The 576,716-nt window shown below is 41.9% G+C and overlaps 3 protein-coding genes across 8 annotated transcripts; 1 reads left to right on the forward strand and 2 right to left on the reverse strand.

Moving 5' to 3' along the window:
* Positions 1-9,250: 9,250 nt before the first annotated feature.
* Positions 9,251-42,089, forward strand: MGST2 (microsomal glutathione S-transferase 2). 6 transcript variants are annotated; one of them, XR_009052877.1, is made up of 6 exons: positions 9,251-9,399; positions 14,446-14,545; positions 34,001-34,071; positions 36,870-36,951; positions 37,409-37,591; positions 40,188-42,089. XR_009052877.1 is itself a non-coding variant. In XM_057729919.1 (5 exons), exons 1-5 carry the CDS (start codon positions 9,342-9,344, stop codon positions 37,536-37,538), a joined length of 441 nt encoding a protein of 146 aa, XP_057585902.1. In that variant the 5' UTR covers positions 9,251-9,341; the 3' UTR covers positions 37,539-38,790. The 6 variants fall into 6 exon arrangements, 5 of the variants coding, with proteins under 5 accessions (XP_057585902.1, XP_057585906.1, XP_057585903.1 ...); XM_057729919.1 differs by lacking the exon at positions 40,188-42,089 and having other exon boundaries at positions 37,409-38,790; XM_057729920.1 differs by lacking the exon at positions 40,188-42,089 and having other exon boundaries at positions 9,269-9,399; positions 14,463-14,545; positions 37,409-38,790.
* Positions 13,136-13,438, reverse strand: LOC130850401 (ribosomal biogenesis factor-like). Its single transcript, XM_057729924.1, has 2 exons — positions 13,316-13,438; positions 13,136-13,210 (listed from the first exon to the last, which is right to left on the reverse strand). The coding sequence occupies exons 1-2, from the start codon at positions 13,436-13,438 to the stop codon at positions 13,136-13,138; spliced, it is 198 nt and encodes a 65-aa protein (XP_057585907.1).
* Positions 42,090-42,173: 84 nt separating the features above from the next.
* MAML3 (mastermind like transcriptional coactivator 3) lies at positions 42,174-456,383 on the reverse strand. Its single transcript, XM_057727926.1, has 5 exons — positions 455,884-456,383; positions 213,788-215,332; positions 54,276-54,521; positions 50,166-50,250; positions 42,174-45,685 (listed from the first exon to the last, which is right to left on the reverse strand). The coding sequence occupies exons 1-5, from the start codon at positions 456,355-456,357 to the stop codon at positions 44,688-44,690; spliced, it is 3,348 nt and encodes a 1,115-aa protein (XP_057583909.1). The 5' UTR covers positions 456,358-456,383; the 3' UTR covers positions 42,174-44,687.
* Positions 456,384-576,716: the final 120,333 nt, after the last annotated feature.

Consider the following 576,716-nt stretch of genomic DNA (forward strand, 5'->3'; position numbering starts at 1 on the left):
AGCGTGGCTGTTTAGAATCTTCCGATTGCAAATCAGGGTTGAAAAGAGATGATCAGCTGGTGGGTCCTCTGAGAAGAGGGTGGGAAACGGGCTCATGGAGATAGGGGGCTCAGAGGGCAGATGAAGCTGTTTTGTCTGAAGTTCTGGTCCCAGAAACTGCCAGAGACTGAAATCTCAAGGATGCTTTGCTGACGAAGTCCCAGAAACAAAGGCGAGAACCAAACACAGTCTAAGGGAAAGCAGGAGGGATAAACAACAAGAGAGAAAGGAAAAGGAAAGAGAAAACCAGACCTCCAATCTTTGAAATTCCTTATCCTCTCGCTAAGGTAGCAGAATAAAACAGTCGTAGGCCTTCATGCCTAGGTTGGTGTCATGCTGGGGCTTTCCTGTTGGGGGGTGACTCCAAGGTGGCTGTCCACTAGCATGTGGGGCCCTGTGGCAGCTGACCACCATGAGCGATGTCTCTCTTTTCCATTATACTGGCGATATCCTGTTAACCTCAGAGTCTCTGTCCAGTTTAAAGGTAGCAGCTCCATGCTGTGGCTCATCTGATTGCACGGGGATGCCTGGTGAATACAGACAAAATGCAAGGCCTGGATTATCTACAAAACACAAGCATACCTCCAACCTACCACCCCTAAATAATGATAGACACAGGCTTTAGAGATATTAACTCAGGGATAGGCTTGTGAATTGGACGTGGCCAGTTACCCAGAAAGGTTTGGTTGGGGCTTGTGGCAACAGCAAAATAATCAGAGTATTCTTGGGCTTCTGGTCCCAGTTATGGTGGGGGCAGAGCAACGATACACTGTGATGGAACAACTGCTACGTGCTGTCTACAAGGCGTTGCAACAGATGGAGGCAAATTTGAGGTTTCCTCTCCCATCTCTTCACTTGGCTGCCTTGAGAATGAACCCTCATAGCTGCCAGCCTCTGTGTCTTAGCGTTTTGGTTTGCTGTGAGTCCGGCAAAATGAACCTGGGTCCGAAACAAACTGGGAGGGCCAACCAGGAGGGACCAGGTTCAGGAAAAAAGGGAACAACAGAGAATGAAACAACGGGCCACTCTGCTGGTGGCTGCCTTCTCACAGGGAGGAGCTGGGCCAAATCAAGGAGCCCCATGATGGACTCAGCAAAAGCTCATCTTTTTTTTTTTTTTTTTAATTGAAATCTAGTTGATTTACAATGTTGTGTTAGTTTCTGGTGTACAGCAAAGTGATTCAGTTATATATATATATATATATATATATATATAGTATATTATATATGTATGTATGTATGTATAGTATACATATATATATTCTTTTTCAGATTCTTTTCCATTATAGGTTATTACATGATATTGAGTAGAGTTCCCTGTGCTAGATAGTAGGTCCTTGTTGTTTTCCTATTTTATATATAGTAATGTGTATCTGTTAATCCCAAGTTCCTAATTTATGACGTTACCTTTCTTCTTCTGCAGGACATGACTGGGCCTACCATCTGATAGACGGGTGTTTTGTGAGTCATGTTGGCCCAGGCTGGGCTGTGGGGCAATTACTGTGGTTTGGCGTGTCAGCCCCATCACGGATTTAGCACCACATTTCAAAGCCCGAGGTGCTTTTAACTGTTCTTAATCTGCGACCTTTCGCGTCTTCTCATCAAGAGGGGGAATAGCTGCCCTTTCCTTTTGCCTTAACAAGTCCCGGAGAGACAGGAGGGGAAGCCACGGTCCCCCCTTTTTCTGAAGAAGCCCAATCATGCTGCATCCTCTGTGCGCTAGATTTCTGTCCTGCCTGCACAGGGTGCCTAACGAAGGAACCGGGCAACGCACGAGAGACAAACTAACATTTACGCCTTAAGGACGAGCTGAAGAGAAATGCCATGTTTTAGTTCAGAGGAGGTGACTTCTCCTCCTTTCTTGTGTAGAAATCTCAGTAAGTTCTCAGAGGCAGTAGCTGGCTATGCTGGTGTCACAAAATCTGAGATTTCTCAGTTAAGTTCGTGTCTATTTCAAAAGTGCCCTTGGTGATTCTAAAGTGAGAACTGCCAAGTCTTGCCAGATGTCAAAACCAGTTAGCTGGCAAGTACTGGTGGACCTGATGAGGAATTAGCTGAGAACAGGCTCTAGCTGGACTGCTCTCAGCTAGGACCTCAGAGCACCCCTTCTCCCCCATCTCAGCCTTGATTTCTCTCCTGTGTCTGTCTTTTCTTCCTTCCTCTACCCAGGCACCTCAGAAATGCCTTCCATGGAAATCTTCCTCCATTTCTCCAGGGCTGCACCATGAGGGGCCCAGGACGCAGTCGCTCCCACCCGCACCTCTTCCCTCCTGCTACAGCAGAACCTTCCACACCCATTCCTCTTCCTTCCTGGGCTCCAGGGACGACACTCACTTTTGCTTCCACCAGCTGGTTCATTCCCCCAACCCCACCCCAAGAGGGTGTGTGATCATTCCTCTTTGGGAGGCAGTGAGATGGAGCAACTAGACCAGCTCCCACAGCTCTCTGGGTCTCAGTGTCCTTATCTGTAAACTGAGAATAATTTACAACTTTATAGCGGTGTTGTGTGAGTTATGTGAGGCCGTGGATGCGTGACCAACATGAAAATGCTGCTTAGTAACGGATCCTGGATGAGGCCTAGATATCTGCGTGTTAATATCATCTCAGGTGATGGTAGGGGCTGGGGAACACCACACTGAGAAGGACTGGTTGAGAAGACGGTTCTCTACCTGGGCTGTGCACTAGAATCGTCTGGGAAGCTTTCGAAAAGTTCAGGTGCCGGGGTCAAACCTGAGACCAATTCAATCAGAATTGCTTTTGGTGGGGAAAGCTAAGCGCCAGTATTTTTAATGACACCCAGGTGCTTCCAAGGGTAGCCAAAGTGAAGCAGAAAGGCTTTGGGAGCAACAGGACTGGGGTGTGCTGACCTTGGGCAAGTCACTAACCCCTGAGACTCAGTTTCTCCACCTGAAAAATGGAAATACAACATGTGCTGCATTGTTGATTGGGCGGATTAATTGAGACATGTCTGCACAGGGCCTGGCACGGTGCTTGAAACTTCCCTTCTGTTGAGTGGAACTGGGAGCTGGGGTGGTGGACATCAGACCCCCAGCAGACCGAGGCGCAGCCTGGGTGCCTCAGCCGTCTGGGCCCAGGGGCCTCCTGCCTCCTGCTGCTCTGGTCCCAGCAAGCGTGTGAATCCAGCTCTGAGCATGGCCCACAGGGAGCCTGGCTCCTCCCCATGGGGCGGGGCAGGGAGAGGTTGCCAACAGCCTGCTTTTAAAGTACTTCACTTCAAATACTATTCAGTTTAAAAAAAATGAGTAATGATTAAACAAAAGAAGCAAATGAATAGTGTTAATTCCTTTTGTTGTTGTTTAATTGCCAACGTGCAGCATGTTACCTCAGGGGTTACAATTTTCTTTAATGTGCGGCTAGCTGAGAACATGGCCACCGTTTATAATGTTATTTTTGTGGGAATGTGTGTCCTGAGGTCCAAACATTCAGTTTACAAATCCTCTTTGGAGACATGAGGGTAGAGTGAGTGTGTGTGTGTGTGTGTGTGTGTGTGTGTGTGTGTGTGTGTGTGTGGGTAGGGCTGCATGTGCTGGGGCGTGTCAATGAGGATTTCTAATTTGCCTCCCCAGTCTCTAGATTCTGCTTTACTTTATCCTCTCCAAGCCTTATGTATACTTAAGACAACTCAGGTTCAGGTCTATTACTGTCAAAAGTTGTTTTGAAGCAATTCAAGTGCTCTGTTTCCATTCTTCTGGGAAATTATAATGACATTCTGTGATCATTGCTGCTTTGTACCAGGGCCTCCCCGACAAATAGATCTTGTCTCTTCTGCATCCACCAGGCCTGAGGGCATGGAGGGGGCGGCAGAGAGACCTCGTGGACACCTTGCCACTTGCCATGTTCTGTGCTGTTTGCTTCCCGCACGTTATCTCATTACGTCATCGGAGGGACCCTGTGTGGTTGGTCCTATTATCTCTCTTTGAGAAAACAGGTCAGGGGATGTTTAGTGACTTGCCAACACCCTACAGGGATGTGAACCTAGACCACTAACTTGAAGCTTGTGCTCTTCCACGACTCTACCTTGGGGAATGATCTTTAGTTTCCTCTCCTTTCTGCTCCCCTTTAGTCTCTGCCTTTGAGCCTGGATGGGACATCCCTGGAGGCGGATGACTGGCAGTTTCCGCCTGAGGCTTGGTGTAACTGACTGTAATCCTCTGCCCTGTACCCTGCCCAGCCCAGGGCAAAGGTCTCCCTGCTGGGGGAAATGCCTTTGCCCTCTGCATCTTGATTTCCACACCCAGGGCCACAGAGCAAAGGGCTGCAGCTTCTGAAGGGGGAGAAAATGTTCTGCAGGACTGCTGTAATTCCCTAAATTTTATGCAACGTGGGCATAATTTCTCAAGTTTGATTTATCTGAGCTCTGTTTAAGCAATTGCTGTGTTGTTAAGGTGTTTTCAATTTGTCGGGACTTCCAGCAAGAGATTGAAATAAATGCTAGGCATGTGGAAACCCTTAGCTGGGCTAGTTTTCAATCAGGAGTATTATGGTCTTGCTAATTGTGACCACCGATTGTTTCTGGGCACCCTCAGGCAGGCGGTGTGTTTTCTGTCTCTCTCTGCCATCACGCTTGTTGGCAGCAGAGATGGCCTGCTGTAGTGCCAGCAGAAACCAGGACAACAAGCTGTCATTTTTTGGAGGGACAGGGGTAGAACACAGAGGGTGAGGCCAGGGAATAATTGGAGGGGGTGCAATTGGTCTGAGAGAACATTGCTATAGTTTTATATATATATATTTTCATCTATTAGCAAAATTATTCAGAAATAGTTACATTTAGAGTTTACATTTCATGACAACAGCTCTTTTGCATGGTTCAGGGTTGTTTTTATATTACCAAACTTTTCTCTGTTTTGCCTTATCCAGAGTATGATTTTGGTAACAAACAATGATTAACTAATTAGCTAACCTCTCAGAAACTCCTGTAGATCTCTTTGAGTTTTTGTAGGTAATATACATATTTTAAAAACATTTTACTATAATTACCAACATGTTGTTTTTCCTTTTGTTTTTCTTTTCTTACAAAAACATAAGGACTGGGACTTCCTAGGTGGCGCAGTGGTTAAGAATCCGCCTGCCAATGCAGGGGACACAGCTCCCATCCCTGCTCCAGGAAGATCCCACATGCTGTGGAGCAACTAAGCCCATGTGCCACAACTATTGAGCCAGTGTGCCACCAGTACTGAAGCCCACGTGCCTGGAGCCCGTGCTCCGCAACAAGAGAAGCCACCGCAATAAGGAGCCCGTGCACCACAATGAAGAGTAGCCTCTGCTCATCACAACTAGAGAAAGCCTGTGTGCAGAAACGAAGACCCAATGCAGCCAGTAAATAAATACATAAATAAGTAAATTTAAAACAAAACAAAACAACATAAGGACTAGGACCCCTGTTGGAAGGATCTATATGTATTACCTTCAGGGAAAATGCTTTTCACCTTCTACCTATCCAGGGGGGATGTAGAGAGAAACTCAGATTTTTGTTGGTTTGTTAAATGCTATGGCAGTGTTCCAACTGTGGGGTCATCTGAAAGTTTTATCACCAAAGAAGGTGATGAACATTTTGTTATCCAAAGTTCCATTGTTTCATGTTTTCCTAGAGGCAGAAACTATACTGACTTTCAAGATCTATTAAAGCAGATTACACATGAATGCAGGGGATTTCAAAGCACTTGAGGCAGTTTTCGTTGTATCAACCATCTCTTAGGTTGGGACACCGACTGGGATTGCTGAGAGAAGTCAGTAGGAAAGCTCAGGATTTGTCCAGAGAATGGGAAGAAGGCAATTCAGTGGGAGCCAAAGGTCACTCCAGGGTTGTGTTCTTTTTAATTTAATTTTTTAATTTTTTGGCTGCGCTGCTTGGTATGCAGGATCTTAGTTCCCCAACCAGGGATCGAACCCTGGCCCCCTGCAGTGGAAGGTTGGAATCCTAACCACTGGACTGGCAGGGAATTCCCAGGGAGTTGTTTTTTTAAAACTAGTTTCCTAGTATGGATGTACCCGATCTTCTCAAAACAGCAGCTCTAAACACCCAACGGTTGTGGCCATCAGCCAGGAGCCCTATTCCCTTGCTGACCTCTTCCTTCCATTACTTCTCTTTCTTGGAGCAGTTTTCTTACTTGGAGAGCCTCTGCCTGCCCACAGGCCCAGCACAGACCTCTCCTTTGAGGCCCATCATTTGGGGAGGTTATTTTAGTAGGTGGTTGATGTGGTTCAGGACAGCTGGCTTGCAGTTTAGAATCTCTGCCATGTACTGAAGGCCAAAACTGTTTAATCAAATACACAAGAACGTTTTGGTGCATCCTGGGCTCCTAGGATCTGTCTTCTTAACAGAGTCTTAGTCTTCAGTCGTTTTAAGAACAAATGAAGAGGGAGGGTGGGAGGGAGTCGCGGGAGGGAGGGGATATGGGGATATATATATAAATACAGCTGATTCACTTTGGTGTACAGCAGAAACTGGAGGGAAAAAAAAAAACAAATGAGAGCAGAGGCAACATGAAGAGACCAACCGGGCACTGGGAGCTGACCTGGTTTGCAACTATTTGTAAATTAATCTCTGATTCCCTATTGTTAAAAACAAGGCAACAGGCCCCAAATGGAGTTGCTTATGCTAAGCCCCATGTCACCAAGACAGACTTAACTTACAGTTTCTGCTCTCCCAGAAGTGGAAGCTTAAACCAGTCAATCAGGAACTGTTTGATCAGCACTACTTAGGTAATCTTGCTGATAGACTCCTGCCATTCTCTAAAGGAAAGTAAATTTGCAATAACCAATTTACTTTTTGCCAAATATAACTTCCTTGTTCCTGTTCCCTTCTGCCTATAAATGTGTTTCGTTTTGTACAGGTCCTCAGATCTCCTTTCTATCAGCTAGTTTGGATGCTGCTTGATTCATGAACCACAGAATAAAGACAATAAGATCTTTAAAATGAACTCCATTGGATTTTGTTTTTTAACACCACATATGTGTGGTTCTTGGAATTCTCCCTTGAACTGGTAAAAATGTCATACCACTTCCCTCATTAATGAATTAAATAAAACCTTTGATGTTTTTTCATTTTACATTTGTATGAGATATGAGTTTTACCTTTTAAAAAATATCTTTTAACATTAGGTACCTAATATGCTAAGCAGTTTTCTAGATACTTTATGCGTTTATTTAACAAACACACAGAACACGGTTTTAGATACTGTGTGCTGTTTTAAGTGTTTTATAAATGTTAACTAAATCAATCCTCAAAGCAGCCCTATCTCATTTAAACTTCCCTTCAGCCCTCATTAGTCCATCTTATCAAATTAAGGTTCAACTTCTGCCCAAGGGTGTGTCATCCTTAAGTGTCTGGGCTGGGAGCCTGAGTGCGGGCTTGTGTGGGGCTGAGACATACCAGCTTTCCTATGGGCACTGGGGATCCCTCTAAGTGAGCTGGGGTGGGTGGGGGACAAGGAAGGGACCCCAACTTTGTTTTATGAGAAGGTGAATCTTTAAAAAACAAAACAATTGTGTTGACAGACTGGAAGGGCTGTGATGACTAGGTTCTGCAGAAGAGGTCACCAGCTGTGGAAGGACAGTTCTACCCGGGTGGTGTGGGGTGTTGCTCTGGCAATGGAGAGGCCCAGGACCTGTGTGAAGACTGTGTGCTGTGCTTACTATATAAAAATATCGGCCTACTTCTTTCCTCAAGTGCCCTCTTCCTTCTCAAAACATATAGCCTAGTGTATTTTTTAAAAATGTGTTGTACAAACTTCCAGTTATAAGATAAATAAGTCCTGGGGGATGTAATGAACAGAATGATGACTATAGGTGACAATTCTGTATTGTATATTTGAAAGCTGCTAAGAAAGATTATAAAAGTTCTCAGCACAAGAAAAATTTGTAATTATGTGAGGTTGAAACAGGAGGGAATGGTGCAGGGCAGAACCTTTAAAAGAATGACATAGTCATTGGATACAACATAAATTGGTGAGAACCAACTAGGCCCAAGATGGCGGAAGGTTTGACTTCCAGTAGACCTTGAGCCTCATTATATGCTCATTGTAATATATTAGCATATGCTAAATGTCACACCCACCAGTGCCAAGATAGTTCCAAGGCTGACCATAAAAGGCCAAAAAGTGGGCAGTGACCCAGTTCCTGGAAATCTCCACCCCTTATTCAAAACAGTTGGAATAATTCTCCCATTCATTAGCCTGTGAAATTACCCAGCCCATAAAAACTAACCACACTATATTTCCAGCCTCTCATCTTCTGAGATGGCCCACACTCTGTGGAGTGTGTTCCTCCCAAAGCCATTCTTGCCTTTTGAGACGGACCACATTCTGGAATGTGTATCTCTCTAAATAAACCCACTTCTAACTTTTCACTTTGTCTCTCACTGAATTCTTTCCGCCATGAGACATACAGATCCTGACCTTCATTAATCCTGAGATCAGGTGTGTGATCTCAATTAAAAGACACTGGCTTCAAGTTCCAATTTGGGTTTTGACTGGGTTCAAGTCGAGGCCCATGAGTTCAAGTCCCAATATGGGTTGTGTGGTTTCAAGGTGATGAATGTTAACCTAAACTTATTGTGGTGATCATTTTGCAATATACTACACATAAATCATTATGTCATACATCAGAAACTAATAATGCTATATGTCAATTATGTCTCAATTAAAAAAAAATTATGGTAATGATGATCATGGGAAAGTCAAGCTGACAGTGGGAGGCAGCCTGGTACAGGGCCTAGGGCACAGTTGGAATCTGCTGGACACGGGTCGAATTCTGGGTCTGCCATTTAATAGGGAGTAAAATAACAATCAGCTTAAATTAGCATATAAATCTCAGTGGGATTAAATAAAATTTTCCATCTCCTCTTTTTCCACAGGAGGTGTGAAAGTTCTCAGCAGGGCCTTGGAGCCAGGGAGGGGACTAAGGGGTCCAGAGGTTGGAAGAGATGGAGGGGAAATTGTTTTCTAATGGACTGAGAAGTTAGTTTAACTGAAGGTGCTGCCGCTGCAGGGCTAATTCCGCAGGTCGGAGCTCGAGGAGACTTTGAAGCACTATCAGAAAGCAGAGCCGGATCCAGGTGAAGATCCTTGATTGACAGCGTGGACCCGCCTGCCTTCCTGATTCCTGTTCCAGAGCAAAGGTCACGCAGCAGCTTGAACCTGCTTTTTTTTTTTTTTTCTTTTTCCTTTCTCAGCTCTGTCCGCCTTATAAGTAAGGTCGGCGTTGCCAAATCGGAAGTGCCTCTGTTATCTTCCCTTCCATTTCTGCAAATAGTTCCGTGAACCAGAACGTTCCAAGTGAAAGATGGCCGGGAATTCGATCTTGCTGGCTGCTCTCTCTGTCCTCTCTGCCTGTCAGCAAAGTAAGTATCCCAGTGTGTGTGTGTGTGTGTGTGTGTGTGTCTGTGTGTGTGTGTCAGAGGGAGGGAGGGAGCGTTTTTCGGTTTCACATGCTGGTGACCTTTTTCGGTTTCACATGCTGGTGGCCCGTGGGCTCTGCATCAGAGCCTCCTTCCCTGGGGACAGGCAGAGGTTTGGAATATTCCAGGGATTAATTCTCCCAGTGGGGACTCGGTGGGCCCTCCAAGCCCAGAGAGTCTGCATCATCTATGGTTACAACTCACAGCATGAGAAGTACGCTATTCTGGGGGAAGTGGGCTATGAATATTAATTGGGAGCTTTCCAAGGGTAACATTGTACCTGCTTGCAAATCATGGCTGTGATTTCTTGAACCCCAATCTCTTAATTATTGTGTGTTTCTTAAACAAGCTGCATGTGGCAGGGAGGATTATCAGGTTCAAAAAAAATCTCCTGCAAAAATATGAGCTTCAGATTAAGTAATTCATTCTAAATTTTAAAGCGCCTCCCCACTGGGATTGTTCAGTATCCCGGCTGCCTGGTTAAATAGAGATGTCTCCTCTGGGGTCACATTTGCTCGATTCATATTATCTTGGGCACATGCTTCCTTAGCATACAAAATGGGGAAAAGGGTCTGAGCGCTGGTGAGCAAGACTTCTTATCACGCACACGTATTTATTTTTACGAGTGTGCTCATCCCAGGAAATGGGGCAGAGCGATGGACTGCTCAGCCCTGAGCACCCGAGGCACCATGGTTTAGGATAGAGTCCAGCCTGCGTGGACACTCAATGGCAGACTTGCTAGCCAGTCTGTTTTGTGAATTTATGAAAACATTATACCTTAAAACACACATTTTGTGGTCTGATTCACCTTCTTTTCTGGAGTAAAGCAGGATGATTATTGCCAACTAAAGCAGCACTTAGGTCTGAAGCGCCCTGTGTTTGACTCTCTGGTTCACACAGACCTACACGTAGGGCACTGACCACCCCGTGTGTGTGCCTGTATTCCGGCCCTGCAGAGAGCACAGGGGCAGGTCTACGGATGTCCCCAGCCTCTGCCATTCCTGCAGAGAGGCTCTCTTTGCTGGTGGGTGCGAGGGACGGTGTAAGCTGTAAATTGTTGAAGTTTAGGCAGCTGGATTGGGAAAGGGAGACTGGGCCAGTGGCGGTTGGTGGTGGATAGGGAATGTTTATTGATGGTGGGGTGGTGGGGGGGAATAGAGAGAGAGAGAGGGAGGGAGGGAATGAGTTGGCATTAAGAACCAGAATTTGCTGCTTTAGCAAAAGTCTGGTGTTTATGGAGATGGGACACCCTGTGCTATAGCAAAAGCAACTCAAGTCTTGAAAACAGACAGACTCATATCTTCTGGTCCAGCCACTTATAAGCTGGGTGCCCTTGGCCAGGAAAGTCTGTCTTTCAGTGTCCTCATCAAAGAGGGTTAAACAGAACGCTGAGTAGGAAGTGTTCACCGTGGTGCCTGGCCCAGGGTTGGCGCTCAGCATGGTCACTTCCAGTGCTTGGCTGCTTCCCCACAGAGAGAAGCTTCTGCTGGATTGAGAGAAGCCCAGCTGTGGCTGGGGAGGCAGGATGAGGGGTCTTGATTCACTTTCCCCAGCACACTCATGGCCTCCGGGAGAGAGCGAGGGAAGAGGAAAGACGGGCAAAGCAAAAGGAGCTTATTCTCAAGTAGTTTTTAATCAACTCGTAGGAGGGGAAATAAAATTAGAAGCTCTCCATAAAAAGTGGTGAAATAGCCTTTCCACCCCTATCGTGTTGCCCCAGTGACAACCACGGTCTCTCTGAAGCCCCTGACCTGAGACCCCTTGGAACTGGAGCTGGTGCAACTGAGTCCTCATTCCTGGGTCTGGGATGGGCGGGGTCTTCCATTTACTGAAGCTCATTCCCCACATTTGCTGCTGCTCCAGACAGGCGCTGACCAGGTGCAGTGAACAACTGGAAAAAGACAGCCCTGCAAAGCTTTTACTTCTTCAGTTTCATTCTGAAGCTCTAGGTTCTGGCATCATTGATGATATGAAAATCTAGGAACACACATCTTTCAAAGTTTCCATTTTATACATGGAAACAAGAAGCCTTGCCTGGTGTTTTCTCTGAGGCCGTGGAGCACATTAGAAGCAATGGTAACAGCAGGGTCCAGAATGGCCAAGTCCCAGTTTTCCACTCCATAGATAGAGCTCCTCTTTGGCTCCAGCTGAGGCCATGAGCCATTGGCCTCTCCAGATTTATGCTGCATTGAAAAGACTTCGCCCAGGGTTGGAAACCATCAGTGCCCAATCCCACACTTATCTTCTCTCTACTCTCCCAGACATCAGTGATATGACTACTGTTTTCATGAGAAAAATGCCAGTCCTAAGTGCTTACACACTTTGATGTTCAGCTATAGCTTCTAAATCTGGACCAACCCTTTATTTGCAGCAGAGGGGAATGAGGGGGAAGGGAAGTAGCTAGCTATGAGAGCCTTACTCAACCAGGTTCAATATTTACTGACTTCTTGTTGGAGGGGAGATATATCATGTTTTGGGAGGAAACACATGGCCCCTAATACTGTCACACAGTGAGAGACTGAAGCTGCAAACTTGGTGTGGAAAGGGAAATTATTATTATTATTTTTTTTAAAGCTCTTTTTTGGAATATAATTGCTTTACACTCTTGTGCCAGCTTATGGGGTACACCAAAGTGAATCAGCTGTATTTATACACATATCCCCATATACCCTCCCTCCTGCGATTACCCCCGACCCTCCCCATCCCGGCCCTCTAAAGCATCACCCATCATCGAGTTGATCTCCCTTTGTTATACAGCAACTTCCCACTACCTATCTATTTTACAGTTGGCAGTATATATATGTCTGTGCTACTCTCTCGCTTTGTCCCAGCTTCCCCTTCGCCCCCCGACCCCCCCCCCCCCAACCCTGTGTCCTCCAGTCCATTCTCTGCATCTGCATCCTTTTTCTTGTCCTGTCACTGGGTTCATCAGTACCATTTTTTTTTCTAGATTCCGTATATGTCAGTTAGCATACAATATTTGTTTTTCTCTTTCTGGCTTACTTCTCTCTGTATGACAGACTCTAGGTCTATCCACCTCATTACATATAGCTCCACTTCAAGGAAATTATTTTTAAAACATTAGCAAGTAGCAAATAGATATCGAGGTAGTAAAATAAGGGAGACCAGAATAGTGTTGGAGAGAACTGGTGAGAAATTGAAACTGGAAGAAATAATCTGAAGGGAAATAATATACCCCAGAAGTTAATTATGGGGTGAAAAGAGGAAGATAAGGACAGGAGGTGAGAACTGTTGACAAAGGAGGAAGTGTGGGTCTGAAAGTGAGAGAGGGTCACAGGACTAATGAGCAGAGGCTGGTGAGCCCAGGCACTGGGGCTTGATGATCTAATGTATTTTTCATGCAGCAAACAAAGGAGAAGAAAGTCATAATCATTTCATAATAGGGAAGCTGAGTCCCGCAGGGAGCTATCAGCCCCACGTTTTCTTGTGTCACCTCACCGCCACCCTGGCCCCTGCCCTCCTCATCTCCAGGAAGCTACTGAGCTGCTTCATGGCACTGTAGATTCACTTGCATTTCTGAGAATTTTATACAATACTGAGAATAGTATACAATACTACTTTTTGGGAGGGAGGGTCTTGCCTCTTTCACTTAGCATTTTTTTGTATAAAACATTTAATTTGTTGGTCTTTGGGGGGAATTTGATGCATCACCAGGGTATTACAACTGGGCCATTAACCTTGTAGCTTCATCACCATTAACTGGTTCATTTTCATGGCACTGCTGAGGAATCCACTGTTTCTGCAGAGGTTCAAGAGAAAGGCCTTTTGAAAAGTGTGCAAGTTCCTTTTGTATATCTACAAAAGCTTTATTCACTCTGTTAACTTTTTCATCATTCACAGTGTTTATCTTCTTAAGATTAACGGTAGCTGGTTTTGCTTTATTTTTAACCTTAAAGCTTCTTTGGCTGGCTATGTGGAACACATTCCTGGACTTCTGCCCTCTTAGGTTGTCCTTGGCCATTGTCAGACCTCTGATACCCTCATGCAGCTGCTCAGGTTCCAGGTGACACCATCTGCACGCACCTCATTCTGCATAATTAGAATTCTGAGTCATCCTTGTTGTTTTGTTTATTAATAGTTCATTCCTTTTTACTGCTGAGTAGTATCCTGTTATATGGATAAAGCACAAATTATTTATCTGCTCACTTGTTGATAGACATTTGTGTTAGTCAGGGTTCTCCAGAGAAACAGAACCAATAGGATTCACACACACACACACTCACATATCTGTTTTAAGAAATTGGCTCACATAATAGTTGGGGCTGGTGAGTCTGAAATTTGCCGGGTGGGTTTCAAGACTGGAAATTCCAACAAGAATTGATGTTGCAGTCTTGGGTCCGAAGAGAAGAAAAATCTCTTCCTCTTTGGGGGACCTCAGACTTTTTTCTTAAGGCCTTCAACTGAATGGGTAAGGCCCATCCACAATATGGAGGGTAATCTGCTTTACTCAAAGTCTACTGATGTAAATGTTAATCACCACTAAAAAATACCTTCACAGCAACATCTAGACTGGTGTTTGACCAAACAGCTGGGCACCATGGCTAACCTAATTGACCTATAAAGTTAACCATCAGGGAGTAGTTCCTAATTTTTAACTATTACACATAAAGCTGTTGTAAACATTTATGTACAGGTGCTTTTACGGACATATGATTTCATTTTTTGGGGGAAATATCTAGTTGTAGAATGACTGAATCATATGGTCAATGTATGTCTAACTAAAAAATTCCTTCGAGATGGTTTTCCAAAGTGGTTACACCATTTTACATGTCCACCAGCAATGCATGAGAATACCAGTTGAATTTGTTTTTTTACCTGTTTGTCTTTTTTTAGTTGGTATGATCTGTCTTTTTAATTTTAGACATTTTAAAACAGGTGTGTAGTGAATCTAATTGTGGTTTAAATTTGCATTTTACTAATGAATAATGATGTGCCACATACTTAACGTTCATTCCTCTTTACTTGCAGGTTATTTTGCTTTGCAGGTAGGAAAGGCGAGATCAAAATACAAAGTTACACCCCCAGCGGTCTCTGGATCACCAGAGTTTGAGAGAATGTTTCGTGCACAGTGAGTAATGCTTTTCCCTTCAGGGGTATGGACCTGCCACACACACACAATTTCTAATTAGGGGAAAGATGTGCCCTCATAACAAACTCCTCTTCATGGCCAAGACCCTTCTCATGATCCTTGAGGCTTGAAGTAGGCAATGCATGGAGTTTCAACCCACCTATACTACAAATTCAGAGGATACATTTACTGAAAAGGCCGAGATCTTAGCGGGGACTGCTATATGTCTCTAAGCATGGCAATTTGGTCAAGGAGCCTGGAAGGGGCTCCCTGAGAGTTCTGTAGCCTCATGTTGGATTAGTTATGCTATCAGTTTTCTGTACGAAATCTTCTTTCTCTCCACTTCAAAACAGAGGTAGGTCAGTGTTATCTTCTGCCAATGAACAATTTCCTAAAATCAGAAACCTGTAACAATGAGAAAGCCTTCTATTTCATGTGTATTCATAGTGTTTGTTTTTTTTAAATCATCTTATGCTCCTTGCCTTTTCAGATCCACACAGAATGTTCCACCATAAACACCATGAATTTGCCTGATGCAAGATGCTAGGGCTCCCTTTACATTTAATCTCCCAAACGAAGTGCTTTTAAAGACATTGCACATATCACCATTTATACATTGCTTGGTTCTTTTGTTAATATTTTGGGATTTTTCATCTTGTGAGCTTGGAGTATAATTTTTCTTTTTTGTGTGGTCCTTGCTCATTTTGGTATCAAGATTATACTAGTCTCACAGAATGAATTAGAATTATTTTCTCAGAGAATTTTAATAAGATTGGAAGAGTGTGTTCCTTCAAAGTTGTTAGAATTTGCCTATAAAATGATCTAGACCTAATGTTTTTCTTGTGAAAAAAATTAAACTGTGAGATTTGATTTCTTTAATGATTATGGAGTTATTCAGGCTTTTTATTATGTCTTGAATCAGTTTGGGTTAGACATGGCCCTTGAGCTGACAACATTAGTCTCTTATCCATCTAATTGCTCCAAGGAGGATGGCAGACACTAGGCTTAAAAGGGCTTGAATACCACTGGTAGTACAAGAGATAATTTTAAGAGGTGCATAGACATGTTTAAACATTTTTTTAAAATGTGGTAAGAATAACATGTAGCATGAGATCTACCCTGTTAACAAAATGTTGAGTGTAAAATACATTACTGTTGACTAGAGGTACAATGTTGTACAACAAATCTCTAGAGCTTATTCATCTAACTTGGCTGAAACTTTATGCCCGAAGTATGATTTTAAATAACATTGAACCACATGATGAGAAAGTCATTTCCATTTCTTTGAGTCTTTATGTTATATCAAGTGAAAAGTATTGATTTGGTGCTGGGATGTCCCACACCCCCAAATATTTATTTTTATCAGGGTAATACATGTGTGTAGTCTGAAAATAAAGTGAGGTTACAAGCCTTATAACAACAAATAATTCTCCTTACCCCCAGTCCATCCCTAGAGACAGCCATTGGCACTCCTTTTGACTACTACTTTTGGTATTTATTTCCATATTTCTAAATACTACGTGTTCACTACTATTTATAGATTCATAAATTTTAGACATTATCAATTGACTTCCTTTTATGCAAGAAAAAATTTCATGCTCCTCTGTTTCCTCTTTTCCTCACCTCATTCCTTACCTATTGAATTAGATCAATAGCCAATGTTTATGTTATTGTGATTAAGTAAATAGTGTTCAAAGCTGAATCAGGTAGTATACTATGATTACATTTCCTTCTTGTGTAGTTTTCTGTTTTACATGGAGTTACTAATTGCCTCTTTGTTTATTTGTTTGCTTAATTTCATCTCCAAATCTTCAGCAGAACTGAAAATCTCCTTTTAGTACATTTAAATACATTAAGTAAGCTAGTAATACCACTCGTTTTTTTCTTGGAGTCATTTCTGCTTTAGTCTTCTATTTTTCTGCTCCAATCTGGAGGTTGCACTTTAGATCTGTTACATAGCTGTCATCCCACAACTTCCTGTCATAATCCGGGGAATTTCCCTTATGCTGTACTGATTTGAATCTCCTGTTTCCTGGATTTCATATATCCTATTTATTGGTTTTTCTCTCTCGTTTTGGTGGAGCACACCCTTCAGACACTTCCTGAGAGAAGGGGAATAGTAGGTCTTGACTTTTCTGAATATGCCTTTGTTCTGCCCCACAGTCAGTTGATAGCTTGGTTAGGCATATATGCCTATGTTAAAAATCCTTACCTTCAGAATTTTGAAAACATTGTTTTCATTATTACCTAATTTCCACTGCTATTGTTGAGGTGTTCTGTCTGTTCTGATCCTTTGTTTGGAAACCATAGAAGCTTTAGGGTCTTCCCCTGATCCCTGGCCTGAGATGTTAAGGTGTTGTGCTTGCTCAGAGGCATTTTTCTTCACTATGCTGAACCCTAGAGGAGGCTTTTTCACAGCCTGAAAACTCATGCCCTTCTGCTTTAGGATATTTTTTTAACATTGTCTACCCCTAAATTTTTTCTTCTTATTTTCTCTGTTCTTTCATTCTTTTTTTAAAAAAGTTTATTTATTTATTAGGCTGCGCTGGGTCTTAGCACAGGGGATCTTCATTGCAGCATGCAGGATCTTTAGTTGCAGCACGTGGGCTCTTAGTTGCAGCACGTGGGCTATTAGTTGCAGCATGTGGAATCTAGTTCGCTGACCAGGGATCAAACCTGGGCCCTCTGCATTGGGAATGCGGAGTCTTAACCACTGGACCACCAGGGAAGTCCCTCATTCTTAAAGTATATATTAGTTGTAAGTTGACCTCCTGGACTGATCTTTTAGTTTTCTTTTATCTTGAGTTTTTCATCTTGGACTTTTGTTCTTTCTGGGAATTTCTTGAACTTCCAACGTTTTACTGATTTAAAAAGAATTCAAAAATGAATTTAATTAAGAATTAATGTTTATCCTTTAATTGTTCTTTAGTTCTTGTTGTTGCTGCTGCTGTTATATCATTCCTTTCTTGCTTCAGAGATGCAGTTTATTCTTTTATATCTGAGGATTTTAATGATATTGTTTTTTTAAAAATATCTTCCTTTATCATTTCTGTTTCTTACAAGTTCCTTCTTAATTGTCTACTTTGGCCTTTGTCTTTAATTTTTATTTGTTATTCACCCATTAAATATTTTTTGAGCACCTCTATGTATTAGGCACTGTTTTAGTAGCTTGGGAGATAGTACTGAACAACTCAGATGAAGACCCTTGCCCTCTTGAAGTTTACCTTACAGCCAAGGAAGACAGAAAATAAACAGTAAGCAGATAATACCATAAGAAAATAAGATATAGTGTAAGAGGGTGGTGGTAAGCTATACAAGAAAAACAAGATCATTATATAGGGATGTGGGGGTAGATTGCTAGAGGGTGAGCTAGAGTGGGTTGCAATTTAAATAGAGTGGTCAGTGTGGGCCCCACTGAGAAGATGGCACTTGAGCAAAGACTTGAAGCAGGTGAAGGAGTTAGCATGTGGACCTATAGGGAAGATGCTCTTGAGACAGAGGAAATAGCCAATGCAAAGACTCTCAGTGGGAATGCACCTGGTGGGTTAGCAAGGAAGTTAGTGTAGCTGAGAGAGGAAGCTGGCAGAGAGTGGTAGGAGGGAAAGTCAGAAAGGTAATGGATGGCCAGATCAGGCAGGGCCTTGAAGGTGATTGTAAGGACTTTGGCTTTTTCTCTAAGTGAAATGGAAAAGTCATTATAGGGTTTTAAGCAAAAGAGTAACATGATCTTATATTTTAAAAGGATCATTTTGTCTGTTTTGCCGCGAATAGACGGTCTGGGGGTGTTGGTAGAAGCAGAAGATTTAGTTAGGAAGCTACTGCAAAAATTCAGGCAAGGGATGACAGTGACTTGAACCAGGGAGATAGCAGATGACAAATGATATATGGCAGATTCAGGATATATTTTGAGGATAGGACCAATAGGATTTCCTAAAATAATGAATATGGAGTGTAAGAAGGGTCAAGAACAGCTTTCAGATTTTTGACCTGAGCATCCTGGAGGATGCAATTGTGATTAACTGAGTCAGAGAGGGCTGCAGGAGGAGCAGTTTTGGAGGGAAGACCAGGAGATGTGACTTATGCTGCAGCTAAGGAGAGGCTTTAGACACTGTGCTCTACTAAGCTATCTGGATCATTTGTTATTGCATCATAAACTGGCTAATACATTGTTGCTTACACATCCAAGCAGAGATAGAGGTTAGACAGTTGGAACCTATACCAATCTGCATTTTTTGCAGAGAGATCTGAGCTGGAAATATAAATTCAGGAGCCATTGGCACATGAAATGATTTAAAGCCAGGACACTAGATGACATCTTTAAGGGAGTGGGTGTACGTCAAAAAGAGGAGAGGACCAAGGACTGGAGCCTTCCAGCCTGATGAGGCCAAGAAAACAAGGGTCCAGCGAAGAGATCTGAGCAAAAGAGATCCTAGAGGCTTTACTCAAATGTCAGGTCATTCTTGATGGTCTATCTGTGCAATTTAAGAAAGAGGCACTAAGGAATGAACTGGGGGCTCTGTGTACACAGATGACGCTTACTGAGTGGGCAGCTTCACTAAAGGGTGATGGATCAGGAGGCAGCTTTCTTCTGCGGGGACCCCAAATGTCGGTATCTGTAGGTCATCTTTATGGGACCATTTGCTTTCTCTGGGAAAATACCTTTAACTCCCCTGTGAGGGAGGAGGGAGTGAGGGGTGAGGGAGAAGAGTGGGTGTATTAGGCCTGCCTTCTCGTACTCTGACAGAACAGTGGGTGAAGGAAGGAAGCTTCTTCCACTGTGCAGTATGCGATCAGTACAGAATTTTGCCCCCACCCTCCATTGTTCCTGGAGCCCCCAAAGATTCTCTGGTTCAGTTTCTTCAGACAATAATGTTCTCATCTCCCCTAATGGAGGAGTAGGGGTAGGGTTCAGAGGTGGAGGGGAGCCAAGGCCCTCCTTATATAGTCTTTCCACCAATTCTTCTATTTCAGCCTTTGACCTCCAAGGGACCTGGGCCCCACTTCCTGAGCCTTTTGGGTTCTGGGATAAGGATTGTCTTAGTGTTTTTGTTGTTGTTTGTTTGTTTTCTGGCTGCATGGCTTGCAGGATCTTAATTCCTCAACCAGGGATTGAACTTGGGCCTCGGCAGTGAAAGTGCAGAGTCCTAACCACTGGACAACCAGGGAATTCCTTGTCTAAGTCTTCATTGATTCTTCCTCCTTCAGGCACTTAAGTTCAGCTTTCTGTACTCTGCCAACTCAGCTACTGTTCCCCTTATGGTGGCTTTGCTTCAGAAATTTACTACCATCTCTCTTACACTGCTGTGTCTGCTCCCAGTCTCTCTGTACTTGAAGACTTTATATCTATTTTTTATTCCCTTACTGGCATTTTAGTGAGGTTTCGGGAGGGAGAGGAAATAAACACGGGTTCAATCTGCCATGTTTAGTGGGAAGTCCTCATGATGTGTTCTTGACACCTCTGGACACCCATTTCCCCCCCATTCAGCAGAGGAAGGGTCTCATGCTTGGAGCCTCCAGTAACCAATAGCATCTAATAAGAATCTGACAACTTTTTGTTTTCATGGAATTTATTTTTATACTTATCTTTTATTTAGAAAGTGATACTCTTACATCACTACTGCAAGTGGGAACAATTTCATTTTTCCTAATTTGTTTGAGTAATAAAGAGGTTGATTCATAGAAAAATAATGAGATATATGGAGAGGCTAAATTTTTGAGTAATATATTAATGTTTGGAGTCTGGGAGATACCATGCTATTTATAAAAATGATTACAGGAGGAAATTCTGCATCTTCTCACTTTGTGTTTCATGACCTGAGAACTTGTTGGGGAGTGTTGGATTTCCAGCAGGTTAAATTTTGGGGCCACTTCTGGTTCTATGTTCATTCACATAGTTTTCACAAATTTGATTTTCTTTCTAGTTCTTGCTCTCTCCTTCTTTTTCTGTGTCTGGACTCCTCTTATCCTAGGAATAAAGCTGGACACCATTTCCAAATATTTCTCTTAAGTTGCTGTTGATAAGTATCCAAATCCAATTTCCTTGTTAGAAGTGTTTTGTTTGATTAATCACAGCAGAACAGAGAGGGGTTAAAGAATAGTAGCCAATATTAGGGGGGGGGGATTCGGAGCCATAAATTACCTTCAAGGTCACAGTATAATTGTCCTGGGTTCCCTCTGAAGGGTGAATGGGAATGGTCCTCCTCCCTTCTCTGAATTTCTTCTTGGATATTCCAGAGCATTAGCCAAGTTCTTGCCTTAGGTTCTAAGGTTTAGGATGAACTTGGCTAGATCAGAATAGATTCATGGCTAGGGAAGCCATTTCAACTTTATCTGAGATGTTTAGGGCAGGAGCCCCTGGGGTAATCAGTTCATTCCAAAGCCTACTTGGCTACCTGTTCTCTTTTTCAGGGAAGACTCCCTTTAGCTCTGCAAATCCCCAAGAGGGAATGTACTTTCTCTTCTGACTCTCCTGGACGAAAGCATTGAGTCCCATCAGCCTCCCTTGAAGATCTTATGGTCTCGTCAGTAACAGAAGTGCTGCCTTTTCCCCTACTCTTCCTCATGCTGCTTTGCCCTAGGCATAGCCAAGAAGCCCAGTATTATGACTCATTCTTTCTTTGAGCAGAACTTGACATCTCATAGCAACCATTTCAAGGTCCCTCTGACCACTCCGAAGTACCTGTTTCCTGCCTGAGGGTCGCCTCAGTTGGGTATTTGTCAAGCAGAGCTGATTATCATGGATCCGGCTCGCCCAGATGACTAGCCCAGGGCCCCCCTCTAGAGGCCCCATTCATCTCCTCTTCCCTTCCTCCTGGGAGGGCGTAAGAAGTGGCTCTCTCTAGAGTTTTGCAGTCTTTTGCCAGAATATACTCTTTGAAATTTTGAAAATAGCAACTATAATTTCACGGAGGGCCATTTCTTCATGTTATTGCTAAGCTTAGGATAGTCTATCTAGTCTAATTTGAGCACCTTGATCCCTTTAGATGAAAGGCTTTTATGAACCTAAAAAGTAGACCCAGGTAATAAATTGAGCTTGTTGTAATTTAAATATATTTCCTCTGATTCTATCTTCACTGGAAAAGAAGACTTCACTCTTTTTCATACACTTGAGGACCATTATTAAATGTCTTTCATCTTCTATATTTTGAGGCTAGGTAGCACAAATTCAGCTTTTTTTTTTTCAATCATTAAAAATTTTGGTTCTCTGTAGACTAAAATTTTTCATATTATTTCTACACCTGGAGCCTAGAAATGTATGTAACATCCCAACAATGGTTCCATCAGTTCTGGGTGAGGTAGAAGAATGCCTCTTTCTTCCTTCTTATATGACCCCTATTTGCTTAATGCTGAATTATTCAGTTCCTGTTCCAGAATTAACCTGCCACAAGGCACAAATAAACCCAATCATCATGAATCTGAGAACTCATTAGAAATATTAGCCTTTTTTTCACTTTACTATAGTTCTTTGTTTTCCTTTTTTTTTTTTTTGCCATTTTACTAATTTCTTACAGTCTCTTTGAATTCTAATCCTGAAATTTAGAAATTAAAACTGTTGATCATAATGCATGCCTAAAACCTTTAGAAAAAAGGAAAATTCACAAAGAGTAACTTTTCATATATTCTGCAACACCAAGATTATAGTAATATGTCACCTACTTTTGTCGTAAGTTCAAAAATGATAATAATAGAGAGACAACAAACACATCTCCATTCTTGTTACAAGTGTACCAATCTTAGACATTAGCTGAAAGCACAAGATGTACTTATCCGCTGAGTTATAAAGGGCTTGGGTTCTCCAGGTTGAGAGAATGACTAAATGATGAGTTCTTCAAATTCCATCCTCCTTTAAAATGCACCTGTGTTAGTCAGCAGCGGCCACCATAACAGAATGCTGTAGACTGGGTGGCTTCAATGACAGATACTTATTTTTCACGGTTTCAGAGGCTGCAAGTCTAAGATCAAGGTTCTGGCTGATTCTATTTCTGGTGAGAGCTTTCTTCTCTTGGCTTAATGTGTCCTCACATGGCCTTTCCTCTGTGGGGGGGGAGAGAGAGAGCGAGAGAGAGCGAGAGAGAGAGGTGCAGAGAGACTCAGAGTCAGTCAGTCTGGCGGGTGTCAAAGATCTCTCTGGTGTTTCTTCTTATAAGTACACCAATCCTATTGGATCAGAGTCCCACCCTTCTGACCTAATTGAAACTTAATTACTTCCTTACTTCAAATACAGCTAGACTGAGGGCTTAGGGCTTCAACATGTAAATTTTGGAGAGACAAACATTTAGTCCATGCCACCACCAAGTAGCTTCTGTCACACAAGCTGGGTGATTCTCAGGCAGTCAGGGGACGAGAGTCGGCGAGACTTTGGATGAACTGCAAGCCTCACTCCCTCATGTCCCCATCCTGCTCCTTAGCAGCAGCACCCCTGCAGTGCTGGTTAGATTCAGGCCCTCCTGCCATCAGCAGCGGCCTCCCTCTGATGTCCTCACAGCAAGGGTTACTTGACAGGGAACAGTTTAGATAGTTACAGATCTCTATAAAAAGACTAGCTCCAGCATCCTCTCATCCCAAGCCTTTTCTGAGCATATTAACCTGTTGCTCTGACCCCCCAGCCAATATAATAACCCAAAACACTTCTCAGGGTCAAAAGCCAGCAGGCCAAGGCTGGGTCATCTGTTAATAGTGCAGGTAGCTCATGGAGGTGTGCAGCCTACTGGCGGTGTTTCAGAACAAGTCACCAAAACAAAAGAAGAAGGAAAAAGGAGCAGCAAAAATCTTGAACGAGGGAAACCTACTTTAAGTTGCCTTGTCTGCTTTTTATTTTTAAAAGATGTCATACTAGAAGCATAGCATTAGAAGTGTTCTCTGGCTGTTCAGGTTTTCCTTTTTGGGAAATGGTTCAGATTTTCTACGAACAAGATTGTCATGAGCAAAGTTTCATGTTGAGTGTTTATGAGAAATCTATCAAATAGCAGAAATATTCATAAGTGTTGTTGGCCAGAGATTTCCCCAGTGATGTGTACACGCTGAGGACTCTGCTGTGGGAGTGAAGAAAATATTGGAGCTCCTATTTATATTTACTTTTAAAATACCATCTTTTAATTTCTATTTTGTGTTTGTTTTATAATGTATACAATACTCTTTTCCAGTCAAATGTATTGGCTGCATTGATAGATCAATTCCGTATTACCGGTGGTTTAATGTAATGGAAGTTTACGTCTTTCTTGCTCATGTCAAGTCCTACAAGGGTGTTCCTGGTTGGGTAGCCTTCCATGTGGTCATTTAGGGGCCAAGCCTCCTTCCATCTAAGGGTTCTGACCCCATCCATGTCCTGAGGGTTCTCTCCATTCAACTAGTGCTTGGGGGGAGGAGAACTTGGCACACCAGCTACTTAGCCATGTGGCTCGGAAGTGACATATTTCATTTCACTTACTTTCCATTGGCAAGAAGTAGCCCCACTAAAATCCCAGGAGTCTGGGAAGTGTGTTCCTGACTGGATAGCTACTGCACAGCACCAACTTCACAGCATCCTGTTGTCAGCCAGCTGCCTCTGCTATAGTAGGACATGTGGATATTTTTTATTGGGGTTATGCAATTAAAAAAAAAGTCAGAGACTAGTGTTTTAGGAACTGCCAGAATGCAATATGATTCTTTCTTTTCCAATATGGGGTGAGATTTATAGTACATACACTTAATGACGGAGACAGCGCCCAAGTAGTACTTAGTTCAGGACTACCTTCACTGCTTCCAGCCCTGGGGTCCCGACAGGGGTCTTCAGTGGCACATGTCCTGAGCCCCCAGGCCCAGGTTCCCTTGGAGTTGGGGATGGACCATGGGGGCTTCAGTGGTTTTAACTATTCAAGCTGCATGGGCTCCCTCAGTCCATCCTGTAGGGTGACCAGCTCTTTCCAGTTTGCCTGGGACTTTCCCAGTGTTAGCACTCTGATTTCTGTGTTCCAGGAAATCCCTCAGTTCTAGGCAAACCAGAACAATTTACCTGGGATTGTCCTGGTTTTAAAAATCAAAGTCCCACATTCTGAAGACATGTTCAGTCCGGGGTAGACCAGGATGGCTGGTCACCCCACTGTCTTTCCAGCAAAGACTCTTTCTGTTATTACCCCTGGGTGGAATTTGAGGTCCATGGTGACATCTACCTGCAACAAAAGAGGAGCTTCTCCCTCATCTTTTTATGGGAAGCTTAAATATCAAAGAGCACAGGAGGATAGTGCAGAGAGGGCTCTCACGGGGGAATGAGCAGACAGACTTGTATTCCCTCAGTGTGGACACGCAAGAAAGGGGACGATCCAGCAGCGCTCGGAACCAACATCACCTCTGTTCCCAGGCGAAGGGAAATGGACACGGCTGCTGCCAGCTGATTTCTGTCCCATTTCTGTCCCTTAGGAGATTTTTCCTGAGGATCTCCTGTAATATAATCTGTCTTCACGTCCAAAAAGGAGACCATCAATTATTTTCACTTTGGTTTTCCTGTCAATGTGACTGTAATTAGTCACTGATAGGATTGTGAAGAACACATTTTCAGTGTTTGGTCCCCTTGAGTTAAACAGTATCTGTGGACAGCTCACTGTGCATAAGCGGTTCTGGGGCACATCTGGGCATGGACCACGTAACTGTGCTGCGGAGTCTGCAAGGACCCTGAAGTGCTGGTGGCAGAAGGACATGGTCACGTGGTGGAGGAGGTGCAGGAGGTCAGATTGAGCAACCAGAGTAGGATTCCAGTTATTTTAAGGCCAAGCAATAGCCGGTGTCTTCAGCAGGCAGCACCAGGGAAGACCGTTAGCAATAGCAGGGCCCCAGGGAGGCTGTCCGAGAATTATTTTCTATCTCTGAAGGACGATAGCGGGAAATGGACAAAGCCTCAGGGCTTAAGGCACGTCAGTAAACGAAGGACCAGGAGAAAAGCACAACAAGCGCAGCTGGGACATGAGACCGGGTTGAGACCAACAGTGACTAACAGCTTGTAGGAGACAAAGAGCCTCATTTCTTAGGAGAGGAGGGTGCAGAGGTAAGGTACTAAACTGCCCACATACTCCAGGCTGTGCCCTCTGGGAGCACAAATGCAGTTACACTCACATTCCTGCCTGGGTCTGCATGGCTTCTAACCACCCCTGCTCCCCCGGGACCTCAGCACCCCTTTCTCCCATCTTCTCAGTTACTTCCTGGAGCCCCCGGGGATGTGGGCAGGGACAGCCCTGCTGGCTAGCAATTGAAGGTGGGGGGTGCCCGTGTCACTGCCCTGCTGTAGTTCTCCAGTCCTGTGAGTGTGTGACCCCCTCCCGGATTCTAGAGTCTTCCATGACTGCTCTGGGGCTGCTTTGTGGTCTGTGGCAGAGGGAGGTGAGGGCTGTGGCTCTCCGCAGCTGTTTGTGACCTGAGGCATAGCACTGCAGGCATCTAGGGTCTCACCAGTCCTTTCATGAAGACAGACCGTCTTTCAGCTTTCAGCCTGGTCTCCGCTCAGGTGTGAAACTGGTCCCCTGGCTTGGGCAGGTGGGGGGGTGGGGGGTGACCCCAGAACATCCCTTGAAGTTTCCTCATTTCCTCACTCTTTCTTGCCCAGAGACCTTCTTCCTCTTGCAGATAAGAGACACAAAAGCACACATGCATCTCCGTGTGTGTGGATGGACGCTCACAGGGGCCACAGACCCAAGGTTCTGCCTCTGCAGCGCAGTTTGGGCTTGCCTGGGATGCTCTTATATAATATCATCTGCCCCACATGCCTAGCCAAGGCCACTAGTACAGTGGGAAAAAACCCTAAATAGTTAGACTTTATGAAGAATAATATAGACTGGTTTTGAGGATGTTTTTTTAAAAAAATCTCATCATGGCTAATTTTGAGTTGTGTTGCAGAAAAACTTTAACCCTTAAATTTGGAATAATTTAAGGTGTTTTACAAGACTAGATAAAAGATGGGACAATTGTGTTTTGTTTCCAAAAAGAATAAAACTCAGAGAAGAAGACAAAGGGGAAAATATCCTTGACATTGAGTGTGAAAAGTAGAGCATCCTTTTGCTCTTATTCTCTTTTACTTCACATAAAACACGTCCATGAATTTAGCTGAGGAAAAGGAAATGTTTTTTAACATAGCTGTAATTATTCTGACCATTCACATTTGTACAGTATCTTTTCACATAACCTACTATAGCAACTTACAGATTTTAAAAGGTATTAGTAAAAAGGCAACCATCAGAAGCAAAATAAGGGAAATGGCAGAAAGACAAATCTCAATTATTTTTCTGAGAATGAGAAAGTTGTGGCTGTGGTTTGTGAGGGTATCAGTGTCAGGCTCTGGACAAGATGTTCCTTCAGTCATTCCAGTGGCCTTTTGGGCCTTAAAGGCAACAGTAAAACAAAAAATGAAGAGGAAAGCATTTGGCATTCGTATTCTGCATTTCTGATGTGCCAGTGTCGGATGATCACTCTCCTGGCTCTTAAGAGAGCTGAGTGGGTGACTTTACCGTCGTCATTGGCAGCTCAGTGTTAGAAAGGTCCACTCGCGCTTCTGACTTTGCATCAGCCGTGGTCTACATACGAGCCTCGAGTTCTGCAGTTAGCTGTGCAGCTCTCTTACCAGCTTCAAAAGATGGTTGAATGATTATCAGGGAGTTTTTCTAATGTCATTGAGTTTCTAATAAAGTTGAGTTGACCCATCCACAATTTCCTGTAGATTTATGGAGAATGAGGAGAGAATTACACTTTGTAATTATGCTTTCTTCTTCTCCTTCTCCTTTGAGTTAGAGATTTTTTTTTCAGATGTATTGAGGTGTAATTTACAAATAAATTTGTAAGATATTTAAAGTGTACAACATGACGATTTGATAAATGTATAATGTGTGAAAGGATTTCCCCCACTGAGTTAATTAATACATCCCTTACCTTACATATGTTCCCTTTACATAGTTACTCTTTTTATTTTTTTGTTTTGTTTTGTTTTTTGGTGAGAACACTTAAGTTCTACTCTCTTAGCAGATTTCAATTATATAAAAAAGTGTTATCAGCTATAGTCACTGTGTTATATATTAGATCCTCAGACCTTATTCCTTTAATAACTGAAAGTTTGTATGTTTTATTAAGCTCTCCCTATTTTGCTCCCCCTTAGGCCTTGGCACCTACCATTCTACTCTCTGTTTCTGGGCCTTGGCACCTACCATTCTACTCTCTGTTTCTGTGAGTGCGCTTTTTTTTTTTTTTTTTTTTTTTTTAAGATTTCACATGTAAGTGATACTATGCACTATTTGTCTTTCTCTGTCTAGCCTATTTCACTTAGCATAATGCCCTGCTGGTTCATCCAGGTTGTTGCAAATGGCAGGATTTCCTTCTTTTAAAAGGTTGAATAATACTCCATTATATACATGTAGTTCACATTTTCTTTATCCGTTCATCCACTGTTGGACACTTAGGTTGTTTCTATATATTGGCTACTGTGAATAACACTGTAATCAAGATGAAAGTATGGATATCTCTTCAAGATAGTGATTTTATTTCCTTCAGATATATGCCCAGGAATGGGACTGCTGGATCACTTGGTAGTTCTAGTTTTAACTTTTTGAGGAACCTCCATACTGTTTTCCATAGTGGTTGCATCAGTTTACATTCCCACCAATGGTCTATAAGGGTTTCCTTTTCTCCAAGTTCTTCCCAGCACTTGTTTCTTGTCTTTTTGATAATAACCGTGTTAACAAGTGTCAGGTGATATCTCACTGTAGTTTTGATTTGCATTTTGCTGATGATTAGTGATGTTGAGCACCTTTTCATGTACCTATTGATCATTTATGTCTTTAGAAAAATGTCTATGCAGGTTCTCTGTCCATTTTTTAATTGGGTTATTTGGTGTTCTCTGCTATTGAGTTATGTGTGTTCTTTGTGTATGTTGGGTAGTAACCCCTTATTGAAGAGGTTTGCAAATATTTTTTTCCCATTCCAAAGAGTGCCTTTTCATTTTGTTGGTGGTTTCCTTTGCTATGAAGAAGCTTTTAGTTTGATGTAGTTCCACTAGTTTATTTTTGTTGCCTTTGCTTTTAGTGGCGAATCTGAAAAATCATTGCCAAGGCCAATGTCAAGGATACTTTCCCCTATGTCTTCTTCTATGAGTTTTATAGTTTCAGGTCTATGTTCAAGTCTTTAATCCATTTTGAGTTGATTTTTGTGTATGGTATAAGACAGGGGTACAGTTTCATTCTTTTGAATGTGTCTGCCCAGTTTTCTCAACACTGTTTACTGAAGATACTATCCTTTCCCCATTGTATATTCTTGACTCCTTTGTTAAAAACGTATTGATCACATGTGCATGGGTTTATTTCTGGCTCTCTATTCTGTTCCATTAATTTATGTGTCTGTTTTTATGCCAGTACTATACTCTTTCAATTATTACAGCTTTGTAATATAGTTTGAAATCAGGAAGTGCAATGCCTCCAGCTTTGTTCTTTCTCAAGATTGCTTTACCCATTCAGGTTATTTTTTTGGTTCCATATGAAATTTAGGATTTTTTTCCATTTCTGTGAAAAATGCCATTGCAATTTTGAAAGGAATTGCATTGAATCTGTAGATTACTTTGAGTATTATGGACATTTTAGCAATCTTAATGCTTCCAATTCACGAGCATGGAATATCTTTTCATTTACTTGTGTCTTCTTCAGTTTCTTTCATCAGTGTTTTATAGTTTTCAGTGTACAGGTCTTTACCTCCCTGATTAAATTTATTCCCAGATATTTTATTTATTTTGATGCAATTGTAAATGGGATTGTTTTCTTAATTTATCTTTCTGATAGTTCATTGTTGGTATATACATACACAGCTGATTTTGTGTATTGATTTTGTATCCTGCAACTTTACTGAACTTGTTTATTAATTCTAACAGTTTTCTTGGTGGAATCTTGAGGGGTTTTTATACATACTATCATGTCATCTGCAAACAGAGACAATTTTACTTCTTCCTTTCTGATTTGGATGCCTTTTATTTCTTTTTCTTGCTTAATTGCTAAGATTCCCAATACTGTGTTGAATAGCAGTGACGAGAATAGCTACCCTTGTCTTGTTCTTGATTTTAGAGAAGTTTTCAGCTTTTCATTGTTGAGTATGATGTTAGCTGTGGGCTTGTCATATATAGACTTTATTATGTTGAAGTGTGTGCCTTTTATACCCAATGCGTTGAGAGTTTTTATCATAAAGAATGTTGAGTTTTGTTAAATGCATTCTCTGCATTGAGATGGTCATGTGATTTTTATGCTTCATTTTGTCAATGTGGTATATCACATTGATTGACTTGTGTATGTTGAATCACCCTTGCATCCCTGGGATGAATCCCAGTTAATCATGGTGTATGATGCTTTTAATATATTGTTGAATTCAGTTTGCTAATATTTTGTTGAGAATTTTTGCATCTATGTTCATCAGGGATATTGACCTATAATTTTCTTTTCTTGTAATGTTCCTGTCTGGCTTTAGTATCACAGTAATGCTGGCCTCACAAAATGAATTTTAAGTGTTCTCTCCTCTTCTGTTTTTTGGAAAGATTTGAGAAGGAATGGTATTAACTGTTGTTAAGTGTTTGGTAGACCTCACTAGTTGTGGTCCTGATCTTTTCTTTGTCAGGAAGTTTTTGATTACTGATTCTATCTCCTTACTAGTAATTGGTCAATTCAAATTTTCTATTTCTTCATGTTTCAGACTTTGTAGGTTGTATGTTGCTAGGAATTTATAAATTTCTTTATGGTTGTCTACTTTGTTGCTATATAATTGGTCATTATAGCTTCTTATGTTCCTTAGTATTTCTGTGTTATCAACTGCAATGTCTCCTCATTTCTGATTTTATTTATTTGAGTCTTCTTTTTTTTTTTTAGCCTAGCTAAAGTTTTGTAAATTTTGCTTACCTTTTCAAAAAAATCAGTTTTTAGTTTCATTGATCTTTTTCCCTTGTCTTTTTAGTCTCTATTTCATATTTTTTCCTCTAATCTTTGATTTTTCCTTTCTTCTACTAACTTTGGGCTTGGTTTGTTCTTCTTTTTCTAGTTCCTTGAAATGTAAATTTAGGCTGTTTATTTGAGATTTCTTTTTTTTAATGTAGGTGCTTGTCATTATAAACTTCCCTCCAGAACTGCTTTTGCTGTACTCCATAAGTTTTTGTATATTGTATCTCCATTTTCATTTGTCTCAAGATATTTTTTTATTTCCCTTTTGATTTTTTTTCTTTGACTCATTGTTCAGGAGCATGTTTTTAAATCTCCACATAGATGTGAATTTTCCAGTTTTCCTCTTGTAATTAATTTCTGGTTTCATACTATTGTAGTCAGAAAAGGCGCTTGATATGATTTCAACCTTCTTAAATTTATTTTTTGATCTATCCTATTCCATGTGCACTTGAGAAGAAATGTCTGTTCTGCTGTTGTTTAATAGAATGTTCTGAATATGCCTGTTAGGTCCACTGGTCTAATGGGTAGTTTAAGCCCAGTGTTTCCTTATTGATTTTCCATCTGGATGATCTATTGATTGTTGAAAGGGGGTATTGAAGTCTCCTATTCTTATCGTATTGTTGTCTGTTTCTCCCTTCAGATCTGTTAATATTTGCTTTATATATTTAGGTGCTCTAACGTTGGGTGCATAAATATTTACACTTGTTATATCTTCTTGATGAATTGATCCCTTTATCATTATATAATGACCATTCTATCTCTTGTTAAAGTGTTTGGCGGGAAGTCTATTTTGTTTGGTGTAAGTATGATTATCCCGTCTCTCTTTCGGTTTCCATTTGCATAGAATTACTTCTCTGAGACTGCTTCTTTTTTGTTATATTCACTAGTTTGTTGTAATTTTTTAGATTCCACATGTAAGTGATAGCATATAGTATTTGTTTTTCTCTGAAAACCTCCCTTTAACATTTCTTATAAGTCAGGTCTAGTGGCGATGAACTCATTCAGATTTTGTTTCTAAAATTCTTTTTCTCTTCTTCAATTTTGAAGGACAACTTTGCAGGATAGAGTATTCTTTGTTGGCAGTTTTTTCTTTTAGCACTTTGAATATATCTTCCCAGTCCCCTCTGGCCTGCAAAGTTTAAAACTGCTTCTTTGTTTGCCCTGGTTCTGTGGGATTTGTGGATGCAAGCCTCATTGGCTGTCAGAGCTAGGTGATTTGGGGGCCTGCCCCTCAGGGAGCAGCCTCAAAAGCTGGGGTGCTAGATGTGTGTACCAACTCCTCCCAGGCAGATGCTGGCAATCTTGTTTTATCAATGGAGTGAATTGAAGGAAGTAGGCAAAAGAAGTGCCCATCAGCTTCGTTGGGCTCTGGAGAGGATCTCAGCCAGCCCCTGTGTATGTGCTAAATTATAAGCTAGGTCCCCAGGCATCAGCCTGTAAAGGATGGAGTCAAACTCCTTGTAGAGAAAGACTGGAGACAGGATTTTTTGCCTGCTCCCTCTACACTGAGCCCTGGAGGGTTAGCTATACTGAGTGCTCATGTGCTCTGTTAAGAATTGCTTCTTTGTTTGCTATAGTCCTGTGGGTCTCATGGATGAAAGCCCTGTTGGCTTGCAGAACTAGGTGTTTTGGGGAACAAGCCCTCAGGTGGAAGTCTTAAAAGTTGGGGTGCTAGATGTGCAGTCTAAACCCTTTGCTCCTCAGAGAGAAGCTGGGGGTTGAGGATTTTCTTCTGAATGTATGGTACTATGCTAGGGGCAGTGTTTATGAGGAGAGTGTGTCTCAGCTTCTCCTACTTGTTTCGGTGTGGCTTTTTTTTTTTTTTTTTTTTTTTGGTCACACCACGTGGCTTGCAAGATCTCAGTTTCCTGACCAGGGATTGAACCTGGGCCATGTCAGTGAAAGCCTGGAATTCTAACCACTAGGCAACCAGGGAACTTCCAGTGTGGCTATTTTCTTATCCATCTGATGTGTAGGAGTCATTCAGCTGGTTTCTGGATTTCTTTCAGAGGGAATTTCTCTGTGTGTATCTGTACATTCAGTGCATCTGTGGGAGGAGGGAAGTTTAAGAGCCTCCCATGTCTTGGTCACAAAAGGAAACAAAACACTTATTTTTTTCATTAAGAAAAATAGAGGGAAAAAAAGAGCAAAAAAAAAAAAAAAAAAAAAAAAGGAGGCGGGAGTAAGAGAAGAAGAATCATTAATGGTCACCTGGGTTAGAAGAATCAGCCATCAAGAACCAATCAACTGTTTCTGGGTCAATTGCCTCATAACCTTACATACTCAAGCTTTAAGGCTCAAGGAAGGATGTAGGATCATTTCTAATCCTGTAGACTGTGACTCTTCCACCAGGATCAATTCAAGACCTCATTATGAATTACATTAAAATTTTTTTTCTGATTGTGATATTGTCAGCAAAGAGCTCAGCCAACCTAACCGAGATCACTTGGAGGCATAGCACAGGAAGGAAGAAGAATGTAATTCATCTTGTTTCCTTTTGCTAGGTGCAGATGAATTAATTATAGTTCTCAGAGAACCATTCCCCTTTGCTTAAAATAGTGTCAAATTTTCCATCCAAGTCTTCTATTAATAGAAGCAATTTGACTTGACATTAGGACAGAGCTTTGGAATCTGGAGATGACAGAGACTGCCTCAGTTTCTCTGCAAGGCATCCATCAGCTTGGGTTCTCAGTCTTTGGTTTTTTTCCTCCATAAAATGGGAATGAAATGCTCATTCATTTATTTCATGAGGTTTTAGGGGAATTATTTAAAAACCATTTTTCGTGTGCTGAGTAACTCAAATGGAAGGCAGTGGATGCAAGGGAATTCTGGGGAACAAATGCATTTAATATGAATTGAGTTATTTTCTGGGTTATTTAGATAAGATACAGAATGATCTTTAGGCTCAGAATCAGGACCATCTGCAGGGCTGTCTTTTGGAAAAGAGTTACAGTTCATTTCTACTGCTGGCAACTTACATGTTGGAGAGTGATTCTTGGCCCTGCTCTGAGGTTTAAAAAATGTTTGAATCCCACCTTGAAAGATTAATTTTACCTGTAAGGATGTTTATGTTCTTTAGGTTAATTCTTTTTCTTTCTTTTTTTTTTTTTAATTTATTTATTTATTGGCTGCATTGGGTCTTCACTGTTGCACACGGGGTTTCTCTAGTTGCAGTGAGCAGGGGCTACTCTTCATGTGGTGCACAGGCTCCTCACTGTGGCGGCTTCTCTTGTTGCAGAGCATGGGCTTTAGGTGTGCAGGCTTTAGTAGTTGTGGCACATGGGCTCAATAGTTGTGGCACACGGGCTTAGTTGCTCTGTGGCATTTGGGATCTTCCTGGAGCAGGGATCAAACCCATGTCCCCTGCATTGGCAGGCAGGTTCTTAACTACTGTGCCACCTAGGAAGTCTCTAGGTTAATTCTTATAATTATTTTTGTAAGAAGAGGCTTGGACATTTACCTCTAGATGAAAACTCACTGCTTTGGTTTATAGTTTTTTCATAAAATAACCCACATCTTTATTTTCTTCCTGCAGACAAAACTGTGTGGAGTTTTACCCAATATTTATGATTACATTGTGGATGGCTGGATGGTATTTCAACCAAGGTAAGTTGAAAATAGTCAACTCTGTTCTAATGATGACTATGGTCCTTACAACTCTTAAGCAGCAGATATGCAACCACACATCTACTGATCCTGGAAATTATTTTAAACAAAATAAGCACTGTCTTTTTGCATCAAAGAACACTGTGCTGCAGATAGGCTAACTTTGGCTTCATTGCCATTTAATTCAGTGATTTTTTTAAAAACTTAGAAGAAACCGTATGTGGGGGAATCCAGAATGAAAATGGCATGCGATTTTGTCTTTAAATCTAATACTCTAAATTCTAATTTGTCTGCAGGAACAGAACACAGAATTAACTATTTACTCTAATTATTATAGCTAACATTTACTAAGTACTTACTATGTGCCAGATACTGGTTTTAAGAATCATGCATATATTATCTCATATGTAGGATGTATAGGATTAAAAACTTTCCTATGTATCTATAATTAATTCCAGCTTTACAGGTGAGGAAACTGACATACAGAGAGGTTAAGTCATTTGTCCAACTTAACATTCACCAATGTAGCAGAAAATTAGCTTTCAAGTACAAAGCTGGGTTTATAGGTACTTGACCCAACAACCCATGTCCTTTTTGTTAAGAGTTTCCAAGGATGTAGTGCTACTACTACTGTATGTAGAAACTCTATAAACATCTGCTTTCCATTTGAATGGGGTACCCTTCGCGAGCTGAGAGCTTTACCCAAACTCTGCCAATCCCTTTCACAGGAGGTCAGGCTAGCACCAGCTACCTTATTTGGAGAAATTAAGCCCTTTTTCTTTCTGATAACTCTCATGGCCTCATTTGGGTTTGACACTTGATTACTATGATTTAAATAACCCAAAATGTAGCTGCTTTTCAAAGGCAACCCTATCACCTCCCCTCTTGTAATTTTTACTGTCAACTGTGAAATTTCAGATAAAATGTCCTTCATAGAATGACTTAACTCAGTTCCAACTCACATTTTTGTCCCTTAAGGGCAAGAATGAAGGCAGCACGTCCTTGTCAGGTGAGACCAAATTCACACCTATAAGAAAAGTGCCTTTTGATAATGAGACTTGGACTTGGCCTCTGCCATTTGACCCTTTGGATTTCATTGTGATGGGCCGAGTGAGCCTGACCACCTATCAGGAAAGGATTTCTTGGGAATCTTGTTGCCATTTTCACTCTTTCTCATCCAGAGTAGGTTGCCTATTAACTGCCTTGAACAGTTCTGGCTGGCTTTGTGGGAGTACTTGATTAGATAGGGAGTTTGCAAACCAAGGCATGCTCAGAATCTCTCCCCTTTCTCAGGGGCCAGGTGGCCCTGCCAACCCTTTTCCTCCAGCTCTTTGCTGGCCCCCCTCGTTCTCATCCTTCGAGGCCCAGCACTAATGTCATCCCCTCAAAGGGGTCTTCCCTGACCCCTTCCTAAAGGTGGCCTCCTCCAGTTCCCTGAGGCCCATCCCCCTTCATTTCCTTCACAGCACATTCACATCTATACTTTTCTTCTCATTTTCCCCTTTGTTGTCTGTCTTTGATGATAAATAAACCCCATAAGGGCAGGAAGTTTGTATCTTTTCCGCTGCTAACTCCAATCCTTAGAATAATACCTGGTATATAGTAGAAGCCCCCCAAAATATGTTAATGACCTAATAAAATCGTGAATTTAATTTTATCCAGCATATCAGAGTCCCACAGACAGACTTCTAGTGTTTATAAGAGGGCTCTGGCAATTTGCATCTGTGAAGTGCTGAGGAAGACAAGGTCCCTAGTTTAGGGAAGATATTGAGAGTTTTTGTTGGACAGGAGGGCAGACCATCACCCCACATTTTACATTTCTTTTAGGTAAAATTTGTATTTAGCAAAATGCACAAATATTTTGTACTATCTGATGAGTTTTGACAAGTGTATACCCCTGTGTCACTCAAATCCCTGTCAAGATGTGGAACATGACAACCACTCAGAAAGCTTCCTCAGGTCCTTCCAGTCCCTTTCAGAGGCAAACCATGCTCTGATTTTTTTTTCTAATCATAGTTTAGTTTTGTCCATTCTTGAACTTTCCATAATTGGAATCATATAGCATGTATTCTTGTATAATGCTTCATTCACTCAGTGGAATATTTTTGAGATTCACCATGTTGTTTGTTGCAAGTTGTCTGTTTCTTTTCATCGCTGGTGGGGTTCCATTGTATGGTTATCACAGTTTGGTTATTCATTCTCCTGTGGATAGATTTCCAGGCTGTTTCCATTGTTTGGTTATTATGGATAAGGCTGCAATGAACATTCTGTACGAGTCTTTTATGGACAAGTGCTTTCATTCCTCTTGGGTAAATACACAGGAAGGGAAGGAATTGCTGGGTCAAAAAGCAATGTTTAGTTTTATAAGAAACTACCAGACGTTTTCCCAAAGTGGCTATACTATTTTGCAATCCCACCAATAACGTGTGAGATTCCAACACCCCAACGTTTTATGTTTCAGTCTTTTTAAAATTTCACCATTTTGGTAGGTGTGCAGTGGTATTATCTCATTGTGGTTTTAAATTGCAGTTTTGCTGATATTGAATGATGCTGAATAATGTTGAAAAAATTTTCATGTGCTTATTGGTACATTTGTTTATCTTGCTATGTGAATTTTCTATTCAAATATTTTGCACATTAAAAAAATTAAGTTGTTTTTCTTTCATTATTGAATTGTCAGAGTTCTGCACACAAGTCCTTTGTCAGATACACATTTTGTGAGTGTTGTCTCAGTTTTCACGCAGTATTTTGAGAGGCTGCCATCATGTTCTGTGTCTTCTCTATATTTTTCTCTGTAGTTTTTGCTACTTGTCTGGGTCTGGTGTACATATATGCCCGTCACCAATATTTCTGGGGATACTCAGAAGCTGCTAAAAAAAGGTAAGGGACACCCAAGAATTGTGTGTTTAGATGGAAAGTAGCAGAATGGAGTCTATATTAGCTTCCTGTTCCTGAGAGTAGTACCACACCGATGGCGATAACAGCAAAGTGAGGCCCTGCACAGTTAGATGTGAGATAGGAAATTGCAAGGACAAAACTGTCCACTAAATGTGCACTCTTATACGTTAAATCCTTGTAAACATTTTGTGCTATCTCCCAAAAGTTACCAAGGAAATAATGCCACCCAGCCCCGATAATCCTTTGAATGTTCAAAGGAGCCGCTTGACCTCTGTGGCTAGGCATCCTCTTTACTTTATCTGATGAATCAGAATTTTCCAATGGCAAAAGCATGGACGTTCTGGGCAGTGTCCACAAGGAGAGGTCTGCCCCAGGCTCCCCAGCTTCATCCCTGTAGCCCAGTTTGTTTATAACGTCTCTCTCTCATATCTGCCCACAGGATCACTGGCTTCCGGTTGAGTCTTGGGGTTTTGGCCCTGTTGACCATCCTAGGCGCTGTGGGAATTGCAAATAGCTTTCTAGATGAATACCTGGACATCAATGTGGCCAAGAAACTGAGGCACTTCTAACATTCTCCCCTCCCTTTGCGCAAATGCTTGCAGAAGATGTTTCCACTCTAAAGGTTAGATCGTGCCACTTGTTCAATTAAAAGAAATGTCTCTCTCTTTTTTTTTTTTTGAAATGGCTTTGTAGGAACATACCCTTTAGATTTTCCTATTCGTTTAAGAACTAAAGTTTGCTCTGAGAGGAAGTATCCGTAGCAGCAGTGGAAGTTGCTGAGCCCTGGTTTTAGAAGCACATGCCGAAGTCATGACTGCTCGTGGAGGGAGAAAGCAGCCTCAGCCGTCTGTGTCCAGGGCTTTCCGTGGACCACTGCCATCCCTCTCCTCTAAGACGGCTTCTCTGTTGATGGAAAGTTCCAGACAGATGCCAATAAGGCCGCTGAGCCCACTTCATTATTTGCAGAAATGCAACAGATGGTGGGGGAAGTCGGGTAAACACATGAAGTAGCCAGAGAAGAGAGTCATCAACTCATAGCACAAAACACATCTGGCTGTGAAAATGGACTTTATAAAGAACAAAGGAAAAAGAAAAAGAGTATCGTTTTCAAGAAACCATCTATTGGGGAATATCTTGCCCCTGGGCAGGGGAAGGAGGGCCATGGTTATAGCTGGAGAGCCTAGGCTGGGTTCCTCTGCACCTCCCATATCATGCGGGGCTGGGGGCCTGCTGCTGTTGGGCCCTGATGTGCAGTCACTGTCTGGTACAAGGCTAGTGACCTTTCTTCACTGTCTTCATCTGTAAAATGGGGATGCGTCTTCAGGGACCTTAGGAAAATGGAATTATGAGCATATATAACACTTTTTAGCATCAGGAAAAGAGCTCTCTGTCTCTGCTTTTCTAAAGAAAGTATGACAGCCTTGAATTTGGTGTAGGCATCTTCAAGAAGCTTTTTATTGGGACTTTTTTGGTGTGTAGCTACAAAGGCAGTTACAGAGGCTATGAATAATAGAAAAAGAAAGCATGGCATTAAAACACTAGTGTCTCCAGAATAGTAGGGGAGAAGACACGGCAAGCTCTAGCATCCCAAATAGCAGTGCTAAATACCCCAGAGCACACTGAGAACGATCAGTCTGGGAGTGGGGATGTCTGAATACCAGCCCGGTTCCTCCACTCACTGGGTGTTTGACTTTGGATAAGGCAGCTCACAATAGAGGTTGTGCAGCAAAAGAAGTGAAGACTGCAGAGCCAGCCAACTCTAATCCTGTTCCATCACTCGCTGGCTGTGCTATCGCAGCCCCGTGCAGTTCTCTGCCTCAGTTTTTTCTCAGGTGAAATGGAGCTAATATCTTAAAATGCTATGATTCTATGGTCTTTTTACTTTTTAGTATTTTGATCAGTTATAGTGACATATGGTGACACTGTAGTTGTTTTATACATTCAAGACAATGAAGGAAGAGAGAGTGCAAATTTTTGACCTTAAAGCATAATTACTGTACACTCATTATCCTTTGAAAGTGGGAAAAAACCTCAACTTTCCAAATCTTACACTTGAGGATTTTTAAACAATTCTATTTTGCCTTTAAATTGGACCTATTTAAAGACGTAAACTATAAACACATACACAGACACGCACACAGAATTTGGTTAAACAACATATGGAAAAAAGAAGATGGGCCCATCGACATATCAAAGCTTTGTATCTTTAAAATATCTGAACTATAGAATTTATTTCCTTTTTTCTAATTCTGTTGTCACCAAGGCAACCTCTTGACGATTTTAATTCTTATAAATTTGGCTACAAACGTGCTGGCCAGAGAGATGTTAGTTTATGATCTATTTGACATATATATTTTTTGTATATTAGTAAGTTGACTGATTTTATTTTTAGAAATCAGATTCCTTGCCTCAAAAAGTCAGTGTTATAAACAAAGGGATGGAGAAGAACTTTGCTGCATTAAAAGAGCCTTAAGAGGCATAAAATCCAATTGGCAATGTGGGATCTTTGATCAAATCCTGGTTAGAAAAAAACAGCTATGGGAGATATTTGGGACAACTTGAATAAGGAGTGAGAATTGGGTACTAGGGAATTAATTGTGTTAGGTGTGGTAGTGATGTTGTGTCTAGGAAAGAAAATGCCCTAATTCTTTGGTGCCACATGCTGGGAGGTTGAGGGGTGAAGTGACTGGGTGTGTATAGCTTACTTTGCAATGGTTCCACACAATATATATGTGAAGCATATATGGTGAAGTATTAACAAGTATCAAGTTGGTAAGTGTATAGTGATTCACTGTACTACTCTTTTTATTTTTCTGATGGTTTGAAAATGTTTGTAATACAAGTTTAAATATCTGAAACAAAGTTAAAAGCTAAAATCAGGTTCTTAGTAGCTCTGAAGGTTTTTTGTGCTGCGTGCTGTATCCTTGACTTGGAACCTGAGGTAGGGATAGAGCCATAGCATTAGCCCTGGCCTAGCAGCTGTCCTGGATGTGGCAGGGACACTTGGGCCCCAAGTGTGTGAATGTTGTCCTAATCACCTCTGCCTATTACGAAATGAGACAGGTGTCTGTAGTACCTCGTCCAGGGAACTCCAGCATGGAAATCTAATGTCCTTAGAACTTAAAATGAATTAAGTTAGAAAGATAAAGGACTGGTTATGCAAATAAGTAGCCCTGCTCTCTTCCAAGGTATTTTTTCTCTCCCACTTTTCTTTGCAGGATTGGAAGTAGATGAGGTGTGGCCAAAAATGTCATTAATAAGGAAAAAATCAAGTCATTTGCTTTTTTTTTATCCTTTTTCTCTAGATACAATCTTTCTTGAAAAGAATGGTTAAAGGCAGAAAGAGCTCCTTTAATGCTTTTGAATGTTCCTTAACTTTCCACAATAAAATACCTGCTTCTCACATGGCAGATGCCTCGTGACTTCTTGGAAAGATGTTTATTCTCTCCCTCCTTCTTCCCCCAGTATACAGTTGCAGCACTGGGATTTTATAAAGGTCAACACGATTATAAATAAGAAATCACTTTAAAGGAGAAAGGTATTCCATCCATCCAGTTCAGTAAATAAAAAGATGTGGTTTTGACTAATCAGGACAAGGAAGAGTACTCAACACTTCTCAGACTTCATGTTTTTATTCTGTTGTCAGCCTTCCTATCCCCACCTGTGAATCAGTTCATTTTTGATCTCATGTCGCTCAGCTCATGTCACTGGGACAAAGCCCAGTGTCAAATTGTTTTCTAAAATGGTGTTATTTTTCAGCCGGTCTGGAAGCACAGCCCACCATGGGTAGGGTTGGCCTCTTCTTCCATAGTCAAGATCATTCTTTCTCTGGGTTTGTACACATTAAAACTCACCTTTCCTTTGGCTCTATTTTTGATAATGACTTTATTCTGTTCTTGTGGCCTCTTTTTCTGCTTCACCCAGACAGTTTTGAAACGTGTTGCTTTACCATGCTTTTTATTTATTTTATTTTTTTGGCACACGGGCTTAGTTGCTCTGCGGCATGTGGGATCTTCCTGGAGCTGGGATCGAACCCGTGACCTCTGCATTGGCAGGTGGATTCTTAACCACTGCGCCACCTAGGAAGCCCTACCATGCTTTTTGAAGTTTGATGGAAAGCCTTAGGTCAGGGGTGGATTCACGTGTGTGTGATTGGTTGATGAAGGGCTCCCAGGAGGGGAAACTGAGGAAGTCAGGGAAACAGGGCAGAAAATGGCAGGAAGCCACACGAGGACCTTCTGCTAAAGTCCCAGCCTCTGCCTCATCCTGCAGGGGACCTTGGAGCAGAACTGCTATCTCAGGGTTTGTCCAGGCGAGTTAACTGGGTTCTCACACCCCTGCACCGCAGGTCACTGCTAACGTCAGTCTAGAGGGATGTGAACTTCTAAGCATGTTCAACTCTGTGGGTGGTGCTGGATAAGCCAGGCCATCCTCCAAAGAGATGCAGCTGGGCTGGTAGAAGAAGGCACATGTGGTGTGTGTGCACACGTGTGTGTGTGTGTGTGTGTGTGTGTAGCGATAGTGTCCATTACAGGGGGTAAGGCCCATTGTTACTTCCCGCCCAATATATTCCTTGAGTTTTCTTCCTTTTTATTTATTATTTTTTAAGCTCTTTATTGGAATATAATTGCTTTACACTGTTGTGCCAGTTTCTGCTGTACAACAAAGTGAATCAGCTGTATTTATACATATACCCCCATATCCCCTCCCTCCTGTGACTCCCTCCCACCTTCCCTATCCCAGCCCTCTAAGTCATCACCCATCATCAAGTCGGTCTCCCTATGTTATGAAGCAACTTCCCACTAGCTATTTTACATTTTGTATTGTATCTTCCTTTTTAAATAAAAAGTTTACTATCAGTTTTCCAAGTTCTCTGAGTGAACCACGTGGAATTTGAATTGTTACGGTTCTGAGTCTACAAATGGATTCAGTATGTTCCTTTCATAGATGACTCTCTTCTTTTACCTTTGCCGCATCCCCCAGAGTACAAATTTAGAACGTTTTAATAGCGTGGTGGAATTTAAAAGGCTGGGAATGACTGATTGATCTCCACTGTTACTTAAATGTTTAGATAATGATATCAAAATTTTGAGACAAGAACTGCAGTTAATCAATTAAAACCCAGGCATAATACATCTGCTTAATTGAGGCTGGCGCTCCAGTGACAGTCCTAAAATAAACTAAACTTTGGATTGGTTCAGATAATGATCTTTATTTGTTTTTTTTCTTTAAAAGTGGTATGTCAACATCACTTCATTTCTACATTTCAGAGTTCTGTACATTTCTTAAAAGGAAATAAGCAATGTTCAGTGTACAAAGTAAAAACAGAAAACTAGAAAAATCTGAATAAAATGGAGGAAGTTGCCATAGGTCATACAGTACAAATTAGTAATTCGATGTCATCTGAAGTGCAATACCACTGCTGGGGTGATGAATTAAGGAATGAAATAAAAATACTCTATTTTAAACAAACAGTATATATATATATTTATATGTATATTTTTTACAGATAGTAGACCCAGTGATATCTGTAGTATTGTAAAAACTTATTTACAAATAACTTTTTTTTTTAGACATTACATATACATCAGCACCGTAGTAAAAACAAAAACAAAACAAAACCACCTTATTAAAATCTACCTCTCTATGTAGTTGGTCCCAGTACTGAGTATTTGGAGGAAGCTTTGAAAAGAGAATGGAGCCCCTCTCCGCCTCCATCAGCCACCTCCAGTTTCTCATCATTGCTTATATATTTATTTCCTGTACCTCTCAGAAAAAGGTAATTATATATTCCGTGTCTCCTCGTTTGTTTGCTTTCTTTGTTTTTGGTTTTCATCTGTTTCCACTCAAGAGCTTCCCTGGCAGTGTCCCTCCCCACCAGGCAGTTCACGGTCAGCCTGCCACCGCCTCTTCCCAGGGATGACCCACCTGGCCCCCTCTGGTCTCCATCCTGCCCCTGGCTGAGTGCAGCTATACCCTTGGTACTTGGCGAGCACGTCAAGGGCAGTGTTTGCCTGCCTGCTGCCTGTCTGCACTCTCTGCCTCAGTTCCTCAATCGAACCCCCTTCCTTTCCAGGACCTGCCCCCAGTGCAGCCCGTCCGGCTCCCGTGGCTGGGCCGGGGCTCTGGTGTGGTGGGTTACGTGTGAGTGTGCAGGAGGGAGCCTGCCTTTTGGACTCAGAGGGAGGGGGTGGCAGGAGAAAAGCTCACACCACTCCTATTTAGGACAATGGTCACGCCACGTGGCTTCCCAAACAGGACAGTGAGAGGGGAGACAACGACGGATGAGACCAGCCTTAAGACAGGAGAGGCTGTGGCTCCCTTCCGACAGACTTCAGTTAGGGCAGCTTTGAGTGAATTACAAGGAGAACGACTGTACAGCACTTCAGGAGTGGATCACTCTGCCCACAGAAAGGAACCATACCTTCCTCCTTTTCATCATCAAAACGTGTGACGTGGAGCAATTGATTTTTCAGTTCCTCAGCCTTCAGGGTTAGAGATTTGTCTTTCTTGTGAGTAGGGTTGAAGGGCCAGGCCAACCTTAGAGCATCACCCCTGGGATTTTCCCAAAGGGAGCCAGAGCTGGCGACACCCAGGCCAGTCCTCGCTGGTGTCCCAGAAGCATTAGATGTGGCTCCTGTAGACCCCCCACTGAGCAGCAGTGGCCTGCTCAGTTCCAGGCAGAGAAAGAAAACTCCAGTGTTGCCTTTGCGTTTCAGGCATTGTCTAAGTTCTCCTTGCAGTTTATTTTGCCTCTGACCAGGCTCCCTAAAGACAAAAGCTTCATTTCTTCTTGGTTACTCTGCAAGGAGCAGCAAGGGCAGGCCAGGGCGGAGGCGAGGGGGAACGAGGGCAGGGAGCGGGGAGGAAGGAGGCCGCGCGGGCAGACACACAACGTCCAGCCTGGGCCTCCCCATCCTTGGCCTCCGGGAGTAGATGGGAACTGCCAAGCTGTATGCGGTCGTACTGGGCCCCCAGGAGGCTCCAGCCCAACTCTCTGGAGTGATGGCCGCCACGGCCAGCAGCAGAGGGCTGCTCGCCCAGGACTGCCCAGGGCCCTTCTCCAAGTTTACCCTGTGAGGCTACAGCTCGAACATTCCTGAGGGTCATCACGGGCAGGAGACAGGCCTGTAGGGTCCTGTGTCTTCCTGTGACATCTCACTGTTCTTCACGCCTACCCTCCAAACCCAGTAGCATGTCTTGAAGCCTGACATCTCTTTGCAGTTGGAGTTCAGCGCGTTTCTGACGTGTCTGTGCAACCACCCAGCAGCCTCCGTGGGACTCTCAGTCCCAGGCTCTCTCTCCTTTGTGTCTCCAAAGCTGCAGACTCCGGGCCAGGGCCAGGAGGGGCTGACGGCTGCCTCACGTCGGGCAGCAGTCCGTCTTGGCCGGAGCGGCTCTTGCCGGGCCGGGTGATCCCAGGGAGGGCCAAGCAGAGGGCTACGGAGTCATCTTCCCCACCTGCCTCTGGTGTGTCTCCCTCTCTCGCAGCAGGATCCACAGGGCGTCTGTCTTGATTGCTGCGTGAAAATCAGGTGAAATGAGGCCCTGCGGGGCTGTGGCTTGGCACCTGGATCTTCCACTGTCAGCCGGCTGCAGTTTTGCTCAGATTACGTGGGTCAAAAAAACAAAAAAACAAGGATGAGGCAACATCCTGTTTCTTTTTTCACGGGTGACGCTTTAACCACTAGAGTCGTGGCTGCCGAGGCCCCTCCTGACTAGGGGTTTCCAAACAATTCGTCAAGCTCCTGCATCCACTCGTCCCCTGGCCCACCTTTGATGATGGAGTCCACGAGGTCAGCACTGTCCGAGAGGCCAGGGAAGGACGCCCCAGCCGCGTCGCCACTGTAATTGTATGACATGTCCTGAGGGGGGTTCCGCTCATAGCCCTGGCTCTGGCTGCTCGAGGCAAAGCTGCCACTGGACATCTGCGGCTGTGCTGGGGGCTGGCTGAATGCTGGCATGCCGGGAACACCCTGGCTCAGGCCGGACATGACCATGGGCCGGGCCTGGCTGGTGCCCTGCTGCCCCGGGAGAGGCGGCATCATCTGCCGCCCCACGGCAGCTGGGTTGAGGGCTCTCACCGCGCCAGGGTTCGCATCCACCACCTGGCTCAGTCCCTGTGGGAAGTGTTGCTTGGTCAGCCTGGGCTGGCCAGCTTGCAGTGGGTAGCTGGCGCCATTGTTGAAGGATGCTAATTCTCCACGAGTCCTCCCAGGCATCCCCTGTAAGCTCCTCTGCTGCCAGCCCTGTGTTCCCTGCTGGACGGTGCCCATGATGCTCTGCAGCCTCGGTGCGCCCTGGGGCCTGGGCAGGGCCTGGCCTCCCGGCCCCTTCATCTGCTGGTGCTGCTGGGTAATGGCCGAGTTCACCAGCATGCTCGGACCAAAACCACTCACCATCCCCACCCCCTGCCCGGAGGCGGGCTGCCTCGGGCCCTGGGCTTGGCTGTGTGTGATACTCATGCCACTTTGGTTTGGGTGCTGCAACATTTGGGTCATTCCTGTGCTCATATTGTACATTCCCGGTTGGCTGGTAGGGGTGGTGCTATAAGGGGCCAGTCCCATCTCCGACTGGGCTGCTGCTGCGGCCATTGTCCCTGCGTTCTGGGAAGGTCCCATGCCCATCATGCTTGCGTTCTGTGCCATTAACCGTGACGTTCGCATGCTCTGGAGGGCTGCCTGGCTTCTCACGGCTGCTATATCCTGGGGAGACCCTGCAGGGAAGGAAAAAGCACACACCTGTTCATGCATCTCCACGAGCAATGCACAGTAACAAGTGGTTGGACTTTTCTTTGGGACTGACAAAGTTCTTTCAGATGAAAGGATCTACTCTGAGAATAAATCCTTTAAAAAAAAGAGTATTTTAATATTTGACTATATTATTTTATATTATTTTATATTTGACTAAAATATATGCGGATTGTGAAAAATTTGGAAAATAGTGAAAAGCACAAAGATGACAATGAAAGTCACCCAAATTCCCACCATCCAGAGATGACCACTGCTAACTTACATTAATATACAGACACACGAAAGTTGGGATCATACAGTACACGTGCTTTTGTAGCTGACTTTTCTATTTGATGTACCCTGATGCTATTTTTGTTCACATTTCTGAAGCAAATTGTTTCTCGGTCTTCTTGATATGATGCCATCCTCAACCAATAAGAAATCATCTTTTTGGAGGTGAGAGGAAATTCACCTCCTGGGCTGAATCAGGAAGAAACGGCTGATCCCTTTGCATATCCTATTTGTGAAGTGGAATATGATTCAGTAGAGAGTACTATCAATAAAGACCATTAGACTAATTTCCCTTAAGACTTGAGTAGGATTTGAGAGGTTAAAGGCCACTGCTTCTGCTAAGAAGTTATTTCAACAGATGGGACATTTTTTGGATCCACTCTGTAGATTTCCACATGCTCCACATTCTCTGAATCATAACATGTCAGTGCGAACTGGACAGCTTCCTGAGTTAGAAAAAGAAATCATCCTCCTACTTGCTACTTGGCAATGAACTTTATGCATTTCTCCTACAAAGGCCACTGCTTCAAATCAGCAATGAACCACTAAGGCAGTTTTAATGATGCTGCTTAAAAGTTGACCAGAGTATCAATGCCAAAGTCACTCAACTCTAATTAGACGTTTGAGTTCTTCACATGTTTCCAGGAAATTTCTAAACCAGCCAAGAGAACAGAAATGTCACCCTTAGAACCCCAGTTAATGTTGTCAAGGGCTAGGAGGTACACAAAAATGGATTTTTCTGTGTCCCTGCTAATGATTAAGTCTATGAAAAAAAGAAAAACGGTCTTTTTCCTGGACATATAAAAAAGGTGCAGCATGGGAGCCAATTGATATCATAAGCAAATCTGATCCCACCTAGAACCTGGGTGAGAAACCAGATGAGAATAGTGTAACCTTGTTAAGCCTGGCACCTTGGCAGGTAAATGAAGTGTGTTTTTGTCTTCCTGATGGGATTATTGATTTCTGGGCAGCAAGTATGTTTCCATATTTTCTTTCTTTCTTTAAGAAAGAAAATGATGGGAATTTTGATTATGACTTAAGTTTTTGTGACTTGAGATCAATATCATGCTGCATTGGAAAATGAAATGGTTACTGTGGGGAAACCAGAACGATCTGGGGTGAGATCCCTAGAAACGTTTCAGTTTTTTGTTTTGAGCTTAATTATATTTAAGTGGATTTAAAAAAGAAAGTTCCTGATTAAACACTGGATGGTGGTATATATTGCAACTTGCAATCTTGTTATGAAATTTTGTGACCCTTAACAACCAAATTTTTATCGACTACATGGCCAGTCTGATCAACTGTAGCAAAATGGGTTATTGAGTTGCTTATAAAAAAGTTTAAGGGAAAAATATTGCTGACTCAGAGATTGATTGTATAGACCCAAATTACCTAAACAGGCTGCTGGAAATATATAAAAGGACTTTCATGTTTTGGACATTTTGTTGCAATTCAGAATAAATATGTTGAGGGATTAGATACTGTCTGGACTAATCTTGTGAATGAGACATAGTCTCCTTCCTTTAGAGGGCAGAAATGCTGCAGTGCCTTTTAAGAGGTATTGAACCATTAATCCAATCCAACCTTTACTTTTACTTAGTGTCAATGACTACACTATCAAGATATAATTCTTATTTAAAAAAAAGGACCTTTTAATATCAGCAATCAGCACCATATTTTCAACCCAAGAAAAACAAAAAGCCTCTAATTAATCTGGTTTTATGAACTTTGGTAATTTTAAATATACAAAGGAAAAAAAATTCAAATGCATTCAAACAATTAACTTGTCTTTATCTGATAACTACATATGTTAAACACAGACTACTTTTTCTTCTTTATTTTTGTCTAAAACAGATATTACTGTGAGACACTGAAGTCAAATTAATTTTCTTGTCTGACATCATAATGTCAAAGAAAATTTTCCATATTCAAATGGAGATGGTAATATACAATTTTTTTTCCTAAAAGGGTCTGTATTTAGTTTTCACTCACAAGAAGTCTATATTTATGAAAAATAAGTATTTCCCCTCAGGCATGTAACATTGCCCAGAGGCACAGAACTCAATAAGAGAAAGATAGTCTTTAAAACCTTTGAAAAGTGTACTGGTAAATGGACCTGTAGGTCTCAGACAAGTTATTCCTAATAGAACTTCTCTCCAAGGACAATATTTCTTATTTATCAATTTGCTATTTTCCTAGATACATAACATTATGGTATCTAGGATGTTAGTAAAATACATGAAAATACTGAAGAGAATAAAAAAATTTCTCATATCAACCAGCTCAGGAACCCTAAAATGTCACTGCTTGTTTAGCCTACGTGTAGCTAAAGTTTTAGGTTGATTACCTGTGATTTAGGGTTTTAGAAAAGTTCCAAGTGTAGAACTTTTAGATTGCACCCAAACCATTCAGAATAAATCATAATATAGAGGAGTTATTAAATTTTGGTGGGTCCCTTTATTCCAAAAAATAATACATGAGTTATAACCTAGAAAACTCAAGGGACACAATACCAGGTTTATCAGATTTAATGGGTTAAATTAGTTCATAGTATAAAGCAGCATTTCCCAAAGTGCAGCCCGGGCCAGCAGCAATAGTAAGTCCGGGGAACTTGATAGGGACGCAAATTCGCAGGCCCCACTGCTCCAGACTTACTGAGTCAGAGATTCTGGGGGTGAGGGTGGGCTGTCTGTGTTCTGAACCAGCCCAGCTGGTGATCTGATGCAGGCTCAAGTCTGAGAACTACAGGTATAAAGGAGGGTTCTGTGTCTGCAACAAAAACTATGCATGTAACAATGACTGTTTCCCACTCCTCCCCACCCATGACCAGGTGAGAAACAGAATTCTTCGAAGAATATTGGCACTAATTTAGTGCACAGAACTCCCATGCAGTGCCCAATTCCATTTGTCCTTCCCTGTGTTGACTCCGAAGGGATCTGAAGTGATATAAATTTCCCAGGGATGGGAGGGAGCAGTAGCTGCTCAAGCCCCAGGGGGTCCACAGGCAATCTTCAGGGAGATCTGGCCGTGAACATCAGCAGCTTTCAGACTATGTGGGTTTAGGATAGAAACAAAAGTTGCCCTAATTATGATACACTCATCATTTCTATTATTTCATTAAAAAAATGTTAGTTGTGTCCAATTAAGTTATCTTCACAACCTACTTGGGTGTTGCAACCCAAAGACTGAAAAATGCTATCCCAGATCACAAAATTTTCACCCACAGCCTATGGAAAAGGGTAACACTTGTGAAATGATCCACAAAGTTTGTATTTATTTGTATATACAGATATTTCTATGCAAGGCGCTTCATAGCTTCTGGCAGACTGTCAAAGCGGTAGGTAGTATTTGAGAAGTTAGGATGCATTGATCTAGGTCCTCAAAAAGAACAGAGGACAGGAAATAGGATTTCTGCTGCTTCGTGTCCCCTGTGGCCCCCTTAAAAATCCTGTGGATGAGACTGGGAAGGGTCCTCAGATTCATCCTCCACCCCATACAAGACCCGCAGGGGCTCTGTCTGTTAGAGATGGAAGGGATTGAAATTTGGGTGGACCTCCTACTTTACAGAGGAATGGCAACACTGGACAAACAGTGTACCCATCGCTCCCGGGGCCATGATTCAGGATTTATGCAAAGGGCGGCAGGATCAAGAGAGTCCAATCAACTCAAGTCTCTATTTGTCTACTATGTTCAGCAGAGATTCGTGGTTGCTGAAAGCCAGATTCTTCCTCTTCCGTTGCTGGAAACTAGGGCTTTGGTCAGTTGACCTGCTGGGATTAGCAAGAAAGATGTGGCACAGGATTCTGCCCGCTGTGGTCACTGAGATGACAATCCAGCCTTAAACAAGGCTGACATTGGGTCAGCAGGCACCTGTATGTCTTTAGCGGTTGTGAGACTACTGAAATACATCTGTACCTTCGGTAAAAAACAGCCGCTCCAGTCTCATCCCCACAGCCACCCCAACCCTGCCCTGGGCCCACCAAGACCTCTCTGGGGCCCAGCGACCAAAAGATTAATGCCTGGCATTCTGACTGGTTAGCGCCATTAGTTCTTAAATATTTTTAATACTACCTGGACACAAACACAGCACCCACGGTATTGTCACTGGCTCTACATTCACTTACACGTCCGCACTGGAAGGAATACAATGGCAGAGGTGTGCACCGGCCTCACCTTGAAACTGGGTGACTTGCTGCACTGGGTACGGATTCCGCTGCTGCTGGAGGTGCTGCCGGGGTAGGTGTGGCTGCTGCAGCTGCTAGAACGACAGAGGACAAGAGGGGCCAGGAGGTGAGACGGGAGACACTGTGCAATTAAACATCTTGGCTGTCCTGAGGAAAGTGGTTTTCAAAAACTAAACTCTGTGTTGAAGAATAACGTGTGTACAGGTAAGGCACAAGTGTGTGGCGCCCGTGCGCGGTGTGACGGATTTTCACCAATGGACACACTCCTGGGAACCAGCATCTGGATCAAGGCACAGAACGCTGCTAGGAGCCCTTCCGGCCCGTTGCAGTCATCACCCTTCATCTGACCCTTGGGGAGCACTATCCCAACCTAACAACAGATTACGTAGGTCTGCTCTTGTACTTTATAGAAGTGGGTTTAGACACTGTCTTTGAGTCTGGTTTTTGTGTCCGGCTTCTTGCATTCATCGTACTTGCGAGTGTCATCCACGCGGATGCCTGCGGTGTGGTCTGTTCCTTCTCACTGCTGAGTAGTGTTCCCCCATGACGACACACCGCGATGTCTTCACCCGTGCTGCCAGGGGTGGCTACTTAGGGGGCTTCTGGTTTTTGGCTGTCACAGCTACCTCCGTGTCGAATATCCTTGGTGAACATCCTTGGCATTTCTGCTGTGTGGACTTGCTGGCTTATGAGGGACACGTAGTCAGGGAGGCAGTTCTGACTCTGCTCTTCCAACATCAGCCTGCGTGCTTTCCTCAGCACTGTGGGGACTGAGCTCAAATGGACAAGCAACTAATTTTTAATGACCTAAAATAGATGCTTTGGGTATAGGAAGATGGGATTCTCAGGGGCTATAAAAAAAAAGGCTCATTTTAGTCCCAGGAAGCCACACTGCCTGCAAAATACAGCTCCACAAGTCAAATATACAGCATGTACTGCCTTGAGGAAACTGCGTGGGATTCCACCAGGAGCCAGGAGGCTTGCGTTTTAGTTCTTCTTCTTCCAGTAACGGGGCTTCTGTACTGCTGGCACTGTTACCAATATACAGGGAAGCCTATTATAATTATTATCCCGCTGTATGTGAAAAGGGAGAGAAAATAAGAGTGAGGTGGAAAGAGCAAAGAAAGGGGTTTTCGTTCTGGGTCTGCTGTCAAGTAGCTGCGTGACCTTCGGTGTGTCATTTAACCTCCTCTGCAGCTGTGGAATATTCATTAAGCACCTTTCATCTGCAAGGGCTAGAAAAACATACAACAAGGGCCCCACTCTTTAGAGTGTTCATTATAAAAATAACACACATTGACCACTTCTCAACACATGTGTTTATTTCTATTTTTTCTCTTGTTTTTGTTCCTGGGCAGCTCTATAATTTTCTTTTTCTTTCTCTTTTTTTTTTTCTTTTTCTCGTCAAGGCCAGCCAGCACTCTGGCAACCAAAGAAAAGAATGGCCTCTGTTCACCCCATCCTGTGGTGTTTTGCACAAAAATGCTGAAATGAATTAGTTCTATAGACGCAGTGCAGACAAGAAACCATGCTAATCTTTTAGGCAGCAATCTAAGAACATTATTGAGAGTAAGCTGAGCATTTAAAAGCTTCTCTGAAGCCAAACTTCTCATATTATGTAAGAATTTAACTGTCCCACATACAACTGGGCATATGCCCTGGGGTAGCCTGGGTTGTCGGTCAGGAGTCCTAGGGCCCGGGTTCCAGTCCTGGCTGTGCCTGTAAGCTCCCTGGCCTCAGTTTCCTCATGTGTAAAATAAAGGGACTTCATGATCCTCAGTGTTTCTTTCAGATCTAAAATTCCAGATGCTGTTGAACCTTTGTGAATGGATGGGAGCAGACACGCTCTACGCTCTCAGAATAATGCATTAAATGTTAATTCACACCTGCTTTCAACTTGCTCTGCTCTAAGTCCGCTAAGGACCATCTGAAAGTTCCCAAAGATATGCGAGACCCCCAATCTTTCTGTTTCCCCTCACATGTCCTTTCAGGAAACCCAAGTGTTCCCAATACGCTGTTTGCAAGATCGAAAGTGCTAGGATACGTTCACTGCCGCTGCAGGGACCAAGAAAATCAGCTTGGAGTTGACATGGCCACATTCATCCTGAAAACAGCGAGTGTAGACCCACAGGTTGCCTGCATCAATAAGCACTATCTCCAGGCACAGGTGAGGTGCTACATCCCTCTGCCTTACTTCTGGGCTAGTCCCACAGGATGGCTGGCACGTGTGGCTACAGCTCTTACACCACATTCTGGGATACCACGGTCACATGACAGATCCCCACCTTGTGCAGTTTCCAAAGGATCTCACACACAGTCCTCATGTGAGCATCAGGAGGAAGGCTGGGAAATTAGGAAAACCTTATTTGGCAGATGAGGAGAGAGGTTAGGTGGTTTTTCCAAAATCATACCACAAGCAAAAGTCGTGACCCAGAGTAAATTGTTCTTCCCTTGGTCCCTCTTCAGCTTTTGGAACACACAGTCGTTAACGAATTATACTCATTTTTGTTTTTTTTTTTTCAGTTTCCCATTTCCTCATCTTTTCCAAGAAGCCCTACATCTCTTCCTGTATCCTGGGTTCTAAGGGGGCCTGCACTCTCCCACCTCATGGTCTGTGAGCACCATCCTGTGGAAGCAATTCTCCCACTCTCCTGCCTCCCTCCTCTTTCCCGGGGTTGGCTGACCTTGCCGAGTGGGGACACCTCTGGGCTGGCACAGTGTGACTGGTTACGCCGACTCCCCTTTGTGTCTTGGTCACAGCACAGACATCAAAGACCATCACTCAAAGTATCAGGCACACCTGAAATTTCCTGGGCTTGGCTGAGGAGAGGATTTGCAAAGCCCAGCTTCCCCTCGGCAGCTCCATTTATCACTGTCTGAGAGATACGAGCGTGGTTCCTTGTCACACACCTTACGTGGGGTGAGAGGGATAGAGGTTTGTTTGTACAAGAGCTGCCAGGCGGCTGACTGACCTCAGTAAAAAGGGAGATAATTACGCAGCTGTTCAGGAACAAAATCGAAAAAGGGAACCTAAGTGAACTGTGCTCAATGGTACAATTTTTCTATTTGGGGAATGACTGGTGTTACTTTGAACCGCTGCTCTTGGTTACTAAGGACCTCAACATGCCTGTCCTACACAGCATCTCATATAGACACCGTGGAGGATGCTTAATACATTTCCAAAATTCTGATCCTATTAGGAACATTCTAGGAAGGTAACTGTGGGCCTTGAGCCTCAGATGACAACCTCACGTCTTCTATAATAGAAGGGTGAGGTGTGCTGGATAGACCCCACAGGAGGCATCTAGGGACCTCCTGTGGAAGGCCTCAGGCCTTTCCTGGGATAACACTGAATCAGGCATGGGCATCTCGAAAAACAAAACACCATGAAATTCTGAGAGGCAGCCCGCAGGGAAGGCTCTCTTTCAAAGCTGGAGGAGTTTTATGTCAAGGGTGGTCAAAGGTACCCAAGGTAAAGGTTTCTCTGTTAGGCCTTTAACTCAAAGATTTCCTGAACTGTTTTCAAAGCTGCTGGGAATTTTCTCAAGTTTCCTCCCTTCCTGTAACCCCGAGTTCAGGTTTCCAGGTAGTTCTGTGGGCCCTATTATTCTGCTATTGTTCCTGTTCCATTGTTCACAACCCATTCTGTAAGAATTCTCCTCCATCCCTCCTTCTGACACTTTCCTCCAAGAAACGAAGTTCTCTGAATTATTTTCTTTTCTCTTCACGCTGGAAACATCAGAATTTTACAAAGACTGTGAGCCCGCCCCCTGCAACCCCGCCCCCCCCCATGCTGATTCCACCGACCCCTGTAGCACAACCCAGAAGAAAAAGAGCCAGACCTGAGCTGAAGAAAGGTCTCTAGCAAATGGGTCTTCAAATGGATGGCTGGAGCCTGTCTTTTCAGAACAAACTAACTCAATCTAAGAAAAAGGCTACCTGACGGAAAGGTCTAAATCCTGCAGGTTCTCCTGTGATCTCAGGAAAGGCTGGCTTGTGAGTTTCCTGATGAAGGACATGAACGGAGCCTCCCTCACAGACACCAGGCGCTGCATACGTGTCTGTGGAACGGAGGAATCACACCATGGGCGTGAGTTACCTGCTCGGCCAGGATCTGCTGCTGCTGCTGCTGCTGCCTCTGCTCCCGCAGGAACTGCTGCTTCTGCTGCTCCATCAGCTGGGCCCGCGGATCCATGAGCATCTGCTTCATGAGGGCCGCCTGGGGCGGGCTGCCCAGGAAGCCGGGCCCCGCGGGACCAGCTCCGGAGACTACGCCGCCTGAGCCTGGGGGCACGGAGGGCTGCATGGGACCCGTGGTCCGCGGAAGCCCGACCGGGTGCTGCTCCTGGGAGGACAGGAAGAGAAGAGAACGCAGCGGCTCTACATTTGAAGGAAAGCATAGGGGACGCGGGGTGCGCTAGTGCGGACCTACGGGATCCGGAATGGCACACGTTACATTTCCATAAAAGGAACCCAGTGGTCCTCAAGCCTGGCCTTACCACAGTGGGACTGAAGAGGCGACAGGGGCACCGTAACAGAACATGGCTCTGGGAAATCTGAGAGCAGGCCCAGTCTGTTTCCGATGGGACTGGTGAAGGAACAAGGGCCGCATTTTCAGCTAACAGTCTGTGTTCCTCCCAAGGAAAGGGAATAGAGCCCCCCCCTCAGGTGGGGCTCATTTTAAGTCTGGAATGAGACATCCTGACCTTACCTCTTCATCATTACTGCCTGCCTGGCCAAAATGGGCTTCTTAGCTAGTAGGAGAGACATTTACAGAAGACTGTTGGAATTGATTAATCAGCAGATCTGCTATTTGATGAAATTCTAATTAATTGTGACATTTGAAAGCTTTGACATATGTAAAAAAAAAAATCCTGCTAGTGAGAATTGTTGATGGTGAGAATTAAGAATGCGTTACCCTGACCAAAGATACAAAATCTCCCAACATCGTTAAAAATAGAACTGAGAGTCTCAGGTGTCTGGGATAATTTAAACATGGGGGTTGAATTGGGTCTCTCGATTCTATAATTATGTGTCAGTCAGTCGAATGATGGTAACTTTTAAGTAATGGTCCGTAAGAAATAGGAGGTAAAATGGTAGAGAACTCCTCACACACAGCCCAAGTGACTACTTGGAGACTCTGCTCAGAGAGGAAGTAACAGCCCGACGGTGTAGACCGCTAGGGAAAAATAGCTGATGGGAAAAGTAGGCGTGTGACCATAAGAAGGAGTTTCTCGATGCTTCCTTTCCTGTTCATTCTATCAAGCGCACCTGGTAATGGCAAAGTACTGTCTGAACATTCCACAGAAAGGTTTCTTTCAATTCACTGACGTTTCAAGTAATTAATATACAAAGAGAAGCTACTGTCTGAGAGTTATAGGATTAAATGGGCGCACGTGTAAGGACATACAGACATATCATGAAGCACAGTTATGAGACTTAGATCATGAGACACGAATGTTAATAATCTACAGTATTTAATTTTTTTATCCAGTTAAACTGGATTTAAAAATTTTTTTCTTTATTGTAAAATCTAGATATTCATGCTTTTTTTTTTCCATGCTGGTTATTATTTCCAGTTATATGGGGTGAAGGAAATTAGAATTATTCAGATGTATACATGAAAGTGACTACCTTAAACGGATGTTTAGTGGTTATCAAATTTATATATTACTTTTATTTGCAATTTTATTGCAATTCCATCGTTATTAATGAATTTCTTCATTAATGCATTCAACTAGCCTTCTTTGTGAACAACATGTATTTTCCCGCCTCTTCTGAGCCATCCTAAATGAAAAACAGGGTGCAGTCAAATTGGATTTTAATGTTTGTCCTCTTTTTGCTTTGCTACCTCTTCAGTGTTGATACAGATAATCACGTGGCCAGTTTCCTCTCAAAATACAGAGCTGTGTTTGACCTCTGTCTCTCCTAGACACACAACCCTGCATTGAAGTCCTCGTAGCCTGGGCTTGCTGGACCCCCTCCCTCTACTGTGTGGGGCTCAGCCATCCCTGCTCTTCTTTCCAGCTGAGAGATACGCCTAAACCTCATCTTCAGGTGCTCTTCTTCCCTCCTTTCAGCACCCAAACAAAAGAAAACAAGCAAAACAAACAAACAAACAAAACAAACAAAACCCCATTACTCCTCTCTTCAAGCAAAGAATAGCTCAAGAAGTTCTGGTTAGTTAGTGTGGTGGCCCAGGTCACACAGTTAGTAAATGGAAGAACCAGAACTTGCAAAACTGGAACACTGATTTTGAGTTTAAATTCAGTATTCCTTCCACGAGCACAGGCCTTTCCCAGGCAATGGGTCCATGGTGCCAAGTGCGCACCTAAGAATTGCCTAAGAGTAAATATATAGTATGTCTCCCATGTATATACTGTGTTCTATTTTTCAAATGTAAGTGTGGTATTGCTGAAGTTAAAACTTTTGTCTTTGTGTATCTTCTCTGTACATAGACAATTATTACATAGAAAGCTATGAAATATTTATGTTAATAAAAAGACCTCATATTCAACAATGCCTGGAACTGTATGCTACCAAAAAGTTTACTTTATGACTGACCCTTGCAGAGCTCAAGATATTTCACTCTTTTCTTTTCCCCCCAAACTTGCTGCCTGTTTTCCAAACCCTGCCTTCCAAAGCCGTTTCCTGCCACCTTTGGAGACAAATGGCTGACTGACTTAACACTTTACCAAACGAATTCACACAGAAGTATAGATAGTTAATCAATCAGTGAAAATACCGATATACAGTTTTTTTAATGTGTATTTCAGAATACTGGATATTTTCCAGTCTGGATAAGGAGGAGAGAGTTGGAAAGAAAACGAGACTCAAGGGAAGATCTTTCTTGAGTTTCTTTCTTTCTTTTCTTGATTTTTTGAGAGGACTGGTCTGGGCTGTCCCCATTTATCTTTGTGCATTTTGAGATATTCTTGTCCTGTGAGATCAGCCCCCAAGTACTTAGCGAGCTTGCCCAGAAGTGGTAAGTAGTGATGTGTTGCTTTCCCAGCCTTCTCTCCACCCAGGAAGAAACAGAGAGGCAAATGAGGTGAGGATGTAGATGCATCTAAGTACATCTGGTCCCTGTCTTGCTAGACCAAAAAGAAATACAGGTATCCCCCACTTCTGAAAAGTTCACTTCATGCCACTCCACTTTTCAAAAGACCTATACTAGTATCTGTTTTTGCTAACTGGAAGAAATCTGAAGATTTTCGCTTTTACCAAAAAAGGTGAAAATCTAAAACAGCATTCAGTGTTTGTTTTGCAGAGAGTGATTATAGAGACAGCAGGCACCCCAAGGAGTGACAGTGGCTCCGCCAAGCTCCTTCCCCAGGAACTACACTCAGCATCTCCACATCAACCTGCCATAGCTTTGAACTGTGTGAGCATCTGTGCTTTATCTCTATTTATTTTGCACATTCTTAGCAAGATGTGTCCTAAGGTGCTTGCTTCTTCACTGTAGGCTATTTCGACTTAGGAAAGGTTTCTAGGAATGCTGTACTTTCAGATGGGGTGTGTGTGTGTGTGCACTGTACTTCAAGAGCACAGTGGGGAAGATCCTTCTCAAAGGGATAGTCTAGTTATTACCTCCCAGGATTATATATTTCCCCAAATGATTCCCTCTCAAAGGTTCTGCCTTCAGGATCCTCGCTGAAGACCTGAAGACCGAGAGCCAGGAGGGCTATGTGCATTTTTAAAGGACTGCCTTCCATATGAAACATCCGTGAGCCTAGGCTGATACACCTTTCCCAACCAGCTCTGCTGCATTCAACAGCGGGTGAGTGACACCTAGAGCCCCAGCCTCAGGTGTGTATGCCAAGTGACTCACCTTACAAATTGAGCTGGCTGAGGCCATTAGCTGTTTCATATGACATGGTGGCTTTTAACCTCCAGTCTAAGAGGGCTTAATGAGCGACAGTCTGTTGAATTTCAGGATTTCAAGCCACCGCTCTTGTTTCTAAGGAGGACACACACTGTGTGTGCAATTAGAGAAAACCAGGCTGAGCTTTCGTCACCAGAAATGTAATGCCTTGAAGCCAAATGATGCAGTATTTTTAGTTTTAATTACTAGCTTGTTCTCCACTCCACCCCCTGCCCAACGACCTCCCTTGCCTTCTATCTGGAATCTTAATTCAGTCTCTTCCCCTCAGAAATCCAACTGACTACATAGATCTTCATTACTCCCCAAAGCTCTCACTCTTCAGTATAATAAAGGGGGGCGGGGAATCAAAACCAATGAACCTATTTTACATATCTTCTCCTCTCGGGAAAATATTTTAGCAACTTTTTAAGGGCTGGAGAGAGGTAGGAGGTGTAAAAAACACCCTACCTCCCCCAAAGAGGCAGTTTTCTACTTCAAAAAACAGCTGTGGTAAAAATGTCTCTTAAGAGCAGCCAGCTGTTTGTTTATAAATCTGTGCGTAGGGAAGCTTTATTTTCTCTTATGTGTTTTCAAGAACACGCACAGTGTTTGGGTGAGAGGGGCCGGGGTTGCTGGCGGTGAACCAAAGACTGCTGGCCCCTTGGAGGGGGGAATCGGAAGAGGCAGCCAGCGGTGATTGAGACTGGGGTGGGGGGTGGGGAGGCTTGGTGAAGAACTGGCTGGAGGATGCTCAGGGCTTCCGCCTTTTTCAGGTGTTCTCGTCGGGGGAAACAAGGAGCAGCTGCTGTTCTCCGTGTGCCCCAGCAGATGGTGGTGTCAGCCCGGTCCTTGCTGCCAGCCCGCCCGCTCCGCCCGCGCGGCGTGTCCCCCCGCCCCCAGCCTGCAGATGGCTTAATCATGACTCGCCTTCCTCCCCCACCCGGTTCCCGCACCCCGCACCCCACACCCCCGCCCCGCGCGTCTGGGCTAACGCTGCGAGCGTGGAGCCAGGCAGTCAAGTGTTACTGCGTACAGCAGGTAGCCTGGCAACTGAGAGCATAATACCGAGCAGATGGTGTTCGCACGGCGTGATGGACATCACACACGACAGCCTGAGACAATCCAGGAATTCCCTGGTGACTCGAGGCCCTCTTTACACAAAATGAGTTCTCTCTCCATTGCCGTGTATCTCTGGGGTTATCTACCCCCCTCTCTCCGACTGACACTGAACCGGTTTCTTATTACCGACTTTGCTTCCAGCCCGAGGGGAGGGAGATTTCACGTGCGGGTGGGGGAGGCCGTGGAAGGAAACGGAAGGGCCGGGAGCTGGAGGAGGTGATGGGGGCGGTGGCGACCCGAGAGGCGAGGGACAGTGGTGTACCCCAGACCCAGGGGCGGACCGTCCGAGAGGGACAGGGTTCCCCGTAGCTGGGCTGCACGAAGCCGGCGCGGGGGAGGGCGGCGCCGGGGGCGAGCCTGGGCTGTGTCTTTGCCATCGCATGACTTAGGAACAGCCTAAATGAAATTTAGGATTTTACTTAAAAAGCCCCCTGGGGCGTAATTTAGCCTCTCGACTCGAGCCTGTATGCTTACAAGTCCTTAGGGGACTCTAAGAAGTCAGGAGTGGTGCCCGTGCGCCCCTGGCAGGGCCGAAGATGCCTCTCCGCGCAGGCGTCCTTAACAAAGAAACCGAGAAGGTGGTCTGGGCGCGGGCAGGGGCAGCGCGGGGAGGGGGGCTGGAGTGGCGGGCGAGCCGCCCAAGGGCCCCGAGGTCCTCCGCCTGCCCGCTGCTCCACAAGCCGTGAGGCCGCTGAGCGCTCCCGGGGCGCGTTTCACCACCCCTCCCCGCCGCGCCGCGTGGGCCAGTCACCGGAAGGAAGTGGGAGCAGGAGGGCATCGGGGGAGACAGGAGGTTTGTTCACGGTAGCAAAAAGTAAAATTAACACATAAACAAAAAGCCTGTCCCAGAAAACATATCTGTGCTTTTCACACACACCGAAGTGTGTAAAAAAAAAAAAAAAAAAAAATCCAGCCCAAACGGAATTGTGCCTAGATCCTATACATCAGGCCACTTCTATGTCCAACCTCTCGCCATGCGGGGAGGTGGGGGTGTTCCTCCTGCAAAGGTACTGTTAAAGTTTTAAGTTTCAGAAGGAGGATGTATTTTCAAAGGTGGAAGCTGACGTTTCACGCAGAACATCACACTTGCTGGGAAGGAGTTCAGTAGTTTCAGGTCAGAGAATCTGCCTCCCACTTCGGATCTGGCTGGAGGCATCCCGCTGTGACTCCCCGGGGCTCAGGGGGCCATCTGACCTCTCAGTATAAGTCTCCACCTCCTCGAATGGAAATCATATCCATAGGATTCCTCCCTCGACAATGGAAACTGGAGATGAATGAGCTATAGAGAGAAAATAGCTAAGAAGGTGCTAACACCTCCTCCACTTTCAGTGTGGGCTGCTGGAGAACCATGGTGGGCTAAATCAGGGGCTCTCAAAGTGTGGTTCCAGGACCCACACCTGGGAGCTTGTTAGAAATGCAAATTCTCAGGCTCTGCTCCAGGCCTCCTGAACCGGAGTCTCTGGGAGCAATTTAACATGCCCTCCGATAATTATGATGCCCCATATTTTGGGACTCACTGGGGCAAATAACCCTGGTTTATGGCACTGACTGCAACCTGGGGTATCAGCGCTCTTTGTGCCCTAATTACATTGCAAATCCTGCACTTTCAAAAGCAAGTCAGAATGCTGAGTTACTTAGGTTTCTATTGCAAATTCTTCTGCATTTGGAACAGAACTCTAATTTTCAGAGGGCTGCGCAGGCAATGGAAACTCAAGAATTCAGAAAGGGGACCATGCCATGATTCTTCCAGAAAGGTCAGTGCTCCTGCAGCTCCGCTGTGGAGGCTGAAGAGCAGCTAAGATGGAGGAAGGGGTGAAGCCAGTTAAACTCCCTTGCTCAGGGAGGAAGCATCAAACACCACTAGACTTCCTGTCTCCTGGTCTGTTATAAGGTAAGAAAGGTATAATCTGCGTAAAGTCCCCTCTTCAAACATGAAGAAGATCAGAAGCAGCAATGGAAGAAGACAACTAACACTTATGGGGTGCCTACTGTATGCTAAACACTCAGCTCAGTGTTTTCATCTGCGTAATTAAATTCATTTTTATTGATTAAAAAAATATCAGTCTCTGAGAGGTTAAGTAACGTGCCTGATGTCCCACAGCTGATGGTGGTCTTTGGGATTCTGACTTTTCAACTGACCAGAACATGCATCTGGTCTAAATTGAGCAGACCACCCAAGAGGACTCTGGAGTAAAGAAAAATGGGAAGGGTGGGGGGAGAGGAATGGGCATAGAATAAAAAGGTAGACACTCTATTGGGATCAAAGGATGAAGCTGAAAGAGCACAAAAATATACATCATTTTTTATATGTTGCCCGATACCCAAAATTAGGATGCCTTTGTGGTATCAACTTCGACATTTAAAGAAAGGGCATAAGATTAGACCATTCAACCAGAAATGGAAGGAAGAAGCAAAATAAAATAAAACCTTAGAATTCTCTTTGAAGTTGATCAAGTGTCAGGGTAGAAACTTGGTTTCAGGATAGTGCCTTCTTTTACAGACTTTCTTTGTCCTTGTCCAGAATAATTTTTCACTGTGGGTTTGGAGAGTTGCTCGTAATAAATTCATAGCAGAGCCCCAACAGGCCCACTCCATATAAACCCTTCTGTTTCAGCAGATTATTGAAGGAGTTTGGATTAAATAGTTTATTATATGTAGTGGCTGTGTCGCCAAGGTGATTGAGTTTTGAGGCAGTTTATCAATTTAAGAAGCTTATCACAGGAGTAACCTGGGGCCCAATGCTAAGCCTGCTAAATGGGTTCAGGAAAGTTCTTTGTTCGCCTTCTAAGAAGGAGCAGTTTCCACTGGGGGAACCCAACAGGCTTGGGTAGAAACTCAGCTCCGTTGAGGGTCCAGTGACTGGCACACCCTGACCACATAACACATAGCTTGTTATCACTGTTACTGCTTATGCCTCTTGATCATGCAGCTTTAGAAAGTCAGGGCGAAGGAAGTGCTGTCTCTGGTTCTGGCTTCATTCCTAGGATAATGAGGTCTAAGACTTTAAACTTGGTTTTCTTTCTAGGTTCTCAGTGAGCAGGATGGCATTCCTACCCAGACCTTTAACTCTTTAGCAAACGCACATTTTGCTGACTTTTCCCCTGATCGCTGGGAAAATTTTAAAATATTGCTTAAAAGTAGTTTTAAAAGGCAGCATTCATTTTTAACACTTGCAGGCAACCATGTTAATATTTTGATGTGTTTCTGTGTTTCTTCTCAGCTCCCCACCCAGTGCAATAATGTATTTTCCTTGCTCACAATCATGATAGATACATGATTGTACCACTATTTTTTACTAAGTAACACAGGAGAGGTAGAAAGTTTCAACTTGCCAAATGCTTATAAACCGCAATTTTCTGGTAGGGTATTATCTTATGGCAACATTCCTGCAAGGTCTTTAGGTTTCCTTATGAGTCTCCCAGCATCAGCACAGAGCTAGGTCCAGGTTGCAACAGAATAAATATTTGCTGAACTGAACTAATTGTCTATGATGAATTGTAACTTAGACCAAGATCATGTATGACCAGAGAGGAGGAAAAAAACCCCGTAATGGAGTGCTTCTCCAGGCTACCGGAGCTTCCACTAAAGATGAAAGAAAGGGTTAAAGCTGGCGGTCCAGAGCAAGATGGGAGAGTGCCATCAGCCACAGGAAGGTCAGGCTTTCAAGGACTTACTTGGAGGTAAAAACAACAAAAATACCATTTGTCCTTATCAGTGCTTTGAACATAGTTACCATAGGTTTCTCCAGTGGAAACACAACTTTGAGAGTTATGCTTTTCCTCTGCCTTTGATGTAAATTATAGAGTCCTTTTGATCCCTTTGTTGTGATTAATTCCACCACCAAAGCAACTCTAAATTGGTTAAAAGTTCATTAGTGTGCAACAATAGGAGCTTGATTACATAAATTATGGTACATCCATACCATGAATACTAGGCAGCCAATAAAAATTATGCTTTCTCAGACTATCTAATCACATAAAGGAAAAAGCTTACAATATACAGTGAAGAGGGGAAGAAGCAGCAGTTACTAGGACAGTAGCCACAGAACAATCATGTTAGGAGAGGATTATGTGATGTTTATTTTCAAACTCTTTCAAATTTTCTATTATGAACATATTACTTCAAATAAACAGTCTCATGCTCTAAAAAACTAAATTCTTTAACAAAAAAAGAAAGAAGAGAAAAAGGGCCTATTTGCTTTTCAAGGAGTCCACAATTCTGATGAGGAGCGAGGATCCCTTATTTCCTGAGCAGCGCATAGCATCTTTGACGAGGAGGTGGCACAGGCCACATCCCCGGGCCTTCCACCAGGAAGCACCTGACTGTGCCTGGGGAGGGGACTGAAGGCTTCCCAGAGTAAGTAATGTCTCAGAATGGCTCAGGTAGCCAAGAGAGGAATGGGTTCCAGAGCAGAGGGACAGAGTGATCAAAGACTTGAATATATCACACCCTGAAATTCCATTTCTAAGAACTTATCTCCTGGAAATACTCATAGCTTTGTGCAAAGGTTTATCTTAGATAGCATGAATAGTTTTGAGTAGAAAAAAAAAAAAAGAAACAACCTAGATGCCAACATTTAGAGGATTCATTAAACTATAATACATCCCCCTTGCCTCCCTGAAAAAAACCAAAGTCTCATTAAGATTATTTAGGCTAAACAGACCAGGAATGGAATGTAGTGAGTTTGAGAGGGGCTCCAGTTGTATTCAGGACTATTCTAGACTATTTCCTCCGGAGCCCATCTCACACTCTGGAGTGTGCAACACGCATCCTTAACGGGCAGTTCTCCTGCCAAGACCCGGACATGGCATAAACGTGAACAAACTGGGTTTGGCTACAGGTTCAGCAATTGGCCAGCTTTTCATTGCTTCAACAAACAGCCACCATGTCCCAGAGAAGGCTCCGAGGGGACTGACATCTTCCAAGAATTCCCCGATGCACCTAGACTAGCTTCCATTTGGGGCACCCACTGCTCTCTCGGGTTTTTCTCCATCCTAGGCTCGAAACCACAGAGGACTGCCAGAATCAGCCCAACTTTAGAGTTTAAGAACTTGCGAGATGAGTGAAAACCGTTACTGACCTCTACAGGCTGTCTCCCCGCGGGGCTCTAAGAAAACCCAGCCCAGGGACTTGAAAGCTGCCGCAGAGATGGACACCCCATCTGCCCGCATCCAAATGGCCACTGTCCCAACAACGACTGTAAGTGGTTTGTCAGTGGCTCCAGGAATTAGGGTTTTTACCCATATGTCTGCTGCCTTTGTTTCCTCGATTTAAAAATAGAGAAGGGGAAGAAGGAGCCTCAATTGTCTTCAACCGAACTGCTGGGAAAATTTTCCTCCTGAGCTACTGTTCCCCCAACATTGTACCTTCTTCTCTCATTGCCTCCCCGCCCCACCCACCCCCCCTTTCTGATGAAGTCATCACAGCCAAGATTGCATAACTGCTGCAGAGGCCTATCTTGTGTTATACTGGGAGTCAGGCCAATGTTTCCATTTATAGACAGGAGCACCACCACACTGCCAAATGGCGCTCTCTGCTGTAACCACTACATGACAGGGAGAAAGGAAGGAAGGCTTGGAGCTGGAGGGCTTGCTGTGCAGAGAAGGCTCGGGCATGTCCTCCATCCTCTCCATCCTCCCTCCCCACAGCCTTGGGAGGGTGGCTCAGGGATGCTACGTCCAAATGCCTGGGAAGAGCCACTTTTACAGAGTCGTCCCCTTGTCCCCCCTCCCCCCCCAGGAGACGCTGCCAGAGGTAGGGTCTGTGTCAAGCCTGCTCTGCTGGTTTTCTCACGATTGAACCTGTCTGTGGGCAAACCAGGTGTGATCACAGCGAGGCTCTGGGGGAGGACAACCCTTGTCACAGTCCTGAGAGCAGAGCTAAGACAGTCGCCATGGTGGGATTACAGGAGACCATGAGAAAGGAGCAAAGAGAGGAGGAACATTTAGAAATCTGGAGTTGGTACTTTACACACTTAGAGATTTGGGCTGAGAACCAGGTTCTTAGAGGAAGCAAGTCTAGAAGAGGGGCCTCACACAGGGCCCGGGAGGGCCAATAGGCAGGTGGTGATGGGGGGGCCACTGGCCCCTGGGCTTATATCCACAATGATCCTCGAGTTTAGATCCTTGGATATATTCTCCTTTTTTGGGGGGGGGGGGGCATACCCTGCGGCATGTGGGATCTTAGTTCCCTGACCAGGGATCGAACCCCCGCCCCCTGCAGTGGACGCGCAGAGTCTTAACCACTGGACCACCGGGGAAGTGCCCAAGATCCTTAGATATATTCTTCACACAAGGGTTCACAGGGGGTCACTGAGAAACCCTGATATGATTGAAAGATACCTCCTATTTTACAGCTTAAATTGTGTCCTGTAACTAGATCACACTGCTCTAAGTCCATTATGAATTAATATTCTTCATAAGTTCTGTGTTTATCTTGTGAAAAATATAATTACACCACACTGTATTTTTAAAAAATAAACATTACTTAAAAAAAAAAAACGTACTGGCATTTCTTCAGTATGTAAATATACCTGGTGACTCCAAAAAATAAAAGTGGTCCAGGTCTTTTGTTAACTTTGAGAAGAGTTGGGGACAAACTGGGATAAAAGTAGTCTTAGAAGAAGTATGAGCCTCCAAGGGGGTTTCCTCCATCGCAGTGAATATAGCTCCTGATTCCACACCAAACATACACACACCAAACACACACACACACACACAGTAACCTGGATAAAGGAATCTGGGAGCAAATAGCAACCATCCTTTCCACAGATCTTAAACTTTTCACTCATTTTACCAAAACTTCTCGCAGGTAGTGTCATTGCACAGTGCTTGGCATGTAGCAAGTGCTCATAAATGTCCACAATCATTACTGTCAATATGAATAATAATAAGGAATTAGAAATTTTAGGCGGGACCCCTATGTTCAGCTCATGCTTTGTTCTTTCTTCATGGTCAGATCAGTTCCTCAGCCTTACGGAGGAAAAAAAATCCCTGTTCACAAATGACCACCTTTTGCTTAGGATAAAAATTAAGTTGGTAACTAAATATGGAACTAGACCCTAGAATGAGGGTGATGTTTATGTGAAACTTTCATTTTTTTTTTGAGGAATAAATCCATTCGTGTTGGCAATAGCAGTAGAGGCCTTCTAAAATGGGGATTATGGGCCAAATATCTTCTGCCACGCATCCCCTCTAAAAACCTAAGGACTTTTGCTTAAACATCTGGAAGGTATCATCAGTTTCCTATTCCTTTCCATCAGGAGCTAAAGCCTGGTCTGATCCCCCTACCATAATGTCATCACAAATGCCCACCCCCTCCCCACTTTTCCCCAAAGTTTCTTGTGCTAATTCCTCCTCTAGTTTAGTGAGCTTAATACCCCCTCTGCTATGCTTCCCAGATCAGGGTCAGCTCCTTTACAACATACACGTGATTCATGTACACACTTCACCTAAATCCGCACGGCTCCTTTAAGAGCTTTCATGACTGCATCTTCTCTCCAAGTTGACTGCTCTGAGGAGGTTAAAATCAGAACAGGAGGGTCAGGCTGATTAATGCTGGACTAGGACAGGGAGATGTAACCTGCTGCTCAGGGTATTTATCAACTTGGAAAAGCTTCCCCAGCACTGAGGAGCCTATTTCTGGACTTAGCTTACCTTTTACCATTTCGCTAATATACATGCTTAGTTTTTTTTTTACGTTGGTCCAGGTAATTACTTTCCTTCCTCCTCTTTATCCTCCCCTTATCTCCATAGAGAATTTCTCAATCAGAAATGATGAAATCCTTCCAAGTCAACCAAACCTCTTCTGGACGCTTTGATGAAGTATAAACGGCTAGGAAACTCTATATATAGGGGTGGGTGTGGGGGGACGAACCTCTGAATTCTACTTTAAGTCTGTCTCATGTCCCCATTATGTGACACACAGGAAAAGCCAGCGAGAGTAAGATTTCCTTCTCTATTTGCCTTAGGTTCTCAGGGCTTAATTTTTACTCAAGTTTACTTTTTATGTAAGGCCCAGTGAATACTACCTCTTAATTCATATTTAGAAGCATGTAAAAAAGGCTGACAAGGCCAATCGTTCATTCCTTTTTGGATATAGTTGTAGAGGATTTCCAAGCAAAGAAGGAGCCACTAGGTCACCATCAGTCGTAAACATAAGCTCTCAGGAGTGGACTTATGGACTCAGAGTGGTACCAGGACCCCCTGCAGATACCCAAGTCTATGGATGCTCAAGTCCCTTATATAAAATGACATAGTATTTGCATATAATCTATATACATCCTCCTGTAGACGTTAAATCATCTCTATATGAGTTATAATACCTAGTACAATGTAAGTGTTATGTAAATAGTTGTAAATACAATGTAAGCACTATGTCAATAGTTGCCAGGCACAGCAAATCCAGGTTTTGCTTTTTGGAATTTTCTGGAATTTTTTTCTGAATATTTCTGATCTGTGGTTGGTTGAATCCGTGGATTTGGAACATGTGGATCTGGAGGGCTGACTATACAGGATGCTGAAAGATATCTCACAACACGGAGGGGCGCAGCCATGTTACTGTGGAAATACCTGGGGCTGTTGCCAGGTCCCCCTCACTCTCAGCATGTCGCAGAGGCTCACTGGGGACGGAGCCCCAATATATACTGTAGTCAGATGCACACACACCCTGGGTAGGAAGCTAGAGAGGCCTGGAATACTCTGATTCACCTTCCGCTAAGGGACTCAGATAAGGAAGGGTGACGAGGTCAGGGAGATACGGTGCCAAGGCTGCTAACCTAACGTAAGGTCAGGGATCTGGTCCCAGAATGTGGAGCCTTATGCCTGTCACTGAACGCGTTTTCAGTTCAATTTCCAGGCCTCAGAGTTGATGAGTCTTAGAGAATCCTCGGCCAAAGGTAAAACCAAGAAACCAACCAACAAAACAAAACAGCCAACAACTGACTTGCTTAATCAAATACCAAAAATCCATGGGTATGGGTTGTGTTTACAACTTCGCTTTGATTTTATGTGCAGTAAAGTGCTATAGGTCCATGGCCAAAATGGAAACCCAGAAAACAAGCATATACCACAAACCCTCCACCCGTAGTCGGAGCTCTAGAACATCATGTGCGGAATGTATAATTTGCCATTGAAGTTTTCTTTAAATTCAGATATAAGATCCCACCTTTTAAAAAGCTTTGATTGCTCCAGGATGCCTCCAGCACCCCAGCACAACGGCAGGTGTTGTGGGTGGAATCTAAGAGAAGGGCAGCCGTGGCCTCGGTCCTGGAGGGATACTAGTGGAGAGACAACGTTCCCCTTCAATGAAAAGCTCAAGGATGATCCGAGCCTGTCAAGGGTGAGACTGTGGCATGTGCCCTAGTTCCACAGGATTTCCATAAAGTCTGCCCGGTCAGACCTGGGATGGTTAGTTATACAGTAGAAAGGGGGTGGAACAGAGGACATAGGACACATGGGTTCTAGGGATTGTTTGACCTGAGGCAAGTCACCGAGCATCTCTGAGCTTCATATTCACCTTTATAAAAATGAGGACACCTGCCCAGGTGAGCTCTCAGGGTCTACCTGCCTTAAAATTCTCTGAGAAGAGCTTCATGGATGGGGGGGCGGGGCGGGGAGGGGAGGGCACTTGACTGGAAGCCTCGATGTGAGTGTAAATTTGGATTTGAGGAGAAGAAGAAGGCAGGAGCAGCCACGGGCAAGGAGGCAGGTGGCTGCACCCAGGCCCCAAGCTGCACTCAAGCTGGGGCAAGAGGGAGAAATGCCTGCGGGGCAGGGCAGGTCTGACCACGGAGAGGTCTGAGTGCAGCACAGACGCGTGACCTAACCAACAGCCAGGGAGCCACAGCAGGCTCTTAGAGGTACTAAAGTGAGAAAAGCATTACTTTAATAAGATTACGCTAGGGTCAGGTAAGGCAGAGATTAGAATGGGGCTGGATCAGAAGGAGAAAAGTGGGGAGGCAGGGTTGGGAGAAATCCAAACAGGACCTGAAGGGGAGGTGGCCGAGACTTCGTTGCTGACAGTTGGGAACTGAGTAAAGAGTCAAATTTAACTGCCAGGTACATCTCGGCAAGAATAAAAATTCACACGCTCTTTGCCATGTACTGTACAGCTGTCTGGGGTCACTCCCTGGACCACTGGCTCCCATCTCCTCCCATTCACTCCCAGACCTTTTTCTTACTCTGCCCTCACGTGGCTACCAGAAATCTGGCAGAGACAGTGATGCCTGCTTAAGAATTGAGGGTAAAATCATTCCAGTTTTCCTTGTCTTCCTTACTTTTTAAAAACTGACTTTACTTACATCGGAATTTGTATAAGGTATTTTACACACAGCACCTGGCTTTTAACAGGGAGTAGGATGGAAGGTGTATACCTTGAATATTTGCAAAGCTCTGACAATATATCCTGGGGGTGAAGATGCCAAACAATAATAGGAAATGTGCCCAAGACTGCTTTGGGAAGAAGAAACCTTTTCATTTTGGGGCTTCCTTACCTGGTTCCCCCGACTTCCTACTTCCTGCTAAGTGTTTCACTTAACTTTTTAAAGAAGGCCTGATGAAGAATAATAAAAATTAGAATAATAATGAAATAACAATAATGAAAGCTCAAAGGGTTTTAATGACAAGTGGAATTTCTAACAACTATGATTAAGTGTTTCCACTAAGGCTGTTAGTGGGTTTATGCTCTCCAGTGGATTGTTTATTTCTATTTATTTTTATTTTTTATTTTTTGGCAGTGCTGCGCAGCTTGCGGGATCTTAGTTCCCTAACCAGGGATTGAACCCAGGCCCTGGCAGTGAAAGCGCCGAGTCCTAACCACTGGACCACCAGGGAAGTCCCTCTAATGGATTTTTTTTAAAAGTCAGAAAATCACTCTCGGTCTTCATGTTAAACACTGTCTGCAACAGAAATGGTACGATGTATTTTCATAAGACAGTTAATGTTGCATTTATTCCACTGATCTTTTAAATCTCAACTAGAGATGGGAGTAAAAATAATTTCTAACAAAATAGTTCATCCATAAAAAACCAGTCAGGCCATTGCAAATTCATGACTGAAGAACACGTTGGTGGTTCCAGGTAAAAAACATGCTCTATTATCAGCAGCTTGGAAACTAGGTGTCTCCTCTGAACATATGAAAAATCTCCTCTTTGAAAATCTTCCTACTCTGTATTGAGACAGCGTTGAGGAGGGGCAGGCACTCTGGTCCCCAGCACTCTGAGATCTCCACGGGGCTCTGGAGAATGGATTGCTTCCACCTATTTGTTCTGTCTCCTAATCTGAGGGAGGGGCTGCAAATCTCCCCATCTGTCTCCCTCACTCGCTTGCTGGGCCCCCCGTTGCCATGGTCTTTCCCTGCAGTGTCTGGAGGAACAAGATTCCTCTGACGTCTGACACTGGACCTCTGCAAGCAGCCCATTTGTTTTCCTTTCGCCTGCCCCTCCCCCGCGCCTCTCCCTTTCTACTCTAGGAGATTCTTTCTGTGCACCCACCAAAAGTAATGTGTCAAACTACGATTATGTTTTCTTTTATTAAACAACTAGAAGAGAGACGGATGGCTTTCCTTCCTTTGACCAAGGAAAGGTAATAAAAGGCCCAGGGAAAGCAAAGGTGGGAGGGGTTGCTGGGGTCTGCCATCCTGGGCTAGGCCAGCTCTTGTTGGGGGTTGATCTGAAGGAATTCTGGGCCACCCGCCCCCGATTTTACTCAGTGGCCAAAGGCCAGCGGAAGCAGCCCCTCACGGTGTCTGCGTTCTGAACAGCTGAGTCTGTGCAGCCCGCGGCCCGTTTGGCCTGTGTTCTGGGAAGAAGCAAAAGGGGTGAAAATAGAGGGAGGCCCTGCCCTTCAGATGTGCAGAGAAATCAGTACTTAAATACGGTTTCTGTAGAATGGGCTGCTTTTAAAGGAAGTTAGAAGGTGGGGGGAAAAGTCCACCGAAACTCTTAAAACTTACTACCAAATCCACACTATCTGCACTGCTGAGAAAGGGAAAACAACTTTGTGGGTTGAGGACGGGGGTACAGAGTATGGGGAACCTTTTTAGACCTTTCCTCTTTTGAGACAGGGATGTTTCCTTCAAGTGTCTGTATCCTTTCAGAGTTAGAGCAGGAATTTGGGAGGGAAGAACTTTAAAAATCTGGTAGGACAGTTTTTCCCTACACCCATGATTTTATCATGATACCTGCTACGAGCAGCAGGAATGCAGGTGCAGAGCTTGGAGGGCCTGTGATGAGGGCTGGGAAGAGAGACTCACAGTAACACTGGCCAGTGGCGCATCAGCTTTCACCCACTCATGGGCTCTCGGTAAGAGTGCCTTCATCCCTTTAAATTGCTAGGGGCTCATAGACAAGGGAGTCCTTGGGAACTGAGGCTCAGGGCACTTGGGCCACTTCCTAGGTTGGGGTTTCTGGTGCTAGTCACCACAAGTCTCTTTGTCGATCACTTGATCACTTTTCTTTTAGGGGTTCTGGAGGAACAGGACCACCCCTCAAAACAGAGGGACTAAAGCTTTCAATACCAGGAGGAGGGGCTAGAACCCTAGAGGAATGGAAGTCAGATCGAAACCACTGGAGGAAAGAAAAGGATATCTGGGACTGAACTGCAAAAACAGACAGAGAGGGAGAGAGAAGAGGACAAAATGCATCAATGCAAATGATTGAAATTGAGGTAGCAGGATGCAACTAAAGAAGAATCAGGCTGAGAAAAGTCCAAGAACAGACCCTGGCTGACAGATACCTCCATCCTTGTCCCCAAAAACAGGATGAGGTTTGGCTTGGAGAAATTCTTATCCAAAGCTGTGCTTTCTGTTGCCTATATCTTTTGGGGGTAAAGATCGAAGGCACTATTGGGGTGACAGTTCTTATTTTTCTTTTACCCCCAGTGCCGGTAGCTTTGGAGAGTTGAGCAATTTCAAGCGAGTGCTTCTGAGGTTTTAGACGGTGGGAGGGCAGGGCAAAGAGCAGGAAGGGCTCAGCCTGACTAGATGTTTTGCTGACAGCCATTTTCAAGGCTTGCAAGCTCTCCCCAGCTCTGTGTTGCTGGCCTCAGAAGACAGCCTGTCTTGGGGGCCTCCCTTTGTGTGGGCACCATTCAGAAGACCCTGTGTCACTGGCCAGCAGAGGGTGGGCAAGATTTGTGACTGCTTAAGCCCTTGAAGCCCCGGAGGGCACCTCCTCTTCCCATCCAGGCCCTCCAAACTGTCATCCAAAAACAACCCAACTGTTCTAAAACAGAGTTCAAATATAACAAATAATTTCTTCTCCAGGAAAGATTAGGAATTTCTTCATACTGGGGAAAAACAAAGAATGGTTTATAAATGTACAGTTACTATATTTACAAAGACATGATACACCCTAATTATATAAAATAAAAGTAAAGTTCATATTTGACCTGACACTGTTGCTTTCCAGGTATTTTTGCCTTAATACCAATTTTTAAAATATGTAACATATATTCATGCTAAAATACTAAAAGAGTTTCCACTAAGAAAAATGACTTCTCAAGCACCATGGTGCCAGGGCATAGCTTTGGTGGCTTTAACATAGATATTTGCATGTATTCCTTTTCTAATCTGTTTTCTCACAGTGAAAATCATCAGTGAAAATCTGATTTTTTTTTTTTTTTTTTGAGGCAAAGCTCAGCCACAGGAGCAGCTTGTAAACCTCACCACAGACATCATACTCGTGGCAACAGGAGCTGTTTCCTTTGGCTTCTGAGCTCTGGTAACTGTCAAGGGGCGGGGGTCACCAGTCAGAGAAATCTGGAAAGACACGAGTCTGTCAGAACACGTGAAAGGCCTTGACACGGAGGCCACGTTTGTGTTGCACAATTTGCATGAACACTTCTGGACAAATTCTGTTTTCACATGCAATTCACAGACCTGCAGCGGCAGTGCTAATTGGTAAGGTTGCCACTCAAGTGTGGTACTGAACAGGGGCTCTTACTACACAGATGAATAATACAGAGTTTTGAGCAACGCGGTAATTATTCTACAGTTATTTTGCATCACCAGCATTCCATTATCTCTTTGTCCCACCGCCCCATCATAGTGGAGTTGAATAAGAAAATCCACCCCCCCCCCAAAAAAAAAAGTGAGATTCATGTTATGTGAAATCAACTTAAGAATAGGAAAAGACATTCATTAATATGGATGGATTATTCATGTCACTGGAGTGACAGTGAATCTGATTTTACCCTGAAGTGCCAATAGGATGCCAAACACAGCCGTTAAAAAAACACAAGAAACTCTGGATGGTAGCATGCTTTGGAATTCATCTGCAAGAATTCCAGTCCTCCAAGATAAGGTAGTTCATGGCCCATGTGATATTTCAATGCTAAGTGGGAAGGAAGAGAGGGTTAAGATTCCCTGCCCCTCCCCCGCCCCCAAGAAAGAGAAAGGAAGGTGACAATTCACCAGCTCCTTTCTGGGTGGCATTAGAAGCTTGAGAAACTTGGGCGCTCTCCTGGGGGTTACTCTCCATCTCCAATAAAATCAATGGATTCAGAGGGAAGGAGAGGGCATCCTGGTGGAGGGTCACTAGTTCTCCTTCTGCAGACCATCCAGCATTTGCTGCCTCTGCACTAAATGCAAACCAGGCTGCTTCTAGAAATGGCCTTTGGTGCAGTTTGGGGCTTTCTCCCCCTTTGTTCCTTGGCGATATTAAGCCTTAAATCCTCTTTGAGTTACCGATGGGGCTGTGTCTAACCATATCACATCATGTGGTGAAATCTGACACACTGGGTTCCCTCCTCCATTCTTCACTCTGTCTGACCTCAGTGCAGAGCCGACCCTGGTACAGCCGGGAAAAACAGACATTCAAAGAGGTAGTTAGGTTCTCTTTAGGCTCAGTTCACTCCCTTTTCTATTTCATCTAAAACTGGTCTATGAATACTGAAGTCTGAATTTTGAAAATCAGTGATACATTTTCATCCTAGCATTTCCCATCCGCAAATCTCATCACTACCACCACCCCCAACCCCACCCCACCCCCAGCCTTTTTTTTTTTTTTTAAATGGAGCTGAGAGGAGGTTTGGGAAGAAGGGTTTTTGTTTTGCTTTCACATTTCTGATTTCAGTCTTAGTTGATAATGATTATCCTTTTACAGGCAGTAGGAACGGAAGTGTCTTCTCCTGGTTGGGACAGCTAGCAAGTTGCCTCCTGTGATCCAATCACTTCTTTTGCCGTGTTAAAGACTTTCGGACCTGAACATCAGCCCGAGTCTCCAGGCTCTAAGTCTGGATCTGGCATGCAATGTAGGCGAAGGATGAGTCTTAAGTGGAGGTGGGGTGGGTAGGTATGATTTGCCAGATTAAAAAATGCCTCTTAAAAATCTCTCTCTCAGGTCTCAATCTCAATTTTCACCGATGTATTTAGGTTTTCTAGGAGATTGCTGTGATACTTCACATATGACTTGGAGTGGCCATCCATATACATATATAACCCACAAAGCCCCTAACCCTAGAGAGTTAGGTTCTAAGGGGTGATACACAGGACTGGTAGGTTTGATGGAACCCAGGGAGCTGGGGTGGGGGGGACCCTTGTGCCTGGCAGGAGAGAAGGAAAGGACACTGAAATAAACCCATCCCAGTTAACCTTTTCCCCCACAGCAAGGCACAGAGTTACAATGACATCTTTGACTTCTAATGCACAAAGGATCCATTCTCACTTCTTGTAGTGTCTACATGCAAGGTTATAGCTGCTATGTTAAAGAAAGGTACCCATTCAAGCACAGACCCCCATGGCGCCCCCATGCGAAGAAAGGAGGCCTGTACTGCATTTATAACTATTGTGCTCTGGGCCCAGAAGCAGAACTCTGAGGCCCACAATTACCAGCCTAACTCTAAAAAGTAGACTTGTCTTCTCCCTTGCCCATGACTCAGGGATTCAAATTCTGCCTTTCCTTGCAGGTAGGCATTGCAGCGCCTTCCACAAAATGGCGCCAATGGCTATCTTTAGGTTCTCCCGAATATGTCGTATTTCATCAACTCTAAGACTCATCAATTTTAAGGCACACATTATGTACTGCTAGAAAGAAAGAAAAAAGGCGCATGCGAAACTATGGCAGGTCATCAAGTGGAAGATGCATCCTGATTTCAGAGATGTAAAAATGTGTGTCTTGGGCTCAAGGAGAGACAGTATTTAGGCCCATTGGTTATGTGGGCCCAGGCTCGGGCCTAGGCTCCTAGACAATCAGTAGGACCAGGGCAGTGGTCACTCTTCCACCCACAAGTGGCATCCACTCTGGACCTAGCCATGCTCTCTCTGTGCTCACAGCCCCACCTCTGGAAAGGGGTGAATGATGACACCCACCCCTATCCTGTTCTATGGGAATGAGGAGGGGGCGCCTGGGGAAAGTGGCCATGGGTCATGAGAGCTTTGGAGGCCAGTGTTTCCCTCTCACAGCTTCATTCAGAGCAACACTTGGCACACACACCTTCTGTATTTTTCTAAATGATAGTTAAAAAAAAAAAATCTTTACCACATAGCACGGCACATATTTCTTCCAAGAGAGCATGTGTATAGATAAGAGGTAGCACGGCCACTCAAATAAACCCAGGGCTAGCACTGAAATAATTTTAGTTTGATTCTAGAAGAAAAAAGGCTAGGGGCAGGCAATAATTTTAAAGGAAAAAAAATGAACTCCTCCATTTATAACCATATTCTTCAGGCTGCTAATTCTTATGGTCATCAGTGGCTTCCTTGTGGTGACACCGGGAAGAGCTAAAAGAAAGAAAGAAAATGGGACAGCAAAGTTTTTGCAGGCTGGGGTGATTTTTTTTTTTTTGGACCTATCTGCTAGGTCAAGATAATAGGATACAATACAAACCTGAGGAATTTATTCTTCCTGTCTTCAAAAAGACTTACTGCAGTCTTGACTCTTGTTCAGGAAAAGGCTCAACTAATAAAAAACAGATTTATAGAAGGAGTGGGTGCAACACAACTCAATTTCTATTTTCCTTCCTTCCTTCCCTCTTTTCTTCCTTTCTTCCTCCCTTCTTTTATTAATTATGGTAATAATCCTACATTTATCATTTCAATCATTTAAAAATGTATGATGCAGTGGCTTTAAGTACAGTCACAACACTGTGTAACCATCACACTATTTCCAGAATTTTTTCACCATCCCAAGGAGAATCTCTGTACCCATTAAACAGCCTGCCTTTCTTTGTTCTTTTCTGTTTATTTCTGCTATGAGCATTTTAACTGCTATTATGGGTATTGATACAAATTTGGAAAGGAATGTGATGAAAGCAAAATGGGAAAAGTTCTGACCAAAAAGTTAGAGATGAGTTTTAGAAGCTGGTAAGAGAACTGTTATAAACAGGGCTTTAAAACCCAGGATCTAAAACTTACTGTGAAAATAAATTACAATTTTACAAAATGACTAAAGGGGAAAAAATCTGTATTAGGGCAATTGCAGGCTTTTTATGCTACTGACCTACACACTTGCCTGAGACTGAGGTCAGAATTAGTAGGGTTGCGTTGCTCCTCAAGCCAAACAGATATTAAATAATCAAATCCTAGCCCTATTCACTTCTGTGCATCTGTCGGTCTGTCTCTCCCTTGTTTCATGTGTCCAGCTTTAGTGAGCAGGTGTGATGTACGTGCCAGGCCCAGTGCTAGGCATTGTGGCTACAAAGATACACAGGCATTGGTCCACCCCCAAGTAACTCCTACATCAGAAGGGAGACAAATATGGAAACAAAGAATTATGTAAGGAGCAAAACACAGATGAAGGAATGATTAATTCTGTCCTGGACTGGGGTGGGGGCAGGAGGTGGGAATGAAAACCCTCTTCACCCAAGGCAGACTTAATATACCTTCTGTGTGATAGTACATTAATATTTTATAATGTTACAAAGTTATGAATATGGATTTACAGACTGTGTATAATATGGAACTATAATGTTAGTTGAAAAGCAGACTATAAAATAGCACATGCCCAATAACTGCTAGTGTGTTAAAACTTAAACAAGTATATAATGTGAAAAATATAAATATGTTGTGTTAGGTTGATGAATTTTGGGTGTTCTTTTTAAATTTAGAAATGTAAAGATGCTCTTATATTAATATAACATTAATTTCCTTAAAATTGTTTCTCTTTTTGATTATAAATTTATCCACCATTGAAAAAGTGGACAACACAGAAAAATATAAAACAAGAAAGCAAAAGCACTGGTAATCATTATCAAAAAATGGTAATCAATTGGTAATTTTCCTTCCAAAGTACTCAAATAAAATAAAGATCATATCATTCCATTGTATGGATGTGTTATCATTGATTTAACCAACTGCCCTATTGTTGGACATTTAAGTCAGTTTCAATTTTTCACCATTTTAATTCATGCTGAAATGAACACTCTTGTCTGTAAACGTTTGTGCATATCACTGATTATTTCCTTGGGATAACGTCCTAGAAGTACAAGTTCTATGTCAAAGTGCATGAATATTTTTAAGGCTCCCAAATCGCCTTCTGGAAAGGTTTAACCTATTTGCACCGCATTGGGAATACACAAGGGTCTCTTTATTACATGTTACATTCAATTTTTAAAAGTGACCAACTACCCCAGTGCAATTATGATTCTGCCTGTTTCCTTCCTAAGGAATACATCGGAAGATGCTGCACATAAGATTAATTTGTAGCATGTAGTCTTCTCAGCTTTTCCCTCAGTTTCTCTTCCTCTACTCAAAGCCTGGGGGGTAAGCCTGGTCAGGCTTTGCTTTCTTTAATCAGCATGCTGACAGCAGATGTCTCCTGCCCAACCTCTTCAGGGTGGTGAATGCCTGGGTGCCACAAACACTATTCCCGGGGGCTGTCACCTGAGATTCTTCAGCTGTCTGCTCAGAGGCAAGGCCCCCATGTATCAGAGTGAAACAGCACGTCTTTATTCCTGGAGTTGGCTTGGCCAGCTGGCCAGCACCAATTCTTATGAATGACAGCTGGTTTGCTGTTCCATATTTCAACAGCCCTAAGCCAGGATAACACCTGTAGTCTCTGGGAGTGAAAAGTGCCTGGAATGACACTAGAGAAAGGCTGCTTTTGTTATCTGCCTTGGACCTCACACTACTTTAGCATCTTGGATCAAAGATAACTAGGCCAGTAATGAGGGCAACCAATCAACTTAGTATCTACTGCTCTGTTACAATTGCAATTGATTTGATTCAGGGTTTAAACGACTTTTTTGGTTCCCCATAAGTGGTTTACTACAATAGTGAAAAAGAGAGAGAGAGAAAGAGTAAGCTTTTGGATATCAGTATTAGATAAACATTGATGCACAGAACAAAGAGACACTGGGTGCTTCTGCTGATGAAACTAGTAGCGGCTAGGAAGTTCTACAGAAATTTCTGGTTGTCTGAAGTTCAGACAGTGCATTAGGATATGACAATAATTAAAATAGAACCCCCCCCCCAAAAAAAAAAAAAACTGTAACTCTGTAATTTCCACTTCAATGTATTTAAAGGGCACCGTGGGGTCCAAAGCTGGCTGAGAACAGTTTTTGCAAGCTTGAAATTAAATTTCTAGTTCTTTAGAACTTATGTTGGGATACCCTCAGTGGTCTGAGGAGAATAGATCTAAGTGTGAGAATGGGAAATGGAAAGTTAACGTAAAAGTTATTTGATCATCTATATAATTCATTACAAAAGCTGCACATAATAGAAGAAAAAAATGCAGCTTTCTGCAGACTATTGAAGCATGTGGGTTGTCTGCAGAAGAATGTTCTTTGAACTTTCTAATCTCAATTTATTAGCTGTTTTAGTACGTTTTAAAAGTAACACTCCCCCATCATGAAAAAGTTGATGATCTTGAAAAATATCTGTGTTGAAAAAGGGTTATTCACTTTAAAGCCTATCATGGGGTGTTGAATGAAATGGATCTTTAATTTTGAGAAGATTTTTATTATGCCTCTCCATACAAACTAAAGCCGGAAGTATGTGGGTCTATGTAACAGAATCACATTTGGCTGAAGACAGAAAGATGGCCTTAAAAAGTCCTCTCTCAACATTCTCGTAGAATAGCCCACAAGCTATACCTGGGAGTAAAGTGCTCCAAGCCCAGACCTTCAGTGGACCCAGATGCACCAGCTAACTTTGACCTCAAAGGGAACCTGCCTCAGAGAAGGCGCGGTGCAAATTCAAGCTACTGGTAATGAAATAGTCCTGGAAATGACTTGGATGTGTCTTAGCAGTTAGGTTGTGCTAAGCTGGTTTAGGTACCACTATGGACCAGCTCTTTGCCTACCGTACACCCCTGCCCCACTTGCCCCCACCCCAACTGCAACGTTTCCTCTGGACTCCGTCAGCGTCTGATAGCTTGACAACCGTCAAACAGTTGTGACCAGGAACATCAGAGCACAATATTCTTGAGAACGAAAGTAATTCTGAGAACCAGGTAATTGAGAACCAATTAGTTCCCTAAGGAAACATCCAGGTTTTTGCAAAGCCCAAATCCCCTGCCCTTCTCCCTAAGGTTTTTGTTTTTTCTTTTTTCCCAGGGACAAGCTTTCTAGCTTTGCAGGACTTGATATGAATGCGTGACTAAGTCTCCTGCCAGTATGGCTCTACCATCAGCAGCTTGGAAGCAAATTCTCACAGCAAACAGATACTCACAGTGAGACAAGAATGACATCAGCTACGCTATGTCTCCCTGCTCCCTTCACTCCAGCCTTAGACTCATTCTTCTGAGCATGGTGCTGCCATCTTGGTAGCCTGATGTCTGGGCAGGGGGTCATCCTAGACTCTTCCTTTCCCCTCTCATTCTCCAAGTCTACTCCATTAAAGAATCTGGTAGCTTCTATCTCCTTTATATCATTCCACCTGGTGTTTCATGGGTCCAGGTCATCAGCACTTCGTTTAGGTCCCTCTGCTAGTCTCCTCCGTGGTTTTCCATTTTCCTCTCTTATTGCCCTCCAGCACACCCTCCAGCCACTCAGCCAGGAGGCGAATCTCTCTGATGATGCTTGTCCTACTCTTCACCCCGAACCCAGCCTTAACCTCGTGCGGGGTAAAAAGCATATTCCTCAGCAGGGCGTGCTTCTTGACCTAGCTCTCCAGCCCCATCCGTTGACTGTCCCCGCCCCAGCCCCCACGCTAACTCCGGCCCTACCGAACTACTTTTGTTTGGCTGAATATGTCTTGTGCTCCTCTCTCTGTTTCCTCCGCCTCCAACCCCCACTTTCATGCTTCACCTGCCTAACTCCTTCTAGTCATCCTTGAGCGCTGAACTCTAATATCACACGCAGGAAGCATTCCCTGTCATCAGCTCGGCTGGGTGCTTCCTCTCTGAGCATCCAAAGCACCCTCTGCTTTTCCTCCGCTGGCCTCCTCATTGCCTGATGACAGCCACGTGCTCACCTGTCCATCTCCCCTGTTAGGCTGTGAGTCCCTCGCCAGTCGTCATCTTTGTTCTCACCTGCCTCTTGTAGTGCCCGTCACGCAGTAGGGACTCAGTGAATGAGTGAATGACAGAAAATAGGTCTGTGATGAGCTGCTTCATATAACCTTCTAAATTCCCTCCTGACCTCTCCTCAGGTCCACTCAGGATCATAGCCCTTGTTTTCTCTTCTTGGGAGAGGGCCATCTGCTCCCATCTAAACTATAGTTCTCAGCATTTACAGAAGAGAAGGTGTTTTCCTACTTGGCAGATGTGGCCTGTGTACATCACTATATAAAAGAAAAGAACCGAGGAGGCACTGTAGGACCTGAATACATCTTCTAAGGTTTCTTTGACAGTATTTTAAGATGTGGCTACTACGGCTGATGGTTATCTATCTGTTTGTGCAGAAGTGCCCAGAAAGACTGATGTGTGCCCAACTGTTCATTTGCTACCAGACACATAATTTGATCTGTGTCTGAAACCTCTACTTGTATGACCTACTCTTGCCTTTTGGGGTGAAGTTCTTAACATAACGGTTATTGCAATTTTCCTTTATCCTCTCCTGCCACATACAATTGTAGAATTAGGCTGGGGTGTTATCAGACACTTCTTCTGGCCCTTTCTTGTTTTTCCCCTTTATTTTCCGTTAACAACTTTCCCAGGACAGGCTTTTCCACATTCTTACCTATGCCATCTGATGACTAGCTTGTCTCTTCCCCAAATTCCTCTATACGACTCATATTTCCTTGAGGCTTTCCCTAGACCATACTGAATTTTCATGAAGATCACATGCCACTGACATATGCCAAGTGATATCCCTGTTTCCAAAATATCAATCACACATTCAAAGAATCACTGAGCTGGAAGGGACCTCTGGGCAGCACTGCACCTGAACGTCTCTTGATGAGAGTCTACAAGACATTTTGTTAGATGTTTGTCCATCCATCCATCTGTGAAAAATCACGGTGATTGATTGAGAGACTGGTTCTAAACCGAACCTAACGTATCTGGAGACAGATGTCCAACACATCACAGTCACCCAGAGGGTGACTTCTCGCCCATATCATTCCTCTTCTAATCTCTGATGTTCGAACTGACATTTGAGGGGAAGAGAGAAATGTGTCCAGATAAAACTCTCAAGCTGGATAGTAGGGGGCACTGCCGTTATGACAGAAAGAGAAAAATCACAGCCAGAGAGCAGCCAAGTAACTCCTCTGGGAAATAACATCAAGAGGTTTGGGGACTACCATGTGTTGCCTTGAACATCAATAGAAACAGAACATACTTGGCTGAACAGGGAGTTGCCCTGGGGGTTCACACATCAGGGAAACCCCTGCCTCCCACCACCCCACCATACATCCCACTCTTCCTGGGGGCCCTGCCTTCCTCCCCACCTTGAACCAGCAGCATTTCTCCTTCACTAATTTTCTAGATGCTCTTAGGCTGTAGCTCCTGCTCTAGGTGTGGGAAATCAAGCCTAGGTCTTGCCGTAAATTACATTAGCACATAGGCAAATTGCCTTCCAGATTATAAAAAGAATTAGGAGATATCAGAGGCTATCTCTAGGATTATTGGACCATTTTATTTTATGTTTTCTTTACCTATGTTTGTACTTCCCATATTTTCATAAGAAGTATGCATTATTTTAATATTTGGAGAAAAGAAACATGATGAAAGATAAAGCTTTTTTTTTTTTTTTTTTTGCTTCTGTGGTGGTAGAAACTTCACTGATGTTGAAATGAATGAATGAGTAATGTGAGACTAGAATGAATAATGAAGCCTAGAGTCAAGGCAATAGCTCACTTTCACATGGGGGGTAAAGTGAACACGCTGTTGATTTCTGGCAAAATTTTAGAACAAAAGATTAAACATCAAATTTGCAAAAATAAATAAAACAAAGAATCCACCTTCTGCATTATTTCTTACTGTTAATCTGTGAGAGTGGAGGCATGCAACATACATAACGTATCTGAAACCAATGTGATATTTAACAGTCTCTCTCATGATGACTTTTGGACAAAATCGAAAAAGGGGCAGAGAATTCACAGGTAGGTTGCTTGAAAGCTGATGGAAATTCTGGGCCCTATTGGTGCCCAGATGGCATCAACCCAGAAGGAGTTTTCAAATGGGGAGTTGTAAGGCATTGCCATTGATCTGGAACACTGTGGTAGATATGATGCTACAAACCTGAGCAGATGAGCTCAAAACTCTACCTGTGGAGTGTCTGAGATGCTGGAAACTTGAGCTAAGTCTGGCATTTAGGTGAAAAAAATCAGCTACACAAGTTCAGGATGGGAGGTAGGGCAGTGGGTTGAATAGAATGTGTGCTTTGGACAGTCTGCTGAGCTCAGATCCCAGCACTTTGGGTAAATTACTTAACCTCATTCAGCCTCAGTGTAGATGAGAGAATTAAGGAAGGCAGTGATGGTGAAATGCTCCGCATGGTGCCTGGCTTATGGGCACAGGACATGTTCAATAACTGGTAGCTGCTCTTATAGTTATTAAACGTGGTCTGAGGGGTTTGTCGTATGCAGAACACGAAAGAGTTTCACTGCCCACAAGAGTAGTGGGAACTGACAAAGTGACGAGGCTGTAAAACAAGGGAATTCAAAATTGTTCCACTATAGCCTATACTGAACAAAAGTCCTCTGGAATATATTGTTCAGCTCAGGATGCCATGTCTTGAGAGACATCAAGAGGCTGGAGGGTGTCGAGTTGTGTGACGTGATAGTGAGAAATAGCTGAAGGCTCTAGAATTACTTCCTAAGGAAAAAACGAATCTGACATGGGTCATGATAACGCTCTTTTGATACTTGAAGTTTTTTTTTTTTTTTCCCTTAGCTCTCTATTGGGGTATAATTGCTTTACTCTGTTGTGCCAATTTTTGCTGTACAACAAAGTGAATCAGCTATATTTACACATATATCCCCATACCCCTCCCTCCTGCAACTCCTTCCCATCCTCCCTATCCTACCGATCATCAATCATCAAGTTGATCTCCCTGTGTTATGCAGCAGCCTCCCACTAGCTATCTGTTTTACATTTGGTAGTGTATATATGTCAATGCTACTCTCTCACTTCGTCCCAGGTTCCTCTTCAGCTCCCCCCTCCCTTGTCCTCAAGTCCATTCTCTACTTCTGCATCTTTATTCTTGCCCTGCCACTGGATTCAATGCAATCCCTATCAAATTACCAATGGCATTTTTCACAGAACTAGAATAAGAAATTTTACGATCTGTATGGAATTGCAAAAGACCCCGAATAGCCAAAGCAATCTTTAGAAGGAAAGACAGAGCTGGAGGAATCAGGCTCCCTGACTTCAAACTATACTACAAGGCTACCGTGATCAAGACAGTATGGTACTGGCACAGAAACAGAAATATAGATAAATGGAACACAACAGAGACCCCAGAGATAAACCCATGCACATATGGGCACCTTATCTTTGACAAAGGAGGCAAGGATATACAATGGAGAAAAGATAGCCTCTTCAATAAGTGGTGTTGGGAAAATTGGACAGCCACATGCAAAAGAATGAAATTAGAACACTTCCTAACACCATACACAAAAATAAACTCAAAATGGATTAAAGAGCTAAATGTAAGGCCAGATACTATAAAACTCTTAGAGGAAACTATAGGCAGAACACTCTATGACATAAATTAAAGCAAGATCATTTTTGACTACCTTCTAGAATAATGGAAATGAAATGTTCTTATACAGAAGAGAGAGTCGAGTTACTCTGTCATTCTAGAGGACAAAGCTCTAAAAGTCTTCATCAGAATTTGCTTAACAAAAGGGAGAACTTTTCAACAGATGTGACAGAGGAACAGATTGCTTGGTGAAGCAGCAAGTTCTCGGTCACTGCAACTGTTCAGAGAGAATCTGGGTGGGCATCCCTTAAGGGAGATGGAGAGGGCTTCACAACTGCTCCCCTTCCTTCCCAGCCCTACTCCAGCAGTAACTGCTTCTATTGCTCCCCCCACCAGGCTCCCTTTTGTCCCATTAATTACTACCAGGTAAATGGAGAGTCTCCCTATTCCCAGCCTTTTCCACCAGGGCAGAGAAGAGATGTTCTCATGTACAGATGCATATTCATCCCACAAGTGTTCATCGGTAGCTGTCTGCAGGTCAGGACCTGTGCTACTTGACAAGGGCAACAAAGACGGAGCCAGCTGCACCCAGAGAGCACCCAGGTTGCTGAGAAAACAGACCCCTAAACAGATCCCTGGGTAGGGGTCAGGCCAAATGCAGTGATATACATCAGCAAAAGGGGCCCCGGAGGCACAAAGGAAGTTCAACTAACCCAGCGGGACTGGGGCAAAAAGGGTCAAAGGAGGGTTTTCTGGGGAAGTAGCCTCTGGAAGCGGTGCAGAGACTGGTCAAAGAAAGTAACAGAGGCAGAGGGAACAAGAGGAGCTGAGGGATGGAGGTTAAGATACAACATCTCACGTATCGCTGGACTGGGAAGTGCAGAGCATGGGACAGGGGAAAACTGGCCCGGAGAGTTGAGCCCAGACAGTCCCCTGTGGGTTTCGAAGGGCTCACAGGCCACGTGCACAAACTGGCACCTCACAGGACTCTTCTGCAAGCTGCAGAGTCCCAACTGGTCCCTGCCCTCTAGGAATGACTGTGCAACGGTTTGTTTCATTACCGTATGTCTGCTCTGCTCCCTGAGGGCAGAAACCTTGTTTATCTCCTTCACTGTTACATTCCCAGTGCCTAGTCCAGTACCTGGCACATAGTAGGTGCCCATTAAATAATGTATGTTTTCTTTTTTTAAAAATATTTATTTATTTATTTCTCTGTGCCGGGTCTTTGTTGCAGCATGCAAGATCTTAGTTGCGGCAGGCAGGATCTAGTTCCTTGACCAGGGATCAAACTCGGGCCCCCTGCATTGGGAGTGCAGAGTCTTAACCACTGGAGCACCAGGCAAGTCCCAATACTGTATATTTTCACTGAAATATTGGGAAAAGAAAGGATGCAATCTCACAGGATTGTTGTGAGGTCTCTCTACATTACTATATGTAGCTTGCTTAGAGTAGCACCTGGCCCCAGTAGGCACTAACAAGGGAGCGTTATTATTATTATTCATTAGTGTTTCTTGTTCTCCTGTCTGGTTGGTTCTGCAAGCCCACTGCTTAGCACCTTTGCTTTTGTGGCCACCCTTGCTTAATAAATTTTGATGAGTAATGGTGTTTGCCAAACGATAACAGCCCCAAAAGAAATCCACAAAGTACAGAGGGTTACGGAAATAGTCAGCATCATAAACCACAAAATGACACGCGAAGGAGGCAGCTGAGAGATTCGTTCCCTCCCTGGGATCCTCAGGCCTATCTCTGCATCTCCTGGAGAGAAGGTACACGTGTCAGACAAGGCTCCATTGCCAGATGGATGGCTAAAATGTGTGCCCCCAAGTGACCTCTGGGTAAGAGGCAGGTGGAACGCTGTGGGAATAGACAGGCATCTGTAGACCCTACTGACTCTAACAATATTCTGAAGGGAGTTTGATCTGGTGGGGTGAAGGCAGGCACAATTCCAGAGCCCCCATAAGGAGGGCAGGATTGGCGGGGGTGGTGGTGCGTATTCGGGGGTCCAAGGCCCAAATCCATGCTTCCTCACATTCCTCTGCCTTCTCTGGATGTCGTGTCTTCCTGGCCCATGGATGGCCTGGGACTGGCTGATCTCAGTTACAGGGAAACTGAGCTGGGGTATTTAGTGTACACTACTGCTTCTGAAGATTCATGGGAAACATAACTTTCTCTGAGAATCCAAGGAACAACAATTTAACTTTTTAGGGTCTGGTAAAAAGGTCAGTGCATCCTTTGTGGACAAGAATTCGGGAGAGGAATTTTTTCCTACCACAGGCCTCCTATGAGACCCCGAAAGAATTTAACATTCTTCTGCTTTCTCAAGTCTCAAAAGGATACATTCCTTAAAGAAAATCCTGGCATCTCTCTCCTCCTCTCAATGACTAAGGCCCTAGGCAAGGTTGTAGAAGAGTCTGGATTCTCTGAGAACATGTACGGCGCTGCCCTGAGTCAGCTGCTGTGGGACCATCTGTTTAACGAAGTACAAGCACCGGGCTAAGAGGCACATGGAATTAAAATGTACCTGGTATAGGTCCCTGTACCTGGGCTTCTGGCCAGATCTTGAATCAGGAGAGAAAATGAAGCTTAGGTGTTCAAAGCTCAGAGGTAGGTGAAGTGACTTCAGTTGCCCAAATCAACAAAACTACTTAATTAATCTAACTGGAAAAACCTGTTCAGCGCTGGATTTAAAAAAATCATATTGATGCTGCCCCTGCTTATTTGGCTGAGTGCTGGACTGAGAGGGTATATTTAGCCTCAGTGTGCTTGCAGGATTGCATCTTGCAGCTCAACAGGAAATATCTGGAGTCACCGCTAAAGATATCGCTGCATGTTCAGAAATTTACGAGCAGCTGTAAAAGTGGAGTTATGGTGGTCAGAGGGCTGGGACAGGCTCCCTTTCAAATGAGAGAGGCCGCTGAATTAAACACTTGAATATACCAAGTTCATGGCAGGCAGAGTGCACCTGACAGGCTAAAAATAGCCAAAGTGGCAGCAGCTTCTGTTGCTAAAATAATACTGAACTGATATACTCCTTTTCTAAACCTACAAAGAAATGGGTGATGGGGGAGAGGACGGGCCCTGAGATCCGCAAAAGAGAATGAGAAACCAGGCCAAAGTGAAGGAAGTAATTTCCTTCCTTTGCCACTTTTCAAAACTAGCTTCCCTAAGGAAAATGAAGGGGCAGTAATCAATATGTTATTTTTTAATGACATGAGACAGAAATGGTGGCACCAAAACGATACTTCATACCCGGATCTCTAGTCTTGCTGACAAGCCCTCCTGCCGACAAGCAAACCTTTTTCATCTTGGTCAGAAACCATTTATTTTTAAACATCATTTTACTGGACTCTCTTATCAGCAAACCCACGCTAACACCCGGCTGGAAAGGTCCCTACTTGCTTGTGTCACATGCCCAGCAAAGCTGCTTCCTTGAGTACGGACAAGGGTGAGTGTGTGTGACTGCGTGTCGGCAGATAGAGCAGGCCACTACCCCTTCCAGAATGGCCAGTGGACCCAAGCACAAGTTCACTTTCATTCCGTCATGAGCTTCATTCCTAGGACGTGGCCTCATCTTCCCAAGTCTCAATGTCTTTTTTTTTTTAATTAATTTTTATTGGAGTATAGTTGTTTTACAGTGTTGTGTTAGTTTCTGCGGTACAGCAAGGTAAATCTGCTATATGTTTACATATATCCCCTCTTTTTTGGATTTCCTTCCCATTTAGGTCATCGCAGACCACTGAGTAGAGTTCCCTGTGCTATACAGTAGGTTCCCAAGCCTCAATTTCTCTTTCCTAGAATGTGGAGCTAAAAAAGAAAACTTGATGACCTTCTAAGGTTGTTGTGGAGATAGAACAAGCTAATGCAGGCGAGAGCACTTTGTGAATCTGGAAAGCCGGAGACTGACGGAGGATGTGTTTGCTGTTGTAACTGGGCATTCTACTGGAAAAGTGGGGAAGGAACAGCAACATCTCATGTGATTAGAAAGTGCTGTGCACACAGACTGTTAGTCTGTGTTCTCTTGTGGGACAACGCCATCTCAAGAAGGTAAAAGCAATGTTCACATCCCAGTTCAGGGCAGCAGAGGGTACAGGATATTTTCTGCTTGCTTTCAACCTCAACTTGGTTCCTTGTCATAATCACTGGCTCTACTCCTGTTTCAGTAGCTGCTCCTCTTCTGGGTGGCTTGCAAAGCCTAAGTCGTTGGCAAGTAGGGACTAAGGCAGAGGTGGGTCCAGCCTTGATGTGAATGTGGCTAGGTTATCCCCAGGGCCTCCCTTGGGACTGGTCTCCCAGGCTGGTTAGCTCCAGCTGAGAGGATGAGAGATGCCCATTTTCTCTAAGGCAGCCCTACTAATAGCTGCTGTTTGGCCATCACTTAACCGAGGTGATTATAAAATATGCATGTGTGTTGTCTAAATCCGGGAGGGAATATTAAAAAATGAAACTACATTTTGTGTTAGGATTGCGGGGTCATGAATGCTTCCCTTGCCTCTTTCCCACACTTTTTTTTTTTTTTCTGGCTGCACCACACAGCATGTGGGATCTTAGCTTCCCTGACCAGGGATCAAACGCCGTACCCTCTACAGTAGGAGCATGGAGTCTTAACCAGTGGACCACCAGGGAAGTCCCTTTCTCACAGTATCTTAATGTTGTTAAATAAGCTTTAAAATAAAGAAGGAAAGGAACTGTAATTGGAGTTGTAACATTTTATAAAATGGCATCCGGTTTTAACCTGATCTTGCCTTTATTGGGTTTGAAAGTGCAAAGTTAAAAAAAAAATGCCACATAGGACTTCCTAGGTGGTGCAGTGGGTAAGAATCCGCCTGCCAATGCAGGGGACACGAATTCAAGCCCTGCGCCAGGAAGATACCACATGCCGCGGAGCAGCTAAGCCCGTGCGCCACAACTATTGAGCCTGTGCTCTAGAGCCCGTGAACCACAACTATTGAGCCCATGTGCCGCAACTATTGAAGCCCACATGCCTAGAGCCCATGCTCTGCAACAAGAGAGGTCACTGCAATGAGAAGTCCACGCACCACAACGAAGAGTAGGCCCCACTCACCGCAACTAGAGAAAGCCTGTGTGCAGCAACAAAGACCCAACACAGCCAATAAAATAAATAAATAAATAAATAAATAAATAAATAAATAAATAAATAAATAAATAAATTTATTTATTTTTAAAAATGCCACATAGGCTAAAGTATTTCAATATAATAATTATATTTTCAGCCTCTAAAATATTTTAAGTAGGCCTCCTTCACGTCAAGGTATATTTTGGAGTATGCAGTAAATGGCAAAGAGAGTGAGTGATTTAAACATTTAATCATATCATAGCTTTTTAGTTTGGAAAACGCTTTGATATCTATAATCTTTTCAATTAATGAAGGACGAAGTATTTATTGAACACCTACTATGCGCTGAACATCAGGCAGTGGGTCGTGTATTGCCTCTTCATTCATCTTTTTTCTTATTCTCCTACCACAAAGAGATCATCACTGGTTGTTTTGTAGGGTACTCAGCAGTCACCCTGTTCCATGCATAATTTTTTTTTAAGCTGTAGCTGCCAAAATAATGGCAGTGAGGGGAACATTTAATAACTTGGGGTTCCTCCAGTCAACAACCACAAGCCATTAGAAAATAAGGCTTGGCACCTTGGGCAGACCTTCGCTGTTTTTTCAGGGGACAACAGAGGAGGGGCAACTGCTCAGACGCTCTGATTTTCCTCCAGACAACTTCACGCTCACCATCTCCTCTAGCTTGATTTCAGAAGTCGTTCCCTCTATTTGACAAGGAGGTACAAGGAGATAAGGTGAGGTGAAGGTTCTGGTTTCAGGGCACCCAGCAGCTAAGGAGCAGAATGGAGGAAAGAACCAAAGTTTGTTGTTACACTGTCTCCCTGAACCCTGACTCTACAACCAGTGGAGCTGGTGAGCTTCATAAGATTTTATGTGTGAAGCTGAGCTCGTTACTTACTTTCCGTACTTTGGTACAGTAAGTCCTCTACATACGAACCTTCAAGTTGTGAACTTTCAAAGCTGTGAACGTGCGTTCCATTAGCGTCAGGTGTGAGTGAAACTGCAGCGTGCCCTCCGTCTCCTATTGCTGACAATCCTTCATCTCTACCATCTCCCACCTCCTCTCCCTCCTCCAGTCAGGAACTCTTCTTGCCTGTTCACTCGATGCCAGCCCCTGTATGCCGGCTGTTGTACCATATTACTGTACTTTTCAAGGTACTGTACTGTAAGATTAAAAAGTCTTCATTTTTATGTTTGTTTGTTATGTATTATTTGTGTGAAAATTATTATAAAGCTATTAGAGTACAGTATTATATAGCCAGTTGTGTTCGTTGGGTACCTAGGCTAACTTTGTTGGACTTACGAACATGCTCTCAGAATGGAACTCGTTCGTATGTAGGGGACTTACTGTATATACACATGAAACACTGGAGGTAATGAGACACACTCCTCTCTACCTCACAAAAATGTCTTGTGTACACATAACGAGTGTACACATCAGCGTTATCACTCACTTCATCATCATACCAATTTGGTCACTTACATAAACCAATTTATGTCTCTTTGCCTCCCAAAGAAACAAACACACACACATGATAAGACATCAGCACCGCAACAACTTTTCAGTCGGTGCAGGTGATTAATTCTAACCTAAAAACTCCACTCTGGTTCAGGCTCCCCATCCGTCCATTCAGCTCAGCACTGAATCTCTTTTGGTGGCACCAAGGGACAAGTTGAGGGACATGTGAGGAAAGATGGCTGTCGATGTTGATGTGGACCTCAGATAGTTAGGACCACACATCAAACCACTAAATTTTCTCTAACGTCCCTCATCATAGGCCTATCATCCACGAAATTGGTTTAAGCCGTTTTAAAAGCTATTTTTAATTCTGGCCTTACCACATCTAAAGTTAATGAAACTCCATAAGCTTATGAAACCTGCCGTGTAAATCAGTGATGCTATTCTTTTTTTCTTTTTGAGTTTGCTTCTTTTAAACTTCAGGGTGGTCCTCTTGATTTTGTCTTACTACATCAGGATTTGGTAAAAATGTCCATGTTGGCACTCATCACATACTTGGTAATTAAAAAAAAATCTGATTATATACAGCTTCTCTCAGTCTTTATTATATTCAGACAGAAGAATCCAAACCTTAACATTTATTCTCACACAGTATTTTTTAAACCAAAGTTTCTTAACATGGGTCTGAGTACCACAAGTCAGCCATGGATGGGCTTGAAATGGAAAGCAAAGTTGTATTTGCACAGGCTTGCTGTTCTCTTTGAGATTCTCAAAGGCTTCTGTGACTCCAGAAAGATTATGAACCACTACTGTGATCACATGGCTCCTTCCTGAAGCTTCTTTAGTTGTGGTTAGTTATTTCTTGAGATACAGTGGCCAGAATGGCATATGATATTCTAGACAAGGGCTGTTAAAATTCTGAACAAGATTATTTTGTTATATATTTGTAATCCTTCACCAGATGATATCTGTTATTTTGGTGGGTTTTTTGGCAGTAGTAGCCGCCCCTGTATCCACGCCTTCAGAGAATGGTATAGAAGGACTCCCGTGTCCGTTTTCTGAATGGAATCCCATACCGTGCTATATTATCATCCGATTAATGCAAACTAATTTGGATTATTTTCCCTAGAAACACTGCTTTCTGTTTCTCCACACTGAGTTTCATCCGCTGCTTACCTAATTCTCAGCTGTAGTACCATCAGATCTTCTGAAATTTATGTAATGAGGATTTGATTTTTCGTCATAGTAAAGCGTCCTCTGCAAACTTGCATATTCTCCTGTGTACTAAATCATTTTAAAATAAGTAACCAAGTCCACGTGGCAGAAATCACTAACTGTCCCCCAAACACTGTGCTCATCTGTCCATAGTGCAGAGTCATGACTGGGAAGGGGGCAGCCTGGCAGAGACCACAGTTCCCAGAATCTCTTGCATTTAGCTAAGGCCAAATAACTGGTTCTGGTCAGTGGGATGTAAGCAGAAGTGAAAGGTGTCCCTTTGGCCAGAGTTGGTTAAGAAAGGGGGTGCCTTCTTCATCATCTCCCTCCCTCCACTTGCCAATGGGATACAGAGGACCCTGGCAACTTGCCGAGGGCAGCAGCCCAAGAGGGAACAAACTTGGGTTCCGGTGTCACCATGTGTAAAGAAGCTATCTGATGACCAAGAACCCCCACATCAGACTGTTAGGTGGGGAATGAACACCTGCCGCTCCACTGAAATGTAGGGGCTTTAGTTATGACAGCAGACAGTATTCAGATAGGCCACCACTCAGATTATTTCCACCCATAGGAAGTTCCACTTCTCTCTCTCCTGTATTCAGATGTGTCTATGCCATTTCCCCATCCACAAGAACAAGGTCCTCTTGTAAAAATCCTGGTGTCTAAAGCATTTAATAGGTTTTATAAAGGACCTTGTCAAAGGCATTTTTGATAGTCTTATGCCACAGGGTTACGTGACTTGCCAGGTTCTAGGAAAAGATAATATACCTGAAAAATATTTTTCATTCTTGAAAAACAAGTCGCTGTATAATTCCCACGTGTTAGTATTTATGATTGCTCAGATTAATCTGGTCTTAACCATATAACAGTGAGGACTCTGCCAGTCAAGTATAAACACCCGGCTGGGTTTACATGTGCAAGTATCTCCTTATGAATGATCAGTAACACCAGACCCTTAAACTATTCTGCCAATGTTTATGAAATAGAGTAATATCAGTGTGAATTCTGGTGCTGCTCTTAGTACCACTATGAGGAAGTACCTCTATGTGCTCTTAGTACCATTATGGTGGTCTTGGTGGCCTTGGTAGAAACTGGCTCTGCTGCAGTGTGACTTGGCCTAGCCGATGGATGGGTTTGGGCTGACTATGGGAGTGAAGGATGGGAGCCCAGAGTTGTAGCTGGGCCCAGTCCTGGCTGTGGTTGCTTTGGCAAGAGCATGGTTTTAGGAAGAGAAATTCCAGTCTTTTTCTGAAGCTCACCTCCTGGTGAAGTCACTAAAGGAATTCCAAGTCCCAGCAGAAGCAGAGGCCCTACCATTAGCAAAGGCTTGGAGAATCCCGAGGTTGGTAAAGAACCCTTGGGTCCTGAGGACTCAGCCAGGAGCTGGGGGCAGGCAGGGCTGCAGAGCTGCATGGGGGCAGCCCCTCCCCCACAGGAGGGCTGACGCCTTCCTCATACTCGGAGGGCCTCCGAGGCCCCTAAATCCTGATGTAGCAGCAGATGAAGTAAGTCAAAACACACTCTTCCGAAGACACATCTCAGGGACAAAAAAAATGCCGCTTTCGTTAAGTGTGCTCTCCTGTCCATACGATGCTATAATCCACGGGGGAAGGCCATCTGCACAAGAGTGACACACTCTAGCTGATCAAAACGAGACTTTTCTAGGAAACCCATTTTGAGTGGTGTATCTTACAAGAGGCTGCAAGACTTAATAGTATAATCACCAGGAAAATTTACATGTATATACGATGCTTACCAACCGCCAAGAAAAATTGAGTGATGCTTAAGACCTTCCATGTCAAGCCTTTTTTTCTCAGGATTCAGAGACATCCTGAGAAATATTTTCATTATCTCTGAATATGAATAGAGTAAATAATGGTACTGGGAAGAAAATCTTTGGACCCTCTGGCTTAAACGGGCTTAGGGTGGAAGTTCTCAGAGTCTAGCAGTTATTCCCAAGGGTTAGGAAAGAAAAGAGAGTCCCCACTTTAGTACTTGACTCCTTAAGGACTTTTGTGTTTGCGTCCCTGGTAACAAGCCCCTCTCTGGGCTCCTAAGGGAGCTGATAGACAGGATGGCGGAAGAGAGATTGGTCATGGTCGGCTTGAAACAGGACAGGATAGGATCCTGATGTCAGAGGGCCAGGCAGGCACTCAGTTGGAAAGTCGCTCTTCGTTCCTAAAAATAAAATGTCTAACCCTCCCTTTTTGGATTCTTCCCTGGGATGAAGCCAGCCAACTGCTGGCCTCTTTTTAGGATTAGCTCAATAACCCTCAGCCCAAAGGTGAACTCCAAAGACCCTTAAGATCTTCTGGCTCCTGGTAAAATGTTCCACAATAAAGTAAATGGCACATGAGTAAGGGTCTCTTGAAAGGATGTGGCCGCAGTGTATATTTGTAAAGCAAAATAGGCTCAGAAGAAAAGAAAGGCTCAGCAGAAAGGGTAAGTGGGGGCTTCCCTGGTGGTACAGTGGTTAAGAATCCACCTGCCAATGCAGGGGACACGGGTTCGATCCCTGGGCCGGGAAGATCCCACATGCCATGGAGCAACTAGGCCCGTGCGCCGCAACTAGTGAGCCTGTGCTCTAGAGCCTGCGAACCACACTGTTGAACTCGTGTGCCACAACTACTGAAGCCCATGAGCCTAGATCCCATGCTCTGCAACAAGAGAAGCCACCACAATGAGAAGCCCAGGCACCACAATGAAGAGTAGTCCCTGCTCACCGCAACTAGAGAAAGCCCGTGTGCAGCAACAAAGACCCAATGCAGCCAAGAAATAAATAAATAAATAATTTTTAAAAAAGGGTGAGTTGGCAGGACTAGGGACAGAAAACTGGGTTGGAAAGGCTGCCCAAAGGACAAATGACTGGATGTACAGTGTGCTTTAGAAAGTTCTTTACGAGGGCTGGTGGCAAGGATGCCTTATAGAAAGACCTCCCATGAAGGATCCCTGTCACACTTTCCTTCTAGAGAGTTCTCCATTCATGAAGTCTTCACCCAAAGTTATAGCTTTAGTTATTAAAATGACAGTGATGTATTATGCTGCATAGCTAACAAATAGAAGGGCTGTAATCCCTCTCCTTTGAAGAGGCTCTATTTGGGGAAGGTTTTGGGCAGCCTTTGTCTAGACCGAATACACCTGTGATAGGTCCAAGACTGGAAGCCGTTTCTCAGAGCTCTTCTGAGATTGAGCCTCATGTGATGGGCGGATAGTCCTGTGTATAAAGGACTTTCACAACCCAAAGGGGCCCTTTATGCAGTGTCCGTCCTACCTATCCCATTGTGCAGCCACTTTAAGACTAAATGCATAAATAGAATGTCAAATAGTGAAGAAGACCTTCCCTTCTCTGGAAGAGGAAAAGGATTCTGTGAGCATTGGCACTCCTACGCCAGTACATTTTGCCCATCAGCAAACACTGGGAAGAAGAGTCACTCAAACCGAAATCATTATTTCCTATGTAAGTGGTTGGGGCTATAGGGTGTAAAATAAGGAGCAAAATCACTAGTTAATCTACATACTATGCCTCCAGAGTTCAGCGGTTGGAAATACTTTGCTGGTTGAGAAAACAGAAGATATAAAAGATTTCTCAGTGACTCAGTTTATCAGAGTCTAAATTTCCCAGCTTAAGCCAGAGTTTCTTCATTAGGTGGTCCAGAGAGACTACTTGTACCAGAATCAGCTGTAGATGCTTCGGAGGTGCAGACTCCAGGGGCCCATCCCAGACTTGGATCTCAGAAACGGGGCCTGAGAATCTTCACTGTGAACAAGCTCACCTGGTGATTCTTTTGCACATTGAAATTTAGGAAGCATTGCTATGTCTTTAACCTCCCCCTACTCTTTAAAGCAAGCAAACAAAAAAGGACATTACAGTTCTTTAGGTACAATTGTTGTTCACCCAATTCATAGACATTTTAAAGAAGTTATCATAACATTATTGGCCCCCCATTAACTTTTACATGTATTATAGGAAGACTTAAAGAATAAGCTGTCCGAAAATGGAATGTTAGTGAATTTTCCATCACTGGAGGTGTTCAAACAAAGGTTGGAAAACCACTTAGCAAGGATACTGCAGAAAGGATTCAAGAGTCAGTAGAGGTCCCAATCCTGAACTAATGTATTACGTTTCCCCCAGCTCTATGATTCTATGATAATATTATAACAAAACCAGCTTTAATATATCAAGTACCACATCTTCAAAAGTCTAAACATACATGCAGAAATTCTATTGGTAGCTTGTAAAAGCAGCAAGAAAACCAGTCTATAAATCTGAAGTCCAGAAGCTGAGGACAGAACCAACAATGAACTTGGGGATTCTTAGCTTTAATTCCAGCTCTGTAACTTACTGGCTGGCAGCGTGTTCATGATGACAAACAGAAAAAGGGCAGAGAGTCCGTCACCTTCACAATGTCTCCACATCCCAAGCCTCCTGATATCTGATGGCACTGAAATGATTGCTGAGACTTTTCATCCTTCAACTTGCTGTTCATTAGATCATAGACCTTAAATCCCTCCCAATGATTTAAGTTCTTCAACCCTAAAGAAGGCTATCCGTAAAGAACGAGGGAATCAGAGCCCTCGAGAGGATAAATGCCTGCCTGTGCTGGTTGGTGCAGCTGTTTTCTACCACCCTAGACTTTATTCTTCCCTGGTCAAGAATGTGTGTGTGCATGGATCATTGCTACTACAGAAAAAGAATTCCGGCAGAGATCGGGGTGAGGGTGGGGTTGCAGTTAGCATATTGCCAAAAGGCTCAGTGCTAATGGGAACAGAAGATGGGCTTCTGCCAAACAAAATAAAAGGGGGATCCTGAAGTTCCCCAATTAATAATACCAACAATTCGGATTAAGCGCAGAGTGCATTTGTGGAGCCTGAACTATCTGCTAAAACCATTTTCAGATATCCTATTGATAAAATGATTGCCAAATTGCCCACCCTTCAATTCATGTTGTAGGGATTGCAAGCACCTCGACAGATTGGGACCTCAGACTTGAAAGGAGCACTCTGAGATGGTGGCTAAGAAGAGAAATGTTCAGTTCGATGAGAAATTATGATGACAGGACCACTGTGAAGTCACATATGTGGATTATTTCCAATTGTGCATTTTACTTCTGAAACACTTTTCAAGTTTTGGAATCTAAAACAAACGGAATCCAAAACCACACCTGGCTATCCCAGCACTGTGGTTGGTACAGAGCAGGAGTTCAATCCATAGTTTTCAAAAGGATGAAAGAACGAGTGAATGAATAAGTGAACGAATGAATGGAGAGACAACAGTAGATTTTAAAAGTAATTAGGGCTCAATCTTGTAGCCCACTTCTAAGAATAACAGCATTTTAGAAGGTCCCAGTACTTTATTTATTTATTTATTTATTTATACTGTATTCTGTTTTTTTTTTAAGCTCTTTATTGGAATATAATTGCTTTACACTCTTGTACCAGCTTTTGAGGTACACCACAGTGAATCAGCTGTATTTATACATATATCCCCATATCCCCTCCCTCCCACAACTCCCTCCCACCCTCCCTGTCCTGGCCCTCTACGGTATTTTAGATTCAGAGATTGCTAAGTATAATTTTGTGAGGTATGAACAGGATTTAAATTCTGCTTTGCTCCATGAATGATCAAGACAGAAAGACTGCTAAGAAGGGATAAAAGGCAAGGGAGGGGAGGATGGCAGGAGGAAAATCATGCTTAAGAGCTCACTGAAGATTTATACTAGTAATTTTTTAATCTTAGACAAGAGGTATCTAAACCATGATAACTGAATTCAGTGCAAATGGCAGTTGTAGGATGGCTTGAACTGTTACATGATATTTTATTGAATCTCCACACTGCCAAATTGGTGGAAATTAAGCTGTTTGTGACTTACTTTGGAGGAAAGAGAAATAAATGTGCGTGTAAACGTTAATCAGGTCAATGACCTGTCTTTTGGTGCAAATTGATAGCTCCACCTGGGATACGAGCCAAACTCTCTTTGGGGGAAGACTTACTTTCAGAATACCAGCAATCTCCAAATCCATAATGGTGAATTACATGGGTCTGAGAATAAGAGGAAAAGTCATCATGACCAGAATGAAAGGATAACACAGGGGGACTTGGGCTTCTCCAGGCTGCATGGTAGATGATTCTCTGGGTTTTATACTGCTCCTTCCTCAGCCCTGAGAACTCTTAATCCTATTTTCATTGCCCTAGGTAAACTGGGAAATATTTTCTCCTCCTAGACTGCAGTTACTCACACAATAAACAGGTAATAAACATTTTACTGCCCTAAGCAACCTTCTGCTAGGCAGGCAGTCAGAAGAGAAAAGCCTGTGCAGAGAGTAACCCCCTACAGGATAAACTGTGGGGGACAAAGGATGTGAGTAACCCTTTTAATGGCCTGCACCCTCTCTGGGCTCCGGGAGAGTGACTGGGAGCTGCCGGAGAGCATTAGCTGGCCCTCGTGGTCTGGATTCCTCTCTGCTTGATGCTAGCAGGGAAGATTTGATTTCACCAAAAGGTAATTTAGTTGCCATTTCAAAGCTCTGTCTAGCTAAATTAAGGATGAGGAATGAAACTGGAGTTTACAACCTCCCAGGTGAAACCATGGGCTGTGAGGCTGGAAAGCCAAAGAAGGGACAGTTAGCAGCCGACTGAAGTGGTTCTAGGAAGAGAATGATTCTGTTCAATTTGTTTGATTTCCAGGTTGCATGTTATTTTCCAACACATCCTGGTTTCATCGTGACTGTGTACATCCTCCCCCGATATCAAATCAAATAGTTGTTATCTGTTGACTCCATGAAAGGCACAGTGGACATCCTTTGACATCCTGTTTTTCCACTGTACTCAGGGTTCCCTCAAAAGCCCGTTACCTTCAACTTAGTTGAAAGCATTTTATGGTTCCAACTGCTTAGGAAATATTTCAGTTTCCTTTCACCCTGAAGGTACAACTTGCAGCTGTTAGAAGACTCGGCACCTTCCCCCATCTCAGGGAAATAAGGGCAGAGCCAAAGCGAGTATGAGAAGCTCTGTTTCCACCTCTGCCATTTAACTTATTTATGGGAGATGAAAATCTTACTTACATAAATATTTTCCTCCAAATAGCATGCCAAATATGAATGTATTAACCCAAGGCAAAATGATAAATGCATCTGCATAAACAATTTTCCAATTTATCTAGGTTGAAAAAATGATTATTTCGTAAATCAACAGTTCTTTGATATCAACTGCAGTTAATTTATGGTATTTTGCCCTAATTTTATTTTGGAATATTCTTTTTTGCTGTATTTTGTGGCAGAAGTGTTGCGATTTGTCTAGCAAGACCTAAAACATGCTGACATATCTAAAGAGATCTATTTGAGGTCTGATCGCATCCAAAGTGGCTGCTGTCTTGACTACAGAAACCTAGAAACCCCACATCCCCTTCTGCTTTTGTTTTTCTTCTGAACCTTTCTTGAGAGGGTCAAGGAAGTGACTCAGCAGATAACAGATTAGAAAGAACTTTGAAGATGCACATTGACAGATAAAAGAAAAATAACGAAGCTACTAGCTGCTATTGGAAAAAGTGCAGGGTGCATCCAGGCTACTGGCCATTCTGGCAGAGGTTCTCAAGCTGAGTCTTTCCCTGAACTGTGTTTGGATGACTCCTACAAGAGCAGGATGGAAATACGCCCAGAGCAGATATCTACAAAGTGGAGCCCTTAAACCGCCAAACAAAAGGCACAAATGCTGGATGGCAAAGCATAGGTATAAGACAGAAACAAGGGCGTAGAGATCACAGGTGGACCAAGGATCCAAGTCAAGGGGTTTGTGGGGAAAAGGGCTGGGGTGGCTAAAAAAGTGACTTACAAAGAGCAGGAAACAATCCTTCTGTTTGACGGGCATTAGACTGATATTCTGTGTTCTACGTTGCTTCTGGCATTTACCAAATGACATGGAGAAAACCGGTGAGGACCGAGAGACCAGCAACAGCCATGATTAAAAGGGTAGAAAAAGGGCTCGCAAAGTGAGATGAAAGGAATTAAGTTGTTTATCCTGGAGCCAAAAAGGTTAAGGGGCGACAGCGACTGTATTCAAATACAGCAAGGGTTTTGGAGGGGCACTGACCAGCATCTCCACGTGCAGGGAGACGGATGAGAAATAACAAGAGGCTTAAAGAAAGCTGGAGCACATTCTGCTGGCTAGAAAGAAGAACCTCAGGGAAAGGCAGGATAATGAAAACTATAGGCAGGCTAATATGGATCTTGGACTTAACATGTCCCAAATAGAATTTCTGGTTCTTTTTCCCCCAACACCTGACACTCATGAAGTCTTCCCTATTGCAATAAACAATACCAACATCAACACTGTTAGCCAAGGAAAAAAGTCCTAGGAATCATTCACATGTCCTTCTTTCCCTACCCACCCCAATCCAGTCGTTCAGCAGATCTTGTCAGCTCAACCTCTAGAACAGAGTCTGAATTGGACCACTTTTCAATCTCCACTACTACCTTCCCCATCCAAGCCATCAGCATCACTTACTTGGACCCAAGCCAGGAGAATCCTTGTATCCTCCTTCAATCCATTCTCCATAGGACTGCTTTTTAGAGCATTAAATCAGACCGTGTTGCTGCCCTGCTCAACACCATCCAAAGACTTCCCACCATGCTTAGAATACAACCCATGCTCTTTACTGTGGCCTTCAAGGCCCTGCATCACCTGGCTCCTGCCTAATGCCAGGGCTTCGTCACCTCCATCCCTGTCTCCCTGCTGCTCACTTTAGCCACACTGACTTCCTTGATGTTCCTGAACAAGTCAGCTTTGTTCCATCTTTGCACTCACTGCTTCCTTGGCCTGGAACACTTTTGTCTGCCCTCTTCACTTGGCTGGCTCCTTTCTGTCAATCTGGTCTCAGCTCAAGTGTCACCTCTGCAGGCCTTCTCCAGCCATGACACATGTACAGTCTGAGAGTGGGGACTTTTTCTTGTTCCCAATGGTGTCCTCAAGCCTCACACAGGTACCTGACACATTGTAGGTAACGCAATAAATATTGGTTGACTAAAGAATAGGTTCACTGTAACCTAAATGTCCATCAACAGATGGATGGATAAAGAAGATGTGGTACATATATACAATGCAATACTACTCACCTGTAAAAAGGAACAGAATTGGGACATTTGTAGAGTCATGGATGGACCTAGAGACTATCATACAGAGTGAAGTGAGTCAGAAAGAGAAAAACAAATATCGTATATTAATGCATATATGCGGAATATAGAAAAATGGTACAAATCAACTGGTTTGCAAGGCAGAAATAGAGACCCAGATGTAGAGAACAAACATATGGACACCAAGTGGGGAAAGCAGGGGGTGTTGGGGTGGGATGAATTGGGAGATTGGGATTGCCATACAGACATTACTAGTAAGAAAAAAATTATCAAGTTGTAAAAAAAAAAAAAAGAATAGGTTGACTGTAAAAGGAGGTTGTTATATCCCAAGAGAGCTGAAGATGAGAAAAAGAAACTGCTGTGAGTGGGCTAGATGATCTTTTGGTCAGAGATTCACAGGGCTGTGTATCTTTCAAGTGGGGAGGGGGCCTAGCCTACTCCATTGAGGTCCTAGAGAAGAGTAAACCCAGTGGGGCATCATCCTTACTAGGTTCAGGGAATTTTAAGAGAGTTTCCCTGAGCAAAGGATAAAGCTCTGAGGGCTGACCTTGGGCCTTGGAGGACAGTCACAGTGGAAGGAGAGAAGGATGGTGTTATAAGATCCACTACCCCACTCAAAAACCATTGAGCTGGATCACCTGTTAGGATGAACTGAGGTGTCTATTTTCTTTTTACTCCATAAAGAATCATGAGAGGCTGAGCTGCTCCCTTACTTTTCCTGAAAGCTAGTCCACAGCTCTGTTTCCATAACATTTATAAGGTCCTAGTGATTTTAAGTTCCTATAGGAAATGCTGTAAGTCATCCTAAATCTACATCACATCACGTACTTTTTAAAAAAAATTTTACTGGCGTATAGTTGATTTACAATGTTGTGTTAATTTCTGCTGTACAGCAAAGTGAATAAGTTACACACACACACACACACACACACACACACACACACACACACACATCTCTCTCCATTCTTTTTTAGATTCTTTTCCCATATAGGTCATTATAGAGTATTGAGTTGAGTTCCCTGTGCGATACCATAGGTCCTTATTAATCTATTTTATATATAGTACTGTGTATATTTCAGTCTCAATCTCCCAATTTATCCCTCCACATCTTCTACTTTGATTCGGAATTGGACTAAAGAAGGATGGGAAAGACCACTGAAAGACATGGTTGCAAGATTTCTGTAGGCCTCGCATGCAATGACTTTTTATCGCCTCAGCCAGTTAGCCAAGGCTTTAAGATCAGGATTAATAGCTTCTATTTTATTTTTGGCCTTAATTTTCCCAAAGAGCCGAGGGCAGCCTTTGACAGGGAGTGGGGTGGGGATGTGGGGTGCTGTATAAATGTTAATGACTGATTGACTCATAGACCTCAGAGAATGCAGACTCTAGCAGGTTTCTAGTAGGCTTTGTTGCCCTTCAGTTCAAAATCTCAGAGTGTTATCTGGTGGCTGATAATAATTGAAGATAATTGAAATAAATTTAGAAACTTAATTTAAAAAATACTTTATGACCTGTCTCACCCCATTCCCCCCCCCCAAAACCCTCCAAGTGGTCACAATTTTTTAAAATTAATTAATTAATTTATTGGCTGTGTTGGGTCTTCATTGCCACACACAGGCTTTCTCTAGTTGCAGCAAGCGGGTGCTACTCTTTGCTGCAGTGTGCAGGCTTCTCAGTGTGGTGGCTTCTCTTGCTGCGAAGCATGGGCTCTAGGTGCACAGGCTTCAGTAGCTGTGGCATGTGGGCTTGGGAGTTGTGGCTCGAGGGCACAGGCTCAGTAATTGTGGCGCATGGGCTTAGCTGCTCCGAGGCATGTGGGATCTTCCTGGACCAGGGCTCGAACCCGTGTCCCCTGCATTGGCGAGAGGATTCCCAACCACTGCACCACCAGGGAAGCCCCCAAGTGGTCACAATTTTAGCAGTGCATTTTAAGGCTTATAGTCCTGATTGTTTATATTTAACATTGTTTCTAAAATGTTTAAGAAAGGCCAGTGAAATCTCCTTACATTTAGAAATACAAATTAATATCTGTTGTCTATTTCGGGAAGTATTTTTTGGGCTATACCTGTATCCTGGGATTTGCTAGGGATACATATAAGCGTAGGATATGATGACAGACGGGAACATGGGCTGGATTCTTTATAAATCAATAACTGGAGGAGGGACGCGGGACTATCTGCTTTGGTGATTTCATTTTCAGGCACAGCTGGCCAGATTGCTTATTGGAAAATAAAAGTCATGGCAAATTGAGCTTGACAATAACCAGGCTTGACTACATAGGCCCCTTCTCCACTCCCTGCAATTAGAATGAGTGGAGGAGGGGAGGCCGACAGGGAAAGACTTTTCCCCTCCTCTGTCACAGATCAGTCTTAGTTTATTTTGGAGGGCAGAAGCCATATGTTGCCCGTGTAAAGTGCTGTTCTCTGTCACCTTGTGGACTCTGCTGTTCTTGTGCCTCCAGGCCAGCCGAGGGGCTGCTGTTTCTGACTTCAGCCTCCTTAAGAAGAGCATGAAAATCGGGAGCCAGGCTGTCCAACACGGTGCCACTATTTACATTGAAATTAAATTAAATAAAACATTCAGTTCCTCAGTCGCACTCGCCACTTTTCGAGGGTTCATAACCACATGGGGCTAGCGGCTAGCGACTAGTGACTACATGGGACCATGCAGATAAAGGACATCTTTTACATCCCAGAAAGTTGTATCAGATGACCATGATCCAGAAAACTCACTTGGTGCCAAGAGGCCCTTATTTCCACAGCTACTGAAATCTTCACAATCTTGTGGTGATGAAGAGAATTGAGTCTCTTAGAATCTGAGAATTTTCTTGGTGCTGTGCATCTATGTAAACTGCGGGTACCACAAATCTGTGACACAGCTCAAGGAACCTCAAATCAAGGACTCGGAAAGAATCTCAAATTTCTCAGTGGAAGCCTACCCTGTGCTTTTATTCTACCAAACTGCCAAAGGCACGTGGAATGCTTTACCCTGTATTTGCTACGTTTTCATTGTTCTTCACCTGGGATCCCTGACAGAGCTGCATTTCATCCTCTATGGGGCTCTGCATATGTCTCCCATTTCTGATGACAAAGCACTATAGAACTCCCCTTTGCTTCTAGGGCAGTCATTGAAATCATAATTTCAGTGCTCAGCAATCACTACAGCTGGTTCCACTAACTTCTTACCCACAATGCTTTAGTCTCTGGATGCTGCCTGCACTGCATATTATGAATTCTAAGTTCTTAATTTATTTGTTTGTTTGTTTTTTTTTTTTGGCACACGGGCTTAGTTGCTCCGTGGCATGTGGGATCTTCCTGGAGCAGGGATCGAACCCATGTCCTCTGCATTGGCAGGCAGATTCTTAACCACTGCGCCACCTAGGAAGCCCTAAGTTCTTAATTTATTTACCGCCCTCGAAATGTGCTGTACTGGTACATCATTATTGAAAAATTCAGTTGCAGAAGAAAACCTAGAAACACTCTAGAACATGAAGCAATATAACCGACTCTTTCCAATCTGGATCAGAATTTATGCTGTACAACTCAGTTGCTGAACTTTCGGGGTTTGAACAGTAAGTGGGAAAGCTCTTTATACCTACAAATTGATATAAAACTGGTGAGTTCTACAGTTTGAGAGTTTGAGGTGTAGTGATTACATTTCGTAAACTTCAGGGTCCTGAAGTTTGATAAACCTCAAAGTTCCAATTCTACTACTAGATCAGATTTATGGCAAGAGCTTGATTCTAATGATTTTGAAGCACTCATCCACGTAAGTTGCACTGCACACCCATTATAGCTCTTTTCTCTGCACTAGCCTCAGTTGTTTTCCTGCATTAGGCAGGATTAGCTATTACTATTCTAATGTCATAGGTGGGCAAAACGGAGGTAAAATACTCATGCCCCTCACAGGCAGTGAAGTGTGGTTTTACTTCCAGGACACTGAACACAAGCCAAGTGTATTTCACGTCTAGGCCACGTGGGCACTGGTTTCAACACCCGCTACTCCATGCATGGAGATGCTGCCTCTTCTCCAAAACTTGAGAAAATACCTGGCACCCTAAGGTCAAGGCAGTTGAGTAAAGTGAACAGCATAAAATGGTAACGACGACAATATCCCTTCACAACATTTCCCCCACGTGCAAGCACTGCATTTATGTCATTTGATTAGTTAACACATTCGATTATCCATTTGGTCCAACAGAAGCTGAATTTGACTGGATGCAGGGGGATGCTAGGTACCAGGGAGAACTGTACTACAGAACACGAGCATTGAGATAACGTGGTAGGATATGGAAGGGAGAGGAAAAATGATGGCATTCCAGCATTAAGGCTATGCGCCCAACTCGTAAATCATAATTAGTCTAATCAGCTTTAAAAAATCAGCCAAAATATTTTTTGAAGAATTTAAGTGATTTGTGGGCCAACCTGGCATAGTGAAACTTAGAGTTCACGTGGACACAGAGACAAGTGTTGGCTCACATACTTCTGTAGAAAACACTTGGACGGCTCTCCCCATGTTAACAGGCTCTCAGGAAGGGTGGTACACGCACTAAGTGGAGGCGAGTCTTCCTCACCCTCTTTCAGTCGGTCTGCATGGGATGGCACAGCCCAGCCCCGGAGCACCTGTGGGCTGCCCTCTTATTGTGAGGGAGGTAGCCGGGGTCCAGTGATGCTTGTGCCTGGAACCCACAGCATCTGGGGGTGAGGCTTCACTTTAAACAGGGGTCTCTGCTGTCAAATCCCCACCTGTCAACCCCTCGCATGTCCATGGCTCGATTTTGAATCATTCCTCACCTAAAAGCAGTTTCCCCCTCTATCTCTCAGATGGGGATTTGCAACATCCCAAGCAGGGCCTTACAGTTTTATCTTCTGCTCTTTCCTAGGCTCCAAATTTGGCTGTAGGCTGCCTATTTTCAGTGTCTGGGAACCTCAAGAAGGGAGCAATGCATGAAACCTCCAGCTAATATGAATCCTTTGCTAGGGCTTGGTACTTAGCTGCAGCTCCATCACGCATTTAGAATTGGAAAGAAAAAAAAAAAAAAGGCACACGCAGCCTCCTTCAGTCCAGGGGCCTTAAAGAAAACGTGGTCCTCATAAGCCCTTTTGTGCTCTGACTAGCTGTGGCACAGGACAATGGAAATGGACACATGTAGCCTGTTGTTTCTATGTAAATGCCACCTCGAGGATACAGTCTTCACCCGGCAGATGGCTAATTTCTCTGCTCCAACCTCATCTCTCCAGTGTTCCTGTGTTCGTGTGATGTCCTGCCCCTGGAGTCAGGTCCTAATGGCTGTTAAATGTTCAGAGGCAAAAGTGGCACCTACCCATCATTCCTGCGAAGACTACTCCTGGCTGGGAACTGCAGCGGTGGCGGCTGCCGTGGCTATAGCCCAAGCCGTGTGGTGGGCAGTACCTGCCAGCGCCGGGCTGCTCGGAGCCGGTTTTTCTGCTGCTAAGTGTCAGGTGGAACACTTTCCTTTGTTATCTCCTGCAGCCCCTGAATCCCACCATGCTGAAAGCCCCATGTCTTTCTGTTGGGATCATTAGCCACCTCCTCAACAGCTCCTTGCTAGCTCACCCTGCCTCTTGGCATCTGTCTGATCGTGCAAATTTGGGCAGGGCCAGGAGAGGGCTCACTGGTCTCGTCACAGATTTGGGGGGGGGGGGGCGTGAACTCGTGGCCCCTCGGAAGCCCCGCTGCCGCGAGCAGACAGGTACTCCTCCTAGCCGGGACCCTGCCCATCAGCAATTGGCCGTCTGATTGGATGCACATTCATCTTCAAATTATGTTGTGTGACAGCCCGGGCTGCCGAACACCATTTTAACATGCAGATTGACTCCTCGGAGGCTCTTCATTATGCATTTAGCGGTCTGCTTTCAGACTAACCAGCATGTCACAGAAGCCCGCCATCCTTTTTCCACCTGGGTGGAGGAAATAGCTCACTGACTTGGGGGAGCCACAGATATTAAAATGCATATGTTTACTTTCCCGAGCATCCGCACACAACTGCTTTCCCTGATGCAAAAGAAGCCGGAGAAGAAAAGACAAGACCCTTGGTTCTGCCATTCCAGGGAAATGGCCATGCAACACAAGGAGCTTTTGTTGCAGAGCAGAGCCAGCTAGGCCAGGCCAGCCTGATGCCCGCCCCGCCGCCCACTCGCCCGCCTGGGTGCATCCCCACAAGCCCTCCTCTTATCAACACACAGACCCCTCTTTCTCTCTCTCACACACAGCCTGTAGTATTTTAAGCAGCACACTTCCAATTTCCTGTTTCTAAAATCGTCTTGCATCTCCAAGGGCATTGCAAAGGATCTTGGCGCGTGACAGCACGAGCCGACTCAGAGTGCTGGGTCTGGTTAGGTGGCTCCGGGGTTACTTAGGAGGGTCTGGTTAGGGGGCTCTGGGGTTACTTAGGAGGCTCGGGCCCCCCCCACCCCTGCCACCCCTTCCCTTTACTCTTCCTGGTGCAATTTACTTCCACTTGCTAAGAATATTTCTCTATGGCCCTAGGCTGCTATTGCATGAACACTGATGTTTTCCTGTGTGTGTGTGTGTGTGTGTGTGTGTGTGCATGTGTGTGTCTGTATGTGTGTGATCTCTTTTCTCAAGGATCTCTTTCCCGTCCTTAAAAAGGAATTACATGTGCATTGCTTTTTAAAATCCCACCTGTTTCTATTTAGTCCCCAAGTGTGGTATTTTCTCCATTTTTCTAGGGCCTTTCACCTTCTCTTCGGGCTGTGACTTGGCCGAGGCTGCAGCTCCCTTCTTTCAGCTCCAATCAGTGGGGACTTCCAAAATGAGGGACCAAGGGGCTCTCCTGCTTCATTATTTTTGTTGCCACCAGGGAGACACTCTGGACAGGTTTAAAAGGCTAGATTGGACACAAAAGCTTACGGAGCCCAGGGCTGACACCTGCCTTCCTAAGCGACAGCCACCCTGCCACACGCCTTCCTGGGGGGCCCACTGTCTGAACACCAGCCTGCCCCTCAGCTTCTGGGTCCTCCCAGGCATTGCCAGATCCTGATAGCATAAGTATGGATGGAGTTTTGCTATTTACATATTTAAAATATTAACCAGCAGAGTTCATTTTAGTAGGGCTCTGGGCAGAAAATAAAACTGACAGCAGAGCTGTATTCCTAATTCCCCTGGAAAGGCTGTGAGCAGGAAGAAAATGGTTACCGATGCTTGCTCTGGGATCAGAGGGTTCCTGATGAATGCACTGGGCAGTGAATGCGGCTTTTTATTTTTGTATGGAATATGGTGATCCCCACTGACAAGAACAGGTTGCGTGTGGTTGCTGGGCTGTTGCTCGGCTGGTGTCACACTGCAGAGCATTGTTTGGAAAGATATCACCCAGCAAGAACAATATGGCTACCCAGTGCCTGAGGCGACGTGTGGAGAGATCTGTCCCCTTGTTCACATACTGCCTCGTTAATTTTTTTTTTTTCTGTGATAAAACAAATGGGTTTCCTGAATTTAAAATGCTACTGAGGGTTTTTGGTCCAGGAACTGCTCTGGGTTTTAAGAAAGCCCCTTGATGGACAAATGAGCAGGGGCCAACTTGTGCTTTGCAAGCTTCTTATACCTGTGAGAAGGAGGGCTGTGGATTGCAACACCCATAGTTACTTGCCACGTGGACCAGGGAAAGTCACTAAATCTTGAATTTTAAGTTGGTGGCGGTACAAGCGTAAAAAGTATTGTGTCCCCCACCAAATTCATATGTTGAAGTCCTAACCCTTAGGACCTCGGAATGTGACTGTATTTGACATAGGTTCTTTAAAGAGGTAATTAAGGTTAACTTACATGAGCCCATTAGGGTGGGCCCTAATCCAATATGACAGGTGTCCTTATAAAAAAAAATAGGAGTTAGGACACAGACACACACAGAGGGAAGACCTTGTGAAGACAGTGGAAGAAGATGGCCATCTACAAGTGAAGGAGAATGTCTCTCAGAAGAAATGAACCCTGCCAACACCTTGATCTTGGACTTTCAGCCTCCAGAACCATGAGAAAATAAATTCTGTTGTTTGGGCCACTCAGTCTGTGGTCCACTGTTACTGCATCCCAAGCAAACTAACACAGGGTGATGAGTATTAATGTACCTCAAGAATGTGAGAAACAACAGAGGGGGGAAAAGGGTGTTTCACAGTATTTTGGGGATTTCAAGCATCATTTTAGCTGCTCTATTTTAAGAAGCTCCATAAATCTCAGCCCAGATGCTAATTTCACAGAGATTAGGTGGCAATTGGATTGTTTTCTGTTGGTAAAATACCTGTAAACGAGTGGCTGCACTTTGGCTTCCCGTTCTTAAGGCAGAACTGACATCTTGAACTGAGAAAATGCTGTGAAGGACCTCGCTGGCCCTTCAAATAAATCTCTAGATTTTTGTTTGAACCAATCAATCGGTTCTCCAAGGTGTCAGCTGGTAACAGACATATCTGTCAATACGACAGTCTTGTGGTCCCTGGGCAGGTTGTGTTCCCAGCAGGAAGCACAGCTCAGCAGTTACTTATATTTGGAAAATGGATAACCCAGGATTATGTGTTTCAGGAGGTGAGGTTAAAGTGGGGTCAAGGGCCAGGTTAATGCTAGTACAGTTTCCACTGGAGAAAGAGAGCAGCATATATTGATTTCAGGGAAATGATATGTGTTCCCAGCCTGGCTTCCCAATCCTGCTTCTCCTCCATCCAGGGCCGTCCTTCGGCAGCACCCCTATGCCTTCCGGAAGCACCCCCGCCAATTGTTGCTGTAGGAAGTGCTGAATCATGAGAGCGCAGTCAGAGGAAAAATAAATATTCTATGTCTAAGAGAAACGTGGACATGACTTAACTGGGTTTGCTGAGTTTTCTCTCCCGGGCTGCAGGCAGCACTCAGCTGAGCCCTCCCCATTCTGCAGCCCCACTTGGGCTGGTATCCCACAGGGAGTTTCCTTACACTTCACTTACTCATTCTCAGCCGAACAGACACAAATGTTAATGTAATTCTGTGCCCCTTAATCAAATACAAGTCCCCTTCTGGAACAGGGAGATCTACAATTTAAAGGAACACTGGTTAAAGATCATCTGATATCTTTGTTTAATATTCTTTTTTGTTGAAATCACTGAGGGTTGCCTTTTCCTACCATAAGACACCAGAACTAAGGAGGAAGCATCCCTTTCTAAATTGTCTTCTTCTGCTCTGTATTACACCTCCTCTTCTTTCTTCCAAAATGCCATTTTCTAAGTCAGTAAGCTTATATAAATCCCAAGTCGCACTACTTTTCTAAACTATTTTCAAGTCCCTTATCTGGGATTTAATATCTCCTACGATAACCAAAAGTGGACATAGAATAGCACAAATGTTTTCTATGTTATTTTAAATTGTCTATATTCTGTTTTCTTTTAACCCCCCCAAGCATCCTATTGGCTTTTTAAATTGCTGCTGGATACTAGACAGATATTTTCCCCAAGATATCAGCCATGACTCTTAAATTATTTTACTATGAGTTCAGAGCCTATCAGAGATTATGAGAAGTTTAGATTATTTTTCCCAAAGTGCATTATCTTACACTTAACCAAATTAAATTTCATCTGCTTTCACACTACCCAATCCCCTAGTTTGCTTAGCTTTGCCTGAAGTGTCTCATAGCAATCCTTAATTTTTTATTAACCATGCCAATTCAAAGCTTCCTCCTTAACTCTCTGCTTTAGAGCTTTTGCCCTCCACTCCCTTCACATTTTTGGAAATCAGTGCCTTTTAAAAGGTGTGGAATGAAGCACTATTTGGGTAGATGCTATGCTAAGGGGTACATAAAAGATCTCAACAAATTAATAACAACATCCCTGGAGGTGAGGCTCCAGAGTCAAATTCAACCACAAGAAGCATCTTCATTCCTGCATGAGAATAAATGATCCTAAAATGTTTCCCCTTTCATTGGGATATTACATTAGAAACTCAGATAGGAATCCTAGTAGGCAGCTAATGGTCCTATAAAGCCACCTTCTACTCTGGCTTCCTTTGTGGTGGCAGCAGGGAGCCTGCTGAACACTTGTCTTCCTGACCCTCCTCTTCATAGTGGTTGTTTCTTTTAATTGAATGGAAACTAGGAGCAGTGAATTCACTAGATGCTCTTCCATTATTTCCTGGTTTCTTTTCTCAGATATTAAGAGAAAGATAAATATGTTGCATCTTGTCACCAATTCTTTGCTCCAAGTTGTCTCCAACCCTCTCCCCTACACAGCCGGAAGAGGGGCTGACAAAATGAAATCCTCCAACTTTAAGATAACCATTAGGAATACTGCTCTTATACTGGACTTCCCTGGCAGTCCAGTGGTCAGGACTTTGCCTTCCAATGCAGGGGGTGCATATTCAATCCCTGGACAGGGAGCTAAGGTCCCACATGCCTCGTGGCCAAAAAACCAAAACGTACAACAGAAACAATATTGTAACAAAATTCAACAAAGACTTTAAAAAATGGTCCACATCAAAGAAACCGTTTTTTGAAAAAAAGAATACTGCTCTTATGGAAACAACCTAGTGTCCATCAATGGACAAATGGATAAAGATGTGGTATATGGGATATTGTCCTGTCATGAGAAAGAAGGAAATCCTGCTATTTGCAACAACTCAGACAAGCCCAGAGGGCATTATGCTGAGTGAAATAAGTCAGACAGAGAAAGACAAATACCATACAGTCTCACTTACAGGTGGAACCTAAAAAAGCTGAACTCGGAGAAACAGAGGGTGGAATGGTGTGCAGTGAGGAAATGGGAGTTATTGGTCAAAAGGTACAAACTTCCAGTTATAAGATTAACAAGTTCTATGGATCTAATGGACAGCTTGGTGATTTTAGGTAATAATGCTGTATTATATACTTGAAAGTTGCTAAGAGAGAAGATCTTAAATGTCCTCACCATAAAAGAGAAATGGTAATTACCTGAGGTAATAGAGGGGTTAGCTAATGCTATGGTGGTAACCATTGTGCAATGTATAAATGGATCAAATCAACACATTGTACACCTTCAGCTTACACAATGTTATCTGCCAGTTGTATCTCAATAAAGCTGGAAAAAAGAGAATGTTGAGACTACTAGTTGCTTATCAAGTATATATTTCCCCCATTTTTAACTGGGCCCACTGCTATCCAGCTAAAAGGCTATAATCCCCAATTTCTCTTGCAGATAAAGGTGGCCAAGAAACTAAGTAATGTAAGTGATGCAAGTAAGTAAGATGTAAGTGAAAGGTTGGGTGGATCTTCTTGGAGATTTCCTTTAAAGAGGGCATGCTCTCTTCTGTTCCTGGAAGTTCTGCCTGGAACTCTCATGTGATGGCTGGAGCTCTAGAAGCCATCATAGACCAGGAAGGCCACAACTTAGGAATGAGTTGAGAGTAGAGAGTCAGAAGAATCCTGAGTTTTTGATAACTGTGGAGCTGCCATCTAGCCCTGGATTGCATATTCCTGTGCTTCCTGTATAAGAAAGAAAAATAAACGATGCTATTTTTTAAGCCACTATTTTGGGAGTGGGGAGGTGAGGGTGGGGGTAGGGAACCTCTGTTTTTGCAGCTGTATCTAATTTTAACCGATTCAGAAAGAGTTGGCTTAGATTTATTTCATATAACCAAGACCTTTCAATGCTAGAGAGTGTCTTTAGAGATCATCAAGTAAAATCCTTTTAAATACAGGCCAATTTATTTCATTTGTTGAGTCTACTATGTGAAAGTCAGTAGATTAAGTGCCATAGAGGAGGCAAAATGCTGTGAAATATGGTTTTTCTGTTAAAGGAGCTCTCATCACGCAATAGAAAATAATATAAGGTAGAATATGTCAACCATCGTCAGAGAGGAACGCACAGAGTACTGCAGAAACATTGGGAGAATTACAGTTGATGAGGGGGCAGGATGAGGGGTCCTGGACCAGGGAAGGCTTCACAAAAGGTGTTTGAACTTCGCTTGAAGAGGGGTAGCATTTCACAGCAAGGGTGGACAGAGGGTAATACAGTCTAGACAGAGGGAGCCTTCTCTAAGAAAGGTGAAGAGCAGGTGAATCCAGTGCAGGTGGGAACTGTTGGTGTTCCGGTGTCAGCAGATGCAAGGGGATGTAAAGATGCAAGGGGGTAAGGCCTGGATGGGAGCTTGGAATCTGAGTCTTCAATACTGTGTAAGAAGTTTTTATTTTAGCCTGTAAGTACTGGGAAGACATCAAAGTTTTCTGACCAGAGAAGTGATATATAATCAGTTTTTTAAGGGAGTCTTGGAAATAGGAAATATTGGAGATGAGAGAGGAGGTTACTCCAAAAATATCTGACAACATCAATGAGGGCAATGTTGTTCAGAAAGGAAGGGGGTGATGCAAAGATCATGGAAGGATCTGGACCTGGGGGTTGAGGCTGACTGAATGTGGGTGACTGAAAGGCTTTGAAGATATTAATTAGACTTTGAATAGGCTGAGCTTGAGGTACTGGAATGATGTTCTCAGGAGAAGTTCAGCCGACTATGGGAATGCAGGTTTGGTGCATGGACATTCAGACCTTGTTTGGAGGCTCAGGTGGAAAACTAATTCAGACTCTCTCAGCTAACATTCCCTGAGGATGCTAGAGGCAGGCAGGGAGCAGTGAGGGAGGAAATGGCCACCCACCTAGACTGAGCCATTCGTCGACTCTACTCTAGTGACCGAGAGAGAGAACATCCACACGTGGAACCGAGAGGGCTCGGGGTACAGAAGAACACCTAGAAGGCATGGGGCCCAAAGAGACGACTGAACACGCACTTCAGCAGGTGATGGAGCGAGTGAAGTGTGCGAAGAAAAGCAAACGGCGGGCAGGCCTCTGGCGAGCTCACCATTTCATTTATGGTTTATGGGGTAGGTAGAGCAGGAAGAGGTCAATGAGGAAAAGCAAGAACAAGTGGCTGGAGCTGCAGGAAGAGAATGAGGAACCCAGTGGAAGATGACTTCCTTATAGAAGCTGTGGGGGCTGTTAGAGAGCGTCTGGGCCACAGACTCAGGGGAGCTTGGTGTGGAACCCGGCTCCACCGTTTCATGCCTGGGTGACCTCAGGAAATTTAGGTGAACTCTGCAAATCTCAGTTTTATCATATGTAAAATTGGGGCACTAAAAATACTAACTTCTCAGTGTGTGGTATTATATAAGCTTAGTAGAATTTCAGTAACAACTCTGAGGAATACAAGTCAAGGAAAACAAACTAATCATAATTAAAAAAACCCTCAACAATATATTATTCTCCACCTCCTTTTAAAATCACCATGGTAATTGTTTTCTTCTTGATGTGTTGATAAAACCACTTTTTTAAACTGTGAAAAATACACATGACAAAATTCACCATTTGAACCATTTTAAATTATACAGTTCAGTGGTGTTAGAACATTGACAATGTCATGCAGCCATCACCACTATCCATGTCTAGAACCTTTTCATCATCCCAAACGGAAACTCTGTACCCATTAAACTACTGCTTATTCCCCCTAGTCACCGGGAACCACTCTTCTACTTTCTGGTTGATGAATTTGCTGATTCTGGGTACCTCATATGAATGGAATTGTACAATATTTGTTCTTTTGTGTCTGACATTTCATGTAGTATCATGTTTTCAAAGTTTTCATCCATGTGTTAGCATTTATAAGAATTTCATTCCTTTTTAAGGCTGAATAATAATTCCATCATATGCCTTTTGTATTATCCACTCACCTGTTGATAGACATTTTGGTGTTACCATCTTTCAGCTACTGTGAATAATGCTGCACCTGAGTAACCTTACATTAAAATCTTCTCAATCAGTCAGCTTTTGACTAGTTCCCAGAGCAACAGGACGAAACTTGAAAATTTTTATAGTGTCCCCTCTTTTTTGTTCTGGGAGTTTGGCAGAGGAGGTTATGTTGTTTTAAAGTTTTGTTTGTTTTTTTAAAAAATTAATTAATTTATTTATTGGCTGTGTTGGGTCTTTGTTGCTGCACACAGGCTTTCTCTAGTTGTGGTGAGCGGGGGCTACTCTTTGTTGTGGTGCACAGGGTCCTCATTGCCCTGGCTTCTCTTGTTGCAGAGCATGGGCACTAGGCACGTGGGCTTCAGTGGTTGTGGCATATGGGTTCAATAGTTGTGGCTCACAGGCTTAGTTGCTCCACGGCATGTGGATCTTCCTGGAGCAGGGATCGAACCTGTGTCCCCTGCAGATTCTTAACCACTGCGCTGCCTAGGAAGTCCCAGTTCTGTTGTTTTAAATGACCATATTGATGAACATTAAACAGAATTTTTAATAGAAAACTAAGCTGACATCATGACATTAAATTAAGCTTAAAGACGGTTCTGCTAGAAATTTTGCTTAAATTTCTTTTAACTCTTAATATATACTGAATTTCAAAAGTCTTAAAATAGAATGCTATTGTTACATAAATCTTTAAAGTTTATAAAGCATAGTCTTATCCATTGTCCTCGAAGATAAAGGTATTCTTTATCCCAAACAGACTCTGTCATCGACTTACAAAGTTATAGATAAATTTTCTCTAAAGTTTCATAATATAAGTAAGTATTCCCTTCAGTGCATTTATTTATCTTTTAACACTTAATTTCAAGATGAGAGTCAAGGCAGCTTGCTCATAGTACAGGGAAATGCACATCGAGAAGGTTAACTACTGAGCTCTTTGGCCACAAGGCACATTATTCCAAAACCAACACTATTCCCAGAACCCGGAGCATATTTTACAGCGTTTCTAGTGCATTGTGTTCTAGCCACATGTTCTGTATTGCCTCCTCACCAACTTCAGCTGCTGTTAACTGTCAGCTCCCTGGATTGTTATAGAAGGTGTTCCTTCCCACAGCGGCCACTGGAGACAGACGGCCACAACGATTATGGAGGCTCTGTCTGCTGGAGAGTGCTGGATACACCCTGGAAAGCTCTGAACTTAGTGCTTTCCAGTTTGGGGGCCAATGCATGTTATAGGCTAGAGAAGCATTAATACAGACAGTACTACATAAGCTCCTGCTGCTTTGAACAAATGAATTCAATTCAGTCATTTATTGAGCACCTGCTAAGTTACAGGCACTGTGGCAAAGGCCAAGCATGCAATTCTCATGGAGATAAGGAGAGAGTGGAACGAAAACTGTCACATACAAAAGGATGAGACTCAGGCTAATAGTATATTAAATCTGAAATCGACCTAAGAGGTCATCGACTCCAAGTCTTTCCTTAACAAGGAGCAAATGGTATCCTTTACAAAGGGCATATTTAAAACAGTGTAGATGATTTGGAACAGAGGTTTAAGCTGATGTCTGAACGCCAATTCAGGTTTAAAATATTTAAGAAAGAAATTTTGTTTGACACTGATTTATTTATGTCCTTTATAAACTGATATGCTCTGAATTACAAATTACAATAAATGTTATCTCACAATTATACAGAGTTTAAGTGAATCAACCCAGATCATATAAGCTTTTCTATTTCTGGTCTGTATTTTCAGATAGAAAGCATTAAAAATATCATGTACTTTGTACGTGTAAGCTACCCATATAGCAGTGAGATTAATGCCACATACTCTGTGCCAGACTATGCCAAAAACTCTTCTTTTTCTGTTTGTTACAAGATTTTTAGAAGCTACGCACACTATTAACATTTCTTTGGATGGTGGAATTGTTGCTCTGGTAGAACTGTTTCCTTTAAGAATGCTAATAAGGGGACTTCCCTCATGGCTCAGTGGTTAAGAATCCACCTGCCAATGCAGGGAACACGGGTTCAATCCTTGGTCCAGGAAGATCCCACATACTGTCGAGCAGCTAAGCCTGTGTGCCGCAACGACTGAGCCTGTGCTCTGGAGCCCTTGAGCCGCAACTACTGAAGCCCAAGTGCCTAGAGCCTGTGCTCCGAAATAAGGGAAGCCACCGCAATGAGAAGCCCGAGGATCACAACGAAGAGTAAGCCCCGCTTGTCATAACTAGAGAAAGGCCTTCGCGCAGCAATGAAGACCCAACGCAGCCAATAAAATAAATAAATAAAATTTTAAAAAGAGAATGCTAATAAGGAATGAATGGCATTACCTCACTGGCAGAATCCATTCTTATTTATCCACAGAAAGGATATGCGTTGATTCACAGAAGAGCTACCTCTTATACTGTATGCTCTTGGGTCATCCCTTCCACCAGCCCATGTGACCTAAACTTAAGAGTTATAGATTCATGGAAAAAGTGCTAACCCCACCTGCTCGTATCAGAGGTGGGGACATGAAGACTCAGAGTGGCTGCAGGACCTCTCAGTAGAGGACATTTACTGATGTTAGTGTCCCTATTCTCCCTTTTGGTATCAGTACCCCAGCTTCTTCTTGGGGAGCCATCTCCACTGATGCTTGTGGTACCGTCAGGCAAGATGCCCATCTCTCCTCTTACCAAGGTGTCTGCATATGATCTGATGGCCAAACAGGTACTCTCTCCCAGGTCTTTGAGACTCAAGCAGATGGATACAAGGATGGAAAACACTTGGAGTTGACTCATTCTGGCAGTGGTGTCCCAAAAGCCAAAATACCACTTCCTGTTAAAAGAGCCCCAGAGTCGCCCCTGCTCCCATGCTTTTCCACGGTTCTGCAGCATTCTGGAATCTGTGAGCCCCTTAGCGGCTTTCCAATCCCTTTTTTGGCTTTGGTTCCCATGAGTGGATTCCTACTGCTTTCTATACCAACTTAAATACTGAGTCCAGAAATGCAGATTCTCAGCTCCAGAGGATATTATGCACTTTCTTCTACAATGTATTCACTGTTATCAGCAAGCATCTACTGGTGGATGTTGCATGTTCCACCTATAGTGTCTCCTGGTGGAGTACAACCCTAGAAGACTATGACTATAGTTGTGCAGTGAGAATACATTACTTTGCTGATTAGAAGGAAAAAGAAAAAACAAATAGCACTGCACACCTTGGCTACTTATCCTTTAACATTAGCCAGAACTTCTTGTCAGAAAGCACTCATGTCCCTAAGGCACAGTCCTACCTGGGTAATCAATGTTTGTACCTATGAGCCTTGGGCTCTGTTATGGTTCCTAAATAACATGTAAATCATTACCAAATAGCGATTACATCGTAGTTACTTCATTTTAATGTAATGTATTTTTTTGGAAAATTAACAACATTCATGATCCATATTCAAGTTACTCCAATAAGATTAACCAGAACACCATGTTTCCTTAAAATGCCGGATAACAGACAAAGTCATCACATATCTTTGGCCAAAGAATGATGCTCTACCTGGGAAGGCTGTCCTTCTCTCTGACTTGGTGTGTAGTACCACACCGAGGGTCACATGTAGAATGGTGAGGAGGCTAGTGAGCTGGCTGGATCAGCAAAATCAACTCAGACAACAAATGGGGTGGCTGGTGACCTCACACCCAAGTTGACTGTGCATTGAATGCCTGGGTGCCTTACACATCTCGCTCTATTCCTGGCCCCGACTATTTGTCTACCCACAGGGTTTTGCATAAGCATCCTGTGATTTCTAGCCACTTCCATCTCCATCTTAGCAATTCCTTGGCTCTGTAATGTGAATCCCCGTGACTTACTGAGATGGCCTCCAAATTTGGGCTTCTACTTGGTCTGAAAATCTCTCTTCCAGTTTCCCAAAAAACTTCCTATTGGAAAAATGCTAACCTCTCTGCTCCCAGTTTTGTGGCAAAAATGTAGCTTGAGGGGGCACTTTTGGATTCTACGCTGGAGGAGCAGACCTGCATTCAACTCGCTGTTGGCATTGCCAACAGCCTTTGCTCCTCCGTGGAGCTGGCCAAGATTATTCTTGTCTTCACACTGCTTAATAGACTAGGGTCAGGTGCCAGGAGGTTGCCTGCCCCGAAGGCTTCATTTTCAAAAGAAGGTAAGAACTGGTGGCAACAGATGATCTTATTTTCAAAGCAGAAATAGAGACAGAGATGTAGAGAACAAATGTATGGATACCAAGGGGAAAAAGGTGGGTGAGAGGAATTGGGAGATTGCGACTGACAAATATGCACTATCGATACAATGTATAAAATAGATAACTAAGCAGAACACACTGTATAGCACAGGGAACTCTACTCAATGCACTGCGGTGACCTAAATGGGAAGGAAATGCAAAAAAGAGGGGATATGTATAATTGATTCATTTTGCCGTACAGTAGAAACTAACACAATATTGTGAAGCAACTATATTCCAATAAAAAATAATTTAAAAAAAAGAAAAGAAATAAACAGCATAAGCTAAAAAAAAAAAAAAAAAAAAAAAAAAGAATTGGTGGCAATGACACCTAGAAACTCCCAAATAGCTGAAGTTTTCGAGGGAAATAATCACTCTGCCTCACCAATATAGCTCTCTCTCTAGATAGTGACTGAGACAGAAGTTATATTGTTTCTTCCCCGGGGCTCAGAAAGGGCAGCTCCACAAAGGTAGGTGAGAAAGCACAGGGGAAGCGATGGAAGATCTGCATCATATACCTGTCAGGTATGTCAATAATCCATCATGAAATTCAGGAAAGCCTGAAAGACTGTCTAACTTGAAATTTCATTAAGAGTAGTAATAATAGTAAAAAAAAAAAAGACTAACCCCAAAACAACCTGAACACAATGCTGAATCTCATAGACATTTTACTGAAGAGGAAAACAAGCAAGTAAATTTGGATGCCCCTTAAAATGTAGACTTCTGGCTGTCATTTTTTAAAAACAAAAACTATAAGGATATCAAGCAAATTGGAATTCAGTTGAATGGGTCATGCTCTGTGTGTCATGTATCTTATACATGAAATGTCTTTGAATGCATTTTAGCGAGTGTTAAGGGTGAAATTAGAATGGTTTAAAAATCAGAGGCAATTTCCTATTAAATCGTCAAAGCTATTTTGTTCTTGGAGCTTCTGGGGGAATGTTTAAAGCACTACAGTTCTTGTGTTCTCTTTTACAAGAAAGCAAAAAAGTGGAAGAAAGATTCAAAGTCACAGTTTCCAGGAAGGAATGGACTCTGTTTTTTCTCCATACTACAGACTTCTAGGCATCCAGTTGAAAAATCTCCCTACCACAGAGATGCAGTGTCTTGAAAGCTGCAGGCCAGGAAGGAGTTTCTGTCTTTTTAGCACACCCTCTTGAATGAGGCTGCAAGCTGATCCCACTTATGACACGTGGTAGTGTTGCTGCTGGGGATGTAAAACACTTCTGGAAGATCCTAAGTTACTCTAGGAGAGAATGGCCCACCATGTTCTCACGCTTTTAAGTGTGAATAAAGGCACCCACAAATACATTCTCTCCTTCTATTTTTCATAGGCAGATATGCCCACTCCATGCACCTACTGATCTGTCCCCATTGAAAGTATGACTGTACCTTCTTCAGCGCAGGGGTACACATTGCTGGCACTTGGTAGGGTAAGATTTAGATACCACATGGAAATCTCTTCTTTGAGGTTGGAAACTAGTTTCTCTTGGGCAGGCAGTTTGAGGTGAGTGTTCATTAGATGTGGCAATGTAGGGGCTTTAATTTTTTGTTCTAGAATGCCTTTTCTATGATTTTTTTTTAATAAACAAAGGATAAGATCTGTCTCTGACATTCAATTGAATTCGTTACGCATTATAATCCTTGGCTTACAGACATGATGAACTATTATGAGGCTTTAGGAAGTGCTGATATCTGCTAGGGCTCTAGAGAGAGGAAAAACTTTGAAAAAAGAAGATATTTTACGCTTCACGTGTCTGACAAGGGTGTGTGGGGCCAATTTACAGCAGGGGCTTAATATATTTTTGATGAAAATTGCTGCAATGTGGCACACAGATTAAAGAGAAAACAGCTATTTTGTAATGACAGCAGTAGATTCTGAAATGAAGCCCAGCTGGTACAAAGATCCTACATGGATTTTAAGAGACACTACTGTCTTCCCAGGCTTTTCAGAGGCAGTTAAAACTCCTTCAGGCTAGAGGACCCTATCAGAGTTTTCTGTGGGTGTGAACTCCAAGGTTCCAGCCTCTAGAGGAATTAGTCCATTGTGATGGAAAATCTAGTTATATGAATGTGTTAAAAAACAAACAAACCATCATGGATTTACAGGCCATGGTTTAGCTCACCCTTCCAGAAACTATTGCAAACACTTAATATTAGAATAATGAGACTTAAGGCAGAGGCTAGTTCTATAATTCTGTATAGCAATTATAAAAATGTTACAATATATATGCTTTAAAATGATCACAAATCAAAAGAGGGGGATAAATTAGGAGTATGGGATTAACAGATACACACTACTACATATAAAATAGATAAGCAACAAGGATTTACTATTTAACCCAGGAAACAATATTTAGTATCTTGTAATAACATATAATGGAAAATAACCTGAAAAAAAATATAACTGAATCACTTAGCTGTACACCTGAAACTAACACACTATTGTAAATCAACCATACTTCAATAAAAAAGGATTAAAATATTAAAAACAAAACAAAACAAATCAAAAGAGGAAGAATTTTCACCAAAGCTAAGCATAATGCCTAGGATATAGCAAGAATGAATGACTGAATGAATAAATCTGAATGAATGAATGGTGATTAGCACAAAGACTCAGTAGTTAGGTTTGCCAGATATTATTTTACACCTGAGCACTGGACTTAGACCCAGGAAAGCTTAGGTAGATTATTTAATTTCCCTTACACTCAATTCCTCATCTGTAAAATGAGGCTGATAATTTACAGGATTGCTGTGATCCCAAAAAGTGTAATGTCCAAGGGCCTGGCCCAGTGCAGGTGCTCCAGACAAGATTGCTTTTGAAACTGCAGCTTTCAATTTGCTTTCGTAATTGAAGAAAATAATATATATGTCAAGTGAAACTTCATAGTTTTATACTTTACTTCAACTAAGTTAGCATTACTTTAAGGTCATAAAAACCACAATAGATATACACACAGGACTTCCCTGGTGGCTCAGTGGTTGAAAATCCACCTGCCAATGCAGGGGACATGGGTTTGATCCCTGGTCTGAGAAGATCTAACATGGCAAGGAGCAACTAAGCCTGTGTGCCACAACTACTGAGCCAGCGCTCTAGAGTCCTCGAGCCACAACTACTGAGCCAGTGTGCTGCAACTACTGAAGTCCACGTGGCTAGAGCCTGTGCTCCACAAGAGAAGCCACCGCACTGAGAAGCCCATGCACTGCCACGAAGAGCAGCCCCCACTCGCCACAATTAGAGAAAGCTTGTGCACAGCAACAAAGACCCAACGCAGCCAAAGAAAGATATACACACATACACATGCTGATGTTTAATTATAGTCTAGCAAAGAGGTGGTCCTGGGCCTCTGAGTTATGAATATGTTAGCAGGATCATGGTGTGAGAAGCATTGTGAGGCACCAGTCTCAGGGTCAGGAGAGCGGGGTGAGAGGCAATGGTTAGGTTCACTTAAAACTAACAACTCTTGGATGAAGAAGATGTCGTACATATATACAATGGAATATTACTCAGCCATGAAAAAGGATGAACTAATGCCATTTGCAGCAACATGGATGGACCTAGAGATTGTCATACTAAGTGAAGTAAGTCAGACATAGAAAGACAAATATCGTATGTTATCACTTGTATGTGGAACCTAAAGAAAAGGGTACAAACGAACTTATTTACAAAATAGAAGTAGAGTCACGAATGTAGAAAACAAACTTATGGTCATGATAAGCTGGGAGAGGGATAAATTGGGAGATTGGGATTGACATATACACACTACTATATATAAAATAGATAACTAATAAGAACCTGCAGTATAGCACAGGGAGCTCTACTTAATACTCTGTAATGGCCTATATGAGAAAAGAATCTAAAGAAAGAAAAAAGAATGGATATGTGTATATGTATAATTGATTCACTTTGCTGAAACTAATGCAACACCCAAAACTAACACAACATTATAAATCAACTACACTCCAAGAAAATTAAAACACACACACACACACACAGCCCAAAACTAACAGCTTTCTGTGAAGTTGAAGCGATAAATCTAGAATGTGACACTGGACAATTGACCCAGTTTCTTCGATAAGTTGAAAGGGTATAATAAAAGGGTGAGGGGATGCACTGCTTCAGATTTTTAAAATCTTAATCCAAATACCCCATCCTTGGTGGAAAGGGGCATCCTCCTGTTCTTGGTAGCGAGGGCACTGCTGGCTGGCCAGTGACCACACAGAGAGGTAGAGAGCAAATTCAGGTGTATTTGGAATTTGCTTTAAAAACACTTCAGCAAGAGGGAAAAAAGGAAAAAAAAGAATAAATGAAAAAAATGTGCTCCCCTCACCCCCTAAAAAGAGACTTAAAGATGTAACACCCAAATCCAACAGGTGGACTTTGGATCTTGACCAACCATAAAACCAACCATAAAAGACATTTTTGAGACCATGTTCATACAGACCAAGCAATTACTAACAATTTTAAGTGTGATAATGACATTGTGATCACCTAAGAAAATGTTCACATTTTAGAATTGAATATGTACATATACAATATAGGGGCAAAGTGATCTGAGGTCTAGAACTTACTTTAAAATACTTCAGCACAGTATGCAGGGATTAGTGAAGGAAGTGTGGCAATATCTTGATAATTGAATTGGGGTGGCATGTATATGGGAGTTCATTGTGGTAGTTCCTCAACACTTCCTTCGTTTAAAACTTTTCATAATGAAATACGAAAAAAATTATTTGCTCTTTTTGGGACTTAGTGCCAAATATTTAAAATGAGTGGTACGCATTAGGCTGAGTCATATGAAATTGCCATCTTTTGTAGAACAAAAACAGTTGCATGTCGGCAACTTTTATATGGTTCAACTCAACCCAATTCAAAGACTCCCAAAGCGCGTTTCATCTCTGACAGTCTATCCCTAATCCTAGACAGAGTGAAACTCTGCACAGAGCTCAATATCCAAAGTTGTTGGACATTACAGGCATGGGCCCAAAAAGTGAGGCAGTTAACCACCTTTAATAACTGCTTCTATTACAACTTTATTTCATTTATTAGTATTAAAAGGCCTGGGCCCAACTAGACCTGGGGCAAAGCTTTAGAATTTTCCTTAGTTCCATTACATGGAAAGTACTTATCTTCTCCAGAAGCCTGCAGGACTTTTTTTTTTCTCCCTCTTTCTTTCTTTCTTTCTTTTTTTTTTTACCTTTTGGCCGTGCCATGTGGAATATGGGATCTTATTTCCCCGACCAGGGATCGAACCCATGCCCCCTGCATTGGCAGCATGGAGTCTTAACCACTAGACCGCTAGGGAAGCCCCCACATCTGTCTTTGAAATGGGGATAACAACGCCACTTTTCTCACAAATTAGTTCAAACCACAATGAAAGTTTTAAAGGGGTCAGTTAAAATGTTCTCTTTAAATCTCTCAGAAATATTAAACGCAGGGTATGAAATATAAGTAAAATACCAAAAATTTCCTTGCCTTTTGTAGCCCACATCTTACTTATCATAAAGTATAAGGGAAAGAGAAAGTCAACACAAAGTCCATAGCTGTTACCTGCCTTTGCTTTTTATGGTCGAGCCTGCTAACCACCGGTCATGATGTGCTTCCCTGATGTTATTTCCAGGTACCTCCCTAGTACAAGTATCACATGGCTTATAGTCTATGAGGTAAGACAGTGAGGGCCAGTCCTACCAAAATATTGCTTCCTCCAAGTGTAGAAAGTAGAAGCCCTCAGAGACTGACATTCTGCCAATTTCTAAATTTAGTCCAAGCCTCACCTCTAAAATTGCAGAAAATCACAAAACTACTTTTGGTAATGTACTTTAAAATAGGGAAAGTTACCCAGTTTAACTAGGATGTATAAGTATTTCATTTTAAATCCTGATCTTCTACCAGGCCCATTTGTGACTTTCACTCATTAAATTTTGTAATTTTTAATACCAAATAAGTTTATCTCTTTATCTGAACTGGGCAGATTAAAAGCAACTGAATCTCTTGGCTTACAAGTAGTTAGCTAGGCAGTTAAAGCAGCCTGAGCTGTGGGTAAGGTTTTGAGTTTCTTTTCTGGGCTTTCTTCTCTGTATCATCAATAATAAGAGCATTCCAACCCCAGCCAGCCTTACTGTAACCCCTGCTCTCCTAGGTTTAAAGATTCGGTGAGAACATTCAAAAGCATGACCTTTATTGTTTGTAGGTGAGTAGGGCCATTTTTGTGTGCGAAGTAATAATTAAATGACCAATTTCTTCTAAAGTGAATCACTTCCATGAGTTATAACCATTTCTATTTGTGTGGGATCAACAATTCTTCAAGTGAGTCTTGCAAGGAACCCCCCGCCCTGGATGCTATACATCAACCTAATGCTGCAGATTGTCTAACGATAAAGGTGGCTATTCTACTTTCAAGGTTAAAGCAACTGAACTCAGAAAATAACTGGACAAATGTTCACAGATAAAGAGTGTGTGTGTGTGTGTGTGTGTGTGTGTGTGTGTGTGTGTGTGCATGTGCATGTATTAAGGAAATAGATGGTTAATTTAAACCCTGGGCAGTGGGACGGAAACTCAAAAATTCAAAGAAGGCACTTAACTAGACTCTTTTTATCCTCATATGACAGTACATGATCAGGTTCATGTAAGGAAACTGAAAACGAAGCTTATACACTAAAAGTAGGGTGAGACTGGGGTGGGGGAAGGGAAGGAACACAGGAAGGAGTTTGAGTCTCATCTTTTCTCCAGGTTGAAGGGATCCATGTCTTCTGTTCTCTAGAAACTAAAGACTGGACTTCCAAATCAGGCAGTCCCCCGCTACAGCAACTGAGGACCATGCACAGCTACAGCTGATTTCAATTGTGGTACTTTACAATTATTTTTCCAGAGGGAGGGCTCCTGTAAGCCCTGTGACTCATATTTAAACAGAAGCAAATGCATTTAATATTTACCCTCTCAAGTTTCAGGAGGAGTAAGGGAAATAGGAGAAAAGGGGGAATATAAGACCAAATATTTATACTATCAAGGAAAAAGTGTAAATCTTTGTATAAAACATAACTGCACTGTAAAAGATTGCATTACTTCTTCCACCATATTAAAGCACATACTATAGTACTAAATCTATGCCAAACATTATTTTCATTTTGGAAAAGAGTAGCCAGGCTAGTTCTTTCAGACTTTAACAGCTAGTACATTTTTTCTTTTTTTTTAATGTTACATGCACCACTTACAGTAAATATCCTTAAATGTTTCCTGGTGCAGGTTGATGGGTGCAATGTTTTAGGAGTGGTTACAAATGGAAGAAGGCCACTTTTATGTCTGGATTTGCTTAATGATCACCTGTGCCATCTTCCTTGAAAAGGCAGAGTTCCAGAGTTCCCGGAGAGAGTCGCACAGAAGCCTACATGTGTGTAGTCCCAGTAAAGGCAAATTTACAAAGATGTGGCCTTTCCAGGATCTCAATTCTAGCATATGAGAACACCTACGTGCTTAGTATTTGGTTTGATGCTGAGAATAAAGATGAAAAGGAGAGAAAAATACATAACTCATCAAAAATTATAAAGCTTCTGTTCTCAAGGTTTTATGTATCAGAGAGATATTTAAAAAAGAGAAGAGAAGAAAGTGCTGCACCTCTTCAGTTGGACCTTAGTAACAAAGGATGCCTCCTTCACTGAAGACTCTGCATACATAAGACCAAACAGCAAGAATCCCAAAGGCCTCTGATTTGTTTTCATTTGACAACTCAAAGTCAGCTTTAATTTTTGAAAGGAATGGAAGATAATGACTGAAAATATGGCAGACTAGTTTTACAAACAGCCATTTGCCCAAAATGAATAATAATTTTGGATGATGAGTTGTAAACAGCACTGATTTCATTTATTTTGCAACCAGTAATCCTGTTGAGGAGAGACAGGGCTGGCAAATTGTTTGAATTATGTGCAATGTTTTTGGCCCTTATTTGGAAAGTTGGAGGAAATCCTGGCTGAGAGAGAAATAAAATGACATTTGGATGCTTGTAAAGAGCTGTATCCAGGTGGGAGGATTTTTTTTCAGGGATCTGGTTTGGTACTTATTGGGCTTCAGATGTGCCTGGACCTGACTGACAGATCAAGTGGAATCTGCTTAGTTCTTACAAATAAACAGCCTTCTAAGGGACCTAGGAGCCCGCCATGGGATAGTCCAGTTTCCATGGCAAAGATCACCTTTAGCACAGGGCTCTGACCATCACCAGACCTCTCTCTGGGAGGGAGCTGAGCGTTCTCCCAAGGAGAGTTGCCAGATAAAATATAGGACACTCAGTTAAATTTGAATTTCAGACAAACAACTTATACTAACACACACATACTGAAAAAAATTTATTATTTATCTGAAATTCAAATTTAACCAGGCTTCTTGTTTTTGTTTGCTTTCTAAATCTGGCAACCCTACTCCCAAATAAGGTAATTTGCTACAGGGCAGGGTTCAGCAGCGTTGCTGCTGGGAGTGATGAAGCCTGGAGGCAGGAGTTGAGGGTAGGGGAGGGACAGAGGGGTGCAGAAACGCAGGCTGAGGAACAGTGAACTTTTTTTCCACAAAAAGGAAGGCCACGATCTGTCAGAGTGAAGATGGTAAAAGTAAGGATGGGTTTTTGACTTGGGTCAGCATCCAAGGGAGGCCCAAGTGTAAGGGAGCAGGGACAGGGGAAGTGTGTATACATGTGGGCACATATGTCTGTTCATGTCCACATCTTTGGAAATTCCAGGCAGCGACGATGCTTAGTACTAGGAGAAGAGCAAATAACTAAAGTGGGAAAGTTGTTCAGTGAGAAGGAAAGATGTGAAATAGGAAGGAGTACAGTCTTGTAAAGAGTTAATTCCCAAGTATAGGCGGGTTGCAGCTGTTCTAGGCTCCCCAGATGGCCAAGTGACCTGGGCAGAACGGGGCCAGATGAAGAGACAGACTGCCCTCTTCAGGATGAATTTGGGTATGTGGTTTCAGGGTGTTGTGGCCTGGCTATTTCTAAACACCAAGGTCCTCTTTTGCTAAACAACAAGTTTCAATCTTAGGGCTCAGATCAGCATCCACTACTTTCAAATCCCAGCTACTAGTGAGGGGGAGAGCTCTAACTCTCTAGCTCACTGGGATCCAGCTGGTCCTGGATGGGGTAGGTAGAGTGCAGGACAGATAAGCCTCAAGATATCCTGTAACTGGGAACATCTGGAATGAGCTGGTTGGTTCTTAAGCTGACTAGAACCTCCTATTGGAAGATCACCCAGTTGGCCCTCTTTATCTGAGGGATGAGCATCTACGGATTCAACCAACTCTGAGTCTCTGTGGTTGGTTGAATCTGTGGATGCGGAACCTGGGGATATGGAGGGCCAACAGTACCATGTCATTTTATATAAGGGATTTGAGTATCCGAGGACTTTGGCATCCGTTGGGGGCCTTGGTACCAGTCACCTGTGGATACTGAGGGACGACTGTATACATATTCTGTTGTGCATCTTTCCCCAGAGTGCCTGGCTACAGCTCGGTATGTGTCTGTCATTGTGTTCCTTTCTCTCTCTTTGGTTCCCTCTCTCTCCTATCCAGAATTTACTGTTGAGTTTGTTCACTATTTTCCCATGAACAACTCATTCTTTTTGCCTTCTGCTATGCTTGTCTTCCTCTCATTACCTTAGCTTTGGCTTACTGTTTTGCTTTTTGTTCATTCATCCTATGAACAGTTTTCTATATTTCCCTTGACTCAAAATATTGGGATAATACAAATTGCAAAAAAAACAAAACCCCAAATCACATTGTTTTAAAAAATCAAATTTAGTATAATTGTTTGTTATAGGACCAGAGTCTTCCGGGTGAAGTTGTCTTGTAACCTCCAAGAGATGGATGGATGTCAGAAGAGTGGGGTCAAGTCCCAGCTCTGCTGATGGTTAAACGTGGGTCACCAGTCAGTCAACCTTCATTCCTTCATTTTATTTTTGTTTGTTTGTTTGTTTGTTTTTGTTTTTTTGGCACACGGGCTTAGTTGCTCCATGGCATGTGGGATCTTCCTGGAGCAGGGAATGAACCTGTGTCCACTGCATTGGCAGGCGGATTCTTAACCACTGCGCCACCTAGGAAGCCCCATTCCTTCATTTTAAAAATAAGGATAATCATTCCTTCTTAACAGGACTGTTAGAGTATTAAATAAAATGTATATTTACATGTTAAACATAAATTAAAATTTTACATTAAATATAAGCACTTGTAAAAGTGATTTGGAAACTGAATAGCACTTTTCAAATGTAAGATGTTATTACCTAAATGACAAAAATGTCTTATGCCTCATTGTACTCTATAGCAGGTAGTGTTAAATGAATATATATTACAGTGCTTAGAAATTGTACAACTACTCCTCTTCATAAATAGTCCCCTCTCAAATACCCAGATTTGTGACTTTTCCAAGATGCTTGATAATATGAACTGGTGAATGCACCATGAAGTTTTGGGACTAATTTAAAATGCAGTGCCGCTAGATAGGTTAAAAAAAAAAAGTTTCAAAAAAACTTTAAAAAACCCCCCAAACTGTGGTTTACCACAATCTCTCAAATGTTATACAGCTTACCTTTTTTTTCTTTGTCTTTTTTTTTTGGAAAAAATAGAGATTTTATAAGGCAAAACAAAATAAAGACAGAACCCCTGTTATGAAGTTCTAAGAGTTATATGTTCTTTTTCCTAGGCATATCATCACAAAGAGAATTTTGTCAGCAGGTGTTTGGAGATGTGTAAGTTAATGACTGTGTTTTGCTATCAAAGCAGTAGAGAGGGCTAATTATTGCTGGGAGGCTGGCTCTGGTGGAGGCTGAGATGTTTGGTGTACACGAGGTGGCAGCTGAATGTTACCAAAGCTGCCACATGCCTCCACTGTGCCTCCCTTACTGCAGTTCCCCCAGAGCCCGGATGAAAACAGTAACTTACACTCTCAAGCACTTTACAGGTTATACAGTACCTAGGTATGTATGTGCACACACACATCATCCCATTATACCCTCTCTAAACTCTGTGAGTCTTATTCCCCACAATTTCATAGAGGAGGAAATGGATGCTAGCACTGAATACCTTCCCCAGGGTCACACTACTGGTGAGTCCAGGGCCAAATCTCAATTTGGGGCCTGGGCTCCAAATTCGACTCTGGTACCACCGCACCCAGGCCATACACAGGGAGTGCAGAATCTCCATATGTAATGTGCAGAAAGGTGTCACAGACAAAGCTGGGATCAGGAGACCTCACTTCCTGACTCGGCCCTGGCCCAGGGGAGCTGTGTGCCCAAGGGTATGTCTCCTCAACAACTTGGGCCTTTGGTTTCTCTTCTGACGAATGAGAGGCTTAAAGCAGCCCGGTCATTCTCAACTCTTTGTAGGGTTTTGGAGAGTTGGCAAGCACATGAAATTCGGCTATAGACTCACCGCTCAGAAAAATGCGCGCACACACACAATCTCACTAACAACTTCAGGGTATTTATGGATTCCGGGAAGACTAGATGGCTTTTGGCTAGTTGATTTTCAAGGTCTGTTTGGGCTCAAGAATTCTGTAACATATGCTTTTTCTACAAACATAGTGATTTATGTATGCATATAATCTCATCTCTGTGTGTAAGTTTAAATAGTGCTACACTAACATGTTTACTTTTGTCCTGGAAAAATGAATGCTTTTGGAAATCAAAAGTTTTACTGAGGTAAGGCCTGAGATTTGACTTAGGAAGAAGTGTGACTTTAGAAGCAGGGAATAATAGGTCTAGAACACTGTCGTTTAGTAATGACAAATAGCAATGTGTTTAAAAAAGATTTTATTATAGGCATGAAATTCATTTATTTCTCACTGACTCACTGACTAACAGTGTTGTGTTATTAGGGATAGTCACTGATGATAACATAGGAATAGCAGTCCGACATTTCTTGTCTGAGAAATAATACCTTAAAATGGGTTAATTTAATCCAATTAGTTTTCAGATGGAAATTATTTAATTACTAATGACTTCTAGCTTGTCAGGTTCTGTTGGGTGTCCTCATAGTCTAACCCCAATTTAGCTAATCAGGACCCTCCTTTTAAAAATGCCACTTTGCAGTGATTTCAGAAACAGAAATAATTAAACACTTGAGTTACCCAGGAATAACCTTAATAAGAAATGAATAGGAACTATATGAAGAAAATGAGAGAATTATAAAAGAAGACTTGAATGAATGGAGATAAATTTCATATTCCTGAATGGAAATACTGTATATTGTGAAGAAGTCAATTCTTCCCAAATTATTCTATAGACTGAATGTAATTCAAATCAACATTCCAGAGGAATCAACTTATGAATCTAATGAAATGTTTTGTATAGTTATTCTGGAAAAATAAACTGGGAGTGAGAGCTAAAGCAGCTAAAGATGAGCAATGTGAGATATTAAAACCTACTATAAAGCCAGAGTAATTGAAAATTGTGCTATTGAGGTAGGAATTGATGGGTCAATGGAAGAGAAATGGTAGTTTAAAAGGAGACCTTAGGAACTTATATGTTAAAAATATGGGGGAAAGAAAGATTATTAAATAAATAGACGAGTGGGGAGAAAAATCTGAAGGTAGATCTGGACCTCACAGGTACATTTTCTGGAAAGCATATAATTAACTGTAAAAAATGAACTCCAAAAAATGTTTAAAAAGTCAATATTTAATGATTTTGGCATTAAGTCTAGGTATAAAAATAACCAGAAGTTACAAAAGAAGAGGTTAATAGTTTTCCTTACATAAAAACTTTAAAACTGCACATAAAAAAAAAACCTTAAAAATTAAAAGGCAGATTAAAAGCTGGGATAAAATATTTGCAAAAATGCAAATTTTAATATGTAAGTTTTGAAAAAGAAGAAATATTCTAAAAATGAGGACAGGCATGAATAGAAGACAGTTTATGAATGAAAAATACAATTTAGCCAGTAGTTCTTAACAAAGATGTCTAATCTCACTAATAAGTCATACAAATGCAAATTAAATACAAAAATATATTTTTTACTATTATATTGCCAAAAATATTTTTAAAATTCATAATTCTTAAAGCTGGAAAGAGTATGGAGAGCTCACTCAGATTGCTGGTAGAAACGGATAAAATCTTTCTGAAAACCAATTATGCAACACATGTCAAGAGCCTAAAATGTTGTTAAAAACTTCCAACCCAGCAATTCTTCTGCTAGGAATCTATACTATAAAAATAATCAGAAATTCCACTGAAGATTTATTTACAAGGATGTTCGTAAACAAAAAAAGGTAAACAAATAAAATGTTCAACAATTGGAGATGGATTAAATTTTAAATAATTTATGGTATAGTCATACCAGGGGAAATTATGCAGGCATTAAAAATCATGTTTTATAAATAATGTTTAATGACAAAGAAAAAATTCTCAATAAAACAAGTGAAAAAAGTAAGATACAAAACTAAATGCTACTTGATTTAATGCTGAATATATCAAAGCCTTATATTAGTCTTACGTGTGTAGAAATGACTAGAATGAATTGCTTCAAATGATGTTGGAGAGACCATCTTGGATGGTACAATTGTGCATGACTGTTAAAACACATCATGTGTATGTTTTAAAAAATTTCTAAAATAAACATCTTTTTTAGCATTAAAATATGATGTAAAAAGTGACTGGGTAAAATTCGCCACAATAATTTAGAAAGACAATATATGCCCTATGACAAATGAAACTAGATGTCTCATCAGCTGCTTCTATAGCTGTTTCTGCCACTGACTTGCTCTATGACCCTAAATAAGTCACTTATCTCTCTCTAAGCTTTGATTTCTTCAGCTTAAAAATAGCTACCAACAAGACCTGCCATATAGAAAACTGCCTTGCAAACTGTAAACCATCACACACATAGGAGTTATTATTATTAAGTGTGTGTGTGGGGGGGGGGGGGGGGGCTGAATTTAGAACTCCAACCTAAACGGACCTTGCAGATTAAAGCAAAAATGTACTAACCTATAACTGAGAAGCCTCGGTGATGAAAATCTAAAACTGAAACGTACATACTTGTTTCCTCATACACAGGGGCCATCTTTGGTCCCATGTACAAGCACATGCTGACCTGTAACTACTGGCCTGGTAGCCAGGAGAGGAATGATTGATCACTTGAAGGGTTATGGGTGGAGAAGGTAAGAGGAAGATCCAACCCAGGAAGGGCCGAGCTCAGACTCCATAGGAAACATCACCCTAAAACACCCCGCGCCTTCACAGCAGAAGTGATTTGGGGTGGAACACACCTAGTGTTTGGCCTGGGGTGCAGCACGTGGAACCCAGTTTTGGGCCCACACTTTGCTCTCCTTTTGAAGTGAGGAAGTTGGTGTGAAATAAATTGGGAAATAAACACAGAAGGTTGATTTTATTATTAGCTTGACGAAGGTGAAGTGGGCTCTGGGCATGAAGGATGCATTCCAAGTTTGATATTTTTTCTTAATAAACAAAACACGTGACCGTGAATTTTAGCTTAGTGGATGCCATGTTCGTGGTGAGGGTAGACGGCTCTGATTCACAGCTCGGGCTGGCGAGGGGACAGTCAGGATCAAAGGGCGACAGGGTGTGGGGCAATGTACGCTTCACCACTCATGTCCAGCAATTCCTTGCCCCTCACTTTCTCCTCTGTCCACGGGCCCAAGGCTGAGGATAGTTATAACGTGCAGCATGTGGAGAGGGACAGGGCATCCATCTGTCACAGAGGCTCTGCCGTTTTCCTCGCTTTTCAAGCTGTATTCATAACACAACGATGAACTCTACTCATCCATCATTCATTCATCCATCTATCCATTCATGTGTTTATTCATCCATCCATTCATTCTTCAAACAGCTGTGAGTGCCTGCAGCCCCCCCCCCCGCCCCCCCGCCAATCTCTGGTGGCCTCAATATTTTCAATGAACATACATCAGGGTACAAGGGAAGGGTGTATATCACCGGCCTGTGGCCAACCGCTGCAGGCACCACACCACTTCTAAGCCCTGTTATTTGATTATCACCATCTTTATTGGCCACAGAGGGGAAGGGATATTATAGTTTTGTGGCTTTTGAGAGTTCGGTCCTTAGTGAACTGCCAAGCCTCAGCAGCAGCTCCCAGATCACAGTGTGGGGGATTTTTATGACCACATCTCAGTTCTCACCAGAAAAGGCAAAAAGGAGGAAGCAGGTGACACATCACAGAATACACAGCAACGGAGAAGCCCCACAAAGCCAAATCCTAACCATCCCCCTCTTGTTCTCTCCCTCCCACTCTCCCTGTCAACCCTCCCGATATCCCCTCCCAAACGGTACTCCAGAAGAATTTAAATTGGCTCAAGCTCAAAGAGAAAGGAAACATAAAACTGACTATTCATTATATTCTGTGCCATGCTTTTTTTTTTTTAAATATGGATTGCTGAGCCCACCCCACTGTGACCAACTCCTGAGCAGAGGGGGCGTGCATGTGGGTGCAAGTGCATGTGCGTGGGATGAACCAGAGGCAAAGGCACAGTGCGTGTGTGCGCGTGCGTGCGTGCGTGTGTGCGTGAGAGAGAGAGAGGCAGAGAGAGAGAAAGAGAATGTCGGTGTGTGACTCCCCCCCCTTTCTGACTGCGGAGCCTGAGAGGCACTCCTCTCTCAGAGCAATTACTACAAATGATTTATGTGGCCAGTCAAGAGGGCCTGCCAGGGTTCTTATTTCATCTCCAGAAAAAGGAACTCTGCTGGAATGTTATCAGGGAGCTTGGGATTAAACTGACAGCTGCCTTTTGTTTTCCCTGTGAAAGAGCTTCTCCTTTGGACTGTGGCATTTGGTTTCTACACAGCCAGCCAGAACTCAATGGAGGCAAAGGCCAGCTAGAAAAGGGCCTCGAGGGAAGGGCAACATTTTTAAACAGTAGAGGCTTCTTTCTCTCCCTTCTGTATTTATCTTGAGAGGCTGTTTGTAGCTGCTGATTTTAGGAGGCAGTCTGGCTCATGTGGACTGGAATATTGTTTCTGTTTTCACTGTACAGAAATATCCACAGCACTAAACCTCTCTCTTCTGTTTCCAGTGCTTATTTAGGTGTACAGAGGAAAACAAAGGTCCCTTCTAATTTAGGTTATTAAATGTCACCCAGGTCCCTGTCCTCTGCTGGAGTGGAGCATGGTGACAGGGCCTGGGGGGTGACAGGTGATGGGGTATGAGATGTAAAAGAAGGCAGGACACAAAGCACTCAAAATATGTACAGGCAGGAAAATTCTATGGACATAAAAAGACAGAAGCCATATGTGTTCTCACCCTCTGGCTCCCAAACTAACAGACCACCGCAGTTTTCATAAATCCTCAGTTGTGGCTTGGCTGGCCACAGCCCTCCCCTCACATTAGCTTCCCCACCTCCTCGACCCAACCTGGCTTATAAGGTCTTCACCCTGCTTTGCTGGGTGAAGGGAGCAAAGGGGCAGTCAGTCATTGGAGCTGATTAAAGAAACACACACACACACACACACACACACACACACACACACGAGTGTGGCCCAATGACTGCATAATAACGCTTTGTAGATAAATAATAGTAAATACAAATTAAGAAACCTCTCAAGAGATCAAGGGAAGAGTGGTAAAAAGAGGTTGATGTGGGGGGTGACAGCTATAAAGGGAAGGGATATAAAGGAAGATTAAGGATTATAATAAAAGACATGGACTGTAAAATTATCTTTATAGTTTTATATTCTCTGTGTCTTATATGCAGATCTTCTATGCTAAAAATGCAACTTTTCGACTTTTGACCCCCAAATCTCACCTTTACTAAATGCTCTGCCAACAGGTAGTGTGTGATGTGCAAAACAAACAATTTTTATCAAATAATATATGTCTGTATAGGTCTTCACAGCATATGCGAACAGTGTGGCATGTTCAGAGAGCAGACTGATTTTAGGGATCACAGAGAAGGGAACTAACATTTATGGAGGGCACATTATGTGCCTGGTATGGTGCTATGTGTCTTCTAAATACTTTCTCCTTCATTTTTTCACTGCAAGTCTATGAAGTAGGTAGTTTTACTCACTCTACAAACAAGGTTATAGATGCCAAGGAAGGATAAATAACTTGCTCAAGGATATACACCTAGTGTGGCAGACACTGTTCGCTGCCCAGCTAATATTCCTTTTCCCTTCTTCGTTAGAATCCCCATAGTATTTGAGGAGGGACTTCCCAGCTTCCCTTGCGGCTGGGGGTGGTTATGTAATACAGTTCTGGCCAATGAGATACATGGAAAGTATGCTGGGAGTTTATGATGGGCCCCGCCCCCTCTCCTTGTCCCTGTCTTCTTTTTTCTCAGTCCCTGGAGTGCAGGTGTCAGGCTGGCGGTGGAGATATCATCTTGTGACTTCACATAACAAGTATGAGGATAAAAGCCACAGACTTGGGGTTGAAAGAGAGAAGGAGGTGCCAAATATCTGACATCACAGATCAGTTGCATTTCCTCTCATCTGGCTTCTTATTACATGAGGAAAATGAAACATCTTTTTTTATTAACCTAGTGCTTCTTGCACATAGACAAATGTGATCTGAGAGGCAGAGCTAGAATTAGAACCTAAATGAAATCTCCCTAAGGACATAGGTCATACTATGATACTATGATATACTATCATACTATGGTATGCTGTGTTTCCAGAATGCCCACAGTCTAGAAAAGCCTTGGACAAGGAGATGGTGGGATTTCTTCAGTTCATAACGAGATGCATAGCTCAGGTTCTTCTAGTTCCTTAGGCTGTTCTGCAGTTTGTGCCTGGATCTCTGTAATCATCTGTAAACCAGAAATCTGATTTATGTTACCTGGGATAGCTCTAGATCTCATTTCATTTCTTAAGAGTATTCTGATGCACACCCACATCACTATGGCAGTCCCAAGTGGAAATATTCCAGGATGTGGGACTTGCCAAGTAACCCAGACAGTTTTATTTTGATGCATTAAAGAAACAGTGTATTCCTTAGAAACAAAGGGTCGCTCATGAATTGCACTTAAGCATGGCAGATTGAATACATATTTCTTTCCACTCCTTTTCTACCTTACCTCTTTACACTCCACAAAAATGACAAAAAAGAGATTTTTTTTAAAGAGCAAAATTCTACATAAAGCGGATAGGAAAGGGGCCAAAAGCAGATATGCGATGTCAACATAATTTTGGAAAGTGGAAAGCAGATGAATGAGTGGTAACTAATTTAGCAGAGCAGAAAAAGCTGAAATCTAAACTTTCAATGGGGTAAAGCTAAGGAGAAGGAAGGCAATGTATGTTAAGAACCTTAAAAACTCAGGAATTGGAGGTGCCAGATATTTCTGATGATGAGGTAAAAATGGGGCTAAAAGCAGGAGGGTTGATTCAAAATCTGTATAAGAAGCATGATACTCTGAGACCCTTTCCTACAGCACATGACCATGCACTATTTCTTCTCCAGCCTGAAAAGGTTGGTGGTTTCCTTTTTGAAGAAGTAGAAGCTGAAGGATGTGGCACACAGACACAGTACACAGTTGAAAGTAGGGTTGCTGTACTGGAAACAAGGTAATTACGTGGAAATTTCCAAGTCACTGGTGAGATAACCTTCCCCAACTTCAAACTGTTCCTCTACTTGCCTTCAAGAACCCTGGCAGCATCATTAAGAAGTCTACAAATAACAAATGCTGGAGAGGGTGTGGAGAAAAGGGAATCCTCCTACACTGTTGGTGGGAATGTAAGCTGGTACAGCCACTATGGAAAACAGTATGGAGGTTCCTCAGAAAACTCAAAATAGAATTACCATATGATCCAGCAATCCCACTTCTGGGACTATACCCAGACAAAACTATAATTCAAAAAGATATATGCACCCTTATGTTCACAGCAGCACTATTCACAATAGCAAAGACATGGAAACAACCTAAATGTCCATCAACAGATGAATGGATAAAGATATATATATAAAATGGAATATTACTCAGCCATAAAAAAGAATGAAATAATGCCATTTGCAGCAACATGGATGAAACTAGAGATTATCACACTAAGTGAAGTAAGTCAGAAAGAGAAAGACAAATATCATACGGTATCACTTATATGTATGAGGGTGAGTCAAAAGTTATCTGCACTCTGGCTGTAGAATTTATTTTAATGAACTTTTAGAAAAGACAAATACATCATTTTTCAACAGAATCTCCTTGCTTTTCAATACACTTTGTCCATCTGTCAACAAGCTTTCGTATTCCCTCATTAAAAAATGTTTTAGGCTGAGCTGTGAGCCACGAATGCACCGCTGTCTTCACGTCTTCACTAGAAGTGAATCTTCATCCTCATAGGACTGCTTTCAGGGGACCAAACAGGGGAAAGTCCGATGAAGCAAGATCAGGGCTATTGGGAGGATGCTTTAACACCTCAAAATGAAGTTTTGCAGAGTGTCAACAGTGTGGGCAGAAGTGTGCGGACGTGCTTTGTCATGCAAGATCACAACGCCCTTGGATAGCAGTCCTCTGTATTAAATTCGAAGTTTAGGCTTCAGCTCTTCAATAAGCATCTCACTGTAACAAGCACTGTTGATTGTTGAACAGTTTTCCTGATAATGTTCTAATACTGGCCCTTGAGAATCCCAGAAAACTGTAAGCATCAATTTTCCAGCTGATGGTTGACTTTTGAACTTTTTCTTGGTTGGCAATTGAGGATGTTTCCATTCCATACTCTGCCATTTACTCTCAGGCTCATGGTGGTGAATCCATGTCTCGTCACCAGTAATGATTCTTTTTAAGAAACTTTCACCTTCCTTAGAGTATCAGTCCAAATTTTGTTTGCAGATATCCAAACACTTCTGTTTATGCTCTTCTGTGAGTTGTTTTGGTACCCATCTTGCATAAACTTTTTGAAACCTAAGTCTGTCATGGATTACTTCGTTTTGAGGTGTTAAAGCATCCTCCCTATAGTCCTGATCTTGCTCCATCGGACTTTCTCCTGTTTAGTCCCCTGAAAGCAGCCCTATGAGGATGAAGATTCACCTCTGATGAAGAAGTGAACACAGTGGTGCATTCGTGGCTCGCAGTTCAGCCTAAAACATTTTTTTAATGAGGGAATACGAAAGCTTGTTGACCGAGGGACAAAGTGTATTGAAAAGCAAGGAGATTCTGTTGAAAAATGATGTATTTGTCTTTTCTAAAAGTTCATTAAAATAAATTCTATAGCCAGAGTGCAGATAATTTTTGACTTACCCTTGCAGAATCTAAAATGTGGCATAAATGAACCTATCTACAAAACAGAAACAGTCTCATAGACATAGAGAACAGACTTGTGGTTGCCAAGGGGGCGTGGGGGTGGGGGAGGGATGGACTGGGAATTTGGGATTGGTAGATGCAAACTGTTACATTTAGAATGGATTAACAAAGTCCTAACATGTAGCACAGGAAACTATATTCAATATCTTGTGATAAACCATAATGGAAAAGAATATTAAAAAAGAATGTATATATGTGTGTAACTGAGTCCCTTTGTGGTACAGCATAGATTGGCACAACATTGTAAATCAACTCACTTCAATAAAAAAAAAAAAAAGAACCCTGGCAGCCAGTCTTACATCTCCTAGACAGAAGGTCAGCAGACTTCTCTCTAGGGAGATTAACCAGCCCAGAAGAAATGACTAATAGATCTTGGATGCCCCATGGCCGGGTTCCAGGCCAATCATCACCACTTGAAAGTCTTCACATATAAACATAGGACTCCCAGTTAGACTGTTAATACTTTGCTCTTAACAATGAATATACAGGCAAGAATAACTACACATTTGAGGAAAGCCTCTAACACAAAATCCAGACTCCAAATAAACAAATGAAAAAGAAAAAACAAAGGCAAAAAAGAGAACACTTTAAAAATTACTAATATATTCTCAGAAAAAATGCATTGAACTTCTGAATTAAGAATAAGATGTATGAGAATAAACATTTAGAAAATTAAAACAGAACCTTTATAAATTAAAAATTTGGTAGCAGAAATAATATCAAAGTAAAGGGTGGAGAGGTAAGGTTAAGAAGTCTTTTACAAAGTAAAACATAAATCAAAGAGATGGAAAATAGAAGAAAAAAGATAAGAAAATAGGGGATCCATCCAGAAGGTACATCCAAATAGTAAGTCCAGAAAGAAAGAGGAGAAAACAGAGTGGAGGAAATTATCAATGAAAGCATACAAGAAAATTTCCCAGAACTTAAGGACATGAGCTTCCATATTCAAAGGGCCTAGAAAATTCCCTGAACAATGAATACAAAGAGAGCCACAGTAGGGTACATCACTGTGAAATTTCAGAAAGCCAAGAATTTTAAAAAATGCTACAAGTGTCCAAAGAGTGGGAATTAGAATGGCAATGGACATTTTGACCATGATCTTGGAAGCCAGAAGAAAATGCATTAAGTGCTTCAAAATTCTTCCTGAGAGTTATTTATAGCCTAGAATCCTATATCCAGTTAGATATGAGAGAAGAATAAAGATATTTTCATACATACAAGTCCTCAAAATTTTACCTCTCATGTAAATTCATGAGTTCTTAGGCAGTGATTAGAGGATACATTCAACTACAATGAGGACAAAGCCAAGCTAGAGAAGACTTGGGATCCATGATCCCAGAATCCAACATAGGAACAAGGTGAAACAAAGGCGGGAGATGCCAGCTCTGTAGCACCAACCCAGGTGGGGCAGGAGGATGCAGACCCCCAGGAAGAATGACGTCATGGAGAAGTGGATTGCTTCCCTGATGTTTGCAAGTGTATCAAGACAAGATCTACACTGCTGTTGAAGATTCTGTGAATGACTTAAGGACAGGAACATAAAAAAAACTAAGCAAATAATGCAACAGAGCCAATAACTGCAGGAAAAGCAAGAGATGTTCGAGATAAAAATGTGATCAAAGTCCACCATTTGACTCAGCTGTGAATGACATTTATTGAGCCATAATACACACACACTCACACACACACACACACACACACACACACACACACACACACTACTGATTTCACCAAAAGTTGTGATATAAGGATAGTTGGGAAGAGCGAGGAAGACGAAGCATGTTTGAGAGGCTGAAGCAGTAAGTGAGCTAAAGCCATATTTTCTATGGTAAAGTGTCAACAGGTAATATCTAGAACATGATAATCAAGAGATAACTGTAGAAACATGTTATTTAAAAATACAGAGGTCTGGACTTCCCTGGTGGCGCAGTGGTTAAGAATCCGCCTGCCAGGGACTTCCCTGGTGGGGCAGTGGTTGAGAATCCGCCTGCCAATGCAGGGGACGTGGGTTCAATCCCTGGTCTGGGAGGGTCCCATATGCTGCAGAGCACCTAAGCCCGTGTGCAACAACTACTGAGGCTGTGCTCTAGAGCCCGTGAGCCACAACTACTGAGCCCATGTGCCACAACTACTGAAGCCCACACACCTGGAGCCCGTGCTGTGCAACAAGAGAAGCCACCACAATGAGAAGCCCGAACACCACCACGAGAGTGGCCCCCACTCGCTGCAACTAGAGAAAGCCTGTGCTCAGCAACTAAGACCCAATGCAGCCAATAAATAAATAAATAAAGTTATAAAAAAAAAATACGGAGGTTCATACCAGTTGAAAGAGCTAGAATATGTTAAAGCTTTGGGGAAGAGCCACCAGGAAGGGAAGAGGGGTAGGGCAGGGCTGCTGCCTGCCATCACAGCTGCACAGAACTATGTGACCTCTCAAATTATGGATCCTTGTTACTGCGATAAAGATACTATTGAAAAACAAAAGAGCTGACTAGTATCACTGAACACTTAAACACAATGAAGGTGACTGAGTGTGTTTAATTCCCTCAGGCTTTGCAAGCCAAACTGAGGCTTTTTCTTGTCCCAGGGGAACATTTCAATGCTAGTAGCACTGCTTCCCACAAACTTTAGCTACTCTGAGTCCTGACTTGTGGCGGTTGTGTAGATATGACCACACTGAATGAACCGTGGTTCAGATAATTTTTGGTATAGCTCTGAAAACTGAAAGGTGGGTGGTACAGCCTCCCTAGATTTGGCAAGCCAGAGTGATAATGTAGTGCGTGGGGTCTCTCGGAGTCGCTGAGAGTTTCCTGAGAACCTTCTGCATCCCAACTGATTTGAGTTCCATGACCCTCCATTGGACTGTTGTCAAATGAGGCCAGCAGCTGGCCTTCCCGTCCCCTCCAGTCGAGGGGGCAGGGCCGGAAGTGAGGGAGGGATCTCGGTACTGGAAGACAAAGGGAGAACTTCTACAGAGAGTTTTCGATGCGATTTCCATGGCTCTGTTATTGAAATGAAAGAGTATCATTAGGGTTTAGAGTCTAATGGGGCAGCATTAGATAAGCCAAGGAAAAGTCACTGCGTGTAAAATATGATTACTTAGAGAAGAAGTGCGTGCCCTTGGATTTAGACCACATGAGAGCCAAAACCTAATTTTGATGAAATGAGACTAAAATTCTGGCTATATGCAAAGCAGATTGGAAAGCTGGAAAGCTTTACTTTTCAATGAAAGACAAAGAGGTCTGTTCCAAAACTTTGTGTCCACTTAAGTTTCCATAAAATGGGTGGCTTGTAAATTCAGAAGTAAGGGAAGGTCAAATCCGGAGGTATATTGTGCTTGCTGAAAGAAAACTCTTTTAAGGACTCAATCATTTCTCTTAAAAGAGGTAAATACGGCCTTTTGAATAATAATAGCCAACATTTATTGGGAGCTTATAATGTGCTAGACTCTGTTTTAAACACTTTATAAATATTTGCTTATTTTATTCTTAAGACAGTTCTATGAGATGTGTATGTATGAGAGGTAGAAAGTCTCCATTTTATAGAAGGGAAAATGAAGACACAAAGAAATTAAGTAACTAGCCCAAGATCACAGGTAGTAAGTGGCAGAGTGGAATTCAAATCCAGACTCTCAATTTATATCATCTCTAGAAATGATAACATTGAATGATAATGATAAAATGAATGATAAAATAATTATCAGAGGCCTAGGTAGGAAAAGATTTTGCATTAATAGTGTCTTCTTTACAGGTGATATTTTTTACAGGTCATATTCTCTTTATATGGATTCCAGCTCAGGCTTCCAGAATTCAACTGGGATAAAGTTAAAAGTCTCAGTTCAAAACTGAACTTTTCTCTGAAGATGAGTTTCAGAAATCAGATCTGGGCTCCCTCCCTTGCCTACAATTCATCTCAGACCTGGAGAGATAAACAGTAGCTTGAGCAGCAAGACAGCACCAATGAGGATGACATAATAAATAATACTTGTAATGTTTGAACCCTTGTGTCACTAGGAAAAAAAAGAAAACACTGGTCTTATCGAATGGTAGAAATATCACATCTGTGCATATATTCACCTCAGCCCCAATATAATTCTTTTAAGGCTGCCAAGCTCTGAGACCTAGAAATGGTGAGTCAGTCCGGAGGAGAGAAAGGGTGGGGGGAGCAAAGATAAAAATAGAGATGTTGATTGCATTGTTCCTAATTCCTTTTAGCTGGAACAGCCCCAGCCTGGTGAGTCAACGGCAGTGACAAGACGACACAAGAAAGAAAGAGGCATAATGCTCTGTGGGGCTGAGCAGAGGATGTGCAGGCGGATGCAAACGGCCACATCAGTAACTTCACGCCAAGACGAGACCCACAGCATTGAGGCTGTGGTGTGAGTTCAAAAACAAACAAGTGGAAGGGGCCGAGGGATAAAATGGGCTCAAATCGATGAGCGGCAGTGCCACTGACCCTCTGGTAAAAGGCTGCCTTTTGTAAGAAGCCCCTGATTGTGGGGGATGGGGCCTGCAGACCCGGACGGGAGCCTCAGAGGCCAACTTACAGCGTGTTCAAACAGAGTATTGTTTTCTCTGGGGCATAAGGCTTACTGCGATTCCAGACATGTCGCCATGGCAGCAGTGGGGGAGGGAGGGAGGGAGGAAGGAACAGATGGGGGTCACCAAGGTCCTAATTCTCATGCAAGGGCCCCATGCTCTCCCCTTTCCCCTTGAGGGGTCCAGTGTGGAGCTGCACCTTCTCTCACTACTCCACGAACGTCAGTACAATTACATTTAAGAGGTATTTTTGAGTGCCTACTATGTGTAGGTCTTTCACTTCTAATTAATATTAGCTTCCATGAAATCACCCTACCTCTGCTTGGTTATGGAAAACTGAAATGGGAAAAAGACCTAGTTTCCACACTCTTGAAGTTTATCTTTTCCTATTCCCAAACTTATAAGGAGAGAGGGGTTGAAGATACATAGTCCTATACACAGAATAGAATGAATGAACGTCTATGAATTTGATTGTGGTCCCCAAATGCTAACCTTATATTTTAATCAGAAAGGGTGAGGTAGTTCTTTAGCATCCTTAGAGTTACTATGATGGTTTTCCTCTCGTTTCTTGACTGCATGTGACAATGCTAGGTCCATCTTCCCCAAACATACCTACCTACATGATGCAATCCTGCCTACCTTCAATGGTGATCTGAAATTACTAGCTTGGAATTCAAGATTTGCCATAGCTGGTCCCCATCCTACCTACTAATATTCCTCTGTCTCAAATGTTTCCATGTTCTTGGAAGGGCGTAATAGGTAGAATGATTAAATAAGTGAATGAATATATAAAAAACAATACAGTCGGCAAACAGACCTCAAAAAACTCATTTCCATCTTGATCCTTTGGCTCATGCAGTTGCCAGAACTCCGCCACAACAATATTTTTTCCTGGCTTTCACACATCCGATTTCCACCAAGGTCTAGTTCATATCTCAAAGGTTCCTCAAACTTAACATGATCCAAATAAAACATGTGATCTACATCCTCTGTATCTCAGTGACTGGAACCTCCACCATCAATCTAGCTTCACAAGCCAGACACCTCCGCTCCATCCTGAAGTGGCTTTCTCTCTCAGTCCCTATTTCAAACTACTGCCAAATCCTTCCACTGTCACCTTCTGAATATATCTCAACCCCATTCACTACCCTTTGTCTCAATATTCTACCACTCCATCACTTCTATCAGTCTTCAAACCAGAGGACTTAAGTCTACTTGCTCTATCCATTCTCCCCACTATGGTCAGAGGGATGTTTTCAAAATGCAGGTGTGATTATATCACATTATGTCACTGCTTAAAACGCCTCAGTGGCTTTCATGGCTCTTAGGACAGTGGATAGAATCCTTACAAGGGGCCCTGAAGCAACTGACCCCGGCATATCTTGTGTCACCTCACTATCCTCTCAGTGGGGCCTCCTGGCACCTCCACGTCTTGCCATCTTCCTCCCAGCTTGGAGCCTCACTGCGCTATTTCTCCTAACTGGCATGCTCTGTCCTCTATCCCACCCCACCTCACCTCATTTGCTGATGCAGTGGTTCTCAAACTTCAGGGCCCACCACAATCACCTGAAGGGCTGGTTAAAACCCAGAATGCTGGGCCCCACTCCCAGAATTTTTGACTCAGTGGGTCTGGGGTGGGACCTGATCATTTGCAATTCTAACAAGCCTCCAGGTAATGCTGTTGCTGCCGGTCCTGGAACTGCACGTTGAGCATGACTGCCCTCGTTACCTTTTACTGGTTTTCTAGATCTCTGAGAAGTCTTCCCTGTCTATCTTGCCTGTCTCCAGGTTATATATGTTTATGCCCATCTATACGTTTCCTTCCCAGCGCTTGCCTTCATCCTGGGCTGTAATCATGTATCTGTATGATTGTCTCACTAATGTCTATCTCTGTGTTAGACTCCTGTGCCTGAGGTTAGGGACCATCTCTGTCTTGTTCAGCATCCTGTCCCCACTGGCCACTGAGTACCTGGCACATAGTATGTGCTCAATAAATATTTGCTAAATGTAGACTAATCTCTTCTATGACATTTCCTTTAGTTAACAGAGATCATACAGCCATTCCTTCTTGTGATGGTTAATTTTATGTGTTGACTTGACTGGCCTAAGGGACTCTTGGATAGCTGATAAAACATTATTTCTGGGTGTGTCTGTGACGGTGTTTCTGGAAGAGATCAGCATTTGAAACAGACTGAGTAAAGATCATTCTTACTCTGGGTGGGCACCATTCAGTCCACTGGTGGTCAGAATAGAACAAAAAGGTAGAGGAGGGGTCAATTCACTCTCTTTGCCTTAGCTGGGACATCCCTCTCTCTTGCCCTTGGACTTTGACCCTCCTGGTTCTCGGGTCTTGGATGCCTAGTGGGACTTAGACCTCAGTCCCCCTGACTCTCAGGCCTTTAGATGGGGACTAAATTACACCACCAGCTTTCCTGGTTCTCCAGTCTGCAGAGAGCAAATTGTGGGGCTTCGCCTCCATGATCATGTGAGCCAATTCCTATAATAAATCTCCTCTTATATGTGTATCAATATCTATATCCTCTTCATTCTTTTCTCTGGAGAACCCTGACTAATATACTTCCCATGCATGACTATTTTACTTACAAGAAGCTCACCTCACTTCAGAGTTTATATACTCCAGAGCTTCCCTGGAGTAGGAAAATCATCAAATACTGATGAATATCAATGATACCTGATACCAACGTCAGAACCAGAGAAGCTGTTTACAAAACATACTAGTGCCTATTGTGAGGCCCACTTTGTGATTGAATTAGGCAGATACCCAGATATACTGCATGAATGACAGTGATCGACTCCCACTAGGGCCTCCTCCAAGGCTAGAGAGACGGACCCTGCAGAGAAAGATGCAGACCCAGTGTCTCTGCAGTGCCCTTTGGTTTCCTGGCTAAGAGCCTCCTCCACTCTTGGCTTCTTATCAGCAAAATGGGAATAGTAATAGTACTTTAGCCTCATAAGATTGTTGGAATGATGAAATGGGATGTTATATGGAAAGAACTTAGTGTAGTGCTTAAAATGTAGCAGATACTGAAAACTGTTAGCTGTTATCATGGGTTGGTATTACAGCAGCCTTGGCAATCTGGGTCCTTTAGGACCAGTCTAATTTCAAGCATTCTGTCCCAAGGTCACATTCTTGACATTTTTGATCTGGAAAACATGGTTGCACATATCTTAATATTCATATACTATCTTGTATTTGGCTGAATTCAGCGAACATGTATTAAGCGACTACTGTATGAGGTCATCTGGCTTGGCATCCATCAGAGGCATCTATAGATGAGTAATAATCTGATGGGGGAGAGAAACATACATCACCGGCTAAAATGTACGGCAGGATGAAATAAACACAAGACAAAGGCACCTATGAAAGTGTACAGGTATGGAAAGAAAAGTCAGCTCATTTCGGACTGAGATGGTGTCTGACTGGACCTGAAAAGTAGAGAGTGACCCTGATGAGCAGAGAAGCAGAGTGTTTCAGGCCATTCTGGGCCAAGGGAGCATCACTGCCTGAGGCTCTGACTCCCTGAAGTGCGTGGTTTACTCAGGGGAAAGAGAAAAGAACAGTGTGCCTGGAGAGTGAGAGAGAGAGAAAGCTGGAAAGGTATTTGGGGTCAGATTATATATAATTTTTTTAAAAAAATTTTATTGAAGTGTAGTTGATTTACAGTGTGTTAATTTCTGCTATACAGCAAAGTGATTCAGTTATACATACATACATATATGTGTGTGTATATATATTATTTTTCATAGTCTTTTCCATTATGGTTTATCACAGGATATTGAATATAGTCCCCTGTTAGCTCATATATAATCTTGAATATAATGCTAAGAAGCAAATGTTTTGTTCTGTGGGTAACATGGTTCCGACTGCCTCCTCTATATTACGCTGTCTTCAAGTGTTACATTTTTTCTCAGGTTTGGCTTAGGGTAGACTGGTGTGATGTCTACAATTCTTTGGCTAGATTTGCAAGGCTAACCCTCCACTTGCCTTTTGTAGTATTTGGGGAATTTTCTTTCAGTTGGGCTCTATTGCTAACTGGTAAGTGGTCATAGGTAGTAATTATGACTTTATTTACTAAATACCCTAGGGTTCTCAGAGAAATGATTAATTGTGAAACCAACGGAGCCCAAATATCTAGATATAATTAGGGAGTTTTCTTACAAATTCTTGACTCAGATTTTTCTCCACTCTAACCCTACCGAGATGTGAAGACTTTCAACTGGTTTTGAGTGATTACATTTTACACTTGGTCAAAATTGGGAGACCCACAGAGTCCTCCTCTATAGCTGTCTTCTCATGTGTTGAAGAATCTGTTCATTTTCTTTTGCTCTGACATGTCTGGTAAGATAGGATTTTGATGACGTAGGCTTTCTCACTTGGTCAGTGGTGCTGTGCTCAGCACTCTGATACTCTAGCTTTCTGCCTCTCTTTCACCCCCAGGATAACAGAGAAATTGCCTTCTTTCCTTCTGTATGACTGCCACACGAGAGGAAGGCGGGTATGGAGAGTGCCTCAGTGTCAGCAATGCAAATCTCCCACCTGAGATTTTTCTGATCAGGAAAAAGTTTGTCAGCCACGTCACCAACTTTGAAGAACTTGGCAATGAAGCAACTGGTACACGAATGGCACAGAGATCTCTGCTTTTCTTTTAAAGAGACTGCTTTTGACGGAACACAGAATTGCAAAAATATCAGCTTTGATCAAATGTAACTTCAGGTTAAATGTGTTTTAAAGAAAAGAAAAAGATTAATGAGAAACAAAGTAGTTTTAATTCTGATGTTGAGCTATCCTATCACTCATTTCACTGGGAACTTAATGAGAGAAAGTATTTCTTTCAGAGTCACAATTATCTCTAGGTTATTTTGTCAAACCTTTACTCTAGATTTAGTTTTTGGAAAAACATCCTAATACTTAGCCTGCACTTCACTAAACCAAAAATCCAATCTCAAATTGATCACATTCTCACTCTTCTTAAAATATTGGGATCATAGGTGGTTTTATATTCTACCTTTTTTTCATTTATTATATTATGGCCACTTCCCCATGTTATTAACACTCTGAAACAACAGCTTTGAAATATTCTTTCAGTTGAATGTACCATAATTTAACTAATCCTCTACTTTTGGTCATACGGTGCTTTTCCTCCCATTTTCACCACTATAAATAATGCTACAGGGGATAATGCTTATGTATATAGAAGTAGAATCGCTGGGTCAGAGGATAGGAGTACTTTTGTGGACTTCTCTATATCCCGCTAAACTGTTCTAGGCCCATGTCCCATGTGTAAAATGATCGGTGACGCTGCTTGAAGGTTCCTATGAGAATATCCATTGTCAAATTAACTGGAAGCAGCAACTTCTGTTATCAAAGTAAATCTACTGTTATCATTATAGGAATGCATTATTTTGTATGCTTGCCTGGAGCTGATCACTGAGTCTCAGTTTCATTAATTAGATGAACTATCTGTTGCAAAGGTTGTCAAACACATGTATTAGGCAATAAGATAATCTAAGTAAGCAGGGCCGGGCTGCAGGGCATGTCTTTCTTCCATATACCAATCATGAGAACAGAAGACTCAGGGAACTTGGCCTGGCTGTTAGAACCCACCCTTTCTGAGTTCAAAGCCTGACTCTGTACCCTGGTAGCTGGATAACTGAGCCAGGCTCATTTTCCTCTTCCATGTAAGGTGGATAATAGTGCCTAAATTCGAAAGATGCATGAGGATTAAGGGGGATACAACGCTTATCACAGTACCAGCTGAATTGTAAGCATCCAGGAAGCACTTCTTTTTCAAAATTATTAACTCCATGCTCATAATTACCTATGGAACTTCAATATTTGGAGAGTAGAGGAAACCAGAAATAAACTATTTGGGATCCAAAGTTTTCTAAAGTTCACACAGCTTTCTTAGTCCTTTGTGTTGGTAAGGCAACTGCAAGTCAGATCATCATCTCACCATCATCACCATCAACATCGTGGTGGCAAACAAGGGAGTAGGGGCCCTAGAGACAGACAGAAAGGGCTGTGGCTGAACTGTGCCTCCCACTCTGTGCTTCTTGCTGAGTTTCTAGCGTGAGTCCTGGGTCTCAGGCCTCCTGCCAGCCCCACTCAGCCTCTAAGGGCAACAGGCTTGCTGGAGGAAGAATCAGGCCTGATGCTTTTGAGTCTCAGGAGTCCCCTTATGGGCCCTAGACATATGGGCAGGGCATTTCTGCCAGGGTAAATGTTCTCCACACTTAAGCACAGCATCTGCTCCATCAGAAGCAGGGCTTCCTTTGAATCCATTCTTTCCTTTTGCTGACCACAAACAAAAAGGAAGCAGCTATGGAAGTACACACAGCCACCAGAATTTCGGCAGGATGGGTGCGTGTACTGGGAAGTGTGGACCCACTTCAGTGGTCTGCTCCACCTTCCAAGCCCTAATCAGGCAGGAAGCCAGGAGAAAAAAATAAATCAGAACTCTATCTGCTTTGCTTTTCAGCGAAATCGATGCCATCACGTCTTCACAGCGATGCAGGAAGCACAGCACTGACTGTGAAGAACAGAAGAAATGATCGTCTATTACCTATCCCTGAAGTACTCTGAAATCAGGCAGGGTGATGGGTGTAGGCATATTTGCCTTGATCCTTCCTATTCAGCTGCAGGTGTAGAACACATACAGGGCGGGGGAAGAGAAGTCGTTTTTAAATGAATAAAATGGACCAAACATAGGGGGGCACTTGAACATTTTGTAGTTTTGTCTTTGGGTATTAAGGAATTCATGATGCTGGCTTAGTCCCTCTTAGAACATCAATAAATAATTCCTCATCATCCAGGTCAGCCACATTTTAATAACTGTACCTTGTGATTCTATGAACATGACCGTTGTCAGGAAAAGATAAGTTTCATGCTGCAGGTTACATGATGAACCACTGACAAAAGCAGAAAAGGAACCTAGAGCTCTAGCTGAGAATCCTGAGCTGAACTGGGACTAAGGCCAGCCCTCCAACCCAAAGGGAGGGCCTTAACCATTTCGCCCACCTTCTAACCCTGAACTCTTTCACAGACACACACAGACACACACAGACACACACACACACACACACACACACACACACACACAGCACCGCTGGCCATGGCAGCCCCAGCTGGTACAATTAAGATACCCAACCACGGTTGCTGCCGCCTACGTCACACCTCTTATGGGTCTGCAGCTTCATGTGTCTGCCTGTGAGTGTTGGCCTCCCCTGTCCCTGGTGTTTGATGTGGGCCTGCTCTGGTGGAAGGTAGTTGTACAGGGGGGGTTTAAGGCATCAGCCGTTCATAAACCCGTTGCTCAGGCAGGACCTTCACTCTACCTGTGTTCGATTAATTAAGCAAGGAGATTGAGGTGTTCTGATACCTTAGCAGCCTATGTAAGCAAACTGAAATCTAAGCCTGTGACGCCTCAAGGTTACGAAATCAAAACCTAAACACAACCAATCATAGCCAACCAGGCTTTCCCAAATGAGACAAACGTGGCAGCTATAGCCAATTCAGTAATTGCCTCGTTTTGCCTCCACCTTTTCTTTATAAAAGTCTTCTCCCAGCTCCCGTCGGTGCAGCTCACCTCACCACTTCTGGTTTGGTGCTTCCCAATTTGAATCCATTTTTGCTCAAATAAACTCTTAGACATTTTAACATGTCTCAGTTTTAACACCTTTTAACACCTCCTTCACCCTGCTCTACTACTTATTCTTCCACAGCATTTACAACTAATATACTATATAATCTACACATATTTATTATGTTTAATGTCTGCTGGAATATAAACTGCATAAGGGCAGGAATCTTTATCTTTTTCATACACGGATATGTTTTAAGCACCTTGAAGAGTGGCTGGCACACAACAGGGACTGAATAAACATTTGTTTAATGAATGCATGTGTATTTGCCATTAGAATCTAATTAGAATTTAGATTCTAGTTAAGCAATTGGTAAGTTCACAGGCCAAGACCTGTTCGTCTATTTGAAATATTTACCCCCAGCCTCCACCCCTCAGGCTCAAAGCTGCTCCTGGCGTCCAGAAAGCAGGGAGCTCTGACATCGCCAAACAGTCACTGTCACTTGGTAAAATTGAGGAGGAAGTAAAATATTTACTGAAGCAGAAACTCTGGGGGGCAGTAGTCTGGGTTGTTTTCACTTAACTGATGGTGCCTGTTGATGTCCCACCCTCATCTTGGTATTTATTTCAGAAGCTAAACAAGCCAGCGTAGGATTTTGATCTGTGATTCAAGAATATTCTGGATATTTGTTAAATCTGCAAATTGCTTATATTGCTACTAACTCAACTGGGAAAAGGTCCTTGCTTAAATAGCTTTCCATCCTCGGAAGGTCTCACTCCTTTGTTTTCCGTAAATGTTTGAGAATGATCTTGAGAGTGTGAAAGAGAACAGACAAAAAATAAAATTATACTGAAGCTGGGTATCTTTCAGGTTCTCCCAGTTACTGAGAGGTATAATTAGGGTAAATATATAATTTTTTCCCCCAAACCAGGATAAGTGGCATCAACAGGACTTCTTGGGCAGATTCTACGTATGGTTATCTTAGGTATAATCAGCTTCTTCACATCAGGTGATGGGAAAGGGCCAGCAAAGATTAGTGCATCTGAAATGTCAAAAGCGCTGTGGTTTGCATCCCACTCCATCTGAACTCAAGGGTCACAGATGTGGACCAAAATATTCATATTGCCAATTTACACTAATTTCACTAGTTTGTAAGCATCAGGCAAGACTGTTCAATAAATGACCTAGCAAATTAATCTACTTCCCCCATTAGTTTCTGACTCTTTAGCATGACAATATCAGATACCCTGTTAAAGCAAAGGCCCTTAAAGCTGTGTAACTGACGCGTTCTGATTCCTCCTCCGAGGCACATCCCTCTCGTTATCACCCCTCCCTGCCTGAGAATCCCCCTCCTCCGCTCCAACCAGGCCCCTATTTTTCAGTTCTTTCAGTACCATCAGAATAAGCGAAAAAGGACCCTGATTTTCCAGAGGGACCAGGCAGTCTGAAAAGGTACCTCTTCAACATCATTAGCAGTTCATCTTCTAAAACCTCAGGGCAGCCCCCAGGCAGCCCCTCCTGCAATCCCCCTCCCCCCACCACTCCTCTCTTTTGGTGTCGGCTTATCAAATTAATGAAGCCTATCTAGACGGAGGAAGTTGGGGTAGAAGACAGTGGCTTAAGAGCAATTCAACGCAAGCCCCTCCCTCCCTTAAAAAAAATAATGGGGAAACAAATCAGAATGCCTTTCTCTCAGAATGGGAAGAGGAAAGAGGAATGGTATTGGGGGTGGGGCAGGGGGTTGCCACGATTGTCTCTGAGTTCCCTGAAGGAGGAGATGTCTATTTACTTTTCTCCGACTGAATATTTGCATGTTAAAAAGGCACCGTTCCTTTGTGGGCAGGATTTATCTGGGCCGCATTTCCAGCTAGACAGAGAAGAGGGTAGAGCGAGGATGCCAGGTAAAGGATAAAGCAACTTCCCTCGACCTTCCCTCTCACCTTTTTATAAGACAGTCCCCTCTCTCACACAGAGGATCAGGGAGGCCAGGGTGAGATTTCTGCAACCCTAGGCAGCGGCTTGGCAAGCAGAGGGCAGGTCCCACCCTGCGGCCGCAGGCAGCTTGGGCTGTGGGCTCGGGGCGCAGGCTGTCGCATCAGTGCCTCACCTGTCCTCAGATCCGGGGAGGAGGCATTTTTCAGCACGAGGTACAAAACACATCAACATCCCTCATCACGACACTGACCTAAATATAGACAATGACTTCAAGGGGGAAAAAAAAGTTGCACATTCTTTTATACCTGCAAACGCTGCAGAGCTCTTCAAACAAGCACTGGCAATGAGGAACAATAGATAACCAGTCAGATGTGAAGGGAGGAGAGATGGGTGTTCTAGAATGATTGCTGTGATAAGGCCATTAAAGTTGTTCAGCTTAACATCAATCGTCATTTGTAACCCCGGGTCCCAATAGCGCTCTGGGCGTGGTTTTGTGTCGCTGGCTGCTTTTTCACCGGCAGCCCTGCCGGAGGAAGGGGGCATGTGCCATGGGTCTGCCCGGCTTAGTGAAGCTGGTCTTTTCACCGTGTCGGGCAGGTCTCTGATTCAAAGAAAAAGGCCACTTGATTGAGAATCGTTTCCTTCCCATCCAGAAGAGCATGTGGTGTCAGTTTCTTTGTTGCTCTTCAGCAGCCTTCCCCAGTAACCACTTTTAGCCATCCCTAATCCCAGCCCTCCACTTTAGCATCCCAAGTCAATGCTCTCTTCCACATCATTTTTTCATTTTTTTTTTTAAGTTTATTTATTTTTGGCTGCGCTGCAGGGGCATGTGGAACTTCCCCTACCAGGGATCGAACCCATGCCTTCTGCATTGGAAGCGCAGAGTCTCAACTACTGGGAAGTCCTCCCACATCATTTTAGGCAAAACCTTACTAAGGACTCGGGAAAGCTGGCGTGGGCTAGCTCACTTGTTTGCACCACGAGGGGTGTCAGGAAAGATTACTTTTCCCTCAGTAGGAACTTGCATTATGTTGAGTCTTTTAATGCCACGTTCATGAGAATGCTTACCTTTTTATTAACTTGGGGATTATTCACTTGCTGGATGAACAGAAGGACCATATTAGAAGCTTTTATGAACACGAATCCCATAACTAGGGACCTTGGGAAAGATACCTAAGCAAAACATTAAGTATGGGTAGAACGGTGTCGTCAGTAATTAGGACACAATTGTGGGCAATCAATCGCTAAGGAGAAGTCACGTGTCTCTCACATATTTCTACTGCTCTTCCTATTCCCTCAGACTACTATCTGCCTGCGTGGAGGCTCCCCAAGTGTAACATAATTGCCTGCTGTTAGGGAACCATCAGGCCACTTCAGGCTTAAGCCGCCCACAACTCCCGTATTTCGGCTGAAACTCAAACTCCTGCTCTTTTGTGTTAGGAAAGCGTCCACACGTGCAGCCATCGGTTTATTTCTTCAAAGAACACATCCATGTCTTGGTAGGAATGTATAATTACACCATCACAAAGAGAGCCGTATCCCTTGGAAAATTAATAATGGTAAATAATAAAACACATCTCCTACAAGATAATATAAGGATGCTAAAGACACCACTACAAATGAAATAAAAACAGTGGAAGAACCCCAACAAGAGTTGAGGACAAAAACACAGTAAATAGCACGCATGCGCGTAGGGAGGCTGGGCTGGGGGTCCATGGGCACTCCAGCTTAAAACAGCAACGATGAAGAAAAGGTTTTGGCAACAGCAGACCTGTATTTGCCCAAGGTTGGTACAGTCTCTGTGCATGAGAGTCTGGGTATCAACATCTCCGTGGTTTCCCTGGCACAGTGAACCCTAAGGTGCTCACTGCTCTTCTAAATACTGAGGCTGAATGAGAGCAAGGAAAACAGAGAGCTACATGTTCTCGGATTGAAAGACACCCAGAGGGTGATGGAAAAAATGGCTCTGAATTTCAAATACCAGTTTTAGGTCACCATAACCAGAACAGGAATCCAGCTGCTCTATGGTTTGTAAAAGATTCCCAGCAATGCCCTTCAGGAACAAATAATGACTGCTGATGTTTTCTAAAAAAGGAGCTGGGGACAGTGCTAGGAGATCCTGACACAGTAACACGGAAGTCTTCAGAAAATTTGCCTCTACTGGGTTTTGGCTTTCCTACATAGACCCTTGGAAATACACTGTCTTGGATAGGAGCACACAATTAAAAATTACCAAGGACTAGAAGGAAAAAAATAGACAATAATTTGGTCAAGAAGAAATATGCCCAGAGTCATTTTTCCAATCCAATATCTTTGTTAATTAAGCATTTTCCAACCTCTGCTGAGAATACTAATAGTAACCTAATACTATACTACTCATTACTAATAAAACATATTTATGAAATGGAAATATAATGTGCCTATTTCCAAAATGTGGTTATAAATGACTTACTCTAAGCCACAATTTAAAATGGTTTGAGAAATGAGTCTCTAATAAAGAATTGATGAGGATGATGACTGCTGATAATAATTCTATTTGGTGAGATTACGTGGTTTGCTATGGCAATTTGAGCTGAGGTGATTGCCTCAAAAATTACTGCAAGTAACTGATATAGGGAAATGTAATTGATGATAAATATAGTGGTGGTATGTCAACTCTTGAAAAAGTGAGCATGTAATTGAAGAACCTAGCATCGTCTTTGCTGATTACACTGCCATTACTGTGCTGTCAGAATGTTATTTGTCTGACATATCTGCACATAGTAGGGATATAAAAGGTGAGTGAATAAGCACCTATAATTATTCCTCAATGTGGGATCCTATATGCAATTATAGTTAATCATAAACCCATTAACATTTAGGAAAAAACAATTATAGTATGGCTCAGGATAGAGCCATAATGGTGTTTGTAATCATCAGTTAAGTAGATGTTCAGCATGGTTAGAAAGCCTTGACACTAGGGCACGGGGATCTAGCCTGAGCTTTTTAAAAGGAGGGAAGAAAACACTGAAACAAACCACTGAAGCTCACTTCTTCATTTATGATATTCTCCACTAATAGGTCAGGGTGTCTTGACTTGAACAAGGCATTGGCGGTAACTTCTTTCACTATCCTTTTGAACAAAGGGAGTTAAGTACACAAGCAGACCTGTAGCATACCATATTCACATATAATCTACTAAACACCAGGCACTGTCAGAGGCAGTGGAAAGCCACAGAAAAAAACAAAACCCTGTCCATCAAGGAGCTGAAAGTCTAGAGGGCCAAAAAGTGAACAAGCAGTTAAATGCAGCATAATCACTGATAAATGTTGCAGTGATTGTGTGGAGCAGGTGCTTCAAGGAGATGAAGGTTGAAGGTGGGCCAGAGAAGGCTTTGCAGAAGAGGCAATTCTCCTTTTTTTAAAAGTTTATTTTAATTGCTGATGAATTATGGTCTTTATTTATAATGTCAAAATAAAACAAAACAGAAACAGACACAGGATGCTGGCTTCAAGGGTTAGTTGTGGGGTGGAAACCTCTGATGTCCCCCCGACCCCCATGATTCTCACAGAGCTTAACAGGTGATTCTTTTTTCTTTTCACCAGAAATACTTTTATTTTTGTTTTTACTCTTCTTAACTCTGTTCATTTGTGCATGCTTTTTTCTTTTCTTTTTTCCTTCCAGCTTTATTGAGATATAATTGGTATACAGCACTGTATGAGATTATTATATACCATAATGATTTGAATCACATATACTGTGGAAATGGTTACCATAAAAAGTTTAGTTGACAGCTATCATCTCATATGGATACAAAAAAAAAGAAAAAAAGTCTTTTTTCCTTGTGATGAGAACTCTTGGGATCTACTCTTTTAACTTTCAAATTAACCATACAGCAGTGTGAAGTATAGTCATTATAATAATGCCATTTGCAGCAACATGGATGGACCTAGAGATTGTCATACTGAGTGAAGTGAGTCAGAGAAAGACAAATATCACGATATTGCTTATATGTGGAATCTAAAAAAATGGTACAAATGACCTATTTACAAAACAGAAATAGAGTCACAGATGTAGAAAACAAACTTATGGTTACCAAAGGGAAAAGGGGGTGGAGGGATAAATTGAGAGATTGTGATTGACATATACACATACTATATATAAAATATTGAATAGATAACTAACAAGAACCTACTGTATAGCACAGGGAAGTCTACTCAGTACTCTGTAATGACCTATATAGGAACAGAATCTAAAGTAGAGTAGATATATGTATATGTATAACTGATTTACTTTGCTGTACAGCAGAAACACAACACTGTGAATTAACTATACTCCAATAAAACTTAATTTAAAAAATAAATCTTTGGCATATATATACAATGGAATATTACTCAGCTATAAAAAGGGATGAGATGGAGCTGTATGTAATGAGGTGGATAGACCTAGAATCTGTCATACAGAGTGAAGTAAGTCAGAAAGAGAAAGACAAATATTGTATGCTAACTCACATATACGGAATCTAAAAATGGTACTGATGAACCCAGTGACAAGACAAGAACAAGGACGCAGATGCAGAGAATGGACTGGAGAACTCGAGGTTTGGGCGGGGCGGGGGGTGAAGGGGAAGCTGAGATGAAGCGAGAGAGTAGCACAGACATATATATACTACCAACTGTAAAATAGATAGCCAGTGGGAAGTTGTTGTATAACAAAGGGAGTTCAACTCGAGGATGGAAGATGCCTTAGAGGACTGGAACGGGGAGGGTGGGGGGGGGAGTCGAGGGAGGGAGGGAATACGGGGATATGTGTATAAAAACAGATGACTGAACTTGGTGTACCCCCCCAAAAATAATAAATAAATAAATAAAATTATAAATAAATAAATAAATAAATAAATCTTTGTTAAAAAAAAAGTATAGTCATCATGTTGTACATTATATCCCTAGTACTAGTACTTATGTATCTTATAACTGGAAGTTTGTACCTTTTGACCACCTTCATCCAATCCTCCCCCACCCCTAATACCTCATATCTACCTCTAGTTACCACAAGTCTGATCTAAGAGGGATTCTTGAGTTAAGCCTTAAAGCTTAACTTTAAGCAGAAGTTTGTGAGTTGGACAAACATGGCCAAAGGCTCCCAGGCAGAGAACGAGCCTGTGTGAAGACAGGAAGAACATGTGTTTGAGGAACTGCAGCAGTGGGTCCCAGAGGATGTACGGGGGGTGGGGAGGAGACGAGGCTGCCAAGGTTGACAGGGGGCAGATGATACAGTTGATGATGCGCCATGGGGGTCTGGGTTCTCCTGTGTGGTGAGGGATAACCCCTGAAGGAATTTTGTTCTCTGTTTACATTCGTGAGTTGTATACTGGCATAGTAAGCAGGAAGAATGACAACTACAAGGAAAAAGAATTAATTTTACAGGCCACAAAGGTAAGTATTAATACTTGGATACACAGATTCACAAATACTAATTTGTCTTGTACTGCATTAGGAAAATCTTGTCTAAATGTGGTTTATACGAAAAGACTTGAAAATTTTAATTGATGCACACACGTTTAGGCTGCAGACAAGGTGTGATAATTTTTACTGAACTCTGTATTGGTCAAATGACATCTGGGGTTTTGTGTACCATCTGAGAATATCATTTTTAAAAAGACAGCATGTCAGAAAGAGGACAGTCTTGGTGACAAAGGGTCATATCACCATGCTACTATAAGGAAGAGTGGAAGAAACTGGGAATCCAAGTTGGGAAAGAGAAGCTAGAGAAAAATGAAAGCTTTTTGTTAGTCCTCTAAAGGTTGCTTATGAAAAGAAGTGTGGTTTTACCCTGTGTCAACATAAAAACAAGGTGGCGGTTATATGGAGATAGATTTCAGCTGAACGCAAGGAAGGATGTTCGCATCATTCCATAGCCAAGAAATGAAAATGGATGACAAGCCAGGACTCAACAGCTATCAGCTCTTTAACAAAGAAAAGTTTTAGACGAGATTCCTGCTCTTGGCCAGAGGCTGAGATGGATGACCTTGACCGTACTTTCTATCCATAGACTCTGTAAAACAGCAATACATCCTGGCTCTATCAGATATCTGTAATTTCAAAATAATGATCCCATGCACTTTACATCTCTGGAAATCTAGTTCATGTTAAAATACTTATCAACTTTTTTTGCACATTGTGCCAGTTTTTGAGGAGGGTAGAAAAAAATAAGACATGATCCTTAAGGAGGCAAGCAAGATGATTCTATGCAGTCACTGACCTGTTATGAAACTGGGGCTTGATCTCAACTTGCCATTAATTTGGCAGCAGAAATCATTCAGAAATAGTTTTATTAGCAATGGAGTTTATAATGCACCTTGAGGATATGAAGGGTTCCCTTGAGTTATAAAGCCAAAACAATAAAAGTGATATTGAAAGAGTGTTTAGAGTGTCCACATTCTGGCAGCTACACTATAAGGAGATTACCAAAAAATTGAGAAGTTTTCCAAATCTGTGCCAATGACACAATCATGATCCCCAAATCCCTCAGAGAATAGGGGAGGTTTCAACTTTCATAAGCAAGGAACCATCGATGAGGTCATGGTGACGAGGTTTCCAATTACTTGCTGCTAAACCAGTAGAAGTATCAATTTCATACACCAGAGACCCACTTCCACCTATTATTTATTATAAACTCCTCAGGGTAAAAGTTAACTTTAGAATACTGTTTTAAATGTTTTAATGATTTTTAAAAGCCCAAATGAAGGTCTTTGATTCCACTGGGGGGAAAATAATCAACATTTAAAATCTTAAAATGGAAAATCTGAATTAACCAACATTTTAAGATTTATAAACACCAAGTTCCAAACCCAAACCCAAGCTCCTGATTAGAGCTTTTAGAATTAATTATTCACTTCTGTCTCACTGTGGTCAGTTTACCCAAATGATAAATATACTGATCCCTGCTTATTAATAAAGGCATGTTATGTAGCAACTTCTTCTATCACTGGCCAAGAGGCTGTGGCCTTCCTGATTCCAGTGACCAAAGAGACAACCAGAAGAGTACTTCTCACCTGACAAAGGTACCAAGTATATGTACACACTGCCATGTAACCTTAGACCCGAGCCCGGGATGGCCTTCTGTGTGTGGCCAAAGCTGAGATTCTGAGCATGTGGCCAGGAGACAAAAATCAATCAAACTGAACATGATATCCTGAGGAACAAAGGCCAGCACCATCCCAGAGAGTTGATTTCGCCACATATTTTAATCAGAATTGTTTTCCTCCAAATGTGCAGGAGGCTTGAGGGAGGAGTTGGATGTAGTTACTGTCTGTACCTCTCATCCCCCTGGAGAGAGAAGAGAGGAAATACAGCAGGAATTTTGCCTGGTACATTTTTATGAAAACTGCAGCCTCAAAAGAAAAGATGTGAAAAAGTTAAATTACTTAAAAGTATTTTTTTTTTTTTTTAAAAAGAGAAGACCTTCAGATTAAAGTGAAACACATAGAAAAGCAGAGGTCCAATGATCACATAGCCTGGGTAAACGAATGATCTTAAAGGTTATGTGGCAGTAAGTTTAAGTATCTGATATTTGGATGTATCATCTTTCTGTGACCAGCATGGATTCTTCCTCTTAAATTTTAAATAATAACCTTGGAAGAAATGAGACACATCTCCTTTATTTCTAGTTAAGAAAAACAAAAACAGGCCAGCGAGTATAACAGTAATTTATGATTCTCCTGGTATATTATCATCCAGTAATAAGTGCAACTTGAAACTGCCAATTATCTCATAAGAGGGGTATCACCTCTTCTGTTCTGAATGACTCCATCAATAAACGTAGGTTCAGCGCACTCACTCTTCTTCATGTCACCAGCAGCTTTTTAGCCGCAGAAATGCACCAGGGCAGCACAGAGAGGAAAAAAAACAAAAACCGTCAAGACACAAACACTCAGGTTAGCCCAGAGAGGAGAAGCCAGAGAGGGGCCGGAGGAAGGCAGAGAAGGCCAGGGGGAGGGGAGCCGCGTGGAATCGCCTGGAGCAGTCGGTAGGTCACACACACACGGTGCTCCGCAGCAAACTCAGTTTACAAAGAGACATCTGTTCCATTACTCCAATGCATTGTGGCTAATTACATCCTGGCCCGTCTGTGAAATGACAGCCACTTATTCTCCAGTGAACCGTAAAATCTGTACATGTTCGATTTGGGGAGTGGAGAGCAGGGTGTAGAGGCTAGAGGAGGAGGCAAGGGGAGCAGCCGGGGCGGGGGGAAAGAGAAAAGACAGGAGAAAACCCAAGAAATAAGGTTTTCCGGCAAGATGATCACGGTGGAAAGATGAGGAGAAATAGAGTGTTTCGACACCCCAAGTTTGAGAGAAGAATTTGCTTTCACAGCTGCTGCTTTTCCTTCCTATTCAAGGACGGTAGTGCCCATGGCTGTCCGGGACAGTCCTCCACCACCATCACCCTGGGTTGCAGCTCGAGGACAAACCGACTTGCCCATTGGCTGGGTCCCCAGGGGCTTGTAAAGAGACGCAGCTGGTTGGAAGCAGGGTGAGGCTGCTGATGGGGTGGGGGTGGGGGTCCTCCTAGAAGCTCTTTAGAAAAGTAAATGGCTCTATCCATTCTCACTCAGGGACTCCCCCCGCCCACCGCCCCGCCCCAAGGCCCCCTGAGAGTGAAGCATCTTTGATACACTGTGGGTGGGGGTGGGTTTCCTAAAGAGTGGGAAGAAATCCACAGTGAGGATTTTTAGGAGGGAAAGTCAGTGAAAGAAGCTGAGGGAAAAAAGATGCTCCCTCATGCTTTTAGTTGACATGAAAAACTTTATCCTAACAAAGATCCAAAATCACTCGGGTAACTTAGTGACAGGTACAAGGGAAACAGAAATGGAAAATACAGCACATTGCCATTTTGGAATTAGACTTCAATCCACTGTGGGTTTTAATAGGAAGTTTACCTTCATTCTACACGAAAGCTTTCTGCCAGAGGATTTACACACTTCTTTGGGAATCTATACGCAACAACTGATGACAGTAGGGGTTTCTAGTGTGGTTAAACATCGATCTTTCTTCCCTTTGGAATAATACTATCTTCTGTGGATCACAACTGCCAGCTTAAAAGATCTGGCAGTTCTTGGAGGGGAGAGTTACCCTCTAGCCTCTGCTTGATGCCACCACTAGACTTAGCCTGGTCCTACTCTTGAAAATCCAAATTTCCACCCCTCTGCAAGTCCTGGGAATTCCCGTGTACCATCTGTAAAACAGCGCTTTTCAAGCTTGCAGGTGCACAGCAGTCAGTGGGACTGTGAGAAAATGCAGATTTAATTCAGTAGGTCCTGAGTGGGGCCTAAGCTTCTGCATTTCTAAAGTGAAACTTATGCTGCTAGCTTTCTGGAGAGCAGCAAAGCTCTAAAATTAAACCTCCCCCCCACCCCCAACTTCTGTCCAATACTAGTCAGGCTAGCGTCTGGGAACAGTGAAATAAAGGAGAATTTCTTGAACATGAAGCACTGCAGAGAACTGCAGAACTGCCCTGGGAATTCTACTAATTTTGAGTCAAAGTAATTTCAACAACTCTGGATTGACTACAGAGATCATGAAAGGGTGACCACCACTGCTACCCAGGACAGAGGGGCAGGGGAGTTAAGACTAGTTAGAGAGAGGGTGTGAAACATGAAATAGTCCCTGATTTTATGCTTACCCCTAGAAGTGAATATTGTTCAGTTCTCAAGGGAAAATTCATCTTAAAGGAGTCCTGAGCTTTTACTCACTTTCCACCAATATATTTCCTGTTGGACAAGGAAGCAAACAGCTCTGGCAAAAATCCCAGTTACAGGGACAGGGGAATAAGACAAGGGGATCTCCCTTCTTCTTCTGATATGTGTTCTCGCATAGTGATTTGGATGTAATGAAAGTTAACTAAAGGAAATGTTTTCATTAAGATCAGAGGCTGAGGGAGAGCAGTGACCCCTTCATCCCAGCTCAGAGATGGCCTGTGTGTCTGCAGCCTGTACAGGTACCCTTGGCTAATGTGCACGTGTGTATTTCTGTCCTCTGTTGGTAGTGAATGAGTTTCAGCTCGTGCCTCAGGGTGCCTGACATTATGCTGCAACTACCAAGTGTTCTGTGAACGTTGCTGACCAACTAAGACCGTGAGTTCAGCTTTCGTTTATTATCTGAGGTGTCCTAACAGTGACTTCATTTTGGTTCTTGCCATATTCCTTCCAAACTCTGAGCCTACAGGTTTCCATGAACCAGAAAGCCAGTGGTTGGGTTTACAAGTCCATCCAGCAGTGGGTAGTAACATAGAGATACCAAGGATAATATTACACGTTCCTCAACTGGAAAAATAGTTTTAAGGTTGAAAGGAGGCTAGAAATGATCTAATCCGATTTCCCCATTTTACCAGAGGGGACTGTGCCCCTTTTCACTCGATGACCTGTAGTCACTGGGGGAAAATGAGCAACTGGGTTGTGTCAGCTCCTGGACTTGAACCCAACCTTCTTAATTCTCATTGGGAGTTTTTTCTATCGCATCCTGATGCCTCTCGCCCAAAGTTTAAGATAACTTTTCCAAAGAGGTCTTTCATTTCCTTCGTGCAATAACAGAGGAATCCAATATTATTTCCATGAAGAAGGAATTTACCGTGGCTCAGAAGAAGCAAATCTAAATGCAAAGATTATAAGTGAAATTCCACTTATGTAATAAAAGAGAATAACTTTATAATTCAGGGAACTGATATTCAGAAACATGTTCTTATGCTTATTCTTAAAGGTAAAGGAGCCCCGGGTGAGGGGGTCTGGGGGCTGTACCAGAGGGCGCAAGATGACACAGAACCTTATCACGGAGGCCAGTGAAGGTGGTGGCTCACGTGGCCCTCGGCTCCCTAGGCCTGAAATGCCAGTAAGAAAATGTCTAAAAAAAAATAAAAAATAAAAAATAAATAAAAAATAAAAAACAAAACAAAAAAAAATTTTTTTAATAAAAAAAAATAAAAAAAGATGTCGACTCATCATTCTGTCTCTGTACTTCCATAGCAGTTTCTATACAGAAACCACATTATACAATGTACCCAAATACTACATACACAAACAGATAAATACTAATAAGAGCAAGAAAGTGCTATAGAGACCAGACAAACATCTGTATTTCAGCCAATCAATTCGTCTTCTTTACACGCCTACCGTCTGCCAACTTGTCAGTAAAAGAAAAGAATCTAGAAAGGGCAGTTGAGAGAAATCCATCAATACAATAAAAAAAAGCACAGACCTGTACAGTATAAGACTCCACGAGCAGGAGTTGGGTTGGTGATAGGAAATACCTTCAGAGGGTTGTTATGAGGACTATTTCCAATGCAAAACAACAAGGATGATCAACTTTTTCAATTATCAGCTTCTGCCACCTTAATGCCATGTTTAGGGGTGGTCAGATTACCAATTAAAAATGGAATACCACAGTTCCAGCAAGCAAGCCCCAAGGACTTAGAAAAGTGCTAGAGCCCTCCTTTGATAGGGTGCTGAGGCCCTTCTCAGGGGTCTGTACCCATGCATTTCTCCAAAGGCCAAGGGATGCTGAAAAGCATGGACAACTATATTCTTGATGGAATACATCATTACTCTCACTTACAAAACAATACTGTTTTTATTATGATTTGACTATTTTCCCAAGAAGGTATGGCATGTTTACAGACTACCTTTAATTTGCTGGAGAGTTACTAACCCCAATACCATCTCTTTCTCAATCACTTTTCTCACAAGAGTACATTTCAGTTCTTTCAGATAGGGTAGGTACAGAGAGAAGATACTTTTCCCACCATTTTTTATAATACATTATTTTATATAATAGTTACATATATTATATTAATTACATATATACTCCGACAATTATTTTATAATACGATTAGTTGTAAGGGTAATAAAAACTATTTTGGCTGAGTAAATAAAAACCACTCTGTACCGCCTACATTAGATGAAAAGGATGGAAAATAAGCTGGTTGAGAGATCTCTCCATGCTAGATTATACTCCCAATAAGTGAACAGTCTGGATCAGCAGAGACTAGGTTTGGGATGCATTTTCCTAGGTCATCATTACTGGGATAATACAAGGTGTTAGAGGCTGGTCTGTACATGCCTCTCTACCAAATCTCCCTCAGTTAGTAAAGGATGTCTTCTTTTGGTTCCAAAGCTATTCTTAATAGTGATATTAGTATGTGTGTGAATCTACTATTAATTTTCGACCAGGCACCAGATTTTTAACTTTGGGTGGTTACTTCTGAAAAAAATACTACATGTCAGCAGTATTTCCTTCCCTTACAGATATTTACCTACTCTCCTGTCTAGTATCATTTCATGTCCAATTTTGGGGAGGACAGTATCCTTTAGATATTGTTCAATCCATCTTGTTCTTTACCCCTGAGAACTCCTGCTTTGTCCATTGAACTACTTTGGGGAAACCAAGATGTCTTTCTTAGAAACAGGAATCCTAAGGTTAGAAAATGCATTTCTGAGAAAAGAAAATTCTGGCAGTGTTGCTGTTGAGCTCTCTGAATCAAAAATTTTTATTCTTGGTTCTTCTACTCATTTGCTTTTTACATTCTTTCTCTTGTAAAATGGGTGAATTGTGTTATGTTATGTTTAGGACAAGAAACAGTTTTGCACATTCTAGCCCCTTTCACCCGAGAGCAGAAAAACAGTTATTGTTATTATTATTATTATTCACTAACTGCCACTTTCAAAGTATCATTATAGAATCAAGATATGGTATGCGCCTCCCTTCCCTGGCTTGGAATGGTGAGGTTAATGATGGTGCGGTGACCTGTCTGGCACTTGACACAGTGTCAGTGACATCGCTCTAAACAGATTTCTGAGGTCTTTGCTTCTGGTCCATGGCTAAAGTCACTTGAAAACATTCACCCTAAAACATTCAGGTGGGCTAAGTGCAAGCCTTAGCCATATCCTCAATAAAGCAGAAAAATCTTTTCAAGGGAGCAGATTTCTGGAAGTCTGGTGGCTTGCACATCTGCAAGTCTGGCTTGAGGACACCACTTGCCATCAAGAAGCTGCTGGCATTTTTTCTCATCAGAGCAGCTTACAACCCCCCACACGTGCCCCTCCCCACTCTGTGAGGGGACCGAGGCCTCTGATGCTCAGTTGCCACTGAAGTTCATCGCTGTCCACCGTCACACAAATCAGATCCTACCAGAGCAAGGGGTCAAGGGCTTAAGCATTCCTGGGACACCTGCTTTACCAGGATGGGGGGCTAACCATCATTGCTTTTGGTACATTACCCCCATTTTTCAAATACAAACCATGATGACCTAGCTCATCTTCTGCTACCTGGTACGCCATCCTAGCCAACGCCTCTATTCTTTTTTAAAACGGAGGGTACTTCTGTTGACATGGCTTTTACACCTCCCTCAAGAGGAACAGCGTTTGGGAGCAGAGATGCAGCGCGTGTGTACACCCAGCATGTGTTTTCTCGTTCCCACCCTACATTGTTTGTTGAAATAAATATGGAAATAAGGCTGAGCAAGACAGCCAAGCCAGCCAAACTGAAATAAATTCATCACTCATGGGCTCTCAAGGGAAGGAAGCTGTGCATTTTTTTCTAAATGATTATTTCTGAAGCACTGAAGGAATGGCTATATCACTAATGAGGCCTGTACGCCATGACTGCTGATTATAAATGACCCGCAAAGAGACAAGGAGATGGGGGAGATGAAGGGGAGGTGGTGGGGGTGGGGTGGGGGAGGAGCTGCGGGTGGCGGCTGCTGCCCCTGGGGGCAGGTGGTCGACATGGTACCTGGCATCAACTTCCCCTGCTTTTCTGACCCAGCACTAACGCCCCCAGCAGAGCACGTGACTTACTCTGAGTCAATACAGGTGAATGCAAAGGTATCAAAAGCCCCCCCAAAGATGGAAAAGCATCTTGTGTAGAAGTACTTATGCCACTGTGAATACCTCTCTCCTCCTGTGCATGGAAGTTCTTGGCAGCATCCCAGGACCTGAGAAGCAGACAGCAGTGACATGAAAACCATGCTAAGCCACTAAATGGTGCCAAGGCCCCTGCAATCTCGCCTTGGTGGCTGGGTACTGGGTATACAGGAAAAGAAGGTGTAGATACAGATACAGTTCATGGGATGGGATGGGAACTCTCCCCAGAGCAGCTGGTGAATTCCAAGCCAGGCTGAGAACAATGGACTTGCAGACTGGGTGCCACAATGCTTGGACAGAGAAAGCATTGACAGATCCTGATAACACTTCTCAGAGCTTTGTGGTTCAGTGGCACTATGACGTCACATGATGCATGTTAGGAAAATGCCCAAATATCTCCTGGCATGTCCAAATAAGAATCATTCAGACAGAAGGACCCACTGCACAGTGTTAGCAGCAGCAGCTAGAAGAAAAGGCCTGGCAAGGGATATTCTTGACACATGCAGTGATCCAGTCTCCAAGGGCAAGGGCAGAATGATACAGCAATTGCTTTTTAAAATGGGTGTATTATGTAACCCAAGGAAATGCGTTAATTATTCTTACATCCTTATGGAAAGGTAGAGGTGGAAAGGAGCTTCTGCTGCCTGTCAAACAAAGAAGCTGTGACAGGACATGAGATATATTTGCAATGTGTAGTAATGCCAGAGGTCCTGAACTCACAGAGGATGGTTGCTCTGCCTGCCCTCTGCAGCCAGCGTGCTCTCACGCAACACTCCGATGGTGCAGCCAGGCAGCTTCTCATGGGTCAACGTGCAACCTTCTGCACGTGGATTCCTGGATTGAGAGTCATGTGTGAGAGTGAAGGCCTGCTCTTCAGCTCTTAATGCAACGAGCTCTCTAGCTGTACTAGGTTATCAGCAACTTGTCTGCTCACAGGGTTTGCAAAATGAACTGAGGATTCTGGAATACACCTTCCATTTCCTGTATGTCCAAAAGGATAACAAGACTAGAAGCAAAAGAGAAGTGGCTTCACGCATTGTAAAGGCAGTCTGGTCCCCAAATTTGTCCAAGGGATACTCATACAACTGAGATGAAAAAGGAGGGAACAAAGTTCCGCTCCATTTACTTCTGCTTTTCAGCCTTGTTTGTTGTGGCAAGAAAGACACGTGCATTTTACTCCCTCTCTGCAATTCTCCTGGGCAACAAAAAGCCACACATTAGCAAAGAGAAAAGCAACATACAGAGGGTCCCAGCATTCCTTTGCTTCATCACGGGGGTGAAGCTATTCCCAGACCTTTCTTTCTCTCTCATCTTCTCCATGGATGGTTAGAGAATAAACAGGGGTTCTCAAACAATCATAACAAAGAAAAGAATTAAAAGCCACCCATTCCAAGATGTAGTCTCCCTGCTTTGCCGCTTCCTACAGAAAAGCAGAGAGAATCCTCCTGGATGCTGCCTCCCTATGGGCGCTGATGTTCTCTAATGAATCTGACCCCCGGCTGCAGCTCTAAAAGGGTGCAGCAGTGTGTCAATGTAAACAGCTAAACCTAGTGTCATGTCAAGTGGTAACAAGGCCACTGCTGGTTTTTTTACAAGCGCTGTGCACTTAGCAGATAAAAATGAGCATGCTATCACCGGCCTCCACAAGTCACACTTATCAACAGTGAGAAGAAACAATGCTTTGTTTGATAGGTGTTGCTTGGTGCCAGTGATAGGAAGTCAAATTTCTTACAGGCCACCCATTAGCATGATGAAAGGGCAAGTAACAGCTGCATTAACAAAATCTTTTTGCGTGTGTCCACGCTAAGCAGTACGGAGCTCCTGATGTTCCCTCCAATAAAGAGAACTAATTACCCTTCGCAGTGCCACCTGGGCTTGAGAAAACCAATGTCAGGAAAGGGCTTTGACAAACACATTTATTTGTCCAGGACCAAGTCCAGGCCAGCAACCTCCATTCTTCCTGGTATCACAGTGGAGCCAGATGCACACAAGATCAATAAAAGGTCCCGGGTTCACTGCAGGCTGGAGGCAGTACCTGCAGACAAGGGGTCCCCTGGGAGGCCGTGGGCGTCCAGCCACGGCAGCGGCGATGCACGCACACCCAGGGCAGAGAGCAGCCCTGCACATGCACCGTGACCGGGCTCAGGGTGAAGTTCTCCTCTGAAGAAAGGCAAGAGGTTTGAAAGATGTCAAACAAGGAAGGGGAGTTGAAAAGAAGAGAGGATTGTTTTACCGATGCTCAGGTAGTTAATTTTTAACAGGAGAATTTTAAGCAGATACATACATGTTGACATTATTATCCCTCCTTGTATGTACAAGGAAACTAAAGTACAGAAGAGGTCAGGGACTGCATCACACAACCGAAAAAAGGAAGAGAGCTTGTATTTACTGAGTACCTACTGTGTATCGGTCATTTTCAGATACATTTTTAGTTAAATTACTTCCACCATCCTAGGAGGTAGGACATGTAGACACACTCACACGGAGACACGCAGAGACACAGACACAGACACACACACACACCTGAGGAAACTGAGGCTGAAGGAGATGAATCACCTTGCTCCAAATTACTCTTCTAGGGCTGATTCACACTTTACCCATCTGACTTTAAAGTCCTTTGCATCCCACTCCAAGCGGCTCAAGGTCATTTTGGGCACTAAGCCCGTGTGCAACAAGCCACGTGATCTCATTTTGGGAGTTATTTGAGTTCTTTTGAAAGCCACAGGGGCCTTTAGGAAGCTTTCCATCTGTCTGCGGTCCTGTTCCATCAACGAAGCTTTAAGATGGTATCAAGGTAAACAAGCATGGCTCCTTTTGTGAGTTGCAGATGCATTCTTCAGCTTCTTCTCCCTCTAAAGAAAAGGCAGGACTAAGACTACAACTCACGACATGTGTTCTTCCATGAAGCTCTATGTGTATCCATTTGATAATGGGGCTCTGGGAATTACCTGGTTCCCCCAACCCAACTCCTCAGTCTACTGTAAAACTTAGTATTCAACAGAAAAAATATGGCTATCTTTTGCCCAAAGGTGAGTCTGTTACTAAGACACGTCACCTTTCTGGATCATGTGGGCCACATCTAAAAACATGCCAGACAATAACTTGATATATCACTATTTTAGATTTACTACCCAGTCCCAAGTACACGGAATTAGAGTGTTTCAAACACTATAAACTAAAATAGCAACTTACTGGCAGGTCTTAATTACCCATGCTTAAAGACAATGCAAAAATAAAAACAAAAACCCGTTAGTTAACATTCATGATAATTTAATCTAGCCCATATTTTTTTTTACCTTCTCTGCTCATCAAGTCTTTTGTTGGAAAGAAATTTATGCACTCCCTATTCATACATATAGGTAATTATATACAGTTTGGGTTTTTCTCGAAGCTACTCCTCAACTAAAGTACCTTAATTCATTTGTGCCTTCTAATGAAATGACTGCTATTCCCAGTTTGAGAGCCAGAACTGTCCTGCTTGGTCTTGTCCTATCTTAGTCCTGATCCTGACTGTTCATGGGAGGAATGTCCCCTCATTTCTGGAGACCTCACTCAAAGGCCTGATGAGGTGACCTCCAGTGGGTGGCATTACGGCCGTGGCCAATACCCCACCCACCCAAGGAACACGGTCTACCCACGGGGCCCCTGGGAGGTGCCGTTTTCATCTTTTATTGCACTGCACTGACATTTTCAAATTATAATGACTCCATATCCCAAATGAGTCCTAAGAACATTCTGAATCAGCTAATTAATAAATCAATTGCTCTTCAGGATGGCATTTATCAAATTCACAACTAATATGTGAGGTGGAGTAAGAACAGGGATCTGCAGCTGCTACACCACCGGCTCTAGCAGAAACCACTTATGTAGGACCCTGCTTGTACCAAAACCTTTGCCACTCTCTGGCTATAAGCTAACAAGCACCTTTAAGCATCTGTGCATACTATTTGAGTCCACTGGGGCACAATTTCATCGACAGAGACAACAACTTACAGAATAATGAGTGGTCTCTTGAAAGAAAGAAAGAACAGGGGCATCCCTACTAATCAGACACTTGGTGTCCCATATGGTGATAGTAATTGAAACATCCTTCTGGTCACACTGTTGAACTAAGATTAAAATCAATTAGATGCCACCGTTTAGATGTTGGTGGCATTCTGGTGTCTTTATCTTGTTCATTAGGCACAGATATCATATGGGGGTGACAGTACCAAGCTGGTATACCCCTTGGCAAAGAGTAGACCATTGGTAAACTCTTCAAAAGACTGGATACTTTTTATAGCAGGCTTCAGAATCACTGACAACACATTTGAAATTGGTCGTGACAATTAGGCTGTCAGAGCAGCCTGTACTGCTCTTAATCGTCCACTTGGTGCCTTGTGAAATCTCCGTTTCTCCATCATAGGCTGTATGCTCCCCATCATTTGATCACTGCTTTGTTTCGCATGCTCTTGAGGGGCTGGCATTGGCAGTGTGGGTGAGAGAAAGGAAATATGGGAAAACAGCCCAAGTGTGCAGGCCATCAAGAGTGGAATGATAGAGTCAGACTAGAAGACAAGGCAGCAGACAGATTGGGGACCTGGTGAGCAGGTCCTATCACTGGTTTAGTCTGAATCTGGCCCATACTATTCAGCCTCCTTTCCTTCGTTATAGAGTCAATGTGGTTTTTGCAAGGTTTTTCTCCTGGAGGGGACATTTTTTTTTTTAAAGAAGAGATAATGGGTGTTGACTTTTCAGTCAAATAGTCACTAAAGGCTAATGGCTCCCAGAATTGAATACTGAGGGCAGATACCAAAGAGAGAGCATGTGTGTGTGTGTGGAGGTGGGGGGGATCAGAAATGGAAAAATGTTCAACAGAGGGGACACACCAAAGAAGTAAGAAGATGGAAGTAAAATCATTTTTGATCCACTTCCTAGAATAATGAAAATAAAAAGAAAAATAAACAAATGGGACCTAATTAAACTTAAAAGCTTCTGCATAGCAAAAGAAACCATCAACAAAATGAAAAGACAATCCACGGAATGGGAGAAAATATTTTCAAATGAAGCAATAGACAAGGGATTAATCTCCAAAGTATACAAACAGCTCAATGTAGCTCTGTGTCAAAAAAAACCAAACAGATAACCCAATCAAAAAAATGGGCAGAAGACATAAATAGACATTTCTCCAAAGAAGACATACAGATGGCCAAAAAACACATGAAAAGACACTCAACATCACTAATTATCAGAGAAATGCAAATCAAAACTACAATGAGGTATTGCTTCACACCAGTCAGAATGGCTGTCATCACCCTCTCAAACAATAAATGCTGGAGAGGGTATGGAGAAAAGGGAACCCTCCTACACTGTTGGTGGGAATGTAAATTGGTACAACTGCTATGGAGAACAGTATGGAGGTTCCTCAAAAAATTAAAATAGAACTACCATATGATCCAGCAATCCCACTCCTGGGCATATATCTGGAGAAAACCATAATCCAAAAAGATACATGTACCCCAATGTTCACTGCAGCACTATTTATGACAGACAAGACATGGAAGCAACCTAAATGTCCATCAACAGGGGAACGGATACAGAAGATGTGGTACATATAGACAATGGAATATTATTCAGCCATAAAAAAGAATGAAATAATGCCATTTGTAGCAATACGCATGGATCTAGAGATCATCACACTAAGTGAAGTCAGTCAGACAAAGAAAGACAAATATCATATCATGCATATGCGGAATCTAATTTTTTTAAAAAAAAGATACAAGTGAACTTATTTACAAAACAGAAACAGACTTACAGATATCAAAAACAAACCAAAGGGGAAATGTGGCGGGGAGGGGAGGCAGGGATAAATCAGGAGCTTGTGATGAACATACACACACTACTATACGACAGATAACCAATGAGGACCTGCCGTATAGCACAGAGAACTCTACTGAATATTCTGTGACAACCTATATGAGAAAAGAATCTAAAAAAGAATGAATATATGTATATATATAACTAAATCACTTTGCTGTACACCTGAAACTAACACAACATTGTAAATCAACTATATTGTAATAAAATTAAAATATAAGAAAAAAGAAGTAAGAAGATGGGAGGGGAGAAGTGGGGAGGGTGACAGAAAGGGAGAAGGAATTGGACATATGGCTGTGTGAGACAGAGTACATAGAGGGGTGTGCCAACACAGAAATGGGAAAAGACATAAATGAAGAATGTCTTTTTTTTTTTTGAAGTACAGTTGATTTACAATGTTGTGTTAATTTCAGGTGTACAGCAAAGTGAATCAGTTATATATATACATATATTCTTTTTCGGATTATTTTCCCTTAGAGGTTATTACAAAATATTGAGTATAGTTCCCTGTGCTATACAGTAGGTCCTTGTTGTTTATCTATTTTACATATAGTAGTGTGTATATGTTAACCTCAAATTCCTAATTTATCCCTCCCCCCAAGAATGAGTGTCTTTATCCAAGGTCGAGGTGTCTGAATCAGGTCAAATTGGCAGAAATACCAAGGTAGGAACTGAAGTTAGGAAAACTAAATAGGAGCAAAGAAATCACATTTTGCTGCATGGCAAGTTCACTTCTGAACACAGAGATGTCAAAAAGTTTCAATTTATGTCCAGATCCTCTTCATAAGTGTACCAAGATTTCACACAGTAAGCGATATCAGGAATTAGACTGGCTTGAGACCAAAACAAAGCAGGAAACCACTTTGAATACAATTTTACTTAAGGTCTTGGGATTTGAAATAAATGCTTATCTGAACGAAAGCATTTGTGATGTGATTTCTTATTTTCACATATGCTATGATTTCTTATTTTCTCTTTTGTAGGCCCATTTATAAATCTATGGTAAGTGGTATATAATAGTTTCATTGGCACCACCATCTCCTATGCCCAACATTATAATTCTAAAATACAAACTGAATAAATACATAGGTAGGTCATTTTGAAAATGATTTTTATTTGCTCAACAGATTGAATCTGGGCAGTAGTAAAATTACAGTTGGTTAAGTAAATCTTGAGTCAGAGTAAGGTTTATCAGGGTAAAGTTGATCTTTAACCCTTAAGTCGAGAATATATTTTTAGGAGTGGGAGGAAATCGTAACATCCATATAAACAGAACATTCCCAGTCTGAAATGCCCCAAGCAGACTTTCTTACAGATATTTGGGACAGCTTGACAGTGACAAAAAAATCAGGGAGCTGGAATGCTTTCTCTCCAACTTTGTGGCTGAATTTTTATGCAATCGTCCCTGGATTATTTTGTGCCTTAATTCCCCTTCCTGCAGATTGCTGGAAGCCTTGCCTACCAAGCTATAGAATACAACAAGCTAGCACTGCACCTTATTTTTATTTTACTAGCCAGATTCTCTCACCAAACTAAGCATTTCTGTCTATGAGGGGGAAGAGTTTAAGAAATAAATGATCTACGAATAATAGTTTAAATATCATTTTATATTCAAACGTATTTTGAGTCATTAGTTGATGACTTCTGGTGGCAGACAGTGCTTTTCTCTAGAGCCACAGTCCTTAAAACTGCTCCATTTTCAACATTTTTGCTTCTTCCCTATGCTTAAAAATACCTTTTGCACGCCTTTCTCAGGATATCCTGTAATTTAGCAAATCAAGGTGATTCATTTTGATATTTTGGAGGAAAATTGTGTGGTTTCCCTGCGAAGCTACTGAGCCATGTCAAAGCTCTTTGGTAGCAAAAAAGCAGTGGGGAGGGGGCCCCCAAAACAGTATCATGAGACTGATTGGATCTGCTTTTTCTCACGTTATTCAATAAGATTTTCACAGTTCATACTTAGGATTTTCTGAATCTAGGCAGGCCAGTCAGAGGGTAATGGAACGTCCCTCTCTCTTCTCTTTCTCAGTCTCCTCTCTCCATTATTCAGGTTGTGTAAAATTAGAACATTAAAAAAACACACACCCTGCCCTTTTCTTCTGGGTTAGCACAGATCACGGTTAAGTCTGGGTGACCGTGGTAAGCTGGGAAGCTGAGGGCTGCGTGGAAAGAACACGAACACTCATTGATTCAATCTATGGAGCAAATCATGAAAACATGTTTAAAGTGGTTCCTGCAAGAGTCATAAGGAATTAGAGAATGCTTGTTTTAAATGTGTTTCCAATGATCCTGTCATTCTTCTCTCAAGGACAGCTCAGGTTATAAGGAAGTGTTACGTAAGCTGGAACACCTTTTCTGGGCCTCTCTACCAAGTCTTCTAAATCTGATTTACAGAGTTGGGAATGATTAAGAAACAAAAAAGTGCTGTGGCTAGTGCTAGCAAATGGATAGTACTGGTGAACTGTTTGAATTAAGCACAGAAAATAGACTCTTCAAAAATACTTTTCAACCATGTCTAGTCGCTGATCACCAAGCTCGCAGTAATGAAAGAAAACAGGCTTCACCTGATTATTGTGACCACAGAATACACTGCTGCTTCTATTGTTGTGAAAGGCTTGCTTGAAAAGGAAAGTTAATCTGGAGGAATGAATGAGCAAAGTGCCAAACCTAGGTCACCAAGCCCAGGGGCCCTCGTAAGCAGAAACCCCTGTCTGCGGGGGACTCGGGAAGAAACAGAATTGGGAATATTTGTTTGTTTGTTTGGTAGTATGTTTGATTTGGACAGGAGACTATTTTAGGGATCTCCAATCTCATCCGTTTGATCTATTTTTCTCTTAAGCATGTGTGCTTAGTGAATTATATATTGTTAGTGACCCTGGGGTGTGCAATCCCATCTCTTTTAATACACTTTTCCATTCTGACAAGGAGCTTCAGTGGCTTGGAATAATCCCCTTCAATTGACAAAAGCAGCCCCCAATTTCTAAGTTTTTAAACCATTAGTGGCTGATCAGTTGCAACAAATATGCTGCCGCCACTGCTGCTGCATCTAATGATTGAATTTTAAATATTCATGATGGATGGATGTCTGTGTGTGTGCACAGAAATGACACATCGACGGCTGCTTCCCACCAGGGCACCGTTAAAGCTGAGCAGAAACTGCATATGTCAGATATTTTCTGGTTAAATATTCCAGTCATTAAAAAAATTATTCTATAGATCCAGCAGCATTAATGTGTGAGATACACACGTCTGCAAACATACAATGTTGAAGTGGGTAGAATCCTTCTCTCAAAAATAGACCTTTAATCATAAAAAACCAAAACAAACAAACAAACAAAAAACAAAAAAAAACCCCCACTGAACACACCAGCAATTTTGATAGTGGTTATTTTGGGTCGTTGTGATTTTTCAGTGATTTTAATTTTCTTATTTTTGCTTGTCTGTATTTTACAGAAACATTTTCTACAATAATCACAAATTATTTTTGTAATAAGACAAAAGATAACAAAAATCCCATGCTAAGAAAAATAACATTATAATAAAATTTTGACTAATGAAAAAAATTCTTCATGGAGAAATACGCACCTATAGGTTATAAAAGTAAACACAAAAGAAGAGAAGAGAACAAGTTTTGCCTAAGTTTTAGCTATGAAATAAGTGGGAAATAAGACCTCATTTTCCTCTAAGAATACAGAAAATGAAAGTCAATTTTTAGAGGAAATTTAATAGAGAGGATACAGTGATCTGAAAAAGGACACATTTTTTGAGATGAAAGTACACCAAATGTATTCTTTGGCCATTATTTGTGGCTGAGACTATAGACAAGAGAATAATTAGCTGAACTGAAAAATGCCTGTGGTTTCAATCTGCTAGGATAAACCCCCATTTCTTTCTCATGTCTCTCTTCTTCCTGTTCAGCAATATCTCTGCTCCCTTTTTACTGTTCTCCTTTTCTGGAAATCTTCCTCACACACATATTTAAATACCATTAAATCTCATTGTTTCTTGCACTGTACATTCATACCATCTTTTTCCAAATGGACACCTATTTAATAGCATATATGACTATCCCAATCACAAGAAAAGCGAAAAATAATGAAAAAACACTGGAATCAGAGAGAACAAAACCAGATACACTTGACCTGCTCTGTGTGCGTGAGCAAATACTCAGGCTTGTCACTCTGTAATAGGATTCCATTAGTTCTCCAGACCAGTGCCTAAGTGGTTAAAAGGAAAACTGTATCAACCGCTTGGCTCTGATTGGCCCCTGGAAACTTCCTGTAGAAAAGAATTAGAGCAAATATATTGAAAGGAGGGCCCAGATTCTGCGTCTACAAGAAACACGGTGTAAAAAAATAAGACAAGGTCTGACCTCGCGGTTGATAGGTGGGTTAAACTGTACATTTGTGTCTGGCTCCCCCCAGTTATGAGGTTAAACCAGGAGTTTAATCAGAAGAAGAAGGAGAACCAGCTAGGGATGGGAAATGGTGAAGGCAAAACCAGCCTCATTGGAAAGAATAGTTTAAAATTGTGAGTCTGAAAATCATCTACATCCTAAAAACACTGAGCTTGGTGACAACAAAATCATTAAGTACAGACTAGTTACCAACCCAAATGAGATCCACAGTCACTTAACCGCTCAGCTTTTAATGTGTCATTTGCTCCATCCTATCAAAATATCCCTATACAGTTCATTTGTGGTTCAGATCGTTTCTTTGAAATTTTACATAAAATTCTGAAAAGTTATTTTTCTATAATTGCTAACATTTTATTTTATGTTATTTTTTTAATGTTAAGACTTCAGCGGAATACTTTTTTTTTAAGCCCTTTATTGGAATATAATTGCTTTACACTCGTACCAGTTTTTGAGGTACACCAAAGTGAATCAGCTGTATTTATACATATATCCCCATATCCCCTCCCTCCCGCGACTCCCTCCCACCCTCTCTGTCCTGGCTCTCTAAGGCAACACCCATCATCGAGTTGATCTCCCTTTGTTATATAGCAACTTCCCACTACCTATTTTACAGTTGGTAGTGTATATATGTCTATGCTACTCTCTCACTTTGTCCCAGCTTCCCCTTCGCCCCCCACCCCCCCAACCCCATGTCCTCCAGTTCATTCTCTGCATCTGCATCCTTATTCTTGCCCTGTCACTGGGTTCATCAGTACCATTTTTTTTTTTTTTTAAGATTCTGTATATATGAGTTAGCATACAGTATTTGTTTTTCTCTTTCTGGCTTACTTCACTCTGTATGACAGACTCTAAATCTATCCACCTCATTACATATGGCTCCATTTCATTCCTTTTTATGGCTAAGTAATATTCCACTGTATATTGTATATATATATGCTACATCTTCTTTATCCATTCATCTGTTAACATTTTAGATAGTATTTTTTATTTAGAGAAGTTAAAGAGAAAACCATCTTATAGGAAAACATGGTTCAGGATGCTTACTAAAGACAAAATTACATACAGACATTTCCACTGTATAAAAACCCTCGTGTTCCATGACTTCTATGAGGTTTACAGATGAACAGAACTCCTGGTTTTGTAGACCATATCTTTTCACTTTGCTTAAAATTCTCACTTGACTAAAATCCATTTTATTTAGAATCACTGTTTTTTGTTTTTGTTTTCCTTCTAGACCCTGTGTATTTGTAGCCAGTTGACCTGTCGCTTGTATCAGAACATAAGAAACAAGAGTGAGCAGTACTTTATGAAATCTAAGCTTCTATATGATTCTATGTAAAAGAAAGGTAAACATTTAAACACTGGCAAGACAAAATCCTAAAAGATAGTTTCAAGCCATTTTTACTGGCTTAGCCCTTTCTGTTCATCCAATTAACCTCACTATGCAAAATTACGATGATGATATTTCCTGATTTGCTCCGGACCTCTCTGGCTTACAGCACTGTCCTAGTGACCCGTTTGGTGAATGTCCCTTTTCACTCTCAGAAGTGTCCTGTTTGGATGATAATTAGATGGAATTACCCAAGGTTTTCCACGAGCCCAAAAGATAAGCTAGGTTGTGTTGTCAACATCTAGCACTGGTGCAAGCTTCAACCACACACATTTTCTTTGCTTCCAAAAGGACAGTTGAGAATAAAACTTTTGCTGTACGTATATACCCATGTTAAGATGGACAGGACTATTTGCAAAATGAAAGGAAGTAGAGAGCATCCTACCAAAATGTAGAATATGGTCGACCCTAGAAGATTACTCATCTTTTGAGAGCCTCTTGCCAGAAAAGTGGGAAACAATGGGTTTTAGATGAAATTTCTTTGGATTTTTAACACTCACTCTTAAGTGACTTAAGTTCCAGAACTTGCTCTAATGACATTCTCCTTTCAGATACCAACCTATTAGGTGCCTTCTTTCTGAAGGTACCAATGGCTCTATAATCTTGCAGACTCCCCAGTGGGGCTCTGATAGCTAACCAGAACCAGAAACTGAAGGCCAACCTCTTCTCAGATACAGAGCATCACAGTTACGGCAATCCAACTTTCTGGGGTGCTGTGTATCCATGGTCGAGGTCTGCTATTGGCTGGCATGTTTGGTATCATAGACTTAATATGCTACCTGGACTCCTTCCTTCTCCAGGGCTTTCTCAGACTCCTCAAAAGAAAGAATTTCCTTTCACTCTGAAAATCCGATTGATATTGCCAGTGCCAAGGCTGTAAACGCTGGAGCTTGGGGAGAAATATGGATGAAAAAGAGCAAGAAAGGGCAACCAAATTGTTTTAGAATATAGAATATCTTCAGGCTTTTTCTCTTCTCAGATGCTGACAGCCGACATATAAACAGTTCATTATTCCCTTTTTCCACACAGAGGGCCCATGTTCATTCTGGGCAGTATGGGGCTGATAGAAAGAATAAGTGAACTAAGTTGGGTGGGCAGACCTGCCCAGGCCCTCATGCAGAAAGTGGATTTTGAATACGTGGTTTCAGGACTTCTCTTAAGATTGCAAAGAAAATGGGAAAGCATGGTCATGTTTGCAGACCCCTATCATGCAGCTCGTAGACAGATGTTCTCACATTAAAACAATGGCTACTTGTGAACAGCTGGTCATGCAAGGAGGGTGAAGGGCCATTCCTGTGTGAAACTAACCTTACAACTTCCTGAGTGAATAGCTGATGGGTCACTAATAGGAAGCAAAGAAGTGAAAGCCACCCTTCTAAGTCGTACCTGGTCTCTCTCTAACAAATTTCTTTGTTAGAGGGGTTCTTAAGAGCCTGATGACCTCAGGACTTGAATTTTAAGTTGGGCTGGCAACACAGCAACCTTCACCCTGGTTCTACCAGCTACGTCACAGGCGATACTAACTATACTGAGGTAGAGATTCATAGAGTCACCACCTATGGGAATCAGGCTCAAAGGAGGTACAAATTTTGAAATCATTGAAAACACATTTTGGGACACTTGTTCTATGTCACTAAAGATCATTAAATCAGGTGTAACATCCCTGTGTCATTGAACAAAGCTTGATGAAAACTTTGCAAGGCATAATAGCTTTAGGGGGAAATTTTAAGGTGTTTTTTTTTTTTTTTAACTTCTCTGTGAATCAACTTGTGCCCATGTTGTAGTCACAGAGTAAACCATAAAAGATACAGAAATCATCCCGGGTCTACAGATGTGTGAAATCTATCATCAATAGTTTAATTTTATTCTCAGTGTTCACGAAGATTCAGGGATTGTATGTCATTAGCTGTATGTTCTGGACTGGTAGAGCTTCATTCCCGGAAATTCACCTTTGCCAAAGTGCATGAGAAGCATTCTGGTTAATTATCTCTGCCTTCCTTACAGACTCAGCTATTATGAAGTAGAAAGACATGAAGTTTGTCTCCTGGCTCTGCCCTTTATGAGTTGGGTGATCCTGGCCAAGTCTTGAACCCTCTATGGGCCTCAGTTTCCTTATTTATAAAATACTTGTCCTTGCAGGTGAGGATTAAGGGAATTAAGACGTGAAAATAATCTGTAAATGGGAATGCACAGTACACACATTATCACTGTCCTTTTGTGCTACAGATGAAGAACTGACGACACTGAAACCAAAAGACTAGGACAACTAACTGACCAGAAGCACGAGCGATTCCATTACAGCCCTGCACTCAACCAGCACCTACACATCCAGGGCACTGTGCAGCCTCTCATTTCTGCTTCCACCTAGACACACAGATGAAGGACAGGCTTCTAATCCACTTAAAGGTTCATCAATTTCAAATGGTATCTTCAAAAAAGTTGCTTCTTTCTTTATAACTACAGTACGTTCTCCCTTTGAAAATGGTAAAGTACAAACCAACTAACCTTGCTGAGGATTCCATATATTCCAGATCCAGAATACATAGTCTTTATATTCTCAAATAAACAGAGTGAAAGTGGAGCAGGTGGGGGCCTGCAGGTGTATTTGCTGAGCGTGATGAGGGAGCAAAGCTGGAAGGATGCTTTGAGGATTATGGGGAAGGCCTGGAGGTCCCCAGGGGGCAGAGTTTCAAAGGCTGGGTGATAAGAACACAAAAGGCTCTTCAGGAGGCAAATGATCTCTGATGTGTGCGGAGGAGAGCAGCAAATCTGGTAATAACCCTTCCTTGTTAATTCCCTTGCTAAAGTCTTTAGATACCCTAGTCGGAAAATCAGAGGATGTTAATGGGGGAGGAAACTTCAGAATCCCCCAAGGTTTAGGGAGCTGGACATAGTTCAAATACCATCTCTGCCTGTTACCAGCTATGAGACCTTGGGTAAGATTCTTATCCCTTCCGTGTCTTCACCTGAAAACGGAGAAAAATAACCTCATAGGTTGTTTGAGAATTAAGTTTGATGTCTATAAAGTGTTCATCTCAATGCCTGGCATTTGGCAAGTGTTCTAGAAATGTCAGCTGTTTTTGCTACGAATTCAGCTTCTTCAGTTCCCAGCGAGAAAACTGAGTGCTATAGAGGTATAGTGGCTTGTTCAAATCCAAAAGGTTCAGATTAATGATAAAATATGGACTATACACCAAATCCTTTTGCCGATGTTCCAGTACATTTTCCTCCACATCCTATGTTGATTCTGATGCCCATTGTGCCCCCGGGACGGTCATCTGTTGATGGACTCTGAGGGCCCTTCTAGGTCTACAGAATCCATGATGTTAATGGCGGAGTAGCACACACAACCATTTCTCAATGTCCTGTGTCAACGGTGAGGTATATTTTCATGGATGACCCCAAGCTACAGATGATCCACGCAATGCTGATTCAGGCTTGGTGGCAACAGCAGAGAACAAAGCCATGGTCTCCAGTGCAGGGGATCTCTTGATCCAGGCTCAAGATCATCTCTCAGAGCTGAGTGCTGTTTAGGGACTGAGGCTGGCCCTTTGCTGGCCCCCATGCAGGACATGATGTCGGGTACTCTGGTCATCTAGGGCTCTCTCCAGCAGCACGGTAGCTGTCAGACCAATTTCACTGGAGGGATGACCTCCTCTGTTGATGGCCCCAGCCTCGTTGTGGAGTCTGAACCTTATTTAGATTTCCCTCTTAAGGCTCACTCCAGTCCTTCTCAATCCCCTCTCCCAGCTTCCCTCTATTTTCTAAATCATCTATGTGCTCTCACTCTGGAGAAATGGACAAGCTTGTTTAATCACCAACCTGTCTACTTTCAACTCCCAGTCAACAGACTCTGTCCCGGGGGGGTCGCTGTGTGTCTTGAGCTCTGTCTCTTATCCCTAGCGTTGGATCTGTTTAGACATCTGAGGTTTCTAGAAGACTTGCCAGAGGATGAATGAGGTGTCGCTGGAGCAGGTGTCATATGGTAAGCAATCCTGTTCTCACCCTATTTGAATGTGAACTTCATCCTGTGCTACATGCTGGTGGATCATAAATCTCAGGGTCTGACACTTTTGGAGGTCTGCGGGAAAGAAGCCGCCGCAAGATAAAAAGTGTTTCATGCAAAGAGATGAACCAATGTCAGAATAAAAAGTTTATCAACGTATATGTTAGAGAAAAAAATTGTCCAAATAAAATGGCTTCAGGGACGTGTACAGTTAAAGCAATTGTAAAAAGCACCAACCCTTCTATCTTTCTCCCTGTTTTTCAACACATGTACTAGATTTATCACCCTAGTGGCATATCTACATGCATTGCATAGTGTTCCTTGCTTCCTATTTCCAAAGGATTTCAGTTCTTCAGGTTTAAAATCTCCAGGGAATTTATAAGGAGTGAAAAATATTCCCAAAAGGTTGTTTGATAATCCTAAATGGGAAACCTTACACTGTATAGCTCCCTTTACTTTATGAAATGCTTTTCTATACATTATCTTGTCCTTATTATGGGCATCAGAGGTTTGATACCGCTCAGAGAGCATGAGACTAGTTCAGGTCTGTGGAGTCTGTATTACAAACCCCTTCTTTCTAAGTTTTTAATTTTCACAGGGCAGCAAAACATTTCATGAGTCTACAGGAAAACAAACTCAATATGAGGAAACCATTACAGGTGTCCTCATAAAAATTCCTTAGAAAAATTGTTCTGTTCCAAATGTTGGCTCTGGAAAACTCCCACTCCCCTTGAAAACTGTGAAGGTCTCACTGCTTTCAGGGCACCCGCCTCACACACTGACTCCCCCTTTGTCTGGATGTGCATCCTTCCTTCGACTCCACATGTACCTGCCTTTGCCAGTATCCCAGCTCATCCACACTGCACTGCAGCCATCTACCACCCCTCCATGGACCACAAGCTCCTTGAGGGCAATGCCAAAGTCTTGTTTTTTGTTGTTGTTGTTTTTTTGGTTTTTTTTTTTTTTTTTAAATCTCTCCTGCTCTTACAGGGCGAGGTACTTGGGAGGGATTCAGTATATATGGAATGAATGGAGAGAAAAGTCTATCGGCAGCAGGTACCTTATGGAAAGTGTGAGCGTGAACTGGGTACCTGCTGGTGTAGTCAAAGAACATTCTGAAGCAATAAGATGAATATAGCTTTTATGACTTATGAAGTCAAATTCAAACGGGGCAGAGGAGAGGAGTCAGGAGAAAGAGACTCCTGTTGGAAAAAGGACAATTACCAGGACTTGCAATGTAGGGAAACTGGAGGGACACAAGCAGTGACTGACCTTAACTCTCTTCCCCGTATCTTTAGAAAGATATGGGGGAAGCAGAACGAGCAGGCAGTGCTCAGAGTCAAATGCCAGGTATTAGAAAGCAAGTGAATGGCTTCAGCCTGATATCTTATACCCAGGGAGTCAAGGCTGTAGTAAAGCCTCTTGTCTAAGTTCCGTGAAGTGCTGGAGTCTGAACTAAGGCTACACGTAAGCCAGGAGAAGCTTGTACCTTTAAGAAAAGCGGCCATCTTTCATCTCTAAACTTCGTGATTCTGGGAAGAGTACCAGGGAGCTCTGGTGGCCCATCCCCCTCATCAAAGGAAAGTAAATCAACTATTATAATCTTTGCTATTATTGAAGAGCATTATTTATAACTCTCAGGAGACCCCAACTAATAAACTGTATCTATGTGCTGCTTTGTAACATTAGCAGATTTTTCAAGACAATAATATATACACACCAAGGGGAGGCAAAACTGTATATGAGTATCCATGTGGTTCCAAATTTTAAATTCTAGTAGTGGAAAAATGAAGGAAAATCCAAATAAGAAAAAGTCGTGAAAAGACAACATAAAAGAAGATAATTAATTAGCATAGGCGTAATGAAGTTTTGTAATTTTAAACAACAAAGAGAGCCCAAGGCAAACAGGAAACACAAATATCAGTGACATTAAACACCAAAAAGAAAGAGGAGTGGGACTCGGCTTAACCTCTGTGACGGGTTTACTGCTGGCTGAGGCAGGAAGAGGTTTAAGGAGATTAAGAAAGAGAAACAATAAACAGTCTGTCTAGCTACTCTGTATTTGGCTGCGTGCATCCAGCCAAGGGGAAGGTCTGTTTTTGAGCTACTGGGCTCCCATACCCCCAACGGGAGGACAGGCGAGGAGGGAGTGCTCACTTTAGAACACAATGGAAGTTCCAGGCTCCACTGCCCCCACCCCACCCCCACCCGGTGAACATGAAAGGAATCTTTCTTGGATCGTCTGTGGTGCATAAAACATCAATATATGGAAAATAATTTTTCTGCCCTATTGTCGACTAAAATAGCCCCGTTTACTCTCAAAATCACAGAATACCAGAGACTGGACATTCAAGGTCACCCAGTCCACCCGTCAAGTGGCCATCTGGCATATCATTACTTCTAGGACCTCATTTCTTCCTGAAGCAGTTGTTACCATCCTTGGAGTAGCTCTGATTATTAGTGAATTCTTGTTTAGATTGAGCTAAAATTTGTCTTTTTGAAATATCCACCTTTGGCCCCTGTGGAGAGAATAAATCTAAACCATCTACCATATGAGAACCTTTCAAATATTAGAAAATGTTGTTATATACTACTCAAGTCTTCTCTACTACGGGCTAAATATACTTTGTTCTTTTAACCTTTCGTCAGATGATTTTAAGCTTTCTCACCATTGTGGCTACTTTTCTCTGAACTCAATCCAGTTTTTCTATCTCTTTCTTATAAAGAAATCACATAATGTGGTCACAAATGTCACATCATGTGGCGTGACAAGCACCAGTCACAGTGAACCATCCCCACCTTTTTGGGGGTTACCATACACTTCCATCAGGCAGCTGCAGACCAAAAGGAACACTTGCTACATGTACCGAGCATCTATGATGGGACAGGCACAGTAAGCACTTTACATGCTTGAGTTAAATTCTCAGAACGAGCCTGTGTGTAGGGACTGCCATACTTCCTGTTTTATATCTAAGGGCCCAAAGACATAGAGAGGTTGAGTAACTTGTTTAAAGTCACACAGTAACTGGCAAGCCTTCCATTGATTCCTGATATACTTTATTTTGATAGATTCCGTCCAACATTCCAAATTGTGAAGGTCTTTTTAGACCTCCATTCCTTCCTTCAATGTACTGTATTCATCATTTCTCCCAGCCCCACGCCAGGTCCAACTTGATAAACGTGCCCTTTATAACTTTATCCAAGTCATTCATAAAATTTTGACCAGGACAGAACAATGGCTGGGTTGCCTAATGACTCTTGGCTCCTTTTTTTTTTTTTTTGTAATGCCAATGGACATTATTCCATTTGGTCAAATTATGAGACTTCATTTAAAAAATGAATTCATTGTAAGTTCCTTGAATGCCTGTCACATATTTCTTTGCATCCCCCACAGTTAGTTAATACTCAGTAAAATCGTTGAAAGAAGTACTGTGTTCTGAAATCCGAAGCCCGAGGGAAGGTTCAAGGGGGTAGCACATGCACTGCCTGCAGTTCTGGGGTAACAGGCAAACAGTTTCTCCACTACTGACTGCTCTGTCATCATTCCAGCCTCACTCTGTTGGCTATTCTGTGCTTTTCACAAGCCAGTAACAGTGGTGAACAAATCCAGGATATAATGCTGAGAATTTTAGCAGATGAACCACATTTACGATTGAATTTATCACGACTGGATCAGAAGTCAGGTCATCTGTAATAAAGTCGTAATGAGAAGTTATCTGTCCACCATGACAAGACTGGAATCTAGAAGCTAGAGTAAAAATAAAGAGAAGTTTGAGGCACACCCCTCACCTCTGAGGATGCCATCATGTATTATTCCTATCCCAGCTCTCAAAACATAATAACACCACAATATCAGAGGGCAGCCCAAGACCTTACAACCACCATCCATCTCAGCGCGTCATGGATGTGCGAATATGCTGGGTCAAATCACGTCTCCAGATCTGCACTCACAGGAAGAACAGCTCTGATTTTGTCTTGAAAAGTCTTGTCTTCTGACACCAACATTATCGGTTTCTACGCTATATTATATAAAATACCTTGAAGTACACTGGAATAAAGAGCCCTGAAAATAGTGTTAACTTCAAAAATAATAACAAACAATGGGTACTTAATAAGTGTCAGGAACAATGTTAACTAATTGACATGCACTGTCTCATATAGTGGACATGATAACTTTATGAAAAATGTACTAAAATGATTCCCAATTTACAAGTAAGTAAACTGAGACAGAGAGAGGTTAATTACCTTGCTTGCAATCAGCAGAGCCCTAAAGCTTGACTCCAGCATTGTTGAACACTCATCCTCTTAAATATAGTGTGTGTTAGTCCAGGTCTTCCAAGAAGTAGATACCAAGATGGTATGAAAGGTGCCAAGAATTTTTTTTTTTAATGGAAAGCACTTGCATGAGAGAAAATGGGGAGAGAGGCAGTCAGATCATGATGCAAGGCACCCCCCAGTGAAGGCGAGTAGGGGAGGGTCAGTGGGAGGGGCTTAGCCCCACTGTCTGGGGAGCCCCCAAGTTCAAGTCAGCCAGCAGAGGAGCCCTAGGGCGGGCTTAGTCTGTGGTTGGCCGGGAGCTGCCGTGGCAGCGCGGCCTTAGCAGACAAGCAACAGTGGAGCCCGCAGAGCAGGGCCAGGAGTTCAAGGTCAGCCAGCCACAGGCCCCTTTGCTGGCCTCCAGGAGGCCTCTGGAGAGAGGCCCTCAGTCTGTTCTTAAGGTGTAAATGGAAGTCACATCAGAAGGGTTTTCATTTGTTAATGAAGATGTTTCAACACCCAGGGCCTGAGTTGCTGGAATCACTAATTCTCAGGCCACAGAAGCTGAGGGTTGCGGCCCCTGGGAGCCTGAGGGGGACCCTGGCGCCTGGGAAAGGACGATCGAATCGTTTCCTATCAGCATCTGGAACAGACTCACTTCAGGTTAATCCCTCTGCTTCCAAAGAATGTTCTTCTGCAGATGGTTTCACGGATTCTCTGAAAAGCATCTGGGAGAGGGGTTTCTCATGGCCCTATTCCAGAAAGTTCCCAAAGAGGATTTCCTATGTGTGGATCTCATGGAAACAAGCAGGGAATTTCCAGGGATGACTCCTGGCTGGGGAGATGCTGCTAGCACACGGTCCTTTAATCTTCCCTTCCTTGTACTTTTCTCCGGTCCTAATCAAGCCAACCATTGCTCTCCCACGAAATAAAGTGTGACAGATCTACTGCCTTTATTTTGTTGAAACCGGAGGAGAGCCGGGCTCCTTTGCTCACCCTGGCCTCTGTCCTGCACCGACTCCATCAGGACTGGGTCAGGTACCACTTCATCCATCTTCTGAACTCTGGCTCCAGCTCAGGCTGCGAGCACAGATCACACACACAGGGCATCCAATTATGCCTTGTGAGTGTGCCTACACATATATACCTACCTATACATATAGAAACACATGTAATATACATATATGTGTATAAAACTGCCGGAACTAAAGATGAAACCCCACTATCCCTGGCAGACTTGGGACAACCATGCATTTCATCTGTCATTTTCCAGCCCTTGATCTCCTGGCTTCTCTGTGGTGTTGCCTGGCGGCCACCCTCACACCCCAGGGCGTCCCTCCCGCCTGGCTGTCCTCATACCTGCCAGACTCCCAGCTACTTCTTTCTCTTTTCCTCCTTTTGTTTCCTCCTTACTTGCCTAATCCTTAAATACTGGTGTTCCCAAAGGCTTATCCTTGGCTGCTTCTCCTCTCCCTGCGTACTTTCTCAGCATAGGATTTTCTCCACTCTCCCCGCTGGAAACCTTAGGCAGCCTTGGCTCCTCCTTACCGTTTTTCCTCCTGCCCCTTTGACTTGTCCTACCATCAAAATTCCAACCAATCTATCACAAAATAGCCTCCCCATCACTATTCCACTGGGTTAAGGGTACTAATATGTATGAATGTCCGTCCAACGCCACACAGTCTGTCAGGTGTTTTATATATGTTATTTCACAAGCCTTACAACAATCAAGCAAAAAAGATCCTATAAATTCCTATTACAGATAGGGAAACTGAACTCATGGGGGTTTAGTTCATAGCCTAAAATTTAAATTTGGCCAAGAAGGGTATTCATTTTGAATCGAGGTCTTAAACTCCAAAGGGCAGGCTCCCCCTGCAGCTCACCATCAGGTCCCTGCACACTTGCTCCTCCTGCCCAGTGGTGGCCTCCAGACACTCCCTGCTTGGGGCACCCTGGGTGTGGACAGGATCACTTTTTCCAGAAATGAGTATGATCATGTCTCTTCTTTTCTAGAATCCCCTGTTGATTACGCTCCAGGGGTACGTCATTACTAGTTGGTTTGGCCAGTGGTTAGTTACCGTTACTAGTTGGTTTGGCCAGTGGTTAGTTACCAGGCTCACCTGAACATTAGAATCACCAGGGGAGCTTTGAAAAATACTGACGCCCAAGACCCACCCCCAGAGACTCTGAGTTCACTGGTCTGGAATGTGGCCTGGTTTTGATGTTTCATAAAATCCCAGGTCATTCTAATGGACAAGCAAGTTTTGAAACCACTGAGTTAGGCACCAATGTCCCTCCCATATTTTGACTCTTTCCTATCTCTTCAGCAACTGTGTCTCTCCCCAGCTCCAAACCCTGCTGTGGATTTAACTGTCGAGTTCCCTGTCCTGGAGTCCTTTCTCTGTTTGACCAATCTCTACATCATTTGGTATTCGGCTCAAATGTGCCTTTGAGTTTCTCTGCCTTGACCACCCAGGCTGCCCTCTGCTCTAATCACCGACCACTCACGCTCCCCTGCAATCTAGCCGTTTACCCAGTGGTTTCCCTAGACGTGTACGGGGTAAGAGTGGATACTCCTCTTCACCATCGCTGTCTCCTCCCGGGACAGAATGCCTGGCAAAGAGGAGGTACTCTGGGCATGAACGGATGAGTGAAGAAATGAATGAATGTCAGTAAATACCTATATAAGAAGTGGAAGGGGGCTTCCCTGGTGGTGCAGTGGTTAAGAATCTGCCTGCCAGGGACATGGGTTCGATCCCTGGTTGGTGAAGATCCCACATGCTGGGGAGCAATTAAGCCTTCAAGCCACAACTACTGAGCCCACATGCCACAACTACTGAAGCCTGCACATCTGGAGCCCGTGCTCTGCAACAAGAGAAGCCACCGCAATGAGAAGCCAGCGCACCACAACGAAGAGTAGCTCCTGGCTCACCACAACTAGAGAAAGCCTGCGCACAGCAACAAAGACCTAACGCAATGCAGCCAAAAAAAATAAAAACGAAGTGGAAAGGACCCCAGACTAGGATACTCTGGAGACCAAAATTCAGGTTGCAACGCAGAGTGGAAAAGCTTGGGATATGGAGCAGTATAGACCCGAATTTGAACACTGGCTCTAGTTACTACGTGATCCTTCTTAGGCTATTGAAATAGTGTGAGTTTCAGTTTCTTCTTCTGCAAAATGGAAATAATAATAGTAATACCTTCATTACAGGCTTGCTGGGAAGGTAGGAACTGATATTTGTGACGTGCTTAGCATAATGTCTCATACTCAAGTACTAAAAAAATATATTAACCTTATTATGACATCACCAGTGTTGGTTTGTTCATTTGTGTGTTGTGGGATTTTTGGAATGTTACAGGCTTTTTCTGTGTTTTTTTCTCATCTATGAAATGTGCACAGTAATGCTGTTTCTTCCTCTCACAAAGGGGAGCTGAAATCCTCACTGAAAGAATATAAACGGCTCTACGAGTGCAACACACGACCATTGGTGCAGCAGGTTCGTGTTTACTTCCTAATCTCTGTGCTTTCTTCTACCTTCTGTGATAATATCAGAGCAAGCATTTTTCTTGTACCACAAACTCTTGACATCTAAGGGGAATATATCCAGAAACATCCTTACATCCAAATTTGTAAATACTACCAGAGCAGATACATTTCCCCAGAAAATACAACCAATTATAACTGAACATTTCATAAGGGTCACACTTTCAGATCCATAATGTTTTGACCAATATGGGATCAAAGGACCTTTTCCAGCTTTTAAAACAACATCTGCCACCAAAATAATTTCCCACTGTAGGTGTCAGTGACATCACTATTACAGTAACATCAGACATGAACTCAACCAGATTTGTAAAATCTAAACAGTAGTGAAGGATAATAACTAATTGTCATGTCACAAGCACTACTTGGAGGTAGATGACAAGCAGGAAGACAGAGGTGGGAAGAAGATTCAGACCCTGGGCCATTCTGGGCTCATTCACAGACTCTTGATTTTCTTACTCCTTGTACTGGCTTCAAATTCATACTCCAGCATAATTATTAATTACTTTGGTTCTTTGGCTTTACTTGCGATGAATGAAAGTGAATGATAAATTTCTGAATACTGGAAGTCAACTATGTTCACTTACTTTTGCCCTACGATTGCCATGGAGATGTTTTGGGGCCAAGGGCCAACGCCAGGTGAGGTTAAAGGACTGAAGAACTCTCAAATTCCCTGCCTAGTAGCCTCTTTAGGAATAAAACTGAGTATGGATAAAAATACTTTCAGGACAACAGTAATACAAAGTTGCATCTTGATTTTTTTATTTTGCTATAAAGCTTAACTTTTTACTCATTTTCTTTCCTCCTAAATCACTCAAATATTTTATTCATAAAACAAAGAATTTGTGAAGTGGAGATAAATAACAAATACCATTAGAATTTTCTCCAATTCTACAAAGTATATTTCTGCAAACTATAAAATATCTTTTCCTCTTTAATTCTGCAAATAGTGCAGTTTCAAATACAGCAATTATCCTCTCTTTGTCTAGCTAAATCTTCAATATTTATACTCAATAATCTACATAAGTTGTTTCTCAATGTTCAATATTCTAAAAAGTAATTTTTTTCTCCTTGGGGAATCAAAATTAACCTTCAATTTTGTTCTCTTCTGGGGAGTACAATACGGTGGAATGCTTCATTCTGAGAGGTTTCAGGGGCAGGCAGATGCCACAAGGTGCAGAAGCAAGATGGGGCCAAGTGACCTTGAGGAGAAATCATTCCCAGCCCCTGCTTTTAGCTTCAAAACCATCACTCTTTTGCCTTTCATATCTCTTGTCACTGAATTATAGAGCCCTTTGGCTTCTGAAAGAGCAGTTTTTTTCATTCTCTAACTAAACACGATAATAAATTGAGTCCCTATCTTTGTTAGAGGTGGTCCAGGTCTGGCCTTCTCCCTTCTCTTCATCAACCTCTCTTCCATCTGTTTGGCTCCTCCCAGCTTACCCCCCACCCTGCCCCCAAATAATGTCTGTGACTTAAACTCACTCCTCCCTAAGTCTCCTCCTTCTCTTAAGCTATGCCCTTAGATACAGGCATTGAGGGGCCCCTGCCCTGACTCCCACTTTTACAGGGTCTGATTGGGTCTTCCTCCGGCCACCCCTCCCTACCAGGGCAGGTAGTCGGCAGGGCCAAGGTGAGAAGAGCCCGTGTCTTCCCTTCTAGACTGTGCTCTGGATACCTGGAACCCCCACGTTCCCTGCCCGGAGAGCATCAAGTCTGCTTTCCCAGGTCCTTCCTCTGGAAGGTGGACACACAGCTGTGTGCGTGCACCTCTAGACCTAAAGAGTGGACAAGGGGGGTGTGCACGGAGGCGTGGGCTGGAATGTCCCATAAGTGTGGGAGGCCCCTATGGTATAGCACAGAGCCAAAGACGCGAAGAGAACTGGGTGGTCCAGGGAACCCACGCTGCAGAATCAAGTCTGCATTCAAACCTGGCCTTCCCAGTTGCTGTGAAGTTGCAGCTGTCAAGATCAGATGATAGAACATATTTTACTTAACAGCTAGCTAGAACAAATAAATATGAAGCATATGGTACGTAGGTCTACCTCTGTACTTCTGTCCTTGGCCCATAAATGTTAGGGGCAGGCCTCTTTCTCCTCACCCAACAACTCTCCTGCAGATCTCCCGTTCCAAAGTGCCACGCCATCTCAGCTGTGACAACCAAACAAAGTCTGGAACGTCAACGTGTTTGAATTCCCCTTCCTGCCGGCCAGGCCTTCTTCTTTGCACTTCTTCCTCTCCCTCTTCAGATTCAGTCCCTGACAGAAGGCCCTGACATTAGTCTGTAAACAGGGAAGAGAAGCAGTCCTGTGTCCCGCTGGGAGGGGTCACGTGACCCCTGGGTGCTCCTGGGTCAGCCCCTTTCCAGCTTGGAACCGCGTGTAGGGGTAACCACAGGCAGACCAGGCGACCCCTTTTTTCTTTACGGATTTTCCTCCCTTCCTCACTGTGTTATTTCATCCCCTCATTTCTAAAATGAGTTTCAGAGACAGAGGGAGCGGCTGTGATGGAAGTCGGCCAAGCAAAGATGCAGGGTGGGGGAGCAGTGGGCAACTCCAGTGTGACGCTAATGATTTGTGTACAATTCAAGGTCAGAGAATGATATGCGAGGCTTGTGCGCCCACCCACACAAGCACACACAATTTAGTGCTTGATTATATCAGCATATAACTCTAATACATCTCGTGCTGCCTTGTTCACTTGCCTCTCCAATTAGAAGGAAACGCTGAGGGCAGGGACCACATGTTAAGCTGCCTTTGTTCCCCGTAACACCCACCACCTTATTAGGCACATAATAGGCATTTGATAAATATGTTTTGTTAAAAGAGGCTTGTTTCCGTTAATGAAATAAATGTGTTCTCGAAATGTTCTGAATCAAGTGAGTTTTTTGGTGAACAGAATTCCATTTTAACGATACTGGGGAAGTCGCAACGGGAATACTATGACAAGTCCTTTCACAAAGCGGATCATCGCTCCATTTGGAATGTCATATGTTTTTAAACTCTTGGACCTAAACCAGGGAATCTTATTCTGGTGGGGGGAGAGGTGGGGGGGGGGGGGGTCGGGGGCTGGGAGCTGAGTGCCTATGAATCCCCTGTAATTGTATCCACCCTTGTTTTGGGAATGTGTATTTTTCTGGTGATATTGCTGTAGCTTTCATTGTATTCTCAAAGGGACGTGCTACTTAACAGAGAAAAAAAAGTTAAAATCCATGAGCCTGGAAGGTACTAAGGAAGTTGGTCTAAGCTTCCAGGAAAATAATTCAGCAGCTTTGGTATGCAGAAAATACTAATCAGAGCTAACATCTGTTGAGCCTCTGCTCCACACCAAACATTTGACATTCACCATAGTTAATCTTCCCTGCAAGGTAGGCACGATCATCTCATTTTGCAGATGAAGAAACGGAAGAGGCCTGCCCTAGGCACACAGCTATGAGACTTCCAATGTGATATCTGAACCAGGATCCACTGGATTCCAAATTAGGAAGCTTTTCATGAAAATGGTTTCTGTCTCTCACTGATGCCCTACCTAAAATAATAATACTGATAATGATAATAAACACATTAGCTTTGGGTAGATTATTATCATCCCCACTTCACAGATGGGAAAACTGAAGTTAAGAAATATATGTGAAATTCAAATACAGATAATAACTTGCAGAAGACCCACAGCTGGTAAGTGAAAGGGCCAATGTTCAAACGAAGGATCCTCTACTTCCTGGGCCCACTGCTCCTCACTGCCTTTCATGGCCCCTGGGGGGATGGCCTGGCCTCCCCATGACTCTCATACAAAAGTCATGGATAAGAGTCTCCAGGACTCTTATACAAAAAAATGGTTCCTGGTTTCAACATACCATAATACTTTTTAACTGGAATTCTGGATACCGTTTCTGATACGATTGTACTTAGGGCTGTTTAGGAAAATGGTGACCGGGCCCTCAGTGGAGCAACTGTAATCGTCCCTCTTCAAATCTCAAGGATACAACCTCCACGTTTAGTAGGAATGCAGAGACAATACTGTTGATACTTGGATATATATGGAAGGTTGGCCACAGGATCATTTGAGAGTCATCTGATATTATGAATTCATTCCACTTAAGCTACTCAGCTTGATACAGTAAGAGTTGATTAACATGTGAAAGTGCTCTTTGAAAGAAAACAATATTGAAATTCAGATTTAATAGATAACCTGGAAAACAGTCTTGCACAGTCGTTAAGCAAAGCCTGGGCTCCGAATTCAAAGAGATTTGTTAAAATCTCCACTCTCTCCCTGACTAGCTATGTGCGCTTAAGAAAAAAATCACTCGACCTTCCTAAGCCTCAGTCTTCTCACATATATACGGAGATAATAATACGGTTATGGGGCTTCCCTGGTAGCGCAGTGGTTAAGAATCCACCTGCCAATGCAGGGGACATGGGTTCGAGCCCTGATCCAGGAAGATTCCACATGCCGTAGAGCAACTAAGCCTGTGCGCCATAGCTACTGAGGCTATGCTCTACAACCTGCAAGCCACAACTACTGAGACCACGTGCTGCAACTACTGAACCCCACGTGCCTAGAGCCCATGCTCCGCAACAAGAAAAGTCATCATCATGAGAAGCCGGCGCACTACCACAGCTAGAGAAAGCCCACACAGAACAAGGAAGACCCAACACAGCCAAAAAATAAATAAATTAAAAAAAAATAACATGGTTATGACAAGCATTGTGAAGATTAAATGAAGACACGTAGGTAGGCTGCGTAGAACAATGCTTGAAGCAGTGTATTAATTTAAAAAAAAAGGTAGTATTTTGGTTTTTTGACTTGATGTCTAAAGAAATAGGATAAGGAAATTTGTAAAATTTCTCCCTCAAAATCAAAACAGGATAAAGGATGCAAATAAATTCTTCTCCTTGAGGGATAGCACTGGTATTAAAAAGAAACTCAATCCGGACCAAAAAAAAAAGTTCACAGGAAAAGATTCTAAAAGAAGTCTTTTCCTGTGTATAGGTTTATCCAAATTTCCTTCCTAATTATATTTATTATTGTTGACATTTTATTACTTAAAATAATCTTGTGTGATCCAGAGAGAGCCACAGAAATGGGTGGGGTACGCGGAAATGTGCTATGGTCTTTCTGTACATGTCAATGTTAGAACTAATTACAGTGTATCTGTGGGTGGGTTCCACATCTGCGGATTCAACCAACTGTGGATCAAAAATATTTGAAAAAAAATTTCAGAAAGTTCCCCAAAGCAAAAGAATTTGCCACATGGTAACTATTTATATAGCATTTACATTGTAGTAGGTATTATAAGTAACCTAGAGTTGACTTAAAGTATAAGGGAGGATGTGCATAGGTTACATACAAATACTATGCCATTTTATATAAGGAACTTGAGCATCCTTGGATTTTGGCATCCTTGGGGGATACTAGAAACATTCCCTTTGGATACCAAGGGAACGACTGTATTTCCATCCCATGTTGGTGTGGGAAACATGGCAAAGGGAAGACAGATTGAAGAGCCTGATTGGTACTTTCCAATTCTTGTTTCTATAGTAATTTAGGATATGTAGGACAAAAGTCTTTAAAAATACAAATTTTCAATCAGAAAAAGGTGGTGAGTGCTGGCAGCGGAGTGGGGATATATGAGCGCACACAACAGTGGGCACTCCACTCTCCCCTCCCAGCTGACGAGCAAGCCAGTCAGATCCACCGAGTTGTTGATCTATGTTTTCAAGGACCCATGGAAGGCAGCTTTCTAACAGCAATGCAACTTTTGTTTTTAATATGCAGTGTCCTTCAGTGAAAGTGGCAAGGAGGTTGAGGTAACTTTAGACAAGACAAGAGTTTTTTTACCCGGAGATAAAGATGAAGAGCCCAGGAAGCTGGGTGAGGATAACATAAAAATGTCTGCCTGCATTGTTGCCAGTGTGCTTAAATGATGTTATAAAGTAGGAAATCCTGGACATTTTCAGATTGTTGCTCTAGATTGGTCTGCAGACCCAAAATATAGCAGGTTCCATAACCAACCAAACCAAAATCACAACCAACCCAAACCACCTCCCAACCCTAGCTCCAACGAAACGCACACAATACTCATACAAAAGAAACATCTATCTGGAAGATGGGGGTTGGGGAAGGGGGGAGGGGGAAGAGACATAGAAAAGTATTTAAATCCGTTTTACCAGTTACTACATTCTAGGGGAATAAAAGGCAAAGGTAGGGAAAAAAATGAGACCAGAGTATCAGATGTGATCTTCAGATGGCTTTCTTGTCCCCATTTTACTCTGTGAGTGTTAACCTGGAGGCAAAATTGCATATTGTTTAAGAGCTCAGGTTTGGGTTCAAACAGACTTTGTTTTAGTTCCTAGTTCCAATGCCAACTGTGTGACCTTGGTTAGGCTACTTAACTTTATATGTCTGAGTTTCAGGTCATCTGAAGATGTCCTGAAATGATTCATGTCAAGTGTTTAGCACAGCACAGATCTTGGCACAAGAAGCATTCCATGGATGGTAGCTATTAATATGCACTACCCTTTAGATAGGAGTTTCTCAACTGTAGCATTACTGACATTCTGAACTGGAGAATTCTTTGTTGTGGGAGCCTGTCCTGTGCATCGTAGGACATTTAGCAGCACCCCTGGTCTGTACCTACTAGACTCCAGCAGCAGCCCTCCCCTCCCCTAGTTGTGACAACCAAAACCATCTCCAGATGTTGCCAACTGTTCACTGGGGGACGTGAAAACAAAATTATTCCTAGCTGAGAACCACTGCTTTGGATCAATCCAGGTTCTAGTAGATGAGGATAACTCAGTTCTTCTCCTTGACGTGTATACACTTTAAGCCCCAGCTTTAAAAAAATTCATACTCTTATTTTGAAAGCCTAGTGATAAATCACATAACTATTGGGAGTCTTAGTTTCCTCATCTTGAAACCATTATTTCAAGGTTCCCTTTTATTCTGACCTCAAAAATTCTATTCCTATCTCTTTCATTTCACCAAAGGCTTAAAAAATCATTTCTCCTCATGAGAAAACTTATACAAGTGCTACATCTTCAACTGGAAAAATCAGGAAATACAGATAAGCAAAAAAGAAACAAGGGAAACGAGAAGAAATACCATTTATATATAATTCCTGCAGTTAGAACTAACTAGGGTTAACATTAGGGTGAATGGATTTTCAGATTTTTTTCAAGTAAATATATGTGTGTATATACACAAATACACATGTACATATACACTCATACAACGCACACGCATACACAGAATATTTCTTGTATGCTTGTCGTTTTCCCCCGTCATTAATTCTGGCTATCTCCAGATCTAGGGCTAGACGTTATATATTTTTTCTCTTGTGCAACTTCCCTCAAAAAGTGGTTTGTCAACTCATGGTTTCAACTACCACCTGGGTGTAAACAAGCCTAAAATCCACAGCTTTAGTCCTTTATTCCTCCACTGAAAATGGAACGTCCAGCTGACAATCACAGTAAATAGGGTTCAAACTATTCCCTTTGGACACCTCTCCCCTTTATGGGTAACTGATGGCTCTCCTCAGATTTTTAAGTCAGAGGCTTGGAAGTGAAATTTGACTCATTTTCCTTATTTGTCCCAACTCATGCCCACGGTCACTTCCACATCTCTTGCTTTTTCTTTGGATCTATTTCCCGGGTCCTATCAGTCAGGTCCTAATTATTTTGTTCCAGGTGCAGTTTCCCAGCATCTCTCCTGTCAATCACTTTGATCAAGATAGTACTCTCCTCTTTTCAGAAACCTACAATGACTACCCATTGCTTCTTGTATCACAGGTGAGATCTTAATAACGAGCTGCAAGGGGCTTCCACACCGCCTCACTCCCCTCCCAAGGTCTCATCTTTTGCTGCTCCTCAGCTTACACTTGTTATTCCTTATCAACTCTTCACAGCCCACAATTCCCTGACTCCCCTTCCTGAACAACAGTCCATTAAAAGTAAAGTACATCAATGCACAGGGCTGATGTCTTTCAAAACAGAAGAAAAACTAGAACATTAATAAGTTATCCTTCTGCTTTTATTTCAGTTACCGGTTGTAGCTAATTATATATTACATTAACAGGGTGTATCTTTTTTTTATTTTTGAAAGATTATTCATAAATGCTTTCTTTATTTTGGTTTCAAAAACACATTTTTCACCAGATTGGGTGGAATGTATTTGTAATACTAGGAAGTCAACCCCATTAAACGATTTTCTTGTAGCAATATTTCTCATTAAGGCACATGCATTTACTTAATCCCATAGACAGCTAGTTTTCTCTATTAAAAGGTATACAAAAGAATAACCTTTGAATTTCATCTTTGTAACGTGGACAACATGTCACTCTATTGAATATAAATAGGAATCTGTATGCTGTTATTACTTAAATTTTCTTTTTTAAATCCAGCTTTTACTAGAGGATAAACTTCTTAAGGGCAGGGACCATGCCTTTTATATCCTTTGCGATGCTCACAGTGACGGGAATATAGCTTCGTTCTTGTGCAATTGGTCCTCAGTAAATGTTGCTAGGTGATTCACATTTGAAGGGGAAATGGAAAGAAAAGCCGGAAGGACTTACAGGATTTGCGTGCGTGCATCTTGCTGTGAATGCAAATGTGGAGAGAGATGGCAAAGTGGACAGCACAGGGCACTGAGGGCTTTGGCCCCTGAGATATGCAATAACAGGAAGTTACAATGTGACTAACAGCAGCACCCAGGCCGTGAGATGGAAGACGGAGGAACCAGAGGATGTGCTGAAGGAACTCTGAGGTGCTGTGGAAGTGAACTATAGCATCAGCATGGAATGCCTTTCAGGGAGAAATACTTCAGTAGGAAACATAGCACAGAGGACAAGGGCAAGGATAGAAGCCATAGGATAGAAAGCCATAGGACAGAAACAATAAATGCCTTCAAGTGAAAAGGTGAGGGAAAGAATTCTTAAAGCAGAAGTGAAAAATCACACAACTAACAAGGCTGGGTTTAGTGTCAACGAGATAATAGTTCAGATGCTAGGTCTTCTAAAATTGTATTTCCTACTTTAAATAAAAGCAAAGTCTTCTTCACATTGGACCACAGAATTCTACATTTATGCTCTGCCATGAGGCATATTTGATACTAGGACTGAGGCTGCAAAGTAAAAAGAAACACATTTCTGGTGTGCTGGAGTCTTCGATTTCCTGCCTCCTCCCTCCCCTCCCCTCCCAACTCTGGCACACCAGGCCGACCCACATATCCACCAGATAAGTCTGCTCGTCTTCGCCAGCTCAGTCTTCCCCACCCTAAGCGTCTCTGTGCCAATACCACTTAGGCACTTTATGAAATGTCAAAAGCCTTTCATGGTAATTATGGTGTCCACAAATATGTCCACAAATTTGTGACCCTCCATTCAGAGGGTAGAACTCATTCCCCTCCCCTAGAGTGTGACTGGACTTAATGATTTGCCTCAAAGAAATAGAATAATGAAGAGGCATAGATGCATGACTTCAGTACTGTGTCATAAAAGGTATTGTGGCTTCCTCCTTGCTTTTTCCTGAATCACTCACCCTGGGGAAGGCAGTTGCCATGTTATGAGAACACTCAAGCAGCCCCGTGGAGAGATCCGTGTAGTGAGGAACTGAGTCCTGCAGCAGCTGCCACGTGAGCGAGCCCCCAGGGAGCACATTCTCCAGCCTTGGTCCCGCCTTCAGACGACTGCAGTCCAGCCGACAACGGCACTGCAGCCTTGGAAGAGGCCCTGAGCCAGAACCACCCAGCTGAGCTGCTCCTGGATTTCCTCAGAAATGCATGCTGTTTTAAGCTGCTAAATTTCAGGTGTAATTTGTGACATATTGATAAGATAACTAATATAGTAAGATTTCCAATAGACCTTTTATTAATTTTGGAGTTAAGTTTTAAAAGTCTTGCTAAAATGCCTGTTTTAATCTAAATAATGAGAGAGAGAGAGAGAGAGAATAGTTTTAAAGTAATCATAGTTTTCATTATTTGGGGAATAGTTGTTTACCTACTACTAATACACAAGAAGCTTAGATGTTCTAAGTGTTCATTTGAATTAAATCCCATCTCCTTTTAAATTTCTGATTTTGACAAAGACAAATAACTTTTCCTATATACTAAGATTCTAGAAGCAATCATGCCTCAAACAGTCTAAGAGACCTCTAAGGTAAAGGGTGGGGAAGTAGCTAGATTTTCTGTTGAAGTGAACAAAACATATACATATTCATATTGTATGTTAAAATATGACAAGTAATTTTAATTTGAAACAGAGGTAACTGCAGGAGGAACAATCTTGTCATGATCAGGATGAAAGAAAACTCTTTTTATCAGCACTGAAAACTTGCTAATAGTGGGTTTTTAAAAGAGCCTATTAATACACTTTGCCATTTTACTTGAAGTCCCTGTCCACATAATTTCCATGTATATGATAATATGTGTCTCCCAGAATCTCTCCATCTTTGTATGCCCAATACCTAGATATTTCAGGTATATAATCAATGTCTGTTGAATGAGTGAATGAATGAATGAATGAAGTTAGCTTAGAGGAAAACTGAAACACAGTTATACTCTCCTAGAGGATTAAAAAGATGTGAACAGCTTATGATATGATTAATGTTTTAAATTTTAAAAAATGCATATAGTACATTCTATGGGTCTGATACTATTCTAAATACTTTACATAAATTAAGACACAGAATTATCATAATAATCCTATTATCACAGTCCCCATTTTCTAGATGGAAAAACTAAAGCTCAGAGAGAGCTTGTGTAACGCCCAAGATCCTGCAGGTCATGAAGTGGTGAAGGCAGGATATGAGTATCTGTCCTAGCTCCAGAACCCACTCTTGACCTGCCAGGGCAGCTCCCTAACTGGTCTCACATTAGCTCACACCAGCCGGTTCTCAGGTCCAAAGAAGGTGGAGATGGCGGGCGAGAGAACTGTGCCTGCTTTGTGGTGTTTGGGGGAATCGTGTTTATTCACGAGTTTCTCTCACTAGACCGCCAATTTAACACTCTGCCAACTGTCCAATTATTCATGTTCACGTGGAGCTAAGTGGGTTCTTCTCCAGCTGCACACCTTTTTTTCTCAACATAATTAATGAAGCTCATCAAAACCCTAGAAAACAAGCCCAGAGCACCAGCCACTCTCATTGACATGTTAATAGGAGGTCAGGCGCTCCTGACCCACCACACAGTGTTTATATGGCCCCAAGGCTGCAGCTCACAAATGTTATATGTTGACGATAGGGTTTGGATGAATCAGGGAAGCCGTCGTGTTGCACACAAACGGCTGTGGAAGTATCTGAAGGCCATGGGCCACACAGAGCAGGTGAATTCTAGTGGCAAGGACACAGAGCCAGCTGTGTGTGTCCTCCTGGATGGCGGGAGGGCAATGAGAGGCACTGGTCTGCTCCATCCAGTTTAGGGTCTAGAGCTGTTAAGAGGTGACATGAAGAGCCAGCGGCTCTGAAACAGCCCAAACACTTTCGTGCTGCTTCACCTCTGGTCCTGCTGATTGCCTTTCTGATCACAGAGCAGATTTCTGTTGTTGTCGCTTTAGACGTGCCTCATCCAACACCGTGGCCACGAGCCACATGTGGCTCTTGAACGCCTGAAACAGGGCCTGTGCAAATTGAGTTGTGCTGTAAGTGTAAAAGACACACCCAATTTCAAAGACTTGGTACGAAAAAAACAATGTCAAATATCTCATTAACAATTTTCATATTGATTACATGTTGACATCCTATTTTCATATACTGGGCTAAATAAAAATATATTAAGGGATTTCCCTGGCAGTCCAGTGGTTAGAGCTCCCCACTTCCACTCCAGGGGGCATGGGTTCGATCCCTGGTTGGGGAACTAAGCTCCCGCATGCTATGCAGCACAGCCAAAAAATAAAAATAAAAGCCTGGCTTAAATATTCAATTTATTTGATGCGTATGTGTGTGTGTGCATGTGTGTACACACTTATAAATTAATTTTATCTGTTTCTTTGCGCCTTTTGTAACTTGGCCAATAGAAATTTTAAAATTTCATGGTTTGTATTTGTGGTTTGGATGATATTTCTATTGGCGGTGCTGCTCTAGAGTTTGGTACATCCAAACCTGTCACAGCTCTGAGGGGCCAAATGATCTTCTCTGGGCTTTTCTGCCCCAGCAATGAAAATCTTAGTAAGAGGTGATACTGAAACTAGCACCATCTGCCATGAAGGCCGCTCTGTGATCAGCTGTGGGCCACCCTGCGTTCCAGGGCCTTCGGTCACCCTTCAGCCTGATGGTTTCACAGTCCAGGCCACACCAGGACAGCACAGCATGACACCGCGTGGCACACAGAACTTGGATTCTTACTGCACTGACCTGAGAAGCTGACTCTCTGCTCTGCGCTTAGTGGCTTTTCGGGAATGAGTGGCGCACCAGAACCTCTACCTGTGGTCGTCCAGTTCATGAAGAGTACAACAGTGTTCAGTGGAGGGTGCAGGGGGGCTGCCATCACCCCTGGGGTGCCTGTGGGGCTGCAGCTTCAGTCCATCTGCTCAGAGTGGGTGCCTATTTCCTGATTCTCACCCAGGCGCTAGAAACACCAGCAGTGGCCGGAGGGGCACCACTCTCTCCACCCAAAGATGACCTTTCTCCCTGCACCACTGCCTGACTTCAGCTTGGCACTGCAAGCATTTGTGGCCTAGCAGGCCCATTAATGTCCTTTGTATGAACTGGCTGGAGGCCAGTGTAGAAAAGAAGCCCAAATAAACTTGCAAATGTGTCGGATGCAAAAGCAATTAGTGAATGCAGGTATGTTGACAAAACCTCTTCTAGGACATCGTAATATTAATAAATGAGAGTTATTAGTTTGGATACTACATGGGGTCAATATTTACTGTCTAAGAAATAAAAATGTATAAAAGCTGCATAATCTCATGAATCGTATTAACTAATCATGACAATGTATTAGTAATGTAACTCACGAAAGGCATTTTGATTCTTTACGCACTGAGTCAGATGCAAACCATTTGGTGTCATAAAAAAGATCAATTCCATACAAGCTTGCTCAGGAACCAAGATATGATAGAATATCTTTGTATGGGAAAACAGCATTTTTTTTCAAAGAAAAGTTCATAGTTGCTATAACTAGTTGACGAATGATGACATGCTATGTTTGAAAGCTTGGAACCCTGCTCCTCTCATATTCTTGTATAATGACTATCTTTATAGAGTACTTTCTTCAAGTAATAGATAAGATATGACCAAGTAAATCCTTACGATAGAAATATTAAGCAAAAGGAAACAGTGTATTACTACTCTAAATAATGAAAACAACTATTTTCATAATAATATGAATTTATTGAAAATTAAACGCTTGTAAAAACAAGAAACCCAACCACAAAACACAGGAGAAGCTATTTGTGGCTCAATTTAGCACAAATTTTCTTAAAAAGTGCTATAAGTTTGCTTCACACCTTTTGCCGACCATAGAACATGTAAGTTAGCAAATGAGAAATACGAATCAGCAGAATAAGATAAATAATAACTGTTTGAGTTGCTTTTAAATATAAATAAGTTTTGATATTTAGATGTATGTATCACATGCCCATCATCTTTCAGAAACTATTATACCACCCTAATATTTCACCTTATGGTCATAAACATTTGATTAATTTTCCTTTCATCTTATTACATATTCAATCACCAAGTTCTGTTATTCCTTTCCTCTAAATGCTGCTGTGTCTGTTTTTCCTTAAAATGTAAATGCCACATCAGATCGAGATTCTTACTCGTACTTCAAATAACAGAAATTCCCCTAGCTGTTCTCCATGCATTTCGCCTCACTATTCTACAACAGGAACCTTCCCTCCTGTATCATCTCTTAAGGAACAATTCCTTGCTTGCACCAGAATGTCTTTCCAACTCACCCTCCACCCATCTGACTCCTACTCAAGGCTTATCTCCCTCTTGGAGCCTGCTCCTTTCTACTCGGCCAGTCCTGACCCGAGCCGTCTCTCTGCCCGTAAGCCCTCTTAACATAGGATTTAGTAATATGGCACTTAACCACTTGTTGCCTTGTATTGACTTATATCATAAGCCTCCGCATCTCCCCAACTAGACTGCATACTGCCAGACACTATAGATGATATTATTTTGGTATCTCTTCTTAGTCTATACTTAGAATTCTAAGAATTTTAGGAGTGAATACACTCAGGGAGGGTATGCCTGCTCAGGTTTCACAATTTTATATACTTGTGACAGACCCTTAGGCTAGTAGGCTCCTGTCAAGGTAAAAATAAAGCCAGATCTACTCTCTTACGTGTGAATGCACTGGCTATCCAGTGGGGAGCCCTGGGTCAAAGCTTAGTGAATGACCTTGCAAGGGAATCTAAGTCTCAGGAAGCAGAATGAAATTGAGCATCTGGCAGAGGCAACACCTCCTCAAAGCCCAGGAACATCTGGGAAAGGTGCCTGGATGCCATTCTTGATGTAATAGTGTCAGAACATGGAACCCCAAGTTGTCGTCCTACTGACGTGCCTGCCAGCAGTCTTGCCCTGAGAAGGATGTCCCTAAAGAGGTCCTAAGTAAGCTTTGTGCTTCCATTACTGTGTGCACTTTCCATGCCATGGCAGTCTCTCTTCCAACAGATCTCAAAGAAAGCAGCTCGGCACACACAAGGCCAGGCCCTCAGTAGGTCCTAAAACAGAGGACTGAGTAACCAACCCTCTCTTTGGGAGACAAAGGGAAATTCCATCCTTCACCATGGTGGGGGGCGGGGCATGGAGGATGAACTGGTTTGTCCTATGAAGGGAATCCATAAGAGTAATTCCATGATTTACAAAACATAGCTAGGATCCATAAGATTTGATCTCTTTAAAAAAAAGTCACTCTATCCTAAAAAAGAAAAAGAAATCCAGTAAGCACAGAGTACCCTAATTTTTCCTTCTTATTTCAAATGATTCAAGTCGGAAACCTTGCAGAATTTTTAGTTCCACAGACAATTACTTAAGCATATGCAAATATTGAGCAATGAAAGAAACATAGGTTGCCTTAATTGCAGTTCCAGAGTTATCTTACGTACTATTTCTCCATTAGAAAATGGGGTGGACTGCTTATTAAAATGCACTTTCCCAAGTCTCATCCCAGACCTACTGATTGTGCATCTTTGGCAGTGGAATCTGATTCCCTGTAGGTTGAACGATTTCCCAAGGTCATCCTTAGGCCCACAAAAGTTTCAGAACCACTGTTTGATGGGTTGTAAGCTCTCTCAGTAAATAAGAAAATTCTCATCCCATAAAACCTTTAAAGAGTATTCTCCTAGGGGGCTAATTAAAACCTCTTTATTCCACAATACTATTATAAAACGCATTCCCTTTCCTAAAACTTTTCTTTTTCTGCTGTTTACTCTTAGCCTCATATTTCTAAGACTCTGACAGAATATCAATCAGGATTTTCAAAATATGCCAGTACGTGGATGGAAATGACCTATTATACCCATCAACTGGAACATCTCGTTTATTATCTGGAATTTGGTAGTGCTTCTGCCCATGGGTTTCCCTTCAGCTGGGAGGCCCTGGATTCAGTCAGTGATGAGGGTTCTGTCAATATTTTACCTTGCATCTGAGTTGCCAGATTCTATTGGCTTAGTCAGGGTCATGGAATTTAGATTGCTTTTGCAGTCCTTGAAGTAAGTCAACATTTTCAAGATTTAGAAAAACTACTCAATGGTTATAATCACCAGATCTTATTCTAAAAGAGCATGATGCTCATGTTGACACTGCTGTCCTTATGAACACACATATTTGACATGTAAATTTTATGTTAAGAGAGCACTTTAGCATTCACAAAACCATCTCTATTACAGCCCAACATATTAGGAGCAATAATGTGAAATATGCCGTAACATATAAATTTCAATATTGGACTATTTCCGTATTCGAATAGAAAGATGTTGAAAGTCACCGAGGAAGACTCTGATATGTCGAACGCCCATATTTATCTTAGATTTTTCCAACTCCCCTGTACAATGACAATAAAGGAATAAAAATGTTATAAGCATCCCATCCTCCAAGAACAAAGACGACGGGAGATGGAAACAGCCATCAAGGGTGTCAAGAAAACTTTGGAAGACAAAAATCAGATGGCTGAGTGGTGAATGACTGAGTTGTTTAGAGAAAGCTAAATCTAATCCTGCCATAAGGAAAACCAAAAATAAAGCAAGATGGGTCAAGTTAAATGATGCTGTAAAGCCTTGGGAGTCAGAAGCACCCTTGAATGCCAGGGTGGGACGTGCGGGGTGCACACAAAAGGAAAATTGGCTAAAGTTCCGTTTAATGACGAGGTGGACCAGATATACAACACCAGTATGGAAGAAGAAGTCTGGAGAGGTGAAGCCACAAGACTCTGGACTCCTGCATCCCAGCCCTAGCTGAGGGTGGGCTGAGGAGCCATACAAAACAGGGAGATTAAGTGCAAGTCTACAAAGTATTTAGTGAGATACCCCTCACCATCACCATCACCACCAGCACCACCACCACCTGCCGGTTCCCTTCCTCTGCTCAGCTCTGGAAAGCCAGCCTCTAGATGTATACCTCTCTGTAATGAGGTTGAGGGAGGCTTTTCTGACTGGCACTGCAGGAAAAAATCTGCAGACACTGGCCTAGTGAAGTGGCTGGTTCTAGCTCAATCCCCCTACAGTGAAGCTCCACATTTGACAAGCCCTGTCTAAGTGCACAGAGCAACTAATTAGCTTTATGGTGCCTCACTCTTTAAATAAACAAACATGTGAGAAAAGCTTCCAATCTGAAAGAAAGAAAAATAAAACGAGCATACGGAAGAAGGGTGCTTAGGAGAAACAGAGACAAAGCAGGGAGTAAAAGAAAAATTAACTTTAAAATGAAAATTAATATCCTCAGGTCAAAAGGGGTAAATCAGAGACAAGGAAGAGCTAATGAAAATTAAAAATGTGATAAATAAAAAGAAACATTTAATTTTAGAGTTGGAACATAAAGTGAAAATCTCATAGAACCCAGAACAAAAGGACAAAGACATGGAAAACTGAAAAGATATGAAAATTAGAGAACAATCAGGAGGTCTGATACATGATGAATAAAAGTTCTAGGAAATCAAAAAAAAGAAAGAAAAAGAAAAGAAAAGAAAAAGAAAAGAAACTATTGAAGAAATAATACAAGAATGTATCTTAAAGACACAGTTCCAAATTTAATAAAAGAAAAAAAAAAGGGTCACAGTACCAGACATAGTGAATGAAAAAGGGTTACAATAAGGCATATCACTGAGAAATTTCAGGGATAAAAGGAGATTTGAAAGGCTCTCAGAGTGAAAAAACAGGTTACATACGTAGAGTGGGGGATCCAAATGTCGCTGGACTTCTCAACAGTATGAAAACCAGAGGATGGTGAAGAAATGCCTTTACAATTCTGATGGAATGTGTTTTCTTGACTATAATTCTACATCTGGCAAACTATCAATCAAATGTGAGGATAAAGACATTCTCAAAAATCATCTTCATGTAAACAATCTTCCATGCACCTTTTCTTAAGAAGCTCTGAAGATGTGCTCCACCAATTTGAGGGACTATGCCAGGAAAGAGGAGGAGGGATCAAGAAGATGGATAATGCAACACAGGGGGTGGCTGAGAAACATTCCAAGAATGATGGTGAAGGGCAGTTGTATGACTTCCGTTAAGCAGCAGACCAGGAAAAGTGTAGGACAGAAGAAGATTGGAACAAGAGCATGTAAGACTTCAGGAGAGACACCAAAGGAAAGAAAGAGAGTCAGGAGAAAGAGAAGGAGAAAGAGACTGAGAAAGAAACTGAGAAAGAGAGGGAGGTAGGAGGTGGGAGAGGAGGGAGGGAAGGAGAGAAAGAGGGAGAGAGAGAGAGAAAAGGAAAGAAAATAATAAGAAAAATTAGATTATTTGATGTGCTTGATCATATTGAAAGTGTTACAGGGTCAGAAAGGTTTAAGATGGATTGAAAGCAGGTGCAGAGATAACACTAATTTAAAAAAAAAAAAAAAGAGGCAGTTATAAATTCCAGGGAAAACAAAAAGTTATATAAGAAAGGAAATATAATCATAGTATACTACATAGCTAAAGTGTAAGGCCCTATGCAAAAGTCAGCCATGTAAATATGCAACCAAAATCATAATTTGTGATATATCTAGTTCTACTGAGCGTATGGGAAGAGAAAAAGGGAGATAGTGTGCAGAGGGGGGTTGGTTGTTTGTGAGGAGGTACTATGAGTTAAATCCTCGTCTTCTATAGAATCAAATAATTGAAATACTGAGGAACAGCAGTTTATGGAGATAAATAAGAGAAAACAACTTCATGAATTGAAGGGACTGCTTTTGGGAAGCAAAAATTAGAATGGAGGGGATGAAGCAGAGGGCTGCTGTTTCTCTTCATATGTCTTATAGTACTATTTGACGTTCTGAACTAGGTCATGTGTTATTTGGATAAAATAAACAATATTTATTTTTCAGAAACTAAACAAAGGGGCTCCAAATTTTAAAGTTAAGAAAAATGTATCTTCAAAGAGATTTCCATGATGCCTGTGAATACCGGAGGTCTGTTCCGTCTGTGGAGATTTTATGGTTACAAAGCTTATAATAATATACCTTACAGGTGACCCAACAGATTTTGGTAAAATAAAACTGAAAGGGGAAAACATTCTGTAAAATATAAGCATATATGGACTTATTATGATAAACACAGAAAACACACATATGAAGAATAAAGTAGCAAAGTATCTATGATTTATCTGAATCCTATGATTTATCCAGTCCTATGATTACAACTAGTAAAAATTAACATCCCATTTTGGAAATTATTCACTTTCCACTCTTCCCTGTACGAGTTATTCTTGGCCTCTGGGTATCCCCATACCCTTCCTTGACCAGCAAGTAGTCATTTGCTTTTGCTTTACCTCTTTCATAGTTGCGCCATTGTTTTTTTTTTTTTTTAATAAATTTATTTATTTATTTATTGGCTGTGTTGGGTCTCTTTTGCTGTGCACAGGCTTTCTTTAGTTGCGGTGAGTGGGGGGCTAGTCTTCGTTGTGGTGCACAGGCTCCTCATTGCCATGGCTTCTCTTGTTGCGGAGCATGCGCTCTAGGTGTGCGGCCTTCCGTAGTTGCAGCACATGGGCAATAGCTGTGGCTCACGGGCTCTAAAGCACAGGCTCAATAGTTGTGGCGCACGGGCTTAGTTGCTCCACGGCATGTGGGATCTTCCTGGAGCAGGGATCGAACCTGTGTCCCCTGCATTGGCAGGAGGATTCTTAACCACTGCACCACCTAGGAAGCCCCCCGCGCCATTGGTTTTTTGCTTGCCAGACAAAAAAAAAGTTTGCCATCCCAGTAATCTTACTGTTGTTCCACTGATTCAAGATAACCACCTCCTATCAAAGGATTCTTTTTAGACTTGTCTTTCCAGTTCTATTTGATCTCAATAGCAGCTCTGTGTTATTTGTGCTAATACTCTCCCTGTTGGAGCTGATAATCAACTGTAAACATATTTTTGGCTCAAACTTTGATCATTGCCATCAAATGACTTATGAAACATGCTTACAATAAAGACACAGCATTAGGTACTACGCAAAAAGTAGCAGAAACAGAGAGAAAGAGAGATTCTGTCCTTGAGAAACAAGATTAGGAAAAGACAATAGATAGACATGACCAAAGTAAGTTCTGGTTATTTCATCACAGAAACACATATTTTAAAAATTAGAGAGCAATCCAGAAGGTCCAACACATGATGACGAGAAGTTCCAGAAAGTAGAAAAGGTGAAAACGGAAGGGAGAAATGATCAAAGAAATAATACAAAAGCGTAACTCAGAGAAGAGTTGAAAGCTTATACTGGTGGAAATTTTATTAATACTTTCATTGTCACTATTTTAGCTGATTTTCATAGGAATTTAGAGAAGATTGTAAGGAGCAAAAGGAGATGTGGAGAAAGAAAGGAAAAGAAGGTGAAGTGTGGGGAGCAGGGTTTTGAACTACTTCCTAAAGCAGAGACTCACAACTCATATACATAAATGAATACAAACTAATGGTATCACCTCAACCCTACTGGCAAATTGGACAATAAAGGATTTTTTTAAAAAAAGAATTAGTAAAATGTAAACTTTTAAAAAAAGAGGATTTTCCTTTCTTAAAAAAGCTTTTTTCCTAATGGTAGAATTAAACATACATGTATGATGGGACATTTAAAAAATTGAGTAATGAATAAAGAAGAAAACAATAATTGGTCATAATTTTACCAACCAGAAATACCATTCTTAATATTTTAGTTATTCCATATTTTTCTATACCTATTAAAAAATACAATTTGGATTGTGACACACAAGCTGTCGTCTGATCTGCTTATTTCACTCATACGATAAGCATTCCCATGTGACTAATCATTCATTAATAGCATGATTTTCAGGTAGCTTACTTATTTTTCCAAATTGCTTATTTTGGTCTTAATTTTCAGTCATAAGTAACACCAAGAGCATAACCTTTGTACATAAATTGTTGTTCAATTCTCTAATTACAAGGAGTAACACGTAAATTCTGGGAAGTGGAACTACTAGATAAAACATATTCCAAATTTGAATATGTTTGCAATAATTTTTTTTGTTTTTCTCTATTTTTGGTTCCCTCTTTCTCAAAACCTCCAGGAACAAAGTGAATTTCTATTTGTTCCTGAGAGAAATGACATTTGTTGCAAATGTCCCAAATAAGTAAACATCTGTGTAAGAAAATTATCTTGAAATAAATGTTTTAGTGTTACTGGCTTCAGTGCTCAAGTTATTCATTAAAACTAATTTCATAATGGTCTTTGTGGCCAACAAAAAATAAAGTGAATTTTCACTAGCAACAGCAGAAAACAAATTTGAACTACACCTATGTATAATTATACTTCATATTTCGCCTGTAATTCATGCTTGTATTTGTGCAAGGTACTCCCATAGAGTGTAATTAACTATTCTGCGAGCTGTGTCAATACTTCTCTACAATCAGATAAAAGCATGAAATAAATGGTATGTTTGCAGAAAGATATTCACATGTTTATATATGTATGTTGAAGCTTGTTTCAAACAGTGGTGATTTAATATTTCATTAAAAAGCATGTTTTTGCTTGATGCTTCTTTATGTGGTTAAGAAATGATTATTCTAATGAGAAAAATTCTGTCCATCCTGAAAGCACCTTGTGAGATGGATGGAGGAGAGGAGGAGCCCACAGATTTAATCCAGAAAACTATCACTTTTGTTTCTTCATCACTCGACTAAGCCCTTTCTCAACATGACCTCTGCAGCTCAAGGCTTTGGTTACTCGTAGCCAGGCAAGCATGAGGACCTGAAATAAGCACCTTTAAAATTCATGTTCCAGCAAAGACAGGAGTTTCATCCCAAGTTAGCAAATTTCAAAAGACATTTAAGTGAGGGTGGGGAGTGAGGATGGTTCACATTGCACCCACACGTCTACAGAGTTGGAATTAATCACCACTGGTCTGGCTTGGAGGAAGGACTTTACCGTAGGTGGTGTGAAAAACAGTAGATGGAGAAGTACAATTTGTATTAAGATTAACAGCAGACCATTCTGACCGCCTGCCATCTCATAAACCTCTGAGCTACAGCAAACATCCCTGTGTATTGCCTATATTTTTGCCTGCTTCAGAACTTCATACTGAAATGTATAAAATGCTGCATTTTCCAACAGTATATACAGTTTTTAATGAAACCAAGATAAAACATAAAAGTTCCCATTTCGCTGATGTTTTTCTACCAGTTACTGATTGCAGTTGATGTCAACCAAGCTATATTTTTATTTCTCCAGACAGAATTTCTTTAGAGCCGGTCGGCATGTGCAGACAAGAAACCACTGAGGTTTTGGGGTTGGAAGTGCTGTGAAGGACAAGCATCAAGCCACAGAGCTCAGGCCTGTCTCTGCAGGCCAGCACCACCTCCAGCCCTGCAGCCTCCACCAGGCTTGGGGAGGGGCGGCGGGGGAGGGGCGGGACACACCAGGAGATACAGATGCAAACTGCCCCTGGTGATGCAAGATCTGCCTGCTTTTCTTCCCAGAGCTCCCAGTGCATCCACTGTGGATGCGTAGCCAAGCGCTAGTTGGGACCTGTTTGCACATGGGGGCCCCTAAAGCAAAGACTTTTCTGCAAAATCTCCAACTGCAATGCAAATGTGGGCATCCAGAGAGGACTGAGGTGCAGAACTGTGCCTACACAATTGACAGCAATTGGCCACAAAGTGATGGCTCATGAATTCACCCACATCGGGGGTAAGGTCAGTAGAACGGTGCATTTTCCCACCCACCCTCCTTCCAGGCAGATGGAGTGTTAAATTAAAGGAGAGTTAACTGCTTGCCATATTGGTCAGGGTGAGGAAAGCAGACGCTTGTAATGAGTCTTCACTCCCCAGTGGCTGCCACTCATTTTTACCATGGACCCCTGAGGGCCCTACGCCCCGATACCATAGAATGTCATGAAGAAGGACAGTGGGAAAGAGGAGACTTTGATACAGCACTAAGAGATAGTCATCACCAAATTCTCCTGAATCACAGCTGAACGAAATGGAGAGGTTTTACCACACTCCCAAGTCACGAGGTTGAAACAGCTTCTAAGGGCGCTAGTACATCAACAAATGTTAACATGTTACACGGTCCTACAAAACTCTATCCTCCACTTCACTTTGAAAACAAAGAAAACTCTCCCACCTTTGAACATCAAGAATCCAAATTTCCACGATTCATAATTCAGTGAGGCAGGCCAAGGTTGTTCAGGACCTTATAAGATGGTTTTAGAGGTCCCTAAATGCTCTGGCCTTCCTGCCACCCCCACTTCTGCACCGTGTGACCCAGGAGAGAAGCTACAGGCAGAGAATCACATTCTGTCCTGTGACCGTGACAGCCTGCTTCCTTCCTAGTGAGCATTTTATGTCATTTTTGGTTTCTTATCTGCTGTCCAAAATAAAAGAAGTTTGATTCCCAGGCATTCAAGTACAGGAAAGGATACTGTGCCACCTTTGCCCACTTCTTAGAAAAAAGGGGAAAAAAAATCTCAAACAAACCTGGTAAGTACAAGAGGATGTACAGGAAGGAGTTCTACAGGTAATTAACCCCCTACCACTCAAGCATGGAAAGCATCGCACGCCGACGGTCTGAAATGCACCACGAGAGCACCTCCAAGTGCGTCCCACTTTCACACTTACCTGACCGTGGGATGGAAGTGCCGGGTAAGCCATGGGCTGATTCATCACTCCCTTCTGCTTGATGAGAAGCATGCGTTTCTGGTCCTCACTCAGGTGTGCCCTGGGAGCCTGGAGCTGCGGTGGGGGCTGCTGCTGGGGCTGGGGCTGCGGTGGCTGCTGCTGGATGTAGGGCATCAGGGGGTTTTTGCTGGGATTGGCCATCGGGGGCGTCATCCTCTGACTCAAGTCTGCATTAAAATGGGTCAGAGGCTTCGTGTTGCCATAAGTAAGAATACTGTGCTGTTTGTTTAAGGAGTTTGTACCCAAGTTATTTGGCTGCTGATTGATCATATTCATGTGATTCTGAGGGAGGTAGTTATTCAGGGTCGTCTTCTGCAGGTTGTTGGCCATTGGAGGCACCACAGGATTTTGGTTGTTAAAGGCTTGGGGGTACATCATTGGGCTATTTGGTTTTTCCGCGGTGAAAGCTGCTCCGTAGGGACTGGAGGGAGGCCCTAAAGGGGACCAACTTGAAGTCTGATTTGAGTGTTGCTGCTGCTGCTGCTGTTGCTGCTGCTTCTGCTGCATGAGTTTGGCCCTTTGCTGTTGCTGTGCCGCCATCTGCTTGAGCTGCTCCGCCGGCGACAGGTCGGTGCTGGGCACGGCCCCGGGGCCCGACCCTGAACCGGCCACCGCGGCGGCCGCTGCCGGATTAAGAAGATAACCGTTTCCAGGTCGAGGTGGAGCCTGGCCTGGAGTGTGGGCTTGGTTTGGGGTTTGAGGGGACTGGACGGCACAGTTCGCTGGGGAGCTGGCGGGGTTGGGGGCCGCGGGAGTGCTGGCCACAGATGGTAAGCTGGTGGCCGTGGAGACAGTAGAAAAGGGAGGGCCAGAAGAAGAAGGCCTGGCCTGGGGAGAGCCCATGGAGACGTGTGCAAAAGGAGAGTGAGACGGATCGCTCTTCACGCTGGCGCTCTCCTGGGAGAGGGGGGTCTCCGTGGCCGGCTGCGAGAATTCTGGCTCCTTCTTCTCTTCAAAGTCTTCGTTGAACAGGTCCTGTATGTCATCTTCAGGAACCGTGTTGGCCAGTTCATCTATTAATTCTTGCCACTCCTGATCATTCAGGTTAATGTCTGAGAACAGCTTGTTCTGATTCGAAAGAGATGTTTCTGATGTGTCTATGCAAGTAGGGTCATCTAGTGGTTCTTGTTTGAGGTCCTTGCTCTGCAAGATGGTAAAGCTCTCCTCCAGGTCACTGCAACCATTCACGGGAAGTTTAAGCTCTGGGAGTCTCCCATTCTTACTCAGATCTTCCAGAAGCCCGGGAGCATGAGTGCCACTATTCTGCAAGGGCAAAGAAGGCTTCAGGTCAAGTTGGTGAAGAGGAGAAGCTGAAGGCAGCGGCATATTGTTGGGTAAACTGTTGATGGCTTCCATCCCTGTGGGAATGTCCTTTCGTATTCGCTTGCTAGTTGGAGAAAAACTCCCATCGCAAGCACCATTCTGCTGGTCTCCATTAAGTGGTGATCGGGCTCCCTCCAACTTCCTTTTCACAGTCTCTTGGAGCTGGGAAAGAAACAGTAAAGAGGATTACTAAATCTCCAAGTCATAGTTTACTCTTTAAGCATGAGGGTATGCATTGCTATGAACAAATTTTTAAATGCTTTAGAGCACATCAGAAAGATGTTATACTTCTATTGATAATGTCAAAATTGGCCAGGCTTCCATTCAAATTTTATGGGAAAAGGTTTTACCCAAAAGCAGAGCTCAAGCAGCTAAGAGATAGAGAGCAAACTAAAGACTGGAGAGTGGAACAAAAGAAAAGAAATAGTTAAAGCAACACTTGTCTTATCGGGAAGAATCATCTATGATTATTTTTCAAATGAATGCTACATGTGAGACTTGGACCAAAACGTGTCATACTTGAGAAAGGTGTTAATACCTATCTTAAATTCTTGTCACATCTTAATTGAGAGCAAGGAATTAAATCAACAATACTTTAAAGAACACTGAAAATCCTCTAAGAATATGGAATTTAACACATTTACTGAATAGCACAGAAATGAAGATTAACAGTTAACATAAACAGAAACTTCTTTTTGGTTCTTATTTTACTTGACCTCCCAGCACCTTGTGACATAGTAGCCTGCTCTGTTCTAAAAGCACGACGCTTTCATGGGTTTCCATGGTACCACACTTTCCTAGATTTCCTTCTTTCTTTCCATCTGCTCTTTCTCAGTCTCTTATGTATTCTTCTTTCTTTCTCCTAAATGATGGGATTCTTCATTGTTTGGTCTTAAGCTTCCTTCTGCCTCCAGGGCACAGTACATGTTGTTTTCTTTTCTTGGAACATACTCCTCCCCCTCCCCCTCCCCATCTCCTGGTAATAGCTACTCATCTTCCAGGTTGTAGCTCAGATTTCACTTCCGCTAGGAAATCTTCTCTCACATCCCTTCCCCACCCCAACTACAAAAGTAGCTCCTTTGAGCCACCTGCACTGGGTTGGAAATCCTGGAATAAGTTTTTCCAAGCAACCTCTAACTCCCCATCATAGCTTCTGCCATACTTTGGGGCAATTGCTTAAGTGTCTGTTTAGCAAGCTCCAAGAAGGTAGGGGCCACGGCTGACTTGCCTACTGTGTATCTGTGGGGCTGCAGGTAGTGTTCAGTTCAGGTTCATAGCAGTGGTTGATAGACAACGGCAAAAAATGAATGATTCTATTATCTAAGTCACAGGGGCCGAAGGAGTGAGTTTGGATCAAAATCAAAGCAGGAGGTAACGCCATTGACATTAAGGAATGCTTAACTTTGAGCTCCTACATTCCTGGGTAAAGGGATCTCTGACCCTGGAGAGTGTTGTGTCTATTTAACTGGACTCATTTGAAAAGTCCTGGGGAAACGCTTGGTGGATGAATGACAAAAGAAAGATTAAGCTGGGTTAGAAGGAGGTTTCAGTCACTTTACAGAGTTGAAGGCACAAGGCAGAGTGACCTGGGGAAGGAGGGTGAAGGAATACCAGCCCCCTGACTTGGGCACTCTCCTATTCTTGGCAGAGGGGCTGCCTATCACAGGAGAAGGGGAAGAGAGGAGCAGGCTTCCCTCTGACCCCACACTCACACATGGAACTGCAAAGGCTCCAGAGGAGCCCCAGGTATAATGAAACCACTTCAGAGATGATGTGGGGGATTCTAAGAAGTGCTACTTTATTGCTATTCTCTAAGCAGAGAATTCCATTTTAAAAGTAAACAAAAGAGGTGCTTAAGTAAAACTCCAGTCTAACCCTTGCTCCTAAACTTTCTATTTTTAATCACAACATCTGTAGTCGCTTTAATCACGACATCTGCAGTCGCTTGGTAGATATTCCTGAATTGCTGAAAACAAGGCCCTAAGTGGGACGCACTTGAATTTGACTTCAAAGAAGATACTGGCTCAATCCGTCATATTAGGTAGAAACTGCTAGAAAATTACGTTATTTATTGAGCAAACCAGGACACCGTGGTTCTGATTGCAGGTACGGCAGCTACTTGAATGTAGCTCCAACACGGAGCGGCAAGTCCAGATATGACAGCTTCAGAGTCTAAAGGAAGGAAAGCTTGGGGCGCTCAGCACCTCTTGAAGGGATGTTAACCTTGAAAAAATAAGCACCTGTCTTAAAAATGAACCTGATTTTATTTTAAAAAGTACAGGTCCACGATTCTGTTCTGGGCTATGAAATGGATGGGGCAGGATGGAGAAATAAAGACAAATGCTCTATTTGTTCCTCTGGAAAATAGTGGTGACCGAAACCAAGGAGGCAGACAGGTCTGGCTGAGGACCGCAAGTCTCACCTCTTATCAGCAAAGCAGGTCTAGGTGGGTGAGGCAGAATAGGGCAGTAATACAGAGACAGCCCTTCTGGCCCTGGAGTTAGACTACCCAAGAACCCCCACCTAAGAGTTAATACATATAAATATTGTCTGGTACTTAATAAATGTTAGCTATGATACCCTCCATTAGGAAGTGAGTTACATGAAGGTAGGGATTTTTCTGCTTTTCTCCACTACCGGGCCCCTGGTGGCTCTCTAAATACAAAAAGGTAAAATGATAATATTTCCGTTTCCTATCCTACAAAAGCCTAATGTTTTCCAAGCATCTTACGTAGCTTTTTAGATATGAACAACAAAAAATCAAATCTGCAGTTCAAGCCTGAGTCCAAGTGCTAACGCATTCGTGTCCTAGATGGTAGAACAGCACTGGATGGTTGGGACTCAAAGCAAATACATGTCCAGGATGCGACCTGAACGGAGCTATTGAGCATTTCCTTTTCCTTGAGTGCCTAGAGTTCTCCACCGCTGGCCCCTTTAACCCAAATCTTGACATATATTTCCTGTACCAGCACTGGGAATATAAGAAAGACATCACGGAAGCCATACTGAAACCATGTTGTAGTTTTCAGTTGTGTCAAAAATAGCAGCGCCATCTTAGCATCTTCCTGTGTCTCATCATCCTTCGCTAGATGGCAAGGTGGTCTGAGAGTCTAACTCTCTCCTTACGTCCCTCTTGGGAGATGGCAGGAGAGTGGGCAGGAGGAGACAGGACCTGCAGGCTGAGGAACTCGCAAGCACTCCGCTCAGTGAGCATGGGAACAGCGGCCTACGTGGGGAAATGTCCTGGGGACTCCCCATCCCCGCAAGGACTCAGGTCAGGGTCTCATTCCTAATAACCTTATCTCAGGAAGTTCCTGGCCCTTCTGCCTCCCAAAGCTGGAAGCCTCCTTAGTATGATTTGTGCCCTCGTGGAAGAATCACAGGAACTCTTGACCAAGCTTCAGCTTCCTTGTTCCGGTATCACTCTTGTCACATATACATGTTTTCTTCCATTACGGGACCGTGTGGTGCCAGGAGCTGAAGTCTGCTGTTCACCCACTGCCTATGACAATGGGGGCTGCTCTCACGTGTCAGTTACTCTGAAGGACACAACTCCTCCTCCACAGTGACTCCAACACGGGTCTCTCGCCTACAGTGTGGCTTGATGGCTTGTGTTTCTGTGAGAGAGTGTGTGTATGTGTGTGTGTGTGTGTGTGTGTGTGTGTGAGTGACAGAGAGAGAGAGACACAGAGAGAGACAGAGAGACAGAGACAGAGACAAAGAGAAACTTCGAGGCAGGGAGAGGCAGAATAATATGGGAGGCGTGATATGACACCCAGACCAGTAGTAATAAGAACAGCTGTGCCTTTGGGGTTATAACGCGCTTTTACACAGGATCATATTTTATCCTCACAGCAAACCTCGGGGGCAGATCATGTGCCGGTCAGATGGTTCTATAGAGAAAAGGGCAGCGTTTTGGAAGAGGTGGAATGAGGAGGGGTGAATGACACCCAGAACAAGGAGAAATATGGCTAAGATGACTAGGCCTCTGCTGACATAGAGGGGCCCCATTCCCAGCAGATTCTAAGGGGTCCCCTGGGCCAGCATGTCCATGATGGAGATGTTCTTTCTTCCTTTAGACTTTCAGCGGTGCGAGGAAGTTAAACAACAGCAAGAAACCCTCTTACTGCCTTATCCCGGACTTTACACGAAATTGGGCAGGATCAGGGAGCTTGGGAATAAAGACAATGATCCTACTATAACAATAACGAAGATTTTAGGATGGAAGATATTGGGGTACCCATCGGAGTCCTGTCTTCCTCCTAATGATTCTAAAAGGTGGGTGAGGATTTATTAGAACCACGTACAGAGGAGGAACTTCAGGCACAGTAAGATTAAGCACTGTGTCCCAGATTACAGGGTTGCGGGGTGGGGGGAAGGCGGGACGCTCAACCCAGATTCAAATTCGGACTCAGGTGTGACTGCATAGACATTTCCCCTCAGGCAGGCGGAGAAACACAGTCACGCCTTCATCAATGGCCCTGGGCTCCAACGCTAATCGTGATAAAGTTCTTTCAGATGTTTTCAGGACTCATCCTTGATTCCACCCTCTCCCCACCACCCATACCCAATTACACCTCGAGGACTATTTGTTTTTAGCCTTAACGATTTTCATTCTCACCCTCAATGCCGCTACCTTGCTTCAGATCATCAATACTGCTCTCATGATTCCTGCAGCAGCTCCCGATCAGCCTCCCTGCTCCAGTCTTGCCTCTTCTCCAACACATTCTCTGTGTTGCGGCTGTGATTTTCTTTACAAAATGTGGACCCATGCCTCACCTGCAGCTCCCCTGGGGCTGTCCACTGTCAGCAGCATCCCTTGAGTCCCACACATGGGGTCTCCACAACTTGAGCCTCACCCCTGCTTACCTCTCCAGGTAAGCAGCTATCACCTGGAAACGTCTTCCCCTCCAGTGGCCCTCCAACACCAAGCAACACCAAGATTGCATGAATGAATGAAAACTAAAAAGATTTCTTGAACAACCACACTCAGTTTGTGTAACAGATCCCTAAAGCAGGCACTTGAAAATGTTGGCCTGTATGGTGTTTTAATGAAGTTAAGTAAATGTAAAATTTATTTGGTTATTTTAAAATGCTGGAAATGGCTCAGAGACGGTCCCTTCCTTAAGATTTTTTGAGGACTCTAAGGGTCCAGGAAACCTACGTCGAAAACATCTCAAGAGCATATGAAGAGCATCATGAAAAGGAACAGTGAACCTGAAACCCAGAGACTTTATATAACATTACCAAGGTCAAGTGTTTTGACATGGATGTGAACTCAGAATTCTGGATATTTTCATAGTTGAATTTTAAATTTCAAGTGGTTTTCACCAGCCAAAGCGCCCCCTCCAACCAAAAGTGTGATATCTCACCAAATATTAGAGACACAAGTATTTCCCAAGAATTAAAGATGAATTCGAATCTCAGCCTGCAGATGCTGTAACTAATTTAAGAGGGTCCAAGAGAACATTTTGGTCATTCTGATCTGCTCTGGTCAAACCAAAAGATGATTCACAGAATCAATTTTCACATGGTTATTTTCTTCTCATTCTACCAGCAGATAAGAAGCATATGAACACATGGATAAATTTGACTTGCTTATTTAATGTATTCAATGAGTGACCCAGATTATTCACGCTAGATATTTTAATTAGTAGAATATGAATAGTGTGCAAAACATTTCCAGAACTGTCTTCTAGATTTAAGCATCCTTAGAAAGGATCTTTTGAGGTTTATTTAGAGGTTCAGTTTTCTAGACCAGTGATTATCTGACTTTAAAATGACTCGGGAAGCTGATAAAAATGCAGGTTTCTTGGTCCCACTTCCTCAGTTTGATTTAGTCAACCAAGGTGGGACCCAGGTTGGTGGCACAGGTATCTAAAGAAATATAATAAAAACCTCTGATCTCTCTGAGGTAGTTGGTCGAGCATCCTCAGTTTTTAGAAACTCTGATCTAGACTATTCTGTTGGAATCCTGAAATTCTGAAGTTGTTGGTTTGATTAAAAAAATATACATGCACACAAACCCAATGTCAGTATCAAATGTTCCTGAGTTGACCAGTGATACTCTGGGACAGCTCATAAACAGGACTAAGAAACAAAGCTCTAGATGGGGACATTTCAAAGCATAGAGGATCTTGAAGTCCGCAGGCGCTTGCCGCATTTCTACAAGACTTTACACGAAAATGTTTATTTTTTATATTTTAGGTTTCTCTGAGTAGGGTAATGTCCTAGACCATTTTTATCTCTCCACATTATATACATACGTTCGTTTTCATTCCGCATGAACTGAGGGCATGCTGTATGCCTGTGTGCTGGGTGAAAAGGGGTGGGCTCATTCCCAAGAACAAAGACCACACCAGAAAGTGAACGCGTCAGACATAACAAAAGTTGAGTATGTTTGTTTTAAGGGGATCTACACAAAAGGTAGAGCAACACTTAAAAAAGAGAAATGTTATCACAACTCCTGAAATCTGCCTTGTCAGCCTTATAGACGTCCAACATTATTTTAGAGAGAGAACAACCTTATTACATAATAAAAGTCATATGGATTTAAATACACACACACACACACACACACACACAATTTACCTGAGAGCCAAGAGTTTTAAACCTCTACTTGTGACCATCCTAGAATACAGCTTCTCTGGACCTAGTCAGTAGGAAATGCTGGGTCTCTGGAGGGGATGTCAGTTAAAAACCCCCGTTCTTGAGAATTCCCTTGTGGTCCAGTGGTTAGGACTCGACGCTTTCACTGCCGTGGCCCCGGGTTCAATCCTTGGTGGGGGAACAAAGATCCCGCAAGCCTCGAGGTGCAGTGCTACCCGCCCCCCACCACCAAATCTCTGTTCTGAAATGCTCCAGGAAGAAAAGGATCATCAAAAAAGGGGCCTTGCCCTCTGGAAAGCATCTGAAACCTCAGGCTCAAGGGAATTGTGGGGCACTGTTGAGCCCTCAGCCCAAGGGAACAGGACCATTCAGAACATTCTGGGAGACTCTGAGTTTATTTTTAGAAATGACCGTGATTTTTTTTTTTCCTTTTTTTGCTATAAGCCAGATTTAAAACTCTATTCCCAAGCAGTCTTAGATATGTACACACAAAAGTGGATGTACCTCTTTTCAGTGTTTGGAAAGTAGATGCCCACCCAATTCCAGCTGCAAGCTGCTAAGTTAAGAGACTTTTTAAAAGCATTTTAAAGTTTTTGTATATGGCTGAATTTTTAGGGATGCTTTTATCCTTCACTTATGCCTAAATTGTGCCAACTAAATCCACAACAACACATTGAGAATGGATCATAAAACAACAGGAGCAGTGGCAGTCAAGGCCCTTGGCATTGAGAAAGGCTAAGTCCCAAGATCTCCTCAAATCTCCATATTTCCAAATACATGAATGTTCGTAGAGGCTCTTGGCTTTCTCTCAACTGAATGAATAAAGTATATTTTCATCACAAGTCACATGAATTCAGTGTACTCTTTATATGTGAAGTAATGAAGTTTTTCACAAGCTCCATACATGTAGTTCAAATTGGTGTTTCAATGAATTTAACTACTCATTAAAACCAAGACTGTTATCTCTGCAAATGCCAAGGTTATATGACTTTCAAATCTCCTCACGCAGATTTCAGTAGCAAGCTCTAAACTTCTAAGTTTTTATTAGAGAATTTGGTTCATTGCTTACTAAATACTTCAAGATATTATTGGCATTTAATATTGTAATTGGCTAAGAGCTTACAATGTACCAGGCATCACGTTAAATGCTTTATCTATATTACCTTGGTTAATCCTCACAATACCCCTATGACAGATGAGGAATGGGCTCAGAGAGGGTAGTCATTTGTCCCAGAGCACACAGCAGAGCCCTACTTAGTTCCATCTGTCTCTCAAATCTGTGCTTTCACCTACTGTACTATTCTACATCTGATGACTCCTGCCCTGATCAAATATGAGCAAACCTTCCTTAGAAATTCTGGGTAAGTGTTTTAGACACCCATGCTGTGATGGGCTGAGGAGGATGTGTTCATGTTTTTGAGTCAGAGCTGCCTGATCCACAGAAAAGACTTGTGCTCCTCTACAAGGAAAGATGTTACTCTGCAAATTTAGCATGTGTTTGAGAAGTGATGATCGCCGCAAACTTCAGGAGGGAGCAGATGTGTGCATCGCATTGGTAGCTTCCTTTACTCAGTAGTTCTCTGTAGGAAAAGCTCCGCTGAGATCTGCAGTTGCCATCAGAATTCTACAATCTGAGCACTGACCTGCTCTATCTTTTCAGATACATAAACACATGTATTACACTACATTTATTTTTAAGGACAAGAAACAATTTCCTTAGGAATATCTCCGACTTAGAAGTCATGCATACATTATCTACTCAAACACGCCTGTATGTGTGACCTTGTATTACAATCTGAAATTCCTAATGGAATTTTATTTAGATCTGTAAAGAAACAATGGCGCAGGAGGTCGGGGAAGAAGAAGGGAAAACCATAGGGAGGAAGAGGGCAAATGAAGAGATCAGATCTTATCTGCATCCTTCACAGCTGGAGTCTTACACTGACAACACAGACCAAAGAACAGGCATGTTGGAATGAAGCATGAGGTTTCAATATGTTTATTTTCTGGGAGGAGGGAGGCGGGAGGAGAAATACTTCAGGGAGGCCGAGTACTTTTCTTTCCCTTGGGTAGGAATCAAGAATATTTTTACTTCACTGTTTACTCAACATGTCCCTTCTTTTTAATGAGAAATTCTCCTTTTTGTTTTTAGCCTTTTCCAGGAGTGCCTCCACGGCACTGAAATCCCGCATCAGCTTAGGGGATGTAAATAGCCCACGGCGCCTGGTCCTGACACAGCTTTTGAATAAAATCCCAGCACATGCTTATCTCCCTTTGGAAAACGAAAGTATTGAAATAAGATCTCCTGGTCTATAAAAAGCATCTTGTTTCCCTCAAAGAGGTCAGACATTGCTCTTCCTTGTAAGTTGGAGTTTACAGAAAGCAAAGCTAAGAGCTACCTCCTGGAAGAGAATTCTCCATCTCACTCTCTCCTTCACACAGGTGCAAACACACACACACACACCCCATCTCAGTGAGCAAACAGGACATTATTCTTATTTCTGGATGGCATCTGACTCCCACACCTCCATTTCTTAGCAGGTTTTTACCCCAAAGCTGAAAGCTAAGGGATTTTGCCAGCAAAGGGACTGCCATTATTTACGTCTTTAGAGTAACTTTGTTCACATATAGGAGACAAGGCAGAAAGAAGGAGAGGATTTCTCTCTCCAGGATGAATCCCCTGTGGGTGATGAGGTCCACATGTAGACAAGCACTTTCTCACATTCAGGCAAACATGGGTATGATTTAAACGGGCTCGGAGGATGTTCTAGAGGGCAGACGCAGGCAGGGCACCGTGCACTCAGCCCATAAACAGCAGAGCTCCCGAGGCTGTCGGCTGAGCTTTCATCTGTGAGGAGAAGCTGCTTGGCTTCATCCCACCAGCTGAAATTCATTTTTCAAAAGAAATTAGACCGAGGTACTGTTGTTATAGCAACAGTCAGAGTCACTTACACAGCCTCTTCCCCACAACCTCACTCTGACTTCGTGGGCAGTGATTTCAGTTATGCACAGGGAGTGACCAAGGCTGTGCCGGGGTGGACGCTTTCTTTGCCCTTTAAGGAGTGGAAGCCTAAATTCTCTACGTCCAAGCTGAAGCTAAAAGACCAGGTTTTCGTGCCCCACAGAGTTCTCCCTGTCCTGAAAGTTTACAAGCAGTGAAGCTCAGAGAAAAACCTTTGCATCTGATGTTTTCATCTGTTGGGCAGGAATTGGACACATGACCACTGAATTTCCTGGGGTGAACCAAGTACTAGCTGTTTCAGAATGGGAACCTCCAGGGACTTTGGTAACGTCGGCCATCACCACCACATTTGGAACTGCTTTGTTACTTCTGTCCTCTGGGATTTTATTCTTGGGAGTGTGAAACTCCCAAAATAATAGCTTACTCCAAGCCTTGGAAACAACAATCAACTCTGAAATGCCCCTTTTGTGACGAAAATGTACACTTATTACCAAACCTTTATAGCAAATATTCTTCCCAAGCAGACAGCAACATAACAGTCTACATTCACCCCAGAGGTAACCCAGGGTGGTAAAAACCTATGAAGCCAGTGCTCATGATGAATGTGAACTGTGTCCTCCTCAGACTGGTATGTTAAAGCTCTAACCCCCAACAGCTCAGAATGTGAGGCTATCTGGAGATAACATCTTTAACGAGGTCTTACAGGGGGGGCCCTCATCCAATCTGGCTGGTATCCTTATAAGAAGAGGAAATTCAGACACAGATGCACACAGAAGGAAGACCATGTGAAGACACAGGAAGAAGACAGCCACAGACAAGCCAAAGAGAGAGGCCTTAGAAGAAACCAATCCCTGCTGACACTTTGATCTTAGACTTCTGGTCTTCAGACCTGTAAGGAAATGCATTCCTGAAGTTTAAGCCACCCAGTCTCCCAGTCTGTGTGCTACTTTGTTATGGCAGTTCGAGCAGACTAAGGCAACTAAGAATCTGATTTAGACATATCTCTGTCTTCTCAGTATCTTACACAGGTTAAGCACTCCATAACTATTTTTTTCTATTTTTAAAAATTTTTTTTTAATTTTTCTTTTATATTGGCATATAGTTGATTAACAGTGTTGTATAACTATTTTAAAGGAAAATCTTGCATGAATGTGTTCACACTTTGATTCAATTAACAGAACACCTACTGCGTGCCAAGTTCTAGATCAGGCACAAGGGTTTCAATAGTGAACAAGATCCAGTCTCTGACCTCAGAAGCCTTCAGAGTGGAGGGGAAAGAAGCAGATGAACAAGGACAACATAATTTGGCACAGACGCCTGTGCTGTGGAAGCACAAAAGAGGGGCGTGTTACTCAGTCCAGATGAGGTAAGGCTTCCTTGGGGGGATTGCTATGCAAGCTGAGACTTGAAGGATTCACAGTGAGGAGAAGACGCCAGAGGAGAAGAAAGCATGGCTTCTAAGTGAAACTCCAGTGGTGGCGTCTGGCTTGAGCCAGAGTGCAAGGAGGAGGCTGGAGAAGAGAGAGCTATACAGATCATGGAGGGCTTGTTTGCCATGTTAAGAAGTTTGGACTTTATCCAAAGCCTTTATTGAGAGGCACTCTAGGAAACGGAGTCACTTGCAATGCTAACTTCTGATTTCATAGTGAGAGACACTGGTTGCCAAAGGTAAGATATTTGAAGTGATCTGAATTAGTTTGCTAGGGGTGCCATAATGAAATACCCCAGACTGGGAGGCTGAAGCAACAGAAATGTATTTTCTCACAGTTCTGGAGACTAGAGGTCCAAGATCAAGGTGTTGGCAGGCTGGGTTTCTCCCAAGGCCTCTCTCCTTGGCTTGTAGATGGCCACCTTCTCACTGTGTCCTCACATGGTCTTTCTCCTGTGTGTGTGCATCTCTGATGTCTTTTTTGTATGTCCAATTTTCTCTTCTCAGAAGGACACCAGTCAGATTTGGATGAAGGCCTACCCTAACAGCCTCATGTTAACTTCATCACCTCTTAAAAGGCCCTATCTCCAAATACAGTCCCATTCTGAGGGCTTCAGCATATGGATTTTGGGAGAAGACACAATTTCAGCCCATAACATGAATCAATATCATTCCCTGCATGGCTGATTAAGCCAAAGGCTAAAGTCATCCTTAACTTATCAAAACAGCACAGACTTGGTCTTGAAGCAAGTAGCTCAACAATTGCTATTTGGTACAGAGCTTAACAGCACATATTATTTTAAAGTGTTTGTTTCCCAATTTTAATCCCAAATTCAAAAGACACTTCATATTTGCCCTTGAACTATTAGCAAAGAATTGCAGTCAGAGATGACTCCATGCAAAGCCTCAGAAGTAGCCCGTCATGATTTAGAAGGCTCGGAATAATGACCAGTTGTTCCCTGAAGCTTAGTAAATGTTACTTTACACTGGTAATTCATCCGACCTCAGAGAGACACACGGAGGGAAAACTGAGGCACTGAGAGACTAGCGCCACAACCTAAATCAGAGAAAGAACAAGGAACGATAGTCAGAATTTCCTGCTCCAGCCCAATGCTTCACTCAGTAAATCACTTCACCTGTAACAAGATTCAGAGTTTGTCAACTTTCTGTTCACATTGTGGTGCATTGTAAATGCACTGTAACAGTGTAGAGTCAAAAGTCTGTATTTCAATGGTTTTATCTTTCTCACCCAGCCATCCAGATATTATTAATGCGGTTTCCATTATAATGCTACAGTTAAGTTTCCGTAATATTTTCTGTAACCACCTACTTTTGCATGGTTATAGCTCTCTAAAACTCCCCTGGGGCAGAATTCTTTTCACCTTGGTCTCAGTTCCGAAGTAAATTTTTTTGGTAACACCAAATGATGACTTTGGGGATATTTTGAAGTTATGTGAACGTAAAAGAAAGGAGGATTTTTTACTGCAATGAATATTTTGTTACCTTTTGTCCAATCAAACACCACAGATCAAAGAAGAGCTGAACATAATAAAGGCATCAAGCAAGGCAGCGTAATAGATTTCACTGAAGACTGCCCACACTGCCAGATTTAACTAAATGAGGTTTGCAATCACATGCTTATTAGTATTTAAAAATACCCTGAGTGCACACAACAGAAAATCTCAGGAAGCTGAAAAGCAAAACTATGCATGTGGCGTTTTCCAGATCTCACTAAAGCACAGCACCGAAACAAACTTAATTATGTGATCGGGCAGCAGTGACTTAACCTCTCTGGACCTCTGTTTCCTCAATTATCAAAGGAGAGGGCTGGACTACCGGATCACCAAGACTTGTTCAGCTCTATTTGGACTCTGGATTCAAATCAGTGACTCACTTTCAAAATCACCCTGGAAGGCACTGTTAACTCAGAAGCTGTAGCTGAATTTGGCAGGTAGTTACTGAGTAACTAAGAGCCTCATTTTTAAGTCAGAGAGCAAGAATTCATTACACCCTTCTGCAAAGGTTTCCTGGCTTTAGTAAACTGGAAAGAAAAATTATACTAAATCCTAATCACAAAGATCTTTTAAAAAGCCAGAAACCCAAGTGTGTAAATCACACAGTTCACTTAAAAGAATTTCTCACTTTACGACGGTCTGCTTGGTGTCAGGTGCTGAGCTGGGTGCAGGAACTGGAAAGATGTACAGGATCCTTGCTTTTAAAGAAATTCAGAGCCTGTTGCACATATTCCTTTTGTTCTTAAGTATCTATTGCATACTCTGGGGAAATGTTCCTGTTATGCTTAGCATTTGTCAGACTAGACAACAGTGATGATTCCATTCTGGTGACCATAACTTGGCTAACTTTGCTAATTTACAGAACGGTGCATAGCTGCTTCTTCACCTCCACCATGAGCAATTTTGAATAAATAACCTTAAATTACATGAAGAGTCTAAATGTGCCAGTTGGGTCACTGGATACTGCACCAGGTTACAGGTGGGAGCTGTCCACCTTTTCTGGGTGTGGATCATGGTGTATTTCACCTAGAAAATGCAGATGGGTGTGGGTCTAATTACAGGCTTACAGTCACGGCCCCCAGGTCCTAGAATCACTTCTCTCGTGACTGAGCTGTATGTTCTGTGGAAGTCAGATGACTATTTCCTACCTTCATTTTCTCTTGGACAAAATAATCACTAAAATCCCTTACAGATCTAACAGCTTGGAATTTTAATCTCTGTAGGTCAATTTGGATATAGCTGGAAGATGAACCAATTGACATTTTAGGTTTCCTCTTAACCTTGTGGTTCTTTTCTAAAATATGTAACTAATTCATAAATTTGAAAAAAATGAAAAAGTTTGCAACTACCACTGTTTCTACATCGTATGGTAAAACGTGATTAATTCAATTCCTGCTAATTTTGCCTTTAGCTGTAACTCAGTTGAGGGCCAACCTGATATTTATCCTTATGTAAAAAAAAAAGAGCTCACTATATAAAAGAATAGGTATAATAAAGATTGTAAGGGGAATGCTTAACCTACCTAAGACAGAAATGGGTTTCATGGACTCAAGGACTCAAGAGACTCAAATTTAAATATGATTGATACAGGTACTATGATTCCTTCTCATATACTAATTAAAGTAGTTCCCGAGGATGCTTACTTACTTACAGTTTGATAGTCTAGCTTGAATTACAGTTACTTTTAAATATATCACAGGTAGTATATATTTACTACCGTACTTCAATTCAGATTTTTCTCAATTCGGGCAGCAATTTGCCCAAATTAGTTTAAATTAGGGAGAGTCTATTGTATTCATCAACTCCTCATCTAAATGGCAGAAATGATGACTATAAAATTCGTCTTGGATTTGTTGGACCTCTGCAGCTTACCATTTAGTCTGAGACTCATAAAGAATGAACATGGATTGATTAATGGCCATTACTGATTTCTTACAGCTGTAACTTATCAGAATATGTATACTCTAATACAGTACCCATGGTAATTATCTCATTACTATGAAGTGTCACAGAAATGCATTATGCGAAGTACACGTTGAATCACATTTACCAATTTCTTTTTGTGTTTAAAACCCCGAAGCTTAGTGTTCTCTAATAGCTGGAGCTTTGTATGGAAGTTGGGGGCTTTGCAAGAGAGTTGGGGGTTTTGCAGGGAATTGGGGGCTTAGCATGGGAGTCATGCACATGGGCTGCAGTTCCTGGGCAGAAGCATCACCAGCTTTGTGCTTCTGGTCTCTCTTCGAAACTTTTGCACCTTAATTTCTCATTTGAAAATGGGCATATTCGTGCGTGACCACTCCTATACCTCATGGAAAGGATTAAGCAGATTAAGTCTATAACACAGTTGGTCACCAGGAGGAAAGGCATTAAGGAAATTACTCAGCACACTGCAGTGGTGACTTCTCCAACTGTATGAATATTTAATGAGCAGGTATACGTAATACTTGACATTTCTATGGAGCTTTTCATGCAGGCATCTTAACATCACTTAAAGAAATGCATGGCAACAATTATCAGAGATCTGGGAAGTGTCAGCTCATTGGCCAGAGAAGGTAGAGACATAGAAGCTTTGTTTCTAACATCAGAATGTTCAAGAGGAGTAGGACATCCAGATCCAGTCACCCCATAAGCCTGAAGATAGGGCCTTAGAAATAAGGCGATGTTTATTTGAGAGTCACCCATCCATACATCTGAGGTGGCCTAAACAATGTGAGAGCAAAAATTCCCAAAGAACGTGAACACGTGGTTGGAGACGGGCCCTCTTAATTAGATGAAAGAAATCAGCAAAGAGACAAACAGTATCAGTGAGAGGTTAAAATAAAACATCATCAAGAAAGTAGGACAAAGCAAAGAAGAACAATTTGTGGTCAGATTTGTCATGTCAGTTGCAGCTTTGAAATGAGAACTAAGAGACCATTAAATTACTATCAGAGTAATTCAGTGGGAATCTAAGAGAGGGTTCCTCTAGCACACCCAGCAGCATCAATATCACCAGGGAACTTGATGGAGACGCAAATTCTCGGCCAGTTCCCCAGACTTCTGAATCAGAAACTCAGAAGATGGGGCCCAGAGTCTGTGTGACAACCAGCCCTCCAAGTGATTCTCCTGATTTGAGAATCCTTGTTCAAGAACAGTGCAGCCTGTCCAACAGCACTTACTGAGATGGAGATGTTCTTTATCTACAATATCCAATACGTTAGCCTCGAGCTGCATGTGACTGTTGTGTACTTGAAATGTGGCTAGTGCTACTGAGGAACCAATTTTTAAATTTTATTCGTTTTAATTAAATTTAAAATAGCTGCATGCAACGAGCAGCTATTCTATTGGATAGAAAAGTTCTAGAATTCTGCTGTGAATGAATGCCAGGTTTTTGGTCAGTAAGAGAAGCAAATGGTGAAGAATGGAGATGCTGGCTGTGACTCTTCTATAGAAGAAATCTTATTTGGAAAAGCTGGAGGGGAAAAGGCATCATGGCTCATATAGCAGGAGGTACAGTCAAGGTTTCTCAGGAAAAGGAAGTCCTGAGTGGGTTCAAAGGTGAAGGAAATCAGAGACAGGAGAGGTGAACGTTAAGAAAGGAGGAACACATGAAAAATTGTGCTGGAAATGTCTAATTGTGGTAAAATACCCATAATATAAAATTTACCATCTTAACCATTTTTAAGTGTACATTTGAGTGGCATTAAGTACATTTACATTGTTGTACAACTATCTCCACCATCCATCTCCAGAACTCTTTGATCTTGCAAAACTGAAACTCTATACCCATGAAAGAATAACTCCTTATCTCCCTTCCTCAGGCCCTGGCAACCAGCATTCTACTTTCTGTCTCTATGAATGTAACTATTCTAGATACCTCATATAAGTAGAATCATAGAGTATTTGTCTTTTTGTGACTGGACTACTTCCTTTAGTATAACATCCTCAGGGTTCATCCATGTTGTGGCATGTGTCAGAATTTCCTTCCTTTTTTAGGCTGAATAATATTCCATTTTATGTATGTGTCACTCATCTGTCCATGGATGTTTGGGGTGCTTCCACCTTTAGCTATTGTGAATAATGCCACTATGAAGATGGGTTCACAAATATCTCAAGACCTTGCTTTCAATTCCCTTGGGTAAATACCCAGAAATGGAATCACTGGATCATATGGTAGTTCTGTTTTTAATTTATTGAGGAACCACCATACTGTTTCCCAAAGACCTGTACTATTCTACAGTCCCATCAAGATACTTGCTTTTAGTCAAAGCCACAATGAGGTATCACCTCACACCAATCAGAATGGCCAACATCACAAAGTCTGGAAACAACAAATGTTGGAGAGGGTGTGGAGAAAAGGGAACTCTCCTGCACTGTTGGTGGGACTGTAAGTTGGTACAGCCACTATGGAAAACAATTTGGAGGTTCCTTAAAAAACTACAAATAGAACTACCATATGATCCAGTCATCCCACTCCTGGGCATATACCCAAAGAAAACCATAATCCCAAAAGAAACTTGTACCATAATGTTTATTGCAGCACTATTTACAATAGCCAGGACATGGAAGCAACCGAAATGCCCATCAACAAATGAATGGATACAGAAGATGTGGCATATATATACAATGGAATATTACTCAGCTATAAAAAGGAATGAGATGGAGCTATATGTAATGAGGTGGATAGAACTACAATCTGTCATACATAGTGAAGTAAGTCAGAAAGAGAAGGACAAATATTGTATGCTAACTCACATATACGGAATCTAAAAATGGTACTGATGAACTCAGTGACAAGAACAAGGAAGCAGATACAGAGAATGGACTGGAGAACTCGAGGTATGGGAGGGGGCGGGGGGTGAAGGGGAAACTGAGAAGAAGCGAGAGAGTAGCACAGACATATATATACTACCAACTGTAAAATAGTCAGTGGGAAGTTGTTGTATAACAAAGGGAGTCCAACTCGAGGATGGAAGATGCCTTAGAGGACTGGGGCAGGGAGGGTGGGGGGGACTCGAGGGGGGGCGTCAAGGAAGGGAGGGAATATGGGGATATGTGTATAAAAACAGTTGATTGAACCTGGTGTACCCTCCAAAAAAAAAATAATTAAAAAAAAAAAAAAGATACTTGCTTTTGAACCAATGAAAAATGGAATATCAGAGCCATCAAAAGACAAATCTAAAAACAAATGTGGGGAGGAGGTAAGTTGAGATGGAAGTGTGTGTGTATGGGGGGATGGGCCAGGCTGCTTGGCTCTAATGGTTTCAGTTTTCTCACTGACATTGATGCAATCTCACCTCCAAGGAAGAACACTGCTAAGAAAGTAAAACCAAGGGCTTTAGGAAAGAAGTGAATGAAGGTTTTGTAAAGCTAGTCCTTTATAAGAGAATGGGATGAATGGATAAAGAAGATGTAGTACATATATACCATGGAATATTACTCAGCCATAAAGGAGAATGAAATAATGCCACTTGCAGCAACATGGATGGACCTAGAGATGATCATACTAAGTGAAGTAAATCAGATGGGAGAGACAAATATCATATGATATCACTTACATGTGGAATCTGAAAAAATGATACAAATGAACTTATTTACAAAACAGAAACAGACTCGCAGACACAGAAAACAAATTAATGGTTACCAAACGGGTGGGGGAGTAAGGATAAATTAGGAATTTGGGATTAACAGACACACACTACTATACATAAAACAGATAAACAACAAGGACCTACTGTATAGCACAGGGAATTATATTCAATATCTTATAATAACCTATACTGGAAAAGAATCTGAAAAAGTACACACACACACACACACACACACACACACACACACACACACGGAATCACTTAGCTGTACACCTGAAACATTGTAAATCAACTATACTTCAATTTAAAAAATAAAAAAGAAGAGAACAGGGAAACTTTCCCAGGGCTCTGAAGCAGAGGTCTAGCCAGAACTGTTACAGGATTGAATTGTGCTTCCAACCAAAAGATATGTTGAAGTGCTATCCAGAGGACCTCAGAATGTGACTTTATTTGGAAATGGAGTCACAGCAGACGTAATTCGTTAAGATGAAGTCATGCTGGAGTAGACTGGGCTCCTAATCTAATGTAAGTGGTATCATTCTTATAAGAAGATGAAAATGTGAAGGCATGGAGACACACAGGGAGAAGGCCATGTGATGAAAGACACAGAGATTGCAGTTACGCAGCTGCAAGCCAAGGAATGCTAGCAAACCATGAGAAGCTAGGACGAGGCAAGGAAAGATTCTGTGCAGAGTCTCAGAGGGAGCATGGCTCTGCTGACACCTTGATTCTGGACTTCCAGCCTCCAGGGCTGTGAGACAATAAAACTCTGGGTTTTAAGCCACCTAGTCTGTAGTACTTCATTATGGCAGCCCTAGCAACTAATACAGCTGCAGAGTATGAATCTGCAATAGGTCAAGGTCATCTCAAGCCAAGGTCAAAATGAGTATTTCCAAATTCCCACCTACCAGCAATATGCTTCCTGATATATTTTGATAATACAGGTAATCAGTCAATGTAACATGTATTTTGAATCATAGTCCTTGCTAAGGGATTTTTCCTTCTGCCTGTCTTTCACGGGAACAAATGGTGCATGTATATAAACTGCATGCTTCTAAGAATCAAGGGAGGAAAGACATCTCAGAATCTCAGGGCAGAAGCAAGTGCAATAGATGTGTACAAGCAATACCTTGGGGCTGTCATTACCTGGAAGTTCTTCTGGATTTAGGTCACCTACATTTGGCCCCCGATTTTTTTTTCTGGGTTATAAGTCTAAGTATGACTCTTGCTTCATCTGTAAAAATCAAAGACTTTTATAATTTTTTAAATTCTTAAGTTTGTCTGTTTTTGCTGACTTTGGTCTTTAAGTGTCAATAATTTTGAGAAAACAGTAATGCAATTATTTTCCTTTTACAGTTGAGTTTTATGGAAAAAGTCAGTGTTAAGGTGATGAGTGCCTAGAGATTAAACCATTTAAGAAAAGGCTGCCTGATATATCCAGACAAAACTATAATTCAAATAGATACATGCACACCTATGCTCACAGCAGCACTATTCACATTAGCTAAGACATGGAAACAGCCTAAATGTCCACTGACAGATGGATGCATAAAGAAGATGTGGTATAGATACACAATGGAATACTACTCAGCCATAAAAAAGAATGAAATAATGCCATTTGCAGCAACATGAATACAACTAGAGATTATCCTACTAAGTGAAGTAAGTCAGAAAGAGAGAAACAAATATCATATGATATCCTTGTATGTGGAATCTAAAATATGACACGAAGCTATCTATGAAACAGAAACAGACTCACGGACATTAGGGAAGAGATTTGTATTTGCCAAAGGGGAGGGATGGAGTGGGAGGTTGTAGTTAGCAGATGTAAACTATTATATACAGAATAAACAACAAGATCCTAATGTATAGCATAGGGGACTATATTCAATATTCTCTGAGAAACCATAATGGAAAAAAATATTAAAAAAAGAATATGTATATGTATATCTGAATCACTTTGCTGTACAGCAGAAATGAACACAACACTGTAAATCAACTATACTTCAATTTATAAAAAGAAGCAGAATCTGCCTGGTCATGAATCCTGGGTGAGTCTCTGCCAGAGGTGGACCAGTAGTGGCTGTGAGAGCCGAGAGGTGTGGGGTCAGCCCTGCCACTGACTGCAGCACAAGACGAAGGTCGAAATCCTTCAAATGTCCCAACAGAAGAGTCCGGCTGGCGCACCTTGGAAGCAGCTCAGCCATGGCTGACATGCAAGCGATCTAGATTATTTGGTTGAGCAGGATAACCTTGAGCATTTGCCAAGTCAAAACACAAGTCATAAAAACAAAGTCTTTCCCTTGCTGCCCACTTGTCCTTCCCCCTTGAAAACATATCTCTTGCTTTCGTTACAATTCACCTACAACCTAGAGGGAAAAAAAGCTGTAAACTGTAGTTAGAAAAAAAAAAACAAACCAGAGATAACTCAATTTTTAAATTTCTTGACAAGAAACGTATCCAGTTAACAAACTCTTTCCCTCCTGTCTCCCTCCCTTCCAGGGGCCCCTCACATTAAAAAAAAAAAAAAAAAAAAAAAAAGCAATTAGACTTTGGCTTCTCATGAAAGGCACACAGTAAAAGTATCACTGTTCCAAAATTCCAAAGCAATTTCACAATCCTAATGGAATGAGGGAGGAAGTGGTCTTTTTTGTTGAAGTCTTGAAAACAATCACCCATGTTGCTATGTGGAGTATATTTATAAATTGTAAGGGGATTTGCAAAAATTAGTTTGTTCCTTCAACACACACTCACTGAGCATCATTTATACACCAGGCCCCACACGAGAAGCTGGGGATACAAAGATGAATAGGACAGGACTGGTCAGGAAGAGCTCACAACAGAGGGAGACAGTCATTATTATTATTCATTATAATGTGGCCAGGCTTCCCATGCCCTGTTCCTACCTCCAGCTCCAGGAACCTTGATTTTAATTCACAGAGAACCATATTGTGGAGAGAGGAAAAAAAAGAAAGAAAGAAAATGACCACAGTAAATCCTGTAAAGGTGGCAGATCTCACTAGAAATATAGCTACTCTGTGAGCTTAGACCTCCTTTAAACGAAGGGCAGAGAAAGGAAAGAACACAGGAAAATGCCTAAGCAACTGTACCAGACCCAACCACAACAAACACCTGCAGCTAAACAAGAGGAATTCAAAAGAAAACTAATTGGGAAAGAAAATCATATACAGTGTAAAAATCAGTTAAAAAGGAAAACAAAACAACCTGGAATAGAGTCAAAAGCATCTTTCTCTCCTTGTCCTTTGCAGAATTGCCCCAGAATAACATCTGAAGAAAGACATTACCTCCAGCTCCACTGGAAACGTGAGGTTTCACAGAAAAAGTAATCCAAGTCTGAATTGATAACCCAATTTCTACACATTTTGTTTTTAAACTCAGATGAGCCAACTCGAATATCCAAACTCAGGTTTTTCTGATGTGATTTTTATGCCTGCTTAGAATCGGAGGCTACAGAGAAAAGTATACACACAATAAATCTAAAATCATTCAATTACCTTAAGTCAATTGGGAGGCTTATATTTACTGAGAATAGGCATTTGACTCCCATATTACAAAGACAAGCAAATGACTCCCATGTTGCAAAATCATTCTGGGTAGTTTATTACTCTGTGCTCAGTTGTTCAAGGAGCGAGGAGAAAGGTTTGGGAGCTTGATCAGGAAAATACTACATTTGTCAGTTGGCAGCAACAGCATGCCAACACAGCCTCTTGAATTGACTACCGTATGAGCATCAGCTTACAGGAAGGAAAGAATTCAGCCCCTCTTTGGAAACAGATTCATGCTGCAGAATGATTCAAGTTAATTTCCTTCAGTTAATTAAGCTGGCTTCCTTATTAGCAAAGGGAGATGACCAAGTCTAGTCTACATCTAATGACTCACAGAATGATGAGGTTAGCTAGCCCCATCTCTATATTTAAACTGGACTTTTAGATAGTCTCATAGAACTTGTATAAGCAGCACTAGCCCTACCCAGTATTCAGTTCTGCTTTTACTACTGTGGAACCAAGGATTCTCTCAGAAACATCCATGTGAACTACCACTAAGGTCTGCTAACTGTGAAATTCACATACTGCTCCATCTCAGAGATGTGTGTGTGTGTGTATGTGTGTGTGTGCGCGCGCGAACGTGAGCTCGCTTGCGCTCATGGGTACGCCCAAGGTACCACGACATCTGGTACCCTTGTGAGGCTGGGAACTAAGTAGTATCAGGGAGTCCCCCTGTGCCATGGCACCACACTTGGAGGACAGGTTTATGGTGAATACACTCTGACTTCCTCTGTATCTTAAGCAAAATTTTGATGGTGATGAGGGGTGGGGTGGGGACAGGGACAGGAATTCCTCTGGAATGGCTCAGGGATCCAGGTCCAAACCAGGGTAAGCCTGATGGTAATGTTGAACTGAATCTACTGTTACCCAGATCGGCCCCAACAGCTGAAGCTCTCCTCAAAGTTACCAGCAAATAGCAAACATTCATCGTGTATGCATTCTATGCCAGACGAGTCCAAAATCTTTTCTCTCAATTTCCACATCCAGCTTACAAGGTAAGAAACATCATTTATACAAATGAGGAAACTAGGGCTCAGGGAGATTAAATAGATTGCCCAAGGTCACACAGCTCATGTGAGGGAGTTGAGGCTTGAATTCCAAAGCCTATGCTTTTCCGTTACATGCCTCTTCACTTGTGAATGGAATGTGTTTCTCATTTCCAAACTATTCTGAAATGAGTATGGCTCTGAAATGAGATACGAAAAGAGGGGAAGCATCTTCAGAAGTGCTCTTTCTCTGCAGTGGGTGGCTGGCACGTAAGGAAGTACCATCTGAAAGAGGATTTCCTGCAAGGGCTGTAGCTCTTTCAGGTGTTCTCAGAACAGTTCTGCAGCTGTCTGAGTTGCTCACAGATACATACTGGTCACGAACCCAACCCCAGTCTGATCCTAAAGAGAATGGTGTCGGCAATGGCATGCCGCCCATGTGGGCCACGGGAATGACCAATCATTGATGAGCACTCTCCAGGGACATCACTACAAAGGCACCCACACGAGAACACATTCCTCAGGAAACCAAACCTGCTCATCAACCATGGTTCTTCGCTGGAGCTGTAAAAACTCACACTATACTGGCACTGCCTTCACCTGGATCTTTCTAATTCTCTATTTTTCTTTATTAGTATCCTTCACTTCAATTTCACTTTCCTCTAAGAATATTCTCTAGTTCAAAAGATGACTGTATACACTAAATGAGGTAACATGAGCAATGTATCCAACAATGCCCCTTGAAGACTTCCTGTAACTTTCCTCTTCCATGAATGATTTCATAGTGACCTGTAGGGATTTTCAAGTGGGTGTTTCTTATCCCTCTGTTCAATATTGTTCTCAGGTATAAAGATAATGCAAATATATAGTTTCAGATGACAGAACCAAGGTTCCACAACATGAATACTGCCGATTTTTTAACTTGAGGTCCATATAAAAATGGATTTTAGGACCTCTGAGAACCCCCAAAAGTTGTATGCAGAATTTTGTGGTTATATGTCCTTTTCATCGGATTCTCAGTGTGGTCCATGACCCTCCAGAAGTGTAAGAACCACTTTCCCACAGGTTAGCAGTAACAAAGAAAGTTGGATGGAGCCCGTCTTATAAGCAGCTTTGATTTCCTCGAAGTTCAAAGCCATGTGCTTTGCAATTCCAGGTTACATTAATGAGTGTACCTTCTCCAGATCCAAGGAGACTGTGCATGTTCTACACTCATGACAGCTGGAAGGCTGGGTTTAGTTCTGGCGTCTTCATTCTCATCAGGCTGCAAGAGGCTATAACCGGGGCAGAGAAGGCCCCAGAAACCATATCATGTGAGCAACAGATGAAGCAGCCGAGTATATTTTGCTGGAGAAAGAGAAGAACTGGGGAGTAGGAATGCCAGTTTTAATGGCTGTTTAATGGCTGACCATTGCTCCTGTTTAAATGGCTGACCATTGCTATGTAGGAAATGGATTCGATTTCATCTATGCGGCTCCAGAATATGCAACTAAGATCTAGGGTTGGAAATTACGGGGAGAAAGAATCCAGCCCTTCTATAAGGAGGAACTTTTAAAAATGATTAGAGAGATTGCAAATAGAAAGGGCCTCCCTGTGAGGCTAGTGAGCTTCCTGTCCCCTGAGTGTTCATACCAAGCCGCAGGTTCGTCTGCCAGGGATTTGTAAAAGGGATTCTTTAGTGGGTAGACGGTAGGGGGAAATGACCTCTACGATTCCTTCTAATTCCATGATCTGTCTATTAAGATTTTATATCTCTTATTAAAATTTATAGTCAAAGACACACACGTTCCCTTACTTCATGTAATAGATCCTTGTGGTGAATCACTTTATAAAGGGGATAATTATTCTTTTTTAAAACTTTCAATTTCTATGTATTTTGCTGCCTTAAAATGGGGTAAACCCATGCCTGGAATACTATGTCTGTGTTTTCAGCACACTCTCTGCCCATCTACCTCCTTGTCTGAATCTCCTGCACTCTCACTAGCCTTCACTCCACCCTTGTTTCTCCGTGGGACTCTTGTGCTCTCTGACTAACTGTTAACCTTGTTTCCCATCCTAAGGTCTCTTCAGTCTATTTTCCACAAGCAACCAGAGGAATCACTTAAAACCATTCATCAGAGCATGTCTTGCTGCCTAAAGCCCTTCTATAGATTCCTGTTCCCTTAACGTCACTCTCGTGGCCATGGCCTGGAAGGCACTGGATGACCTGGTGTCTCCAAGCTCATGTCAGGTCAGCCTCCCCCTCCAACTGCGCTCTGGCCACGCAGGCCTCTCCTCCTGCCCTTCTCCTCCCCTGCATCTGCACCTGCTTGCTCTCAGCCTTGAACCTGCTCCCCCCAGCTTCTGGTCATCCTTCAGGTTTCAGTGCAAGTATCAACTCCCTGGCCACGCTGTCTCAGTTAGCCACACCCCCACCTATACTCGAGCACAGCACTGTTTTATTTCCTTCATACCCCTTATCACAATTTGTAACCATCCTGCTTCTTTCTTTTGACTTGGTATTCCTCCCCCATCTGGGTGTAGCTCACTGGTGATAAGGACCTGACTGATCTGTCTGTGCCGTGTCTAGCACAGGGACTGGCCCATGCTTGAGGTCAGTTAAGTATTTCCAGAATGAAAGAATGAAGGAATAAGTAATTGTATGAACGAATCTGTCAAGTAAAGATGGTCAGCTCTGGGGCTGTGCGTGACCTGGTTCTTCTCTTTGACTGAAAAGAATATGCTCCCTTGCTGCTAATCCTCTTATCTAGGACAGGGCTGTGCACCCAGCAGGCCCTCAAGAGAATTTTCCATGGGCCCCCAAGAAGCTCACAAATATAAAGCCAAAGATTAGAAAAAATAATAATCTTTTTTACTGAAGAAAGACATTATCCATGCCTTGGAGTGTCCACTGAGGGGTAAAATCCTAGAGAGGACTAGTCCAAGTCCCTAAACCTAGGATAGCATGTCTCTTCCTCCTAGGGTTCTCAGAAAAAACTATTCTGGCTGAGAGGAACTAGAGATGCTGGAATGGGTTACTGAGGAGGTGATAGAATCTCCTTTTCTGGAGATTTTTAAAAATAGAACAGCCATCTGGGATGATTTAGACACGGTCTCCATTGAAGAAGGGAGATGGAAAGGGAAGGAAAGATCTCTCTAAGTCCCATCTCATCCTTGATTTTCTGATATTTCACTTTAAGGTTTTATTCATGGCAAAAGCCTGCAAGGAGCTAGGAATTCACTTTTTCTTTTTAATGGAAAGTGAAATCCCATTTTACTTTGAACTGTAATTCTGCTGTATCACTCTCCACTCTTCAAATGGGCAATTTGGAGGTCATAATTTTTTGGTTAGGTAGAAAGTTTAGATGAAACTTAACTTCCATTCTCTTTCCTAGAAAGGAAAGCAAAGGAATCTGCGATGGGAGAGTTTAGATGCTGGGAAATGACAGCGTGAAGAGCACAAATCCGTGCGGGTCTTGCTCAGGCCACTGAAAAGGATCGAGGGACAGGAGGAGCCCAGGAAAAACAGGCAAGATCTTGTGGAATGCCATACATCCCACAACAGGCACCTGCCGTGCTTACAAATGGAAGTTAGGCTCTCGAAGTCTACCCTACTGTTTCGTAACAATTGTTCATTTTTTTGTCCTGTTTTATTTTGTAATGGAATCAAGCTTGGGAAAGTCAACATGTAAACAGCGTAAGGCATATTTTTTCTTATATTTGGCTATGAAATTATAGCAATTGAACTGTTTCCTAGCTCTGTTCTTACCACTCTTACTTGATTTGTCAAAGCTGCATAGTCAAAAGAAGAATAGATTTTAATACACAGAGCCTGAATTTGACTGTTTTTATTATAGAGGCCACACCGTAAAAAGCCTTGTTTAATGTTCCTCAGCAGCATTTGTAGCCATAACTGTATTTCTAACCTAAATAAACCTGGTTGTGATGATCAAATACATTTATTTTTAAATGTTCATTACAGGCACTGTTGTACATAACAAACTACTGGCCAATAGGACTCTAGTTTTGTTTTTTCTTTTTTCCAAAAGGAACACAAATGGCTTTCAATGATGAAATTAACTCTTTTGCCTTTTTGTAAGTTAATGGATATTCCAATTTTAATGGAATATTGTGTTAAGTCAGAATGAAGTATGACCATAAAGGTCTTCACAAACCATACTTGAAAGACGGCCCTGTCCCTTCATAGCACGTCCATCAAGGCCACGTGCTCCTTCATCTGCTCACTGCTTCCAGAACATGGGCTGAAGGTCCATGTGGGCAATGTCCCTGTGGACCTCTGGGTGTGTCTGTGCCCGCTTAGGCTAGAAACAGAACCCGAATGCTGGCTGTTCACAGAAAGAAAACTCTAAGGTAGTATTAAGAACAAAACAAAACAAAACAGCTGAAATGGGATATTCTCAAAGGACTGGAACACAAATTACTTTAAAGGGCCTTCATGGTATAAAATCCACACACAGTTGTGTTTTGGTCCATTCTGTTGTGTAACTCTTCGCTAGAGTGGCTATCACCCACCTTTCACTTCTGGATTGAGGACACATATGGCTTCAGGGCAGAGAGAAAAACACCTGATCCTTTAACAGAGCAAGATTAAGTGTCTGCAGGAAAGTTGCAGTTTCTGTAGAACATGGCTCCAACTTTTCCACCCGTGAGGCTACTGTCTCCGTTCTGGAGCCCCTGAGATTACTGCTAGGGGTGAGTGAGGTGCAGGGTCCAGCTGTGACCTACAGGGATTTAATCCCTGGGGTGCAGCCTCGATGGCTTTGGGACCAGCCAGGTCAGATCTGAAGAAAGCAAGCCCCGCCCTCCATCCCCAGGACCTTCTTTCTATCTGCTTTATAACCTTCCTTTGCTCCACCCACACCAACACGGGGCAGGTGGCAGCAGCTGAGAATACAGTCCTCCCAAATCCCATGCGCTGAATCCCTCTGCCCTCTTCTCTTTACTCCTCATTTGTCTCCTCTCTGCCTTATGCTACCCTGGTTGATCCCAGGGAGCCCTGTGCAAACTCAGGGGACAAGTGCCACACTCTCCGGGAGGCCTGGGTCTGAATCTGGAGCATGTCTATCTACTACTTCTCACACCCAGGCTCCTGGATGGCTCAGACTTGAGCCCCACAGCCTCCCTTTCCTGGCTTCGGGTCAACGCTCCTCCCTCTCCATCCCTTGCCGGCACCTTGGAAGGTTGGTCACTTTGTTATTTACAAACTATACAGTTTTCCGTCTCACTTCACTCTGCTGCATTGCTCTAAATCACTCCTTTGGGGTTTGCTCGCAGCCTTCCCTCACAAATTCAACACCACCACTCCCTCGGTGCAAAACAAGTGTGTGGAGCTTGCTGGGGCTTGCAAAAAAAGGGGGAGTGGGGCTGCTTTCCCAAAGCTCTTCCTCTGGCACTGCAAATGTTAACGCCTATCTGCGGGAAGATTGCAATTCTAACATAATGAGATATTAATGAGCTTTGCACATGTCCCCAGCCACAACACTTCCCTCCCCCTCCTCCCGTCCGCAGAGAATCTGCTCCTTCTCTGACACGGCAATTCCTCCGCCTCCGTTTCGCCGACCCCCTCCCACTCCAGCGCCCCGGCCGCCCTGCGCACCTCAGGCTGCCAGCACTACAGAGCACCAAATGGGCTGGCACCGCCTTGTTTCCTGGCCTAATGGATGCTTGTTTAAACACTGGGGCTGTTTGCATTGCTGCGGCCCACTGCATGTTAAACACAGTCCTCTGAAACCCTATGCCAATCCAATAAAGGTATCAGCAGTTCAGTGTGGGGAGGCAATTACTAGATGGTCCCAAGTGTGCCTTCGAAGCCCTAGGAAGGAAAATTTGATCGAACAACTAAAAGGAAAATCTGATTCGGCCCAGCATCACGTGGAGGACACAAGGTTTAACTGCAGCCAGGTCTGTGGAGGGCAGAGGGAAATCAATGAGGGGCTGGAGGCAGCACGTGCGCAACGATAAAGGGCCGTGAGCCAGCCCGCTAGGAACCCCGGCTCGACTCCTGCCTCTGCCGAGAGACACCTGCCTGTCCTCCCGCTTCGGCTCCCTTTATCCTCCTTCCTTCCTTTTTTTATTCCAAGGGGTATACTTATTTATTTTTTAATGACAAACTGCCATCCTTCTTAACACCCTCCACCTCTCACTCACCTTTAATTCCTTAAGCACTCACATGAAAAAAAAAAAATGGCCTTTCTTGCGCAAGATCATTACCATATCAAAGGCGATAGAGAGAGGGCGCGCGCGCAAAAATGATAGAAGGATAACATAGCAGCCAAGAGAAGGCAGGCCTGCTTCAGAGAGGACGGCGGGTCCCTAACCTCAGGCTCATGATACCAGTCGATAAGGCAATGGATTGGTTTTCTGCCTCAGCTGAGTCGGAAAAATCAGGGGAATCAGACACAAGATTTAAATTTATTTCTCATTCAAGAAGCAAGAGTTTTGGAAGACCTCCTATTTTTAAGTTCTGGGCTTCGGTTTCTTTTACTTTTCTCTGTTTTTCATTTAAAAATCTGCCCCGCAATGGCCCTTGTTTCTCGAGAAAGCGGGAGAAGGCAGCAGTGGATGTATCTGGCAACGCTAAGAAATGCTGCGCACAGTGCTCACTGGGGCGCCGTCCATTTGCCAGGAGTTTTGACAAATCCCTGTCCATTCCCCAAGGTTCCTGGCACAAGGGATACAGCCAATGTGGAGCGGAGCTGCTGTCAGCCTTAGGCAGCAGCAGCCGCGATCCAATCGGTGTAAGGATAAAGAGCTCCCTTCAAGGCGGATGGAGATAGAGTGCGAAAGCAGTCTGCTATGCTTGTGAACTCTGCCCACGAAACGGTTCCGGAAGGGTAATCAACACGCTGAAAGGTAGTCAACCTGCAAGCATGTTTATGGAGCCTCCAGACCAGCACACCCTGAGTCCCTGGCACAGCAGGGAGGCACGCACTCCTGGACCTCCGTCTGTCATTGGCTGTGAACAGTCATGGCAGCTCACGAGGTCAGTAGCCTTCCATGTGCATAACTGTTGACGTCAGGTCAAGTACTGCCGATTTTACATAAACCAGGAATGGTGTGTTTGGTTCTTTGTGTTCTCCTTGGTTTCCTGACTTAACATTCATGGAATTGCCTCCTTATCTCAGGCCTGGAAATATGGGTGGGTGCACCATGGTAAAACACTTCTGAAAATTATAGTAAATGCTTTGCTTATCCTGCACTTCGGGGAATGAAGTGTTCCACTTAAGACACAGACACACACACACACACACACACACACACACACACACGCTACATCTCTTACATGCCAAAATAATTTTTAAAGATTTGAAACCTTTATGATGCAAAGCTTTCTAAAAATATTGAGATGCTTCCCTAGTTTATTAAAATGTAGGTAACTGGTTATAGGTCAGCCCTGCTACTGGTTACAGATCAGATGCTTAGTTTCTTTGGCTAGGAAAAAAACATTGGTTGGTTGATTACCACCTCCCTTTATTAGGAAGAAAGAGAATCTTGTGAAAGATGATAGACCAATACATTTAGGAGACTCACTTGTGACCCTGTCTTGAGATACCACCTTGCTCTATTTCCAGAGTCTAAGGTCTATAGGAATGCTAGATCTGTTTCTCAACAAGACATGAACTCTCTCCCGTTGCCACTCAGCAGAAACATTACATTTTAATTACTCTTTTCTTCTTAGTGTTTGAATATCACCATGGAATAAAAAAAGTGATACTGACCCCAAATGACTTCAAACTACTCTTCTTCTCTCCCGAGACACAGAAATTCACAAAATCCGTGGGCTCCCATAATGTCACTCTAATCCAGAGATAGCAGCTGAATTGTACTAAAATCACAGAAAGAAATTCTACTGCAAAGACGGAGAAGTGTGGTAATAAAAGAGAATATTACTGTTAATAGCAAGTCTGAGATGATCCAAGTAGAGGTGAGGCAACACTCACAGGTGGACATAAGGATACTCCTCTTCTCCTGATTGCTTCTTTGTGTGTACATTGAGGCTATTTTAACTTAAAATATATAAAGAACCATCTCTGAAAAATCTCTACCTTTCCTATTATTTACATAAAAATGTTTTCTCTTTTTCTAATTTGTAACACATGAAATTTTCTCTTCATGTAAACATCTTGGATTCTGTTATCCTAAACCAAGAAATGGCATTCCTTCTCACCACCATGAAATAAAAATCATACCCTACTGTAAAACTGTTAGCTGATTATGAAAATCATTGAAGTCAGTTATTGCAAAGTATACTTTCATCATCTGGCAGGTTTCACTCTCAAATAAAACTTCTCTCAAAGAGGTATGTCTTTCGTGCTTTGATATCCTACTTGGATACAGATGTAAAAATCTCTCTTACCCTCAAGAAATAAGCATCTTATTCATCTCATTTCAGTATCCATTTAGATCATCAGTTTCTGATGACCAAAAATTGCTGGAATGCTTTGTTAGGAATAAAACCCGAGATTCCTAAACCTGAGTTACTGATGATGGAAAAAAACAGATTAACAACTGGAAGAATCCTGGTTTGGTGACCTTTCATTACCCCTTTTCCTTAAGTGTTTAGTAACACAATCAGCAAAACACGATTTCAGCTTCTGTTAGGAGAGTTAGACCTTTAGAGCAAACAATGTCTTTAAGATTAGAGTAAAAGTATAAATTAAATTTGGGCCCCTAAGCAAACGTTTAAAGAGTTCCTTCTTTCATTAGCCACCCCAGAAATGACCTCAATCAGCACTGTGCAAGAGAGTGGGAGAGAGGATTTTTGTGGAACCCTGTACTGGAGCAGTTGCTCCTACTGATAAGATAAAGTGGCCAAGAAACAAAGCACTGTCCCAAAACCAAGAATATAAAAATAAGTATGAATGAAGTATAAGAACTGGGGCCTGCGCTGTCACCTTCACCCTCACCATGCAGAACAGAGACCACTGATGACCCTTGGAAATGGTACCTGTCTGGTGAAGAACAAGTTGACAAAGGGTTTATTATATTCTCTCTATTTTTCTGTATGTTTGAACATTTCCAAAATAAAACGTTTTGAAAAAAAGTATGTCAATTGGCTCATTGGAAGAGAAGAATGCACAGAGGGCAAAGGAAGTGAATGTTGTACCAGTGCAGTCATCTTAGGACTGTCGTGATCTTGAGCACTCCGCCAAGTCACAATGCAAGAAGAAACAGGAATACGGAGAAAGCACAGGAACAAAGAGGGCAGCCTCTGATCTTGCACAAAAAACTTCCCAGGGTGATGGGAAGATCCAGGCAAAGGAGAAAATGCTGCTCTTTGCATCATGTTGTCAGAAGAGATTTCAGACAGAGCCCCGGTCAGCTCAAAAAACCCAAACATCCACGTACAGAAATGGCATATGTTCTGTAGTTTCTGACCAGAAGGAAAGAGCTTTTTGCACAGACTGTTAGACTCATATATCTAGAAACAAGTGGAAACAAGAGATGTAAGACATGGGAAAGAATGATGACTAGAAAGAATACAATAGATGTTGGACTGCTTAACTTTCTTTAAAGGTAGTTTAGATCCTCTTCAGTTAAAGAAATGTTTACAATATTAATTACTAATAGCCTCCTTTTAAAAAGTCTTTTTTTTAGTTTTGAACTATTTTTTGACCTACGGAAAAGTTACAAAAATAGCGCGAAGCCCTTCTTATCCTTTATGTTGCTTTCCTTGATGTTAATGTCTTACATAACCATAGTATAATTATCAGGAACAGGAAATTAACATCCATACCATATTATTAATTAAACTACAGACCTTATTAAAATTTCACCGTTTTTTACACTAATATCTTTTTTCTGTCACAGGATCCTATCCAAGATGATCCCACGGAGAATTTAGTTGTTCTCTCTCCTTAGTCTTTTCCAGTTTGTAACAATTCCTCCTTCTTCCCATATCTTCCTTGGCCTTGACACTTTTGAAGAGTACTGACCAGTTATTCTGTAGAAGGTCCCTCAGTGTGGGTTTCCCTAATGTGCTTGAACTTATGCCTTTTTAGCAAAAATACTCAAAAACGACGCTGTGCTCTTCTCGGTGAATCGCCTCAAGGGGTTCATGATGTCAATATGGCTTATGACTGGTGCTGTTTCCCTTGATCAATTAGTTAGAAAGGTGTCTTTTTTTTTTCCCCACTGGTTTTTCCAGTGTAAAGTTTCACTCTCTTTCCCTTTGTAGTAAAAAAGTATCTTGAGGGAGATATGCTACACTATATAAGTCCTGTTTCTCCTCAAATGTTACCCACGAACTTTAGCATCCACCTATGGCTCCTACCTGAAACAATTATTACTGTGGTGTTGGCCTAATGGTGATTCTGTTTCCCAATTTCCTTCCACATTTATTACCTGGAATTCTACTTAAGGAAGAGCTGTCACTTCTCCCATGGTTTTTTTTTTTTTTTTTTTTTTAAACCAGTATGGATGCCTCGATATTTATTTTATTCTATGGGTTAAAATTCAGTACTGTCTGTCTTTATTTTTCTGCCCAAGTTGTACAGGATTTGGTCACTAGGAACACATTTACATTGACTCCTACGTTCTTTTGACAAGCCCTTGTGTTTGGGGGGAGTGTCTCCTTATCTACTGGCACTATAAGATGTTCCAGGTTCATTTTGTGTTTTTCCTGCCTGAGCCCTGAAAAGCAACTGCTTCTCCAAGGAGGCTTGGTTCTTTTTATTGGAGAATGGTGTTTAGAAACAAGATATGAGTGCTAAGTGAGCTGTTTGCTTCTAGGCCTTCTCAGCAGATGGAGCTAGGTAATATATGTATGCATAGTAACCCATTTATATACAGATACGTACATTTCTGTATCTCTCTGTGTATATAGATAGTAGTTTGTACTACTGCTCTGATCCTAATCCAGCAGGGTTCATTTTAGCCTTCCTCTCTCCTTATTGATACCTTTTTTTTTTCTCCATCAGTACAATGCCCATAATAGCTGTCTTTTCACTTAAAGCATAGTTACATTTAATAATCAACTCCAAAGCCATTCATTGATTAGATTGGAAATGGAGTTATTAATTTAGCAAATATTAGTTGGCAAGTACTGTATTTGTTTAAGGCCCCATACAGAGCACTCTGGATGGAACAGGGATGAATCTTAGACCCTGCTTTCACATAGTTTATAGGCTACCAGGAAATATATAAAAATAATACAGAAAGTAAGGAGTGTTAGGAGAAACAAATAAATGGCGATGGGTGTGCAGAGGAAGGAGAAATGCATTCCTATTGGAGGAATAAGGTAAGGCTTCCTGAAGAAGCTATGGATCTTTAAGGATGGGCAGGATGGGATCTGTAAAAGATTAGGGGAAAGTACTCCAGAAAAAGGAAACAACGTGAACAAAAGCATAGAAAAGAGGCAATGGAGGCAAGGCATGGAAAGGGTGTAGCTGTGTCTGCGTGGAGACCAGTCCAACAAAGGGAGCATGGTGGCTGGAGCTGGGTCACAGAGCACCATCAACAGCTGGCTATGTTGGAATGTGGGCTCTGTCCCCGGGCCATGGGGAGCTCCTGAGAGTTTGCAAGCAAGAAATGATCAGACAGGAGTGACACAGTGGGACTCAGAATGGAGGGGAGATCTGTGGACCAGGGAAGATCTATGCAGGAGAGAAAGCAGTTTGGAAGGACCAGAGATGGCCTGAACTGCAGCAAGAACTACAGGTGTGGAAGGAGGCGACGTATATGAGGACCAATGGTGAGCACAGTCAACACTTGACAACAGATTAGATGAGGAGAGTAAGGAAAGAGTCGAAGGTAACTTCCGGATTTCAAGGAGCTATATTAACAACTATTAGAGTTAGAGACTGCGGTATAAGCAAGATGGTGGGAAAAGGTCCAACGGCCCCCAAAACGCAGGGTTGAGGCAGATCACGTCCCATGTGACCATTCTGGTGCTTTGTTACATCACGCAGTGTTGTTTCTTTCTAGCAGCAATGCTAAATGTCCAATATACTAGAAAACTGCATTAAAAAGCAAAATGACCTTTCTAGGTGATAATGAAATTTCATTTGCCCATGATGCTGGTTAGCCATTGGCACTGATAATCACCACAAAGGGGCATTTTCTTTGAAGCTGGATAGTTAGCACTCTCTAAACTAGAAATTGCCCACATTTTATCCATTATGACTTGGAGGCTAGTAAAACAGAGCCATATAACTCCAGTCACCGGGGAGTTTTAGAACACTGAAATTAGAATGAAACCATCACAGCTCCTCTATTAATGGTGTATCACTATTCAGAGGTGATGGTTTATCTCAGTGAACAGCTGAAACTCAAATATACTAGCATCCATACCATCATGATAGCACTTATTAGTACATAATGTACAGGCATAGGCTGTGTTTGCTGGAGAATATTTGGCTTTCAGGCTTGAGAAGCAACTATGAGTCAACTGTTGTTATGCCACAGTCTCGGTTGACTGTGTTCCTTTTAAGGAAGAAAGGAAAGAGCTAAATTTGTTCATTTGTTTTGCAAGATGCTAGACAGCTGATCATGCTATAGGGCAACAGAGAAGACAGAAGTGGAGGAAAAGAGAGCACATACTTTTTCTTCTATTAGATTGTGACGAAGTTTGGAACTGCAGACCCATTGGCTGTAAGGAGGTCTGGCGTGGATGCTCAGCCTGGCCCCAGCCAGGTGACCACATGGGGATGGGCCAGCATCCACGATCCACTCTCACTTGCTTATCCTCCTCCTGGTTGTAGAGGTGAAAGTCATTCAAGCCTTGTTTTAGACAAGGTGTTGCTCCTACCCTCATGGCTCTCACAGAATGAAGCTGCTTGAATGGTTTCTACAGCAGACATTCGTCTGGTAGAAATTGAGATCCTTATATAATCAGATGGAAGATAGAGACTGACTATTCTTCTTCAGTGGAATCAAAGGACTCACACTGAAGGAGAGAAGTCCACGTTATCACCTCCCAAGAAAAGCTCTGTGACCAAGAGAGATGTCCACCACCAGAACACATTGCCAGGAAGAGTCTGTAGACCCAAATTCATACCCTGAATTGACAGAGGGGTCAAGGAAGACCTTACACTGGACCTTCACTGGTGCAAAGATGGGCCAAGGGTGCAAGGGTGGAAAGGAGCAGCTTTGAAGATACTAAACAGCCATTCCCACAGGGATTAAACTCCCTCCTTACAAAATTATCATATTAAAAGACATCTTTATCATTTAAGGTAAGCAGGGTTGGCAGGACTGGAGGGTCAATTACAAGCACTCAAACACAGCAGCAAGGAAGAGTTAAAGGCAAAATCTGCAAAGCAGTGAAGACACGTCATTGTGCGGCTGTTCCCATCCACCCCCATAACCCCCTCCCCTTCATGTCACTTTCCCTTTTCTCTGTCCTTCTAAGTCCCTTTTTCTATGTTTGAGTGGGGAGTAATGGGACACTAGACTTTTACACTATTCACCAATTAACCATACTTTAGTATGTTGGTTGCTTAGGTTATCATGTACTAATTGATTCCACATTTTTTTGTTTTGTTTTGTTTTCTGATTATGAAATTGAAGGCTTTGTCACTGCTACAGGAATTTCAAGGCTTGGCCAGTGGGAGGCTGTGTGCATTAAGCAATCAGAAAGGCAAATATGGTCCCATTTTTAGTTTTCTAAAGAAGTGAGGTGGCAGAGTTGGAAGAAAGATGGAGTCCATGTTTCCTTTGTTATTCCAGAATCACTTAGGTTATGGTTCTTGTGTCCCAAGATGCTGTGAAGGAACCTCAAATCCCAGCAAGACTGACTATACAACTTGTAGGACCCAGTGTGAAATGAAAATGCAGAATCCCTTGATCAAAAATGAAGAATCTCAAGATGGTGACAGCAGAGCATCGACCCATGCCTCAAGTTCCAGGAGCCATGAAGCCCTGCTGTTCTGCCTTCAAGTTCTTCCCTGAGCAAGCCTGTCGTTCTTGGCACTAAAATTCACCAACAGGCTAAGACACTACTTGATCATGACGGGGTTTTGTCTGCCATTTTTTTCTTTGGACCTTGTACCACCTAGAACTGCAGAGACATATTAAAATGTTTTCCACTTTATGTTTTGCTATTTTATAAAATATTTATTTATATCTTCACTTTTGAATATGATGTTCTGGAGCGTGTCCCCATGTCTGCTCTAATTTTTTTCTACCAAACTGAAGTTCTGGATGTTCGTGTAGGTCAATGGAAGGCATTCTCTTCATCAGGGGCCTTTATCTTCCTCCCACCTAAACATTTTTACAGTGTCAACAACTTTCCTGTGTAGTTTCCTTCAGTAATCCCTGTTTCTGGAATCACTTTCTGAACAGTGAGAAGAACTTTAAAAAAGTACTTTAGAAATAATTTTCTGATCTGCTCAATTCTTTGAATAGCGCTTTTTTTTTTTAAAGCTCTTTATTGGAGTAGAATTGCTTTACACTGTTGTGCCAGTTTCTGCTGTACAACAGAGTGAATCAGATGTATCTATACATATGTCCCCATATCCCCTCCCTCCCGCAACTCCTTCCCACCCTCCCTATCCCACCCCTCTAAGTCATCACCAATCACCGAGTTATCTCCCTGTGTTATGCAGCAGCTTCCCACTAGCTATCTATTTTACATTTGGTAGTGTATATATGTCAATGCTACTCTCTCACTTCGTCCCAGCTTCCCCTTTGCCCCACCCCCCATATCCTCAAGTCTGTTCTCTGCATCTGCATCCTTATTCTTGCCCTGCCATGAATAGCGCTCTTTTGACCCCCCCCTTGACCAAACTTTAAAAAAAAATCATGTAAATAAAAGCTATTCTGTTCTTATTTCTCAGATTAGGACACTAATTTTCTCCTATGCTTGATTTTTTCTTTTTCTTTTTTTTTTTTTTTTGATTTTTTATTAAAAAATTCTTTAAAAAATTTTTAGAGCAGTTTAATTAAAGGTTCAGAGCAAAATTCAGGGGGAAGGTACAGAGATTTCCCATATACTCTCTGTCCCTATGGTCAAATTTTCATTGCTTAAATTATATAATCATCGCTCAATATTCACAGGGGATTGGTCCAGAGCCCTGTGGATACCAAACTCCACGGATGCTCAAGTCCCTTAAATAAAATGGCATAGTATTTGCATATAACCTACGCACATCCTCCATTACGCTTTAAGTCTCCTCTAGATTACTTATAATACCTAATAGGTAAGTGCTATGCAAATACAGTAGACCCTGGAATAAAGAGTTTGAACTACTGAACTGCAGGGGTCCACTTATATGTGGATTTTTTTCAGTAAGTACTACAGGACTACACGATCCATTGTTGATTGAATCCGCGAATACTGAACCACTGATACAGAGGGCCAAGTAGAAAGTTGCATGTGGATTTTCGAGGGGAGGTGGGAGCAATGCCCCCCTAATCTCCTGAGTTGTCCAATGGTCAACTGTAACTGTAAACTCCATGTAAATGTTATCCAAATAGTTGCTGGCATGTGCTGCAAATTCCAGTTTTCTTTTTTGGAACTTTCTGGAATTTTTTTTTCTAATATTTTTGATCTGCAGTTGGTTAAATGCTCAGATATAGAAATTGTGAATATGGAGGGCTAACTGTACATAAGTTCCTTACTGGTTTCAGATGTTTTTTGTTATCTTGATATTTTTGGATATTTCCTCCTAATTCAGACTGACTGAAAATGGAGAGATGTCATTGCGTGGGAAGAATAAAGTATAAAGTACTTTAAAAGAGTTTCACTGATCTCAGGATTATGCAACACCTCAAGCTAACTAAGGTGAACAAAGTGTTGCTTAGTTAACGGTGACTTGGAGTCAGTTAAGGGCTCTAGTAAGTAGATAAGGCTTATTTTTAATTAGCATATTGATTGTTTATACATAAAAGGGTGCTTCTAAAGTGCTTGAGGGGAGCTATAGAACAGATTGTGAAGAGTTTCAAATTCTCCCCTACACCAAATCATTTATTTCAATACTAATATAGACACTATTTTCCAAACAAGTCTCTGCTGGGCCAAGGAAATAGCAACCAAAAAAAGCTAAAATCGCCACAAATTCCAAATAAGTATCGTCAACTAATAATCTTTATTTCTAGAAAAATGTTACCCAAAGTCCCTTTAAAAGTAAGTTTGCATGAGTGGCAAACCACTGGAAACCATACTATGATACTGATAGAACCAATCTAGTTTCAAACACTTTCACCAGCAGTGTTGATCTCCCATATCTTCATTTTAAGTGAAACGACCAAATTCTACAAGATTTGTACACCATCTCCCTTTGTTCATAGCTAACGCAGCCAGGAAGGAGGCCCTGATCCAAGGTCTCTGTATGACATAGGCTGGCTTGAAAGATGAACTTGCTCCGTCAGCTTCTGACTCTGGGAAATGTATCAGGGAACATAAAGAGATGCAGTTAGCAGTAGCAGCAGAACCAAAAGGACAGTGACACAGAGAGAGGCCAGGAGGTGAGGTGAGCCACGTGGGAAAGTCGCGTTGCAAAGAAATTACTTTGAGGAAACAGAGATGTTGAAAGAGGAAGGGAGGGAGGGAGGGAGGGAGGTTCTTAGAAGGGAGGAAAAAAATGAGAGAAAGAGATACATACACAGACACACAGACAAGGCAGATGATAGATGGACCACACCACCTTTAAGAGGGCGTGGCTTGCCCCCAGAGATTTCCTTGTTGGCTTTTTCTGCTCAGGCCCAGCCTGTAAGCCTCCTTAGAGTGAACCTCTTTATCTTCTGCTGTTCCTTATTCTGTATCTTGCCATCAGAGACTAACTAGAACTCCTGAAACATCTTTCTAAAAGGAGAAAAGTAAGGGGCCCTGGGGTGTGTGTTTGTGGCTGGGGGGCAGAATGGAGAGACATCCAACACAGAATACATTTTATGCTGAAGAGCCTTCTTTCTTATAAATGTGAATTTTAAAGAATTTTTTATTTTATATTGGAGCATATTTGATTAACAATGTTATATTAGTTTCAGGTGTACAGCAAAGTGATTCAATTAAAGATATACATGTATCTATTCTTTTTCAAATGTTTTGCCCATTTAGGTTATTACATAATACATATGTATCTTCACTGGTACAGAAGCTTTACAAAAGGGTCTTTTTCTGGGATGGTTAAGGAATGGGTTCTGCCTGTAAAAGCCAGCACTGGGCTCTGTACTGTCGGGCCTGATGCCAGGGCCAGTGGTGGAGTCTGTCACATTCCTTTGATGTTCCCAGGCAGGGCAGCTTCTGCCTGCTAAATATTTATTTAATCCAATGTGGCCACTCAAACTTCAGGTCTTATAAATGATTACAGTAACAGGCAGCTCTTAACCCAGAGTCCCTTCTACTTCCTGAGGTCAGCCTAGGGCTTTGTTTGAAAACCAGGAGCTAGCAAAGCAGGAAGGGGGACACTCAGGGAGAGAAAGTGTGAGAGAGAGAGTGTTGTGAACATGTTTGTGAGTGTGTGTGTGGGGGTGTGTGTGTGTGTGTGTGTGTGTTGAGGTGGGGAGGGAGAAGGAAAAGAAGAAATGGAGAAAAAACAAAAAAGGAATTGGGAGGCTGTGTGAAAAGGCATGTGGAAATCCTCTTCTCTCAACTGGAAATACAGATTAACATGTCAAAAAGCCAACTGTGGACTGAGTGTTCAGCCTTCCAAACAGCAGTGACGTCACTCACCCTTAATCAGAAGGCAGACGGCCCTCGCCTTCATCCTCGCCCATCATTCTCTCTGAAAGTGGGGGAGGAAGTCAGCGGGGGCTCTTCAGCTCCTATTTCTGCCAAAGACGAATAGGAACCATGTGGCTCTCCCCACCCCTCACTTAAGAGCATGTGGAGAGAAGGGACCTTACCTTCCAAAAGTGTACGCCTTTCTTGAGGGCTTGGGGAAAACACCTGACTCAGCTTCTAATGTGTTCTTTCCTCTGTGTCAAGGAAACCTGGTGGGCTGCCGCTCTTGTTTTTCTAAACCTCTTTGCCCTAACACCACTTTGGAACACATGTGAAGTGCAAGATTCTTTATCTGCAGAGAGAAAATAAACCCTGAGGCCTACAGCAATTTTCTGCTTGTTCAATCTTGTGCCTGGTTTGTTTCAACAAAGCCCAGTTTCCTTAGCATCACCTGGCTCAGTCTATAGAATGGCCACTTCCAAGCGGGTATAACCATGTTTAGCAAAAGCTCTCTGCTTTGCCAGACACTTGATGTCCTGGGCAATGTACTGCTGCCAATATCCACTCAATTAGAAGGTATTCATCATGTATTTTACTGTTCTCCCTACTGCCCATCACCCCCCTTCCTCAGCAAGACATGGGGTCCGACAGTCTTCTCCTGTCATCCAGCCTTCCCGGCAGATGCAGTTACATGGCAACCATAAAGACACTTTTTTCAGACCGATATTCTATGAATCCTTACAAGTTTATTAGTTCTGACTCATAACAATCCATCAGCCATAAGTGCAATAAATGATGCTTGTAAATTAATACCCACATTTCAGCAGAGGAGGTTTTACATATTAAATTATCTTTAAAGTTATAAATAAGTAACCTTACATGAAATAGATTTGAGCAATAAACATATTTCCACCAACAATACTCAGGAAGCTTCGTATTCACCAAGCAAAAGCGATTTCGGCAATATCTTGTTAATAGACAGCCCCCCCCTTCCCTGCCCTTCCTCTCTTCTCTGGTAAAATCATAAATCCATCACATCCAATATTGGGGTCGTTCCTTTCTTAGGAAAAATGGTGTTTCCTTTATCTAACACTCATTGTCAATGCTTCAGCTGGCTTATTGTTTTAAAAGAATAATTTAGAGATTTGCTCCCACTGCCTCTTTTTTATCTGTCTGCCTATTCCCTGCAATGATGCCACTTGAATACCCTTTTTTAAAAAAAAATATTTTTCTTCATTTTTATATAACAGTTTTATTACATGTATATAGATATATATAAAAAACACAGTGTTCAGTTTTTTCTATCCTTCATAATCAATGAGTTGCAGGTGAGTAATAGTACACCAAATTTTATCTTTACTAAGTAATGAAGTTATAGCATTTGTTGTAATGAAGTACTGAGTCATAGAACACAGTTTCATTAATAAATTGTTTTGTATAAACATTTAGGTTCTTAAAGTTGAAGCTTAGGTTTTGGACATGACCTGATAAGACTATCCCAGAGGATCCTTAGGGCCTAATTCCCTACTGAAATATCTCCTTCAAGTAACTGTTTCAGCATTTTGATTGGGCTTTACCACTGACCTATAGGCTTCTTCTACCTTAAGAACAGACATACCCTGAATTTGAAAGCACCTTGTCTATTTATCTATGAAGTTTTGCTTATTTTTGCAATTTACCAAAAAAGTATCAACTTTAAGTAGTCTTTACAGACTTGATTTTTTTTCCACTCAATACTATAGTCCTAAGAGTCAATAGCTTTTAAAAAGTGACCTCCCGAAAGGAAGTTCTGTTGAAATCATGGTTTCAGTCAAGTTTTTCAAGAACCCAAAATATTAGACACTCATCTTGTTTGTGAGAGCCAAGATGCTGATTCAGGAGCCAGCAGTCTATTCTATTATTTTTATTTTTTCTTTTAATATTTATTTATTTATTTGGCTGCATCAGGTCTTAGTTGTGACATGCGAAATCTTTTAGTTGCGGCATGCGGGCTCTTAGTTGCGCCATGCGGGCTCTTAGTTGCAGCATGTGGGATCTAGTTCTGTGACCAGGGATTGAACCCAGGCCCTCTGCACTGGGGGTGGAGTCTTAACCACTGGACCACCAGGGAAGTTCCCTATTCTGTTATTTGATGAAAGTGAGGCAAGGTCAAGTTTCTACCAGGTGTCGAACAACTGTATCCCATTAGCATCCAAAAATGTCAGAAAAAACTTATTTTTATTTTTTTTAAACAAGGGAAACAAGAAGGAAAGAGAGGCTTAAATGCTATTTGCCAACTTTTAGTTCTAGCTAGCTAAATTTTCTAAAAGATACACTCAGTAAAAAGTTTTGTAGCGATACCTTTCTTCCAGTACCAAATTAAAATCTGCATAATTTCATCAAATATTGCCCTTCCTGGAAGTGTAATGACTACTGCACTCTTCTTTCCTAGAACTAAATATTTCATTCTTAACTTCAGTCATAGATTTAACCCATCACCACACAATCCCACAGCGTTCAGGTCAGTGACAATTTAGAGTGAATTAAAGGTTAATGGCAAAAGTCTTGTCTAGACAATGCTATGTCAAGGGACATTTTTATTACTTAACTTCAAAGGCAACAACAGCAGAACTCAACTTTATGTCAGCCACTCCTGTAGCTTCGTTGGCCCCTTTCTAAGGTCTCTTTTTTCCTTTGCTATTCTGCACACAGATGTGCTTTCTGCTGATGAATTTAGGAGAACTGCCTCCGTAAATTACATTACACCTTTCCTGCCTTCATGCAATATCCCCAGACTTCAAAATTTCACCAACCAGACAGATCAAGATGTACAGACTTCAACTCGATATCCCTGCTGGATTCTGAGGCTAGAGAGACAAACACTGATTTAGTGGTTGTCTGCTAGGTAAAAGCGCCTCTTTGATACCACACACACAGCGCTCCCTGTTTTTCCTGTATCCTGTCCCAGTGTGGACACACTTACATCCCTACAGAGTCTGGTCGTCAAGGTCTATGCGTGGTCTCGAAGGACAAGAGAGTTTAACATACAGGCAACGACATATTCTGAAACGATAACAGTGAACGTTTTGAACTGCTTGTAGTCATTGGGTAGGTACTTAATACTAGAGATGGGGAAAGACAACGCAGGCGTACTTAGTCCTGGACATCAAGGGCACAGAGTATCCGCCAGGTGGGGGAGACCCTAGGGACCACAGTCCAGCTCCACCCATTCACAGCAAAGGAAACGAAGACCTGGAGTCATGAAGTGATTTGCTTAAGGTCACAGAGCCAGTTTGAGGCAAGCTAAGTTCAGAACCTGCAACTACTATCAGTTAGTAAGGCTTCTTACACTTCAAGCCATCTCTAGATTGGAAAATCAGAAAATATAATGATGCTCTAATGCATACGCCATGCTACATTAGCACACTGCATATTATAACCGTGCCTGGGTGATGAGATGTGAGGTGGTTGTAGGAGTGGAGTGGTGGTGGTGGTGGTTATGAAAGGGGATGAAATATTTTAATAGCCTGCTGCTTTCTGAAACAATGGCACAATTTCCTTTTGCCTCAAGGCCTACACAAGGGATCAAGGTAAAACTCTAATGCAAACTATTTATATATAGGATAGATAAACAACACAGTCCTGCTGTATAGCACAGGGAGCTATATTCACTATCCTGTGATAAACCATAATGGAAAAGAATATGAAAAAGAATATATATGTGTATAACTGAATCATTTTGCTATATAGCACAAAATTAACAGAACACTGTAAATTAATGATACTTTAATAAATTTTTTACATGATAATTTTTTAAATGATAAAACTCTAAATTAAAACAAAAATAGTTCATTCAAGTCAATGGAGGCTATCTTTTCCTTGATAAAGGTGTTTTAAAGATATATATGATGCCATATGATCCAGTAATCCCACTCCTGGGCATATACCCAGAGAAAACCATAATCCAAAAAGAAACATGTACCATAATGTTCATTGCCACACTATTTACAATAGCCAGGACATGGAAGCAACCTAAATGCCCATCAATAGATGAATGGATAAAGAAGATGTGGCACATACATACAATGGAATATTACTCAGCCATAAAAAGGAATGAAATGGAGCTATATGTAATGAGGTGGATAGACCTAGAGTCTGTCATACAGAGTGAAGTAAGCCAGAAAGAGAAAAACAAATACTGTATGCTGACTCATATATACGGAATCTAAAGAAAAAAATGGTACTGATGAACCCAGTGACAGGGCAAGAATAAAGATGCAGATGCAGAGAATGGACTGGAGGACACAGGGTTGTGGGGGCGGGGGGCGAAGGGGAAGCTGGGACGAAGTGAGAGAGTAGCATAGACATATTTACACTACCAGCTGTAAAATAGATAGGTGGTGGGAAGTTGCTGTATAACAAAGAGAGATCAACTCGATGATGGGTGTTGCCTTAGAGAGCCAGGACAGGGAGGGTGGGAGGGAGTCGCGGGAGGGAGGGGATATGGGGATATATGTATAAATACAGCTGATTCACTTTGGTGTACCTCAAAAGCTGGTACAAGAGTGTAAAGCAATTATATTCCAATAAAGAGCTTAAAAAAAAGATACATGTGATGTATTTTTATATATCAAAGATATACTTGACATATTTATATTAAGTAATACATGTGTGTATATATGAATACATTTTAAAGATATATATGCTGTATAACATGTATTGTAATTAAAATAATGAGACTAATTTTAATGTATGGCCAATGGTACTCAGAGTGCTATCCAGTGCACAAACACTTTTGGATATACACAAACCCAATTACTATACCGTGTGGTACAGCTATTGTCTTTCCCAGACACAATTTTCCTAGTCATCTTTTATAACCTTGATGTATATACAACTAAAGAAGACTCTGTGACCAACAGTGCCTCCCACACTGCATACTGGGAAGGCTGGCTTCTAATTTAAGTCTGTATTCCATAAATATCTTTACTTCCTCTCCCTTCTGAAACACCTGACACCTTTACTCAAAAGGACCCATGGCCACACCACTGAATTTTTGCTACTCTTCATTCTTCACATTCTGATGCTACCTCTTCAATGACTGTCCCTTGTATGTGTTTCTTCCTCTTTCACTGCCACAGGCTTGGTTGAGGTTCCCTTACCTTTTACATAAACTATCACTGCAAAAGTTTTGATTCTATCCTTGTTTCTCTTCATGCTTGACAGAGGCATCAGAATGATTGTCCTAAAGCACATCCAGACATCATCAAGTTGCTCAGAAATCTTCCAAGGCTCCCTACGGCTGAGTAAAGTCCAAACTTCTTGGCATGACCTCCCAGATTCTCCACAAGACTGCTAAGTCTGGCTTACGGCCCTGACTCAATCTTCTAGGCATCTCTTGGTATTCCTAAGTTCCTACCAACCTCAGTGTTTGGAATGCCCTTTTCCCACACTCTCATCCCCATCTCAGCCTCTGTCACCATCAGCCAAAGTGCTCTCTAGCCTTCAAGGCCCATACTCAACAAATCCTTCCCCAAATCTCTCAGTTACAATTTAGTCTCTTCTCTCCTGTGCTTCCGTGACACTCTGTTAATATCTCTAATGATAGCTCTTAATACATTGTTAAGTGTCTTTTTTCTCCATTCAACTATAAATTTCCTAAGGGCTTTGATACCTCCTATATGGCTGAACAAGGCACCAGTACAGAGCCTTCTGCATAGTACTTGAATTTGAATGTACTTTTCCATGCCAAACCGTTTGTTAGTGCTCTGATTTTCCAACCTGCTATATACCTCTTTCACATTGTTTGAAATTGTTTTTTAGGTACATCCTTACACTTTTCCTTCTTTGCCCTATCACTGCCCCAACCACTAATACTTCATTTAATCTGCCAGAAACCACCTTCGCTTGTATTTAGCAGACTTATTTTCTCCACATTTATTCCACTCAATCTATGTCATATCGGCACAATATCTGCCTTAGTGCATTTGGGCTGCTATGACAAAAATATCGGAGACTGGCTGGCTTATAAACAACAGAAATGTATCTGTCACTGGCCTGGAGGCTGAAAGTCTGATATCAGGATGCCAGTATGGTCAGGTGAGAACCCTCCTCCAGGTCACAGGCTTCTCATTGTATCCTCACATGGTAGAAGGGGCAAGGGAGTTTTCAAGGGCACTAATCCCATTCGTGAGGGCTCTGCCCTCATGACCTAATCATCTCCCAAGGCCCCACCTCCTAATGCCATCACCTTGCGGGTTAGGTTTTAACACATGAATTTGGAGGGAGGGGCACAAACATTCAGCCTACAGCAATATCTTAAGAGTCACAAGGGCACCTAGACTAAAGGATGATTGGAATCTGCACCCTCTTCGTTCCTGGCTATGTAACTTCAAGCGAGGTACTTAACCTCTCTGAGCCCTGGTTTCCTCACCCGTAGAAAGAGATGGCAATTCCTCAATTCCGTGAGGACTACCGCAGCAGTAATATAGGTAAATTATCTGGCACAGAAGAGGCATGCAATAAAAGGTCCATGGTATATTTTAGATCTGGCCAAAGACAGTCGGCTGAAAAAGGAAGCAAATTGTTCCCTGAAGTCTGAGTTAGCTGCCTCGTGAATGAACCCAAAACCCAGCTCCCTCCTTGGGGACCCACTTGGCTTCTCCCCAGCACACTGGCTTTCTTAATTCCCTCACCTGGATGCCATTACTTATCTCTCGTCACATGTACAACACAGCAGCAGTGCCCTGCCCATGTTACCCTTCCCTTTAAGAGCACAGTAGAGCTCAGTCTCCATTTCTGCCCTGTCCCAGTACACAGAGATATAACACCAGGGAACTGCTGTTCATTAAGGTTTAGTTACATAACTTAGGAGTTGGCTCAGTTCTCAGACTTTGTTATTAATGATATTGTCCTGTAATCTATGTTAAATATAGATCGTGAGCGATGCTGATGAAAGAGTGGGATGTCACATTTTGTGTTAGTTCAATTACAACCATAAATTAAAATGCTCTCCACCCCTACTATGTAGATTTGGTCTAGCGTTTCATTATGATGACATAATATTCCTTTCATTCTCATAAAGACATGCTGGCTTTTTTATTTTGTTTTCTATTTCTAGATTCAGCTGTACATTATTGGCAGCATATGCTGCTCACATTACAGAATTTGGTAATAACTTATACTATCTTTGAAAATTCTTTTCAGGGTGTACGGTTTTCTAGTATAAGTTATTGTATGTGTTTAATCTTTGGTTTTCCTACCGTGTTGTAGATTCTGCAAAATAATCCATGGACTTATGAATTTATCACTGAGTTTCTGAAACAAAGCCATGAACAGACAGAGGTAAGTCCATGAATTAGGTGTAAAACTTTCAACTTTTATTACGTTTGTTAAGAAGTTTTCTCCCCAAGTGTCATGCTATATAGCCTTCTTCTGGTGCATGAAACTAGGGTAATACTAATTTGCCACCGTTGCTGGTGATGGTATTGGACTCTTTCTTTTTTTTTTAGGGATGGGGGAGAATTCTGGAGGCAGAAAGAATGATAACAATGACCAGACATCAACAAGGCCCGTGCATATGTGTGTGAGACGTGCATGCATGTGTATCAGCATGTGTTGTACGCATGTGTGTATGTACAGGGAGTCGAGATACATGCGAAACCTCCCTAGCGGCAAGACACAGAGAGACGATCAGCCTCTGGGCCCTTCGATCTAATGTGCCCTCATATTGCAGTATAAAATATACAGCTGAGTGAGTTACTCAATCCTCTCTTACCTCCCATGAGAAAACTTTAACCAAACAAAGGCATAATATCAAGGAGGACACAACCCAGAGGATTTCATTACCTTCTTTAACAGCCAAGCTAAGAGATTCAGGAGTCCATGCCCACTTGGCTGTGGGCAGGTCCTCTTTCCCATCCCCTCCCTGCTACAAACAGCTTGTGGCCCAGAACCACCGTGTGCTCACTGAAGTCAGTTCTCTGTGATCAATCTGGACACGACACTGACCAGAAGAAACGAACCAGACATCTCATCTGAGAGCCACCACTTCATGATGATGACACGAGGCTCCTGAACCTCCTTTGTCTTAGATTGGATCGTAGGTAAATCACTCATCAGAAAGATTATTGAAATCAAACTTAAAGAAGGTACAGTTTCATGACTCTTTTTTTTTTTTTCCTTACCAAGGTATATGCCCCCTATTGTACATATTCCTACCACTGATGAGAAAAAACTCAGGTTTCTGGTTCTCCCATGTAAAAAAGATACATATTATATGTGTAAACTACATAGAAACACATGCTGGAGCAGTTACATTGGAAAACTGAATCGTGCTTTGGTTATTTTATTCCTTAAAGCTAAATAAAGCAGATTATCTGTGAAGTTACGGTGAGGCAAAGCATTTTCAGTTTGACAGCTTAATTTGGGCAACATTTTTTTGCTCTGCCATATTAGAATAACAACCATCTAACTCAAAACAACTGATATTCTTTGCCAAGGTAAAATGTTTATATACCTGTTTGTATTTTGATCTTTTTCCTCAATAAAACACATATAATTTTGTAACAAAAAATACAAAATCAAAATTTATTTTACTGATACCTATGAAATGGGGTGCTGACAAAAATAAAAAAGAATGTTTCACTTAAATAAAAAGGTTCTTCCAAAGTGAAACACTTAAAATATAGGGTTGTTTTGAATAGCACCTTGCCCCGACAATCATATAACATCAAAGAATAGAAAGCTGCTTCTATTCGAGGGAAAAAGGTTTATAATCTTTATAGCACATGGAGGTAAAGAAGATATTGGAGAAGCCAGGCATAACTGACAGGAAAAGAATAAAGAGGACCCACAACTGATGGGGCCTGGAGAGAGCTCTAGAGAGGTCAGAAATTGCCAGGGGCTGGAAAAGTTAAATGTTCCTGCTTTGAAAATAGAGAAAAGAAGTAAAGAAGAAATAAACTGAACATTAGAGAAGAAGAAGGGGAAGCCAATGCAATTTGATTCCTGGGGTGGGAGGTGGGTTATAAGGGAGGGGCACCAGAGGATGCTTAGGGTTTATTTCAGGAGATAAGCCCACTGCAGCAATCCTGGAATTCTAGGGAATGACCAGCTCTGGGTGCAAGTGGTCATGCAGAGTATGATTTAGGCTAAAATGCAAATAGGAAGAAGCAGGACCAAGTGTGGATGTGTATCAAGTTGGATTTAATACCCACACTGAATGTATGTGATTTACTTGTTTAGAATATGTTCAATGGAGATCTTCTTGCAGTAGCAGATTTGATATGCTAAATAGCTCCCTTCTGTTGATTATCCACAATCTGTTGAATATTCACTACAAAACATCCAAAACACAACATGGTACTAAAGGTTAGGTGGCGGCCCAAAGGCAAAAGTTTAAAAAAAAAAGGAGGATTCCCTCACTCCACGCCCTAGGAAAGGAGAAAGGCAACTTCCAGGAAGTTTTGATTTGAGGTCAGCTCTGGGCAGTTTCATTCACTCTCCCAGGCCTCCCTTTTCCCTTCTTATTTACTTGGGCAATTAAGGAGAGCTGAGCTTCTCCGCTTTTTAAAGTTTACTTTCTCAATTAAAACTGAATTATTACAAGGCAAGTGACTTTTCGTATACGGCACAGCATGGCAACTAAAGTTAATAATATTCTATTGCACATCTGAAAGTTGTTTGGAGAGTAAATCTTAAAAATTCTCATAACAAAAAAATTCTGTCATGTGTGGTGATGGATGTTAATTAGACTTACTGTGGAGATCATTTCACAATATATATAGATATTGAATCATTATGTTGTACATCTGAAATTAATATAACGTTGTAAGTCAATTGTGCCTCAGCAAAACATCTTAAATAAATATTTGCATATAAAATCCTGAATTCATCAAAAGAAGTTTTTAAAAGTTAAGTAAAAAAGCATTTAATGTTAAATTTGAATTTAAAATATCAGTCTAAATCCATGACAGCTTTTCTTAAAACACACACACACACACACACACACACTTCCTAGCTCTGTCAACTGAAAGGCCTAAGAGTAATGACAATCCTTAGCAATGATCACCGCTACAGCCCAGTTTGTGGCCTCCAAAAACTATTTTCCACTTCCAAGAAGAAGGGCTCCTTGGAAGAATGGCTGATTCCAGATTTTTTTTTAAAAGGCTGAATTATTCCAAAGCAAAGAACTCTTTCTATTTCTGCAGATTATTTGAATTAGCATTTTACTTGATTCTGATGAATTCAGATGCTTAAATGACTTCCAGCAATACACTGATGTGACTTTGTCTAAAACCTTGTAAAGAAACACTTTTAAAAGATGTATTCTTGGGCTTCCTAGGTGGTGCAGTGGTTGGGAATCCGCCTGCCAATGCAGGGGACACGGGTTTGATCCCTGCTCCAGGAAGATCCCACATGCTGCAGAGCAACTAAGCCCTTGCACCACAACTATTGAGCCTGTGCTCTAGAGCCCGTGAGCCACAACTATTGAGCCCATGTGCTGCAACTACTGAAGCCCATGTGCCTAGAGCCCATGCTCCACAACAAGGGAAGCCACGGCAATGAGGAGCCTGTGCACCACAACAAAGAGTAACCCCCACTCACCGCAACTAAAGGAAAGCCCGCGCACAGCAAAAAAAAAAAAAAAAAAAAAAGACCCAACACAGCGAATAAAATAAATAAATTAATTAATTAATTTAAAAAAATATATTCTTAAGCCCACAAGTTCCATGCTTGGTATTATGGATCGATGAATGCTGGATGCCAATTCCTCTTTTTTAACAGTCAAACATTTATCCTTAATACTAAAACTAAACCACAGACAAGACAGCATTTTCTACAACACTCAGATACAATTTAAAGTCAAAGTTTTAACTGCCTGGAGATATTTAAAATCATCATGTTAACTTTAGCTTCACCAACTTTGTTTCACTGAGTTTAGACAGCCTGATACTAGACAGATTTAATAAATGTTTGTCTTAGGCAGATTTTTCCCTACTTTTAATAAAAATAAATCAAAATTTTATTTCAATTGTTAAAATGTTTCAATTCCTCTAGATTATGGTTTTACCAGCACAGGTTCATCTACTTACCCAGGTACATCATACCAAAGCATTTAATCAGGCACTGGTGTTTCATAAGCCACTGTATGAAACAAACAAAAAAAATGGGGAAGGTGTTGCCTGGGAACTAACAGCCGTAATAAGGAGCCAGTGGACTGCTCCCTAATAAGTGTATGCACCGCACATCTCCTCAGTCCTGATTAACTACATTCTATTTTAGCATCAAACATCTTCTAATGAGAACATGTTAAGTTTCCCCAAACGGTATGATGGTAGAATCAGAATGGAAAATGCCAATAAAACCTTGTGAACCCTATACCCCCCAAATGTGGGCTGGTTTCATTTTTCTTAGTTCCATCTTGACGTGTTTTGAATTAATCATTCAATATACACAATAGTGAAAACTTACTATGTGCAAAGTGAGGCAAAATCTTACGTTCAGAAGCTAATTAAAGATAATATATGCATCAGGTTCATACTAAAGTCTTTAAAGGCAAGGTGGAATTCATTATTTTTCTAGATAAACCATCCAGGCTGATTCTTTCAGGCTCAGGGAATGTGGGTTTAAGCAAATTTTCATGGTTGATATGAGGGACTTGTGGCCAGAATCAAGTACTTTTCAGTCTGTGTAATGAGCCTAACAATGTGAATAATCTCAATGTAATAATGTTTTTGACGCTAAACACACAGGTACGTACAAACACATAAAGGCATTTCCTGAAGAGTCGAAAAATAACGAGACCAAACAAACACAAGAGTGCTAATTCTGGGGATAATATAATGAATAATTACAGATTTTTTTAAAATGTAAGTTTCCATGCTGGAAAAAAATTATTTCCAGTAGAATAATTAGTGCATTACTTAACTAAAAATAAAAATGAAAGCCTTCCAAATAGCCTAAGTAGATATCCCTGGCTTTGTTCAAGTAAATAAATATCATTAAGTAGTATGGTGAGAGCTAAAACAGAGGGATAAAACATGCTTCCTGCCCTCAGGGAGCTTATCAATTCACTGAGGGTCAAGAAGTAGCATATTTCTTAAACTACCATACATCGACTCCTACTGATGCTTCAAAAGGAAAACAAAAATAGCACCTGAACTTCTCCAGACACACATGCACGCACACACACCCTTTACAAAGGCAAAGTTTGCAACGTGCTATAATTAAGCTCACATCCTGACAGTAAAAAACACAAAATTTTATTCTAACTATAGAGGAAGACTCTCCACATCACACAACCTCTCTGATTACTGTAAAATTTTCATCGTTGATATGTCAGCGTCTCTACTGCATAAAAGGATCACTTCTGAAAATACACATACAGTAGGTGTGAAAATTGTACCATGTTCATTTTTCGTTGGCACTGGAGATTTTCTTAACATCTCTGGTAAATTTTATTCCTTCCTTGTCCTTCCTCTAGCTCTAAACTGCTATTTAAATGACATTTTCCTTCTTGCTCTCAAGGTAGTGAAGAGTTGTTTGCTTAAGAGACATGAGAACTAGCCAGAGCCCAAGGCCTAGGTCTCAGTCCCTAAATCTCCTCCAGGGATGAAACTGGTCCACAGCAGAGAGCCTACACACATAGGTCGGCTGTCAGGCACCCGACCAGGGAAAGCCCTGCTCAATGAAACACAAACAATACTGGCATGAAAATGACAGCTTCCTAACACTCTAGACTGGACTCAGTATTACCTAATAAAAACATTACAGACCCAAGGGCAGTTCAACGCACACCTTGCAAAATACCTCCAAGCTCTTAGCAGAAAGTAGGCTGAAACTTGAAGAACATTAGCGGATCGTGGTTAAGTGCTTGAGCTTTTACATTCCTGCCACCTGGAATCTAGCTACCGGTGGTGAACTTGGAGCAAGGTCACCCCTCTAAGCCTCAGTTTCTTCAAATGGAATGGGAAATAGTGATAATAATGGTACCTTCTTTGTTGGATTATTGTGAAGATTACATGTAATGATATATAGAAAGCCTTCGCTATGGTGCTTGACACATAGAAGATCTTAATAAAAGGTAACCAGTATTATTTTTACTGAAATTTGTAGGACAATAGAAGCCACTACTCTACACCAAAAAGTCAAAAATAGAAGTATACAAAACAAAAACCTATGTAGAAAACTCAACAATTTACAGAGATAAATTAGATGTTTAGGAAGGAAACACACTCCCAAGTACTCCTACTCTGTGCTACACTTAGAGGCTAAGAACAATTGACAGGCCTTTCAGGGAGAATATTTCAGCTTTCAAATAACTGCTTAGAAAAGGAATAAAAACTATATTTAACTACCTCTTGGGCAATTAGACCATGGCCATTGCCACATCTGCTATTCACTCATCAGGAAACCGCTTCCAAGACATTTAACATTCATAGGTGTGTTAGCTCATTCTTAACACCCTGGAAGTTCTCCATGACACTAACTACAGCGCAGAACTGGATATCAGGAGGCTCCATCTCGGTTTCAACCCATCTAAGGGGCTTAGGAATGGAGTTCTCTAAAGGACAACACCAGAAAGTAGTCTCAAACATTGACTGAATTAGAGCAAAGTTCTAATGCATAATCTACCTCGAGAAACTTTTCTTCAACCACCTCCATCCTCTACTCAGACTTTCTCTCTGCATATTCCCAGAAAGTAATCATTATGAGAGCAAACATTTATGTGGCACTAACTGTGTGTCTGTAAAGTGCAGACAGTTACATATGTTAATACATTTAATCGTCGCAAGAGCCCTACGAGGCAGAACCTATTAGTCTCATCCCCGTTCTACACAGGAGGAAACTGAAGCACAGGTGGGTTAAACAACACACTGGTAGCGCCAGAGCTGGGATCTGAACCTGGGCAGTTTCATCCCGGAGTTCGCACTCTCCCCTCTGGCGATACAGCCTCTGTGCCTTATCGACACGCTTCTCAAAGTACAGAAGTGGTGGTAGAAATTAATTACTCGCAGGCTCTTATCATAAGACAGAGGCAGAATCAGGAACTGAACTGCTCTTTCAGTGCCCTGTACCAGCCCATGTGCTATTCCCCTGACATCAAGGTAAAAAGAACTATTTCCAATGAATGCCCATTAGATCAGAGATTACACCAAGTACAATCTGTCACAAGGAAACCAGCAAGCATGTCACTGAGGCAGCCTGGCTTTATAGCATGTTTTACTCTAAAGAAATTTCTATCATTTGACGTACGGGCATCTGAATATAACGTTCCACTTCTAACGTACAAATTCCCCATGTGATGGCTAATTTTATGTGTCAACTTGACTAGGCTACGGTGCCCAGTTCTTTGGTTAAACACCAGCCTAGCTGTGGCTGTGAAGGTTATTTCTTCAGACGTGATTAATATTTAAATCAGTAGACTTTGAGTAAAGCCTATTACCTTTCTTAATGTGAGTGGGCTGCATCCAAGCATCGGAAGGCCTTAAGAGCAAAGACTGGGGTTTCCTCCAGAAGCAATTCTGCCTTAAGACTGCAACAAAGAAACCCGCCTGAGTTTCCAGTCTGCATACTGGGGACTCAAAACTGCGACATCAACTCTTACCTGAATCTCCAGGTGGCCAGCCTGCTCTACAGATTTTGGACTTGCCAGTCCCCACAATCATGTGAGTCAATTCCTTAAAATAAATCTCCTTCTCCATCTCTTTCTCTCTCTATATATATATATGTATGTATGTGTGTGTGTATATATATATACTATATACCTTCATATATATCCTATATGTCTACAATGTGTGTGTGTATATATACATACACATATATAAGGATGTGTATTTTCATATATATATGTATATGTTTATATACACACACACATTGTAGACGTATAGGATATATATGGAGGTATATAGGATATATATAATACATATGATATATGTGTATGTATATATATCTCTCATATGTAAGATATATATATTCTATTGGCATATATATATGTATACACACACACACCTATTGGCATATATATCCTACTGTTATATAGATATATGTATCTATATATCCTCATATATATATATCATAGACATATACATGTCCTCTCGGTTCTTTTTCTCTGGAGAACTGACTCACCCACCTCAGAACCCAGGCTTTATCACTTTTACATAGAAGGCTCGCAATATAGTCACAAATTGTTCTAGGTAGAGCCTCCTTCCATTACAGTTCTTGTAATAAAAGATAAAGCTGGCTATTTTAAGTACAAGCACAGAGCCTAACAAACTTTCTGGAGCTGGGTAACACACTCTTCCTGGTTTGACCGCGGAAGATTCTAATCCACATGCTCTCTGTGAATGGTTGTGGTTTGACAGGCTACAGAGACACACACCCTGGTCTGTGGAAGTGCCCAAATGGGGCCCCAGAGACCCGCTGCCACCCAGCTCAGAATCCCGCCAAGTCCCGCCCCCAGTGGGAAGTGCATCCACCCACCAGCGCGGCTTTGGGTGCCACCCTGCGCCAGCCCAAGAGACTTAAAGAGGCGATTTGGTTTAGGATGGTATTTTGGTAAACATTTCCTTCCAAGATCCTGGCGAACTCCCTCATGACTCTAATGGCTTCCAACTTCTATCTGCAGTTGGGTTTGGTTGTTACCCTCTCATTTTGCCGGCTGGCAACCCTCCCATTCCAGCTGTCCGAATTTCTCTCCTGTCCCAGCTCCCAGAGAAAGGACCCCATAGAAAACCAATATTTATTTCCTTAAGAAAAGATCTCAAAAGGCTGATCTCCTTCTTTCCCCACTCCTTCGGTCTTTCTCCCCATCCCACCCAAACCACAGAGCCTTGGACTCAGTAAAGGACCAGTGCTGGGAGCTCGGAATATGTCACACCAAGAACATCCACAGTTGCCCAGAGCTGTTTTCCTTGTGGCTTCTTCAGTAGCAGGCACGCCGCCTTCAGTGTTTACAGTCAGCAATTTTGAATGTGCCGACATGGAGAACAGTGACCACAGAGTCCACGCAAACCAGCAAGGAAGAGAAAACCCAGGCGGAAATGCCCAGGGGGACGCGAGGCCTCTCTCCTCCCCTGCCTGCCTGAGGTCCACCAGTGAGGCTACCAGCTCCTGGCTCATAAAGGCTGGGATGGATGGTAAGGAAAGGATGTGGCTCACCTCCTTCTGCTTTCTCTTTCCATCACAGCTTCATCCCAGAGATTCTATTCTGGGGGCTTACGCAGGCAGAGCCTTGGAGGGGGGAGCCTCTACCACTGATGGGGTGGGGGTGGGGAGCGGTGGTGGTCAGGCTGGGATGTTCCCAGCAGCTTCAGAACATCTCCCTCTCCAACGTTTAACTTACACAACTTCTTTATATTGCTGATTTGTTTTTGCTCTTTTTTCCCCCTCTAGTAGCAAAGACAGTTTTGTAAGCAAAAAGGGTGCCAGAAAATTGCTGTGTAGCAAGCCTAGCATGAGAGGAGGGGGCAGGGAGGGACCATTAAATTAAAGCTTGAAAAGGACAATTAGAATATTGCCAGAATGTTTTATAGGCAGATTGGGATTTGGGGATTCTGGAATCCCTCTATTCTTGGCTCTATCTGGGTTAGATAATAGGGAAATCATTTGGTTTGAGGATGTCAAATAGAGTGTCCAAGTAGGCAATGGATTTCCCTGTTCACAGACAGATGCAATGGGGCAGTTCTGGGACCTGGGCTCACATACTGCACAGGCAAAAGCTGAAACTGATCTTTGGCCTCCTGAATAAAGTAGTGGTTCTCTAACTCTCACAGGTTACATCTGCGGTATAAAACTCGCTTACCAACCTCCTTACTGTACTCCCACGAGCCAAGAGTCAAAAACCCCCTCCCTGTAGTTACGAGAAAACCAGGTATACTGGGGGATGAGAACTATGGCAGAATGGCTAGCTGCCCACCAAAGATGTGCACCCCCCTTCCCCTGTGTGGATCCAATACTGGTGATTGGTTGCCCAGGAAAGAACTACATTTCCCAGCTCTCCTTGCAGCTGGGTGGGGATATTTGATTTAGTTCTTGCCAAAAGATTGCGGGCAGAAATGATGTGTGCCATTTCCAAGGGTGCCCCATAAAACCCCCAGCAAGACTCCCCATGATCTTCTAGGCTCTCTCTTTTCCCCATCAGCTGGAAGCAAAAGGTTCCAAAGCCCATGCACCAACTTCAAGATAGAAGGAGCTGGCTGCTTGTCCACTGAATTCCCACACTGGACTTTTGCAAAAGAGAGAAATGAACTTTTATTGGTGAACTACTGGGGATTTTAGCATTCTCTATCACAAAAGCTATGGCACGAAATCAATGTGGTCTCCGAGGAAAAGTATCAATTTAATTAGACACAACGACACAGACGTTAAACATGGATATCATTTGGGTTTAAAAGAAAGCATTCGCTCACACATATAATGTTATATATGCTTGGGATATTACTGGAAGGCAACATAAGAAAATGGTAACAGTGGTTGCTTTTGGGAAAGAGAACTGGGATACAGGGGAAAAAAAGGCGGGGGGTGGAAAAGAGATTTATCTTCCACCATATACTGTTTTTAACCTTTTGAATTTTGTACTTTGTGCATTTATCACCCACTCAAAATTTACATTTAAAAAACACAAATTCTGAAAGCATCCCGTTTTCCGACCACCTGGAGAATGCTTACAGACACAGCTATTAGTCCCCAGGGCCTTTTTTGAAAACCAGTGGTATGAAGGGTTGACATTTAAAAATACATAAATCTGTACTTTTCTTGAAAACTCCAGGGATGGGCAGAAGTAGCTGCTATTCCCACAGTGCATCTGAATTCTTGGGGTTAACTTTCTCATCCTCTTAGAGACTTTCCTCTCCTTCCAGTGGTGACAGGAGACTGAAATGAGAGAGGAGTTGTCCCTTCTGCTGGATTGGGTTACTGCTAACTGTGTGGGCTCAAGTCATTCATAGTGCTTGGTAAAAAGAAGGATTCGTGGGCCTCTTCCCTGAACATTCTGATTCAGTAGTTCTGAGGTGCAGCTGGGAACCGCATTGTTAACAAGTGTGGGTGGATTCCCATGCCCGGGCACACTTGGGAGACCCCATTCTCATCGCTCCACGTGTCCTACCTGCCACCTTGGATAAGATGCTTCACTTTCACATTTTATCTTCCTGGAATACAGAGAATGAAATTTCTGACCTATGAAACTCAAAAGTGTCTGCTGAGACTAAGGTGATGCCTGTGAAAATGGCTGAACTCCCCACATCATGAGATTTATATACAAGTACCAGCAATAATGATAATTACTGTTAGCATGTGCATTTTGGATTCCTATTTTATGTTTTAAAATTCACTTTATCAAAAAATACTTCATTTTAAAAGAGAAGGGTGGGGGTGAAAAGCATGTCTATGTTTCTGCAGAAAGCTTTTCTAAGAGTTTCTGCTGTGCTGATAGGTGTTTAGCAGGGAGCTCACACTGGCCCCATCCTCCTCCACCCATGACAAGTACGGCGGCTTCCAGAATGCACAGAGCAGGGCAGGAGCCACAGGGAAGCTCCGAAGGTGAGTCCACTGGCTGCAGGCGAGGGCAGTTCAAACACAAGGCTATCCAGGCAGCAACTGGTTCTGTGGCGGATTACCATATGGTATGGGGATGGATGCAAGAGATTCACTTTGCATGAGAACTGTTTTACGCAGTCCAGCTGGTCCTGGACCATTTTATTTTCTGTTCAGCTCACAGGTCCCATACTGATCTCTGAATATTCCAAAATCTTTCACACCAAAAGGCCATCCACAGCCAAGCCCTCTATGCATAATTCAGAGTCAAACTGGTTCATGTCCCTGATTGCAATTTTCCTGTATATCAATTATCCTAACACAGAGAGAGCAAACCATGGAGATGCTTATTTCCTGGGAAATAACCTGAGTGGTTAATAAAACTTGTTTGAAATGACATGAGTTTTCTAAAATATTTTAGGTGCAAACCGTGACATTTTCTAAGGAATAACTTGAAGCATTTTTTTAATCTAAAAGTTTCTCTACAAAATAGTGGGGAGAGGAGGGAGAGAATGAGTATATTTAGATCACAAGTTTTCTGTTTACCTTTTGGGGAACGTGCTAATTTTTAAATATCAGATCCAAAAAGGGAAGAATATTCACCAAAAAAAAAAGATAAAGATGTGAAGTGATGGATGTTAATTAACTAGATGGTGGGGGTGGGGGGTGAGGATCCTTTCCAAATGTACACATATATCAAATCACCATGATGTACATTTTTAAATACCTTATAATTCTATTTGTCAATTATACCCCAATAAAGCTAAAATTTAAAACAAACAAACACAAAGGGAAATGTTAGTGTGACCTATTGTGATTATAAATTATTTCTTTTTCCTTTTTGTCAACTACCTCATACATCAGGTGCTGTTTAAATTTGTTTTATCTCTTTCCATCCTTCTCAAACAAATGACATGCACAGGTCACAATATTTATTATAAAGCGTCCTTAATTCCAAATGGGCCCCCTGTACTGCCTAAAGACATGAGGTGTCTTTAATGGACCACCTAAAAGCCTGCAACAGAGATTTCTGGGCCTCATCAGAGCTGGCTCTCCTCCCTTTCTGAGTGTATGGAAGGATTTCCTAGGCTCTCATGTAGTTAATTTGGGGCCATGCAGCTAGTTTGGCCAACGGGCTATGAGCAGGGAAAGAGCCACTGTGAATTCTCCACCTTCTCTTCTCCTTTTGTAGCAAACCTTGAGGTCACATATGAAGACGGCAGTGTCAAAAGATGGTGGAGCCTCTGTCAGCCTGGATCCCTGAGTGACCAGGTGGAGCAGAGCCTTCACACCCTTCTCCCATGAACTTCAAGTTGGAAATGTGGCAGAAGCAATAATTGTTGTGTGAAGCCAGTGAGGCCAAGTTGGGAGGGGGGGTGGGTTGTAGGTACAACTGGCTACTGTAAGATAATCTTGCCTTTTCTGATTCATCAAAGCTACTGGTTTAAAATCTCTGTGTTCCAGTCAGGACACTGGAATTCCTATCAATGTACTTAGTAGACACTCACCTAATCTTTCTGTGCTTTGGGTTTTTTGTTTGATTGTTTGCTTTGTTTTGTTTTTTAACTCTAAAATGGGAATAATATATTCTGGCATGTTTACCAGTTAGGGATACGTGAGGATCAAATGAGTTTTTCTGAAAGCATTTTGAAATCTGTAAATCACAACCCTAGATGTAAAATGCTAGCCTTGCTGTTGTGGGTATATCTGCAGAACTTATGGGGCTAAATTTGACTGCTTATTTGGGGGTCAGTTATTAGAATTCACATCTTCATCATTCTTAAAAAGCCAAGCAACACATTCCACTGATAGATCAAGATCATGAAAAGTCAAATTCTGATACCACTTAGAGAATAATTCGTTATCTTAAAAATGTCAGGGCTAGCTGAATGGTTTCAGAAGCCTCACTTCCAGCAAGCAAACTCAACTATTTTGCCTCTGGCATAAAAAGAAAGGAAAAATAGAGGCCCCAAGTGAAAGGCTTGGCACAAAGCCCTTTATTCCTCCCACAGCCTGTCAGAGGGGAGGAGGGAGGGAGCACACAGGGGAGGAATAGAGAGCTGGGGCATTCCAGACTCCACCCCTGCACAAAGAGACAGGGAAAGCCATGTGCATTCAGGAGGGGGTAGTACAAATCTATTCTTGTGTTACTCTCACAAAGAAGACAGCCTTCTCCGCAGAGGAGAGGGGAAACGGAGGAGATGGCCTCCACACAGAGAAGATCTAGAAGCAGGGCCGGCATCTGTGTGCCCTGCTGTCCCTGACAAAGGGCTGAGGCCCTCTGCTTCTAACACAGGAGAAGGGCTTCCTGACCCTGACAGCAGAGGACACCGATCCGCAGACGGATTTGCAGAAGGCTGTTTTCACCCAGCTGCTTGGATTGCCAGATAATAACAGCTGCCTTTTTTTGAGCACTTACTAAATGCCAAGCACTGACATTTTAAATACCCAGAAACTGAGGCACAGCAAGGCTAAGTAACTTGTCCGAGGTCACAGACCTGGGATATGAGAGAACCAGGACATGTACACACTGCTGTATTTAAAATGGATAACCAGCAAGGACCTATGGTACAGCACAGGGAATTCTGCTCAATATTCTGTAACAATCTAATTGGGAAAAGAATTTGAAAAAGAATAGATACATGTATATGTATAACTGAATCACTCTGTTGTACACCTGAAACTAACACAACATTGTTAATCAACTGTATTATAATATATAATAAAAAGTCAAAAAATAAATAAAATAAAACAAAAAGAGAACAACAACAAAACCCCCACAAAAAGCAACAAGTCAGACAGTCTAGCTCCAGATGCTGTGGTCTTACCCACTACATTTATCAGGGAGGGATAGAAAAAGGGAAGGAAACCAGGGGCAGTCCTATTGCCTGCTTACATGCTTTGCAATAGGCTTCAGACACTTTAACTCACTTCATTTTCATATCTTTTCTAACAACTGGTATCCTTACCTCATTTACAGGTGAAGAAACAGAGGCTCAGAGAGGTCAATTAAGTTGCCTAAAGTTACAGAGCCAAAAAGTGAACAGTTAGGAATCAAGTCCAACCTGACTCTGCCAGATTAAAGTGGGAAGGTTTGTGGCTGAAAAATATTCCAGAGTTTGGGGAAGAAACCAAATACAATCATAAGGCAGAGAAAAGAAAGACTATGGAAGGTAGGTAGAAGCTGGCACTTCCGGGTTCTGTGACATAGAACAGATCTAAATATAGGATAACACCTATTGATAGAGTTCCCTTTATCACAGAGCCTTTTTGTCCTTAGAGTAAAAAAGATGGTGAATTGACTGGACCAAAGAAAGATAGTCCTGTACATGAAGCAAACCTTTTTTTTAACTCACCAAATGGAGAGTTACTGTGAAAGTTGCTGATTTCCTTTTTTTTTTTTTTTTTTGGCTGTCTTTACATCCACTCACACTAAATTGTTATGATCATACACTTCCATATTCCCTAAACTTATGAATCACTGAATAATTGTTAGTTGTTTTGTTGTTGTTATTTTGTATCATTTGCTAACCCACAGCTAAAATGTTCTCGCAACCTCAAGCTAGAGAGGCGCAATGCAATTATGACACAGGAGCAAAAGAAGCTCATTAACATACCCATGACTGACATGGAAGATCATTAATTAGGCATTCTGAGCATAAGTATATATGTATAAATTAGCATCTATTCACCATTTAAACTGTAAGAGATTTTTCATATCTGAATATTAACTATGTTGGAAAATTACTAAGTTTTCCTGAGTGAATTCCACAAACAATACCCAACCCTGATCACAAAAACAAAATGAAGAGAAAAGCTTCTGTGAGCAGAACCAGACACAGTGGAAGGAGTCAAATGATCTTATGACTCTTCATCTGTCAGTGTCTTCATTGTCTATTTCCTCTCGTTTGTATTTGTGACTACTTCACAATTTCCTGGGAGCTGTGTGTGGACCCTTTTCTGTCAACAAAGCTTAGATATGGCTCTAGCACTGATATTCTAGAGGTGCTCTGCCTATGTCTGTATTCTGTCATTGTTCATCCATTTATTCTTTCACTACATATTTTTTGGGTGTGATCTCTGTACCAAAGACAACATGGAGAATGTGTACATGCATATGCCAGCATTTCTACTCTCAGGGACTTTACAGTCTAGCAGGAAAGATGAGACATAAAGTGTACACATAAAGCTGAAATGCTAAGGTAGGGAATTACACTGACAAAGAGTACCAACCGGACTCAAAGGAAGAGCAGACTTCGTCAGGCAGAGGGAGGACTGAAGAGTGCTTCGTGGAGGAGGTAGCATGTAAGCAGGACAAGCAGGAGGAGTAGAAGAAGTGAGTCTGACAAAGTTTGGGCCATGTCAAGAGAGTCACCTAATGGCAGAACTAGAGGTGAATCAATGTCTATCATCACACTCAGGTCTTGAATTGTGCTAGTTTTGTAGCCAATAGGGTTCCTCCTCCATTTTTCCAATGCGGCTAAAGTACCTATCCCTTTGGGGCTCTGGAAAACTGCTAGTATCAGGAGCACAGTGATAATAACAGTTTGCTGTCCTTCACGTATATGACAATGATACTAATTACTTCGTAGAGCTGTGCTTGCATTGTTTTTCTTGCTGCAGTGTTGGATTCATGCCAGCACATCCATCGTCCTCTGTTGATTTCTCTTGGGACCAATGGCACACTTCTGTAAGATGGCTATCCTGCATGAGAGCTGAAATTCACAGTTCTTAGATCATTTTTTTCCCCTAGGTGGAGCTAACAAGTCTCTGTGGGGACTGAACGAAAGAGCTTGGTCTTTGGGACACCAGACTATAACCATGTGAGTGCACCAACCATGTGTTTCACTGGTATGTCTTTTCCAGCAGAATGAAAGCATTTTAACAAAACTGCCTATATGAAGAAAGGCAGCCAACTGGGTAGCTTGTAAATAGGGTAAAATCTCAGAGCCTCCACAGTTTGTGACATCTACCTGTACAAACCAGGTAGACCATAGATCAATGCCCAGAGCATAGGCCTTTCCTAGCCGTCTTGAGAATGCATCCACAGGGATTCAGGTTGTGGGACTGGTTTCAGGCTGAAATCCTTATTCTGAGGCCTCCATAGCAGGAATAAGACTCAAGACACATCTCCTTCATATTGGGTACCACTCTCTGGCAGAAAGGAAGGTGGCCATCAAAGTCAGAGTTCAAATGTGCTCATGGAATTGAAAAACTCAGTGGCCAGCAGTTATTTTCATGATTGTCTGAGCCTTTTTGGCCTCAGCTATTGGCAGGTATTGAAGTTTCTGAGGCTATCTGGGTCCTGAAAGAAATGAACAAGTTACTTGTAATAGACTAATCTGGAAAAACATTGACTGTTATTGAAGAAAAAGCTAGGATGATGACTGCTGATTTCTTCCATGCTCCTAGGTAAATAGAAATCTATCTTCTCTTTGTAGGGCAGATTTATGTAGAGCAAGTATAAATATTCTATTTTTCTAATGGAATAAATTTTTAAGGCCATTAATACCCATGATTAAAATGCTAAGAAAATTCTTAGGCCATTATAGTGGGTAATAATTACTTAATTGAAGCATCATTCACTAAGATTGTGTTATATATCTCACCCCATGCCTAGCAGGTAATGGACACACCCAAAACGGAAAGCAGAGAGTATCATTTAGTTGGATAGAACCACAGAGATCCAAGTTATGCTTGTCCTAGAAATTCAGAGGAAAGGAAAGCTCACAGTGATCTGAGGTCATTTCAAGAGCCCTACACGGGGGAAGGAAGATAAGGAGTTGGGTCCCACAGAAAATGAGAGTTACATAACCTTCTTGGTCAAAGTCACAGCTTGAATCTTCGAAGTGCACACACAAAGAATCTGAGTTAGATAATCTCAGTAAAAATTTTCTCAAATTTACCTATGTCAAAGAAGGAACAGAAACATGTTGTCCTGTGGGCATCTGTTGAAATGCATCTGTTTTAAGAGACGACCGGCTGTAGCCAATGGGTATATTTACCCCTCCTCACCCACTACCTCCTAGAACTGGACAAAGCTCTTCTCAAGGTGATCATCTGACAAAGACTGAATCCTGGATTTTTATGCTGAAATTCCTCTGCTGTATCAAGGGTAGCTTGTTAAAGATTCACAGAAAGAGATGCTCTGAGCCCAACCTATGGAGACGTTCCAATTTAGGCTGTGGAATGAAAATTACAGGGCAGTCACAGAGGCAAGTTTAAAATTAGGACAAACTTCACTCTGGGCCTCTTCAGCCTCAAAGAGTTAGTAGATGAGGCAAAGCAAAATGAAATAATAATAATAATAACACTAGAAACTTGAAAAGCCAAATCCTCAGACTTCTGCCTCTTCCTATGCTCCTCCTGACACACTAAGCTTTTTGCGCATGTGAACATCAGTCCCAAGAAGCTTTCTTAGTCCCTCAGCAGCTTCACAGGAGCCACAGCCTCTCAGGGCCTCTGAGGAAATTCTGGAGGCAAACAGATTAGGAAATCCTGGTTGGGAAATAAGGAAGAGGAAAAAAGAATGGGGGAGATTCCTCCCCAGCCCAAATCCTTTTACTCTAGTCCCCATGGCTCAGTCCACCAGTTACCCAGGAGTCACCCAGGAGACAGGTCTGCTGCAAGCATGGAGCCTTCTTGGAGAGCAGCTAAGTCACTAAGCCCAGTCCAGCAACAGAGCTGGGGCTGCAGGGTAACAGACAGAAACTCTCACCTCCCCATTGCCCTGCCCCCAGACAATGACCACTGTCCTGAAAGAGGCCGTCTCTGGGAAAGTGACTGGGAGCCACCGATCCGGGTTTACTTCTTGCCTCTGCAATATCATGTCTCTGTTTCTGAACGTTAAGAAAACACTATCTACCGTTACCTTCTCTTGAGACTTCTGGCTGGTCCTGTGTTGGTAAAGAGTTTGAATTCCTCTGAGGAATTAAATGATTACGAAGTAGGAGAGGAATTATTCTTACTATTCCACAAAAAGGGTTCTCTTCACTTACACATCTGTTTTTGAAAGCTCAAGGGTATACATACTTAATAACCGGCAGACAACCCTCCACTGGATTGTCCTGAAGCAGGCACTGAGTATCTGAACAGGGTAGGGAGGAACCAGTCAGATGTGATTGTCTTTGCAAGGTCTCCAAATGGGCCCGTCCTGGGACCCCCTTTCTCAAAATCATTTGTTAGATTCACTTCCTTGGTCTGGCTTCCTGGAAGTAGACCATCTTTTCTTTTCTCTCTCTCTCTCTTTTTTTTGGGGGGGGGGCACACTGCATGGCTTGTGGGATCTTAGCTCCCCAACCAGGGATCGAACCCAGGCCCCTAGGAGTGGAAGTGTGGAGTCCTAAACACTGGACTGCCAGGGAATTCCCTAGACTGTCTTATACATGCCTTAATTTCTGGTTCTACATTCATAAGAACCAGAAAGTAGAATAAGTCACTAAAACGTGGAAGAATGGTCACTTTCACGTATGACTTACTGACGGTCTGCAGTGTGCTAACCAAGTCTGTTAAAGGAAATGCTCACTATCGTTATATCTCTTTGGGGAAAAGTTCTCAATAAATGGGAAGTAGAATGAGTCTCCAAATAAAGTGTAAATACACTCCTGACCGAATTCATCATACAAACCAGGAAATCAGACTTGGTAGAGGGTTATGGCTCATCGAAGGCAGCCATGTTAAGCCTGCAACTTTCCTAGTGCAGAGTGTTAACAACTGCACTCAGCAGAGCAGAGGGCCTCTGCCGGCAGCTGTTGCCTTTTAGGCTACAAAGCTCACTTCGTCAGAGCGATTTTAGCTCCAGTTAGAGCACAACTAGTTACACAACTTGATCTCATTGAAATAGTTGGTGCCTGCTGATATGTTCAAACAAATGCACCAGATCTCGATTATGTTCTGGCAATTAAAGCTATTAAGTCAGTAGACAGACAGCAGGTTATTTCATTGCTGGTTGAAAAAGCCAGCTTTCTTTTCTCCCCTTCTTATGTGACAGCCCTGTAATTAGCCTTAATCAAATACTATTTGTGTTAGGTGCTGTAACTTTGCTTCCTTCGCCAGGAAACTCTGCCAATCAGGGAGAGGTAGAAATCCAACCCTGGTCAAAAATCGAGAGAGATGGATGGGCATGAGGTAAATGGGAACTTTCTGTACTATCTTCGCAACTTTTCTGTAAATCTGACACTTCTAAAATAAAGACTTTAATTTAAAACATGAAGAAAGAAGGAAGAAGAAGGAATGAGAAGGAGAACTGCTATTAAATGTGAGGCTTCAACTTTAGCAGATTACCAAGTAAAATCAAGCTTTAGAAGTAGTCAAATAGTCCAAAAAATATGGTTCCCTTTGGAAATTACAGGTTATTCTCTCTCTATACTGGGGATGCTGCCATGCTTTTTTTTTTTTAACTTCTGCAAATAAGTCTGTAATGGTAGACTAGATGCAGGTGAAGGGAAAGACAATACCATGAATAAAACAGATTCTTCCGCCATTTCTCCAAACTTCCAGTTTTGTCTCTGTGTGTCTTAAACCCACCACGTCTTTCAAAGAGTGTTCAAAGAGCTCTTTAGTGAACAGGTGAGGCAGTGTTTCCTAAACTTTAATGTTCATACAAATTGCCTGGGGAGCTTGTGAATCACGTTTTGCTTCAGTAGGTCTAGAATGACCCCCAAGATTCTGTATCTGTAGCAAGCTCCTGTTTGCTGCTGGTCCACGGACCATACTTTGAGTAGCAAGTATATAAGGAATAGTAAACGGGTGAGTGATTTCGCCTGGTCAGAAGCGGAACCACAATATCTTGTCTACGTGACTGACAACGAGAAGTCTGCATGAAGCAGTTGCCAACAAAACAGGATGTATTCCATTTTCTATCTTCCTTGGCCAATAATCCCTTGTGTCAAAAATTTGAAATACATTAGTAGGATGGCATTATACCAGGGGTCACATTGTCCATTAACTCAGGGCATCCCAATAATAGAAGTAACTCTTCATTCTAGTTCAAAGTGCCCCAGCATCAGGGAAAATGGGTGAGTGGCGGGGGGATGGTGTGCAGTGATCTGATTTTTATTATTTTGACTCTACGTCTCCTCACACTTCAAATTCTACAATATATTTATAAAATATTAGCTATTAAAACTAGTAATATTTTGAGGTTAAGGAAAGAATGTCATGTAACTGTTAGAGCCTCCCCAGAGGCACCATATTATTTTCAGAGCTGGATCTTAGCTCTCTTCCACAAGGGAGACTGTTGCAGGCTCAAGGACCCCCTGCCCTGTGGCTGATATTCACTTGATGAAGATATGATTTATGTTACTCCAACCAAAATGGTAAGACCAGACCACCAGCTACTTTGAGTAACAGAAAAACATATTTCTTACAACTTGTGGAAAGTATTGTGGCAACTGCCACAAATGCCACATTTCTGGTTCTCCTCCACTAGGTTTTTTATCCCTTTAATATATTTTTTGAATTCCAAATGATGGTTCTACTTATTTTGGATTTCTCCCATGTCTTGGTTAATGAAACTCAATTAGGCTTTATAGCTAGTGATATGCTGGTAGATATTTAATAACCAGCTCTGAAGGAAAAAAAAAGCCCTGGTATGTAGCTTTTGCCAATGTTTATGGTGTAAATACAACCACTATGGCTGATTTCAAGTACCCACCTAACTTTACTGAACAAAAAACCTGGAAAGAAATGTGGCTAATCGCAAGCCTGTATAAGTCAGCTCTGGTACCCAATAACAAGTGACCCTGAAGACATGAAACAGTGTTGTTTTCATAATTAAATTGTAATAATCTAAAAAGGACTAAAAGTATTCTATCATTCCAAAATAGCTTATTTCTTAAAATGTTTTTACTTTGAGTATAAGAGAGGTCCATAAGCTGTGTGTCTTTGTAAACCAAAAATAACTCCCTGCTAGTTTTTTCTTTTTACATGACAATCTCGCGATCTGTATAATCACCACAAAATCTTACAAAGTAAGCCATTTGGATTTTAATGACACAAACATGCTGAAAATTCAGAATTCTTCTATATGACCTTGAGAGTTGAACTCTTCCCTTTTTGTTTTTGGCTCACGCCAACCTCTTCCTTTCATGAACTATAAGGCACACAGCTCAGTCAGCCTCTGTGGCCTACAGATCTGCAGAAAAGGCTGCAATCACCAGCACCGTGGTTTTTATTGTTCCCTACAACTACTTCTGAGACTAACGGCAGCTTAATGTCTATTTCCTTCCCTATATCTGAAATGATTTGCTTCAAATTAAAAAACTATTCTATATTAAAAAGGACACTGGAATGAGAAAGCTGCATTTTTAACAAAAAGTTATAACAGGTGATGTTTTTTATGTATTTAATGTATATGACTCTTTCTACCATCTCATTTCTTCATTCTGCTTTTAATCCATCTGAGATTCTCTATTTAACTGTTTCATATTTTGACCCACCTACACCTGCTTATGGCCAGTGAGCTTCTGATAAGAACACAAAAGCGAAGAAGGCTTCAGCTCACAGGATGGGGGAAGGGAGGAGGACTGGCAAAAAATATCTGGCCAAGTAATGTAATTACTTGAAGAAAAACATTTGCATCAGGACTACACTCATGTCTTTTTCCATCAGCAAAAGCCAAAACCAAGCAAACAAAAAGCCACCGCCACTCACCCACCACCCTGAGTGCAAATGATTTTGGCAGAGCAGCCGACATGAAAAAATACTGCTTGAAATAAATCAGGGGAAAAACACTGCTTCAAATCAAATCTTCCTGCTCACTCCCATCCTGCTCACTTTGTATCTTTTGAACTGTGTACCCTGTGCACCTATTAACTCTTCAAAAATATATGTTGTCGTCTTCCTATTTTTTGAACTTTTAAAATTCTCTTTTTACTGCGTACCCCGTTTAGGATGAATGCATTAGTTATAACACATGCAGAACACAGCACAGTATACCCCCTGCCATTCGCCAGATGTTAGCAACTAGAAACATGCAAGGATTTTTCATGTTAGAAAAATGGTGGAAGTCAGCTCATCAAAGGTAAAACAGGCAGAATCTGTCCCTGCCTTTCCTTTTCCTAAGATGCATTTAAATTCACTAGGTTCCTGTCTAGTCTGACAGGATTATTAATGGGATGGGCTTACCACTTCTGTGGATGAATCTGTTAGCCATAGGAAAGCCTTTTACTATCCTGGATGTTTCTTACCAGTGCCTGATGACTGCCAGCTAATCGTCACATTAACTAGAGATTTCTGGCTGGTAATCAGTTTCTAACAGAGTCAGACGGGTAACCTTATTATCACTAAATTGGAGCCCGTTTTTTTTTTTTTAACAGAAATTTTTACATTAACCAGAAGACTGGCTAACAGGCTTTAACAGTGACAAAAATATTCATCATGAAAAAGAAAGTATTCACTTTCTCTTGAATAGAGAGAAGTAGCCAGTGTTCTTGAATGATTGTGACAGAGACCTCTTGACTCGCCACTCATCAAGTGCACTAGCCCTGCTGTATGAAGACATTAAAAAAGAGACGTGAAGAATACCAGTTCTATTTGAGGGCTATATATAGAATGAATATGGACATGGAAATAGATGTAGACATAGATATATCTGGTAAACAAATGACTATTCATGCCATTTTTAAACAACTGGGAATAATTCAATTATATTTAATTTAAGAGCAAAGCCAAAAAAATCCTTATATTCTCTGTCAGAAAAGAAACCAAATAGACAAAAATACACAGAACAATGGAAAAGGACTCTATTAGGGAACCTTCACAGATATTTGGGGATTCTTCACTGCTGAGTAAGAGGTGAAGAAGAGAAGGAAATGGAAAGGAGACACTTAGAGGTGCTCAAGTGAAAGCAGTCACCTCTGTTAAAACGTACGATTCTTTCCCTGAGGTCACCTTTCTGCCTCTGCATCTGTGTCCTTCCTGTTGGGGGCATTTGGGAAACACAAGAAAAAAAGGGGGACTGAGAAGTAAGCTGGCATTAAATGTTCTTGGATTGGAAGAATCAATATTGTCAAAATGACTATACTATCCAAGGCAATCTACAGATTCAATGCAATCCCTACCAAACTACCGATGGCATTTTTCACAGAACTAGAACAAAACATTTTAAAATTTGTATGGAGACACAAAAGACCCAAAGCAATCTTGAGAAAGAAAAATGGAGCAGAGGAATCAAGCTCCCTGACTTCAGACTATACTACAAAGTTATAGTCATCAAAATGGTACTGGCACAAAAAAAGAAATATAGATCAATGGAACAGGATAGAAAGCCGAGAAATAAACCCACGCACCTATACTCGATTAATCTACAACAAAGGAAGCAAGAACATACAGTGGAGAAATGACAGTGTCTTCAATAAATGTAGCTGGGAAAACTGGACAACTACATGTAAAAAAGTGAAATTAGAACGTTCTTTAGCACCACACACAAAAATAAACTCAAAATGGATTAAAGACCTAAATGTAAGACCAGACACTATAAAACCCTTAAAACACTCTTTGACATAAATCACAGCAATGTCTTTTTTAATCCATCTCCTAGAGTAATGGAAATAAAAACAAAAATAAACAATTGGGACATAATTAAACTCAAAAGCTTTTGCCCAGCAAAGGAAACCATAAACAAAATGAAAAGACAACCCACAGAATGGCATTAAAATAGTACAACCTTACTCTATCTTCCTGCAGAGCCTAGAGTACATGCCTCTTTAAACATAACGTGAAAAAATATCAAGTTGGTTTCCTTTATAAAACACACACACACACACACACACACACACACACACACACACACACGGGCTATTCTTCATTCCCAGCAATTTCCCAAATGAAATCTGCTGTCCTGAGGCTGCTTGCAGAAGGCAATGAGAGAGAGGCTCTCCCTGCCATGTCTGAAGAGTTCTGGAGGGCACCTAAAACTGAAAGCTTTTAGCGAAACACAGATGCAAGCAAATTGCAAAATCACAGTGTCTGCAGGACTGGATTCTGGTTGGCACAGGTTTGGAGGTGATTTTTTCAAACACCCGGGCACAGGGGAATGGAGCATCCCCGCCTCTCGGCCGGCCCTGTAACTACATTCAGGGTTCACGGCTCTTTCTTGCTATACTTTCATCTAAATTCAAATTCTCTTTCCCATTGGACATCCCAACAGACACACAACCCCAGCTCCATTTGATTTTGGAGTCACATTAGGGTGTCTGTGTTTCCTTAAGAATATGCAGAGGGTGGGCAGAGGCCTTGCTGAGTTTTAAGTCAAGCAATGCTATGGACTCAATCGGACCTCCATTAGCTGACTGCTTTTTCTCAGTGCCTCAGTTTCTCCTCCAGTCAAGAAGGCTGCTAATCCCTCTTGACAAGTTCATTTCAACTACCATAAACTGAATTCTTGAGCAGCAGGCAAAACCATTCTTACAGAAACAACAGCTTGATATTTATATAAAGTTTATTATGGGCTAGACATTCTCCTAAGTGCTATGTCTATTAACTTGCTTACTCCTCACAAATTCCCTATGAATTGGGTTTTATTTACCCCCATTTTATAGACGAGGACACTTAAGCACATAGAGTTCAAGGCCCTGCCCCCTTGAGAGGTAGAGGGGCTTGAAATCCTACCATGCCACTGTAGAGGCTGGCGCTTAACTACTATCTCTCAGTGGGAACTTTTTCCAACAAAGATGACGGTTTAAATGCCTTCGTTTTCAAATACTTTAGTGGTTGCAGGGAATCCAGAAAGCAAATCCCTCCTGTTGAAGAGTGGAGAACAAGGAGGCTGCTGATGCTTTCGTTTAGCAGCACTTTCCTGTTCTGGGGAAGCAAGCTGACCAGCATGTGGCCCTAGACCTGCCCGGAAGCATTCAGACAAGTGACTATAAACCAGACCAGATGGCAAGAGAAACAGGTAAAGGATGCTGGGTGGCCCGGGCCAGGGTGAGGAGGGAGGTGGAGGGAGCAGGGCCAGACAGCTAGTAAATAGAAGATCTCAGGTGAAAGCTCTGTGAACCCACCACACGGATCATGATAACATGATAACAACTCAGATCCTTCCCTGACCTGCAGAGAAAGGAGCTTGCAGAGTGTAAGGGAGGGACGATCTGCAGCCCCCTTCCTCTCTCCAGACTGCGATGATAATGCTGGGTTCACCAGAGGCTTATATGTGATTCCCACAACACGGTTGAGGTAGACAGATGAGAGGTGATAGATGATAGATAGAGAGATGAGAGAGAGAGATTGGTTTAAAACACCAAAGACTGAGGCAGTCACTCCTCACTTCACCTCTGCTCCCGTATGCTGTCCCACATTTTTGCATTAGAAAATTATACTTGGAAAAATGAACACACACACACACACACACACACACACACACACACTGTATCTCCTTTCTGCACATTCTTTTGTCAAGGACCTTTATAAGGATGAAGAATTTCCACATTTCATAATTTATAACAAACTTTTCATTTGGGTATTAAAATGCAGACATCTGAAAAGCTCCCTGACACCACTTCTTCCTACAATGGTAACATATTTATGTGAAAGAATTCGCAATACAGATTTTATGTTACTATTGCTTAATCTTTACTTCTGGCATTTCAACTTAACTGCCCTCATAGGAAACAGCTTCCAGACTCCCCTTCAAATATTCATAGGGTGCACAGTAGATGGGGAAATTATGCTCCACAGAAACACATCCATCCCAACTACCCCCTCAACCTGGCTGCCCCTGGAAATGTCGGGAGGCATGACAACACTGGCGATTCTGCACCACGGACTCACAAAGAAGTTTCTGTGAGGTGAAGCAACTGATGGAGTGGATACATGCTAGGTAACGACTTGGAGTTCCTAAAATCTTGATACAGATCAGAAGAGCCAGGTCTTTAGACTTGGATCTTCCACTAACATCTGACCTTGGGCAATACTGAACAGCACTGGATGAGGGTTTATTTATTAACTCTGGGCTCTGAGGTCAGTGGGTTAATGAGGGATGCAGTCCCTGCCAAAGTCTTCCAGGGATTTAGAATTTAGTGAAAGAGCTAGAACTATAAACGCTAAGCATAATCAAAGCAGAATGCGACCATCGTCATGGAAGTTGTCTGTAAATGGGCACTGTGGAGGTGCAAGGAATCAATAACTAAATTGAACTAGGAGAATCAGAGCAGGCTTCTTGGACCAGGTAGTATGTGAGCGGAGCTTTGAATGCAGTCATTGATTTTGATAGGTGGAAGGAGGCTGAGCAAGAAAGAAGAACACAAGCAAAAGCTGGAAGGCAGGAAATGCTGGCTGCAGGCTAAGGCAGGAGAGTAGGCAGGGTACCGAAGCACAGTTCATGGAGGAGTGTGGTGGGAGGAAAGGAAATGGTGGCTCTGAAATCACAGCAGGGACTCTGGACTTACTCTGCAGGCAATAAAGATCCCCTCAGAGTTTTAAGAGGAAAAGGGAGGAATGGTTTTACGCATGGACCAGAGAATCAAGAGATTAGTAAGCGGAAAGGAGATGACGATGGCAAAGTAACTGAGATGACAGATGACAAGGAAAGTCACTTAATTGCTCAGGGCCTTAGGATCATTTTTTTCTCCAAGAAAGGGGAAGACGTCAGTCCTGGGACAGATGAGTCTAAGATCCTGAGGCAGACGTACGGGCTTGTTCTCCCGGGGTTCTAATCATGCCGGGTACCTATCTTCACGACGGCAACTTCCATGGAATTCTCATGGCTCGCCTTCCTGTCTGCCTTCTCACTATCAGAAGAGCCCTGTGCGCAGAGCCTATGCCTTTTCATTGCATTTCCAGGGGCCTAGAAGGGTACCTCAACATAGCAGGCAGTCAAATATCTGTTACTCTGTTATTTCCAGTTCTCAGATAAAGACATGGAATTTCCCATGATCACTGAGAAAATGAGAATCTACACCTCGGGTTTATACTATTCACTAGAAACTGTCATACTCATGCTAAGGCAGACATAGACTCCATATCTATGTTTTAAGGACCTTGGGGGTAGTTTGCAATCTCTTCATAGCTCAGTTTTCCTCTCTAGTTCTCAAAAGGACAGCCACCAGCCTCCACCCCCTTTGAATGATCTCCCCCAGTTATGAACACTCCCCACTGCACCCTTTGAGCGATTTAAATGGCGCTGTAGCTGCGACTGGCCACCAGCTTACCACGCCTCTGTTGATCAACTACCAAACCAGTGATTGTACGCTAATCTACTGAAAGTACCCAAAGGGCTCTCTTCATCCCTAGTGCAACAGATTCTATTTCAAATGTCAACGTCCCCCATATTCTTGGACACACAGGATATAACTATATTAAATGATGCTGGCATCTAAAGTAACACAACGGAGCCTACAGAAGAAACCCTCAAACTTCATGAATTCCCAAATTCAGAGATACAATAGCATATAATTTGCCTTGTGTTCCACAGTATCAATAATATACGTATAATATAATAATATACGTAAATATGACCGAAAACAATCCCTATTGACTTGTTTCTCTCTTAAGGAGTTATTTTTTGCATTAGCCCAATTGTTTTCTGAAATTACTAATTTTTTTTTTACGTCCATATAGTGAATTCACTAATAGTCATCAACACTTCCATTTTACTGGTTAAGAAAAATTACTTTCTAGCCCTCTTCATTTCCATCTCCAATACAACATTTAACTTTCTTTGGGGAGCCGTTTCTCACAAAGACACCATGTTTCTATCACTCTATGAAAATTACCTCATTCAAACTTGGAAGAGATCTTTACAATGGTCAGTTTTTTGCAACTGGAATGATGTGCAGTGGGCTTGGCTCACTCACTAGTGAATGCACGTACTCTTGTACCCATCCAACTCATCAAGTCAGGACTCAAACTTGTGCCTTGGCAGAATTACAAATTTCTTCCTCTCTCAAATCTTTTGAGTTCTTAAAAATACACAAAATGTTCAGTCTGTAAATACCAGGGGTCTATTAAGGAATCAAGTAAGTGTTGTTCTTTACAGTAGCAGCCACACTGGGAGACGATACCAGGGTTTATTACAAAATATGTCCGATCCATGGCTCAAAATGTTTTTGGAGCTCAACTTTGAAATGACTGTCAGAACCAGTTTACAAGTGTCATCAGAAAACAGATGCCAGGACTTCCCTGGTGGCGCGGTGGTTGAGAATCCGCCTGCCAATGCAGGGGACATGGGTTCAAGCCCTGGTCCAGGAGGATCCCACCTGCCGCGGAGCAACTAAGTCCGTGTGCCACAACTAGAGCCCGTGCCCTGCAACAAGAGTATTCGCTGCAGTGAGAAGCCCGCACACCGCAATGAATAGCAGCCCCTGCTCACCACAACTAGAGACAGCCGGCGTAGAGCAACAAAGACCCAATGCAGCCAATAAATAAATATTTTTAAAAAAAAGAAAATAGATGCCACGATTTTATAGTCACATCTTGTTTTTGACCCAAAGTCATAGCTCTCCAGGAGATCTCCAACCACTGAGCCACTGGACTTAGCTCCTCATGCTTTTCAGTTCCTACAAAAGTCAAATCCACTAAAGCAGTCGCCATCAAATAAAAATAATAGTCAAAAACGTGCTAAAATGAGAGAACTTTGGAGAAAGATGAAAATGTTCTATATCATCCTTGTTGTGTCAAGTTACACAAATATATACATTATCTAAACTCAGAAATGTACACTAAAAAGTAATGAATTTTATTTATGTAAATGAGATCTCGATTTCAAAAACAGAAACAAGTATGAACTCTGAAGAAAAATTCCAGAGAGGAATCGCCCATATCCTAAGTATGAAGATAAATGTATGAAGTGTTTCACAACTTGAAAGGAACAACATTCAAGTAGAGTATTTAGAGAACTACAGATGAATAAACATACAAGGAACTACCACAGAGGATATTTTCCCTAGAATATGCACAAAAATACCAGGTTTTCATTTTATCCTTCATACAAATAAATATCTGGATTCTCTTCCAATAAGATGGTATTTCTGATGAGTTCATCGAACTATCAACATTTCACCTTGGTTTTGTGACCACTGATATTCATCTGTTAGATGACTCCTTAGAGTAAGAGTCCAGTTGGCAGCCATAAGTCAAGCTACTTGGCTCAATCAGGAATTTCCTCCTTCGTCTTAGCATGACTGTCATCGTGATATGGTCAGCTAAGTTAACTGACCTAGTCAAAAAGTCGGACCATGGGTCACTGATACCGGACTTTTTTAAAAGAGTTCTCCAAAGCAGGAAGGATTTCTCCCCAAGTTATTTCAAACCTTAGGAGCTTTGCTTTGGCTGCCATGCATGAAGAGCAATAGCAAACTGAATTCACTTTCCATACTTTTGTCAGTTGTTTTGATCACATGTAGGCCAAACTGAAAATAGTGCTGAATTTATTGGCAAAGACTGAAACACTGGAAAATCATTATTGATTTGTTTGGGTGGGTCTGCATTTTAAAGGTTAAGTGTAACAAGTCTATGTTCTGGACCGCAGACTCTAGGAAACCACTTTGTTTTGTTGTGTACTTATTCCTGGAACAAGGTCTTAGCATTGCCCCTACGTGGAGCTGTATTTTCAAGAAAACCCTATGCTTCATAAGGACGCGTTTGAGTCACAGGATGAATTAGATCTCCTGAAATAGTCCTGATAGGCTGTCAACATCTGTACACATCGAAAGGTCATGTCTGGCATCAGAACCAATAATTCTCCAAAGAAACAGCTCAGAGGATGGGCTGTTGAATAGTTTTTCCCTTTTGGACAAAGAATGATTAAAAACATTTCATTTTCAATCCAAATTGCTTTCGTAAATTTTATTGAAATATTGAAAATAGCTATATGATGTAGGGATGATAGACACCTTTTACCATTTCATCAGAAAAAATACCTACAAGAAGGCAACATTTTTCATTCTCTCATCTAACTGTTTTCACAGGCAAGTCCCTAAAATCCAAACTGAAATCACACACAAGTATTTTACGTGGCTTTCTGCATCAGAATATCTGCGAATTCAAGATGTGATTGATGAATTAAGGGGCTATAGTGTTCCTTTAAAAACAAACAAACAAACAAACCAAAAAATCAATTTACTTTTACATTTAACTGAACTTAATAAGTATCTGTCTCATAAATACTACATTAACTACTATTATAGGGGACTTTGGAGAAGTATAAGGCATGGTATTATTCATTAATGAGCTTATAATGTCATTACAAAAGGCTATTTACTACACATTAATCACTAGCGAAGTAAATTTGAGCAATGTCTGAAACTCTGCTGAGCCTCAGTGTCCTCATTTGTAAGATGAAGGAGTCAGAACAGGTGATTCCGAGATCCTTCCAAGTCTCAAATTCTATAAGGCTTTCGGGATGATACCTATGAGTCCTGCTTTGAAAACAGGCAAGACAGTACATGATCAAGTCCAAATGCACAGTAAAAATAATCAATAAATACAATAGGAAGTCAGAGCAGAGAGAAATCAACATTGGGTGCAAAGGTTTTCTGGAAAAGCAGAAACTTCACCTTGAACTTGAAGGGTGGGTAGAATCTGAAGGGGATGGGGATCATTCTTTTTACTGAGAGTGTAGAGGGCTTTTGCAGGATGAGTGGGAAAATTCTTGAGTAGGGGCCAAGAGGATGAGGTGTTTCTGGATAATGGGATTATATGCTGTCAGATGGTGGGTTTAAGTAGGAGAAGTAATGACTTGAGGATATGATCCTATTAACCTGTAAGTCAGATCACATTGTACTTGTAAGTCAGATCACATTGTACTTCTCAGAACATCCAACAGCATAGCATCCCATCTCTCCAAGTCAAGGCCGAAGTCCTTGCATGGTCCACAGGGCCCTGCATCATCTGTTCCTCCCACCCCATTAACTCTCTCACTTCACCTCCTACTTCTCTCCTACACCATCTTCTCAGACCTCTCTTCAAACACCTGACATGCTTCAAGCATTTGCACCCGCTTTTCCTCTGCCTGGACTGCTCTTACCCTAGATATCTACATGTTCGGCTCCCTCTTCATATGTTTGCCTAAAAGTCACTTTCTTGGTGAAGGCTTCTCTATCACCATATTTTAAATCAAGCCCCCTCTTTCCATACACACACACTCACACACACTCACTTTCACACATACCTCCCTATTTCCCTTCCCTGCTTTGTTTTTCCATAGCATCTACCATTTTCTACCCTACTCTATCATTTATTCATTTTGTAAAATGTCTGTTGTCATAGGCAACCCTCCCCACCTTGCCCTGAGTAGAATGTAAACTCCATGAGGGCAGGGGTTTTTATCTGATTTACTCATGGATGTATTTCCAGAGCCTAGAACCATGTCTGGCCCCAGATGCGGCCTGTGTGAATAAATGCACGGATATAATGAAAAAGGTGTGAGGCCAATGAATTTCACAGGTTGAACTGCAAGGGGGAGAGCCTCGAAGTTATCACCATCATGGGAGCGTGAGGTTATGAAGGCAGGAACGAAAGAAGGGCCATGGGAAGAGGGACAGGGCTGACTTTGAGTGATCGCATCAAGAAGTAACAACCAAAAGGGACTGTTCATGAATCCAACATCCAGGCATGGATTAAAGGGAAAATATTCACCATGGGAGTTAGGAGACTGTTTAAGGGCAAGAGAGGGACTGGAAAAGCACTGAAAATAAAATGGTGCATAGTTTTATAAACAAATATCAGTCAGATTTAACTTCAGTTTTTTTCTCAACATAATTGATTGCAATTTTCTTCCTGCTTACATTTCTGAGAATGACTGAAAGGAAACTAAAAGAAAAGGAAGGGAGAAATAGACAGCATGCCATGTTTTCCTTTTAAGGCAACTTCAGTCTGAAGGACAGGGCAAACCTCACCCCCATTTCACAATTTCTTCTCTATCAGCTCTCAGGAACACAAAATAGAATACAGGAAAGACCGATCCTGTTCTTCTAAGGTTTGGGTTTTTTTCTTTCTTCTTCTCTTCATTGTGTTTTCTCCGCCCATAAAATAGTAATCAATGCAGAAGATAATAAATCTTTTGAACATCAGCTTTGGTATAATTAAACATATTTGAACTGGAAAAAGCAGGAGGGTTTGTGACACAGTCTTTGCTAGTCTGTGCAGGTTGGGAGATTTGACTAGAGTCACAGCAAGAAAATACTATATATTTGAGGTTGATGTCTTATTCATGCATTTCTTAAGAAATTATTAAAACACAGTACATTAACATTTAGTCATCCAATATTATTTGGAATCATATGTGATATCTTCAGAAGAAAAAAAGGTGGATTGTCCTCTTTCTCTTAATATCTCAAGTGCAGTTGAGAAGATACATACAGACGGTACATACGAGGGTGAGTCAAAAATTATCTGCACTCCAGTTATGTTAAAACTTCTATAAATTTTACAGCCATAGTGCGGATAATTTTTGACTCACCCTCATATATAGGAAAGGAGTTTTAAAAGAGAGTCTTACACTTCTGCTAACTCAGATTTTACTGTTACCGCTTTAGAAATTCAGTATTTTTTCCCAGAGGCATTTGCATAATTAAGTTTGCTTCTATATTTATTTTTCTGCCTTACATACTACAAATCAGTCCTGAATCACTGGTTCTCAACTGGGGGTGATTTCCACCCTCAGGTCACATTTGGCAGTGTTTAAAGACATGTTAGTTGTCAAAACTGTGGGTGGGTGAGTAAGGGCTGCTACTCACATCTAGTAGATAGAGTCTCAGGATGCTACTAAACACCCTACAAATACACAGGACAGCCCTCATAACAAAAAATTATCTGACCCAAAATGTCAATAGTGCTGAGAGTGAGAAACCCTGTCCTGAATCATCTCTGATTCGAGATCACCAAACTATGAAAGAGTAATAACCTTTTTAGTTTAAGTGTCTTTCACATAAGACTAAGTAGAAAAGTCGAAACCTGCAACTTGCATTGTTTAAAAATGCAGTCCGGCTCTGCTTTGGAACATTCTGTCCCTGTTGGTAATGCTAATTAGGAACATTTAGACTAAATCTCCAGATAAGCATTAAAAGGATATTCTCTGCTCTCTTCTGTTCTTACACAGAAATTCAGGGAAATATAACGTCACAGAATCGGGAAACACGGAAGCTGCAAGGGTCCTTAGAGGTTATCAGGTGAACCCTCTCTTCTTACCCATGGGGGTGGGAGGGGGGGCGGGACGTGGTGCCAAGCGAGCTTAGGATACATGCCTCCTGGCCCACGGCTGGCTAGGTTTACAGTCGGGACTGGAACTCACCTCATCCCCCAGGTCTGTGCTCCTCCTACTTGCATAAGAAGCAGATGTGAAAAACAGAACCCAAGGAGGTCACAAAGAAATCCTTGGACCAAAGCCTACCTCTCGACGCTAGCCTCAAAGGCAAGAAGCTACTAGGGAGCCACAAGGCATGCCAGGCTCTCTATCCCTGGGAGGGGCGAGCTGCCCGAGCAGAGGAGGATTCAGCACCAACTCTGGCTGCGGACCTCTCCCCAGGCCCAGCTAGCACTAGCCAGGACCTTTCGAGGGGGCTTGTTACCATGAGGACAGAACAAGCCCAACAGGTGGCAAGGGCGACATCTCAAGTACCACTTCTCTCTGAAGGGAAAGTCCTACCAAAACATGAGGATCTGGAAACACTTTAAAAACGAGTGGCCGAGGATGGCCTCCCTGCTCTTTCTCTTCCTGGATCAGGGGAAATTGCACCCTCACCACGCCCTCCAGATGTTTCCCATGACTCCCCAGCACAGCCGCATCCTAAGACACGAGAGAACACACAAGCGCACCGGGCACCTGCGACACCCTGTCTCTCCCAGGTCTCCAACCCAGGCCCTGGGGGCAGGGTTGTCAAAGAACCCGGGGGCCTCTCTCCACTCCCCATCTGCTCTCAGCGGCTCCTCCACCCTCCCACGGATGACATCTCTCCCAGAGACCTGGCAGGTCAGCCTGCCCCTTTCCAGCTGCCACCACCTGGCCCTTCCCCACAGAACTGGCTGTAGAACAGGAAGCAGATTTGTCACTTCTCCATCTCCAGATGGCACTGAAGCAAAGACACATTCCCCTTTCACTTTCAAAGGGCTTTATGACTAGTTACTTTTAGAGAAACTGACAGGAACAAAAGCCACGGCCCTTCCTGTGCGGTGTCAGTAAATCACAGGGTCAGCCACCGTTTATGGGGCATCTTGTATGTGTCTGGCCCTGTGTTAGCAGTTATTCCTATGTTGTCTTCAAGCCTTTTAACAACCCTGTAACACAGGTATTTTTACTTTCATTTTAAAGGTGAAGGAACTAAGGCTTAGAATGATGTAAGATCACAGAGCCAATATATAAAATTTTAAAACATTTTAGTTTAAGTTGCCTTTTGCTTCAACATGATGTAAACGAGCCTAGACTTGTCTGGCTCATAGCTCTCTCCTTAAATCTTTTTCATTGTGTTCACTTAAACCTACCTTCTGACATCTTGTGCCTAGAGGCCAACCTCATCCATCCTCCCCTCTGTGGAGACCAGCATCTCCACCCTCACTGTCTGCCCCGTCTGCCAGGTCCCTTCCACATTGTCTGCAACGGTGTTCTCCATCTGCCATCTCAGCTCTGTCCAGGTCCACCTGCTAACAGCTGGACTATCCGCCATTAGCACACGGGGTCTGGACCAACCACCATTAGCACATGGGACCTGGGACTATCCTACTGTCACACACAGGGTCTAGGTGGGTATGGACGGGGTCTCAGGGCCTGACTGAGCACTGAGCTGTGGTTTCCCTGGACCGCCTTGCTACTTGCTTGGCTGGCCTGCCACAGAGCTTCCAGCATATGGTTCCCCACCAATTCAGCTTCCTGCAGAGACTAAGCCCAGCCCTGGACCCAGCTAGTTATCTACAGCCCTCGTTCCTACCAGTCTATGCTAGCACTGGAGCCTCATCTTGAGGGACCTCTTTGGCTTTCAACATGTCTACACACAGATGACAAAGACTGTGTCTGCCCTTAGCATCAGATGCCACCCTCCATCCTGCTCCCTTTGAGACTTCCTCTCCATTGCCCACACCTCCCTTGGCTGTTACCACTGCCTTACTTTGACTTGATCCTGTCCCAGTCTCTGAGGCTGGATGAGGGCCTCTGGCCAAGTCAGCATCCGCGGCCCTCCATTCCTGATTCAGACTCAGGCTGCTTCTCAGACAGGAGAACATATCAAAAATCAAACACCTTGGGCTACATGGTAGAGTCTGCCCACCCTCTAGATCCCAGTGACTTAGAAAGATGTATAGAGGTGCTTTTAGTCTAATAATAGAGGTGAATAAGTGGTCCACATCAAGAGTTCCCCTACTCCAGGGGGATTCAACAAATGCTTATGGAATACCTACTATGTAGCCAGCACTGGTCCTGGTGTTCGGTGCTGGGGATTCGGTTGTGAAAGAGACAGCAGACGTTCCTCCTCTCGAGGAACTCATATTCTACTGCAGGAAGACTGGTGATAAATGAATAAACAAATGAGAAAGATAACCGTTGGTGGTAAGCTCCTTGCAGGGAAGTAAAATAGGGTAATGCGATGGTGTGGTCAGAGAAGACTTCTCTGTGGGTGATCTTGAGCTGAGATCTGAATGAAGAAGAAAATCCAGGCAAAGGTCCTGCACAGAAAGAATGCCAGTGTTTTTTTAAAATAACCTTTTAATTTAGAAAAGTTTACTAGTTTGCTAGGGCTGCTCTAACAAAATACCACAGCCTGAGTGGCTTAAACAGCAGAAATATATTTTCTCCTGGTTCTAGAGGCTGGAGGTCCAAGATCAAGGTGCCAGCAGTTGGGTTCTTCTGAAGCCTCTCTCTTTTGGTTTGCAGATGGCCACTCTTACGGTCTTTTCATACAGTCATCCCTTTGTGCATGTGTACCCCTGGTAGCTCTTCCTTTTCTTAGAAGGACACCAGTCATACTGGATTAGGGCCCCACCCTAATGGCCTCATTTTAACTCAATCCCTTCTTTAAAGCCCTTGTCTCCAAATACAGTTATATTCTGAGGTACTGGGGGTTGGGATTTTGACACATGAGTTTAGGGCTGGGGAGACACAATTCAGCCATAAGAAAGTTTTAAATTTATAGGAAAGTTGCAAAGATAGTATAGAGAATTCCCATACGCTCTGTCATCTATTATTAACATATTAACATGACACATTTGTCAAAATTAATGAACCCACACTGACCCATTATCATTAACTAAAGTTCATACTTTATTCAGATTTCCTTAGTTTTTACCTAATGTCACTTTTCTGTTGCAGGATCCCATACAGGATACTACAGTATTTCTAGTCATTATGTCTTCTCAAGCTCCTTTTGGCTTGGCTTGGTGATCATTTCTCAGACTTTCCTTGTTTTTGACAACCAGTCTTTTGGAGAGGACTGATCAGCTATTTGGGATCTGTTGGATGCTTTTCTCGTGGCTACACTGGTGTTACAAGTTTTTGGAAGGGGGTCCACGGAGATGAGGTGCCACTTTCATCACATTTCATCAAGGGTGCGTGATATCAACATGACTTACCACTGTTGATGTGAGCCTTCGTCATCTGGCTGAGGTGGTGTCTGCCAGATTTCCTCACTGGAAAGTCACTCTTTTTACCCTCTTTCTTCTTCAGGGGGAGGTCACTGTGCGACTCTGTGACCACAGCTAGGGAGCGGGAAATTGTGTTCCACCTCCTCGTCAGTGGAGTGCTTCCATAAATGATTAGGAATTCCTCGGTGCAGGAGATTTGCCTTTCTCCTCATTTATTTATTTATTCAATCATTTATTTATATCAGTACGGACTCATGAATGTTTATTTTATACTTTGGGTTATAATCCAATGCTATTTTATTTATTTGGTTGCTCTGATTGTTCCAGCATTAGCCACTGGGAGCTCTTTCAGTTGGCTCCTGTGTCCCTTCGGCATACCCCTATTACTGTGGGTTTTTTTTTTAACACTTCCTTACTTCTTGACATTACAAGAGTTTCCAGGCTCAACTTCCCGGTCCAGCCCTACAATCAACTATTTCTTTAGGAAGCTCTGGTTCCTTTTACTGGAGAACATTATTAAAAAACAAGGTCTGGGCACTAGATGTGTTCGTTGTTACTAGGGTGTCATTTTTAGGCCCTCTCAAGTGATAGAGCAAAGAATATATGTGTGTATAGTAACGTGTATATCCACACATCTATAAATGTTTCTATTTGTATGCAAATATATCTATATGAAGTCAAACATGAATTCATACTAATGTCTCCAACTCTATTACCATATGGATCATTCTAGCCTTCTTTTATAACCCTCTACCTCAACAGTGAGAACCTGCCTCCCACAATCCACCATTCATTTACTTAACTGTTCAATTTCAATATATATTATAGTTGTTTCAGAACTATTAATCTATACTTTCTATAGGGAAAAACTATCAATTAGAGTACAGTGCTTATGTATAGCTCCTTTTGCCTTTAGTTTTGCAGTCTTCACTCATTCCTAAAGCTACTTAGGACAGCACTTTTATCCCCCACTTCCTTCAGTGAAATTATATCATATATTTGAAATAGTTAGATTCTTTTATTGCAATCTACATTCTATCATGGGATCCTCTGATCCCCTAAATATATATACATATATACACATATATATGTATGTTCAATTTGTATACATTAAGCTTCACTTTTTGTGCTGAAAAGTTCAATAGGTCTTCACAAATTCAGTGTCATGTATTCATCATTACAGTATCAGAGAAAGAATAGTTCGGCACCCTAAAAAAAATCCCCTATGCCTCACCTAATCAATCCTCTCTTCCCCTCAAATACTTGGCAACCCCTCTTCTATTCATCTCTTTTGTTTTGCTTTTACAGACTGTCATAAAAATAGAATCATACAGTATGTAACCTTTTCAAACCAGTTTGAACACCAATGTTTTTATAGAGAGGTGATGGTTAAGAGTGTCAACTGTTGCCGAGTGGTAAATAAGTACCAAAGAGTGATAAGAATTAGCATAGCACAGGCTTGATCTAGAAGTTTGCAGCAGCAGAGCTGAAATTACTGATTGCTATTTTAGTTCTCAATGTCAGTAACTCAAGAGTGAGAGGGGGACTGTATCACCACACTCCAGAGAAGGAAAACCTTGCCATGGAACAGAGCTGTGAAGAAGGAAAGATCAAATCTCAAAGATCCTCAAGTCATCAAGTATCAATACACCACATGTTGGACAATAAGCAGAAGGATGAGCCAATACTTTGCAGTAATTTAAGTCTCACAGCACACAATAAAATATTAGTGTTTTTAGATGTGTTTCATCTATTTATCTGAGCTAAAATGAATTGTGATCAACAGTGAAACATGCCCGTCTAACTTGGGAATCACTTAAACCAGCTGTCCATGTCATTTAGCTAAAAGGCTCCATGTGAGGAATGACTTCGTACAAGGATTATGATTCTCTGCTCTCTAGAAATGACCATGTGTAGGTAGGTGTCCTAAAAAGCCTCATTTAAGAGCACAGCACACATGCACATAGTTGCCCTAGCTTCTGCGGAATAGCTAGAATTCCAAGGAGTGTTGAAACAAACAAACAAAAACACCAAAAGAGGCAACAAAGATCTCCACTGAGATCCTTACAACCATTTCTTTCTGTAAATTTTAGAATACAAGCTCTTGAAGGGTCACTATGGAAACAGACTGGATCTCTTTGCTGTCTCTAAGGTGACACCTCCTTATGCTCTTCCCAATCTCATTCCTGATGGCTTCCCAAGTTCACTGGTGGACCTAGTAGCACCAATCATGTTGTTTTTTCCAGCTCAACTGAAAGCAGTGTCAGGATGAGCACAGGTGCAGACCAACATGTGCTTTCCACCTTTTTTTTTTCCTATAGAGGGCTGAAAATAAACTGTGCTTTTTCTGATTTTGGTCATAGACAGTATTATCACTTGTCATCAGAGTACTATCACACGTAATAGTCATTTCTTTATTCTTCTCCTCCCAGCTGACCTCCTCCCCCTCCTATTGTGTTTCCTTGGGTTTAGTACTTAAGTTTCTTAGTATATATCAGGGACAGGCATATTTGCCAAGATCCAAGGATAAAGCATCTCGGAAGGAAGCCCAGAAAATGGTGTAGCCACTGAATTTCTACTTCTTTTTATAACTACTTTTAGTCATTATCACTGGATTAAACACACGTGCGCGCACGCACGCACAAAACTGATTAGTTCTGGTTGTTATTCATTATTCTCCCACTGCTTGTTTCTAAAAAATCTGCATTACAAACAACCCTCCAGGATCTTATTCCAATCAACCTATCTCCAGTCTTACAATTAATATTCCTAATACAACCACAATGCTGTTCGACTTTTTTTTTAAAGCAACAAAACCAACGCCAATGAATCACAAATCTCCATGAAAAGGAGGTCAAGGAGGTTAACCAGAGAGTGAACTTGACACTGCAAAGCAAGAACCCCTCTCTGTGTTTCCCTGTTCACTAAAGCTAGTGGTTTCGGTTAACACAGGAAACACAGTAAATACACAGTAAATTGTACACACAAAGCAGCCATCAGCAATTTGCCTGGTGGGGTCGGATAGCATGTGGCTGATAGGTCTCAGGAGATGAGGAACAAACAGCCATGATGGATTAAGTGATTGCTATTGGCTGTGTGCTTGCCCTGCATATTTCACCATGGACAGCAATCAATTACTAGGGACCAGTAATGATACCAATCAAACGCACTTAGCACTTCTGCACTATCAACCTGAGGGCTGCCGACCTGCCAGTCTGAAAAGGCTTAAGGCTACGTGAGGAGTGATATGTGAGGGAGCCACTGCGAAGCCTTTAGAGCGGTGGAAAGCAGGCTTCTTTCCCTTCATGTTAAAAAGATAAATGGATGAATTAGCCACTCACCTGCCCTACATTAAGGTTTCTTTGAAAACAAGCACTATTCTCACCGCCCCCCTCCCCCAAGGCGATGACCGTTTATAAACACGTGGGCATAATCTGATGTATCTTGGTCAGCAGTTTCACATGAGCCCACAGCTTCGAAGAAAATGAGCAGGAGCTACGGTCAAGCAGGAAAAACAGCCATCCTATTGCTTCTGGAGCCTGCCAGTCACCACAGAGCTCCGTGGCTATGATGTCACTCCCTGTCTGTTCTGTGAGGGGAATGCTACGCATCCTCACGGTATGCCCAGCAGGCTCCTTCTGTTCTTTACGCTGTCCATGAGAAGCTGAAACAGAAACCAGCCTCTCCATGTTCCTAGCATGTCAAAGTATGTCCGTTCCATCTCTTCTTGGGCTTGGGCATCTTCTCCCTTCACAGTCATCTTCATTTACAATACGGGAGTTCTCAGGAAGAAACACAGGGTTGTAAGTTACAATGTCTTTTCCAACCCTCACTGGGCTTCTGGTGCCCCCTCTTCTGTTGTCTGTTCAGTGCCAGTCTTCTATGAAATAGTGGGCTGTTCCACAATTACTACTTTGATGGACCTTTAGGCTTGATAATAATGGTAACTAATCAAAAGGACGAGGTGGCGTATGGGGGGCAGGGAGCCTCAGAAGAGTTGTCTCACATTTAATTCTTAAGGTTTATTTTTGCTGTGTTTTAACAGTTTTTCCAGACAAGCATAAATTCCCTTTTCTTGAGCGGGAGAGAACAGCAAAGTCTAAGTTCATTAAGGCTTCCATTAAACTGCCGTTTACAAATCACTTCAGTTCTTTAGCTGTCCTGTGTTAAACTTACACAAAACAAAGACAGGAAGAGGAGAGAGAGAGCAGTATAGAATGGTGGAAATAGTCTGTACCTTGGATAGGGTAATGGTTGCACGACTGTATACATCTGTCAGAGCTCAAACTGTTACACTTAAAATTGGTACATTGGTTGTAGGTAAATTTTATCTCAATAAAATTGAGTTTAAAAACTCTTGGCTGACAAGCAACTCCCAACTAAGGATCCAGATCCTCGGATGGGGAAGGGAGATAAACATGTCCTTGTCTTACCCCCTACTAAACAGGGAGATCATTTTCAAATACCACACATTCCTCGGAGAATCACCCAGCTCGTCTCTGCTCTTAGAGCTGCAGTGCAGAATCCAAGGCAGTGCTCGCTGTTTGAACCTACTCCTTCTCTGGCTGCCTTTTGGAGGCAGCTGCTGGGTACAGATTTACTAAGCTGTAAGTCGCCTTCACTGGCAGGACTGCCTCTTCCCGGGGATTTACGAACTCTTTCCATCCAAGAGCACAGCCCAGTGGAGGGCTCTGGAGGGGAGAGAAACAAGAATCCTGGCCAAAGACACAAATCTCCCAGGACCACCAAAGGCAATGCCCTCCAACAAAAGAACGTTGGGAATGGATTCATTAATGTCCCATTACCAAGACTGCTCCTAATAGTAACCACCACCTTACCTATGCCACAAGGACATTGTGAGAATTAATGAAATAATGAGGCCTCTGGAGCACTTTCCCAGAGAGAAAGCCAGGCAAATCAGAACCATCAGCCTTCCCTGGGCTGGCATTTAGGGACAAAATACTTCCATGATTTTAACTGCCTTCTCCCTGTTCTTTGTCCTATTATGGTAATTCTTTTTTTTGTTTAATTAATTTTTATTTTTGGCTGTGTTGGGTCTTCATTGCTGCACACGGGCTTTCTCTAGTTGCAGCGATCAGAGGCTACTGTTCATTGCAGTGCACGGGCTTCTCATTGCAGTGGCTTCTCTTGTTGTGAAGCACTGGCTCTAGGCACTCAGGCTTCAGTAGTGGTGGCTCACGGGCTCTAGAGCACAGGCTCAGTAGTTGCAGCACATGGGCTTAGTTGCTCCGTGGCATGTGGAATCTTCCCAGACCAGGGATCAAAGCCATGTGCCCCTGCATTGGCAGGTGGATTCTTAACCACTGCGCCACCTGGGAAGTCTTATTATGGTAATTCTATTATGCAAAACTTGTCATTCAATGTGTATAACTTTTCAGCTGAACTTTCTCCAGTTTGGGATGTTATTACATGTTCATGAGTCATAGAGCCCACAGGACTATGAAACCCAGAGATTCTACCTACTTCCTATCTCACCAGCCTCACCAAGTGATTTGTGCTAAGCTTGCTCCTGCTACAAAGGATACATAATCTGATTGTCTTCCCACCCAAGTGTCTTGGCCATGCTACTCTTTTTCTCTAAAAACTAATGGCCCAAGGCCTTTAGAGGACTGGATCACATCAGGGAGCATGTGAACATGTTAATGCTATAACTGTGAGCCTGGTATTTTAATAATTTTGTTTATCTCATTTCTGCATTTAGTATAATTGCTTCCTCTTTGTGCACATGTGCACGTGCACACACACAAAGTATTTACTTCAAGAATAATTTAACTACCCAAAGCAATCTACAAATTCAAAACAATCTCTATCAAAATTCCAACAGCTTCTTTTAGCAATACAGAGTCCTAAAATTCCTATGGAAGCACAACAGACCCTGAATAGCTATATCAATCTTAAGAAAGAAGAACAAAACTGGAGGCACCATGCTTCCTCATTTCAAAATATCTTACAAAGCTACAGTAATCAAAACAGTATGGCACCAGCATAAAGACAGATATACAGACCAATGGAATAGAGAGCCTAGATATAAATTCATGCATATATGGTCAACAACTGGTATTCAAGAAGAGTGCCAAGAATACACAATGGGAAAGGGATAGTCTCTTCGAATAAACAGTGTTGAGAAAACTGGATATCCATGTGCAAAAGAATGAAATTGGAACTTTCTCTTATACTATACATGAAAATCAACTCCAAATGGATTAAATACTTAAAGACCTGGGATTTCCCTGGTGGCACAGTGGTTAAGAATCTGCCTGCCAATGCAGGGGACACTGATTCAACCCCTGGTCCAGGAAGATCCCACATGCTGCGGAGCAACTAAGCCCGTGTGCCACAACTACTGATCCTATGCTCTAGAGCCCACGAGTCACAACTACTGAAGCCCAAGTGCCTAGAACCTGTGCTCTGCAATAAGAGAAGCCACCTCAATGAAAAGCCTGTACACCACAATGAAGAGTAGCTTCCACTCGCTGCAACTAGAGAAAGCCCACATGCAGCAACAGAGATCCAATGCAGCCAATAAATTAAAATATATATATATTTAAAGACCTGAACATAGGGGAAAATCTTCATGATATTGGTCTTGGTAATGATTTCATGGATCCGACACCAAAAGAACAGGCAACAAAAGCAAACACAGACAAGAGGGACTACATGAAACTAAAAAACTTCTGCATAGCAAAAGAAACAATCAACAGAGTGAAAAGGCAACCTACAGAGAATGAGAAAATATCTGCAAGCGATATATCTGATAAGGGGTTAATTTCCAAAATATATAAGTAACTCCCACAATTCAATAGCAAAAATATCAATAACCTCATTTAAAAATGGGCTAAACACCTAAAGAGACATTTCTCTATAGAAAACATACAAATAGCCAACAGACACATAAAAAGATGCTCAATGTCACTAATTAATCTGGACAACACAAACTCAAACCACAGTGAGAGTCACCTGACACCTGTCAGAATGCCTCTTATCAAAAAACAAAAGACAACAAGTGTTGGCAAGGATATGGAGAAATTGGAAACTTTGCACACTGTTGGTGGGATTAAAAATGGTGCAGCTGCTATGGAAAACAGAGTGGAAGTTCCTGAAAAAATAAAAAATAGGACTGTCATATGACCAGCAATCCCACTTCTGGATATTCTTCCCCAAAAAAACTGAAATTAGGATCTTGGAGAGATATTAGCACTTTTATAGTTCATTGCAGTACTATTCACAACAGCCAAGATGTGGAAACAATCTAAAGGTCCATCAGTGGATAAATGTATACAGGAAATGTAGTATATACATATAATGGAATATTATTCAGCCTTTAAAAAGGAGGAAATTCTGCAATATGTGACAGTATGGATAAACCTTGAGGATCTTATGCTAAGTGAAATAAGCCAGTCATAGAAGGACAAACACTTCATAATTTCACTTACACTAGATAACTAAAATAGCCAAATTTACAGACTAAAGAGTGGAATGGTGGTTGTTAGGAACTGGGTGTGGGGAGGGATATGGGGAGTTACTAATCAAAGGGGGTAAAGCTTCAGTTAAATAAGACAATTACATTCTATAGATCTGCTGTACAACATACAGCTAACAATATTGCATGGTACACTTAAAATTTTGTTAAGAGGGTAGATCTCATATTGTGTTCTTATCACAATAAAATAAAAATTTTCTTAAAGTCATGATGGTGATTACTTTTTTGGAGGATGTGAGTACTGGCATAAGTAGACCTTTTGGGTTTCTGGTAATACTCTGTTTCTTGATCTTGGTGCTCTTAGTGATGTGTTCATTTTGTGAAAATTCATCGTTATAACTTAAGACTTGTGCACTCTTCTGTATGTATGCTTCAATGAAATGTTAAAAAAGCATAATTTAAATATTTAAAATACTAACTTTTTAAAGTAAATTGGCAGGTAAAAGAAAAGAAAATCAGGACTGTAAAAAAAATGGGACAGAATTACAAGATATTAATTATTTTGCTCTAACATGAAGTAATTCAAAATTTTTTTCACTTCTTTTCACACTTTTCAGAGTCTAAAGTACCACTGATTACAACTTCCATAGTTATATGAGTAACTAATCCCAACATCCAGAAATCTTAATATTTACTTACTAGGACAGACCTAAAAATCACACATTATAAAATAAAATCTGGTCATGACACTATTTCTAATGATTATGAATCACATGTGCTAAAAAGATATGTGTATAGTAAGAAATATTTACTAGTTTTAAATGGTAATATTAATATCAACTAACATATTTACAACATAAATCTTGTCCTTGAAAATAGTATTACTGGAGGTTTAAAGTGTAAGGGTTTATTTCCGGATTCTCAGTTCTGTTCCGTATACCTATCCTTGCACCAATAACGCATCTTCTTGAATATTCTGACTTTATGGTACATTTTCAAATACTATATGGAGCAGAGTAAGTCCTCCAGCTTTGTTCATCTTTTTCAAAACAGCTTTAGCTATTACAGATCCATTACACTTCCCTATAAATTTGAAGCCAGCTTGTCCATTTCTACAAAAAAAAAAAAAAAATCTAGCTGGGATTTTCATTTAGGGACTACACTCAACTTATGGAGCAATTTGGCAGAACTGCCATCTTGACAATATTTAGTCTCCCAATGCATGAACTGGAATGTCTCTCCATTTACAAAGGTCTTAATTTCTTTCAACCATATTTTATAGTTTTCAGTGTACAAGTTTTATACTTCTATTAGGTTTATTTCTAAGACTTTCATTTTTTAATACTATTGGGAATAGTATCAATTAATTTAATTTTAAAAGTGTTGCTTATAAGAGAAATTGAATGTTTTTTTATATATTAATCTTGTATTGTACAACCTTGTTGAACTCATTTATAAATTCTAATCATTTTTGAGGGGGGGATTTCCTTGGATTTTCGTAAATTTTCTACATATGGGATCAAGTTATCTGCAGATCAACTTTCCATTCTTGATGCTTTTATTTTTGCCTTGTTGCACCGTCTAGAACTTCTAGTATAATACTGAACAGAAGTGGCAAAAACAAACATCCTTGCCTTGTCCCGTATCTTAGTGGGAAAGCATCTCATCTTTCACTATTCTGTATGATGTTATTAGCTGTAGGGTTTTTGTAGGTGCCGTTCATCAGGTGAGGAAGTTCTCTTTCATTCCCAGTTTGTCGAGAGTTCTTATCATGGCTGCGTTCTGGGTTTTGTCAAATGCTTCTTCTGCATCTACTGAAATGAAAATGTTTTTATCTTTTATTCTATTATTATGGTATATTACATTAATTAATTTTCAACTTTACATTAATAGGACACAGTTTCTATGAGCTGCTCTTATTCCTGAGTATAGATCATACTTTCTTCTTTCTTTGCATATCCCACAATATTTTGTTGAAAATGGACGTTAAAGGGGCTACACTGTAGCAATTCTGGATTGTGATATATCCCCCCTGAACGTTTTTGTTGTTTCTGTTTCTGTTTATTTCTTGAGTTATTTAGTAATTTGCCTGGATTAATTCTTTGAAATCTACCACCTCTGTAGTGTGAGGTCACTGATGTCTCCTCTCTGTTTTGTTCTCTTTTTTAACTCTTGTTTTTATTTTTAATCCTGATTTCCTAGTTGGCATTCCTGTGTCTGCATAGCTTAATGGTTGGCCAACGATTTGACAGACATTGTGATCAAACACCTCAAGCCAGTAAGACTTCCATTCCCTGCTGATGGATCTGCTGTGGATAGAGGAGCACTCTCAAAGTTTAGGCCATTTTCGAGCAGATCTCCGCTCTGGCTCTCCACCTGGCCCTTCCTCATTTCCTCTGTGCACGTGCTCAGTCTCAGCATTGGCCAGGACTGCATGGATAGCTTGGCCCTCTGTTGTCTGCTGCATATATGGGCAGCCTCATCCATAAATATGCTTACCCCAACCACATCTGTAACCTCAAGATAACAGAGCCACTGGCCCTCCCCAAGCCCCAGCCACCAAGTTCAAGTTCATTATGTCCACCACTGCTCATAAGTGTTGCCCACCATTCCGAATCAAGTGAGTTCTCTTTGACAGCAGCAGCAACCTGCCAGTCCTTACGGACTATGGTCTCCCCACTCCCAGAACCTCCATGACAACTGGGGCAAGGGATGGGTACAGCCTCAGGCAAGAATTCCACAAACTCCCACTATTCTTAACAGAAGTTCAGCAGTTTTCTAGTATAAACATTTCTCAGATTGTTTTATGCCTTTATTCAATTTCCAGAGCACTGAAGTGATTGTTTTTGTTCATTTTGTCCAATTTTATATTTGTGTTTTTAAAGAGAGGATTTGTTGACCTCCTTACATAGCCAGAAGTACCACCCTAGGATTTATTTTTAAATGCTGTGGATACTACACAGAAACTTGGCACTCCAAATTATTTATATCCCATCCAATACGATTTTTATAGTGTCAAATGTTATATAGTTCTTTGTAGGTCTGATAAAACATTTATCTTTTCAAGTGAATAAGGTCCAACTTGAAACCGTGGGATAAAAACACCATTGATAAATTAAAGATTTGAGTCAAACCATTTGGGGTCCCAGTTCTGGGTATATAGTGGAAACTCAGCAAATGACCCTTGCCTCATACATGTGAATTACCACGTTTATTTTGAGTAGAAACATGCTTATTTTGCCCTGTTTTTACAATATTTCTGCCCACTATGTTTCATCAAGCATTTACAACAAATGTCATATGAAGGATATAATTAAGGATTACTTTAAAAAATACTTTCCTTAAAAACATCCAATCATAGCTACATTTTACTTTTTAACATGATCTTCCTCTTGAAAGTCACAGTGGGTTTTCCATCTAATCTCAAGGAAGCATCTGATTGAGATGTTGTTAAAGAGTAATACCATTTGATTAATATATTAAAACTGTTATGATCATCTCCATTTACCTCAGTAAAGACTATTCATTACTTTCAGTGGCACTTTATTTCTACAAGTCTGAAATTATGAGATAGAAAGAGCCAGCAAAGCAGTAGGAGATCCAGAACCTCTAGTCCCTATCTCTGAAGTAAAAAAACAACACAGCACTTCCTATGGCATGATTCAATCTGGGAATAAAAAGCACTTTGCCAACATCAACTAAAACTCACCACAGCTGGTGAAGTTAAAATCAATACCAGCCCTTTAAAGGAAATAAACATACTTGCCTGAGATCATGTAACAAATTGGTACAACAACCAGAAAAGTAAACCAGAATGCCTGTCCTTTAACCACCATATCCCACTCTCCCTCTACTTACATCAAAACCAAACTATAGGGCCAATTACCCAAATCTTTATCCCAGCACCAACTTCTGCTTGAGAGTTTTCCTAAAAATGAAGAATGGTGGTGTGGAAGACAGAGACTGATTCAAGATCCAGTGTGCTCATGGCGCCCTCATGGAGAAAAAACCAAGAATTAAGAAAAGATGTGGTCCTCTTTCCCTTAAAATGGATTGCACGAATGATCACAAAACCAAATCTCAAATAAACTAACAAAACACAGATTGATTTTGCTGTTTCAGCCCAGAATGGAATAGATGTCTGTAAATCTGCAACATCCTTTTCCAATTTTCCCCCATGAGCAATTGCAGTTTTAGCCACCATCAGTTCTTACCATGTTAAAACAGATTTTCAGAACTTCTTCTCTATAATGAAACCACTTTGAAGGTTCCAATTGCTTTCTCACAGCGGTGGGGGGGGGGGGTTAATCCCATGTATCCTGATAACTGTTATAATACTCATTTAAGGAAGATAGGGAGCAGGTATTATAATTCCAGTGAAAGGAAAGCCAAGAGCTTAAAAGATGTCCCCAAGAGGTCTCAGAGTTCATAAGTAACAAAGTGGCAAGACAAAGTTGCTGAAGTTGGCTGTGTCTAAAAAACTGAGCTGACCCCATCCTTAGTCCTTATAAGAAATGGGTCCAAATTACAGGTGAATACAAAAGCCAGATGGATACTCTCACCTGTTTGCACATCCACACACACACACACACACACACACACACACTTTGATTTATCAAAGGTATTATTTTGTGTATTCATTAACCCAACAATGTTTCCCAATTTATCCAGATGATTCTACAAAAACCACAATGAGTCTTTCCCCATATACTAAAACCTATTTGGATAATGAAATCTATATCTGCCTCACAAAAGTTTATCACTATTTAATCACATTCTTGGCTTAACAGATACTGTCCATCTGTTCCTTTTCTTTTTCAAAAAAACCCCAACAAAACCAGATTCACACTCGGACTACCATGCCTTTTTCACAGCAACATGGAAAGATGAAAATAATTCAAATGAAGACTACTGATTTTTCTCTACCTGAAATCTGTTCTGTTGAACTTCTGATTACATTTAGGATAAGTTTAAAAATCTGAAGAGTTACTCCAGTTGAGGCCTTAAATGGGAAAACTTATATAGAAGTAGAAGCAGAAAACACAAATCATGATTTTTAATAAGTCACAGTGGGAAAAAATAAGATTAGTCAACTTCCTATCAAATTTATTTTCATGATATTCGTAAATATTCAGAAGGCAATAATGACTTCAAATTCCACCAAACTAGAGGTTCTAAATACTAGACTTAAAATCAGAAGACCCGGGACTTACTGGTATTATCATTCATTACTCATTAATTAGCAACACAGCCCTAACACTGTGTCATTGCATGGCTGTCCATAAGGAGCTTACACTCTGGGGTAGAGTCAGAATATCCACACAACATAGAAAACAGAAATTACATGAACACAGTTACCCCATCCCTTGATTTGTTTACTAGATATACCCAAGTCATTTTGGCCGAAGAAAAACTTGTGTGTTTTAGAATTCTTTTCCAATTACACTGCATCCCTTGCGGTCCTCCTTTACCAGCAGCACTGGTCCCTTGAGCAAGCGCTGGCAGAGCCAGGTGGAGATGCTCCATGGAGGCAGCAGGAGAGAATTGAAAGGACAAGTCACTCAGCTCCAACTTGAGACCAAAGATCTGGGCGTCCAGGAGCCTGAACTTTTAATAACACAAGTTGACTGGGTTGGTGCTTCAGTTGACCAATTCTTTCTCAAAATTCCTCTATGTAAATGTATATGAGGATTTAGAATTCTACTGCTGGAGGGAACTTTGCACGGGAGTCCACGCTTTCCTGGACTGGTGCTAGCCAGGACTTTATCTCCTGCCCTTGTGCCTGTCCTGTGTTGATGCAGCCACGCCGGTTTGGGGCACATCTGGAAATGATGCTAGCATTGCTTCTTTGGGAATGTGGGTTAGGCCTGGGTTACCTAAAAGAAAATTTTTGGAGGAGCTCTTGGACAGACATCCAGATATACTAGGAGGGAAATGCCTAGTGAAAGAAAAATACACTTCACACCTTGGGTATAAGGAGAAAAGGTGCTCCGTGGTGTTGAGGGGTAGGGGATAGGTCAGGGGGCAGTGCAGGAAAGAGAGGCAGAAACAAGAGCTGGGGCTAAGGGCCTGATGCCTGCGAGGCCAACACGATTAATCTCAGATAGCTCAGGAAGGCTGTAAGAAATCCAGGGTCCTATCTCACTGGCTTTGCCACAGAGGGTTAACACCAGGCAATGCTCTCATTCTGTGCTTAGGGATAATAACATTTTACTGAAATATTAGCATGTGCCCCTGAAAGAGTCTTGAAAGAGCACCAGGTTCAAGCACTAGGGTGGCCACGTATGGGCTCTGTGTCCTAGGAACCATCCTGAAGCATGTTCTAAGCCCAGTTTCCATATCTCTAACAATAAGGCTCCTTGAATCAAGTCTGTCCCAGCTATATGATTTCTATATGTGGAGTGCTTGAAGTTCCCCCAAGGAAAGTTTTTGTGTCAATTACAAATGGCTTTCAGACCGTTGTCAACACCACTTTTCTCCCCTTGCTGTTCTCTTCCTCAGCACAAGCAAGAGAATCACTTAAAAAGCATTGTAAGCTACAGGAAAGGGGCAGAAGAGAGAGACTGTAAATGAGCTCTTTAGAGTGAAGCCCCGCCAAGCCATTATTAATGCCTTACACCAGCCAGAATGTGGTTTATTTCAGAAGCTGTTCCGAACATGTACCTGGCCATTTAAATTCACAAGGCATATGCTGTCACATTTTGTTTCTTATGAACAATGCAACAGAAGCCAGGGCACACTGACAGTTTTCTCCATACCCCCAGAATATCGGGGGAGGGGGTGTTACCCAGCAGCATCCCCCTTTCCTTATTATTGATGTGCTACTTAAGGACAAGCCCCCCACCCACTCACCCGCCCCCCCCCCCCCCCAGTATTTTTCACTATAAACTGTTACATCAAGAACATGTAACTCCCAAATCCACACAGGCACACTGTCCATTTTAAAGGCATCATATCTTGTGTCTTCGCTTCTTTGAAGCTCATTAGAAGCTGGACCTTTTGAGCATTTACTTCACTAAAATCCTCTCCAATCACTTGAATCATAGAACCAGTAAAGGGGTAGGGGGAGTGGGGAATCGTGGGAAGAGAAAGAAAGAAAATGGGATGAACAGAGGCTGAGGGAGACTGGCTACAGAGTGCAGTGTGTGACACGAGCTACCCACCGCAGACAAAGAACACCAGGCGACGACGGAAGGGAGACAATGAAGGCTCAGAGCAAACGCAGAGCACACAGGGCTGGCAGGGAAGCCCCCCAGCAGCCCCCTCCCTAAATCCGCACTCGCTTGGTGCCAGCTGACGGGCTCACAGCAGCTGCTCCACTGCAGAGAGACTCACACAGTCATTTCCTGGCTAAAAGGATTTCTACCGTTTTAATTAGGTTTGCTTTTTTTTTTCCTTTAAGATAAGAAATAACACCTCTCCATCCCCACGTTCCCCAGACACAGCTGTATTTTCAACCATCCAAAGAACAAACAATGATTTCAGTTTCTTGAAGAGTTGAGAATTGCTTGTGAAATAAATAATTAAGAGGAAAAAAGAAGTTCAGCAAAGTGGTTCAAATCTATGCTGGTTTGAAAAACACAGGTAGAAAAATTGGGGTCCCAAGTGGAATGGGGGTTGGGAGACAGGGGCTGTTAATGTCAGTAAATTAACCTTGACCTGATGCTATCAGCACCCTTTGTCCTGTTCAGCTGTAGCGATGACAATGCAGAGGAGTCAAACTTTTAATATTTCATCTCTCCTCTTGCCCCAGAAAGATCTAGAACAGGTTAATTCACTTGTGAGTCCTCATCATCCTTGACAGAAAAAGAGTTGGGGATTTCATGAGTAATATGTGTAAAATCTTCCTTAACCTAGAAAACATTAGGAAAAAAAATCAACTCAGAACTGAGATCTAAAACTAAAACATGGGAAAAAAGGAAAACTAACAGTTGCGGCTGCTCAACAGCCACGCTAGGATGCTGAAAACATGATCACCGCAGGACTAGATCTTTTAAAAACCACTGTCTGTTTACAAACAAAGCACTTTCTAAATAATACCCCAGGTAATAGATGATGGCAGGAATAGGGTTTGCTCTTTTAAATAACAACAGATTGGAAAAAAATATTTCAGTACCATCAGACAACAAATTAAAATGAACATCTCTTCTAACTGGAAGAATGCAGATCTAGCTGGGAAAATTGATTTCTCCCCACCCTGCATTCTCCCGAAGGGAGATTAGAAAGAGAAAACAGAAAAACAAACGTCCTGGAGATGAATTTTGGTAATGAGCGCTATAAACTTTCATAGGGAGATAGGTTCCTATTTCACAGGTCTTTGAAAAAAAAGATTTTAATATGCAAGTGAGTCAAACACTGCAGTAAAGCACATTTAATGTTTGTTTTTATACACTGCAAGAGGGAGTTAGTCTTGTCACTCACCTGATGAAATCTGATCCCTCTCAAATCATCTCACCCTCAGGTGTTAAAGATGTTACTGCTGTGACATAATTCAACCTCAAGACATCCTGTGGGAAACACAGGTCAGTTTTAAAGCACCAGGTGAGTAAATAGTCATTATTTAGTATCCTGACCTTGAATTTTAGGGGCTGTGTACGCTTCTGTTGCTTAGAGGCTGCCATTTGAGATTATGTGCCTTGCAAGGGTTTTCCAGATTTAAGTGGGCTTGATAAAATAAGCTGACTCTTTTTTTTATCAGAACAAATGCATCAAAAAAAAACCCCAAAAACTCTTTTGTCATGTCTTTAATTCTAAGATGCCAATAGAGAGAAGGAGAATGGAAGGAGAAGGGATCTGCAGCCCTCCCTTCCCCAACTCATATTAGTGTGAACAAGACTTTAAGTCACGGAACATTTGAAAACCCCTGAGCAAAATGGGTGGTTAGCATGTTTTCTCATCCAACGGAAGTAGTTCTGTTGACCTCTAACAGGCAAACAACAGGCCAACTCTGTACCCAACCATAGTTGGCAATGAATTGAAATTGACATTCTATATTCTTCTATCAAATTAAAACAATAAAATAGGTAGTAATAATAGTAAATACATATATCTTACCCTGTGCCAGACACTGTTCTAAGTGCTTTGCATGTATTAACTCATTTAAGCCTCCCAACAACCCCTTGAGGTAGGTACTGTATACATGTGAATATAAACTTGGTTATACATTAGAAATAAAAAGCTTCATAATGTTGGTGGTATAATGGGATAGAGGTGGATAATAATTTTGAAAGAAATGTCTGAAGCCTACACATCCTAAAACATAGGATATTGCCCTATATATTGCTGGGGCAAATGTTACAAGAAGAAAACATATAGAGATCTCTTATCTGTTTTATTTTGTTTAAATAGCTTTGCTCATAAATTTCCACTAAAGAGAAAACTATCTCTGTAGAGAAAAAAGTAAGATTTTTAAAAGATTAGAAAAAGAGGATATGTAATAAAGGGTGAAAAGACTCCACAGTAGCTAAAAACCTACCACCAACTTGAAGAAAACTGTCTACACTCATTTAAAGAGCAAAAAAAAAAAAATCTCAAAAGAAAACCAGGCTGGTCATTCTTAGAAATCATAAACAGCTTTCATTTCCTGGGATTCTTCCTAATGCCAATTTCCAGCAGCTAAAATAATAACAAGGATATGGAAAATGAAGCAAAGGGAGAACAGGAAATGTTTCCGTATTCTCTTACATTTGGGGACAGGGCAGAGAAGCCTCAGAGATCTACAAAGAAAGAGGAAAAATAACTGAAAAAAGGTTCTTGTATCAGTTACTTTTGCCTTCTCACCCATTTTAAATTCAGCTCTTTGGAACAAAAGAAAGGGAAGGATGATCAGGTTATATTGCAAAGCCACTGGCCCAGGACAGCCTTGGAAGACCAAGTTGATTACACTCTTCCATCAACAGGTAACTGAGAGAGGTGGGGGAAAATATCAATACTATTCTTACCAGACTCCAATTCTTGACCCTCTCTCTTCCCCACACCACCCTGGAGAAGCCACTGGCTTCCATCCACCCACACTGCTTCCCTGCTCTTTGACTAAAATATCTGAGAAAGCCTTTCAGGGACATGGCCCATTAGGCCACATTAATCCAACAACTCAGTCATTCATTTGGCCCTACTGTCAAAGAGAATTTTTCATCAGGAAGAAATGGCATTGTTGGGTGTCGTTAAGTCAATCTGGACTGCTGAGAAAAGAGATTCCAATGTCTAGGATTGTTTGTGCTATTTACTCGAGAGTTAGAATATTTTTTAAATGTTTTCACATGGTGTTTATAGCTTGCTGACCTTTTAGAATCATATCGCATGGTGAGGACCAAACATTTTCTGACCAAATATTTTCTCAAATAGAGTAGGTTTATTAGAAATACAGTTTACCACCTATCATTCCCTTATGGCAATGCTCCCTGAAGGAACTCCGAAGAGAAACTATGGGCAGATAAGAGATGAAAAGGCAAATGACAAATCTTACTCTTTTTTTTCCTCACCAAGTTAAAAGCCTGCCTTTATATTGATTTTCAGATACTGAATATACATAGTTCATCTTCCAGATAATCTCAATGTGTCTTACTCTAATAAACAAATAAAATTTATGAGAATGAAAAAAAGAGATGGATCTATATCTGTAAACAACCTTTATTACACACACACACATACACACACACATACACACACATTAACCTGATACGCAATTGACTCTCTGCCATAGAACAGACTTTCCTGTCAGCCCCCAACCTGTCCGCCTTCACAGGGATGCAGACCCATCTGTATGTTTCCCCATGGCCAAAGTCTTTACCAATGGATTTGACAGAAAGGGAGGGGACAGTGAAACTGTTCATAAACTATAATTTGTATATTTGGCTTAATCTTGAGTTCTTTGAATATCTAAAACGGTCATCTTTCCTGAAAATTCTAATACCTTCCAAACTGTGATTTGATTTGATTGGTTATTCCTGTGAGTTTAAGTTCTTTCTATAGTACCATGATCAATACCCAAAACATAGTCTGTGCAACACCGCTGTACACGTACAGGCATCTATCTGCTCAAATCTGACAACAGCTAACTCTCGAAAGAACGTCAGCCCGAGCCTGTTGTTAACATGTGATGTGCATTTCAGTCACTAGAATTTTGGTTTACTAACTGGGAATTGCCAGGAAGACCCAGAGAAGAGTCAAAGTCAGGAACCAACAAGCTCACAGTTCCCAGGTCTCATTCTGCAGTTTGAGCTATCTCACTTTTCTTAGAATAAGCGTTCCCTCAGCTTCCCATCACGTGTTGCCAATCCTGACCCACTTCCCTAGTCCGTGTCACAATTCAGTGTAGACAGAATGCATTCTCCCAGCCTCTTCCTTGGTCTCTTATTTTGATTGGTTAGCAAGACATCTTTTCCTATAAAGTTTTTTATCCTCAATCGACCATGCTGATCCATGTTTCAAGAATCTTTTTTTTTTTTTCTCTTTCTTTTTTTTTTTTTTTTAAAGGGATCTTCCTGGAGTTGGGATCGAACCTGTGACCTCTGCATTGGCAGGCAGGTTCTTAACCACTGCACCACCTAGGAAGTCCAATGTTTTAAGAATCTTTACGAGTGAATTCTTTTACTCAGCTGTAACAGATTATAATAATATCTTAAACATCACTTCACTAAGAAGTTCTCCTTAAATCAAGGAAAGTATTCGCAGTAATCCAGGCACATGTGTTGGTCATTTATTTCACTCAAATGTACTGAGTAACTGGAAAGGTCTAAAATTACAGGAATTTTATCAGTTTAAGCTAAACTCATTTGAGACAGAATGTATCTTAGCATAATACTGTTATTTGAACATCCTAAGTTTGGGCTTACCATTTGTTGAACAAATGGCTGCATACTATATAAAAAATGAATGAACTTTTGGTGATTCAGAGAAATCGTTTTCAACTAAGATGGTGTGGAAATAGACACTGCTTTCATTGGCTTCTTCCACATTCTAAAAATTTTGTTTCCCAGTGCAAAAGGTAACTTTACCCTCCTATACATGATAGCGGCATTGAGTATACTAACCAAAGCGAAGGAGCATCGAAGAAACTTCATCCTTTATTCTCCACCATGCTTCACTTTAAAAAATCATTCCTGTTAACTACAAATACCACAGCCCTGTTTAGAAGTTAGTTCTAGACCTCTCTAAAAAACAGCTCATTTCACTTGATTCCAAACTGCATATGTGGCATTCAGCAGGAGAAACAAATTTAAATCAGATGTTTTGACGGGGGTGATTGGAAATTGTACCACTGATAAGTACACCTATACACACACACACACATCTGTGTTTGTGCCATATGGCAGAAGTGTTTTCTAAATGTTAGCATTCATTCAAGCTGAATATGTAAATATATACTTATTTGCTAGTATAGTTGTATATGCTCTTTAATTCATTCTCTTTGTAGGGGGAAGATCAGTCTGAAACATTTAAAAATTGGAACTAAGAATTTTTTATTTAAAGAAATGCTTTGTTTTCAAGCACATGACTAACTAGAACTAAATCAATAAAACATAAGTGTTGCCAGGCCTAAGTCCTTAAGGTATCTACTTGAATGCATTTTGTTGAGTATACTCACATATTCACAGCAGTTTCATTAGATCTGCTCATGTTAGGAAAAATCCTTTAGGATCAGTTGAAACAAAATAAGTGTCAAAATATTCTGAATGGGGAACACACTTGATAAAAAAACATGAAGCTATTTCTAATTTGAAATAAGGGAAACAAATGAAATAATGATCCCATTAAATAATGTATAAGAGACATACAGGCCCTAAACACTTTACTTTGAGGACTTTCCAAAGCAGAGAAAGGATATTCATTAGTTATACTCCAAGGAGGGTTTTTTTTTTCCCTTTTTGGGCCACGTGCACTAAGGGCCCTAATGATTGTTCTCACTGCTTAACATTTGACTATATACGTCTAACCTCTCTGTCCATCTGTAGCTTGGCAAGTTTCTGTACGTGTGGAGAAGAGATGCTTTCATTAGCATATTAATCACTTTTCCAAAGAGCAATAAACAATTTATTCTCTTACTCAACCCATCTTAAACATTCTACCTCTGGGGGGAAAGAAAAGGAAAAGGGAGGAAAACCTGTTTCATAGAGAATTAAAATGAAAATTTCTTCTTGCCTAAATTATCAGAACTTCTGAATTAGTAAGTCTAAATTGATTTTTACATATATTAGAGAAGTAACAGAAACCTCAAAAAAAAAAAGATCTTATAGAGGTATTAAGTACTCACCTATTATTTAATACCTCTTCAATCAGACAAATTTTCTGCTAAGAAAGAGGTCTTAAAATAGAGAGTTTCGAAAAACAGAATTCCTGCAAGTTTGGCAACCAAAAAATTTTCTTTACTTTGGAGCTAATTCATTGAGGAAAAGGAGATAAAAGGAGTGCTGTTTAGATTCAAAAATGAGTTTTGCTCCTGAAATCTAAGCTTCAGTCCCCTGACATATGACTATCTATTATACTGTATTTGCCGGAAGACATAAATTGTGAGTGTTATAGGCTGTGGTGACAGACATACCTGGAAGGTCAATGTGACTTAAGATCTCCGTTGTTCTGGCTCACTCCCCCTTCCCAGCCTTCTCTATATCATCAGCCATCCAGCCCATCAGCTCTTTCTTCATGCTGCCTGCAGCTCTCAGTTTCCTTCCAGCTTCTGTCTTCCCATTCAAAAGCAGCATTTATGACCCATACCTGTATTTCTGAAGTTACCACCGAGGGAGCTTTCCGCCTTCATTCACTCATGCCCTTCACCACCAAAAATATGTTCCCAATTTCTGTCTGGGCACTTGTTCAACAGCCTTCCAAGAGACCTCTTTGATTAACAAATAAAATCCATACCTTTTTAACCAGTGAGTCAAGCCTCCCCAGGATCTGGCTCTAACCTACCTTTCCAGCTCTGGGTTCTATTCCTGTCCTTCATCCTCATTGTCCAATTGTGTGGACACCCAATGAGACAGCTGCCCTGGCACCATCCCATAGGGGGCACTGAAACACCAGTAATAAATCAGAAATACATGCCAGTTTACTCAGGTTTCTACCCTCAAACTCCTTACTCACTAGTGAAAGGTAAACCAGATTCACTCCCATGAAAGCAAATAATGCCTCGAGCAAAGAGACCATGTGACTGTATCCACATAGATTACCTCTATCCATGGTGGGTACAACTAACTGTATCCAATTTTGAGTGATTAAAGAAAACTGTAAAATGAAAGATAAGCCCAAATAAGTTAAAACATCATGTTGCATTCAGAGCATGTGACAGACATCTTATTTTGAACATAAACAGGAAGAAAGGTATACTGTTCTTATTAATAGAAAATCATGTTCCCCTTACTCTCCCACTAGGAAATGTTCAACAGATATTCAAGGGGCCAGATGCTTAGCTTGCCCATGACACCCACATAGCTCTGTCTACCTTCACCCTTGCCATCTGGTCTACCTCCAACCCCACGACACACCTTGCCATTCTTCCTCTTTCCTGGACTCATGTCTTCCCTTCCTTGGAATACATCCTTTATACTTTTTCTCAGCCACCTTACAACTCCAAATGTCCTTTAAGACTCTTCTTTTTTTCTATGGCATCTTCCTTAATCTCACTAGCCATAAGCAATCCCTCTGTCCTCTGAAATTCTATATTATCTCTGACACAATGCCATACCATCTTCTGTGCCATTTTTCTTTTTTTAAGAAAAATTTACACCTACCTCATGCCAAGCCCTGTTCTAAGAACCTTATATGATTTTTTTTCTATTTATTTTTCAAAATAACCTTAAAAAGTATCTTTATTCCATTTTACACATGAATAAACTGAGGTTTTTTGAAGTTAGCTTTCTCAAAGCCATATATCCAGGAAGGGGCATGGTTTAAACCCAGATGTATCTAATTCTGGAGACTGAGCTCTTACCACAGGACTTCAGTCTTACCTCCCCAGCCCTGGTTTAAATTACTTGAGGGTGAGCATCATATTTTTGGTATCTATGTGCCTCTCCACATTTCCCAAAAGAGACTCTTTCTTGACCATCAGGGATAGTCAATAAATTAAGTTAACAATAGTGCTGGGACTCCTTGCCTCTTCTGATAGAAACGCTGTGTATATTCTACTATACCTTCAACTGTTCTGAAAACACTTCAGCATGTGAGGAGGCTTCCTTTGGATGTATGGGCAAAGCCAGTCTCTGCAGGAGCAACACTGCAGAAGCTACAGTTTGGAAGCACCTTTCCATGATCTTCTGCTAAATTAATCTTACACGTTTTAGTCACAGGTTTAAATCTTTCCTGGTCAAACTCCTTCTCAATTCTTCTAAAGAGCTCACCATCTAGCACTGTTCTGACTTTCTAACGCTGTAGTAGAACAGTGAAGTAATGCCACATGCTCATTTGTTAAGCAGCTTGACTTAAGTATCCAACCAAACAACCAGGGAGTAGAGTCATTAAAATGACAAGACACTATAAAGGATGTCCAAAAGTATAATGAAGATGTAACTTAATTTGAAATTAGATGATTCATCAAAGCAGGAGGAAGTACAAAGGTTTAGTTACATGTCTATCATTGCAAAAATTGGGAATAGCCTACATGTACAACATAAAGGGACTGCTTAAATAAACAATGGTATATCCAAACAATGGAATACTACACAGCCACCAGAAATTATTCAGTCATTCAACAAATACAAATGAATGCCTCATTTGAATGAGATAAGTAAGAAAGAAATGACACCTGCCTTCATGGTGCTTAGAGTCTAGATGATGATATTGAAGAATATGTAAGGAAAAACATTTTTATGTTGTTGAGTGACACAGTGGGTTACAACAGGATTTAATTTATATGAATTAACTTTCTGTTGTCACTTTTTTTTATAACTTAAAGATATATTTGTTCTGTGTTCATAGCCTGTCCTGAAGAAACAGACATCTTCATGAGTAGGTCTGGCAATATTTAATTTTATAGGATAAAGTAAAGCTGCGCATTCTAAAACAAAATTTTGAGTGAAAAGGAGGCAAGTATAAATCAAATAAAGATTAATTTGAATCTCAACTGAAACTAATTTTAGGATAGCTTTTTGAAATATTTTTATATACTCATTATAAATATATGATTTTAAAATGTGAATTAAAAGGCTTCCATTAGCCAATTATGATGCAAAGATACTGTCTATTGATGTGTTAAAAAAAAACAGAAAGAGAAAGGAATCAAAGTCAAATACAAAAAGCAAAAAGAAATTTTAAATATCTTATGAAATGGCAATAAAAAAGACATCTACCTCTCTGTTTTGCGTAAATCCTGATGATATTTCCAACTAGCAAGAAGATAAACTCTATAGGAATATCTTAAGCTAAACAATAATAACCTATAAGATGTATAACATTCAAATCACTTTACTCTTTCAAATTCTTAATTTTTAGGAATAGAGGGAACTTCTTCAAGTGATAAAAAGCATCTGTAAAATATCATATACTTAATGTTGAAAGGCTGAATACTTTCTCCCTAAAATCAGGAACAAGGCAAGAAGGTCTGCTCTCACCACTGTTATTCAACAAAGTATTAGAAGTGCTGGCCAGATCGATAAGGCAGGAAAAGGAAATAGAAGGTATACAAATGAGAAAGGATCTGTTCCTGTTTGCAGATGACATGATTGTCTATGTAGAAAACAGTAAGGAAGGTACAAAAAAAGTTCCTAGAGTTTGTAAGTGAGACCAGCAAGGTAGCAAGATATAAGATAAACATTCAAAAATACAGTTATATTTTTATATACCAACAAAAAATGTGGGCACCAAAATTAAAACTATAATGCCATTTAGAATCACTAAAAGTAAAAAAGATGTAACTCTAAGAAAACATGTAAGGCCTTATATGCTGAAAACTAAAAATACTGCTAAAAAATTTTAAAAAAATAAAAACACTGATAAATGAAATCAATGTTCTAAATAAGTGGAGAGGCTTGCTGAATTCATGCACTGGAACATTCAACATAGTAAAAATGTCAATTTTCTCAAATTGATATAAAGTTTAACAGAATTTCTAGCAAAATCTCAGCAAGATTTTTTGTGGAGACAAGAATATCTTAAATTTTATATAAATATACAAAGAAACTGAAATAGCTAAATTTTTAAAAAGAAGAATAAAGTGGAAGGAATCAGTCCACCTAATTCCAAGACTTAACAATTATCAAGACTGCAGTACCAGTAGAGAGAGAGACAATAGATCAATGGAACAGAATAGAGGACCCCAAAATACATCCACACAACATAAATATGTACAAATGATCTTTTACAGAGGTTCAAAAGCAATTTCATGGAGGAAGGATAACTTTTTCAACAAATGGGCTGGAGCAACTAAACATTCAGAGCTCGGGGGGAAAAAAGAACTTTGAACCAAACCTCACATCTTATACAAAAATTAACTCAAAATGAGTCACAGACTTAAATGTAAAATGTTAAACTAAATCTCAGAAAAGGCATAGGGAATGAAAAAATCTTTGGGATCCAGAACTAGGCAAAAAGTTCTTAAACTTTATACCAAAAGTAGAATGAGTAAAAGAAAAATTGATAAATTGAACTTCACCAAACTAAAAGCTTTTGTTCTGTGAAAGACTCTTAAAACAGAGGATGAAAGGACAAATTACAGACTGGGAGAAAATAATTGCAAATAAAAGACTTGTATCTAGAATATATAAAGAATTCTCAAAACATAGCAGTAAGAATTCTCAAAACACAGCTAGTCAAGACACAGGAAAACTGGATCATTCACACATTGCTGGTGGGAAGGTGAAGTAATACAGCTGCCACGGAAAACAGCTTGGCAGTTTCTTTTAAAAAACTAAACATGCAACTACCATATAATCAAGTGCTTGTAATATATCCCAGGCATTTATCCCAGAGAAGTGAAAATTATGACTGCAGAAAAACCTGTCCATGATTGTTCACAGTACCTTTATTCACAATCTGGAAATAACTCAAATGTCCTTCAACATATAAGTGGTTTAAAAATCTGTGGTATATCCATATCATGGAATGCTACTCAGCAATAAAAAGGAATGAACTATTGATACACATAACAACTTGGACAAATCTCCAGAGATTTACGCTGAATAAAAAAAGCCAATCCTGAAAGGCTACGGAGTGCAGAAGTCCCATTTATATTACACTCTTGAAATGACAATATTATAGAAATGGAGAACAGACCAGTGGTTAAAAGTGGGGTTAGAAAAGGTATAGCTATAAGAAGACAATGTGAGGGATTCTGGTGGTGATGGAAATGTTCCCTGTCTTGACCGTACCAAGGTCAATATCTGGGTTGTGATATTATACTACAGGGCTAAGGATACATGGGATCTCTCTGTATCATGTCTTACAACTACATATGAATCTACAGTCATCTCAAAATTAAGAGTTTAATTTGAAAAATCAAAACAGAAATGAAGATCAGTGCTAGTTAGAGTCAGCTAACTTTCTACCAAATCGAAGAGGCTGTCTACAGACAAGTGCTGGCATAGATATCTCAAGTTCAAATAACCTAAAATTTTAATTTAAGAACTAATCCAGATTCTAATTTAAAATCTCTAGGTGTCCCCTTCCACCATGTAGCCACTTCTGCTGATATATGTACTGAATAAAAACCAAACAAATGCATAAGACACCATAAAAAAACTAAAACTCTTCACACAACAGTATGAAAGTAGAAAATAATTTCACATATCTACTTGTGGCATATGATAAATAAGTCAAACAAAAATATACTCCAATGTTGTTGTAGCAGTGATAGAGTAAGTGTTCTAAATAAAGAAAACAATCTTGTTTCTCTTAATATATTAATTTCACTAAATGAAAAGGAATAGAAAAAACCATAGGACAATTATTTGGTCCTGAATTACTAATTTCAAATATTTCATTTATCAAAATAGTTTTGTATAATTTCATGCAATTCCTTTTCTGCAGTTAATTTTTTTTGTGAAAGGGAATATCCAACAGTCTCTTTCATTCGTTAATGTGTCCACAAGCATTTTTGAGAGTCTGTTATCAGGAACTGCTTGGTACTGAGGGAGGCACGAAAATGAATTAGAAATGGTCTCCGCCACTCATGTTTTAATAACTTCTAAAAAATGGGTTGAAAAATGAATGATTCCTCAAAGCTTTTTTATAATTTTTTCCTTATTGTAAATACTGGTTTTTAGTTTGCTACCAATTTATGTAACTAATCCCCTAATATTGGGCATCTATATGTTTTCTCAGCTTTTTATGGTTGTAATTAACAAAGAGCAGTAATAACTGACAATAAACTAAAAATTTTAAAAGATAAAAAAACTAAAAGGTGAAAAATTACTTAAAGATGAAATCTTAACCTCTCAGCTTAAAATGCTAATATGAAAAATTAGTAATTGGAGGATGATTTTTTTTCTCTTCCAAATTGTTGTTTAAACCTCACCTTCCTGATCAACTTGGGTTCCAATTGGTTTCTGTTGACTCATCTTTAAGTTACCCTTGAACTCTACCCTCCAGCCACGCTGAACTTCTTTCAGTTCCCCTAACCAGCTATGTTCTTTTCTAGGGATTTGGTTTTCTCAGTTTTAAAAACTTCCCTACCCAACATTTTGATTAGCTATCTTCTACTAAATCTTTGGGTTTCAAAGACACTTTTTTTTGTGAAATCTTCCCAGATGGCTCAGAAGGCTGAGTGAGGCATACCTCATGTGTCCTGTAGTTGTTTCACCATATTGTAATTACCCCTTTACTTCTTTGAGGCAGGGGTGATATTTTGTTCACTATTTTATCGCCAGCATTGAGAAAATGGCCTGATCCATAACAGATGCTCAGTGGATATCTGAGAGTGATGAAAGAATGAGAATGAATGAACAAATAGATTCTTAAACCTCTGGCGTAGGAAGATGGGCAACTCCTTTGTCAACCCGATGACTGATTCCCAGTTATGAAAGTGGTCAACAGGATAAGCAAGCTCCCTGGAGATGCCCCAAACCTATCTTAGAGCTTCATCTTTCTACTGCTATGCAATCTAGAAGCTTAAGCATCTTTGCAGAAAACACCACCTATTCTTACAGGTGTCTCCCGTGAGCTATTCTTGGAAGCACCAAAGTCCTTCACAGCAAATACTTCAAGGTCCTCGAAAAGATGTATCACGTAGCTTCAGCGTGCAATGGGCAGCTAGGAGTGTCCCCAGGGAAGCTGGCATAAAAGGCTGCCTGCAATATAATATTTAGGTAGGTTAATCTGACTGCTTCATTTTCCTGGAGAAATATTAAAGATCCGGGTACTTTAAAGTGAGAATTTCCTGGTACTAAGAGTCTGACACTAAGTTTCCTTCTTTCTCAGTATTGAGACTGCAAATCCTTAAACAGCAGTTCTGAGCGAGCTCGCAGTACTGCCAGGGACAAAGGCCTTAAGACACAGGATGTATGCCAGCCCCTTGTTTTCTCACGTCTCATTTCAGAAGGTTCTTCCCATTGCAAACAGCAGCGCTATTTTTTTTTCCTCCTGACCTTTGTCAACTGTGTGGCTGTACTGCATTTGGAAGTATTAACAATGGTCATTACCTGCCCTGTTTATTCAGTGTTAAGTATTAACAAGGCCTGTGCTATCTCAGCTGCTGCCATATTTCTCCAGGAAAGACATGCCTATGTAAATGCCCTAATGCAAACAGGAGCCTCATCTTTTGCTAGGTGGGGGTGGGGAGGAGACCTGGAGACAGTTGAAAGGATAGAACAAAACAGTAGCTATATGTTAAAACCATCGTTTTCAGATACACATAAAATAATTGCACCATGAAATCCTGTTCATGGCTCATTTTTGTCTGTGCATTTGGCCACTTCAGGTTTTTGCTAATATAGGGGCTATAAAGCACCTATTTGGGGGTTTGTTTATAATGGCTTCAAACAGTTTGCTATTGAGTAAACAGTGTATAAATATTTCACGGAATAAAGAGAAAAGAAATAAGCCTTGGCATTGGACTCTCTTCACTCAGGGTTTGCGTATTTGGTTTCTTGTGTGAAAACAGCTATGTCGGTGTGGGTGGGAGCCTGTTTCTGAGTGGATGGAAGAAAACTGACCATATTTACTTGAGCACAGAAAAGGGTGAAGGGTTTGATTAAAACTCCTATCAGATACTGCTTGTTGGACAGAGAAATCGCAAAACTTCCAAAGAGGAGGGCCAAACACCATACAGAAGAGATCAAATACAAATAAAAAACTGACTTGGGGGGAGAAAACCTTTCACTAGAGTCAGCTTTTCTGTAAAAATTGGCTCACTCATGAATTTACCTAAGTTTAAGCTTGGGTCAGGTGACAAGGCAAAATTCCATCCTTGGAAAATTGCAGGGATCATACTGCCAGTGAAACAACCTGAAGCCAGATACGTGTTTCCTGGACGAGATTTGATGCACAGAAAGCAAAGGCGTGGGTCACCTTTTCATTTTTAAAGTACCCAAGTAGATACCTAGAGATAAAAACAGACAAGGTGTGGAGAATAGAAGATTGTTTCTTTTCTGTGAATAGAGCCTTAAGAAATGAAACAGTGATATTATTTCCATTGGGATTAACAAATTTGTGTGTTGTTTAGACAAGGGTTTTGGAGTTGCACTTGCAAGCTTCAAATCCCAATTTAACCATTTTATAGCTGTGTGATCTTGGACAAACTACTTAAGTGTTTTTAATTTTCTATTGTTCAAAAGTGAGCATGGATTACTAATATAAAAGAGATGAACTAGGGATGAAAAAAAAGAGTGATCTGTTGGAAGTACTTTAGCAACATAACCTGTACATAAGAATAATTGCCACCATTTGCTGAGGATCTCCTATGTACCAGTCATTTCAGATACATCATTCTAAACTTTATACAGTCCTACAAGGTTAATACTATTATTTCCAGTTTATAAAATAAGAAAACTCAAGTTCAAAGTAGCTAAGGAATTAGACTTGGTCTCAAAGCTGAAAAATGGCAAAACTATCTACCTACATCATTTTTTTTCTCATTTTTAAAAAATGACCCAACAATTCCCCTTCCCTCTCTGAGTCCTTTTTTCCTGATGCTATTCCAGGTCACAACTACATTGAGAGTCTTTCTTCCTTCTTTCCCTTCTTCGGCCCAGGTTAACTTTCCTAAAATCACACACCTACTTCCTGGTACCACTGACCCTAGTACTTCTACCTAATTTGGTTTGGCTTGAACCCCATCTTCAACCCCACTGCTCCTATTAGATTCATCTCCACCATCCGTACCATCATCATAATAATAGCAGACACTTATTAAGCACTCTTCTATGTACTGGATACCTTATGAGATAGTTACCATCATTATCCCTATTTTAGAGATGTGGAAACTGGGTCACTGAAAAGGTGAGTAGTTCTTCATCTAAGCCTCACTACACTGCTTCCGTAGCCCTGGAGAAACCCAAGTTAGTTTGAGCAGGAGAGACAGATACCTGTTTAAAACGTGGGTAGATATTTTTATGATGATTGAAATAAAATTTCTTCCTTTTTGTTGCAAATGTGCATTTTTAAAAATCACTATGGATAAAATTATTTTATAGTGGGCTAGCCTAGGAACATTGTTTTTATGGGAACATAAGTTCTGAGTTTAAAAAAAAAAACTATTGGAACAGCCTGTTCATAAATTGGAGGCTTCATTTATTTTCATTTGGGATAAAGTTAAAGTCAGGGAAACAGGAAAAGAGAGGAAAGAAGACACTTCAAATTCCTTGTAGATACAATTCAGAATGTGATCTGGTAATACATCCCAGCTTTCTAAGCGCGCTAAAAATAAACATAAATGGTTCGTTAGAGCTAATCTGGCAGCTAAACGTGAATATTAATAACATAGAAGATCAATAAGATGCCTAGCAAAGAACAATGGATTAACTTGATTCTAGAAATAGCAAAATTCGCATAGGCCAAGGAGGAAGGCTTGAGACAAGAGGCGTAGTCAGAAGAGAAATTCATCTCTTCCTTGTACAATTCAAGGAATTGAGAATAGACAATAAAATATGCCCATTTCTTTTGGGCTGTACCCACTAAATAAGCAGTTCAATCAATTTTTACCTTTCCCTCCCTGTCTTCATCTGCCACCACTAGCTCAATAGGAGGATGTATAACCCTAGTTCAAATACAGGTCAGGATGACTATTATAAATATTATGAGGCTATGCTATTATGTTCTCTCTGTTCTTGTGTCGTGTACTCCGTTTAAGTAAAGGACTGCACAAGGGAGTTTTTTAGCCAAAGCATATTCAATAAAAAAGGGGTTCCATGTTAAAATAAATCTGAGAAATGCTGCACGATTACCCCCCTTTTAGGATATTGAGAACTTGGAGTCTTTCAGGAAAGATACTTGCTTAACACAGGTAACCCAGTGTTTCCCAAGCCTTTTGGCCATTATCATCCTTTTCTTCTTAACTCCTATTAACATCTCTGTGCAGAATGAAGGTGAGAGCTCTGGACCAGGAGGAGGGCAAACTGAGTTCCCATCTTTCCTTCCTATGAGATCTGAGTCACTTCACTTCCCAGGACTGCAGTCTGTTTAGCCACAAGGTACTAAAAGTATCTTCAATTCATCTGTTTAAGTGGCCTTGGTCAGCAGCATGGCAGACAGGCACTGGGGAGGCACTGTGGACCAGCTAGCTCCTCCGGCTGGGCCCACACCTCTGAGGCCCTCACATCACCCAGGAGCAACCTAGACAATGGGTTCTTTTACACCCTTCACATTCAGCCCTTTATGCTCAGGCTAATATTGCAAAGGCTGCTTTGGGGGGGGGGGGTAAGTGGGGGGAGGGAATTTGTGAAAAATTGTTAAAACAAGCTTACATTTGTTCTTTGAAACATTTGCTGGCATTCAGACGTGGCTGTTAAAATAGTTTCTTGTGCTTTTTCATTTAAATATGCAAGTTTAATAAACATTATTCATCCAAAACAGAGAAATGAGGCGAACTCTTACAACTGAATCTCTAGGCCTACATTCTTAGGCTCTATTCTCAGCTGATTTCACTTGAAATGCTGTTAACCCTGACATTTCAACTTTACTGGAGAAAAAATGATCACGATCCAGAGAATGGTTCCTAATATTGAAAACAGAACTTTTATACAGTTTCATACATTATTCACCTTTTCCCTTTATTTACAAGTTTTTCTTCTTCAAAACGGTCTAAAGAAAACTAAGGGTTATCTGTCTGCAAGTTGAGGTTGATGTTCTTTTTATAACAAGGACATATTAATGCTATAACAGCAATATCTAACACATTTAAATGCCTAGTATGTGACAGACTCTATTCTAAGCAATGTTTGTATATGTGCAATAATCTGAACAACAACCCCATAAGATGGGGTACTACTGTTAACCCTATTTTACACATGTGCAAACTGAGGTGTCAAGAGGGTAAGTGACTTTTCAAAGTCACATACCTCTAGGAAGTGGCAGAGTTGAGATTTGAATCCAGCAATCTGTGTTCTTAATCGCCAGGCTATACGACCTCTTGCTTAAATTTGTGAAACAATAGAACCATAGCCATAAAAATATATATAAATCATTGAGGGACACAAAATGGGGTTACATGAACTCCATGATATAACTAAAGACCTCTTGGTTCTACTGAAGTCAGATCAAGGGGGAAAGGCCTGACCTAGATAAGGAAGGATACTGGTTAGATATAAGAAAACACGTTCTGTCTTTTCAATGATATGAGACGGGCTTACCTAAGGAGGTTGGGAAATCTCCTTCTTCAATGCTTAACAGTAAAAGTGAGAGAACCATCTGAAATATTCTGGCAAAATTCTCACAGAAATTGAAATGGGCTAAATAAACTGTCCTCAACTTCTGATTCCAAGTCCTTTCTGAGAGTACTCAGTGACTATTTTTCTGAGTCATTAAAAGAATGTTCTTTAACAAGTTAATGGGGGTGGGAGGGTGGTGAAGGAGGAGAGGAAGCAGGGACTGAGACTTAAAATATATAAGAGCCAGAACAACCCGTGTAATGTGTGGACTCTGTCTCCATCCTGATTGACACAAACCAACTAGGACAAGGCTCTTCTGAGATAGTCAAGAAAATCTCATTATGGACTGGGTATCAAATGATATCAGGGAGTTACTGTTCATTTTGTTAGATCTGATAATAGTATTGTCATTATCTGAGAAATTGCCATAATTTGTAGAGGTGCATCCTGAAGTAAATAAGGGTGAAACAACACAATGTCTGAGATCTTTGACCAAAAAAAGAAGGGGCCGGATGAAGCAAGTGTGGCAAATCTTGATGAATGCTGAATCTGAGTGATGGTACACAAAGAGTCATTGTACTGTTCCTCTGCTTCTGCGTGTTTGACAATTTTCAGGATTAAAGTGTGTTGATACAGAAGTATGGAAGGACTTGTCCCTCCTGAGGAAAAACACTTTGAAAACAAATATGTTGAAAACAAAGTACTCTGGCACGGGCCAGATGCGCACCTAGGTATATAGTTCAGTTCTCCTAAGACTAAGGCTGGGAAAGGGAGGTGAGAAGAAAGGGAAGAGCAGGGGGTGACTATGGAATAGAGGGAGACCGGAAGTAAAAAGAGCATTTCGTTGTTTCAGGGAGATTTCAGAGGACTAGGCTGCCAGCTCTAGTTTTGCTTAGACTTCCTTTAGAAATATGCTTCTCGCCAAGTACTTTCAACTACTTTAAAAAATACCAAATAAAATGATTGTATGGTTGGTGTTTATAATCTCACGCACTGACTGGCTCTCAGTCCTTAGGAGCAATTGGCTTAATCACGGGGGGGGGGGGGGGGGGGGGGGGGGGTGTCTGTGTGAGGAGCCTCTCCTGTATCATGCTGGTTATAATGTACATCCTTGTCTTTCACCCACTGGATTACATCTTCATTATAAGACCAAAAGTCATGCTCCATTTGGTATTCCAGGTGTGCTTACTAGATATCCATCTTCAGGAGAGCTAATACCCCTCAATAATTAGGAAATAAGGTTTCTTTTCCCAAAGAAAAACCACACAGCTAAATCACTATACTTTCCTTAAGTACCTTTACTAAAGGCCCATCAAAACATATTAACATACAAATAAAAACCTTTAGAGACAGGATTAAACCCTCTGAGCAAATTAGTTGGTCAGATTCAACAAATACTACATTTTCTAGTATCCTCTTCCCCGCCTGACACAGACAACTACTGATACATTTTGTTTCTAAGCATCCACGAGCTTGTTGCTTTTAATTACGCTCTATGGCAAATTTTGCATCCTAGTTTTCTCACCTAACATTAAAAGATGAACATTTTCCTGTTCTAATTCTTCATAATACCCATGAGTGGCTGGAAACTATCCCATCAAGTGAAGACAGGAAACTTAAATTTTTCCCAACTACTGGACATCAGGTTGTTGCCACTGGTTTAATATTATAAATAATACCCTAATGAACATCTTTATGTGCAATACTCTCTTACATAATTATATGTGTTTCCATAGAATTGATCCTCAGAGCATAATAAAAAAAATGAAGTTAAGAATAGTATCTAATAATTTACCTTAACAAGAAAGGAAAGAATAATTTTAAAAAGGTCCCATTGAGAAGTGAGTTAGCGCCAGAAGAGCACTAATGTCCTGACTTCATAATCTGTGACTCATACTATGTGCTTGAAGAAAAATGTCACTCTGTCTTGGTGCTTCTTGGTCACACATGGTGTTAACCTTGAGCTAGCCTTAGTCACTTCCCTTAAATGCTTTTTGCTCCCTTGTTTTTCTTACAGTGTAACAACATGAATTGGCAGTCCTGGCTGCTCTGTTTAGAGTTTCATCATCCTTCTGTCCTCACACAGCAGTTTGCTGTACCTCCAATGTTACACTTCCTTCATTCTCCCTCACTTTATAGTCAGTTGTTTGCATTATCTGTCTGCTGAGTCTCTTGAACTCATCCCTAAATTCCCAATAGTGCCTGGGACTGTGCTCTGCAAAGTAAACACTGCCAGGACACTAGTTGATTTCAGTCCAATTATTAGCATCATTCTGTTCCTGAGCAGGCTGGCTGCCTTTTGATTTTCCTCAGCCCCACCCAGTGCTTAAAATTTCTTCTCTATTTAACTTCTACACGGTTAATGAATGTACTGTTTACATCCTTTCTTGGATAATTAATGAAGATGATCAGTAAGATCTTGCTGAACATAGATTCCCACCCTCCCCTAGACTCGATGCACTGCCATTTATCATCACACTTTCAGTCCTTCAGGCAATTTTCAATCAATTTGACACATTCGAGTCAATTTGAATTCATTTTCCGAACTAGATTTTATGAGACCTAGTATCAATTCTTCCATTCACATTTGGATGTATTTAGGAATAATAATATATCCAGTGCATTCTTTTTGTCCACTTGTTTTCAGATTTTCCAAGAAAAAAAAATCAATTAAGTTGGTCTAACATAAAAAGTTTGATAAATCTATGCTGGTTGTGGCTCCTGGCTCTAATATCCCCTAGATGTTCATATACTTACCCATTCAAATACTCTATTTGTTAGCAATGTACTTTTCCTAATTCGCTTATTTATTCTACAACTGCCTATGGAATACAGTGGACCCTTGAGCAACAAGGGTTTGAACTGCACAGGTCCACTTACAGATGGCGTTTTTTCTATAAATATGACAGTACTACAGGATGTGCGGTTGTGGAACTGCAGATGCCGAGGGCCAGCTATGGGACTTGAGCGTCTGCGGATTTTGGTATCCCTGGCTGGTCCTGGAACCAATGCTCCATGGATACTGAGAGATGACCATACTTACCATGGGCAGGTACTCTGCTTGAAACAAGTTGAAAGCTAATTCTATTTAGAAATGAATTATTCAGGGCCTCTTGTTCTGTGAAATATCTAGGACAATGCTCTCATAAACTGTTATTTTTACTATACATTAGCAACACTGGATCATAGACGGGGCAGGAAGAAGTGAGAAAACTGAGTTTGGAGTCTTGTTGGAAGGTATGATAAACAGGTTCCTGGGGTAACAATTCTTAAAAAAAAGAAAGAAAGAAAAAAAAAAAGAGGCTAAAATAAGATATTAGAATGGATCTGTGCTTTATCTGTGCTCCCTCTGCCAACAACTGAATATTCATTCTTGGACACTGGATAATCATGCAGTGTCAGCCTCTCTCTCTCTCTCCCCCTCCCTCCCTCCCTCTCTCTCTCCCCCTCCCTCCCTCCCTCTCTCTCTCCCCCTCCCTCCCTCTCTCTCTCTCTCTCTCTCCCTCTCTCTCTCTCTCATTATTCTTCATGATTTCCAAATGAGAGCATCCATATTTTGATGAATTCATTACTACTTCCATTAACACTGGTTAACACATCATTCAAGACCTTGCCTATGTATTTGTTTTCTTCTTCTTCTTCTTTTTTAATGAAACAGGTCTTCATTACTGTTTAATTATCCTTATTTATCTTCTTAAAGGCCAGTTTTAAAAAGCAGTTCAGAAGCACGGCCATTTTGCCATCAATAGCTCAGTCATTGGAGCATAATCACTACGCTTAGCTCCCTATTCATTTAACGCGAGGCCTCCTTTATCTCTTGCTGCCTTCCTTTCTCTTCTGTATTATGTTTGTATTATTACCCTTTGCACCACTGATCGCCATAAATAGTCCTTGGTTGTAACTCTGGAACCTCTCCCATGATTCATGCTCTCCTGTGAGAGTCCTACAGACAGACTTCATTTACTCCCAGGTGTCTCCATTTTTTCCCCCTATTTTTGCACAGTTGCTGTTGTCACTTGGATATTGCTTCTGGTATTCCCAGTGACCTCTGGCCTTTGTGGTGAAACCACTGACCCCAGTTGAAGCCCCTGCCCCACTTTTACGAGGTGAGAAGTGCTGCAGAACCACAGGACCCAGCTCACAGGTCAGAGACCGCTTAGATACACATGCCTTCTGCCCCCATGGGACAGATTCCATCTTCTCAAGTAAAACCAAACTGCTCTGCAAAGAGGAGCTGATTCAACTGGGGAAAAGAGAGATGATCCCTATTTGTGAATTTCCCACCTCAAAAGAGCAGACTGGGCCACTTCCAGCCATGGACCCTCTCTTCAAAACTGATATTGCCATTAGGACAACTAATTATCTCCCTCATTTGTCAATACTGCCTCAAAGACCACAAACTAAGAGAAATACTACATTATCTTTCTTTTCTGGGAAATATCCACGTTTATATTTGACTTTAGATATCCACTCTCTTTTATTCCTTTCTTATTTGTGTGCTATCTGAATTTGTGACTGTTCACTGCTAGGCTAGATTAATCACCAACTGGTTTTCACCCTGTACAACACCAAAAGATATGTCTTTTTAAAAACAGGGAAATTTTAAGAAAAAGATTCATTTTAAAGAGTCGAACCAGGAAGAAGTCACAAACTAAAGAAAAAGAAGGCTTATAACTATGTTAGTAAGTATAATCCTATTTGCAAATATTACATCTATCACTTCAATTATATGCTTCTTTTTAAAAGACTGAAATAAGACACCCATAATTACTACATAAATGCCATTTTTTATATCAGCTTAGCAAATGTGTGCATTTTTTGTTTCAAAACTGAAGAAAGTAAAGGTGTCAATTTATTATGTTCTTTAAAATTCACGCCAAGTTAATCAATCTAAATTTTTTCATCTCAAACCTGCAGTTTTAACTAAAATTATTGTGGATAGTTTAAAGATGGTCCTTTGCTTGGTTTGGCAAAATAAGATGATGGAGAAAAAAGAAGCTGATTTTTTTCCTCCTCTGTCTGAGCAAGAGCTACTCACACATTCACACTTTTTTCATTTGGGAGTGGATGTAGCATTTCTATGAGTAAGAAGAAATGAATAAAGTGAAGTACAGATCTTTTTTTCCCACCACGTCTTTCTCTTTGCCCAGCCTGTTTCCTCCATGTCCATATGGCCCCTGACTCATTTCACCCACAATGCTTTTCAGTTTGGGCACTGATCCTGTCCACAGTTCACGCCACCCCTCCCCTCCCATTTTTAGAATAACTGCACTCTTCATCTTTAAATGCCACACCAACCACACATCAGTTAGTTTGTGGCAGCTTCTCTGGAGATTGTGGATTAAATTATTTTAAAATTACAACCATTTATTGATAAACTACCACATGTAAGACACTGGACAACAAACAGCAGCTTTGGCAAGGAGTCTGCCTGAAAGTGTCCACACACATGCAAGGGGAAAGACTGTTCTGCTGGGGCTGAAGATATGACACAGGAAGATAAAATCAGCTTTTGCTAACTGGTAACAAAAACAAGGGTCGGGCTTGGAACAGCATATTCCAAGGCATGTCATCCTCATCCCATCCACCTCCTCCCATCATTTCCTTCTCTCCTAATGTTTCTTTTTTATTTTCTTTCCCATCCATTTTTGCTCCTGCATTTCCTTAAAGCCATGGGTTCCTTTACATCATCGCAGTTTCTTTCCCTTCCACTCTCAGGCATTTAGCCCCACCCCCATCCCTTTCTGGCTCTCCATCCTAATCTCCCAGCTTGCTGAGATACAGATGCCGGCTTCCAACCCTGCCAGCTAAGTGCTTCAGGAGGAGGGAGCTCTGAGGTTACCCCCTGCCACTGGGCCAGCCTCATAACGGAGAAGACAGTTTAAACCCCAGGGATGGTAAAAACCATCATCATTATTACCTCTCCAGGCACTGAAGCGCTAGACAGATATTAAGGCTGCCACCTCTGATAATGAGAAACTCAGAAATTACATAGGTTGGTAACACAGCATCAGCATATAATACCATCTGAAAAACTCAAGCTCTAGTTATCTCACGATAGGTGACGACAGCAGAGATGAAAATCCAAACAGAAAACAGTTGCAGAATCTAGCAATACTGAACTTCTGCACTAAATTACCCTTTCCTTCAATACTTCCTTCAGTAGAGTTGGGATTATTCTTGCTGGTGCGTTATATTAGAAAACTTTAAAATTGGGCATTTAAAGCAAATTGGAGCACAAATAGATTAACAAAAGAGAAAACTTGTCCATTATTCTTCCACTGCTTACTCATTCTATGATTTAAATATTTATTCCTCAAATATACCCAGTGAGTGTCCCTGTGAAATCATCAGAACACTGGACCTTCAGCTCTCCTCTGAGGGTCAATGCTGAGATCGTGTGTATATAACATCAGTATAGAAAGAATAAATATTTAACAGTGAACTAAGTAATTTTTTTCTTATAGACTACCGCAGAGAACAAAAAGTTTCACACTGGTTCAAACTCTGAGGAAGTTTGTGACTCTGCGAGAGGACTATAAAGTTATTAGAGGATAGACAACACACCTGCGGAGCCTGTCACAGTGCTTTCACTGAAATTTTGTTATATTAAATTTTGATTCAAATAAGTAATCTATTGGCAAAGGCTTCACAATATTGGTTATACAAAGATTTTCAATGAATGACAATGTTGAAGTGGAATTTAACTTAAATTTTATAATAATCCCATAGTAGTGGTATGGAAACTTTTCTCCATAAATTTTAATCTTTCATAGGGTTAGTCATCATGATATTTTGGAAATGACAAGATTTGTTGAAACTGTCTTCTACCATCTTTACTTGCCAGGATGCATATGAAAAAGTTCTTCTTTCACAAAGATTTTACTTCTCTCCCAATTAGGTGATCTCTCCACCCTCTGAACTATGCCCAAATTCTTTTACGGGACTATTTCCAGCCTTGCTATATATCCCCAAGCCTTACTGGAAGCAATTGTATCAGCAACTGGAACTAACTGTGCAGCCCCTGCCCTGGATGACTGGCCAGGTGTCTTCTGTAGCGAGTACTAAATCAATAAAAATTGTCCAGTGAAAATGTGGAACTTTGGATCCTCACTCTTGCTCAGTCTCAGATTTGCCTCAGCTTTTAACTAGACTGGTTTCATTTTCCCACCCACAAAACAGTACTCCCATAACTCCAGGAGTTTCCATATCCATTTAGATCTCTGGTTCTAAAAGAATCATCAATGGAGATGGTTCTAGATACAATTAGTTCAACCCACTCATTTTCAAAGATAAGTCAAGGGAAGCTCAAAGAGGTTAAGTGCCCCTTTTATCAGAGTTGGTGGTAAAATTCAGACAGTATTGAAAGGGGCTACTCTGCAACAGATGACCTGATCTTGGAATTGGTTAGACCTCTAGCATTGAATGCAGAGTGGGTTTAATCTGAATGAAAATTTCAGACGTGAAATTATTCTGTTCTCAAGGACACTGAAACTGTTAATTAGTTACAGTTAAACCAGAGATTTAAAATCATCTCACTTCTCCATTCAGTTCCTCACCAAGCCTCAGCAGGCTCAAAGTCCTTTGACTATAAAAATTGTTAATTGTTTGAGAATAATATCTATTGCACATTACATAAAAATAACAGTACTAGACTCACACACACATTGCTGATACACGTAGGTAAATGGGTACAATCTTACTGAAGGGCATTTAGCCATATGTAAAAATGGGCAAAAAGCCTTATGTTTAACACGTGAATCCTCTTCAATGTGTCAATGTCACCTCTAAAAATTTATTTTAAGGAAAACTCACGAGAGATCTAGGAAGATGATCAATTTTTATTCTTCTTTCTTTGCACTTTTGGAGACATTCCAAGGTTTCTTACAATGAATTTATGTCATTTCTGCCATTGAGGAAAAAAACCCTCTCACTGTGAAGAATGAGAGGATGGAACTGGTTGCTGACCCTCCAAGGTCCCTTTTAGCTCTCATGCTCTGCTTGATGTTTTTTTGTCTGGTCAAAAGGTTACAGAAAGGGAAAAACTGTGTTTTCTGGAAGAGGTCATCAACTTGTAACTGTGAACAGGTGTTCAGAACATTAGCTGGTATCTGAATTTTTGAGAAGCTATAGAAGAACAAGGATCTAGCTGAACTTCTTCCCATATGGATTTCACATAATCAATAGACCTAAAAATACTCATTGAACACAGCCTATGACCGGCATGGCACTGAGAGCTCTGCAGAAACACACCTCAGCAGCATTGCCTTGCCCTTCATGACTATTTCTGCCCTGTAGCAATGACATCAGCCCATGAAAAGATGACCGTGAATGAGAGGCACAATTAATTTCCAAATACAAAATGTAGGAATTTAGAAAAGGGAGAAGCTCAGGCTTCATGGTGCAGGAAGGCTTTGCAGAGCAGAAAGGATTCAAGCCTCAAAATGAAATGAAGGCAGAGTCTGGGAAAGGGCCAGCCTGCGAAGTGCAGTGGTAAATAAAGGTATACAGGAAACAAACATATGGGTACCAAAGGGGAGAGGGAGGGAAGGAGGGACAAATTAGGAATATGAGATTAACAGATATAACCTACTATATATAAAATAGATATGCAACAAGGATTTACTATATAGCACAGAGAAGTATATTCAGTATCTTATAACAACCTGTAATGGAATATAATCTGAAAAAAATATATATTTTTATATATTATTTTATATATTTTTCAATTCAGTTATGTATACATAACTGAATCACTCTGCCGTACACCTGAAACTAATATGATATTGTAAATCAACTATACTTCAATTTTTAAAAAAAGGTTGATAGGGCCTCACGTTCATGAGACATTTCACGTGTTTCACCTACAGAATGAAGTTAAAACCCGTGGCACGCGGAGCCCTTCCCATTCTCACCCAATCCTCTAGCTTCAGTCCTCCCTGCTGTTCTGAATTTCCTTCCATCTTCTGGTTCCTTGCCTTAGCATATGCTGCTCCCTCTGTTCTTCCTTACTTCTCCACCTGAAAACTCCTACATATTTTAAAGTCCAGCCCAAATGTCACCTGCCCCATGAAGCCTTCCCCTAGTTGTCCACCCAGTTTGTGAGACCCTCATGCTTTTATTATTGCTTTTGTCTATCAAAAACCATAATCACTCTGTTTATGACTATGCACCCCACTTTTTGACCATGAACTCCACAGGCTCTGGGGCCATGTGGTACTTTATTTCCCAGACTTTGTATTAGTCTTGAGGAGCATGTCAAGAGAATTGTTGCCAAAAGAATAAGTGAATGAATGAATGAATATAAGTAAAAGTGGAAACTGGAAGACAGGGTGCGTAAAGGTCTTACTGGTTTTGAGTGGGAGAACACTGAGAAGCAGGAGTCAGAAGGAAAGGCTGGCTGAGCCCAGCCTGAAGGGCACCTTGAGTCTCTAATGGCATTTGACCGTCAGTCACCAAACACTCACTGGGGGTCTATCTTGTGCCAGATGCTACATGAGGCACACAGTGCAGTGGTGAAGCGCACAGAGACTCTGGATTCAAAGCAGCTCTGATGTTTACCAGCTCTGTGATCCTGCACAAGTCACCTAATCTCTCTAGGTCTCGGTTCCCAGGTGTGTAAAATCGGCATACGACAGCACCCATCTCACAGGGCTGTTGGGAAGATTCAATCATTTGTGGGTGAGAACGGTGTAGATGGTGGCACGTTGCAAGGCACTGATCATAAAATGGAATGATGTCTGCCTGCGTTAAGCAGTGGTATGAGACTTTAAAAACTTTCTTCAATTCTTATTTTAAAATCTTCATAAGATACGTTAAATGATTTACCTGCTTTTGAAAATACAGCTGCCTGAACATAAATTGTTTTCTGATGACGAATCATCTTGCAATGGGTCTCAGAGCCATCATTATACACAGCTCTTCTCACAGGGCAGACTAATAACAATACTGACAACAACAGCTTTGTATAGCACCCAAGTGTTTACCAAAGGCTTTTATACTTTTCACAAGAATCCTGTGAGGTAAGCCAGCCAAGTGTCACGACGGAGGCCAGGCTAGGAACCAGGGTTTCCATGTACTTGGTGGGGCTCCTACTGCTTACCAAGTGACCTCATGGAAGAGAGGGGGCTGAATACAACCTGATCCCTAGTCCTGACCTGGAAGTTAATTCCTTATAAATGAACATCTGATGTGTCATAATTTGGTTGTGGTTTGACTTTGACAGAAATTTTTGACCAAAAAATGTAAACCCTTAATAATTTGTTGAAGTTTTACTGTCCAATATTCATATATCTATAAATTCAACTATTCAGGAACTGAACAAAGTTTTATTTTGCTTTGGACTTGAAGGCGGATAATAAAGAAGGCATTTTGGGCTTCCTAGGTGGTGCAGTGGTTGAGAATCCGCCTGCCAATGCAGGGGACATGGGTTCGAGCCCTGCTCCAGGAAGATCCCACATGCTGCGGAGCAACTAAGCCCGTGCACCACAACTATTGAGCCTGTGCTTTAGAGCCCGTGAGCCACAACTATTGAGCCCATGTGCTGCAACTACTGAAGTCCACGCGCCTAGAGCCTGTGCTTTGCAACCAGAGAAGCCACGGCAATGAGGAACCCGCGCACCACAACGAAGGGTAGCCCCCACTCACCGCAACTAAAGAAAGCCCGCACACAGCAAAAAAGACCCAACACAGCCAATAAAATAAATAAATAAATTTATGAAAAATAAAAATAAAATAAAAAAAATAAAGAAGGCATTTCTATTATTTGGTTGTATGCGACTCCCTGTCTAATTCCAGTAAATTCCAATTACTGATATATAACCAAATCAAATCATGCATTGGTGGGGGTTCTTTATGGGTAAAAGCAGGCAGAGTAATGTTCAGAAACCCCACTGAAAGGCAGTTTATCAGATGCAGGTCAAAATGTGTTTAGTTGTCCAATAATATGAGTCCAGGAAGATCTAAGGTTAAACCCTCAAACATAGAATGTCCATGTTCCAAATGACTGAGATCAATACAGTCCTTTTCTGAGCTGATGTTCAAACTCAGGACCAGGTTTTCCTCCTTGTTTTTATCCAATAGCACAACCAATGGAAGCATGACTTAATAAAATACAAGTTTTAAGAGACAAACCATGTCTTTACCTCACTGAAATACATGGAAGTCTTTCCCTTAAAATGTTCATAAAACAATAAAGTTTGACACCACATTGCTCCATCTAAGGTTGAGGGGTAAAGCTTTAGTTTATTTCCTTTCAGAACTTGCTGTTATCTTTCCCCCATTCTCCCCACTTTTATTTTTTTATTTTTAATGTTTAAAATTGAATTATAGTTGATTTACAATGTTGTGTTACTGTCAGGTGTACAGCAAAGTGACTCAGTTTTATATGTATATATATTCTTTTTCAGATTCTTTTCCATTATAGATGATTACAAGATACTGAATATAGTTTCCTATGCTATACAATAGGTCCTTGTTGTTTGTCTATTTTACATATGAGTGCATATCTTTTAATCCCAAACTCCTAATTTATCCCTTCAGCCCTTTCCCCTTTGGTAACCATAACTTTGTTTTCTATGTCTAAGTTGTTTACTTTTTTGTTAGAGTTTTTCCCGCTCTATTTCTTATCGAGGAGCTCACAGAAGACGAAAGAGCAGAGCTGGGAATGGATTAAGATGAACTCAAACCAGAAACAAAGCATATCTCCAAGAGGGAATGGCTTGTACAGGAAAGTGAGGATTGGAACATATTTCTCTTCCAAATGGCCTGTCATTGTATCATAGCTTTATGCTGTTCATAGTATTTCTGCTTACATACCCTGCTGGTCAAGGTTTTCACTAAATACCAAGCGTGTGTGTTTTTCTAGTGCATTTGAGGCCCATTCTGACAAAGTATGTGCTAATGTGAGACGAGAGGAGAAGGTATCAATTGCCCAGGTCACAGCCTGCGCCACTGCCTTCCTCGACTCTTAGGTAGCCAGTGGATACAGCAGTTGGTAAGCGGGATGCAGAGACCTCAGTCACCCAACACGCAGGAACATGTATACTTACCAACTGCATCTACAGTGTCAGGGAGCACTACACAGAGGATGAAAGAGCTACAGTCATTTCAAACCTGCCCCTCTTGAAACAGCCACGCCACTGCTGTGCTGCACAATGACCCTTTCAAGTGGGCCCCTTGGCCTCGACCCCTTTCACCGCTTGGCGCAGACTGCACAGTGCGCCTGCAACTCTCAGCACAGCTACAGTAGCTGGATCTCCTTGGGCAGAAGGAACACAGATGCTGAGAAGGAACGGGTCCCCGTTTCCTGCCTCAAACACACTTTCAGCCTTCCTGTTCCCACTCCAAGGGAAATGTCCTTTCTTCCTCTTTCTATTTAATAGTCACACAAGGATAATTTACTTAAAAGTTGTTAGGTTACAAAAATAATCACGCTCTCTTTCATTTCTTTTCCCAGCAGTTGGTCCCCTAGAGCTGATCTCGAGCATCAAACTCTTGGTGTGTATTTTAGAACATCTCGAAATGGGGAGAGGGACATGGGGAGGGGCTGGTCAAAAGCTACAGACTTTCATTATGCAAGATGAGTAAGATCTACTGTACAACATGGAGCCTACAATGAACAATACTGAATTGTATACTCATGTAAATTTACAAGAGAGTAGATCTTATGTTTTCTTATCACAGAAGGAAAAATAATTAATCTTCTAAAAAATAAAATAAAGGGGGTAGAAGGAAAGTTTTGCAGGTGATGACTGTTTAAGGTCTTGATTGTGGTGATGGTCTCACCAGTGTGTTGTCATCTCCAAACTCAGCAAGCTGCATTACACTAAATATGGACAGCTTTTAGTATGTCAATCAGACCTCAATAAAGTAGTTTTAAAGAAAAAAAGCAAAGAAGAGCCCTGGAAGGTGACAAGGCTCAGAAGCACAACAGGCTACACGCTGCGATCACAGCCCTTCTCCTGGGCTCCTCAGTCTCCCTTTCCAACAGGACTGAAACTGGCTTCGACCACAAGAATTTATGTCGTACTGATATCGGCACAAGTTCCAAGGATCCCAAGCATAAGCTGATTACTGTGGCCCTGCTTGGGGGTGACGCAAGTAGAAGAGATCATATCATTTCACTGGCATCTCTTACTCTGCTGCTGACTGTGTTACATCATTCAGTAGATTACTGCGAAATTGAGGCACCAAGAACTCTGATTTTTCTTTCCCGGAATATCTCAAAAATCAAGGCTGTTGACAGGGAAGCACTTATAAATGACTTCTGACCCTCTGCTTTACATTTAAAAAAAAAAAAAAGACTAAGACGTGAACGAGAAGTTCCCTGACTTAGGTCTTCATGTGAATCCTTACCACGTGAGGATCTTTCTGCTCTAAAACTAGAGTTTGCACTTTAAACAGAGATTTCAATAAATTAATGCATTCACTAAAAAGAAATGGCCCCAATTGAGATGACTAAGCAAGTGACCTGAATATTATTTCCTCTCAACAGCCTCAGCAACGTAAAAAGAAAACGAATCTAAAAAGGAATCTGAGTAATGCCCTATGTCTGCAAGACTGCATCTGAGGAAGAGCGTGTCTCCATATGACGTGACTCGTGGGAGGCCTGCAGCTTCAGTTCTGAACAAACCAGCATCTCCGTTTCACTCCGCACAAAGCTAACTAGTGTTAGCTTTGCAGCTAACTAGGTAGCCCAGCTATCAAGGTTTGAAACATAACCAGAAATGCACCCTCCTTCAATAAGACAAGGCCCAGTGAGCTTAGGGGTGACCCAAGGCACATGTATTTCAAGGCATGTCAAACCGTACTTTTCAGAAAACCATTTCATTTAACAAACTCTCGGCAGGCACCCCGACTAGACATCATCTACAAAGGCCTTTTGTCTCAGGCAGTGCTGCTCTGCTGTATGGGGCTCTCTTTGCGGGGATAATTGGTTTGGCTGTCCATTCCACCCATCAGGTGATAGAAAACTATCAATCAGGCTAAATGCAATGTGAGAGAAGTCTCTTTAGCCAATTAGTCAGTAATGAGAACATTAGCCACGATATCTTCTGCAGAGGGCACCTTAGCCATTCCACTCGAGTCTGAGAAGATGACAGTCTCTGTGTGATTAATAAAGATCACAGGCTGCTTCAGAAATTCTACATGGGAAAGAAGAAAATCAGAGAGCGATGCACTCGGAAGCACTAGATGTTTTTAGTGCCAGGAGTGCTCTATGCAAAAACACGAAAAACACAGAACCAGAAGACTTCAGAGCTGGAAGCGACCTTGAAGATAATTTGACCCAGCTCCCTCATTTTACAGATAAGGCAGGGAACAAAATGACTCATCCAAGGTCACACAGCTGGCTGGCAGAGATGCACTTCTTCTTACTCTAAATAAAAAACTTAAGGCTGTTGAAGACAAAGAAAGCAAAGGCAACATATCCTACACAAGGCTTCTGATTTTTTTATATTTTAGCCGAACCTCCCCCAGGTCGTACAGAGGTACACCTGTGTCCTCCTTGCTGTCCTCCCCATTCCATCCAGGTGACCCAGGTAGATCACACCTACAGTAGAGACACACTTGGCCCACCATCAACAAACATTCTTCCCTGCGATGCAGGATGTCCTACCCCTGACAACCCTGATATTTTTACATATGTATTTTGTCTCTAGTGGGGGCAAGGATCTTGCATCTTACTTCCCAGACTTCCTAGGGGAAGCACAATGACCGCATATGGTATCTTGAGGAAGTATCATATGTATTTAGAGCAATGACTTCTAAGCTGTACTGAGTCCGTAACGCAAGTTCTGCCACTGACTAGATATGTGGCCTTGGGCAAACACTGCACTCCTTGTACCTCAGTTTCTCCATCTATAAAATGCGGATAATAATAATACCTATCCCTCAGGGTTGTTACCCGGATTAAAGGCATTAGTCTACACAAAACGCCAAGGATAGGAGTTCACACGTGCAAGCTCAGCTGTTATTCAGGAAGGTGCTCTTGGGATGACAACTGCGGTGACCTCTGTGTGTACAGCAATAACACTGTGGTAAATTAGGGCAAAGTAAACAAATTCCATAACCTTTTAGGATGAGGTCTGAGGGAATGATGAAAAAAAGAGTTAAGTTCCAAAGGGAGAGCCAAGGTGGGGCTGGCGTGGTTGAGACAATTACCTGTGAAAGCATCACTGAAGCTCTGGATGCTGATGCCATAGCATGCTACCTGCCTGCTGGAATGCTCCCCAGTAGGGTCATCTGGACACAGGAGGGGGAAATCTGTGTGCTCACTCACTCCTGCAGCCCAAGGTGCGTGTTTCAGGTGACACTGCATGGTCAGCTTTACTCTCAAGCACTCAAGTGGTCTGAGAGTCCAACACTCCTTGGTCAGAAACATCCCCGTTCTTGGAGTCTCCAGGTCCTGACCTTGGAGGTGATGTCACCCCTTCCGTGAGGCTTCCCTCATCTGCTCCTCTGATAGGCCCCTTGCCCTGCACTCACCAGGCTGCTGGTTTACTTGTATGACTCCCCCACTCATTCCATTTCTGAATTTCCTGCTCCCCAGGAGGGCTTCCTGAACTCAAGGTCAGGCAAGAACTTGATAAAAGGGCCCCTTCAGTGGACTGTCCCTGTGTCACATGCACCAAACAACAAGAGCTACTCTGATATGGAGTGCTAACACACTGGCAGAAAATGCCTCTGAGACTTTTCTCTTTTATCTCTTACAAGCAAATATACTCTACTATCACCTCTACCAACACCAACCCCCCCCCCCAAAAAAAGAAAAAGAAGACACACATGAGAGCAAAGGCAAACTGCTCTACCACTGATGGGGCAGGGGGAGAACAACAAACACACACAAACACTCAAGAAGGTGGGGAAGGAGCACAGGGAGACACCGGTGGACACACGCGAGACCACAATATGCTGAACTGAGCATTTAGTGTAGAAACCACACAAGGGAGAGATGCTGCCTGACTTCTGGCTCTTTCCTTTTATGCAGTATGAATATCGAGTCTCATGTGAGAAAAACAGAGGGAGAGGGACAGAAAGGGAGATGGGAGGGAGAGAGGGAAAGAGGAGGAGAGAAGGATGCCTTCTCATTCTCATTTCTGTTCCAACAGAGTGTTGAGAGCGTTTCCAATCATCTGAGTAAGCGAACTGATGATATCTGGATAGGACACAAAGTAATATATCTTGAACTTAGGAGATACATCCCCAAACTTCCCAAAACTCCAAAGAGCAAGGTACTCCTCATGTGGTTCTCAGCCACTACTTTGAATTCACAAATGGAATTCACTTCTAGGCAGAAGACGAGGGTCCCTCCCACCTGAATGTGCACAATTAATGTGACCCCCTCTGTCCTATACAAGGTTAATATGGTTGACATCCACTAATATGTCCATCCCTCCTTCCTCTAACCCTTGGGTACCACATTCCGTCTAACATGATGTTAAACAGAAATTAGAAACTCCAACACACACCAGCTCAAAAAAACATCAACAATACACAGGGTAAAGTGCTTAACAAAAGGACATCCTAATTTTGTGAAAAATGCAAATGCTAAATTACACACAGAGTAACTGCCATATTTATGTCTTTCATGCTGACCTCATCTTGCCAGAGTATGGGAATCAGTGTCAGGAATGAACCTTTCACTGACTTAAATAGGATTCAAATATATATATTATGCATAATAATAGTCTTCTTCCACTATTACATAAACATAAAATATTACCCTCTTTCCATTCTGGAGACATTATGACAATCTGAGCTAATACATTTAATTCAACTCAAGTCCTCGAGAGAAGAGAACTACAATTACTATTTAGCAAGTGTTGGATCTGTTCTGCTTGTCTCTGAAATGCATTCTATGGGACTTTCATGGAATCATTATGTTGTATGACACACTGAATATTTTTTAAAGCTTTACATTCCTGACATTTAAAATAAGACTTTATTTTCCTTAGATAGGAGTTATTCAATGTCTAATAATATGCAGGCATTTCTATACAGATGTATATGGAGCTTTCTTCATTTTAGAGAGGCAAATTGCGCTGTTTTGGGAGAAAGTCTTGAAGCACCAACTGTGAATCAGCATGGTTATACATCTAGCACTGGGATGACAAGCCTTCGTTAGCCCAGGCTCCGTGGAGTAGGATAGAGGTAGCACAATGATAAAGAGAGGCAGGAAGAAAGAGCATAGAAGAAATAGAACAGAAGAAGAGGGAGCAAAGCAGGAGCATAACTATTTAAAATTGGGGAAACAATTACCTCCATCCCCTCCCGCAAACAATCAAAGGCGTGATCTCACCTCTAGCAGTGTTTAAGATGGGAGAACATTTTTTTAAATGATGCAGACATTGAAAAATGCAAAGAAAAAACAAACTAGGATTTAAAGGGAAGGCTAGGGCTTCCTAGGTGGCGCAGTGGTTAAGAATCCGCCTGCCAATGCAGAGGACAGGGGTTCGATCCCTGTTCCAGGAAGATCCCACATGCTGCGGAGCAACTAAGCCTGTGTGCCAATAAATAAATAAATAAAATAAAATAAAGGGAAGGCTGCAATTCCACCATCCAGAGAGGGTGAGTATTTCACAGGAGACCTCTAACTAGAGAAGACCTCACTGAGACTAGGTTCGTCTCTTGTTCATGAGATAAATGGATAAAACAGCTAACCTTTACGAAGGTCTTACTAAGTGTAAGGTGTCGTTCAGAGTACATGTTAACTCACTGAATGCTCACAAAGCTCTGGGGAAGTGGGAACTATTATTATCCACATTTTACTAGTAAAAAGTAAGGAGTGCGCCCAAATCACACTGCCGGGAAACGGGAGAGCTGGGATTCAAATCCAGCTGTCTGACTACAGACCCAGCAGTATTAACCTATTAGAGTAAGTAAGGGAGTAAATGAATGAAGGCAAAAGCGGTGCTGTTTCTAACTTGTGGCTTTAAAAGTTGCTGGCAGCGCCTGTCCCTACCACAAAGAATTGCCTTATAAACATGGGTCACCAAAACCATGCCTCACACACACCCCTACCCCCACCACCTCCCCACCCCAACCTGGTCCTCCCTTCTAAAGAAGACAAAGTCGAAAATAAGGCTGATGTCTTATTTGTCTGACCCTGTCACATCGGGACCATGCGACAAGGCAGTGCTGCATGCAAGAGTGACTGTGGGGCTTCCTGTGGGCCCCATGGGGCTTCCTGCTGGAAGGCAGAGATGGGTCCTGGTGCCTTGGCAACGTTCCAAGTGGGCACACACTTTACATGAAGTTTGAAGTTTCAGTTAGTGGCAGGGTCTCCACTTCCTGTTCCAAGCTGTTGAGCAACAGTCATGTACCTCACAGCCCTGAGGTGTCTCCACTTGGGTGGTAAAGACCTTGAAGAGGCTCATAAAACAGGTCTCCCCTATGGGGCGAAAGAGATAAAGTCTTCAAATCCAGGATTGTCCCAAGATGCACCAGAGCACTAAGCGTATGAGAATTTGAACAGGACGTGCCTGTTTTACGAACATATTTTTCCCTTCGCCTCTCTTCTCACTCCTCTTCCCTTCATTTCTCGAGTCTTCATTTATGGAGGCAGAATAGAAGCCATTTCTAGACTTGTTTACCTCAAGCTCTGTTCAACTCTCAGATCCCAAACAGCATTCTTTTCCTCACCCAGCTTCGATTTTGTTTCCCTACCTTTGAGAAATGCGCTGTTTCAAAAGCCCTGATTCTTGGCTTATGAGAATGCTGAGGAAGAGGCCCCCAGAAGGCAGTACTGTAACATTTCCCAAGCAGTCATCTGGGGGATTCATGACCTTAAAAAATTTCTGGTGGTTTCTGACATCCAACTTCCGCTCTTCCCTGAACCCTCTCCATCTCCCCACATTCTGTCACATGTGTTGGGGCAAGTATTTCGATGAGTGAAGAATTAAAAACTGAGAAAAGTGAAAACGTCCAACAGTCACAATAATTGTTTTTTCTTTTAAAATTGCAGCACTGTAGCTGGAACAGCTTCGCAAGTATGCACCATATATTTTCATCCGATCAACTGTGCCCCACCTAGATGAGCCCTTGGGAAAATTCTAACAAAGACAACACTCTCAATCAGTTTAAAATAGTCTATTGTGACAGGAAAGTACCTTGAAAATTGGTGAAGACTCACACATAGAACCAATTTCCCCTCTAGGGAAAATCAGTGAATATAAATTCCTTAGGGTAGTTCATCCCACCACGTAAGCAGTTCCTGACATCGCTGTTAATACTTGGAAAAATAAGCAGCCTTTTCAAATGAACAGATTGTAGACCCTAAAGTAAAGATGGCTGAGTTCTAGTTATGCTCCCTTATAAAAAGGGAATTATAATACATGTTCTTTTTCCATGAGGATATCTTAAGAATAAATAAGACAAATAGGTAAAAATATTGGGTTCACCAAAAAGTTTGTTCTGATTTTTCTGTAATATCGTACAGAAAACCCGAACGAACGTTTTGGCCAACCCACTACTTTTAGTTCTTCTCGGTAAGGCACTACCTAACCTCAAGATAGTTCTATAAGGAAAAAAAAAAATAAAAAAGACTGCTGTGTTCTCTGAAGTTTCAGTAAGGGCTATGGGCCCAAAATGTTTTAAAAGCAGAAAGCCGTTAACACTGGAGATACTGTCAAAATACATTTCCTTCTGGTTAAGAAAAGGAGAGAAGGAGGGCTCAAAGGGTGGAGTGGAAAGGAATTGTCATCAAAGCATTGTTAATATGAACTGAATTATATTACAATGGAGATACTTCAACATGGGGAATGAGAATTGTTCTGTATTATTGTGGATTGACAATATGACAATCGTTCATTGAGAGTGGATGACAGCTGTAGCATTAGAGCTCAGTGAACAACACAAGATGAATGAGCGTTACAAGTTCTTCCAGAATGGGCCCCTATTTCACAGGAGTTCGTATCAACCCAAAATAAATACATGCCAGTTTTTCACTGTCTCAGCAAATTTAGCATCTCTTGACAAACCCATGTGCTACCAGTGGCCTCAAAGTGCCAGTGGCATGTCCCTGTTTAGTGGATTTGCAGCAGCTGTGAAATGTCAAGTCAAAATGCCATGAGAGATCTATACAGCGCCTCGGCAGAAGAAAGGGCAAGAAACGGTAACATGCCTATGCCCGGACAAGTGTGAACTGACGTCAAGCTGTCTCCTGATCCACAGGAACACTGCTTCTGAACCTCTGTCTTGGCACCAGCCTCGTTCCACTATACACGGAGAGTCATCTGTGTGCCTCTTGTTCACCTCAAAGAACTAACACCATGTATGTTACTTGAAATTAACACAAGTCAGAGGCCAGACATATTTACATTGTCTCCTTATATGCTATAAAAGTCACTGCTGCTTACTTAAAAAAAGAAAAGCAAGGGAAAAAGCACAAAAACCACTCACAATATTACCACAAAAAGATAAGCCCTGGTCACATTCACATATTCATATTTTTCTTTCCAGTTATAATGTATTTTTAAAAAGCAGAATCTGCTCTTTGTTCTGTTCTAGTGCCTGCTTTTTAAAAACTTAACAATCAATATATTGTGAACATTTTCCCAATATCAGGAAATATTCCTCTAAAATATAACTTGGAGGGCGACACATGCTCCATTTTCTACATACGCCATAAGTTAACATAGCTAAGCCGCTATTGTTGGACATTTAGGTTGTTTCCAACTTTTTACTATGAAACATAATGCAGCTATTATGTAGTATGTGTATACGCTCTAATTTCTTGGAATAAACTTATAAAAACTTGTACTGATTTTCTATGATCCTGACTGTGACAACACTCAAAGTGAACTTGGGGGTAGTCCTTGGATAGGTGTCTAGAGCATAATTTACCCGTCATAAGAGCCTCTGAAGTATTGGTGAGAGTAGTTGAAGAGGTATAAACAGTGGGCAAGTTCTTCACTTTATACGTCGAGACAGCAGAACCACGTACGCCTTAATTGCTGTGGCCAAGCCTTCTAGAGTCAAGCAAAGCAATCTGTCTTGGTGGATGAGAGAAGAGAGACTGTATGTAAAGGGAGAGGAATTGTGTGAATATTCTCCATGCCTCCAAGCTCAATATCAAATAGAAACTTCCTCTAAAAGCCTTTGAGTGACTAATATGGTATAAAAGTGGGAGTTATTTTATGCTATTTTCCAAATATTTCTAATTTGCTATCTTCCAGGCACACAGCAGAACGGCACTTCCTGGCCCTCCTGGGGTCAGATGGGATCACGTGATCAGTTCTGACGAATAAACTGTGAACAGAGTGCCAGGTACCATTTCTGGGCTGGAACATTAAATTGCTGATGTTAGACCCTCCCAAGAGCTCTCTTTCCTTTGGCACAACCACTGGTGTGCGATAGTGGCTAGTTTCATCACGCATGAGTCCCCGAGTGACGGTGATAAGCAGAGTTTCCCTTCCCCCCACCAACCCATAATACACATGAGCAAGAAGGAGAGTTTAGTTGCTTCCAACCACTAAGATTTGGGGACTGTTTGTTACTATATCATCAGCTACTCTCTCTTGACGGATAAATACACTAATATTTCACGGACCTTTGTTGTCTCATGATCTGATTTAAAATATTCACATAAAACTCCATTCTCCTCCACACATATAATTTGAAAACCTGGAGAGTTACAGACCTAATCTTTAAGGTTTCCTGGGCGTTATGATGTGATCATTCAATGGGTATTTCCAGTGCCTTCTGGGTGCCTTTGGGAAATATGAAGAGACAGCTGCGGCCCTGAGAAGCTTAAAATAAAGTGGAGAGGATACAGTTTCAGAATTTCTATACAGGAGGAACTTAGGGTTAGCAATTGGGATGCAAAGGGTACTTGGGAGAGTATCTTGAAGCTGTGTTTGCATAGCAAACACAGTCGGTATGTAATTATATATTTATTTGAAGTGGCTTTGCAAGGGAGGCTGATGGGGACTATTGTAGAGTGTCGAACGCCCTCCTCCGAGCTGCCTTTGGCACCACCAAGGATACAGCAAATACAACTCAAAGCAGATTGTGGAGAGCTTCTAAAGAAAGAGGCTGTGGTGTTCAGAGGACTTTAAGATAGAGTCTAAGTGGGAGAGACTGAGAGAAAATGTTCACTGAGGAACCCGTATCTGAGATGGGCTTTGGGGGCCCAGATTTTCACAGGGAGAGATGAGAGGAAGAGAAGCCATCTGGAAGGAAGGCCCAGCTTAAGCAAAGGCACAGAGAAGACAAAACAGAAGACATATCTAGAAAGGTATCCAGGGCAGAGAAGTCATAACTAACGTCTAGAAAGTTTGTTAGACAAGTGCAAATTTGGGGAGAGGGCGCTGAGGGGCTTAGAGGGATTTGTCCTTAAGTGGCTGAGTCAGGGAATTCAGGACAGCGAAGGTGGGTGGGACCCAGGGATCTGAAGGAAGAGAAATGATCAACTCATTCCCTTCCTTCAGCAGGAAGAGCTGGTCCTGGCAGGTTGCCGTGGCTGAAGCTTGGAGCCTATGTCTGAACAATGAAGGTAGTAAAACTGAGAGGGGTGCAACCCAGAAAAGGAGGCACCGAGGTGGATCTGGCTTGCACTGTTTCCAGCTCAAAACTCTCAGCGCAGGACTGAACATAAGGCGAGTGGTAAATGAATAACAGCTAACAGTACTAACCCACTGACCAACTGAGGGGCGAGGCAATTCTACAGGACAGGCTGGCCAGTCCCCCAGCCCCTTTTAACTTCTTTGCCTACTTCTGGAGCTTTATTTTGTCGCTGTGTCTCCCTTCCAAAAATGGACACAGCAGAAGATGAAGGTATCACTCAGATTTGAGCACTGGGCTACCTGTAAATAGCTCTGACTTAGCCTGAAAGAGACTGAAAGTGAGTGAAATGATGTCTGTAGACTATCTAGGAATTGTAGCTCTAAATGGTATATGTGAAAACTGTATTGACTGGTTTTTATCTCATGATAATGAGAGTAAGGTAAACTCTTAAAAAGAGAAACATTCCAGGTACTCAGCATTTGTGAAGGTTTTTCACTGGTAATTCCCTTTTGGTTAATCTGATCCCCCATGCTTCCCTTGATGAAACCATTTATGCTTTGGTCCAAAAAAAAAAAAAGAGAGAGAAGAAAAACAAAGACAAAAATTAGTATAAAGGCTGGAAAAAGCAGGTGGAATGGGAGAAAAATGGTCACTTTTCTGTGTGATACTTTGTAACTGGACTGATTTCTGGCCCAGCAGTACGATAGTATTTCAAATATGAAAGGAACATTTCTTCAGGGAAATGGGCAGTTTAACCAAGAGTAGTGTCCCTCTGATACCCCACCAAAAACACAAGCAAATCCAAGAATGGGTTACAGGAAACCACAACACTCTTGACTGAGAAATAAACACAGGTTATTTTTTCCAAAGGCACACGAGCGCCCAGAAAATAAACCACCTCCATAAGGTCGGGAGAAATTTATTGGTAATCTATTAGACACAGAACCAAAGAAAGCCCCCCTGTAACTGGACTTCACTTGGTTGCAAAAGCAGTGGATGCCTTTGCTACTTTAATCACCAAAGACGGCAAACATTTTCTGTGGAGAACTTAACTGGAATCTGTTTTGTTCTAAGGTCAGATCTACAAAGCCATAATTACCCAGGTAACTTGGGTCTGATGCTGCCCAAAATATCCAAGTAATTATAGGAGAAAGGTCATTTCCTCTGTATAATGGCAACTATACCACTGGCTGTCTACACTGGCAGTTATCCAGTTAAGAACAGCCTTTCATTTCACTTTGTGCTTGCACAGACTTTGCCAAAGACGATGACAGTCTTAACGAGGGATTTTTTTTTTTAATTGCCTTCACAAATATTCCTCCTCTCTTGCTCCTTCCCTAGGATAATCTGATGACTTCCTCCACAGGACAAGATACAAAATATCCTCCGCTAATTTATATTTTCAAGGAAAGGCATTCTGGACCCGGAGAATACAGTGAGACAGAAAGGAAATGGAGAGAGGAACAGGAAGAATGAACAGAGGGTGCCAAGATCTGCAAAACTGTGGGGATTAAAAGATTCATATGGAGAGAGAGGGAGAGAGAGAGAGAGGAGGAGGAGGAGGAGGAGGAAGCAAAGCAGATATGCAGGTCGACAGACGTCTTATTCAGAGTTTGAGCTTTGACAACACAGGCAGTTTGGGGGCAGAAAGCAGCACATCTGCCCGTCTGTGACTGCTCAAGAGAAGCGCCCATTCCTTTTCTTCACAAAGAAAAAATGGCATTTATCTCAAGTACAGCGAGGCATATGAGGTTTCACCTCCCCCACCCTCTTTCTTCCCTCTTCCTCCTGCCGGCTCCCTCACCGCCTCCCCTTCCTGTCGGAAAAGAAAAGGTGGGAGGGGAGAGGGAGGGGGAGGAGGACCCACCGGCCACAGACAACGCGGTGGGAGTCTCTTTTCTTCGGCTTTTACCAGCCTGTGGGGGTCAGGATGCTATTGGTTCAGCTTTATGTGTGATCTGGTGCCTCTCACTTAGCAACAGCGAGCAGGGGAGGCAGGAAGCGACGCCACCTGGCTCTGGCGAGTGTGCGGATGGTTTAAAAGGAGCCACTGGCTCAGAGGGAGACAGAAGGGGGGAGAGAGAGAGAGAGAAAGAGAGCAGTCTGAGCTTAACATATTGTACCATTAAGAGCAAGGCTGAATCAGGGTGTTAACTACAACCAACCAGTGGGCTGCGGGGGGGGGGGGGGGGGGTAGCGGAGACTGGACAGGAGTTATTTTTAATCAGTATCTGGGCATAAATCATACACAGAAAGCCTTCATGTAATTTTTTTTTTTAAGGATAAACGACACTGTGCTGCCTGGATGGTGGGTGGGGAGAGAGATGGGTTCTCTAGGCAAAAAAGAGGAATCTAAAACTGTCCAGTGGGTTTACTCGGTTATATTTTGTTTTCACACCAGGGTGCTACTAGAAAAGGAAAAGTAAAATTGGGTTTACTTGAAAAAGCAATTGGCAATGTAATCCCAGGAATTTTTTTTTTAATTAGTCAACACAGTAGCTGTTTCTAAATCCTAAATTCCATTTTAGCATTTGAGAATTAACTTTCTGGAGTGTAAAGTGGCAAAAGAGAAGTACATCTCGGCTAGAGAGACTTTTTTTTTTTTTTTTTTTTGCTTTGCTTTGCTTCCTTTGTGGTAAAAGGGAAATTTCTGAGACGGATGCCGATAGAAGTTCTGAAAGCTCACACCGCCTGAATACAACAGGGCCCAGGGCCAATAACAACAAGGAAATGTATTCCACTATTCCATCTTCTTTCATTCCTCTTAATAGAATTTTCCCTTCCCCTCCATCCCAGGTCCCCCACGAGACTTTAGAAGGATTATCTCACCTATTTACCCACCTCAACTCAACCCACCCTATCACATCAAACAGCCTAGTCTCAGACTCTAAACTACAGATGGGAGAGTATCTTTCTTCCCTTCTAAGAGAAAAATGGTGCCTTTCAGCATGGACTGGAGCCTTTCATTGGTATCAACTGGGGCCCTAGAGACAAAGACAAGCAGCCCGGAGGGCACAGATGGACCTCTATCTGCCCAAATAAACCAGACCCAATTAACCCCTTCAGCTCTGAGCAGTAAAAGCCACTGACTACAGTGACACCTACTGCTCGGGGCGCAGCTGTACAATCTGGTATCACCTACCAGGTTCTCAAAATTTGCTCCACTGGTGTGGGCTCCATTGAACACGTTTCTCTCTACTAACAGCTGAATGAGGACACTTTTAGCCTCTGACTCTTGGTCTGGCCTCAGCACCTGTAACTCAGGACCTCCTCAGGGGCCAGGGGTCCTCTCCCCTGAGGGTACAAAAACTCCCATGTATTGACTATAAACTGACTCCTTCTGGCAGTGATTCTACACAAGAGGGAGAGGCTCTTAGTTTCATAACAGCCCACACCCTGTTCAGAATCACTACTAAGGTGAGATCACTTTTATTAACAGTCCTCTTTGACACCTGATTAAATTATTCTGGGGAAAATGAAACTTTTATCCAGTATCCTTGGAATTCTACTCTACAGGGAAAAATATGACATTGAAGGACTAGTATAATGGAGGTATTTAGAAACTCCACTTCCATAGTTTATATAATAGCATGTTAATCAATCCTCATTTCTTTTACTCCGTGTGTTTAGTCAGATCCCAGAAATTCTCTCCCAGTGAAAAAATAAATCCACATAATTATGAAAAGTAAAGTTATACTTTTCTGAAAGCATAGCAAAAATGCTATGTTAATGACAAAAATATCCACAAGTCCTACGATTCTTTTTTACAATAAGGACAAGAAACAATGTCACTAACAGAATCCATGATTTTTCCCAGAATAGGCACTAAGTTTAAAACCATATTAAAAGTGCCAGGATGATTACAAAAGTAATGGGTCAGGAGGTTCAGCTTGATTCACTTTTGGCAAAACATATCTAATGAGTCTTCACCAAGAAAGAGACACATTGAACAGAACACTAGTAATACTGAAAATTCAAAAGTCACTCATCTTTAAGGATGCTCAAAAGTGCTTTGCAAATATTCTGCTTTTTATTCCCAACTTCCCACTTGGAATGTTAAGTTGTGATAGTCTCATTTCCTAACTGGAAAACAGAGGAGTCTTGCAGCTTACTCAAGGTCACACAGGAAGCCAGTGGAGGTGCTGAAATCAGAATGAGGCTTCCTGATTTCAAGCCCAGGGCTTAGCCATTGGGCCACTAGAACCAGGCCATTCTCGGAATCACAGTGAGGTCTCCCTCATACACTTATGGATACCTCATCCCAGTGTGTTAATTTCTGCTACTGTCTCAGAGTTGAGATGTCATTCTTCTTACATTCTCCTTAACGTTTCTTATTTTGTGATCTCATTTATCAGGTGCTTTTACCAAACGGATGAAGGAAAAAAATTACTACGCGGGAGGCTTGAGTAAAACCTACAAATCACCCAGAAATGGTTCAAACATTATGTCAAATGAAAGGCTAAATGTACCCACTTCTAACTACCTAACTGTCTAGCACTTTAACATTAAAATGAGTATTAAGTGAGGATAGAAAGGTAGTTGTGGGGACTCACCACTAAGACACACTCCACAAGGTGGAGCTGCTATGGGGATCCGGCTATGTGGTCTAATTATAGCACGACAGGGAAAATTTCACTCTTTTTCACAGACGTTCAAACTGGCAGAACACACCTGAACACAAACCCATACTGTGCGTGCGCAGTAAAGCTCTACCTACGACTATGCCACAAATCACACAAGCCTATGTGCAGAAAGCTGGTCAGTGGGGTGAGGGTGGCAGAAATGGCATCCACAAATGTCCCTAAAAATCTCACATACTTTTTATAACGAGAGGCTCCTTTCCTCAAAATATTCTTAAACCTACAACTATTTCCCCATCATAGGGAAGTAAACAGTGATCAATGTATGCCCATGATTCTTTTCCAGATGCTGTTGTACCATGCACCCAAATATCCAGCATTAACCTAATGGACATCACGAGTTGTATATGAATAGCTATAAACAGGCACCTAGAACTCCCCTCGTTCAAAATGTAAAAGCTGTGTCTTAGATCAGTCGTGCGAGATGCAAACGCACAGGGAAGGGTTACACATGCTTCAGATGGTAACGTGAACTGTTGGCACCAACGCCCGTGCTCCTGGTGAGAGCTGGATGGACCGCTTCAACGTTATTAAGTCTGATGCTTTGCCTCTCCAAAAAAGCCCCCTTCAAGATTCTTCACGTCTGCCACAGCACCAACCTGGAGGTGGGGGGAGGGGCAGCTTTGCCTGCTCCCCACCTGGTTTCCTACAGTGACTTGTCCCGTGGACTACTCTTTTGGAACATCTCACATCTGGCTCCCATTCCCGTCTGAATTCGGGTTGGGAGCACAGACTACATTCCCGGATGCTGGATCCTTAGGTTTCTCCTCTGGGCCATGTAGCTTTGAGACACTGTCTGGCCTTTGCCCTCCCAACCAACAGTGGTTCTTATTTATTTAATTGTTTCAGATCTAAAGAGATTTGCTGTAAATGGCTCCTGCATTTCCACTTTTATAAACAAAAGAGAACACCATAAACATGCATGTGTGTGTATATCTGTAAGAAAATTTTTTGAAAGCATAGACCAGGGCCAGCAAAGGACCATTTAGTAAACAGGTTAGGTTTTGGGGAACCAAAAGGCTTTTGCCCTTACATAGACACATAATGAGAGAGAAAAATTCCCACAAACTTCTTACTGACAAAATTCGATACCTTATTGGTGGACATGAACATTTGAATTTCATACAATTTTCACATCTCATAAAATCTGCTTCTTTTGAATGCTTTTCAACCATTTAAATATGTAAAAATCATTCTTGGCCCATGGGCCACGCAAAAAGAGGTGGTGGGGCCATTTCGGCTCATGGGTCATAGTTTTGCAAGTCCTAGAATATACACCAAGTGGTGAGAACCGGTTAGGTTGAGGGAATGGGCAGGAGAGCAAAAAGACAAGTCCCTTTTTTCACTTTTTAATTAAGACATTTCTGTATTATTTACCTTCTCATTACAGGCATGTATTATTGTACTTTTATGATTTGAAAAACCGTCATGGAAGGTGTGATGTGACTGATTAATTAAAGACTTCTTCAGAACTTTCAAGTTCCTCCATATCCTTCTTATTTAACTTTATTTCCATCACTATCCTCTGTGTCTCTTCGTTATTTGCCCCTCTCCTGTTTTCACACCTTTGTTGCCTGGGAACATCATACTTCAAGGCTTACTTCCTAGTCTTAACTTCCTTCTTCAAGACTCCCATACCCCAGACAGTAAAGGGAAAGCTTCAGTTCTCCGATCATCACTTGTCAGTTAATTTAGTGTGTGTTTGTCTTGAGTTCCCTGCAGGCAGGGACCACCTTGGAACCTTCAGCAGCACCAACCAGTAAGAAATCTCCACTTAGGTGCCTGACAAACACTTGACAGTTTTTTGTCATCCTATGCTAAAATACAACTGTAGAATAACTACTAAATATCCTAGGATCAGTGGATGGAAGTTAGGAGGATAGAAATGTTGGCTTGATGTATGAAAATCTTATTTTCTAACTTTTAAAAGTGTCCAACAGTGAAATACGCTGCCTCTTGAAATAACACATTTCCTGACACTAAAGAGTATTCAAAACACAAGTGGATGACCATCTGTCAGGGATTCTGTGGAAGGAATTCCTCTATTATTTAGGTCAGACCACATGGGCTCTAAAGTCCCTTCTCACTCAAGAATTTGTTATTCTTATCGACACTGCCCCTACCCCAAATCTCTCATTTATTTGTTAAAAGTAAGTGATTTAAAGAAACAGGGGTGCCAAGCTCACAACTCAGATCACCAAAAACTCTACTTTGCCATGTGTTGCAATGCTGTGGGTATATTAGGATGGTATTAATTGGCTTGTTGTAGGCAGGCTTAGTATATTTTTGATAAACCACCAACACTAATGTGAACAATCCCAAAGCCATGAGAATTTCTGCCTCTTATTTAGACAGCTGCCTGGGGATGATTTGCTTATTGTTTTTAACCATTTGTTTGTTTATTCTTTTTTTTTTTTTTACAGGTTGTCGGGTTGCTATCAGTAATCGGCTGTCTGAATGACAACATGTAAATCATAGCTACACCTATAGTTTGCTTATCTTGTATCCAGCTTTCTAGATCCTTTAGAGTTCTGGGAAAACCTCAGGTTCCAAAGGAACTTAGACACACATCCCCCACCGACTCTTTGGAGGTAAAGAATGTAACCTCTGAGCACTCCGAGACACGTAAACAAAGTTCCAAAATTACCTGTCATGGGTTCTTTCATCAAGTTGCTACTGAATACCCACCCTGAGCCAGGCAGTGCGCTAAGTACTGGGGACAGACTCTTAACTCGAGGACTTACACTGTCATCTAGAAGGGCCAGTCAGTTGTAAAAAAGGAAAGAAATACATGGACTGGCTTTCGGTGTCTATCAAAGACCAACCTTTTTATTGAAAAGCCGAGAAATGGAGAGCTGGTGACAGGAGAGAGAACAGAGGAGAAAGAAAGGCATAAAGGAGGAAGAAAGAGAGGAGAATGAGCATCAGTTGCAGCAACAGGGCCACATGGCATTAGAAGTAAGGAGACACTAACAGAGAGGAAAGAGGGCCCGAAATGCTATGCGGGGCTTAATACCGAACCTTCCGGAAGTCATCAGGACACCTGCTCCAGGTGTACACAGCCTCCAATGCCACATGCTTGCTGCCACGTCACATGCTGCCTTCACTGTAGCAAACTGACTGGTGTTCACAATCAGGAAGCACTTCTCTATATCTGCATCTCCCAAGGACTCTCTACAGGTGTCCTGACCTTAGTTCCTTTTTTGTTTGTTTTCATATTTTGTTTATTTTCATATTTTGTTTATTTATTTATTTATTTCTGCTGTGCCGGTTCTTAGTAGCGGCATGGTTGTAGCATGTGGGATCTTTAGTTGTGACATGCACGCTCTTAGTTATAGCATGCGGGCTTCTTGTTGCGGCATGCATGTGGGATCTAGGGATCCCCAACCAGGGATCGAACCCCAGACCCCCTGCATTGGGAGCTCGGAGTCCTGCCCACTGGACCACCAGGGAAGTCCCTGACCTAAGTTCTAAAAAGCCTGGCATACACAGTATACCTTCAGCTAATGTTCATTTTGTTTTCAAAGTCTCCTTGGGTCACTAAAAAAAGTTTCAATCATGTTCTGGCTATAAAAACAAATCAGGGAGTAATATTAAGAGCTTCTAATCATTGAGTGCTGTGTACAGGCACTAAGCCAAGCGCTTTAAGTGGATTATATCCCAGCAGCCCTATTACATGAGACCCATTTTTTGGATGGAGAAACTGAGGACTAGAGAAGTTAGAAACTTACTCAGCATCATAACGCTAGTAAGTAACAGAGCCAGGATGTAAACCCAAGTGATCTAACTCCAAGTCCAGGGCTCTTAAGCACAGAGTTAGAATGTGATAAAATGCCTAAAATACCACACTGATTTGCCTTTTCAACTTCAGAGGCCTCCTTACCTTCAGGTCATGCAGGAGCTATTTAATGTTTGGACATCAGAGAATGAGATGGTAAAACTTTACTTGTTAATAAAAGTTTAATTTAAAAGTTCTTCTCTTTAAAAAAGAAACCACAACAAATAAGAACCATGTCCTAGGAATCCAAAACAAAATTTGCCCCAAAAGACTGATACAGACTCCAGAGACTATTTGCCAGAAGAAATTTTTTTCTGAAATTATAGTAAGAGGAAAAATCAGTCAATTTATTGGCACTAAAACAAGAAATCTAGGGACTTCCCTGGCCGTCCAGTGGTTAGGACTCTGCGCTTGCACTGCTGAGGGCCCCAGGTTCAATCCCTGGTCAGGGAACTAAGATCCCGCGAGCTGTGCAGCGCAGCCAAAACAAAACAAAACAAAAACAAAAACAAACCAAGAAGACTAAGGAACAGCCTCTCGGTAAGCAAAAGAATGTTCTAAGGTGATAGCTAAGATAACACTTTATCTGGCTTTATGAAAAATATGGTATAGTTGAATTATCCAGAGAGTGAAGTTTAGTCACTGAAGTCAAAGCTATTTTGATGGAAATCTTTCTATATATTCATATATTCTTAACAGAAAATACCTTTTTCTTGATGATTTATTACCGGTTCATCATCATGAATGTTAGTAGTAATAACAGGCTGCTAGTGAATTACCTTTGGGGGGGTGTTAAGCCCAGTAGAGCTCTTTGCCCCTGCATTAGATGACCTTGCATTAGATGACCCCAGACTGCCATGCCTTCCAGGTCTCCAGGTCTGCCTTTTATATTTCTTTTTTCCCTCCTCTCTGCAGTTCTTGCTTTCATGCTGCTTCTAGTCTGCTTTCTTATTTTCCACGTGGTTGGTTTACTTAGGAACTCAGGGTGGCTCTCCAGGGTTAATTGTAAAGGGATTCCCCCTACTACCTCTCTCTGAGTTTTTTATTTGTAATGTTTATTTTGTTTTGTTTTGTTTTGTTTTGTTTTAACTCACTTCCCAGTTCCAGATGGTTGAGATTGATGAAAGCCTAACCTCCAATTAAAGGTAGAGTTACTCTAATTTTTTTCTTTAAAAAAAAAAGTCTATCTTCAAAACCAGAGTGTTGCTTTCTAGAGAAGCTTTCTTTTATTCATCTGAGAAGTCAGGACCAAACCCCCTTTAAAATTAAATATCAACATACAATGGAACAGGAAGGGGGAAAAAGTGTGATTCTTTTAAAAAGTAAAATGAAATTTTTTTTCCTTTAAACACTTTGTTTTGGGTGATAGTCCTTCCAGTTTAGAGTATTTTTTTTTAATTACAGATTTGAGTTACATTGTTAAGAAAAAGAACCTAGCATTTGATGTAATTCTTTTATTATTCCTGCTTGATTTTGGTCAATGAATGGATAGATAGATATTAGACATGAAATGGAAGGTTATATATAATTATATAACTTTATATATATTATAAATATACACATTTACACACATATATATGGCAGTATTGATAATATATATGTTCACAGTATTTGTATTCTGTCTGTCTCTGTCCTTTTATGTTTCCATGTTTCAACAAAATAGCCAATTACTATGTTATAGCTTTCTGGAATTCCTATTATTTTAGCTTCACTATTCCCCTATCATTGAGCATTTCATTTGTTTTACAATTTTGCTGTTTTAAAAAGCACAACTATGAATGTTTTCACAGAAATTACTTGTTCTCCTGAATTAATCCTTTGGGTTTAAACATGGATCTTTGTGTTATTGACCCAATTTAAAAAAAAAATCCAAGCACAGTTAGAAAAGAGAAAAAGAAGAAAAAGAAAACGAGAACAGGTAGGAGAGAAATGAAAGAAGAGTCTGGGGATGTGTCTTCTCCCAAGAAGACTGCATCTTTATGTAAAACGCTGGTTATGTCATCTGTTCTACTGCAAATGCTGAACGACACTGTGATTCAGGTGAAGATTGTTTTTCTCGCTGTGATTTCACTTATTGCCTAGAAATTCTAAATGGAAAGCAGAATCAGGGTTCAGTGCTTTCTAGAACAACTGCTATTATTTCTACTTGAGGTTTATTTTCATTTTTTACATTTGTCTAAAAGGAGTTGGATACTACAAAGAAATAATTATCATTATTTTGTCAAAAGCTTTTAGGGTGGCTTTAAGCTTGGAAGTAAAGAAAAACACCTTTCTTGTTCACTGTAGTATCCCTAGCACATTCAGAGAACATAGTAGGTAGCTGATAAGCACAGTCACGGGGAATAAAGTTAGGAATGCAGTAAACACCTCCCGAAGGAATGATGGGTGGGAGAAAATTGTTCCTTTCCCTGAAGGAAATCACTTTCCCCTACTCTATAGCATACTTATGGATGGGAAAGTCTTTAAAATCTGATAAGGCATAGTTCCGAAGGAATATGCTTTAGGAGCATTTGCTGTGCAGGATGTAGGTCAAAGGAGAAAAGAAATGTTCTGACATTCTCATGATCTGATTATAAAAGAAATAAAATAAATCCTTATTATAAAATAAATGCACAAAGAAATGGATGAATAATCAATACAGGGAATACCATGTCTGAACCAGAAGACAGTCTGATACAGGTCAAATTTACATAGTTGTATTAGTATATTCCTTGCTGAAGAGAGTCAACCCTTATAAAGAAGGCTGGGGTAAAAACGGACCTTGTGATTTTAAATATGTCTATAAGAGGTAAAGATCAGGCTAAGAGGAAAAAAAATAAAAGGATTTGTCAGTTTTGCAGAAACTGTCAGGGCTTTTATGGCATTGCAATGGCAAAATCAAATATACATCTTTTTCAAACAGAAAGGTAGGAGGCATTTAAAACATAGGTAAAAATGTTTTTCTCTGACAAAATAGTTACTATATTTAGAAAATAAAAGATCCTTAATTTTTGATATATGATGTGATCTATGAAGCAATATCAATTTTTATTTATATTAATGAAATCTGGAAGAGCCTAGCTGGGATTTTGCAAGAACCTCAAAGAAAAGAGACAGTGAAGCTATTAGAAGTCACAGATGTGATTAGCAGAAGCTTGAAATCAAAGTAAAAACTGTGAACATAGATGCGCTAACTTAACCCTCAGATGCTGCCCCGATACAGCTTAGTAACACAGATCCTAGAAAATATTATAAAGATTTCTTTAGACAGGGAATTAGATCAGTGCTAACATGTCCAGTCACAGTAAATGCACAGAAAGCCATTTCAAAGCCAGATACTAAATTAAAAGGAAAATTAAAGTCTTGCTTATTTTATGGATTTCCCCTGCAGAGAATGTCAGATCCTGCATTAACGTTATAAAACAGTTTTGAATAGCCATTGCCTCCACTGCCTAACTATCACTGTTATAAATGATATTCTGACATTCTTAAATATCTAGAATCCATTTAAACACAGGTACTGAATATTTTGTACTGTTCATAACAGAAGTAAAGGGTTTGACCTATTCCTAATTACAGTATTAATGCAACAATCTGCATGATCACATATAAATAGAAATCTAAGCACACATGCCACTGGATTTCAGCCAGAGAGTCCAGGTTCTAGCTGAAATTCAATGACATCAGCAGAGAATAATCTGCTCAGCTAAACAAGCAGGGAGAATAAGCAACTGTGGTCCCAGAAATTTTTGTTTTTATTCCAAGTTATCATCAAGGGATATGATGGCTCAGATTTTGTATTGTCAGGAGTGACAATAAGGCATGCACATCTGATGTGGATTTCTACGTGGCACTCACACTCAGAGATGGATTTTTCAAAGCTCTACTCATCTCCCCCTTTTTTCCCTACTCCCTCAGCCATCAGCACCGAACTCTGGAGCCATATTTCATTTCTTAGTGAACACCCTGGGAACAGTCATCACTTTTTCCCAGAACTGGACTCAAAAGAAAACACCATCCCTAAATAAGTTAAACAGTTCAATGCACCAAGGAGATTTATCATAGAGAGAGATCTGCCTAATGAAAGTAATCCCCTAACCATGACACGGAAGACTGCTTTCTCTCTCTAGTTAAAAAACACACTGCCTTTGACACAGAAGGAAAACAGCAGTCAGGCACCTCTAAGATTAGCAAGAAACAAAATGCTACTCTTAGAAGGTCTGGTATGAGAGAATTCCAAACGATGTCTGCAATCGAAACAATGATCAACATACACAAGGATGCAAGCGTTCCAATACGTCAATTCAAGGAAAGTAACAAGACTAAGTTTATACCCAGTTTCTGAAATGTAACCATGGCCAGTAATAACTTTTGCCAATATATAGATCTCTCTTCCTGCTATTTAATGGAAAATTTAAAAATCTGATGTTCAGCATGGAAATAAGCCTCAGGAGGAAAGCCGTTGCCTCTTTCACAAACGGTCACCTTAGTCCACGACTTGTTACTTAGACCTTATTTAGTGTTGGCAGAAATTGCCACTAACTGGCAAAAGGAACTGAGAAGAGAATGACAATATGGTGCCTGTATATTGCAATTGCCACAGAGCCCAGTGTTTTGACATTGTTACTGAAACAAACTCAACTATTTATGAGAGCTAAGTTGAATCAGACAGTTGGTGTGGCAGAAAAACATCTGTGAAGTCTTTTTGTCTAGAAAGTCACTAAGAAAAGGAGGAGGAAGCACAGCAATCACACAAACACAAACACCTCTAAAAAAATCATAAACAGCACTGTGAAGGGGGAACAGATACCTCCCTCCCCCGTGGTAACAACACCCTGCAGGCGTGGCTACCCACGATTCTTGGGCAATGCATCACTGCAGACGGTCAGCTCTTCTGGAGAGATGAAAGTCCCCTCTTTATCCACAAAAAGACCTTTTTACAATTAATCATTTTGAATATAATATCTTTCTGACTTAGACACTCTTGGGGTGGGGCCAAGCGATCGGTGTTTTAACAAGGTGAGTTTGACACAGGCTAGGGTTTAAGGACCAGTGTCATCCACTAAATGGCTCTGAATTTCTGTGCTCTTAAGAGTTTTCTCTCTGCTTTCAATGGGTTTTCCTTTCATTTGTTATTGAGTTATTTCTGCCCACCACAGATCTGCCTCTATTGGTCCCTCTCCCTTCCAATTTGCTCCTTTCCAATTTGTATCTAATCTCCTAGAGGCTTAGAAATCAGTTTTCACAGTTGTTAAGAATCATGTGTAAAATACAAACACATAGCATCAAATGAGTCAAGAACTGCCTTAAAAACCAGGAAAGCATCCCTATGAGGGGAATACATAGTTCTAGGACACAGATTTTTGAGTGTCTATTTTGGCTATTTAGAGGCTTTTCTGCTTACTTCCTTAATTGTACAATATTTACTTGCTTTTATTCCTGATCAGTAGAGGAGGCTGCTGAATAACTGAGTTCCAGAAAATGAAATGTTTCTGTGGTTTACGAGTTAGTCATCGCAACATTCATCTTAATATTTTTAACATAACTGTAATAACTACATTCATTAAATATTTGCTATGTGCCAGACACTGTGCTATATGCATTTTATATACATGATTTAATTAGATCCTCACAACAAGAAGTAGGTATTATTATCCCCATTCTAGATAAGGAAGCAAGAGGCACAGAGCTATTCAGGAACCTGCTTAAGATCACAGGGCTACTAAGAAGCATACTCAGAATTCAGGTTCAAGCCGCCTATTTTCTTTTTTGCTTTTTCTTTTTTTCTTCTACTTATTTTCTTCTCCTTTATCTTTAAAAAAAAAAATCACTGGGCTATGTAGCAAAGAGGTAGCCAGGTGTGAACTCAAAGCTAGAAAAGGGGGTGGAGTGGGGGTGGGAATGAATCTCAAGAGTAGAAAGGACTGTGATAAATGGTCAATATTTGGAAAAGGAAGAGATGCGTCCTTCCTAGGTAGGAATCAAGGAAGACAAAAGAGTCAAGTCATGCCATCCTATCTGGAAAGTGTGCCGGTGTCCACAGTAAGAGAGGCTCCTGATCTATTTTCCACAGGGGTCCATATTTCCTTTCACATTCTACTTCAGGGTCCTTACAGTTATTATATAAGCTTATTTAAAGCATACATGATCTTTATATTTGTAAACATCATGAGGTCAGAATCTTCTGGCACATGGCTGAGATACTATAACTGATAATAACTGACCATCCAGAATACTACACATTGAAACGTCTTCTTTACTTCTTACTTTGTTTGCTTACTCACTTTTCTTGAAAAGTAAAAGGAAAGGGACTCAAATTTTCTTTCTCTTAACCTACAATTTTGCTAAATATACAGTAGTACTATATGCTCTTCAGTACTCTCTAAAATATTTAACGTACAAACAGATACTGTGGGTGGATACTGGTGGAGTAAGACACATTGGGCATGTTGAAAATTGAGCTCACTTAAGAATGTGTGTCTTGACCAGTGAGAATGGCCATTATTTAAAAATTCATAAACAATAAATGCTGGAGAGGGTGTAGAGAAAGGGGAACCCGCCTACATTGTTGATGAGAATGTAAATTGGTACAGCCACTACGGAGAACAGTATGGAGGGTCCTTTAAAAACTAAAAATAGAGTTACCATATGATCCAGCAATCCTACTCTTGGGCAGATATCCCTACAAAACTATAATTCAAAAAGATACATGCATCCTTATGTTCGTAGCAGCACTAGTCACAATAGCCAAGACATGGAAGCAACCTAAATGTCCACTGACAGATGAATAGATAAAGAATATGTGGTACATATACAATGGAATGCTACCCAGCCATAAAAAGAATGAAATAATGCCATTTTCATCAACATGGATGGACCGAGAGATTATCATACTAAGTGAAGTCAGACAGAGAAAGACAAATATTAAATGATATCACTTATATGTGGAATCTAAAATATGACACAATGAACTTATTTACAAAACAGAAACAGACTGACAGACATAGGAAACAAACTTATGGTTACCAAAGGGGAAAGGTGGGGGGAGATAAATTAGGAGTTTGGGATTAGCAGATATAAACTGCTATCTATAAAATAGATAAACAACAAGGTCCTCCTGTATACCACAAGGAACTATATTCAATATCTTGTAATAACCTATAAAGAAAAAGAATATGAAAAAGAATGTATATGTACATGTAACTGAATGACTTTGCTGTACACCAGAAACTAATACAACGTTGTAAATCAATATATACGTCAATCAAAAAAATTTTTTTAAGAAGAAAAGAATGTGTCACAAGGCATCAGGCAGACCTTGTGCTCCCCTCTCCTCCCTCCTTAGAAGTGCTTGGAAAACTCCATTTCTTATTAAAGAAATCAGAAACAAACTTATTTCACCAACTGGATTATAATCTGTATTTAATCACATAAATGGGTCTCTGCTTTCTAAATTACAAACAATCCCCTTCAATTTGATTCGTTGAAGGATCTGATTTTTAAGGAGGTATTTGGGGAAAAAATGCATTCTATAAAATACTTATAGGGGTGACTAAATTCGGGGGGGAATATCTAATTGTTTCATAAGTGAGATATCTTAGGATTCTGATTTAACACTCATGCCAGAGGAAATGGAAGAAATATATTATATATTATTATTGTGTTTTGATGAGGGAGAGATTACTTAAGATAAAATGTAAGGGGAATACAGTCTTATCCAAAGTTCACCATATTGGTGGCATCTAAGTGCTCTACCATAGGATTTTACTAGACTACATGTTTCTGTTGTTTATGGTTGGGCTAGAGGTGGCTTTTTCCCATTTCACACTTCAAGCACTAGTTTGTAAGGGTGACTTCTCAAGGAGTGGTGGAGGACAGCCATTGAGCTTGGGCCTTCTGGTTCCTGGCAGATCAATAAATAACAAACTTGAGCCCTTCCGACTCTGCCGTGGCCTGGTCTTTTTTGGAAGCCAATACAGTAAATTCCCTACATACCAATGAGTTCCGTTCCTAGAGCGTGTTTGTAAGTCCAATTTGTTTGTAAGTCCCACAAAGCCTAGGTACCCAACTGACACAATCAGCTATATAGTACTGTACTGTAATAGGTTTATAATACTTTTCACACAAATAATACATAAACAAATACAAAAAAATGAAGAGAGCATTGTTAATCTTACAGTACCTTGAAAAGTACAGTAGTACAGTACAACAGCTGGCACACAGGGGCGTGTTCACATCTTTGAAAGTTCTCAACTTGAAGGTTCATATGTAGGGGACTTACTGTATTTCACAGTATCTTGTACTGATCAGCTCAGACTATCCAATGACACCTACACACGTTTCTTCCCTGTCTCCCTATTACGAAAACAATCACTTGCTTTCTCTCATGAACTTCATCCCTCCTCACCTCACCCAAAACAACAGAACAGCAGCTATGCCCTAATATTAAAGTGGGACTCTTTGATCTTATTCCTTAAAGTTCTCTTCTAACTAACAGAAGGTTTTCTCAAAGCCCTTTTCAAATTGCAGGTTCCAATCACTCCAAAATTCCCATCTCCTTAAACTGAAACTTTTTTCACCATTCCGTCTGGACTGAGGTTGTCTTTATGTTTCATTGACATGTAAAGATCTTACAGGGCAGAACTCCTATCTACGAAGCATCTCCACCACTAAATGCCAAGACTTCATAAGGAAGCAAAAGTAAAGACTTGCTTTTCCATAGAGGGTTTGCCAGCAAAATCCAAAAGGCACTTTGTGATGGGTACATCTCTGGAAATAAAAATATGAATTGACATTAAATTCTCAGTTGTGTCTGGAATTATATTTGCTTTGACTTTCCTTTGTAAAATTCCATTAATGTAGAATCCTATCCCTTTTTTAAAGTTTTTTTTCCTCTGATACACATTGCTAGTATATATTTTATTGAAGCAAAGGAAAATAAATATAACTGCTCATATCAGTTGGTTCTACTGATGGTGCTATTTCTCATATAAAATGCAGCTGATTCCTTCTGCCTTTGGAAATAAGAAGCAACCTTTCACCCACAGAGCTGTAACTTTTCAAAATCAGTGTCTCTCGGTTTTACCATCTTCGAGACCTTCTGGATTAAACTCAGTCCAGACAGTCCAGACAGTCTCTGCTGACCTTCACAAATCATCAGCCTTGCAAAGCTAACACAGTTTGCTGTGAGAATGTGCGCCCTGATTCATCCATATTAAGAGTTTTGAAACCTCTGGCAGAGCCCTGACTTAAAAGTCTCTCTTAGCCTACATAGGCATGGTCAATTTCCCTCCCTCTTTGAAAAGTAACCTAGCAGGTGAAAACCCAAAGCTGTAGATCAACTGGATCCCTGTGAGATTACTCTCATCATAAAAAGGGCTCTCTGCTGCCCAGTCCCTTCACCACCACATTCTTGGCACCTCCACCAGACAGAAGCTCCACGTGGAAGCATGCCAAAGCTCAGCTCCTGGCATGAAGAAGCTGCTCAATCAGTGAATGGCATCCTAACTTCACAGAAGGATTTACTCAAGTTCTTCCTCGACGTAAGAGCTTAAAAGTCAGGCCTCTTAGTGCACGCTGTTAGCAATGATTGATTTACCCACAGTTTTCCAGGACACACCCATGTGTCTCATGCACCAGGCAGTCCAAAAAGGATGGGTGAAGATACGTAAATCAGATGTCCGAAGCATCCCCAAATAGACCTTTGCTCTTCAAGACTGGTGTGTTAGAATCAGAATCCAGAAAGGGCACGGGAAAGGGCACGGATTTGAGCAGCAAACAGACCTGAGTTTGAATCACATCTTTGTTATTGGGCAGGACTGTAACTATTCTGAGCCTTGATTTTCTAACAAGGGAAGTGGGGTCACTACCTTTGAAGTTGCTGTGAGTAGCTGACATAGAAGACATGCAAGGAAGGCCAGCTCCTAATATGTGCTGGTTCCCCGAATAATGTCTGCATCTCTCTGTTTGCTGTTCAAAAGAGAGGTTTTAGGAAGTATCACCCTGACACTTACACACAGTTCTCTCTCAAATACTATACACCTCTCAGACCACAAAGATCAGTGACTTGCCCAATTTGACATGTACGTGGATAGATATGCCCTGGGAGTTAGTCTAAGAGGAAGGAGTCCACTTTAGTTCAGGATACAAGTATATTCATAAAAATAGGAGCAGGGGGACAAAATCATATTGCTGAAAATGACTAATGTGAAATTTGGGGATTCAAAGCTGAATAATTCCAAAATAATAAATGGTGTTAAGTGAATGCCAGCTGTATTTCCACTAAGGTCACCAGAGGCAGGGACTACATAGGACACTGGAGGCTGGTATAGGAGCTGCTGTACAAAGCTACAGCCTGCCTTGGTCTGGAATGGCCTAGCACTTGGCCCGCAGGGCCAGAACTGCCCTGGATCCCCCCACCCTCCTAGCTGGCACTTCCTTTCTGGGCGATCCCATCCAGTTTTTGATTAGTATCACTTTGAACCTAATGTATTTAGGTCAGTGTTGAGAGATGAACCACAAATCTTTTTGTGCCAATTATTCAGACACAGAAGGAAGGGGATTTTATACGACACAGGCTATTTTTAATCTCAGATATTTCCCATCTTGTACGTAAATAGGTTAGGACCAGCATCCCTTCCACAAGCTACTGCAACAACCATATTCACCTGTGAATCCCTAATGGATACATTTGGCATGCTTCCTCTCCAATCTCAAGACTTTCTGGAATATTTTCACTAGTTTGGAAGCAGAGAGAGGGACTCAGGATAGTAATGGAGGAAATCGTGAAATATTACATCCCCAGTGGATCACGGGAAGTGTGTGTGCATGGGAGAAACTGAGAGAGAACAGAATAAGAAAAAGCAGAGGGATAAAAAGGAAGAAAAGGAACAGAGGAAAAGAGACCCAAGGTTCTCAGAAAGGGTTCAATTCCCTCTACTGCTCAGGGACATGACTTGAGCCCAGTTATCAAGATGGCCAAGAGTTTGCAAATCTGTCACACAGATCCTCAGAGAAGTGCTGGGGACAGCCACAAAGACAGGGAAGGGAGACAGCATGAGTGGTATCTACAATAAAATTTGCTAAGCATTTCTCTATGTTATTAAATTATAATGCCCCAGAATATAAAAGTCACTGGATTGGGAGGGGTGCGGTTGAAAGTATTAAATTCCTAAAACCGGGACATCCCTGGTGGCGCAGTAGTTGGGAATCCGCCTGCCAATACAGGGGACACAGGTTCAATCCCTGGTCTGGGAGAATCCCACATGCCTCGGAGCAACCAAGCCCATGCGCCACAACTACTGAGCCTGTGCTCTAGAGCCTGTGAGCCACAACTACTGAGCCTGTGCGCCACGACTACTGAAACCCGTGCTCCTAGAGCCTGTGCTCCACAACGAGAAGCCATCATAATGAGGAGCCCGTGCACCCCAATAAAGAGTAACCCCAGCCTGCCACAACTAGAGAAAGCCCGCACGCAGCCACAAAGACCCAACACAGCCAATTGATTAATTAATTAATAAACAATAAATAAATAAATAAATTCCTAAAACGGCACAGTTTTCTGTGTTGTCACCACTGCTCTACAAAAAGCATAGTCAGCTGCCAAGACCAGGCAGCTATTCTATTTGTGATAGTAAATATAACACAATACTGAATATTTCCCTGTATTTAAAATGTATACCTCCGGTAATACGTAAATGTCAATCTTATGATTTTATCTGCTTTTGGTGAATAGAAAAGGAAGGATAAGTTGAGGAATAAAGATCATACAGTAACTACAGTAAATACTGGTAATTTTTAAATGACTACAGAAATCACTATGCAGAAACTACCATTTGGAATTTACGCCATCTCTAAATTAAGTGACCACTGTTAACACTGCAATATATCCGGATCATAAGCTATGATCCTTTCCAATAAAATTAGTTAAAAAAATCATTACACCACATAATATTTGATATCAAAACTTGAAGATTTTAAAATTCTGTATGTGGAGTTGATTCCTGTAGTTATAATAGCCATTCCTAAAACTCAGTGGCTTAGAACAACCATTCTGTTTTAGTGAGTTGGGGATTTGGGAAGGGCTCATTGCACCATGAGAAGGCTCTCCCAGGCTGGCTACCCAACGTGGTTCATCCGCATGGCAGGCAACTGGCAGCAGCTGTTGGCTGGGAGTTCTACTGAAGCTGTCAAGTAGAGCATCTACCAGTTCTCCAGCATGACAGTGTCAGGGTAGTTGGACTTCTTAGGTTGCACTGGCCTCCTCCAGAGCAAGGGTCTCAGGAAGACTGGGTGAAAGTTACTGTGGCCTTTTCTGGCCTAGATCTGGACACCTTGAAAGTCACAAAGCATCACTTCCAAGTATTGTATTGGTCCAAGTAGTCACCAGCCCGCCAAGATGCAGAAAGATACAGACCTCACCTCTCAATGGGAAGAGTGTCAGAAAGTTTGGGTGCCATGTTTTACAACTGTCAAAACAGTGCTGTCAGTCTTTGCATTCGCTATTCTTTGCAGATAGTTTAATCTAGGCGCATAAGCCTGAGCACACACAGGCTTTGTATAAACCTGTGTTCAAGAGGTTTGAAAAGCATATCAAGAGTACTTTTCTTAGAGAGAAAAGTAGAGCATGAACTTGAAGTCAACTCACAAAGGAGTGTTCAGAAATCTGCATGCTTAACCAAGGGTCTCTGCCTAGGCACTTTTCAGACTAATTGGGCCAGTTCTTAAATTTGTAAGAGAATGGAAACAAGCATGTTCGGTAAAGAGAACTCAACTAAGAGCTCACTTTATCAGCTTTCAAGTGAGAAAAATATGGAGCTGAATCCTGTCCCTATCACATACAAACTGGACCTTAAAACACATGACTTCACCCTTCTAAAACCTTTATCTCATTTTTAAAACAGTAACACATAATAATACCACCTATCTCCTAGTGCTGATGTGAGGATTAAACGTGTAAATATCTATACATGGCTAAGACTATGGCCAGACACATAGCTGGCACTAAATAAATGTGTGGTTTTTGTATCATTATAACTATACAAAAATTCTTAGACCACTCCATAGTATATAGTAAGCACTCCATAAATGTGAACTTTCAATATAATTATAACTCCTCTAACCCTCATCTTTTCCAGTTTCTATACTCCTCTCTACCTCCTCCCACACCCAAATATTGAAGGCGTTGCTGACAAAATTCACAATTTGACAGATCAGAGTTTCAGAACTTCTTATCCCCCTTCTTTATGTTCTGAAAAATGTGAAAAAGAACAATGGAAATGCCCAAAGATGGGTAACTTTAAGAAAGATTAGGCTCTGTAAGTTCTTTGAATAATCAGATAATCAATACATGATTTTATCAGCTTGGACTTGACGTAAGAAAAAAATTTTCATCTTGAATATTGCAACTTCAAAATTTTGTTATCCTGTAAAAGGCAAAGTGTGGAGCCTTTCTCTTTTGACAAGGTTGCAATATAGTGTGGCTACTGAAGAGAGAGGACCAAGCAGCAAAATTCACCTGGTATGTCTACAGGCATGATGCTAGCAAAAGAGGAGGGATGGCTTTTGCAACAGAGGGCCTACAGATTAAACTGTATAGTTAAATCATTCTATGGAGAAAGATCACACTAGAGTTGGGGTGTTTTTTTTTTTGTTTTGTAAATAAGTTCATTTATATCATTTTTTATAGATTCCACATATAAGTGATATCATATGATAGTTGTCTTTTTCTGTCTGAATTACTTCACTTCTTGTGATAATCTCTAGGTCCATCCATGTTGCTGCAGATGGCATTATTTCGTTCTTATTTATGGCTGAGTAGTATTCCACTGTGTATATATACCACATTTCCTTTATTCATTCATCTGTCAATGGACATTTAGGTTGCTTCCATGTCTTGGCTATTGTAAATAGTGCTGCTAGTTTTGTTTGTTTGTTTTCAATACTAAAGACAAGCCAGACTCTTCAGTTCTATAATGCCTATCTGGTTCACCATTGCATTTCTCAAACTCACTTCTGCATTTGGCACTAAGCAAAGGCTTCCTAAGTATTTGGGCAATGAGTTGAATACACTCGTGTTAAATGCCTAGGAAAGGAATCTTCTAAATGTTTTAACATAAGTAAGTACTTTGAGGCTTATAGAGTATCTTATTTTTTAATCTGCTATAACTTTGTTTTTCCATTATGGAAACGTTTCTCCCTTTTGAACGGGGGCTTACTTTTTCAGCTCACTGACGAAGATAACAGGAACAAAGCAGAACGCACTCTGGAGGCGGGGCGGGCAAGGCAAGCATCAAAAGTGAAGGCAGCACCCCCAAAACAAGTGCAAACTGCACAGCAGCCCTCAATGGACACCCAAGAACCAAAATGAGACTGGCTTTTGCTTAGCAAAGCCTAAATTAGCATCTTGAAAAATACATCCCTGAAATAAAAATGGCACCTCTGAGATGATGAACAATTTTTAAAGCCTCAACATAGAGGGGGCAAATGCCTTTCAATGAGCCCCTAGACAGCAGAGGGCACCTACCAAAGGCAGCTTCAGGCTTTGGCTCACTGTTATCTGTATTTGAACTTGATTGAGCCTTGTTGGTGGCACAAATGATCTCCCCCCCCCACATTTGGTCAAGGTAGTCTTCATTTAAAAATCACCGGGAAGTAGAAATGCGCCTTCCCTCTCCTTGGGGAATCCTCCTTCACGCAATAACCCCACCGCAGCGTCTGGCAGCCCAGCCTGCTTGCCAGCCCAGGGTGCTCGTGAGAACCGCCACACGTCCCACAACAGACAACACTGTGCCCCGGAAATAGGAGGGCAGCATCTTTCTGCTCCAACTCCAGCTTCCGGGATCATCTGCCTAAGTCCCAATTTCTGTAGCCTCCTTTGTCTCTCAGTTCCTGGGCATTCGCACCGTGCCTTGTCATTGCTGGAGAGGCCAAATGCCACCAGCAGTTTCTCAACAGCTGCCTGCAAGAGCTGCCGCAGAGGACACACGTGTGCGCGGACACACACACACACGCTCCCTCCCTCCCTCAGAAACCCCATCCACGCAGGCTGCAGGCTGCCCTGAACTTGCTCCATCCAGCTGACTCTGCCAGCCTTTTCCTGCACCTACATTCCTGCGCCTCCAGGAAACCAGGTGGGAACCAACACTTGCCCGGCTTTCTCATTTTACAGCTTTTACGCAGAGGTGAGACCCCCCCCCCCCACATTCTCATCGCCCCTGTGAGCTTTAAACATTAACAACAGAGGGGTGAGGAGGCCCACTTTTTGAACACTGAAAAATCTAAAGTGGCAGAGAATAAATATCAACACGTACACACTAGTCCAGGACTTTTTTAAAAATCACTTTATTTCTTAGACCCACAGCCCCACAGTAATCATAATTAAAAAAAAAAACAAAAAACCCTAAAACAGATCAGCAGACATCCTCTTTCAGATTCAATGACAGAAATTTTTACATTTATAATTTTACAAGGACCGGGATTTAAAAAAAAAAAAAGCATCTGCCTTATGTTCTCAGTGACCATCTGGACAGATGGTCAAGAATATCGTGAGTTAAGAAAGCTCTCATTCATTATCTGCAAGTCCCTTGGGCAGGCGTGTGTGGGGGGCAAGAATGTCCCAGAATGTGATATTTGAAGAATGTGTGTGTGTGTGTGTGTGTGTGTGTGTGTGAGAGAGAGAGAGAGAGATGAGGCCACGCGGTGGACGTGGGGGAGGAAGGGGAGGAACACACAGCTCGCTGTGACCCAAACAGCCACCACGCACACCTCAGCAGCGGTTTGTCACCCAGACACTTGCAGCTCCCATTCCACCTGCTCCCTCGACAGTATTAACGGTGAAGAAAACCATTCAGAGGTCGACACGGCTGCCAACAATCCCTCCTTCTCTAGGCATAAGCACCTCTCCATTGGAAAAACATAAACTGGCACGGAAGAGGCTGATGTGCCGGCTGAAACTGTCACTTCTCTGGCACCTCTTTTGGGTTCACATAGAAGATGGCAAAAGAAACAGGGGGTCTGATGTGTTCATCTTGAGCACAGGGATTCCAGGGTAAAATGGAATTTTAAGTCTCCACTCGGGTAGCAGAAAGTGTGGGGGGTGGGGGGCCGGTGTTTAGGTGTGTGTGTCATTGGGTGTGTTTAGGTGTATGGGGGTGGGGCAAAGGATGACAACAAGCCCCAGTGAACGTGATGGGAGGACCAGAAATCAACAGATCTGCGACTGTCTGGTTTTCTGTACCTATTTATATCTACCTTTTCCCCTTAATCTCTTACGCATTTCCATCAGAGGGACTCCGGTACTGAGAGGATAGATGAGTTCCTTGACCCTTTGGATCTGTCTTCCCAGCAGGCACGGAACACCTATTGGGTATGAGGTGCTCTGCTGGGAACGCACAGGAATACAAGAGAAGCAAAGGTATGGAGATCCCGGGCCTGCCATTTTGGGGGAGAGGGTGCGTATGAGTGGACATCAATCAACATTCATAGCTTCTGAAGCTGGAAAAACTAATCTTCAAAATCACTCATATATTGCTTTTTGCCAATCGCTTACGTTGGAACTTTGATTGGAGAGATCTAAGAAGTTGGTGAGATCGTAACGGTTAGGCAGGAACCAGGGTCACCAAGGTCAAACGGGAGGTCTGGTTCAAAGAAGGGAGCAAAGAAATCAGAAAAAGGATGCTCACGAGGAAGCAGAGGGTCACTATTCGTCACCAGCTGGCCCCAGCTTCTCTCTGTTTTCCTTCTATCTGCCAGGTCTCCCTGGTTCTTGGAAAACACCTCAGGCAGAATCCTCAGCTGCCACCACAATGACCTCTAGGGGGAGAAAACGACTGAACAGTAGCCACGACAATGACAATAACTGTTTCCCATGTTGAGTGCTTCCTATAGGATCGGCATCTGTTCAGTGCTCGAGATCTATCACCTCACCTAATGCTCGTAGCATCTCTCTGAGGTTGGTATTATTGCCAGTGTACAGATGAGAAAACCGAGACTTGGAGAGGTCAAGTGATTTGCCCAAGGTCACATGGCTAGCAGGTGCCAGTGGCAGGAACCAGATCCAGGTACGTCCCCTTCCAGTGCCAGGGCTCCTAACCACTTCACTGTCAGGAGTCTTTCCTATATTCTGGCCAAGACATGGCTGAGGTTTCCAAAAGTAACTTTACTGAAGAATTAAGAAAAAAACAACATAAATTCATGGGGAAAAAAAGTTAAAAGGCAAGTTAAAATCAAAATCTAAATGTTTGTCAGTGAATAAGTTTACCAGCCAGTTTTCCTCCCAGGGTGTTAGGAAGAACATATAATACACACTTTACATATTTTAAACACAACATAAAAGCTATTTATTATTTATTCTTTCAAGGAATACTCCTTCTCTTATCTCCCAACCCAAGGTCTGTGAGGATCAAATAAGATAATATCATAACTGAGGATTCTGCTTTAGATATTTTTGCACAATTTAAAAAAAAAAAGGACATTTAACATTTAAACTCTGTATCTTCAAAATGAAAATACAAGCCTATTGCGTTTATAAAACAAACAACAGAAATAAAGCAAACTAATCTCCTTGACTGCTGGAGAACTTAGGATGAAGGGTACACATGAAAACGGGACAAATGAGATTTCTGTGCTCGGATTTAGAAAAGTCTCCAGTCACTTTGTCCTGACTTTGCAGTTTTCTTCTCTGCCCTCTTCAAGGTCTCGGGCTCCGGGCCCCAGGCAGTCCTGCCTTCACCTCTGCCCCACTTCTCTCAGTGCCCTTTGGTTCCTCCAACTTTGTTGAGGCTGTTTCTACACTGCTCAAAAGCTCTTTTTCTTTGCCATTTATTCTAAGCTAGCATTTGGCCTCACCCATGGCCTCTGCACAGGGGTCATCTTGCCCTATAACCTGCCTGCATCTTTTCTGTCCCTTCCAACCCTCCACTGTAGAGTTTGTTCTTCCTGAAGATGGGCTGTCACGGCTCCTGCTCGCTCACGTGCAGACACAGAGACCGCATCTCATCCTTCTGCAAATTCTTTCATTTGAAGCACCCCGAAAGAGACTTCTGTTCATCTCTCCACGTCTAGAGCAGAAATCTCATCAATGTAGTTTTATAACACCAATGTTCCTAATTTATAGGAACCTGCACAGTCGGCACTTCCCCAAAAGGCATTAGAACAGCATTAGAGGCTGCTGCCTTCACACCCAACAAGATCTGGTGGCCCCAGGTCAAAGGCAGCCCTGAAGCATCCCCTCACTGGGGAGGCCAATGCTTTTATCCATCGTATCGCCCCTTCTCAATACGCTCCTGGGTTTTGGAGTCAAACGGATTTGAATTCAAATTCCAAATCTCACAAAGCCTTGTGACATCAGGCAGGTCATTAAAATGCTTCAAGCTTCGGTTTACTCATCCTCAAAGTGGGGCGGGTGATAATAGCTATCTTATGGTTGCCGTGGTATTTAAGAGGGATGACGCATATCAAATCTTTGCACAGAGGACTAGTAGTATTTATCAAAGTAGCCACTATCTCCTTCTAAGAAAAGCAGAGTTAAAAACAATTCAGCTCCTTCTGTCCCCAAATACTTCTGGAAATGAAACAGCTGCAATGAACAGTCTTTCCTAGAAGTGAAGGCTGCCCCTCCCTCCCTCTCACTCTTTCCAAGAGGCCTGAAAACAACAGGGATAAAGAATGTAGGCAAAGGACAAGAAGGCACCACAGTAGTCCACTCCAGCGCTAAGGAACAGAAATAAGATGCTGGGGTTTTAAAAAAAACATCACCCACTCCCACACCAATCATATGCAGCCCGATCAAACTGCTATGCAGGCATGAGCCTCGAGACCCGCAGTTGAGGGACCCTAGTTTAGTTTAGAAATGGCAGAAGAACCCTAGAGAAAACAAGGACTCTTTTAATTGTTACCACTTTTATTACACTTCTATGCCTCCCACACAGTGCTCTGAGGAAAACTACAGGCGCTCAGGGCTGTTCATGGAACACCAGCTCTGCGGTGGGGAGGAGGGCGGCCACTTGGACCTTTACTTTTAGAAGAAATTTTTAAAGATGGAAAATGAAAGATTCAAGGAAACGAGGGAGTACAGCAAGAACAGATTAGAAGGGCAGAAAAAGGAAAAGGCAGCTATAGAGTCAAACACATTCAGCTTTGACTCCAGCATCTACTGCCCCATGACAGGAGCTGCTTCATGCTGGGCTCTAGGGCAGGGTAGCTCCCCACGCAGCACAAGTTCACCAGAGCCCATTCTCAGGACTGGAAAGGAAAAGAAACAGAAGGGGGCTCCCAGCCCCCAGGTCCTGGAGACCATTGTCACTAGAAGAAAGGCAAGAGAGAGAGAGAGAGAGAGGAGTCTGGATGGGCGCCATTACCAAACTGTGCCCACAAGGGCATATGAAAAGCCCCAGGGGCTCTGCTCATCCAGATATGGGAGCTCTGTCGTTTAAATCCCATTCCGGGGTCACTAAGAAGACCAAGCAAAATCGGGACCAGGAGCTCAGTGCCCTCTCTTTTCTAGGGCTCACCACTGGCAAGGAAACCCCTGCCTCATTTTCCAAAAAGGAAGGCAGCCTCTTCATCAAAATAGGGCTTTTATTTATTTATTTATTTATTTATTTTTGGCCATGCCGTAAGGCTCGTGGGACATTAGTTCCCCCAACCAGGGACTGAATCTGGGCCCTCGGCAGTGAACGTGTGGAGTCCTAACCACTGGACCACCAGGAATTCCCAGGATAGGCTTTTAAAATGGAAAAAACTGGGGGAAATTGAATTCATGAGTGAATGCAGTTCACGCAGGAAGCAAATGGTAGTTCTACGTGTCTGTATTTTCACTCCTTTCATTGGGAAACTAAAGAGTAAACAACTCCCATCTCCAAAAGAAGGTTTCCTCTGAATCCTAAAAAAATGTTTAGTCAAGGTTATGCCATATGTAAGAGTAGCTGATATTTCCCAGATGTCCCCCAACTGAATACTGACTCTGCATTACTAATCCCAAGACCTTCTTATTTACAGCCCTGTTTATAGGCATTCAAAGCCAAAGACAGGAAGTTAGCAGAATATTCATTTTTTGATTGTTATGTAAAAGTCTCAGACTGACCTGTAAAATGTTTGGAATCACAGAAGGTGTAATTCACTCCAAAACACGTGTTTACAAAAATGCAAGACAGTTGTTTGGATTTATTTCAAAAGTATTTAAGAAAAAAAAAAATGCAACCCCCTTGCACAAAAAATACCAGAGTGTGTGGTAGTTAATTTGGAGAAAAAGAAGTGCATGTAATCACGTACATTTTTGAAGTAAAGGTTAATCTGCAGGAAGCAGGAAGTTAAGACATGTGTAATTAACCCCAAGGTACACAATATAAAGAATGGAAGGTAAAGACTAACGAAAGAGCTAGAATGAGCTAGCACAGAAGTACGTGCAGAAATGACACACGGCTGAAATATCTCTTCTTTAGCTCTTTTCCTCCTCTAACCACCACAGACAGACGCTCTGGTCGTGGGTCAGAACGTGCCAGAAGACAGCATTATTCAAAGTATTCTCTGGACCCAGTGCTCGTCCCCAGACTGATAACATTCCACACTCCCAGGATGAGTTCCAGCTTTGCAGTTAGTAGCCGTTAGAGCAATCTGTAAGCGAAGGAACATCCAAGCAGGTGATCATTTTTCTGGCAATTCACTTTTACTGTGTTTTCTCAATGTATCGGTCCACCATGGGTTGGCAATGGAAGAAGAAACCGGTCTTTCACCAGAGGCAGTTTGCAGAGCACTGCTAAAAACCTAAAACCTAAAATTGCAGACGGTAAGCACTCAGTTCCATTGTTTAGTTTTTACCTTTGATTTATCAGAAGGCTGCCTGGCTGGTGCAGAAAATGATGAGAGAAAAGCAAGACGTGATGGCTACTTTAGCTGAAGACACCAATTCCCTTCAACCCCATCCCTGGTTTTAAACTGTTGATCTATTCCACATAAGGCAAAACACCACATAAACTTTCTGTTTGTTTGTATGTGAAAAGGACTTCTGAACTGAACGGTTTACTCCAGAGGAAAAGGAATTAAGAGTTTTAACAGTGAAGCACAGCCAAATATTTATACACCATTAAACACAAAATACATGAACAGCTAGGTGGGCTCATTTCTCCCCCACGCCCTACTGTAAAGGAATGTGTTACAATACCTGGACTGCTTTACATTCTCAACCTCGTCTTTATTTTTGGTTTTACTCTCTGTGGTTACAGCAGTATCATTTTTATCTTCTAAAAATATTTGAGGCTTCCTCTGCCTAGATATTTTTTTCCCTAGAATTCTGTTCATGAGGAGGTGTGCGCATAAAAGATGTCCCTGTCATAACATTAAACACATCAAGAAAACCAAAATATACATACACGTTTGTACATGAGCACAAGTGTAAACACAGATCTACAACCCACTCCTGAAGTCCCAGCAGCAGAATCCTTCCTGACTCACTCACTGTCTCATCACTAAGAAAAACGGTATTCCCTGGGGACCACACAAGACAACAGTCTCATTATTTACCAACACTGAGTGCTTACTGAAATAAAACTTCTTAGCTATTGCTTTGGTGATATTTCATAAGTCAGGTTCAAGTTCAGTATGTCAATGCAAATTACACTGAATACGCAGGCACTGGTTGGCTGAAGAAGAGAGGGGCCCTGATACTGTGTGACTCAAGGGAGAAATAGATGGGGAGGTGAAAACAAGTCAACAGGGACTTGATTTGAGAAATCGTGTTAGTAAACACTGAAGTCTCACTGGCATGATCTTATTAATAGCTTTAATATTCAGCTGCCCCTACAGATGCTGGGGTCATCTACTGAGAAGGTAAGAAACAGACTTCATGCCCTACACCACTGAGGATGTGAACGGTGTAGACCTGCCCCTAGATCTTCATAAACAGGCCCCTTTTCCCATCAAAGGCCTTGGTGGAATGGAGCTGGAGTTGTTTACCCTGCTTTCTTTTCCTATAAGGTTTACTTTCCTGATGTTAAACCCTGTCAACTTTACTGCCCAGAAACCTGTCTCCAGAATAAGACTTTCCGCTTTGAAGACTCCTTTCAAGAAATGTCAGGGGGCAGTAAACGTAAAATAGGATCCATAGCCCCACCAATGACAACAAAAACAGGGCCCAAGCTAATCAGCCTCGTCCATAAAACACAGGCTCTCTCTCTCTCTTTCTCTTTCTCTCTCTCGCACACAGTAGCAGCCCAATGAGATCTGTTGAGCAACTGTAAGCAACAGAGTAGGAAGCAGCTGAAGAGGAAGAATTCCTGCTGTGTTCTCCCCTTGTACCTCCTTCCCAGTCAAAAGGGTTGAAGAAAAGAATGTTTTATAGCACACTGCTATTCCCCTCTAGCAGCGCAAGTTTATTCTACCCGGGGGGCCCAAGTGGGACGAGTTTGGTCATCTCCATATGTTCTCAAAGTGAAATTCTTCCCTTGCATGGTGCACGCCTGGTCTAATTTAAAACAAGCCACACAGAGACACACCACACCACATGGGAAAGCAGTGATGCTCACTCTGAGAGGCAAGGCAGGCCTGCCAGACGGAACCGCCCCACAGAATGGGCGCGATGGTTTCGTCCCACTGGTATTTCATATCCTCCCCCCCTACCTGCAGCCTCTTGGGCCTAACATGGGGCTCTGCCCACAGTTGGTGGCGTTACCATGGCCATGAGCCTGCATCAGTGGAAGGCCTTCAAGTCCCCTGCATGTGGCATCCAACCTCACAGGCCAAGTCCATCTCAGTGACGGGCGTCTGGAGGTGAAGGTTCAAATAAGGCAGTCTCTGAAGCACCCACCGGGCTTTCCCCATATCAGAACTAAACCACCTAAGGGATTTCTTCCAAAGAAACTGAACTGGGACTTGTCAAAACTGCTACAAATACACCCTAAAGCTGGAGACCACAGTGAGACTCTTGGGCCCTGCTGGGACTCAGCTCGGACCAATAGCCCTAAAATCAAACAGAACCAGGAAAGGTTCTGTTCACAACTCAGGTGTGCTCCTGAAGCTCCATCCAGCAGGCAACCTCTGAAAACAGGTGAGGCTAGCCAACAACGCTAGTAAAGAGGGTATGTTGTTATTATTATTTTTTTTATAACAATCATCTGATGTGTGTATAGTGCTTAACAGTTTGCTCTGCGTTCTTTCTATGATCAGTTTCATTTTGTATTCACGATAAACCTAGGACAAAGAAGGGTAGAAATGATTAGCCCCATCTTATGGAAGAAGAAACTAAGGCCCAGGATGGCGAAGTGATTTTCCTAAACAATCTGGCTAGTGAGTAGAGAACTGAATAAAACATCTCAGGTCTCAGCTCTTTCCACTACATCACAGCTCACCTTCAGAAAAGAGACTTGCCTTTTTTAGAAGAAGTAAAGCATTTCTATTATTTTCTTCCCCATGTTGCCCGTTTTCCTTAGGTATGGGAAGAAAATACCTCCTGCTTTTATCCATGCAACTGATACTCAGCAAATCATGTCTGAATCAACAAACACTCCCACTCCATGCCATTTCAATACACCTTCCTCCTTCCTGCCCTGGGCCAGATTTAGGGACACCCACGTGTAGCATACAGAATCCTAACAGTCAGATGAACATGCTCCGTGCTTGCACCTAAATGTCATCCGGGCTTCTCAGACCTGACACAAGATAATCCTGAATCATGTTCTTTTTCTTATATGCAGATCCGTCTGGAAAAGTTATACCACCAGGTCGCCAGCCACCTCTCTGGAAACTCCAGTTATTCTTTATTTTCACCTCTCAGTTTTACCAGAAGGTTCCCCTAAGTGTTCCTTGTTTTAACTAAGTCGAATGATGTTTTGTTAATGGCAGGGTTTGGGGGGGGGGGGGGGGGGGTTGGTTTTGTCTTAAAATCAACTTGCTATTCCCTGCCTGTCCCAGGCTGTTAGCAGGCATTTGGTCCCCTCCACGCCTCTTCCAGGCCCAAGTTCTCTCCCATACATGGGCTCCTGCAGGCTTCAAAGAAGTTCAGTGGCAAAAGAAACACCCTAGGTTTTTTAAAAAACCAACCTGCTGACAGTGGAACTCAGGTGCAACTGTTAATTTTGCTGCCAGCAGAGAATGGCCAAACCCATCTCCCCAATTCTGGTGATATGTTGCCATCACTCAGCACTCAGTAAGAATGAATGAATGAATGAATGACTACCATTATCCTACAATATGCACTTAAGAGAAACTTTGCTAAACTCTTACAGAAAACATAAATTACTAGACAAGCTAAGGAGCAATGGCATACACAACTTTAAAGCTCTGTTTATTTGTCCTGTTATAATCATTTAAATGTTTTACGTATTTACAGAACTTTTCTCAACTATTTTTTTTTTAATTTTTAAATTTTTTATTTATTTACTTTTTATTTTTTTAATTTTTTGACTGCACCACGCAGCATGTGGGATCTTAGTTTCCTGACCTAGGATAGAACCCGTGCCCCCTGCATTGGAAGTACGGAGTCTTAACCACTGGACTGCCAGGGAAGTCCTTTTTCTCAACTATTTTGGATGATTTGCTGCCATATGAGCAACATGATATGAGTGTATACACCAGTAAAGTGTGTAAAGCTAGCACTCTCTCCTTCTAAAGTTCAGATTCCTCAAGGACAACTAAAACTTTGTTGATTTCATTACACATTTTTACTAGTAGATCAGCCATTTTGAAGTTTACTTCTTCCTAAGTCCTCCAGCTTCCTGTGTCTGAGTGCTTATGTCTCAGATTTCCCCAATCACCTCCTTCCTCATCACTTCATTCCTAATATCCTGCTTTTCACTTCAAGTTACTATGAAGCATGACCTCAAACCAGCATTTATTTCCTGACCTCCAAAATGAAAAAGACTCATAAACAAGAAAAAAGAGGAAGTTTTTAGCAACTATTTTTGGATCCCATAAACAAGCCTTATTTTTCCAGAGAGAGAGAATCCTTTAACCTATTTTGAGAACTAAAACACACCTTGAACACATTAGATTCAAGGTTTTATCATAAAATGGGAAAAATACAAAGGTGTAATATTTAAAATGCTATGATTTTTTTCCCTACAATTAACCACTTAGTCCAATAGTAACCTTAGAAAATATTATTTTCGAAAAGACAGTTCACACACAGTTTGGTGTTGCGTGATAGCTACTGTTTCCAGGGCTGCAGCTGCTGAATGATAATTTGGAAATGCTCCCCTTTTAAGTCTCCTCTAAAGCTTTCTGCATCTGAGGCTCTGCTCCCAGGACCACAATGAAGCTGTTAGCAGACTGTGAACAAGATCACAAAATCAGGGATTTGTTTACATTCCAGCCACAGTATAGAGAAACTGAAAGATCTAACTCGCTGTTGTCTAACCTGTTCTTGTCTCTGCTTATTTCTTCCCAAGCTCTTAACAAACTGGTAATGGGTAGTTAAACATTTGGGACCAGTTACTCATCTTGCTTTGCAGTCACAGGGCTGGCCCCAGCAGACCAGCCAGTAACTTCAAAGGACACCCCTAGTTTGAGGATCAGTTTCACAAGAGACAGAGCCCAGGCCCAAGGGCTCCCTCATAAAACTCAGGACCATTTCTTCATTCCCTGGCCCTGGTTACCTGAGCCACATGTACTCCCCAGTCATAAGCCAAAAGGGTTCCTTACCCTACCCTATCTGACTCTCTCTGGAGAAGGAAAACAAAAGGTGGGTCCCTGCCTGGTCCCGCCCACTTCTTACTGACTCCCTCTCTGTTCCCAGACACAAGCTACTTAGGAAAGTCATGTTTTTAGAGCTGCTTGGGCAAAGCAGGCGACACACTGTATAAAACTGGGAATTCAGAAGATGCTTTCAATTTCTTTTCTTATCGCTCACCCAAGGGCATGCTTAGCCAACCTGTACCTCGCAATTTTAATTTACAATACAGTTTTGAAATAAAAAATGAGGCACCCAGGTTGTTCAGAAACATGCAAAATCCTACTGTTCAGTAGAGCTACTGCCTTCAGTCACATTTTCCCAGAAACTCTAGTTCCAGGTGTACTGAAAACCATCATTTAAAATTAGTTTACATCTGTGGCCATTTGTCCTACAGACAACTTCTTAGGCCTCTAACATTTTTGTCAGAATTTATGCTTTCTCCTTTAACTACAACTGGTCTAAATTTACTTTACTAGAGGAAATTCTGGCCCTAACTAAACTCATATAAACTTTCCATTTCACCAGGACGTTTTCCCTCTTGAGATTCAGCACATCTTTCTGAATCTAAGTAATGGCTCTTAAAGGCCCTCCACGTATGTTTGTTTTCCAATATAAGAGCATCTTTCTGCACGTACATAAAACATTAAAAGCTTCATAGAGGTGTCCAAAGTCACTCTAAGCTGGGACTAGCTGATCTTCACAGAGGGTTCTAATGTCCCCACGTGGGCTCTGCCTCACAAGTGTGGCCCTAAGACCCTGTCCCCTCAGTGTCCACTGCAACTTTTCTTTCCTTAATTCCACTTTGGTAAACACACATCTTTGGATTCAAACTCTGGTATCCATTTCTTTTATCTTCTTTCGTCTCACTACAGAGTTAAACAATACACTACCTCATTGTCAAAATGCTTCACGTGCTTTTACATGTTTTATTTCAACGGTCTTCTATATCACTGTGAGACAGAGAAGACCAGGAAATTTAAAAGATCAAAAATTAGGTGACTGGCTCCAGGTCGTACAGGTGTGACAGAATCAGAAAAAGTACCAGCTTTCAGACTCATGTCATGCCACTGTATCTTGTGACTATATAGTAAATATAAATGGGACTTGAACCACTGAAACAGCGGGGGTGGGGGAGAGACAGAGAGAGAGAGAGAGAGAAAGGGGGAGGGGATGAAGTAATGAACAGTAAACTACTGCACTAGAAATTTTCTTCCTGTTTCTGACTATGTCCCCCCTTTCATTCAGGAAAAATGAAAACACAAAACGGACTCTTCTACCAATCCCTTCCCTGTATTACAAACTTCCATTTTTTGGGTGACTCTAGATTCTTTTAGCAATCATGTCCTCTGCTTGTCAGCAGAGGGTCCATCTATCTTGAACATCTCACCACTGAATATTATTTTAGGTACTCATCCCTGTCATAGCATCCCATTCTAAGCCAAATGAAATATCCTATTAAGCAATTTGCTTTGACATTCTGTTATTTGGAGATTTGTACTGTTCTTAGTTTTTCATGGTTATAAATAATGCTGCCACAAGAAACTCCATTCATTACAAGTATTTAGGGTTTTCTATTAGGCTATGAAAAGTCAGGTTTGAGCTCTTTTTACTTAGTGCAAGATTCTTCTCTGCATATATTGTATCCATTTACAAAAACGTCAACAAAGTGTAACTGAAGATGGTTTCTCATATTTTGATCAACACTGGGTTTAAAACTTCTTACTCTTTTAGTCTTCCAGGCATGCATCTTCACCTTAAAGTTGTCTTAGTGTGTTCCTTTAACTCCTAACTAAGGTGTGCCCTTTTCAGAGTGATCGTTTATGGTCTGTGTTCCCCTCTGTGTAACTGTCTTCTTCACTACTCACACTGCCTCTTTTTAAGCACTGAATCATGCCACAGGTGGGAAAAGGGGTCAAAAATCATTGTTGAATCGTAACTAACTATGCCATCAACTCTTGAGGACAAAAACCACAATTCTTAAGGAATTATGTTGAGGCAAATGGGAAACATATAGCCTTCGAGAAATAAGTAGCAATCATAAATATTTATTAACAGGCTCCCACATATGCAAAATCATTCCCACAAAATTTTGTCCCCACAAAATTAACCCGGTCAAAGGGAGAAAGCCCTTCCCCTCCCCCCTCACTCTTCTCCACCACCCACTTACCCCCCACTGCCTTCTCCCAGACCCACCCCAATGTCTCCATCAAGTCAGGACGGCCCCTCCAGTCACCCAGGGCACGACCTCATAATCTTCTTTGAATGCCCCCTCTTTCGACCAGTTCTTCTACCTCCAAAGCACCGTTTGCTTTCCATTCCCACTGCCCCATGGCTGGGCTCCCCTCACTACTGCAGAGTGATGCTCTTCCCAGCAGACCTGCTTTCTAGCTTCCAGTCTCTGCTCCTCCACCCAGCCCCTGTGCTGCTACCAGATAAACCTCCCATAGCACAAACCTGACCTGTCCATCCCTAGCACAAAACTCTAGGGGGCTTTATGTATCGCTGAAATCCATCCCAACTGCTTCCCAACCAAGAAACCACATTTCCAACAGCACTCTATTTGTACCTCTCTTTGGTATTTGTAAACATCTTGAGGAAAGGGGGTTTGCATTGTCATCTTTATCACTTCATAGTGCTTAGCAAGATTTTAAGTGTAATCAAAAGAACTAATTTGAATTAGAATTTCTCACATACCCAGTTCTTAGTACCAACTCAAACGTAAACGTCTTAAAAACAGTGTCTTCATTATATCTCCTGTAGTTCAGTGCTTCTACATAGTAGAATTTCCACAAATAATTGTTTAACAAATGAATTAAGGAATCCATAGCTCTTAATTCCAAGCTGGCTCTAGTAGCTATGTGCTCTAGAAAAAGCCACCTAGAAACATATCGGTATTTAAAAGGTCACCTAAAAGGAAGATAGTAATATTAGGCTACTCCTATAAATTAGATACCAAAAAGAACATATTGTAAACATAAAAAAGTAATAGGCCTTCAGGCTAAGCTCTATTATCAAATCATAATTAACATACAGATATGCCACACAAAGAAATGTGTTACCAAGAGACTAATCCATATACTTTCTAAAGAAATTACACCCCTTAGAAATCTACTCCTTCCAAAATTATCATAAATAAGGCTCAGTTTGCTTGATCAGTTCTTGACCAAAAATAAGAATGGAGCTCCCTCTTGACATCAGCTACCCACTTTTCTTATCCCAGCATGGTTAAACAGATGTTGCTTCGACTAATAGTAGGAAATTCCAAACACATGCTCTTTCTTTAACTAGCTTCATGACCTTGGGCAAGTCATTTCACCCTAGGGGTCTCTTGCGTCTTCACCTGGGAAATAAGAGTGTTTGGCTCTGATCTTTAAGACTGCATCCAGCTCTAGAATTCAAAGATTCGTGAGTTAAATATAAGCTTTTCACAGATACACAAAACAGCATGAATGAATCTCAAATGCATTATGCTAAGTGAGAAAAGATTCAAAAGGCTATATACGCGATGATTACCTTCACATGACATTCTGGAAAAGGCAAAACTAGGAGTAGAGAGCAGATGAGTGATTCCTCGAGATTAAAGGTAAAGGGAGGGGTTTGACTACAAAAGGGTTGCATGAAGAAATTTTCTTTGGAGGTACAGTAATGGAACTGATCTGTGTCTAAACTGTGATGATTATGTGACCCTATGCATTTGCCAAAATTCACAGAACAGTACACCAAAAAGAGTGAATTTTGCTGTATGTGAATCACATGATTTAAGGCATTAAAAAACACATTTCTGCAAATCCAATGCAATTTTCGACAACATAATGAATGGACAGTTTCCCCCAAGAAGTTAATATTGACCTTCTTGTATTTGCTAACACCGTTTCATTCCAAGACTGATGAACCAAGTTTGTACCCAAATAATTTGCTGCTTGTTTTTGTGGTGGTGTTGTTTTTAATCTTCAGACAAACAGTCTACAGAATCCTTTCTGTGAAGCTCATTTTCTAGCGTGGTACATCTAACAATGAAAAAGTAAAATGAACCCAAGTGGGAATGACTCTTGAGCTACTCAGGCCCGCTGCGTGTTCATGGAATGTTAGAATGCTGTTATTACTCTTGTGATTCACACTAAAGATATGAGGGGCAGAACATGAGTAATAATAACAACACAGCAGTAACAGCAGCAGCTAACATTTAATTAGCACTTACTGTGTTCCAGGTACTGTTTGCAGTGCTCACATACAGCCTCACTAAGCGCTGTGTAACTCATCTACCTCTCAGAACAGTCCTGAAACGGGTTATGCTATCCTCATTTGACAGTCGAGAAACTGAGAGAGTAAACAATTTCTCAAGGTGAAATGGCTAGCAGGTGGCTGAGTCAGAAGTCAAACTAGACAGTCTAACTCTTACCACAACACTAAGATCCTGTGTAGAAAAGTTTTATTTAAAGGAGCAATGTATTCATCTTCTTGGACGGCCTATAACTACTACTAATGTGATTCCACAAGTTCGTATCCAGGCTTTCTTCAGAAACTGAACAGAAAGCCTTTCCTAATTACATAAGCCAGTATGTCCACCTCTGCCTGGTGAGTTCACAAAGAAGTGGGCAGAGCAAAAAAAACCAGCTGCATCTTCCTAGTCTACTCTCAGGGCCTGCAAGAAACCTGGCCTCAGCTGAAAGGCAAGCTTTTCTTGAGGTCTTCCAAGACTAGGAAGAGAAGGGCTCGTGCCGGGTTTAGGTCGCGCATCACTCAGCTCGCTCCCCAGCCACAGGGACCAGCCTGGAAGGCCCCGGACTTGCTGCGTCTTGAAGCAGTAGAGAGACGTGGAGTGCATCCCTCTCCACAGATGCATTGGGAATGCACGGAAGGACACAGTCATTCCCACAGAGAACCAGCTGAACACCAGCAGACGGCCTCGGACACCGGAAAGGGCTGCGGAGAACCTGACATAGCCGACTGAATATTCGTCTACTCCAATACTTGGACATTAGTCTGAGGCTTGGACAGTCTTCTATAAACACCTCTATCACCAGGACAAGCAACCCCAAAAGCTTGGACAACCATGAGGAAACAAAGAAACACCATGCAGGCAAAGGAGCAGGAAAAAAACCCACAAGACCAAATAAATGAGGAGGAAATAGGAAAAATGCCTGAAAAAGAATTTAGAGTAATGATAGTAAAAATGATACAAAATCTCGATAACAAATTAGAGAAAGTACAAGAAACAGTTCATAAGAACTCAGAAAAACAAACAGCAATGGATAACAAAATAACTGAAATTAAAAATACTCTAGATGCTCTAACCAGCAGAATGACTGAGGCAGAAGAACGAATAAGTGAGTTGGAAGATAGAATGGAAGAAATAAACGCCACAGAGCAGGAAAAAGATAAAAAAATAAAAAGACTAGAAGACAGCCTCAGAGACCTCAGTGATAACCTTAAACGTACCAACATTCGAATTATAGGCATCCCAGAAGAAGAAGAAAACAAGAAAGGGTCTGTGAAAATATTTGAAGAGGTTCTAGTGGAAAACTTCCCCAACATGGGAAAGGAAATAATGAACCAAGTCCAAGAAGCACAGAGAGGCCCATACAGAATAAACCCAAGGAGAAATACACCAAGACACATATTAATCAAACTAACGACAATTCAACACAAAGAAAAAATATTAAAAGCAGCAAGAGAAAAGCAACAAACAACATATAAGGGAAAACCCATCAGGATAACAGCTGACCTTTCTACAGAAACTCTGCAGGCCAGAAGGGAATGGCAGGATATACTGAAAGTCCTGAAAGAGAGAAACCTACAGCCAAGAATACTTTACCCAGCAAGAATCTCATTCAGATTTGAGGGAGAAATCAAAAGCTTTCCAGACAAGCAAAAGTTAAGAGAATTCAGCACCACCAAACCAGCCTTACAACAAGTGCTAAAGGAACTTCTCTAAGTAGGAAACACAAGAAAAGGAAAACACCTACAAATACAAACCCAAAACAATTCAGAAAATGGTAATTGGAACACACATGTCAATAATCACTTTAAATGTCAATGGATTAAATGCTCCAACCAAAAGACACAGACTGGCTGAATGGATACAAAAACAAGACCCTTCTATATGCTGCCTACAAGAAACCCACTTCAGACCAAGGGATACATATAGACTGAAAGTGAAGGGATGGAAAAAGATATTCCATGCAAATGGAAGTCAGAAGAAAGCTGGAGTAGCAATACTCATATCAGACAAATTAGACTTGAAAGTAAAGACTATTAAAAGAGACAAGGAAGGGCACTACATAATGATCAAGGGATCCATCCAAGAAGAACATATCACAGTGGTAAATATCTATGCCCCCAATATAGGAGCACCTCAATACATAAGGCAAATGCTAACAGCTATAAAAGGGGACATCGACAGTAACACAATTATAGTGGGAGACTTGAACACCCCACTTACATCAATGGACAGATCATCCAAACAGAAAATAAATAAAGACACACAAGCTTTAAATGACACATTAGACCATCTCGACTTAATTGATATTTATAGGACATTCCATCCAAAAACGACAGACTACACTTTCTTCTCAAGTGCACACGGAACATTTTCCAGGATAGATCACATCTTGGGTCACAAATCAAACCTCAGCAAATTCAAGAAAATTGAAATCATATCAAGCATCTTCTCAGACCACAACGCCATGAGACTAGATATCAATTACAGGAAAAAAACTGCAAAAAATACAAACACATGGAGGCTAAACAATTCACTATTAAACAACCAAGGAATCACTACAGAAATCAAAGAGGAAATCAAAAAGTATCTAGAAACAAATGACAACGAAAACACAACAACCCAAAACCTATGGGACGCAGCAAAAGCAGTTCTAAGAGGGAAGTTTATAGCAATACAGTCCTACCTTAAGAAACAAGAAAATGATCGAATAAACAACCTAACCTTACACCTCAAACAACTAGAGAAAGAAGAACAAAGAAACCCCAAAGTGAGCAGAAGGAAAGAAATCGTAAAGATCAGAGCAGAAATAAATGAAAAAGAAAGGAAAGAAACCATAAGAAAAATAAATAAAACTAAAAGCTGGTTCTTTGAGAAGATTAACAAAATTGATAAACCATTAGCCAGACTCATCAAGAAAAAAAGGGAGAAGATGCAAATCAACAGAATTAGAAATGAAAAAGGAGAAGTCACAACGGACACCTCAGAAATACAAAACATCATGAGAGACTACTACAAGCAACTATATGCCAATCAATTGGATAACCTGGAAGAAATGGATACATTCTTAGAAAAATACAATCTTCCAAGACTGAACCAGGAAGAAATAGAAACCATGAACAGACCAATCACAAGTACAGAAATTGAGGCAGTGATTAAAAATCTCCCAACACACAAAAGCCCAGGACCAGATGGATTCACAGGCGAATTCTATCAAACATTTCGAGAAGAGTTAACACCTATCCTTCTCAAACTCTTCCAAAATATTGCAGAAGGTGGAGCACTCCCAAACTCATTCTATGAGGCTACCATCACCCTGATACCAAAACCAGGCAAAGATGTCACAAAAAAAGAAAACTACAGACCAATATCACTGATGAATATAGATGCAAAAATCCTCAACAAAATACTAGCTAACAGACTGCAACAGCACATTAAAAAAATCATACACCACGATCAAGTGGGGTTTATCCCTGGGATGCAAGGATTCTTCAATATACGCAAATCAATCAACGTGATCCATCATATCAACAAATTGAAGGATAAAAACCATATGATCATTTCAATAGATGCAGAAAAAGCTTTTGACAAAGTTCAACATCCATTTATGATAAAAGCTCTCCAGAAAATGGGCATAGAAGGAAATTACCTCAACATCATAAAAGCCATATATGACAAACCAAAAGCCAACATTGTTCTCAATGGAGAAAAACTGGAAGAATTCCCTCTAAGAACAGGAACAAGACAAGGGTGTCCACTCTCACCACTGTTATTCAACATAGTTTTGGAAGTGTTAGCCACAGCAATCAGAGAAGAAAAAGAAATTAAAGGAATCCAAATTGGAAAAGAAGAAGTAAAATTATCACTCTTTGCAGATGACATGATACTATATATAGAAAACCCTAAAGACTCTACCAGAAAACTGCTAGCACTCATTGATGAGTTTAGTAAAGTAGCAGGATACAAAATTAATGCACAGAAATCTCTTGCATTCCTATACACTAACAACGGAAGAGCAGAAAGAGAAATTAAGGAAACTCTCCCATTCACCATTGCAACCAAAAGAATCAAATACCTAGGAATAAACCTGCCTAAGGAGGCAAAAGATCTGTATGCAGAAAACTTTAAGACATTGATGAAAGAAATCAAAGATGACATAAACAGATGGAGGGATATACCATGTTCCTGGATTGGAAGAATCAACATCGTGAAAATGACTGTACTACCCAAAGCAATTTACAGATTTAATGCAATCCCGATCAGATTGCCAATGGCATTTTTCACAGAACTAGAGCAAGAAATCTTACGATTTGTATGGAAACGCAAAAGACCCCGAATAGCCAAAGCAATCTTGAGAAGGAAAAATGGAGCTGGTGGAATCAGGCTTCCTGACTTCAAACTATACTACAAGGCCATAGTGATCAAGACAGTATGGTACTGGCACAAAAATAGAAAGGAAGATCAATGGAACAGAATAGAGAACTCAGAAGTAAGCCCAAACACATATGGGCACCTTATCTTTGACAAAGGAGGCACGAGTATACAATGGAAAAAAGACAGCCTCTTCAATAAGTGGTGCTGGGAAAATTGGACAGCAACATGTAAAAGAATGAAATTAGAACACTTCCTAACACCATACACAAAAATAAACTCCAAATGGATTAAAGACCTACATATAAGGCCAGACACTATCAAACTCCTAGAGGAAAACATAGGCAGAACACTCTTTGACATACATCAAAGCAACATCCTTTTTGACCCACCTCCTAGAATCATGGAAATAAAATCAAGAATAAATGAATGGGACCTCATGAAACTTAAAAGCTTTTGCACAGCAAAAGAAACCATAAACAAGACTAAAAGGCAACCCTCAGAATGGGAAAAAATAATTGCCTATGAAACAACGGACAAAGGATTAACCTCCAAAATATACAAGCAGCTCATGCAGCTTCATACCAAAAAAGCAAATAACCCAATCCACAAATGGGCAGAAGACCTAAATAGACATTTCTCCAAAGAAGACATACAGATGGCCAACAAACACATGAAAAGATGCTCAACATCACTCATCATCAGAGAAATGCAAGTCAAAGCCACAATGAGGTATCACCTCACACCAATCAGAATGGCCATCATCACAAAGTCTGGAAACAACAAATGTTGGAGAGGGTGTGGAGAAAAGGGAACTCTCCTGCACTGTTGGTGGGACTGTAAGTTGGTACAGCCACTATGGAAAACAATTTGGAGGTTCCTTAAAAAACTACAAATAGAACTACCATATGATCCAGTCATCCCACTCCTGGGCATATACCCAAAGACAACCATAATCCCAAAAGAAACTTGTACCATAATGTTTATTGCAGCACTCTTTACAATAGCCAGGACATGGAAGCAACCTAAATGCCCATCAACAAATGAATGGATACAGAAGATGTGGCATATATATACAATGGAATATTACTCAGCTATAAAAAGGGATGAGATGGAGCTATATGTAATGAGGTGGATAGAACTACAATCTGTCATACAGAGTGAAGTAAGTCAGAAAGAGAAAGACAAATATTGTATGCTAACTCACATATACGGAATCTAAAAATGGTACTGATGAACTCAGTGACAAGAACAGGGAAGCAGATACAGGGAATGGACTGGAGAACTCGAGGTATGGGAGGGGGCGGGGGGTGAAGGGGAAACTGAGAAGAAGCGGGAGAGTAGTATAGACATGTATATACTACCAACTGTAAAATAGTCAGTGGGAAGTTGTTGTATAACAAAGGGAGTCCAACTCGAGGATGGAAGATGCCTTAGAGGACTGGGGCAGGGAGGGTGGGGGGGAATCGAGGGGGGGGTGTCAAGGAAGGGAGGGAATATGGGGATATGTGTATAAAAACAGTTGATTGAACCTGGTGTACCCCCCCAAAAAATAAAATAAAATAATAATAAAAAAAAAAAAAAAAAAAAAGAGAAGGGCTGTGCTTCTACCTGCCACTAGAAAGGGCCCACTTTTTCCTTTAATCATTTTGCTGATTTCTGTAGGTTTGGGCCTCCATGTAGAAACATGTCCTAAAGCAGACAAGTGTCTGTTTCTGAAATAACCAGTTCTCTGCACAAGGCAAAAGAAGCTTTCTACCAGAGGGGATGGTTGGTAAAACCTAGACTGAAGGAAACCAACCAACCAAAGATGAGTCCATTATACAGTACTTGTAAGGTATTTAGATCCTGAGAATGTAATAGAAAGGCAGATTACACCAAGAAAGGGCTCTCAACTAGTTCCTGGGTTTGTTTAGTCTGCTTACCTCAAGTCCAAGCTAATCACCTTAATGGCTGTTTATGACCAGAACAGGGTTCAAATGGCCTTTCAAAGAAAGCAGGGCAGGCCTGGCCCAGCCTACACTAGATCAAAATTTCCCCTCTCCCTACTGCCCCACCTTCTGCAGGACCCGAGTTATTACGCATCTCTACTGGGAGCCAGTAAAACAGCAGACCATAGTTTTATTTATAGCTCATCCTTCTCTTCAAACCAGACTATAAGCTCCCAAAAGGGCTGGCATCCTCTTTGTTGTTCATTGATATATCTGGCTAATTGATCACTTCTGCAATAAAACTTAAAAAAAAAGAAAATTCAGAGGGTTAAGGGACCTCTTGGAAGGAAAGAATGGCAACTTGGACTGATTTTAAGGTCCTGCTTTTCCCTGATGTAGACACCAGACTCTTGCGACTGACAGTTAACCTGTCCCTCCCATAAGGGACCTTTTAACAAAATCTTCAAACTAAAGGCCATAAATTTCCAAAATTCTAATCTGACTGGAGGTGGGGAGGGGGGAGGGGTGGGGAGAGGCAGCCAACACAGCCATCCTCCTCCAGGCCACCTACTCCCCCTCCTCAAAGCAGAACCAGAGGAGAAACCGGGTGAGGCAATATTAACCGGGACAACCTCCTCCAATTAATGTGTTATTGCTCCTTTAAAACCGAGAACGAACGGCCGGCAGCCCGTGATCCCGGAGGCTGCAGTGCGGTAATTGTCACTTAGCCACTTAACTCCCCGCCGCACGGCTCACTCACTCGTCCTGGTTTATCTCTCAGCCAATTACTGCTGTCATTTGCGTTTCAATGTGTGCCGTCCGGGGCCCGGCCCAGGCGGCGGCGGCACAGGAAACCCGGGACGGGACGGGGCGCTGGCTTCCAGGGGCCGCTCCGTGGGAGCCGCAGGGGTATTCAGAAGAGAGGCCCACAGAACCGTTCCCGGCGACCCCAGGCTCCCCCAACACACTCCGGTTTTGTTCTGAGCCTGGTCTACACCGAGGCGACCGGAAAGAAGGATGTCTGACCCTTAAGAGCCCCAAGTCAATAATAATAATGGTGATATTAACCATCACTAGAATGTTAGCTGCTGAGGGTGACAGCAGGCAAGAGACAAGCAGGGGAAGTAGCAAGGATTATTGAAACATATGATGGTGACATCAAGGCAGGCACAGTCGCCAAATGTGAAGACAGCAAGATCTTAATTCAGTTCTCACTGCTCTTTTTTGCACTCAGATTTCCACACAAGGAGGTTATCCATCTATAATTTGGCCTTAAAGTGTAGGGAACATGTGAATTTTCTCAGGCAACCCTGGCTTGAAATATCTAAAGATTCTATTTGTAGCCTACTGTCATATTATAGGTTTGTGGTAGATGTGTACATTGTCACAAAACTTGATTTTAAAAAAAATCCTTAAAGGCATAACCAGATGTGAATTTTTATAATTAAAAAAGAAAAAAAAAAAAAAGGCTTTGCCAGATGGTATGTCCAGAGTTTCAATTTCTGAAAAGATGTCCTTTCTGGTTGCCCAGTGAGTCCTAATGACAAAAGTGAAGCCTTGTCTTTTCAAATATTTTATTTACTCTGCCTTCCTGGAGCAAATCTACACCACTGCTCGCTGCATTAAGGCTTTTATCCCAGAAGGTTTAAACCTCCTGCTTGCAGAGGAAGCATCTTAGTTGAAATGTATTAACCTAAGCTTGAGACAGCCTTTGGAATGCACTTAATCTACTTGGGATATAAAAGCACGTGTTTTAAATCCTGACTACGGGAAGCAAAGGGGAAAGGATGAGAGGTTGAACACCCCAAGTCTTTTATAACCGGCTCCTGCCCGATGCACAACGGTTGGCAGCAACTAGGAGGGCAGCGTGTGCCAATGTGGAGGGCAGAAGAGAGAATAGCTTGGGTGGTAAGCGATCTCTGGGTCGTCAGCATCTTCCTTTTCCCAGCTGAATAGTAGTAAGGTTGTCCCGCTCACCCTGCAGTTAGCAGCAGGCTCCCTCTGACAGTCTATCCTCTGAAGCCCCAGCAACCGCGGGAGGACGGCCGGCAGCTGAGGCTGGAAGAGACCTGTTTTAGCTGGATCCACGGGGCCCAGTCTCTGGGTCTAAATTAAGACTCTCAACTTCTCTGCCAATGAGCTTTGCCGGGCCTGATGACGTAACAGGCGCCGGCAGTTCTACTTGCAGGCAAGGTCCGTGTACACTAGGATTCCACCCAGGTAAGGAGGAATTTGGGAGGAGGAAGGGGGCAGGGCGCGGGAGGATGAACCTGTCTTCCTGCTGGGCGTATAGAGAGGGGCTGAAAGGGCTGGTGAGCTGCCAAAGTAATTGTATACCTCATCTTGGGCTGTGCAAAGAAGAGCTGGCCTAGCTCTAGCTAATTGCCATCCTCAGGCTACATGCTCCCAACTGAACACCAGAGAAGAGAATCTGCTCAGTGCATAACAAAGAAAAATCACAAGTCAGATAAAGCTAACCAGGGCCCCCCCCAGTGCTGACCGTGGCCAGCCACACCGAAGGAGACTCGGAGGGCCCTGGCTCATCTCCTCTCGGCTCTTCTAATTAGGAAAACTTTAAACTTGGAACCAGTTTGCTCCTTTCTCGCTCCTTTTCAGTCATCACCCGGACCCATCTCTGATGAGAGAGAAAGCACTTCAAAAGATGGAGAGTGTGGTTCCTAAGAGAGCTGCTGGCCAGAGTGTGAATTTCCTAATTAAGGATCCACACAGAAGTAGCTGTTCTCTTCCTTTCTGCTGTGTTTCTAGCTGAACAAACCAGTGAGGTATCTTCCCCCTCCCTTCCTCTTTCCTCTGTCTGTCTGTGTGTCTCTGTCTCCCTCTGTCTCTGTCTCTCTCTGTTTCTCAGCTGATCCATAGCTTCTCTTTGGGTTATGAAGTGTGCAATAAACTGTTCTTTCTCTTTTGTCTCAAAGCCAGAAGTCACTTCATAGAAAAACAAGCCCCTCTTCTCTGGCCCTACCCCCGGTGAGTGGCAGTCCAGTGGAGGTATGGAAGCCTGCCACTGATCGCCCAGAATAAAACCCAGGCCAATCAGTAGGGCGGATCTGAGCCCGCATCTGCAGAGGAGCTGTCTTGCCACAGCCTGGGCTGCTGCCACCCACTGTCCCCCAGAGCTGCTCCTGGGCTTGGGGGTGGGGCTCAACCAGGAGTCCCGTCTTTCTCAAAGTGTCACAGAGTCCCCTGCAGTTGGGGTGCAACACATATTTCCCTCTTGTGTCAGATTTAACTTCGACTGAATGAGAAGAACTTTTGCTCCCACCTTATCTATTCCCAGCAACGTCAACTGCTCTCTCCAACTTTCACAAGAGCAAATTCGTGGGACCCGCAACCCCAGATCCTCTGAGATCATACTGAGAGCTCAGCCTGGACCAGCAGTGCTTCCCTGACCATCTTCACAAAGCTGATCCAGTGTCTTCCTCTCCAACGTGACCCTTCCATTTGTGACACCGCCTGCACTCGGGACTAGGGCTCGTGCTCTACTGCACTCTCTCCTCACCACCTACATCCATCCGCAAGCTTTTTGAATTTTACTTCACACACATTTCTCAAATCCAGCTCCCAAAATCTAGAGATAAGGCCACGATCCTAGTTCAAGCCCAAACCCATCCTGCTTGCAACTCCCCCCCCCACCCCCAGGAGGGACCTAAGCCATAACCCCAACATCCAGTGCCCCTTTGTTCTGCCTGCTCACCAAGCCCCTTAGCATGACATTCAGAACGCGTGCTCCTCTCCACTGTCACCGTAGTCACTCCCTGCAGCACAGCCTGCACTCAGCACTGCCTCCTCCAGGGTGCTTTCTGCCCCTCCTTCTTTCTCAGGTGCCGCCTCTACCCCCCTTTACCCAGCTAATAAACGACTCTGCCCACGCTTCATCTTTCTTTGACGTCTCCACCTCCTGGGTAGGTTACATGCTGCTCCTCTGGGTCCCCATCATGTTCACACACGTTTCTGTCACTGCATCCAGTTCCTTAGGGGAAGCTTGGGGGGGTGTTTGTGTGTAACATTTCTGCTTGTGGTCTCAGCACCCAGTTCACACAATGGACACCTGCTACACACAGCAGGTTCTCAGCAATTGGGATCCCACACTTGTGCTTTCAGATGGCTCGTTAATGCCATCTATTACTGCAGGGCAATCAATACCTTAGTCCAAATTAGATCCATTTTCCTGTTATCTATTTAAAGAAGACAGACTCCGAGACACCAAGGATTATGTCTACGTAACATGTTTTGTCTGGCAACTTATCTCCTTCGGGTGCTTAATAACGTGATGGACTTGAAGGCGATGACGACGACAGTGACGTCAACCGTAGCAGGAAACTGGAGACGATTAGACATCCTTTTATTCTCCGAGGCTGGGTCGTTGCTTAAAACAGTACACGATGAGTCACAGGATGACAGCTCACTTGTCTTGAAACCTTAACTAACCAGAACACAGGCTAAAACCTCAGTCAGACACTCCGGAGAAGCCAAATATCAGAAAGTGCACACAGTAGAGCTTAAAGAGATAACTTTCTAGGGGGCGTCTGGTCTGTATTCACAGCCTATTCGTTCTTGCTTTAACTCCACCCTCCAATAATCTGTGCTATCTCATTCCCTGGGCACAAGACAAGTTAGATGTAAAATATGAGGTGAGGTGAGGTGCGGTGAAGAGGAGCTCCCAGGGGCCAATGCAGTGGTACCAGTACAAGGGTTAACCGCACGCAAAAGAGGAGACAAATGTTAAAAGAACAAACAGTACACAGCAGTCTGGGGATATTGCACTTTTAGAGATGGTGAGTCCCACACATACAAACAGACCCTAATGACACCATCACACAACAGAGGTACAACATTTACCCTCATGAGGAGCACCGAGACAGCAAGGAGAGTCCTGAGTTCTGTCCAATATTCTCTACTTGCAGAGAAAAGGCAATGTAAAATATTTTAAGAACGTTTTCTATCAGTGTGTGGTTGGTTTGCTTTATTTGCTTGCTTGTTTTAAGTTTTAGCACTTACTGGGATAGATTGTGTTTATCAGGAAATTTCAGACTTAGATACCCAACAAATGAACCATTACTTACCCTCCCCTGACTGGAACTAAGTAACCACGTCACAGGCTTTGCCCACAAAGAGCCCACCACCTAAAACAACTTAACACCCTAGAGAATTTATCTGCATAGGCAGCTTTATTTTAAAACACAATGAAACAGGAAACCCTATCTGCCAAAAACTACCAAATATAGCACGTCCCACACCTCCCCTTCCATGCAAAACAGTCATGGACTACGATTTAAATTCAGGTCAAGAGCACAAAGATGGACCTATTTCAATCTTTCTCTGTTGTTTTGGTCCCATTCCGAAACAGTTTTCTTTAGGTCTCTCCTCTGTCCCTCTCCTATCCTCTCATAATCATGGTATCTCCCCTGCAGGTGAATATCTCTCCCCTCCTCTCCTCTCTGCCATGGCCTTTCTCTACCTTTTTTCAGACCCTCAAATGTACAGGAGCAGCTCAGATGAGGGAAAAGGCAAAGACTAGGTTTTGTTCTCTTCAAGCCAGTCACGTGGTCATCATTTCTTCAGTGGTTCAGCCAATACAAGCCAGGTAAATCTCAAGACGGAGAGGGCTGGAGATTTTTCCACAAAAGATAGGAGTTTGAAATGGGATTAAAAGAAAAGGCTGTCGGATTAGAAAATATTAAAGGAGAAACTCTTTTAGAAACAAGATATTGCAAGAAGGAATGTACCAAGGGGAAAGAGAAGGTGGAGAGTGACCAGAAAGAAGACATGGTTGATCCCAACATCACTTTCAAAGAGTTAAGTAAAGAGAATGATGGGAGAGAAGGTGAAGTCTGGCCACTCATCTGCCCATTCCTGAAAAACCAGAAATTTCACAACCACATCTCCCAGCTCACTGCTTCTTCCCTTCCTGGTGACAAGATGGGAGAAATTACTACAAGAGTCCCAATACTGTGTTTCTACCAAATGTTTTCAAACTGTCATAGGATAGGAGACATTGACCAGCTATCTCTGATTGGTTTGGCATTTTCTCAAAACCCCTGTGTTAAGAAACTCATCTTAAAAATAACATTTTGAAAGCTAAAAACCTTCAAGTCTTCCATATTTTTCTCCACAACAGTTAACGACAAAGTAGTAGACGAGAGAAAAGAAACACTAGTGATTCGTTTAGTCAACATTCATTGAGCACATACTATGTGCTGGATCCAGCGAGTTAAGAGTTCTCACACTTTCAAACTGGGCTAACTTCTATTTTGCATGTGTGAAGTGTGTTGATTGATACCTAAACACGATTCTGATAAAGACTATAACAAAGTGCACTCAAAGGGGCAAAGGTTGAAGGGCTATGCAAATCCAGGCTCGAATTCCAGCTCTGTTACATGCAAGGTGCTTGTCCTTGGGCAGGTTAACAACTTCTCTAGGCATCACTCTCTTCATATGTTTTAAGGAGGACCAGGTTTCATTGTTTTGTGAAGATTAAATGAAACACAGGATGTCAAGCATGTAGCAGAACCTGGCACCTGGCATTTAAGCAGTCGTTCACTCAGTGAATATTCACTGAGCGCCTATGACATGCATGCTCTGGTCCAGCCACGGGGTCTCAGCAACAAAAAAAGAGAAGCAAGATCCCTCTTCTCCCCTCACCCTTTACATACCACCACCGGGACTTACCAGGGCTCTGAAAACCTGTCAACATGAAACCAAGTGGATGCCGTGCTGATATTCCAGATGTCATGATTTTCAATATCTCATTCTGATCTGCATCAAGAATTGCATTTTTAGGTGAGATTCTGCTTGCAGCCCTGAGTCCTGAGCACTTGGGCACAAAGACTCTGTGGTTACTGGTCCATGTCAAGCCCTTCACCTGGGAACCCAAACACAGAGGGATGGGGCAATACCCCCCCCCCCACCCCAGCCTTCAGGGTTTAGGCAGAAATAAAACTTTAGAGACATAGATTGTTGTCCCTTTTGCTCTTAAAATGAGCAAGGTGACTTCTTTGGGGGGGGGGGGGCAGGTCTATACAGAGTAAGTTCCCAAATGAACTGCTACATTGTTTCCCCCACTCTCTGACTCATTTTTACTTTTCCTTCCCTGCTCCCTCTGTGGCACAATACATTCTTTGTGTGCAAGAGTCTAATAGGCAATAAAAACAGTTATTAGGCCCAGAATCATTTGCCCACAAAAAAGAGAGACATTATCAGGTAAACTGACATGAACTGTATCCTTTACTTTCTTATCACTAACATTTAAGTTGATACAATCGATAAAGAAAATAGCTGAAAACTTTGAACACTGAAAACTACATTCAAGTATATATGTGCTTGATACAGACATGTGCCCATACATATCTACAGCTCGGGGCAGACATTGTTATAAGGCCTGTAATGGAATCCGTGTGCTCTATTTTTGTTACCAGCACAACCATCCACCTAGTAAGAAATTTTCAGTTATTTTCAATGGCGAGGCAATGAGGTTCCGTGGAAAATCAGATGTTTGGCTTTGAAGCTCAACCCTCCTCATTTCTAGCTATCGAGTGTCAAGGATGGTTCTGAAGTGTTTCTAAGTTTCAGTGACCTCATCTGAAAAATGGATTTTTGAGAGAAAGAAATTAGATAAAGGGTATATAAGCAGAGTGTCTGGACACAGTGAGGCATTGAGAAAAAAAGATGTTCCATCACCCCAACCCCACCAGACACCACTCTCAAACCTTTCTCTTTCATTCTAATGCCCAGTGACTGCTCCTGGATGACTGCCCTCTGACTGCTCTCTTGGCCTCCTGTCTGCAGTTCCTCTAGTCCATCCAAATCTGCTGTCAGAAATAGCATTGAGAATCAGAAATCGGATCATGGCTCACCTCTGCCACAAATCCCTGTGTGGCCATGACATCCAGAGCAACTCTGTGTTCAGAGCCAAGCCCGCACGTTCCCCACCCATCTGCTCAGCCTCACCCCCATGCCCACCCCACCTCTGTCCCCTGAATGATGGCAGCCCCCACGTTCCAGGCTCCCAGCCTCTGCTTGTGGGTCACACCATCTGCTCTATGCGCTGACTCTCTCTGCCCCCTCACTTCTCCCCCTCCCATCTGTAGAGACCACCGTCCTTCTCAAGGCTCAGCTCAAATGCCACCTCCTCTTTGAAACCCCCCTGATTTCCTGGATGACTCAGCACTCCACTCACCCTTCGATGATACCTTTCCTAACTATTAAGTTCTATGTTCTAAATTTACCCACATCCATGATGGTCCTTCTCCACTGGATTGTTATTTCTTCCATGCTAGAGACCACATTTTATACACTTTTAAAAAAGAATCTCGGGCTTCCCTGGTAACACAGTGGTTAAGAATTTGCCTGCCAATGCAGGAGACACAGGTTTGAGCCCTGGTCTGGGAAGATCCCACATGCCACGGAGCAACTAAGCCAGTGCACCACAACTACTGAGCCTGTGCTCTAGAGCCCTCGAGCCACAACTACTGAGCCTTTGTACCACAACTACTGAAGCCTGTGCACCTACAGCCCGTGCTCTGCTATAAGAGAAGCCACTGCAATGACAAGCCTGCAAACACAACAAAGAGTAGCCCCCTCTTGGCACAACTAGAGAAAGCCTGCGTGCTGCAACCAAGACCCAGCACAGCCAACAAATAAAAATAAATGAATAAATTTAAAAAAAAAGAATCCTCAAGTTTTATCATTCCTTACATGAAGAAGATAAAACCAGAAGGTAAAAATGGAGCAAGACATTCCCAAGGTGCTTCAAATTCTGGCAAAAGAAAACAGAAATGTACTAAAAACGAAATCTTGGGCGTACTCAAGAGAAAAGAAAAAGATTTTTAAAAACTCCAGCAAACCACAGAGGTGTATGCCATCTGTGGTGAATTAAAGATGGACACAAATTCTCTGATCCTTCCTCCACTGACAGGTGAGTCTATTTCCCTCCCATTGAATATGAACTGCTTGTAACAAGTTTGGCCAATAGAGTGACATTATGCCACTTACAAGTGTAGCATTTCATATGACGACCAGCTTTGGCTTTAGTCTCCTGGAACCCTGAACCTCGCTGTGAGAAATCTGGTTATCCTAGTAGAGAAACCTCATGGGTAGGCCCGGAGTCTACATGGAGAGACAGAGGGACCCAGGCAGGTAAGTGAAGCCGTATTGGACCCTCCAAACCAAACCAAGCATTGACTGAATACCGCTGTGACCTGTGATACACTGCAGGGCACAGCAGGGTCACCTGGCTAAGCCCTGCTCGAATTCATGATCAACGAAATCACAGATATAATTAAATGGTGGTTGTTTTAAGCCACTACGTGTTGATGTGGGGAACTGAATTTATCTTCAAGAAATGTACATTACACATAACACGAATTTGGGGGGACATAACTGAGTCCATAACATCTCCCCAAATGACAAAGCAAGTCAGTGGTGGAGCCACATCCTGGCTCTCTTCTTATGATGCACTCAGTTGCTGTCTTTGCTGCTTTGCCGTCCCACCAACGCCTCATCCTGTGTCCAGAGAAAATGGCCCATTACGTGGTTAAGGGAATGAAGGCCAGAGTATGGCCATAAAGAGAGAAAGGAAGCTGACATGCAGAAAATCCAGAAAAACTAACTGGTCACAAAACAGGAAATGCAGCTCACACCCAAACTTATTCTTCCATGGTCAAGAGTCCCCTCCCGCCCCCATGATGCTGGCTTTAACAGCAGGAAATTCCCTCATCCTCTCAGATGGTAGGGAAGGTCTTGGGGACCAGTGCTTGCTCTCCTACTAAAAGCCATTGGACAGATACGACCCACTAGCGTGCTTTTTCCAAAATTATAAGATGATATACAGTTTAATTTTTCTTCATCACATTTTTTTGTAACCAAAAAAAAATTTCAATGACCTTCTTCCAGTGCAATAGAGCTCACAAATGTAATTAATAAAGATTTTCTGATTAGCTAAAACATGTTAAATCCGTAAAAGCTAGACATGCTTTTCTCCTTCTCTCAGATAATGCAAGGAAGCATCTTATATTTATAAAAAGCACATGCTTTCAACTATATTGGATTTTCCTTTAAAAAGAACAATAATTTAAAGTGGCTGCTAGCAGAGAATTAGGTGCACTTAAATGGGTATTTGTGTTCTGAAAATCTTAATTGAAACTTTTATTGTTGTTGTTTATGTATGTGTTTGTTTTGGTTCTGAGGGAGAGCTGAGGTTCTTTTGTGCATTAGGAAGCTTTTCATCTGAAATTCCAGTTTTATACAAAATTAAACCAGCCTATTCGAGATACGGCTTTATATGAAGCATTAAGACATGCTGAAAATATTGTTTTTAAAAGATATGAAAAATCAAAATGGTTTTTCTGTGTGATTCATTCTATAACAAATATGAGACACAGCAGGACTGATGTAACTTGGAATGAGATGACATCTGTGTTGCCCATTACCTGTCCTCATGACAGTTTTCCTGGGCTCTGCAAGATGGTCCAGCCTTACCAGCTAACTCCAAAAATGGCTAATAAGGTAAAAATTCCACCTCATCTTCAGTTTTGTTGGCTACTAGCACATTAACATCAAAACCACATTGTTACCACGGCAGAGACCAAATTTTGGTTTATAGAGCAACCCATCCCATTGGTCAGGAAATGACTCAAACAAGAATATTTCTCCACTGTTTTTCTCCCAGTAAAGATACAGTTTATGTACACATCATATCAGTAACCTCTCTTCTTGAATAGAGGTGCTTACTTGGTACTAAAAACCAATAATGCCATATCTTAAACATTAATAAAAGAATTAAGGCATTATTATAAAGGGGGCATAGGGGATTGAGAGTTTGAGATTAGCAGATGCAAACTGCTATATATAGAATGGATAAACAACAAGGTCCTACTGTAGAGCACAGGGAACTATATCCAATATCCTGTAAAAAACCATAATGGAAAATAATATGAAAAAGAATATATATGTGTATAAATGAATCACTTTTCTGTACACCAGAAACGTTGTAACATAACGTTGTAAATCAACTGTACTTCAACAAAATAATTTAAAAAAAAAAGAATTAAGGCATCATTATAAAACTTTTTTTTTACCAGCCAAAGGGATTTTAAATTACATGTACGCATTTAATGTATATATTTTAATAGTCTAATAGTGGCACTGTCCTTCATCTGAGATATTAATTCAATGCCTTCTCAGCTTTTCTCTCTAAACTTTCTGAATGGGTGTAGAGGGTCCAGAGTGCTTATGTAAGGAGTAAAAAATAATCTTATTATTTCTACTGGGATCCTCTGCTTAGCAGGAATATATCCCAGGATCCTCGTCCTGAAGCTTCCAGACTCAGCTGACCACAGAAAGCCTTCCACTCTCTTCAGAGCCACCACCACCAGCACAGAACTTCCTTATGTTGTGTGAGAATTCCCTGGATGTCCAGTGGTTAGGGCTCGTGCTTTCACTGCCGGGGTCCTGGGTTCAAACCCTGGTTGGGGAAATAAGTCCCTCGAGCCTCACAGCTATTTAAAAAAAAAAAAAAAAGCCCTTTCCTGGTACTTGACATTTTCGGATAAAGCATTTTATTCATAACTAGGGAAAAAGCGCTTTAAAACGGTAATCAAAATAATCATCACACTAGATTCAGCCGGAGGTTTCATGTGAAACTAGATTATCATGTTATTAGCCCGACACTCCATTTCAAATTCTCATCAAGTCTTCATCTCCTGTTCTACTTTTTCATAGCTACCCTAAGTGCAGGTAAGTGTCAAGGATCCCTACAGAACCTCTTAGTACTCTGTGGAATGAATAACAGGAATGAAACACGAAAAGACCCAAGAGGTCAGCCCAGCCTCTGTCTCAAAAAACAGGATTATTCCCTACAGGGCATGTTCAAGTTAGATCACATCCATTTTTCTTGTTTACAAAGCCTAATGTTGATAAAGTATAACAAACAGTTGCCTACTTAAACAGCTTAATTGACAAATTAATAAGTGAGCATGTAACTCTAAGAAGTTGTTTCTGAGGAACATGCAGGGGAAAAAATGACACCCTCCTCCACCGTCTGGTCAATGTATCTATGACTCAGTCTAATGATGGAGATACTGACCCATTGATGATGAAATCCTGAGATCCTGGTGTGCAAACACCCAAAGGAATAACTAGGGAAACATTTCTGCCCTTGAAGAAATTATAAACTGAATATGATTCCAAATTCAATAAAGGTTTTAAATGAGCTAGCACGGTTTTTTCCACCTCAGTGCTCCCAATCCCATTTTTAAGACTCCTTACTAATCCCATCACTCTGCATTATGCTATACCACTAGGGACAGTCATTCTAAGATGAATGAATCATTTGTCATCAATAGTTCAGGATATTTCTTTGTAAAAGCTGACTTTTCTTAGGAAAAAAAAATAGAACCACTCTAGAGACATGTAAAAAGATTGGGGAAGAGGAGGCTTCAGTTAATGTTCCATTTCCTGTTGTTTCCAAAAATCTCCCTCTTTGATTAGACATTCCTTGATTAGAGGCAAGGGTGGACTGACTGATCCTTCTATTCAGCCCTGGGTATCACAGAAATATTATTTTCCTTCCAATTGCTCCCGACTATCATAAATCTCAGCTATAGTCAATGGACTTATAGCTCTTGGAGTAAATATCCTTATATAATATCGATACATTGTTAAGTTGCTATATGCAGGAGTTTTACACATACCAATTCAACAGAAGTATACATTTGTGTGTGCACTCACAGATGAGTGAGCTGTAAAAGTCAAAAAGAATCTTCCTCATACCACTGGGACCTTAGACTCTGGTTTCTTTGAACAAAACAAAACAAAAATGGTATTTCGAAATACCTCTAAAGTACCAGGATTTGCAGTCTTCTATTAACAAAACAAGTTTAGTGTGGCATGGAGACTGATGTACGCCAACACTCACATCACTTTTTATGGCTTTTTCTTACTCATCGGTATCATAATTGCCTGGACTATCTATAAACACTGAGAATCACAACTTGAGAAAAATTCATTTTTTTTTCTTTTTTGATCTGAAATAGACAAGGCTTAACAAAAGCCTGAGATTAATTTCAGAATAATGTCTACTAATCAAGGAGTTAGGTTTTAAAAGGAGCAGTGCCTTTATGAAAACAAAAAGCAGAGAATTCATGAACATTATTGAATGGAGGACTAAAATCTCCATTATGTATATAAACTACATGGTGAAAATATATTGGTCAGCAGTTAGCACAGAGACTAAATCTGAGTTTAGTTTTCAATCAGATACTTGGGGCTTGAAGCCGAAGAACCATCACCATTGAGTCCTTTGAATGTATAAACCTTACTCGTCTTAATTATTTAAATTATTTGTCTGGACTGAGGGGTGACCAGACTGTTTACCTCTTCTGTGTACTAGCTCCTTGTATTTAGGTTTCTTTGGAGAAAGAAGAGAGCCCTCAACCAGAATGATAGAAAAAAAAGACAATGGTGGGGTAAGCAAAAAATATTCCGAAGAAAGAGAAGACACAGAGAGGAAAAACAGAAATTAAACAAAACACAACAAAGCCTAGAGGGAATTATCATGCAAGTCACCCACCTCTAGGTTGTAAAGACTTACAACAGCAACCACAATCTTTGAACCCCAAGACAGACAGACAGACAGACAGACACACACACACTATGCTAACTCTAGGGAATCACTTTATACACCTTACCTCCACAGCCATCCCTCAACTAACTCTACACACATGAGTACACACACACACACACACACACACACACACACACACACACCCCCTTACCATTCCAGAATATGCCATGGTCTCATTCTTTTGTGTCTTTACTCATGATGTCCCCTTAGCCTGGAATTCCCTTTTCCCTTCATCTACCTTCAAATGAGTTATTCTTCCTTTAATAACTAGCTCCAGCATGAGCTCCTCTTGGGAGTTAGATGCCCCCTGCTTTGTACTCCTTGGTGCATATGTCTATTATAACACTTAACAATCTATATTGTAATTACTAAACGTTTCCTCACATCTCCAGTGAAACTGTGAGCTCCTTGAAGGCAAAGCTGGTCTTGCACATCTCTTGAAACCACATGATAAAAAAATATATATACGGAGTCTGAAGTCAGACATTTCAATCTTGATTTTGCCATGGCTCTTATCAGCAAAATGCTAGTAATATATCAACTTTTCAAGAATACCGTGACAATTAAATAATTTAATTACTTTGCACATAGTAATTAAATGTTACTCCACAAATGTTAAAACTACTTCCTTCTGAGCTCAATACAAGCAAAAGACCTACTATTAAGTACATGTCCAATATATGTGTGTGGATTAAACCGAATCCCTAGTACTCTGACTGGCCAGTTATATGCCATGGCATATAAAGGTCATTTTACCTACTCTTGTTAACTTAGATTTCAATACTGAAGAATATACCAGAGAGGATATTTCAAATAAAATGTCGAAGCTGGGGCCACACTGTCTAACTCAGGGGCCCACCAGGAATGATCGACTGCTGCGTCTGTTATGCCTGACTCACCAATGAACAGACTGACCCGCCCAGGAATACTTCTTTTTATCTTCACAGTACCTCTTTTTCCTCAACTATAACATGGAAATGGAAACATACGTGATTTTCTTCTTCCTATTTACCAACAGAGTGTGATTAAACAAGAACTGTAAAGCTAGTTTCAACTCGAGACAAGGCACTACACACTTACACACACACCACACACGTTATATTCATTGTTGCTTAGCATCTGAGGGTTTCCGCTCAAGGCATTTATAAATTTTTAAGGGAAGACAGAAAACACTGAGAAATTTTTAAGGAAAGACAGAAAACAAAGAGACAAGGAGAGAAGTAGAGGGAAAAAAGGAGGAAAAAATAGGTGTGATAATAGAGCTTGACAAAGAGGAACCTCTCCACATTTGAATGTACGTTCAAACAGATTGAGTCCAATATGCATAACTGAGTTTAACTCTACACTCTACAGAATACTTAAAGCGCTGTATTAGAATTCCACAATAACGACTTCTTACCACTTCTTACTAACACAAATTCAGTGAAGCTTTCCGGAAAAAGGACTCAAACCTCTTGCAGTGTGCACAACTGGTTCCTTAGCTCCACAGCAAAGCTTTTAGACCACACGGTATCTCCGTGCCTCTTCTGAAGCCTCTACATTGTCACATTAGCTCAAGGGGGAAGCAGAAAGGCATTGTGTTAATTATGTGCACGCGGACAGCCTCGCAACATCCAGAAAGCAATTTTTTTTCTTTTAATAATCCACTTTCCTCTTATTAATAAAAAGTAAAAACTCCGATTTCTTCAGAACCACCGAGAGCTTTTAACGGAAATCTTTTCTTCAACTAGCCTCACTTTTCTCCAGCTGATCCTATAAACACTGCTGGCAATTTTTTCCCCAATGCCTCTAACATATTTTCACTTAGCACCAGTTTGATGTATAAGATCTGACAGCCCGGCAGTTATAGGCCACCTGCATCACTGTCGCCATGACAACAGTGAAAGACAATCCATGATCCCATGCCCTGGTCACACGTTTCAATACAGCTTATCTGTCCAAAGCCACTGAGTCTAATGGAAGAGAGTAATTACCATCTTCCACTCATTGTCAAAATTCCCACCATATAATGCTCTTCAAAATTATTTTATTCCTCTCACATGGCTGCTTTGCAAAAACTAAAAGAAACCTTAAGTGGGAAGGGCGGGGCGGGGGGGAGAAAGGGAAGGCTGTGACTGGTATAAACGTAGCTGACTGTGTGTGAACTGTCCCTCTGCCACAGAAGAATGCACCAGCCAAGGAGAGGGATACAGAAACAGGTCGAGTTCATTGGATACCATCTTAAGATCTTTAAAAATCCGAGTAAGGAAACTGGTAAAAAAAAAATTCCCAATTTTGGCTATGCTAAAGGCATTTCATTACTATCACTGCAACCCTTATACAGATATCACGATCCCTCTACAGTACGTGGCAGTCCCAGCGACACTGAACAGCTCACAAGATGGAAATGAGGAAGAAGCAGAGGCCTTCAGTCTGGATGCTTCTCCTACAGTCATTTTTTTCCGGTACTCTTCAACCCCTCTCCTTCACACACCAATAATAAAAATGAATGCATGACTGTCCGATTTTTGGATTCAGTACGGCACGTTCTGAGTGATGGGTACAGCACTGCCTTTGAGGAAAGTCTCATTCTTACAGTATTAAAAAGTGAACTTTGACCAGCAAACACTTTTGTAGAAAAACCTTGTGGAGAAAAGCACTTACAGGAAAAAGTCGTTAAATTGAAAGACAAAGTCAAAAGTCACATGGACTTGAAAAGCAAACTACAAAGAGCAGAAAATGGACAGAAGGACACAGAGAAAGCTAACCCTTCAGATGCAGGTGCTCAACTCTTGGTAAGACTGCTCCACCCTCCTTTAACTTCAGTCATTTTCACAGAAATAAAATCATGCCCATCAACTACTCATTAACTCCAAAAAAAGTTATATGAAGTGGTATCTAGCTTCAAGGTTAACAAAAAAATACTCCCATTAAGAGAAAATAAGCAATTGCAAATGATGGGACAAATACCAATCCACAAAGGGACGAAAGTAATGTATAAAAAGGTATTTCTTAGATTAGTATTTGTACACCTGTCAGAATGAGCCTGAGATGTTTTCTTTAGGCTAAATCCTAAAGACCACAGCCATAAAACATTTAACCAGCTGTCAAAACATTATAGTTATGAACAAACATTACCTATACTATGTATTAAATATGGCATTATGTACATTATACAACAAACATGGAAAATCTGACTAGCCAAAGACTTCTGTAACACAGCCACTGTAATTATTTGCTGGCTGGCAGACAGGCCTTCTTAGCTTCCCTTGAGCATCCTTTGGCCACATCGCTGTTCGTTATTAGTCCTCACTGGAGGCCAGAAGAAAGATGGTCTGAGAGGAAACTGAGGCTGAACCTCCTGATGGAAAAATTCAATAATTTGTGTAATCTTCCATAGGACACCACAGATATAGATACTGGCAAACACTGGCGTGTTGAGTAAACCTCTAGTCAAAACAGCCAACCCATGACCAGGACATTCCAATCAAATCAGCCAACTTAAAACACTTGGATGAAACTTAATTTTGGAGTTGGGGGCATCAAGCCATTTTATTGAGGGACTTTGGGGAAGGGTCTAAGGGCTGGGAGGACAATGAGATCCAACATCCTTCTCACGGATAGCACCTCCCCAGCTTCACAGTCCCTGAAAGGATGAAACATTTTTATACAATCTTTGTGGATTTCACTTAGTCATCCTAGCTTTGTCCCCTCCTCCTTCTGGTGGAATCTGAAAAATATCATTTAGATAACAAGAGCCAGATAGATATAAAGGTCTTGACAGAGTAGAGCCTGTAAACTCAAGTTGCCATCGGCAAAGAATTTCCTATCTGTTACCCACCACTGCGGCAGGAGACCCAGCTTGTAAGTCTTCTCTGACGTCTTCTGTAATCTTCATTTAAAAGATCTTCTCTCCTACACCACCTCATCTGAAGAGCGAACTCTGAAAACTGGTTGGGAAGCCTGCGCTTGAGGAAGCTAGAAGCTCCCACCACCAATCCAAAGAGTTGGAAGTATTTGTTCCCCGCTTGCCAACCTGTCCATTCTTTGGTCTCTGCCCTCGCCTTGCCCTTTTCAGCAGTTCTTTGTCTTCTTAATCTTGACAGTTTTGAAGATTACAGGCTCATTCCTTTACAGAATGGAATGGGTAAGTCTGATGTTTCTTCATGATTAGATCCAGGTAATTCTTTTTCAGAATAACACAGTGTGTCCTCAGTGCATCATACCAAGAAGCACGTGATGTTGGTTTGTCTCTATATTGGCACTCTTAATTTGGGTTATTTGGTTAAAGTGATTTCCCCTAGGTTTCTCTACTATAAAGTTACTATAGTTGCCTTTGTAATTAATAAGCAATTTGTGGGGAGATACTGAGACTGTGTAAATATCCTGTTCCTCATCAAACGTTCACCTCCCAGTCTGACCATACATGGGCGATTTTGCAGCTCCATCCTTCCTTTTGTATTTAGTGGTTGGCCTTCTAAGTAAGGGTTTTGCTCTCCTTCCCCCCAACTCATTTATTTATTTACTCAATTCCTATATCAGTATGGACTTATGGATTCTTATTTTACTCAGTTAGTTATAAACCAATGCAATATTTATTTTGACGTTCAGCTTCTCCCAATTTGCTCAGTGGGAGCCCGTCAAGCAGGCTCTTCGACTCTTTTGATTCTGTGACCATTCCCTCCTTCTTTCTGGCTCAACAAGATGTTCCAGGTCCATGCTGTACTTTCCCTACCCCAGCCTTTTCTCCAAGTCATGCTCCGTATTTTTAAAGGTACTATGTTGACTTGATGGTATCTAAGACTTTGATACAAGTAACATTAAAAGCAGCACTGTAAAAATGAAGGTTAGTCTGTTCAATACAGAACAGAAACATCTCTGGTCATGGCAACATCTCGGGTCCATCTAGAGAAAGTAGCCTTGTGCACCTTTTTCATGCCCTCATTGCCAGTGATATCAGAACTGGCTTTGCATCTGGCTACACACAGCTGGGCTCTGAAAGCCATGGGGCAGCTGTAGGTCAGAGAGGAGAAAAGTGAGAAGGCAGAGATCAGAGTTCCAAAGCAACAGTGCAGGACAGTGGAGACAAGGCACAGCACGCCAGCCAGTCTGCCCTGGGCTGGGCCAAACTCAGCAAAGATTCTTTGCTGGACCTACCAGCACCTACCCAGCAAACCTACAAGGAGGAGACCCTTCCCTTCTCCTGTCAGTACCAAATACCTTATCACATTTTACTCGCTCAGAAAATAACTTCTGGTTCCGTTTTACATACAATTGCTTAGTAATCTCTGACTGATTTGTGAGGGGGGAGATACTGTGATCTGTTCTTTTCAGAAAGGAAAAATAAAACAGAGAAGCTTCTACAAGATGCTCAGGAGAAAGAGCAATGTCAGGTTTTGTGGGGCCTGAAGCCTGTAGTATTTAAGTCTTTGAAAGTGAAATTACTAATATAAAATAAAGCATGCCTATATGAAAATTTCTCCAGCTGCTCCCAGGACTCTGTGAAGGGCTGGGCAAGGGAGGGGACCTAAAACGTAAGTTTCATTTGCTTCATGGTAAAAACCCACCACTGTTTAGATGCAATTTCAGCTTCACGCTGCGGACCCTAAGGTCTAGCAGTACAAGAATAATTCTTCAACGAGGCGGGTCAGACATCCCTCCAATGGTCTGAAAGAGTCAGAGCCTCCAGGTTCTACTCCAGTAAATAGTACCAAGGACACATCGACAAGATGGGCTTCAAATCCCACCAGTATCTTTCAGTGTAAAGTAGAAAAGCAACCGGAACTCCCACAAATGCATGAGAGCAACCTGTTTGGCAGAGAGTAGGAGTGGAGAGTCTTGACTGTTTGTTAGCCAACTTCGTCTATACACAGATGCCAGTCTGTCTCCCCAAGTGAAGGGACACTGCAGCTAGGCACCTAGAACCCCTCGATCAAACTCAGATGATAAATCCTATCCAAAGTCATAGACGTAGCTTGAAACTAGACCTGGGCGTTCAGGCTAACAGGTCTAAGAGATGCTGCTCTTCAGGCTGTGGGGAGAACTCACATTTTGGATCTGACTTTCATGTTCTTGTATCTGCTGCCTCCTCCACTGCACTCACACCATTTTACCTGGTACTTCATGTTCACTGAGCCTATTACCATTGGCTGAGTTCATTCTCACAGCTCCGTGCTATTGATTGTGCTGCTTTCTATGCTTGCAAAAGCTTTCCCATCTTCTCTGCCTGGAAAAACCCTACTCATCCCCCATAAGGCCCAGATCAGAGGCCAGCTCCCTGCAGAGTCTTCCCTAATATGCTCCTTACCTGCTCTCCTTGACCTACAAAAGTAGAATTAAATCATTCCAACCTTTGTGTTCCTATAATAGTTTTTTTTGTGTGTCTATTAGAGCCCTTATCACATTATACTGGGGAATGACATGTAAAAATCTTACCAGCTACAGTAGTACAAGGCCCATATCTGTGTTCTTCTTTGAATTTCCAGCAATCTCTATAGTACCTGGTACAGTGGGGCTTTAAAAAAATGTTTGCTGAATTAAAGACTGTTGCTAAAACTGCAAATGTTCTTTTCTTTTTCAAGCCTTCTCTTAATTAAAATAAAACTACAATATTATTGGGTTTTAAAATCATGTAGCTGTATGTAGTTGTATATAATTGCAACGTAATCAAACCGCTGATATTTTTAGGCACTCTTTCCCTTGAAACCCTCCTTAGATACCTTTGACAAAGTAACAGTGTGTTTCTACTGTATCAGTTCTGCATAGGTGTGTGCCTTTTCCCCTTTTTTAAACTTTTTATTATCAAAAGTTTCAAATATACAAACGCAGTCAGAATAATGTAATGAATCCCCAGTGCCCAGCTTCCACCCTTGGCCTCTCCTGTTTCATCTATGCCTTATACCCAATGCTCTTTGTGTCCCCCCTCAAGATTCATATTCTGAAATCCTAACCCCCAGCAGTGACGGTATTAGTAGGTGGGAGCTTTGGGAGATGCTTATGTCATGTGGGTGAAGCTCTCATGAATGGGATCAGTGCCTTATCAAAGAGGATCCAGAGAGATTCTCTAGCCCTTTCTGCCACGTGAGGGTACAAGAAGAAGTCTGCAGCCAAGAAGAGGACCCTCACTAGACCATGCTGGGGCCCCGATTTCAAACATCCAGGCTCCCAAACTTTGAACAGTAAGTTTCTGCTGTTTATAAGCCACCTAGTCTGTGGTGATCTGTTACAGCAGCTCAGGCTATGACACCTCATTTCCCTTCCGTATTATATTAAAGCAAATCCCAGTCATCATATCATATCTGTAAATATTTCAGAATGTACCTTTAAATGTTATTGCCTCTTTTTTCAAAAGCATAGCCATAACACCCTTATCACGTCTAAAAAGTACTTAATAATAATTCCTTAATATCATCAAATCAATTAGTGTTAAAATTTTCAATTGTCTCAATCTTTTACACTACATTTTGAACATGGAAAATATACTGTTACTTCATACAACTCATAAACAAATGGTCCTGGTTAAATAAAAAGCCCCAACTTGCATCCTATAGAGCCATAACATTCCACAGGACAAGACTCATGAAGCCTCATTTCATTGCAGTGTACTAATTATGCTGCTGAAATTTTGGTAAACATTTGTCCTATATAGATATGTAAAATAATTTGTTTTCAGTTCATTTCCTTTCTACCCAACGATTTTATTCCACAAAGATTTCCACATGAGTTAGCACTACTTTTGAGTTATTCATAGCCCATAACAATACATTTTATTTTTAAGTCTTAAAGCACAAGTTTTTCCTCTTCCTGAAATTCAGGGGTTCACTCTTAATTAACACAAGTGCTTTCACTCTAAATTTTCACTTTTAAAATGAAGCTATGGCTAGAAAAAAAAAAAAGCCCTCAAGAACAATTCAAAGGTAAAGTATGCTAACCTATAAACAATATCATAATTTTTACCTGGGCATGCACATTAATACAAAAATGTCTACATTCATAATAACACAAGTCAATGAGCACAAAAGACCAACACCAGGATAAATCTGGGAAGCGATCGGTCTCTTCAGGCAGGACCTAGAACTAACAGGGATATTCAGAAGCAAGAGGGAGATTTAAGAACAGTTTCCTAAATTCATTTCTTGATGAACCTGGACACACAGTATATATTCCTTGGTTTGGAACTGGAAACTGATGCACAAAGAGCACAAAGTACACTTAATTTATGCAACTGAAATGAAAAACTGAACACAAATAACCAAACATTTATATGCAAAAATCTTGCCGTTAAATGAATACTAAGGTGGAGACAAATTAAGATTCTTTTCTATAATGTAGAAATTATCCTTTTTTAAATTTAGGTTTTAACATAGACGGCTTCCCACCAAAACCAAGAAGTCACTAGAAATGCAGATGTCAATTTAAATATAGAAAATATTTATTAATTTGTACTAACCGATGACAAGGTGATATGGACTAATAAAAAGTTAGGAATGACATCAAAATAGACACAATTTTATAGACTACAAAAATTTGCTAAATACATGTCCTTTAAGATCCTCACTTTCGTGATTTTTTTGTAATTATTTTATTGTTTCCCCTGTTTAAAAAAAAGACGATTCTAAATAAAAATAGTTTGTTTTATTTAATGGGTTAAATATCCTCCCCATTTTTGTTTTATTTACTCAATTTGTTTACTGATACTTTTATATATGGTAAAAAGCCAAATTACAATTACTACAAATTCTGAACATCTGGGTTCAAATTAATCAAGTCATACTGTATTCCTATATTCTGAATTTTTACGTTTTCTCATGTGTTCCAAACAACTCCATCCTATATCCAGGGTCCCCAGAGAATGGGCCCTTTTGTACCTTGAGATTCAGGGAGCTCCTTAACCATCGCTGGCCCATAAGTGTTGCTCATATGTCTCCTGGGGAAGACACTTATACACAGAACATTGTGCTGGCATCTTCAAGGCTACTGCCGGCCCTCAGAAATCAAAAGGGTGTCTATTCTACTTCAGTACAAGGACGGGGAGGCTGACAAAGAAACTCAAAAGAAAACACAAGCCACGTGGAACCAACTGCCTTTTGGATGCCTTGAAGGATTCAATTCCTGCAGAAAGTCACTTAGAAACTGCCACTCTCACCCCAGGCGCCAAACCCCTGCTTCTAAAGTTGCCATTCCTTCCATCCTCCAGGGCTTGGGCCACTTCCAGACCCAACCAGGAGAGCTGGTTAATACCCTACGGGGCAGGAAGGGAATCACGCTTTACTCAACGGAAAATGCAGCAGGTTTTCAGGAAGCTCAACACAGCCAATCAAATTGAATCAGTAACACTTATCTTGTAAAGCAGTGTCTTGGGATTGTTATTGATGACAAAGGATTAGCACTCTGGATTTACATCTCCCCTGGCAGATGAGACTTTTAAAAAGCATGGGGCACTTCACCCACAGACACAGAGCCCATCTCCGGAGGCCACCTATGCAGTATCAGAGCTCAGACTGCTCTCACTAACAATGCAGGCACCTCAACTCCTGCTGGACTCTGCTTGTAAAACAGGCCTATTGCCTGCTGGGGCTGTCTTTCCTCTTCCTCAGCAGAAAAAAAAAGTTCTCCTTTTTGTTCTCAAAATACAGGTTGCTTCTCTCCTCTTTTTTTTTTCTTTTTTTTCAGTTGCAGTTGATTTACAATGCTGGTGTATAGCAAAGTGACTCGGTTACACACATATACACTCTTTTTCAGATTCTTTTCCATTACGGTTTATTACAGGATATTGAATATAGTTCCCTGTGCTATATAGTAGGACCTTGTTGTCTCCTCTTTTACCTTTAGTGTGATCTGTGGTAATTTTTAGGGTCTTAATATAAATAAAATCCTAATTATAGGGAAGCCATTATCTTGTATTATTTTTACTATAATCCCAAAGTAAATGTTTGAGGCACCTAATTATATTGATCCCAATATATTCCTCATATTTTCTTAAATGTTTATTATTCTCTCTCAAATAAGACTTTTAAAAGATGTTTCTAATAAAGAGAATTTCTATATTTACACTTTTAACTTAAGGCTGCTGACCATATAAAAACCACATCTCCAAAAGTAAAGTTAAATTTCTTTATGTTTTTAATCATATCCTAAATGTAAAACTTAAAAAATATGACTCACAGAACACTTATTCCTTAAGAAATTTTCAAATGATCCATCAGTGACAAAGCAAGGTACTACAGATCAGAAATCCTCTGTAAGGTATGAAATTTTACTTTATGAAACATTAAAATAATAAGCAGAGAATAGAGAAATTGATATAACCAAATGCCACCTTCCCAGGTTGCATTAAAATACAAATTAAAAGTTTCTAAATAACAGCTATATCCTTAATAAAATTAGAAAAGCCTGATATTACCCAAGGAGTAAAGCATGTTCTCTAAGTAGATCAGACAAGGGGAAAGGTTAACAGTTCAGATTAAAGAGGATAATTGTATCTAGTAATTCTCTGCACATTTTGTATGTACATGTTTTTAAGGCTTCTCTGAGATAAACATACCCAGTAATATATGCAAATATACCAAAGAAGTCAAACCCTAAAAGAACACACTGAATTCATCTTTTTTAATGATCTAAAATAAGAATCATGACATCCACAGCAGGCGTTTCTTCAGAGTTAACAGCTAGACGTTTGCCACAAAAGATTTTCTCTCTGATACTACCTATGACCCATAAGGCAAAATAAATAAAGGTTTTTTCTGTGGAAAAAAAGAAAAGAAAAAAAAAAAAAACTGTGTTCAGTCTTTTAAAAAATAATACTCATGAGCACAGACTCTGGAAGCTGCCTACCTGAGTTCAAACCACAGCCCCACCCTTACTAGTTGTCTGATTTTGGTCAAGTCACTTAGCCTCCTTGTGCCTCAGCTTCTTTATGTGTAAATACCCCTACTTCATTGGTTGCTTTGAAGATGAAATGAGCTAATAAGTGTAAAATCCGTAGTACAGTGTCTGGTACACAGTAAGTACCACACAAGTATTATTAGTTAATAATTACATGTGCATATATATAAAATATATTTGCATGTAAGGAGCTGGTTATACAACCATAACCTTAAAATCTTAACCTTCACTATCTTTGTAGGGTTTCTACACTCCAGTGCAGAAAAAAATGAGTTCCTAACAAGACAGAAGTATGCAACACTGAAAATATTTTGGACAGCCCTGATTCATTCCTCTGGTTAATATTTATATCCCAGCCCACTGGAATTGAACAGGCTATAGCAGGGGAAGAGGGCAGAACACTCTCTTCAACTGCAAAAATAACATACGCAAGAGCCACTGCTGATCAACTGATCCAGGTGGATCTCCCTCCTGCCAAGGCCTCTGATGGCACAGGGGAGGGGCACAGGGGCCTACGTTCTAAATGCAGTCATCCAAACCAACCAAATTATTTTCTGACAAGGGATTTGGAAATGAATGTAGGCTTGTTCACTAGAGGAAGCAGCAGCTTCCATTAAAGGTAGCTTCCATAGACATTCTAAAGTCTAAGTCTATATGACAGCATTTCCAACAGAATTCAAGGCAAAAGTTCAGGGTGGTGTAAGGGGGCTTTCAATTTTCACCCTGACAAGGTCAACCTCAAGGTCTTGTCCTCGACTCCAATCTCATGTGATAGGAAAACCTACTCAGTTTTCCACTACATAACCCCTTCTAGAGACCATCTGAAAAGATGATACTGTAAAGAGAACAATTTTTAATAGATATGCTTGCGATGGAATTGTAAACATTTGTCTATTCATTTCAGATGGCATGAAAAGAATCTAGATTCAGCCATTAAAGTCATATTATAGTCCATAGAAATCAATATAATTCAACTAATTCAATGGATACACTTTTCTCACCTTCCTCACACTTCACAGTCCACACTTGGGCATGAACTGGTGGTTCATTTAGGGCACAGCCATTACAGACTTCTCAATAGTTCCTCCTAAAGGGACTTTGGGACACATGGTGTTTATGCATTTCAAAACAGGCATCCTTCTGGGGTCAGACATCTCTAAATCTCACCATTTAGTCCACTACTATTAGCTATTCCAGGGGAGCAAGTTAATAATTACTGAGGGCTTGAAAAAAACACTTCCAATCACAATCAGGTTTGCCTCCTAAGGTTAAAAGCTAACCAAAGTGTGACGCCCACCATGTGAACCTAAGTGCCTCTCCTAATGAGTAAGGAGCAGTCGGAAATTACAGGTTACTACCGATACTTTATACAAAAAGCTGCACATCCAAGCTAGATGATGTCTTATAAAACTAGTTATTAACCAAAGACTGATTAACAAAACCTTTGCCTAAACTGATATCCTTGTATCTCTATCTCCTTATTGATAACATGGAACTTTGTGACTATGTCTAACGTAGATTAATATTTTAAAGGTATCTAATCCTTAGGCCTCATGCTTCCACATTAATCTTTTGCATTTTGTTGCATATAATCCTTTTCCCACAGTTCTAATTTTAGATATAGTTAGTCCACTCGAATTAATCTTTTCCCATATAAAGACTGGTCACAGCTAAGATCTAATAGTTTCTCCTTAATCTTTTTTTTCCCCTCATGGAGAAACATATGGATTATGTTATTAACTATTCCTCTTACTCTCACTTTTTATTTTGAAATTACCCACCGACATGTAGAGAAAGGGTGTCCTTCACCTCTTGTCCCCAGAGCTAAAGAATCACAGTAACATCCAGTTTGTAACTCAACAGCATCCTCAGGAATGGGTTACGTCGTGATGATCTTTATTAATTTTTTTAAAAACAGGGTGGTTTGGGGGAAAATGTATACTTCCAGTATCAAAGCAAATCTTTGGGGCTAAAAGCTCTGCATCCAGACTAAGGGACAGACTTAATGTTAAGCTTTTAAAATAGTCTGCATTTTTCTAAGTTTACGGAAGAGCTATTTTATGGAAAATTCTGCCACTGGATACGCTGTAGAGAGAAACATCAAAAAGCAAAGTCATTTTCACTTGGGCACATAAACTGTGATGAGCTCAGACTCAGTTTCTTGGCTTCTTAAAGCTTTTGTTTGTTTTATTTTGCACAGTAGTCTCTGAAGCCAAGAAAGTTGTCTGTCTCTAGTTGTGCCAAAGAGGCTCAAATATTAATGTCTCATTGGGACTTACCAGAGCCCAGGTATAATCTAAAATGTTAAAGACTCCTTATGCTCACATAAATAATCCGACCTTTGAAGGCTTAGAAACCTTTCTCAGCCACTTGACAACATAACATGTCTTTCCCTTGATTCTAATAGTAAATAAGTTCCAATGTTCTGAAATCAATCAGAGATATTCTTCAGCTGGCAATCATGACTAGTTTCCCACTATGGAAGGGGAAAAGAGGTGACAGGCTATGTAGATTCTGGAGGTGAAGTGAAAGCCTCTATTTTTACATATTAGCCACTGATTTACTTACGTTGATAGAGGCTCAATAGGGCAAAGCAAAAAGCAGAGTTTTCCAGGTAGACTTTATTTGATGAATTGACTTTGTTCCCTCAAAGTGGCATCTAGTCAAGTTTTAGAAAGCAAAACAAAATTTAGAAAATATACGAGAGGTATTTGTACTTAAAAGGTGCTGAGGCAAAAGATTTATCTAAAGAAAAACACTTCGGTGACAGGAATAATCAACCTTGAATCTATTCAGGAAAACCATTTGTAAAACTGAAAGTCTCATCATTTCTTAAAGCACAGCAAAATTTAACTAACTGGTAAGGAAATATCTACAAACTACTTCAAATGCTTAGAATTTTGATCCTACTGATAAGGTTTGAGTTTTCCTGAAATACTTTTCTTATTATCTCAGCCTTGCATGTACTTTCATATCTTCTCTCTCTCATATGTAACTTTCATTTGGTCTTCTGTTTCCTAAGTATGATGGGTTCAGAGGAATCCCCTCTCTGGTCACATAAAAAAGCATAGCACAGGCCACCCCATCACAAGAATCATGTTTGACGTCCATTATTACTCCTCACAACTTAGATCTGAGTGAGATAAGGCATTTAGAGAGTAAAAAAATTTAAATGTGATTTTGTGAAGCAACATCGTTAAAGGATGGCTGATTTGTTTCTGTGCAGCCAGGCACTGCACACACCCTCTGAACAATGAAATGAAGATAGGGAAAGAGAACTCATAAATAAAAAAAGGGAGACATGGACAGGGAAAAAATCTTTGTAAGGTTTTTGGGATAGAGCAAGGTGAGGTCTTTTTTATTCAGTCTCAAGACCAACACTCATCGTGTCACTTTTTCACTGCAAATCCCAAAGTGAATAAGGTTTGAGATGCAGATCCCTAAGGTTTACTCCAGTTTTTAGGAAAAACCCTGTCAGATTTCCCTTCAACATTTCCTAACATTTACCAATAACTACTTACTCATCTTCTCTCTTTCCAAACTTCTAACTTTAGCCGTCAAAATGCTTTTCCTTCCAACAGACCTCACCTTTATCCCTTCCTCTGAGGTTTTTAACCATCATGCTTTCTGCCTTTTCTCTCCAAAGTTTCTGTGAGGCTTCTTGTACATCTAATCTTCATCCACCACTGTGCACACTGCCATGTATTGATTCGTCAGCATCTTGAACAGAGAGCTAAAAAATGATGGCTGTTCTGAATGTCCAAGATCCTACCTTCTTGATTAGCCTCTAAATGTACCCAAGACCAAGCCCATATAGATTTATTTTTACAGCTCCTTGCAGGTGCCTAGGACAGCACTCTGTCCCTGATGCATGATGCAGCCTCCTTCAACTGCACTGAGTAGGGCTGGTGGGAAAGTCTCTAGGAGGGAAAAACACTCAGATGTTTCCAAGTCTCTCTTAATTTGGAGAGAAATAATAACCATTAGGAAGTGCCCTCTCAAGAGCCTTGGGGACCCTGCACAAGTTATCCCTTAGAAGCACAATAAAATCTAGATGAAAGAACAGAAGCCAACAGCTATCACAAAATAGAATCTCAGGAACTTCTTTAAAAAGCAGAACCACCAGGGAAGGTGAATTTAATGTTTTGACTATCAAGGCTACCAGACCTGTTTCCAACTCTAATTAGTCTTGAGCTGACCCTTCTTCATAGTCCTTTAGCTGTAAACTCCTAGAGCACATAGATTACACCTTGTCCTTACTACAGAAAAGCCCGTGATACGGGCAGCAGAGCCCCGAGCATCCTGAATTCCACGATTAGGGTCATGAACAGACTAACTTTCGTCCAGCATGTGAAAATCCCCCCAAAGTCAAGTCTCACCAGGCTGATACCCAGTCTACAAATGCCCACATCCAATGCAAACAGTCAAGAGTCTATAATGCAGAAGAGGCAAATTCTTCCAAAAGAAATGATTCATAGAAATTAATTGTTCTCTAATGTTCTTTAATTAGAGAACTGGACAATGACTTTGGTTTTTTAATTAAGCCCAACTTTAGCTTAATTTTTCAGTATCCTGAAGTTTTGACGTTCAATTCGTATAGATTCTATTAAAAGACACTCCAACTCACATCAGAACAGAAATTAATATTAATGTATAAACTGATACATACTCAATAAAAGGAACTTTTTTTTTTACAAAATAAAAGCTACTAAATGTGTATATTTAGAAACAATAAAGAATTCACCACAAAATATGTATTGGTATTCACATGGCTTTATTTCCTCTCATTTGTCCTTCACAAGAATCCAAATTACATCATACACATATACTTACTCATACACAAGGCAAACCAACTGATTATATCACTTCTAGGAGAGGAGGATGTATAAATTTTAAAGAAGCAACACCATAATTCAATTTAATGGACCATTTTTAAAAATATAATAATAATAATTAGACCATAATATACATTGTAAAAACAACTACTATAAAATTACAAATACTAAAGAAACCCTAATCTCCAATAGACTTACCAACTACTTAAAGGGGCCCCTCTCTTTAATGTGAGACCTCGTAGCCACCTCCCTACCTTCCCATGCATGCTGTTTTTTCCTGTCCAGCCAGCCCCTCCTCTTCCACACTTCTCATTCACTGCCTCTACACACACCATCCCACTGTAATGACTTTGACAAAAAGCCAGGAGCTTCCAGTTGCCAAATCCCAGGGAATTCCTTGGTCCTTTTCTTGCTGCATGTGATTCTATACTCTCTTTAGTTTTCTCTCTTAAATTTTAGCCATCTTCGATGTCTCCACCTACAACTCAGACCTCTGGGCTAAATTCTAGGGCCTGTATATCCAAATGACTGCTGGACATCCCTTCAGGATGGACCATAATCTCTTTAAACTTTGCAAGTCCAAAGATGAAGTGATTAACTTCCCTCTAAAACCTAAGGTATTTCCTATATTGGGTAACGATGCCATCAGTCAAGCCAGACACCTAGAAGTCATCTCTGATTGCTCTCAATAATCTCTGTCTACTCAATGAATTACTTCCTCGATATTTTTAGAAAATGGTCTCATGTCTCCATCTCCACCTCCCACTCTCATACTTCAAGCTCTTCAATATCTCCTGCCTGAGTATTCAATAATCTCCTAACTGACCTCCCTGCCTCCAGTTCTTGTCTCAAACCCATCCTTCACATGGTGGACAGAATGCTTTATCTAAAGTTGGCTGCCCATGTCACTCACTTGTTTACAACCCTTAAATGGTTTCTCTTCACCTATATCATTGGATTTAAGCTCTTGAGCATGGCATATAATGCCCTCCACCTCCTAATACCTGCCTTTCTTACCAGCCTCTTCTCCCACCATTTTCTACCCTGAAACCTCTGTCTCAACAACACTAAGCAACTAGTGACTCCATGCTGATGCTCTGTGTTTCACACCTCTGTATCCTTCATCCGCCCAAATACTCTTCAAGCTTCTCCAGGGCAGGGACAGTAGCCCATCTGTGGTTCTCACTTCAGTGCTTAGCCCAGCATCTGACTCATTAAAGGTCCCCTATGAATGGTCAGGGATAAATAATGGAAGACATAATATGGCAAGTCCAAAATAAATGGCACCAATAGAAAGTGCTGAAGGAATTCGGACCCATGTTGAAAGTCATTGTAATGGTGTCTATGTATGCTGAATACCTTCTACACAAGAAGTACAAGAGAGCCTGCAAAAGCTCGACTCCTCCTTACAACACCCACTACACACCTAGAGTCATGCTCTATTCTTTTTTAGAGAAAACATGTTGGCTACCCACTGAGCCTGCCATCATGAGGCACAACTGTGGGCATCTTGGTGATGTACTAATAATAACAGCTGACATTTACAGAATGTTTATTGTGTATCTTGAACTTTACTGAAAATTCTACATGAATTATACCTCCCAGTCTTCACCTCAGCACTGTGAAGATGGAACTATTATTATCCCTGCTTTATAGGTGGGATATTAAAGTACTGATAACTTCACTCGAGGCACAGGGTTTACTATTAAGGATACTGTTCAGGGATTTCCCTGGTGGCCCAGTCGTTAAGAATCCACCTGCCAATGCAGGGGACACGGGTTTGAACCCTGGTCCGGGAAGATCCCACATGCAGAGCAACTAAGCCTGTGTGCCACAACTACTGAGCCTATACTCTAGAGCCTGCGAGCCACAACTACTGAGCCCATGTGCTGCAACTACTGAAGTCTGCAAGCCTAGAGCCCATGCTCCACAACAAGAGAAGCCACCACAATGAGAAGCCTGTGTACCACAACTGGAGAAAACCCGTGCAGCAACGAAGACCCAGCTCAGCCAAATAAATAAATAAAAATTTTTTTTAAAAGACCTATTTAAAAAAAAACAGATACTGTTCAGCAGAATGCAAACCAAGCCTCTATATGTATTTCACTTAGTTTCCAAAATTGTATTTGTGTATCAAGAGCTGAACCTGAATGAAAGGTTGAAAGAATCTATTGTGTCATCAACACTTTGAGCCACTGCTCTCACCAAATAGTCACTTCACCAAATTACAGAATCATGTCTTCATCCAGTGGTTCACAGGCAGTGTCATTAGCACATCAAGACTTAAGTGACAAGCTCCTCTTCTCCCCAGTGAGGCCCCTTTCCCTGTGCCCTGACTCTCTTTTGCTCCCTCATCTGTCCATATTCCTCTCTGGTTTGCTCCAAACTTCCCCTCCCACCTTTGATTATGGAGGCTGCTTTAGAAATATGAGGCAAGATCGCTTCTTCATAAAAACCTCAGGAGGTACATAAGCCAAAAATATTCATAAAGTAGGATTTAGATAAATTCACAGGTGACAGAACTCTGGTGGTTTATAGAAAGGGAATGATGGAGAGGGAAGTGTGGAACTCAGAAAACCTTGTACCAAGGGACAACCATGCTTGGCTATTAGATTAATTAAGGTATACATGGAGCACCTACTCTGTCCGAAGCACTATTCTGGGCTCAGAAGACAGCAGGGAATTAAAAAGACAAAAATCCCTGCTTTTATGGAGCTTCAAGCTCTGACCACTAGTCATTTCTGCTAGGGTGCATCTGTGCACCTCATGCAACCAGGTCTGTGGAGCAGAGGCTGCCCCTAACCTTGAGGACCTGGCGCTCTTGGAAGACCCTCTCTCTGTGTGCTGTCAAAAAAGGCACATTTTATACCTAATAGTTTGTGCAACTATACTTCAATAATAATCATAATAAGGTACACACACGCAGGCTCTCATCAGGCACAGCTCCAAAGGCAGCTATGCTAGTCCTCTAGATTTGTGCTGAAGCCCAAATAAGATTTTGACTCTGGCAATCTGGGAGAGGACCAAACTGATAAAAGTAGATGGTACATTCTGAGAACAGCCATGGCTATCAGGCCACACCCAGGAGCCAGGCAGCCCAGAGCCGACCCCCAGCAACCCAGAACCGTCATCCTGCCCTTAAAGTCAGGGCTGAGTGGGAAAAGCCAGTCAGAGGATAGATGCTGAAGAGTAGTATCTGGATGTGGACCTTCAAGATCTCCCTGAGGGAGGGAGGGATTTGTAATCAGAAGGTTCCCCTGGGCTTGTGGGCACTCTATAGTAATGGTAATAAATTAGTATAGTGTAGTGCAGTAGTGGTAATATTCTATTCCTTGACTTGGTGATGGTTTACATGGGTGATCTCTGGGTTATCATTCACTAAGATGCACTTTTACGTTTAATGCAGTCTTCTACATGAGTTATCGTCCCCTCTAAGATGCGAAACTTTTTAAGGCTCATATCACCAGAAAGACATAATACAAATATATTAGAAAAGCACTGAAGACAAATTTTAAAGAAAAAAAAAAAAAAAGATCTCCCTTCATCCATATTCTACAGCACAAGTAAACAGTCTTCCAAAGTCCTAAACTCATCATTCTCCTCCTAGCACCAACACTGAGAAGTAATTAGTCACACGTACTCTGGAGCAATACTGTGTGGGATTGAATCCCTGTCCTACCACTCATTAACCCTGGCAGGTACTCAAAGCTTGGGACTCAGCAGCCTCATCTCGTAAATGGAAACAATAATCACAACAGCCTCACAGGATGGTTGTGAAAATTAAAAGAGATGATAGCGTGTAAAGCATTTAAAACAGTGTCTGGCACTCAGGGAATGTTTGTTACTGTTACCACTTTTTCCATCAATAGGATCATGGAGGCCCCCTTTCAGGCCATGCCAAATTCTGGAAGTCACATAGTTGTTATATAAATGAATAGCTTAGAAGCATAAGCTATTCCATTCTGGGGTAAAACCAAAATTCAACTAAACACACACATACACACACACACAATTCTTATACATGCCTTCTTTCTCTGAGGGAAACAACCATTTTTTAAATCAAATTAAGTCAAAACTGATTTTGACTGCAGTATATATTTTCAAAAGGTGAAGGCAAAACAAAGGGTAGATTTTTCTTTCTTAATCACTGCCCCCAGTCCTCTGGAAGGACAGGCGGAGACTTTGTCTGCCAGAGAGCTGAAACAAATGAAAGAGAAAATGGAACAAAAGGCGTTTTCAGGCTGATGGCCAATCAGTATAGCAACTAAAAGAGCCAAAGCATAAGTGGTCATTTACAATCAAAACACCTTAATATTTGTTACTATTGTAATGAATCTGCAGTGGTGGAAAGGGCACCACTAATAAGTCTAAGCAGGTGTTAGCTGAAGAGAGACACCAGCTAGATGAGAACAAATTAACTTAGAAAAAGAAAAACAAACCTGTCTGCAAACTTAAAACCAAGCAGGTAAGGTTTTTGGTTTGTTTTAGAGATTTTTGTTTTGTCTTGTCTTGTTTTGTTTTGTTTTGTTTTTTAATTGTGGCATGGAACAAAAAGTTTATCAGTGTATCACAGCAAGTGAATCGCCTGTGTAAATCCCAGGCCTAAAACAAACATTAGACTCAACTAAGTTCATTTCTTGCCCTTTAATTTGATTGGAGTGACTTTTATCTTTCACCTTGGAATTATAAAAGAGTATGAGTTGTTAGCAAAACAATCTGAATGTGACTTAATTCTGGGGCCTTCTCCTGTTTTTTTCATATGCTTGTCAAAACTACTCAGACAGAATCAGAGAGAAAATATGCTTGCCCAAAGTGGGGATGCAGAAGACAGAAAAATGGCTTTGTATCCAAGAATCTGCTAGATAGTGTATTCCACTTAAAAAGTTTTTCGTTATTTTTCTTGCTTTATTGAGACAATCCAAGCACTCTAATTTATGAAATTCTTCACTTTAGAAATGTGCTGGTAAACCTACTGCAAAGTAAACATCTATAGAACTGAAGAAACAATATCTATGTTTACAAGACTGTGTCCTCATCGTTTGTACAGATTGAGTCTTATAAATCAGTCTCCTGCTCATCCTCATAGTTGTATCTGCCCAAATGCATATTTCTAAAGGAAACTCAGCTAAAATACTATATAATACAGTATTACACTGTTTGAGACAGTCTACCAGTAAGTAAGAGTCTAAAAGAATCACCTGAGGGTCACCTACACACATGCTATGAAGGCCTGTAAACTGAAGTTTGTACACTGATTTTCAAAAACTGATTAAGATCCTCAGGATATTATTTGGCCTTCGAAAAGGAAGGGTAATGATTTGTAATTACAAATGGTACCAAAAAGGACATCTTGGTTTCGCCATTAGATGGCAGATGGATATGTGCTGATTGAAAGACGAGAAAAATGGCTTCAACCAACTAGAAAAACAAAGTTGGGTTTTCTAGCCACATTTTAAGACTCCAGCCCTGAAGTTTAGGACTCATGCCATAATTAATAAGGATGTGATTAAACGCCTCAGCCAATATTATAGTTCAGGTCTGTTCAAGAAATATCTTTGGGAGTCTCCTAGACAGCTTCCTCCACAAGAGGGCAGACAGCAGTATCAAGCAGTATCAGCAGTATTTCATCTTGCGGAACTGAAAACCACAGCCACAGAAAGATAGAGAAAATGAAAAAGCAGCGGACTTTGTACCAGATGAAGGGACAGGATAAAACCCCAGAAAAACAACTAAATGAAGAGGAGATAGGCACCCTTCCAGAAAAAGAATTCAGAATAATGATGGTGAAGATGATCCACGACTTTGAAAAAAGACTGGATGCAGAGATCGAAAAGTTCACCAAAGACTTAGAAGAATTAAAGAGCAAACAAACAGAGACATGCAACACAATAACTGAAATGAAAAATACACTAGAAGGAACCAATACCAGATTAACTGAGGCAGAAGGGCGAATAAGTGACCTGGAAGACAGAATGGTGATCATCACTGATGCGGAAAAGAATAAGGAAAAAAGAATGAAAAGAACTGAAGACAGCCTAAGATACCTCTGGGACAATGTTAAACACACCAACATTCGCATTATAGGGGTCCCAGAAGGAGAAGAGAGAAAGGACCTGAGAAAATATTGGAAGAGATTATAGTTGAAAACTTCCCTAACATGGGAAAGGAAATAGCTACCCAAGTCCAGGAAGCGCAGAGAGTCCCAGGCAGGAGAAACCCAAGGAGAAACACGCCAAGACATATAGTAGTCAAACTGACAGAAATTAAAGAAAGACAGAGAAATGTTATTAAAAGCAACAAGGGAAAAACAACAAATAACATACAAAGGAACCTCCATAAGGTTAACAGCTGATTTCTCAGCAGAAACTCTGCAAGCCAGAAGGGAGTGGCATGATATATTTCAAGTGATGAAAGGGAAGAACCTACAACCAAGAATACTCTACCCAGCAAGGATCTCATTCAGGTTCGATGAAGAAATCAAAAGCTTTACAGACAAGCACCAGCTAAGAGAACTCAGCACCACCAAACCAGCCCTACAACAAATGCTAAAGGAACTTCTCTAAGCAGGAAACATAAGAGAAGAAAAGGACCTACAAAAACAAAAACAAAACAATTAAGAAAATGGTAATAGGAACATACATATCAATAATTACCTTGAATGTAAATGGACTAAATGCACCAGCCAAAAGACAGACTGGCTGAATGGATACAAAAACAAGACCCATATATATGCTGTCTACAAGAGACCCACTTCAGACCTAGGGACACATACAGACTGAAAGTGAGGGGATGGAAAAAGATATTCCATGCAAATGGAAATCAAAAGAAAGCTGGAGTAGCAATACTCATATCAGATAAAATAGACTTTAAAATAAAAACTGTTACAAGAGACAAGAAAGGACATTACATAAAGATCAAGGGATCCATCCAAGAAGAGGAGATAACTATTATAAATATATATGCACCCAACATAGGAGCACCTCAATACATAAGGCAAATGCTAACAACTATGAAAGAGGAAATGCAAGGCAGAAATAGAGACACAGATGTAGAGAACAAACACACGGACACCAAGTGGGGAAAGCGGGGAGGGTTGGGGGGGAATGAATTGGGAGATTGGGATACCAAATTGTACACTCTAAATATATGCTGTTTATTGTCTGTTAACTGTATTTCAATAAAAGTACTTAATATATATATATATATATATATATATCTCTCTCTTTGGAGTTCCTCCTGTACATCAGGCTCAATCTCTGCTTTAAAGAAGCTCATCACGCAGTGTTGGCCACTCACCCATAAGCTATACAGGACAAGGACCACTCGTGCATATGATGCTAGGAGAGCATGACAAGGGAAGGAGGGGCCCAGGGTTCTAAACAGAGAGGACCAGCAGAATTAGGAAACATTCCTTCACGTCCTACTGGCCTGCCTAATTTGACACACCCTGTTTCCAAGCAGGGCACTTGCACAGACGCATGAAGTTTACAAACTCTGATCAGTTAGACAAAACCCTGCAGTCGTTCAGTGAAAGTTGAGCTCTCTTTTGTTTCTGTTGTGGGGAGCCTCTAGGCAGCCAGAAAGAAGGATGCAAGGATGCAGATACTCCTAGGATTTAAGGTAGTACCAGTATGGCTACACAAACTTATTAAACGCTTGAATTTTAGAAATATTTCCTTCCTACTCTAAAGTGTCCTTACAAATCAACTGAATCAAACCATGAGTTTTGTGGTCCTAGGAGATTCAGTGATTTGCTCAAGGTCATATAGTTTGCTGGGGAAAAGCCTGAACTAGACCTGATTTCCTGGCTCTCGATGTAATCTAATGTTCTTTGAGTTAGACCAAACTGCACCCCAATCACGGGGATGGGAGCCAGAGCCAGAGGACAGTGGGAGCATTTGTTATATCTGATCATCAGAAATCCTGTCTGTATCATACATAGAACAGATTATACAGCCAGGCAGAGGAAGTTACTGGCTTGGTCATGATTCAACCTGGGAACCCTACAGCACAGGCCAGGAGAAAAACAGGGAAAACCCCCAAAGCAACAGACCTCAGCCACCGTGATCCAAAGGCTTGAGTGCTCACTTGTACCCAGCACCCAGAGAGCATGGGGCTCAGCCCTTGTCAGGGGAAGGATGGGACTCCCTAGGTAAAGAATTAGAGGAAGAAGACCCTCTCAAGAAGTGGCCTCGCTTCTCCCCGTGCCCCCCCGCCCCGCCCCGCCCCGCCCAAACCACAAGCGGCTCTGCTTGAGAAGGGCTCAGTGCAGAGGCAGAAGGTGCAATTTGTGCAGAACCATAAAGATGTGTCAGTAGGGAACAAGCCAGGAAGGCAAGTCAGAATGGGATTTCCACAAGACATTCCACGTATCTCCAAGGCGTGCAGAAACATTCCCTCTCACTATTTCAAAAAGCCATTCTAGGTCATGAAGGGTCCACATCCAAACATCTCCTAGTGGTCCATGCCCTTCTTTACCTCATTTTCCCCCTTCTTCTTCTATCTTGCTCTCTTCCCATGGCCCTCTCCTCCATCTCCATTGGTGGTGACAGTGGGGCCAGAATATCTGTAGTCACCCACTGCCCCCTGCACCAGGCCAGTGGCTGGGAAGCAGCAAAGTGGAAGGTTGTTTGGATCATCCACCTCCGGCCTCCTCTCGGAATGAGACCTTCTGGGTGTCCCCCACCCTCCTAAACTCATGACTGCTCTCTCTGATTTCTGTGACATCAGAGATAACTCCACTTCCACATGCTTCTCTTAATAAGAAAGGATCAGGACTTCCCTGGCAGTCTAGTGGTTAAGACTCCATGCTTCCACTGCAGGGGACGCCAGTTCGATCCCTGGGTAGGGAACTAAGATCCCGCAAGCCACACAGGGCGCTAAACAAAACACAACCAACAAACACCATTGCCCCTGTTCTCGGGCTCGTCCACAATCTGCAGCTTATTCCTGACCTCTTAGCATCATACATGCATCACTAATAACAAGCTTATGAAAGGGAAAAGGAGGAGAGCCACATTCTCTACGGATACCTACGTTCCCTGGTCCTTCTCTGCCAAAAGAATAGAGTTAATCAAGCAAGAGACTCAGTAAAAATTGGAGAAAGAGACTTTCTTATTAATGTATTGACACTCGCCACAAAGTCTGGCCTATCTCAACGAGTCACTTTCTTTTTGCATCTATCTGGTCCCCTCATAGGACCAAAAAAAGAAAGGAAAAACAAAGATGACTTCCAGATAACTATGCCTCTCACAGCTGTGCAGTCAAGAGGAGGAAAAACACCTTTTCTAACTTCCTCTGGCGCTAACTGAAAACTCTGGACTTTGGGGAGGTTATTAGAAAAAGGTTAAATATGAGACTCGATAATGACATACCAAGGGACTCGTGTCAGGGTTGTTTGAACACGACTCAAAAGCAATTGCTGTCGAGAGCTGGCGACCACTTTAAAGAGCTCTGGAAGAGGCGAGGTCTGCGAGTAGATGCCTCCGTGGTGCCCTGGGAGGAACAGGCTAAAGGCTTCTTATTTTGCACAAACATCCTTGAAAATACTCATTCTCTCTTCTTTAATTCAAAGATTACTAGATACTCACATCGAGTAATTCTTTCCTATACGTGGCATATTTTTTTTTGTTTAATTTTCTTTTTACAAAGACATAGCTTTATATACACAACAGTACCATCTCCTTTCTTTCACTGGTATAGGGTTTCTGGTGTACATTTTTAGACTTTATATTTCATTTACACTAAACAAATTTGTCAATTATTTAATATCATCATATCATCAAGCGTTTACTTCAAAAGTCCTACTGGTACAACTTAAAAATGAGTATGTAACCCTTTCCTGCCCCTAAAGCTAGATCATTCCTCCTTATAAAATTTGTAGCTTTACCCAAAGCACCTTGTACTATCAATGACAGGGTTATGAACAACCAACCACTAATGCGACCCCTGGTGCATAATGATAACTAGACAGTATATAATTACATGGTCCCCAGAAGATACTTATAATTGAATCACAGGGCATTTTGTGAATGTTTGGTACAGCGATTAGAGGACCACAAAGTGACAGTATTTCTGACTCTCGCCAGCTAGAATGTAAATGAAGCACCCTAAAATTCAATTATAAGAGTCCTTTAGGCATTAAATAATTATAATAGAAATCACATTGGGGGGGCAATTTTTTTTTTAATTGAACTGTCCCCATAACCCCTGAAGATTTCTATTTGCTAATAGTTTGTAAAACAACACAGCTGGATTTTCAGATTCATAGTTCGTCATTCAACAGGAAAAGCTGTACCAAACGTAGCATATCAACAGCCTGGTCCTATTGATACTTTTGCTTTGCCACCTACTCAGCTGATGGCCTAGTAAGTGAACTGAGCATCACTGTAACTCTACTTATCCCATAAACATGCTGCGTAATTAGAATGTCTAATATTACTGTGCAAATATAAAATGGCCAAAAAGATATTTACAAATTTAATTCAATGGAAACAAGGATACTTCATCTATCCAAATGTTCACCTACTCTTAACACCGAGAAATGTCCTATCATTTCTTACCCTCACCTTCTTCCTCTTGTCTCCTGCTTTCCTTTCTAGCTCTCTTTTTCACCTACTCATCCCTTCCAACTTCTCCACCAGCTCTCCCTCCAGGAAGGCTGTGATAGTTGTAGTAAAACCTCCAGAGTGGCTGCAGGTGGCTCCACAGTGCTCAGGGCAAGGAAAGAGAGTCAAGTGTGGGTCTCTTTTCATCATTATCTTTTTTTTTAATTAATTAATTTTATTGGCTGCGTTGGGTTTTCGTTGCTGCACACGGGCTTTCTCTAGTTGCAGCGAGTGGGGGCTGCTCTTCGTTGTGGTGCACAGGCTTCTCATTGTGGTGGCCTCTCTTGTAGAGCATGGGCTCTAGGCTCGTGGACTTCAGTAGTTGTGGCACATGGGCTCAGTAGTTGTGGCTCACGGGCTCTAGAGCACAGGCTCAATACCTGTGGTGCATTGGCTTAGTTGCTCTGTGGCATGTGGTATCTTCGTGAGGCAGGGATCGAACCCGTGTCCCCTGCATTGGCAGGCGGATTCTTTACCCACTGCGCCACCTAGGAAGTCCTCGTCATTATCTTCTTGCTTCCATCTCTTAAAGGGGGACAAGGTTAAGGCTGTTCCCCTAACTCAGGAAACTAAAAGCCAAAACACCTCTCCCCTGACTATGATCTGTGAAAATACAAATCAAGTCACACATCAACTATCAAGGGAAGGCTGAAAGGATGTTCATGCTGTCAAGGAGCTCCTACAACCAACCCAGCAAGTAAACAGCAAACAGGACCCCACTCATTCCTTGGGATGCTCTGAATCACATCCGGGGCACAGGCATCAACTCGGCTCCGCCCCTGACTGCTACAGCAAGTGCCTCCCTACCTACACCAGATTTATAGCAGATCAATTTTCCTCCATTTAGAAACCTTTTTTTCAAAGCCAGTGATCATCAATGTAAAACTAAAGGCTTGAAAAAATATCAGTTCCCCCAGCAGAGCGTTCAAATGTAATCTCTGATTAGTCATTAGTAGAACATCACAGAAATAAATAAATATACATACACATACATATGTATATTTCTTCCCAATAGATTTGGCCTTGGAATGACATTTGTTCATAAGAAAAAGAAATGCACTCATTCTGACATCAGAATGCAATCTTTATAGGTGTTCTGCAAAAAAAAAAAAGTCCCATAGAGATCAAGAATTTGGTGACATTTGGCGTTCCTCAATCAGCGTACCAACACCACCGGTTTTCTGCTTTCAGCTCCTGAAATAAAAATATTCTCACGCACGCAGCACAATAGCACAGGCTACCGCCCTTCCTCATGGAGTGTGATTCTCTCGGAGACTCGCCTTCTGCTAGATTTGTAGGAACCACTCTCCCAGGACCGTGTGGCCTTTCTGGATCTTCCCTTGCACTCTGGAGTCAAGAGGAAAGCAACCAGAATGAAGGACCCTGACTCCACAGAGGCTGAAGTCATAACGTTTTCAAGATGATGGCGCAGCTCTGGCCAACGTGGGGCACATTCGCGGGGCGGCCAAGGAGATCCCTCTGAGCAAAGCGGAGTTAATTAGTCTTTTTATGCACACACACATGCCAGCTTCACACATTTTAAAAAACAGACCCATGCTCAGCAAAGGGCCTATTTTAGCGCTATCTTGTAAAAACTAGATAGAGGGCTACCCGCGCTCCCTTGGAGCAGCAAAACTGGCCCTAACGTACTTGCTGCCTTTAGCTGTTCTAGCCTTAAGAATGAAGAGGGGATGGAAAAAGTGCATCCGAAAAGCACTAAACACAAACCAAAGCAAAACAGTGGTCACTCTCGCAAGAAGAAGTGAGCCCCACTGAGTTAATGCATCTATAATAATTCACTGGCATTCCTGCAGAAAACTTCCCTTCGGTAATGGAGCCTCTGGGCCGCTATGGGAAAAAAAGAGCCCAGTTTCTCCTTGCGGAACAAATGATCTGATTAGTGACCAAAGGAAGGAGGCGTGAATGCTCCCCGAGCCTGAGCTTTTCCGCGTGGCCTGAGTCAGCCACCGTACAGCACGGCTGGCCTGGAGCCAAGAGCCCTCCTGCCAGGGAGACTAGAAGTTTCTGAAGAGCCACCACAGGCCCGATGCTGGGAGAGTCACCCAGACAAAAGCCGGCCACCGAGTTCAACAACTGGCTTGCAAGGCACCATATGCTCTGCAATATTGTCCGGCTGCAGCGCGGGGACCTGTGCGCGGGGCTCCCGTGCGCTGCACAGCTGTCAGCCCAGGAGCTGTTTTATCATTATTTTCACTGTTTTATTACTTTTCTGGGAATTCAAATCAGTGTAACAGCGCTTGATGCACCGGGTGAAAAATGGTGTCTCCCTCCCCCTCCTCCTTCAACCTAATGAATTGCCTTTTTTCATATCAAAGAGTAATGAGCATCACACCACATAATATTTATTCATGGAACAAAAGACGGAGGCATGGAGGGGGTGGAGGAAGCGGAAGCAGCTCCTGGGTGTGGAGAGGAGAAAAGCTGGACATTTCAAAGCAGCTCTTCACGCTGAACCCCTGTGACTCTGGGTTCGTGTGCAGGGATATCCCCACCTTTCCACTCTTCCCACTCCTTCGGAGCCCACCTTCAAGCTAGTCCCGGGTCCATGCTTAGAGAGCCTCTGGCTCAGAGCTGACGGTGACCGAAGGCAACTCATCCTATAGACTTGACTGTGAACTCTCTCAACATTTTCTTTCTCGGTGAAACTCCCCTACAAAGCCTTCTCTCCCCTTCTAAGCATTAAGCCAGTATATCTCGGAACGTTCTAGATAGGTACCTTTTTTCCGTATCATGACCTCCACTGTGGATGAGGGCATGATTTGGCCCAGGGAGGAAGAGCTGTAGGAATAATGGCGACACGGGAGCCTTATTTGCTCATTTCTTTTAATTGGATGATGTGAATTTTACCCGCCCCCTCCCTTTTTGTCATAGTCATCCTCTCACACTCTGTTCCACACGTTTTCTTTTCAATCCAAAAAAGAGAAAATAATATACAATAGTAGGAACAATTTAACCCAACCCATGGTTAATCTTCTCTGTAGACACTGAGACAGTTTAATCGCCCCTATGCAAAGCATCCCCAAATTGGCAGAGGTAGGAGGGGCTACTAAGTCAAGTTAATGCCCAATGAACCATGTTTCTTGAAGGCCACTTCCCCCAATGCATGAGCCACCAAAGTGAGAGGAAAACTCCTCTTTAAGTTAAAAGATTTATTAAACAAAGGTTCCTCAAAAATTGCACATGCTCACCCTAGGAGAGAGATTAAAAGGCACTGAGAACAACGTAAAGAATTTTTAACACCAATGACTGAACTGCTGTTTCTTCCTCCCATTTCACTGCTCAGTAACTTGAATTTCTCCATTTAAAGATTCTATGTTGTTATACACACTACTATATATAAAATAACTAAACAAGTACCTACTGTATAGCACGGGGAACTATATTCAATATCTTGTAATATCCTATGATGGAAAAGAATCTCAAAAAGAATATATATATTATATATATGTATATGTGTGTGTATATATGTATATAACTGAATCACACCTGAAACACAGCATTGTAAATTAACTATAATTCAGTCTTAAAATGGTTAAAAAATTCTATGTTGGCAATAAAATATTTTTTAAACTATGAAAAATATTTAAATTCTTAAAAATCACACAATAACCCACTTCTTCCTATAACCCAGGCCACTCAGAGAGTTGTGAATTTTAACACTGAAAAATTTATCTGGATAATTTATCTCAAAGCCAGTAGTGGAATCCTTTGCTTAAGCAACTCTCTTGCTTCCTCCTCTTAGTCTCAGTTCTGTAAGTCTGTCAAAGCTAATTATCTCTCTTCTCAAATTTATAGCTCTTCAGTGTATCATAAACACACAGATTACAAAAAGTTGAAGAAAACAAGTGAAGTGTGCAGTACACTGTGAAAGAAAACACAGACATAAATAATTATTCAGAGTATCCACTCTCGGTTAATAGAGTAATGAAAATGGCATTAGGAGGAACAGATGAGAATACCAAAGCCAGCCAATCCCCCTTCTCTCTTCCATATATGGTTGTCCCCACCCCCATGAGCCAATACCAGAAACTCCTATACCATCACTTTAGGGTAGAGAGGGAAGCAAAATTCTTAGGTTGGCAGTTCTTTGACATTCCAGACCAAAGATAAACACGGAGCCTACCAAACCAGCAACACGGACAACCCGCACCTCAGCAGAGAGAACAAAGACACGATTCTCCCAGGCACACACTATCATTAAGCTCCCTTCCTTGAAACTATTGTTACATATTTCCGAGTGTTCCAATTCCAATCTCAGACCACAAACTTCAAGTTAAGAAAAGGCCCTGAATGATTCATATCAATCCTTTCAATCCAAGAACAGGATCAAACACTGAAAAAAAAAAAAAAGCAACAGTCTATTGGAATTTCAACAGCTGGGGTGCCAGATATCCCAGAACCCACCCACCCCCCCCAAAGTACCAGTTTATCCTACTTTGCCACCCTCCAAGTTACCATGGCATGGTCCACGTTCATCATGGACTCCACACCTATTCCACTCTAACATATACAACCTGCCAAAAATATTTTTTTGATATGGTTATTCAATGTTATGACAAACAGCTTCTTCAAATAGTCCCTTAACAGGTTCGGAGAAGTAAGCAGCATGAAATCCAAAGCTCAAGTCATTGTTTCCGTGCTTCATTGATGAAAACGAACGTGTTTCGAATGTGTTTTTAAAAATCCAACAACAGCTGCAAACCATTTAGGAATTCCCAGTTAAACTGCAAAAGACGTTCTCAACCGTTTAGCCGTAACAACTTCTAAACTGAGAAAGTTGCTTCTTTATATAAACCACCTCTGTTTACCCAACATCAGCGGATCTCCGGGGAAAGGGCTACTGCAGGATGTGAATAGTCAGAGAATGTTACAACCCGGGAGGTGCTGATCCGCACACACCACTGTGAGGAAATACCTGAAGTGATTAAAGATAAACACCACCTGCATACTCTGCAAAAGCGGCCACTACTACAGCCACATCTCTGCTCAAGGAAGGATGGACTGAAATGCCACAGTGGATTAGAACTGGGGACAAAAGGATCCCTGAATAGAATATGGGAGCGGGCCTGGGGGGGGGGGGGGGTGTATGTTTTACCCTTGCTGGGAACTCTGGCGTTATTATCACTTAGCCATTCTGAAGCCAAACCTCAAGAACCAACCATTAAAACAGTTTTATTTCATTTACTTAGTATCAGGAAAATTTTGCCCAGCTCTGACGTGTCCGATTTCTTTGCATAAATGTTAACGTTAACCTCCGGATAGGCCTCTGTATCCATATGTCCATAGTTACTGAACTCTCTTCCAAAACAATAGGTCTGAAACGCTTACTTTTTGTAAGATATGTTTTTTAAAAACTCCATAATGAGGTAAGACTTGATTCTAAGTATTTATTACCTATTCCAAATCATCTCTGGATTCTTTCAAAAAGAAATAAGAAACCGGTTTGCAAGGCAGCAACAGAGACATAGATGTAGAGAACAAATATATGGACACCAAGTGGGGAAAGTGGGGTGGGGTTGGGATGGGATGAATTGGGAGATTGGGATTGCCATACACACATTACTAATAAGAAAAAAAATACCAAATTGTACACTTTAAACATATGCAGTTTATTGTATGTCAATTGCAACTGTATCTCAATAAAAGTTCTTAAAGGAAAAAAAGAAAGAAGAAAATGCTTTTCAAAGGAATTAGAAGTTTATTGCAGCATAGCTGTAATCTCACTAGCCTTTGGGAAGCAGTTTACCTAATAACTGTAGTCAGATAGCTATGAAATAACTAATATTCAAAACAGAGAACCATTTATCTGTCTATAATCAGTGAAAAGGTAAAATGTTATACTTGGGGCAAAATGCAAGGCAGCTGTCCACCTTGTATATACATGGAAGTCATCCTTCAAAGAAGACATTCTAGTGCTAGAAATGAAAGAAACAGGAAAAATCAGAAGCCAACACAAAAAAAGTCACATGACACTCCTCAGAGGGACAGTAGACTAGCAAAAACTAAACTTAACGGTTTAAACTTGGCTGTCAGCAGAAGAGTCAAAGGTTGAAGCTGGATTGCGTGACCAGAGCAGCAACTTGAAGGATGTCTTGGTTGATTGTACTGGCTGGCCTACTTTCAAGATTAGGAGCAAGGTCCTTATTTTATGTGCCAAACCCATTCTTGCCATGTATTCTACTGAAGCAGAAGATATCTAGCTGTCTTTAGACTGAAGCCCCCTCCCCTAAAGGCTGCACTGAGCCCAGAGCTGCATCAGCTTAGCTGGCCAAAGGGGTTTTTCTCACTAAGATGCTATGCGTTCCAGCTAAATGGCAGAAAATGGCTGCCACTAGTCAGTATCTAGGTCATCATTTGAAGCAGAAGCCTGGTTTATTGGAATCACTTGGGAGAGAATGACCTCTAAAGTTGAGGCCAATCACCTGCATCTCCACCCTCGGTTTCTTTCTGTGGTTCAAATCACCGCCACCTACATTTTGTACAAGTTTCCAGGTCCTACTGTCTCTGTGTCAAAGGTAAAACATGAGGTGGTGGTAAAGGAGATGCGGAAAGAGGGGCACAGGAGGCCAGAGGTATGTGAGGCCAGGAGACAGCAAAGTGGGGGGGGGTCCTCGTTAGAAAACAGCACGTCCAGCCCAGGACCAGCACTACCAAGATCTTCACATGGGCTCCTGTTCAAACCGATCTGAAAACCTAAGGTAAGATTGAATAGGTAGGTGAAGATCACTCCTTGGGAAAGCATGGTTATTTAGAAAAGCCAGCGGCTCACACATTTTCAAGAGAGAACCCTTCAGTCAGATGAAGGCAGAATAATGTTGTAGCCAAGAGTGTAGATTCTGAAGCCAAACTCCTCCAGCACTGTAAAAATATAGACCCTGGTTCTTAGTATCCTGCTGTAGGGCAGCTGCCAGGCCAAAGGTAAATCAAAATGACCAAGAAGCCTCACGGAGGGCAGTCTTGAGACCACTTCAGCACCTGTGTGTAATGAAAACTGATAGGACTCACTGTGGAAACAAACGCTATCAGGCGACCCTCTAGGCAAGTCCATTTTGATGCATTTTCTACAGCTGGCCAGGTCAGCAGGTTGTTATTACTGTGTTACACAGATGACTGGATTAGTCAGGGTAATTGAACCTGTAGGAAGTGGCAACTTACAGACCTGCGATTTTTATGACCACTCAAATCTGCACCCTTTGCCACCCCAGGTACTGTATCACCAATGGAAACACATTTTACACATAAAGCCACACAGGCCCAGGGAACACAAAGCTCAGAAAAGGTAAAGAGAACTACAAACTTGTTCAAGACACTGAATCTCCACTTTCATAGCATGAACTGGAGCTGGTTAGCTAGACTCCTCCTCACTTCGTCATTGGGACCAGATGAAAAGAAAGAAAGTCATTCCTGTAAGATGTGTGGCAGGACATGCAGCCTTTAAAAATTAACAATGTTCACGCTGATTGCAAAGACATACTCCAGTCCCTAGAGATGATACTTTTTTTTAGGCCATATTTTTCAGGAGACACAATTATCATTTGCCCTAAAATGTTGTAATAAGATTTGAGGTCTATGTTAAACAATATTAGATTAAGTGAATTTTTTTTTGGCCAACTTCTGTTTTTACATATTACATATACAGAAAAAAGTTCAAATCTGCTACAAAAATGCTCACATATACAAGGATATATGAATAAGGATGTTCATTGCAATTAAGTAAGGCTTAACTGGCTGAAAATGAGAAACTACCAGAGTTTCTCAAAATAAGGGATCATTCAGTAAATTATAGAACATTTTATTTGGAATGCTACATAACAGTTTAAAAAATGAGTTGAGGATCTATGTGGATCGAATTGGACAGATCTCCAAAATATATTATGTGAAAAAGTAAATCTCAGAACCATATGTAGAATATGATTCCATTTATGTAGAAAAAACTAATGGGTGGTGTGTGGTGATGTACACTATACAGTATACATGTAAACAAAAAGAAGGTCTGGAGAGAGAGGTTCTAAACCATGGTCACTTCTGGGGGTGGAGGGGGGGACACTGAGGTGGGGGAAATCAGTCACTTACTCTACTCATTTTCATTTAGCAATTCCACAAATATTTAGAGTTCCTCCCCTATACAGGTATGTCTTTTTTTTGGCCCCACCGTGTGGCTTATGGGATCTTAGTTCCCCAACCAGGGATTGAACTTGGGCCCTCAGCCATGAAAGCGTCAAGTTTAACCACTGGACAACCAGGGAGTTCCCAGGTAGATCTTTTTCTACTATGAGGATATAAAGAGGATTAAAGAGACAAAGACCCTACCCTCTTTTAACCGGTATTTTATTTTTATATTGTTTAAAAGTTTTATTGCTTAAAAAAGATGTCATCTCTTCTCCAACATTTCAGCTAATTGAACAACTTCTGCTGGAACATTTTCGCTCATCAACGCAGCCCATTTCATCTGTGAACAGCTTCCATTTTCATATAATTATTTTTCTAATATATTAAACCAAACCTTGCTCCTAATAACCGCCAACCACTGATCCTAAATTTATCCCCTTGAGGCCATAAAGAGCACACCTAATCCTTTTTTCATGTGACAGCCCTTCAAATATTTTAAGAAAGCAATCATATCATCCCCAAAATCAGACTAAACCCCTCCAAGGTCTCCCAACTGTTCTTCACGTGACATTCAAGTCCCTGCACCTTCCTGCTTGCTTTTTTCTAAATGCTCCCTCTTTTTGTCTAATTTCTTCTAAAAGCTTGAGGTCAAGCTGTGATTATGGTGCTACAAGTGTTACCTAGTCCAAAAAAAGGCAAGAAAGATGATCATCAGCCTCGTTTTTAACAACCATCCTTTAATCTTATTCTCCACCACACTAGCTAACCCTCTCCCCTCCACAGTGATTTTATTTGAAAAACAATGAAATAAATGTTGCTGTAGAAAGCAATACCAGAAAGCTATAGAAAACTTGCAAGAGGATACAAAGCATTTAGTATCCTTGGGATTTTCCTAAATGTTGGCTCATTCATGACTTCTATTAACATGTTCTCATAAAACCACAAAGACCATTTTATACAGCTAATCTGAAACATGAATGATGCTCTGCTGTGAGTCCAATGAGAGCAAGGACCCTGGTTCACTACTGTATCCCCAGCGCCTAGAAATAGTGTCCGACATGTAGCAGTTGCTCGAGACCTTGCCATGAGACCTCGGCTTCTGCATGAGTGAAATAAGCCTCAAATCACTCTACGTCTGCACTTGGGTGGGAGGCAAACAAACAAGTGATAGGAAAGTAATTCATACAAGTAAGTCTAGCATTTGTGTAGCACCATCAAGTCTTTGGGACTCTTACATATGTTAATTCATTTGAGCCCAGCAATTGCTCCTCCAGGAGGTGAAAAAAATGACTACTGTTCACCTTCCCAACCAGACAATCATGAAGTGAAAAGCCAGACTGTCACATGGCCGGAGCTGAGATGCAACAAGGCAGCACTTTAACTTCTTCCCAGCAACCGTCTACCTCACAGCAGCACCCCCTCCCCTCTCCACCCTGTAAGTAGTAAGAGTGTTTTTGAAAAGCTGTGAGGAAAGCCACACTTCGTATTTTCGACATTCGACGGGAGCTCCTTGTTTAAGGTCGAGTTTCTCAATAGCAGCAACACTGATATTTTGGACAGGGTGATTCTTTGCTGTGGGTGCACTGTAGGATGTTTAACAGCATCCCTGGCTTCTACTCACTAGACAGCAGCAGCACCCCTCTAGTTGTGACAACTCAAAAATATCTCCCAACACTGCCAAACGTTCAGGGTGGGGGCAAAATCTCCACCAACTGAGAATCTCTGATTAAAAGGAATCCTGTGGTAAGTCCACTTAAATGGCAGAGGTAGTCATTTAAAGGAGCATAGAAATATTTTAGGAAATGATTTTGTTTCCAGATATTGGAATACAAACAATATTGCCGTTAGTTCTGAAAAATACATATTTGAGTTTTAGTAAGGTCTGCAGGTTCAGAATAGACTACTAAAAGCATATGTTATCACCATAAACTCCCAAGGTGCCAGGATACTGTTTACCCCACATGAGCAAAACCAGTCACCTCTTTTGCCACTCATTTCAGGAGATCCCTCCAAAACCCTCCCCCTACCCTTGCCTCTCTTACCTTACCACTAGAGATCCTTAAAGGCCTCTACTGGGTACCAGTCCCTTTAAATTCACTCTCAATCACTGAGTTACTTTCAGCATCTAACAAACAATCAAAGAAAGAAAAGTAACCCACCACTGTGAGAATGAAGGGCACTGGCAGAGCTTGTCTGTAGAGCTGTGCAATCCTTTTGAGTCACAGTTATGACCCAGGTTGAATCTACACAAATAGACTCAGCACTTCAGCCTTTTCTTTTGAAGGGATAGAAGCCCTTGTCCTGACATGGGTTTTCTGGAGGTGGAGGAAGATATTGCAAGAGGGAAGGAGAGAGAGACAGTAATGTATCCTAAAAACGTCTTCACACGCATAAGCACAAGTAAATGTGCTGAGGACTGGAGCGTCCATAACGTGAAACATTACAAAACCAGGTTCTACCCAACAGAATAGAAACTTTAAGGCGTAAGAAATTCTGGAGGTTGTTAGTTTAAATATTTCACTCCAGTGTTCTATGGTTGCTAAGCCATTGCTTAAGGAGGGTGAATGTTAGTTATTCTTAGTTAGTTATTCTTACTTAAAAAGATTCTACTTCTGCATAAAGGTCATTCCAACCAACGCAAGGTCCAATTTAATTAAAAAGAGGTGTCTAAATTATTCTTAAGAAATCACTTTCCTTGTGTCAAAGGAAGTACTGCAGGCCTTTTGAGACTTTTATTAAATTCCTCCAAGAAGAGTATGCACAGCTTGCCATAAAAAAAATTTAAAAAACAAACAAAAACAACAACACTGGGCCACAGTAGTAATGGCTTTTTCTATACACGTGTATATGGTGGCCCTAAGGGAAGGCCGTGCTTCCTTCCCAAGTGGAGTTGCTTATCCACAGCTCAAAAGCCCCTCAACTGTTTAACAGATAAAATAACCAGGTAGACTTTTTTTTAAAAAAGTGTGCTCCTTCTCTGATCCATGGATTAGAACCCCGTGATCTTTAAGTATTCATTATACAGCAGGCCCCCAACTCCATCTTCAGAGTAATTTTATCCAATCTTATTCCTCTAGTTCTTAAACTTTATCTGACTTAAACAACAAAAAAGTTTTTGTTTTGTTTCCCTAAGTTAAGCAAAAGTAATTCCTTTTTGGCAATAGCTGATTTTCCAAAAACTCCATTTCCACCTCACAAACATGAATAATGAATTTTTTAATGTGTATGTCTGAAGAGCATGCTGTATTTTTTAATGAAAATTTGATTTGGGGGATCCGATAACTTTGGCACGGTCATCTGTAAATCAGCTTTTTTTGCAATGTCAAATTAGTTTGAAACAACAGGAAAGTAAGCATATTATTTTACTTAAGCTATAACGGGAAAGGGGAATAACTCAGCCCGAAACTGTTGAGAAGTCACTAACATCAAGTCTAACACTGATTAAAAAACACACACGTTATTCCCTTAAACCTACCTTAAATAATACTGAAAATCTACAGAGAACATACTACACTGTCCAAGTCTTGGATGCAAGAGTGTGGTTTAGCATTTTCACTTCTGTGAAGCACCATGGACTGTGTACCCGTATCGCTGAATGAATGACATTTAAAAATCTAGTCTATTCTCAATGATTTGCACTAATGAAGAGCAAATGGTTTACTAAATCAAACCCATAATTAATTCAAAATAATTGGTATCTTATCCAATTGTTTCATTAGTCACGAGAGGAGGAAGCACCAAAATTAAATTTCTCTTATTGCTTCTTCCCACTCTTTGGTAAAAGTGCTAAAGATCAGTAAAAAAGACCAAAAGGTTGGCAGCAGGAAGGGGAAAGAAAAACAAAGCAAACAGCTGGATCTGAAAACTCAACAATCAGCCTCTGAATAATAGAGTGAAAAATGCAAAGCTACTTGGGAGAATTAAGAGGCAGATATTATGAAAATCTTGGGATTGAGTTTTAAATATGTTCCTTTTTATAAGATTCTGATGCCTGATTGATTTCACAGTTCCTTATGATGGGTAATGTGGAAAGAAATGACAAAATTTAGCCATCTTAAGCTCAAGAATGTAGTACAGAAGTGTTAATTAATACACATGGAGCACTGATCACAAGTAAAACTCTGAAAGTGACATTAAATACAACATAAGTACTTCAGATATACCCAAGAAATACTAGGAAGTATGCAGAACAGTTTATTATACTAGATTCCCTCTACAGTAGCAGCACTAATGAGAGAGGAGAGACTCCCCCATTCTTATCTCAACCAAATGGAAAAACCCTGTCAGGAAACCTTTTTACCAACAGTTGGCTATATTGGTCTCAGAGAGGTATTTAGAAAATAACTCTATATAACACCATTTTAATGTTTAAAGTCCTCATCCTTCTACAGAAGTGTCAGTACACCATGTCCATGGACTGTTCACTATCCTCGTATCAGGTGGCAGAAAACCTCCAAAGATTCTAAAGCTTGCCCTTATAATTCTAACAAGATTGGACAGAAAGTATCAAACATGCTATCTGCCTGAAAACTCTGCTTTCCCTGGGAAGAAACTCAGCCTGAAGAGCAGTTTGTAGATTATGATGAATGACTAACTATGCTTCTTTTTTTCTCATTGTCGTCTGCCCAGGACTAAATAAAACGCACCACAACTAAAGAACATACATAACACAATTAACTATGTGTTGGAGCTTTTTTTCCCTTTTTTAATGCTTCTTGAGAATTAAAGACAAACACTTGTGAAGCACAGGGAAATGAAATTTCAAAAAGTTTTTCACAAAGTTAAGGCACACCCTGTGTGGGCTATGGAAGGTTTTTCAAGAGACACTATCAATCCTATCACCCAGGAGAGTAGCAGAAGAAAAGGTTCACAGGAAAGATTTAGAAATGGTTTGACATTACAAGCTTGCCAAAAAACCTGGATACAAAGCCAGTAACTTACCTTCAACAGGATAAGAAATGGGAAACCAGATTCATTTATAAGGAGGTTTAGCCCTGGACTAGTATGTTGACATTTCCTGGATCTCTTTCAGGAGTAGATGAGAACATTTTGGAGAGGTTGCAGTTTTCTCTCATACTCAGTGTTTAATATGCTTATTATCAAGTGAATTTTATGTGATAAACTCTTCAGAGCAGGAATCACATGGATTTATACAGTCTTTAACCTGTGTATAAATTAAGCACACTCTGAAAGTTATGATGGTGCTAGTAAGTAGAAGGGTCATGAAAACATGAGATTTATCCAGGTCAAGTAAGACTACCACCATTTTGAAATTCTGAAGACCACTGTCAATGCTTTTTGGTATGCCTGAATGATTACACCTTTGCCAAGTCACTCTATCTTCAGCTTGAGAATGAACTTATCAGCTGGAATTTATCTTAAAATTTTAGTTAGGACTTCAGTTTTAAGCACAGAAAATGAACACTGTCTCATTCTGCTACCAGAAATAGAAACTAGTTTAGGAAAAGACAACTTTTCAATGAGATTCTCTAATAGGTGAAATCAATAGTACTCACCAACAGCTGTTGGGGGGGGGATCCTTCTGAATAAATAAAGTTTGTGTGGGAGAGTCATTTGACTACAAGTGCAGAAACCACCTTTCACCTGAAGTAATGCAGCTTCAAACCCAGGCCTGGGCTATCCACTCTAACAGGGCTGTTAGGGACCCACACAAAACCCAGGCCCTTCCCAGTGGCCTGAAGCCAAGAAAAATTTCTATTTCACCTCAGCCACCCGGCTTCTGGTTTGCTTGTTTGTTTTTCATGCCTATGCTTGTAAATGTATAAAATAAGAAAACAAATCAAAAGAGGTAAAGCCTTGATCAGACTGCCTTCTTAACCCAAGCCAAGCAGAAAGAGAACTAATCGATATTTAGTACTTTAGACATACTGGCCCTAAGAAGGTAAACAATAGCAATAAAACAGAAAAGAATCCTATTCATCTTTATTTGTATCATCACCATTATTATTATTTGGCTCTGGTTGATTATTGCTTTTCTTTAAGGCTTTCCAAACAGAGAGCTCAATCTGAGAACTAAATATAATTGCTGTGCTCCACCCCTCCCAACCCCGCCCCAGCCCAACTAAAATCCAGCAGCTAATTCAAGAAAAGGAAGATCAACGTTCTCTTTGCAACCTGTTCTCAAGATTTTATCTCACACGCAGGCTAAGTTAAAATACTCTTTCATTTCAGGGGCCAATGTAAAATTTTGAACTAATTATTTTCAAAGGAGAAATAACTTGTAGAGGAAGATGTTAACTTTTTTCCCTTTTTTTGTGGTACCTAGAATTTACGTGCAACTCTGCTTAAGATTTAAGGCTGTTCATTTTTCTTACACTCATTACACATACTTGTGCCACTTATATCAATGGGGAATGCATATGTGAAATACATTGAAGCTAGAACACACTCCTGTACATCGGTGTAATCGATAGGCTAAATTATATTCTCACCAAATTGATAGAAAAATGTTATTTTCAGATAATCATTTTTAAAGTGTAACTTAACTTGCTGAACTGAGACTCACCATGAAATTTACAGCTTAGGTCTCAGCCATTCAAGTAAGCACTATCTTTTCATTTTGAAAAGTAAGCTCTGGCTTGGGCTTGCTACCTCCTTCCAGGTAACGTCAGGACCCGGGGTTTGCTCGCACCTGCGGGGGTATTATAACCAGGCACACGCACCCCGAGTCCCCCGGTACCCCTCCTGGGGCCGATATGGCACCCTCGAGAGAATACAACCCAAACGCTAAAACTTTCTGGCCCCAGATCAAATGCGACCAGGCTTTTGTTCCAGCGTTGCCCAGCTGGCGAGGTAACGCCACAACAGTCCTCCATCTAGAAAGGTCGGGAGAGAGGCCGTGGGACTGAGATTTTGGAGCCTCCCGAAAGAAGCCCATCCCTACGCAAACCGAGCGTGTGGGGCGTACAAACACAGGAAAAGAGGGCGTGGAGCAGGCAAGGATGACATTCTCATTGCCTTTCAAATACTACTTGAGTCTTAGGTTCACAAAGTGACTCTCCGCATCCGTGGAAGGGCGCGAAAGGGGGCAGGGAGTGGGAGGCAGCGCGGACCCGGAGAGAAATAGGCACCAGCGGGACACGCGAGATACAGTCAAGATGCAGGTCCGGCCCCGCCTCCGGGTACAATCAAAAAAGCTACAGTATGTCAGTGGTTTTCGGCTTCCTGTTTGTAAAGCGAGAACCTCCCTCCCTGACTCTGTGATCGTCGTTCTCCCTCCCCACCGAGTCGGCCTCTTCTTCGCGCTCCGGGCAAGCTCGGCGACTGGGGGGAAGCGCGGGCCCGGGGGGCGGGGGCGGCCGCGGGGGAGGGGCAGGGCCGCGGGGCGCAGCGCCCCTCCCAGCCAGGCGGCCTCCGGGGCCGAGCCGGGCCGCCGGGCGGACAAAGCGCCTCCCGCTCCCTCCCCCACGGCCGCGTTCCAGAAGGGAGGGGGAAGGCGGGCTCGAGGAAGGTGGGAGGAGGAAAAGGGGGGACTAGGAAGGGGAGGAGGGAAGGTGCTGCCGGCGGGACTGGGCAGGATCGCGCAGAGGAGGGAGGGGAGGGAGGGGAGGGAGGAGGGGCTGGGCGGCCTCGGAGAACGGGGAGGAGGGAAGGATTCTTGAAGCCCAAGATAAACAAATTGTTCCTCTTCACGTGCGGGGTGGGGGGGAGTGAGCGCAGTGGCCTCTCCTCTTCCCCTCCCCCATGCCGGCTCTTTGTCACGGAACGCCGGCCGAAAGCCCGCGCCGGCACCCGCACCATCCCCAGCGCAGAAGACCCCCAGACCCGGGACGTGCGCGGTTTATAAGCCGCACACCGAGAGGGCCTCCCGCGGCGCCGTTCAAGGTGCGGGCTGCGGGGGAAACGGGCGGAGGCGCGCGGCCCCGAGGCGCTCCCGGGTTCCCACCGCCCGCCCCACCCCCGCACACGCGCGCAGCCCCAACCCGGGCGGCGCGGCGGGGGAGGGGGCTCAGACACCTTTCCCTGGCTTCCGGCTCCCCCTACCCCACCCCACCCCGAAAGGAAAGCAAAAGAACCGGAGAGCGGAGATAGGAGAAAGGATTCTACCCTCAGGGTTAGGGGGTGGGAACTGCCCCTTCCTCCCGGAGGAGTTAAGTCATTGGCTGCTCCTCCAACCTCGAACCCACCCACTCAGCCATTTAAGCCTCTTTCACCTCCCCGCTACCTTCCACTCCTCCGGGCTTATCAGACAGGCCCGGAAAGTTGGCGGGCAGTGGGGCGGGAGAGAAGCGGAGAGAGCTCTGTGCAAGCAAGTTTAAGAGGAGGAGGGGAGAGAATCCCCGGCGAAGTTGCTTGACGGGGACTCGCGGTGCAAGCCCTGGGCATCGCTCTCCCCTCCCGCCCGGGCGAGCCGCTCCTGCCTCGACCCTCGGGGTCGCTCCACCTGTCGGGCCAGCCCCGGGTCTCGAGCTGCTAGGGAGCGCATCCGCGCCCCGCATCCGCGCGCGCTCTCGCGGACGCGCGCGCGCGCGCAGCCACCCTCGCTCGCTTCTCACCCACTTCAAAGTTCATTCACAAAACTCCCAGACTTTCTCAGCCTAAAGTGGGTGAGCCTGGGGAGAGGAGGCGAGAGCATCTCTCTTCCTCCTCCTCCCCGCCAAGGGTTCGAAGGCCTGGTGCCCGCCCAGAATCTGCGACAGCATCAAATTCTCCCTGCACCCGGCGGATGTGCTGAGAGGGGTGGGCGAAGGCGGGCGGGTCTGGGGAGCGCAGGCAGCCAGGCGAGGGGTGGGGTGGGGAGCGGTGAAGAGGAGGAGCGAGGTTTCAACTTTGGGTTCAAGTCTTTCAAATCAGTATCTGAGAAAGGGAGGGGGGGGTAAAACTTTTCCAGCGCCTCACTCTGACGCTCCTCCAGGCTCCCTCCGCCTCTCGCAGTCGTGACTGGCTTCTCCCCCTCTCGCCCCCTCTTCCCCAAATCTGACAACCCTGACAGATTAACAGGTAGCAGCGACGGCAGCTTTTACCTCAGAAAAGTTGACGTTAACCCTTCGGCTTCAGCCCACCTCGCCCGCCGTGCAAATCAGATCCCCGTGCCCCCGTGTGAGAAGCTCCACGCCCCCCCTCCACGCGCGCGCCCCGTGCCCGCTGCCAGCGCGCCCTCACCATGATCAGCGTGTGGTTCCTCTGCTCTGCCGAGGCAGCCTCCGCATCTTGCTGGGGTTTGCTCTGGTGCTGTTGCTTGCCGGTGCCGGCGCCCGATTTCTTGGCCCTCTGCTCCAGGGTCCGCTGGTAAAGACTCACGGTGTCCCGGCGCTCCAGCTCCAGCTGCTCCACCTGAGCCTGCTGGTACCTGTTCTCGCAGTTGACGTGGTGCCGCCGGCAGCCCTCGATGCGCTGGCGGAGCCGCTCCACCACCGTGCTGTGCTTGGGGACGGCCGCCGATCCGCCGCCGGGGCCCCCGGAGCCGCCGCCGCCGCCGCAGCCGGCAGCGGGGTGATTGCTACTCGGAGCAGCGGGAGTACTATTGGGAGTATTATTCACACCGATCCCGGCCCCGCCGAGGCTGCTGTTCAGGCTACTGTTGATGCAAATACTACTGCCATTCGCGGCAGCAGCGGGGGCTGCGAAATCCCCCATCCTGCTCCCCGGGCACACTATTTTGGAAGAACTTTTTTTATCCACCCCCTATCAGCCTCCTCCTTGGGTCCAAGGATTAAAATAGTTTAAGTGGAACGCGGGGGAGACGCAAGCACATGGATGGAAACAGCGATCCCGACCGGGCGAAAAAAAGGGGGAGAGATTTTGGGGTGGTTTTTTTGTTTCCTTTTTTTAAACTGTAAAGCTCGAGGGGAAAAAAGGGGGGGGGGTGTTATCAGAATACCATCAGACACCTATCAACAAAAAGAATCACAACAAACTGAGCCAGCAGCAAATCGGGTTGCAACTCAAGGGAAGATCCGCTTGTCTCCTGCCTTCTTTTTATAATCCATTATTTTCTAATAAATTCCAGGAGATTTCCGGTGGTTGGCAAGCATTTTCTCCCTACGTACCGAAAAACACACCCCATGTATACACACAAGCATATGCCTCCAGTGCGGACACGCGCGACACACACTCACTCCACACCGCATCGGAAAACGGCAAGCTTGCTTATTGCATTTTCCTTCCACAAAAAAGTTTTGGTGTTTATGCCGCCCCGTGTTCTCAAAGTACTTTGGCTGCTCAGTTGCATTTCACAGGAACCTAGATATCGAATCCTCGGGCTGGGGGAAGTAAACACATGGACAGTCCGAGGCGACTGCAAAAGTAGATCGGTGAAGTCCTTTGCAAAACGCCGCGCGGAGAGCAGCCCCTAACGCTCGGCTGGGCTGCCGCTGCCGCCGCTGCTCCTGCCACCATCACAATGATCAACTGCTCGCCGCCGCCGCCGCCTCCTCCTCCTCCTCTCGCTCCTCCACCTCCTCCTCCTCCTCCATGCCAGCGGAGTGATATCAGGACGCGCGAGCTCAGTAAACACGGCAGCGGCGGCGGCTGGAGGCCGTGAGACAAGCCCGGGGACACGGCGCAAAACCCGGCCCGGACTCTCACCCGGCAGGAGCGGGCGCGGCGCGCGCCGGCACTCGGCACCCGGCAGCCGGCTCCCGCCTCCCTCCGCTCGTCCTCCCCACCCCTCCCACGCCCCCCAACCTCACTGCCACCCGGACTGGGAAGTCGGCGCTGCCAGAAAAGAGAAAAAGAAAGATTCTGGGGGATCTCGGGAAGGAATCAACTTTTGACGTGTGTGTGTGTGTGTGTGTGTGTGTGTGTGTGTGTGTGTGTGTGTGCGCGCGTGCGTGTGCGCGCGCACCTGTGTATATGTGTGCGTGTGTACGCACGCGCGCGCGCAGACGGCCGCGTGGACGCGCCTGGCTGGATTTCCTTATTCCAAACGAGATATCAAGTGATCCCAAGTTGTTGTTACACATTTATGCATTATATTGCAGAACTGTGCATGACCAGGCAGAGACGTTGAAGCTTCGCAGCGGTTGTCTGTCATCCCTATCCATGTGGAAAGAAAAAGGCAAATGAGTGACTTGTTTTTAAAACCCGGGTAGTAAGTCCTCGCTAGTCGTAACCCTGCGTATGAATACTTGTTCAAACTCTAGGCCAGTCTTAACACACAAATGCCGAATTCTGAACAAAAAAGAAATCGGCAACAAAAAACTTGGAATATTATTTAATTCGCTGTACATAATGGTTGTTATTAGGGCAATTATTGTTTTACTTACCCTTGGAAAAAAATTGAAATAAAGCAAGCAGGGACTTAGAGGTGAGACTAACAGTACATTTTAACAGACTGTTTTGAACACTAGGTGCTAATGACAGCAGTAATTAAGGGTCCTTCGTAAATCAAGTGGAAAGATTGCAGATTTCATGGACTAAAACTATAGGAAAAACACAGCATTTCACAGTTTGTCATAACCAAAACAAAAACAAGCAAAAATAACAGGCATACTTTATTGGTAGATATATTTCTTTCTGTTTAAATGAATTCACAATAAATACAATTAAAATGGAATTGCAACCAGAGAAAGTAATCTAAAGTTTCTATCTCCCCAGACATTGAATATCAAAAACAACAACAACAAAAACAAACAAACAAAAAACAAACCCTCTAACAATAACTAAGGATCAAATGTAATATCCTTGAATCTGGACTTAACCTATTGCAAATACATAATTTTGAAAAAATTAAAATGGAGAAACAGTTTCTGTGATCATTAGTAGGACAAAATCTTGATTGTGAGCTGTTAATAATAAGGCATTTTGTACTATCTCAATAAATCTTATAGAATTAGTTTTTTGGGTAAAAGTACACCTCAGTTTTCTAAAATAGCCAGGAATAAAAGAACTTTGGATCTCATGCATTAGTCATGAGATCTGATTTAAACCATCTTCAGTTCTTGGCATTGCAGATTAGCATAGGATGCTATTTCTAACCTCATAATGTTAGCAATAAGAAGCTATATTTTTCTTCAATTAATCAGGTCTATATGGTGAACTATATCTTTAACATCCATTGGATTATATGGTAAAATGGGCAGCAAAATATTGATTAGCATGGTGTGAGGTTACCTCTAAGTAGTGAAACAAATGTGAAAGAGTATCTTTCACTGAAGTTGCCATACTTTTTCAGAGGGCTAGTTCATTAACATACAACCTTGAGTATCATAACTAACTGCCTCTTCTTCAAGTCTGTTAGGAAATTTAACTAAGTTATACAGCAAAAAGTCAGTTCTGATTCTAAAAACATAGAGATAATTATAAGAAATTATTAAAAAAAAAGACATCACAGAGTGACCTTTGTCTATTTGACATGTTCACTAAATAACATCTCTGTTAATTCAGGAAACATGGTTTCACTGCAGAGAGGAAGATATGACTCTGCATTCACTCTGCTCTCTCTGCACTAGAGTCTAATTCTTACCCCTCCCCTGACCCCATGCACCTATATCACCCATACAAGATTGCAATTTGATTTACAGAGGCAGCAAGTTTGAGGGTCTCGAGCATTGAGTCTTCAGTCTGGAGACCTGGGTTCTAATTCTAGCTTTTTTTCCTATGCCTCAGAATTTAACTTTTCATTGAGAGTTTGTCATTCTGAAAAAAAAATTCCAACAATAGCAGCAATATGCATTCCCATCTAGCTGTTTACCTCTCCTATGATGAAAGGAAGCCAAAAATACACAAGAATTTGCATCCTTTCCTTTGGGGGATGAGCAGGTGGAAGAGCACACTTTGTGGATTTACCCCAAAGACAAGTGGAGCTACTCTTGCACAACCACAGTATAGTCTGTTGCCAGAGTTTAGTTCATGAATGAACTACAACACACGCAAAAAAAAGCTGGCTGACTATTCATGGGTATATGTACACACACACACACACACACACACACACACACACACAGCAGACCCATCCTTTATCTCAAGATGGTGGGAGTGGCTGCAACAAGCTCCAAGACAAAAATGTGGGGAAAGGAAGGACTGTGAAGCTGTGTGATGGCAAATGCGGAGCGAGTCTTTAAGGAAATTGACCTGTGCAGTAAGTCCTCCACGGTGACACACTTGAGGTCGGAAACCCCATCCTAACTGTGCAGGACGATTAGAAGAAAGAAGCAGGAAGTGAACAAGACTTGCATCTTGAGCAACATAGGCAAATTACTCTGAATTAGAGATGTTCATCTACTCCAGTGACTTTAGAAAAAGCAAAGGCTTTTATACTGGCTACTTCTAGATTTTCATGATATCTTGCTACAAGATTGCCAGCTTTGCCGTCACCATCCTAAAGAACTTGAAAGTCATAGAGAAGTCCAAGTTCTGGGGAAGTGATTTTAGTCCCTTCTCCCTACTGAACACTCTGGTGGCATGACTGTCTTTATCTTTTATGTGAGCCTGCTACAAAGCCAAACTTCTGGATAGGAGCTATGGACACATCATCAGTGCTTTTGCTCTAGAATAGCAAAGAAATCTGAAATGCCATAGCAGTGACGAGAAAGAAATTATGTGGTTCTATCCTGAGACTTTGATGATATCTGCCTGGATGCCAAAGACAAGAAGGGCTCGATGAAGAAGTACCTGTGCCAGGTTGTCCTGAGGCTCTGGCTCTGAGCCACAGCTGGCAGTTCTGAGGAGTTGAACCAGATTCCCTTTTCTTTAGGTCAGCTCTGCGTCATCCTCCTATGTCCATCTGATAGGGCTCTGTGTCTCAGACTCAAGAAAGAGCCTTTGTGTAGAAACTCCAGTGTATGTGCCACTTCTGCATCTCTATTATGTTGATCAACAAAACTGGCTTCCTAATTGTCCTCTAAAGAATACTTGGTGGCCAAGGTAGAGTAGGAATCCTGTGCTGACAACCCATGGGTGAGCAAACCTTTATCTGTGCCCACAGAGTGGGCCCAGGCAGTCCTGAATTACTAGCAGCAGCGGGGTGTGCCCTTAACCATCTAATGAGAGCTGTCACTTCAGTAAATCCATAAATATAGTCATGGCCTGCTCTGTGCTAGGCACTGTGGTAGGCACTGGGAATATAGCATGACAGTGTAGAGAACACAGTCCCTGTGGACCTGGAGATGATCATACTAAGTGAAGTAAGTCAGAGAAAGACAAATATCATATGATATCACTTTTATGTGGAGTCCAAAAAATGTACAAATGAACTTATTTACAAAACAGAAACAGACTCACAGAAAACAAACTTATGGTTACCAAAGGGGCAGGAGGAGGGAGGGATAAACTGGGAGTATGGGATTAAGAAATGCACACTACCAGATATAAAATAGATAAACAATAAGGACCTACTATAAAGCACAGGGACTATATTCAATATCCTGTAATAAACTATAATGAAAAGAATCAAAAAAAGAATATATATATGTGTATGTGTGTGTGTATATATATATATCTGAATCACTTTGCTGTACACTTGAAACTAATACAATATTGTAAATCAACTACACTTCAATAAAGAGAAAAAAAAAAGAACACCGTCCCAACCTCAATGATGGCCAACTAGACTCGGCGGCAGATGCAGGGACTAATATGGGACTAATATGAAGTGGGTATGGAACACGTAAAAGGGGCCTCAAGTGCATGCTTGGGGGTCTAAAGCTGGCTTCTCCAGAACTCACTCTCAAAACCAGGTAGAAGTGAGCCAAGCTAAGATTGGTGGGGGATGTGAATGGGGAGCCAGGAAAGAGTGGAGCAAGGCTCCGAGGCCTATCGTTTCAGCAGATCCACAGGCGTTCCCTCTCACAGGAGCATGAGTGTGAGACGGTGTGATGAGGAATGAGGCCGGGGCTGGGAGAAAAGCAAGAGCCAGATCATGCAAGGCCACCTGGAAGCCTAGATGATACCCTCGGGACCAGCTTGCCATTGAAACGATTCAAGCTGATTTACACGTGTTACTTTGGTGATGCAGCAGATGTATTATTAGACTGTTTTCTAGAGTGTGTTCTGAAGAACCTGGCCCCTAAGATGTTTCACGAGAAAGAAGTAAGTTTAGGAGATGGTCTGTACTTCATCTCTCTCTCTGGAAGATTCATTACTGCAGTGAAGGCTACAAGAAATCTTGCAACAAAGCATGTTTAACTTTGTTTAACCTAGCGTTGCCAAAATCCTGTTATGTCCCACAGAACGAAACACACTCTAGAAAGCTCTGTGTAGGAGACAGTAAAAGTGGAAGGCAGTTGTACACCTCCTTCAGTTCACAATCTCCTGGGCAGGTAGTCTGTGACAAAGACTACACTCCCCTTACCATTGCTTCACCAGAATCACTGGCACCCAGGCTTCAAGACCCTTCCCTAACCTTAACTGGATGTGTTCTGATCTTTAAGCAGTAGGGAAGCAGCAACACAAAGGCAAAAACTCCAGAAGGGTGAATTTGACTAGCCTTTTTCAGCATTAATACTTTGAGTATGTCATGTTAATGTCTATCTCTGTATAATAAAACTTCCTTATTAGAGGGAAAGGTCAGTCATATTTAGCTGAAAATCTTAATTATGTAATATCTTTAAAGATTTAGAGTTTCATAACTTTTGAAGCATGCACTCTGTCTAGTCTAACAATTACTGGCCTCTTAGAACTACTTTAATGAGCTCCATCTACCTAGTAAACCAACTGTATGTAGGTGATATCCCCATGGACAAGGGGCATTTCAAAAGTTTGTTTCCTTAAGTACTTAAATATTCCTAGCAAGACCCTGTTTACATGATTAATTTTCACTTTTTATTATGAAAGGGTTTACTAGCTCTAGACCAGGTCATAAATTTTGAGAGGAATATGAATTAATGGGGTTTATTTTCTTATTCATGTATTTTAATATGTATATAATAGTTTTATGGTTATTAGGAGAAAGCTTATCTAAAGTCCATGGCAGACAAAATTTTTAAAAGCCTTTCATTCTATTTCACATATACCTCTATTCCCAGTGTTAAGTAATTTGAGATAATAAGGCATCTGCCTTGAACAAGTTTTGGCTTCTGTGTAAGAATTGAAGACCTCTGAAATTTGGAGAAGGTGTTTATAAAATCTCTTATTTATTGAGGCTTATCAAGAGCCAAACTGTTAACTCCAGAAACAATTATTTAACAAATAATCAAAGAACTGAAAAATTGTACTTTTTTGTTGTAAACACTTACTGGTAATCAGCAATAGTCTAGGATATAATTTTAATGGTCAACATTCACTGAAAACTTGCTCTATTCCAGGTTCTATTATTAGCCCCCACTTCACTGGTGAAGAAGCTGAGGCACAGAAAGCTTAAGGAACTTTCCCCAAACCAGAGATGAACAGTGGCAGAGTCTAAACTTGAACCCAGGCTGTCTGACCCCAGAGCACACACTATTGAAGAAACATGACATCGGAAGAAGGTCCCTAAGGTTCCTTCTAATTTTAAGGGTCTACATTTATACGAAATTAAGATCACTGCCTTTTACGCAGACCTTACTTTAATAGAAGGCTGTTGCTGCAGTGTTTAGGAGGGATTCAGCTTAGGCGAAATTATTCCAGAAGGCTGTCTTTGGCCAGGCTTCTCTTAGCCCGACTCTGGGTTAGTCACCTTCTTGGTGCTCTGAAAATTGTGTGCCTTTGTCTTGACACTTACACTATCACATTATATGAGGGTGAGTCAAAAATTATCCACACTCTGGCTGTAGAATTTATTTTAATAAACTTTTAGAAAAGACAAATACATCATTTTTCGACATAATCTCCTTGCTTTTCAATACACTTTGTTCATCTGTCAACAAGCTTTGTATTCCCTCTTTAAAAAATGTTTTAGGCTGAGCTGCGAGCCACGAATGCACCACTGTCTCCACTACTTCATCAGAGGCCAGGCGTCCGGCTCCTTCCTGATAGCTAACACTTGTGTGACCTTCCTTGAACTTCTCTATCCATTCATACACACTTTTCACCACAAAACACTTTCTCCATACTGTGTACAGTCTTCGATAAATAACGGCACCAGGTACAACCTCAGACCACAAAAAACAAATCCCTGCACGCTGCTCTTCTTTCGTGCAAATCACAAGTGGGGCATCCATTTTTGCTTGCTCCGCAGATACAAATGAACTGATGTAACACGTTCACACCTTCACGGGAGTGACTGGGGAGACGGTAGCCTTGAACAGAAAGCGCTGATAAGACAGTACGGCCAGCAGAAGTTTTAATATAATTTTTGATAATTTTTGACTCACCCTCATATTATAATGGTCTGTTTACTTGTCTGCCTCACTTGTGTTCTGTTGGTCTTTGGACCTAACACAGGGCCTGGCCATGACAGAGCTCCGTAACTGTGTTTGGGGCGTGAGTAAATGAAAGAGTGTATGGTTCACAGTTTAGCAAAGTTATAAAATGGGAAAGGGAGCTGTGACCAGTCCTGAATAGTAGTCCTACAGGAGAGGAAGCCTGTGCTACCATTCTGTAGGAACTATATGAATGCAATATAAGAAAATCATAGTCAGATGTGGCTTACCTTTTTCAAAATGCCATTTCTTAGGGGTTTGAGGTGTTCTATAAATTGGCTTGGAGAGGTGCAGGGGTGGAAGAGGGCAGATGGAGTAGAGTCAGCCTCTTAACCAGATTCTCTTAGTGCATCTGCTGTCTGTCAGCAAGGGGAAGGGCTCACATTTATTGTACACCCATGGCCATGGGGCAGTTATTAGGCAAGGCTTTCTCCTGTGTTAAGCAATTTAATAATCCCAACATCCCTAGGAGGTATGTAAACCAAAGTTGGCCCAAATGTGCCTTTAACATGAATTCAACTACATGCTCTCAGTTTTGTGTGTATTATATATTCCATCTACTTCATCTGTGCTCAAAAACAAACAAGGGAGGGAGGGATGGGGGCTATTATGGAGTCAGGAGAGTAATGTAACAAACCATACATATTTATTTCACTTCATGGATGATGTAAGGGTTTTAAGGTGGTTACAACTGCACACCTGAGAAAGATGTAACTCCACCATCTCATGACTCCATTTTACAGATGAGAAAATGAAGGCTTAAAGAGTTTACATAACTTGGGACTTCCCTTGTGGTCCAGTGGTAAAGAATCCACCTTCCAATGCAGGGAATGTGAGTTCGATCCCTGGTCAGAGAACTAAGATCCCACATGCCGCGGGGCAACAAAGCTCTCGTGCCACAACTACAGAGCTCGCACGCCTCAACTAGAGAGCTCTTGTGCTGCAAACTACAGAGCCCACGCACTCTGGAGGCTGTGTGCCACAACTAGAGAAGAGAAAACCTGCATGCCACAACTAGAGAGAAGCCTGCACACTGCAACGAAAGATCCTACACGCCTCTACGAAGATCCCGTGTGCCACAACTAAGACCTGACGCAGCCCAAAAAAAAAAAAAAGGTTTACATAACTTGCATCCAAATCAACTCCAAAGCCTCTGTCTTATGCACCTGACTGGATTCCCCTTTGAGTTTGGGTATTGTTGTTGCTGTTGTTGTTGTTGTAGAGGCCTTGGAGTCATTCTGTTGCTACCATTGTCACCCATTCAGCAAATATGTATTGACTACTGACAAGTCCTATGTTAAGTGCAAGGGATGCATACATGAACAGAAACATTTTCCTCCCCAAGGGAGCTTAATAATCTAGTGGCGAGAAGGAACAATAAGCAGTATAACAGACTAACATAACTGTAGTCAGCTCTTGATTGACCAGAGTTTGAGGGAGGCATAGGAATGGGTTTGTCACAGTTAAAACAAAACCTGTGAGAAGGGGATTGGAAAAAACAATTAACCTAAGCTTAGTTAGAATGACACCCAATATTAAGGGAAGGTTTACCATTCTATACATGTCATTCAAAAGGTAAAAAAAATAATAAGATCCAACAATTTAAGTATACAAAGCATCACTTTCATTGTCTGATGAAAAATTGCTCAAAGGTATCTGTTTAATGATTTGATGTTGTCTGCTCCTCAGCTGAGAGCTCCCTTTTTAACACTGGAACAAAGCCTAAGCAACATCAGTTTGTCTCTGAGCAAACTGCATTCTTCACTGTTACTCTAGTAGACAGTCTAGGTCAGCGGTTTTTAAGCCACATTGAGCTCTAAGAATTCCCTGGGAGGGGCCTCAGAGGCTGGGCATGGTGGGGAGAGGAGCTGGTTGGGTCTTGGCTGCTCTTCAACCCAACTCAAATTGGAGTAAAGATTGCCTTTGAAGAAAGGGTTCCACAGCTAAAAAGTGTTTGAAAATAGCTCTGTGTTTCATCTTGTTTTTGCTGGCAAACTCTCGCCCTCTCCCCCACCCAATCTTCGCCTTCCATCACACACATATCATTTCATTCTTCTTGATGTCACCAAATTCTGGTTCACTTTGGCTCGGAATTGGTTACCTTTTGGTTCCAAAATTTAGTGATCTACTTGTTAATGTCAGCTTCCTCAAATTCCTCTTCTTTTCTCTGAGCTGGGCAGGTATAAGGATGACCCCAACTAAGTGTGTGATGAGATGGAGAAAACCGTATTGCCTAGTGCTCCCAATGGGGAGCACTGTGCATGTTTAGAAGGCATGCTGGCATCACCTGCCTGGTGTAGTGATGGGGTGGGGTTTGTGAGACCATAGTCACGCAAAGGTAGGTGGTGGATACTCTGCCTGCTAAGAAGGGTATGTCCTGGTACCACAGGGGTTTTGTCTTACCGAGTGGGGTATACAAGTTTGGGACTACAGAGGGGGAACAGCTACTAAGGATGGAATGTCTTCTGCAACTCCCAGTTTCTCCTTTGAGTAAATGCCAAAGCGATTTCAAGGTCCACCAAATGATTAACCTATCCAGGCATCCACATACCTTGGTCCAGTCACACATCTGGTTATACACTGGCTTTTGGGGAGGCCAGAAAAATCATCAAATGTGAAATGTGACCATTTTAGGATCAGTGTATTAGTTAGTGGCCGCCTGTGAAGTTTAAAACAAAGGTCTCAGCTTTGGCTGCCACGGTTTTCATTTCTTCTGCATCCCCTCCTGCCAATTCTCTGTTAAAGAAAATCTTCAGCATGGGAGAAGGAAAAAGTCTGTAATACCTCAGGTGCCATAAGGAACAGACAAAACATAGGGATGAAGTGATGGCTGCCCGGACAGTGGACGTTTATTGATCCAATTCTGCTCACCATCCGTGGATTAGTAACTGACAGATGCTGCAAAAAGACGAGAAGGAAAGGCTGATTGGCAAGGGGCAGAACTCATCCAACCTTAAAGCAGAGGCAATGTGGCATATGTTGGTTAAAATGATGTTCCAACCATGGACATTATACAGATTTGTAGTCATTAAAAACTTTTTCTTTTTTTTGGGGGGGACAAGCACTGGTGTGTGTGTGTGTGTGTTTTTTAAACTATGTTAATCCACCTGAAGTACTGCTGCTTTTGGTTTATCAATTACCATGTGCATGTCATCTGGTAACAGAACACCTTTATGGCTTTTCAAACCCTCCTACCTACATTTTCAGGCCATGAAGTAGGGAGGGGAGACTGGGTGTTCCCTGGTTCCAGAGGCATGTTGGTCACCGAGATCACCTTCCTCTTGACCACAGTGATTGATGCAAAGATGGACGTGTGACTTGGACTGGCCCAATTAAAGCTTTCTCTGGGAATTTTGCTGGAAATACCAGAAAAAGAACATTTTCTCCTCCAGGAGTCCTGGAAGTTAAGGACCATGAAAGCCTGAAGCTGCCTGGGACCAGCTTTGATATAACAATGACAAAGCCTGTTTGAAAATAAAGCCAACTCAGAGGAAAACAGAGCCAAGAAATGGAGAGAGTCCTCATGACACCATTTCTGTCCTGGATCCAGGTGGGCCTAAAGCCAAGATGCCCTAGAAGTTTCAATTATATGAGCCAATAGTTCTCCCTTTTCTTACATTTTCCTTGCTCCCTCCCTTCCTTACTTCCAGTCTTTCAACTGTGTGTATGTGTGTTATAATCAAAATATCCATCAATTAGGGACTGGTTAAAAAAATTATATTATATCCAAACAATGAATTATATGTAATAATTGAAAGGATTCATGTATAGCTACACATGAATTATTGTGTTACTTATCATAGCAAAAAAACAAACAAACATGAAAACAACTGAAAACCACTATTGGGGGATGGGAAAAGTATATTATATCCATACACTCTAAGCAACTGTTGAAAATTAGTTATATTCAGCTATATTAATTGACATTAAAAGATCTTTATGACATTGTTGATTTAAAAAAGCAGTTTATAAAACAGGTTATAAAAATGCTCTTATTTTATAAAATTCTGTAATTTTGTGTATATAAATCTAGCAAACTCTAGAAAGCTAGTTATTCATCATTATTTTGGGATTTTAGATGCTTTCTACTATCATTTACTTTTTTCTTTATTGCTTTAATTGTATATGTTTACATAATAAAAAGAGAGAAAATGAAAACTTTCTCTTTTCTACAAAGAAAGAAAAACAGAGAAAAGAAAGGAAGGAGATTCTGAAGAGAAGGAAGAATGGGAGTGTCTGTAGTCTGAAGTTTGCCTAAATGATTCAGGAAAAGATTCAAGGAGGAGGTGATATTGTCTCATGAATCTTTAAAAGATACTTTCCAGTGACTTCCCTGGTGATGTAGTGGTTAAGAATCTGCCTGCCAATGCAGGGGACATGGGTTTGAGCCCTGGTCTGGGAAGATCCCACATGCCATGGGGCAACTAAGCCTGTGAGCCACAACTACTGAGCACACACACTGCAACTACTGAAGCCCACGTGCCTAGAGCTTGTGCTCCACAACAAGAGAAGCCACCGCAATGAGAAGCCCGTGCACTGCAATGAAGATTGGCCCCTGCCCACCGCTAGAGAAAGTCTGCACACAGCAATGAAGACCCAACACAGCCAATAAATAAATAAATAAATCTATTTTAAAAAAAAGAGAGAAAGATAGTTTCCAGATAGACAGATGAAGAGAGAGCATCCAGAAAGATGTAAAAGCAAAGGTGAAGGGGTTCAAATAAGTGAGAAGCCATGATGTCTTAAGAAATAAGTTTCCTAATACAGCCAAATCAGTTAGTAAATTAGCATTTAATCGTAATAACTAGGGCAGGATCAATTAAAGTCAATATTAATACAAGAAATTTCATATCAGGATTGCATATAGGATGTACAAGGGAAAAGAAAAATACTGTATCTCAAGGGCACTGGTTTATGCACCCAGTTGCTTAAGTACATCTCTCCTTTGAGGTCTAATAATATCTCCAACCAACATGTCCAAAACAAAACTCTTGATTTCCTCTCCAAATCTGGTTCTCCTCCATGCTGGTTAAATTTTATGTGTCAACTTGACAGGGCCACAGGGTGCCTACATATTTGGCCAAACATTCTTCTGAGCATCTCTGTGAGAGTGTTTTTGGATGAGATTAACATTTAAATCAATAGATGGTAAAGCAGATTGCCCTCCCTTATGTGGGTGGGCCTCATTCAATCAGTCAAAGGCCCGAGTAGAACAAAAAGGCTGACCCTACTACAAGTAATAGAGAATTCCTCCTGTCTGACTGCCTTCAAAATTGGACACTGGATTTCTCCTACCTTCACACTAGAACGGAAACACATTGGCTTTTCCTACGTCGTGAGCCTGTTGGCCTTGGGACTGGAACTACACCATCAGCTCTCCTGGATCTGCAGCTTGCTGACTCACCTTGCAGATCTTGGGAACTGTCAGCCTCCATAATCACATGAACTAACTCCTAACAATAAATCCTCTCCCTACCTCTCTCTCCCTCTCTCCCTCGCCCTCTCTCTCTCTCTTCCTCTCTCTCTTTCTCTCTCTCATGTATTACACACATGCTATTGGTGTTGGTTCTTTTTCTTTGGAGACTCCTGACTAATATACTCTTCCTTTCCAGTGTCCAAGTAACAGAAAAAAATGGCAAAATCAATCTACAACTGCCTTGGTATAAAAACAGTCATCCTTGACTGTCCTCCTTTTCTCACACCTAAGATCCAACCCAAAACAAATCTTGTCAGCTCTACATTTAAAATACATCCAGAATCTGACCACTACTTATTTTGCCTCCTGCTACCATCATGGGCTAAACCTCTGTCTTCCCTCACCTGGACCAATGCAATAGTGTCCTAACTGGTCTCCTCGCTTCCACCCCTGCTTCCACCCCTTTACAGTCAACTATCCACACAGCAGCCTGACTGTTCCTTTCCAAATATGTCAGGCAAATATTCTCATTTGAGATGAAATCTAATGTCCTCCCCTGAAGGCCTGCAAGCTCCTGCAGGGTCTGGCTGCTCCTTCTACCTCACTGGCTCTGTCTCCCATCACTCCTTGTTCACTCTGCTTTCTGGCCTCCTTGGCTTTTCCCTTCCTCTTCTTTGTTTTAATAGGCCAGAAATTCCTTCTCTTGAAATGCTTTATCCCCAGAAATCCATAGTGTCTTTCATTTATTTGTTTTTTTTTTTAATAATCCACATAGTTTAAATATTTAATCTTGAAGTTACTGTAGTTCTTTTTTTTCTTTAAGAACTTTTATTGAGATACAATTAACATACAATAAACTGCATATATTTAAAGTGTGCAATTTGATATATTTTTTTCTTATTAGTAATGTATATATGGCAATCCCAATCTCTCAATTCATTCTGCCCTAACCACACACCCCCCTTTCCCCACTTGGTGTCCATATGTTTGTTCTCTACCTCTGTGTCTCTATTTCTGCCTTACAAATCGGGTGGTTTGTACCATTTTTCTATATTCCACATACATGTGTTAATATACGATATTTGTTTTTCTCTTTCTGACTCACTTCACTCTGTATGACAGTCTCTAGGTCCATCCAGGTCTCTACAAATGTCCCAATTTCGTTCCTTTTTACAGCTGAGTAATATTCCATTGTATATATGTACCACACCTTCTTTATCTATTCATCTGTTGATGGACATTTAGGTTGCTTCCATGTCCTGGCTATTGTAAATAGTGCTGCAATGAACATTGGGGTGCATGTGTCTTTGAATTATGGTGTTCTCTGGGTATATACCCAGCAGTGGGATTGTTGGGTCATATGGTAACTCTATGTTTGGCTTTTCAACGAACCTCCATACTGTTCTCCATAGTGGCTGTATCAATTTACATTCCCACCAACAGTGCAAGAGGGTTCCCTTTTCTCCGCACCCTCTCCAGCATTTACTGTTTGTAGATTTTCTGATGATGCCCATTCTAACCGGTGTGAGGTGATACCTCATTGTAGTTTTGATGTGCATTTCTCTAATCATTAGTGATGTTGAGCCGCTTTTCATGTGCCTCTTGGCCATCCCTGTGTCTTCTTTGGAGAAATGCCTATTTAGGTCTTCTGCCCATTTTTGGATTGGGTTGTTTGTTTTTTTTGATATTGAGCTGCATGAACTGTTTATATATTTTGGAGATTAATCCTTTGTCTGTTGATTCGTTTGCAAATATTTTCTCCCATTCTGAGGGTTGTCTTTTTGTCTTGCTTATAGTTTCCTTTACTGTGCAGAAGCTTTGAAGTTTCATTAAGTCCCAACTTATTTATTTTTGTTTTTATTTCCATTACTGTAGGAGGTGGATCAAAAAAGATCTTGCTGTGATTTATGTCAAAGAGTGTTCTTCCTATGTTTTCCTCTAGGAGTTTTATAGTGTCTGGCCTTACACTGAGATCTTTAATCCATTTTGAGTTTATTTTTGTGTATGGTGTTAGGGAGTGTTCTAATTTCATTCTTTTACATGCAGCTGTCCAGTTTTCCCAGCACCACTTATTGAAGAGGCTGCCTTTTCTCTATTGTATACCCTTGCCTTCTTTGTCATAGATTAGTTGACCATAGTTTATCTCTGGGCTTTCTATCCTGTTCCATTGATCCATATTTCTGTGTTCATGTCAGTACCATATTTTCTTAATTACTGTAGCTTTGTAGTCTGAAGTCAGGGAGTCTGATTCTTCCAGCTCCATTTCCCCCCCCAAGATTGCTTTGGCTATTCAGGGTCTTTTGTGTCTCCATACAAATTTTAGGATTTTTTGTTCTAGTTGTGTAAAAAATGCCATTGGTAATTTGATAGGGATTGCACTGAATCTGTAGATTGCTTTGGGTAGTATAGTCATTTTCACAATGTTGATTCTTCCAATCCAAGAACATGATATATCTTTCCATCTGTTTGTGTCGTCTTTGATTTCTTTCATTAGTGTCTTATAGTTTACTGAGTACAGGTCTTTTACCTCCTTAGGTTTATTCCTAGGTATTTTATTCTTTTTGTTGCAATAGTGAATGGGATTGTTTCCTTAATTTCTCTTTCTGATCTTTCATTGTTAGTGTATAGAAATGCAGGAGAGTTCTGTGTGTTAATTTTGTATCCTGCAACTTTACCAAATTCATTGATTAGTTTAAGTAGTTTTCTGGTGGTATCTTTAGGATTTTCTATGTACAGTATCATGTAATCTGCGAACAGTGACAGTTTTACCTCTTCTTTTCCAATTTGGATTCCTTTTATTTCTTTTTCTTCTCTGATTGCTGTGGCAAGGACTTCCAAAACTATGCTGAATAGTAGTGGAGAGAGTGAACATCCTTGTCTTGTTCCTGATCTTAGAGGGAATGCTTCCAGGTTTTCACCATTGAGAATGGTGTTTGCTGTGAGTTTGTTGTATATGGCCTTTATTATGTTGAGGTATGTTCCCTCCATGCCCATCTTCTGGAGAATTTTAATCATAAATGGGTATTGAATTTTGTCAAAAGCTTTTTCTGCATCTATTGAGATGATCATGTGGTTTTTATCCTTCGATGTGTTAATATGGTGTATCACATGGATTGATTTGCATATATTGAAGAATCCTTGCACTCTAGGGATAAACCCCACTTGATCATGGTGGATAATCTTTTTAATGTGTTGTTGGATTCTTTTGGCTAGTATTTTGTTGAGGATTTTTGTATCTAAATTCATCGGTGATATTGGTCTGTAATTTTCTTTTTTTGTACTCCAGATATCCACAGGGTCTTGCTAACTCCTTTCAGGTGTATCTCTCAGAGACCTTCACTGCCAACCTGTGTGTAATAATCCTCCCCCACCATCTTATCCTTTTTTTGAGTCACATTTTGCCACTAGGCACACAGTGCATCTTATTTTATTTATCTTCTGAGTCCACTTCTAGGACATGAGGCCCAGGAAAGCAGACAATTATTTTGTTTCTCTATCTTCTGCATGTGGAACAGAGGCTGGCACCTGGGGGGGTGGGCACTCAATACCTGTTTGTTGATGAATGAATGAGGTCACTGTCGATACATTGAAGGAAACAAGATACTCTTGATGTAATAATAGCTAACCTTTATAGATCACAAACCATATATTGGGCACTAGGCCATGCTTCTGATATAAACTAACTCATTTTGTTCCCACAACTCTAGCATTTTCTGAATGAGGAAACTGAGGCAAAGGTGACTCTACCAATGTTACACAGCTGATAAGAGATGGAGCCTGGCCTCTAGCCCAGGCCAACTCCAGAAGCCATGCTTAATCATTCAGAATATAATTCTTGCAAATTCATTAAGAGGCATTGAAGAACAGCAAGGATTGAAAAAAGGCTTATTCCCTAAATTCATTTTCCAGGGAAAAAATATTTCCTGCTACATAGTATCTTCACCAGTTTACAACTAAACAGCATAGCAGAGAGTAAACAGACAGTGGAAAGCTCCAGGGACTCCCTTTCAGTTTACATTGTGCTATCTTTGAAGCAATTTGGCAGAGACTAACAAAGTAACAGCAAAGACTTGTTTGAAAACCTTTCTTGGGTCATGCATACCTTGTAAATTTGGTAGGAGCTTTACAAATCCATTTGAAAATGCTGGCAGTCCTTTTTTACCCTTGCGAAATTTATTCTTCTGTGTACCCAACCAATATTTACTAAGTACCATTATGTGTCAGGCTCAGCTCTAGGCACAAGGGGTATAGAAATACCTTCTTTCATAAACTCTTATTTCCACCTGTAACAAAATGGAGCTTATCGTGATTTGGAGCTAAGCTCTGCAATCAGAGAGACTTGGGTAAAAATCCCAGCCCTGCTGTTACTGGCTACATAACCTCTGGTCAGTCATATAGCTTGTCTAAATTTCAGTTTCTTTGTTTATAAAATGGAGGCAATATCAATTATGAGGTCTACCACACCAGTTTACTAGGTGGATTAAATGACTGCTTGATACACACTAGGTATTCGGAAATATATTATCTGTAATGGTGATCTCTGTGATTTTGAGTATGGTTTTGCATGAACGACGAACTCAGAGTTTTGTAAGTGTCTCTTCATTGAAGGAACAAGAGCTTGATCGAATTTTAGTGTCTTGAAAGAGTGCCGGTTTAGTCGAGATTTTCAAACAGAATGCTGAGCTTTGTGATGAAGTCATAGGGTCTAACACTCACAATTAGACATCATAATAGAACTATTAAAAGTACTCTGATTCACTAATTTGTTCCTTCTTTCTTCCTTCTGGGGTTATCTGGGAAAGTTGCCCATCTGCAGAGAGCTCCATTTGGCTATCTTCCTTTGCCTTTCAAAGCCCTCAAGAAAAGTTCTTAAGGACCTCATAATGGGTCCAGGAGATTGTTGATTTTGTTTGTAAGATGTCAGAAGTAACAATTTTTATACTACTAATAGACTCACTAGGAAGTATAAGGGATGTCTCAGGTGGTTTCTGAATGGACCAAATATTGTATATATTTATATTCTGCCTTCATGGGCATTAGACCAGGAGTTAGGAACCATAAATTCTAAGCCTAGGGCTGATTCTAGTTAACTGTTTGATCTTGCCTTTACTGGTGCTTTGTTATCTTATGTATCTATATCAGAAGGTTAATGTCACATCATCTTCCAACTCTAAAATTCTACAATTACCCATAAATAAAACTCATCAACAAAAATTCTATCCTATTTGGTACTTGGAACTGAGTAAGAGAATATACTGACTTACAAAGGAACAGATAAGCACAGGGGGTCTTGCATTTAATGTTGTAAACACTGCTATAGCCACACAATAGAATAATAATAAGGGCTAAAGTAATAATATACATACATCTTTTTTTAAAGCTTAAAGATATATAATAGTTACACTCATTTCCTTGGAGAATATGGACATATTAAAAACTTATTTAAAAACACAAATGCTAACATAGCTAATACCATCTACAAAAAGTTGAAAACTAAAGCTTTCTTTGCCCGTTGTACAGTGACTCCTAATCAACCCCCTGACATGTTTAGTTAGAATCGATATTAGATTTGAGGTTCAGTCCAGACCAGCACTTCAGAGGAGGCTGGTCTTCACGTGAGGAGTTATCATCCAGCACATAACTTGTTGAGGACTTTAGAGTCCTTTGAGATAAAAGGGACAGTTTCAGGCTGAACTCCTGAAGAAACAGAATTAATAAAATGTCCTAGCTTAAAATCATTTTACCCTTGGGGCACAGCAAAACTCATCCAGGACAACCAGCTATATTCTGCAAATTGAAAGGGGCCGTTGAGTAAATGCTTTGGTGCTAGTGTCCTCTTGGCAATGAAAATGTTCCCTAACGTTCCTTCTGATTCTCTGTAAAGTTGGACGCCGTTGCATAGAAGAATGAGTCTGTGGGGCTTTCTGAGAGGATATCGGAGACAGGTTGTCAGAATCATGGCTAAGCCAGTAATGTTCTGAATCCATGGGGCTCCTAATTAAATTAGGTAAATTAACCAGGTAAATTAACGCCGGCTCACTGCATTGCCTGAGAAAAAATAAGCAATCGGTTTTTAAAAAAAGGGGGGGGGGTGGGGGAATGACTGTATTTTTGCATTCCTGTTACCCTTCAGTTTTATTTTCCTGGGAATGTGTGTGCAGTGTGAGTATTTTTGGTGCAAACTCATTTTTGATTCCCTGAACTAGATAAAGTGGGAGCTAAGTAGAAAATAAGACATTTTTAAGAATCCTAGTCATTGCAGTGGAGTAATTTTTATATAAAATAGGCACTTGATTCATGAAAATGATAACTAAATAAAATAGAATGAATTTAAAGCACTCACCCTCCTGAAAATTTAGCTGGTCAAGGTCCTGAATTTTCCTTACCTCATGGTATGACGGATACCTACACAATTGAGTAGTTATTTATAGAAACTACCACCACCCACAAAATGAACATCCTCAAGAACCAAGTAGATATGAAAAAGAACTGATAAGGGATTTTGGAAAAAGGCACTCTTTGAAATTAAAAATCTCAATAGATGGGATAAAGTCTAGATTGAAATCAGCCAAAGAGAGAGTTGAAAAATAGTGCTGAGAAATTCACACAGAATGCAGCACCTGGAGACAAAAATTACTTAAGAGAAGTTAAGAGTCATGAATAATAAATGGAGACGCTCTGAAACAAATATTTAGGAGTTCCAGGGGGAAATAGATGAAAGGCAGAGGAACATCATTTGAAAAGATGAGGCTGAGACATTTTCAGAATTGAAGGCATGTCCTCAAACTAAACACTCACAACATTAATAAAAATAAATACGTGCTGTAGGGAAGCTGTAAAAACATCAAGAGCAAATAGAACAATCCTAAGAGCTACCAGAGGAAAAAGACAGGTTACTGACAGAAGAATAACAGTTGGGCTGGCAGCGTACTTCTCATCAGCATTGATCGAAGAAATAATTATCCAAACTGCTGAAGGAAAATAATTTCCCATCTAGCTAGATTCTCATGCCAAAACTAAACTAGCATTCAAAAGTGAGGCAAAATAAAGGTATTTCACCCATGGGAAGTTTACCCGTCATAGATCCATTAAAGGATTAACCTGAATGTAAAGAAAAGAATCTAATAATCATAACAATAGCTAATACTTTACATTCATCAACTACTTTTAATCCTCACAATAATACCATGAGGTAGATAAATTTTTAACCTTATTTTAAAGTGAGGAAACTGAGGTACAGAAGCATTAAGACCTCCCATCTAGTACGAATGAGGATCTGAACTAGGTGGGCTAGGAAGACACCAGATGAAAGAAATGATAATAATTGAAGAAACTGACTAAATAAGTGGATATGTTTTAATTAACCACTGACTGTAATAATTAACTTTTTACCTAAAAAAGAGGAAAAACTAAAACTCTATATCATAATAATATCAGGAGTCATTCCATAAGTGGCTAAATCATGCCAAGACCCTCAATATTTAGGAGAATGATGGAAAAGAATAACTTAAAACTTTTAATGAAAATTTATAGTTACATAGTTAAAAATATAGGGGTAACAACAGCAAGGATAGAAATGTAATTTATAGTTTCAAAGTCAGCAGAAGAATACTTAATGGAACAAAGGCGTTTACCAATTCAGCAGAAAACAAGAAAAGTTATAAAAAGGGAAAGGAGGGTAAAAAGAAAACAAAATAAAGATCAGAGTAAAGATATGTTCAAATATATCACTAATCACAATAAATAATTGTGAAATGAAATTTAATTATTAAAATAATTTACTAATCAATTGTATTTTTTAATTAGCTAAAAATTTTATTATCCAAGTTTTACATCTGCCTCGTACAGATTAGTATCATTTTAATTGATGATATATTGAGAACGTTCAAGAGATGTGTCCTGCATTTCTTATTTTAAAAACCCATATTTAAAAACCGAGACGTGTGTTTACGTAACCATGATGATAAGGGAAATTATAACCCAAACAGATGGATATTTATAAAAAGTGATATTTCAAGAAAGGGCTTGAAGTAAGAAGTCCTTTCCAACTCCTTTAATTGGAGGACAATTATTTTAGAACTGCATTTTTTCCTAATAGTAGTCCAAAGCCAAAAGGAAAACATTTAGCAATGTTAAATCTTTTACCACCTAAAATTTCAGAAGGATAGCTATCAAAATGATTTTCCAATCAACATTATAGGAAATCTTCTAGTTGATAAAAGCCCAAATGGCTACATTCTTAAAAGCTGAATGATTTTTTAATGTATCCAGATGGTATTCAGTATTTAACATATTGAACAAGAAGGAATAATTTTTGTTGTCTATGTAGTGTATGAATATGAAATTAAACCGTAATTCTCCTTGATCAATACTGTAGATTCCATGTCATGATTAACTGCAAGAAACCAAATTTCTGCATCTTCCGTGGAAACTACTTTTCAGTTGTAACAACATTCTCGAAAAGTTTTCAGGTTGTCAGTATCTTTCTTTTTTGATTGCAAAGTGCAAAAGATTCCTGAACAAATAGCATGCACATAGAGGGCTTCCTGTAACTACCACCACAATCGAGACAGAAAACTGTACCATCCTCACAAGGCTCCCTCCTGCTACCCTTTAAAGAAACACCCTCTCCTCTCCCACCCATCCCTAATGCCTGGCAACCACTAATCTTTTCTCTATCTCTATAACTTTGTTATTTCAAGAGTGTTATATAAATGCAATCATTCAGTATACAACTTTTTTTTTTTTTCACTCATCATTATTCCCTTGAGTTTCATCCAAGTTGTTGCATTTATCAGTATGTCATTCCTTCTATTACTGAGTACTTTCTTTGGCATGGATATACCACAGTTTGCTTATCCATTCACTCACTGAAGGAAAATTGGATAGTTTCCAGGCTTTAGCTATTATGAATAAAGCTGCTATGAACATTCATCTACAAGTTTCTGCATGAACGTAAGTTTTCATTTCTCTGTGGTAAATGCTCAGGAGTACAGTTGCTGCGTAATAGGGTTAAGTACATGTTTACTTTTAAGAGAAACTGCCAAACTATTTTCCAGAGCAGCTGTACCATTTAACATTCCTACCAGCATTGTATGAGTGAACCAGTTCTTCTGCATTCTTGCCAGCATTTGATGTAGTCACCGTTTTTAATTTTACCACACTGATAGGTGTTAGTGATAACTCAATTGTGGTTTTAATTTACATTTCCTTCAGGGCTAATGAAGTTGAACATCATTTATTGGGCTTACTTGCCATCTGTACGTTTTCTTTGAGTGTTGGTTCATGTCTTTGGCCCATTTTTCTAATTTGATTGTTTATGTACTATTGTGCTTTAAGAATTCTTTATGTTTTCTAGATACAAATCATTTGGCCAATATGCATTTTGTAAGTATTTTCTCCCAAGTTGTAATTTTTCTTTTCATCTTTTTAAGAGAGACTTTCCCAGAAACAAAGTTTTCACTTTTGATGAAGTCCAAATTATTAGCTTTTCCTTTTAAGGATTTGTGCTTTTGGTATTAAATTTAAGAACTCTGTGTAACTCTAGGTCCCAAAGATTTTCTCTTATATTTTCTTCTAAACATTTATAGTTTTGCATTTTACATTTAAGTCTGCCATTCACTTTGAGTCCATTTAGTTAATTTTTGTATATAGTGTTAGGTTTTGGTGGGTTTTGCTTTTTTGTTTGTCTTGTTTTGTTTGCTTATGGATGTCTAGTTGGTTCAGCCCATTTGTTGGAAAGGCTATCCTTCCTTCGCTGAATTGTTTTTACATCTTTGTCAAAAATAAGTTGAGCATATTTGCATGGGTCCCTTTTTGGGTTCTCTACTCTGTTCCACTTGTATGCGTGTCTGTCCCTCTATCAGCGCCACAATAATCTCAATTACTGTAGCTACATATGTCTTGAAATCAGGTACACTGACTCTGCCTACCTTATTCTTTTGCAAAATTGTTTTAGCTATTCTAGTTCCTTTGCCATTCCACATAAATATTAGAATAATCTTAACTATGTCTACAAAAAAATTTTACAGATATTTTCATAGGAATTGCATTAAACTTATTTATCAATTTGGAAAATTAATATCTTTATTATGTTGAGTCTTCCAATCAATGAACACAGTAATGTCTCTTTATTTATTCAGATCACCTTTGATTTCTTTCATCAGCATCTTGTAATTATCATCTTACCGATTCCATACATTTTTGTTAGATTTATACTTAAATATTTAATATTCTTTGGAGCAATTATAAATGGTATTGCATTTTTTAAAATTTTGATTTCCGCTTGTTTGCTGTTAGTATATAGAAATACAGTAGATTTTAGCTTGTTGATCTTATGTCCTGAGAACCTGCTGAACTCATGAGTTCTAGGAGGGTTTTTGTTGTTGGTGATGGTAGAGCCCTCCAACTTTTCTAGGTATACAATCATGTTATCTGAAAATAGAGACAATTTTATCTCTTTTAAAAGTTGTATTTTTTAAGTTAAGTTCTTTGGTTCTTTCAAGATACATGACTTGAAAAGATGCTGAAAATTTGAAAACAAAGAATGGAATAAAATACACCAAGCAAATATACACACAAACACATACACAACAGATGGTAGAGACTTAATAACATCAGAAAAATTAGAATATAAGCATTAATAAAGATAAAAATGGGACACTACATAATTTAAGTATCAATCCACCAAGAATAAATGATTATCATGAACTTCTATGTAGCTAACAACATGGTCTTGATACTAGTAAAGCAAAACCTGACAATAATAAAGACAATTGTGCAAAATACAGTGAGTTATTTGAACACACATATTAAAAACTAATTGACCAACCAGAAAAAATTATAAAATAAAAAACTGAAAAATAAAGTTACCAAGTTTGAGTTAATACATGTACATAAACACACACACACACATCTTATATCCAACTAATAGGATATACACTTTAATTTCATGTACTAGTGGAACTTGTGAAAAATGGACCATCCAAATGAGGTTACAAAGTTCAAAATAAAGTTGCCATATAGACCACAATCTCTTGTCACGGTACACTTAAATTAGAAACCAACAATAAAAAGTAAAACTAAAAGGCATATATGTTTGGAATATTAAAAAGATACACTTAAATAATTCAATGATTAAGTAGGAAATCACAATGGAAATAATAAAATATTTAGAAATAAACACTATGAAATTACTACCTATCAAAAAGTGAGATAGGCTAAAATGGTATTTTAAAGATGAATTGTAGCCTTAAAATTCATTTATTAAAAAGATATGAAAACTGAAAATAAGTGAGCTAGAAGAACAGAGTAAATCTAGATAGAGTAAAAGGTAGGAAATAATAATAATAATAAAGCAGAAATTAATAAAATAGAAGATAGAAACAAGAGAAAGGCAAGCAAATCCAAAATCTATTCTTTTAAACTATTTTAAATCTAATTCTTTGATTAGGTGAAGCATTCATATGGTTCAAAATTTTAAATGTATGAACTATTATGTAATTAAAAGCTTTCTTTCCATTTCTTTTACCTGGCCATCCAATTTCCCTCCCACAGACAACCAGTATTATTTTCTTTCTCATCTTTCCCGTGGTATCTTTTGTACATGAAGCCAGTACACATAGATAGTAGCCATTTCCTTCTTTTTAACTCAAAATATATCCTTTTTTACCTGGATATATTTTTCCAATCTTCAACAAGACTCACGTAAGAGAGAGAGAGAAGACACAAACAATATCGGGAATAAAAAAAGAGGACATAGCTATGTGTATGGTAGAGATTCTAAGCATCCTAATTATTATGCCAATAATTTTTCATATGTATGCCCATAAAGTAGAAAACTCAAATGAAGTAGATGATTTTTCACAAAAATATAAACTACCTGCATCGGTCGGCGTTCAGTCATGAAAACACAGCCTCTCCAGGCAGTCCGATAAAAGGGATTTAATACAGGAGATTCGCTTCAAAAGGAAAACTTCAAAGTGAAACAGCAGGGGGTAAGCCAACACTGAAATTAGTACCATTGGGAAGCTATCACCACCACTAGAGCTGGAGGGACCAAAGTGGGGAGTTGGCATTACTGGGGGGGGGGGGGTAAGACCCAGAGTTACCAGTGGGAACTGGATTTGTGACAGGGGGCTGAGAGGGAGCTGGGACACGGGTAAAAAGTGGGAGCTGGAACCCTAGAAGACAGCCATTGCTGGAGGCAGAGAGAGGATGGGAGAAATGCCTTGGCTTCCCTCTTCCTCCTGCCCAATAGTCCTCTGCTAGTGCTCACCATTGACCAAAACTAGCTAAGTAGATAAGGGAATCTCAGAAAAGCAGTTTGCAGTGGGAAGACAGAGAAATGATCTGAGAGCAAATAGGAAAGAAATGACATTCTTAAAATTGACTCAAGAAGGAAAAAAAAACCCAACAACAATAAACCCGCAACCATCTGCAAGTAAAATATTCTCTATACCCTCCCTAACCTCCTAACTTCCAAAGACCTTGGACCCAGACAGTTTGATAGGAATTAAAGGAGATAATAGATAATCCTAATATTATAGAAATATTTTAGAAAACTGAAAGAGTGGAAAAGCTACTCAATTCATTTTATGAAGCTAGTATAAGTTTGAAATTAAGACTAGAAAAGGATAGCATAAGAAAAGATAATCATAAAACATAGAAACAAAACATATCTCATTTACGAACATAGGAAAATCTTAAGTAAAATAAGGAGAAAAACTGAATTTTACATATGCATATGATACATCATAATTAAATGGAACTTCCTCATCATGCAAGGACGTTTCCACATCCTAAAATGTATGAATGTGATCAGCATTGTCAGACTGAAAAAGTCATTCTCAACAGGTTCAAAAAAATGTTGGGATGAAATTAAATATTTAAGGTTTTAAAAATCTCAGTAAATTATGAATAGAAGAGAATTCCCTTAATCTTATTTCTAGATGCACTGTTTCCACTCTATCACCTAATATTTTCTTCTCAACCTAACTAGAACAGTCTATATGCAGCACCATGTTCACTGCCAAGTTTAATGCAAAATTATCATTTTGGTCTCTCAGCAGCTTTTGACACACAGGATCTCTCCCTCCTTCTTGCAATACTCTCCTCCCTTGGCTACTATGACCCTATGGTCCCCTGATTTTCCTCCTGGGTCAGGGTCATCCGTTCTCACTCTTATTCACTAGTGCCATCATATGTTTCTGGTACATAAATATTAAAGTTCCCTGGAGTTCAGCCCTCCATCCTCTTTGTTTTCCCTACTCTCTTATTTATTTATTGGCTGCATTGGGTCTATCATTGCTGCACATGGGCTTTCTCTCATTGTAGCGAGCAGGGGATACTCTTCATTGTGGTGCATGGGCTCCTCAATGCGGTGGCTTCTCTTGTTGCGGAGCACAGGCTCTAGGCGCGTTGGCTTCAGTAGTTGCAGCACACAGGCTCAATAGTTGTGGCACACAGGCTTAGTTGCTCTGTGGCATGTGGGATCTTCCTGGGGCAAGGATCAAACCCGTGTCCCCTGCATTGGCAGGCGGATTCTTAACCACTGTGCCGTCCAAGAAGTCCCTTCCCTACTCTCTTTACACTTGCCATCCTGATGATCTTATTCATTCCTGTGACTTTAAATACCACGTGTTCACTGATAACACCCAACGGCATATCCAGCTCCAACCCCCTACTTGACATTCATTGAATGTGACATAAGTATCTCAAACCTAACTTGTCCAAAGCAGAACTCTTGGTTTCCCTTTTTCTTTTGCCAACACAAAAACTTTTCCTCTCCAGGGCCTTCTTAACGCTGTAAAGGCAACTTCATTTACTGTTGCTCAGGCCAGATATGTAGGGTCATCCTTGACTGCTCTCCTTCCGTCCACCATACATCCAACCCATCATTACATCTTCAAATACATCCTTCATCTGAGCAGTCCTTACTACCTTCGCAGCTATCGACACGGTGCAAGCCAGCATAATCTCTTACACAACTGATTGCAGTTGCCTCCCAACCCATCTCTCAGCGCCCACTCTTACTCCCTGTAGTCAATTCTGCCAACAGCAGCCGGAGAGAACTTCTTAAAATGGAATCCCATTCAAATCGTGTCCCTTCTTATGACTCCTCAAAGCCCTCTGTTGGTACTCAGAGTAAATTCCAATCTTCTTGCCGTCACCTACGTGGCCTGACAATGCTACCTCAGTGACTCATCTCCCACTGTTGTTCTCCCTGTTTGCTTCCCTCTGGTTACACTGCTCTTCATCTGCTTCTTAGACATACTAGGCTCATGCCTAACTCAGGCATTTCTTTCATCGCCCCCTGCGTGGACTGCCCCTCTTCCAGATTGTCACATGGCTTCTGAGGCTCAGCCAGATCCCCTTCATAGGGTCTCACTACCTCAGCTTCTAGAATCTCAGTGGACAGCCTGCAGGGGATGGCCTCTTCCACCTTAGCTGAAGAAAGCCACGCTGTTCATGGTCATAGTATTGATACTTCGTGGGATAGCTGCATCTAACATCTCATCCTTCCAAGGGTGTAAAGGCGAAGTTCCCTTACCCCTGCTTATTCTACCCCCTGAATGGGGTCATGGTAGCTTAGAGCCCCCTATTGCTGGACCTGTACTGCAGCTCCTCTTCTCCCTCTGCCCCCTCTTCTCTCCTCCTCACTTCCTGATATATACCCTGCATGCTGAATTCCACCTCGGAGCCTGCAACCCGCAACCCACCTCACTTATTCAGGTCTCTGCTCACATGTTAATTTCTCAGAGAGGGCGTCTCTGAATACCCTATCTAAAATAAGCATTCCCCATCACTCTATTTTTCTTCATATCGTGTATCAACTCCTGAATATGTGTACATGTGTGTGCGTGTGTGTGTGTCCCTCTCTATCTTGTAAGCTCCATGAAGAACTTTGTCCTATTCACCACTCTGTCCCCATCACTTAGAAAAGGTCCTGACACAGAGTATGCTCTGAATAAAAATGTGCTAAATAAAAGGCTCAGTGAGCCTGAGGGTGGATATCAAGTATAAAAAACAATAGAAGCCATTTTCTTAATTATGCCATTTTAGAACTTTAAGGAGAAGAACACTGTTCAACAATGTAACAAGATGAAAATAATGATTAGAGGAAGAAGAACTGGAAAGGAAGAGACTAAATTATCTTTATAGGTAAACTATACAACTGTCTCCCCCAAAATGCAAAACAAAAGTGTTCAGACAATTGGTTAGAACTAATAAGAGAATTTGTCTCATGCCAAATAAGATGAAAGTACAGCTCTATAGCATTTCTATACACAAGTAATAATTAATCTGAAAACATAATAAATGAAAGATAATTTATAAGTATTAAAAGCTATAACTACTAAAGAATAAGTTTAACAAAAGTGTATAAGACTTTTTGAAAAAGTTGACAAAAATGTTTTGATGAACATGCAGAAGACAAAAAAATGGAAATACTATGATCATGGGTAAGATGACTTAATAGATTAAGAAGTCTATTGACTCCAAATTAATCTAAAAAGTAAATACAACTCCAGTGAAAAGCACAATGGAGTTTTTCACAGAACTTGACATGCTAATCCTAAAATTGATTTGATAGCACAAAAGGCAGAAATCAGCCAAAAAATTTTTAAACAGAAAAAAGTTGGTATAAACCCGACCCAATATCAAATGGGAATGTTTAAGACAGTGTGACTTTAGGGCAAGGAGAAACAAACCAATAAAACAAAACATGAAAACCCAGAAACTGGACTATTGAAAAGTTGGTGTAAGACAGAGGTCACCTCACAAATCAGCACCAATATTAATAAGTAGTGCTAAAACAATCTGTATGGAAAAGAAATGAGTCCTACCTCATACAACACCAAAAATTTGGCTGGCTTTTTTTTTTTTTTTTTTTTTTGGCGCACGGGCTTAGTTGCTCCGCAGCATGTGGGATCTTCCTGGAGCAGGGATCAAACCTGTGTCCTCTGCACTGGCAGGCGGATTCTTAACCACTGCGCCACCTAGGAAGCCCTGGCTGGCTTTTGATTAGAGAATTAAATGTGAAAAACAAAACTTTTAAAAGAAAATATAATTTTAATCATAACAAATCAGTGTAGGGAAGAATTTATTAGATAAGATATAATATCCCAAACCATAAAAAAAATGGATAAATGTGATGACATCATAATCTTAAAATTCACAATCAAAAGCAAGAACAACCACACGGCAATAACAACAAAACCCCCAAATCTGTAAAAAGATAAGCTACAGACTAGAAGACATTTTGCCATGTGTTGACTGCACAAAGAGCTAGTAAGACAAACAATCCAATAGGCAAATGGACAAAAAATATAAACAGACAATTTATAGAAAAAAAACTGAATGGTCAATAAACATATGTTAAGATGGTCAATGTTACAAATAATCAGGGAAGTAAAAATAAAAATGAGATGCCGTTTCATACCTATTGGATTAGAAAGAATAAAAAGCCTGATTCTAACAGGGACTTTGGTGTGCTACCGTTGGGGGTACAAATTGGTAGAATAACTTTGGAGGACAATACAAAGAGCAAAATTAAGATGCTTATACTTTTTACCACCTAGTGATTCCATTTCTAGGAAATATTCTCCACTCAAGATAAACTCTTATGCAAGGAGTAGAATATTCACAGCTGTGTAATTTGTAGTAGCAAAATATTGGAAATGACCTAAATGTCCTTCAATATAGAGGAATGACTGTATGAATTGTCAAATACAGTCATATAGTGAAATACTGTGCAGCTGTGAAAATGAATGACCTAAAGCTACATGTTTCCATGTGGACAAAGCTTAAAAAAATATAATGCTGAAAAAAAGTAAGTTGGAGAATATATAGAGTATAATAATATTTATTTAAAATTTAAGAACAAAAATACAATGCTATCTATTGTTTATGGATATATTATGCACTTACAGATATAATCCATGTGAGACCATTCCTGAGAATGCTATATAACAATTTCCCTTTAGGGAAGGAATGGAGGGAACATGATTGGAAAGGGGTACACAGGAGACTCTAATGACGCGTTGTTTTATTTCTTTTAAAAAATGATTTGATCTAACTATGGCAAATTGCTGGAATTTGTCAAAACTCAGTGCTAGGCATAGAAGTGTTTATTATATTATTATTTACATTGCATGTATATTTGAAATATTTCATCTAAAACATTTAAAATTTAAGATATTTTATTTTAAAATCAAGAAAAATTATCAAAATGTCCAGTTTCTTCAAAATCACCTAAATGCCCATGAATATGGAACTAATTAAACAAATGTTAGTACATAATGAATTACTATGCAAATATTTAAAATGATGTTTTATATTTATACAATATGGAAAGATATCTAAACATTCTGCTGAATGAAAAAGGTTATAAAATATTATGCATAGTATAATTTTATATGGATGTAATGTCCATATACATATCAGAAATGTTAAATAAAAATTTCTAAATGTTGTCTCTGGTTATATCTAGATAGAAGATGTTTTTTGCTATTAGCCATGTGTATTTTATAAACATAATAAAACTATTGAAATGGTTCTTCAGAAGTCACCTACCATAGAACTGTAAATTAAAATGGAAAAGAATGTCAGGGAAGTGGCAGGGCCCAGTGGGAAAATGTTTGGGAGCCAGCAGACCTGGGTTCTAGGCCCAGCACTGCCCTTACTTGCTGTGTGAGCCCAGACAAGTTCCTTTCCCTCTCTGGGCTTCAGGGGGCCCCATCAATAAGTTAAGCAGGCTACAATGAAAAAGAAATGCCAATTTTCACTGAAATTTTCACTTTTGTTTTGTTTTGTTTTGTTTCCATTTATAATATTGAGTGCTGGCAAGGCTGCAATTAAATTTTATCCTCAATCACTGATGTGAATCAGTATCACATTTTCTGAACAGTAATTTGGTAATATGGAACAAGAGCGCACTTACAACAATAGGGAATTATCCCGAGGAAATAATAAAGCACACACACAAGAATGTACAAGCAAGGATGTTTTAGTTACATTATTTAGATCATTAAAGAGCTAGAAACAACCTAAATGTCCAACAGCAGAGGAGGGCTCAATGGACGACAGTACAAACAAGAAAATATTATGTTGCCAATAAAAAGCATCTTTTTGAGGAATACCTAATAAGATGAAATATGTCCACAAATAAAAGATAGACTTCAAATTTTGTCATATATATTTTTTAAATGACCAGGAAGAAACACACCAAAATTTAAGTGTTTCTCTCTGAGAGGGTAGATGATCAGTGATTTTTACTTTTTAATCTATTTCTGTATTTTCTAAATTGTATAACAAATGGAAATTTTTCCGACCTGAAAAAGCTACTTTTTAATAAAGAAAATAACCTTCATCTCTGCCCGTTTCTTGTCTTAGCACTTCATCTCCCTCTCGAGTCCAACTGGCACTAGACCACAGAGCACACAGAGATCCCCGGGTTACAATTCACTGCAGGGAATTACCAGCCACCATTATAAATTGCCCCCCTTGTCCAGACTCTTTTCAAAAATGTAAGCAGGGTTAGATGGCTGTGAGGGTCAACAAATGGGAAAAGGTAGTGAAGGATCGACATTTTATTCCCCAATCTTGCCCAAGTAGATAAATATTCGTTATTATTCATTGCTCCTGGTTTAATAGCCATTCCATCGTCCTGAACTGGTTTGTGACATGAACTGATAGCATTTGTTGCCCCAGAGGAAGGGTTACACTCTGAGAAAAGAGAGGTGGATTAAACGAGGAAGAAGAACTATCTATATGTCATAAACATACATGCTATTTCTAATTTATTCCTGTTCAACTGAAGCAACATAGCTAATGTGTTACTAACATTTCTGGTAATACAGTATCGTTGTTCCCTTTAGTAATGTGGAAGTGTCTGTAACTCTCGCTTGGACTTGGTGAATTACTGTTTTATTTAATGAAAAAAAGATAAATTGTGCTTGATTTTGTATTTATTAATGTCTATGAATTTGGTATATGACATTTATGAAAGCTTAGGCACGTAATTTGTCCTTTCTGTAGTTTACAGCTGGGGAACTGTTTAAATATAATTTTAAATGGTGCATAAAATGCTTGCTGACATATTTGTTTTCTGAATTTTCCACATGCATATTTGCCATTTCTATATGTGAACAAACATTGTCTCAAATTGTGGAGAAAGAAAAATGTTACCTGTTTAGAATTGCTTTATTAAACATGAGCCCTTGTATTTTGAGTTTTCTGGAGGTTGATAGGATGAGTTGCAATTGCAATATGGTTCATGCTTAACTCAATTTGATAGGTAAGGCTCTGCAGGTGTAGCAATCATCAATTTAGTGCAAAACCTCAGAACAAAATCTAAAAATAGATGTCACTTTGATAGTCTCTTGGGGGGCTAGGAGAAGTTAAGTAATAGATGAAGTACATTTCTCACAGAAAATTATTAGTTCTTCGCATAAAATAAGCGTAAAAGCTTATGTCCTAAGCATAAAATAGCTTTTCCAACAAAATAGGTATTTTTCTCCATATTTAATGTCTTTAAAGTGATTCTACTTTTCCTATTCTGTATTTTGGTCATATTAATTTGTAAGTCCTCTGAAAAGCTATATAGGTATTGTTTAGATAGGGTTCCCTTATTATGAAATTTCAATTTTTGAGTTTTCAAATATCAAGCTTTACATAGTATTTTTTTCCTTCAGAATAAGAATCAAGTATTTATTTGGCCTTATTTTTAATCAGAACATATTTGAAAAAAAATCACTGACTTTCATGAGAAATCAGTGAATCAAAAAAGGAAAGGCTCAAAGTACTGCTGTTCTACTGACTTCTGTCATTAAAACAGATGTTCTCTATAACCTTGACCAAACCACTTCATCCTCTAATCAGAAAGGAGCAGACTTGTTTGTGGATTTATGATAGATGTCTGTGCCAGAGCTGGGAAGACTGTCTAGGACTGTGGGCTCTTTACAGACTCGTTTTTGTGCTGAGATTTGGCTTGTAATTCTTATTTTAATTCATTTTATATACTTTCACCCAAACATGGTTTGCTTTATTTTTTCTTAAAAAGATCTTATTAATTGGATAGTTCAGATATATTCATCACAACTATGAGTCGCTGTGGCTTTAAATATATGAATGACTTGCTGATGTCAGCAGCTAAAAACTAATGCTGCTGATATCAGCTGACAGGACACTAATTACTAGTTATGTGGCTGTTGCCTGCTCAAGGAGCTATGCAGTGAGTTATGATTTAGAAAAGCTGGAGAGCACAGGGCTGATTTGTGAAGAAATATCTGATAGGAAAATACCACCGAAGTTCTCAGATGGATCCTCCTGACAGAGATCTGTCTAATTAGGAAGCGTCTATTTTAATATGAAATCACAGAGAAAGCCCAAGCTGGAACAGAAGAATTTACAGAAAGACACAGAGCCATCACTGGTTCTGCTGACAGCACATGCAACCTAAGCATGTTTCTCAGCGTTCAATCAATAGTGGCTCCAGGACAATTACTCCCTCATACACGATCCATCTCGTCATCTCGAGAGGGAGGGTCTTCCCAGGTGATCTGGGTGGAGAGCCCCCGTTCAACCCCTCTTGTCTTACCTTCAGAACTGAGGTCTGTCCAGGAGCTAGATGCTCACTAAATTATCACTGAGAAGGTAGGAGAACTGGCAACGTTCTGTCCTTGGGTGGGTGAGTGAGAATGTCACTCTTAGCTCTGAGATCCAGGTATCCAGGTGAGGCGTGACAATGGAGAGAGTGGGGACTCTTAGTTCCATGGAAGGATTACGTTGGTCAGTTCTGCTATGAGACCCTAACATTTTTGGGGACAAGAGCTTGTTGTTAAGTTTATATTCTATGTGTGCTCAATAAAGACTGATGGACTGACTCTAGAGAAATCTTTGGGCAAAAAACCCAAAACCAAAACCAAAAACAAAACCCCCAAAACTATAGCTTTCCTCTGAAGCTAAAAAAAAAAAAAAAAAAAAAAAAATCTGGTCACTTATTTGCCAAATATGAGAAGTCACCAAACCCTCAGGGAGCTGTCTTTCTCTGTGGAGTTCTTCAGGCTACGTCCACATAACAGCTTAGGAACATGTTTGTGGGAGCAAAGCCAGGCACAGAGATGCGGGCATTGGTTTTTACACCCCAGCCGGTTTCTGTCTTCTTTCGCCTCTGTGTCTCTGTCATCAGTTGTCTGTGGAGGGTTTTACAAACCAGTCTGCTGAGCAGGCTGTTAATGAGTCATACCCACTCCCTGCCTTAACTTTGGCACAGCCTCAATCTCCAAGAAGGGAGACAGAACAGAGGAGGAAAAGGTGTTTTGAAAACACTTGCTTATGTTGATACATGTTTTATTGTTGCTGATCTATCCATGGAATAGGTAATAGGAAATCATCAGAGGTTACTCCAGAAAGATCAACAGATTGATTCCACATATTCTGGAGTCTTTAATCCAGAATATGAGACCCTGGCCTGGGCCACAGGGTAGGATGGAGACAGGATGGCCATGAGGCCAAAGAGAACAGTGAGTATTCAGCGTCCAGCTTACCTCCTGAGCAGCTAAGCAAATTATACATTGTCCTGTGCTTCAGATTATCACCTATGAAATAACTCCTTATATCCCATGGCTGCGGAGAGGATGAAATAAGATCATGCCTGTAATAATCTTAATATGATGCCAGGCACTGTTAGCATTCTGTCACCATTACTTGCCTTCACCCTTTGTCTTGTTTGGGGTTCCCCCCACAGCAGGCCCTGAGCAAGGTGTCCGGGGGCATGGATGCTCCAGAGGAGTGGAGAAGTGCGACAGGGACCAGGAAGCAGCCAATAGGATCTATTATCAAGATGGACACCTGTGTAGGTGACTGGAACTGAATCCTGCAGGGAAATAGTGCAACACAGAGCCTCAGCATTATCCCAGCTGAGGGAGGCGAGCACTGGGGTATTTATACACCTAGTCCCAAGACTCATTGGTTGACGATTACGGGCAGGGGAGTAGATTATGTGCCAGGCAAGTCTAGTTTCCTCTGTGCTTGCTGCTGCTCTGGGGGGAGGGGGAGTCCTCAGCACAGACATGCAATCCCGGCAGCTAGAAGTCAGCTGAAGCACTCTGAAATTTCTTAGGTGGGTGGGGCAATGACAGACCCAGTGGGGGAATATCTAGACATCTAAAACACAACAGTTTCCATCAAGAAGCCACCAATCAAATAAGGAAGGTAGGACAGTTGAAACTTCAAAGGAAAAGGTTTGTGATGCCAAGATGTCTGCAGGTTCCAGGCGAGATCAGCACCTGGATCTCCCCAGGGCAGCACTCACTACATCAGGGCCTCTGGCTCTTAGCCCAGCATCTGATCTGTCAGCATCCAGAGAGTGAATCCAGAGGACTGTCAGACTCAGGTTCACCAAGACCCACAGAGTCTGAGTAAAAAACGCGAATGCCATGTGTTGATTTGCATTTTTCTCTCTGGAGGCGGAGCTCCATGAAAGACCACATTATAAAAAAGTAGATTTTTAGATGGAGATTCAGAAAAATGGATGGTGTTAGGAATGGCTCCTTAACTGAGACAGTTGGAGGAACCCTTCTCCACCAAAGGGATGGCTTTACCCGTAGGGATAGAGGCAAACAGTTTATCCTCAAGTCCCCATCTGGTTCTGCCAAGGGTGGACCCTAGCTCTCCTATTTGTGGCTTCCAGAAAGACAGGGTGTACCATGGTTAAGAGTGAAGAGTCTGGAGTCAGGACCTGGTTCAAATCATGTCCTAGCATTGTATCAGCTGTGTGACCCTGGCAGCAACTTAATCTCTCTATGCCTCGGGTTTTTCATCCATAAGAGTACCTATTTTTATAGAGTTGCGAGGATTAGATGTAATACATTGAATACAACACATATAAAGAGTCCAGAATAGTTTTTGGTACCAAGTGAAGCATTAGTTCTCGTGATAGCTGCTATTCAGGCCACCTCTCTTCCCCAACCTTTAAGCTGACACAGTCTTTCTTTCAGGTATGGTAATAGCTTTCAGCAAGTTTTACTCTGTTCTTAGAACCAGTTTATCTCACTAAGGTATCCTTGCTTATTGTCCTAAAAGGTCTGTCATTTGTGTGTTGGGAGGTAGATGACCTTGTTTTCCTCCCATTTTCCTCACTATCCATATAAAAACAGAAACAACTCAATTGCAGAACGACTTGGGCAGACCTCAGGAGACTGTCACAAAATGCGCAAAGGTTCAGAGGCTAGAGGGCTGCCTGAGGAATGGAACAGGAGCGCCGCAACCGTGCTGGGCTGATGGCTGAGCAAGCAGCGAGTCCAGAATCTTAGGTTAGGACGGTATTTTCAAATGTTGCACAATCAAGAACATATTTAAGTCTTTGGTCCTGGAATGCACTCTGGGATTCTTCCAAGCGTATCTCTCTTACAACTTGGGGGCAAAGCAACAAATCAAAGCCACTGTCTGATAAGTGAAGTATGTTCCTTGATGGAACCAAAGATTCCAAACCATCCAGGAGGACAACAGGACTCCTTGAAAAGGCAATGAAAGGCCTCAGTAAAGAATGCACACAAGTCAAGTAAGTCAGGCAGAGAAAGACAAACAGCGTATGATATCACTTATTTGTGGAATCTAAAAAAAAAAAAAAAAAAAAAAGGATACAAATGAACTTATTTACAAAACAGAAATAGACTCACAGACCTAGAAAACAAACTTATGGTTCCAAAAAGGGAAAGGGAGGGGGATAAATTAGGAGTTTGGGATTAACATATACACATTGCTATATGTAAAATAAACAACAAGGACCTACTGTCTAGCACAGGCAGCTGTATTCAATATCTTGTAATAACCTATAATGGAAAGGAATCTGGAAAAGAATACATATATATTATATACATGTATTCAGTTATATATATATATAACTGAATTGCTTTGCTGTACACGTGAAACTAACACAACTCTGTAAACTCATTATACTTAAATTTAAAAAAAGAATGCCTACATTCTGTTAGAAAACCTATCAGCTGCAAGTGTGTTGGAGAGGATGCGGGACGTACAGCCCCCACACAATCCAGGAGAAGAAAAAGATTCCTTGAAAAGCGAGTTGAAAGTATCACCACAAAGTGTGGATGCGAAGAGAACTGTAAGGAGCAGGTCAGCAGCAAGTGTGTGGAGAGGATATTGGATTGAGAGGGAAAAGCTCAGGTTCTACTTCAAATGGGCCACTAATTGGCTGTGAGACTTCGGCAAGTGCATTCAGCCTTTCTGGGCTTTCTCTATCAAATGAAAGGTTTGGTTAATTTTTCTGTAAGATACATTCCAGGTCTAACACCACTCTGTGATTCAAAATATTGAGAGAGATGGAAGAGCGGATGAGCTGTTTCAGTTGGAAAACAAAAATTACAGTGTTCCTTCAAACTTTCCCCCCATCAATCCACAGTCCCTGGCAAGAAACCCAAGTGTACTAACACGAAGCCTATTAACATTCCTTATACTGCTCTGTCACCAATTATCGTTAACTCAGAGAAGGCAGATGGGTAGGGGTAGCTATAAGACACATCCTTGTAGACTGGTTTGTTCATACCCCACATATTTAATTTCATCAAACCAGAACCCTACTGCATTCTTCAGAAGCAGTGTGCTGTGGACTCTCCAGGCATACACACGGAGAGAAAAGGTGCTGATAGAGCAATTAGATGAGGACCACGCACTGTCCACTGGAGCTGAGTGATGTGGAGTCATTGGTGACTTGAAGAGTTTTGGTGGAGTGGTGGTAGAGAAAGCCTGGTTGGCATGGGCTTCAGGGAGAATAGAAAAAGAGAAACTGCAAACAGTGGGAATAGACAGTTCTTAAGTTCTGCTGTCAAGGGAAAGAGATAAATGGGATGCAGTAGAGTCGAGCATTTTCTTTTTTTTTCAAATGGGAAAATAACAACATGCTTGTATGCAAATGAAAATTATCCAGTAGAGAAGGAACACTTGATGACACTGGAGAGAAAGGGGACACTTGCTGGGGTAACATCCTTGAGGAGGTCAGAGAGGATGGGACCCAAAGGTGGAGTATATGGGCACAGGGAGGTAGTGGTTGGATGTGGTATTCGGAGAATCACTTTGTTTTCTCAGTGAAATAGGAAGCAACACCATCAGCTGAGAGCAAGGATGGTGGAGGAGATGGTGGAGCTCTGAAGAGAGAGCAGACATGAACTGGCCGCCTAGGAACATGATGAAGTGATGGAGCCAGGATAAGTTCCAGGAAATGCCAAGGACCACTTGAGGTTAATGACCACGAATTTAGGTTAGTGAAATCACTCAGCATGTTTGGGTGTTTGTCTGGCCATGCTGCGAGGGTATAAGCATCCAGCACGCAGAGTTGAAATTTAACTATGGTTTTGGTTTAGTCAAGTCAGTACAAGGCAGAGAGGGGCAAGGGAGTCAAGTCTGTATGCAAAGGGATGATTATAAAGAAAGACTGTGGAATTTAAACTGGGTGGGGATGAGAGAGGAGATGACAAGGGGGTGGGACAGTGAGAAGGTGCTAGAAGCATTGGATTAAAGTCCTGGTGGTTTAGAAGAATTGTTTGTGATGGGGGATGAGCTCGAAAGATAATAGGTAGTGGTCAGAGAGTAGGATATCTGAAATTAAGATTTTAGAGGTGTTGAATTTATTAAGAACAAAAAGGTCAAAGGTATGGCCATAGAAGAGAGTAGCAGAGACTGAAGAGAGGGTGAGGCCATTGGAGAAAGGAGATGAAAAACTGAAAGGCCAGGGTATTGGAAAGAATACCTGGTTACTGAAATTACATGAGTAATCACTGGATTGATTTTGAAGACAGTGATAGCGCGTTGATTGCCAGAATCTTCAAGGAGTGAGGGGTAGTGGCCTAAGCACCAGTAAGAAGTTTAAACTAGGGGCTGGGAGCATCTGATGACTGAGATTCAGAGCTGAGTGTTTTTAGGATGGAAAGAGGGAGCACGGTCTCAAAGCAACACAGTAGAACATGTAAAATACCTGTTCCACCCTGACTCCACTGAATGAAGAGGAAATAACTACCAGACCACCTGAGGGGGTTACAAAAAGGTATATCCTCAGGGAGAGCCAGGTGTCAGCAAGAAGAAGGTCAAGAAACATTTTTCTTCGAAGAGGCTAAGAATATAGGGCAGGTGTCAGCAGATTACAGCCTGTGGGCCCCCTGTTTTTGTAACAGTCCTACCGAGAGCTATGGAGGACAGCAAATGAGCGACAGGGACTGTCCCTTGGCCACTGGTGTTGCTCACGTGCGGGGTGAGGCTTACTCTGAGTACATACTCTTTCTCCTCACCTGTACTGACAAGTCTCCAGGCCAGCAGAGGCGCCTGATGACCCTGGTTAGAACACATCATCACTGAATGTATAGCCTTAGCCTTGCATTCGTTCCTCCTCTTAGACTGGGCATGGCTTATCAGATTCTCCGACACATGTACTCATTCCAATTTAATATTGATGCTTCACTAAACTGGAGGACTTTCAGCCTGACCTTCAGTAAGATTAGCTTGATTCTGCTTTATGACAAATGGTACTAAACACCATTTGTGTGCAATAACCTTAAAGAATTAAGTTAAACATTCGAAGCAGATGACTTAGAATATACTTGGCTTTCTTTTTCTTTTTTCTGCTGCATGCCCCAAAACTAGGGATCTGAGTTGGACCCTTGCACAAGTGGTCAGACCAGAGAAGAAACTGTGACACACACAGATTTGCTTTCTTTCTTGTTTTATTGACAAAGGAATAAAATAAAAGGCCTAACAGTTGCAAATTGGAATTGAAGCCACACGTCTGCAAACATTTTCCAGCCTGTGTCACATCTTGCTCAAAGCACCTAAACTTGAGGATTGCCATGCTGACCAGTAAGTGCTTTGCCCTGATGGTAGGGACTAGCTCATGGGTTTGCCTCTCTGTGAATCCCTTCCAATGCAGTGAGCACTTTCCAGCTGCCTCTACATCACACACAGGAGCACAGAACAGAGGTGATCTGTTGGTGTGCATTCCCCAACGTTACCTGTTTATTTGGATAATGTAATTTAAGCTGTCTAGAAGGTTTAGGTGGATAATAGTTTTTAGTTGTTAATTTGTTCATACATCAAATATTTTTTAAGTAACTACTTTTTATTTTTCAGACTACTGCTCAGCAAAGAGGAAACCAAGCCAAATTAAGACATGGTCTCTACTCTCGTTTTCAAAAAGCGGTAAGGGCAAGGTGAGAATGGATTCTGGAAATCAAGAGGCTTACCGATGGTTTCTGACAAGGTTTTAGAAAAGACGATTGAGCAGATGTTTTGTGAACACTTAGACCAGAGGGCAGTGATGACTGGGACTCAGTGTACATCCACTAGGGATGCACTGTACCTAACATAATTTTCTCTTCTGATAAGGTTACGAGACAATTGGATCCAGAAAATAGTATAAACCAGATGACTTAGGTAGCATTTCAGGGTCTTTCACTTCTTCCTTAATGCACTCTTGTATTGATTCATTCATTCAGCAAATGTTTATGGTGCCAAATAAACAATGTGGAAGGTACTCTGTCAGGTGATGGGATGTATAGATGATCCCTGCTTTTATGGAACTTACCATCTATGGTAGCAATGAGACAACTACCATGCAAAATACACACACTGAAGTGGATAATCCATAGGGGAATTACCAAGAATATTGATTAATGCATTAGTGTAAGCCCAAAAGGAAGCTTCTAGTGGTTTGGGTGGTAAACTTGGCTCTGGGCTTTCCCAAAGTTTTATCGGTAAACTGGATGATAATAGAGAAAATATTGTAATATTTGGAAGGGGAATTAACGTATGCCCATATGTTAAAGAACATGCAAAATCATTCTTAAATAGATTTAAAGTGCTAAATAATTCAAAATTATATGAAAGCCTGGTAGAAAACAGACTAAAATGCTTGTAGATCTGTAGGAAAACGATAATATTCTCAGCTCTAAAAAACATAAACAATGTAAACAGAAAAGACTGACAAATGACAGGTTTGAATAAGTAGACTTTTAAAATATCTACACAATACAGAATAGCATCACTAGTATTAAAAGGGAAAAAATCAGGCTGTCAAAAAAATCTGCATCAAGTGTGACAGAGTAATATCTATAATACTGAAAAAAACCCTGGATTTAAATTTATAAGAAAAAACATGATGAATAGAAACAATAATTCACCAAAGAGGAAATACACAGCATATTTAAAAGACACATTCACAGGAGGAAAGTTCAAACTTTGTGCTGCAGTGGAGTCTCAGAGAGTCTCTGGGTATCTCCATCCAACTGAAGGTCTGTCTTAATGATGGACACAGGGCTCTCAGCAGAGAATCCCCACCAACAGAAGAGGAGATCACCTCCCTGATATCCTTTGTGCTCCCATAGTAACCTTTGTGTATGTCTCTCACTGTGCTTGTTACTTTCTGTTCTGAATACTACATGCTCATGTGCTAGATCTCCTCCTCTTGAGTGAAAGAACCATAACATGTATCTTCGTATCCCCAGCACCATGATAGGGGCCAATACTTGGCCCTTGGCCCCTATTATGAAATAAGTAGCATGTACATTCTTGATCGAGAGACACTGGGTCATGGAAGGACAAGGGGTAATTGAACACAGCAAATTAAAGAGTGGGTAACAATATGACCAGACCCCCATACCTCCATGCTGTGAGTCTAAGAGTAGCCCTTGGATCTCCTCTATTCAGGAAAACACTGCCTCTCCCTGGATGTATCCTCATCGATAGGAAGAGTTATGAGGTGGCACAAGAACTTTGCCCACTCCTGGCAAGATCCTCACCCTTCTTTCTACCCTCTCTGAACACTGGCAGCCTCAGTATTTGCCTTGAGACCAATAAACCCCATCACGGCTTTTATTCCTGTCTACTTCAGTCATCAGAGAAAGCTCAGGACACCCTTCATCTCCAGGAGACTTATTCACATGGGCAGTAATGCTGCCACTTTGTCTGCAACTCCTCCCTCCATAAAGAGGCTCTTCTGCTCTATGGCCTCTGATTGGATTCAGCCAGTGGAGGCCGGGGCAGGATACCAGGGGCAGGAGGAGAGTGAGCTTAGGTATGTATTCCCCCGACGTCCAGGTTACCATGGATTGACTGCATCCCTCCTCCCAAGGTCCTAGATTCTGCCTCTCTATCAAGCTACTCCTGCTGAGTTTCTGTACCCACTCTCCTCTTGTCCTTTTAGGTGGCAATAGCTCCTGTTTGTTGCTAGCCCCTGGGTACTACCTCAACCTTTGTTGGCTTCCTTAACTCCTGCCCATATTTGCAAATAATCCCTTTATTAAACTGTTGCCCAGGTTGAGTGTGCCATCTGTTTCCTGCTGGGATTTCGACAACACTTTTGAATAGTTAGTTGTTGGATGTATGCATGGCTGTGAATCTCTATAAGAAAACTGAGATCACCAGGAAGCACTCTTTGCAGCAAAGGTAAGTGGCTGTGGGGATGGTGGGAATTTTCTCCATTTCGGTAACCTGACCCTGGAAGCACAGAAGGGAAGAGTGGCTACTTGGCCAACAAGGCAGAGGATGGAGGAAGAGGGGGCAGTCATGGAGGGGGAAGAGGGCACAAAGACCCATGCCCTGGGACACGGAGCCGGACCGAAAGCAGCCAACAATGGGAACCACAGCAAAGGAGATACTACTGGTGGGGCTCTCCAGGAGTCCCAGAGAAGGGGCAGAGCCATATGTCAGGCTGCGGTTTCACAGTCCTAGACATGGAGGCTGGACCAGAGAAATAATACCTTCCCTCTCACTTCTTCCTACTGTCCCACCCACAGCTTCCTTATAGCCTCAATGAGCATGGGCAGCAGTTATCAAAGACATGAAAATGAGAACAACCTGGGTCATATTACCTCTGCAGAGTCAGCAGTTATATAACTGGTGAAACTAATATACTCATGGACTTTGGTAACATTATAAGTCAATGTAGTTCTTTCAGAAAGCTCTATGGCAATATGTGTTGCATTTTAAATAAAATGTTGTATCTTGTGGCTCTGTAGTCCCCTTCCTAAATGTGCACCCTAAAGGAAATTTGTAACGACCAATTTGCAATACACCGTTATCTCTAGTGTCGAACAATGTGCAATATACAATATTCAGAGAAAAGAATCAAATGTAAAAGCATATGAGGCAAGAATATACAATGAAGAAAAGACAGTCTCTTCAGCAAGTGGTGCTGGGAAGGTTGGACAGCTGCATGTAAATCAATGAAGTTAGAGCACACCGTCACACCATACACAAAAATAAACTTAAAATGGCTTAAAAATTTAAATATAAGACACGACACCATAAAACTCCTAGAAGGGCATATAGGCAAAATATTCTCTGACATAAATCATACCAATGTTTTTTTAGGTCAGTCTCCCAAGGCAATAGAAATAAAAGCAAAATAAACAAATGGGACCTAATCAAACTTACAAGCTTTTGTACAGCAAAGGAAACCATAAACAAAATGAAAAGACAACCTGCAGACTGGGAGAAAATATTTGCAAATGATGCAACTGACAAGGGCTTAATTTCCAAAATATAAAACCAGCTCATACAACTCAACAACAAAAAACAAACAACCCCATAGAAAAATGGGGAGAAGAACTAAATAGACATTTGTCCAAAGAAAACATATAGGTGGCCAACAGGCCCATGAAAAGACGCTCAACATCACTAATTATTAGAGAAATCCAAATCAAAACTATAATGAGGCAACACCTCACACCAATCAGAATGGCAGTCATTAAAAAGTCTACAAATTACAAATGCTAAAGAGGATGTAGAAGAAAGGGAACCTTCCTACACTGTTAGCGGGAATGCAAGTTGGTGCAGCCACTATGGAAAACAGTATCAAGGTTCCTCACAAAACTAAAAATAGAGTTGGCATCTGATCCAGCAATCCCACTCCTGGGCATACATCCAGAGAAAACTATAATCCCAAAATATACATGCACCCCTATATTTATAGCAGCACTATTCACAATAGCCAAGACATGGAAACAACTTAAATGTCCATCAACAGATGAACGGATAAAGAAGATGTGGTATATGTATACAATGGAATACTACTCAGCCATAAAAAAGAATGAAATAATGCCATTTGCAGCAACATGGATGGACCTAGAGATTATACTAAGTGAAGCAAGTCAGAGAAAGACAAATACAATACAATATTACTTATATGTGGAATCTAAAATTTGACACAAATTAGCATATCTACAAAGCAGAAACAGACTCACAGATATAGAGAACAGACTTGTGATTGCCAAGGAGGAGGAGGGGTGGGGGAGGAAAGGATTGGGAGTTTGGGATTAGTAGATGCAAACTATAATATATAGGATGGATAAACAACAAGGTCCTACTGTATAGCACAAGGAACTACAATACCTTGTGATAAATCATGATGGAAAAGAATATGAAAAAGAATGTATATATATGTATAAATGAATCACTTTGCTGTACAGCAGAAATTTACACAAATTATAAAGTAACTACACTTCAATTAAAAATGGTTAATTAAAAAGTTTAAAAAAGTATATGTACAATGGGCAGAGATATAAAAATAGGTACGTGTAAAGGCAAATTTTGAAGAAAATAGGCAGCAATGGAAATAGTATCAAAAGAACAAAATTTTTCTTTTTATTTTGGCTGTGTCACACAATTTGTGGGATCTCAGTTCCCCGACCAGGGATTGAACCCAGGCCTCTGCAGTGAAAGTGCCGAATCCTAACCAAGGGACCACCAGGGAATTCCCTTAGAATGAAATTTTATTTTTTCCTAAAATTCTTCAACGTTGCTATAACATTTTTACCATCTAATGTAAAAAAATGCTTTCTAAATTTTAAGTGAACACCACCAGGAGGGGTCACATCACTTCCTCCTATAACCCTCCAATAGTCCAATGATTTCCTTGTGCCATAAAAATGCCATGCAAATCCCCATCTATGGTCTTTAAGGTTGTATATGTCAGGCCTCTAGTACCTCCTGGATCTTATCTATTGACTCTTTCCCTTGTCCACTACGTTCCAGCCATCCAGGGACTTTACGTCCTTTGAAAACACCAAGCTTATTCCTGTTTTAGTTTCTGCTCCTGCTGTTTTCTTGGTCTAGAATCATTTTCTTCAGATCTTCACACAGCTGTCTTTTCCTATCCTTCAGCTATCATTTCAAATGTCACCTTTTTAGAGAGGCTGTGGAGACACTGTTTATTATCTATCCAACAACTGAACATCTCTAGCTCCCACCAGGAAACTCTTAAGGGTCAGGTCTTCTCTTATCCTGCCTGCGGAAGCTAAGACCTGGGCACATGGCTCAAATGCAGCCAATCAATTCCCGTTCCTGGCTTTCAATCTGAAGAGCGTGATGATGCATAGGGGCAGGGCTAGTTGCAGTTTCCATGGTGGTTCTGCTGCCATGGAGAGTCCAGTAGAATCCTAATAACGGCTAAAGTTGGTAGAGCTCATCACAGTGATGGTTTAGTCCAGCGGTGGTGCTGTTAGCAGTGGCGCTCTTAGCAGTGGCGCTCTTAGCAATGGCGGTGGCTGGTTGGTGTTGAGCTGAGGTGCAGACAACTTTTTCTTTTGTGATCTTTTTCTTGGTTGTGTCTTGCCTCCCTTGGATCCTACTGAAGCTGGGTTCTGCAGTCTCTGTATTAATGCTCTTAGTTTCCTGAAACTCTTCCCCAAAATGTCTTTTCTGCTTAAATTAAGCAGAGTAGTTTTCTACTGTTTGCAACCAAGAATCTGTACAAAGAACTTCCCTGAAAGCCTAAGCTAAAGCAGCCAATTCCCTACCCTGGCTGTTCTCTTTGACAATATTCAGTTCTTCACAACATGTACCACTGAAATAATTATTTTGTGTATCTGTAGGCAGCATATAGAAGGGTCTTGTTTTTGTATCCATTCAGCCAGTCTGTGTCTTTTGGTTGGAGCATTTAATCCATTTACATTTAAAGTGATTATTGACATGTGTGTTCCAATTACCATTTTCTTAATTGTTTTGGGTTTGTATTTGTAGGTGTTTTCCTTTTCTTGTGTTTCCTACTTAGAGAAGTTCCTTTAGCACTTGTTGTAAGGCTGGTTTGGTGGTGCTGAATTCTCTTAACTTTTGCTTGTCTGGAAAGCTTTTGATTTCTCCCTCAAATCTGAATGAGATTCTTGCTGGGTAAAGTATTCTTGGCTGTAGGTTTCTCTCTTTCAGGACTTTCAGTATATCCTGCCATTCCCTTCTGGCCTGCAGAGTTTCTGTAGAAAGGTCAGCTGTTATCCTGATGGGTTTTCCCTTATATGTTGTTTGTTGCTTTTCTCTTGCTGCTTTTAATATTTTTTCTTTGTGTTGAATTGTCGTTAGTTTGATTAATATGTGTCTTGGTGTATTTCTCCTTGGGTTTATTCTGTATGGGACTCTCTGTGCTTCTTGGACTTGGTTCATTATTTCCTTTCCCATGTTGGGGAAGTTTTCCACTAGAACCTCTTCAAATATTTTCACAGACCCTTTCTTGTTTTCTTCTTCTTCTGGGATGCCTATAATTCGAATGTTGGTACGTTTAAGGTTATCACTGAGGTCTCTGAGGCTGTCTTCTAGTCTTTTTATTTTTTTTATCTTTTTCCTGCTCTGTGGCGTTTATTTCTTCCATTCTATCTTCCAACTCACTTATTCGTTCTTCTGCCTCAGTCATTCTGCTGGTTATAGCATCTAGAGTATTTTTAATTTCAGTTATTTTGTTATCCATTGCTGTTTGTTTTTCTGAGTTCTTATGAACTGTTTCTTGTACTTTCTCTAATTTGTTATCGAGATTTTGTATCATTTTTACTATCATTACTCTAAATTCCTTTTCAGGCATTTTTCCTATTTCCTCCTCATTTATTTGGTCTTGTGGGTTTTTTTCCTGCTCCTTTGCCTGCATGGTGTTTCTTTGTTTCCTCATGGTTGTCCAAGCTTTTGGGGTTGCTTGTCCTGGTGATAGAGGTGTTTATAGAAGACTGTCCAAGCCTCAGAGTAATGTCCAAGTATTGGATTAGACGAATATTCAGTCGGCTATGTCAGGTTCTCCGCAGCCCCTTCTGGTGTCCGAGGCCGTCTGCTGGTGTTCAGCTGGTTCTCTGTGGGAATGACTGCGTCCTTCCGTGCATTCCCAATGCATCTGTGGAGAGGGATGCACTCCACGTCTCTCTACTTCGCCGCCATCTCTATTTTGTGTATCTGTTTTCATTTGTTTATTGTGTATTTCCCCCACTCTCAAAATGTCAACTCCGTAAGCACAAGAACTGTGTTTGTATCTCCTGTATCAACTAAAATAATGCCAGGCATATAATTGGCACTGATAAATATTCATTTAATAAATGAGATAGAGAGTAGAATGGATGCTAGAACAGGACTCAAAGAGACCTAAGGGCCAAAATTAATGTGAAGAAATCTAATAGAATAAATAGGGGAGCTGACTTTAGGTTGATCAATCAATTGCACAAGTACAAGATCAGGGAGACCTTACTTTTTAGGGATTTGAATGCTAAAAATGAAAATTGTGTAGCTTGTGATAGTCTGCAAGCTTAGTAAAACTTGACTTCTAACATGGGTGCAAGCAATCTTAGGTATTCTTTTTTTTTTTAAGAACTTTTATTGAGATATAATTGACATACAACAAACTGCATATATTTAAAGTGTACAATTTGATTTCTTTTCTTATTAGTACTGTATATATGGCAATCCCAATCTCCCAATTCATCCCACCCCAACCCCCCTCCCCTGCTTTCCCCACTTGATGTCTATATGTTTGTTCTCTACATCTGTCTCTATTTCTGCCTTGCAAACTGGTTGATTTGTACCATTTTTCTAGATTCTGCATGTATGCGTTAATATACAATATTTGTTTTTCTCTTTCTGACTCACTTCACTCTGTATGACAGTCTCTAGGTCCATCCATGTCTCTACAAGTGTCCCAATTTCATTCCTTTTTACAGCTGAGTAATATTCCATTGTATATATGTACCACACCTTCTTTATCTATTTATCTGTTGATGGACATTTAGGTTGCTTCCATGTCCTGGCTATTGTAAATAGTGCTGCAATGAACATTGGCGTGCATGTGTCTTTTTGAATTATGCCAAGTAGTGGGATTGCTGGGTCATACGGTACCTCTATTTTTAGTTTTTCAAGGAACCGCCATACTGTTCTCCATAGTGGCTGTATCAATTTACATTCCCACCAACAGTGTAGAAGGGTTCCCTTTTCTCCACATCCTCTCCAGCATTTACTGTTTGCAGATTTTCTAATGATGCCCATTCTAACTGGTGTGAGGTGATACCTCATTGCAGTTTTGATGTGCATTTCTCTAATAATTAGTGATGCTGAGCAGCTTTTCATGTGCCTCTTGGCCATCTGTATTTCTTTTTTGGAGAAATGCCTGTTTAGGTCTTTGGCCCATGTTTGTTTTTTTGATATTGAGCTGCATGAACTGTTTACCTATTTTGGAGATTAATCCTTTGTCTGTTGATTTATTTGCAAATGTTTTCTCCCATTCTGAGGGTTGTCTTTTTGTCTTCCTTATGGTTTCCTTTGCTGTGCAGAAGCTTTTAAGTTTCATTAGGTGCCGCTTATTTGTTTTTGTTTTAATTTTCACCACTCTAGGAGGTGGGTCAAAAAAAGATCTTGCTGTGATTTATGTCAAGGAATGTTCTTCCTATGTTTTCCCCTAAGAGTTTTATAGTGTTTGGCCTTATGTTAAGGTCTTTAATCCATTTTGAGTTTATTTTTGTGTATGGTGTTAGGGAGTGTTCTAATTTCATTCTTTTACATGTAGCTGTCCAGATTGCCCAGCACCACTTTAAGAGGCTGTCTTTCCTCCATTGTATATCCTTGCCTCCTTTGTCATAGATTAGTTGACCAATCTTAGGCTATTCTAACAGGAATACATAAGGGATTTCTGCTTCTGGCCAAGGTGAATTAACAAGTACCAGATTAACCTTCTCACCTTAAAAAGCTAAAAACACAGGACAAAACACGTGAAACGATGTTTTTTTCAGACACTGGACTACAAGCAGCACAGGAAAGTGATCACTGAGAGAGGGGATGTGAACAGATAATGTTTACAATTGCCCAGCGTACTGCCTGGAGAATGTTTTCAGTCCACAACATAGGGAGGGGAAACCCAGGCAGAGCCGGGCAATCCCCCTAAATTGAGGAGATGGAGTTGGGATTTCAAGGAGGTCAAGACAGCTAAAGTTCAATGGTCAGTGTGTCAAAGAGAAGAGAGCTGCATAGGGAGCGAATCGCAGAGAACGGCAGAGTGCGCCCCTGCGTCATCAGCTAAATACTGATTGGCGCATGTGTGTGAGAAAATGACCCATTCCACTCCTAGATATTTACTCAATAGAAATTAAAGATTTGTATGCAAATGCTTATAGCAGCTTTATTTGTAATAGCCCAAACCTGGAAACAAACCATTTGTGCACCAACAGATGAATGGATACACAAAAAGTGCTATATCCATATAATGGAATGTCATTCAGCAGTAAAAACAACAAAATATTGATACACACAATTGATGAATCTCAAAATAATTATACTGAATGAAAAAGTCAGACAAAAAATGCATACATTTGATTCCATCTGTGTACAATTCTAGAAGAGGCAAATTGACCTATGGTGATAGAAAGCAGATCAGTGGTTTCCTAGTGATGGGATGGAGGATGCGGGGATAAGAAGGGAGGGAATACATACCAAGGGGCATGAGGGAACTTTCGGGAATGATGAATACATTCATTATTTTGATTGTGAACATTTCATAGATTTCTATATGTGTAAAAGCTAATCAAATTATACAGTTAAAAGTGTGCAGTGCATTGTACACTATTATACCTCAATAGAACTGTAAAAAAAAAAAAACCACGAAAGAAATACAGCATGCAAATAAGATATTTGATAGTGTCATGGTACCCCTCACCTAGAATCCTCACCCAATTCCCTCTCCAGATGCATGTGTGCTTTAGCATAAAGAACAGTAAGGCTGCGCTCCTACTCAGATGATTGAAAATCAACTAAACTCACTCAGAATGATTCCTGCACAAATGCCAACTATTTGTTGGATGAAGGTATGGATAGATAAAGGAATGCCTTCCTCCACTGAAGGCTATAGGATTCAAATTTGTGTCTCCAGGAAAAATTTGGTCACACAAAATTTCACACAAATGAAACTTCACACAAATTCTTAAAACTGCAAATTTTAAATCCTCACAGGACAAGGGTCTATTGCATTCTATTCTGAGGACCATAATTTAAGAGGTTGATGTCTACAAGAGAAAAGAATTGGATGCAAAGTCTGATGTTCAGCTGGGAGAGGTTTTAAAAGAAACCTGAAATTTTTCTTCGACACACAGGAGGAAGGTAAATTAAGCACATTTTGGGTAGCTTCAGAGATCAGAACTAAGACTGACGAGTTGACGGCTGGGAGATAGATTTTATTCTATTTTATTTTTGGCCGCACCACGCAGCTTGTTCCCCGTCCAGGGATTGAACCCACCTCCCCCCACCCCACAGTGGAAGTGCAGAGACAACCACGGAATTCCCTGGGTGGTGGATTTTAATCCCAAAGTCGACCCTTAAGGTGGACGAGGTGCCTTTCCCTCCTTCTTCCCCACATGTCCATAACACCCTGTACATGGGCTACTTAACACTACTACACTCTATTGTGATTATCAGTTTTTAAAAATGTTTTCCTGGCTAAGCTGTGTACTTGTTGGTTTTAGATAGCAAGACAAAATAGGATGAAGATGTCAATTATCCCTAAAACTCATCTATAGTCTCAATACTATCACATTCAAAATGTAAATAGGTTTTCCTCTTCCATCCTCTTATTGTTTTGAACTTGAAAAAAAGAAATGTGTCTGAAATCAATTTGGAAGAAAAGATATGAAAATTGTCAAGACAATTCTAAAAATAAAGGGGAAGAATAATGTTATCACATTAAAATGTATCTGCAGTAACAAAAATACTTTGATTCTGATGTCCAAATAGGCAAATCCATGGAAAATAGTGGTGTCTAATTGAATCAATGTAAAAGAATAAAATGCATCAATAACTAGTGAGGTGGGAAAAATGTTTGAGATGCCCAGTTACACAAAGCATTTATGTTTTGCAGGAAAACTACACAAATAAGGAACTGTATGTGTGTGTGTGTGTGTGTGTGTGTGTGTGTGTGTGTGTGTGTGTGTAGACTATGGTGGGATTTATTCAAGAAAACTGTGACTGACTTACTTTCAGTGGGAAACAGGGTGGGGAAGAGCTGGGGTTAGGAAGCGAGAACGGATGAGATGGGCACTGGTCTCTTCACTTTATTCACTTCTGTATTTTTTGAAATCTTTTTATGTGCTGCATATATAGTTTTTAATAAATTACAGAGAAAAAGACGAAAGGGGAGAAAGGAGAGAAAAGGGCACAGAAATCATAGAGAATGGAAGAAACCAAGGATGGGCTTTGAAGTCACGATGACAAGTAACTTCCCTAAGCTTCAGTTTTATTTTCTGTAAAATAGGTATCGTAATGTCTCCTTCACAGAGTAGTTTTAAGCATTTAATGAAATAACTTATGTAAAGGGCTTAGCCTTCATAAACAAGCATTATACAAGATCTATAATAATAATTATTTGCTACTACTAGTTACTATTTTTTATAGTCCAAGAAATGTCCCAAGAAATGTACAATTGAAAAGTCATAAGAACACCTCAAATTCCTTCACAGTAACTTGCAGCTTAAGCTCAGGGAAGAAGGTGGTAATGAGATTATACCCAGGAAAGCCTGAATCTAATCAACTGCATTGTGCTCTGTCTGAAGAAGCAATGTGTTAATGGAAGTAAGAATATGATCCATATGGAAACTACAAAAGGATCTATTAGGAAAAATGGGGGAGGGTTTCTGCTGTTGGGAGATGGATGCTGATAAAACAACCCTGGGATTAAATCTTAACTCCCTGGATAGATTTTGCTATAGAGCAAGAGTACTACTCTGACTAACCAACACTTGGCCTTTACATGAATTATTTTGGTGTAGACATCAGCCTCTCTTGAGTTCAGTTTGTATGAGGATCCTTGACAGTCTGATCTCATCTAGACAGACAGAAGACAATTTTTGGATCTAAAAGCTGAAGGCCAAACCCTAGAATTTTATGATCCCTTACAAATAAGGTTTTGCACTATGGGCCTGGCATGAATGAAGGGAAAGCAGTTTTCTGTTTTGGAGAATGAAAACTTCAACATGAATGAACAAGTGGATGGGTGAATAAATACATTAGTACTGGAAGGAGCTGCCATACAGAACTGTAGACTCTGCATCACTGTGTTATTTTTACACATGGGATTGCTTCTCCCTTGTTTCTAGTTGACCATCCAGATGATCAACAACCCCCTGAGGAGCTGATCACTGTCATCTTCTTCTTGCCATTTTCCCTCACCCACTACACTCCAGTCTTCCTAGTCTTCCCCATGGCAGAAGGTAATGCCCCTGGCTCTCTGCCTGGTACTTGCCTTCCCTTTACTTTACATCCCAACTCAGCAGTCACTTCCTTAGAGCCTGGGATCAGTCTCCCAGAGCCTCTTCCAATTGCTCTATGTAAAGTAATCACCTTCCCACCCCCATTACCACCACATTATTTTCCATCACAGCATTCAGCATCCTACATATTTTATGGAATACTTTAGTTTTTATCTGCTGAGAAGCAGATGCCTAGATGGGATTAAACATGGGAGAGATTTACTGGGAGAATTGCCTATGATGGATAAAGGGAGAGGGAGCAAGAGGAAGTGAGGAGAGCCACCAGCTGCAGGTCTGACAGCCTCAAAAGGGAGAGTGAAGGAAGGAGAGATGGGTAGAAAGAATCATGAAGTGCAGCACAGTTCAGAGAAAGTTTTAGCCAGGCCTATGGGAAATCTTCCAACCAAGGTCCCCCATTGGGGGAATCCTAGCTCTTGAAGGAACAGGCTTTCATTAGCACCTCACCATGCTCAGTTTGGGGCTGGGAATCCACAGGTTAGGCCTCACTGCAAGCCCAATGGAATGTCCAGAAGGCCAGCATTTGGGACCACCAGTCACACACTCCCTGCAGTTAATCATCTGAGAAGCGTGTTTTCATGGTGGTCAGATGCTCTGAACTGAATGTTTATGTCCCTCCCAAACTCATATGTTAAAGTCCTAGCCCCCATTATGATGAAATTCAGAGGTAGGACCTCTGGGAGGTATTAGGTTTAGATGATGTCTTGGGAGTAGAACGATGGGATTAACCCTTAAAAGAAGAGGAAGAGACTAGAGCACTTGCTGTCTCTCTCCCTCTTTCCCTCTTTCTCTCCTTCTGTCCGTCGTGTGAGGATACAGCAAGAAGTCTACCCTCTGTAAACCAAGAAGTGGACTCTCACAAGACCCTAAATCTCCTGGCACCTTGATCTTGGACTTCCCAGCCTCCAGAACTGTGAGGAATAAATGTTGTTGAAGCCACCCAGGCTCTTATAGGCTAGGAGGGGTCCCAGTGCAGTTGACATGCCACCAAGTGGCTGGACATTCTCCTTGAGGAATAGTTCCATATTGGGGCTCAGCATTGGTCTCTATTGCTGAGGGGTTGGACAGGTTGGACATTCAGAAGCAGTAACAGCTAGCTTGGCCTTGACAAACAGCGAGTCCTCTGGGCCCTCCAACCCAACATAACCTTCTGGTGGATCTTCTGGACTCACATAACATCCATCCATGCCATCACGCCGACTTCCCTCATTCTTTTTATGCCTTCCTTGACCATCTGGCAGGGTAGCTCAGGCACTACAATTTGCTTGGCATTGTCCAGCAATTTCTCCAGGCTTCTAAGAACAACCCTGCTCCCCAGGGCAGGTGTTAAGCCAGTGCACTGAGAAAATGCCTCTAAGGCAATAAATTCCTGTTTATCCTGCATTACATTTGACCTTATTGATCAAGCACCCTCAAAATTCAATTTCAAGGGTACTCCCCTGGCTTCTGCTGGTACATGCTGGCTAATTCTTGCAACACCTTCAGTAAATAATCTCTTTCTTCCCTTGTCAGGCACAGCACATCCCTAGCCAGGTCTGCTAGGGAAGGAACCCTAGTTATGAGCTTGGCAACAAGAGAGGAGGTGGGGCAGCTCTTGAGGGGGACTCTCGTGGCCCCTGAGAATGACGTACTGCAGGGTAAGTGCTAGCTCTTCTTAGATATATTAGTTTTCTATCACTGCCTAACAAATTGCTACAACCCTGGTAACTTAAAACAGCACACATGTATTATCTCGCAGTTCCCATGGGTCAGGAGCCTTTGCACTACTTAGCTGGGTCCTCAACTGAGTAACTTACCAGGCAGCAATCAAGGTGTTGGCTGGGCTGTGTTCTTTTCTGGGGCTCAAGTTCCTTTTCCAAGCTCACATAGTTGTTTGCAGAATTCAGTTCCTTGTGGTTGTAGGACTGAGGTACTCATTTTCTTGCTGGCCTTAAAGATGTCAGCCAGGGGCCATTCTCAGCTCCTGAAGGTGCCCCTAGTTCCCTGCCACATGTGCCTCTCATGAGCCCTCTCACAACAAGGCAGCTTCCTTCTTCAGACCCTCCAGAGGACTTCTCTTATCTCCAGGAGGGTCTAAGTCCCTCTTTTAAGGGTTTTTACCTGATTAAGTCAGGCCTAACCAGGATAATCTCCCTTTTGATTAAGCCAAAGTCAATGGATTTGGGAACTTAATTACATCTGCAAAAGCCCTTCACCTTTGCTATATTCTATTGCCTACAAGCTAGTCATGAGTTCTCCCTGCACCCAAGGGAGGAAATTTCTACAAGGGCATGACTCACTGGGGCTATGTTAAGGTGTGTCTGCACATTAGGGAGGGGTAGGTCACCACAGGAGCATGGTGGTGGACCCAGAGGAGCAGCAGCTGGGCCTTTTGTCAATTATGGTCCCTGCAGCAGGAGACCTGAGCAGTACATTACCCCAAACTGAAATTCATGAATTTGATAATGTATTATATGTTTATTATATCTTCCCTACTGGACTATAATTTCTGCAGGTGTAAGGACTAAATCTATCCTTTACTCTTACATCATTACCTAGCACTCTCATGGCCTAGCACAATGCTTTTGTACATAGTAGATGCTCAAAATATTTGTTAAATGAATAAATAGCTTCAGTAGCAGCAGCCATTTTATTCCCCAGACAAGATTTAACTCATCTAAGGGTGATGTCCTGACCCAAGCTAAGCCAATGAGTCTCTTCCCTAAAATTTTGAGTTGAGACTGACAGATGATTGCTCTATCCATGCTCTTGGTGGCTGAACAGTAACTGATAATGTTCTCCAGAATGTCTTCTGCTTTGTGGACCAAGGAGCAGTGGCTGCCAGTTTGAGGCATGTAGGACATGCTGCAGATGTGCCAACAGAAATAGAGAGAAACACCACAGATACATCTTTCTCCTGGGACCTCTTCCTTGACTATCAGGAGGTTCCACAGGGTTCTTCTCCCAAATTTCCCTGTTTTGCTTAAAGTAGTTGCAGTTGGATTTGGGGTCCTGTGTAATATACTCTGGAGGTTAGAACACAGGCCAGCTAGCAGCTCCCCCCAGCCTTAGTTCATTCAAAACGAAAAGCTATGATCAGGGGAGTTTAAGGAAAGAGAGCAGCCTTTTAGAAATGGCTAAGCCTTGTTCTCCAGCGATGAGGTCAGGCACAGAGGCTGGGGATTCTGCCCCAAAGAGGAGCTGGTTGGAGATCCTCAGCAGCAGGAGCTAGTGCACGGAGTGTGAAGCAGCCACTTTGGGGAACTGGAAGTATTATTACCACTCAACCCGCTCTGTCCTCTCAGGCAGAGAGATTAGCCAGTCATGGGAGGGGTCGGGTACTCTTTCTACTGAAGTCTCCTTGGGACACCACCTACAAGTCAATGGAGGCAAATGGACATTTGCAGGTTATTCTGTAATATTTATACTTTAGTAATCATTGTTAATGTGAAATAAAGGTGTTTCCAGTGTAAGGAAGAGGCTATGGACGCTGATGAGCATAACAACTGACTGAGGGTTGTTGCAGAGGACAGGAGACAAGAGGAGTAGAACAAGGCAGAAACAGGAGAATTCCGCAGAATAGAATGATGAATGCAAGAATAGAAAATATTTTAGCATAATTTTAGGGGACATAAGTGAGTATCCAAAGAGATACAAAGGCTAGGAGGAAAGATGAAGGGACAGAAAGATATTCTATTTATTCCAGGTGGGAAAGAGGATGGAGAAATATGACTTTATTTAATCATTCATATTTTTTCAGCAAGAATCCATAGGCACCTATTCTATGCCAGGCACTCTTCAGGTACTGATGACACAGTAGTATACAAGACCAGCGGAGTCCTTGCCTTCACAGAGTTAACTTTCTTGTGGCTCTATCTGGACAGAGCATAGCTCATCACCACTCTTCCTTATGGTTAGGGGAGGACTGACTTCATTAGCATTGCAGTGGGCACACAGATCTTTCCTCTAACCCCTGATGCCGTCTTTAGAAAAGCACTGAGTGTGGAGAGAGGGCTGGGATGAGGAGACCCTGCAGCATACTAAAGGCTCAATCATGAGGAGAGAAGCAAGAGAAGGAAGGAGAACGGCCCTTACATTGGGATCAGGCCCCACTGTGGCAGAGATGGCAAGCTGACCACCGAAATTCACACTTCCCTCAAAGCAGAGATGCAGCTGCTCAGCCAGAGACTACAGTTCCCTTTGCATCTAATGATTTTTTTTTAAATTTATTTATTTACTTTATTTATTGGCTGTGTTGGGTCTTTGATGCTGCACATGGGCTTTCTCTAGTTGCTTCAAGCAGGGGCTACTCATCATTGTGGTGTGCAGGCTCCTCATTGCCGTGGCTTCTCTTGTTGCAGAGCATGGGCACTAGGCATGTGGGCTTCAGTAGCTGTGGCACACAGGCTCAATGGTTGTGGATCACAGCTCTAGAGTGTAGGCTCAATAGTTGTGGCACATGGGCTTAGTTGCTCTGGGGCATGTGGAATCTTCCTGGAGTAGGGATCAAACCCGCGTCCCCTGCATTGACAGGCGGATTCTTAACCACTGCGCCACCTAGGAAGTCCCCCTTTGCATCCAAGTGTAGCCATTGGAATGGTTGCCACAGGAATAGGAAGACCAGTGATGTATACTACTTCCAGGCCAGGACCTTCTAAAAAATCATAGACTCAACTGTCCCATTTTAACATTCTATATATTCTTATTTGATAATCCCCAGCTATGTGACACCAGGTTCATTCCATTATTATTTGTATGATGGTGTAATAAAAATTTTCAAATAATTTTTATACCTTTACTATATTAAATTTTACTATGAAATACAGCATATGTATATATTTTTAAATTACTACAAATAACTTTCAAAAAGAACATGTATATACTCATCCCTTAACCAACAAAGATGCACAGGATTCCAACAAAAAGCAAACAAAAATCTTCACTGAAGATAAACTCACATACAAAAATTACAAATCACACAAACGCAGCAATCTGCTGTGAAAAGAGAGTCAGCAGAAACATTAAACAGGGACATGAAATAATGCAACAAATTGAAAGAGATAATAAATTAGCTACATTTAAAATTATGAAAGAGAAGACATGGAATAAAAATCATAAGAAAAAATAAGAATCTATGGGGTGGGGGACACAATTAGTGGGAGGGAAGATATGGAGAGAGGAGGGGACCATTTTGTTAGGTAATTAACTAATTCTAAAAGGACCAGTTTCAGTGCAGATAGAAAAGTGAACAAGACCTAAGAAGATAGGAAGAATCAACAAGTAAAGAAGGTGAAGGGATGAGGAATATGGGAGGAGAAAATTTAGCACCGAGTTTCTTAGCAGCAAAGGCAAAGCAACAAACACATTGTACTTATTGCCCCAAAGTCAACAAATATAACAGTTCACTCAGACAGATGAAATGTTTCTGGCCCTGAGATATAAGAAAAATGTATTTTGAAAACATCTTTACATAAAGTGAATTGAATACCATTGTGAACTCTGTCTTCAAAAGTAGATTTACCAAAAATGCAGAGGGTTCACATCTGGCTTTTGATTGATCAGCCCTTAATGAAAGGGGAGAACATAACTTAAATCATAAAAGAAATTCTCCAGAAAGTAAGAATGATAATCACTGGTGTTGGGATAACAAAACTTACTACTGGGGAAAAAAAAAGAAAACCTAAACACAATAACATTATGTAACCGTGTATGTACAGGTTTATCACATTTTGGTAATTCTTGACATATTTGAAACTTTTCATTATTATTATATTTGTTATGGTGATCTGTGATCTACTATCCTTGATGTTACTACTATGACTTGCTGAAGGCTCAAATGATGATTAGCATTTTTTAGCAATAAAGTATTTTTAATTAAGGCATAAACATTTTTTAGATATAATGCTATTGCACACTTAATAGACTACAGTATAGTGTAAAGATAACTTTCCTTTGCACTGGGAAACCAGAAAATTTTTACCACTCACTCTATTGTGTTATTCATTTTATCATGGTGGTCTGGAACTGAGCCTACAATATCTCTGTGCTATGCCTGTATTAAAAAATGTCATAAAATTTTGGAACAATAGAGAAAATATTACTCTAATCCTGAGTTTCTCAACTTTGGCACTATTGACATTTTGTCCTGAACAATTGTTTGTTACAGAGAGCTGCCCTAAGCGCTGTAGGGGGATTAGCAGCAGCGCTGGCCTCTGCCCAGCAGATGCAGTAGCATCCCCTCCTCCCCATACACTCCCTCTGGCCAACTGCAACAACCAAAAGTATCTCTAAGTATTGCCAAAAGTCCTCAGAGGGCAAAAATCAACCCTACCTGGGAACCACAGTTCTAATCATACCAAGTAAATACCATTTCTTTCATATTTGCAATCTTTTTCATATGTTACACATATGTATATGTATATTGAATGTTTCATTCAAAGAATGTTACAGATGGCTAGAGCAGACTCCTGGCATTTGAGAAGGATGCCCAAGACCTTTGCAAATCCCGAAATCGGCAAATACCACTTTAGCACATAACATCTCCCGTAATTATGCTTGAGAACAGAAAGAGAACAGTGAAACTGTTCCCGGACTCAGATCACAAGCAGTTGACCAGGTTCATTCAGTAGCTAAAGTATCTGGGTGTCCACTCTACAACCTTGCAGCTCACTTTAATCAAATTTGTCTCAGCTAAACTGCAAATCAGTATAGGTCAAGGGTCTCCCGGGTCTCTCTGGAGTAATTCAAGCAGTGAATCTAAACTTTTTAAATGCCAAGAGACTATGTGGACCGCAGGGCTTGTGCTGCAGACATGTAACAGTCCTTGGAAGTAGGCTGGAGGTCCAGGAGCTATTGCAGTATTAAAGCCTAGTAGGGCATTCATGCATGCAAGATAAGACCATGAGACCTAAGTGTTTTAAAAGTGGTTTGTTTTGTAGATAAATATATTTCAAAACGTAGGTAACAGGGTAGAAGGGTGATGATTAAAAAAAAATACAGATGCAAATTTAGAGGTTGGTGTGCAAGCTGGACCAATACCTGATATATCACATCATCCCCAAGGCCCTGAAAAGCTCGTGCTGTGATGACCCAGCCCTGGGACTGCAGAACCAGCCTGAGAAATTCACCTTCTTCACAGAGGAGCCCATGGCAAATAGTTTCTCCTCAAGGATGAGTTCAGTGGTCTGCTTAGATTCAGGACCTCAGAGACAATCTGAACATAATCTCAGGCAATGCCACAACCAGAAGTACTCTAGGGTGTAGACAGAGCATGCGAGAGTGGAGAAGAAAACTGGATCAGGACTGGGAAGATCCTTGCTCCTGATCATCTCACCCCTCTGAACAGTCACTTAACTCCCACCAAGTGCAGTTTCACCATAGAGCCAATACCATCTGTGAGGGTCACTGGGTTATGAGAAATTAATGAAAATAAGCTTTGAAAGCTTTAGAAGGCAAGGTATTTGTGGCAAATTCAGCTCATCACTAAACACTGCAATGCACCCCCAAGTTACGAAGAGTATAGAGAGTATGTTCTGAATGTAGCTTTTCACATGATCAATGCTTAGTCAATGTAGATTGTGGTGTTGCTTTTATCTAAAATCTTAGAAGACCAGAAGCAAGGGTGAGTTTAAGATTTGGGAATTAAATCAGGATGGATTTGTCTTGGTACTCACACCTAGAGGTTAAAATGAGATGATGAACTATTAGGAAAAACTGTTCACACAGTTTTCAGATCATTCAAGCCTTTAGTCCTGCCTTGTTCCCACTTCCCATGGCCCAGTTTGGCGATGCAGAGGAGAGAGGAAAACAATGGATTTTGTGCCTCATTGCCACATAAAGGGGCCACTCACCAAGTCACCTAATCTCTCTAGACCTCAATTCTCTCACTTGTCAAACTGGAAATTTGGGGTATGTCAACCTCCTAAGGTTGTGGTGAGGATTAAATGCAATGAAACGCTTGCACAGCATAAAGTACAAAGCCTTTTGAAAATATCAGGGACTATCCGGCAAACCCATCATCCACTTCATTGCTGCTTAGTGTAAAGATGGGTAAGGAAAGTCAGAGACACTGACGAATGAAAACAAATCTGAGAACTGCCTATAGATTTTCAAAATTCTTACTATTTTGCCTCTCTCACCATGAACTGAAGTTTAGCTACAAATAGAGTTTCTGTTCTACTGCCATGAAAAGGAAATGTTCACACATCAACATGGATGTCTCTCAACATATCTTGTGTAAGAAAGAAAGTCTCAAAATAACACATAGACTATAATTGCATTTATATAAAATTTAGGGAAACACACACCAATAAGGTGCTTGGTGATATGCACTTATACGGTAAAGTTATAGACAAAAATGAAGGCGGGGGAATATGTTGGAGAGGATATAAAGGGTGTCTAAAAAGGTGCAGAAATGTGGGCGTTCCCTGGCAGGCCAGTGGTTAGGACTCAGCGCTTTCCCTTCCGGAGCCAGGGTTCAATCCTTGGTCGGGGAAATAAGACCCTGAGAGCCACACAGCATAGCCAAAAAAAAAATTACAAGAGATGTATTTCTTAATCTGGGTGGTGGGTACAAGTATGATCATTTTATTATTTTCATTTAAACTACAGTTTAAGAATAGTTTAATCAGAATATAGTCATTGAAACTATATGTATCAGTACCTATATGTACATATACGCAGACACCATGTAGTATATATACACATATTTTATGTACATACATACTCTCAGTGTATATGATATACATGATAAAATATTGATTTTCCATGCCTCTAAAATCATATTCTAATAAACTCTTATTGATATAATTCTTTTTTTTCCTTAGTTTGTTATTCACGGGTCAGCATGGACCATCAGTAAGCCTCCTCTGGCGCCAGTTTCCGCCTCGCTGTCCATGTCCCACCCATTATGGACATCATGGTTTCTCGTGGTTGCCCTGCATTTCCTGCCTACCTCAAGCACTCTGCTCCTGCTGTTCCTCTGCTGAAGGGGCTCCCTCACCAGCCTCTCATCCTTTAGGTCTCCGTTGAAGCATCGTTTCTTTTAGGAAGTCTTTCTGTCTCCTCTAACGAGGTTACGTTCTCCTGTGACATGCTTCTAGAGTATGCTGCATATGTCCTTCCCAATGCTAATCACACTTGTAAATACTTAATTTCTGTCTTCCCAATAGACAATAAACCCTGGAAGAACAACGCCCATCTGTTTGGCTTACTGCTGAATCACTAGTGCCTAGCTCAGGTATCCAGTGCGCATGCCACAATATGTGTGCAATGAATGAATAGTGAATGAATGGATGATGAATGGAGGGATGCAGATGGATGGAAAGATGGGTGGATGGTTGGATGGATGGATGGATGGATGGATGGATGGGGGGAGGGATGAAGAGATAAATGGCAAAGCCAGTGGATTCCCTGGCAGGTATGTATATGAGATTATAAAACAAATTTTATCAGGTACATTTTGGGCATTGCTTCATCTACTCTTTTCTAAGAGCTTGATGAACAATTAGCACCAGCTTTAAACAGCTGGAAGAGTTGTCACTGAGATTTACCTTTACTATATTTAATCTGGCCCAGCAGTTGCTTCTTATTGACTGTAAGAAGTTGGGATTGGCATGGTGATGTCACTTTAAACACCTTGATGAGGTCTTTCTTTCACTGCACTGGAAGAAAAAAAGAGCAGGTTCCTTTCCGAGAGGGGCACAGCATAATGCATTATCTGAGTTATCACTGTTCAATCAAAAAGTGCATGAAGGAGCCATAATTCATCTAGACAGCAATCGCCATGGAGTTAGGCAGGTCTCTCATGTAGGTGATGAAACAGCCAAATTCCCTGACAGTGGTGAATTACTCCTTGTGTCATTAATAGCGATGCCAAAAGAAGTGTCAAGGCCACAGACATGCAGAATGGGGGGCTCTTCAAACTGCACGAGTAAAACTTTGATGTCTTTTATTGCTTTCTTTTCATCTTGATCACTGAGGTTTTAAAATGAAATTACAGGGATGCTAAGCCTAGCCAATGGGCAGGGTGATTCACTTCTACTTGGCAGTGGTGTGAATGTGGTGGCTTCTGTCCAAGCCAGGCTAGGGCGGGGGTTTCTGGGCATCACTGTCCTACCACCCCTGTGGCTCAGCTGGCACCTCAAACCCTAACAAAGGGTCCATGGTATGTGGTATTTTTTTTCTTTTTCACCTATAGTCAAACAATTCAGCAAATACATCTCTTTTTTTCTTGTGGCTAAAATACTGATATGATGTAATAAACCTCTAAGTTTTAAAAGCCTTGCAGTATGAGAGACAGGCTAACGTACGAATTTGAAATCTGGTGATTAGGAAGTGTTTCGAATGACCTTGAGAACTGCAGGTAAACCATTAAATTATACTGATATTCTTATTTAGTTAAACTTTTTAATATTTTAAAAAGCCCTTCACCATATTATGGATAAGTAAATTCTTGGGCCCGATTTCAATTTGAGTCAAATTCCAACTAATAATGTTACACCCATAAACCTTCTCCTTAACAGCCCATAACATTAAACTGAAAACAGAATTCTTAAAACACACTCTTAGGCTGCCTATCCATGAAATAAGCATTGCCGACTTTCACCAGATGTCTTTAATAGACATTGTTATTGAAAAGAATATTACATAAAATAAATTTAGACTGTCAGTCTAACACAATTACTAAGGGAATATTGCTGCACATTCAGGTAATCATATCTCTACTTAATTGAGGGGGAAAAATCTGTGGCTATGATGATCTTTTGGTGGTGGCCACGTACTCATTTATCCATCCAGCTCATTATCCCAGATTAGGACTTGCTAGTGCCTTCTCCATATCATAAGCCCCAATTTTCAGAAAATTAAAAGTTGGTCAGAAAAAAAAGTGGTTCAGTTAAGAAGTATCAGCCTAAGAGCAAATCCCTTATAAAAATCAGAAGAAGTTTTGTGGTTTCAGGCACTTTTAAGTTTTATAATTTGAAAATAAGTTAGACTTTAAGCAGGAAAAAGAAAGTTCCAAGTCCATAATATGGATTAATGCCTGCGGTATGTTTTGAAGACAACACAAAGCTAGCAAAAACAACTGAGCTATTTGTTGAGAAATATGTTGTCTTGTGCCTGAATATTTCAAAAAACACCATTTCTTATGCCAGCATTGAATTTTGTTGTTTGCCTTCAGGCCTGCAATATAAAAAATATTATCCACTATTGTCAATTAGGTAATAACTGGAATATATCTGACATCTCTCATTTTAGGATATTGAGCAAAGTAAGGGGAGAAAGACCCACTTTTCTGGTCAATATCTGTCCTTGGGATGGCAAGCTCTGATGCAGATAAATCAGGAGCAAAGGGCCTTTAACACAGGCCTGATATTGTCATTTCCTGTTAACAGAGAAAAAATTGTGGAGGGCCTTAACTAAGATGACTCAGCAAATCAAGTTCACGTCTTTCCCAGGTGAGGCTGTATTAGCAGCCTGTGAGCCTGTAGCTTCATCCTCTTTATTTAGATACTCTGTGTTTGGACAGGTCTGGGAGAACAGGATGTATCAGCATTTATTACTGGGGCGGTCCTGAGGGTAGCTGAGCCCGCACAGAAGAGCAGGGACCAGTGTGGGTTTGGGAATCAGACAAACCTCGATTTGATCCTTGTTCTCTAACTTACTGGTTAAGTGACTTTGGAAAGTTATCTGAGCCTCTATCTATTCATCTGTAAAATGAGGCTAAAAGAAATATATACCTCTTGGATAGTTTTAGGGGTTGCATAGGGAAGAGAGTTTGGCAAGTAGTAACAATAAATGTTAGCTATTATTCTTCTCATATTCCAAACCTTGCTTCCCAATTACCAGTAAGTTAAAGTTTGTAGATGTAGTACTATCTAATAGGATAGATCTTACTACTTTATATACATAGGAAATAGCAGGCTATGATCATTTCTTTTTATACATATTTTTGAAATCTGACCATGGAGTTAGTTAAAGAAGCAGCAATGAAAAGAGAGCTGATACAGGATTCAGAAAACGCTGTTTGCGACCCAGCTCCACAATTTCCCACTTAAGCAAAATGCTTAAGCCTCTCTGAGCCTCAGTTGTTTTTTTGATTTTTGTTTTTGCAATCTCTAAAATTGAATGATAAATCTTACCTACCTGGGACCCTGGTAGTGCAGTGGTTAAGAATCCGCCTACCAATGCAGGGATCACAGGTTCGATCCCTGGGCTGGGAAGATCCCACATGCTGCAGAACAACTAAGCCCGTGCACCACAACTTCTAAGCCTGGAAGCCACAACTACTAAACCGGCATGCCTAGAGCCTGTGCTCTGCAACAAGAGAAGCCACCACAATGAGAAGCCCGCACACTGCAACAAAGAGACCCAGCTTGCTACAACTAGAGAAAAGCCCGCCTGCAGCAACGCAGACCCAACGCAGTAAAAAAAAAAAAACTTACCTACCTCACACAGTTCTTGTGAGGACTGAATGGGAAGATAGATGTGAATGCATTTTGAAAACTATAAAGCACTTAGTTGAAATACATTATTTTTACAATTTTTATTAGACTCAAAGTCACTTATGACGACATATTTCTTTCCCCATAATTTTTTTCCCTTGAAAGTGTATTCTTACTGGGAACAATTGTTATTTATGACTCATTTATTAATAGGCATAAAATTTGTTTTGATGGCAGCCTTTTGCTAACAATAAACCGAAAATGGATTCATGGTTTCATAGTGCTGTGCAGCTTTTCTCCTTTTTTTGAAGAGTGGAGCCTTTGCAATTTGTTGGAGCAAAGAAAAGGGCTGTATTGCTTAATAACTGTCCTACTAAAGTTCACCAAATTGTACTTGATGTTCTGACATGTATTGCTTACACAGAATATGTGTTTTCTACCTGGCCTTATTAAGCACAAGCACACACACACAAAACTTGCTTTGACCAAAGTAGTCATAGTAGTATGGTTAGAATAACTAGAGAAATTGAATTTGTCTGAAACGTTGGGCCTCAAGAGCTAATCTCAAGTGACAGAGGTAATGAGAAATTTTGACCAAGAGAAGACTCTTACCTTCAGAAAAGGATAAACGTTTTCTATAAACACACTAGCTCCTTCCTCTGGCAAGGTTATTTATGCTTAGTCATTGGGAAAGTTTCAGCTGAACTTTGACCAGCATGGCTCAGAATTTACCAAGACATTGACTACCTGCAGCCTAGAGAGAAAAGGGAAAGCTTGACCTATTTGTAGCATGTATACTTGAAAGAATAACTCAAGTTAACAAACCGCTTTCCTTGGGGATGCCATTGCTTTTATTGTAGGGTCACGTCTGGTATAGTCCATCTGATTCCAGGTCTGCTCTGCCCAAGGAAGAAGGAATTTTGAAGTAGGAGAGAATCATGATTCATATGTCCAAGCATTATTCAATGCTATCTGAATTTCCATGTCTTTCGTACACTTACTGTCTGCTAATCTTTAAGGAAACAAACACTGGACACTAAAGTGCGATGACCTCTCAGTTAGGCAGTCATTGTCCCTCAGCTCCGCACCCACCCTTGTAAACTTGGCTTTAAGAGGCTGGAGCTGGAGTCTGAAAACCATGATTCTCCTTTGCCAGCAGCTCCATGTTAGGGTCTGAAAATTGTGGGCATAGAGGGACCCTGAAATGCTGGAGGAGAAGAAGAAACTAACTTCTTCCCCTGTGCTCTCCATTCGCTTGATGTCTGTGAGCAGCCCCCCAGCCACACTTCTTCACTCAGCAGAAGCAGTTCTTTCCCACAGCAGTGAATAAATCCAGCGTTTAGTTCTCCCAGCATCTGCAGAACAAGCCACGTTGTACATCCCTAGTCACCAGTGCCAGCCAAGCATCACCCTCTCCCCAGGGGTCTGCGTTTTCGCTCCATACGGCATCTTCAAGCTTCTAGATTTTGGTAATTCCATCTTCTTCCCCTTCCCCCCCACCCAACCCTAGTATCTTAATATCCTCTTTTCACACTTTTAGTTACCTTGTTAACAATGTTGTACCTAGCTATGAGTTCCTTATATTAAATTCTCTCTGTTAAAATAACTAGGGCAGTTGTATAACAAAGGGAGTCCAACTCGAGGATGGAAGATGCCTTAGAGGACTGGGGCAGGGAGGGTGGGGGGGACTCGAAGGGGGGGGCGTCAAGGAAGGGAGGGAATACGGGGATATGTGTATAAAAACAGTTGATTGAACCTGGTGTACCCCCCAAAAAAAAAAAAAAAATAACTAGGGCAGTTTCCATCTCCTGACTGGACCCTGACTGATTCAGAGCTGACAACCTGGATTCATGTGTTAACACTCCCACAATATTGTGTGTTCTACAGTAGCTTGTTGTCAGCATCTATTGCATTTGTCTGCCCAGAAACCAATCTTTTTATTTCGGCAAGCCTCCCTAAACTCATTCTCTGTCCCTATAGTTTAGGTAGGACTGTCTCTACCCCTTGCTCCACGGAAGGCTTGTGACCCAAGTCCAACAAACGAATTTTCTGTGTGTCCCAGACCGAATGACTGGTTTAGTGGGTGGACATATGCTCCAGATGGGCTTGAAGTCAATGTCACCTTCTTAAACTTCCAAGTTATATAAGCCAAGAAGTTCCCATTCCTTAAAAAAGCTAGCGTGAGTTGTATGTTTGCCACTGACAAGCTCTTAAACAAAAGGAATGAATCTTTGACAGTAGTACTTACGTAGAAATTTGGTGAATGTGTGGGTGGGTGGCAGATAACTCTCCATGAACTTCAAAACATACCCCTCAATGGAGCTGGTAGTGGCAGGTAGGTGTACGCCTCACGTGGTCCTCCTCCAGCCTGGAGCCTGGCTGAGGCTCTTGTTGCCCAGTTCCCCACAGGGCTGATTCCACATGACCAGGGCTGGTACGTAGAGAAAAGAGCCTCTGGGCAGTGGCTTAGTGCTCTAGCATCCACAATGTGAGATGAATGTAACTTTCTAGATGCACATTCTGATTGATGATTTAGCTTAATGACCTTACATGCAATGGGGATGGACAGAAATAATTCCTCAGTATTATCTTCTAAATATAGTTTATCTGATACTGATATCTAAGCTAAGATCGGAATAGGAAGAGAATTGGCATTTATTGAATAGCCTTTTAGATAGAGATTGGGCTAAACACTTTCATTTCACAACCAACCCAGGAACTATATATCATCATCCACTTTTTAAGGCTGAGAAAAGTGAGGCTTAGAAAGGTTAAGCAACTTGTTCAAGGTCATAAGCTAGTAGATTCAAATCCAGTTCCCTTTGACTTTGAAATCCATTCTCTCTCACCACATCAGGTGATGGCTTCCCTGAGGAAGTTGGCGGATAGTTCAAAGAGAAAAGATGATCACTGAAAACATCTTGCCTCTTCCTTTTCTCCTTGTTTTTCCCCATCTAAACCCCCAAAGCACAAACACGGCTGGAAATCTGTCCTAAAGGCAGGAATTTATCCTGTGCATTGAGGGGAAGCAAATCCGAAAGCAATAGTACTTGGAATGCTAGAATAGTCTTAGGCTATTTCTAGTCCAGTCACAAATAAACAGAGGTTTGTATGTGTAGAGTGATTTACTATCATTCATTAGTGTATTTTATACTTCGCTGAACTTAGATAGGCAAATTATATACACACTTTATATATAAGCCAAACATGTCAGATGTCAGGACTCAAAATATGTGTTTAATTAAAAAAATACATCTCTTAAAATCAAAGCCCTAAATACATATTAAACGATACCCCACTCTGAAGGTAAATGAGATATGCCACCTAACAGATATGAAGTGACCTACATTCAGTACAACCTCCATTAATGAGGCAAATGTATTCCAACGGCACACTTTAGTGTCAGAAACTGCATTATCCAATGAGGCCATAACACAGAAATCATAAGGACCCATCCAAGGAGGACAGAGAGGAAGTGAGTACGGTGTAAAATTATTAAATATGAACCAAAAGGATACAAGTAGGTTGCCCAAAAACAAGACTTTGGAAGCTGTAAGATAGAGAGCAGAATTTAAGAGGGAGTGAGACCCTCAGGGCTGATCTCTGCTCCTCCAGAGAAGTGGGGAAAAGGTTTGGAGGAGAAGCCTGTGGGCAGGGGTGGCCTGGATTGAGGCAGAATGGACTCCACCCGACTAGGTCACTCCAGCAGCCCCAGACCAGGCCTGGAGGGGCTGGAACTGAGCCTGGCCAGACAAGCCTCTGAAAGGACACATCTATGCAGAGCGGAGAGATAGCACCTCTGACGCCACAGGGGCCCCCAAACCCGCCAAGGGCAAACTCAGCATTGGGGTTACATGATTTCATTGCATCCCATGTCATCCCATCCACCTGCAAGTCTTTTCACAAGGGAGACATCTGTCATTCTTCCATTAGAATGAAAGGACCAAGTACATTTATCTGGTAGAGGTTCCACATTGACTAAAAGTCTCTTAGACTCAAGTGTTGCTCACTGATGAATCGGACCATCAGTACATGGTAGTGACCCTGATCAGACCCTTCTCTTCCTCGACAAAAGCAAGGAAGTGGAGAAGTGGGTTGACACAGGGCAGCAGAAGGGACAGAGGAGGCATCCAAGGGATTAGGAGACGTAGAGGCTGGGGAAGCCCTGCATTTTTGCTGATTTCGTATTTATACCATAAACCCTGCAGGACAAACACGCTCTATTCACCGAGGTATTTTTGTCCTGTGCAGCTGTGTGGCTTAGCAGGAGCTTTGCTGCCAAGCCATATGACTCATGCCAGCACGGGTGCATATGATTTACGAAGACTTAAAGGAAAAGAAAACAGCCAGCTTCATGATGGGGGAGCTTCGCTTGCAGAGGATTTGTTCATCGAAGATCAAGGTACCATTTCTTGCTCTCTGAGTGAAACAGGGCGGCTGCCTCAGCCAGCAACAGACTGGAGGACAGCATCCAGCTTCTCCCCTCCCCCACCAGTGCCCTATCCCCAGCTTAAATGAGGATGCCTCTAGTGCAAGAAGAGAACAGAGTTGTAGCCCCAAGAAAGGGGGTCCTTCAGCTGCCACAGGAGGTTCAGTGACTCTGAAAGGGGCCAAACCACCCTACCAGAGGTGTTGCTTAGGTCTGGAGCTGCCTCCCTCCCAGACAGGGTCTGCTGCTCAGGGCATGGGAGAAGGCTTTATTGGTAAAAGGGACCAGGTTTTATTGCTACTTAGGCTTGCAGCTTCTGTCAGACTGTCTCCCTGCCTCCCTGATCAGGAGGGAAAACTTTCAACAGGAATCCTTTCCCCAGTTCCATCCTCACTCCCTACCCCCCTCGGGGTCAGAAAGAAAGGGCTGGAATCTCTTACTCTAAGACATTTCTAGCTCTACCCTCTGGAACTTTCCAAACGGGATCGACGAGCCTTGGCTCTTTCCTACTCTCCCTCTCTGTTTCAGCTTTCACTTTCAATCAAGGCCAGGTCCACATTAACTCCTTGAAAAATGAGAAAATCAGGCCAGTTGGTAGCCCAGGTTTGTGGCTGTAACACCTCACAGCTGCTTTGTGACACAGTAGCTTGGACTAAGACAGCGACTTTGGTAATATCCTGTTTATCTGCTTCCAGGAATGCGCCGTCACCCACCCATACCCTCACCACAATGGAGCGGAATAAAAGTTGAGGAGAATTTGTGAATAATAACATGGTCATGGAGGCTGCACCTTGGACACTTTTATCTTCAATTAAATTAGGGGAGACTCAGGATAAAGTCTGTGTTCATGCTGTCTGACTTGTTCATCAGATGCTAAGTGTATCATTCCTATGAAAGATGAGAAGAAAGCAAATTGGGAAATTTTGCAAAAAAGGAACTGAAATGATGGATTTTTAAATATTAAAATGATACACCAGTTGCCAACAGGTTCTATTCTAAGTTAGAAAATAAAACAAATAAATAAAAGTTTGGGTGGAATTTGTAATTTTCCAGCAAAAGTGTTCAATTAAATGTCTTATTCTTTTTTCCCTTTGGTTATAGTTAGTTTGGGGACAGTGCTCCCAGTGTAGCTTTTGGTTTATTTGTTTACTTTTTGTGTGGTTCAGTCCCTGCCCCCACCAACACACACAAAAAGGACCTGAACAATCACTTATAGGTAGTTGCCCTAATCTCTCCCCCTGGAAGCTTTGAAGGTGCTTCCAGCTGCATCAAAGTGCTTCATTGCTCCGTCTATCTCTGCCCTACTTCAAAGCCTGGCTGCCAGGAACTTGTCCTGTGGTCTACCTTGTAGTTCTAAAGGAGCTATTACTCTCTATTTATTGTGCAAATTTTATGGAGATGCCCCAGTATCTCTCTTGACTCACAGCTTAGTCTCGTAGTAGCTTCTTCTAGCTAGGGTTAGGACTGTCTAGGAAAATTATCTACAGGAATAGGTAAGGGGTCAGGACTGGCTGAGACTAATCCTGCTGACTTGAGGTCCTTTCAATGTCTACAATGCCACACCCTGTTCAACTATTTGAAAAGGTTCTGTCAGCACAGTAGCTGGGGAACTTTCTCTCAGGAGCCTAAAGGGAGTTCATTAGTTTTGGTTTAAGTTGTCGTTAAGGAAAAAAAAAGTTTCACCTTTGTAAAATTTATTGGAAATAAGGGTTGTGAAAGGAACAGGAGTCCTAAGATACAAAAGCAAACAGATGCTCTAGGACAGGCTGTCTGATAGAAATTTCTGCAATGATGGAAATGTTCTGTAACTCCATGTTGTCCAATACAGTAACTCCCAGCCCCACGTGGCTGCAGAGCACTTGAAATATTCCTAGAATGGCTGGAGAACTGAATTTTCTATTTAATTTTAATTAATTTAAATTGCCATCAACGGCAAGCAGCTACTGATTGGCGTAGTTCTAGGAATTAACTCTGTGTGTGTGTGTGTGTTTAGAAAATGTAGAACCTCATGTGGAAGAAAAGAGAAGGAAAAGGAAAAAAAAAATTGCCTACTTGGATTCTACTAGAAAAATTCTTTCTACCCGTTGCCATAATACCTCCACCCAGGCAATAAGGAGATCTTAGCAATCAGGTCCAAAGAGAATAGTGTCATCATGCATTTCCATTAATCACACGGGAACGAGGCTGCCATGCCCACACACAGGCTGGCACTTCTCTGCATTCACGCCTCCTGATTGATAGCATTTTCAGCCATCGTTTGTGAGGCAATGGACAAGGGGGAACGGTAATGAAATGGCCTCCTCATTGACCAGCACAAGCCAATCACGTGTCATTGTGCAGGGCTGTCACTTTTATACATCAAGGGTGCCTGATAACAGGTAGGACACCCATTAAAGCGACATAAATCAGGAGTTGTAAGAGTGGACAGGGGTCATCAAGAGGCCACAGGAATCTCAGGCCTGTCCGCTGGTCTTATGTGGGCCTTGAAATTGTTGCCTGAGCTGGCAAAAACAAGGGACTCTGAGTACTTTGTTGGGGACTCCAAGCTGTGCGGATGCTGCAGGCAGCCTCCCGATGGACCAGAAGAAGGAGACACTGAGAGCCATGGACGGGAGTGGCTGTATGTGTGAGGGGAGGTCCCTGCTGGTGTGAGGCTAGGGGCTCCAGACACAGCAGCAGAAAGACAGTGCCCCCACTCCCATTCCCACCCCCTCCCCGTGTCCATTTTCCGGCTATGTTCCAATTAGGAAACACTGAAGAAATCTTGGAACGTATAAAGGACCAGACATTAATAAGTTTTTCTCCATCCAAGGTGGGGGAACGGAAAAAACAACTTGTTAATCAACCCACATTTCACTTCTGTAAAGCTGTCTTTTTTTTCTTTCCCTCCTGATGTCCGCATCTGGGCACAGCGTTTAGCACGGTACTGAAGTGTTTAACTGCTGCCGCGGCTGCTATACTTTCTAGTCAGGAGAGATTTGCCTTTTTCATCATGAATTCTTTTGTTTTTCCCTGTGGCCAGCTGCTACAAAGATGCAGTCAATTTAGATTAAACAGGCTGAGGAGTGCTATTCGATATGTCAGCCAGGCACACTTCTGGAAATCCAGTGTTCAGCAGGTACAGCTTACAAAAAAAAAGAAAAAAAAAAGTCAGGGGGTCTGTTCCCAGAGGGGCAAAGACTTTGGTTGCAAGTCTGAGAGTAAGAGCAGGGCTCCTCGGAGTGCAGACATGGGTTTCTCCAGATTCAGTCCCGGGAGCGGTGGGAACAGCTTGCGCCCTTTCTTTCTGCCCGTCTTCACCCTTGTCCTGCTCCTCCCCTTCCCCTGCTGCCACCGGTTTCTATCTCCATTGTTCCCTTAAGCCCAGCAGCCAGTGTGCAGCCAGGCCCAGCACACGCTCCGCAGCCAGTAACTTCCTCTGAAGCTGCAACGCATAATTACAACCAGCTGCTCCAGGCTGCTGGCCGGCCAGCTCTGCAAACAAGCATCGTGATACCAGGAGTTCCAGGGAGGCAACAGCCTGCTCTTGGCAGCAGCAAATCCTCCGAAGGAAGTGCCCACACCCTTGGAAGACGAGAGAGCAGCCCTTGTCCTTCTTGTTGTTCCCGAAGGCCAGCTGTCTCCTCTCTCCTCCATGTCAGAGAGGGTTGTTTTCACAGTTCATAGGAAGGTGCTCGCTCTGTCACCTGTGGCTGCCCTCGCCCTACTGGCCTAGCTGTCTGGGCTGGCGTCACCGTAAAGCAGGATGGCATGTCCTAGGCCTACGTCAGGGGGAGAGAGCAGGAGGGACCAAGGCTTCCAGTTAGCATCTCAGCTGAGGTGCACGTGGACAGAGAGGTGGGGAAGGCACACTGCCCTCAGCTAGCAGGAGGCAAAGAGACAACTGATGTTGCTTTAAAAAACACCCGTGAAGATCCACACAAGCCTGACTTCGCCTCGCCAGCTAAGGAGAGCAGCAAGTGGGCACGAGAGCTGAGGATGTGCCCATGACCTGTCTCAGAGCTGTGGGTTCATTTGGGGGCCTTAGTGATCTTTCAGGCCTGGCTACAAGTATGACTCTGATCCAAAATTAGGCTTTGAATGTGCACCACAAGGCTCCCTGCCCCACCCACCGCCTCTCTCTGCCCTCTGCCGTTTCTTCAGAGCCTGGCTCTGGGCCAGATCTGGCCCTCCTGGCTCCTGCAGTGAAGGAAGGGCTGGCCTGCAGTGTTCTATTTTGTTCTCTTTCCAGGCAGGGTTTTAGGAAGGGTGAAGGTGCACAGGCTATTCAGGAAGAAGAGGAGAAACTGATAATGTTTGGGAAGGGCATCCAGCCCTCAAATCACTCACTCAGCCCATCACCCCAAAGCTGGGGGAGACCATGCAGGTAAGAGGGCAGGCATGCCACCCAGGGCTGCCCGGGTGGCTTCGGCCCACCTGTGCTTTCCAGCTGGGGCTCCCAATAGGTCTTCAGCAGCGAAAGCCAAGCCAGGCCAGGCCAGCTGCTCTGTCACGTCCAAAGGCAGCCATGGAGGTGGGGAGCAGCTGGGCGCCTGCTGTTGAAAGGAACTGCTCATTTTACAGGATGATTTCCCAGAGAGGCCAGCCCTGGCAGAAGCAGCTCAAGTGGGGCAGACAGGAGCATCTTCAAGAGGGCTTGTCCTCTGTCTGAGCTTCGGCAGCCAGACCACGGGCGGCAGCAGCAGGATAGCGGCTGTCGTGTTGGGGTTCCCCTTTGCAGCCTTCTTTGTCTCACTGTTTAAAAATCTCAGTACAACTTTTCTGCAGAGTGGTACTGGGCAGGGGGTACTTCCTTGGAAGGAATTTCGAAACAACCTGGATTGGCAAAAGGCATGCAGAGAACTAGTCATTCTCGAATGTATGCAAACAATGGGGTTAGTGCCTCATCAGCTGCGGCTTTTCTGTGTTTCTTCATCAGTCTCTGATCATCTTTGCAATTGAATTCCCCACAGGAAGAAAAAAAATACCATATAAAGTGCTCTTTTAGTGTTCAACCCACGCTTTCCCTTCGGTTTCTGAAGCCTGGATACACTCTAGAAGCACATACAAAGCAAACATGTGTCTGTGAGAGCATCACGACACGGCTATTTCAGCCCGAATATAACTCGTGCAGCCTGACTGGCTCCTCCACTGAGAGCAGCTGGGAGGTCCCAGGGACTGGGTAATGTGATTTGGGGCAGGTTTTTCTTTGGGCTTTCGATGAGGAACAAGCTTAACAAGCAGTCGTGTCTGAGCTCTTACTTTACCACAGACCTTGCTTGAGGACATCAGAGCTTTAAAGAGCTCTGTTCCCAGAGAAGAAGCAGGAGAAGGCACCTACAGCCCTGTTATATCAATAAGTGGAGAACAAAAGATGTACACGAACAGGAAGAGAAAAAAGTTCAGTCTTCAGAATTATCAAAAATGAGGTTGAGAGAAATAAGCAGATTCTGAGACAGGAGACAGAATATTTTCCTAACTCTGCCACTAATTATCCATGTTGACTTGGCAATCTATTTACTTCTCCTGGTTTGTTTTCTCATCTATAAAGTAGGGGTAATGATACCATCTCGCTGCTAATCTACCAGGTGTGTGTGTGTGTGTGTGTGTGTGTGTGTGTGTGTGTGTGTGTGTGTGTGTGTGTGTGTGTGTGTGTGTGTGTGTGTGTGTGTGTGTGTGTGTGTGTGTGCGCGCGCGCGCGCGCGCGCGCGCACGCGCGCGCGCTAAAAACAAGCACACTAAGAATGTTAAAAGTAGTTGAAATGCATCTTGTAGTAGGAAGGTAAACCAATATAAATATTAGCAGCCGTATGTGTATCTTGTACATGCTTAGGCTTATTTGTTTATTATTTAAAGGAACATTTATGTCCTACCATTGAAGTGGGTTTCGTGGAACACCACCCACTGATAAAGAAATGCAAGTACTTTTTCAGGTATAAGATCATCTTTTTATTTAAAAAGTGTATGTGGTCTGTAATTTTTCACCCATCAGATGGGGTTTTATTTGACCAAGTAAAGGGAAGCATGAAGTCTTTCAGGCCCCTTAGAGCATCTCCCAGAGCTTTACAAAGATGTTCCGAACACTCTGAGAGCCAGATATCGTGTATCACTCTTTCTACTGACAGATGGAGAAACTGAAGCATGAAGAGGTGAAGCAAGGTCACCAGGGGAGCAGATGATGGACTGGCTTCTGGTCTCTTGCTCCAAGTCCTCCTCCAGTTTGTCTCTCTCATAAACAACCATCAATAACTTCATCTCCAGGCCAAACACTGCAAACCAGGACTCATAGTGTGCAAAGCATCTATGTGCAAGTGGCATCTCCACCATCCTGGGCAGAGCCAGGGTCTGAGCAGAAATGGAGGAGAGAGTCACCACTGGAGGCAGAAACTCACAGTGATGCACCAGGAGCAAGGAAGTGATGAGTGAAAGCTCCACATTATCGATCCATCCAGCACTCACAGGTCAAGATCATACAAACCTGGGACTTCCCTGGTGGCACGGTGGTTAAGGATCCGCTTGCCAATGCAGGGGACACAGGTTCGATCCCTGGTCCGGGAAGATCCCACATGCTGTGGAGCATCTAAGCCCATGCACCACAACTACTGAAGCCCATGTGCCTAGAGCCCATGCTCCACAACAAAAGAAGCCACTGCAATGAGAAGCCCAAGCACCACAATGAAGAACAGCCCCTGCTCGCCGCAACTAGAGAAAACCCACACGCAGAAATGAAGATGCAACACAGTAAAAAAAAAAAAAACCTACCCCCCCCCAAAAAAAAAACCCTAATGGCAGGACGTCCTAAATGTTTATTTAATAACCTATTTTTAACTTATTTTTGACACGAAGAGATTTTCCTTCCTTAAATATCAGAACTGTGCAGAGAAGCATGCTGATGACAAAATACTTAAACTCTCATGTGAATGTTCATATATTGTGATAATGCATATCATCAGGTATAAGTCAACCGAATGCTTAGGCTGACTGAACATTTCTACTTAAAAATGAAGGTGGTGACCCACTTTCCTTTTACACATTGTGTACTCAAATACACATCTTATCTCTTTAGGTTTTCAGCCTGGCTCCAACACTTTGTGACCTCAGAGCAAAAGCTCTGAGCCTCAGATTTCTCCCCTGTAAATGGGGTAACCATCAGGCCTAGCTCAGATTTTTTTTTTTTTTTGCTAAGACTAATTGACTTCATTAGTCAATTAGTTTGTAAAAGTATTGAACACAACCCCTGGTACATAGAGAGCGCTTAGTAAAGCCTATTTCCTTCTTCCCCATCTTCGAATATGTTCCTTATAAAGTGCTTTAACTGTTGGAAGTACTTTTATGTATACGGCACACAGTTCAATAAGGTAGCTAAGGGGCGTGTAATTATCCCTGCCAAATACATGAGAAAACCGTCTCTGAGAGGTTAAGTAATGTGCTCAGAGTCACATAGCAAACTGGTGTAAAACTGGAAGCCTGGCACCTAGTCCTGTGATTCCCTAGACCTGTGATTCTTCCTGGAAAATTCCAACCATGGCCACTGTTGCCGCCACCCAAACAGAAGCCCCTCAGTTGCCATCTACCCCAAACCAATTCCAGTTCTCAGGAGGCAGCTCCTTGGTGCCTCTTCCTGGTCTTCCCTGCACTGCCCCAGCTTCAATCCCATCCCATTCTTCAGGAAATTCCCTCCACCTCCACCTGGGGCTGGATGATCAGAGACTAATCCATGTGGCATATAATTGCAAAGGAATGTTCTTTTTAACAAAAGAAGTTGAATTAGATACCACCATATACAGTATGTTGTTACATATCTACAGCATGATAAGAATCATCCCAAGTGTCACCAATCCCTAGGGTATTTATTAATAATTAAGCATTTTTAGTTCATTTAGGAATGCAGATTCCATTTAACAAGAGAATGTACACTAAATATGTCCATTATACTGCAGCTTGCAACAGAATATGTTAGAGATCTCAGCTGGGTTTCTCCAGGACAAATGACAAAGTTAATGCAGGTATCACTCTTTCTTAAAGACAGCATGGGAGCCAAAAGTAGCATCCTGGATTCGTGTTTATTAGGAGTGTTTATTAGAATGACTAATAATGGAAGAGAGATGACTTGGCAAGGGTTGGGGAGAGCAGAGAGAAGCCTAAAGGAAAGGGGGTGATCTCACAGAATATAGGGCAGAGCAGAGACCCTATGTCCGAGGTAGAGTAGAGTACATCATGTGTCCCCACACTGATTTTTAAGGTTTTTTTTTTGGACACGGGCTTAGTTGCTCGGCGGCATGTGGGATCTTCCTGGAGCTGGGATCGAACCCGTGACCTCTGCATTGGCAGGCGGATTCTTAACCACTGCACCACCTAGGAAGCCCTGATTTTTAAGGTTTTTAAAGACTGCAATAGGTAAAGAAGTCTTGTTCTATATGTTTCATTTAGTAGAAAGGCCGCTGACATTTTAAATTAGATTACTCCAAAAAGATACATGGCCCTGGACACACACACACCCCCATGTACTTTTCTTTAAAAAAGCAGTTTTCTTTATTTGCTTTGTTTTGTTTAAAATGATATCTGATTCTCTTTTCTTCTCTATTTCCTGGGCAAAGTCAGAATACTGAATACCTTGAAAGAAAGGGAAGCTAACAGACAGATTGCTAATCTTGTTTATGGTTTTCAGAGATGTACTGTTTTTTCCTAGGCCTACAAAAGCAGATTCTTTTTGAAGATGATCAAGGACAGAGAGAGACAGGCAGACAGAGACAGAGACAGAGATAGAGAGACAGAGAGAGGTGAGACCTGGGGAAATCAGTTGATCCCACCCTTGGCCCTGGGACTCTCCTTAGCTTTGTAATGTGTGATCTTTTGGGCCTATTATTTAATCTCTCTCTCTCTGTCTAGGCCCCCTCCCCTACCAACAGAAGTTTTCATGATCTAGAAATCCCTTCTAGCCTTAAGGTACCAGAAATCTAGGCCTGAAGCAGGGAGGTTTCCTCTCAATGGTGGCTAAAGAATTTTGCCAGCTTTTAGCAGAAAATGACCGTGGATAAATTCTTCCACTTCCTTGTTTCCTGAACTGAAACTATGTGCAAATCAGGCCACTTCTTTCCTCCCTCACTTACAGCACCTGCCAACCTAATAAAAGAGCCATAAATTTGGTCGTAAGGGCCCCAACAAAGGAGAAGTATCCTCTCCTAACCAGGGAGGTCGGTGGGACAAGCTGTTACCAGGAAGCATAAACTGCAGAGAAGATTGTTCTTGTGTCCACTGTAACCAACCTGGGTGCCAGAGGACTCTGCAAAGCTGTGAAGCAGCAGGACTTAATATAGAAAGTGGACTTGCTTTGCTTTATAGCCTTTTCACTTTCATCCTGATGTTATTAGGGGTCAAGGTCCAGGTAGTACTGCCTCCAGGGGACTTCTGGTCTGAGAAAGGGGTGTGTGTGTGGGGGGGGTGTGTGTGGGTGTGTGTGTTTAGGAATCACTCCTTGAGTGTCTCTAAAACTAGTACTTCCTGTTGTTAGACACAGGGTCCAGGCAAGTGGACTGCGGAGTAGAAATTCCCACCCTCTTCTCAGGAAAGAATCAACATGGCTAGAGAGGAATGTGAGAAGAAATGGGGTGGGGGAGAGAGCAGGGAGAGCTATTTATCTGCAGCAGCCTTGGGAGAGGAGCAGAGGAGGAGGGGCTGAGTTTCAAAACAACTTGTGGACTTAGAGACTATAAAAGTGGTGGAGGAAAGATGATTTAAAGTCAGATTAATAAACTCAGTTATCCCGGATGGCTTTCTTTAGCCACTGGTCTTTCTACTCTGAATGTCAGTGTTGTTTTTTCCTGCTAATACCAGCTTATCCCAGATGACAACTGCATGTATTCTATTTCACCATTTTTGGAAGCAGGTGGTGAGGTTTCTCACTTTGCCGTCACAGACATACACAACCACCACCACCCTGATAGCGTGAGGAATTACTGTGCTCTATCTCTTTAAATGAAAAATCTAGAAAATTCTTTGGGTACTGTCAAGGCTAATCAGTCAGAACTATGCTTATAACCATGTAGGACTCTATCATCTATGGTTCACAAGGAGTTGCTTCAGATAGACACTGAGAAGTCATATCCAATAGGGCATGGCCTCCATCTTCAGCAGATTAAAAATTATGTGTATGTGTGTGTGTTTGGGGAGGGGTTTGTTATCTGATTTAGCTGCTGTAATTTCTCACACTTTGTGCTCCTGGTAAAGAAAAGCATCTTTGAGATTTCTAGGGCTCTACACATAATCAGATTTGCCACATTTGTAGGAGTAGAGTCCAACATACTCACTGCACAGATGATTAAACTGTGACCCAGAGAAGTTAGCCAGATTAAGTGTGGTCACCCTGCTGGTTAGCCACAGAGCCAGAGAAGGAACATAGGCCTCCAGGCTCCTTGTTCTGGGCTCTTTCTACCCAGGTGGATTCTAGGAGATCTGTTTTGCAGAACTTCCTTTCCACTTTGCACTCAGATGGAGACAAGAAATCATATTATGGATTTATGTATCCAAAGTCTTTACCAGTCAGACATTCCCCAGCACTCTCCATCCTCACCCAACTGTTGGAAGGCTGTATATCTGCACAAGGACATGGCAGGAGCACATATAGGCATAGGACAAATGTTCTTTTTAAATCAAAGTCCTTCTTCTTTGCTTCAAGGTTAATTTCCCTTTGGCCTCAATTTCTTTTTTATCTCTGTCTGTTCACTTACATTAGTTTGTATGCTAACACTTAAATTCACCACCTTTAAACCTGGAAGACATTAAAACAGTTAAATGCAACCCGTAGCACCAAAAAAATAATCTAAGTCTGTATGATATTTCTTATATTTGCCCCTTGGTGGTCACATGAAAAGTGGGAGTTTTGAAGTCATGTCAGGATCAACTCTCTCCTTCTGAAGATGAGGTTAAGTGACTTGTCCAAGAACAGCAGGCAGAGCTGGAATGAGATGGTCCCCATAGACCCACTGACTTTTCTTCTTTCTATTATGCCACAATACCAACCCGCCAAAGTTGGGTTTTACATCCTCTCTTCATTCATGTCCAACCCCGGTAGAGATAGATACTAATAGGCAACAAGATGGACGTGATATGGGAACAGACAGGAGGAGTGTGTGGGGAGGACAGGATGAGGCCTGAGCAACCCAGCCTGCACTGCTCAATACACGAGCCACAAGGCCTATGTGGATATTTAAAACATTAATTACAATTAAATAAAATTAGAAGTTTAGGGACTTCCCTGGTGGCACAGTGGTTGGGAATCCACCTGCCAGTGCAGGGGACATGGGTTCCATCCCTGGTCCAGGAGGATCCCACATGCCATGGAACGACTAAGCCCCATGTGCCACAACTACTGAGCCTGTGCTCTAGAGCCCATGAGCCACAACTGCTGAGCCCACGCACTGCAACTACCGAAGCCCATGGGCCTAGAGCCCATGCTCCACAACAAGAGAAGCCATCACAGTGAGAAGCCTGTGCACCACAACGAGGAGTGGCCCCCGCTCGCCACAACTAGAGAAAGCCTGCGTGCAGCAATGCAGACCTGAAGCAGCCCAAAAAAAAAAAAAAAAAAATTAGAAGTTTAGTTCTTCAGTTGTTCACCTTTCAAGCGCTCCACAGCCATGAGTGACTCGGGGCTGCCATATCGGCCAACACGCATATGGACCATTTCTCCCATCACAGAAACTTCTAGACACAGCTCTGCTCAGCCAGACCCTGGGCCATCAGGGCCACATGAGAATAACTCTCATTTATTACAGGCCTTATTGTTGGTGTTTTATGCCTACTATTTCATTAATCTTCATAAAACCCATGAAGTAGTATTATTTGCATTTGACAGAAGAAGGAACTGATGTGAAAAATTCTTAATAATTTGGCCTTTAGGTTTAGTAGTAAGTGACGGAATCATGAACATGGACCTGTCAACAGCAAACTATAATATGAGTTCTAGTTTCCTGTGAGGAGCCACAAAGACTGATCACGTAACTCACATTTATTGAGCACAGACTGTGCGCCAGACACTGTTCTAACAGGTTAACACACACAATCATTGAATCCTCTATACGGTAGACATGATTATTCCCATAAAGAAATGAACTCCGAGAGGTTAAGAAAGTGTCCTAATGTCAACCACCTAGTAAACGATGGAGTGAGGATCTGAACTCAGGCAGTCTGAGTCTAGAAGCTGGGTGCCAAACCACTACACTATACTGATGACCAGCTGGCTGCTGCTTCTATGTTGTATAAAAGGCAAGGACCAACCTGTGGCTTAAGAGTCCAATCCTTGTTCACAAGGTTGGTCGGTCTTTCCAGATGGGCTCTTTCATGGAGCTGGCTGCCATGTGCCTCTCCTCAGAAGGATCAGCCCCGTTTCTCCTTGCTTCTGGCCAGCAAGGCCGGCTGCTCTCTCCGTCCAGCCGCCACGGCTAGAAGTCATCACAAAAATCATGCTTGAGCAAGTCTTGAAAGTAGTCCTTTGGCCTACTCCTTGGAGGTGTCCCACCTCAGCTCACCGCAGGGCAACTTCACGAGCATCCTGTTGACATTCCTTCTTGGCGTTTGGTTGGCCCAGTTGACATCCCTGCAGTTCTGGTGGACTGGCTGTGTTCCAGGCATGTTGGTGAATGACTTACCCTTTAAAATAAAGTTCTAGTAGACAACCTTCATACGCTGACTCAAGAAATTGGCTGTGATATTTATGGTACTGGTCTGTAGATTTTTATTTACTCTGGTCTAGAACCAGGTGCCAAATGGGTACCATACTCCACCTGCCAGCCTTTTCAAGACATCCTGATTGTTTTTGCTTAATGTTTATATTGCTCTGATACCTATAGAGCGTTACTGCTTTTTGAGAAGAAAAATTCAGTGAAGGATGTTTTCCTTGTATTTCAGTGGTGAACTTCTTTTGGCTGCTAATGGGATTTTCATTGCATGGGTTAACATTTAATCGTGGTCAGTTTTTTGACTTCTCACACCCTTAGCAAGATGGTCCAAAATCCTTCAGAGGCTGTTTCAAATAGGGTGGCTTAGCAGTCACCATATAACAGCTCATAAATAGCTTTAACAGAGAATGGCCTGTGGGTTGTAAAGTTGGAAGCATCTCCCTAAGACCTTGAAACTTAGGTTTCTTGGTGTACTTTGGAACAAATAAATACTCAAGCCAGTCTCAAACTGTCAGTGTGTGAACTGGCTGTGGGGAATACCAGTAAATAACTGGCAGAATCTTCAGGGAATCCCACTGAGCTTCTTTAGTTGTCAATAACAGATCTTGTGTAACTCACATTATCAAAGACCTTTGTGAAATTGGTGGATATGCTGCACTTCCTCTACGTGATGTGCCACAAATACCACAGGAAAGTCACTCCCCACCTCACCACTGCAGCCCAAATACATGGCTGTCTTTCAAGGGTACAACTGACCTTATTGTGCAATCATTGGTTTGCCAGGATACTGACATGAGTTTTGCTACAACAGAAAACTGCTGGAAGTTTGTGAGAGCTGTCTTAACATACTCATATATTTTTCCTCTCAAAAAACGTGTTGACCTTGAAGTCCTACTGTGTGTTCTTGGCACTTTTCATAACAAAGAACAGTAAGTACAGCTATCTGAGTAGCTTCTTCCATTTTAACTTGAAAATTTCCTCGGGTGCAGGCTTGTGATCGTAATTTATGATTTCAGCTTCCTTGTTGGAACAAATTCATATTTTTAACCTAAACTGGAATGGATACTTCAAGAGGTAGAATATTCCTTTTGGTGAAGAGACTCAAGTATAAGGGGATTGGCTATTTAGAGGGAGTATTGCGAAGCGGATTTGAGAACTGGTCTGGTGGCCAGACGAAATTACCCAATCAAACCCTGACAGGCTCTGATTTTGCATGGTCTCTAGTCTGCAAAGTTCTATATTCACAATGTTCTACTCTTTGTACACAGCACACTTTTTTCTTCTTAGGGTCGTTGCCCACCTGGTATTGTGTTCCTGGAATGTCAACACATGGCTAAAGTTGACCTTTTTTTTATTGTTCAGATGTTGATTTAAACATCTTCTTCTTAGGCCATTTCTAACGTCTCTATCTACCCATGGAGGTAGACTATGCTCTTTTCTATCTCTGAATCCATTTAATTTCCCCCCTACGTGTGTGCAGTTTGTGGGCATATCTACATTTGTTTGTGGGCTGGTTATCTGCGGACTGTGAAGGGGGATACATTTCTGTTTTATTCCTTAGCGTTACATCTGTACTCAGCACATAACAGGTATTTATATAATTGCTGAATGAATGAATTAATATTAAAACAGGCATTTATATAATTGTGGAATGGATGAATTAATATTAAAATCAGATTAAAGTCATTTATAGAATCTAAGCTGCAGAACTTTTGAGCTGGAAGACATGTTCAGAGACAATCTACACCACTGTTTACCAGTGAAGTATAAATATCCTCAACTTGTTTTCTACAAGGTTGATGGTTGAGCTATGAAAATTTCTAAGCACTGTATAACTATTCTTGATTAGGTCGCATGTTGGGACTTGTGTACTGTACCATCAGAAATCCCAGCAATAGAAAAAAAAGGTTTTTATTTTGTTTGTTTTTTAAACAATATCCCGGGCTTGAATATATCTGGATAGTCTATCAGTTCCTTTCCACACGGTTTGGAATCACCTGATCATCCTTCAGCCTCCACATATCTCCAGCTTGTCTGAATGCAGTGGGTATGTCCAGAGGTCTTCCTCTGGTCCCGTTGAGTGGACAATGACCCTGCCGGTCTGACTTGTGTCACCATGGGGCACTCTCCAGGTGGGGGCTGGTCACACTGACTGTGATAGGACCAAAGTAGAAGGCACCAGTGACCAGATGCATTACGATCAAAGAAGGAGGGAAGCAGGGTCCTGAAAATAGAAATCACATCAAAAAATAGATGACGAGTTGATAATGCCTTGAGGCCTTTGTTCAGGAACACTCTGGTGCTATAAAGGGAAAAACGACAGTGCCATATCCTTCTGTGAAGTGTGAGTCGGTTTTCTTCAAGAGTTCTTCCCAAAGAAGGCCTTGTGGGTTGTGGCTAACTCCGTTTTCCATTTTTATCTAGATTTTTTCTTTAACGCAAAATGTTATTCTTTTGCCAAGGATTGCTGTATCATCACATTAACAATAAGATAAACAAAGTTGACAAAAATTCACTGAAAACAATGTGTGGTGATTGCACATTCTTGTCCTAGGTATTCCCTTTCTGTTCTCAATTAAAAAGCAGCCCCAGCAGTTGTGTATGCTGTATCATTTGTTCACCTTAAATAAATAGTTTTGAATCTAAAAATATAGCAGAAATAAAACTTTCTGAAAAAAATAAAAAACTGAAACTCAGAATCACATCAAAAATAAGAAATGGATTTTTAGGGGATCAGGATGGTTTTTAAAAGGTTGAGGTTTCCTGACAAGCCAACTCTGTTATGACCCTAGATCCAGGAGGGTCTAAAAGGTCTATACAAAACAGGCAGCCCCAGACATCTAGCTGAATGGTACAAATGACCGGGAGAATCTTTTAGATTTGCTTAGACTTAACAGAACTGAGTTGACTACACTCATTGGCAGATATTTGGGGAAAGAACAGGATTCCAAGTAGCATTTGGTCAGTTCAAGACTATTATCTGCTAATTCATTTTAACTCACTCTGCTTGAATTCAACACACGATTCTTGACTGTGACTAGCAGTGAATACATGTGAGACCCCTACCAGAGGTGGTAAAGTGTGTTTGCCACCTTCAGGGGCATGGGCTGAGCTGCGCGCTTCTCTTTCCAGATCACTGATTAAAACGACCAGGAAAACTTTGGGAAGAAACAAGTGACTGACCACTTTAGCTTCCACACCTGATCTGTGGAGTAGCCTGGCTCTGAGCCCTTCAGGACATGGTAACCTGTCTCCTCCCACCTGACCTACAGGCTTTTCAGCAGCCGGCTCCTAACATGGAGAGAGAAAGATCTGACACAGCCTCCTTTGCTGTGTTCACACTTCCCCCACGACGTGCTGAAACCAGCACATCAGAACAGACACACTCATAATAAGACCAAAAAGCAATGACAGTGCTGGCAGTTTTATACCTGGGCCAAGTGCCAGAACTGGCTCAGGGGAGGAGGTGTGGGGAGGGGAGGGATGCCCTGCTCTCAACCCTTTGCAAAAACAAAGGTTAAGGCTACTATTAACTCTGTGCTGCTGGCAGACTCTAGCTTAAGGTTTTTTCCCAGAACCTCTGGAGATGGGGCCTTCAACTGAAGTCAGAAAGGGGGCTTTCAGACTCCAGACATGCAAATGGAGACAGCAGAGCTGACCAGGTGAAGTGGTAGGACTCTCACTACCAGCCCCACCTTGGCCAATGGAAGCCCCCTTGTTCTTCTGAGTGTTGCTAAGTTAGTCCTCTATACAGCATCTGTACACCCAAAACAGCCTGAATGTTTTTTACCCTACAGTCTTTCTGTGAGTCAGAAATTCAGGGATGGCTTTAGGGTGTACTTCTGGTTCAGGGTCTCTCATGAGATCAAGATGTCAGCCTGGGCTGCAGTTGACTGGGGTTAGAGAACCCGTTTCATCCAAGATGGCTCTCTCACAGGGCTGGGCAGCGGGTGCTGGCTGACGGCAGAAGGCCTCAGGTCCTTGATGGGTGGACCACATCCCTACAGCTGCTTGAGTGTTCTCGTGACACTGCTGGCCAGCTTTTCCCACAGTGAGGAATATGAGAGAGAGCAAAACGGAAGTCACGATGTCGCGTATGTACTGGTCTTGGGAGTCACACACGGGGATTCCATAATGTACGCTTGGTTACACAGGTCAGCCCTGCTCAACAGGGAGGGGACCCCGCACTAGGACATGAATATCAGGAGGCAAGAGTCATTGGGGCCACCTTGGAGGCTGGCTACCAAGACTGCCTAGTGGCCCTACTGTTGCCCATAGGAAATGGTCTTCTCCTAAGAGCTATACAAATACCTGAGCTCCTCCCAAGAGCTATACAAATCGGATGCTCATGGAAAGGCCCAAGTGTTGCCCTTTAGAGAAGGGTCAATAGTTCCTGACCTCCAGCCTACCTCAGGTAGGGGGTGGGCCAGTGTCACGCCCCAGCCACCACACCCCTGCTTGGGTAGCAGCACACATGCGACGAATGCTGAGAGTCACCAAGTCACTGACTATCCAGGCACACAGCATGGCTTAGAATGCAACTTTAAAGCAAGGCCCACCCCCAGAGAACGTTCCAGATGGAGCATTGCTCTAAAATGGGCATTTGGTGGCCCCAAAGCCTTAATAAGTCTGCTTAAGTGTCTGAGTTATACCTGTGAGGCTCTGGGGAGAATGCCCTCACTGGATTTCTGCTCTTTTCCTGGAAGGGAAATAAAGCTTGCTGACTCAGAAGGGAGTAGAGAAGCTCACTGTTAGTAGTTTTGGGGGTTCAGCTTTGGTGGATGTCTGCAGAAACTCCACTGATTGTCCATTATCTTCTGCAAGATTATCTAACCTAATTTCAACTAGAAACTTGAAAATTTGCTGAACAGATAGTACATGCCTGGCAGTTTAGAAACATTATCTCCTTCAGTCTCTACAGGAACACTCAGGCAGTTATCATGACCACCATTTTATATAGCAGCAAACTGAAGCTCAGGGAGGTTAAATGACATGCCCAACGTCCCAGCTAGCATACAGGGGAGTCAGAATTCCAACCTGGGTGTGTCCGACTCCAAAGCCCATGTTATACACTGTCTCAGAACTTTCTGAGGAGGGAGAATGTATTTCCAAGGGAGAGAAAGGAGAGGAAGAGGGCCTAACACAGCCACAGCCCAGCCTCAGGGGCAGGAAGAGGGATGGCGACTGAGGGCTGCAGAGGGACAGACAGATGGCATCTTCTGTGGCAAGTGACCAGTCAGGATGTTCCACGGCTCTCCTCTTGGCCCCTTCTCCTCAGTCTAGGCAACAGTGGTGCCAGATCTGTCTCAAGGGCAGCAAACTGTGTGTCTCCATCCCCCTCCAAGGAGGGTCAGATTGTTAATAACAGTTACTCTAGCCTGGCCTCCTGCTAAGTTAAGCACCACTTTTTAAAAATCCTCACAACATTCCTATGAGGTAAGTATTACTGCCTCTTTTAATAGCCGGGCAGATGGAGGGTTGGGAGTTCAGGAACATCCCCAAGGTCACAAAGCCCCAAGTGACAATGCTCACGTTTCAACCCAGGCTTCTGACTTTAGGGCCATTAAGCATCTTAACACCATGTTCTACTAGACAGAGGTTGGGGGTCGGACGACCGACCGCGTGGCCGGTTCATTGTCAACTGACAGCGCCAGCCCGCGACACGGAAGGGGCAGGGTCGGCCGACTCCTCCTGGAAGGAGGCTTGCTGATGGCGCCAGCAGGGTCCAGGCAGCCACATGGGACCCTCCTGCTCTGGGGCTCACCGGACCCTGATGCCTGGGGACCTGAACCGCCGCAGATCCTGTCCCTGGCCTTGGCATTGCCCTAGTCGGAAGGCAGTCCTACACTCGGCTGGAGAGCATTTGGGGATGGGCTTGGTCTCCGAAGCCAGGGATGGGTGAGCAGGGGAGGGAGGTGTTCAGGCTTAGGCGGGCGCCAAGGACCGGGGCGTGGGGATCTGCACCCAGATCACCATCCCCCACCGGCCCCTCCCCCTCCATTCCTGCTGCCAGTGGCCTGTCTGCTCTTCTGGCCGGAGCTTCGGCCAGGCGCGGAAGGGCGGTGGTGGGCGATGAGGGGAAGGGAGGGGGCGCCCTGCTCCTGGGCCGCCGAGACCCCAGAGGCTTTGTGTATTCGGAACCGGATTCCCCGCCTCCCTTCCCCGCCTCCCATTCCCGCTTTCTTTTCCCCTAACCGAAGTCCCAGCAGAGTATCCAGCAATTAGCACGCGAGGAGGGGGTGGAAGAAGGCAGCGGGCGGACGTGGGGGCGGCGAGGACCCCCCCCCGCCCCCACGCCGGGATCCATCCCGCGCTCCCGCCTGCGCTGCCTTCGTGCGCCACCTACCGGCTGCTCGCGGCCGCTGCGAGCCCGCCAGCGCTGTTCCTAGGCAGATCTTGATCTCCGCGGACAATAGACAATGGGATTTTTTTTTTTAAAACAATGATTTATTTGGGGGGGGGGGTGGGGATAAGGAGAAAGGAGGAGGGAGGAAGCAGCAGTGTGTTTGTCACCGTTTTAGAAAAAAATCTCTGTTCTATCATTGTTTCTGCATATCCATTATATTGAGGACAAAAGAATCCCGTTCTGGAACAACAAAGCCAAGGGAAATGTTTTCTGTGGCTGACATTTAATTGTGTGCACAAGGTGCTACATTATCATGGAGAGAGATTGTAAGGAGGATAGGGCAGAGCTTCCGTTCAAAAGCCTGACTTTTTCTGCGTTAAGATGTGGGCTTTCTTACATGAGCCCCGTTTTACATGGCCTCATATGTCTCCAGAACACACAATTCTATTCTACATAGTTGCCCAGCACATCGCAAGGGTTCCTCGTGGATTATTTTCGCACCACCTCCAAGGTCTATTCTTTTACAGCCAACAGGGATAATTATGCTTGTTTCACAACTTCCCTATACATTCCTTACCAAAAGGATCCTAATTTTTAGGAGCTGTTAGGAGCCTTGGACAATACTCAGTCCAAACCCCTGGCTGTACACATGAAAGAGGTAGAATGTCCAAAGTTACACAAATAATTAGAGATGGAGCAGGACCAGAACCCTTGTGTCCCAAGCCCTGGTTTCTATTAATGACCTGCTATTTGATGTCTGGATGCCCAAGACTCCCTGACTTGTTCACCCTCATGGCCTCCTTTGGGCTGAAGAAACCCCCACACAAAGCGCTGCGTGCACAAAGATGGGCGATAACTCAGGGTGGGGGTGGGGTGGGCTAAAGTGTGAGCTTCCTTGACTGACGCAGCCCTTGCATTCCCTTTTCACCCCTTCTCTTCCGTACAGCGAGCTAAGCAGGGGGCGGGGCAGAAGGGGGAGAAATGTGGACATCATCGTCATGCATTCATTTTTATTTTGCTGTGATAAGTTAATATGCAAAACCTATGCAGTTATCCACAACTCTGTAGAAAATGCTTCTCCTGAGATGCAGGGCTAGAGCACCCCCCATCCCACCCCCAGTGCTAACCAAGATGCTGGGAACACAGCAGGCGTGTCTTCCATCTTTGGAAATTGTTCTCAGTGGACTCTTGACAAAGATGGTTTGCCCTTGGGAACCTGACCAAGATTTCCTTCCTAGATTCATGAAAAATCCTTGGGGAGATGCAGATAGCTGATCATATTGTAGAACAGAGACATTGTTCTTCTGCCACCTTCCAAAATATGCTACAACAGACGGCGCTCCCCTTTCAACTCTTAACTGTGTCACACTAACTGAGACAGAAAGATTTTCAAGTCTTAGATGAGATGTTCAGTAAGCATCTTTGCACATCCAAAATAAGTCAACCTGTCATAGAAGTCTGCTTATTTTAAAGGTTGTTCAGTCTGTTTAAAGCAAATAGACCAATCTCACAATCTGCAGACAAATAGACAATAAGGCAAGGAGGTTTCAAAACAAAAGGCCAGAACATTCCCTAACTCTCTTTAAACTGTCTTCTAAAGGCACAGAGGAGAAGAAAACACACTTGAATTGCAAGCAATTCCTAAACCTTTCTGCTGAGTTTTGGCACTTGAAGAGCTTTGGTTTCTGCAGGGGCCATGTGACATGTTAACAGGGAGTTTAGATCTCTAAATCGCCTAGTTTTCACCTGTCCCCTTTTTTCCCCTACCTGGTAGTGATTCATCCTGTCTCTACAAAAAAACCCCAGTTCAACGATATTTTAATATGACAACCACACACCTACAAACACCTTGCCTCAAGGATTTTGTGAGAATCAAATGTGATCAAATGAGATGGTGTAGGTGAAAGTACTTTTAAAGGCCTAACATACTCTTCCAATGTGAGGAATTATTCCCATGTATTTGAAGTTTTGAAAGTATTGAAATCATTCATTGGAGCTGTGCCATGACTGTTCTGTTAATTTTTGATTCAGCCCATTTTTCAGACAGGAACGTAAGGTTACACATCAGGAGTAAGGTTTAATGTAAATTTTAGACTATCTAAATCTCAAAGAATACCCTCACATCATGTTGGAATCTGGTAAATACTAGAATACTGGTGACTCACTGCTTCCCAACGTCCTTATTTGGTTATATGCAAATAAAAAAGATCATTTTCAGATTTAGGTTTTCTCAAATCACAGTGCAAGCAGCTATTTTTGCTTTCGCTTTAGTCACCATTCTCTGTAGTAGAAAGTGTATTTAGAGTTGTAAAAACCGTTATTTCATTTGCCGCCTAAGTTTGGATATGGAATACAGCAACTAAAATACTCTCTTGGTCAGATATACAAGTCACCATAATTCAATCCAGTGTCTCTGGCACGTGGCCCTCATTTCTACACACGAAAGGACTCTACATCACTAACTTCACAAGTACATACAGTGCTTTACACGTCTATCTGCATAGCGCCTATTCACCTAGCATCTCTCTTTAGGACACCTCAAGCGATTAGCAGATGTTCTGTAACCGTTTCCCTTAATATCTATATTTGAGAGGTATGGATCCGTTGAGATGAGACTCGATTTGTGGAAAGTGAAACTTCACCCAGTCGGCGGGCTTCTGTATGACGGGCCCATGAGGTGCAGAGCCCTGTACTGGCTCCTCAAGAAGAAATGACTGATGTTACCAAAGGACAAACGAATCTCGGAACCCCAATTTCCCCAGTAGTTGTTGTCCTATCTTACGAAGACCAAGCCTGCTATCAAGTTTCTCCAACCTCTTACCCATAAGATTGGCTGCTGGGTCAGGGGAGTTTTGGACCCATTACCTGATTTAACCCTGGGCCTTTACACAACCTGCATCTCAGACCTGACTTTGCAAACTCAGCCGTGACTAATTTCCTGTGACTGGACCTTCTGATGTGAATGTTGACGATGTCCCTTCCAGGATAACCAGTCTAGACCGGCCAGCTGCAAGAACGATTCCAAAGTGGTTACAGTTAAACCACATTCTGGTGTCTATTTCCTTTCTCTTTTATAAAACTTCTCATGGTTCCATGGGGCCAAGTTGGTGGTTCTAACTTCTCAGAAGCTTCTGTTTATGGGGCTTTGTGTTTACGAGGCAGATAGATGAGCATCAGCTGCTTGTCTTTGCGTCTCCTTTACTGTCTTGTCCTTTCAGGTTCCAGATTTTGTGGTAGATCTGAATCTGACACCAAATCCTGATGAAACACGGGACTTGGTATTGCTCCTGAAGCTGAAGCTGCCCTAAGAGCGCACGGCTGGACCAGGAGATAAAAAGGATGCTGGCAGGTGTGGTGCCTTAGGTGACTGGGTGTGTTGTCCACGCCTAAAGCCACCTGCCCTACATTCACCTCAGAATGGGGCTTGGTCAGGGCAGCTCTTTTCTCCCCTCCAGCTCTACCATCTGTACTGTGGACTTCTGCCCCTGTAAATTCTTGCAGTGTAGGGAATGCCCAGCGGAAATGCAAAAATAATCATGTCATCCTTCACACATTTATGGTATTTTGGCAATGTTTCTAATAGCCACTAAGGGACAGGAGTTTATCTTTCTATCTTACATCTCGTAAATCTTTTCCTTTTTTTTTCATCACTAGCGTAAATTGTGCTTAGTCCAATAACAAGGTTAAAGTCATAGTGCTGTTCATCATTACAGAGATGCTCTTGCCTCTGATGGGGACGATGGCTACATCGGAAGCTTAGCAAATTTATTTTTTCCCTGTGCCTGCATCAGGGGGTCGTCTGGAAGATAAGCGAAGATTTTCACTTAGCTGCGCACAGGCATTGTTCAAGGCCTCTGTGAGTGTAAACATTTACGGGAGAGGTCTGTAGCCTAGGGGACAGTCAGTTAATCTGTCTCTCTGCTTTTCCTTTGAGTTTGCTTTTCAGACAGATAAAGGGAGAGTTGTCTGAGGTGTCTCGCAGCGTTGAGGAGCCCAGGCTGTGTAAATACGGACAAGTTATTTACCTTCTCTGTGCCCCAGTCTCCTCGTTTGGGTGTAATAAGAAGGCCTCATCAGGTATTGGGAAGGTTTAAAGCAGTAGGAAGTGTAAAGAGCTTAGTACGGTGCCTGGCACGTCACAAGCGCTCAGTGCCTGCTGCCACCACCATCCTCACAGTTTCCATCCTCCTGTTTCCACAGCAGAGCCTTCTGCCCTGGCAGGCCCCCAGAGCTCCGGAAGAACCCATGCACCTCTGACTATTTGTGCCGCGACTCCTCATGTTAACCTCTGCTCCTTGGGCAGGCGACATGCCCAAGCAGACGTGGTGGCGAGCTGGTGAAAACTCACATCCCAGGCGGGAATGCGGTCCTGGGGTCCTGGGACAGCGCTGCCTCTCCTTCCTGCTGCTGGTGGCCGCTGCTCCTCCCGCAGGAGGTCATGGGGCTCCCAGCCTGCCAGGCCCACGCCACGTGGGGGCTTTCACCCAGGCAGTCTGCAGGAGATGCTCTTTCTCCACCCTCTGCCGAGCACTCTGCCAGCTCTGCAGATTCTCTCCTTCTGCCCCCATAGCTCTGGAAGGCCCAGGTGTGGAAATTACCCCCATTTTCTGGTTGCGGTGTTATGAACAATTTCTCCCCGGCTTTTGCTCATATCTGAACTGAGGTTTCATCTTGTCCCTTTTTCCGGAAGTACACCCTCAATGACCACTTTTTGTGGTATTCTCTGCCCCTCCTTGGGGCCACCTTCTGTTTCCAAATGTGTAAGAGACACCTCCTTCCCCATCTCCATCAAACATCTAGTTTTTGATTGAGGGTTAGGTTAGGACATTTTCTGCCTCTCTCTGGATAAGACACAATCCGTATAATCAGGCTGTCCTCACCTGAGTCATTGGCCCTTCTCTCTGGAATAGCAGGCCAGTGCCATGCAAGCCTCTCTCTCATTTACTCTCAGTATTTCAAGTTCCTTATTTACAGACTTGGTCAGACACTCATTCATTGTAGAAGCAGAAGATCCCCTTTCGATGGTTTGTGAGTTGGAGCACAGCTCTCCCCCAAGGGATTCAGGGTCTGCTTTCTCTTCTCTTTCTGAGCTATTAACTAAGCCCCAAGAATAGCTTGCACTTTCCTCTCTTAGGAAGCAAACCCATCGTGGAAACTAGAGTTCAGGTGCAGTTTTTTGAAATGATGGCACGTCCTATGGGCTGACCATTCCCTCCTAATCATAATTCTTCTATCATCTATCATTTATATCTATCTATCTATCTATCTATCTATCTATCTATCTATCTATCTATCATTTATATCTATCTATCTATCTATCATCTATCTATCATCTATCTATCATCTATATCTATCTATCTATCTATCTATCCATCATCTATCATCTATCTATCAGCATCTACAGTTTGTTTTTTTTTTACTAGTTACTTCCTTATATCTAATCCAGCATACTTTCACTGAAGGGCAGATATGCCAAGATATGACTGATCACTGATACAATGGCCCGGTTTTTGTCAGACTCTCGGTTTGCTCTCAACAAATGGAATTGGTAACAGCTCACCTTAGAATGCAATAGAGAAATGCATGGAAATGCACACAGAATTTTTACTGAAGCTGATAAGTCAATGGAAAAAATGCATTGGCGAGGCTCAGACACGGAGGAAACATCTTTGCCTACAAAAGGTTGACCAGTGACCAATACTTACACAATGAAAAAGGATGCCCATTTTGATTCCTCTCTCTCTTATGCAGCCTCATCTCCCATTGGTCACTGAGTTCTGTTATCCTTCCTTACTTCACAATATCTCTTGAAATCATTTCTTTCTTTTCTTTGCTACTATACTGTCGTCTTGGTTAAAGTCTTCTGATCTGTCTGGTCTACTGCAATAGCGTTCTAACTGGTCTGTCTACTTCACGGCTTTTCTCTTTAAACGTCACCTTAAAACTGCCACCTGATTAATCTTGTTAAAATGCTACTTTCTCCAAACGGCAATGCCCCCCAATCCTCCAATTTCTCTACAGAAAAATGTCCAAAGTACTGATGATATGGCATTAGAAACCCCCATAATACATACAAAGCCACCCTCCAACCTACTCATCTATTCCCCACTTTTATTAAACCTCTACCCCATCAAATGATTTTTATCCCTTCTCACCCAAAATGTGCTCATGTTATTCCAGTTCCTGGATACACCCTTTCCTTTTTCTTCCTGACTTTCCAAATCTTCTCTCATTCGTAGGGATTGGGCTCAAAAGCACTCCCAGCTTGAAACAACTGCTCTCCTCAGAACCCTCTGGGATGTTATCATTTATATGATTAATCTCACGTACTCAACAAACACTCTCTCATGACCTTTCTTCTAGTGTTTTGAGATGCTCCCTAGCTTTCATGTGCTTACCTCTTCTCTTGTGTCCTGGGTGGCAAGTTCCTTACAGATGGTTGATGCATAGTCTAAGTTTCTTTGGAAGTATCTTGCCCAGACTTTGCACTAAGTCATCATTGAAGAACATTGGACTGAATTAGCAGACGAAAAAGCAACTGAAAAAGAAAACAAACCAGTCAAGCCATTTGCATCACCAGCACAGAATGACAGACAGGTCCAGAGTTTTGTTCCTGTGCGTGTTAAATTTGGAGGGATGATAGAGAATGTGTTTGTCATAGTGTTACATATCGAGAAGGATCTTATGAGGCCATCTTGTCCAATTTCCTGGCTCTAAGCCATCTAAGACAAAATGAGATCTGTCATATGCTTAAAGAACTCAGAAATAGAATTCCGTAGATCTTTTGTATAATTGAGTTTCAGAGTTGTGTCTACTCTCCCCGAGATCCCGTGACAGTTTTCTCACTGGTCATTCTAGGTCAGTGCCCTGAAATTTTAATTTACCTTGGCAACTCCTATGTGCGTGCTTAAAATGTAAATACCGAGGCTCACCTCAAAGAATAACATTTAGTCATTCCAGGGTGAGGGCACGTGAACCCGAAATAGATTAGATAGATAGATAGATGACAGATAAATAGATTAGATAGATAGATGATAGATAGATAGATAGATATGTATATATATAATGTATATGTACATATATGTGCATATAATATGTCAGAGGTAATTCTGATACAAGTGGTCTGGAGAACACACTGTGAGAGTAAAAACTGCTCTGATTTAATATTTTATTTGTTTTTTTAAAATTTTATTTATTTATTTATTATTTTTGGGTGATTTAATATTTTAAAACATTTTAGTTCAGGCATATTGATTTTAGAACCATTTTTGTGAATATTAACAAACAGCTGATTAATAGTTTTTCTTAGTAATGGTGTGTCCTTACATGAGCATTTTTAACCCAACTTTGTTAAGCTCTAAGAAACATTTGGTCTTCCACACATTTACTGAGCACCAGTGTTCCAGGTGTCAGAGTTATAAAGATGAATGAATTAAATAATAAGGTAGATAGATCCTCATTCTCAGGAAGCACATAGTAGAGCAGGAAAATGAAAACCTATGGTGAGGATGATGCTGAACTATGACCTTTCATCTGAAGTTTGCAGACATTATGTAAGTTTGTGGCAGTCCAGCAGGGGCTTGGGGTCCATGGCTCATGACACTAGGTAGAAAGTGGGTATAACATGTCCCCTAGCTCTGGCTCCTAACTTTGTGCCTCTAGAGAGAATGAAAAGAAAATGCCATCACCCCATCACTCCAACAGCTTTGCAGAAGAGAGGAACATAGTCAGTCGGTCACTCATGCCTTACTGAACATTTGGGATGACTAGTACTCGGTATGGCATTTGGAGAGGACATTGTCCCCCCTTCTCCCTGCCCTAGACTTTGCCATAATGGTGTTACAGTCCTTGCCCATTCATCTGGGTCCCTTTAATTTCACTGCAACCAATGCTCAAGGCTGAGTACCGTCTCCATTCATGAAATAAACAGTTAGTACTCCAACATGCAAGGCACTTGCTAAATGATGTGGTGAATATAAAGATGAATCAGGGCCTACTCTTAGGGAACTTACATCTAGTATAGAGACACATCATGTACATAAATACCTTGTCACACAGTCAAATATAAGCAAATATACTAGGGGCTTACGTCCAGCCAGGATTGGGGTCAAGGGGGCTGGGAGTATGGGAGGGATGAGGAGTGAGAGGGTTGTGCCTGGGGAGGCAAGTTCAGGTTCAGACGTGTCAAGCTGAAGATACTGAGGACATTCTGGTGAAGATGGCCAGCGAGCAGTTAGAAAATGTGTGACTTGAGCTTGGAAAGAGGTAAAGGCAAGAGACACCAGTGGCATATGAAGCTAAAAGACTAGGTTTTATTGTCAAAAGAATCTAGCTGGAAGGAAAAGGGAAATTGACACACAAGAGAGATGTCTCAGATGTACAAGATTTTCTTCTTCGGAAGCACTGTAATGACTGAGAGATGGAACTTGTAAAGTCTGAAAGATGAGTTAAAATATTTTATTTACTAATATAACTAATAAAATACATTTTATTTCTTCCCTTTGCTTTTCTTAGGACATGAGCTTAAAATATTTCCATGTAGCCTGACCAATGTCTCTGCTAGACCTGTGAGAGAGAAACGTTCTAGTATCAGATGAATCCCTCTGTGTTTGTTTCATTCAGGAGGAAGTGGAAGAAGGAGAAATAGAAGAAAGGAAAGAAGAGAAAGAGAACAGGATCTCTTTTTCATGGCACCTACATTTGTCAACACTGAGGAAAACACATGTTCTCACTGTGACTTGATTGGGATGATACACTTTTTCTTAGAAGGCTGGGCTTTTGTTAGGTCTCAAATGATTCAATATTGAAGACCCCTTCTCTTTTGGGTTAAAGTCATAATCTTCAAAACTCTGCCCGATAGTCCTCATGTGCTTTGCTTTCTCTCTCTTCTTGTCTTTTTATATCTTCCTTTCTCCTCATTTCTGATAGAGACTATTGAGCTACTTGCATAGGAGAGGAGAAAACGGGGAAGAAGAAATAGCCGTAAGAGAATAACATCAAAGTGTTGATCTGAAAATTCCCTTAGAGTAACCGTTAGAGGCACGTGCAAATTAAAATCACGGGCGCAATCCTGTTGCAATGCATTTGTGTCTCTTGAAAAGATCACACACAGCTGGATGCTGTCCTCCAGGACGAGGTCCTGGTGGACATTCTTGCCAGAGTAACTACAGTTGACCCTTGTACGTGAGGGTTTAGGGGTGCTGACGTCTGCACTGTCGAAAATCCCCATATAACTTTGACTCCCCCAAAACGTAACAACTAATAGCCTACAGTTGACTGGTAGCCTTACTGATAACATAAGCAATCTAGTAACACATGTTTTGTATGTTGTATGTATTATATACTGTATTCTTACAGTAAGGTAAGCTAGAGAAAAGAAAACGTGATTAAGAAAATCATAAGAGAAAATACATTTACTGTATATATGTATATATATTTATTTATTGAAAAAAATCCACATGTAAGTGGACCCGCACAGTTCGCTCCTGCATTGTTCAAAGGTCAAGTGAAGTGGATTTTCGAAGACCTAGTGACTTATGTTTACGTACTTGACATCAAGTTCCCTGGAGGAAAATGAGACCTTGTCTTCCATGACTTAATTTTGCACCATCGGTGCTGCAGAGCCTGCATCCCACATGCACTGGAGGCCAATGAGAACGTGCTCATGCAGAGCTGACGGAGGGGCTGGCAGGGAGCAGGCCCTCTGCCTTCTAGAGCTGCTCTCAGAAGCTCTCTCGCTGAGTCACCCTGGGTGAGAGGTGAGCTAATCGCCTCTGAAACACCCCGTTTGGGAAGCAGCCTTTGAGTGTCCCTGGGAGCAAGAGCAGGTCATCATCGCTATACCCAGTGGTCTGACAGAGCTCGGTGAGGTGAGGAGAAAATTAGCAAGGCTCTAACGGGATCACTGAAAAAGCAGAGGGAAGGCAGTAAATGATGTTTCTACTTGGGCTGGTTATCATATCACAAGAAGGGATGAAATAGGTCAGCAACCCAGGGCTGGAAAGCAAGATCAGAAGGGGTCCAGTGGGTGAGCTGAGAACTGAGGCACTTCTGAAGACCAGCCGAGATGCTGCTGCTGGAGCGTCATGCTTAGAAAGAGAAACGGGACAGAGTAAGTAGATAGTTTCCTGCGATTATCTGGAGGTCTTTCTCATGTTATCAGAGATTAGACCTGTCAGTAGCAAACAGGTTGGGGGAAAAAACGTCTCATAAATGGAGATGCAAATCAAGAAAGGGAATGGTAACGGCTCCCGCAGTTCTGAATTACTTATGTCTCACTTCCACTCCATCACCTCCTTGTTCTGTGACCTTGGGAAGTTACTTAGCCTCCTTGTGATTTTTGTCTCCTCACGTGTGATAAGGAAATAATAATTGTACTAATAATTTCATACATATAAAGCTCTTAGAACTGTTGCTAGCACTTAGAAAACACTCATAAAGGCTAGCTGATGAACACTTTAGGACATATTTTTCAATGCCTTTGCAATTTCTCTGTAGTATGCAATGTTGTTTGATGGCATTTTACTCACAGTAGAACTTCTTACAAAATTGGAGTCAGAGACTTCCCTGATGGTCTAGTGGTTAAGACCCCATGCTTCCACTGCAGGGGGCACAGGTTTGATCCCTGGTCGGGGAACTAAGATCCCTCATGCAGCACAGTATGGCAAAAAAAAAAAAAATGGAGTCATTCCTCTCAAACCCTGCCACAGCTTTAGCAGCTAAGTCTATGTCATATTCTAAATCTTTTGTTGTCATCTCAACAATATTCACAGCATCTCCACCTGAAATAGTTTCCTTCTCAAGAAACCAATTCTTCATCTCTTAAAATTTTATTGTGAGGTTGCAGCAATTCAGGCATCTGCAGGCTCTACTTCTGATTCTAGTTCTTTTGCTATTTCCACTACATCTGCAGTTACTTCCTCCACTGAAGGCTTGAACCCCCTCAAAGTGATCCATAGGGTTGGAATCAACTTCTTCCAAACTCCTGTTACTACTGATATTTTGACCTCTTCCCATGAAACACAAAAGTTCTTAATGGCATCTAGAATGGTGAATTCTTTCCAGAAGGTTTTCAATTTACTTTGTCCAGATCCATCAGAGGAAACACTATCTATGGCAGCTATAGCCTCACAAAATGTATTAAGTAATAAGACTTGAAGGTCAAAATGACTCCTTGATCCACGAGCTACAGAATGGATGCTGTGTTAGCAGGCATGAAAACAACATTAATCTTCTTGTACATCTTCATGAGAGCTCTTGGATGACCAAGTGCACCATCAGTGAGCAGTAACATTTTGAAAGGAATCTTTTTTTTCCCTCTGAGCAGTAGGTCTCAACAGTGGGCTTAAAATATTCAGTAAGCCATGCTGTAAACAGATGTGCTGTTATCCAGGCTTTGTTTTTCCATTTATAGAGCACTAGGATTTCCAAAATGGTACATGAGTATTGGCTTCAACTCAAAGTCACCAGCTGGATTAGCCCCTAACAAGAGAGTCAGTCTGTCCTTTGATGCTCTGAAGCCAGGCATTGACTTCTCCTCTCTAGCTATGGAAGTTCTAGATGGCATCTTCTTCCAATAGAAGGCTGTTTTGTCTACACTGAAAATCTGTTGTTTCCTGTAGCCACCTTCATTAACTATCTCAGTTAGGTCTTCTGGATAACTTGCTGCAGCTTCTGCATCAGCACCTGCTGCTTCACCTTGCCCTTTGATGTTCTGGAGATGGCTTCTTTCCTTAAACCTCATGAACCAACCTCTGCTAGCCTCAAACTTTTCTTCTGCAGCTTCCTCACCACTCTTGCCTTCATAGAACTGAAGAGAGTTAAAGCGTTGCTCTGGATTAGTTTTTGGCTTAAGGGGATGTTGTGGCTGGTTTGATCTTCTATCCAGAACACTAACACTTTCTCCATATCAGCAATAAGCCTGTTTCACTTTCTTGTCATTTGTACATTCAGGGGAGTAGTGTTACCAAGTCCAAGCTCGCTCTGCTGGCTGCAAGACAGGCCAATGAATCAGAGATGGGGTTGAGGCAAGGAATGTGACTTTATCTGGAGAGCCAGCCGACCGAGAAGATGGCAGACTAGCGTCTCTGAAAAAACCATCTTATCGGGGTCTGGTTGCCAGTTTGTTTTATAGAATCTGAGAGGGAGAGGCTGTGAGGAAGTAAAGTGAAAGGACCATCACTCTTGCAAAACATGTCTGGGAATGACCAGCCTGGGTGAGGGGATATGTTCATTTCAGCCCTTCCCACACGTGGGCAGGGCAGATTGTCTGCCTGGGAGCTGAACAGAGGCACTTTAGTTTAACATTCAGGCAGGGGGGCAGGGTTCCCTGAGGCAGGCCATCATGTATGATTATAATAACAAAGGTAACAAAAAGCAAAGGTTAAAGTCAAAGAAACAGATCCAACATGGAGTCCAATTTAGCTCTCTCCTGTTACAATTCAGTAGCACTTTTAATTTCCTTCAAGAAGTTTTCCTTTGCATTCCCAATTTGGCTAACTGTTGGTGCAAGAGGCCTAGCTTTCAGCCCATTTCAGCTTTCTGCACGCCTTCCTCACTAAGCTCAATCATTTCTAGCTTTCAATTTAAACTGAGAGACATGCGATGCTCCCTTTCATTTGAACACTTGGAGGCCACTGGAGGGTTATTAATTGGCCTAATTTCAATACTGTTCTGTCTCAGGGAATAGCGCAGCCCAAAGGGAGGGAGGGAGAGACACAGGGGACTGGCCGGTTGGTGGAATGGTCAGAACACACACATTCATCGATTTAGTTCCCTGTCTTTTATGGGTGCAATTCATGGCGCCCCCAAAACAATTACAATAGTAACATCAAAGATCACTAGTCACACATCACCATAACAAATATAATAATAATGAAAAAGTTTGAAATATTGTGAGAATTACCAAAATGTGGCACAGAGACAGAAAGTGAGCAAATGTTGTTGGAAAAATGGGGCCCCAATAGACTTTCTTGACCCAGGGGTGCCACAAACGTTCAATTTGTAAAAATTGCAACATCTGCAGAGCACAACAAAGTGAAGCGCAATAAAACAAAGTATCCTGTATTGTCAGGAGCCATTCAACATTTTGGAAAATCGTATCACACATGCCAAAACAACCACGTGTATATTCTGCATTGTGACTATTATCAAGATGTTCCTGGGGCCTCTTCACAGAGGTGAAGCCTCAGGACTTGACCGTGACTTCTAGGCTCAGAATGCATAGTGCCTGAGTATTTACATATTGAAACGCCCATTATTTTATTATAAATATAGTGTCTTCCTTATGTATGTGTTAAGGTATGGTGTTGATTTCTTTTTGAAACAAGTGAAGACGTTACGTTTATTCATTTTATTCAGGAGCCTAAAGGAGCATTGCAAAACACTTGTTATAATAGAGATGTTAGCTATCAGAGGTTTGAAAACCACAGGTTTTCAGAGCCAAGCACAGCACAATCATAACTATTGTCGTTCCCAGACATTGCCCCTGAGACAAGGGAAACAGCATGCAAAGAGAAGGCATCTCACTTGGTCTGAATTAGCCTCTGTCCTTTGTTACATATTTAAATGCTTGTTTGGTGGTCAGAGCATTTTGGTGTATAGCCTTCACCTGCCTTCAAAGATCTTGACATCTAGTTCATGATTAAGACGGGGTGATTTGACAAGTTTCCGTAGAATACTTAACTTCTAGAGGAAAGACAGTCTTTTCTTTTCCACATGTGAATGCTTCTCTCTTGCCCTATGGGAGCTAGATCACTCCAGGAAAACCTCTTCCTGGGCTTTCTGTCCTCCTTCTCTGTGAAAAGACAAGGCAGGCAGGCAGGAAGGACTGGAGGACCCCCTTTCACTGTGGTGCCTCCAGCCTGGCGGAGAGCTGTCTCCCCATCAGGACCGCAGTCTGGGGGTGCCCACTCCCAGCTGGGTAGACACGGCAGATTTCATCCTGAGGCCCCTTCTCCAACTTGATCACTCTAACTCCTTTCATAAGGGGAGGGAGTGGACCTGTTTTTCCTCTGACATGGGTAAAGAGGCAAAAGGAACAGTTGCAGAAAAATGCTGTGAGTGAGAAGGTCTTATATACCTAGAAGATGGTTATGTGGCCTGACAGTCGTGGGGAAGTTAGCAAGTGGACTCAGGTTTCTGGGGGTAGGTCCTGATTTCAGTTTCTTCCTATTAGTATATTAGAATAAGTTAATAGTGAAGATGTTATTAGAATCTAGTCTGGCAAAATCAGGAAACAGTGAAGAGCCATTAAATCGTAATCTATGATTAAGCTGTATGCAGAGATGTATTGTATAGTGTTTCCCGAAGATTGTCTTCCTGTCTCTAGGAATTATAAGAAAATAAAAAGGAAGAGAGGGAGGGAGGAAATCCTTGAGAAAAACAATTAAGATTGAGGAGATGTATAAAGGTTCTGCCGGGGGGCCCACTGTATTTTCACAGCACTATTTCCCATCCCACAAGCTCTTCTGCAAAGAAGTGGGGTCTAACTCCCTTCCCCCTTGAATGAGAGCTACCATGAGAGCAAAACACCACCTTCTGCTGGAGAATAGAAAACGTGAGGATATTTCTATGGTGACAAAGACGATAATCCGATACCAAACCCAGGCCATACCCACTGGAGCTGGGGATCAGCTTATAAAAATGGATCACTGATGAAGCCAAATTGGTGACGTGCTGGTGAGTCAGTGAGAGTCTGTGAGCTAGAAGGCGGCAGAGAGGCCAGAAGAGGCCCCCGCTGGGAGGCTGGAGGAGCAGGTTAAAGCTGGAGATGTGACCAAGGTGGCGCCTTAAAGAGAAAGGCTGTTATTGGATAAAGTTACATCAGTGCAGTCAGAATTAATGTCATTGGCTGAGACCTTTGAGCAGCTGACAATGACCTTGGGCTCGAGGATAGATGTGTGCAAGGTCCTGGCTGAGTGAGAACAGCTTCGTGGGCTCACCGCAGTGCACGCCCTGGCTGTTTCCCCTGGGTCTGTTTCTTGCCCTTTCTCTATCCTGTTCTGAATCAAAGGGTCTGACCCTTGTCTGTTGCTTTTCCCAGGCTGGAGGATGGCAGGCACTGGCAGGTGAATGGAGGGCAGAATAGGGAGGGAGAAGCAGGTATTTCTTTCTCTCCTTCTCTGCAGCTGTGAAACCTCCCTGGCCCCAGTGGTTGTCTGGTGGGTCGGTCCACTGTGGTTCCAGCCTGCACCTGACGACAAGCCCAGTGAGCTCTGGAACCCCTTCCCCTGCCGTGTGTCAGTTTCCAACATTTACTGTCTCCAGATGCCTCATTGCCCCCCTGGCTGGACCCTGGGCTCTTCCATCCCTTGTGTAATCAGTCCCTGTAGCCAAGACCTCTGTTTCAGTTTATCTGGTGGTTTCTTGTTTCCTGGTTAGATTCTGACTGATATCCTGCTCTGGTCTCAGGAGTGGGTCAGCTCTGATGCAGGAGGAAAGCTGCTACGGACCAGCATGGGACCACCTTGCTGGGAGAGATTTGTTGGAAAGCACAAGGTCTTCAGGACCACTGGGTGTGTGCTTGCCTGCTCTCATCCTCTCCAGAACCATAGCAGCTGTTGCCTTAAGGGAGAGACTTTAACAGAGAAATAAGGAGAGGAGGACACTAGCTAAAGAATTCACCAAGGGACTTCCCTGGCAGTCCAGTGCTTAAGACTTCGCCTTTTAATGCAAGGGGTGTGGGTTCGATCTCTGGTCAGGGAGCTAAGATCTCACATGCCTCCTGGCCAAAAAACCAAAACATAAGACAGAAGCAATACTGTAACAAATTCAATAAAGACTTTAAAAAAAAAAAAAAAAAGAACTAAAACAGTGCCTCCAAGGACCCCAGAGACAGGATACAGCTTATGTTTATGTCAACTCGGTTTAGAAATAACCAAGGTGCTCTGGAGGGGATTCATGAGTCACTGAATTATCATGGCATTCTTGGTCCCAGGCAATGTCTCTACCCTGTGTCTGATTTCAAATATAACAGAGAATAATGCTGAGGGCCTCTAATTTAATATTCTGATAATATTTCTACCACATCAAATTTCCACTGGGGCAAATGTATACAAATGAATCATTATCATTTTCCCCCTTACCCCAGCCAAGCCATTTGGGCCTCCTCTAAGAAATGTTGATAAAAGTGATGAAAACAAAACAAAGCATACATTATAATGTCATTTAAAAAATAAAAGACTTCCGGGAGATCCTTTGTTGTCCTGGAAGAGCGCAAGCTGCATGTTTAAATGACTTTTTGTTTTCCCTTTTGGATAATCACAGAGAGTAATGCACCCAGAATAATCCTTGGCCACCGCTGAGGTCATGAGCTCCTGCAGACGGTCGAAGAGCCCAGGACCTCAAAGGGAGCACAGCCCTGGAGATATGAGAGGAGGCTTCATTCAGGCCTCCTGTGCTTCCATTCAGAAACAACAGGAGCATCACGTTTGCGTTGATTGAACAGGACCCCATCTCCTCGCTGGCGAGAGCAACATACCTGTCTCACGGGCACTGCAGACTACAATGGGAGAGAGAAATACCATCTGGGATTGTGTCCTTGGGGGATGTGATTTTTCATGCTGGGTAATGAACCTGCAACAGGGAAGGGCGTTTCACTGTGGGTTTTACTGCACTAGGTGATTCTGACAGGTATATGGACACTTATTCCCACTCTCAGTCATAAGATGAAGACAGTAGTGGGGAAGATGCTCGGCTTGCAGTGATGTATTTGGGGAGAGGATTTAACATCAGAACAGAGAATAACAGAATAAAATGAGAACGTCTGAGGGACGTCTGCTTATTTGTTCCACCTCCTTTACTAGAAACAGGGCTGCAACCAAACCTGTGGTAGTTTAAAACCACAGCCAACAAGCTCTGTGACACTCCTCCCATGAAAACGTGGGAACTTTATCTCCAACCCTTGATTCAGGGGTGGGGGGAGGCACTTGTAAGTTCTTTGACCACTAGAGTATAGCAGAAGCGACAAAATGGGACTTCTTGGGCTGGGTCATAAAAGGCCACATAATTTTCGTCCAGTTAGCTGGAACATGCTTGCTTAGAGGCTTAAGCTTCCATGTAAGGAGTCTGTTTACCCTGAGGCGGCCACATGGAGAGCCCACATAGAGGAGCTCTAGTGGACAGTTCCAGTGGCACCTAGCCTTCAAGCCATCCCATCAAGGTACCAGACAAGTGAATGAATCAGCCTACCATCCAGCTAAATATCTTTGAGTAGTTTCCATCAATGCCCCATAAAACAGAAGATCAGCCAGCCAAGCCCTGCCCAAATTCCTGACCCACAAAATTATCAGATATAGAAAAATGGTTGTTATTTTAACCTACTACATTTGGGGGTAATTTGTTATGCAGCAACAGCTAACTAGAAGATATTCCTAACTAGACAAATCTTTAAGTCTACTCCCAAATGTATCTTAGTAAGTAGAGCTTGCCATGTAGTAATGTTTCAATGTCAAATAGCCAACAGTATCTTGAGTGCTCGTGCAAATCCCAGTGCTATGTGGGATATGAGGTACACGGTTCAGTCTCTGACCTAAAGGATCTGATAAAATAATAATTATGGGATATCATTTATTGAATGATTGCTGTGAATTAGGCTAATGACTCTCAAAGTTGGTGCTGAAATAGCAGTGTCAGCTTCACCTTGGAATTTGTTAGAAATGCAAATCCTCAGGTTACTCACTGAATTAGAAACTCTGGGGGCGAGCCCAGCAATATATATTTTAATAAGTCCAACAGGTAATTCTAACGCATGCTATAGTCTGAGGACCAAAAGCACTTTGCTTATTTTACCTCACTGAATCCTCACTGTAACCCTGGGTTGGTCTTCCTTCCTCCCTCCCTCCCTCCCTCCCTCCCTCCCTCCCTTCCTTCCTTCCTTCCTTTCCCTCTCTCTCTCTCTCTCTTTCTTTCTTTCTTTCTTCTCCCTCTCTCTCTCTCTTCTATTTCTCAGTCGCGCCTCGTAGCATGTGGGATCTTAGTTCCCCAATCAAGGATCGAACCCATGCCCCCTGCAGTGGAAGCGTCTTAAGCACTGGACCAGCAGGGATGGACCACTAGTGAAGTCCCTAACAACCCTGGGTTTCTTGATCGACATTTTGGGTGAGATAATTCTTGCTGTGGGTGACTGTCCTGTGTATTGTAGGATATTTAGTAGCATCCCTGGTTTCTACCCACTAGATGCCAGTAGCATCCCTTTCCCCAGCTGTGACAACTAAAAACGTTACCAGACACTGCCAAATGTTTCCTGGGAGTTAAAAATCACCTCCTGTTGAGAACCACTACATTAAATATATGAGGTAGGGTTTTACCATATACCCAGGATTAGTTTTAATCAGGTATGGAGAGATGCAGACATGGAAATGACTGTCATAAAGGAAGAAGACTTTACTCACATTTCCCCAGAAACAGTAGTGGCATGCCAAGGGGAGGCCATCTGGGGAAGCACCAGAGTTAGTCGGGAGGCAGAGGCAGCCTGGGAAACCATGGGCAAGAACATTTACTATGGCTTCTGTGGGAAGAAATGGGCAAAGCAGGGTAAACAGGCATAGGATTGACTGGTTTGAATAATTTTAGTGGGTTCTGAGGCCTAGGGCCTGTCTCTAGTTGCCCTGGAGTTATTAGGCAGGGGGCAGGGTACTCATGGTCCAAATAAATGCGAGAGTCCATAAAGGAGGTGGTTGGAGGTATGATAAGTGGGTTGATTGGTTTGCATAGGAAAGGCCAGTCCCTTGCCAATTCTAGGAACTGGCTAGCCCTAGGAGGGACAGTCTCTCCAGAGTCAGCAAGGCCCCCAGATGTCAAAACATCAGAATAAAAAAAACATGCTTAATGCAGGCAGACACAATCACCTCTTTACAGATGGTAAAGCTGAAGTCCAGAGAGGTAACCTGCTGTAATTCAAATCTCTGCCAAGGGGAGGACCCAGACCGAAACCTAGGTCTAATGGACCCCTCCAGCCATGCTCTGATCCACATGCTATACTATTATTTAACTAGCTAATTAAGTATGGGAGCATCTATAACTATATAAAAAGATAACTGACAGACAAAAGAAGAGGATGAATAATTTCTACATAAAATGATAACTAAGCAATGAAAGGAAGAGAGATCAATTGCAGTGGTCAGACGTCTCTGAAGAAAAAAATGCCATTCAGATTGCTGGTACCCCCACTTAGAGATGACAGGGCCCTCAGCCTTGCTGGGTGGGTCTTGAAAGGTGGATAGAATGAGGCCAGGCAAAATGGAGGAGGGAGACTATTCGGAAAAGATGGGAAATGTGATCGCAGGCTCAAAGGCAGTAATATGCCAGGTCTGATGAAAACCCCAAGTGTTAACAGGCTGCCTTGGTTACTTGAAAGTCAATTAGAAGGAAAGAGAAAAGGGAGCTGCAGCTGGATGCCACCCACTTTAATAAGCTAAATCCATCAGAAGCAGTGCCTGGATGTACAAAACGTTCAAGGTGATGGGCTAAACAGCAACAAAGTATCCTCTACTTAAAAGTAGTGCCATCATTTAAATGCCCAGGCAAGATGAAATGGAGAGTCAGAATCAAGCTGGAAATTTCCACTTTGACATCTTGCAAGATTATCAGTTAGGCTGAGAATCTGTGACCAACAGGGAGAATACAGACAAAGAAAGTTCTTTCTACTTGGACTGAACGGAGTGTCAAAGGTTTTGGCAAGTGGAACTGACAGCCGTTCGTGCATGTGGATGTTTCTGGGTGCTCCTGCTGGGCCAGGCACTGTGCTAGGTGATAGAGGTTATAAATCATTAGCCATGTTCATAAAACAGGATCTCTGCCATTGAGGGACTAACAAAAGCTGTGAGCTCACCGTCTCCACAGCACCAGACAGAGCAGAGAAGGCTTCTGCGCAGCCCAGCCTTGGAAAGGTGTAATGAATGGGCACCTGTCCACGTGCTGAAATTCCAAGAGGCACCCCCAGAGATGCTGGCAGCACACGTCTCCCGCTATCTCTTGGGGGAGTCTCACCTTGCCTCATCACCGATGGGTCCAAATCACGGTGGGCTGGGGTAGTTAACAATGAACGCTATCACTGGGTCCCACCCCCAGAGATGCTGATTCCCTGGGTGACAAAGGAAGCACTACCTTACACCCTTGACAACACTGTCAATCCCTTTGTTAACAGTTAACATTTCAGCAGCTGGAATTGGCAAGAATTTAACTAGAAAGTAAGATCCAGAAGGGCAGAGATGTTTGTCTGTTTTGGTGACTGCTATATCCACACTGTTTGGCCTATACTCTGTACTTCCTAGGTCTTTCTTGAACGAAGAAATTGAACACATAGGCATGGCAGAGGCCGGGGAAGGGAAGACGTCACATCAAGAAAGAACAAGAAGAATAGGATGGGGGAAGGGATAGTCAGGGAGTTTGGGATCAACATGCCCACACTGCTAGATTTAAGACGGATCACCAACAAGGACCTACTGTAGAGTACAGGGAACTCTGCTCCATGTTATGTGGCAGCCTGGATGGGAGGGGAGTCTGAGGGAGAATGGATACATGTGTATGTGTGGCTGAGTCGCTTTGTAGTGCCCCTAAACTGTCACAACATTGTTCATCAGCTATACCCCAATATAAAATAAAAAGTTGAAGAAAAAGAAAGAACAAGAAAGGAGAACTCTGAAGAAGGGAGGTGGAAGGGTGTTGTGTGAACTTGGCTTTTACCGAAGTCCTGCTGTTGTGGGGAGAAAGCCGCAGGTCTTCACTCTGCTGAACTAGAATTACAAGTTAAATGGCACCTCTTAAACCACTGTTCTAAGAAACGTGGTGCTTAGGGAACCATAACCATTCAGTACCTTTCCAACCCGATAAAGGCTCCTCTATCTTTCTATTTCTAACCCTCAGCCCAGGCCGTGTTCAGAGAGCACAAATACCAACATTTCCAAGCTACAGGAATTCTCTCTCAGGGCCCCATGTGCTTGTAGAGTTCAGTGTGAACTCAGGTCCTGCGATGGCCTGGGAATGCCCTGCCTCTTCCCGTCTCCTTCCCAGGGAGAAAGGCGTGCCAGCCTGAAAGCGCAGGGTGACAGGAACAGCGCTAGGAAATGATGGAAGAGAAAAATTAGGACATCTCACCAAGTTCAGCAAACACCTCATCAAACATCTGGGCTGAAGGATTGTGTTTCAGGTTTTTACAAAATTCTTTTCAAGGGGAAATGTTGTTTTATTCAGTATCTATCAGGCATGGGGTTTTCAATCCTATTTTTTCCCCTTAAATCCTTATGTCCTTGAAAGAGTTCTCGGTTCTGGTTTTGAATCTAATTCACTCTTCTATTTACACATCTTCTTGGGAAAGACACTTTTTTCTTATCCATTTCCCCCCCTTTTATTTCTCGCTCACCATTTCTGTATATTTTGGCCTAGTTCTCCTTTTGCTTTGGGCCAGCAATGGGTGGGCCTCGAGGGGTAGGCAGGAAGGTAGCTGGTGTTTTGAGTAGAACCCGGCAGATCATAAAATGTCTGGCAAATGAACATGTCGGTCTCAAGCTTCCCACTCTGATGCGGCTCAGTGCTGAGCTCTGATTTGCTCTAGTTAAAAAAAAAATTCCCCTAATTTCACTGTCAAGATTTTGAGAAGCATTCTCATGGTTTTAAAGAGATTATTGCATAATTTGTTCATGTTTAAAGAATTATATTGTTAAATAAATTTAGCTCTCCAGATTCTAAATGACAAAAACAAGTGAAGTTACATCATTTGAATTATGAAGTGATAATGTCTTCCAATTCTGCCCCAATCAAAAGTGTAACAGTTTAAAGCTTATAATAATCATGTTCAAACATATTCAGATTGTAATTACTTTTCTTCTGATAATGATAGCCCGTCTGATTGGATGATTACCTATTTGACTTTGATAAGTCTCAGAGGTCAAAAAAGGGATAATTGCAGACATCTGTTTTCTATGGAAAATATAATCTCAGAAAATAGTGTTTAAAGTGACATCTGCAAATATGTGTTTTAGAAAGAAACTCACTGCACATTTAAAATCATAGGGAAAAGAAGCAATTCCTAAGCTACTCTGTATCACTCTGTCTTTGTAAATAGAAGAACAAGTTTAACTTACTAGTATTCATGTATGCATAAGTAATTACAAGCAGGCATGATTATATTTTGTACAGGTAGAATTAGAAATGGAAATAGACTGTGAGAAAGGAATTTGAAGGCATCTATGATAGAAAATCATACAGAGGCTTTTTCTCTTTACTTTTGCTTAATTCAGTCTAGACATACGTAGGTGTAACCATTTTCCTGGTTGGTTTTTATTTTGAAATTGGAGCTGGAGGATCCCGTGCCCTTGATTTCTCCTTGTAGGTGACCTTCTCCACTAAGTGTGGCTCTTAGTGGAGGAAGAGGCTCACTCCTGGCTGCCATGATTCTTTCTGTACAGGAGGACCCAATTCCTCTCTCTGCAGGTGCATCAACATCCCAACCCTCTTAAGGAGATGCCAAGAACCACTCCCTCCCTCCAGCCAGCAGCTGCATCCTGAAGTAAACATGGAGAACTTTTAAAAATATTCCTTTCTCACATAGTAAAACTCCCTTAGTTTTTTTCTTAAATTGAATTATTATTTTATATTGGAGTATAGTTGATTTACAGTGTTGTGTTTGTTTTAGGTGTACAGCAGCTTGATTCACTTATACATATACATATATCTTTTCTCTTTCCAATTCTGTTCCCATATAGGTTATTACAGACTGTTGCGAACAGTTCCCTGTGCTATACAGTAGGTCCTTGTTGATTATCTATTTTATATATATTATTGTGTATATGGTTTTTTAATTAATTAATTATTTTATTTAACTGGCTGCATTGGGTGTTTCTTGCTGCTCGCAGGTTTTCTCTAGTTGTGGCGAGCAGGGGCTACTCTTTGTTGTGGTGCATGGACTTATTGCGGTGGCTACTCCTGTTGAGAAGCATGGACTCTAGGCACATGGGCTTCAGTAGTCGTGGCTCGAGGGCTCTAGAGCACAGGCTCAGTAGTAGTGGCTCATGTACTTATTTGCTCCGCAGAACATGGGATCTTCCCGGACCAGGGATCGAACCCGTGTCCCCTGCATTGGCAGGCAGATTCTTAACCACTGCACCACCAATCCCTAGTGTGTAAATGTTAATACCAACCTCCTAATTTATCCCCTGCCCCCCACCTTTCCCCTTTGGTAATCATAAGTTTGTTTGCTAAGTCTGTGAGTCTGTTTCTGTTTTGTAAATTAGTTTATTTGTATCAAATTTTAGACTCCACCTACAAGTGAAATCACATGATATCTGTCTTTCTCTGTCTGTCTCACTTCACTCAGTGTAATCATCTCTAGGCCCATCCATGTTGCTGCAATGGCATTATTTTATTCTTTTTTATGGCTGAGTAACATATTCCATTGTATACATATACCACATCTTCTTCATCCACTCATCAGTCGATGGACATTTTGGTTGCTTCCATGTCCTGGCTATTGTAAATAGCGCTGCAATGAACATTGGGGTGCAAGTGTTTTTACAAATTATGGTTTTCTCTGGATATACACCCAGAAGTGGGATTGCCAGATCATATGGTAGATCTACATGTAGTTTTTTAAGGAACCTCCGTACTGTTCTCCATAGTGCCTATTACCAAAAACTCCCTTGATTTTAATCAACTCAGGGTCTTTTTTAATTCATGCAAGACCTGGGTTTTCACTTTTGCCAGATTAAGCTTCTTAAAATATCACTTTCACCAAGCAGTTCCCTTTACAAAAGACTTCATGGCTCTTCAGCATCTACAGAAGGAATTCCAAACTTCTCAGCGATTCATGATCCTTCATCGTCTGACCTTAACCTATTTTTCTTTCTTTTAATTTTTCATTTTTATACAATTTTAAAGGTTACTTTTCATTTATAGTTATTACAAAATATTGGCTATATTCCCCGTGTTGTACAACAAATCTTTGAGCCTTACTTACACTCAATAGTTTGTACCTCCCACTCTCCTGCCCCTATACTCCCCCTGCCACTGGTAACCACTAGTTTGTTCTCTGTACCTGTGAGTCTTCTTCTTCCATGTTATATTCACTACTTTGTTGTATTTTTTAGATTCTACATGTAAGCAATACCATATAGTATTTATCTTTCTCTGTCTGACTCATTTCACTCAGCATAATGCCCTCCCAAGTCTATCCATGTTGCTACAAATGGCAAAATTTCATTCTTTTTTATGGCTGAGTAGTATTCCATTACCACATCTTCTTTATCCATTCATCTGTTGATGGACAGTTAGGTTGTTCCCCCCCACCCCAAGTCTTTTAATCTATTTTTCTTAATCCTTATCTTCTACATGAAACTCTCCTCCTTTGTTAAATCCATTTACCACCAAAGGGTGTTAATCTTTCTTGCCTATAGTCTAAATCTTTGTTGATACCATTACACTTACCTAGAATTTTCTCTACAGCATGTCTGCCTGTTAATCTTTTGTTGTTGGTTGTTGGTTAGTTTTAGCACCTCAGGTGTACAGAATTGGAGAAGTCATAATCTTTGATTCATAACACACTAGTATGATTGGTCTGTGCAAGAGCTTCTTTTATATTTATTCATACAGGTATGGATATGAGGACATATTACAATCGTACATATTACAATGTAGAATTACAATACATATTAGTACATTTTAAAATTTGACCCACGTCTACCTTAAATCCTATCTTTTCAATAATCTCTGCGTCTGTACACATGGCGTGATGACCCTGCTAAGAGGGCTCTTTCTCTCCTTTGAACTATTTCAGTGTTTATTAGCTAGAGTCTAGACCACCGCTTGCATGAAACATACCGCATGCTGCCTGGTGCCATGGTTGTGTCTGCACACAGTCGCAGCCACAGTTAGCTGTGTGCTGCTATGGAGTGCGTGCCCAGGCCTTCATCCCAGCTCTATAATAGCCCTTACCAAATTGTGTTGTAGCCTACTGTGTCTGTTTTCCCCAAAAAAGAGTAAGTTCCTTGCGGCCAGACTCCATTTCTCATCCATCTTTGCATCCCAAGTGCAAACCACAGTGCCTGACAAATAATGTTTAGCAAGCAGTTATTGACTATTTTAGGGAAATTCGATCATAAACTCCTGGGAAACAGTGAAGGAGCCACAGAATTTCAGGCAAGGGATGGACCCATGACTTATTTTCTCACAGTGCCTAGCAAGGTACTGAGCAGATATAAGTGCTCAACAAATACATACTGATAGATTGATGCTTAAACTTTTTCATAAGGTGAATAAACTCTATATATTAGGGAGCGTGGCCAACTTATTTCAGCTTTCTTCTAACCGTCCCAGTTTTAAAACAAAAAGTTCTGTGTCCAGGAGTCACCCTGGGTCCCGGGCAAACTCGGATGGTTGGTCCACTTAGAGTTTGCACATATATATCAACAACATAAACGCTAATATTCTCCCTCCTAATTAAAGGTTTTTAAGGACCACTTTTGCAATCTTCACTTGAGTTTCTGTATTTTTGAAAGAAACTTAAAAAAGTTTCTTGAAGATCATAGTCTAAAATCTAGGCTCTTCAGAATTAAAATTTTAAAATGTATTGTTATTCCCCCAGTCTAAATTAGTAAGATTTGTAAAGGCAACTAGGAGATGTCATTTCTCAGAGTGGGGTTTCTCTTTTGGGAGCTTTAAGAGACAGAGCTCAATACAGACTCCAGTCTGTGACTTTTTGGCTAGGCAGGAATTGATGCCCCTTCACCTTCCAGTGGAGGCCACGCCCCTCCAGGCTGCAAGCCCCTCCCACTGGGGGGAGGTGCCTGCTGTGAGTCCCCAAATCCCTTTTGTGTAAGACTAGACCTTCTTGGATCCTCTCAGAAATCTTTTACTAAATCTAAGAATTTTCGTATTCTCCACACTGTTTCATTTTTATTCCATTCCACGTCCATTGTTATTGAGGGAATATTTACTTGCTATTGAAGAGAATCTTATGGGATGTACAGTCAATAATTTCATCAAGGAATAACTTATCTTTGTGCTTTTGGTGGAAGAGGGAGGGAAATAGTTTCACTCAAGGAGCTTATGAGCTTTTGAAGTATATTTACAAAGAGAGGTTTTTAGACAAAGAGATTATTATTTTCCCATTTTAGTAGACAAGCAGCATAAAAACAAACAGCGGCTGAAACAAAACAAAACAGTAGAGACATATCCAGAGAATGTGATGGCCATTGATTTCTGTATTAGTCACTTAACAAATTCCCACAGAGGATATATGCTTATTTCTAGCAAAAGGCTCAAATTATTATCCTGGATGTAACGTACATGATTAGAGATTTGTTGGCTCTCGAAGGAGAGGAAGAAGGTAAAACAAACACAAAAATTTAACACAAAACTTTTTGTCAAAGGTGACAAAGCTTCTAACAAAAGCAAATTTTTACATAGTGGATTCTAGAAATTTGGCACACTTGCAATTCACACCATTTACATAATTTTGTGGTTTCATTTCTGCCTCTTTTGAGATATCTATGTGAACTACATCTGGCTGGCTAAGGATGTGATTCCCTTTTATGCCAGGAAATTAACTTCCAGCTAACAACCAACTCCACTCCCTGACATAACTCTGGTCCTAATGGTCCTCATTTTGTACACAGGCACCTGCAATATTTTCCATGCATTCACTCTGCACCCCACCCCATCTGTTTGTCACAATAGACAGAGTCAGTGTTCAGTTTGTATACATGAGTATGTCACCCTTCACTCTCTCCCCATCCTCTACGTAAATCCCTCCTTGTGTATAAAGTACTCCGAGGCTGAATACCAAGATCCTTAACATGGTCCTCAAGACCCCTTGTAGTTTGGCTCCACTATCTTTCTATCTTATCAGTTACCACTCTCTCCTCTCTCGCTAGCCTTCATCCAGTTTCTCACACATGCCAAACTTCCTCTCACCACAGGGCCTTTGCACACACTGTTGCTTCCACATGGAACATTCTGTTTCTCCCATTCTCCACTTGGTTAAATCCTTCCATTTCTTCAGAATGTGGCTTAAGCACATGTCCTTAGGAAAGCCTTCCCAGAGACACTTACTTAGGTCAGATTCCTTTGTGATATGTTCCCTGAAGTCCATGTACCTTCCCTTAAGCAAACTAGTGTGAATACATAATTACACATTCATTTTTGTGATAAACTAACCTCTATCACCAACTATATGGCCCATGAAAGCAGGGACTTTGTTTTTACTTGATATTCTACCCCCAGTGCTCAACAAAGTGATTAGCACATGACAACCACTGGTCAACTGCTTGGAATTTCTTGGAAGGATCTGCATTAAGGACTATCCTTGTATACCAGACATGCAAAGTAAAGCAAGTGCTGGACTTGGAAAATCAGAGGAAAGTTCTAGCTCTGATTCTATTCTTCCAGCTTGCTAGAAGATAAAATTGACTTGCCTTGGTTTCATGTCTGTAACATCAGACATGGGCTCATCACACCAAATGTGCCATTCTCCAATGACTCAGTATCTCTGCATATTGTAGTAGCTCAAACTTTAGTTGCTCGTTTGGCTGTTGTAACAAAGAGTCCTAAAAATACAGTGCTTAAACGAGATAAGCATTCCAGGGCTGGTGTGTTGGCTCAATGGTGTCAGCCACCCAGACTCCTTTTTTTTAGCCATGCCATGTGCACAGCTTCTGAGATCTCAGGTTCCCAACCAGGGGTTGAACCTAGGCCATGGCAGTGACAGTGCCAAGTCCTAACCACTGGACCGCCAGGGAACTCTCCCCACCCCTAGGCTTCTTACATCTTCTTGCCTGTCATTTCAACCTATAGCTTCCATCTTGAGGTCCACAATGGATGCTCCAACTTTTGCCATCACAGCCACATTATAGCTACTAGAAAGTGAGAAAATGGAAGGGGAGGTCTTCTTTCTTCTTTTTAAGGACGTGAACTGAAGGTGGCACTTACCACTTCCAATTTCACTCCCCAGGCAAGAGCTGAATGATATGGCCACACCAAATGCAAGACACATTTTATTGTGAAATTTTACATAGCATTGTGTTTTTCCCATTAGACTTTGGGTTTTTGGAGGCCAAGCATATTACCTTGTATTTCTTTTTCTTTTTTTTTTTTTTTATCTTGTATTTCTTTGTGTCCTTTCCTTAGTGCCTAAATGAGAGCCTGCCACATAACAGTCCCTCAGTAATTGCTTATTTAATAAGTGAAATAAGTCAAACTTGATGTGGGTCCAGAATAGCTGAATGTTGGTATGGCAGACACTTGTCAAATACCAGTGCTTTTGTACACTCCTAGAAAGCGCTTTTTCAATCTTTCTGGCTTGTTCTATACATCAACTTTTCTTTTTTTTAATTAATTAATTTATTTACTTACTCATTGGCTGCATTGGGTCTTCGTTGCTGCACGTGGGCTTTCTCTAGTTGCGGTGAGCGGGGGGCTGCTCTTTGTTGCGGTGCTCTGGCTTCTCACTGTGGTGGCCTCTCTTGTTGCAGAGCATGGGCTCTAGGAGCGCAGGCTTCAGTAGTTGCGGCACGTGGGCTCAAAAGTTGTGGCTTCCGGGCTCTAAAGCACAGGCTCAGTAGCTGTGGTGCAGAGGCTTAGTTGCTCCGTGGCATGTGGAATCTTCCCAGCCCAGGGATCGAACCCAAGTCCCCTGAATTGGCAGGCGGACTCTTAACCACTGTACCACCATGGAAGTCCTATACATCAACCTTTATAATTCATCATGAAGATGATCGGGGTGTTTCAACTTGTGTTTAAGCCCATATGTTGGCTTCCTAGGACTCATTTTTCTGAGGGAGAGGGTCCATGAGATTTTCAAACTGGATATAACCTGAGAATGTTTGAGAACCCCTGGCATGAATGTGGGATTTGAGGGGGCCCAATACATCTGCTGGAATTCAGAAGCAATTGAGAAATAAGTCAAAAGACTAAGGCAGATGGAGACCAAGTTTTTCACCTATGTTGCTACAAAAGCTGATGTTCAGGAGTGTGGCATAATTATTTACAATAGCCAAGACATGGAAGCAATCAAAATGTCCATTGACAGATGAATAATAGATAAAGAAGATATGGTACATATATATGATGGAATATTACTCAGCCATAAAAAAGAATGAAATAATGCCATCTGCAGCAACATGGATGGACCTAGAGATTATCACACTAAGTGAAGTAAGTTAAATGGAGAAAGACAAACAACATATGATATCACTTATATGTGGAATCTAAAAAAATGATACAAATGAACTTACTATAAAACAGAAACAGACTCACTGACATAGAAAACAAACTATGGTTACCAAAGGGGAAAGAGGTAGAAGGTTAAATTAGGAGTTTGGGATTGACAGATGCACACTAGTGTATATAAAATAGATAAACAACAAGGACCTACTGTATAGCTCAGGGAACTATATTCAATATCTTGTAATAACCTACAATGGAAAAGAATCTGAAAGATTATATATATATATATATATATACATATTTAGTATACAAGTCACTTTACTATATATCTGAAAGTAGCACAATATTGTAAATCAACTATAGTTCAATTTAAAAAAAAAAGAATGTGGCATATCTATTTTGGAAGACAAGTGGTCTTCCAAATACTGAACACTAGATTTAAGCAAACTTACTCAACAGCCCTGTACCTGAGTAGACCATCTTTCCCCCTCCCTACCGACTGAGCACCTTCCCCGAAGGAGGCAAGAACATGCTTCCAGTGGACAACTTATTCCCAAGAAAGACAGAGGAGGAAAAGGCAGAGTGGAACAATCTCTTCTTCCAAAATCCCTATCATATTAAGTCACTTTTTCTTCCCTGGGGTAAAGAGTAGGAGAAAGGCCAGGGGTTTTATGCTAATGAATCTCCTTCCATGAGTGTGGGGAAGATGGGTTCTCCCCTAACAACTAAGGCTGAAAAAATATTTCTGGTCACGAATCCCTCTTTCTTCACTGGTTAAATGAACAGGTTAGACTAGGTAGGCTCCAAAGTCTTTCCTAGCCCCCAAATATGTGAAACAATTCTAACCACTATGTTCATGACTTACATTTTTGGTTATTTGGGTTATGTGGGAAGCTTCCATAGGCAGTGCTGCATTTCCTGCTTTTTAGCCTCAGTCTTTGTCACTTGGGTCCCAGAGAACTCTATCTTGCCAGTCCCTCATGCAGCTAGCCAGGGCTGGGGAGCAGGTGGCCTTTCCGTATCTCCAGTATAGGACCACTTCAGGCACAGGGAATATGGGGAGCTTCGTTTGAACATTCTCCCTGCTCCCCTAATCAGTTTACTTAGGGAAAGCAGAAGAAATGGGAACTGTAAGAGTTGGAAATGAAGCCCTTTGAGCCACTGGGGAGTCTGGGAAATTGGGGTTCTCGGCATTTTGGACTCTGACCTCAGTTATCCCAGTTTATAGCTGAACAATTGCATTTTCCTATTTTAGGCGCTCTCTAGAATGTATCCCTTGCAGGTGGTAAGGAAACTGAGTGTCCTATATGCATATAAATAGCATCCTTAATCATCATCAGACAATGCACTACACTTTCCTTGTAATGTTTCAAAAAAGCAAGCCGGGAGTTCCCATGGCGTTTAGAAGGATTTTCCTTGATTCTGTAAAGCCTTGAGCAACACTGAAGCTCTGAAATAATATAGAGCTACTTTTGCATTTATTCTAGTCTTAGATTTGAACATTATAATATTAGTTGTTTAAATTTTCATAGATTCCAAGGTTCAGAAGAGTTCTGGGGAAGTCATTTAGATTCATCCTCCTCCGGGTCTCTAGGTAGGGCTGCAACTTGTCTAACAAAGACAAATGGTTTTCTATCTGATTCAGAAAGGTCTCCAGGGGAAAGATTCTGTAACCAACCACAGTAATCACAAGTTACTAACCAGTGAGTGTGCCCCCACTTTAAGAAAGCCTGACTTGTGAGTCTTAGGTGGCAGGATAATTTATTGAGATGCCAATCTGTGCTTTGTTCTCTGTAATTCACCTCCCCTACCTCTGCCTCCTGCACGCCCATCCTTTCCCCACGAAGGTGGCCAGTCCTATTTCCCTTCTCTAGGAGGTGATAGAATTTACTTGTGCTGTGTTCTTATTGCTTTATTAGACAGAGGCACAGAGACATGGGGTGCACATGCCCATGTGTTAGCTCTAAAGTCAGAATCCTTTTTTAAAAAATTAAAAAAAATTTTTTTTGGAATATAGTTGCTTTACAATGTTGTGCCAGTTTCTGCTGCACAGCAAAGTGAATCAGCTATATGTATACATATATCCCCGCTTTTTTGGATTTCCTTCCCATTTAGGTCACCACAGAGCACTGAGTAGAGTTCCCTGTGCTATACAGAAGGTTCTTGTTAGTAATCTATTTTATATATAGTATCAGTAGTGTATATACATCAATCCCAATCTCCCAATTCATTCCACCACCACCTCCTTTCCCCCTTGGTATCCATATGTTTGTTCTCTATGTCTGTGTCTCTATTTCTGCTTGCAAATAAATAAAAAATAAATAAGAAAGTCAGAATCTAGCTCCTCAAGGAACTGTGGAAGGTGGCAGGCTCCTTAGAGGGCACACACTGCCCTGGGAGACAGCGGCAGGAGGTACGTGTTCTTAGAAAATGGTTTTTAGCGCTTTGAACTCTGTTTGATCATCTGTAAAATGAAAGGCTGGTTTAGTGACATTTAGGTACCACCCTGCTCTTGATTCTGTGGGATTATCAGTCTTTTTACCTCTGACTCCCCAGGACAGCTGTGGAGCATTTGCTTAAAGGCTTTTGGGGTAGGGTATTCACCTTGAGCAGAGGAAAAAGGACATACAATACTTGGAACAAACTTATACTAAAAATTATTTGCTGTTAATCTGAAGTTCACATTTAACTGGGCATCCTATATTTTATCTGATAATTCTATTTGGGGGCACTTGTGTT

The sequence above is a fragment of the Hippopotamus amphibius genome, chromosome 3 (genome assembly GCF_030028045.1).
Source record: "Hippopotamus amphibius kiboko isolate mHipAmp2 chromosome 3, mHipAmp2.hap2, whole genome shotgun sequence".
Taxonomy (NCBI): domain Eukaryota; kingdom Metazoa; phylum Chordata; class Mammalia; order Artiodactyla; family Hippopotamidae; genus Hippopotamus; species Hippopotamus amphibius.

Bases quoted from the DNA above. Each gene is read 5' to 3' on its own strand.
- MAML3 (XM_057727926.1), bottom strand. From the start codon at position 456,357: ATGGGGGATTTCGCAGCCCCCGCTGCTGCCGCGAATGGCAGTAGTATT. The intron at 54,522-213,787 runs GTAAGTGTGAAA...CTGTCCTCCCAG, and splicing joins CACTTCCATCCCACGGTCAG to GAGCAGCACCCGGTCGGGCT. The intron at 45,686-50,165 runs GTGAGGCCGGTG...CCTTCCCTGCAG, and splicing joins GCAAGTCACCCAGTTTCAAG to GGTCTCCCCAGGATATAGCA.
- LOC130850401 (XM_057729924.1), bottom strand. From the start codon at position 13,438: ATGGCCAAGGACAACCTAAGAGGGCAGAAGTCCAGGAATGTGTTCCAC. The intron at 13,211-13,315 runs GTGAATGATGAA...CTGCAGAAACAG, and splicing joins ATCTTAAGAAGATAAACACT to TGGATTCCTCAGCAGTGCCA.
- MGST2 (XM_057729919.1), top strand. From the start codon at position 9,342: ATGGCCGGGAATTCGATCTTGCTGGCTGCTCTCTCTGTCCTCTCTGCC. The intron at 9,400-14,445 runs GTAAGTATCCCA...CTTTACTTGCAG, and splicing joins CCTCTCTGCCTGTCAGCAAA to GTTATTTTGCTTTGCAGGTA. The intron at 36,952-37,408 runs GTAAGGGACACC...ATCTGCCCACAG, and splicing joins TCAGAAGCTGCTAAAAAAAG to GATCACTGGCTTCCGGTTGA.